At 35.6% G+C, this 560,865-nt stretch overlaps 1 protein-coding gene and 1 non-coding gene across 8 annotated transcripts; both read right to left on the reverse strand.

Moving 5' to 3' along the window:
* Positions 1 to 33,135: 33,135 nt before the first annotated feature.
* On the reverse strand, positions 33,136 to 398,454 carry GRIK2 (glutamate ionotropic receptor kainate type subunit 2). 7 transcript variants are annotated; one of them, XM_064649881.1, is made up of 18 exons: positions 398,310 to 398,453; positions 392,717 to 393,121; positions 277,706 to 277,873; positions 273,546 to 273,803; positions 257,727 to 257,908; positions 254,113 to 254,166; positions 250,953 to 251,126; positions 200,017 to 200,160; positions 198,650 to 198,757; positions 189,420 to 189,533; positions 181,238 to 181,444; positions 160,138 to 160,361; positions 126,625 to 126,743; positions 122,633 to 122,850; positions 71,500 to 71,725; positions 52,552 to 52,802; positions 44,269 to 44,446; positions 37,992 to 38,119 (listed from the first exon to the last, which is right to left on the reverse strand). In XM_064649881.1, the coding sequence occupies exons 2-18, from the start codon at positions 392,829 to 392,831 to the stop codon at positions 38,106 to 38,108; spliced, it is 2,754 nt and encodes a 917-aa protein (XP_064505951.1). In that variant the 5' UTR covers positions 392,832 to 393,121; positions 398,310 to 398,453; the 3' UTR covers positions 37,992 to 38,105. The 7 variants fall into 7 exon arrangements, with proteins under 7 accessions (XP_064505952.1, XP_064505951.1, XP_064505954.1 ...); XM_064649882.1 differs by lacking the exon at positions 44,269 to 44,446 and having other exon boundaries at positions 33,136 to 38,119; positions 398,310 to 398,452; XM_064649884.1 differs by lacking the exons at positions 392,717 to 393,121; positions 398,310 to 398,453 and adding an exon at positions 362,518 to 362,535.
* On the reverse strand, positions 316,299 to 316,356 carry LOC135412531 (U7 small nuclear RNA). The gene has a single exon (XR_010429727.1). It is a non-coding gene; the product is annotated as a U7 small nuclear RNA (small nuclear RNA).
* Positions 398,455 to 560,865: the final 162,411 nt, after the last annotated feature.

The following is a 560,865-nucleotide window of genomic DNA, read 5'->3' on the forward strand; positions in this document are numbered from 1 at the left end:
CAAGGGAAAGGAGAGAAAAAAAAAAAAGTTTTGAAATCCAGCAAATGGAAATTTGTCTTGAAAAACAGATAACGTCATTATGATTCAAGAGTTTAGGAATAATGGCATAAATCGGAGAATACAGAGTAGTGCACAGGCAACATTAGGTGAGAAAGAATACAAATCCCTCCACACACAATTGTATTTCTATATCTAGCTTTGCTACTTGGTAGCTCAGTGCACACCCAGGCAGCTCATGATAAGTCATTTCACCTCCCTGTTTGTAAGTTTATCATCTGTAAAGTTGACATGAGTTCTGCCACTAATAAAAGTGAGTTTTGGAAAAAGCTCCAGGAGATGAGGTCCTAATTTTCAAATATGCTTTAATTTTCAAATTCCTTTGAAGATGTGAAATAATAAATTAAAGAGCACCTTTCAAAAGCAAACAAGAAATGGGAAAGTGTTAGTACAGATATTGCTTTATTCTTATTTTTGTTTTTAATAAAGCCAGTAGTGCTAGGAGCTCTTCTCATTAATGAAGTCCAGAAGTTTGGACTGCCTGCTGCTATCAAAAAGAGTTCATCAACAAAGGAAAGTAATTATTTCCTTTATTATAAAAGTAACCAAAAAACCCAACCAATCAACCAAACAAAAAAAAATCACAAGCTTAACTTTTTTTCAGAGTACATTTTTCCAATATTTTTCAACAATTGTCAACATTTTCTAATGTTTCAACTACTAATTTTTTTTCTTTGTAAACAGGAATATGCAACTTCCAGTGCTTTGGTCTGTATAAATTAATGAAAAGCAACGTGATTAAATAAATACTGCTATTCTCAAGTGTGCTGGTTTAAAAGTTAACCAGCAGGGGAAATGAACTCAACTCAAAAGAGAGATTATAAGTCAGAATAACAATTTAATAAAATAATACAATAAGTACGATTATACAGACAAACAATTGGTCTTAATCCACAAAACCCAAATGTATAACCCAGCACCCTGGGGCATGAACAAAGTGGTGTTCCTTGGGCCCCCCGTGAGTCCAAAGTAAAGGGAGAGGGGGAAAAAAACCTGCTGGTGGGAGAGCTGTTGCAGTCTGGTCAAAAGTGGTGATTTCAGTCCAGTTGAGGGTGGTGGTCTCAGTCTGGTTGAGAGCGGTGAGCTGCAGTCCGGTTGAGAGCGGTGAGCTGCAGTCTTCCTCTGGATCCCACGAGTGGTAAAAAGGTTCCAAAACTCCAAGTTTATATATTCTCCAGTTCAGGCAGGAATGCTCAGTCCTTCCCTCAGAGCGGGGAATTCCATAAAAGGGTGTGAGGACAGGAACATCTTCCTATCTCACAGGCCTCTTAATGCCTAGTTTATAGCCTGAGGAGTCAGGCTGCTCTGGGCAGAGGGTGTAAATGCTCTATTGATAACAGTTTCTGGGAAATGGTATGGAAGGCTATAGAATACACAGTTTTGGGTTACACCCATCCAGTGATGAACTGGTCCCAGCTGTTCTAACTAGGACATCAAGTTACTAGCTAAGTAGTAAACCATTGTCGTAGTTTGACTCCCCAAAAAACTGATTTTCAAATCCTCCACAATTTACTTCAGTGTGAGAGAAGTTTTCAGACATTCCCCCACATGGGGGAATTTTATCAAAATTTATTACTAACATGATAAATACTATAATACATATATATACAACAATTTTATCTATCTCTCCTGTGGTAAAATGATATATTTACATAGATCATCCCTCCTTCCCTCCATAAAAGTCCAGAAGGAAAGAAGAAAAAGTCTTTTTCACTTTCAGGGCAGCACACCTCTCCTCTTCAAGGCAGCAGTTTCAATTCATCGTAGCTGGAAAATATATCTCTCTCTCTCTCTTCATTTGAATGCAGAGGTTTCTTTCTCACCCCTACTTTGCCCTTTGGCTCCAGCCAAAGGTCTCACCCGCAGACCACGAACAGAGACAAAAACTTGCCTCACTCACGGAGTGCAAGGCATTCCGTGAAAGTCCCTTTCCCTGGGGGTAAACCTCCCCAGGTCAGAACACTTTAGGAGCTTTCAATTCAGTTCTTACCCCAAAAGCGTTCTAGCAGATCTCTTCTGCTCTGTCTCGGCTGCAAATGGGGGGCGGGGGGCACTTCCTCTGCATTCCTCATTCCTTGGTCTGGCCATCCTGGTCCAACTCGCAGGACGCCTCCGAACCCTCGGCTCGTCTCTGCTCTGCTTCAGTCTCAATTTGAGTCTGTGTTGTGCTGCTGCTGCTGCGAGTTCGTACTGGTCTGCTCCACTGCCCGTGCTGAGTGCACAGGATCATAGCTGCCACCCCTCGGCTTCAGCTCCAGCTGGCCGCCTGGGACCACACTGTCCCCCCCCCTCCACTAGCCGGCGGGGAAAAACGCCAGGAAACCGCTCCAGTCCTGGCCACGGTGTGGCACCACCGGGCCAGGGCCACGGGGCCCAGGGCCTCCCAAGTTTGGGGTGGCCCCTAGGCCACCCTCTCTCTCTCTCTAACCTAATGGTCTCCAACTCCAACTGCCAGCGGCTTCTTTTTTTACAATTTGTGTAATATGCTAATTTCGCAGGGTCACACTGCATCTTTCTCTTGGCTCTGCATCGGAAACTCACTTGGGATTAACCATTTCCAGCCCCAGGGGATGCTGGATGAGTCAAAACTACGACAACCATGAATAGGTCAACCTGGCTACAAAATAGACAAGTTTCTAGTGCACTGAATCCAACCCTAAATTGCATAATTATTTTACAGTTTTAATTTACGGAAGTCATTTGCATATAAAAGCAGGATCAAAATTAAGACCTTTACCTTTAAAAATGCCCAGAAAATGTTATCTGCCTGAGTAAAGACACTCAGATAAGAAAATCAGAATGTCAATCCACTTTTGAAAGTGAGTTTATCATTCCTCACTAAATTATATTATTTCTTTTGCATCAGATGTACATGAAATTGTTAGGATATTAAATACAGAGAAAAAATGCATATGTTCAAAAGATAGAAAAATTACTTTAAACACACAAAAAAAATTGAATCAAAAATGCTAAATTTCTGACTGAATATTGAATTAGTGTTAAGGTCTCAGCTTTACAGGCACTTACTTGAAATTCTAGATAGTTGAGTGTAATAATTTATTACATCATTGATGTGGATGACAAACTGAAAGTAAATACATTATTTATAAGTTTTTGGTACAAGTTACTTTTAAGGTTGAATACCTATTTATGAGAATTTCCTTTCTTTGTTTGTTTTATTGTTTAAGCAAGTCTATAGCAGCAATTACATATGTTCAATATCTTATGTCTTAGATATATCTTCTCAACACCCAATGAGGTATGGTTTGGGTTTTTTTCATTACCTTTACTGGTCGCCTGTATCTTTTAATGATTGGAAAGGGTTTTTTAAGAACTTGATTTAGAATTTATAGACTCTTAAATGTTGGAAAGAAAGCTTTAGCACCCTTTCTTGAGTTGTTGTATATATTCAGTCTGCCCAACTACACAACAACAAAGCTCTTGTTGCACTGAATTAGGAAGAGTGAGAAATTAAGATTAGAAAATGTCCTTGCAATGATTTATTTCAAAATTGATAAAAGATTAGCAACACAGATGTGTTACAAGAAAATGTATAGTGTACCAAAATAACACAAAAATAAGCTTGAAATACTGGGTTATTTATCTGGAATCCACAGATTTTATATGAATGTCTAATATGTGCAGGTTTTACATGAAAAAAAAAAACAGCAAAAATCGATTATTCTCAATTTTCAAATATTTTTATTTAAAAAATAAAACTGTAAAACTTGCAAAAATTTGTCTTTCTGTAGATGTTTTGAAATAATTTTTCAGAAGACGATGTTCAAATGCAGCATTTTTTTAATATAACTATGACTGCATAGAGTGGCAACCACTTATATCAGAATTTACTAAATGTTATTCAACCATCAGAAATACTTTCTATTCTAAGCCCTTAAGGACATTGAGGCAATACAAGGTTTCAGGTAAATTACTTTTTCACAGCTTTACCTGTACAATCCCAGAGCCTAGAGTACTTCTATATTATATATCTCTATTAACCTTGGTAATGTAATAACTCAAGAAAATTTATAAATCTGACCTGAGCTAGTTTGATCTCAGTTTTTGTATACATTTTTAATATATGAGATCTCAGCATAGCTGTTGGTGGGGCTTTGTTAGTCAATCTACAGCTTTTCCATCTTGACAACATTTTCATTGCTTTCAGCTCCTGAAGGGCCATGTCATGAGATTATTGAAGACCTGTTGCAGAAAATTGCCTTAAAGCTCTTTAATAAAAACTGGGGAACTGGAATTTGCTATTATTATGGTATATAGAAAGAAAGTGTTAACTGACAGTACAAAGTGTCATGGTTGTCACAATTAGACTCTATCTCTTAAATGTAAGCTTAGGATAACAACTTTGGTATTAAAGGTAGTGGATCAGTCATTTGTAGGAGTTAGTAATATTTTTGCTAAAATGCCCAAAGACTGCTTTTGATAGAATTGAAGGTCATTCAGCTACAAAAATAGCTTATTGTGCCTACTAGCTCTTTGCTTTAAGGATCAGGGGAGATAAAAATGAAACTGAAACTATTATATTTTGCAATAACCAAAAATTTCTTCGTACACTATCTTCAAGATATAGACTAAGCCTAAGGCAAGAAATAGGTATCTTTTTTTTCAGCACTAAATTTTCTTGCAGTGATACTAGGACATGCTAGAGAGACTTCCTGGAGTTGTAACTTGTATTATATTTTTAACTTTCTGAGGTTATAATTTAAGACAGACAGAATCAACAAAGTGGCTATGCAATAACTCAAATGTCTAACACATAAGGAAGTTGAAGAACCTACCTTAGAAATATATTTTGCATTGAAAAATCTTAACCTGTGATTATATTTATTCATCCCTGTATGAAATGCTCTCATCAAAGTAATTTGACTTATATTTCACTTTTGTTTGTTTGTTTTTCCATTTGAATGGCAAGGATAATTTTAAGAACAACTTATCAATTAAGCTTTTTTTTTATGTTACTCCAAAATATTTACTCAAATTCTTGAATTCTGAAGATTTTTATATTGTATAAGAAGAATTCTGTCTATTCTCCAGTCTTATTCCAGGATGAGAAAGTACTTTCCATAGTGAGTATGCGTGCAAAAAACATCAATGATATTAAAGTGGTCTCCATCAGAAATTCCTCAGTTTGTGATATCAAAAGCAAAAACCTGTCTCTAGAAATATCATTAATTCATATTAAATGTTTAAGCATGTTTAAAAAAAATCAGAAAAAGCCAGCAGAATCAGTTGCATATTTTTATTGTTGTTGTTTGGTTTTATTTCATGCATTTATGTAATTTTAGGATTGTAATTTTTTTTTTAAAGATACAGTATTTACATTTGATCTGTAAAGATGGTGGTACTAAGTGAGACAAGAGGTGCTGAGACCTGAGGTCATAATCCAGAAAAATTTTGCCTATTGTATAGTGACTGTCCAACCATCATAGATGTTGTATTGTAATATTACAATAACAGTCAGAGCTTAAACTAAAGGGGTTTATATCGGTTGTTTTCTTTTTAAGGGTTTGATCAGATGATCTTTTGGGGTCACTTTCCACTTGAGTTGTCCTATAATTCTATCATTCTATGATTTTTTTACAAAATTGTAAGCTTTATTAGAGTAGAAAACAAGTAATAAAACTAGTGCGCAGACATAAATACCTCTCATGACAAAGCAAAAATAGCAATTGGGGTGAGGGGGAAAACCGCATTTGGAGAACACCTAAATGATGAAGCATGTGAGCTGACAGAAAGTCTGAGGATTATGGAAAAGATGCACTCAACTAAAGAGTCAACTAAGCCACCTTGGATAAAAGCCTCTCCAGCATAGAAGAAGCAATAACATCAGCTGCAGAGACAGCTGTTTGCCTGCCTTCCCAACTGGAAAATAGCCTTGCTATTAAGTGTTCTAATAAATTATTAGTATGCCTGTTAGAGGCACAAGACTGGAAATGCAAACTCAACAGTAAGTTACTTCTACGATCCAGTTTTTACTTGGTTTTATCTGAATTGAAATCAAAATCTGTTCACAGCTTTCAGCTATTTTTCATGAAAATGAGAAGAAAGTAACAGGGATAAGGCAGTCTTTTTTCAGCAAGCTTTAGAGACTCTGTTTCCTCTATTTGACAGATTCCACTACTTCCAAAGTTGTTCTTTGGTTTATATATAAGGACCATTTCCCTTAATAGTGCAAAATGTCAAAGCCAAAAAGTTATTGAGAAAGAATTAATTTATCTTCAATACCACTCCAGTTTTAGAACATCCACATCTTTCCATTTACCTCTAGACTACTTCATAGAAGTAACTAAAATCTCTTTAAAATAGCATCTGTACTTTTGATATAACACAATTATTCCTAACTCCAGTCTAAGGCATTCCAAAGTGAAATAACAAGAGTATGAGCAGTAATGAAGTTCAGATTGAAATCTCTGACTATTATAAGCACCTAAATTTTACTTTCTTTGTTGACAAACTGCAAGGTGCTCATAGCAGCTGTCACAAAAAAAGTAATTTTATTTTGCCTTATCACAAACTCTTCCCAAAGAAAGTATTCTCAAAGCTAATATAATTAATATAAGAGTTTTAGAGAGACTGAGTCATAAAAATAGACTAAGCAGTTTGCTGAAGATCTATCAAGTTATGAAATACATAACAATTATAAGACTAATTGTTATAAACAATTTGCTAATGTACATAGCATTTCCCCAGATGTGGCATGAGTATACATGGTATTTCACATACAACTTTCTTACCTTTGGGACGTGGCTGTGGATGTTTGGATCTTTTGGAGGAGTTCAGATAGAAGCTAAACATATAATTTGATTTGAAAGCATCAGAAGTCATGCTTGATTGAAACTAAACAAGGATGCTAAACGAGTTAAACAGAAATAATTACTAAACAGAATAGTTGGAGGTCACTATAAAATAATAACTTACAGGGTCTTTATTTTAGGTTTTCAGAGGGTTTAGTACAAGAATGAAACAATAGTTTACTACAGAGGACCTTAAATTATGACTTCAAATGAAAACAAATTTGAAAGACAACTACACAGATGTCACAGTGTATTGAGTCATTAGTCAAGTGCATTAGGATAAAAAAAGGAAAAGAACAGAGAATAATGTATCCAGAAATACTCATAATGGCTTGTTTCTCTTTTCAGAGGCAAAAATATGTCTGGAAAATTCTGTAGGAAGAGTAAGATCATTCCACCTCTTTCATTTATTTATTTGTGTATTTAAGTAGGTGAAAGATTTTGATAATATTAGAATGAGGTAAGATAATTATATATAATACATGTGTATTTCATACACACTTGTGAGCATATTTCACTCACACTTCACATATGTGTCTTTGATAGCAATATTCTTACTATTACAATGAGATTTAATCCAACAGAGAAAAAAAAATTCCAGCAAGCCTTAATCCTCAGATTCATTCTATTCAGCTAGATGTTCCATCCCCTTCTCCCATCTGTAACTTGGTTTTAAGTTTTACTTTTGAACCTGACAAGAGACAATAGTCCCCTGGAATCAAAAGCAGTTACTTAAGCCTTTTTTTTTTTTTTTTTTTCATTCATCACTCTCTTCAGTCTCTGTACATCCTGCAAGTGGACAGAAAATATTGTTCAGAAATATAGTGACACGTTCTATATTTTCTGTCCGATGTTGTTAAATAATCATGGCCTTTCACCATTTGCTGAGGAGAGCCATGATTATTTGCCCCCCCCCAAAAAAAATTTTATTATTTTATTTTTAAAAGTAGGTCAGTTCTAGAAATGAATTAAAAGTAACTATCTACAGCTTATGTGGGGCTGTATTCTGCTTGGCATTGCTACCCTTGGTAGCACATTCGATACACTCAAGGATAGTTCTCACTAGAAGTGGAGATATGATTTTAGATGTCTTTTTGCACTAGAAGATGTAGTCGGTGTCAGGCCATAATAGCTAAATTTTGACCATGAAAATTAAATAAAAAGGTAATTCAAGTAGAAATTTAAAACATATGCTAGTATTCTAGAAGAAACTGTGATTCTGTATCTAGGAAGCCTACTGTTTTCTATTGTGTTTGCCAGTCTTTTTGAGGTAGATGGTGCTTGCAGATAAGCAGTTAAAATTGCTTTGCAAGACTGGTACCTGAAATCCTAGGTGATGCTTTTTACCTCACACCTCAAGCCTTCTACCAAAAAAACATTAAACCAAAGTGACACTGTTCAAAATATATTATCCAGCTGAATAGGGTAGGAATAATACAAGTGTGAACGAAATCTTAACATATCCTGTCTGCTCCTTTCCCCTAAAATTCATCCTACAAATGAAAAAAAAGTTCTTATACTCTCTGTTCCCATCAAGTTCTTCCTGGCTATTTCATAACATATATTAGATTTTGTTGCCCGATTTGTCTCCTTATAAAAAGCTCTTCAGTTTACTCTTGCTGTTGCCTGTGGTTTTTTCTAGCATCAGAGCTCAGTTTATCTAATTCTTTCAGTACTGTGAAACTCATATTCAAAATTATGAGCATAACCCTTGAAGCTGCAAGCCTGACTTAAAAAAATTTCATTTTTTCAAAAAAGAAATAGATTTGGAAATGTTACTTCCGTTTCATATCTGGGAAAGGCTAGTCACAAGCAGCATGTTCGAGTTAAAGAAAAGTTCTACATCCTATGAGAATTTTGATGTTTTGTGTTAATAGCTATGTTCTGAAATGAGCCATTTTTCAATCTGTTGTTTCCGATCACTGTGACAAACTATGGATAAATCTAGCAAGTGTTTAGCCAGTTGCAAATTAGGAAAGCTGTGAACAGCAGCAAAGACAGTGGATAGATTTGTCAGCACAGTGAGGAAGACAGTATCACAGGCATGATTCGTATTTCTTTGCAATTCTAAGGAGAAGGTCAAGTTCTATGAAAGCCAAGGGAATTATCTCAGGACTGCTTCCTGATGTATAAAAAGAATTTTTGATGTGTCTAACCATTTCTTTCAATCATATTTTTATCTTTCAAGAAGTCTGCATGTTATAACACACACATGCAAAATATGAAGATTCTTAAATTAATTGAAATCTTCGTAGTATCCCACCAAAATGTAGGAAAACTAATCTTTTGAAAAAGCTGTTAAATTATTGGGGGTTTGCTGTTGCCTTGGTTGGATCAGACATTTTCTGTGGTTTCTTGCTGCTACAGTTGTCCCTAAATCACAGACTCCGGTGTGCTATAAGAGAGCGCTCTAGAGACGTGTCCATTCAAACTTGAAAGCATGTTGTGTATAGAGTTCGTATCTCTTTATCTGAAGGTTTCATTTTGAAAACTAATATTATTTTCCAAAAATACATATTTCCATATGTGTTTTACTGTTCATGATAGAGCTATTCTATAGACAATAACACCTAAAAAGTTTTCAGTATTATAAAGTCCTGAGTTAACATTTTTAACAATAATTTAACAATTTAACAATTATTAAAATTTAACAATTTTAATGTTTTTTAACAATACAATAAGCATACTGTATTTGACACTAGAATTTTTTCTGGATTTTGAAAGCATATTTTGTTTTAGAATATGAACAAGCACAGAGTGGCAGATCTTATTTTATAGTAGTTTCAAGAAGAATTATTCTGCTCTGTAGCAAGACATGAATGGTGAAGGGCAAATAATGTTATTACCTCAACTGAATATATAAAAATGGAGGTGTTAATATGTAATGGACAATAAGAAAAGGGAGAAAAATACCATATAAATGCAGGAAAATGTTCAAGGAATTCTATTTTCTTGCTATCGGTTCCTCCAAAACCTTCCCACTTCACAATGTACAATGAATTCTGAATATGTTCTCTATATCCAAGAGAGAGGAGAGGCTTGTCTTCAGTGAAACAGTTCATTTTAATTTTGATCACATATTTAAGTCCACTCATCCAAGAACTTGATTTATACATCATAAAAAATGCCTAATCATAAATATTTTAGTGATCATTGACACTTTTGCTCAATATTATTGAAAATGACATTCTCCTGCATTGGCTTATTTTTCATGTTCAAAATGCTGAATTTTGTTTTAGTTAAAAGCTTTTTTTTTTAATCAATTCCTGAAATCAATCAATCAATCAATCAATCCATAGTCAATAAATCAGAGGGAATTTTAATTAAAGAAATAATCTGTGATCATGTAGTTTTTTGAATGAGTGGTTAAATTACAAGGAGCCAAATATCTTACACATACAAGTTTCAAACTTGTCCAAAAAAACCTGTCAGGTCTATCAAGACCCTGGCAGGTGTGAAGTACCACAGGGTGCTCAGAAAATATGCTCTAACTAAAAGTAAAAATATATAACAAATGAGAAATAGAGTTTAGGAGTATATTTTCATAAAGTGGTTTTCTTCCAAATGGCATGTTGTTCTTCTTGTCTGCAGTTGCTAGAGATTTAGGTTTTACTGGATTATTAATCAGAGAGTATTTAAGAATCTGAACACAAAGCTTGGTACAGAAATCAAAATTTCTAATTTCAGTCTCACTGTTTGCTTCTGATTTAAAAGTAGGGTATATTTTAAAGGCTCATTAATCTCAGTCAGAATTATACTGCATAATTTCAGTCATACAGTCTCTGTTTTTTCAGTAATATGGGTAAGTGGATAAACCAAAATATTCCCTTTGAAGTGATTGCACTGGTCTCATCCATCTGTCATTATACATACATAGTATGTGCACTACAGTGCAGTTTCTGATCCAGTATCTGATAATTTATTATTTTCAAAATATTGAATTCAGCATGACTTCAGAGAGAAAAAATAGCTATTAGTTGAACGTTCTGTATTGAAGGAAATCAGATTCAGGAATTATTTGATGATTAACAACATAATGCCTGCTTGCCACTTGCTTTATAAGTATTTTTTTCTTTAAATTTTTGTGCCTTTTCAGTAAACTTAATGAAAAGGTAAAAACACTAGTGTTTTAGTACTTAGCTCCTTCCCAAAATGATGATGAAGAGTTCTCATTCTATTTTGTCAGGGTACATGTAATTCTGAAATCACTGCTTAACGGCACTGGATATATTGGCCCAATGAATGTAACAATTCTCTCTCAAACTGAGAGGTACTCCTATTAGGCTTAGTGTTGTATGCAGCAAATCCTAAGTCTAGGAGAATCCAACCATTCTTTTTATGTCAATAGCTTACATCTTGATTTTGTATGCCAATGGAATTCCACCTGAAGTCTGGAAACATGGGGGCCTTGCACTCCATGCTAAATTTCACGAGTTTGTGGTGCGCTGTTGGGAACTAGGTGAACTACCATCAGACCTTCGTGATGCAGTCATCATCACTTTGTATAAGAAGAAAGGAGTTAAATCAGATTGTTCAAATTACCATGATATTACTCTGATCTCCATTGCTGGCAAAATCCTGGCAAGAATACTTTTGAACAGACTAATACCTGCTATAGCAGAAGGAATTCTACCTGAAAGCCGATGTGATTTCAGAGCCAACAGGAGTACCACATGGTACTTGTTCTCAGACAACTGCAAAAGAAGTGTAGGGAACAGAATAAAGATCTCTATGATCGTGCTTTATGGTGAACTTGCCACTGGCTGCCGCAAGAGAGGAGCCCCGAAGAGGAGATACAAGGACTCCCTGAAACAACGTCTCAGCCTTGGCCACACTGATCTTCATCCAGGTCTACTCTGGCCTCCAATCGGGAGGCCTGGAGACACACTATCTGTAACACTGCTGCTTCTTTTGAGAATGCACGCAGGATCACTCTTGAGGAGAAAAGACAATGCAGAAAGAACCATGTCCTGTCGATACCATCTGAGTCCTTCTGCTGTGCCTTTTGCAACCGGACTTGTCTATCTCGTATTGGTTTTTTTAGCCACCAGCGCACTTGTAGCAAATGTGGGTAGAGTCCTTCCCAAATCTTCGTTCGTGAAGCCTAGCCATGATGACAAAAACTTTTGGGTTGAAGAAGAGCAAATTTGAAACCTCTCTAATGTCTTGTACAATTTGTTACACTTGAGAAATAATATTTAGTGCTGGTAAAAATTAATTGAAGAATATTTTGTCTTAAAAGGATAAGAAAGTTTGACTGACAGTTCTAAGTCTGTGGCTTTTTATAATATGCCACATTTGAGCTTGTCATAGTTGTGTAATTTATACTTAGATAAACCTTACAGAAATAGTGGCTAAATATTTTTGTGGTTTTACTGTTCTTTTAGAATTTTCTTTTTGTTTTCTGCTATGTTAACAGTCAGAAATTAAATTTGTTGTAGGTGGAACTAAAAGACATTAAGTGCCATAAAGAACAGAGTTACAAAAATAAGTGAATACTAGGTTTGATTGGCATTAAGTGGGAGTTTTTGATGCAAATGGTGCATACAAACCAGGGAGACTGTTTTTATTTGACCTCAAACGAGTCAGAGAATATTTTTAAATTAACAAATTTGATATTTTTTTTGCATTAAAATATAAAAAAATCCTCTGTTTTTTGTAGGGTGAACAGTAACAAGTTTATTGAAACAGAACACAAAATATAGCTTGGATCTAGATGTACCTACAAATTTTTTCAAATAGGAAGCATTATTTAATACTGGAATATGTCATGTAGAAAAGTTGTGAACAGTTAGCATCAATTTGTATGTGCATGAACATGTGACATAACTTCTGAAATGAAAATCTCTGGGTCTACTTGATTCTTATTAAGATTAGAAGGTAAACAAGATGTCAACTAAAGGTTATATACATCTTATACATTTTTTACTCCCAGTGATTTCATAAAAATCCCTCATCAGTCACTGAATTTCAGAACTCCTAAATATTTATTTTAACAAAGGTTTGAATTTGTATTTTTAGAGGATGGTTCCCATGTTTCCTTTTTTATTTATTTATTTTTTTTTTTATGTTTTGTTGTTGTTGTTTTTATTTGGGGTTTTTTTAGATTTTATTTGTTTGGTTTTGTTGTTTGTGTTTTTCTGACTCAAGAAACAGGGTTGTTTCGGGAGTTTTCATTTTTTTGTTTGTTTGTTTGTTTGTTTTCCCAGGCTATGCCTATTTAAAACCAAACAGAAGCAACATTCAGGAATCTCCTAAAGGTAGAAGAAGGTAAAGACAAAAACTTTCTTGCAAAGAGAAAAAGTTGTACTATTTGATAAATGGCACTTTCATGTCCAGTAAACACAGGTCACCAAAAAGTTGTGACATTTTCACAGAAGTGTCAAAGCAAAATGTTTATGTTACATGCCAGCTACCTGGAAAATACAATACGGCTCTTGTGCATATCTTCATTTCTACACCAAGTAAGTGGGAATATAGATGAAGAAAATAGACCACTTTTCAAAAATAAAAACATTTCTTCAATATCTAAGAAAGTTTGGTCTAACAAAAGATAACTTTCTTAACTTTTTAATAACCTTAGAATGTCAAATTGTTACAATACTTTTACAGTATTAATTGTTTGTACTCCAAAAACTTTATTGCATATATATCCAGCCATAGGTAACCAAAAAACGTTACATTCAGAGACATTTAATAAATACTTGCTTAAAATTTTTTCTTCTCTTCCATGATCAAAGTCTATAAGAAAACCCCATGAGTAGATCTTGTACATAAATTTCTTTCATGATTATGAAGACATTTACACCTATGGAAAATACACAATAATCTTATGCAGGAACTGTAAATTTTACAAGTGGAATGTGCACAAGAAAGGCAAATTTTACAAGAATTGCAAATAAATATCGTTGAGACTGCATTGAAATACATCCATTGTAAGGATGCTTAGTGCAGGATGAGTTTCAGTATAAAATCTAGGGAAGTAATACAGGATATAAAAGTACAGTGAGAATTCTTAGAAAGGAATCTTTTAAAGTAAAATGATATTAATAACAATATCAACACTGACTTCAATACTAACTCTAATACTGACATATAATTCTAATGCTAATGTTATTATTTTGAAATTTAATTGTCTAAGTTAATGCTTACATTACACAAATAAAAATAATTACACTTGTAATACCAATGTAAATGCTAAACAACTAAAGTCTCCTTTCTTTTCAAGCTACATGTCTTCCTTAAAATAATCATTATAGAAAAATAAAGACAGTGGTTGACTTTATTCAAAATATGAATAATTGCAGTTTTGCCTTTAACATTTAGGACTTTATTATATCATATAGCTAGAGTAAAGAATAATAGAAGGATACCACATCATCACTTGAAAGCATTGTGTGTTAGAACATGCCATAATAAAATATATCTCCAACAAAACTACAAAACAGTATAGACATTTCAAGTAACAACTTGAGCCTGGCTACATTCCTTCTGATGTCTGACTTTCTCTGTAATAAATTTTGTCACCCTGTATCCATTAGAAAGATTTGCCTAGCATCCTATGTTCCCCTGACTTTTAGTGAAGCTTCAGCTAGTAAGAGTTGCACTAATAACAGTGCATAGTCACCTAGACAGACAAATCCAGCAGTTGTTGTTCAGTTTTACATTCACCCTTTGTAAATTTACAATGCAATCTATATTCATATTCTCTCTACCCAATATCTTCAACAACAGCAGCACTAGAAAACTTGGAATTAATATTTTTCTGTTTATAGGTCTAGATATTTGACAGGTAATTTCAAAAATATTTGTACAAACCCACGTCATCTTTTCTGCATCACTTTATCCATTGAAAGTATCACCTAATTACGGCAGAAATTTTGACTTTATCTCTCTTACTTCTGTCATTTCTCCTGCCTCATCAGACAGCATTTTGAAGTGGGAGTCAGTAAGAGGGCATTCAGTAGTTATTACTGTTATGGTAGCTTGAACTGAAAAATCTCAATAGTCTGAGAGAACTCCAACCCAAAGTTACCTATACCTCATGGCTATACTTGTCTAGGACAACTCAAATCCTCAGTGCAAAGGGGTATGTGCATTGCTTCTTGGATTAAAGGAAAAGCATGGAAGCGAGCTGACTATCTGGTCTGTGTTTTTTCTTTCTGTGTAAGAATATCCTTTGTAAGACCACAACTAATAGAACAGGAGCAATGAATGTATTAGGAATGTTGACAGTTTTCCAGATCTTATTCTAAACCTATTGATGTTTCAAGGTTCAGATGGCTGTATTACAACATTAACTTGTGTGCTCACTCCACAGTGAAACATATTGTATAATGCAAAGCTGCACATCACTTTATTAATCCAGTTAGTCCCCAAGTCTCTTTGTATGCTGGTAAATTAAACGTGATGAGACAGGTCATGGCACTAAGGCCATCGATCCCAGAAAGCTCTTTCCCATTAAAGAAGGATAGCCCATCCAAATCACCTTGTGCCAAAACCACCTTGTCCTCGGTCCTGAACCAAGACCAGGATTTGGGCAGTGGAGGAGAGCGTTAAAAACCCTCCTGAAACACTACAAAGAGGCAGGGAGCTTTACGATCTAGTTTGTCCAGAAATCATTTTTTTAATTTACTGATGTGAATCGAGCCAAAGGATTTAATTTTACTCAACTATTTTGAAACATTTGGAAACAAAACCTCTATCTATAAAGCCTACAATGCACTCTAACAAAATAAAAAAGGAACAAAATTCCTTGAGGACTTTAAGTGTTAATTAGATGCTTAAAATTAAATGCATTACACTGTGTAAAATATTGTTTGAACAGGGTTTTTTTTTAATATTTTGAGTAGTGAAGTAACACTTAGCTCTGGACATGTCAGTCATATAAGCAACCATCAGGCTTCTAAAAAAAATATTGGTCACCAATTTGCGAGAAAAGCTATCAAACACACCTCATGACAGGTTTTGAAATGTGCTAAACTCTTACCCAGTACTAGAATTTCCAATGTTCTTGAGTGGTTACTGTACCTGATGATATCACACTTGTTCACAAGACAGTGAATAACATGAAACTCTTTAAAATCTAAAACTGTCCTTTACATAAATGTCTCAGAAAAGAGATGTATAATAGCTCCAAAATAATACTATTCATTATCTCAGTACAATTCTTCAGTATTCAGGAACATTTTTTTTTTAACTTTTGCACACAAAGCTGAGAAATTAACTTTTTAATCAAATAATATTTGTTTTTTGGTGTTTTTTAAGTGTTAAGTATCTTCCTGTACCATACTGTTTTCTGCATTTTCCTACTCTGTCATTTACCATATCTATTACATTTACTTGAGAATAGTTTTTTTTTCTTTCTTTACTTTTTATGTCTTGCTCTTTGTTCAACGGCATGATTCATATGCTCTTAGCATGCATCATCAAGAAAAGTGAAGGATCACTATGAGAGGCACCTGGTGATCAGCTGTTGTCATTGGCAGTGTGCAGAGAGCTTTGTGTGAACTAGTAAATTTAGCCTCCCTTTAAAGCCCTAGTACTTCTATGGGAAATTTATTTCATAAGAGGATCAGGTGACTAGTTCAGGAGTGGCTATCATTAGTGCTGTAATGTGATTTTAGTTGAAAAGAAATCCTTCCTAAGGAAATATACAGCATCAGTAGCACCACTGATCTTGTGAGATAGTAATTCATCAGCTAAGTTTCCTTGTTGAAACAGGATAAAGTTCTTTACAAGTAAATTAATTCATGTTCCAATGAACAAGCCAAAACCAGCCATATATCAATATAAAAAAGAATAGGGGGGAAAATGGAAATGGAAGTGATCTAATTCTTTAGTCCCAGAGAAAGAATCAGAGAATATGACCCCCTCATAGCTAAAGGGATACATATAAAACAGATTATGATTATAGGCATTTAATATGAATATTTAATATGAAACTTCTGAATTTAACACACTCTTTTACTTACTGAATTCTGTTTCTAAATTTCAGATTTAAAGATATAAGACAAAGAAGACACAATTAATCCCTGAATGTGGGACAGTTTAGATAGCAAAAACAGTGCAACTTGAAGGCAGTACCCTTCAGCCTCTTCTGTCTCATTCCTTTTTCATTCAGCTGAAGCTCTAAAGGGAAAAAAAAATTAAGAAAATCAAGATTTTTCATTCAAATGAAAGAGGAAGAACAAGGGAAAGAAAGATTATGTAGTCTTGTGTCTGTACACTGAGAAATTCAGGAGTTGTATTATCTCTTGGGAGTGTAAAATAGTGCTGTTTACCAGGACTGTTTACCAACAGCCTTGAAAGTACTGAAATCAGCTCTTTACAAACTAAATGAAATCATTCTGATTTCAATGCCTAGAAATCCCCAGAATGGTAACACAGGCTATTGAAATATTTTTTGCAACGTAGTAGCAATTATTCACTAGAGCGTTCATATTCAGGTAAAACCATGTGAATGCTATACTAAGGCAATTCAAATATATAAAACTCTTAGTTTTGGTTCAATATCTGTCCTATCTGCTATTCTTTTCTGAAGCAATTTCCCAGTGTTTGTAGAGTTTCTTTTATTTTCTTTACCATACTGTGTGCATTTTTCTTACTGCTGGTCATTTTTTTCATTTCCCTGTTCATCTGTATTGGCTTAAAACAAAACAAAACCATCAACCCACCCCCTCAAAACAAACAAACAAACAAACAAAAACCCCCACAGAATAATACCCAACTCTGACTATACTTATTACTAGGTGGCATGCATAATCTCTGTGCCTAAGCAATTTATCTCTAAACGCTTCAATTTTCTCTCCATTACTCAAAATCATTCAATTTCACCCATCATTTCCTGCATACTTCCAAAATTTTTTCTGCTGAAATTCTGTGTCCTTAGGTCTCACTTCAGTTCTAGATATAAACTAAAAGGGACTGCATTACAGTCTTCATGGTTACCTTTTCTCCCTATACTGTGGAGCAGTAGCCTTATTATACCTTGTCATTAGTCTTTTTGTTTGCTTGCTTGCTTGCTTGATTGATTGATCTTCTCTTTTCTCATGGAAAATTACTCGTATTCTATTTAACATACAATTAGAAAGAAGGTAGTCAATGTTTCTGATGTTTGTAGACCTTCAATCCTGTTACATGTACAGAGGAAAACTCTTGCATCACAGATAATTTCAATTGTGTCAAGATTATATATTAGGTTTATAAACATGACCAGTTCTTTGTTCCAGCATTAACACAAATTAACATGTTACAGCGCTTGGAATGTGGAAAATGCATAGAACTTCCTAAAGTTCTCTGTCAGAGATTAAATTTCAGTATTAAGATTTAGACTTTCACTTGTGCTTCAAAGATTTTTCAGAACATCTCAAATTATGGGTCCAGATACAAGAAATAGAAAAATTAATTTATTTTCTCTTCATCTGCAAGAGTTCTGTAAACCTTATATAAAATGTAACTCTGACTGTAGGTAAAAGGAGATCTTTGTGAATGGATTTCCTCTTCCTTCATCTCCTGCTAGACCTCACTTCTTTTTCTCCTCTAACCAGAGAGCAGATACAGATGAGAACTGAGATCACAGACTGTTCACAGATAGGTATTCTCCCACCTGTATCACCAGAAAGCTCATAGAGCTCCTATAGCCCCAGGAAATATATCTGCATAACAGGATTACCTTAGTTATTCTCGTGCCAGAAAGCAGAGTTGGAATTATAGCAGAAAGAGAGCCCTTCTCTGGCTGGCTCATATCTCAGAAATGTAGTGGCTCTGGGAGGGATACACTCTGTAGGGGGTCAGGATGTGTAACCCTCAAGTGAAACAAAGCAGGTGAGTCTGTACCACCTGACAGTGATTTTTAGTATAGGACAGCATGATTAGCCACAGGCAAAGTTGTTATGAAGAAAGCCATTAAGAGACCACCTTTCACTCTGTTTCATGCTTCATGTTTGTTTATTAACAAACAAACAAAAACCCAACCAAATAAACAAAACCACAAAAACCCCTCACTCCAAGCCATAAGAATATTTCTGTTGTTTAGTATGCCTTTACTGAAAGCAGATGTATTTTGATGTGTAAGTGAAATTATCTTTCTACAGTCTTTCTACAGCTATCTAACCAATAGACAGAGATATTCTGTGTCTTTTTCCTGTTAAAAGAAGACTTAAAATATATCCTTTATGTTTATCTTCCTCTGCTGCGTCATTGAGAGTTACAGCGACTGAAGCAAAACACAACATTTCCAATTGGGTCATTGGACCCAATGCTTGATCCTGAGAGCGAAAATGTGCAGTTCCAAAGAACCAAATGTTCTAATTAACTCTTTGCTACAGGTATCAGTTTTCACTGTTTCTTGCAGCACATCAGATGCTCAAATATCAACATATTTTAGTTACCTTATTGCATTTATATTATGAAAAAGCACGTGGAGAATCAGAGTGGTCAGTAGGTTAGTACTTCTGGTCTGTACAGAGAAGCTACAGAAGCACAAGCAAAAAAAAAAGTTGTGTGTGTTATGGTATAGCTGTTGTCAGCAGTCTGTAAACATCAGTACATATTATTCATCCTCAGAGAGGATACATCTTAGAACAGTCTAAACTACCACACGTGTGTTATATGCCATTCAGACTGCCTTTCCTTTATTTCAAAGTGAAAGGAAACTGGAACAAAGGGGATATCACATTGTACGTCATGTTCTCTCTTGTTTAACACATTGCAGCTTTAGAACCATAATTAATGAGGCTGAAGTTTTAGTTTCATAGGTTCAGTGGGCTGTGTATGTCATGTAAAGTCACTGACTGGTTCATGGTATCAAGGAAACAAAACCTCACAAGACTTCAGCCTGCCTCGTGGCACTCTCCATTTATTTTGCATGTATGTCTGTCTGATTTTTCAGAATATCCAAGTGTAACCATTAGTTGAGTAATTTTTTCCCTTACTTTCCTGATGATCTGGAACTTTATCGGCAAATAACCTTCACAGAAGGTAGCCTTTAAGCAGTACCTTCACACACAAAGTCACAAGAGCAGGTTGCTGCTATTTTTGCAGCAGTTTTCTTGGCTTGCCTCTGTTAACAGCAAATGATAATAATATCCTCTTTTGTGTAGCTACCTAAAAGGCTGCTCTCTGGGTGATGGTAATTGTTTTGGTGAAGTCCAGAAAAGGCATAATTGAATGTAAGTGGAATAATTAGAAAATAGGTCCTTCAAATTTCTATGGTCTAAACACATGTGCATTTATATGCTGCACACAAAAGTAAATAAAACCTTTTAGCAAACTTGTGTCTTGCTCTGACTGTTTAATTATTCTTTCAATGATACTTTTACATACAATGGAACACACACTGGAATACTACAATAGACAAAAAATTAAGCAAGTTCTGCCACATCTTCCTTGTCTAAGGTTCTGGTGACAATGACAGGCAAGAAAAATGGAGGGGAGGATGCAGTAAGGAAAAATGTCATGTCTGTTATATATTCTCTAAAATATATTGCAAGGGGTTGGGTTCCATAAACAACATAAATATTTAATCCCAAAAATCTTTATATCATTGTTGCCAATTTTATTTTCAATTTACATCTTCACTAACATAGTTAGTATTGGTTAATATTTAGGTTTACTGCAGTGTTGACAGTTTTCATAGTCTAAAGAATATCTTTAAAGCTGTAATAATCTCAGACACTCACAAAGCCTGTATTCCCTCTCCTTTTTCTGTTAAACTGATTCCAGGTTGATTCAGTGCTGTAATTGCAATCTTGATATCGGACCTAACCCAGCTTCTCAGGCTCTTCAATTCTAAGAGGTGTCCCTTAATCAGGGACTTTCCCAGTCTTTTTACAAAGCTCAGCTTTGTAAATTCCAAGTAGACTAAAAGACTGGCAAAGGTGAGTAATTTTTCTCTTGCATTTGCATAAAAGAACATTAAGGACTAACAAAATTGATGTTTTGGTCCAGCTTTAAATATGAACACAACTCATTTCTGCCACATTTATTCAGCTTCTGGTAAGATACATTTGTCAGGGAGATGACTAAGGTGAGACTGTCACTTTCCTATCTTGGATGAACAGAGAAAAATAACTTGGGACAGTAAAGAATACAACTAATTTTACCTTGAATTCTTTAAAGAAACTAAGAGAATTACTGAGTGGAGGAACGTAACACGTCTGTGTGCTGGTTACAGTAGCTGGCTTGCAAAGGCAGGGATAAAACACTCTGTATAAAGAGTGAGATAATTCTTACCAGTCTGGAAGAAGGGTAAGATTATGACCAGTCAGCCATAATCCCATGTGTTCATGGGATATAGCCACTGCTATACAGTGTTTATTCTGGAAGGTTAAAAAAGAACATAAAGTGAATTAGCAGAGATTACTACTTTAATTCTGTTTCCTTCCTTCTTTCTTTTTTTCCCCCCTCTGTTCTTATAGATTTGGGTGCTGAGTTTCCTCATGCTACTAAAATGTTCTTCACTGAAATATTGCCACAGTTAGTATCTGACTGCATTATGGTGCAGCATCATTCCCAAGAAAAGGTTCTGCAGCTTCAGTGGCATAATTTCAATAGCTTTTTCCTCTCTCTTTGGAACCATAATAGTTTCACATAAGAAAACAGTGTCTTCTCATGACAAGCATCATGAACACAACTGCCAACTCTTTCTTTTTAAAAGAAATATGCTAGAAATATTTCAGAGAGCCAAAAATGTCAATTACAAGGTCAACCATGGATAATTCGAACTTACAAAGCCAGGAGTATAACACGTAAAATATTCCTTTCATAACACAGATGATGTTGTTAAAGGCTAAAAACAAAAACAAAAGAAGTTTTCAGTCTTGAGAATTGCCTACAGTTCAAACAACAGAAGGTTAAAAATGAGGTTGAGAAATACTGTTCATTTTGAATAACCTGTTGAAAAGAGCCTTCTTAATCTTTACAGCTTTACATCTGGGGAATGAATGTTAAGAATAAGTGGTTAAATGTACTTCATATCATTCAAGTCAGAGCTTAAATGCTTTCAGCATGTTTTCCTGTAGTAATTCTCTCACAAAGGGCAATGTTGTCCACTATGATCCAAGCTAAACTAGAACTCCCCACGCTGTAATCCTGTGTCCAACATCAGCTTCCTCTGCTGTTTGAGATCATCACCTCAGTTCACATCTCGGGAGATCCTCAGGACCATTGAGTAGGAGAATCACAAATTCAGCCTGAAATTCTTATGAGGATCCACTATACCTGTTCCTGCCTTCCTGAGCCAAACGAAAGCTTCAAAATATGAAGCTATACCCTAGGTGTAAGTCAGACTCCTCTACAAATACCAGATGCAGTTCAGTGCTTTCATTGCCCTGCCACTGAAACAGACAGAGTTTTAGATAGTAAGTATGAAATAACACCAAGCCAGCTTTATTCACTAATGGGCCTTTGATCATGTAATAAGCCCTCTTGCAGGAAATCCCTTAATGGCATGTTTTCTCACTTATTACCTTCCCCAGACAGTACTTAGACAGAATTGAGCTAACATAAGACAAAGACAGATTATTAGACACTGATTCTAGTTTTCATTTTCTACCTCCCTCCCTTCACTGCAGCTACACAAATCTCTCTTCACAGTTCCAAATAAATGTTCCATGAATGTAATGTTCTTCACAGTAGAGGAAGCACAAACAGCCCAGACTAAAGAGGAAAAGATCCAAATAACAAAATGCAGGCAGAATGATATACTACAGGGAATTACACAGTCCTCCTGTCCTAATAACTTTTTCTGTTTAAAAAAAAAACCCCAACAAAACAAACAAAACCCACAAACAAAACAAAACAAAAACAAATGAAAAAATACCAAACAAAACACACAGATTAAAAAGCAAAAGGATGGGGGAAGGCAAAAACAAGATGGAAAAGAAAAAGGAAAATAAAAGAAGGAAAAAAAGAAGGAAGAAAACAAGAAAGACAAAACAAAAAAAGAAAGAGAAAAATAAGAAAGACAGGTAGGGAAGGACTCAAGGCTGGTTTCCAATCAAGGGTGAAACTCCTGTATGTTTCCAAGCTGGAGGAATAATAAAAGAGAGTATGAAGATCCAAATGCACCATCAAGTCCTTCTCTTACAAGCTCACAGTTGAGCCAAGGGTCTGACCGTTCAGTAGCAGAGATGTCCCATGCTGTGTCAGCCATAACAGATACCTTTGGCTTATTTTGCAAATGCAGAGTTTATGCAGCAGTCTAACTACACACAGTTTGTAGTCAGTGATCCATCTAGCGTTCTGTGAAAAGAGGGTGGTAAGGCACTCTTTTTGCGCTCCAGAATGCCTATAGCAGGGCTGAGAAAGGACTAATATCCTTTTGGGAGATGTCATGGTTTGAGAGCCCCAAAATCCAATTCCTGACTCTAAGCCCTCCTCCCACATCTCAACCCAGTGTGAGATGGGTTTTCCAAACACCACACAAGACTCAGAATCGGGGGAAGGGAATATATTACAATGACTTTACAAATAAATATTATAATACATCATACACAATCTTAACTATCTCCTCTATGATAAAGCAGTATTTACAATGGATCAAATCTCTTCTCTCTCCAAATAAAAGTCCAGGAGGGAAGAAAGAAGAGATCCTTTCCACTCTCAGAGCAGCAGTGTCTCTAGGGCATCAGTCTCTCTTCCATGCAGCAGCTGTAGCTGGATCTCTGCCAGTACACACGGGGGGAGGGGGTCCTCCAAGCCCTTCTCAGCCCTTCGACTTCAGGCGAGGGTCTTTCTCTTCCATGGGCTGCGTTCACCAGGACAAAGGTTGCTTCACCACGTCATATCAACGAAGTGCAGAAGCCTTCGTGACAGTCCTTATCTTCAGGGGATTCAAATTCCCTTACAGAGCTCTTGGGCTCTGATCTCAGGCTGCTAGCTTAGCTTAGCAGCAGTGTGGGGGGGCAAAGCCCTCCTACACATTCCTTCGGTCGTCCTGGTCCAGCTCCGGGATGCCTGAGCTTCTCAGCTCTCTCTTTTCAGTGCTGTAGCACTCCAAGACTCTTCTCAAGTAAGAATCCATCATCCTCCTCCTCTCTAGGAGGTCTCAGAGGGGTTTGGGGAGTTCGTTTCAGTTCTTACCCAAACTCTCTCTCTGTAGAGCTCAGTTCTCTCTCTGCTGCTGGCTCTCTCTCTCAGACAACTCTGTGTTTTCCTTGGCTGCATGCTGTCTCTGCTGCTTCTCTCTTATCTCTTGGCTATCTGCCACTGCCCTCCGTACGCTGCTCCTGCTGCTGCTGCTCAGGGTGGAGGAGAAAAACTCCCAGCTTCTCAGCTATAGATACTTAGTCCAGTCTAACATTGTTTCAAGTTAGTGTAGCCCCCAAGGGGGACTCCTACCCCTCCTCGTGGCCTCAGAACATGGCCACCTCTCCAACAACAACAACTACAACTACCCTTCTTTTCCAGTCTGAGTGTGATATGTTTATATTTTGCAGAATCGCTCATTGGCTCAAACCCAAGGGTGACCACCCCCTGGGGATTTACCATTTTATAACTTCAGGGGAAAAACTGTTTTACCACCACCACAACTGTTTGAATAAAAAATGATCATGTTCCTGAATCTTGATTACAGACAAATTGTGTTTAGCACAAAACCTGATTTATGAAACAGGAGCCTTGAGAATATAAGGGATTAAATCAGACTTTAATGCAAGCTGAATCAACATCAGGTTTTTTGTGATGGGAAACTACATGGTTGATCACACCATCAGGCAGATTTGGGTGGAGTGAACACAACTTTGGTCAGGATCTGACAGACCTGCAATGTAAGCAGAATTGGTTTGGCTGATTATGTGTTTCCTTGAGATTTATCCTGATTATTAGTGATTTCATTTTTTCTGTGCACAGAAACTGAACTACAGAGTAAGACTCCCACTTTCTCATAAAGACAACTGCAAAATTATTTTCACCTTATGTTTCTCTTCCTGCAGAAGTTGTCACTATTTTTCTTCTTTTTTACAGAAATGAGATAATATTTTTTTCTTTCTGTCTGGAAAATGAAGTAATATTGTGTGTTTTAGTATTGTTATGGATTAACTCAGATATAGCTTCTGAAAAACTAAGGTTATCCATATGCACATCCAAAAGTGGCCTTCCAGCTAGGAGAATAATAGCAGCCAAAGCAGTTTAAACTCAAGAGAGGCATATGGTCTGCACTGAAGAAAAATAAATATTGCTACATTTCTGTCCCAGAAAGAGTCTTAATATCAGAATCTGAAGATACTGAGAAAGAAAGGATATGGAATAAAATTAAGCTTTCCGCAGTTCATAGTTTTCCCTTAAAGTGATAAAATAAGAAGAATAAATACCAGGGTAAAAGAGAGAGAAAGTCACAGCAATGAAAAGTAAACCAAGATCTGAAAAAAATGGCCCTCCAAGCAATTTTAAACAACACAAGTAATTTAACAAAACACCTTTTTTTTATATTGACTCCCTTTTCTTTTCCTCATGAATGTTCATTTATTGGTACTTGTGGATATCCACGTTCCACTATGCAAAATGGGAATTAAATTGCTAAAAGCTGAAGACTGTTTTGGAAAATGGCATTACGTTTGAGATGGTTCAGAGAAGGAAATTTCTGATTCAAAGCATTTTAAAATAAAAATATTTTAAGTGGGTTTATTTTTCTGTCTCAAAACCAAGTGTAGTGGGTTTCTCCAGGCTATGCTGCAGTCTTCTCAGTCCATTTGCAGTGCTCCAGCTACAAACAAGTCAGAGGAACTGAGTCCTCACGCTGAACGGAGCTGGAAACTAGGACTTAGTTGGCTTGAGCACCTGATACCCATCCAGGCAGGGAAAGTGTGCAGAGCAACTCTGGGTGCTTACTAGCAGAGATGCTGGGGCTCACACCTGCTGCAGAACCCACCTTCCCAAAACAGCTGTACATAGGATGGCTGGCCAGCACCCAAATTAAACAGGTACCCCAACCTGTGATGCCAAGGCCAGGCCTGTTGCTGAAGACAAAACCAAGCATCATTTTCCAGTTCCCTTCAAGTACGGAAATGGCTGCTGAACCATTTCTCTGTCAACATGGGGGAAAAAAGAATTCTTACATAAGGGAAGACTACATGGTTATAATTGCCTGCAGTTAGTTTTCTGCAGTAGAGATCCTTCCCATTATATGGTAAAAATAAATAAATAATGATGTCACAAAGTAGGGAATGCAGTTAAAAAACTAGAAAATGGAGAAAGAAAATAATTTCTCCTTTTGGTAGCAACCTGGATTTATACTGTATTCGAATGGCCAGGAGACAGCAGACACAGACTTTCATCCAATTTAGGCAACTCACTTTTCATCCTGTCGCTTATGCCATTCTGTAAATTGGAAAGCAATACTCATTATGAGGTCATGATGAGGATGTAAATATTGATGCCTTTTAGGAAATCAAACCCTGTAATGAAGATCTCTGCTGGACATACATACTAAATAAAACTATTACAGACAGATAAACTAAAAATTTTGTTTACATGCATTGAGGAACAAAAAGAAAGTATCTGCATCTCCAACAGATGGAGATATAAATATATAAGTAAATTTAACCCACAAGCTGTTTTAACAGTCTCACAGCATGAAAAAAAAAAAAAAGACATTGGATACATCTTTGAGAAATTTTAAAAATATCCTTAGTTTTGAGTAATTATTTCAGAATTATAACAAAAATTATCTATAATTTAGTAATCTGAAAGTCTTTAAAGAAACTGACACACTGCAAGAATTTCATAATTAAGCTAGCAGACAAAAATGGAGTCAATTGCAATTATGAATCATCTAGATTATTGAAAAGAAAATTTAAGAGCATTAAATGATGAAATCTCTTATCAGTCACTTGCTGGTTATCTGTCAGGTTTAAAGAGAGACTCGTACAAGTTTAGAAATAGGATTCAAGACTGTTAATGAGAAGCAAAAAAAAGTTTCACTCAAGAATAGGCAATTCTATCTGCCTTTTTATACACTAAATATTAAAGAATGCCAACTCTTCAATGGATTAGTCAATATTTTCCTTTTCATGTCGTATTTATAATTTTTAGATGCATCTCCTGACATGTTTTAAAATAAATAACCTAGGCTATGACTGCTTATTCTCTTTATCTTCAGAAAGCCATTTGTCACCTTAAAAAGAGGCATTGATCTGGTCAGATCAATGTTACCCTAAAAACACATAACATTGATCTGACCAGGAGGCCAAGAAAGTAAGCTTCATGTAGTAATCAGTGCATCAATATGTAGAGTTCATGAAAAAAACCCACCATATCATATATGGGTAAGCCTTAAGGGACACTGGCAAGTGTGGACTAATACATATCAATTCCTGTAATTTACCAGTCCAAATACTCTGTAAAAATTCACATTAATTCCATTTATGATGGGCAAGGTGTTAGAAAAGTGGCATGATTATAGCATACTCACCTTCATAATGAGTTGCTATGAAAAATTACTGACCTGGGACAGCCTCCATATTAAAAAATTAATCTGTGCCACCAATGGGGTGCTGAACTCACTGGGCTCGCGATCAATTATCTACTTCTCATAACCTTTTCCTAACAAGTAAGGTATGTAAACCTGGTTAAATTCAAAGTCTGTAGAATTTAGGACATTCAAGCAAAGCTCACACTGTTCAATTTTTAGTGTCAAAGATGTCAATATTAATTATAATGTGTTAAGAACTTGACATCCTAATAAACAGGTGGAAAATTGGGTCATTGAATTATATTCTAGAACAAGATTCCGTGTAGTTCATCTAGTATGTATTCATCCATGGATATCTTGTTACAAAGACCATATCTTCCATTTAAAATATAAAGACATCTTGCAGTGTTTTTCATAGTCACTGTTTAAAAATAGCTATTTGATTTATAATATTGTTTGTGGGTTTTTACCAGCTTCCAAAGAAATCCTGGCAGGCCTATAGGCCATGTGTATAGGTAAAGTAAAGTCCCGCCATCTCTGAAGTCTTATCACATTAATTTTGTTCCATAATTAGAATAAGACATAGCAGATGTGTTGATGATGTGCAGCATGATTGAATTTTGTCTTGTCAAAACAATGCTATTAATACAGAATTTTTATATTACAGAGGGTCCAAACACATTAAGAAGGGTTGAACAACTGATATTCTGGAAGTGGGTCCTTAAGTAAATGTGATGCCATCACATAAACTTCTTGAACCATAATATCTTATAGTTAAGATAGAATCACAGAATATGCAGAGTTAGAAGGGACCCACAAGGATCATCGAGTTCAACCCTTAGCCCTGCACAGGCCATCCCCAAGAGTCACACGTGCCAATCTGAGAAACCACTCACCTCTTTTGTTCTATTGCTATTATATAATGTTTGAATTTTGATACCTTTCTGGTTTTACAGTCACTCTACATGAACACAAGGGTTAAAACCAAAACCAAACAAATAAATACAGTTACCAGGATAAAAACTAAAAGTTAGGGAAAAGGCAATGAAATTACAATAAAAACTAAGTTATTATCATGAAACTCAGTCTGCTAAAAGCAGCTACCATATGTTCACATGTGAATCTGAGAATTGGTTCACAGCCTTGTAGAAACTAAAATGATTCCTAGCTTCATAGATAATTTCTTGAACATGATGTTTACACTACTTATTCCTATAAAGTGAAGCCATGCACAACTGGAATAAAGAAAAGGGTGAAGGAAATTAATCTAGCAATCAGAATACTTATCACCAGAAAAGAAAGCTTTGAGATGAGATGTGGACAACTGATAGTATCAATAGCCTGGTTATAACTGGGTTATTTTGATTCTAAGGACCATATGTTTTTTCCCTAGGCAAGATTCTGGCCAAAGATCATCTGTCTGTTAGAACACTGTACTGACCTTAAGTTATATAAAGAGAAGCAAGAGTCCAAAGCAAGTTGTTGTTAGGAGATTTGAGTTAAAGGTGAAAGCTAAAATGAAAAAGCCTGATAAGCTTTACCAAACAGAGCTACATATTTAGCTTTACTGCAGCCACGTTTCTTGAACACTTTCTTCTGAAATAGGGCTGATTCAGATAATGGCAGCTATTTCATCTTCTGGGAATTTGAAAACTACACATGTGCTTCCGCAGTTACTAAATTAAGATGAGTCTGTGATTTAAAATCCTACTATCCGAAAAGTTATTGAGTCATATGATAGTATTCTGGACTAAAAAAAGCTGCTGAATCTCATAAACCTTGAACACAAATAGATGGGGGTTTTTTTGTTTTATTTGGGGTTTTTTGTTTGTTTGGGGGGTGGTGGGTTTGTTGTTGGTTTTAATGGGTTTTTTTAGTTTGTGGGGTTTTTTTCCCCCTCATTAGGCAACTTTGTTTCAAAACTTTCAGAAGAAAGATGGAAACATGACAGTTAATAAGGTATGCTGAAAATGTGTCTCCATTTTGAAGCAACTGAACAGTCTGAAATGTTACAAAACAGAACAGCAAAAGCTGTTTTCAGTCACTTTGCTATTCACTCCAAGGTAGTGAATGTGGTCCATCACATTTGCAGAGATGAAATTTTTTTTACACTTAATCAGACAATTCACTAAAATTCGAAGTCTATCTAAAGAGATGTTTAGTCATGATTCTCTTAGCAATGTTCAGAAATATTCAGAAATAATAACAATATTCAGAAAATGGCAACAAATATGTAGAAAAATCCTTTTTTTTTTTCTAATTAGAGGTGATTTTTTTAATTATTATTGAATAAAGAGTTCCAAAAGAAAGAAGATGAAATTATATTGCAAATAAAGATGAAAGGGTATTTATGGCCTGATGTAAAGTACATCATTTGTCTTGCATGTTGCAAATTTCAAACAGGTTATATCTTCAGACAACTGGAAGAAGCCTCATGTTCACAAACTCTTCGAGCCCTCACATGGACTTGAAGTACCCTGGTATCTGCTGAAGAGGCAACACATCAAGGCACAATCAGCCCAGGAGATTCCTACGGCATTTTGATGATAACTAGTAATTTATCATCAAAACAGGGGTGTTGGAGAAGCCAAGAGGAGACTTTGCTGGATCTCATACTTAGAAACATGAAGGAATCAGTATTGGCTGCAGGTGATGGATTTCGGGATTTTGAGGGAAGAAGATCAAGGCAAAGAGTTGGATCATAATCCTGGGTGTCATGAGAACAGAATTTGGCCTTTGACTTTCCAAGGCTTGCTTAGAAGAATCTCACGAATATCAGTTATGGAATGCAGTCGCAGTTTTACAAATACCAGAGGTCTTTGGTATTTGGACTGAATCCAGCAAGCATAGTAAAAGGCAACAAGAAAGGTTTCTACAGATATATCAACAACAAAAAGAAGACTAGGGAAATCATGGTATGATTGCAGAATGAAGGTGGAGAACTGGTGGCATGCAGGACATGGAGAAGGCAATGTACTTTTGTTTGGGTCTTTATGGGTAAGGCTGGCCCTCAGAAAAGTCAGGTCCCTGAGATCAATGGAAAGTCTGGAGAAAAGGAGACTTATCTTTGGTGGACAAGGATTATGTCAGGGACCATTTAAACAAACCGGACATACATAAGTTGATGAGACTTGATGAGATGCACCTGCCAAGGATAAAGGAGATGACTGATGTCATTGTGAAGTCACTCTTGATAACCTTCGAAAGCTCATGGTGGCTTACAAAGATGCCTGAGGACTGGAAGAAAGCAAACGTCACTCCTCCCTTCATGAAGGGCAATAAGGAGGACGTGGAAAACTATAGGTTCACCAGCCTCATCTCCATTCCTGTGAAGATGATGGAGAAAATTCCTGAAATCTTTTCCAAAGATACTGAGGTCAAGCAAGTGCCTTAAAATAGTCAGCATGGATATACAGAAGGAAAATCAGCTTTGGCCAACCTAATAGCCTTCTCTAATGAGAAAATTAGCTTCATGGAAGACGGAAGAAAAGTGGATGTTGCTTGTTTTTACTTTAGCAGGGTTCTGAGCATTATCCCCCATAACAGCCTCACTGACAAAGTGATGAACTAGATCAGCGAACAATAAGGTCTATTAAAAACTGGCTCACCTGTCATGGTGAAAGGGTTGTAACCAGTGTCAGAAAGTCCAGCCACAGGCCTGTAACTAGAGATGTATCCAAAGGGTCCATACTGGGTCTCATATTGTTTAGTATCTTTATTAATTTTCTGTATGATGGGACAGAGTGTATCCTCAGCAATCCTCCTCCCTACATAGAGGAGGAGTGTTTGATAAAGTAGAAGTCTGTGCTGCCATTCAGAAGGACTTCTTCAGGCTGGAGAGACAGGCTAACAGAAACAGCATAAAGTTAAACTAAGGGAAATGATAAGTCATGCACTTGGGGAAGAATAAGTCCATGTACCAGCCCAGGCTGGGAGTCAACCAACTAGATAGCAGCTTTGCAGAGGAGGACCTGGGGTCCTGGTGGAAAACAAACTGACCATGAGCCACCAATGTGTCCTTTCAGCTAAGAAAAGCAACAAAACCCTTGGTTGCATTAGGAAGAACACTGCCAACTGGTCAAAAGGTGTGATCTTTCCCCTTCCGATGAGGTGCATCTAGAGTGCTGGATCCAGTTCTGGGATCCCCAGAAGAGAGACAGGTACTTAACAGAATATGGTCCCTAGTGAGCAGCCATAAAGGTGACTAAAGGATTGAGCATCTGTCATAGAGGCTGAGACACCTGGGACTCCTTAGCCTGGAGAAGAGAAAACTCAGCAAAATCTGACGGGGGAAGATGGAACCAGATTCTCCGTGGTGGCCAGTGAGAGGATAAGAGGTCATGAACACAAACTGAAAAGCAATAAATTACCTTTAAATGAGAAAAAATATATTCTTCACTGAAAGCATAATTGTACACTGGAAACAGAGAGGTTGGGGTGTCTCCATCCTTGGAAATATTCAAAACCTGAGTGAACATCATTCTGCACAAACTTCTCTAGTTGACCCTGCTTTGAACAGGGTCATTGTACTTGACAGTCTCCAGAAGGCTCTTCCATCCAGAGAAGATATTGGACTCAACAATTCAAAACCAAAAGCATTCTGTGATCCAATTCTTCTATGATAAGCCCACAGCCCAATTCTACTTATTACAAATTAGCATTTTTAACATGGACATTAATGCATAAAATGGCTTAGCAGACGTACATATCAGAATTTTCTGTTGATCTGCATGAGTCTAAATAGCTCAGACAATTAGAGTGGTTAAAGCAGAAAGAGAATGACATGGTTACAGCTGTGCTAGGCTGCTTTTCACTCCTTGGGCTTAACAGCCAACTGTCTTCTTGTGCAGAACTGTCAAGAGAAAACCTTTGGTATAAATCCATCATAAGGTTTGAACTTGTACCTTCCAAACCAAATCACTACAAATTTGGTCTGTGGTGGACAGTGTTGCCCAAGGAACATTAACAATAGCTCAAACCTTTACCAACATTCAAAGTTTTCATACAAATCAGGTAATTTTAATGTAGGACTCCTACAGTCATTGCAAAGAAGGGAACTCTAAGATTTTTCCATTATTTTTAGCTTGGACTACATTTCCTAAATAGCTGGGAAAACTATACATTGTGTGATTAGGAAAGAAAGGCATTCTCTTGGCTCTGAGAATTCCTGAAAGACAGATCTATGTGTAATTGCCAGTGTACATTTCAACATTTGGAAAAACTAAGTTCAATGACACAGAATATCATTCCTTGAAGAAGAAAAAGGTAAAAGAGAAAGCTGATATGTTTGTCCTCGAGATCAGATGCATCATTCCCTTTGATTTACATAGTTAGAATTTTTCTTAAATTCCCACAATTCTGTCATTCCAGTCCAAGCTAGTGTTCTTGAATAGAAACAAGAGGAAGCATTTCCTTAATTTTGATTAGAATTATATTTCATAGAAAATTTCTAATAATGTCCATAAAATAGTTAATAATGCAGGATTGCTATAGATTTCAACTTAACAAATCTCTTAATCATAACTTTTCAAAGCTTAAACCAATTAAAAGTTCTCTTTCCAAAACTCATCCTATATATCTATGTTAACCTACTTTTTTTTTCATTTTTCATGTAGCTGATTTAATATTAAGATCTTTATAGAAGATATGTGAACATGATGTTCTATTCCTATACCCCGACCATGTAGGGAAAATTCCAGTAAGATGAGTCAGTGTAATAGCTCCTCTGGGTTGGTTTTATTTTTTTATTTTTTGATTATTCTATTGCTGCAGTGATTAGGATTTCAGGCAATGAACTAAAACAATATATTACTAGACTGGCAGTCGATCAGATCACTATCACTTCAAACATCATTTAAGAAGATCTACATTTTTTATTATTTATATAGCTCCATAGTTCATGGTGCTACATAGAACAAATCAAAGACAGATTCCCTGCCCCCTAAGAGCTTACAGTCTAGGCAAGTACAAGAACAACAGGAGAAGATAACACAGGCAGGGGACAGAGAGGGGTAGTAAATAAAAAGAAAGACAATTAGATTACAGTCACATGAAAAGCTAATGTATTTATCTTGGTGGATACAAACTGGGGAGATGAGGTGTTTGAGTAACTTTATTTTAAATTAGAACTATATTAAAAGGAAAGCTAGAAGAAAAGGGGTTTGAAAATAAATTTGATAGTGCCAGAGATGCTTGTAGGAAGGCAGAGAGGCAAGACTGGAAAGGAAGGGAACAGGACACTACCATATTTGAGGTTGAAAAGCAATGATCTTATACGTCAGACAAGACAACCTCAGCGACCCTTTCTTTTCCCATAGGTCCTTGAAATTATGCCAGATAATACAATCGTTTCTGTACACCTCATTTTGCCTTAAATATTATGTCAGTATATATTTGGGGTTGTATCGGATAAAATTTCAATTCCTCAGAAGTAGGAGTTTTGACACTTCTTTCAAAGTAATCAGTATATCAGTCATCGTATTTTGTGTTTATTGATATATTTGGAGACTCTGACGTATTTGGAGACTAAGTTAAGTTGTGTCTCAAGTATACAGTACATATCCTTAAATAATAAAAATACAAAAATTATTTTATAGCATTATCATTTACCTCTTTTTATGCCATTACCTCTGCTCATGACTATTTTTCCCTGAAAACATTTTGATTTTGTAGAGTATCAGGGCACTTCTTCTACTTTTATTTGAGGGTTTGGATTTTTGTGGGGGATTTTTTTCTTTCGTAAATTGTGTTTTTTTTCATTCTGAAATATTAACTAGTTAGCGAAATAGGACTAAACAATGTTATTTTGGGTTTTGGAAACACTCTATGGATGAAACCAGAAAGGATTAATGCACAAAGCCTTAAGTAATATTAAAATGAAAAAAAAAAAGGTTATTTCAAGTCTATACTGAATTCTTGAACTGAAATTTGAGATAGAAATTGAGATAAAAATTGAGATAAAGCCTGCCAGATACTCCCTGGATATGTCTGTACTTATGTTTATGTGAAATGAGAATATTATGAAATGACGTGCTGATGTCTATAATTGGACAAATCCTCATTCACTATAAAGCACCACAGATCTCTTGATTTCATCCAACTATTTGGTTCACAATTTTTGCTACTAGTCCTTCACAAATGATGTTTATCTTATCAATAAGATAAAAGGGATTTTGTAATTTTTTCTATAATATTCACATAGTTATCTATTGCTATACAACCATGCTGAGCCAACTTGAAGATCTAAATCGTATGTCCTGAGTATTCTTAAAGATTATACATCTCTATTTTCATTGAAGAAGACACAGGGGAAAAAAACCCTTCCTATTCAATTTTTACCTCCAATTGTCATCCACCAGGTAGGACCATACTACAGAGCTACAACTGCTTTAAAAGTCTTCTCTAGAGTGACTTTCAAGGTCAAACAGAGAAGCACCCATCTTCCCATCCTGGGAAATCAGCAGACTAGTTAAGTTGTTACATGAAACCACATAAAGCAGTCATGTACAGATTCTGAATCTTCATGGGCCAGATACTCACTTGATTTTAACTGGTGTAGTTCCATCAATTTTAATGACAGTGTATAAATTTATACTACATGAGAATTTGGGAATTTGAAACTAGCCTTTCAGAGGTCTTTCAAAATGAGGAAGTTTTTTTCAGAACTGAGGATTTTTTTTATAACAGTGAAAGGAAAATGAACTACTGAGCTTTTTGGAGGACAAAACTACCAGTAGTATTTTCTACTGCTTTGGGGTCAGGTTTTCGTTAGTCAATTTTCTGTAAATGTCTTAACAGATAAATAATTACTAATGCATAACAAAGTAAAAGCATGAGTTAATGTATGACTTTAAAAAAATAAACACATTATCCTACTATGAATCTGTGGAGCCATGCACTTCTACTCTTGATATAAATCTCCAGTTACTTTGCATATTTCCTTTAATAATGGAAATTCTCACTAAAATCTTAACTCACCACACTACTTTTGTGATAGGAGTTTTTTTCCCTGGGGGACTTTGACCCAATAAAATATTTGGAACATATTCTGCATTCACACTTACTTTGGCTCACATAAAGCTTAATGAATATTGGTCAGGTGCATCAGGTTGAGAATAAAACCTTGCTTATATCAACATCCTCAATGGAAAAAAGAAAGGTTTGTTTGAATATAATACAGCATTTTATTACATGATTTTACAAATTTTATTGTAAATCATCAATCAAATGCAATAGCCAATTTTTTTTTCCATTCCAAGCCATCATAATTAGGAGTTTTCATTGTGTTGTATGACAGTTACTCTTTCCCCTTTGTGTTTTAAAGAATTAACTTAAATATAAATTATGTAAGTATACTCATTTCAAGAATAATTGCTAAAGGTGTTTTTATCTTGTTTATACCTCAGACAAAGATAACCTGTTCTCTATTATCACATAAATGGGGATGAAACTCACAAATATAAGAGAATTTGCTTTCTCAGTCCCTGCTCACAATGGAAATGGCCAGCTCAATCTCTATGAAGATATATGAAAACTGGGTAGTAGACACAAACCTCCCATTTCCCCCTAAATTTCATTATATAATTTCTACAATTTAAATTGTATGTCTTACAATCCTGTGCTATAAAGATGATGATAAGACTAAATTAAGTGCCAGTAAACAAACGATCTTATTACTCACCAGTGACTGATAATTTATAATAATTTCAATGTTTTTTGTGGGTTTTTTTAATTAGTCAAAATAATTATTTTCCATGTAAAGACCACCTTCATAATCTTTTTCGGTTGACATAACATTCCTACATAACCCATCCTATGCATTTCTTGTTGAAATACAAATAAATTTACAGTAGAAAGAGGTGCAAGATTCAGCATCTGTACGGCAGTATTTCAAAATGTTATGTCCAGGAACTCACCACAGTCAGGACATATAAATTAGTTTTGAAGCAGCTAAGAGCCAGATCCTGCAAATTGTAGCACAATGTACTGTAAAGGTTTGTCTCAGAAATCCCAGCAAACTGTCTTGCCACACATTTAGTAGCAAGAACTGTCAGGATAGGGCACTAAGCTGAAGCTAAGTACCAGTACTGACACAAAGTACTGTACATACGTTGCTCAAATCACACAGCAAAACCAAAACAACTAAAACTGACATAAATTTAATTCTTTCTTTTCTTTTTTTTCTTTTTTTTTTTTTTTTAATTTTGTGCATTGGGTTCAAACAGCAAACTGAGTGCACTTTAACTTTTATCACAATGTGGTCAAGAGGTCTGTGTCTTTTACCATTTACACACAATTGTTCATGACAGCATGTTATCAGCTTAGTGGAAACCAAGGGTGTAGCATGGTAAGCAGTGGTGGTAGTGCACCTATTTTTTTATATTATATAACTTGAAAATATGTCTCTTCTAAGATTCCTTTTTCATGATAAAAATAGTTTTCACCAAACGTTGGTGGTGTGCACACACTACCACTCATGCTTGGCATCACACCCCCGACAGAAACACATGTTCTTATTTTGTTGATAAAAAGTATTAGAAAAATTTCCATACAAAAACTATTTTCATAGAAATCTTGCATTTCCACAAATAAACCTGAACATTTTTTTTTTTTTTGGAAAAAAAAACTGCTCAAGAATTTTGTTCATTTAGTACTGTGACTGTATTGAAAAATGCAGTCCTCCTTAAAGTTCTCGGCATTCATTTCTTTTAGGTGACCCGTCCCACTCCCAACATTAGCGAGAATTGCACAGGCTCCATTGAGTTCAATTAGTAGCAGGAACAAGGGTTTCAAAACCCATTCAGGCTAAAATGCAAGCCCTCTATGTATGAAATATACTGCTTCCCACCCCCTTCCCTCTTTTCACAATTATAGAAAAAAAATATTAATTGCTTATATCTAAAGGTTGTAAGATACATTCCTTTGTACTAAGGAAACTTTCATTCATCTAAAAATTGGGTCAAAATTGTGGAAATATTTTTGTTGATTTTTTAGATCAAAGTTCCAACCCAGTTAAATTTAAGTTACTTTTTTCTAAATTATTATTTATTTACTTAGTTCCGTGTCACAAACAGTCCAGAAAAAGCAGGTGAGCATCCTCATATTTATCCTTTTATTCATGGGATTCATGTTTCTTCACTTTTAACATTTCTTCCACCCAGGAAGCTCATATCGCCTGTCCAGATGGTAGTTTCAGTATACCAGCAGTTACCAACTCTTCTATGCTGGAAAGTTCAGAAGACCATATGGTTTCTTGCTCCACTACAGTTCTGAGATATTACTTTTACTAGACTCCTTCTGTGGTTTGTATGATCTTGGACATTTATTCTCCATCTCCTGGCAACAGTTGAACTTCAAAAGGAACCTGTAACTTCTCACTTAGACTGCATTTGAAACCAGCCACAAAACTCACATGGAACATTCATTCATTCAGAATGGTGCAAACCCATGACAAACAGTGTAACCCTGCATAAATTGGTTGATCCATGATGCTTGTGATTCGAGTCTGGCCATTGCAACTGCTGAGATCACAGAGTCTCTAGTTCATAGACACAGCGGCATGAGGTAACTCATTTTATTTTGCACTTGTTGCATATTTCCACAGGAAACATTCTCGCAAGGTTGTTTGGAAAAAAGACGACAGTTTGTGCTTGGGGTATTTGGCTTCCCAGCTCTATGCCATGGTTTCTTTACCTGGCAACCTTCTATCGTTAAACGTGTGCATGTTGATAACTTCTTCTGTTTTCACAATAACGGGGGCCTGTGGCTTGTGTTTTAATCGACGCTGACACTTCAGAGACATCCTTAGCTCCTCTACCATGGCACTACAGAAGGACCTCTACGGAGGGAAATAGAGGAACAAGAAAAAAGAACGAGCTGTAAGAAATGTCCAACTGCAATGTCTAGTAGCAGAGTCACTGTACTGGCACAGCCTTGTCAGGCCTGTAACTTTCCTTTGTCTCAATCTGAAGCTCAAAGCAAATTGCTGTCTTTAAAATATGCATCACATAATAATTAAAATTACTTATAAAGCTGTGATGACAGTATAAAAATCACCTTGTCTCTACAATTATTTATCTTGCAGCTACTGACTATGGATGCAAATGATACATAAAAATATTTCAAGCAGATTTTCTGTCAACATAGGTTAGCCTTGCAGTACAGCATCTGAATGTAATGTGTACATAAGGTATTCAGTGAAATCTCCTTAGCTGTGTTTCAAAATAATAACTTCATTTCTATATGATTTAAATAAGTGTTCCTCAACAAAACAACAAGCGTTAGTATAAAAAGTTTACCTAAATTCTTGTTTAAATACTGTTAAAATTCATTTCCATTACTGAAAACTAATATCTACTCCATTATTTTTAATATCTTCTGTATATAAACACTTTTCCCACTACTGATTATCATTGTGGGGTATGTGTTAGCAAAACAAAAAAATCAATCATTGACCTTTATGAAAAGCATATTATTAGAAAAACAGTTTATTGACATCTTTTCAGCAAAAGCTAGACCCTAAAAGCCCTTTTGCCATTTTGTAGTGCAAGAAATTTTAAAAGTAAAATAAAATCTCCCTATTGCCTCAGTCTGACTGAATTTTCAACTGCTAATAATGTGCTGAGCAATGAGCCTTGCCTTAGTGTAAGAATTGGAGCATGGATGAGACATGGAAGTAAGGAAGAGGAGTCTTACTTTTGAGATCTGTGAATTAATCACTTTTACCATATACTTTTGTTTAAATGTTTTCCAACTAATGGAGAAATCTACTAACTAAATAACTCATCTCAGAAGCTGAGATGTTATGCCAAGCCTCTGCCAATTGCTCTCATCCAAAGCAAATTTGAGGTATAATCTAGCATTTTGCATTTTTCTCTTTTAACAACAAATCTCCAGGCCAGGGAGATGATCTGGAAAAAAAGGCAAATGGACAAACAAAAACCAGACAAACAAACAAAAAAACAATAAAACAACAACAACAAAAAGACAAAGCACCTAGAATTACTATAACTATCTCTTGACCATTGTTTGATTTTGTGTGATTAGTGGTAGTAAATATCAAATTGTCTAATTTATCTCTCAAATAAGAACTCTGCTTCATTTCTGAACTGTTGTATCACCATTACTCATACAAATCTAGAGTTTAGAGATTAGATCCAGAAAATATTTAAGCATTTCACCCCATCTGGTTCTTTGGGAACCTAAACTGAAGCTGTGTTTCAGTCTACATTCAGCTTCCAACCTCCAGGGCTGGAAGCACTCTGAGCAGTAAGACACTCAGTTTTCCACATTAAACTTTATAGCTTTGCTTAGTCCTGAATCCTATCAGAATTTACACTCAAGTTCTCCATGCATGGTCATCAATTCAATAGGTATGCTCTGAAAGGACCTAACAAATCAAGTTCCTTAAAAAATATGGCAACAGCTGAAGAAGGACATGTGGCAGATATTACACCGTTCTTCTGTGCAGCCAGTCATCAGCTGGAGCATTAGAGCTGAATGTGAAAGACGTTTGAGAGTGTCAATTTAATAGTGTCTGCCAAAGGAGATTTAAAGCTTCAGTGTCTCGGTAAACAGCTGTAACACACAGGCATTAGACCATTCCAAGGTAAAAATACTTGCAGTTTCTGCCTAATGATCCTGATCCACTTTGCATGGAAGCAGTTAACAGAGGCAAAGTGAGGGAAAGGGAGAGAGGGAAAACACAGACTGTTCTGTAGATTAGGGATGCGAGCACATAGTGGCAGAGGAAAAACTTCAGCAGTAGTTCCTGTTTCAGTAAGGACTTTTACATAAAATTCTGATTTGTGCAGAAGAATGAAAACATGAGTTGTCTCAGTCATGGGTTAGAACCCTACCTTAATTCATTAAATCCTGAAAGAAATGCCCTCTTCCTTAATCCTTTGCATGAATAAGGGAACAGGCAGGTAGGAAGAAAAGGGCAATCCTACTCTGGCTGTGATACTCTTCCTTTGAAACCTTCCTTTCTCCTACTGAGTTTGAAATAAAGGAATGATATTTAACTTGCAATAGAAAGGGTTTAACCACCTACAACTAGAAGAGTTTAAATTGTGAGTCCAAAGGAGAGGAAGGTATATCTCTCTGGTTCAGACTGAAGTACAAGTTCTTCAAAGGCAAATATGTTAGATCTCCATGCATAAGGTATCTTTGCTTAGCATTGTGAAGAAAGCAGGAAGCTGTACCTCCTTATTCAGCTATATTTTGAAAGAAAATATTCAATTCTCTTAGATTTTCTCTTTGTTTTTTAAGAAATTCCTGTTGCTTAACATCAAACTGCAATTATGATTATGAAACTGAAATTAACCTCAAAATCTTTCAAAAGGGCAAGATTTACCTTAGTATTCCCTATGTCTTACAGGCTAAATTGTTAAGGCTTTAAGATCTTGGCATTTCCACTATGTGATGAACCTAGCGTATAACTCAGGAATTTTATAGGGAATCCATTAGGAAGTAAATGGTGCAACTCAGCACTATACCACTTCCAGCCATTATATGGCTCTCACCTCTGGAACTAAAGACATAACATTCTGAGGAACAAAATTAATTTAATTTTAAAATGATGCATTAGCACTGAACACTTTCAAGATTTCAATCCTCGTCTTTTTTTGCCAAGACATCTAACAAGAGTGCCAAATTAGAATAAATGCTTTTTAACATGCATCATTCCACCAAAACCTTTGCAAAGATCTGTAAAGGGTATAAATTTTTAGGTAATATCAGTAGGAAAAGAATTACAATCAATATCCAAGAGGTGAGAAGATACATGTTAACGTTCTGAAATATGCTGAAAATGAGATCTCAAGAAACTTGACAACACATTTTATCTGAAAATTTTACCTGGATATGAAAACTCATTAAATGAGAAATGTCAGAATTACTGACAGTTTTAAAAAAGAAGATAACCCAAATTTGAGAGTTATTTTATATAGAAAATTCTCTCATTCTGTGTTTTCAAATTATTTTACATATATTAAGTATATGGGAACTTATCTGCACATACTGTAATAAAAATATTGTTACTGATTAAGAGAATTGTTACATATCTTCTTTTTTTTTCTCTGTTTCAAGTTTAATTCACTGAAATAGTCATGTATTTTAAACAGAGATTATTTCAAGGCTATGTAAGAGCTCCTGAGTGGCATCTTTATTCTTCTTTGGATTCTCTCTGAGAAATATAAGGAAAAGTTTTCACACATACAAAAAAATCATATTCAAAAATGTTAGAAAGGATTACTTTATGTTTTACTTTTTTAATTGAAATTATTAATTGTTGTCTCATTTCAATTCCAATCAGTGTAGTCTTCATTTTCTGTACAGTTAAACCTTGTGTTCTTTCAGTGTTAGGATACAACTTTTGGAATAATAAAGCAAGAAAACAAGAAGCAGGTCCAGAATACTTTTTTTTTTGTGACAAATAAAAGACATTTTCAGATATGAGTTTAGAAAATATAATCCAATGCCTTGATCCTGAATCCAATTGACCAGTCAGATTGCTAAGGGAAAACAGCAAAGTGTTTATAGAACTTACAGGGTACATTTCAAAACTGTTGTCTATTATGAAATTGAGCACTTTTAGTATATATTACAAGCCTCTCTCCACTTAATTCAAAGAAAATAACCTTTTGCCCCCAACTTACCTTCCACACTGCAGGCATGTTACAAGAACATCAGTTATTATTGATTTTCCACTAACCCTTACAAAATCATAAGTTGTCTTCTTAACAGCTACCAGAAAGTAAATGCTCCCTCCAAGTTATCTTAGATATAATCAAATGGTAGAAGAGTTTAAGGATAGCATACAGCTCTCTAAACAATAGTGCAGTTTAGTGCATGTGTTTGTCATAGCAAATCATGATAAAACATTACAAAAAAATATACAAAAGAAAATTTTAGTCAGAACTGTAGTTCCTAGCCTTCTAACACAAAACAATTTTTAAAAAGTTCACCTCCTTAAGATGAATAAAGAAGTAACTGATACTTCTGAAGATCTTTGCCAAAAGTGAGAGCTCACAAGTCATGTAGAATCAAAATGATAATTTTGTGAAAAGTTACCACTGCTTACAATCTATTTAGACAGCTTGTGCGTGGCTTCACTGCCGGAGAGAAAAAATATATCTTTGCATATATGTATTAACACAAAAGGTGGGTAATACTTACACTGTTTTCGTTATTTTGATTTATAGGGATTTAGAAAGGTAATCAGAAATCATATTAGCATTTGTTAGACATGGAATTATGAGACTACCACCATAGATTTTGCTTTCAACAGCCTAAAAAGAGCAACAGAAAGACAGGAACAGTATGCCTGTCTCATTCTAAACATTCTGATTTAAGTAATTAATAGTCAATATGTTTAAAGTATAAAAATCTCCAATCATTTGCTGATTTATATTTTTCCCTTCTTTGATGCAGATAATATAACTCACAACATTCAATAAAAAGCTTTAAAATTCATTCAGAAGTTCACTGCTTCCAGTCTTGTGTGTTAGATATTATTTGAAGCTTTGTTCAATTACCTTAAAGAAGTAAAAGCAGTAATCCTGCATTGTCTTATGGGCCATTGTTCTAGCATCTAGCAGGACATATCCATCAAACTGCTTCTTGTCTTGAAGTTAGCTGAGAATGAATGTACCTGGGTCAGGCCTACCATCACCCTCCCTCCTAATCACTTCCTGACTCCTATGCCACTCCTTCAGGGATTTTGAATATATATATATGGAAAATCTGTCAACCTTAAAACCTCTAGACAGAAAAACAAACCCTATCAAAATATTGACTTAGGATGACAAAGAAATGAACATTAAAGGACAGAAAATAACCTTAGAAAAAGTGAAATCATATATAATTGTAGTTGAAGCATAAGTGTTTCAAAGAAGTTGAAGTGTACTTGTAATGATCAGCTTTTTAGGTTGCTTATTTATATACCTATTTTTAGACACGATTGTAGATCCAAGGTTGTACACATATATGCAAATACTATACATATCTACATAGACATAATATGGTTACATTAAAAATATTTTGCCACTGACTTTTCTGATGTACTACATTTTCAATTCATAGCAAGTATTATGCACAAGTACACTGCAGACCAAATTCACACCAATCACCCGAAGATATCACCAATATATTCTCAATTTTAAACTTAGCAATTACTGCACTTTTTGGTAGAAGTAGAATGAGCAATTTAGGAAGTTATTTTCAGACCAAAATGTATGTGAGATTTCATTCCCTGCTCAAATTAAGACAATGATATCAAACAAAAGGAAAATTTTAATTCCACAAATCAAACTCTGCTTTCACCATAGTATCTAGAAAGTCAAGACCAGTAGAGTAGTTCCAGTCAGCCTGATGAAGCATGAAAAACTTCACTCTGTAACTGAATGGAATGCTGGTTTTTTCAAGGACTGTTGTAGCTGTTTGATAGAGACGATCAACAAAAGTCTGATGGGATTGACCTTTCCCATAACAAAAAAACCACTGAAACCCAGTACTTACTGAGTTTTACAATTATGTGATCAATATGTCATCCTTAGATGACATACAGGACCTCATTGCAGGCCACTTCTAGTTTTTATTGTAAATGTCTCCCAGCAGGACAATAAAAATTCCAGCTTGCCTTAAATAAATTATCAATTAGTTTCAAAAAAAATGTAAACAACCAACCAAACAAAAAAAACCCACCAAAAACAATTCAGCCACTCTCAAGCTCTAAAATTTATTTCCTGACAGAACAAAATGCACTCTGGTGGATGACAGAGACTTCTGGTAAAGAAATTCTGCGTTCATTTAAAGTCTTCTAAAACTATTTAACCTGGTTTCCAGACTGAGTGCATCCTGACAGCTACACTATTTCCTGTAGCTGATGGGGAACTCCTATTAGAAAGTTTTTTCCAAGTGGTTTTGTTTAGCTCTGCCAGCAGCCTTTCTGGCCATCACACTGACCATGATGTTTTTCTGACTCACCTGTGGACCTAGGCTGGGGCAGAAGGGATTGCACTTGTGTGGTTCCACTCTTTCCTCTCAGAGAAATCCCAGAGGATGGCATAGGGCAATTGCTCATCAGCCCCGAGAGCTCTCTCTCATGCAGGATTCCACAAGGTTTCATCCTGTCATCTCTCCTTTCAACATGTATATGAGGCCACTGAGGAAATAATGAAATAATTTGGGCTGTGGTGTCATTGACACACAGATGATACACAGTCCTATTCTATTGTCAGACCAGGATGGTGCAATCATTTTGAGCTTCCAGTGCCTGGCTGAAATAGGAGGGTGATGGCAGCTTAATCCCAGGGAGACAAGTGCTATGTTGGACAGGTAAAGGCAAGCACTGAGAAGATATTATCTACCCTCATTGTTCGCTTCCACCTCTTCTGGAAGAGGCTTACAGTCTTGGATTTCTCCAGGTTAGGGTCTGGGTTTTCAAACTGAATCAGTGGCAATAAGCGTTATTTGTCATTTGTAAGTGTTTCAATCAGTGGCAATGATTCTGTTGGTGTAAACCTTGTCACACCATTCCAGATCTTCTTCCAGAACACAGCACAGCAGTCTAGTGTCCCTGAACAGTGGTTACACATGGCATTTAATAAGGACTGAGAGCAATTAATAGTATCTCAGCCATGTAGCAGCAGCTGAGAAAATAACAGTATATGGTACTGCCTATCTGATTTAGAATGATATCCACTGCACTGTTAATGTTTCTGTATTTTGTGATCACAGCTGTGCAGGGTATTTCTCTGTCTTTCATCAGAGATGATCCTGGTTGCACTGAAATCAATCCCCTGAGATCTTGCACCCTCAGGCACTGGATGTGAGAGTTCATTTACCTGTTGAATCATTTTTGATCCTACATCTAAATTAATTATCTTTGCCCAAGGAATGTCAGATTTGTTGATCATCAGGCATGGTGGAAGGATGGTGATATGTAATCAATCCTTTGGAGTAAGGATCTATCTGGATAAAAATACTTTATATAGCATAATTTGAAAATAAATAGTTAATTTTACAGCAACATTTTAGAAAAATAAATGCAACCTTTCTTATCTCTGTTCTAAACACTTTTTTTTTAAAGTTTGCTCAGTTTAAGTCCACTGTAAATTATTCACTGTAAGAATTTATATAGTTCAGTGTGATAGCATGAACTTTGTAAAAAATTTGGCATGGCCTCAAATCATATTGAACAGAGAGAGACTATTAGTATTAAATTAATGCCAAGGGTTTCTACTGTTTTGGAAACACCATTATAGTCATATTGCACCACACAATATCAAAAGGTTTAACATTCATTTGTCTATAATTACATGGTTTTATCTGTCAGTGTAGGGTAGTTTCTCAATCTAAAAGGCAGCAGGAAGCGCTTATTGTTACTTTGTTGACATACAAACTTCAAAGTAACTGAATCAGCTGAACTAAACTGTATTTACTACTACATTTAGCTATGGCATAAGTGATCAATTTAAAATAGATTAATATTTTTATATTAAAATATGACATGGTAAGGTAATATTTAGGGGAAAACAACAAAAAATTATTAGAAAGACATGAATGTTCTGTAATCTGACATTTTTCCCTGAGAATGAAGAAGATATTTTTATCAGAGAAGCAAATAACTATATAATGCAAATGTTTCTTCTTTCTACTGATAAAGGAAAATTAACTATATTTTCTATAAAATAAGCAAAATTTAGAGTCTTCCAAAATTTTTTTATACAATTTTAAATTCTTGTCAAACATAAAATATTCCATAACTCATACCTATAATTTAAGCTCTGATTTTTTAATATCTGTGGAGCTGTAGTGAATGTCCTGCACTTGTGTACTTATGTAATGGTCAGCTTTACATACATTTCTAAATTTTCTGTTCTTTGTTTCTTGAATGACACAAATTAAGATATTAAAAACACCTCAGAAAAAAGGTCCATTACCAAACAGACATTTGTTAAGCTGTAATCAAAAATCAAAATAGAGATTTTTTTTTTAATGTTTTATTGTTTTTAAATTACTTTAATTACTTTTTAAATGCTGCAGTTAGTAAATTGCTTTCTTCCACTTTTTCTGTGTTCGTCCCTTTTTTTTTTTACCTTCTTTTAAAGGTGTTTGGGGGTGTGTGGGCTGTGGATTTGATTTTGGTTTCTGGGGGTTTTGTAACAGATTTTGTAACAGTTCCTTCCCTTAGAAAATATCCTCTAATATATACTTACATAGTTTCCAAGAGGGTATTTAATTAAAATTAATATCTCAACTTCAAGTAATCTGTACACTTACTCACACACAAATTAACCATACAAGTTTATACATCCATATACAGTGCTCAAGGGAGTACAAGATGATAGAAGTTCACAGTTTTCTGACTGCATATTTGCAGAATACAGTGTGCTAAAGTTGGAAAAACATTTCTTTTCATGAGCTGTTGCAGCTATTGTTTTTCCCAGACAAAATTAAATTTTTTGAGGTTAGTCCATTACAAAAAGTGACACAAAAATACAGACTATATAACTGACTGTATACTGTACAAAAGTTAGTTGGGATTTAAACCCCAAAGCTTTTACTTTGATTTACCAAGAATGTCAACATTCTTTTGTTTCTTATAGCCTGAGGAGCAGGCTTTTCAACTTTAAAATCTTCTGAACTTTCCTCCCCCTGGAAAAAAGGCTGGGATTTATCTTGGGATTGTTCCAAAACTATTATGAATTACACTCTCAAATTCAAATGCTTTTGATATTAAACTATCAAGAATATTTTTGAACTCCAACAAAACTGACATAACTGCCTTTTTTTTTTTTTTTTTTGAGAAAGTAATGAAAAATGCTTCAGTGAAAACTAATTTAGTAAAATCTGGAAAGAATCACCATACCATAAAATATTCTGTTAAAATCAAAAGGAACATGAAAATATTTTCATTTTTTCATATGAAACTATGAAAATTTTGTTTTGCTCTGTTGGTAAGATAACAATTAAAACAAAGATTGAAATACTGACTTTCTACCTATCCTGCTGACAAAGAAACATCACACTATTACAGTACTTATATAACTTCTTCCTGTAAGTCCTTTCCATACAGGACAAGTTACATGTATGCAATTTGCTCACATCAATTCTAAAAAGAAGCATTGTAAGGCATAGTGAATTAAACTTATCCTAGTGCAAATAGATTGTAGAAGCACCTTGGAAAATAAACTCATGTTAGCATTCACACTACTTCATGCAAACAAATTGAGAACAGTTACATTGTATTTGACAGAAGCAAAAACAGGATGAGGTGTCAACTGCATATGGTTGCAGCACAACAGCTTTTTCAGCCTATCAGCTCTTGGCCCCTCCTTGCCTTTTGGGAATTGTGTGGACCACTGCATTAATAAAGCCAGGTTTACAGATAACTCCTCAAAACAATGACACCTTCTCCAAAGAAACCCTTACCAGCATAGGTACAAGGACAACCATTTACGAGACCGACAGCAAGCAATGTTCTATATATTCTTGAAACTACCTTCAGCAATACTGTGAATTTCATCCTAAAGTTTTCAGCAGTGCACATGTGGTTTCTATCACAAGGCTGACACAGTAGTATCCTACTGTGTGAAGGTGGTGTGAAAATGGAAATAATCTCAGAGACGACTTAAAAAAACCTACACAATACCAAAGGTCAATACATTCTCAAACTGAGAATCATCAATATATTGTACTAAGTATTAATGGTCTTCAAGGTCAATGTTTTCACTGGCCTTTGTGATAATAATATGAGCTATACAAAACTAAATGTATGAAATGGACATAAACCCATAATGCATTGATGCATATCAATAAAGAAAAAAAAGAAAAAAGATATAGTAATTGTTTTAAATGGCTTCTTTTCCTAACCTTGCTTATTCACTGCCCTCTGAGTGCCTGTTAAAATCAAGGAGCAGGTCATTCACCAGCAAAAGCAATTATAAAATGCAAATGACTGAGCATTTATTGTCAAGATTGGCTAGATAAAAAAGGTCTGATAATAACATGTTTCCACGCAGATGACATAATTAGATGTTTGTATCATAAACAATGGGAAATAATACAAGCCTTTAGCATTTTTAGAAAGGCTACAATTAAACAGTAGGTGAACATTGTGACATAAATTCTATTAAAAAGTAACAATTAAATTTCCCTCTCAGAAATTAGTAGGCACCATCTTGTGGTTGCTCTGCAGGAATGCAGTCAGGATAGCCTCTGACCGCCATCTCCTCCTACCCCTTCCCACTGTGCCAATTAGAATGGCAAAATTCTGCCATAGACAAGGACAGTGCTTTGTCATTCCCAGTATTTCCTCTGAACAAAACAGTGAGACTATGTATTAGGCAAGACTAGCAGGGTTATCTAGTTCAAAATACACTCCAGGTTATCTCACTATTAAAACATGTGCGAGGTAGAAAATTCAGAATTACTAGAAATCATAGCAAAACTACACAATTTCTCATAAGTTTAAGATCAAATACTACCATAACCTAAATTTTCTGCAGCTCATTAAAGCTGTATGAATTTTTGAGCCAACTAGGATCAGAAACTTCTGTTCCTGTTATCCCTACATTACAAAAACATGTTTTGAGCATTTTGCAGAAGGTTTTTTTAAATTTTCGTATGCAATTCATTTTGGGAAAGAGTTGACCAGATAAACTTATGCCATCTTCAAAGACATATTTAGCCTTATATACAGGTCACAGCTTAGCATTCAGAATTTCTTGTTCAATAGAATCTGCAGTTGTAAGTAGAACAGATCTGTATGTAACTCGTGTATACTCCCAGCTACTGATCTCTGCTTTGGGCCCAGTCCTGCTAAGTGCTCATTCACTGTGCCTTGTGAGATAAATTATCCACACTGATCTTTTTCAACTCAATTGCACAGCTGAAGAGTGAATTATTTGCCATAGTTCAAATTGCCATTGTTCGTATTGTTCAATAGTTTCTTTTCTTCCTTGGGAAATGTATGTGAAATATAAACTAGTATTAATTTAGTTATAGTTTTTATTGCTTTAATAATAAATTATAAATAAATAGCTATTTCAGAGAGGCTAATTGAATTTATGTTTTTGTTATGATTTGATTGTATAACTCCAGAAATACTTTTTTGGTATTACTGTTTCATTAAACATTAAGATTTAATCTAGAATTTTATATTATAGGAAGTGTATGACCTCGTCTCCCATAGTGAAACGTAAGGTATGTGTCTCCTTTCATGCTATGTGAAGTACTTAGGAGTTCAAAATTAATAAAATGTACATGTGCTATTTTTACATATGCATATGTAGTTCAGATAGGCTGAAGGCTCAATGAGTTTTGAATGGCTATAAATGATAGCAGAATCTAATCCATATATTGTTCTTTCACATCCATAATTTCTGGATCTTCTGGAAAATACTTAGCAATTTAGGATACTCCTTTTTCAAGCAAACTAGCTTTAATAAGCGTCAGTGACTGGTAGTGTAACTGTGATAACATCCAGGCTTATCTTTCCTTCTGAAAGGTGTCAATAAAAGAAGAATTTCTCTGTGTCCATAAGCATTGTGGTGGCATAAAATCATCTGTTTCCCAGAAAGACTACAGGAGTGTCATATGTTTCCTTTGGATTTCTGAGCATGTCAGAGGCATGGATGTTCTGAACCACTTTACTTACAAGATGCAACATGTTTTATTTTAGCAAATAACACCATTTTGTCTACAGCCTTTCTGAGCTCAAGTCCTTTCAAGACTTCACTTCTCCAAATAGGTTCACACCAGCCAATGTCTCTGTTTATGTGTGCACTCCAGGAACAGGATGACATAGAAAATGCTAAAAAACCATCTATATTATATACTCTTTCAACTCTGCTTTGCCTCCCTGCTGGAAGTATAAGTGAATATTTTGTATACCTTAAAAAGCAAACGCACATGCCCACTTATATCTCAGGATACTCCATATACTCAGCAACTGAAATTATCTGATTCGTTTTGTTTTCTTTGTTGTTAACGTGACCCTTGATCTTCCCTGTTTCCAGATATTGACAAGCATTATACAAATGCCGGAATGATATTCTCATTCCAAAGGGATGAAACTATAAACATCACCAAAAATAGGTTTCTCCTCTCTCCCCATAAGATAGACAAGGCAGTATTACTTGCATGGTTTACTTATCCTATCAGATTTGTAGAGAGAGGAGACAAATGGCAGGACGTCTCACCTCACCTTTGGCTGCTCTTATTCCCTCTCCTAGGCAAATGAGATCTGCTACATTTGGAGAGGTTGAAAGAAGACATTTTCTGAAGGTCTCTGGGTGCTGCGAGAAGAGTGGGTGAGGGGATACTGGGGTAGGCCCTGTGTAGGGATGCAGGCATTGTTTTCATGTTAAGTTCATTCCATAAGTAAAATTGCACTGAAATTTTAATGGTCTCCTGACGTCAGGGTATGTGGAAGTAGCAGGGAGGAGAGGGAAGGTAAATGATTGGAGGCAAGGAGGAACGAGAGAAGAGAGACCTGACTCTTTCAACTGATTCAGATTTATTCCTAACTTTTTAAAGTATCTAAATATCTGATGATGAGACCCTTCCGGTATAAATACTGTTGTAAGGTCAGATTCTTCCAGTCACTGCTATCTTTATCCATCACCAATAAGCAACCAAATGGGAAAAAAGCAAACACAAAAAAAACCCCCACCATATAAAAAAAAAAACCAACCAAAACCAAAAACAAACCCCCACAAAACTATAGGGTTTAAAGAAACAAATCCTTAATTAAAAAAATTCTGTTTGCTTTCTCTCACAACTTCCAAAATGCTGTTATTCTCACATAAGATATGCATTTATACCCTGTAAAACACTGAACTCATGTAACAAAATTATTACTAAAACTGTCCTATTTTTTCTAAGTGAGAGCTTGTTAAAAATCTAGAAAAGATAAAATGATTTATACTGATATTCATGTTAGGAATGGATAAAAATTATTGAGACTGACATGGGTTTCTTAAGTAACCACTATGTTTTCCTCACAAATTCATTTCAGAAACATAACATTCCAATAGAATTTTAACAGAAGGAATTAGCCTGTAGTATCATAGAGAAGAGGACCTAAAGTGTTCTTTAACAATTAAATAAATGTACCCATGTTCAAACAGTGTTTAGGACCTTGAAAGCTCACACTGCCTTAGTGTGTATAAGGAAAAAAAACTTTTTTAACAGTATCTTCATAACAGGACACTTGAATAGCAAAAGGTTGCCTCAAAAGACGTGAAAACAAATAGAAAATTTTCTGACTAGTGATTCAAGTTACAAAAACTCACCAGTAGCACCTGGAAAAATACCAGTACAAATATAGCTATGGATTTACTACTGATTTTATTAAATTAAATTTCTAAACATAAATTTAGAAATTGACATAGTGCTTGCATTCAAAAGCTTGCATTCACAAGCACCTCAAAAAGAAATCAAAAGAAAATCAAAAGAAAATCAAAAAAAAAAGGCAACAAAAAACCCCTAGTAAAATCCAAGATTTTCTCTCAATTTTTAAAATTCAGAATTTGCCATAGTAGTAAAATATACATTTTTAGTTTAGGTTTAAACATGGGCACATACATATAAAAAGAATTGTTTAATCATTATGCAAAAAATTATAATTTCAACTGAGAATTTCTCAATATATTACTAGTATTCGCACAATTACAGTATAAATTGCAAGTACAGAACAAGTTAACAATAGAATTTTCAAAACTGGTCAGTTTGAAATTACAGGCCATCATATCAGTAGTAAACCCACCAAAAAAAGAATCATGCTGATGCAATCTTTTCCAGATGCTACCAGGACAATTTTGCAGGTATAAACTCCTGTAAAGAACATTTTTATAGAGACATTTTTAGATTTTAACTTTCAGCTATGGACAGTTTGTCTTTTGAAAATCAGAATTATCTGTAGAAGATTAATTTGTTTCCCATTACAGTTTCAGATTTCTTCTTCATCCATAAAATTAACTGCAGTGAACTTCCAGGAGTAAAAAGCTGTCTTTTTTCAGGCTTGAATAAGAGGAGAAATAGTCACTTGTCCTGAAATCTGGCTACAATTAAACACATTGAAGACAAATTAAAAGCTGTAAATGTAAAACTTTGGATATTTCTGTCATCCTTTGTTATATAATTACTGTACTATAACAATAAACAGTAAGTATGCATCACCTACATTTCACTACCAGACGTTTAAAGTATTATTTAAATAGACCATCAATATAAAATAAAACAGTTAATGACAATATTTACCTTTTCCAATTGGGCATTTTTTTTTGATTTATACAAAAACTCCCCCACTGCCACAAAGACAGAAAGCACCAATCCTGCTGCCAGCACGATGAAGATTCCTCCAATGTTTTGAACTCCCAAAGCGCTGGCCTCTTTACTTTCCTCCTCTGGGCAGCCATTGCCTCTCCACCATTTCTCTTTCATCATGTGGAGCTTGCCCTCCTCTTGCAGCTGAAGAATTGCTATAGTGATCTTGTCTCTGTATGGAGAACCTAAAAAAGACCATAGGGAAGACATATTGCATGGAATACATTATATGAAATATTAGTTATTCCTGATAAGAATAAAATGTAATACAATGTCACATGAAAAACTGTATCCTTAACAACCATAACGTTAATCAAAAAGCCATTTACTTCTCCACACGGTCACACTGGTCACATAAATACAAACCCCTGTGTGCACACACATATGCACAAAACTTGATCCAGCTGGTGTTGCTGTAAACCAGGCAATTTGATGCAACAATTCCAATCACAGTTAGTTCCATGGTCTCGAAACACCTTCATGCCCAACTATTATATTCAGCCAAACAGTATTCTTCTTTCAATTTTTTTTCAATCAGCTTTTAATTATGCTGCAGTAGATTTTGTCTAATGTACATAAATCTATAGGCTGTTGCTTCATAGCTTGTTACCCTAAAGCTAATACAAGGTCTGATATTTAATGAACACTTTATCCTATTACTTTATTAAAAGACCAAAAAACAAATGATGCATCAGGACCAAGCCACAAAAATCTCTCTATAAAAGATTGTTAGGCACTTAAGACATCTTTCAAGCATGCACACACTTATTAACAGTGCCAGGTAGCAATGCATTCAGAAAGATAAGGTAAAGTGTGTTTGGATAACAGGGATGTAAAATTCCCATATTTTGATGTATTTCTTTCTCATAATTCAGTATTTTAAAATGACATAATGATTTTGTAGCTTTTGAACATTTCAGTATTTCAAGGAGCAGTTCAAGGTGTGGTGTCATATCTATGTATGTCATCTGCTCTCTTTTTCTTTACATGGTGCATAAGGACTTTTCAATGAGTATTTTAAAACCTACATTAATAAATGAATAATGGCAATGGAGAAAGCTTTTCTTTTCTTTTTAGAGAGTAAATCACATCAGTTAGAAGTGCTTTCTATGTTAAGACTTGTGTAATGTTTAAGGAGAGAACAAAGCCATCATTTTCCTTCTCCTTCTAAAATGGGAACAAAAGACTTCATTAAAGTGGTTAAGAAATCTCAGGGAAAAAAAAAAGCTTAGATGAAAAGGCCTGGCATCCCCTCTTTCATTTGATGTGAATGCAATTCTACAACGAAGCTCTCCTCTTTTTCTTTCTGTCATGATAATGCTACTTACTAGCTATAAATTTTAGGGTTTCCTTTAGCTGAGTAATAAAATGCATTTTCATTAACTTGTTACTTTTAAAAAAATCCTCTGTATCCATTTGAGAGATGCTGTCCATTTGAGTATATAATGCACTGTGATCAACTGTGAAGGAGCTGAATTGCATGGATAGGATATTTTATAGTCTTTAAACTGTCAGAAAACATATTATTTTTGGAATTTCTTTTCTTTTATTCTTTATTTCTTCAATTTCTGTTTACATATCTAGATCTTATCATGAGAATAAAGCTAATAGCAAAGAGGTGCTGTGCCAGGATAGAAGTAGAACATAGAAAGGACTATTAATTACAAAATACAAAAGTACTTTTTCTTTTATTCAAGAATAAAAGGAGGGAAGGACTCTCAGTATTTAAATTGCAAGGACTCAAAGTATTTAAATTGCAAGGACTTGTACTTTTCTCGTTTAAAAAAAGATGATGTTTAGTACTATAAGGTAAACTGTTTGCTAAGCATTATATAGGAAAGAGAAAGGAAGGGAAACAAACTCCTTTCTGCTCTCTTGTGCATGCAGGGGCCTAAGTCACACTATTTCAGACCATTCTGATTATACTGAAACTCTGCAAAACCCTATACTTGACACATTTCTTCAGTCAGATGGAAGAAGAAAAGTGATTAGTCCACAAGAGCCTGGGGAAGTGTAAGTGCATTCTGTAATCTTCTGGGGATATTTTCAACATTACACTGCATATAAATATTTAACAACAACAACTTAAATAACATTAGATTCAGAGAAATAATCCTGGACCCAGTTTAAGCTGTCTTCTGATCTGACAGGCTGCTTTCTAATTAAATTGATTTGCATTTTGTTTCCACACTTACTCTTGGTCTAAATATAGTGAGTACCAACTATACTTCATGTATTATTTATATATTCTGGGGATCAGATTTGTACACTTACAATTCTAGTCTCTTTGAAGCCGTTAAAAAATGAACTGACTGAGGAATTCATAGACACAAACCATAATGCATGGACTAATACTGTCTACAATTAATTAGTTTATGAGGGTTGCATTAGAAACATGCAGTTTACAGTAATTCAGTTCAACAGTATTTGTATTACTTACTGTTGGTGATTTGCAAAATTTTACACAAATAGTTTTGGAATGGACATATTACAGGGCCTTTGGTGTTTCTACTCCAATATTTGTATTTGTTATACCTTGTTATCTCATCTTAAAAGTGATACTTTCACAAGTAAGGATCATTATAGGTTGACCAGTATTATATTGCTGTTGTTAAATCAAGCATTTAAAACTTTATACTCATGATAAAGCTAGCATTCGATGCTCTAGTTATATTCCATTTCTGAAGGACTTAAAATGTTCTAAATTCATTAATTTACATTTTGCAACAAATACCGAGTACACCTAGTAATCTAATATTTGGGAAAAAGTAATTTTTAATGCTGCTTATACTTATTAAAGTGGCTATTAAGAGAACAAAGGAAGCATATCAACAACATTATTTCCTCAGACTATATTTGCTCCTTATCTTTTTTTCCCTTACGAGCTGGATTGCAAGTCCCAGCAACGGAAAATCCACCCAGAAGCACCTGAAGTGGCTAAAAGTATCATGGATCTGTGGATGACAAAGGTAGCACAAAAAAAAGAAGAAACAATAAGCAGAGAATATGGTCAAGGAACCCCGATTACGATCTGGATGTTAAAGCTGTTTTCCTTGCAGAACTGAAAAAATTCAGCAAGTAAATGCAGAAGATTTCTGACATTTATTGGTAATTTCCCCTATCACACTTATCATTTGACTGAAAGATGAATCGAGCCCTTCTATGAGGTGTTGCAAGAAGGCCATATCCTGCTTTTTACATTTTTTTAAATCAGAAGTGTTTCATTTCATTTAAATTCTCATTAAAGAGAATCTACTGTTCAAAACAAACCCAAACAAAAAAAAAAAAAAAAGGAAAAAGAAAATAGAAACTTTAAGACTCCCAGACAATTCTTATGAATGAATTTGCAAAATAAAAATGGTATGAATAAGAGTAAAATATAATCCATAAGAAAAAAAAAAGAAAGAAAAATAGAAGAAAGAGAGACAAATTCTGAAATGTGAAGAAATAGAAACTTCACATCTTGGCCTTCAATAACAAGACAAAGCAGTTGAAAAAAATAATCTTAAAAATCTGTGCATGGTGGGGAGACAGGGAGGGAACAGACAATGATTTTTAAAACTCTATTCCAAAATCAGGAGGAAAAAATGACTGTATAGTCTTCCATTGAGTGCAGAGAAGACCAGTACAGAAATATCTGACTTTTTCTCTCCTCTGTTTTTCTGGTTTCTACTGCTTTCAATTCTCTCTCAACTGATTATTTATTCCCATGACAGAGAGTGGAGGGCCTACAGAATATAATCTATACATTATTTGCTGATCCTATTCTACCTGCTGTTTGCAGAAATAAGAATTTCTGCTGGAAGAATTTTAAGACCTTCTGTTATAGATTTTTGAGACCTTAGTGCCTTCCTACACAGGTGCAACAAACTCAATAAGGGATGCAATAACTTCTACTTCAGTTACCTCCTCATGAAAATTTAAAATAAAAATGAAAATTTACATAAAACACCTTTTTCTGAAGCATTTGTACAAAACTAAGACAACAGAGTCTCTCAGAATTACTGCAGAAGCTATACATAGATATGTTTTCTGCCCTGAAGTCTCAATATATAAAGATTTATGCACATAATGATATGTTTAATCATGAATTATGAACACATAAGCTTTTTATATAGAGACTGCACTGCATACAGATTAGTATTTTGAAATTCTGCTGATCTGGCTGGTCTTGAAAATGCTTCCTAATAGATTATAACTTAGTAAAATCTCCTGCCTTGTTACTTTCAGTCTGTTTTACTCATTCCACCAAATACAAAAAGAGTTGGAGCATGCTGGGATCTGTAGAGCTGATTCTGACTCTCAGTAAATCGAAAAGAAGAGCAGCATTCTGCTAACTCCTTCATTAAGAAAGTGTAGAACCAGGAAATTTTTTGTTTTATCATTCTAGATGTATTCTGCCAAAAGAAATCACTATGAATTGCCTAGTATTTTGAAATTTGGTGCCCATGGGACATACTTGCATGTTACTTTTGATTTACTAGACAGTAAAATACATTCTGACACTAATAGACCACTGATAGTATCTTTTATTCCTGTTATTTTTTTCTTTTTTTAATAATAATCCTAAGATCATTCTACTTATCTTGCAACATTATCTGTGTCCTAGGCCTAAGTGAAAGAGAAAGATAGTTCAGAATACAACATCATATTCAGAACCTAGGTACAAAATTTAGATGATTAAGAACTTCTTTGAGTAATGAAGTATTTATTGAAAGGAGAAAGTCACATGTAACATGAAAGATATCTAGGTTTTGAACCTATGTGACTAGTTTACATTGAAACAAGATAGGGGGGATTTCATTTACACATAACTGTGGAGCAGATGTTTAGACTATGAGGAATCATGGAAAAACCGTGGAAAAAAACAGCCTCATACATCAGAGGGCCTGAAAAACCCGACAGGAATCTGCAGCACAGTCAGCATTCAGTAGTAAAGACTTAACAGTCACAGTTATAACATGCCATAGGAAGGTATTAGGCAGCTAAAGGGCACTGGATATAGGAGAAGCACTTTATCTCCACAGAAATGTATTTGTTTTAAAAGTTACAGCCAACTCTGCTCCCTAACTCTGTTAAACCTCTCTAACTGGGAAGCGAAGGAAGCGACAGAAAGAAAGGTCAACATAGCTTGGTTCGTTCTTCCTATATGTGGGTTCTAAAGTCTTCAAGCAACATATGAAGAAAGAATAGGGATTCTCTCAGTTCCCAGGCCCTGGCTCCACTTTCAAAACCAACTTATTTTCACATGGCAAAACATAATTGAGGAGTCTTTCCAGGACATGGAGTAATGCCGTTGCTATAGGTGGTGACTTGATGGATTAAACTTCTTTGGCAATGACAGGAAGCAAGCAACAACCTACAGTGAAGGTAAGACCAATAAAGCAAAAGAAAAGGGAAATACTTATGAAATACTCAGATGCTACAGCATTCTTGTGTCTCAGGTCCATATGAATTAATAGCAAAGTATCCCAAGTATATTGAAAACAATTTTTATATTAATAAACTTTCAGTGGACATAGGTCTTTTTAAAGTAGAAAGGCTTGAAAATCTTATGTTTGCCATTCCAAGAGACAAATAACATTTATATATTTCCTATTTATTAATGATTAATGAATTAATATATGAGATAGATTTAATTATTTATGTTATTAAAAATAGTAAAAAATATATATTTATTGCTCCTCTACCAACTGTCCTTCTAACTCTTTACAGACTTTTAGCTCTATATAGACTTTAAGGCTTCTGATCATGAAGAAGCCTTTTTTAAAAGGCCACACGTTATGGACAATATTGGTAAAAAATAATAAAGTCTAAGGCAAGAAACACTCACAACTTTGCAAATTTAATTTAGCTGTGTTGCATGCACATTAGGTTTCCCATTCTTTTCCTTCTGATTAAATGCAAAACTTTGAATTTTTCTGATGTTTTCCAAAGGATGTATCGGGATAAAATACTTGTCAGAATGGGTTATCTTTTTTGACAAAAAAAGTGTTTCTTGATTCTTAATGCTAACCCTGAGACTTCATACTGCATTAAGATTATAATATTTTAATATTAGACATACTGTAAACATTAAATATTTATTAAGTTGCAGTTACTATAATGGAAAATCCTCAGTAGATATTTTCAACAGTCTAAACTACCACATATCTAAATTAAAACTGCAAACATTCAAAACGAAATCCAAACCAAAGCTGGGCACTATAACTACACATATATATTCATCTTTGAGCTACACATACAGCTTGGAAAAGACAAGTTGCTGGCAAGAGGTAGGAAACATTTAAAATCAGTATTTTATGGTGAATGTAACCAAAATCCTTTCACAAGTGGTGTGTTCTCTAATTGTTTTCATTTTTTCCCCACTTATAACCATTTCCAGCTTATGCTAATTTCTGGTCCTTTCTTTATAGAACCATCATTTAAAAGTTCCTGCAGGTTTATAAAGCTGAAATTTAACCAAGATGGATTATGTAGCTGAGATTTATTTCATATTAATTTTCCAGCCATAAATATGCAACATAATTGATACCAAAGTTAGATGAATATTTGGGAGCTGGAACTCCGACAGCCATTAAATAATTCTTGTGTTCCCAACTACCTCTTGTTTTAGGACTGGGAAGTGGACATCCTTGAGTATATTAATTTGCAACTAACTTAGAACATATGCATCTTCCACATTACCAAAAAAACCCCAAAAATCTCAACAGGAATAACAGTTGCCTACAATTAATGTTATACATAAGATACGATGATAACAGGTTTAATAGTAAATATACAATGATTTTCTGTTTCTTTTTGTAGTACCAAGATAACCAGAACAGAATGAAGAAGGTGTTTTTAGATTTTTTACTATAACAGATCATTCTTAAATTATTGTATTAGCCATGCACATTTTATTCTATTTTTAATTTTGTTGCTTTATCCTTTCCCTTAACACAGTTTTGTTTTCTCAGTCCCTCGTCAAACTATCATTATAAGCTGCTCTAAATTGCATCTCTTAGATTAAACACTGAATTCAAATGAATGAATGTTAGTAACATTTTTCATAGACTCTTCATGCATTTTAACATCACAGACAGTTTGAAAAGATCTTAATCGTAATACACTATTATCTCTCTACCCCTGTTGAATTGCACAGCTGCAGAAAGGGAAGATATCTTTATTCAAACTTCTACTGAGAAAATCAAAGATATTATTTTTACCACAGATAAAAGTATTTCATATTTATACAGTGCTTCCTTTTTTCCAATTCTCCTTGCAAATCTGTATTCCTCACATGAATGGTTTGCAAATAAAACCTCTTTTGGAAGAAATATTTGTGTAACACTACCCAGCAATAAACAGATGAATTAAGGAAGCCTAATGCTAACAGAGAGTGTAATCAGACATTGGAATGGGCTGCCCAGGGAGGTGGTGGATTCATTGTTCCTGGAGGTTTTTAAGGTGAGACTGGATGTGACACTTAGTGCCATGGTCTAGTAACCATGGCAGTGTTGGACCCAGGGTTGGACTTGATGATCTTGGAGATCTTTTCCAACCCAGTTGATTCTATAGTTCTATGATTCTACGAAATGCTACATGCAGTTCTTGTACACATGAAGGTTTTGGTCAGGCAGATAAGATTATGTTGAAAGACAAGAAAAGTGTAAGGTAGTAACAAAACTGTCTAGACCTGAAAACCCATTTCATGCTTTTGCATGAAATCCCCTAGCAAGCTATAAGGAAAAATCTCCAAGCAATAAATGTCAGTGTTTTGCCATTAGCTGCTTCGTCATGGGTGAGGTATGAAGTGGCCTTGGGTGCATCTAACTGCAAACCATGGAAACACCACGTGCTGGGATGCAATACATAGTTTGTAACTAAGGGCAGTGTATCAGGACAGAGACATTTTAAATTTGGCAATGCATTACATAAAATCATGGAATCACAGAATCATTAAGTTTGGAAAAGACCTGTAAGGTCATTGAGCCCAACCTTTGACCAAACACCACCACACCAACTAAACCATAGCACTATGGCCACGTCCAGTCATTTCTTGAATGCTTGCAGGGATGGTGATTCCATCACTTCCCTGGGCAGCCCATTCCAGTGCTCGTCAACCTTTTCAGTTAAGAAATGCTTCTCCATGTCCAACCTGAACCTCCCTTGGGCAGCTTGAGGCCATTTCCTCTTGTGCTGTTGCTAGCTACCTGGGAGAAGAGGCTGATCTCTTTACAGGCAGTTGTAGAGAGTGGTAAAGTCTCCTTTACTATGGGCTAAACAACCCACCTCCCTCAGCTGCTCTCCTTTGACTTACTCTCTAGACCACGTGAATGACATGTACGTATGTCATACATATATATGGTCCTAGGTACAATAACATCAACATTGAAGTTATAATAATGTCTTTGCTTCGGTTACATCTGTCTGGGAAACTCCTACTATAAACTGCTTCTCTAAGGCAGAGTCTGCTCACAACAGCTACCAAATGTTAAGCGTTTTGGAAATCCCTTGTTGATATAAAGCTCAGTCTCTTAACATGCCTCCCAGATAGTACTTCAATATGCTCTTACTCCTGAGTCAACTATAAAACACAGTCCTTTCATCAAAAATGTTAGCTACACAATCTTACATTTCAGAAACAATAACTTAACTGCTCAAGCAGTTGAAATTCTCAAATTAGTTTCAATACATGGTTTGACCTGCATAAAAATAAATAATATGCACCTATTTTTTGTGCATTATGTTTGACTAATGAAGACAAATGGGTTAATTTGTTTTAGTTACAGAAGAATTGAAGCTCAGCACTTTTATGCATGTATTAGTGATGAATATTACAGTTCAGATTGTATGAAGAATTGCAGGCTAAGTGCAGGCAAGCAGAAAAAAAGGCCTCCTGTCTTGGTACACAGTTTCCTATTTATTTCTACAGAGACAGATTTGTTTATATGTCTCATCTTCAAGGACTGGTAAAAACTGCTCATATTATGTAATTTGTATAGTCTGGATGTCTTAACAATAAAATTATTGCCTAGAAATTGCTATTATTATTATTATTATTATTATTATTATTATTATTATTATTATTATTATTATTTTAGATTACTTTTGATTTTGAAAACTATTGGGGGAATGTTTATATGTTGAGTATTCATACTCAAAATACAAAAAAAAATTGAAATTAACTAAGAGCCTATAATAGATATACATAAGAACATATGCACAGTTTCTAAGTAGAGTGCTGGATTGTGAGATTGAAATTTTTCTACAGGAGAAGTACTTTACAGCAGCTAATAAGCAAGGATGGCTCAGACATTCTCAGCGTCCCTCACAATATCAGTAGGGAATAGCTACAGAGCCTTAAATCTCAACAATGATTAAATTGAAAGCCACTGTTGACTGCACTTTACAAAGAAAATCCAGGAATACATTTGCAACAATGAAAATTTTAAACTTCTGAACTAATCAGTATTTTCAGATATGTAGAATTTTGTTTTAGTTACATCAACCAAGTGTATTGTTAACAATTTGGGGGACTAAATTTATACATAACTGACCTGTTATTCTTTTCAGATTTGAAACTGTGTGCTTTTTGCAAGGTTTCTGTATCATTCATGTCTGTGGCTTTGCATATATTTAATCACAGATGTGTCAAAAGTATAGACCTTCTGCTTACCCATCAGTGTCAGACACAACAGAGTTACTGCAAGAGTAGAAGCAAATCTCACTAACTGTCTCCGTGGAGCCTAGGGTGCTCTTTTTCTTTTTCTTGTGTTTCTTCAAACAAAGCAACTTATAATGCTGATTTTAGAAAATTGTGTAATGTTTAAGAGAAGTAACAGAAATATTTGAGAAAAAAACCTTCCTGCATCTTCTGGTAAAGAGGAGTCTAAAATCATGTTCTGCATTGATCACTGACTACCAAATATAAAAATTAATTGAAATTAATATGCCAGTCATTGTGCTCACTAACATTGGTTTCCAGTCTTGTCTGAGATTTAAGGGAGGTTTTTAAAACACACCTCTTCAAAACATGTCACCTTTTAGGTTTGGTGGAAGTGTAGAAAGAGAATTATGTCAGGACCTTAAAAAGCAGCCTTAGCCACAGTAAGGACTTAACTTCAAAGAATAAGGAATGTTGGTAAACTCCAAACAGTTACATTTGAAAGTATTTGTGGGATCTTTTTTTTTTCTTCTTTTTTAAAGGAATTTAATACAAGCCAGTATTTTTATTTCTTGTAGTTCTCTTGCTACCATAATGTTCTTTGACTCTTAGCCTAGACCTACGGGAGACCAAAAAAAAAAAGAGAAAAAAATGAAAAACATCAGTGGGAAGGGGACGATGCTTAAGTTCTGCAAAGCTTGAGATAGAATGAGTGCAAAGTATGGGGAAAAGACATTTTAAGAATATGACAGCTCCTCTCTGCACTCCAACTACTGACATCTGTTAAATTACAACTGTTTAATTTCTGCTGCTGAGAGATACATTGCAGCTTTTTGCAGCCACCAGAAAATGGGGAAGTCTCTCAGGATTGTCTTCAACCTTGGCCTAACAGCTGGCTGAGCAAAAAATCCCATTTTCTCTTCTACATCCCTCTTTGTCTGTTATCACTGCTTCCTTCGTACTATGACTGGTGCTCTTCCAACCTCATTAGAAGTATATAGACATGAAGTAAAATAATTTTATGAAAAGAAAGGTGAATAGTATTCTCCTGGTTTAGGTCACTAAACCAGCTCATATAGCTGTCAGTTTTTGCAAAATGCAGCAGCCTTATGGCACTTTAAAATCACACTGAAACTTCAGCATTACTTTTGTATTCAGGCATTTTAGAGATAGAAATGTTATGTCTGGGAAGCTTTTTTTCTTTTGTTTTGTATTTAATAAGTGATCTGAATCAGATTGATAAATCTTTACTACCCTTGTTGTTTCTAATAGAGGTAAATTAAGACTGAAAATGTGTGCATGTTTGTGTATCGGTGTGGGAACAGTAAAGAGCACCACACAGAATAGAAGCATTAAGCATGCCAAAGACTCTTGTCAAACACTTCTTTAGGGAAAAAGTCAGTCTTTTCTTGCAAATCTGTCCCCAAAAGCAGTTGAAAGTTCAAGAGAGAACTTCATCTAACTAAGAGGAAAAAACTATCAGAACTGAACATTGACAAGAATTGAAGTAGTGTGAATTGGTCTGATTCACGCTAAGCTAAGACGTATTTGGAATCCTGAAGTAAGCTGAAGGCACTCAGTGATTAAAATATAATATTCCAACCCAGACTTTTTGGTGCATTTAGTAATCTTCTCTAAGAAAAAAGCAAAAAAAAAAAAAAAGAAAAGTGAACTGCATACAAAATTGCATCTATGGAATAGTTTAGAGGATAACAGAATAGAATATTTCCCTTTAAAGGGACCTACAAAAATCATTTAGTCCAACTGCCTGACCAGTCCAGGGCTGACAAAGTAAAAAAATGTAGGTAAAGGGCACTGTCCAAATGTCTCAAACACTGACAGACTTGGAGCATTGACTGTCTCTCTAGGAAGCCTGCTCCAGTGTTTGACCACCCTCTGGATAAAGAAATGCTTCCTAATATCCAGTCTAAAACTCTCCTGGTGCAGCTTTGAACCATTCCTACACATCCTATTCAGACATGTTGCACAATTCAAGGTTTTGGCCTTTTAAAAACAAAACGTTGGAGACAACATTCTACACATCTCTAGGATGATGAAATGTTATGCACATTTTATCTACTTTTCATTTTACAGGCAAGCTCCAAAAGTAAACTAATTTTTAGATGATTACAAAACCAGACTGCAAATCTCTGTCTGGAATAATAAATACAGCAAGGGAGGAGGCTGATTGAACTCTAAGAGATAAATAAAGACTATTCTGAGACCATCCTCTTTATATCTTCTTTTCACTTTCTGTTGCATATTTAGGAAATGCATCATTTATTTTTTTTGTATTTTTACTACATTAAGTTTTAATCTTTGAAATTACAAGCATCTATTAAGAGCTTTCTTCTTGAGTAATTTATATTCCGCACTGTACCTTGATTTATAATTTTCTATATTTGGAAACATGCCCCTAAAAATGGCAGATAATAAAATATCTTTTCAAATACTTGCATTAAGAATATGGTCAGGTCAGTTAAAAAATTTCAGTATTATAACATAAAAACTGTTATGGTAAATACTCTTTCTAGGACACTCCCTAGAGACAGAACACATAATATAAATCAGTTGAACCTGTACATCATCACTGGATACAACATGATAATTAACTCTTATACATTTGTTGATTAAAATATTTGTTTAAATTCTCTTTGAATCCAGGAGCCTATCAGTGGGGTAGGAAGAGCACTATTGTATTTAATTTATTAATGACTTAGATAAATATAAATAATTCACAAAGTCGTATTCCAAGAGAAGATATAAAATAGCAGATCATAAATTATTGTCCGAAACCCTTTTATTTTCTGCAATGAAATCTTTAATTTGAGTGAGTAGAGTGTAAAATACTCTTTCTAGATTCTGTATCTGATGAAATTATGTGAATATTACTGTCTTCAAGGTGTGCATACTCCAGACAATATTTTAATTATGTGCTACACAGCTGACTGAAATTAAAAAAAAAAAATAAAAGGGAAACTAACCCCTCTCTTGGCTCTGATTTGCCAAAAGCAAAAGAAAACTACACATTAACTACATTGTGCAAAAGTATATAAAAAATTTTTACACACAAATGATCTGCACGTTACAATAGTTGGCTGAAGGGACTTTTTGGTGTTCATACGTGAGTGGGCAAATTTTTGAGAATCTTTTAGAACAGTGTACCAAAGATATATTTTTTGCCTAAGAGATAAAAATGTCTGTAAATAAGGACATTGTATTTGATATTTCATTAGGATTTACAGAAAAGAGAACTTCACTAAAGAAGACACCTTTGACTCAAAAGAACATGAGAACCTTGAAGTTTTGTTTCATCCTTTTAACTTCAGTGAGTATGCTGATATCTGGGGCCTGCAGCCAATACACCTCTGCTGGAACACTGTTTACTTTATTCATATATTTTTCTTTTTGACATGTGAGATATAACTTGTTTTCATCACAGTAGCTACCAACTTTCTATTGTGAAATTATAAATACACCCTGTGCAGATCTATTTTATGCACCTATACGAACAAATTTTCATACCTGTGTCTGTTACTATTGCAAGTTATTGCAGCTTTGTATAATGGGTAGTTATGTAAGACTTAGCTTGGCAATGAAATGCTGGTAACTTTATGCACTTGGTATGTTGACCCCAAAGTACATAATTTAATTTCATTTATATGTTGAGAGTTGTATCCCCATGAACAGTGAAGAGTCTCAATATAGTTGGGGGAGTGCACATTTCTTTTTTCAACAATTTTTAAGCTAACAGTTAAATTTTAGGATATGAATGCCAGACCCTTTCCAGCATTTTCCAGGGAATTGTGGTAGTCCATCCATACTGAAGATTCAGGGATGCAAATGGTGATATTGTACTTGGAAGAGTCATAGTTTGATCACAACAAGTGAAAAATAAATCAAAAAAGCTTGTAAAAGTGAAGAGAGTCATGTAACAGATTCACTGATTCTTCTAATTATATTTTGCAATTGAGGCATTATTAATATTAATAGCAGAATTTATTTTATTGTAATAACTGCACAGGAATAAAGGATAAAGAAATATATATTTCACCTTTTTCTCAAACCGTTTTTGCTACACCATTATTAGATGTTCTAGGAACATCACTGCTATACCACAGAATCCCTGTGTTCAACAAATTCTGTAATTTTCCACAGCTCAGCAATCACAGAGAAACATTAGATAAATGACTAGATATAATTTCTTATATGCACCATATCTCTCAAACACTACTTTCTATTTTGTATTTCTTAAGAGTTAGAAGAAATATATGCAAATTTTTAGGATTACTTACACATTTTCATTTTCAAAATGTCAAAGGCATTACTTTGCATACATCTGCATACATACAGAATTTTTGTCTGGTATATACAGGATAGCCCTTATTTGCCACATAAACACAGATCATCTGAAAGGTGTAGGCTCAGTAGATCTATTTATATGGAATGGGTTCAACATATCTACTGGTCAGCCATTTATGAGCTCCAGGTTCAATATAAAAGCAAATGGCAATTGAGTAGAAAATCTGCCCAAACCAGATGGAAAGAAGCCTGATGTCAAACATGCTGATGAAAAATAGGAATTTTGAAAAGAAAGAAGTACCTGAAGCCATGCTTTTTTTCCTAGAGATGATTTCAACATAGTTTGTGAAAAACAGCCCTACAGACCATAAAGGCCTTAATATAAAGTGCACAAAAGCTACATTTCTAGCCTTTCATGAGGTTCACTTCATACTAACAATGACTTTAATAAGTATTCATTATAGAAAATAACATTTGTCATTTAATATTACTGTGTTTTACAGTATGTTGACCACAGGAAAGTCACACTAACCATGTTTCAGTATGGCAGGAAATGTATATTGCTGGATAGAGTAGGTTTGCTCTAAAAAAATTCTACAATTTGATAGAAAGACCATAAGCATATATCATAAACATTTAGGAATCCTCTGCAATGGTAAATTTATCCCAACTGGGCTTTATTCAGGAACAAACCAAATTTTAAACATCTCTACCAGGCATGATGAAGAAACGGGAAATTGAAACTACTTGAGCTGATAAGTAACATTTTAGAGGATCCATAGTGGAAAGCATGAGTTACTCTGCATAGCCAAAGGATTTATTCTCCCTTCCTTCCTTCCTTCCTTCCTTCCTTCCTTCCTTCCTTCCTTCCTTCCTTCCTTCCTTCCTTCCTTCCTTCCTTCCTTCCTTCCTTCCTTCCTTCCTTTCTTTTTCTTTCTTTTTCTTTCTTTCTTTTTCTTTCTTCTTTCTTTCTTTCTTTTTCTTTCTTCTTTCTTTCTTTCTTTTTCTTTCTTCTTTCTTTCTTTCTTTCCTTTTCTTTCTTTTCTTTCTTTCTCTTTCTTCTTCCCTCTTTCCCTCCTTTCCCTTCCTCTCCTTCCTCCCTTGAACATCAATGTTGGATGGTGACATGTATGCCCACACAAAGACAAATTCCAATCACTAAAAGATGTTTATATGTATTTCTAATGGATAACTGTACATGATACATATCCATATTATTAGAATATATTAGAAATTAGAAATCAACTATACAGCATGTTGACAACATGGCAGCATGTTTGCCATGTTGGGAAAATTTTCCTGTCTACCAGATTCATTGGTAAAGAACACAGGACCAGAAAAATAGTGCCTTCTAATAAAACATGACAGAATAAAGAAAATAAAAACCCCTTCTGGAAGATAAAAATAACCCAAACAAATGTTCTCCCTTATCTGTTCCAAAGGATAAGTTGCTATCAGATGTCTCATCCCGGGTCTGCTTTTTCCTTCTCTTTTCATTATAAATCAAGTTTTTTCTAGCCTAGCACCAGAGGAGATACAAGTATATACAAGTCTTTTAATTTACAAATGTGTATCATGAGAATCATTCACTGTATGCACAAATTACCAAATTCACTCTCTATAGTTTATTTTTCTCTGCTGCTAAAATATCATACAGAATGCTGTCTTGCACATATTCTAAACATCACTGTATCTTGTTGATTTTAGGTGTACACTGATTCTGCTGATCCTACTTTGTGCCAAAAGTACATAATTTCCAGTTTCCTTCATCATAGCTACATTTTAGTAATCTAAACTGTGTATACTTCACTAATCCTTTTAGAAGGATTAAAATAAAGTGTAAACTCATATTTTGCTTCTCCACTTTGTTTGGAAGGAGTTGATACCCACTCACCGCCTGATCCTCTGGGCTTGTTTTCTCCTAATCTTCTGCAGCTTTCTTTCTCTGAGTTTAAAACACTAACATCATGAGCAGAGAGCACTTACTGCAGTACTCTAAGCTGGTTCTATAGTTGGGTGGTTGTATTTTCTAGGTGATTATACTGTCATAAACTACTCTGATAGCATCTTTCTCTGCTAGGAAAGCTTTTAGTTCTTTTTATTTTAGTTACTTAAACTGAAGCAAATTGTATTCTCACTAACTATTATTCTATTTGCCTTTGAAATGATCAAGATATGTTGCACCTACTTCCTTTTGTGCTGTTCTCCAAAAGTAACCATATCCCTTCTACTGTAGTCAACATAAGGCCCATAACAACTTTATTCTACAAATTTAAACCTATGTGCAAATAATTCTATAACTTTGAGCCATTATTCCATCAGATAAACTGGGCTTCTTGTAAATTTTGGAGATGATATCTATATCTTCCCAGTAGTCTGCCTCTAACACAAATAGTTCTGTATTGTTTTGTTCAAAGTTGCTTCCCAATTAGGCACAAGCAATAACATATACTTTGCATGTAAAGCCATTACGTTGCAGTTTTCCAAGCACTTGACAAGTTACTCTTAGGATTATTAACTCTAAAAAGATATTACTTAACTGTATGTCTATAAATGTCTTCCCTAATCAGTAAATAATGATGTAATCTACTTCTGTAGATATAACCATGTCATAAGTTCTCTTAAAGACTCCAGAATTATTTTTTCCTGTAGAAAAGAGATTAGCTATAATGCATGAGAATATTTTGCATTATCCACTGCTCTGTAAGGCTTTTTAGCTTCAATAAAGCTAAGAAAAACTGTTCTGACAGACAGTATGGATATGCTTCTTCATAATGTTTCCTTTCAACTGTATATGTGAACTATGCATAATTCTAGCAGAGGCTACACAAGCTCTTTCCTCTGAGACTGTGAAGCTAATACACAGGATACAAAGCCATTATAAATGTCAGTTCTCTCAATAGCATTTTATAGATACTGTCCAAATATTGGATTAGTCTCTTGTACTAAGCTGTTCTGGGAAAGTCCCAGATGCTGTTTTGTTCTCTCTTAATTTCTTTTGTGAAAAGCCTTACTTTGCATCTTATTTTAGGTTCTGTTATATTTCCCTTTATGAAACTCTCATCTTTTTTTTTCAGATCCTACTTCAACTTCTTTTGCTAAGTTCAACACTGTTTCAACTCTTGTTTTACCTCCTTTGATGATATCTGATTCCTGCAGGTATGTCCTCTATTTTTTTCATCTTGATTAAAAACATTTGTCAGCTCATATATGCCCTTGTACAACAGTACTGACACAGATAACTTATGTGGAATCTTGTAGAGGAATATGAGCTGAATAATGTCTTTGATATGATTCAAAGTAAGTGAAGAAATAGTGCATGCACAGTGCCTACTCTCCCCGAATAAGGTAGGGGACAAAAACCAAAAGACAATTTACTTACTTCCTTGACTCTTTACATCCAACTTTTAATCTTCTATACTTAAACTCTAGAATTCTGTTTCTGAATTTATCACTGTTTTAAATCTTTTTTCCCTTATGTTTATTCTCTGACTTACAAATAAGCAAAATAATTTCTAGAGTAGCTTGGTCTCTCTGATTCCTATCAGTTCAGCATTTCCATATTCAGTTAGGTTTCTGGGGCATGCTTCAGTTGCTTCAAAAATTTGCATGTGGATTATTCAAGGATTTTAAACTATCACTAAGATTTTATCGTCTCCACACTAAACCTAAATGTAAGGTGGTTTTCACCCTCAAAATAACAAAAAGTTTGTATATCAGAAAAAATAAGATGCCAAAAAGAGCAGCAGAACTGAAGTTCCATCCTTTCTGGCACTTACAGATCTACAGAATATGTTCAGTAATACAAGAGCCACAATAGAACAGGGTGAAAAAATTGGTATAAATCAAAACTAGCTGTTCAAAGACAGAATTAATAGAATCATAATTTCTTCAGCAGGTATCCATTTCATAGAAATAATTACTGAAATAATGAAAATTACAAAGATGGTATTACAGTAGAAGTAAACATATACAACATATAGTTAAATTTGTATTTCATGATACTAGATAACTCTTTGTCAGAGATACTCCAGTAAAGTTTATTTCTTAAGCTTCCTTACCATGTGCTTGATTTAAAGTACTGGACACAACTTTCCCCATACAGTGATTTAGTGTATACTATACACACAGATAAAATCAGTACCAAATGTAACAGCTACCTGAGACAAAATAAAAGCATATTCACATCAATCACAAAATGATGAATTCTTATTTAAAATAAATTTTAAATAAATATTTGTCTTAGAAAGAAGTCAGCATTACAATCTTGCAGTATTGAGTAGGTTCTTTGTGCAGTACTGACAGTCTTTTCTATTCCCATCTATTCTGAAATCTAAAGCCAGGTCCTCAGCTCACATCTTTCAAAATGTAGTTAGCTTTTAATCTTTCAACTAAAGTTTTGTACCTAGCAAAGAACACCTGAACTGGAAAATATTTACAGGATTGGAATTGCCATGCAAAACCATATTGCACATGGTTAATTCAATATTTGTTTTGTCTGCAACATGGTATGGAATCTTTCCTCCTCTTTTAACAGTCTCAATGATTAGCCCTCTCACTGCAGAAGCATTTGTTAATGCACTACTAGGACCTCATTCTCTAAAGAGAAATATCAACATCTTTAAAACATTTTTTTATAAAATAAAGTGCTGTAAAAAGTACTTTTGTTGTTGTTGAGCATGTGGAAGGTAAGTAAGAGAAATTTATCATATGAAATGTCTGATTTTTATAAAGTAATTACCTTTTCCTGTTTGAAAAATACAAAAAAGTCCACAAATATTGACAGAGTATGTATTTTCCCCAGGTGGGAAAAAGAGAATGAGGAAAAATGTTAGCAATGTAGAGACAGAAACAGTGTACTGGACATTTTCTATGCTACTACAGCAACTAAGATTAATGAACAGAGAACAAATGGTTGACATATCACCTACCCATGGGAGTTCCAACGCCGTAACCTTTGGAGTCTATAAGGCCTCCAATCTGTGTTAGGTTACAGTTCCTCTGTGTGACAAACTCAATGGTTGTTGACTCCATTAAAAATGCATAATCAGAGGTAAGCACACGTTGGATACCTTCTTCATTACTTTTGACAAGTACTGACTGCCTCCTGCTACTCATGAAGGCCCACATCTTGTCGTAAGTGGAGATTTTGGATTTCTGAAAGACAAATATTAGATGCAACATGAATATGAATAGTACGTCTGTAAGAGTGAAAGCAAATTCTCAGTTTGCACATTGCTCTCTTATCAGATTTTACTACCTGTCAGTTTTCACCCAGGCATTCTTTTAAGGGTGCCTGTGCCTTTCATCTCATCTGTACTTTTCACCTTCACTTTGTAAAAAAACCCAGCTGGACAGAATCTCGAATGTGCAATATCTGTTGTTTATCTGGTTTTTTATTGTTCATATGTTTTATATATGGAAAACTATTAAACATATCACTGTAGCCAAGATAAGCAACAATGTTATGGAGCTTTACAGGAGAATCTGTGGATTCTGACAAAATTGAAATTTCACTCATTTCAATTTCTCAGCTGAACAGTTCTGAAAACCTAAAGCACAGTGTGGCAGTCCGAAGTAATCAAAGCACTTACAGACGGCAGTATATGGAGAAAACATTTTTGAAGTAGAGGGCAGCTAACATTTTATCCATGGTACATGACAAAAATACTTGGAGAAAGATTTCAGGTAAGAGATAGTATCATTCTCTGGTCACACTAATGCTATCTTGCCTTTCATAAATTGCCTACTAAAAGTCCTAAAAATGAATATGTGCTTTCTGATTTAATATTCCCGGAATACAAGGAAATGCTGTAGGAAGAGAGTCAGTAATCTGGGACAAAGGCATCAGTAGTTTGGAAGAAAATAATGATGTGCAACTACAGAGGAGTTGCTTCCCTTTTTTCACCTCAGTAATTACCTTCCTTCGTTTTTGTAAAACACAGTGCTTAAGAGCTCATAGTGACTGGATAAACTGAAGGTATTAAAAGTACTGAACATTTTATATTATATTTGTCCCATCTGTTTAATAACATTTCAAACTCAAAATGTATCAGAAAATGATCTGTAATGTTAAATCTTGCCTAGTAACTAAAATGTAGAAATACAATGTGAGCACTCGTATTATCAGACTTTTTACAGTCTTTCCTGTTTTAACGTCAGCCCTAAACATAATTCTGTCATCAGCTCTGGTGGAAATACTAAACAAAGATTGACACTGCAAACCTTTCTGAAGTTCAGCTGATTGACAGCCAGAAATTCTTCCCCGGAGTAGAATTAACAGTATATGTGGAATAAAAAGAACATTTATTTAGAAAAAAGAGATTATTGTTCCCCTGCTGAGACATAATCCAAGAGTTACTTCACTCTGCCTGGGGACTTAGCAAATCAAGCATTTAAACTAAGTCTAGTGTCAATGCTAAAAAACCTGAAGACTTTTAGGGCTCTGCATTATGTGGTTTTTACTGTACTGAACATAGACTGGGACTGATTTCAAAAGATCTTAGTAACAATGAAAAGGGAAAGCATTCTTCCTCAGAATATACTGTGAACACATAGAATAGAGAAGACGAGGTAGCTATGGACTGTCCTCATAGGGTTTGCTTTTTACATCAAATAATTCTTGCAAGCATTTAATGTTGCATTGTAGCATAATGTACTTTAAGCAAAGCACATCAGCTCTGTAGGAATCTAAATTACCGTGTAATACAGTAAAAGGTGGGAAAAAATGTTTTTCAATAGTTGTAAAATTTTACCAAGACCCTGTATTTAATTCTTTTGTCACAGTCTTTATCCCAGTAAATATTTTAACCACTATAAATAACCTGAGCAATATAAAACATTGGTGGAGAAAACAATTTCAGTAAATTGTTAGATACACATTGCTGACACATATTGAGGAGAAAAAGAAAAAAAAAAGAAAAAACAAATGAGTTATAATTAAAAAAAAAAAAAAGAAAGAAAGAATGAACTGCAATACATACATATTTCTAGATTTTTGTTGTGAAAAAGAATTACCTCCAGCATGAAAACATGTTAGCAAGGGCAATTGATTGGTCTCTACTGAAGCATTACAGCATGTGAAAAAAATGCTCATATTATGATGACTGATTTAATCAGCTAGGATGAAGCCACAGCTAATATTGAATAGCAAAGAAAAAATGCCATCAACAAAATCAGAGAAAGCTCCTGCACAGGACAGCTCATTTACTGGAATAATTAAAACAAAAACATTAAAAAGGTCTATATATGATTAATGAGACTGTAAAAGAGAACACAAAATCTAAAATATCAGTGCACATGGCTCACCACTGTAAAGCTAACAGGGGTGACAGAAATGCAGAGAGATATCTCAGTTTTCTCATATAGGCAGAACACTACAATGCCTTTGGACTACTTTCTTCCAACCCTAAAAGATGAAATGATGCCAGAAAAAATGCCCTTCTGCTTGTGATCTCTAAATTCTAATTAGTGTTCAGAAATTCTTACCAAAGAAAAATGGTATAGGCTAAGGATTTTTTATATTTTTTTAATGCATAACAAAATTTTTTTTTATCTCAAAATAAATTAAAAAAACCTCCATCATTTGATTTAGGAAAATACACTCCTGTGTTTGGCAAAATACTCGGCAAAGTCATTGACTAAAATCAAGAAGCCAGAACCATCAAAAGCGTCAGGAGCTTATTTGACATTGAACTAAAGAGAATGACACTCCAATATATACATATTGCTTCTTGTGGTTATGACTATCATTCATACTGTTAGAAGCAGATGCTGCAATTTACATTACGTTTCCATCTTCTTTCACTGTGTGCAAATCAACCTGGTTAATCAACTTATATAGTCTGTCAATGAAGTGTATTATTTTATCTGGGCTAGTTCACCATATTGTTTCCTCTAACTGGAAATCACTGTCTGGAAATCCAACCTAACTTGAAATCAACCAGAAATGATGTCTGTATAAGGTAACTTGTGGTGACATGGTTTATCATGCTTGTATTCCCTCAGTAATGCTGAAGACAATGCACAGTAGTAAGAAAGCTGCTTTGCAGTGTTTGAATTTCACTGAAATAAAAAAAGAGAACTAACTAATAGGAAAGTTGGAAATGAAAAGATTAAGCAAGTCTAGAAACTCATTTACCTGATGCATAAAATGGTAGCTCTCACAATGACATTCAGAGGATACTGTCAGTGTCATACTCAACGTTCAGAAATTAAACATCATTGCAAGATAACTAGGCATGTCAGGGACCATAAATGGAGCCATGGCAAAGACACTGAGTCAGTCATAGTCAAATGCTATGTACAAATATGAGTCTGGAAACAGAATGAATTATTGTCAGTAATGTGTTACTTCTTCATCCTGACGCACTGGCTAGGAAAGGCAAATATCTGAGCAGTGTGACTCAGGACCACAAGGTTAGAAAAATATCAGGATGTGGAATAAGTGCCAGAATAAACAAGGATCAAAGGACAAGGAAGCAGACCTCATGATACAAGTCAGAAGTGGATAAATGCACAGTAAAATATGCTAGGCAAAGTATGACATTTTTCTATGAAGGAAAATTACAGATCCATTAATGGAGATTTTTATTTTAATGAATGCTTACGACTTCTTTCCTGGCTTCTAAAAGCAGTTTGTGCCACAGAAAATGCTTCAGCTTTGCTTGCAATAATTTAATTTATGTAATATTTAAACTCAAAAGAGGCTGTAATAACTAAGGAAAGATTAAAGGTAAATAAAATCAAAATTTTGAGAAAAAAAAAAGTTAAAAAATTCTGTAACACAGTACTTATATATTTTATGAAAGCACTCTCCACCACATAAGAATTAAATCATCACAATTATTATGTCAGAAAAAAACCTCACAGACTCCCAATTCGACTACAGTATTTTCCATTTATGACACAGTCTATGACAGCTATGTGACTTCTCTTTTCCTGATCACTGTATGCTTAGTGGACACAGGCCAATATTCTTAAAGTTGATTCATAGATCTTTTTAAAGCCAAAGGAACAATTTTGCACATTAATTCTGACACAGACTATGAAATGTCACTCCTGAATGACCTCACCAAGTTCAACACCTATGTGTTTGCACTAACAAAAAGAATGACATATGAAGAGAGATTGCATAAAGACCAATCTCTGTGAGCCTTAGCAAGGTGACCAGCATGGTCTCTCACAGCATCCTTGACAACAATTTGGAAGGATAAGGACTGGATGGATGGAGGACTGGACAGGTAGAGAACTGGCAAAGATATTAATCTTGGAAAGTAGTAGTTAACAGCTCAAGGACAGATTAGCATCTTTCCAGGAGCTGAGTACCTCAAGGGTCAGTCCTAGACCTGATACTACTAAATATCTTTATAAACAGTTTGGAAAATGGTATTGAAAGCACCCTCATCAAGTTTGTAGATGATACAAAACAGGGAGAAGAGGTAGAAACACTGAAAAAAAGAATTACCATGAAGGTAGACCACAAGATGCTTGAAAATTAGTAAACAGGAATTGCATGGAGTTGTATCTGGTTTGCTTGGGCAGTTTTGGTAGCAGACGGGCTACAGGGGTGGCTTCTGTGAGAAGCTGCCAGAAGCTTTCCCCATATCCAACAGAGCCAATGCCAGACGGCTCCAAGATGGACTCACCGCTGGCCAAGGCCGAGCCTGTCAGGGATGATAGTAACATCTCTGTGATAACTTGTTGAAAAAGGAAAAAAAAAAGTTGTTGTGCGTTGAAAATTGGAGCCAGAGAAGAGCAGAATGGGAACATGTGAACACCTCTGCAGACACCAAGGTCAGTGGAGAAGGAGGGGGAGAGAGTGCTTAAGAGTGCACCAGAGTTGAGGTTGCCCGGCAGCCCATGGTGCAGCCCATGGTGGAGCAACTGCACCCCTGGAGCCCATGGAGGACCACGGGAGTGCAGAGATCCACCTACAGCCCATGGAGAAGCCCATGCTGGAGCAGACGGATGCCCAAAGGAGGCTGTGACCCTGTGGGAGGCCCAGGATGGATCAGGGTCCTGGCTGGGACCTGGTGACCTGTGGAGAGAGGAGCCCACGGTGGAGCAGGTATTCTTGGTAGGACTTGTGGCCCTGTGGGGTACCTGCACTGGAGCAGCCTGTGCCTGAAGGACTGCACCCCATGGAAAAGTGACCCACATTGCAGCAGCTTGTGAACAACTGTTGCCTGTGGGATGGACTCACGCCAGACAGGTTCATGAAGGACTGTCTCCCATGGAAAGGACCCCAAGGGGAGCAGGGGAAGGACTCTCTCCCTGAGCAGCAGCAGAAACAACCTGTGATGAACTGACCATAAACTCCATTCCCTGTGTCCTTGTGCCGCTGGTGGAAGAGGAGATAGAACTTGGGAAGGAGAGAAGGGGGGGGGAAGGTGTTTTAAGATTTATTTTACTTCTCATTCTCTGCTCTGATTCTGCTAGTAATAAATTTAATAAATAACCCCATTTTGAGTCTGTTTTGCCCATGATGGTAATCAGTGAGTGATCTCTCCCAGTCCTTATCCTTATCATGAACCTTTCATTATATTTCCTCTCCTCTGTCCCATCACAGAGAGGAGTTAGAAGGTGGTTTTAGTGGGTACCTGGCATCCAGCCAGGGTCAACCCACTACAGAGGTTTAAGAAAGATAAATGCAAAGTCTACCTTGCATGGAAGAAAGTAATACCAAAGATCTGTCCTGGCTGGGAATTGACTGGTGGGAGTCCATTTCAGCTGAAAATTATTTATGGTCCCAAGACAGCTAGAAGAACATAAGTAAGCAGCCCATCTTTGCAGCAGGAAAGCAAACTGCTGGCCAGATCAGCAAGACTATAGCCAACAGAAAAAGGGATGTAATTAATGCACAATACTTGGCACTTGTCAAGCTGCACCAGGAATGCCGTGTCCAATTTTGGTCCTCTGAATTCAAGGAGAGATGTTAACTTTGGAGAGTGTCCATCAGGGTGATCAGAAGACTGGAGACCTCAACCTACAAAGAAAGATTTATGGAAATGGTGTTCTAGAATGGAAGGCTTACAGAGAATCTAATCACCTTCTTCCATTACCTAAAGAGAATGTTAAGAGAGAATTTGGAGGTACTCTCCTCATTAAGAAGCATAGTGACAGAATAAGAGGCCATGGCTCAAGATGCTGATGGAAAGTTCTTTGTGGATATAAGGAAAAAATTCTTCACCATGAGAAAAACTAAGTGTTGGAACATGTAGCTAAGAGAAGCAGCAGAATCAGTGCACTAGAAGTATTTGAGACAGCTTAATGGGACTCTGAATAAGTTAACCTAAGATCATGCTTTTGATTAGGAAAATGGATCTCCTCCAACAAGACTAAGGGATGCCTAGAGATCCCTTCCAACTTTGAGTTTTCATTGATTTCTTCAGTTCTTTGAAACTCAAGTAGAACTCATCCCAGATGTTTCATACAGCCTTTGGAAATCCTGAACACCAGTATAGGAATCAAAACTTAACTGTTCATATAGTAAATTATTTTATTCATTCCTTATTCTTTTGTAAGTTTGATGTTTTCTTTTGACATATGCCCTAAATCTACATAGCTGTGAAATAAGCTAGAAAATGCATTTCTGATGTTCTTAATGATGGCAAAAGCACTAACGTATCTCAAGATTTTTTTCTAAACAAAAGAAGGCTAGATGTCAAATTTAGGTGAAGAAAACATTTTACCCAATCCTCTTATGGCTCATGGATGTTCTAAAATATCTGGGATATGTCTCCAGCATTTTAGGCCACAAAGGATTAGTATCATTAATAGATAGATAAAGTTAATTAATTGAATACATTTCAAATCATAGTATGACAAGCTTAAAACTGAGAGAACAAATGAACAGCCTAAGGTAAAGAATGTTTTAGGAATTCTGTAATTCTCCCAAAGTGTTATAAATACAGGAAAATTCAAAGATAAGACTCTCTGAAAGAATTCAAACACTTGCATAAATGAAAATAAAATGTAAATAAGCATAGACTATTCACTTGCCTGAAGTGTCACCAGATGGAAAATTGTAAAGGCTGATTGTTAATGTTCAAATATCTATCAATGACCAATGATGTGTTTGTTCTGTTGGACGCTTCATATACTTTACTGTTTCTGTAATTTATATCTGTGTACACTTATCCACCTCTCCAAGTTCTTAATATGAAACTGAATTCTTTGGAATAGATACTATTTTCTCCAAGCAGCTAAATGTTTCTGAAGTGGACAACAATGATCCGTTACTAGGACTTCCGAGCTGAACAGTAATATAAGGAAATAATGATACATATCAGAATCACCCACAGGAATTAGAATAAAAGATGACAGTTCTTATTAATTTTTTAGCTTTACATGCACTACGTTTAAGCACTACATGTCTTATTGCAGCTATTTTGATTTAAATAATACATTTAAACTTTTTAAATGACTGAAATAATGTCTAGTTTCTCATAAGCCTTAGTTAATTCTACCCTCTGAAAGTGCTGTTTTTTGACCCAGCAGAAGCAGTATAATTACCAATTTTGACATAGCTGAGTACATTATGTGTAAAACGCAATTTGGTCTTAACTGGATATCTGCACCTGATGCCTCCAAAGGATAATACGATGCCACATACAATCCAAACTGTGCATTCAGATAGATGTAGTGCAGAGTTTTGAATCACTGCTATAGGATAAGGCATAGCTTTTACAGAGCACAGTGCTAATCACTAGCACCATAAGTACACTGAAAATATTGCACATTCTTCCACCTGTGCTGGGCAGCAGACCAGACTTAAATGAGCTTAGCTGTTTTCTATTGCCTAACAGACAAACATTTCAAGTGAACTTCTGAGTATCATCTAATTTTCTTAATGGTTTAGTAACTAGTTATAAAAATTACTTCTTCAGTATCATATTTTTTTATTGTTTCCTAGAACTATTAGACTAGCTTCTGCTCAGCCATCACAGAAAAATGAAAAAGACACACTCTCCTTTTTCAGACTGGTCTTATTCACTCTAACCTTCTGACCTCAGGGCATTACTTTTCTCCTTTTTTTTTCTTTCCCCCACTCTCACCCCCCAATTTTTTCAGAACTGCTGAGGCCTGAAAACCCCTAAGTGAACCAGACAATTTAGATTTTGTTGTGTCAGCATAAAAACAATAATGCGTACAGCGTTCTCTCCTCCATAACGGCAGTTTTTATGGTCCATAGAACACAAATGAAAAAGGTAGGAAAGGTTTTTCTGCCAAGAATAGAGCTACAAGGAATGAAAAATGCAGTGCTCAGAGAAAGACATTTTTACTCTTACTCTGATTGTGCTGACTTTTTGTTTTAAAAACCAAAGATTTTGAACAAATGTTAAATATTTCAAGTAATTTATGGTTTAAAAACTTCAAACCTTAATGCTATTGAAATAAGTTTTTACTATCAGCTTTGACCTGGAAATAACTAAGGACTTTATAGCTCCAAAATCACTAATGGATTTCAGAAAACTTTCTTGCCTTTTATACCAGAATGTTTCATAGTCCTCTACTGAATTATAACTAACATCATAAGAGTTCTTGCTGTAAAATACTATGGAAGATGACAAGTGTGATATTTCTCACACTTCTGTAGGTTTCTTCCTCCATAAGTAGGAATAAGAAATTAATCAAATTTAATCTGTTTCTAAAGCAGATCCTATATTCTGGATGTTTGTAAAGATAAGCTTACTGCTGTTCACTCTGCCTGTTCTCAGATACAAACTGCATGTACAAAACTCCATGATTCATTTGCACTGTATCAGAGAGCAATGTCCTTTTCCAAAAGCAGTGGCTGCATAGTTTCATCATTGGAACTGAGCATGAAGCTCACAAATATTACTTTAAATATTACCTCTAATAGAGTAAGAATTTGTCACATGATTTTATGTCATGTGACATTTTATTCCATGATTTTAATAATTGTAGTCTCACAGCATCTACACCTTTATGAAAAACATTTATGCAATGTTCAAAGCAAAATTAATATGCACCATATTCTAAACACTCTGTTGCTGTGGTGAATTGAAATAAACTCATTGGGCAGCATTAGAAATCAAACTCAACATAACTTTGATCAAAGATCTCTTTGAATGAGAAGACAGAGCCCATTAATTATTATTTGCCTTTTTTTTCCAAAAAAAAGCACAATGAAAAATAAATATTGTTGCATTGCCTTCACAGGTTTCAAAAACTTTATGGAAGTTCTACTGCCAGTTTTTTCTCTAATGGCATGTGTCAAGCAGCAGCATTAGCATTAATTACTGCTTGTAATTATGGTCATCAAAATCAGAATAACTGCACAGGCAAATTGTTGGGGTTTTTTCCCCTGATAAGTTCACCCATTGGTTCTGTTAACAGACCCAAAAACATACTTTACATGAAAATGGCCAATAATTTCAAGTATTTCTTCACAAAGTAGCTCATGCAAAATATTTGCCAACAGTGGATTAGCATAAGTCACCACTGAGGTATTCTGCAGTGGGATTTGGGTTTAGCATTCAGTACTTTTTTATTACAGCATGTAAATTACCAAACACATTGGACCATATGTGCCAGTTAAGAACAGATGAATCTTTCTCTGTACTTTTCTGACCTTGGTGACCAGAAAATCGGAGTTAATTCAAGCAAACACGATTGATGCCATATGTGGTTCATATCAAAGGTATAGAGGAGTGGTGGGATACTGATCAGAAGTTAGCATATCTGTCAGGTCTTGGAATAATTCTGGTAGTTTTATCTTTAAACACCTTTAGTCTCCCAAACAGTGTACTTGAGAAGATAAGCAATATTACACTTAAGGAGATGCTTTTCTTGAACAATGGAGAGATTAAAAAGATTTGGAATTAAAAATTACAGTAAAAGACACAGGAACTTTTCAGCCAAACTTGTTCTTGAAGAGTACATCTTTAGACATTCTGCTTTATTTGTAATTAGGAACAGGCAGAATAAGTATGTGGCAGAACAGTAGGGAAAAGATTCACTTTTCTGCCTTGTTAACTGGTATATTCTATTTTTTTTCAGAAGAATTGCTCAAGATTAGCAGCAATACAGTAATTGAGAATTTCCAAGGAACAAAAAAGGGTGTGAAAATTCGTCAGCAGTTTGTTTGACCATTCTGTGACTTAATTCAGTAATGTTAGTGTTAAATAATACACCAACACTCAGTCACAAACAATTCTAAGATTTGTCTGGCTAATACTGTGTTGACTACTTATTTTATTATTGCTCATTACAAAGGCCTTAATATGTAACTGAACTGTGAAGAATCAGTCTTGAAAAAAAACAAAATAAAAGAAAAGCACCATTTTGAGTAGCATTATCATGTGTGATCTTCTGAAACTACTGGTTCAAAATTCAAATATTTCTTGTATTTTTGTGGAGAAAAAGTAGAAGCAAAATCAATGAAAAATTCATGCACTATGTTTCCACTTCTATATGTAAACTGCAGAAACTTGTGCTGCTCAAAAGCTGCCTATAAATATATAGAGTTTGCTGTTTCAGTAGAACCTTGGTTAATATATCTTTTTAAGAATAAATTAGATTGAAATTTAAATTGCAAAAGTAATTTTAATTTGAACACATTTAACATTGGCTGTAGGAACAGATACTTATTTCTGTGACAACAGGTCTCTCGTGTTTGCACTAGAAAGTGTCTGTCATATAGTATGGCCTGATCATTGCAGCCTGAAAATTATGGATGTTCTGTTCATGTTAGTTGCCCTGAATTTTTGGAAAGATTAAGGCAAAAAGCACTGTAACCTCTTATTTCTTCCATTTTCAGCATTTTCTGTGTGCATTTATGATGCAAACACAGGTCCAACTATATTCTTATTAAACATCATCTTCAATGACAGAAATCAAAGTTAAAATGATACTAACATTGAGCCATATCAGCCAGAACAAGGAAATAAGCAGGCAGAGCCTGAGATGACCTTCCATCAGAAAGCTAGGACAATACCCTGATGTTTATTATTTACATTAATACTGTACAAATTAGAGAAGAGAAAGAGAAGGATATAAGTGATAAGTACCCGTCTTACTTTCATCACAAGTTGAAAGCTCTTCAAAGTCTATGAAATACTTGGAAGAAACCAAAAAAAATTACGATTTCTGTGTTATGGAAAATCTTAGTATTTCAGCAATTTCAGACGCACTGAATTGCAATAAAAAGTGTAATTGCAAACTGTGAAATCAAATTTCAAAAAAGCATTACATAATAGTGTATTAGGAACAAAGTAGAGAGCATGACAGGGAAAAATAGGAGAGAACAAAATTTCATATTGATATTACTTGGCAGAAAAATTAAGACAATAGTAAAAATCAAAATTTAAACGTGGAATTTTTTTATTTTGAGAAAATATTATTTTTTATAGAGAATTCCTGGGCTGGCCTAAAAATTTTCAGTGGTACGCAGCAAGATCACATCATGTGAGTTCCAGGACACCTAAATGATATTTTAACCTTTCTAATTAAAAATTTCTGCTGATTCCCACAGATGACTTTTATTATTGATTTAAATATTATTTGACATTTATGTATTTATAGTTATACATGGTAAATCCAATAATTTTATAATCTATGCATTTTTGGGGCAGAACAAAATTTTGTATCAACAATGAAATGCTTCAAACATGGCTTGAAATAATTATTACGTGGCCTGCGACATCCGAGTTCTGAAATACAGTCAGGAGAAGGAACAGATATTTGACATTCACCTCAGAAATATTGTGTGGGCTGGTATGAGATACCATAACTCCTAGAAAATTTACTATGTTAATGATCATAGGGGGATTGGAACTGAATGATCTTTAAGGTCCTTCTAACCCAAACCATGCAATGATTCTATGATTATCAGAACTACTGAGGATTCTAGACATTTTTCCATGGAACTACTGGGTGTAACTATGCATCGTACTGCAGATCTTTCCCTGTCAAACTGTCAGTAAACTGATCAGTTGGACATAAAAAAGTAATTTTGTTATTCATGCAGTAAAAACCTAATGGGAAAAGAATTTCTAGTGCAATTTGAGCATCCATTAAGAGAAATTTAGATAAATTTATATTATTATTGTTGCTAATCTGCTTACCAAAACAAGTCACCCTTTTCAGGATACTACCTGAAAGCAACTATTTTAGAAACCTTCAATAAATAACAACTAAATATGTATTAAATTTCTATAACAAAAGCTAATAACATTACCTGTGACTGATTTAATGATCTGCTGTTCATATGTATTACATAACACTGAAAACAATCACAATGAAAACAAAAATAGAGTGAAAGCACAGAAAACTCATACAATTCATTCTACATTGTAAACCACTTATACTTCTCCAGTTCCCACATAGTTTGACAAAAATGAACAGTTGCACTGACAATGCTGGTGATTGTATTTTAGCACATTACTGATTCCTCTGTTAATGTGTTATTGTGATTATATTGTTTTGGGTGACTCTTTAGTTGACTTTTCGCTACTCATAGATAGGATTGAAGAGATGACCTATGAGTTTGAAAGCCACTGTTAGGAAACATCTTGTAGCAACACTGTAAACCTGATTTCTCTGCATATGTCAAGAAGAAAGGCAGCCAAAGTAGTGACAGTACAAGCAACTTCAAACATAACAAAGTGGATGAATTTTTTGGGGCAAGTAAGGAAATGGTTTCATGTTTATATTGAATATCAGGCATCTGCTGACGTTGCTTAAAATGTGCTAATTAACACAATAGATTTTTCTAATGAGGATCTGGATCAGCAGTTGGACTGATACACTCCTAGCCCATTTTAATATAAACGGCTACAGATAAGTGATAGACATTTTCTGCCAATAATAAAATTAATAAAGAAAAATAACTTGCTTTAAGGTGTATAGCTCCATAAAAATTTTTAACTTAAGTCACAAGACCTGAATCAACTTCTGTGGTTTCATCTTAGCAATAGTTAATGTCAGTAGTGTGCATCAACACTATGCATTCAATGTCATCTCTCAAACGGGGACAAGTATTATAATCTTATTAATTTGCATATATATTCTTATAATTTATTCTTGTAATTTGATTCTGGTTTATGTTTATCTGACAAAGTTGCACTGAACCTTTCAGGAAGGTGACAATTTATTGAAGATTTCTGAGGAAGGTATATTCATGTTCATATGACAGATTTGATAGCATCTGTTAATTAGCCCACTCTATCCATTCAGATCATGGCAGTATTTGCCATAATTCTAGAACTGTTTTTTTCTAGCAAAAAATTTATCCAATGAGAATGGACAGTAATTAGATATTATGGTATCTCTGATTTTTTTTTTAAAGTTTAAATTCAAATACATAAGTAGGAACTTATTAAGTCTAAAGAAACACCAAACAAAAAAACCCCCCACAAATCACAGTCCCATAATTACAGCATTTTCTTTGGATTCTAATTACTCTCCATTTGATTTTCTCCTTTTGAGCTAAACATTAGAATAAAGAAAATCCCAGTAACTTGCTTATTTGCTCTATTTACTCCAAGGTTGCAAAATCATATGCACGATTCTTCTGATTCTGCTTGCTGTTAACTATTATCCTAATGGGACTTGTAAGTGAGAAAATTCATGTGTTGAGACAAAGACAGTTAAACAGGGAAAGCAAAAGCTGTGTGCACAAGCAAAGCACAACAAGGAATTCATTCATCACTTCCCATGGACAGGCAGGTGTTCAGCCATTTCCAGGAAAGCTGGGCTCTATCATGTGTACCCATTACTTGGGAAAACAAATACCATGACTCAAAATATCCTACCCCCCCCTTCCTTCTTATTTCCCCAGCTTTATAGGCTAAGCATAATCACAAACGGTGTGGAATATCCCTTGTTCCTGTTCTGTAAGAGGATGGCCCATGTACCAGTGTCCCAGATTACCACAGCAATCACAGAATCACAGAACTGTTGAGGTTGAAAGGAACATCTGGAGATCAATCTTACTTCAAGGAAAGTCTAGCAGAGCAGGTTGTCTAGGGCATTGTCTAAGGTTTGAGTATTTCCAAGAATGGAGATCCCGCAGTCTCTCTGGGCAACATTTTCTAGTGCTTGACCTTGGCAGTAAAATGTTTAAACATAAATTCTCATATTTCAATTCTTGCCTACTGCTTTGTCTTCTTTCACTGGATACTGCCAAGAAGAGTCTGGCTCCATCATTTTTATACTCTGCCATCAGGTGTTTATAAATATCAGTCTACATTCCCCACATGCAACCTTTCTTTCTTTCAGGCTAAACAAATACAGCTCTGTCACCTCTCTTCAAATGATGGATGCTCCAATACTTTAATATACTGGGGTTTTGACATTTTCTTTTGTTGACCTGCATGAGGTTGCTACCTGCCCACTTCACTAGGCTGTTGAAGTTCCTCTGAATGGCACCACAACATCCAGTCTATCAACTACTCCTCTCAGTTTTGTATCATCTGTAAACTTGCTGAGGGTCCACTCTGTCCTACCATCCAGGTCATGAATGAATCTGTACGGGACCCAATATCAACCCTGAGGTGTTGTTATATGTTTGCAACTGATCTCCAGCTGCACTTCAAGCTATTCATAACAACCGTTTGAGCCTGGCAGTTCAACCAGTACTTAGTCCTACTCACTTTTCACTTAATCTGGTCCATACTAAACTAGATAGACACCCTTCACCAATGATATAGAAGAAAAATTTTTCCTGGTGTTGTCCTGGTGTTGATCTCCCTTCCAAAATCTAGCGAAAGCATTTAAATAACCTGTAAGAGTCTCTTCATATTACTTATCATAAGGTTTTGTAGACAAAGTGGATTTCTGTTACACTGAAGAGACAAAGAATCATAAAATCATAGAATATCCTGAGTTGGAAGGGACCCATGAGAATCATCGAAGTCCAACTTCTGGTCTTGCACAGGACTGCTCTAAGAATCATACCATGTGCCTAACAGAGTTGTCCAAACACTTCTTGAACTCTGGCGGGCTTGGTGCTGTGACCACCGCCCTGGGATATCTAACCTAAACCTCTCCTGACAGAACTTCAGGCCATTCTCTTTGGTCCTGTCACTGGTCACCAGAGAGAAGAGATCAGTGCCTGCCCCTCAGCTTCCCTTCATGAGGAAGTAGTAGATTGCTATGAGGTTTCCCCTCAGTCTCCTCTTCTCCAGGTTGAACAAGCCAAGTAATCTTAGCCACTCTTCATCCCATCTTTTTTATATACCCATTTTGCCTATGTTTTGTCTTTATGGACAAAAAGTAAACACTTATCTCCATTTAGCTCTATCACTGCACTGGTTTTTTTGCTAGGTATAATGCCTTGATTTCAGACTCTACTGCTTCTTATTTTAAATCAACCTGCTCTGCTGTTTAGACATGTTAGTTCACTAACATTTTGAAAGACAAAACAACATCTCTGCTGCCCCCAACATAAGTAAAAAATTGAAAAACTTTACTTTTTTTTTGTATGTAGTTGTTACTAAAATCGGTCTTAAAAAGCTCGGTTTCTCTATTCAAAACAAAGTTTTCATAATTCTGTTTTATCTTTCTCTAGAATTTTTCTTAGCTGTCTTCCTATTGATTAGGGAAAAAGAAGAATTGTTATCTCAATGAATGCTTGTCTTAAAAACATCTACTGAGAATTCATTAAAGTTTGCCCGCTGTGCCTTTTCAATCTGAACCTGATTTTGTGACCTTTATGTCTCACTTTAAAAATTTCGATCTGTTTTAAATCACTAGCTTAGCTGGTTTTTTTTCCATTTGCCTGCACCAAAATACTCTTTATTCGCCTCAACTGTTTTGACCCTCACTCAATGATTAATGCCTAAAGAAGAGATATGTTAAGCATTTGCTTTGACCAGCTTATTTTTCCACTTTCAGGTTTTTTATATCCTTTGAGTCTTTTTTTGATATGTATGAATTTACTTCAAACTGGAAGCTGACAAGAGGCTTAAGGCAATCTCATTTTCTTCCCCTTTAAACAGGCTTTATCTAAGCAATACCAAATACCACAGCCTCAGTGCAGTACCTTTCCTTCTCGATTGCCGGGCTGCCCATTTACTTGAAGTATCAGATGATGGAGAAGGAACTAATATAAGCTCATGCATAAATTTACTTGGTTTTGGGATCAAACTTTTGAACTCTTTGAAGGCAATGATTAAGCTGTTTCTTACTCTCTACACAGCTGTCCTACACCAAATAACAGGTTATAAGCTAGTCTACTTCTTTACTTTTATCATCCATTCATACAAATATGCAATGTTTGGAAAGATAATAAGAAAGCTAGCAAAGCATACTCATTAATGGATATAAAATATACAAGCTCACTGAAACCATCTTAGTTTTTAAAAATATTGTCTAAACATCATGCAAGCTATACTTCACTTTTATTTAATTCTCTGGATTCTAATAATCCCTCAGAAATGTATATTGTCCTTGTAATACTTGTACCTAAATAAATTAATTTATACTTGTTTTTTGATGTCTTCATTCTCTAAGAGAAAATTAAACTTTCAAACATTTGCATAAAATTTTGTCCCTTTAAAATTAACATCCAAAAGAAATGTAATACGTTATGTATTTCAAACATCATATATATATTGCACTCATTGTATAAAGTTTGTACAGATACTCAAAAAGGAAATTTCTATAGGTATTCTATATGGTGATGAATTGTTCATGGAGGACAATTTTATTTTCTAGCTGCAAAAAATCCAAAATTTACGCCTAGGTCAGAGATCCTTCAGAGAACTCCAGACTGAGCTGTTTGGAAAAGGGTGCAAATAATGGTAACAAGTAAACATCAGTGAAAAATAAAGGATATATTTTTTATGAACACTCAAACATAAATTTCTTCTAGTCTTTCTGGATTATGCTTAGCTTGCTTCACAGTATTCATTATATTTCTATTTTCTACTAAATATTTCAGTAATTCATTAAAAGACGTAGTCAATAAAGAAATTCATTGGTATTAGCAAATAATGTCATAGAATCAGAGAACTATGGAATCATTTAGGTTGAAAAAGACCTTTAGGATTTATCGAGACCAACACTTCCAGGTCTACCACTAAACCATATAACTAGTCTAAAATTCATGATTCCATGGTGCAAGCTGACTAAAACATGGATTGATAAAAAAAGCTCTTATTGATTCATAGAATGGTTTATGTTAGAAGGGACCTTCTAAGAACATCTAGTCCAACCTCCCTGCCTTGGACAAGGAGCTCTTTCATGAGATCAGGTTGCTCAAAGCCCTGTCAAATCTCACCTTGAACACCTTCAATGATGGGGCATCCACAGCTTCTCTGGGAAAGCTGGTTCCACTGTCCCATCACTCTTTTAATAAAAAATTTCCTCCTTGTGTCTAATGTAAAAAGACCCTGCTAAAATGTGTCTCTCTGATTTTCTTATAAGTTTCCTTTAAGTATTGAAAGGCTGTGCTAAAGTCTCCTGAGAGTCCTCTCTTCTCTGGGCTAAACAACCCCCTCTCTCTAGTCTGTCTTCAGAGAAGAGGTGCTCCAGCCTTCTGATAATTTTTGAGGTCCTCCTCTAAACCGACTCTAAAATGTCTTGTACTGTGGCTGAAAAGTTTTCATTAGAATAAGACATAGAGCCAGGCACTCAGAAACTGAAAGAGGTAGAAAGAAGGTCTAGAACTAGGAAAGACTAGTATTTATAGAAACATGAGTTTGTGAATACTCTTTACTCACTGATACTCTCTCCTGAGCAACACATCTGGACAGTCAGAGAAGGACTGCGCTGAAGTAGTACTATCTGTATGCCAAGGTACACCTAGATTTGGAAGGTGTTTTTTCTAAAGAATCAGCTACCACATTTTCTCTGAAGTATCTTTAGTATTTATGCCTACAAATAAAAAACACTTTCTGAATTATCAAGTTGAAGCCTTCAACTTGGGTAGCACTGAATGGATTTTTTTTCCTGAAAAATTTTTGAATTATAAAATTTTCTTAGAGAAAAATCAATCTGGTCAACTTTTCTGTTAAAAAAGCCCTGAACTGAAAAATATATTGTGGGAGAGCCAGAAAAAATATTATGAGACTCCACAGCAGCAAACACTCATGACCAATTTATTTCCATTAAAATAAAAAAGATATTTCTTATGTTCTTGGTGAAGCTTAAGAGCCTATTTCAATGTTTACAAGTAATGTATAAATATTTAGAGAATGCTATAAAATTAATTTGGTTATAAAAGTAAGGATACGCAAATGAAGCTTTCATTTGCACATTCTATTTGAGCCTTACTCTAACAAAAAAGAAATTATATGCCTATGTTCATAAACATCTTTCCAGTTGCCTGCCACTCTCAGTATAAAATATCAGTATCACTGTTTTGGTCAGAATTTTTGAGGTTGAATGTGATAGAAATAAGAGAGACATCAAGACAGAACCAAAACACTAATCTTGAGATATTAATAATTTCAGTAGAGACATTTCATTTAAGACCAGATGAGGATAAGAAGCTACAACCTAGACCAATCATTTTCTTCACCGTACTCACTTTGGTTGTTTCCACATCATAGCAAAGCAGAGTGTATGGGAAAAAGAAGTAACTATTTCTGCTCTCAGAAGAGATTCTCTCATTAGACCAATTATTGCTGTGCAACTTTGTTGCTAGTAACAGCTGTTAGCAGAAAAGGTAGACATTTAATGATTACCCAAAAAGGAGCAGACACCTACTGCACAGTGCCACCTTGATTAGCTAAATATAGGAGTTCAACTTAGAAATAAGTTGGACATGTCCACTTGCTAGTACCAAGTTCTGTGGAGCAACAGATGGAAGAGGAAGGAAGGCAGTTCAGTGATTTGATAGAACAAATAGCCAAGAAGGTGCACTTAAAACAGTTTCCAAGGTAACTACCTCTGAGGCTGAAACCTATAAATAGGGGTACAAACAGGGTTTCAACTATGAGACCAAAGACAATCAAATATGTAAAGCAAAATAAAAGAGTGGAAGATTGAATGAAAGAACATGAAAAATTACGTTTAATGAAAAATTAGTAGAAAAAATGTATTTCAAAAAATTACTGCATATTTGTGGTCTCTGAAAAACAAATACCTCCACTTGAATGTGTCTCTATGCAAAGGCACACAACACTGGAAATAGACAAAAGAAGTTACAGCCATGCACATGCCTGCAGGGCTATGATCTTATTGACTTCATCAAGACGTGGTAGGATGACTCCTATGACTGGAGTGTGGGAATAGAAGGATACAAGCTCTTCAGGAAGGGCAGACTTGTTAGACAAGGAGGGGGTGTCACCCCCTATATCAATGACCAGCTGCGGTGCATGGAGCTACTCCTGGGGATGAATGAGGAGCCAACAGATCTTATGGATCAGGCTTAAAGGGAGGGCAGAGACAGGTGACATTATAGCGAGGATCTGCTCAGGCCACCAGACCAGGAAAAATAAGCAGATGAGTCTCTCTACAGAAAGATAGGAGTGGCCTCATGTTCACAAGCCCTGGTCCTTATGGGAGATTTTGACCACACTGATACCTACTCGAGGCATAGCATGGCAGGGCATAAGCAATCCAGGAGCTTCCTGGAATGCGCTAATGACAACTTCCTTCTCCAAGTGATAAAGGAGCCAACGAGGAGAGGTGCTGTGCTGGACTTTGTTCTCAACAACAAGAAGTGATCCTTAATAATTTGAGCCTTTTGAGTCACCTCTGCATCAATCATTTTGGGAAGTTTGTTAAATCTGTTTTGGCTCAAATTTGCCTACATTTACATGAAAATTTAGCTGTTGCTCTTAATCTTTCTTTTTACTACCTTTGAGAAAAATCCTTTTGCTGCCACATCAAAAGTACTGGGCCTGAAGTAAATATTGGCCCATAACCAGCAAGCTTTATTTCAGGCAAATCACAAAGGAAAGATTAATGTGGTCTTTGGAAAGGCGTATTTTTAAATAAAGAATCAATAATAATCTTATTCATAATTTAGGGAAATATTTATTTGATGAATTAATACCCCAGATGAAATACATGTTTCTAGGTTAACATCCTGTATCAACTATACTATTCATGTTATTGACATGAACATAATGCATGCATGCATGTTTATGACACTGAAAGCAACTTGAAATATTCTTGTTTGTTATCCTTTAAAGATTTGAATTTTAAGAGTGACAATTCTTTACATTTTCCTGATACAATTGTCAGAATAGAGAGTAAAGAATAGAAAGAAAGGAAAAGAAGAAGAAATCAGTTCTGAAATCTAAATCTCCTTCTGGACACTTCTGATTTTACACCAAATACTGTTGCAAACAATGACACAAATCAGCTCAGGTAAGCTCTATGATGTATAAATTACTAGGAAAATGGAAGTGGTGGAAAAAAAGCAAGTGAAACCTGTGGTTTTCCTGAGATCAAGTACTTAAAGAATAAGATTGATGTTCTTTTCTGTGTTATGGAAAAAAATCCCCCAAAAACAAAAACGCAGTCCAGAAGGCAGTTTAATAGGGTCATGCTAATAGATATGGGTTGCAGCATCCCAGGATATTTGTTGCAAACAATAGCATAAATTTGCTCCATAAAAACAAATTCATCCCTTTAAAGAGAAATGGCATAAGAATGACTGTTGCTTCAAAGTACTTCAAACTACTGCCATCTGTCTGCCTGAACTTCTGCTAGGTTATGTGGTAATGCAGTGCTGAAGGCCAGTAAAAGAGTATTAGATAATTTTATGGGGATGGATCTATGGAGAAATGAAAACTCAGTCAGAAGAAATGGTGCAGTATTACTTTGAAAATCATCCTGAAATTTCTTCTTTATTTCATGTTCAAAAAAAAAAAATTTAAACCCCCCATATTTAAGAGTATCATAAAATTACTCAAATAAGTAAAGAGATTTTTCTCACCTCAAAAAGCTGAAAGTTATTTGTTTGATGCCAATGTCATCTCTGAGTATTTCAGATTTTTGCTAAAGATTAGTCTTTAACAAAGGTTTATTGCATAAGTTTTATGTCTCCTCTGTTTTGGGTAAGGGATTTTTTGGTTTGCTATTATTTAGATGAATTTTAAACTTTCACGGTGTACCTGTCCAAAGTAAAGGTGGAGTTGAACTCTCTGTTGTTGTAGGAGTAAATTCATCTACATATACAGAATGTATTTATCTCATTATGAATTTCTGCCTACTGAAATCAAGGTAACAGGCCTGTGTGAAAAAAGCTATTGTGTTATGCTAAATCCAGTCAGTAGATCAGCAAGTAAGAAGAACAGACTTTAGGCTGGATCAATTCTATTCTAGAATAGAATTTTACATAGAAATTTTACGAGGAATTTTACATAGAAAACAAACATATATTGTTTTGTCATAGTAACTAGTTGTTTTAATATTGTTTTAATATTTAAAAGAGACAGACAGCTGTTTGGAAGCTTGTATAGATAGCCTACAACCAAGAAGTCTTAGAAGTCTTGCTCTAATATTCTTCAGGAAGAACAGAATTTTCAAAATGCTTGATTTTCGTAATTAACCGCAACATATTTTTAAAGTATTTTTGTGTACTTTCATGTAAGCCCGGAGAGCTTAGTTGCATGGTTTTGTTGATACTATATCTTTCTACACTAGCAAAAAGTAACATATCAAGGAAAATCTGATTCCCAGCAGCAGCTTAGTTAAAATCATCTGAAAAGTCAGAGGGAAATAAATTAAGAGCATAATGTTTGCATTTTTTAATCATTATTGACTCTCTCTTTTCTCCCCTCTTACTCAGTCTCTAAGATTTAAACAGGAAATAAAGATTAAATATACCAGCTTAATCAGCTTTCACCTTTCACTGCCTTTACCATGAACTTAATGCAGTGAATAAAAATGAACTGTAGAGGCTTGTTCAAGCAACGGTTTTTGTCACTGAAAGTTTTCTGTCACTGCATGGCTTGAATCTTGGAAAATAAGTTGATGAATCTTTGATATGACATTATTTCTATCATTGTTCAACTTGCGAAAGATGATACACTTACAACCTAAAAAATAACACCCTTTAGTCTTTTAGGGAAAACACATATAGAATTTCAACCACCTGAGGACTTTACCATCCACAATTTTCATTCTGAAATACAGTCTTAAAAACAAAGTAAACAATCTTAAACTCTGTTTCATTTTAATGCCAGTCCTCTCTAAAGACCACTATGAGACTCACATAGTCCTGACTGTTGCATCAGCTCTTGCATGGTGAAATCACGATCACTGTGAAGGGCATCCTGAGGTTTTCCCTACTTACTTCTCTCTATAGCTATCACACAATAACCATCCTATTACTCCTGACATAGTGTTTGTTAGAAGCTAACTTGAAGGAGGAGTGGGGAGGTTGGGGAGAGGCGGAGGACAGGAAGGGAGAGAGAGAGGTAAAAAAGTATAAGAAATACACTTCCAATGCTAAATAGGGACAGCTGTCAAAAAGCCTGTAAAAGCTATTGTAATTTGTCTGCAATGCAGGTCCTATCAAAATAAATGAACCCAAAAAAAGTGGGAAAACAAAGCTCATGTACTGAAAACAAAGCAATTGTTTACAATTCATTTAGGGAGAGAGAAACTTTATCTAATCAGATATCAATTAACTAATGATGGGTCAAACACTTCTGACAGAAGTCTTTGTGATCAAGACTTCCGTCTCATACTGTGAATAGCAGCTTTAGTGGCAGGAGCAGCAAGAGAGCAAGAAGGATTGAGAGTGAAGACATGCTCTGCAGGTTACCCATTTTCCAGCTTCCTTCTGTCAGACACTGCCAGACAGCTTTAGCAGTATGAGACACAGAGAGTGTAGAGAGATAATAAGCTGAAAGTGAGCAATTTTCTAAGGGAAGAAATGAGAACACCTAACAGCTGCCAATCAGAATTAAATGATACTATGAGGATACTTACCAGACAGTTGATGAGTGACAATCTAGTAGGTCTGCATAGCTTCTCAATTTGCACTTTTATATATAAATTTCATTAAAAAATATATGGTCCAAAATACAATAATTGGAAGAGTCTTACTGAAGACTACATTTTCTCCAAATATCTGCATTTTATAGAAATATTTTAAGATAATGATCTGATGAGGGTTTCACCCTCTTGTTCATGTTGAAGTTACTATTTCAATTTAATAAGTTCTTAAAAAGCATCAAATATTTTAATGTTATTTTTTTTCCCTGTGAAACTGGGAGGAAAATATTTTCTGGATACAAGCATGCACTATTGAAGCAGGAGTCAGGTAAATTCCAGGAAATCAGCAGCAATAAATGCTCTCACAACCCAACTTAAAACAACATTTTCATCTCTTCTAGAATTAAAATAATTTTTGATGACAATCTACAATATTACATTTTTGGTTTTGTTATGTAATCCTGCACTGTTCTTAATTTCCATAGTAATCCTCAGAGATACCCTATTCTGAGGAGGTAATGGATTTAATGTCAAAGACCTTACAGTGTACTGAGGAATAAAGAAATTTTGTGGAGACAAAAGTGAGAAGACAAGCTGTGATATCAACACTGTTATATCTTTATATTATTTCTATGATGTGTTGAGTTTCTACCGTGAGAGGATTCGATTTTCACTGCTTAATCTCATTTTACAGTAGTCTGAAATAATGTGTTTCCATATACATCCATGTGGGGGTTTTCCCCTCAATTCCTGCAATTCGGTTTCATGTGATTTCTATTAAAGCGATGAAGAAAATGAAAGCAACATTAACTGTTCCCCGCAATGGCACAAATTAAGTGTGAAACACCATGGTACGGCTATAGGCCTTGGTTTTAAAAATGTTATTATTTCGCCTTATTATTTGGTGTTTTAATTTAACCAATCTGCTGGTAAACGAGTAAATTGAATGACCCATCAAAATATGAAGGAAAATCTGTAAACTCTCCCAAGTTCGTAGAGATGTCAGGGGGAGGAAAGGATGTATTTTGTTCCTGAGATTTATAAAAAGTATTACTTGACCTTCTACGTATGACAGTGTACACAGTACCACCCTTACAACCTAAAGATCAGATGCATGGTTTTATCTCATAGTATCTGTGAGAACTGGAGAAAATTCCTGGCTTAGATTTCTCCAGTGAAAACTTCCTTGCATCCTTCAGCCCCTTCTTCTCCTGCACATGAAGGAAAAAGGAGTAGGATTTCATTTTCTCTCTCTTTCATGTAAGACATTGCTTCCTTGCAAAACAACCCTGTCATAGTCTTGCATGAAAAGGGTTCTCAGACAGAGAAAGAAAATAATGCACAATTAAACCTTTCATTTTCAAAGTGGTAATTAAATATAAACCATTCCTAACTTCACCCACTGAAGTATGTAAGTATAACCTCCTTTCTTTTAATACAGAAACTGAAGGAAAAAAAAGGTATTAAGTGGCCTGATTTGTAATAAAATCACTTGATAAAGAGAGGTCGAACTCAGGAGTTTTGGTCTCCAACCTTGAACTCAGGTCTGAAAATGTGATAGGTCTAACAAATAGAAGACAAAACAGGGTAAGCTGCTGTAATGGCTAATAGAGTTTTACATCATTAGCAGAGCTCCTCCAGGTAGCAAAACCAAATAACTGAATGCTGATAGAGGAGCAATTATATACATGCTAATTCACAGTCATGGGTCTTTCCTTTTCAGAATAAAATCTGAGCAACCATTTTCACATCCTGTTAGTAAAGACCTACACTGGGAAGCAGGTAGTAATGATTGTTACCTACAGTATGACTGCCATTCACTGTTCCAGTCACTTCTCAGAAGGCAGGAAGTGTGCACTGAAGCCAAGGGAACCTAAACCTATTATGTTCTCTTACCATAAGGTGTGTGTAAAGACCAGCATACGATCAACTACATATGTATAAAAGTTACAAGACTTTTAAAAAATATCTCTCCATACAGTTATATTTTTTCACTGTGAAATCCATAACTTCATAACAAAATCCTTAATGAAGTATATAATAAACAGTTTACATATCCAAAGTCTAATTGTCAGTGGGCTCTGATTACAGGACAAAAGATGAAGATGCAGTTAAATATGGAGTATTTGGTCGTGCTTTTCACTTTTAAGCTTCACACATTATAGGTATTTTTCCTGCAATGCACATTGTTCTTTTACTCAACACGTTTTTTAACTTAATACATTATTGATAGGACAGATGGGCAAATCCCTTGTGTTAGAGCCAAAACTCTCCAAGCCAGATATGGGGAAAAATGCAGGTCTAACCTCTAACATTATGAAATTAGCTTGATATTTGACTGGGTCCGTGAACAGTTGTAGCAAGCTAACAGCAGTGATGTGGTGTGTCTGCATTCCTGAAACCTTTTCCAAAGCCACAGACAGGGATGGCTGCAGAATGATGACCAGGAAAGATTTTGTGCACCATTTCCAGAATAAAGGCAGCAGGTGAGCAATGTACAAAGCTTGACCTTATCTGAAAAACGTCTAGATCCCTTCCATGTCAGGAATAATCCTGTTCCCTTTGCCAAGTCTTCACTGAAAGCACAATCTGTCCGACCGTTCGTAATTCTTCCAGATCACACTTTTACTGTCAGCTAGCCTCCCAGCTTTTACTCCACTATTAAATTTGCCTGGTTTTTTTGCGTCTGAAAATAGAGTCCTGCAAGTCTATTAAATCCATCATAGACCTGTTTATACTATCCCTGAAACATCTGGAAAAGTCATGACTACACTGACAAGCATTTCTACTACAAAACAAAAAGTGGACTCAGGTGATTTACAAGACAGTTGTGAAGACAAGTAATGTCACTTTAAAGCAGCAATCTTCCAATCTTCCTCTTATTTTGGCAATGTAGTTACTAAACATAAATGGTGCTATTTTTATCTCAAGTAGGATATGAGCTAAAGTTCAGACGGGTATCACTGTGTGTATGTCACGGTCTCATATTTCACCCTAGACTGACTGCTGTCATAAACAACATACTGAGATAAGAGGTTCAATGGTAGCCATACTAACATTCTTATATTTTGGCCACTTGCTGGGATTTTCTTGAATTAGAGATGTCCATATGGAGATAATTTTTCTTGTTCTTCTGTCGCAACTACAAAAGCATAAAACATATTCCTAGCTTTAAACTATTTCAGCTCAGAAGACAGACATTCTCATGCCTTTCTAGACAAAGTTACAAGGTTTATATATTTTAGAAACAAAGTCTAAAAAGCCAATATAATTAAAGTCCCCTAGATTTCATTTGGCTAGAAATAACCCTAAACTATCTTCAGTACATATTCTCCTAAGTAATGAGAAGATCATCATAAACAGAAAAAATCACTTAATAATGTGTCAAACCCCCATGAAATTATTAATGTATATCTACAGTGTTGGAGAATGAATTCACAATTGGCATACCATGATGGCAATAGCAACCAGAAGCCAAATTCTTAACTTCCATATGGTCACTCAGTGTGGCTGGAGTACTGGAGTGCTCAGGAAATTTCTTGCTAACAAAGTGCCATAACGAAACAGCTGTCATAATTTATACTGTGTTTGGCATAGGATCAACTCCAGAGGCAGAAAGCCACTGTTCCTTTGTCTAACTTTGTTAAGGGCCTACAGAATTCATACCTATTTTTTGCATATTTTTTCCTCTACAAAGCAGTGCAGTTGATCTATACAGTGACACATCATAGGTACTAAAAATTACAGTTTCCTCAAAATCACAAGGGTATCAGGTGAGTTCCAAGGCCTCAGAGGCTTCAAAAACTACAGGTAGAAATGAGACTGAGGGAAAAAATATACTTTTTGGGGATTTAATTTCTTTTTTTTTTTCAATTTAAAATACTTAAGCCTTTTTTTTTTTTTTACAGTACAGTAACTTCTAATTGATCATGTTCATCCTTGTAACTTGGTTGTGTTGTCAGTCACATCCAGATTAAGAATTTGTTCCACACTGGAGTTTACCTGTGACCACTGCAAATACTTGTGTGTGCTTTCCACAGAGAGGCAAAAGGCTCTCTCACTTGATTAGTTTATTGTGCACAAAGAAAGTGATCCAAACAAGATGATTATGTATGCTGGATACAGAATTTGGAGACATCCCAAAAAAATGCACAGACATCTAACAGTATCTGAAAAGGCATGTAACTGGGGATAATCTCCCATATGTCATGATAAGTTCAGGTAGGGAGAGAAAAAGAGATTGCACCAAACATTTTATGTTTCTCTACTCCAAGATCTGGGGAAAGAGAAGCTGTTTTCCTATCCTCCCCTCATTATTAGATTTTAATTATATCATTCATCTTTTACATGTATATATATTACCTTATCTGACAGTTTGTCTTCTTTCATGAATGACCTCATATCCAAAATAGTCTTTATGGACAGACTGTACCATACTACAGGAAACAGCTTTAAAAACAGAAATTTAAGACCCATGAGAGAACAGGCAGCTTGATAGTAATTTACTTTGTAACAGTGAAAGTAGCACAGCCTGTAATTCTAGTGATTCATTTATCGGACTTTATAATAAGCCATTGCTACAATTTTTATTGGCATTTCCATTTTGTCATTAAATGTCACTTACAGGGATTATTCAGCTCGTCTTTCTGGGATCATATTCACAAGAAAGCTAATGAATGACAGTGAGAAATACTGCAAACATAAAGATGAGTCAACTAACAACCTAGTGCTCAGAAAACACACACTACTGATTAGCACCACCTCTTAGCATCCTGGATATCTGAACAAATAGAACATCAACAGAGAGGTAATAAGTAAGGTATAGTCATAAGGACTTTTGATGTTTTTTAATGTCACGTATATGAAGTGCAAGATCAAGCTTTGGGGCATAAAAGGAATTCTTCATCTCTCAAGTATAAATGACAAGTTGAGAAGGATGCAACCAAGAATGGAAGTGCTGTACGTGCTATATTGTAGAAAGAGAAAAAACTTCCAAAGAAACCTTAAGGAAGCAGCACTTTTTTGTTACTAGCACTAAAACATGTTCACAAGCCATTCACCTTAGAAATGTCAGCTGCTTGGTTAGGATTATTTCATTAGAAGAATTAAGCAAAAATGTTTTAGCTACATTGTAAAACTTAATTTTAAGACCTCAGAACAGGCTTCCTTCAGATCTTAACCTAGGTTATTAATTGATTGGGTTGAAATATTCCCTGAGAATGTAAAAGCCCAGAAACAATCTCTGGCAGAGGTCAGATTAGTTCCTAACAACAGAGTATTTTTCCTCACTTCACTTTGATTTTAGGGGTACAGTTGATGGAGACAGTAATTAGCTCCAGCTCAGAGGCTTCCTAATTTTTTTATTTGTTTTAACTTACTGGGTACTTATACTATATAGTGAAGTAAGCACTTCAGCATCATTACAGTAATATGCAAAATGTAATAAGTCAAAGCAATAAGCAAAATTACTGGCTTGTATGTTAATGTATACATTTAAATTGCCTTTTGTTGAACCTTTGTTTGTTGGTTTTAATGTTTACTTTTACTAAATAGAAGATTAAAAATTATAATCAGAAAATATACTGTATATTTTGCAGATATTAAGGCAAGGAAATTATATTCTTTGCAGATGTGCTATAGCAATTATTGAACATGAATACTCAAGTAATTACTATGTTAAATACCTCATTGAAATAGGCAAAGTAGAAATTAAAGCTATACTAGTTTGTCTGAAATCCATAACTTGCTCTGAAATGGCAATTTTTTCTTTTTTTTCCCTGTTTTTCTTTCTGCTTTCTTTTTTTAAGAAAAAAGCAACAACAAACATTCATATTCCGTGTTCTGAGTAGAATGGCCTCTGTTTTCTGCACCTTTGTATCTTTGAAATCATACCAAGAAGGAGAGGACATATATCTACTGAATTTACTAAACAGAAACAGACTCTAAATTAAAATAGACTATCTAGAAACAAAATTTACATTTCAAACAGTATGAACAGGACGGGAAAAAAAGTGATAGAGGGTGTTTTTTTTCCATCCTGAATATATCCCATTGACAAAAAGACAGAAAACTTACCTTCTCCCTGAGTAAACTAAGTAACAAGGGTTATTTGGGATGAGACACATTAGCATTCCAGTGAAGCAAAACCTGAATTTTCAGGTGTGTGAAATGCCCTCTTTCCCTTGTCTTATCTTAGAATGTTAAATATTTATCTGTTTGCTCTTCCACTCGTTATAATGCGCAAAACCAGGATATCTCAGATGGTGTGTGCTGAAAGAGTTCTCCCCTCTAAATGTCTTAGCATTAAAAAAAATCAGTTATTCTTTCTAATCTATTTTCTAAAAACTGAATCACCAGCTAAAAGCAAACCATAACTCTGCTGTCACTCTAGGAAAAAGGAAAGATACAGTCATCCAGTTTCCAGACCAGTCCCTGGAGGAATGGTCCCCAATGAGACTTAGAAGTAGACACTTAGCTGTTCATAACAGCCAGACTTAGTTATTTCTGCATAACATTGGAAGCAAACTTTCCTAGGAAATTAAGGAAATTGCTGACTGAAGGGACAGGTGGCAATTTAGGATTTAAATGTTGTACTTTGACTAAAGCAGCAATTAAAACCTAAGTTATCTGTGGAACAGATGGCATCTTAGGAGAAGAAATGATGAATGCATAATTTCATTTGAGTAATTTTAGATAGGTAGATTTGGGAGGAGTACTATAAAAATTTAATGCAATATTAATATTTTCTGACCAATATATCAACACTGCAGTTTATTTTAAAATAAGGACACTAATAAATTCTGAATTACTTCCTTCAACAATTTTTATTTTAAGAAAAACATGTTTGGCTATGGTTAACAGTAGGACAGTATATTTAGAAAGAGAAATTGATATGGCATTATATTTTTTAACAATTTAGTAGAATGAGTTGTTAATTCTCAAAACTAAAAATACAGTTTTGGTAAAATATAGGAAAGGAAAAGAAAGAGGACATAGAATAATCAAATACTTAAAGTAAATGGGTGACTTATCCAACTGGCATATATGCCAAAGGGGTAGAAGACTGTTTATAAACTTTCAAAACTTAAAAAAAGTAGGTACAAATTCTTGAATTAAAATAACACTGAAAATGAAATAAAGATACATTTAGAGAGAAAATCATGGTACTTGCTTTAGGCCTTTAAAAGTTGCTCACCTATTATAAGCTAAGATATTCATAGAGACTCACCTCATAGACAACAGAAAAAGAAAAAGAGGTTATCGCCACAGAACAATTCTTCTAGCTATTCCAATCCTACAGTAACTACAGAGGTGAAATAAAAAACTCAGTCAGGTTGCCCTCTGAAGTGAGGGAAAATGAATAACTTGGTTTAAGTGAGAAAGTGGAGTGAATTCAGGTAAATTCACCCTGAGAAATTTGATAACAATGCCTACGAAACTGATGAGATTTTTCCATTGAAATATTTTTTTTTTCCAATGGAAACTGCTTTTCTGCATATATAAAAATTTTTGAAGGTCTTTTAATTGCATGGTCAAGATACATTCATTGCACAGCAGGACTGGAACAGGATGACAAAATTAGGAACCCTGACCCACCACTTTCAGCATTCACACACCTCCAGACTTCAGATGGGCTCAGAAAATAAAGACAGAGGTGGGGGCAGGAAAGACTTCCACCTTCCACTTCTACCTGACCTTCTGTAGGAAAATGTGTCATTAGTCAGATTTTTGTGGTATCCCTCTGCCACATCCTGGTCCCCCATCCTCTCCACTGAGAAAGGAGAGAATAAAAATAAATACATTTTATTTTTCATCTTAATTTATGGCAGCCTTTTTTATTGTTTGAATTTTAGATATTGCCAACCATTTCCAAGGGGTGGAATGAAATTAAATCACTTGAGAGCTAAGGAGTAACATATTGTAGGATATCACTAGACATGTTATTTGTCTTGGATAATTCCTACTGAATTAGGATTTCAAGGAGAATAACAACTATCAATTCTGTTGTCTGGATGCAAAGGAGAGGCCAGATTAGGCTATGAGAGAGTTGTTGGGAAGCCAGAGTACATGTCAAACTAAACATCAATGTCTCATAAAATTTACATCATAAAATTAATTCAAACAATTGCTTTTTAATGGTTTTTAACTATAATGAAAGAACTTAAAAGAAGCATAAGACTAATTACAGAGGACTTAGGGTTAGGTCTAGCTGTATTTAAAAACCTCGTTATTGTGCAGAAATGGCACAAAGGGACCACAGGAATTAGAAATAAAATGAGGTAAAAACATTGCATGTAGTTTCAGAGAACATAATTTAAAGAGAAACTTTCTGAGGAATAAAAGCCTCCACCTGTAAACCTCAGGCTTGAAACCAAATATCCACAGAGATGTGTTGTCCCTTTCTGAACTTTAAAAGAAGTTTTAGTGTTCTGGTCTTGGGCAACCTAATAAGCACTTACTTCTCTGCTGTCTGTGACAAATATCAGTGGTGGGCAGATGGAAAGATATAACATAGATGTTACATCTTTACAATAATATCTAATGACACAGGAGTTCTGCTCCTAGGGTGGAATCAATGTTAAAGACCCATTGTGGTAGTTCCACCAACTGTGATTTAAAAGCGATAGGCTTATTTTCACAAGCTTGTATCATCAGCTGTATCCATGCATTAAAAAAAAAGGAAATATTAAATAATAAAGATGTTAAGAAAGTAATAATCACTTTCTTTATGCAAAATTATCTGAGAATATTTCCAAAGTAACACTGTTATTAATATTTACATGCCCAGATTATTTTAAATTTCTGGTAAGTGTAACTTACCATAAAACTGTTTTCTAGACAGACCTTGTATGACGAACTTCAAAACTAAGATCCAAATTTCAAACCTTCTGGTCACAGTTTGCTTTAATTAAGATACTGAGTAAATGGTTACAGGTTCAGAGTGCCACAAAACAGGTAAGTTTTAGTCTTAGTTTACTTTGTATCTCTTTTTTTTCCTGGTTTGGGTGTTGGGTTTTTTTTGTTGGTTCCTTTGCATCTTTCTTTTTGTGTGTGTGTGCAGCTGTTTGTTTCTGTACAACTGCCTCTTTAATAAAACAGCTCTATACTTTGTGTATACTGAGCATCTACAAACTTCACTGCATTAATACAAAGCTGAGGGCTGAGGAAGTACCAGAAGAGCTGGCGGCAAGCAAGCTGTTGAGACCCCAGATGGCCTATGCAGGGGGAAAGCTTTCCATGACAGGAAGATGTTTTGGACATATGAAAGCTGAATAACTTTGTTTATTGCGGAAAATGGTAACCAGATCATCACATCAACACATGGAACTCTACTGCAATGGGAAAGTCTTGTCACTACACAAAAATGAAATCACTGATGCTTCAACACATCTACTGTCTCTTACTTTCTCATCATGTGAATGGCAGGGATTCCATTCAGGGGGTTGTGCCTTTTATGAATTGCAGTACATAGCTAATTTAATCCAGATTTTAACTATTAGAATTGCGCTATGGCTTTAATGTAAATCCATATCAATACAGTGCCTGGGATATTGGAGACAAACAAAAGGAAGACAGTAAAACCCAACCAAACAAAACAAAAAAATAGACAAACAAACAGAAACCCAAACTCAAAAACCCAAGCAAAATGAACAAATAGACAAACAAACAAACAGAATTCCAAACTCAAAAAAACCCAATCCACAACAGGAGTCATTATCACAAATACAACAATTAGCTGCTAATTGAGTTGCAAGTCTCTGAAGTTAGCATAGGAAAAAATGTTGTATAAATGTCTTGTAAACATGTTAGAGAACAAGATACTACTTTCACAACAAAGTGCATTGGTGTATGATTTTTTTTTCTTAAAGTACATTAGAACTAAAATAATTTTCAGTATAGGTAGAATTTAGAGCTAATGTTTGTGACTAATTGTGCTTTAACTTAAGAATTTATTTTCCAGATTGCCCCAAGAGAACAAACCGACCTGGAGCAGCCAAGACCATAAAAATAACCACAAGACAGAGCTGAATGTTATCAATCCAAAGGGAGAGGTATGATTCAGCAATTGCCACAAAGAAGCTAGGTGAAGGAAATTAGCACAATAGACATTCTAGCATTATTCTATGCCCCCTAAGTATAAATTAACATTTAAAAGAATTTATACGTTCCTTAAAATCTTTCTGTTCCCAGGTTCTGTTAGTTCCTTGATTCAACTTAAAAAAGTGAATTTAATAACACCCCAAACTTATTAATCGCATGCATGTGATGGCACCTGTAACAGTACTGTTGTGTTCATTCTGCATATGTCCTCATCAATAATCTGTGAACATCTTGCAGAAAATTTTCATGTATTTTCTGTTGAACAACTTAGCAGAAAACATTCTGGCAAAGTGGATCTGTGAGTGTATTAGTTTAAGTAATAATTTAGAGGAAAGAACTTTTGTTAACTGTACATAGAAGTCTACAGGTGCAAATTAATGATCTGATCCAATACCCATCTATTTACCTGGGGATTTTCAGCTTAAAACATTGGTTTAAAACATAGGAACACAAAGTTCAGCAATTAAAAAAAATAAGGTGACTGCCCTTAAAATTGTACAAATTTTCATATGATACAATTGTTTTGACAATGCATGGGATTATGAAAAAAACTCTTAGATTTAGAATTATGATAAAAAGTTATCCTACACTAACAACAGAATCAGATTCTGCTGAGAAACATTTTTCTTCATGGCACCTGGTTGCATCCATGTGTGAAGTTTCCTGCCACTGAACTTTGAAGCAGCTCTATTCCTGATCTTTTATTGAGTCACTGTGTATTCTCCAGGGGAAAGAAGTTTAACTTAATTCTTTTCAATTTATTGTTTTGGTAATCAACTAAAATACTCATTGCCTTTAGAAAACTGTCAGGAGACCTACAGAGAAAAAATAATAGAGTTTGTATAGTTTAATTAGCTAAATTACAACATTTAATAAACAAGACACCTACTTGCAGGACAATCAAATATTGTCACTAACTTTGGTCTATAGGGATTTGGTTTTCTTTTTTTTAAGATGGCTTGCAAAATGCCAATTTTAGTGTGACTTATGCAAACACGGTTAGAGAACATGCTCCATACTACATATACACATTTTTGCACTCTAAAAACTATGCTCAGTTCTTCTTATAAAAGAGATACAGTAAGTGTGCTAAAAATCTATGCACTATTAAACCAATCTTGATCAAAGGAACAGATTTTAGACCAGCTGAATAGCTGTCAGAATACGCAAATACAGGTAAATGTGACTCTGAGTGTCAGTGCACACAGCAGGTTGGCTGAAAATGTGTGTCATTTACTTCTGAGCAAGTACAGAAGCATTGTAATACAGCAGTAGAAGAAAGGTTTATCCACATTCTCTCATATTAGACTAAGAAAGCTGAAGATTTCAGCTTTGAGTGCTTAAAGTTTTTCATAACTTCAATAAGCTGACATTTGACTTTTTCAGTGTAATAAAATAAGGCTATTTTCGCTATTACTAATGTGGGTTTACTATCTGAAATAAGAACCTAATAAAGTCCATGTTGCAAACAACTTTGCATGTTAGATACAGCTCTAAATTTTATTGCTGTCACTCTTTTTCTTGCTTTGATAAGTTGCTGATAAAAATGCAAAAAAAGGTAAGAGAGAGATTATTTAACAGGTTTTTTATGACACTTTTGGCTATGTTTATTGTTGTAAAAAATACTTGGTCTTGGCTAATGGATGACAGGAATGCCTCAGCCTCATTTTAAAGCCAAAAGCAAAATAATTTTCTCATGTTGTCAAATATATCTGTAAACACTGAAGGTAGAATAAACTTGCTTGTAAAACATCATTACACAGCACTCTAAGATGAAAGACAAATCTCAACAGAAAGCATGTGATGTTCATTTAAGATCTTAATGTCAAAAGTTCTCAGTTGAGCCCCTTGCGAACTTCGGAGGCACAGGAAGTTGAAGCACTGCTGAGTACTCAGCAAATCAAATTGAATTCCGGCACCAAACACCTAAACTGTCAGTGAAACCTTTGATTCAGTGTGCACTCTAATGCATTTATTTGTTTATTAGTGTGAACAGAGCCCAAGGACGAGGGATAATTCATTTTCAATCCATGCTGGATTTCAGTAAGAAAGCTGCTTTTAGATAATTAATGATGACTCCTCCTTCACAGTGCCAATAAATAAAATTTGCTCTAAGTATTAATCAAGCAGACTAGGGGTATAACTTCCATTAAGTAGTATTTTAATTTAAAGATCAGGGAGGGGAGAAAATTGCTTCAATGTTTTATAAGAAAGTTGTATCCATTCCTCTTACTAGAGATGTTCTTAGAGAAAAATATATGATTAAAAAGTTGGGCTCTTTTTTAAAGAAAAAAACCCTGCATGTTCCATCTCAACCACACAAAATCTCTAATTTACCTTCTTGAAAACGAAATATCTCACAAGTTTATAAAGTGAATGAACAAAATCATCCATCAGTGAATATTTGTCTCCAACTACTCTATTCTCACTAGCACCTGCTCCTTTTTACTGCTTGCTCAGAAAAGCATTCAACTGCTATCAGCAACTGTAAGCTCTTAGGCTGACAAATACTATCTATGATTCACTGACTCTCCGGTTTTACCATTCCCTGTAGGACAATCTCTCTAAAGAGCATGAACTTGACTGAGGTATCGAAACTCAGTTTTTCTGCAGCAGTTCCTGTGTGGATCAACACTGAAAAGTTATTTATAATGTTCAGAAAAATAAACAAATATGAATATCCAAGCCAGTCCCAAAACAAGGAAATTTTTGAACAAAAGTTTTTAAATATTTATGCTCTAGAGAAATGAAAACATACTGTTTGTTTCCTGTGAACATGCTCCAAAAGCAGCATTTACACATCTACAAAGATCACCCAGGGAGCCAGTTCTTGTCCCAGAATCATTGCACTGGAACTGCTTTCTTCAGAGCAAAAAGAAATTGCAGCATTCCAGTTTAAAAACTAACAAAATCCTGATTACTCTGTACAGTTCCCCAGATGTCTAACTTTTTAACTGTTTTTAAAGTGACTCTTTGAGAGCTGGATTCATGAAAGCCATCATACTTTAATTTTCTGAAAGCTTGATAGAACCAATATTCTGAGTACAGATGAAGTGAAATGAAGCACTTTCTTTCCCATAGGAAAGCCTTCCATTCATATTCCTTGATGCCAACTAACCTTCACATCTGCTATTTCCCTTTTGATTGCTACAACTTGGCACTTTCATAGAGTGTTTGATGAGGCAATTCTATTCAATGACACCACTTCCTCTTCAACAAAAGAAGTGCAGTAAAATAACAGTATGTTTCATACACCTTCAGTGGAAATGTTGTTTGCAAATTGTGCATACCAACATGTAGTCATCATTTGTATATGTGTGTATGCGGAGAAGAAGAGCGTTTGTTTGTTTTATACTAACTATTGTCTATGTAAAAATATGCAAAGTAGAGCTAGGTTTGAATTTTTTAAGCAAATGAGTCATTCTGGGTCCCACTTAAAAAACCATCTCAAAATACATCGTGTTCACTATGGAAATAAGGTTGAAATTAGTCATCACTTAAAATAGGTTCCAAATATATATTTACAAATCAATAATGTGTATTAGAAAAAAATCAGAACAAAGTGTGTGTTTGTTTTTCTGTTCTTGAATACAAACACATTAGATTCTATTTTCAAGTGAAATTAAATTTTTGGCACATATTACACTAATGAAATATTTCATTTAAAATTAAAATGGTAAGCAATATCAATTACCTAATAGTCATCATTATAATGCTGTGGAAACCACCAGTATGACAAAAGGAGAAGTACTGCATGTTTAAATGTAAGAGAAAATGTAGCATTTTGGTTTCAAACAGACTGAAACTACTAAGTTATTGGTGTTTTATTTGCATTTTATTTTCGCTTTCCTCTAGCCTCTGGACTCTATTTATTTTGTGTGTCTTTAAGCCTAGATTCACAAAGGTATTGAAATCTCTAATACCTACTGAAAACAATGGGAAGATATTTATTAAAAAAACACAGAAAGAAGAAATAAGGATTTATTTCCACCTTAGAATTAATGATTCAGAATCTGTTAGAGGGTATAGTTTGTCATGGATGTCAGCAAATTTTGGGTTTTTATGTAACAAAGGTTGTTAATTTTGCTGCATTTCCCATATGCAAGCTGAACTGTACCCTTCAATTTCAAGTTTCCATGAAAATTCTGGCATAGGATATGTCAAGATTACTGCATATTTCCAGAAAAATATACAAACAATGCAAACACATTACTGGTGCGCACATCAAAAGCCTGCACCTGTCTCTCTAATTTAACAACAACAAAAAAATAATTGGACTCATAAATGTAACAAAAATGACAGGTTATACAGCAGATGACATAGGAACATCTGCCCTGCTGGTGCAGGATAAATGTACTGAGCCTCTAATAAAATCATGCATATGGAGTCACATAAGCAAAGCAAAATGTTGGATAGTGTTTATTGTTTGCTATTTTTACTTTTTTTTTTTCTTTTTTGAAATAAAGGCTTTTGCATCAGTGGCTTGCTTTCAGGAACCCTCATTGTGACCAGCTCAATCTTTCTAAATAAAATATTTCCAAACACAGACCAGAATTTTGGCCATGTTTCCACTCAGACTGTAAGCCAAAATATGAACTTTGAAAGAGATTTTTCTCTACAGTCAATGTGTTAACTCTTGTAACTCTGGAGAACACTGCCCTTCTAGGACAGTTGCTTAAGGTAGTATGGAGGAACTACTTCCTGGTGCCTTTCAGTTTCTTTCTGGTGGCAGTAAGAGGCACCTAGATGACTACTGGAAAGGAGAGCAGGTGTCTACATATTGGAGTGAGAAGAAACGTGCCCTACATGTTTCAAAAACTGCATCTTTCCTAGTAAAATAAATAATCTGTGTGTGTGCATGTGTCTGTTTTCTGGCTTTGAGATCAAAAGACAGATATTATGTCTTCCTATTAAATCCTCTCAATCAACAGTTGATACCCTTTTTTTACCAATGCACCAATTCATTAATCTATTTCTAGTACAGTCCTACTCTAGGCATTTTGGGAAACTTCAGGAATACAGCTTGTTCCTGGTTTTACTCATTATTGTTTTAGGGATGCCACACTTTGTCTTATAATTCTTGTATCCAAAATGAATAATAAATTACCTTTGCTACACATTTTACCTATGAAGTGAAACTAGCTATAGTAGCGGTTGATAGTGTTATTTAAAAAGTGGTTTTGTAGTGCAACACAGTGTAAAAAAATAAAATATTAAAAATTTGAATTACAAATACATAATAATAGGAAGTTTTTAAAGACTTGATTCCATCATTAATGTCAAGAAATGTAAAAGAAAAAAAATCTCAAATCACAAGTTATTACATTCGTCAACATTCATCAGGGATGGTGGTTTTGCTGTTACAATTATTCCACTAAAACTTAGAGATTTAATTTACCAAAGTAATTCTACATTTCTCAAAGGAAAATTGAAGACCTAAAGATTAAAACCAAGAATCTCATTATTTTTTTTTACTGTTAATAAATTTATTTGGAGGATTTAGAAATCTTGCAAATAAATCCAGAAATTTGATATTAACTGAATAAGAATGTAAAAAATAATAGCCTCAATGCTTCTGTGAATTGAGCCTCTTGGTGCCCTTCAACCTTCCTTTCACCTTTATTATCTGATTTGAAAAGACAACCACAGAAACAGCCAAATCTTCTTCATTATGAACAGGCTAGACTGGGAGAGGAAACTACAACTAAAGATTCAGTGTTTCCTCTGCTAACTTCTGATTTTAGGGGTAGCCAAACTCCACACTAGAATACCATTTTTGGACTGCGCATGTATAATGAAGTATTATAAGCATCTCTACTCTTCAACGAACAAAAAACTACATCAGAAATACTAGGTGTAGCCATAAAATACAATAAGAAACCAAACTGTTGTTATTATTCAATTCAAGTAAGTTCCTTAGCAATTCAGCCTGAATACAAATACACTTGAATGATAACTACATGGATAGGCTTAGATAAGAAGTCCTAGAATCAAAGAAACTATTCTCAAAGCTTCTTTGTCAGATACAGTAAAAGGGTGCAAAAAGAGCTAGAAAGCCTTCCCCCAAATCCCAGAAAATTTTTGGTGTTAGTATTCCTTCTTCACAGAAAGTTCCTTTAGGGATGAATCTTCCTTTTTCAGAAGGTGAAAATATGTGAAAGAGTACATGAAATTTCTATAAGAAATATCATATAGAATTTTCTAAAGAGTTTTGGAAGAGTCCTTGTAAGTCAAGGAAGGTATCTATCTCTTGTATCCAAAAGAAAAAAGAAAAAAAAAAAAGAAAGACACAGAAACAGAAAGACAGTGAGAACAACAAAAGAGGAACAGAACTGTTTCTATCCTGCCCTGTGCCTCCAGCACAAGAAAGTAAGAGTTCTTCAAAGAAAGACCAAGAAAGTCAAGTCTTCAAAGGCCTCCAGGATATTTGCCATTTTTTTATAACTTGTTAAGGGGGAGCTGATTTCAGTTCTCAAATGCAGATACACTACTCCAATATAAATATTTTAAGGTATTGGTGTAGCAAAAGCTCTCATGTTCCCTTCAAATCACAATAATTCACATGATAATTTATCTGGATTTTACTTACAAATTACATTTCAATATCTATTATGAGAACTTAAGTTCAGCATAAAAGAACATATTTATTATAACAACCATTATTACAAGTGACTGTCTCAGCTTTTAAGATGTGAAAAAAAATAAATAACCATAATTTCCTATACAATAAATTGATGAGTAAATTGAAATCACATATATCATATCTGAACACATAAGACAATCCTATGAAATATGTTGCCTGTGTTTGGTCCAGCATGTTCATGGGCAGATAACTCTCTGATCAGTAGGCTACTGTGATCATAAAGAACTGACTGCTCACAGCTTGGAGGAGCATATTCTTTGCTGGGTAAAAAACTGGCTGGATGGCCAAGCCCAAAGAATGGTGATAAATGGAGTTATATCCAGTTTGCAGCTAGTCACAACTGGTGTTCCCCAGGGCTCAGTATTGTGCCCAGTCCTGTTTAATATCTTTATCAATTCTCTAGACGAGAGGATCCAGTGCACCCTCAGTCAGTTTGCAGATGACACCAAGATCGGGAGGGAGTGTTGCTCTGCTGGAGGGTGGGAAAGCTCTGTAGAGGGATCTGGACAGGCAGGATAGATGGGCCAATTGTGTGAGGTTCAACAAGGCCAATTCCTGGGTCCCGCTCTTGGGTCACTACAGGCTGGCAGAAGGACAGCCACTCTTCTGGAAAGCTGCCCAGCAGAAAAGGACCAGGAGGTGTTGGTCAAGAGCTGGCTGAATATGAGCCAGCAGTGTGCTCTGGTGGCCGAGAAGGCCAATGGCATCAAGGCCTGTATCACAAATAGTGTGGTGAGCAGGGCCAGGGGGCAGTGATTGTCCCTCTGCACTCAGCACTGGTGAGGTCACAACTTGAATCCCGTGTTCAGTTTTGGGTCTCTCACTACAAGAAAGACACTGAGGTTTTGGAGCTTGTAGATGTGATGCTTAAGGACATGGTTTAGTGATGGACTTGGCAATGTTAGATTAATGGTTGGACTCGATCTTATAGCTCTTTTCCAACCTAAATGATTTTATGATTATATGATTCTAAAGTCTGCTTTAGTATATTTTTTATGAAACAGTAGTCTATATTGTGCAGATTAAGGATCTTGAGTACATTAAATACGAGTTCAAATAATGCATGGATACCAAAACATGCTTAAAAGGCACCGATACCCAAATAAGTTTATGTAATTATTACCATAGATGTATTGCAGAAAGGATGGTTTAACCAATCTCAACGAGCATTCTCTTTGGAGAAATTAATAAATCTCAAGAAGAAATTTATCAGTATGATAAGATTTCAGGATGGTGCCTGGGGCAATTCTGGCACTGAAAATATTTCTCTACACAAGCAACGCTAATGTAGTTGGACAACACCTTAGTACTATGGCATATAAACTGACAAGGCAGAACCAAGAGTTCACCTCTGTTAATGAATGGAGGCTTTCAGGCTGCTTCAGTGGGCAGGAACTCAATACTGAAGGTTGCTCATATGGCAGGATCTCACAAAAAAAATGGTTGAATCAAGAGACAGCTCACTCTGGAGAATTGTTTCTGAATCACATTCCCAGGATGAGTCATAGATCAAATTTTGCAAACTTTACATGGCTACTTGGTGATAGATTTATTTGCTTTGAAGAGCAAGAAAATTTTTTTTCGGGCTCTGATAGTTAAAAATGTTCAGATGTCCTCTGAATTTCCTAAACAAACCCTACCTCTGAATTAATGTCTTTCATACAGAATTCTGTTTGCAGTTGAAGGTTTCTCTGTGATCTAGTTCAGTTCCTTTTCTCACCTTGCTCAAGATCTAAAGACAGACATAAAGAGAAAAAAAGCTGAAAAGAGAAGAGAAAAGGCAAGTATTCTCGCCCTACCTCCTGGGGGAAAGCAGCAGGAGGAGAGAAAGGTGATAAGGCTAGATAGCAATTAGGTTATGCATTTCTGAGGAAAAAGCCTTGCAATCAGAACCCAGAGTTCAGTAATTTTCTTACAACTGATCCTGTCAGCAGCATCACTGCAGGCCCTGAAGAAGCCAGAAACTGAAGGGTACCAGGTGAGAGAGAAAGGCAACAAAATGGGTTACCGGTTAAGACAAAACCTATACTAGTACAAAAAGAAAACAGACATTCTGGAAGTGTCAGCAATTTCAATATGTTATTTTCTCATTGTCACATGTCTCATTTCAAATGTCTAGGCAACATAACTCGCTTTCCAAAGGGTGTGTATTTGCAGGCCTTCACACTTAGCAGGTAATATAGTATAGTCCTGCCTTGTAATGAGACACTCCACTCACATCAGTTCTAACACTTTAGCAGCCAGAGCAGCTTTCTTCACAACTGAAAAGTAAAAATGCAACAGCAGAAAAAGATTCATTTTCAGCTGGATCAGAAAGCTGAGTTGATTCTTGCCACACACAATGACAGGTAGAGCCAACAGAGCTTGATTCTGAAGGCAGGAGAAGAGGTTGGACTACTCACAGTTAGTCTGGCTTAAGCTGATCGCAAAACAGCACAAGGAAGCTATTGAAAGAAGCAATTTGCAGTAATTAGTAGTGATTAAACTCCATCTGACTTCAAACAAAAGCAAATGGTGTCATGGGGTGCATTAGGAGGAGCATTCCTAGCAGATCAAGGGAGGTGATCCTGCTCCTTTACTCAGCCCTGGTGAGGCCATATCTGGAGTGCCGTATCCAGTTCCAGGCTTCTCAGTACAAGAGAGACATGGAGCTACCGGAGCAGGTCCAGAGGAGGGCTATGAAGAGGATTAAGGGGCTGGAGAATCTCTCTTACGAGTAAAGGCTGAGGGAGCTAGGCCTGTTCAGACTCAAGAAGAGATGAATGAGAGGGCACTTCATCACTTTGTATATATATCTTAAGGGAGGATGACAAGAGGATGGAGCCAGGCTCTCCTCGGCAGTGCCAAGCAATAGGACAAGTGTCAATGGGCAGAAATTGATGCACAGGAAGTTCCACCTGGATATGATGAAGAACTTTACTGTGTGGATGACAGCACTGGAACATATTGCCCAGAGAGGTTGGGGAGTTTCCTTCATTGGAGATATTCAAGAACTATCTAGACACAATTCTGTGCAACATGCTCTAGGATGACCCTGTTTGAGCAGGGAGGTTGGACCAGATGAACCACTGGGGTCCCTTTTAACCTTACCCATTTTGTGATTCTGTGATTCTTGTCTTCGGTGGCTTCACTATATATTCTCCAGAAAAAAAAAGATACTCAAAGGGTTTCTGTTAACTACAAAATGATTTTTCAAATATCTAGATTATGACATACCTCTGGATCAGCTATATTTGATAAAAATTCTTGTCTTTTCAGAGAATTATAGAATCAGCTGGGTTGGAAGGGACCTCCGAGATCATCAAGTCCAACCCTTGATCCACTACTGCTGCAGTTACTAGACCATGGCACTAAGTGCCACATCCAGTTTCTTCTTAAAAACCTCCAGGGACAGAGAATCCACTACTTCCCTGGGCAGCCCATTCCAATGTCTGATTACCCTCTCTGATATTCTTTCTAATATCTAATCTAAACCTCCCCTGGCACAACTTGAGACCATGCCCTCTTGTCTTGCTGATGGTTGCCTGGGAAAAGAGACCAACCCCCACCTGGCTACAACCTCCTTTCAGGTAGTTGTTACTAGTTTTTGCTGGTAAATTATCCACATAATTTAGAACTTAAATTGTGGTTTGGGAAATATTTGCATATCAGGCTTGACTTTCTAAGGACAAATGTAAAGTCAATGAGTTATTTTTTTACCCTATCCGGGCTCTGATTTCTTGCATCCTGTATTTCTATCCAAGTAGAAATTAGATCTCGCTATATTTTATCATACCTTACACACTGAGAAAGATTGATTTTATTCAGACAAACTCCATCATGTACCTGCTGTATGGGTCATTAATGCATGTCCACTGATTAATACATTTCGTTGTGGGGTGCAATTTTGAAAAATAATACAAATTTCAGTTTCTTATTGGTATATTTATTTTAGCTCTATATTATATTCACATTCGGAAATACTCATGTAACAAGAAAGTCAGATGCGACCATACGTTAGCCCACCTGAGAATTCTGTGGGGAGACCAGCATATAACTTTTTCCCCTTTGAATATTTGGGGTAAGGCAGAAACAAATACTGAACTGTGGAAAATATTAATTGATTAAAAAACAAACCAGAATTTTCCCAATGCCAACATTTCATTGATTTTTAATGTTTCTCTTTGACTTCCTTTAAAAAAATAAGTAGTGGGGACCCAATTCATATGTTAACAGCTTATTTCAATATTTTACTTCTTTTGAATGTCTAATCTTGTTTTCATAAGACTTTTTTTTTTTGAGAGGACACCAAAAAGCATTTGTACATGTTTTATCCATTTCTAAGATCTGTAGGCTGAGACAGATGTAAATGATAAATCACTCCTGTGATTTTGGAGTATAATCAAATGTTATTCAGCAGCTTATTAAGAGTGCTTACTAATGCCTATGGATTTTTTTTGATTTTTAGGTTTTTGCAGATTTTAGAAGTAGCTGTATAATAGCTCATCCTTTAGCACAGTAGTTTACACATTTACCCAACCCTGTTTCCCCAATTCACATCAATCCCTCTAAATTCCATTAGCTTGTTTAGACTTCCCTCAAGGTAGGTCTTCATTCTGTTTGAGAACATTTGCACCCTGGCTTGAACAACAAGATACCACACAGAAAAAGCAACCTTCAAACCCAGAACTTTGGAAGAGCTCCAAGGACTGGACATGCTGCGAGGAAGAGGAAGATGTTGAAGAGGGGGTCCCAGAGCCCCCTGCCTCAGTTTCCAGAGGGGTTTGCTGAGGGGAGGATCTCGGGGGTGGATAGATCTGGGATTGATTGGGATAATACCTTAAATTGTGGAACCTCATGGACAAAGCAGACATGTATTCCTGTGGGCCTCCAGCCTGATTAAAGGACCTACTCTCTTTTTCTTCTCTCCTACACTAATTTGGCCGGGAGTCTCTTTTTCTGCAGTCTCTTAAGGCAACATTGCTATCTAGATATATGGCATAATGCGTATATGGCATTTCTTTGTAGAAATGTAAAGCTGACTAGTCATTGTATTCATCTTCTTCAGTCCCCTGAGAAGAGGGAAGGGTCAAGACAGCCTAAGACCATTGTCCTCGTACCTAGAGAGTTATTCGGAATGAAGCCCGTTATGTGAATTTGTTCTGCTTTCTGCCTTCAGATTCAAAAGAAAGGCAATTCCCCTTAAGGAACTTAATAGTACCAAATTTATTGTAATTTCTTCTATTTAGAATTCAAATGCACTGCTCTTCTACTTATAGTCTGTGTTAAAACATCATATAACCTATTACCTTCGCCTATCTTCCTAGAACTTTTACAGAAATTAATAGAAATCAGTGAGGCAGAGATCTTTTGAGATCTCTGGACAAAGCCTATATCATTTTTGAAGGCTCTGCTATAGCAGATTAGGTTCTTATAAGTGTATGGAGTGACCACAGACATTGCTTTACAAATTTGCGACTATGGCTGCATATTTTGTACATTAAAAGAAGCAGTGGTTAACTGAGTAGTGTTCCTACAAAGCAAGAATAATCATAGCAAATGGGCAATGATGCATTTCAACTGGATATTTTTCTAGCAGTTATGTCCAAACCATTATGAACAAAAATAAGTAAAAAAAGTTTGCATGGTATTTATATTTTATTCCCTTTTTAGTTAAAAGTACCACGTGTTTTCAAGCCTGTATTTGTTACACTGAAAACAACTTACCTATAAAGTGAAATAATATTAAATCAAACGGAACATGTATCTGTAGTATATACTACCAGTTATTTTAAAGCATTATCCAGATTAGTACGTGGAGGCTTGGACTCAAAAGATTGTTTTCCATTAGTCACCGTCAAGTCACTGGATATTTGAAAATCTCACAAGTGGTGCTTCTTTCATCTTTGACTTGCAACAATTCCACCAAATAATTAATACACACCTCTAAACTTCATGATGTTTCATTTGAAGCATTCAGCTAAAGGTTCTCTGCGTATATATGTCCATGTGCTTATACATGCATATTTACTTGTTGAACAGAGAAATATTATTTGTCTATTACAGTGCTTGAAAAATCCACTGAAGTTATACTGGCTTTATGCATGTCAATGCCAACCTCACTCATGATAAATGAATGACATTCATACCTTTATTTTTTCTGCTATTCTTTCATTTATGTCAGGGGATCTGTCCCTTGTACTCCAGTTGCAAGCAGTGAGAAAATTCCCCTACAACTCCTTCCTTCATCTTTAAGACACTATTTCTGAGACTTTGCAGTGTATAGGTAGAGCCTAATGTTATTTCCTTTAACAACAGGCAAAGAATGTGGAAGAGGAATATAGACTAGATGCTGAACATTTTGCTCCCCAAAATTCCTCAGAGAGGTGGCAGCAAAATATCTAGGGTAAAAGGTGAGGGTGTGGGGGGAAAGAACAATGATTTAAAAGGGTCAGCAACATAGATTTTTATAGGGAGAAAGCAGTGCAGGAAGAAATTAAATAAATTGTAGAAAAATACAGCTGAAGAACAAAAATGGGTCCTGAAAAAGGAAAGGAAAGAAACCGGCAAATGTAAATGATAAATGGAATAGTCAGTCTATTAGATAGTTCTAAGGTGTGGGAGTCAGCTTTCCTGAACTGGTGCCCTGTCTGCCTTTCACCGGACTTAGTTCCCTATCTGCCTTTAACCAAGTGATTTTGAAAAAGATGCATTCCCTTTAAGTGCTTCAGCTTCCTTATCAGCAAAACAAGGATATAAAATACACGTCTCACAGAGAGCTGAGAAGACCTTTAATTTGTGATATAGAAGCAAAGACAATAATCTACTGCTATTAGAGAATGAAAAATTACTTTGTTTTTTACTATTTGGCATGCAAATGTAACCATAACTGAGAGAAGTTCCATCCTGCCTGATACAGTACAAAAACATAGAAAGAAAATAATTCTAACATTGAAAGTTACAGATAATAAAAATTATGGGGAAAACAAAGGTACATGACAACTTCACCAAAAAAAATCTTAACATTGTAGACCACATACAAGCACGTGCACTGAAGAAGGTTTTTTGCCTGTGATGATGGAGAACTGTAGTACAAATAAAAGCAGGGTAGAATTAACATTGTTTTCCCAGTTTCAGAGATGTCATTTAGCAAGAAAACAAACAGTGGAATTTTGAGAAATATAGACCACTGAAATCAGAGGCAATGAAAAATATGAGTTTTTTTCATCTGAGAACAGCTAGTGTGAGATCATTACCTCTCATGAAAATAATAAATGCTTTTTATTTTATTCCAAACAGGAAGCAAGAGATGCTACTGAAATTTGAGGGTGGTCAATAGTGACAAAAGCAGCCAAGAGAAAGGAAGAGAATTTCATAACTAAGAAAAAATCCATAATTTAAAAAAAAAAAAAAGCATGTATCAGGAGTTGAAACTACTAGCCTAACAGCAGATATGGCTTAGAATTTACTTTTACATATCTTTCTTTCTAATTCTTGGACAATACTAAGGTTTTTTTTGTTGTTCCCAATGAAGTAGCCCACCAGACCCACCAGACATGTAATGGACCTGTAAAACTATTTCCTTTCCACACTCAGACCAGATAAGTAGATCTTAAGAGTAGAAAGCACTGAAATATTCCTTTGCTTTCTGCTTCTAAAAAGAGTTGTAATCTATGTTTCTTAGATCATGAGGAGGCAAGAGGTGAAGGGCCTAATAAACCCCTGAAGACAGCATTCTCCTTTTTCATCAGAGCTATTTCACAGGGATGTTTGACTCACAAGGGTAACAATATTTTTAACAGATATCCCATGTGCTCTCCAAGCTTTTACCTTCAGGAGGTTTTAATCTAGCATTTTAGTGAGCAGTTACCCATTTAGGTTCTCCTTCACAATAGGCTCTTCTTTGTTTTAGTACCACGCAGCTTTGGCCATGTTCCAAAGTTTTTTTAAGGAAATAATTCAATGGACTGCTATATAGCTAATTTATGCAGAAATTACTGTCAACCTCATGGGCAGCTACCGAGGCTCACTGTGATTGGAACTAATAACTATTACCAAGATATGATAATTTCATTTAACATTAGGAAACCATCTGGTGCCTTTATTTCTTGTTGTAACATACTGCCACTGTTTTACTCAATCCACTCTCATTAAAACAAGACAAAGTAGCCAAGGAAAAACATACACACAGATGATAAATTTAGCCTCTCAATCATCTTTGTGCAACCCTCACTCCTGGAACTCACTCTCTTAGATTGTTGAAGTAGGAGGGGACAACTAAAATCTAATTGGAGCTCCTGTATGATGAAGGCTATCTATTTCATGGAGTAGCCTCTAAATCAAAAGAGTAACACTCTTGGTCTGTGCTGTATCTGTCTTCCTCATAATGGCTACATGTGATGGATGAATCCAACCCACTCCTAGATAAGTTGTATCAGTGGTCAATTACTCCCACTCTTAAAAATATGCACCTTATTTTGGTCTGAATTTGCCTAACTTCAGCTATGAAACATTGGATCTCATTATGTCTTTTTCCGCTAGATTAGAGAGTCATCTACTGTCAAAAGTCTCATTCCCATTAAGGCACTTACAAACCATGATCAAGTTACTTCTTAACCTTCTCTTCAGCAGATTAAACAGACCAATCTTTAGCCTCTAACTGCAATGCTTATTTCCAGACCTACAGTCATTCTTTCACCTTTAATGAACATTTTCCAATTTTAAACATATTTTCAAAGTGTGATCACCAGAACCGGACACAATTGTTCAGTAGTACTTTCCTTAATGCCATATAAAAAGGCAGTGTTACTTCCTACTTGATATTCAGTTATGTATCAGAGAATACAATACATACCATTTAAACACATTTTATCGGATTCTTTTTTGAAGTACTTTTTGTATTATTTAGTATATTCTATGAGTTATTCAATTCTAGCAGTACCTTTTAAGGCAATTCCACTTAAAGTCTTATTTTAAAATATTTTCTTGCATTTTCTTTTTTTTTCATGTAAGGAAATTACATTCCTGAAGCAATTTTAGTATACAAAATAGAAGTATATTTTAAAAACACAGAAATAGAGATGTACTATGTTGACCAGAATTATAGTATTCCACTTTCTGATAACTCACAATCATTAGGTAAATATATTAAATATTACCATAAAGTTTACTGTAATAGACTCTATACATGTTTTGGTTTATCTTTCATGGAATACATATTTAATTAGCTTGTATTCCTTACACAGGTAGCTTTAGTGAATAGCATTTACATCAAAAAAATTCGAATGTCCACCTGGAAGTTGCTTCAGACACTAAATGAATCAATTCATTTACTTTTCTATTTGAGCATGATTTTCACTTATTGACTAATCTGCAAGAGCAGTTGTAGCTACTTCTAGTGCCTAAGTTTGGCTTAATTTCATTAGGTAAATAATATCAATTTATTTATATACTACTATATAACACAGTAAACAACAGAAAAATATTTCAAATCATTTGGTTGCTTGCTGGAACAGAAGTTCTTAAGTATTGGTTCATTTTCATGTCACAAAACACTTACTAACCATGATCTGTTCACACACAAAGTCCAGAAAATATATTTTTTCAATAGAATAAACCTTAATTTGACCAAAAGTTTATCAGCTAAATAAAGAAATCCTGTGTTTTGTTCTAATTTCTCTTTTTCAATCATAGTGAAGGAGAAGAATTCATTACTGTAATAAAAGCAATACTAAATTATGTGATCTGACACGATAACTATGTTTTGTGTAAGCCTAGGTTATTTCAACTGCAAACAAACATCTTCAAGGCAGGATGTGCAAATGCTATTTCAGCAGTAGTTAGTCCTCTCTAGTTCTTGGATAGAATATATATACAATATAATATACACAAAGTATATCTAGATAAATGGAAACAGAATAATAAAGAGAGCAGAAAGGAATAATTGTGCAGAAAAGGGACTACTATAGTAATATGCAGAGGACAAAAACATCCAGAGAAAGAGGAATAGTCTCTGTGCACTTAGAAAACCCACAGATTATGGGCATACAAAACAAAGTAAAAGGAGTTAATAACATAGAAAATTAAGGATGTTCTCATTAAATAAGGAAAATTAAAATTAGGAAGAGTGTAGAAAGAAAATCACTGCTAATCTAAACTTGCTTTCTTATATTTTAGAGCCCACAATTTGAATCTGAAATAGAATAAAATCGATGTTTTCTGCCAGACTAAAATTAAGTGAAAGCCCTGTAGTGTTTTCTTGTAATTCAATAAATACCTTGTGTCATCTCTTTATGTCTTGAGACATAAATCATTTTGACTCTTAAAAACCTCAGTCTTTAAACTTGCAATGATGTTACTTTTAACTGCTTCACATATTTCCTGATATGAAGAGACCTCTAACTGATTAGTTACTTCTATCAGCTTCATCAGCTCCTTTTCCAAGAAGTATTCTGAAGAAAATACTCAGAACTTTTCCATTTTATGCTTTAAGTTAAGCAGCCTGAAGCATTCTGAGTTACTGGAGTTGAATTGATTTTTGTTTCCAAGCAGAAGCTGAAAAGCCTAAAATACTGTTGTTATTTTTAAATTAGAACTATGTGTACACTTCGATTGGCTCTGAGGTCATAAGATTAAACAGTGACTATTTAGCTTTGATATCTAAACAAACTTTGTACTCTGTGAATTTGATGAGGGAAAACGAGCACACAGTCTGCAATCTCTGCACCAGTTTACAAGTTACCTTGGTCCTCGGTTTGCCTAATTTCAAATGCCAGTCAACATAGAGTCAGAACCTCGGGTGATAGCATAATAACTCTTAAAACCAGAGTTAGAGAACAAACAATCTTCTCTCACTTCATGCATAATTCTCACTAATTTAAGTCCACTTACATGCTTGATGAAGCTAGAAGAAAAGAAAGATTTCTCTCTAATTCAATAGCATATTTCACTATACTTCAAATTGAATTGTCTTAGTAACAGGTTAAAAGGAACAGAAAAACTGGAATAATCTGAGCTTTTTATATGAAACCCAAATTTCATTCAAAAGTTTCTCAAAATTGCAGTGTCCAAAAGGTTTTTCTCAGTCCAGCTGCTAATATCCTTAATGTTGCTTGAGAAAAGACTACAACTACGTATAATGCTGCTGAACTAAAACTACAAGTTTTGATCCATCAAAACTTATCTTGTACACAGTTATAGGAGATCTGAGCAAAGTGTTCAGCTTTATTCATGTACTTCACTGCTATAAATTCAATTCTTTAAAAAAAATCATCAAAGAAACTGCCTTTTATTTTCTATGAGAGATTTTGCATTTGATTCCTTTGCTGTCTTGCTAATCCTCAAAAAGAATAGTTTTTCAGTTGCTTTCGACAGCAGTAGGAATCAAACCTCTTGCCCCTCAGCAAGGTGCAAAAACTTTACCCCACAGTCAGGATATAACATCTTCTCGAACAGAATATAAAGCTTACCTTGAAGAAAGTCATGGTTGCTCCATCTTCAACTGCCCCATACTCAATCTTTGTCTGCTTGGCCAGATCATCAGCAGAATCAATAGGGGATTCCATACGTTCCACTGTCAGAAAGGCGGCTAGGTTAGCAGTGTACGAGGAAATGATGATAAGTGTGAAAAACCACCAAATGCCTCCCACTATCCTGGTGGAGAGGGCTTTAGGCATGAGCTCAGAACCTAACGAAAACCAGGGGAGAAAGGTGAAACTGATGCACAGAAAACAATTAATAAGTATTCAACACTTTTTGTCACAGTGGGGAGATGGAATCACTGTGTAAAAAAATCTTTCAGCTACAGGTTTACATGTACTGCTTGTTCAAACAAACACGACTGAAATAAAAAATAACTGGTTAAATTTATAAACACATCTTTTTGGAGCTATGTGGGAATCAAAAGATAGTAATGGGAGATTCAGTGACCAGTGCTGTTTTAAAATTTATAAACATATATATATATATATATATATCATTGTGAAAAAAAAGCCATTCCTTGAACTTGTTTTCCAGAAAAAATCCTGGATGGACTGAACCTCTAGTACTAATATTGAAGCACTCATACAGTTCTTTATCTTGAAAGCACTAAAAAAAATTATTTAAGTATTTTGTATAAAACTCACTTGCAGAAACAAAAATAAGCTATTAAATAAGGGACCAGATATGAAATAAAATATTTCATATCTGGTCCCTTATTTAATATGAAATAAAATATTTCATATCTGAAATAAAAAATCTGAAATGTATCATAGATATGTTTTTGACTTTTGTCTTCTGCACTGCTGTAAAAGATTGTTTAAATTAAAAAAAAAATAGACATCTCCCATCTCTATGGTTAGCCCCATAATTTCATATAAATATAGGTGGCTATGCCACACATCTCAATTCGATAGACTAGCAATAACATTAGACTGCTATGCATAAACTAAATAAAGATAGATTATAATGCATTGCTGGAGTTGCCTGCTCATGGCACTAAAGAATGGAAGGGGAGATAAACACTGTATATTAATTTGCATAATTTTAATGCTAATTTAGAGTCTAATGAGACAAATTGAAGTACATAAACTACTCTTGTACCAAATTAATAGAAATAGGAAAAAATGAAATTCAATCTAATACACGATCACAAATATTTATTATAAATGAGAATGGATGGATTTTTTCCAAAATGTTATAACTAAATGGAATGAAATTTCTAAGGATGTCAAATAAACAATTTCCAGCTTCATTCTATAAACTTCATGTAAGATCTTTTTGTATCTGAATACTTGTTCCAGTTTTACCATATCTGCTATATCCCTTTTGGTTAATTGGTTACTACTCTTGCTCTTTAATCTCCTGGGTAAAATGGAATGAAGGCAAGATGGACTATTTTATTCCTGTTAAATTTTAGTGTTTATATTGAATTAGTTAAGGAACTGGTCCAGCAAGGTAACACATCTTCAAATAGTTTAAAGATTATGTCAAACTTCCAAAGTCAATGCAAAAAAAAAGAACAGAAGGATTGGGGGAGGGAGGGAAGGAAGGAGAGAGGGAGAGAGGAAGAAAACCAAAGAAAAGGAAAAAAAGAAGTGGTATCATAACTGGACTACTGTATTCAAAAACAGCCCATCTTACCCTGCAGTTCATCTTACCCTTGCTGTTTCAAACAAAAAAAGGCTGACAGACTTGGACATGACAGCCAACTCCAGCGCCAGATTCTGCCTAGAATTCTGCAAGGAAAAAAGTAGAAAAGTACCTTTCTGATGTAGTTGCTCCTAGGCCCTGTTAGTCAGACACTTAGACACCATAACACTAAGAGATTTCCCAGTAAGATCACCATCATGAACTCTTTTCAATTGCTCTTGTTTCATTTAAAAACCAACACCAGTAAAATCAGATAGGACTGGGAAGAAAAGAAGAGTGGAAACATTCGCCGCAGTTGCCCCAGTTACCACAAGTTTGTACCTTACCAAGGACTGAAACCGAGCACCACCTGGGCCCGTGAAACAGAGCCTGGTCAGGGGCTGACTGTCATGTACCCAAGGTAACGTCATGTCCAGCACTATATCCCACAGTTTCCTGGGAGTGAGGGGTGCCAGCAAGACATGTATGAGTTCCCTCTATCATGTACCCTCCATCACTAAGCAAATGTTTTGTAAAGAAGCAGCACTTAATAAGTTAATGTGAATATTGCCCAAGCACTTTTATACTGTTTCTAATGGAAAGTTATAGTTGTTATGCTTGTCTAAAAGTGTACTTTTAGATGACTTCAGGGTTTGAGGAATTTTTTTTTTCAAGCAGTCGTCAAAATCAAGACTAATAACTCATCCTTAGAACGGTGCCTTCAAAGTTTATTAAAGGATGAACTGAGTAAGAGCAAATAATATAAGGCAAGGACAGAGACTAGTTTTCCTTCATGGAAAACTATTATCCTTCAAAGACATCTTTTAAAATGAAGGTTGCAGGTTTTGTTCTTATTTTGATTGTCAACAAATGTTCAGATGCTAGGGACTAAAATACATTTTTCTTGCTAAATGATGATGCAAAAACCTAATTGCTTTCCCTTCTCCAGAAAGAAGAAGAAGCATATAGCAGCATAAGGAATAAAACTCAGCATTGATAGTGATTCTGGCAATCCTCAGAACTGTGAATGGAATTCAAAATATTTACTTTCATTCAGTATTCCTTTTTTTGATAGTTTCTTTGAAAGCAATTATTATCTTACAAACACGTATTTGGGCAGGATGCTTCAACGATATAATTTCTTGAAAGGTATATTGACAACCTAGTTGATTCTAAATACTTAGCCAACTACAGCTGTATTTTTATTTCTGATCTGGAATCTTGATTTCTTTTACCCATTAATTCATGTTTTCTGAGCATAGTACACTTTTTGCTGAGGTCTTAGAGACTTTTCAAGACTAGCAACCTGATACATGAAAGAATATTTACTGCACTTACAGGAAAGCTCCATGAATTCATTTGATGAGTTAAAAACAGTATTTATTTATAGTTGGTGTACTTATAATGGGAAGTTTTTAAAATGATTGCGCAGGTATATCTGTTAAAACAATTATACCAATACCAATCTTTTATATGAATTTTTCAAGATATGCAATGGTTATTTTTTTCCAGAAAGTCATTCCTATTAGTGGTTCTTCAACAGGACTAGCAATCCTTATACTGTACTGCCCAGTGAAATGTCAGAGCAAAAAGCTGAATCTGTGCTATTCAAGTGTGCCTGAAATTATGTGACTGTGTCCAAATCCTTATGGAAAAGGGTAATAAAATGGTGACATATTTTTATGGATCTATATATTAGGTATACTTTCAAAATAAAAGGAATATGGTAAGGAAAATTACAGATTTTGAAGAATATGTCCTGACTTAAGGATTTTACTAGGACAATGCCAGTTAAAACTGATCGTTGGTTTTACTCTGAGCAATATGACTACTTAGCTACCAATTTTATTGTCAGTAATGACATCAGTTTCTCAGTGCATGCATTGTATAATATGGGCTGTTTATTTAAATCTTTAACAATGGTTATTCTGATTTTAAAAACATAAATTGTAGTGAAAAGATTTAAATCTCTTATATTTACCATTTTATTTTACAGGTACTAGCTACTAGATAAAATGTGTCTATTATTGAAAGCTTTCTAGACCAAAATTAAACAAATGAGAGATTTTTACATTATACTCTTGCCTGACAAAGATGTACTCTTTTTTACATAGTTTAAATGAAGGTTTGTTAGGTAATGGACAGATTAGCTCATTTTCTTATGCAGTAAGTCTTTGCTGTTTGGGAAATAAACTAAGAGTTATGATGTACTTTTAAGTTTTAAAATTTATATCTGTCTTCAGACTAATGCACAGAGGCACCCATGCAAATGACTTGCAGCAGAGAGCTGTTACCCCCAGCAAAAAGTGGGACATGGCGCCCAAGAGAAAGAGCAGACTGAGTCGTGTACCTTGCTGCATGAGAGCTCCAACTCCAAACCAGAAACTATTTAGCAAGGTAAAATTGTTTTCCACCACGTCTGAATCAGGGTTGCAAGGATGTGGATTATACCACTCATAGGGACTAAACCTGTGGTAATTGACAGAAAAAAAAAGAACAGATTTAAAAGGCAGCCAGCACAAAGTCTATCCGGCAAATCTGCTGCAAGAGAAAAACAAGAAAGGTTATAAAGAAAATAGTGATTGAAAGTTTTTACAGTATGACTGCATTATGTTCAACAACGATATTAAAAGATAAAACAACATTAAATATTCACATTCTTAACTATTGTTAATATTAATGAAGTTGTATACAGATTGACTCTGAAAGGTTCCAAGTGCCACCTGTAAACATCAAAGTGCTTAATCTTCTATTAACATCAGTAGAATTACAGACATTTGGTACCATTTAGTATTAGGTTCATATAAACACTGTGTCAGTATTTTGCATTTTGAAAGAAAATATAAAATGTGTTAAATCACAGTAATTAACTAGAAAAAAATACATTAAGCAAAGGGTTTTACTCAGCAAAATTGCAAATAATAAATATAAGAGAAAACAAATAGTTAGCAGCAAAAGTGATATGGTTAATCACCAAATAAGGGTATTAAACTCTATAATTCACAGAAAATTAAAATAGCAAATTAAAGGGATTGCATCCTGTCCTGTGAGGTGCACAGTAGCATCCCTGGAAAGGCTTTCCAAAAGAAGCTGGGGACATGCACAAGCACCTTGCAGGGCCAGGCTCTGAGAAAAGAAAAGAAAAGAAAAAAAAAAAGGAAAAGACAGTGAAATTAATTACCTCAAAAAATAGATACAACGAAGATAGTAGAAAGATGCACAAGTCTGGCAACAGATTACAAGCAGATTATATACAATCAATCTGTTTTAACTCATGGTTTTGCAATTGCTGCACATTATGATGGGTTCATATCTAAACGTTACTTTATCAATTTTAGCTAAAACAAGCAAACATGTCTAGATAAATTATTCTTTGTTACAATTTCTTTCAGAAATGAAGAGACTTTCAGTCCTCTCTTCCTTGTTATACCTTTGTAGAGCTTTAAATTTTAATTCCACAGTGCAGAATTCTAATCATTTAAGAGATTTAATCATCATGCCTGAACTTGGAAACACACTGTTGATAGGGACTTTTATTTTATGCTTAAATTATGTCTTTAAATCTTTGATAATGAATACAAGTTAACGTACGTGCATAATATATTTGAGAAGAAGAAAAAGAAAATCACTGCAATACAGTAGAATAGAACCAGTACAAGAAAGCACCACAATAATTAATAGTATTACAGAGTTTAATTATTAAATCAATATTAATATGTTTTCATAATTTCTCAAATCATTAAAGCCACTCTGTTAAAAACCATGGGATAGGCAGCCTTTACAAAAGAACCTCTTTTCTAATGTATCTTATAATCAAAGCTATCTGAATAATGCATCTGTCACTTTGAAAAATGCAATTTTCTACGCAGTAATATTTCAAACACATTCTAATACAGAAGACCAAATGTTTCACATTTATGGTCTTCATGTAATGTTAAAACACCTCTCATCTTAGAAGTGTGCACTTGACAAATAACTGTTTCATTTGGATTTCCAAAATAATACTGATATGCTGTTCAAAAATGTAGATTGGATTCTAATTAAATATTGTGACCTGAATTCTTCTATTACTTTGTAGTAAAACTACATCAGAAGTTTGCCATCTCATTAAAAAGCTAAGTATCTTTCATGTCATGTTGTTGCCAATCTGACAAAATCTGGAAACCAAGCACTCCATGAAGCTGAAGCAGGTTTTATGTTCTTTTGCTGAGATATATTTGAAGATTAAAATGGAAAATATGTTTTTCTTGGGGGGACAATGTTTGCTATATAAAGCCAACATATTTTAGAGATTCAAAATAAATATCAATATGCAAATGTTACTTTTAGTGATTGCAACATTACTGAACAATATAAAATGTAACTTGATAGTTTTACCTTTTTGTTCTGATATCTTATCTTGTTGGATTATTTTTATATTATTACAAAGTGCAAAAAAAGCCCAGCTCCCCCAGCCTCCTTTCACTAGTCTTGTGATCCAGAGTCCAAGTTTGGTGACACTTGCTTAAGTTTATTCAAGTCTTGAAGGCTCCAGAACTGTTCACAGTATTCGAATGTGGTATAATAAATGCTATTATGGGAATAATCACTTTCCTTGATTAATGGACTACACTCCCACAAATTTAAATGCAGTACACTAGCTCAGTCAAGAAGACAAGCGTAAAGAAAACAAAGAACTTCAGTGAACTAAAGCAATTTTGGAGATTGATTTCTCTAACTGCTGATAACAGGTACTCTTCCCATTTACCCAGTTTTATCAGTCTTTATTCTAACGTTTCAGATACAGTCTCTTAATGCCTAAAATCTTCAGGTGTTTGAAATACTTGAAAAAATAGACTTAAATGAGCTTTACAACCTGATTTCCAGTTTTTCTCTTTGTTGCTACCCACTGAAAAGTTACAATTACTCTCCCAAAATTATTGGCTTATAAAAATAACATTTAAGAGTCAGCAATCTTAGCAGACCACAAGACAGGGAAGATTTGTATTAAATTTAATTCCACTTTAGGAACATTCCATGATATTAGCAATTAAAATTAGTATGCCCAATGAGCAGACAGACCTACTTCAGAATTGCAAATGACTTCAGAAGACTACAATTTATTACATTCGGTATTTCCACAGTGTTTGAAATAATGGTGTAGAATCCCAGAAGATAAGGGAGTTAATGTGTATGTCTCAGACACCTAGAGCCAAATAGCCATGGAGCCAACCAAGGACTGCTGGTAACAAGAGCATGTAGCTGGAGAAGGGGGCCATATGAAGGTAGGCCAGCACTTTTCTGGAACAAATGTCCTTGTTCTGGCTCCTGGAAATAAGCATAACTCAGTACAGTGCAAGCACAGGGATGAGGTTGAAAAGCAGGACTGTGGACCAAAGGCTGGCCCAGTAGGGGGAGATCAAGACCACCAAAGACCCCAGAAGCCCTCCGACCTATTTCCAGGAAGGTCTAGAAGAACAAACTGCACATGATAACTAATTTGCATAGAAAACAAGAAACTTATCTCCGTGGTGGGGAAGCTTATCTATAAAAAGGTACCCACACCAAGCCCAAGTGGCATCCCCAGGACTCTGGATACCCCATCAGCTGGATCAATGCTGGAGCCAGGACTGGTGATCTTTCTCTTTCTTTCTTTCCTCCTTCTGTCATTTCTTTCTTTCTTCCTTTCTTTCTCTCTTTCTCTTCTCTCTCCCTCTCTCTCTCTCTCCTGTTATTCAAAAAACATTGCCGTGTGTTTAGACTAAGAGATAAGGGACTAATAACAATGTCCATGCCAAGTATCTAATTTACTAATAACACTCTGTAAGCTATTGTGGACCCTCTGACTTTTGTTATTCCTTTTCAACCATGAGCATCTGTCCACCCACATGTTCCCTTCCCATTCATTGTGGGATGCCAAAAATGGGACCTTGGTCTTACAGGCCTTGTAAGTAAAATTCATAATGAGTATTTTTTTAAAAAATAAGATTTTTTTTGAAAAAACCTGCTCAGATAATTCTCTAATCCGATACTGGATTTTTCATTGCGGTCTCTGAGTGTATGGGAAGACTAGAAAGAAACATAAACAGCGTTTCATGAAAGGCAATACCATGTTATATTTGACATAACTACAGGTTATGGAACCTCTCAGTTTTCTTTGTGCTGCTATGCACATAAAAGAGACCAGCTTTAGCCAAAATGCTTTTCTATATCCTATGGAAGATGGTATGCAGGGTAAGAAAGTGTAAAATATCTCATTATTTTAGTCTTTCATTTTGTAAACAATTCAGTCCAATACGAAATCCTGCTAGTCCTCTAAGGCAAGATCATTACCAGTATCAACAAAGAGGTCCTTTCTCAGATATTAACTTTCCACTCTCTACACTGGGAATGCCTGCTTTTAGACTCCATAGAGGTCTTTTTAGACTCCTTGAGCCTGTTTGACTTCAGAACAGGGTAAAGCATTAACTGTACTCTAATGCTAGCACCTCTGCTTCCCTTTTTATTTAAGAGCTTGTTTTTGCACACTCCTGGCATAGGAAGTCTTGTGATAATGATACAAGGTTCTGTTCCTTAATTCTTGACCTGCAGGCACCCAATCCTTTCCAGCATCCATAGTTTGAGGCAAACTCAGGAAGAGACGTAACTAATTCTGGATAAACTAGAATACTTACTACAGTTTAGGTACATAAAAACACCATCTTACAGAGCGCCACAGGGTTCAGCCTAGATGACCTTAGATGTCACTGTAGATACAGCGTTTTGGCTTACCAACTACACTCAGCACAGTACATTCTGTCACACACTGACTGCTGCTTTCAGTTGCTCTCATAAAAGCTGTGGTCTAGCATGTTCTGTACGAATGAATTCAAAGCTGCTGAAAATATGTAAATACCCTCCACCAATTTAAATTCAAGAACCTATTAGTTTCTCTGTGATAATAATATAGTATTTTGTTTTGACAAAAAATGATAAATATGCTTATTGTGGACAATAATATCTGGAGGTAAAGAATTTTTTAATTTAAACTCTATTTTATGGATAGCACTGAAACTTTTTAAAAAGAGAAGAAAACCCTAACCCTACAATTTAAAGAAAAGATAAAATGGACTACTGGATTGACATTTGTAATTGGGTTTTTGTTATACCGACACATGGCTGTCTAGGAATATTACACAGGAGAGAATTTACACCAGTTGGGAATATACAGTCAGTCCTTGCGAGATAAAGACAGATTGGACCTGTTACTAATATATACAGACCATTTGAGTTTTATGCGTTGCTTTCAGATATTTGAAAAACATGTGGGTACTGCTATTAAATCATATTCAGCATGCTACCTGTTAAATTCTTATAGAGAACTTTTCTGAAAGGTCTAAACCAGTCTTCTTTAGGATGGGAGGAGATGTAGGGGTTTCTTTCTTTTTTTTTCTTTTTTCTTTTTTTTTCCCCTCAGGGAAAAGCAAAACACAAGTTAATACTGAATATTTAACTAAAAATCTATGATAGTTATCAGCTACCATTATAGTGTCTGATGTTCAATTCTTATTTAAAAATCCATACTGAAAAATTTTTTCATCTTTATCTAAGACATGATGCTGTCTTCCATTTTGTCACAAATAGGAGCCACATAACAACTATGGAAAGGCTAAGAAAAATCTATGTACTACAAGATAGTTTGAAAATACAAGACAAAAATCAAATGCAATAAACTGAATTCTTGGTCTGATGCAGTAAGATAGAATACTTCCCTATATTCACGGAATTACAAGTAATTTCAGGGAAGGAAGTAAAGGGAATATGATGGCAAAGAAGTATCATGACTTAAAGAACTAATGAGATTATTTACTGGTAGCTGTGTTTCATTTATTTAAATTACATTCTTTTCAGTGATATTACAAACACAATGTTGTTACTGTATTTTTTTAAATGAATATGTAAATCCATTAGGAGAAAATGGTATTATAAAAATATTATCTAGAGCAGGATGTATAGACCAACACATCTCACATAACTCAGCAATATATGTCACTGACACAGCACACAAAGTGTGCGTACTATAACAGCACTATTTCAAACCTATCAAATTAACCTGGATACTTTTCATTCATTTCCTCACTTTTCTTTGGATAAGGACTATGAAGAAATTTAAAGGAAAGATGGTTACCCACTTATATGCACACAGACATCTCTTGCACTATCAGACCAAGAAGAAGGCAGAAAATGGGTTTCACTGCAAAACCCTTAGCACAAAGATTTCACAAGATGTAAGGTTTAATCTAATGAGCACAATTTGATAAATCAAAAGAATCTTACTCCATCTTCTTCATGAACTTCTGAGCATACTGATCCAATACTAGGTATTGCTGAACACAACAAACCATCAAGGCATTTATATGAGATACTCTTAGCTCCAGCAAATTACACATTCTCCCAATCACTAGAACAAAGAGTAAGAATGATTCTAGACATTGTTTTACAGGGCTTCCATGCAGGACTACACCCTCAATCCATATCTTACTGCATGAGAAACGACAGATAAATTAAAATATTTTAAATGTTTTTCAAGAATATCCAGGGTATGAAATGGATGCTTTATTGCAATGTATTGCACTCTTCAACAAAAAAACATGTTGCTACTTCTGTTTATTAAAGCCTGCATTTCTTTTTTTTTAGAAAAACCAGATTTTTTTTGGCTCCTTGGATGTCCAACCTGATTCACTGCCTCGCCTTATCTGACAACTGCTGGGCTGTGAACAGACTGTTATTACCAACACCTCTGCCCTGTTCAGTACCTTTCTCAGTACAGTAATTGCCCTGCTTGCACTGATCATCTTCCACATCATCTTCCCTCATAGAGCTGCTATGCTTTTGCTGCTTCCTGACAAGAACTAGTTACCCAATACTTTTTTTATATACCAAAAAAATCCCCATCTAAATCAGTTTCATTGAATCACTATCACCTCTCCATTGCCTAGAAATGGAACTTTATGCAACTGATTTTTTAAATATCTAAAAGACTATCTATAAGTCATCTTGAAAAACACAAGATTCGTATGTAAGTTGTATACTGTCTTTATAGAATTGTGTTCTATAGGTTTACCCTCTGTCCCTTTAAATGGCTTACAGACAATATTAATTTAAACATGGATAGGATTCTGTTAAATCCAATTGAGTCAGAGATTAAATACAAATACATAAGCTACTTCAGGATCAGAACCAAAATCTTCACTATATGAATAAATATATCCTCTCCATATTCGTACAACTTTATCTTCCTGGTTAATATTAAGGAAAAAAACAAAAAAAACAAATCAAAACAAAATAAAAATCACCAAAACTCAATTAGCTTATAAGCAAATAATATAAAACTTATTCAGTAAACTTCTACTGTAAACATACAGGAGTAATGTCATCCAGAAAAAGAGAATATTTGGTGATATTTGGAACTTGTCTATTTTTACTGCTCTATTAGCTAATAGTCTTGCAGTTAAATCCAAAGAAATGTAGCCTTGCTGGCTGCAGAAATTAGTAGATTAGTCATAGATCAAATCTGAACTAAAATTTTAAAAGGCTGCTTTTGTTTGGTAAAATGAAATACTGTAAAACTTATACCAAGTATGGATCTGTTCTCATATCTGCTGAAGACAAAGAGAATATTTCCTTTGATTGTAATGTTCTCAGGTATTTAGTAAATTTCTACTCAATGCCATACATTGAAGAAATATAATTTAAAAATGTCAGAATTATAAACAAATTTTTAACTATTATTTTATAATTCGTATAAGTTTATGATAACTGAAACATTCATTCTTATGGATGTGAATTAAGGGTTTATTAAAATCCATTATATTCTGTATTAAAGACATAGTATATTACCATCATAATTAAAGGTTATTATATGATGGAAATAAGAGTCAAAGCTATACATACAACCTCAATTTTGAAGCACTAGTCAAATTCCTATTCTTTAATTTATTAAATATACTGATTTCAGTTCTTAAAAAAATTTTGAACTTTGAGAACATTAGTCCATCCACTTCTTGAACAGAAGAAATGTTGGCACAGTTAAATATTAAATGACAGTCAAGAATCTGAAGAAAACTTTTTTGAAATTACTCTCTTTTAATGTATGTGAACGTCATTGATTGCAGGCTTCTTGCGCAATCAACTTATCCTGACTTCTGAAAAACATATTGAAATCTTAAAAAAACAAATATCTAGGACTATGCAGCTCTGAGATATCTGAAGTAAGGTGTAGTTGGGGAGATGTTAAAAGAGTTGCTTCATTTTTATTTTTCACAAGATTCACAACCTGTCTTGATTTCTGTATCTGAAGCACAACTCAGAAAAACAGAGTATTTGTTTTGTTAGAAAAAATTTTGCCCCATTTTTGGCAACATAAGTAAGCTGATATGCTCAATATGATTTCCCCCTTTGTATATTTTGTTCTTTAGGCTCATGAGACTCTTTAAATCTGCATTTATATTCCTTTATTCCTCTATCTAGACACTAACTAACAACTGGGTGCTACTTCCAAAAATTGATTATTAACAATACTTATTATATTTTTATTTACATTTTCCTTCTAAATAGCCTACATTTAGCTATTTTTTATGATATTCTTACATCTTTACCAGAGAACATTATTACTGTTAACCCATATATAGTTTTCCCTGAATATATTGAAAAAATGGGAGAAACAAAAAACTGACTATTTTGGAAAATTCTCATCTCTGTTTTCTCTCTTTATCCTGGTGTGGAGGGATTAAGTGAGTGGTTAGGCAAAAGTTTGGTCCTTAGTCAAGGTTAGCCTCCCACAGTGTAGGATTGGCTTACTTCATATATTGAGAATCCTTCCTTTGGGAGCTGAAACTTGAGTTCCGGACAACAGTTTGAGCACCTGCCCTCATACAGCACAAAGAACTTCCATTCACAAACTACAGTAAGACTTAAATATTTACTAATAGTAGTCCTGGAATTACTCAGCAGAGCTATGTTTATATATCCAGTAAAACAGAAAGTCTAAAATGTGCCTCCACATAGATTACACAGACTAGTCATCACCTGAATATCTTTTGATGGCTCGAAGGTCACATAGAAAAACAAAAGAGCCCGTCACAAATATAGACCGTTATTTTATATACATGATTGATTCCCTTTATCACCCTCTTTTACTTCTAAATCTTAGATACACTTCTTACTCTTTCTGCCGCTTCTCCAGCTATTTCTGGAATATTTACAGAAGCTTTAAAATGTTGTATACAAATGGAACAGTGATACTATAAAGATATGCATGAAATGAATGTAAGTAACCCTGTAATCTTCTTAGTGCGACCCTCTTCAGCTCCAACCCTCCCCCACTATTTGTTGTTCTCACTTGTTCTGTCATGTCTAAAATTACTCTTGCCAGCTTCTCCAGGCAGAAACCATGTCTTATCTACTTTGTGGAGTCCTGGATGAGAAATATCTTCCTCAGTTCACTTTTTAAGTTTTCAAATAAAATTTAATATTAATTAAAAGATAAAATCTTTCAAGTCAAAAGCCACGAATTGTTGTCTCTCTGGGAATGTACCCCAGAGAAGTACTCCCATAGACTTCCTCATGTTTTTAACTCTTCTGTACACAACTACTTCTGCTTACAGTTAGAGATAAAGAACTTAGTTAAATTAATTGAATCTCTATTGCATCCTTGGTATTTTCCAGGAAATAAAGAAAAGCAAAATTGAAGTTCTTGTTTTTCTTCAGTCAGTAACTGACACAAACAGGACAAAAACTTTTGTTCACTTTCAAGGGCACTTGTTTCCCATTCCACTGCCTTCTCTTATTTTTATTAAAATTTCTATTAGGAATATGAACTGATTTGCTGTGACACATTTCCCACTTAAAAAAATTGCATCACTTACAATTCCTGGATAGCTGTGATCAATAAATAACAATGTATGTAATGAACAATAATACACTTGATGAGAATTAAAATATAGGTAACTACTTTTTCTACATCCAAATCAAACCTTACCAGCATTACTTTTTTACACACATTGTAATCTTCTAAAGAAGCTAGTATGATAGCTTTGCTTTAAAAAGAGGCATTTTGGTTTGGTTTTGTTGATTTGCAGTTCTTTTTATAGTGTGTACTAAAAAGTACTGAAAATCAAAAAAGAAACTGGAGTGTCCTCATAATTTCAGATTACAGTTCTGTAATTTTTATATAGCAGTCTCTCCAACATTGCTTGAATACTCTTTCATTCTTCCCTTCCTCTGATAATATAAAATTTACAATAATTATGATCAGTTTCTGTACTAATTAAACTGATATCAATGTACTCCATTAATACTTAATTGTAAATCAGGTGTTCTTTCTGTAATTAAGAACTCAATAACACAGTGATCTGTTTCAGAAATTAAAAAGGGCATTATTTTATCTTTCTAATGCTTACAGAATCCTTTTAAACACTGTTTAATAGATAGGTTCAGTTGACAATAAATGTCATCACTGCAGTGGGTATTATTATTTTATTGTAGCAATAAGGATAGATTTATTTTGGGCAGAGGACTTAGCTATAGTATGAATATTCAGTAATTCTTTAAAATAATATCAGCCATTCTTGGGTCACAATGTTGCATACCTTCATATATCAGATTGCAGTCCTACAATATGAAATTCAATTTAATCCTCTTTTAAACAAATAATTTTAAAAAATAATTATTATTTAATATTAATTTAAATTCTATTCTTAAGAATCACTCATTTTATAACTAATGTGAAGGCTAAATATCCTGATCAGTAATGGCTGAACAGAATGGTAGCAGGTGTTGAGGTACTGTAAAAATAAGAATAAAATTACAGCCTATATAGCAAATTATTTATCTAAGAGGTCTATAGATAATATCATACCTTAACGGAGAAATGAGAGAGAAGGAGAGAGAGGGAGATTTCTCTTTTACTGACACACAGAAACAGGGAGATAGGAGTGGGGAAACAGATCTTCACATCCACTTAAACTCTTGCAGATGTGTTTCAATGAGTAAAACGATTCTTTAGGCAATTATTTATGAAGAAACATGAGGACTGATTTTGAGGTTAATTTACCAAACACTTTGAGGTCAGTGGAAGATAGCTGTAATTTGTTCCACTGAGCCTGGCTTCAATCACTCCCTGTATAATGCTTACCATGGTAACAGTAATAGCAGTCATCTTAAAACTGGCAAAAGATCCCAGAGGATCTCCTCTGTCCATGTAAATTGGAATGGTAACAAGGAAATTGTAACTTGACCCTAGAAACTGCTCTGTCCTCTCCTTAGGTTTTAGATCAGCTGCCATGTGTAAAGAGTATCCAGATTTTACCATCACTACACCTGTGGGAAAAAACCACAACTTTTGAGGAACCAAGCAAAAGCCACCTGACAGCAGGATTGTAAAAAAATCAGGATACTTAAATACATCACACACACGGCCATCACCTACATATGTAGATATAAATATATAAATATAGACCATATATGAACAAAACTATTAACTGCTGAATTTGCATTTCAGCTACTACCTGGGCAAATGTGTTGCATAAACTGGTTCAGATTATTTACTCCTTAAACATTCAGTGAAGAATTCTAATTCCATTACAACAAAAAACAGTGTATACTCTCTCGATACACAGATCCCATTTTAGAGCTCCTGTACTTCAGCTGATAAGTCATTTCTACCACATGATATGAACACAGTGAGTCATATTCAAAGTTGAGTAGGAAAAACCATTAACATAAACAAATCTAAGCTACAATTATAATTAAGAAATATTAACTCAAAGAAAACAGAAAGAAAACTTAAAATAGTTTTTAAACAGACTCAGAAAAGAAACATGCTTCAAGCAAAGGTAAGTTATCAAAGAATTCTGCATTCTACTCTCAAACATAATCCTGAAATTGAACTCTGTACCTCACTTCTATAAGTACTATGAAAATTGATCAAAATGCAAAGTTAAGTTATAGAAGTGTCAAAATAGTTTTCTTTGGAAGGGGTAGTACAGCAGAGTAAAAGACTACCTTTACAGAAGTCTAAGGATTCATATTTTGAGCCCATATCTCAAAATAAATAGGTTTTGTTTCTATTTAAAATTATTTTATGTATTTGAATGTAAACGCAAAGCATCTTCCAGTTATCCTTTCATTCCTTTTACTTTTGTTTCTTAACACACTACTAATACAGGCAAAAAGCATCTGATCTCTTATTACTGGTTCTTTGTTCTTTATCCCTTGCCTGGAGTGCACTAAAAAGTGGCAAGTAGAAGGCCATTTTCTACTGTTAGGTGATTCCTTGGGGTGCTAGGTATAACTGTCAGAAATAGGAGAATGAGTTACTAGCAGGTTGAATTGCCTTCTGGAATTCTATCAACTGCATCAGAACTCCCCTTCCTTTCTTCAATCTGCAGCATTTCCTGTAAGTAACTCAAAAATTTATGAGGGAAGATCTGTCTCTTACTCATTGAAGAGCTGTACTTTATTTTTTTGGTTCTTAAAATTATTTCCTTTTTTTAAAATGTTATGAAATAATGAAACTAACACTGGACAAAAATGGCACACTAGTATCTGAATGGAAGTTAAACATTACTTGATAAAAAGACCATCAAAACAAAAAGAGCTACAGAGAACAGTGCATTTCATTTATGTGTTTCGTCCATTATGTTGTCTATGCTGTGAGAATGGAAGAGCCTGCTCTTACTTGCTTTCAGATTTCTGCAGTGGCAAAGACAACACAATCCCACTCAGTAAATGGAAGGAATCAGTTGGGATAAGCCTACTACAAAACACAAATGTAAAAACTGGATTTTTTTTTATTACTATAGTGAAGAATTTTTTTAGCTATAAAAAATATTTAATTGTTGGTATTGTTCTTGTTCTACTAAACTATAATTTACTATTGCATTTTTCTGGGAAAAGAATGAAAAAAAGCAGTGCAGTGCATCTGGAAATAATGGTTCTTAAATTTCTGAGATTTGTGTAGATTTTAGCTTCACATCTGGTATGAGTCTGAACTTATCATAGAAGTCACTCCTACTGAACACTGTATCCTCTTGAACAATTTGACTTTTTTATGAGTCCCTAAAAATTTTTCATATCCTCTGGTAAGTTAGTTTAATTGTATCTTTTATTATGTATATATTTCCTGAAAGTAGATTAGGAAACAAAAATGTCATCTGTTTGATATCTAATAGGTTCTGTCTTTACACTGCCATCAGCTAAGATACCTCATCCTGATGAATTGCTTCGTAAAGGTTTTGGGGAACTGCATTATACAGGTTTGACATATTTTTTCAATTAATGGCAGTGTAAGCCACAAAATAATAACACAATGCAGAAACACACTCAAACTCATATTCTATTACTTTAATAAATGAATATTCATAAACGCCTCTCTTGAGAAATTAACCAGTTGGAAGAAATCTCTCAGAATAATGTGTAAAAATGACACTTGACCAATTTATTAAATAGTTTAGTGAGGCTATCATTTTCAAAGCTCTTAGTTAACTGCTTATTTTATCCTGAATAGCCTAAGACCTGAGCTCTGCATTAGCATTCAACAGCAAAGCATGAGAAGTGCTAGGTATCTGTAAACAAAAGATTAAAATGCATGGATGCCTTACATGGTAGACTAAATGGATGCAATTATCACAGGATTATAGAAAGATGAGGCATTCAAAATCATCAGCACTAGCTGATGAAAAGCAAATGAGAGCTGTGTAAGCGGAAAACTGCGATATCTCCTTCAATGAAGATTTCTAATAAAATCTAGGGCTCGGTTTTAAGCCCTTGGCATGACAGCCATGTTAAATTCACCCATTCTCCTAAGGAAAAGTTGTGCTTTTAATGATTGCATAATTCACATGAATAGATAATTATTTAAATATTATATATGGTTTCCTTTAGTATGTAAGTACATTTAAAAACTACTACTATCACATTTATCCATATGTAATATAGTTACATACAAAATATACAAAATAATTGACAAGAAAACCTAATATAAAAATCCAAAGCCAATAGAATATTACTTGCATCATTAAGTGTCCCATAAAAAAAAAGGAAAAAAAGAAGAAAATGTAGCATAGGAATACTTTCTTCCTGTGAAGAATAATAGGGGGTGGGGTGGGGTGGGGTGTTTGTTAGTTTTCAGAGCAGACTCATTGCAGTGTCTGGACACTATAGTTTCCTTTATGAGAAATTTTTGCTATTGACACATCCTAAAGTCCAGGAAGAATGTTCTTGCTGGATGGACTTTGTTACAATTGTTATTGCAGACACCAACAGACTGCAGAACAAATATCAACTCAGTTGTAAGAAAAAGGAAACACCAGCAGGAATGCACTGGAGCATAGTAATTATTGCTGTAGGTTCTCTCTGGGTGGCTCAATTATATGCAAGTAAGAATTTCGATTAAAATTACTACAAACTTGGAAGCAGTGAGGATTGCACACATATCCATTCTGAATGCTCTGGGTTTGTGCTATGAGAATTGTTGGCATTGTTTTTTTCGATTTAATTCAACCAGAGAAGCTGTAAAAATCATTAGCAATTATGTTGTTATCATGCCAAACTCATATTGTCTTCATTTTACTAGTAGCTGTGCTCACAATGTCTAGTAGTTTTTTTCACAATGCAAAAAATAAAAGAAAATTACTGTGCAGTTCGTGTAGCCACTCATACTTAAGAGGAGAGCACATTAGGTAGTTTGTTCTGGTTCAGATATGTTTATTCGACTGGGGTGATCTAATCCCAAAATACTACAAATGGCAATGATTCTTTCCAGTTTTGAGAAGCAGAAAGAAAATGAAATAGGACATAATTAATTATTAGTTTAAACAACAATCAATATCAGTAATGCATGATTCCTAGATCTCTTGAGAAAATTGAAAAACCAAATCACTTCAGGTCCATGCTCTTAGGAATCCTGCTTAGTTATATCTAAACACTTATCCAGCTATAAAATTCCTCAGTCTCAGGCAATGCAAGATTTCTCTTTTCTGTTATCTATATCTGAAAACACCAGTAAAATGAAGCAGTTCAAGAAACACTGCCTTTTCCTTTTCAATCTGTCTGTGCAATTATTGTCTGAAATGAAACATGAAACTGAACTAGCTTTCCATATTTTAGAAACAAATGAGGAATCTGGCAACTACAGAAGTATATGCTTTTGAATACTTGCTTAAAAAAAATTTTCACTTGACTCTACGCTGTAAAGCTTCAAACAAAACATTTTCTTTTCACTACAAACAAAGTGGCAGGATTCAGAATTATAAAAAAAAAGAGCACTATGTCACCACAAATACTTCTCAAAAGATTCAACTTGATTTTTAGTTTTAGCCACAAAAAAATTAAGACAGACAGTAACGAAAGGATAAAGGCTAAAGAGACTGATTTTATTTCTAACTTATTCATTTTCATATGTGAAATATCCCTGCTTCTGAATTTTAAAGAAAAAGACCGAAAATCAAATAGTTGCTGTTTTGATTCAGATACATTACTTAAGAGCACACCTTCCTGAATACATAAATTATACAGTGTACTTCCAACATACTGTGCTTTCAGCCATATTCAACTGCAATAATTCAGCCTTCAAGTTATATTCCCATGTAGAAATACACATGTAATTCATTTTAGTTTATCTTTAAACAAAAACAAAAAAAAACAAAACGAAAACCAACAAAAAACCCCAAACAAACAAACAAAAAAAAACCCTCAAAATTTCATTAAACAATAAACAGAGAATAAAAGAATTAAGGAAAAACTTCTGGTACTTTATCCATGCTTCTTTGATTAAGGACTGACAGAATGGCCCCACAACTTGCTGTAGCTCATTTGGATATAACAGTGTAATTGATCCATCCAAGTTTAAATTGCTTTATATTATGACTGAATTTTTTTTTCCTTGTTATAAAGCAATTTCTTATACATACATCCTTGATGGCAGAGTGGCTTTAAATTTGAGAATAAATGAGAAAAAAGGTCATGTACAATAATGGTAGTGTTTTCTGTAAATGAAACAGTCGTAACATATTAAGCAATTCAGCAAAAATATTTTCACTTGACCACAAACCCTCTTTTCTTGCTGTTCTTTAAAACAAAACCAAAAATCAGTGGTTAAACTATTGTACTGATTTTTTGACCTGAAAAAAATAAGGTTGATTTTTAATCAAATGAACAAATTTATTAAAAAATAATTCAAAGAGCTAAGTATTCCAATAATCTTGTGTTAATTGGGTGAAAATGCAAGCAGTATTATTGCAAGCATCAAACAACTGAGCCGTATTTTGATTTTATGAAGTATTCTCAATCAATGAAAATGATGCTACTAACAATTTAACTAAACATATTTGCTTTTATGTCATGATTTAGTATATTGTAAAACTGCATGAGACATAACAAATTCCTATCTGGATTGCCCCTAGCAATATTTTAAATATATAGGCACTAACTTTTACTGAATCTACATAGTCAAATATAATATATGGATAAATATATGCTTAATTTAAATAAAAATACTAATTATCATATAAAATATATACCATCACATTACATTTTATGATTAGTTATATGCACCAATTATTTTATGTGCATTTTTATATCTTTTTAAAACTGGATGTCAAAGTTACATACAATAAATAAAAGTAAAATATTTGTTTGTGAGGCTTTTAATAATGACAGCACAGTAAACAGGTAGAGACACTTATAAAGATACCCATGTACAAAGTTTTTCTGATCCTTTTACTTTAAATACAAAAGATGACATTTATTATTACAGATAAAACTGCTTAAATATCAGCAGTTATTAGATATGTCTGGAAAAAAAAAACCAACAACCATTACCTAAATTGAAAATTACCTGTACCTCATTAAGAATCAAATTTTGTCTTTTACTTTTTTCTTTCCACATTGTTGTATTCAACTGACAAATTCATTAACTAATATTTTTATGATTCTTGACATTGCTTTTTTGCAAGAATGAAAGCCTACCTGTTTACCACTCTGTCTGTCATGATTTATAAACTATTTTAATCAATGACAACTTTCAGTCTCAACACATGCCATTTAACCTAATTGAACTACTACACAAATTTGTAAATCAGGAATTATTAACAGGGAAGTAGGGAAAAACTTACCTAATTGTCACTTACTACAGTAAAATAAATATTCAGGTGCATATTCTGAACCAACTTAGATGACAGTTGCAGCTTTTGTTTCATAATGGTCATGATGCCGGTAACATTCATAGAGGCCCAAATAAAAGGCCATATTTTTCACCATTGCTTCAAATACTAACTCAATAAACTCAGGAGAACATTATATCCTATATGTGTTCACCTCATTGAACTATCATTTTTTTTTCTACTTAACTACATTCCATGTTGTTTGCTGGTGTACGTGTTCAACTAATGTCTAGAGAAGTTGATGGAAATATTTTCCATGATCTTTGGTGATGTTGTAATAGACCTAGAGTCTGGGGTAAAATTTCTATGAATTGAACTATGGATTTATCTGATGCACAAAGAATTTACACAACAGACAGTGTAAACAGGTTAATGAAATGCACAGAACATGAAATAAAGTGACATTACACAGTACCATCTATGAGGTAGATTTACTGTTTTACTAAACTTGTCATAATCAGTAGGAATGTTATCATACTAAATATTAACCTGAGAAAATCACAATGCCTGCTATTTTCCTTCCACACTGATCAATTTTTTTCCTCAACACTACTGCTCTCTGAACTAGGGAAAAGAGATAATGAAAGTTTCTGCAAAAACATATTCTGATTCTGACTAATATTAGTACTAGCATTTCATGTGAAGATGGAAAAAACCCTGAAAATTGCCTACGTACTACCGGGAAAGATTCTTTATAACTCTCTACCCTTTGCTTTATACATAAAGCATTACCTCAGATGCACTTGTATATCTAATCGCTGTAGCTTTATTGCAAAGGACTCCTTTTTTTTATTTTAGCCTGAGAAAAGTTCCAGAGGTTGATTAACAATCTACAAAAATAAAACTAATTAAATTCTATTTTCTGTTTTAAATATGCTATTTTCAATTTGATTTAATATTCCTTCTTTTTCTCCATTCTGAAAAAGGGTAAATAATAAAGTATAATTTATCTTCTCCACATAATTCTCTCTTCCCTGTAATTCCATCATTTCTCCTTTATCCTTCTATCCTCTAATTAAAAACTTTTACTGCTTTAAAAAAGATTTATTTTATATAGTATAATTTGCATTCATTTTAGCCCATACTAAGGAATAGTTGGATTTTTAATTCTAGTAAAACTGCAAATATTTGAACTAAAGTTGCTATCTTTCTGTCATATGGTAACAAAAAAAATAATGCTACTGTGTATTATGAATAATATTATCTTTAAAAAATGCTATGTCTGTGAATAACTAGCAAATGCTCTGACATCCTGAAACCATGAAACATTACTCTCATTTCCAAAAAACAAAATGCATCTATTATTTCCCAATTTCTAGATGCTTTTATATATGTTTAAAAATTGAGTAATACATTGTTTATATCTGTCCAGAGAAGTATTTATTATCTCCATTGCCTTCAGATTATTCCTGAATTAAAAATGACTCATTAAGCAACCCTAAAGTAATATTAAAAACAATACAATTTCCCTAAGCTTACTATGTAAAATAATTTGGCTCCTTCCCACTATGTTCACTGATCTGCTCCCAAAGCTAGACTGTCAAATCTATTGAAGAGTAATTTTAGCATGGATTTCCCTTTATATTCCCCAAAACACATCTTCAAGGTTTTGGTAAATCATAGAAACCGAACTCCTGATCTAGAATGTAGAAGTTATTGTCAAAGAAAATCAGCAAATCTGTCCCTGTTGATTTAAGAATATTCAAAGAATATGCTCAGTGTGCATTAGCAAAATGTTAGCAGTATCTTAGCTCAACATTTTGAAATAACACATGTTGATATTTAGCCTATGATCTACTACATGAAAAAAAAACCACACCAACTTTCATGCTTCCAGAAAAAAATTATATATGTTACTCAAGAAATAACAGAAATGTGTAAACTGTTAATCATATTAATCAATATTAATATGATTCACTTAATTTTGTCTGGAAGATGTTAGTCTTTGTTTTATTACTGTCACGTACTTCACCATATTTTGTAACGTTCCTAAACTGAAAGGATGGGCCGTGTTCTCAGAAACTCCTTTACAGAAATACTTATCAAGCTAGCACATCTTCAAAAACTACATTTAACCAGTCTTTCTACCTCAAGGAATCTCAACATCCTCTGTAGAAGATAGGAGGTGCACAAGCATTTCATTGATTTTTCATTTAATTATTTTTTAATAAAAACACCTACTAACCACTGTCTCTATAAGACTACTTTTAATTCTTAAACCTCATGATCTATACTTTTCCTTATCTCCAAATATGTTTTATAGGAAAAGTGGTCAGCAAGTGTTTGGCATAGTTTAGTACATCACTGTGTAATACCTTACTGGGCCTTGCAAAGTTGCTCATACTGTTTATTGCTGATGACTGGGGTGTTTGCAATAATAAGAGTCTCATATGCACTACTAATTTGAAGATCTTGCCATCTTAGTACAAACAAAATTTTTACAATGGTTATTCTGTATCTATATATGAGATTGTAAATTAGTAATATACAACAGTGATACTTCATCCTATAATAGTAACATAAAGTAATAAGTTAATAATTATTTCTGTTTAAGAGAACAAAACGCAATATAAGAAAGAAGGGTAATTGAGAAATTCAAATGTTCCCTCTTTAAAAAGTAAAGCATCTATTGATTTCCTAAACTCATTCAAGAGTTCGTCACAAGTTCGAGGGAAGAAGTAGAGTACTTCATAGGACTTTCTACAGGTACATAATGAAGTGTGAAATCATATTTTGCAATGTAAAAATATATGGACTCCTTAAAAAAAGTTGGTGTGAGCTCATTCTAAGGTTGTGCAACAAATCTGGCCTTTGCATTCAATATTTCAACAGACTTCTTGACAACATACATTGAGCATCACAGCAAAGGAGTTATCTAGTTTAGTGTAATACATACATTAAATGTCACTCATCAGAATGTCAGGAATAGACAAATTATTACACTAGGATCACTACATAATAAGATATCTGTTAACATAGGCACATCGGACCTGATTTTTACATAGAGAATAAGCCATTAAAACATTTTCAAGAGCAGCATTATGTTTCCTTATGTGCTTAAAAATTGCCAAAATAAAACAACTTTAAATAAAACCAGTAAACTACCAACTTCAGTTATGTAATATTGGATTATGCAGAGTATTTATTTATAGTGAGTATTTTTTTGCATTTCTATGTCACTCAAACTAAAAATAAAAAGTTTTGTCATTACAAATTAAAACCTGGAGAATTTTTGTTTTGTGGTTTGTTTTAGGGGGTTTTGGTGCCTTTTTTTCTGTGTGGTCGTTTTTTTTCCAAAAAAAAAAAAAGAAGCAAAATCCTTTATCTCTACATTGCTTACTATCAATACAAATATATATTGATAATTCTGTATTTAAAGTATTAGAATAAAATCTCATCAAAACATTAAAATAAAAAGGAATAAATATCATTCTATGAACTGAGAAGGACTGAGACTTCAGCAATGCCATGCAATTGTCCATATATTTTATTTGTTAGTGCATTCCTCTTCAAAGTTTTGGCCCATGTTGAGCTCAGATAATGCCCAGATATGGTTCAAAGAGACAGGAAATTCTGGTAAGCATTGTGTTTGGGATAACTGGGATGACAGCACATTTAATCATACGAAACTTTCTGGCGCTTTGGGCCAGAAAGCAAGCCCTGGACCCCAGCCCTTGTCTTCAGGTCAACTATGCCACTATCAAAATCAGTATGAGCTTTCCCATTGACTGCTATAGGAACATGACAGGAGAATCATGTATTGTCTTATTTGACAGTTGATTACAAAATGTTTCATCCCTTCTAATTATATCATAACAATTCTCAACTGTACCAACAATTGTACAAATATTTCAGTTACTGGTAATGGAACACACAGGCTTTCTTCTGGAAAGACCATGGTAAAAGGAATTTAAACACATGACACTTTTTAAATTTGCAAGTACCTGCAACTGAACTACAAGGGTTTACTTCAGGGACTCTTCTGAATTCAAACTCCACATCCCAATTGTGGATAAATACTTGAAGTTGTTTCGGGGGTTTTTTTGGTTGTTTGTTGTTTGTGGTTTTTTTTGTAATCTCTAAACCTTTCTCTCACCTCCAAATAAAACCCTGAGGCCTGGATATGGACTACCTATGATATATTCAGCTTGATACTGATGAGATAGTTGTGCTTCTTTTGTTGACAGCACTGATAGTCAGGAACTCCCATCCTCACATGCTCACCACATAGGTGCCTCTTTCATGGCTCTATCGATGAGCTGGAATTTACCCCTCCAGCTCTCCAATTTGATAATACTCTGTTAGGGTAATAGGCTTATCAGTTCTTGCCTCAGCACAAGATTTTTTCCAGATTATGTTTCAAAGAAACCGTGATTCTAGAAGTAGCATGTCAACAACGTAGTGACTAGATTAAAACTGTTTCCGGACATGTGCAGTAACACTCTTTTTTACAGAAATAGACTGTAAATAGCCCTTTTTCTTTCTCTCTCTCTCTAGAAAGGACAGTTACACTAACTTTTTTTTTTTTTTTACCAAGGACCACTGACTTGACTTCATTCTGTATTTAACCCCATCACTAGACTAAAACATATTGCTTCTGGCAACACATGGTCTACCTGAATCTAGTCTATTATCTTCCCCCTCAGCAGACTGCCAAAACAAATATTTGTGAGTTAAAGAACACCAGAGAGGCTCAGCTGCTACAGCACCAATGTCTCAGAGATAAAGGACCTACAGGCAACTTGTATGCTTCTGTAAAGGCAGTTACTGAGGGCTGCTATCCCATGTAACTGCACAGCTTTCCATCGTTTCAATATTTACAACCACATTCCTTTCCACACAGACTAATCTGAAACGCAACCATTCTGATTTTCTTCTTTTTTTTGTTCTTCATCCACTGTTCTTCCCCAATAGAAAGACAAACTTGGAAGTGATTTTAATGTCACTGCCATAGGACAAACTGTGTAGTTATTCCACCACTGTCAATCAAATCTTATCCAGACTTCATGTGAAAATAGCCTTGAGGCCAAAATTAATACCCCTCTTTCAAAATCCTCCTTGAAATTCACTTGCTCTGTAGTGTAGACCGCAAACTGAAATGTGCTCCTGCCTAGGTAGCTGATGAACTATGACTGCTGAACCTAACTTCTTAAGAAATGTACTCATTTTTCACTTCATTTTCTTCACACCTCATAGGAATTTTCTTCCTATTTAACTGTTTAAATAATTTAACTGCTCATTCTGAACTGTTAATTCTTTAAAGTAAGCATTTGGTATTTGCTAAGTCACAACAAGAGAAGACCCTGCTTGGTGATGCTCTGAAAGCTGTCCTGTATTACAAGAAAGCCCAATTAAGCTTTCCATACCACCCAGAAATCTTCACCGCTTCACCTGTGGAGTCATTTAGATTTGTGTGTACAGGCACAACACTATGACTCTCATTCATGCTGAAATTTGTTTTTGTGCAGGCATAAATAACTATGTAGTATAAAAAGCAGGATGATGAGGAAGGTGTTACGAACATTAAAAATCCCTGCTGACATGTAAGCTGGAGGCAGAAATGGGCTTCTAGCAGCAGCTGAAGAGAAAGATATGAAAAGTTCCTGTTATCCATTTTCCAAGTAACTTTATCTAATTACAGTTACATTTGAAGCAAGGTGAAAATTCCTTTCATTACAGTAAATGAAGGGCACACTGACCAGGATTTTGACATGATTAACTACTCACTCTACTCTAACATGTCCATTTAGAAGAAAAGGAGAGCAAGAGAAACAAAGTAAGAGAGAGAAGTGTGTGGAGGATAAATATGACTAATTAGAAGCCTTTTTCAGATATTTTTGCAACTAGACATCAACTTTTCCATGCTCTGTGACCACAGCAAAGCAGTACAATGCATAAAATTCTGCTGCCTGCTTCCATTTTTCTTCTGGATAGGGCTCATTGGTTACATTGTGTCAGCCACAAAACCAGAGAATTTTCTAAGCAGTGGAATTCTTTCATAGGAACTTATCTGAACCTGCATTACACTATAAACCTTTCTGATTTTTTGCTTCAAAATATCTACCAAGAAAATTGCTCCAGAACGTTAATTAATTGCTGTAATATGTCACTGTTAGCGGAAAACTGCTTTATATCCCTTTTGATGGTGTTTGGTACAGAAACACTGTACCTTTACTTCTACTAACCAAATAAGTTAAAAGAAAATAAGTATCCTATTCTCTGTAAAGCTAAAGCCATTTCTCATAGGAAAGGACAAGAACTTTACATATCTGGGAGAATGGAAAGAAACTGTATAACTCCCTTCTGCTATCTACCACTTCACTCTTTACCCCATAAAATTTTTCCGTGCAGTAAAGAGGCAATTGAGATTGGGTGTTTTGCTATCTTTAGTCTGGTGAAATTATATGAATGATATCATCAAGCTGAAGTAATGTTGTCCTCATGGTTCTTTCTCACAGCTAGAAGCTACCTGTTGTAAAGTCTTTAGGAAACTCCTAATTGGCAAGTGCAGGTGCCACACATCTAATGGCCACACAAAACAAACAGTATAATGAGAGCAATGTGCCAAAATTTTTATTTAATAAAAAATACTTCAATTTAAACTCCTCTCTGATGTGCTGGAAGAACTATTAATGACAAAAATTTTGATATTTCAAACAGTTACTATTTTCTAATAAAATCATCTATATCCCTTAGCTGATGTGGTATTTTTAACTATGATGCTCAAAATTTTCAATATTGTCAAATAATTTTCCTGTAAGAATGATACCTTTGTTGCTAAAGATCAACCTTCTGATAATACTATAATAAATTTAAAACAAAACAAGCAAACAGAAAAAACAAACAAACAAAGCCAACCAACCAAAAACCAAAACCAAAAACCAAAACCAAACAACAAAAATGCACTCATTTTATTCCTAAGTCTGAAAGTGCGTGATGAGCTTTATACTAAAGCAATTCCACTATCATCAGAGTTTACACAGAGTGATTTCCATACATAAAACATAAATGCTTGAAGGACACACTATTGATTTTGTTTCACCATCAAAACCATCATACTTATTTTTTCAGGATGATTTCTGATCAAGTCTTGTCATTGCTTAAATGACATACTCTCTAGTGAGTTACAGACTGAAGGCTTGTGTAAGCCAGGTAAACTTCTGGAAAGAGCTAAATCGGAAAGATAAGCAGGAGATATAATTCTCATATGTCTGACTACAGAAACTTGTAGGGAACAATCTTATTTTTCTCCAGATAGTGAACAACACTTAAGAAATATTCCCACTTTATTTCCTTGGTTCTTATATGCCTCTGGCTTAAAGTATAATGTTTAACCATGACCCAGGTCTAATAGTCTTTTCCTTCAAGGAAAAAATTCTCTATCTTTCAAAGAGGTAAGCTTTATTTGGTTTTAGAGGTTTTTTTTCTGTTTCATTTTTCCTTTAATTTAGTTCTACTTACATGTCTAGTTACTTTTCTTTTTCAGAATATAATGGATAATAATGATAGAGAGCTAGAGAAATTTAGAAAATTCAGTTTTAGCTAAATTTGCAAAAATTCAGTTATTTCCAATTCCAAAGTCAGAAGCACATGTGTATTTTAAAAACCCAAAACAAACAAAAACAGAAAAACCCACCCTATATTCTAACAGACACATTACACCACTCCAAGAAATTGGACATTTGACTATTTAGTTATAAATATCTAAAAGTAGCCTAGAATTTTATCTGCATTATTAACATTACATACAGCACAAGGTCTATTTTAGAGAATAAAGGAGTAAAATTCATAAAATACTTTTGTTACCCAAGTTTTCTTATCCTTCAAGAAATTGTGAAACAAGAATTCAATACTATTCTACAGAAACTGCTATTTCATTCCACTGAACATCTGTTGTTAGAATTTTCTACAGAGTTAATAGCCATCATATCATATATTGGCTTTGCTTCCAATGGTTTATGTCTCCTTCTTAATTTAGATGATATGAAGGAATTCATCACATATGGGCCCACATATCTAGCAAATAAATAATGATAATTTTTATATATTTTGCTCATTTAGCATAAAAACTGCCTTTCAATCCTTACAGTCATTTTTGTTCAATATTATTTTATGTTTCTGGGCCTCCAGAAGAAGGGTAAATAGTAATCATGACTGCTAACATTCAATTTTGCACCCTATCCCTATAATCCCTACTTTTTTTCTCAAGGAAATCTTTCACTGTTAAGTCAAGTATTCCAAGCAGGATGTATGTGTGAAATGACTCAAATAAATAAAAAGCTTCCGACAGCAGCTTTTCCATTTTGACTTTGGGGAGAAAAAAAGCACAAACAAAACAAAACAAACAAAAAAAAACCCCTCAGCAATTCAGCTGCCATTTGAACTCATGTTTTAATATACTAGACACTCTGTAAATTCAGTCACTGATGCTAATGGAAAAGGAGTCATCAGCTAACTTGCACATTTTCAAATTGTATCCAATAATTAACAAAATCTTTTGATAATGCTGTGGTACCTTCTTGGATTTTTGATTGTATTCCCGTTCCACTAGGTCCTTGTGTTTTGTTCTTTGGGTTGGAGGACTTCATGGTTTACATATCTCATGAGAAAACTGCATTATGGTGAGAGTTACAGTTTCCTTCTCCCTACTAATACGATGCGTGTCAGAGTAAAACACATGAAGTAAACCAAACTTAAAGTAAATAAACCTTCTGGCCCCAAACTCCAAAAACATAAGAGGCACTGATCTTTCTCTAAAGCATCATTTTAGCTTTGAAACATTCAGCTTTATATGTAGAGGAACCCTTCTGTTTAGGCACATTTAATATTATTCCATGCTATCACTTGCTAAATAAATGTACAAAGTGCAAAGGCTAGACTTGTGTTTTCTTTTCTTGCCACATATAGAGGAAGAAACTTTTTTGATAGAACAGAATTAAATGATTCAATATCAAAAAAGAATGTTTGGTACTTTTTCTGGAGATTCAACATTTTTTTCAAGTCATCTACTTCAAAAAACAATTCAATATTCTCATGTACTATTTGTGCTGGTGATTAGCAAGGGCTGTTAAAAATAAGGATGAACCTCTGCATATGCTATCATAGTGTAAAGAATCTTTCAAAACTAAATAAAATTTTTCCTCAGACCGTTTTTTTAGGAGCAAGGACTGTTTGCTAATGGATGTTAACACAGAACATAGAAATTAACAAATCACTGTCCACGGTAGATATGAAACACTATTTTGTGTGGTGTTATAGAACTCTTGAGAAAACAGTTGTCAGATATTGACTCATTTAAAGAATTTTTTTGTCCAAGACATTTAAAAACACAAAATTAGGCAGATGAGATCTACTTTGCTTTTAGTTAAAATCAATTAGATGAAGACAATAGCAAATTTCTAATGAGAAATGTCATTGTTTTGACTGCAGAGATACTTTCAAAAGCTAATTTCATAGTATGTACATTTAAAATATTTTAACTTGGTCATGTAGTGTGCAAAAAAAATGTCACAGAAAGCTGGTCATGTAAATTCAAACATGAGTGTGTAAAAGAAATCAAAATACATGTGACATATCTTCCAGCATCACCCAGCTTGTTCTAAAGATTCATCTTTAGAATGCAAATGCAACTGCCATTGGCAGTTAGAAATCATGATTTAGATAAACAGTGAATGGCATTCAGGTATATATCTACTAGTGAACTCTGTGAAACAGAATGAATTAAACAGAACAATTCTAGTCAGTAAAAAAATCAAAATAACAGAAGTTCAGTGAGTAAAGTCATTCCAGAAGTAATTCACTGATAAAAACTTAGGAAATTTTACTATTAAAGATGGTTTATGCAGCTGAATCTGTCCAAGAGCTTTAGTGAAGACCCTTGGGATCCTAAGATGCAAGGTACTGTTGAGATTCAAAAGGATATATAGGATCCTGACGTGCTTGGGCTGTGAAATATTCAGTGTAACATGTAAACAAGTAACTGAAATAAAGAGAAATCATAAAATGAAAAATAGCTCAATATGAGTTTGAAACAACTTTCCATATATATATCCCTCAGATTCTGTAAGAGACTGCATTACAGTGTTCCATCAAAATGGACAGGGAATAGATGTTTTAAAGTATGTAACACTTGCATATAGAAAACCATAAAAGTAAAGTCAGAGTGGATACAGAATGAATGAGCTGTCCAGCCAACTGGAGATGATTATCTATCTATAGTTATCTAAATTTTAATTCTTGTCTTTGGAATCACATGCTTAAGTAAGTGAGAATGAAGAGATTGAGTTGCTGGTAGTAAGAGACACCAAATTCCTTAAGGATGAACAGAGTTACGATTCAGTTCAGCCCTTCAGAATACCTAGGTCCTTGGAGAAGTAGTGATGATTTGAAGAACCTTGTGATGGCTTTCAGAATAATGAGGAAAAAAGTAACAGAAAGGATGAAAAGAATTTTTAGGCCACCTTCAATTTCATACAATATAAGGACACTACTACACTCTTAATTAAAAAAAATAAAATTCCAATTTCAGTAATCTATAAAGGAACAAGAATTAACATAAAACATGCTGATGAAGCAAGTGGTACAAACAAATGCATATTATAAGATGCTTCCCTTGAGGCAGAAGCCACCAGAACTACTGTTTTCCTAGAACGCCCCCTCCACCCCAACATCTTACCTCTGCAGTTTGGTTAGATCAGCAGAGACAAAAAAAAAATCAATTTCTTGGTGGAGGAATCCAGAATTGATTGTCTTCAAGTGAACACATTTTTCTTCAACATGCATATGGAGATACAGCCAATAAGGGGGTACTCTATCTTCTGTTGCACTGCAAAAGCATCTGGTTATGATTTTTTCAGTCAGCCTCAGTTAAGTCATTTCAGTTATTTTGCTGGCAGTAGTTTCTTTGTAGTTTTGATGCATGGTAAGTAGTATCTGGGATCTACCACCAATATAGAAAGGATTTAGTGAACTGGGGGGTTCCCCCTAAAATCTGAAGTGGATGTTTATGCTAAAAAGATTAAAAGATAAGTTTTCTCATTATGATCTCTAATAGTATTATAATAGAGGTTATCATGTAGATGCTGGGCTTGTATGTAGATTTGTAGCCCTCTTGTAAGTCTTGGCTCTCTTTGAACAGCTGAAGGAGATTCAAAGCATTCAGAACTTATTTAAGCAAATCCTGAGGGGTTAGGATGAGGAGTCCCTACAGAGTTGTTTATTTATAAACTATAGACCTTACAAACTGATATTGAACCCAGATAAATCTTTTCTGGAGGTAATCAGAGAAGGTAATCATTTTTCCAAGTGTCAAAATGCAAACTGAGAGATTGTTGCTTATCTCTTTGCTATGCATGTCCTTCTTTTAGCCACATATCCTCATCTACAACACTCGGACTATATAGCACTGATTGTAATCTGTATCAAAACTTCTTAAAATAACTACAGAACTTATATGATGGCCATAAGAAAGAATTATAATTGCAGTATGTTTTGCATTTTTTACATAGAAAAAAAGATGGATGACCATCAGATCTGTGTGCCAGCCACAAAAAATTAGACTTAAATGCTGTTAGAGATTATGAAAATTTATGCTAGTGTAAATAGTATACAGTGCAGTAAACTGTTTAACCAGTTTAAAGCTGTCATCCACATTTTGGGAAAAGTGATACTCAAAAATACCTGAACATATTTGAAATACCATGGACAAGTGTTGCCTACAAAGTTTCCAGTTACAGCTGTCCAGGCAAGATGACTGTACAATTTCCTTGTTATAATACTTAGAAGGAAAAGTGAAAAACATGCTTAATAATTTGCTCATGGTGCAAAAAAAATAAGATATAAGATATAATTGAGTGATGGTCTTTGTATTTATCTTATTTATCGAAACTTCATTTGAATGATGGAAATCTAAAATTAAAATTTCCCAGGTCTCACGTAAAGGAGAAGATATTTAGTTCAGCAAGTAATCTTTTTAGAACATTCTCACACAACACTAGGATTTCTGGGTATAGCTACACAAATACATCAGTTAACGAAAAAGCTAAAAAAGCTACGAAAGAGAGAGAAAAATTCTTGTCATGCAATGTACCTAGCTCAGTTGACAAAAAAATTCAAGTGTTCCAGAGGCTGGCACAGTTGCTTTCTGCTTACGATAAAGATGATCTCAAGCATTAACAAGGACTTGCTTTTCAACCATAAAAAATTATCTGAAAAGAAGACAATTATACGGAATATTTTGGAAGCAATCAACCGAGGGTCATAAACTGCAACTTGGTTTAAAAGAAATAAAATGTTCTGATTTTGAAATAATTGTTATGGAATAATTTTTGAAAGTGTGATATTTTTGGCATGCTTTTATCCTTGTCTATTTACACAGCATTTTATAGGAGAGTGACAATATGCCTACTTGCATTACAGCCGAGGCAAAATTAAATCTTTGTGTTACAATTGAGGCGAAATTGTTTTAATACTGTAAGACCATAAAAGAAGCAGATTTCAGGGTTGACATCTGGATTGCCCTACTGGATGATGAATTTATTCCTGCAAACACCTCATAGCATATGCTGTAGTTCTCTAGGGAGACCTCAGGTGATATAATTCTCATAGGAAGAATGCTTGTTAAGAATAAATATGCTAACTTCCGACTTGAATAAATATCAACATAGTAATATAGGAATGAGAGTTCCACAGTAACTGGAAAAGTAGTTTTCTCTCGTTTCTTTCTATCAAGATAGTTTTCAAGAAGTAGCTTGAAAATCAATCAGACAAGCTCAAGGACAGAAATCAGCTGATCAAGAAATATAAAATAAAAATGAAGACTAATGAGATGTAAAAGAATATGCATGCACTCCAGAAAGAGATAATGTTCAGGCGTCTGTTCAAGTTTGAAGCAGCAGGCTATTCCTAAGCTTCTTCACAGAGAAAAGCCCAAGATAAATGTTCAGTTACCAACACATTAGATTTTGCAGAGACCAAAATTAGGAAACGTCTGTTTCATGTACACAGACTAATGAAAAAGAAGGAACAATATGTGTCTATGAAGTTGATATACAACACTGTAAGAAAACAGCATGTTGCTTTGAAATGAAACTGTGGTTTATACTGACAGAAATAAAAAGAAATTCCAGTATTCGAGATTTCTTATTACACAGATCAGAAAATGTTTTATACTTGACGGAACTCCAAAAAGGAGTTGGCAAAATTTACTGCAGTATTATTTTTCCTTCTAATCACATGTAAACTGTGAATTTAACTGGTATTCCAAATCAAAGAAACAAGTAAAGGCAGAGGCGTAGCAGGAAGGTATTGGAACATAACAAGATTTCAGATGACACAAGACAGTGCTAGCAGACACCCAAACACACTGCTATCTGGCATCAGAAACAGATCTATTGCTGTTGTCACAAGAGAAAAAAATGTTATATGAATTTCTCAGTTCACAGAAAATTAATAGGCTTAGTGTCATGCAGACTGGGTTTATCTATCAGTCACCAGCCTGTACAACAAAGAGAGGAACTTTTAGAGACTAACGACCATAACTACTAAGATTCAACAATTGAAACAAACAAGATTAAGAGGTTTTTATATCTATGGAGAAACCACGGCCTACTATAACTCCCACAAAGAATGACAATTAAAGCAAACACTGTGTACAACACATACAGGGTCTTCCTACCCGCAATGCAAAATTTACACTTTCATAAGTAGAACCATCTTTTTGGGAGGAACTACAAGAGGAAAATGAAATAGAAAAGCTCTCCAGCTAACACATAAATCTCTCCTAGCTTTTCATCTTGTAGAATATGAAAAGATTCCAGCTCTTTATATCTGGTTCTCAAAACAGAAGGAAAATCCAATGCTCTTTCAAATAAAGAAAAAGACTGATAAAGATTGATATTCCATTTCTTCCCTTTTATGCCTAATATATTACTCTATGGCAGTCTTTTCAACAATTCCTTCTTAAAGATTCTCAAACCTTTTAGTAATTTCTTCACCTTTCCCTAAATATGACCATACTGCTAATTACTGAGTGAAATCCAGGTAGCACAATGGTATTTTCAATTTTCAATGTACCAACCTCTTACACTCCAACATTGTTTAGAAGACGTGGTGAAACATTAAAATCACAAAACACTTGACAAAAAAATGGGAGGTTTAAACTTAAAAATAAATATTCTATACTGAATACTCTGGTGAGCTGTAATTATAAAACATCATATTGTAAAAGACATACTAAGTACTGCTCCAAACATAGGTACACCCTATTATGAAATACATAGTAATTATTATGAAACACTGGTAGTTAAACATTCATTATGAAAGGATTGTTATGAAATAGAAATCTTCTTAATAAGACATTCTACACGGAAGCTATTAATTTAGTGGCATACAGTCCAACAGTTTCACAACACCAGGACTGAAAAATACATCAGCTGTGCAATACCTAACATATAATGTGTGCTGAAAATACATACCACTATGCTGCAAAGTCCTCTTCACTACCACACTTCAAAGTATCTCTCTTTACATGACAGATACATTTTGTGAATTGTAGTTGAAACTCTTTTATTTTTGAATAACATTCTTCTCTCTGTTTAGTATTCAGCAGGAGATTTAATTTTTAACTTAGACCTGCTTCCCTATATGAGAGACAGTGTTGAAAAATGCTATCACATACTATTAGGTCATTCTGCATTATTAATAAAATCTGTAGATTGTCTTACATAATCCTACATCTTTTATTTCTAAATGTGTTATCAATATTTGATTGTACACGTTAAGAATTATTGAAAATCTCTAGATCTGAAGGCTAATATAAATTTAGGTGTAAAAAAGGTATCTTATACAACTTTACAAAAAACCAAACCTCTACTCAGTATAAAACATATTTCGTATTGCTTTACAATAAAGATAACGTTTCCAATTATATGAGGAATTTATGGTGCTGTCTAGAGAAACAAGTGAAAAAAAATTTCAGCAGTATTGTCTACTATCTAGTGCTTCTGTGTAAAAATAAACATTATTTCCAGTTCTGCTAGAGAGCTCAAGTGGCTGAATTGCTTAATTAAAAAAAAAAAGGGCTTCAAGACAATCTATTTTTCCTAAAAAATATGTCAAGACACATTTTCAAAGCACCAGTAAGAACTCAGCCATACAACTCCTACTAACATTAGTGGGAGCTGTCTGTCAAAAGCGCTGTGCATCATGCTGAATATGTCCTTCAGTAATAACAGTAGGGTTAAAACTTTTGGACATACACATAAATATTTTACATGAGGCATTTCACAAGATAAGTTGTGATTTATGCTCAGCTGTGCTCAGCTGTGCTTTCAGAGGTATCTGTATCACAGGAACACCTCAGAAATGAGTGTACTCTCTGGTTATATAGTCCACTAAAATCTACTGTTCTTTCAAGAAACTTTCATCATAAGTCTTGCTCTTTAAAGCAGACTTTTGAAGAAGGCACACAGCAAAGTTATTCATTACACATTATGTTTCAGTGTTATCTATATTACTTTAACAGCTCATGTACTTCATGCACAGGTGCTAAATTACTTTTAAACTGGTTTCTGAAAATATTGCTTCTCCCTAGTAGAGGAATGATACAACTTCTCTAAAATGAAACAGAGAGTATCAAAGACAGATGGAGAATCCTGATACTAACTACAGAACAATATAAAAAAGAAAAACATGAAGATTCTACTGTGAACCACAGAATGAAACCATAGGAATCTCAGGACTGAAGTGAGATTGCATTATCAACTCAAACAAAAAGACCCCACCATATTAAGAAATAAAAGACATTATATTTTGATTATATATTTGATTAAAAAAAAGTTACAAGTGACTACTAGGAGGAATCTGCAAAAGAGGTTAATTTATAACCCCAGGAATCGCTGATTTACTATTCTGATTGGTTTTATTTTGTTGTCACAACAAGAGCCAAAGTTACATGTAAGACTACTTCTGCGAGCATCTGGACTCAGACTTAATAAATTAACAAGGAAAATTTTTTTTTTCTGCTTGGCTGTGTTGAAGAAAATAGATAAAAAAGTGCTATATAAAATCAATTTATAATTTAATAATTACTGTATTCAGCTCCTTAATTTCAAAATCTCAACTAAGCTTCCAAATATATTCCACTCTGAGACTTTAAATTCTGTGAGGTATCTCAGGGATAGCATATAATTAAAAAAAAAACCAAACCCAAAAACTAACTACTGTTACCCTACTTCTAAGATATTAATCTACATAAACTGTTTTGTATCGAGGTAGAGGCCCAGTTTGGACATCTAGAATTAACATGGGCAACTAAGTACTCAGTTTGAGATTAAGCACCATAGCATAAAAAGAAATTGGGCTAACAAAATAAATCATGTCAACTATGTTTCTAAACACAAACATATTGGGAAAAGATATTTTGAAAACTTTCTAGTGTTTCTAAATTTGTTAATAAAAGAAGAAAGCTAGCTAGCATACTCAGGACTTAGTGACATAAACTGGAGACTTAGTATGGCAGTGGAGAATATTAATAGTGAGAACCCTCATCATTAATTATTCTTCTGTACATCATGAAGTTTAAATATAAGAGTATGAAAGAAAATTTTTGTGACTTTTGACAATTATTAGTAAGAAAAAAATGGTAACAATTGCCAAAAAAATCACAAAAGTTGACATGTTACCTGGCTATGACAAAGAGCACACAACTGACACCCAAGTAAGCCAGCAGAATATACATCCAGATATCAGGGGAGAGAGGATTCAGGAAGGAGAAGACGCCCGGGTTTGTACCATTGGGCTTGCGGTACAAAATACTTATTCCAAGAGTCATAAAGGGCTTGGAAAAGTCGATGACCTTCTCACGAACATAGGTAATTGCCAAGGGTGCAACTGCAAGGTCAGCTTTCTGTTAACAGAAATACAAAAAGAGAAACAGGCCATAAGTCAGGAGAAACAGGTTGAAGCAGACAATCAAATTATGCAAAACACAAACTGTATATGGAGGAGGTTTGTTCTTGTACTACGTAGCCTGAAACTCTCTTTTCCCTGTGAGTAAGGAAATAGATTTATTCTACCTCCTCTTTCCTAAACTGACATAGCAGTATTTAGAGAAAATTAAAAGCACTATTAGAGGGGTAGAAAGGAAGGAAATTGTTGCATCTTGCAGAAAACATGGACATACATTATCACATATTTTAAAACTTTTTAAAATGTACATTTCAACATATGTCTTCTCTTGTCACTGCTTCACTGTGCACTTTAGAAGCCAATATATTTGTGAAGCAGATGTGAATATGCTTGTACAAGTGTAGGGAAAAAGCCAGGAGGCAGTTCTTCCTATTTTAGCATAAAAGAATTGCTACAAAATGAAGAGCATTTTAAAATTGAAAGTGCTACACCTGAAAGGCTGGTGAGTAAGTTCTAACAAAGTACAACTGTTCTTACTAGTTTACGGGAATCACTACAAAACTTATAGATAGCTATTAATCAGTTGGAGCATTTAAAACTAAATCACATAATAGAATGCATTTTGTCAATTTCCATTTAATTTTAGTTATTATGGCAATAATTCATGGATTAGTGAATAATCTATACTATTTTTTTAATCAAAATTTAATGGAAATCATAGTGACAAGAAACCTACAGCATCTACTACTCTGTCAACAGCTCTTGAAATACTCCTGTGTATGTGTGTATGTGTGTGTGCATGTGCACATATGAAAAGAGAAAGTTCAGAGTGAGAAATTGTAAAATACGAGACTTGGAAAGCAGTAAACTAAGAATTTTTTGTAAACTATATGTAAATATAGACATGTAATGACAGAAATTATATGGCTACCATGGAAAACTCTTGCCCAAGTAATGTATCTCTGTAACATAGCTGCAAATAACACCATTTTCAGAATGCCTGTTCTAAACCAAGATACAGAGATTTTATTTCCAATAATATAAATTCATACATTTATGTATTTTTTGTTCGGTTGATATTGTGTATACTGTGTAATCCTCAAAATCCCACACAATGTTGTAGCATTTCAGTGTTTCCTTTATTTTTGTTGTCTTACCTCACACAAAGTTCTGCTATGGTCTATTGATGTTATGAGCATTTATACAGTTAGATCTACTGTAGTTAGTTACAATGTAAAACACTTGTTGGCACCGTTCATTTAATTTGGCAAGGGTTTACTGGTCAAAAAAATTATATGCACTTCATTTCCATTGGTATTAAGAACCTAGAGGTATTAATCAAACCAGCAAGGCTTTATTCCACAGTGGATGACTTTTTATAGACTGTGTATTATTGATGATATTTCAGCTGGTGCAGAAAAAAAACGGTAAAGTAAGAAACTTAAATTAATTTGCATTAAAGTCATCGATCAATATGTAGAAATTTGCAAAACATAACAAACTATGTGAAGCAAATAGCAGATCCTAAGAGTCTGAAGTCAATTCACTAGAAACTGTCAGCAGATGTAGCTGGACAAAGACAGAGAAAACAGATCTTTTGGAAGGCTATTGGTAGTTATGAATTTTGGTTTTATATCTTTAACAGAATCTTAGTGAGTAACAAATTATTTCTTTTCAAAAATACTACAGGAAATCCAACCTTTGGTCATTGGAAACAAAACCATATACAACTGAATATAAGTTATAGCTATCTGTAATGGAGCCAAGTTACAGATGAAATTAGAAAAATAACTGATCAAGAAATAATATGTCTCATATGACAGAACAGGACAATCAGATATCCCAGCTTGAGACCACAGATAAAAATTTATGCACATAATTTGACATCTCAAGATTCTCTTCTGAGCTTTAGTAATTCAGTTTCAATATTCTTGCACTAGAATATTACTGTAAGAAGAAAAATTAAGCATCTGACAAAAAGAAAATCCAGAATCTTTACTACCTGAGGAAAAATAACTGCTAGAAATACTGACTTAAAAATGTAATGTTGCCACATGTAACCACTTTTGTTAATATATATTATGTCTGAAATACTCAATTCTCCTGGTAATAGTTTCATTCTGAAAGCAGCACTACTTGAAAGTAAGAGAAATCAGGAGCCGTTTCCAGAAATGCAGTACCAGGGTCTCCTACACTTATCTACAACAAAAAAATACAAGAGAATTCTCTGTTGTTTATTTCTCAGTATGCATTGGAGAGGAATGGTGTAAAACTAGGATTTTATCAATCTACATTTAAGAACATTAACAAATTAGTACATTCTAAAATGGCTTTCTGATAAGTTCCATTTCAAAGAATATTTATCTCACTTGGCAATGATTGATGATTCTGTTTTTTAGAATGAACGTATGCATGTTTCTATTCTTCAGAGGAAAAAAAAAGCTTTATCTATCTGAAAACACAATCTTAAATAGTACATATTCTTGACCTTAGAGTTCTTGAAGTAAAAGCCATTTTATGACAGCATCCAAGGACTAGTGACTATACACTAGATGCTACAGAGAAAAATTCTGTGCCAACTAAAGGTTGCAACAGCAAGTAGAAACAAGTAAGTCTGATGAAAACATTCCAACACAAGGTGCAGTCCTGAGCAAAATGAAAGTGTACAGCCATACTATGTGCTGAAGGACTGCACTGCAGATGATAATTTGTGGTTGTGCATCTTTTCCCTTCCCACACTGCACCCCCCCCCCTCTGTGAACTCAGGACCTTCTGATAAGCCTTGACCAAACTAGCTGAAGGGTGAAGCTTCCACTGGTCATAAAGTGTCCCTTGGCAGCACTAGGACCTCTTGCATGGTACATGTGGGAACAATGGACCATAACAGCTGCCTGACCAAGGCGGGGACAAAGGATAAGCATTTATCTTCACAGCCATATAAAGCCTCTCTGTTTTGATACTGTTTGCAGTTGTGTGATGTTCATTTGTTAACAAACAAATCAAGGTATCCCCGATTTATTTTCTGCTACAGAAGTGCCTATAGCAGGTTAAAACCATCCTCCTTTGCTTCTTCATTTACATTTTACTTCCAAGCAGCTTGTTGATTATTTTACATAAAGTAGTATTCAAAGAATAAAAGGGAGGACATTTTTTCATTTTTACAAGGCTGAAATTTAGTACATAACCTCTAAGAGGACAGATTTTAAAATTACACTGAATTCAATCTATGCATACAGTTACAAATAACTTCAGCAAGAAATCTGCAGGTAAATGTGGTGTAGTGCATGGTCATAGCATGGCATGCTATGTAAATGGGTATTTGCAGATATTGATGTTTTGTCTGTGAAAATTAACTCTATAAAATATAACCCAGAAAAACAATCACATTAATTTGAGAGGAAATGGAATTTTGGAAGCATTTTATGGCTTCTACTAATAACACTGGGGAAGGGAAGTACAAACACAGATTGTATTTTCTTTTGATGATAATTTTCTGAAAAGCTTTTGTCTCACCTATTTTACTCAAATGAAGAATTTAAATACAATCTAAACATGGAAACTGTAAAAAGGCTAATAGTTGTTTTTAATTAGACTCTACAGCAACAGAATATTCAGCCATACTAATGGAGTTTTTTAGCTAACGTTAATGGAGTCTTCCAGTAAGAATTTTGCTGCTAACATTTTGCATCAATGTAGCAACTATGAATGCTTATATTAAAAATGCAAGTGGAGTCATACACTATCTATCTGAGTTGTTTATACAGTCAGAATAATCATATTGTAATTGTATAATATACACAAAACTACACATATACTGAAAATGCATTTTAGTAATTTTACTTCTATATAGGCAGCGATACACTTACTGCCAGTAATTACTTTTAAAAATAAAGGAATATACTTTTTTAAAAGGAAAAATTCATAAGGCTTCTGTTTAATCCACTATGCCACTTCAGCTTAAGACCCTAAGTCAAAAGTAAACTTCTTCAGCTACCTCAAATTTTTGGGATTATTAACCTGAGAGTTGAATTTCAGTTACATTCCCTTTGGAGAAAATGCAGCCTTAAGATAAAAAGAGGAAGGTTAAAGCCCAGCTTCAATTCCTTAAATCTGTCTAACAGACTCAATGCACAGAGAGCTTATGCATTATTCCTGTTCATAGAAGTGCATTTCCCTGCCAATGATCTAAAAAACTAAAAACTGTAATTTGCTTTTAAGCTTACAGTCTATCTTAAACTGCCTTGTTCATGCTGCTACATTATAGAAAATGCACCCTGTGACAAGGTTTTGTTCTTGTCACAAGATCTTCATTTCCTTTGAATCCACTAGGATTTTATGAGGAAATTATTGCTAGTTTTAGTTTAATTAGCCACTTACATTACTTTGACATTAATTTTTTTTCTATTATCTTTCAAAAGATCAACATATAATTTAGGTGGGGAGAGACATCAGAACATTTCTGTTCTAAGCATCTACATGATCAGACCAGGTTGCTCTGGGCTTTACCCAGTCAGTGTAGAAAACCTCCAAGGATGGCGACTACCTAACTTCTCTGGATAATCTAGTCCACTGCTTGTCTATCCACGCAGTGAAAAAGTTTCTACAAACAAGCAGTGGAGCAGGCTGTTTAGAGAGATTATGCAATTTCTCACCCTTGGAAGTTCTCAATATATGCTTGTTGCCTTTTGGCTTCCTGCCAGGTTCCTCTGCGAAAAACCCAGATGAAGCTTCTTGATAATCTCCTCATAGGTCCTGGAAAGCAGCTACTAGAAATTACTATCTTTGCCAAATGTGAGTAGCATACCATAAACTACAAAAAATGTCCCTATTTGATAGCTGAATTTAGATGTCATACCTTATTTGTGGGATCCTGACTTTTGTAATTTAAAATTAATTGTTAACAATATCAAATATAGATGGAACAGCAGTTAGATGGAATAGCTGTTGTTACTTTATTAGCATAATAAAGTACTTTAACATAAGAAAGTGACGTATTGTGACAGTTTCAATTGATACAGGCTCAAGTAACACATTTGAAATAGCTGTTGAGCTATTTCTCAATATTTACTGTTCAGCAACAAAAAGTTACTGAAAGACAAGTAGTTTACTCAGATTCATTTTACTGACACAGTAATATTACACAACTATTTCCTTTCTTTAGACTTTCTTATGTCAGTATGTCTAATTCTTTTCTTGGCAAAGTCTTGAACAGCTGTGATAACTAATGGTTGTTTCAGCTACAATCCCTTTAGAGTCTTTAAAGGAGGGTCCTGATCTAGTAATCAACAAGATCATCTCCCTAGAGATCCAGATCTTCTAAACAAACAAAAAAAAAAAAAAAGGCAAAAGTTTTATATAGGATAAAGCATATCTTTTGATCAACCTAGCACTGTCTAGAACTGGTTTTGGCATTGTTTTCTGTTTGCTCCTTTGTTATTATCTGAATAATGAGTCAAGGAAAAATGCTAGTACTAAACCATCAGGAACTCTCTAATTAGTTACTTTACATTATTTCCTCTTATTCAGGGTTATTCTAGTTATTCTAGTTATTCTCATTTGGCTATGCCAACATGGATTAGATTTAATAGCTGAAAAGATGCAATATGAGTACTCATTCAAAACAGTCACGAAGTTTCTATCTGTTGATTTACAGGACGCTTTCACTAAAGTATTTTGCACCAACTTCAGTTTAGTCAATGGTTACAGAAATTGTATGTAAGAGGACTAGAGGCAGTAGACCACAAAACTGTATGTAGCTCGAAGATGGGTGACTATAAGTTTCAACAATAAAAAAATCTCAGACTTAATTCTTATCACTTCACTCTGGGAATTTTGCACAAAATTTCTCTTCTAATTCTTAGAAGAGCAAGATTCACATGCTCACAGAAAAAGTAAACTGTCAAAGACATTATTTACAAGACAGTGTAGATATTGTGGCTCAAAATACAGGAAAGAAAAACTCTCCCATTACAAAAAAAAAGTAAGAGCACTTAAACTAAAATATTTTAGTTCTTCTTCGCTGTTTAATACTCTTTTTTCCCTAATGTTATATTTTTTTACTAGAGATGGTAACTAAATATTAAAATATCAGATATCATGCTCCAGCACAACTTCCTGAAATAAAGTACAGAGGTAACATTGATTCCTTGTTTATAGCTAGCATTTTTATCATACTTTCCAGATTGACTGCAACTCCATGGAAGTGTTGGGGTTTTTTTCCAGTTGCTAACCAGCTGTGTCACGTAGACCTTTATTTACTGCACTCAGAAAAAAACCCAACCTATTACTTTTCATTTTGACATAAATTCTGTTCTCAAACAGATGAGGTTTTATCAAATTGTTTCAGTGAATTCATTTCATCATGCAATAAAGTTTGACTTGCAACAAATTTGACTTACTCCCACTTTTCTGTATTACTTTGTCATCTTCAATTTTTTACAATGGAATCAAAATGATTAATGAAACTTTTGTATAACATTTGGATGAAAGTAGATCACTGTAGGATATGCCACCACTTATTGATTAACAATTCTCAATTGATAACTTTTGAAATCTATCATCAGCTTAATTAATTAATGGGATAAAACCTATTAATATGGACAAAGTCAACCTCCTGTGCACTCATTCCCCTCACCTGCATTTTGATGCAGGCATGACAAGGACTAGACTTAATTTTTAAAAGAATCCACACTGTGGAATTCTCAATCAGGAATTAGATGCCAGTGTCTTACTTGAATTAAAAATGATCATCATTATAAGCAATAACAAAAAAAAGGTCTTTTTAGAAAACTCCCTCAAGTATAAAATAAAAAACAGTAGTGGTTTTATATTGTGTACAGTGTTAAAACCTTGTATATCATACAATGTTTTACATGTCCCATAATTATAACAAAAATGGCTAATATAATAAAGATTATATTACTCAAAAATATTGTCACAAATATAAGAAAGAAAAATGTTAGCAGTATTTTAAGCAGTAGATCCTGATTTAGTTCTGTTCTGCCTAGGGTATATATAAGCTTGCTCATTTGAAAAACTTATTATATTTATTTAAATTCAATAAAGTTTATCCAAGCTCTAACAATTATTTAAATATTGAAGATACAAGGACAAACTTATTAACAATCAGCTTTAATGAAAATAAAATGCAAATCCTGAGGATGAAATCTGTGGTGGTTGAGCTAAAATGTTTCTGATATTTATAAGATGAAATCTATTAAGCACTTTAAAATGTCATTGCTGTTATAATTTATTCCTTGGTTTATGTGACGTTTTGGTTCATTCTAGGAGACAAAGGTGAACAGAGGGGTGCAAATACATAATGAATAAGAACACACAACATAACAAGAAAAAACATTGGTCAGCATGACAGGCAGATGTAGACAAATTCCTTCCTAACCACTGCCCAATTAGAAAGTGTATGGATAGTTGAGTAACATTATCCATGTTACTAGAATCTCATGAAGCTTAGCAAGGTCAAATACATGGTCCAGCACTTGGATCGGGGCAATCCCAAGCACAGATACAGGCTGGGTGGATAATAGATCAAAAATAACCCTGATGAGAAGGAGTTGGGGTTATTGGTGGACCAAGATCTCAGCATGACCCAGCAAGGTGCACTTCCAGCCAACACATAAAGCCAACTGCATCCTGGGCTTCATTAAAAGAAGACTGAGCAAGGTGATCCTCCCCCTCTAATCTGGTCTTGTGAGACCCCAAGGGGAGTACTGTGTCCAGCTCTGCTGCCCCTAGCACAAAAAAAATATCTATTGGAAAGAGTCCAGAGGAGAGACACTGAGTTGATCACAGTGCTGAAGCACCTCTTCTGTGGAGACAGGCTGAGAGAGCTGGGCTGGGGCCGTTCAGCCTAAAGAAGGGAAGGCCTTAAAACACCTTAAAACAGTCTTCCAATACCTAAAGAGGGCTGACAAGAAGACTGGAGAGGTACTTTTTACAAGGGTATGTAGTGATAGGACAAGGAGGAACGTCCTTAAGCCGAAAGATGGTAGGTTTAGATTAGATATTAGGAAGAAATTCTTTACTAATAAGAGCTGCCCAGAGAAGCTGGGGACTCCTCATCCCTGGAGTTGTTCAAGGCCAAGTTGGATGGGGCTCTGAATAACCTGATCTAGTGGAAGGTTTCCTGCCAATGGCAGTGTTGTTGGAACTACATGGCCTTCCAAGTCCCTTCCAATGAAAATAATTCACAATTAAGTAATCTTAATCAGTTAAGATTAAGTTAAGAATCAGTTGATCTTTACTGAGTTACTATATTAGTGATCCTTGATGTCTGCTTAGCATTTGATGATACTCATCATCAGATTGACAGCTCCAGGTCTGAACTGGTACAAGAGAAACAGGGACATGCTGGAATAAGTATAGCAAAGTGTTATGGACATGATTAAGAAGTTTGAGTACCTGCCAGTTGAGGACAAACTTGAATGAGCTGTGACTGGTTAGCTTGAAGAAGGGAAGGTTCAGGGAGATCTGATGAGGGGATACAAATAACTGAGGGAGAAGTAAAGAAGATGGAGCCAGAAACTTCTCGGTAGTGCCTAGTGAAAGAAGAGCTAACAGGCACAAATTGAAATGCAGGAAATTCCATTTAAAGATTAAAAAAAAACCAAACGCTTTTTATTTTAGGAATAGTCAAACACTGGAGCAGGTTGCCCAATGAGGTTGTAGAGTCTCCATCCCTAAGGACACTCAGAAGTTGACAGAACATGGCCCTGAGCAACCTGCTCTAGCTGACCATGTTTTGATCAGGGATTTGGATGAGGTGATATCTAGTGTCAGTTTCAACCTCAGTGATTCTTTGATTCTGCAGTTCAAGTAATTTCTCTTTCCAGTTCTCTAAACTCATCCCTGTAACAAAACTGCAGTTTTATTTCTATTCTGGATGTAGACAAAATCTGCAACTAGTGAAACTAGTTTGCATATAGTCTCCTGGTTTCCCAACAATATTACAATATTCCCCTGTTAAGGTACAAGCAGTAGATAAAAAAGACAAAATCCTTCTTACACTTACAAAGACAACCAGAAATTGCTGAAATATCTAAGCTCCTACTGCTCTTTCAGCAAGTCTATTGTCCTTATGCAGGTCTCTAATAGTAACTGGATTACTCCAGAGAAGAGCAATGACACCGTACTTCTGTGGTGGCTTTTCCTAACTGTACCGTCTTTTTGTTATTATTACACTGTACCAATAATATAAGTGTAGATCCTGCACTGGTCTTGCTGTTACATTTTGAAATTATGAAATCTACAGTATTTCAATAGGTCTTTTGAGAGCCAGAAGGGTTACTTTCAAACTAGCTTGAAAATCATAAGCCATGGAAAGTGAGAGGGCTGAATGGTGCATGTGGTATCTTTTCTATCCAGAAAAAAAAAGTTTAAATACTAATAAAGAAAATCAACTACCATGAATTTCAAGAATGACTTTTGATACATTTTTGACAAGACACTTATTCTAGAATAAGTGTAGCAATCTTTAGAAATTAATCCACATATTAAAAAAAAAATCTAGCAAAACACAAATGGCTTTTTAGTAACAATGTATTTTCCGTACTATAAATTAATGTTTTACTTCCAATAACATATTATTGAATACACTTCTAAAGCAGAGCAAGAAATAAAAAATCTTCCTTCAGGTTTAATACTTTTCTTTGAACTTGACCATATAATCTTAAAAGAAAACTTTTAACCATCTATTTTTCATTACGCAGGGTTTTTATACAAAATATGGCCTCAATATGTCATTTATTTATCCAGTAACCAGAGTTAAAAATCTATAACAGGTATCTATACTGTTTCACAGTTTCTACTAGCACTTTATGAGTACCGTGTCCCACAGATTCACATAAAAATATACAAATATTCTTTACAAGCCCTTAAAGTTGGTATGCATATTTATGTGTGTGTGTATATATATAGATATTTTTCATACTAACATATGTTATCAGGAAGAGAAGTTGGAAGAGAATCTTTGGAAGTTACCACACATCACTGCTAATCGTGCCTTCAGAGGTCAGGAAATAGCAGAAAAAAAATGACTGTGCAGATCAATTTCAAAGTATTGCGACAAAGTAACATGATTTTCTTCCTAACACACAGAGAATCATTTTCATTTCATGTATTTTGGACTTAACTAAGGCTGCACTTGCTGTCTCTTTTTTCAACTCTGACTATTTGACTTTTGTATAATTTCCTTAAACAACAGAATTATCTTAGATCTCTAAGAATACCAGATCATACTTAATACCTTTCGGTTTCCCAAACATTGTCGTATTTTGGGCATCATTCCCAGAGACACATCTCCTGTCAGCACATCCTGAAACTGTTTTACCAAAATGGTGCCTCAATGAAAATTGACCTACTCAAGGTTTCCACGGTCCCTTCTCCCTACCTTCCATGAAAAGTTCACTTTGAGATATGTTGAAATTCTTTGGAGATGAGTAAAAGACAAATTACAGCATAGAGCTTTTGAACTTAATTTTGTTTTGGATCTTCGCAGTGATCAAGTACTGCACACTGAAGTAAAGTTATTGTAGAAACACATAGAATGAAGAGATTCATGATAAGCTCAAAAAATAACTTGCTGAACATTTTATATTAAAAACAAAATTGTAAATCCCCTCCTTGGAGGAAAAGCACATATTTGAAGAGTTGTTTCATCAATTTTCTCCAGGTAACTTAATTTCTACTAAATGTGACCAACCCCAGTGATCAAATTTTTCTAAACCAGGACAGACAGAAAAAAAATGTAGACACATGATTTTGCCTAATAAAAGGGGTAAGTCCCAATGGAAATGAACCCTGCTATTAGAGAATTCTAATTTTCCCATGTATTTCACATCAACAGACATACCATAGAAACAATAATCCCCCTGTTATTTTCTACCATTCTTCACTATCATTATAGTAACAAAAGTGAAAGATCAGATAAATGTATGAGGATATGAAAAATGTAATATTTGTAAGAATACAGCCCTAGTCCTGGATCCAATCAGTTCCTAATCATTGCTGTAAGCATAGATGATGCTTGAGCTAAAGAGTTATTGTTTGGATTCTCATTTAAAAAACTTCATGCCACTGCCTTGATGGCAATGCAGTGAAAATTAATTCCAATTAATTCCAATCATTCACTGCACAGTTTTTCTCTCTAACTGAAACCTAATAATTTTATATAACCAAGTGCTTTCACCAGGCATGTCCATAATACCTTAACTGTAAAAAAACATTATTTAGGAGAAAAACATTACTTAGTTAAACAAACAAAAAAGTAATATTCACTTACTCTTAGTGTCAAGAAATTTCAACTGAACTACCCTCTGAGTACAGATCTCCAGAAAAAAAAACCCCACACATCTCAGAGCACTTAAAAGACCTTGTTGTCAAAGTCTCCGACCACTTCTGGTGTCAAATAACTGAGAATGTACTTGAAATTTTTCATCTAGTTTCTTTGGGAAACATAGGACATGATCAGCTCAAAAGATCACAAATTAACATTTATAAGCCTCAAGAAAAAGTGTATACTTTGTTATTCTCTGTTCCTTACTGTAACATTAGAAATATTGCTAGGCCTTGCTTTACTAAATGCAGACTGGAAGTTCCTTGATTTTTGGAAAACAAGTTGCTCACTTTCAACTGCTGTTTTATTGAAAAACTACATCTTCAGTCTGTCCCATACTTGAAATCAGTAACAATGCAATAGGGAATCCTCATACGCACATATATGTTCCTAGCTGAATTAAGGCACATGCTTTGCACAGTTGGCCTAAACTTCTGTCTTAGGCAGAACTACTTTGGCATATTAGATTACTGAGGGGGATTTTTATAATTTCCCTGGCATTTTTCATGGGCTTATGCATTTCTATCTGAAGTTTATATTCGGCATAACATTGCTGAGTTAGGATCTGTTTGCACATTCTTCCATGAAATATCATACACATCCTTTAATAGAGAGTGATAAAGTAACCATGAAAACTATAATCTTCTGAGTATAGATATTAATGTTTGTCTGTTAGTTTAAAATAGCAGTAAAACTCTAGCTACTAATGCCATTCTATGGTAATGTAGAAGACCATCTCTTTATATTTCACTTTAAAGAAAACAAACAAACAAAAAGGAACAGAAGATGTATAGTATGGCATATCTGAGTGAATTACATTGATAAATTCAGACATGAAAGATATTTGAAACGAGGTTCTGTGAACATATACAGTTTGCTTTAAGTGAAAAACAGAATATCAAGCAACAAAAGAGACATGCATAGCTCCTTGTCAGGGACACACTGCTGCTTATGTAGCTTGGGATAAATTACATTGGAAAAAAAAGGTCAGAGCACATGAAATTGTGGTTTAATGCATTAACAATTAAACTGAAAAGCACAAAAAGCACAAGTGATATTTTCTGGCATATTACATATTATCATAATAAATTATCCTCTAGCCCCCATGACAGATTTCACACAGAAATAAAACGCTACTTTAACGAGGAAAAGGAAACATGCAAACAATTACTGGTAGATGATATGAATACTTAAGACAATAAACAAATACATGAAAGGTATGTTACAGGCACTTAACAGTTAAAAAATCATGAGTGCTATGTCACGACACAGAATAACTGTAAGGAGTTAGAATACTATTTTGAAATATTAAATAATGCAAATTAGTATCTTTGTTTATAGAGGTGGTTGTGCTGGGAAACTGCCAGCATAGCTTAACAAATTTAACTAATAATGATTACTGGAAACTCAGAGAAAGGAGCTTCAGCATAGAACAGAGATACTTAGTCTTCAAGGTAAATAAATGAATATCAAGAAATAAAAGTGATCTCAGAACAGATGGCCTTCAAATGCCTAAATAGAGAAATCAGGAGAGAGATAAATTATAAATAAAAAATAAAAAATAAAAAAGCTGAAAATACAAACAGATAAGGATAAGAAAACTGAAATAGAACAGCAGTATTTTATTTTATTTTCTATACAGAGAATACAGAAAAAAGTGAATTGTGTTTTGTTGGGTTTTTTTGAAAAGAGGACAAATAAAAATAAAAGAAAATACCAAGATACTAGAAAAACATTAAAAACAAGGTCAACAGAAATTCGTAGTCATTCAGCTTACCACCTATCTATATTCACCAGAGTTGCTGGTTCAAGCAACTGTAGCTGAACTGCAGACTTGCCAAAACACTATATTGTTTATGGAATATTACCCTCAAAACATCATCTTCCCTAAGTGTTGGAGTTCAAATTTATTTCAGGTACAATACATCTAGCATAAGGGAAATTTTCATCAAATGACACTTTAGATTCAGTTGTGGATGCTAGCTTAGACCTAAGGTTTGAAAAAAAATTTAACTAAGTCTCACATATTTTGTCAGAAATGTTGCTTAAGTTTTGTACTTACAAGGAGCTTAGACACCTACTTAATTATTATATATTAAATAATAATTTAAGTTCCACTTTTGTAATATAAAAATGCTCAATGTATCCAATGCAAACTCATAGAAGAAAAGGAGAAATTATTATATAGTGTGAAAGCTTTATAGCTCAACAAGGCATTTTGTAATGAAATCTATGAGAAAAGAAGACTTAGAAACTCTAAAATCAAGATAGATTTATGTATTCTGAAGGTGAAAACCATTTGAAGATAAGTAAAATGTTACACCTTCTGCTGACCTGAGTATTTATATTGCTGTCGCTGATATCCATTCAAACTAAAACACAAGTGGTTTGTGAGTACTCAGAGTTTAGCATATGTTATTATATCTTTTATACTGAGCTGTATTACTTCAGTGTATTAAAGATGTAACATTAAAATACTGCCCTGTAATATAATTTATTTGGTGATGTTTTACTTAAAATGTCACAGTTTTCAAAAGAATTTTCCTTTAGCCTTGCTTCTGGACCTTTAAGCCCTTCCTCTGAAGGAGTCCTAAACATTTTCCACATTCATTTCAAAAACATAGATGTGAAATGTTAAGAAATAATATCAGTGCATGCCAAAGAGATCTACTCAGACTCTCAGGCAATGGAAAAGTATTGGAACCTGGGTCTAATGGTGGCAACTGTCCAGAAGCCAGTACAAAATAACTCCACCTGCACAGGTTTAGAACAGTGAAGATTAATATACACTGCCAACTACCTGTCCAGGAAAAACATGCAAAGGTCTTGCGCAGGATAAGCATGCACTTGTTATACACACACTGGTAACTGATTAGGCTACCATATCTCTTAAGATGTGTGATATATAAACTCTGCCTGTCTCAGTATCAGGGTCCCCAAACATGAGGCTGGGTCACTGCGTGTGCATTGCTTAAGAAAAAATCCGTTCTAATTCTACACTTTGTGTCCCTCTCACCAGTCAGTAGCGGATTCCCAAGGCCCAACTGTGGATTTGAGTCCCACCAGAAACAGAGGTGTACTAATGGGTTTGAGTCCCACCACAACTCCTGGTGTATTAGTGGGCTTGAATCCCATTAGAAGGGAAGTGAGTCCAACTGGAATTCCCTTGATATAAGCTTATAAACCTGTTACATTATCTACACTTACATGATAACTACATGCCGTAAACCAACACCCTCAGGGCCTTTCCTGACAAGCAGCTTTCCAGCCCCTGTCCTCCAGGTTTGTAGCATTGCATTAGATTGTTACGACACAGGTGTAGGTCCCAGCACTTAGCCTTACTGAACCTCCTATGATTGGCCTTGGCCCATCAATCCAGACTGTCCAGATCCCTCTGCAGAGCCTTCCTACACTCCTGTTTAACTTTGTGTCATCTGCAAACTGATTGAGGGTGCACTTGATCCCCTCATCCAGATCATTGATAAAGATGTTAAAGAGGACTGGCCACAGCTGAGACCTGGGGAAAGCCATCCAATCCATGAGCAGCCAGTTTCTCCAGGAGAATCCTGTGGGAAATGTCACCAAAGACTTGACTAAAGTCTAGGAAGATAACGTCCACAGCTTTTCCCTCATCCATTAAACAGGGCACCTGGTCACAGAAGGAGCAGGGCCTGCCTTTCATAAACCCATGCTACCTGAGCCTCATGCCCCTGGTTGTCATGCACATGCCCTGTGATGGCACTCAGGCTGGACTCAGGTCCATGACCTGACAGAGAAATAACCATTTCTAGATTTAAACTGATAATTTTGTAACTGTTAATGTGATTGGAATAAATATTTTAAAAAAACAATATAGGAGAATGTTTTAAAATTATGGCCTAAATAGTCTGAAACAGCTCTTGCATATACTAAGAAAGATCTTGGAACATTAACTAGTTCACTATGTTTCTACTAGTACCAGTTTAATTTATCAGCAGTGGACTCAAATATTATCGTATACAAAGACATTCTTTGGAAAATCTTTTTCTTCTTTTTTTTGAATGTCCACTGGTCTCATATTCACAACCTCTTTTTTTTTATGTTTTCTCGGTTGATGCATCTGTTTAATCTATGATATCTATAATAATTTTAAAGAAATATGAAATGAATGACACTTCACGATCATAAATATTGGCCACAAAGGAAGAGAAATAAACCACTCCACCAAAGTCCTGGGTTTTCCAAATTCAAATAAGTAAGGCAAAACATTTCTGAAGGCACTACTGATATTCTGCATCTGCTAAGTAGTCCTGCAAAATTTGAACCTGATGATGACAACTAGCACAGCAGCCTGTAGAAAAAAATCAAGGGAGACTTGAAAACAACTAAGCCATTCTGAGAAATACAGAAAGGAGAAGGTGATGCAACATTCTATTTGATAAAAAGAAAAAAATTATTTTTAAATAAAGTGTTACAATTCAGTGATTCTCTTCGGAGGAATGCTTTGACAATGGACTAATAATAATAATATTCAATAAGTAGTACCACATGAGTAAGTCAGTACATTAATTTAGGATCATCATTTGATCAAAAAAATCTGTAGGATTTGTGTTATACATGGCTTTGAAAATGTTGACATGAGAGCAGTTTTTCCAATACAATGAGGAAGCTATGAAGCAGATATGGTGCTTTAAAGAGCACTGTCAGACCATAGCTTTTATTGTTGAGCACATATAATGTTGGTGAATAAGGACACAGTGCTCGGTCTTTCTTTCTCCTAAAGAGTCTCAACTCCCTACCATCAAACAATCTGAGATTTTAACTAATAAAAGAGGCACAGCTGAACTGTCCTGCATTGTATTGGAAATCTCAACTGACAGAACTTTTGCATGAACTTTACAAGGAGAAGAGGGAAGAGGTGCTCCTTAGCCTTTCCTTATGAGTCTCTATATGGTAAAACTTCCTGTAAGTATGAAGGAAAGTTGTAGAGTCTAAACAGTGTGATGATGTAACATTTGAAATGGAGAGAAATGTATGGAAGAAAGTTAAGTTCCCTTACTCATATCTTTTCACTGGCTCAAAAAGGAAGCCACCAAAAGTCTATATATTCACTTATTAGAAGATTTTTTTCAGTTCTACACAATAATACAAAGAGCTAGACTATAGCTGTTCGAGAACATAAGGATCTTAATTTAGAATAAAATTTAAAAAACAAAACAAAACAAAACAAAAAAACCAGGTTATTGGAGGAAGAAGTCTCCAGATGCATTTAAACTGATTATACAAACATCTGAAGTTATTCTGTTATTACTAATACTGTTTTTAAAAAGGTAAGATTTTGGTATATAAGCATTTATTAGTAAGATATTGATTTTAAAAAAATTCAAAAGACAGTGGTCAAAAACAATGCTATGTCTAAAGTTAACTCAAATTAAGTAATGCTCTTCAATTGCACAACTGTGTAAAATTCCTCCAAGCTGAAAATCCTACTCTTCTGAGATAGAAAGTTCCAATTTAATCCTCACATGTAATAAAAGAGCAATCATAATCTAAAAAATTGGACCTTTTCTGTGATTATTTATGAATCATAAAATATCTCCAAGCCTTGAAGTCTATTTGTAGTGCATAAGCTTTGTGCTGTAGAAGAATCATCCAAAGTGCCAAAAAAGCGTTATTTTTAATACTGTATATATAATAAGAAATCACTTTCCAGTTATGTCTCTTTCAAAGTATAAAACAGTAATTTCATTCCTGCTTTAGAACCCAACTATAAGAATGTTCTTAAGTAATTTTGGCTGTGTAAAGTGGAATGTTGAACAGAAAAAAAGCAAAATTATATATTTTCATTTATAATTTAGTTCAAAATAAATTCAATAAATCTCTCCTTTCAGAAAGTTCTTGAACCAAAGACAGAAAGTCAGCATAAAGAATACTATTTTATGAAGAATGCATCCATAAAATATGGAAATACCTGGAACTTAGCTCCCCCTCCCTCAAATATATAACACTCATATCTTGAATTAACCTGAGAAGTGGATAAAATACTGAATGTAAAATTGTGACAAAGAAATCAGACAGCTTAACTGGAGAAATTAAATTTAAAATTTATTCATAGAAAAATCTCATCTATATTTGCTGTCCTAGTGAATATTTCTCTTGCATTTGCAGCTCTAGAGACCTCTGTCTTTTCCTACAAGAATTCATTATCAATCAGTCATCAAAGGGAAGGAACCAATGAACTAATTTTTCACTTTCAGTAGTTATCATTTATTCAAAAGGAAACTACATATTGTTTGGAGACCAATATCAGAATGAGTATGTGAACTCTGAGTAAAACAGTCAAAGAAAGAGGAAATGTGAGTAAACTATGCGAAAGGAGATTGAAAACAAAGCCTGATGTAAACATTTCAGTCTCTGTTCACACTGTAAAATTTCAAGCCTGAGACTGACATAATATGCTGAGCTCAGCTCAGATAGCATCATCTTTTTTTCACTTAAACTTTTGAGCTCAAGCACTTACGAAAAGTGACTAAGCATGGATTTAAACAGCTTATTTAAATTTTAGATTTTATTTAGTACTTTTCATCTTTATATAAATTGTACCTCTTCCTTTCTATATATAAATAATATATCAAAATTATGCACTTTATTCTTGGATTATAAATGTGAACTCATTACCCTTGCAAATACATACTATGCTACAGCATAGTAACCTTTCTTTCTGAACTTAACTGATGGAGAGACAAATTATAAAAAACAAATAAAAAGAAAGTAATTTCTTAAAACATTTTTCAATAGATGTATGGCCACTTTAAGAACTATCTTTATTTTGTAGCCTATTTCTTTTAATTAGAAGCTCAAATTAAAAAACACAGAATCATTTTACCTCTCAAAAATATGGTAATTGAGTTTATTAAATCACTTTATGGAAAAGAGAGCCTTTTTGACACTAAAAATATTCTCTAAGGGAAAAGAAAGATTGAAAAGCTAAGCTACCGGGCAATGTGAAGTACAAACCATATGAAAGCATCAAATGTGGTAACAGTCTGTCCAGATTTTTTTCACTAAATTCTCGTGCATCAGTTCTGAGGTCTGAAGTGTTGCTTGCTAGTAAAATGTACCAATGACATGCATTCAAATAAAGGGCATTGATGCATAAATAAATTGCATGTATTCAAATATATTACAAAATAAGAATAGATTAAAACAACAAACAAAAAAAATAAAGGAAAATTTTAACAATTGAGAAATTGAGAGAGACTCATAAAATTTATGGTCCAGGTTATGAAGTTGTACTACATCTTCCATGATGTACTAATACAGTTTCTAAACTCTTTTGATTCCAAAATAAAAAACATTTCAAAAGGCAAAATAAATTTTAATCTACATTTAGTTATATATTATCTATGGAAATAGAGAACACCTGTTTCATTCTGTGTTATCAAGAGGACAGGATAGGAAAACTACAGTTCCACACAATTTACTGTTGCAACTTCTTCAAATGTATTTTATTTCAAGATTATCTTAGTGAAAAGCTTAGGAGGCCATACCAGTTCTTTTTAAGAATGTTTTAAGGCTGAATAATAAAAGGCATATAAAAATGTGATTTATTTTTGCTTCTGAGTATATACTTCCACAAAATCCACCTCAATCATGGAAAATTAGTTCCAGATGATGGTATTACCTAGCAACCATCAAGTCTAATAGTTAAACAGGCCTATGCATTTATTCATGTATAAAAATGAGCGTGTATAGAGAGGCACAGAGAGTGTAGCTAAATATGTTTGTTTTCTATGTATGCGTACTAGGTATAACACATACACACATTAAAGATAATATAACTGTAATACTCCTACGCATTCTTCTTAAAAGTGTGAAGCCAGGCATAATCAACATCTGTTGCAACACCAATACCAGATTATCATTTACTAAAAAAGCATGAAGAACAACCCTCCGAGTAAATGTGAATATTTTGATTAGCACATGTTCTTCCCATCTGCTAAAATCTTAAAGCAAATTGAAACAAGATTAGGGAATATTTTTTTTCAAGCTATTCATGTAGTATCTGCCATCATTAAGAGGTTCCACTTCAATTAACTATAAAATAGTCTTCTCTTTTTCCTATTTTAAATAACAGTGATGTGCAGAATATGTTTCATCTCAGTCTTTGACCACATGTCTATAGAGAAAATGCTATCAAGTAATTTACCCAAATAAATGCAGAAAGGGATAATGCATAATTTTTAAATTGATTAAAATATTTCTAAGGGACTAAATTCAACTGGCACAACCAAAGAAGAAAGCATACTTTAAAAGACCTGAAGTAATGCCTCCCTTACTCATTTACAGGTAATTGTAATGGTATCTGTCTTGACACTGCTTTGCTCCTTCAGTATATGTGGATATTGTTGTTTTATTGCTTCTATTTTATTGTTAAAATTTCAAGAAAGATTAATATCAAATAATGTCTGTGTTTACAGAATCACAGAATCAACCGGGTTGGAAAAGACCTCTGAGATCATCAAGTCCAACCCATGACTCAACACCACCCTGTCAACTAGACCATGGCACTAAGTGCCACATCCAGTCTCATCTTAAATACCTCCAGGAATGGTAACTCCACCACCTCCCTGCGCAGCCCATTCCAACATCTGATTATTCTCTCTGTAAAGAATTTTCTTTCTAATGTCTAACCTAAACCTCCCCTGGTAGAGCTTAAGACCGTGCCCTCTTGTCCTGCTGCTGGTTGCCTCGGAGAAGAGACTGACCCCCGCCTCGCTCCAACCTCCCCTCAGGTAGCTGTAGAGAGCGATCCTCCTCTCCTCCAAGCTAAACAACCCCAGCTCCCTTGATCACTCCTCACAGGACTTGTGCTTCAGCACCTTCACCAGCTTCGTTGCCTTTCTTTGGACACTCTCTAGCACCTCAGTGTCCTTCCTGAACTGAGGGGCCCAGAACTGGACACAGGACTCAAGGTGCAGCCTAACTAGAGCTGAGTACAGGGGCAGAATCACTTCCCTGGTCCTGCTGGCCACATTATTCCTGATCCAGGCCAGGATGCCATTGGCCTTCTTGGCCACCTGGACACACTGCTGGCTCATGTTCAGCTTCCTGTTGATTAGAACCCCCAGGTCCCTTTCTGCCTGGTCACTCTCCAGCTTCTCTGTCCCCAGTCTGTAACTCTGCATGGGGTTGTTGTGACCAAAGTGCAGGACCCTGTACTTGGTCTTGTTAAACATCATACCATTGGATTCAGCCCATTTATCCAGCCTGTCCAGGTGCCTCTGCAGAGGCATATATCATAGAAGAGCTAAACCAGTTTGGCCAAAACACACACTTCTATACACAAAACAGAGATGTTTCATTTAACAAACAAATTCCACACTGAAGAAATAATGGATATGAACTTACTTGCACTATTTCTTTAAACATCTGCATTTTGAAGACAGTAGTATTCAAATGGCATATTCATAAAAGTTTTACAATCTGTACAGACAGATTTGAAATTTAAATGGATACTGGAAAGCTTCTAAAAGTTAACTTACGTGATCAATTAGTTCACGAACCATTCCATTCCACTGTCCGCTGGCATCTTCTTGGGCTCCATATTTTCCATCCTCCACCAGTCTAATCTCATAGGAAAATCCAAGGATAGTAGACAGCTCCCTGAGGAGGTCAATGCAATAACCTTCAAATCGATCATTTCCATACAAGGGTTTGTCAGACTTCTTGAACATAACATATGGCTCTTCCTGTAAGTATTAAAAAAGCAGAAGGGATAATGAGTGCCCTCACACCTTTCTTCTTGTTTTAGCCTTAAGTGGTACACAGTCATGTGCACAGATGCGTATACAGTTATGATACCATTCCCTGTACAAAGAACTAATAAGAAAAGTACAATCCTTTAGATTTGATTATGTCTGTATAAAGTCTTCATATATCTTCAAAGTGAATTTAGTCAGAAGATTCTCTTTCCCATATTTATTTGAAAAAATTACACTAAACACTGTAGACATACCTTCAAGGAGTTCATATAAGAATTAAATTTAAATGTGCTGCTTAAGAAATTGCACCATACATTAATGTCAAATGTATTGTTTCGATGGACAATGTAGGCTGTTAAAATGCAGAAACAATGTACTTTGGCAAATGAAAAAAAAAATTAAAACTCCAAATATCAGTCAAATATTTTAAGTATTAGATTTTATACTTTATACAAGTATTTTAACTGTTTTTTCATTGTTTTGTTAAGTAAAATATCAAAAGCCTACAGGGGGAGGAAAAATTTAATGAAAGCACCTATTGCACTACTGTCTCAAGTTAAAAGTTGCCATTTACAAGACTGCAGCAAAACCCAAAAAATTAACTCAAAAAGTAAATTTTGTGATACACATTCCATGAAAACTGAATTTAATTTCTTCAAATATTTCTCTTCTTATGTTTAAATTAAAGTACAATATGACTTTTTTTGCATTAAGTGGGCAAACAGAAAGCAAACAAATTAAAATGAATGACAGAACAATCATAATTACGGGAAGAAAATTAACATTTAGCAAAACATAAGATTTCTACATCTGTTTCTCAGTGTAGGATGGCCTTTCTCAAATACAAAGGTGAAGGGAAAAATACAAAAAACAAATGGTAGTTTTCTGTTACAATATGACATGAATATTCAAGTTGTATTTGATAGGTTAAATATGCAACTCGGTCTTTTGTCACCTTTGGGATAGACTTTTTTCATTTTTTACAATGAAAAAAATAAGAACCAAGTAAGGTAATACAAATGGTAGTAGATCCAAGCACTCTATCAAATACAAGTCTCAGTTCATAACCAGAAAAAACTCTCCAGGGCAACTTAGGAAAACTCTTAGTCCTAAATCTCCACATCAGCACTCAGTGGCATTAAAGGCATCTCATTGCATGGGCATCTGGTATCTTTAATAATGATTGTTAACATCTCTGATATAAACCTCTGTCTTGAGGTTTCCCATGATTTGAACATTAACTCTACATAAAACTGAAACTTGAGTATAGAAGATTTTGCCCAAAAAATGCCAAGAAGAATGCAGGGAGAAATCTTGTTCTTAAAAGAAGTGTATTCAGAAGATATTTGCTCCCCTGTTGCCTCTTACACTTTTTTTTTTAAATAAAATAAAACACTGAATCCAGACTCTGCTGAGTCTGATTTTTATATATTTCTATTGATAGGATTACAGTCATATTTATAAAAAGTACATCACTGATCTTCATACAATTAACAAGGAACATAAAATTAATTGTCTGGAGAAACTACTAGGATGATTTGACAGAAATTTTTCAAACAACAGATAAGCAAAAAACTCCAGAATAGCTTTTCTAGGTGTAGTACTGACAAGAACAAAGACCTAACAGAAAACATTAAAGTTGAAAGCCATTTAAATGACAAGGATCATTGAATAATTCTTCAGAAGCAGAGATGGTGTCAGAGCAAAAACAATGCATGAAAATAGTTGTTAATAAACTCAGACAATTGATATGAAATATCTCAAAGAAAGCAACTGTAAGGAAAGCAGTTTCCACAGGTGAAATGAGAATTCCTTAAAAAAGCATGCTACTGGCCAAGCAGAAGGTATGCTAAGACAAAACATATTTTCCATTGTTTTGGATTTGTGCTCAAAACAGTTTTAAAACACAGAGATATTTTCATTACTGCTGAGCAGTGCTTACACAGCTTCAAGGCCTGTTTTGTAGGCATGATGAAATTCCAATGTAGCTTGGAATGCTCACATACACAGATTGTAGACCTTTGTTCTTGGAGTCACTCAGATTTTACAGTCTACACATCCCTCGATCTATGGAATCTTGACAAGATTCTTGAAAACATTTTTGTTTCTACCTTCCATTACAAGCAAATCTGAATTATATGGGGCAGAATTTAAATATATGAGATATCAGGGAGGAAATGTAATTGTCAATTCATGCTTTTGAGCCTCTTTTACTTAATAAGCACAGTGAGATCTTCTTCACTGAGCATTCCAGCTCACTGATACATTCTTGCATATTTTTCTATAAAATCATTTCAGTAATCTTCAGACATTTTACCTTTTATGCTGATGCTTTTTTATACTTTGTTAAAGAAAATCTTGCAACCGTTTCTGGAATTCTTAGCTCTAACTCCATGCTCTTTTATTATTCTTTACTCTGACCAGTTTGGATAAGGGCTACAATAGTATCTGTGCTGCTATTTAATAATTATAATGTTTTGTTATGCATAAAAAGTTTTTGTTAAGAAGTCTGATCAATAAGTTATTAATACTCTCTTAATATTTTTCCAATCCTACATTAAGTCATTTCCTATTGGCAACTGATGCTTTTCTGTGTAGTCTTCTACTGTCCAAAACTTTTTTTCTCTTCAGACCTTTTATTTGCAAAGCAGTTTCTTACTTCAGCTTCATCCCAAGAATGTGTACTAAGTGCCCATCCCATTAAAGTAAAAGAGATATGTCAATGCTTATTTCAAGCAAAAACTCTTGACTCAATAAATCCCAAAATGTGTAAGCATTAAACTGTTGCAACACTTCAGACTGTACTAACCTATTTTTCAGCTGAATTACATCATATTTTTATGATACATGAAAAATATCAAAGACATTATTAGGTCTTACCATAATAGAAAGCAAAACATTCTTTTCTTATGAGGTGTCTTAAATTTTCAAAATACTGTGGGGAAAAACAAACAAAAAATCCAAGCCTAAGAGAGCCAAAAAATACAGAAAGTATTTTCCTAGACTGGTGGCCCTTGGTATTCATAAGTACAAATCCTGAAGTGGAGTTATAAACTGATGCTTGCCACTATGTAAAAGTATATTTTTATTACTAGCATTTTAGTAATAAAAGGGAATTGAAGCACTAGAGAATTAAGAGAAAGTGTTTGGCAGGATGACGTAAACTTGGAATCTGAAGAAAGTAATTCCCAGTCATTATTCAGAGATATAAATCAATGGCCATACAACATTCTGGTTGCATCCAGTCAGGAGAAAAATAGATGTATTGACCTTTTTTTATCAAGTGAAACTTTAACTTGTGCTGATTCCACTCTACACATTCATATACTACAACTCCCTTCAAACCTCATAGCTTTTTCTGATAAGCATTGCATATGTTTGAAATAAAAAAAAGTACTATGGCTAAGCTTCTCTGTGAGTACCTTTCAAGTCTGACGTACACAGACATTATGCTGGATCTCAGGATAAGAGGGATTTTCAATTTATGAGCAACATAATTCATAAAGCAGGCAAGTTTACCTTTTTTGGTGGAAAAGTTCCTGAAACACATTAGTTTGCTTTAAATGTCTGCTACATCTTCAAGAAATCAGTCAGTTTACAGCGTGCACTGGTGACTGAAGACAGAGAAGTGGAATACAGGCAGGAGTAAAAACTAGTTCAGGAAGAAGAGCAGGCAGGGTCTAAATGTTGAAATGGGTATGAGAAGTCTGGGAATGGCATTTAGGTACTGACTAATCATGACAAAAAAAAGATATAAAAAGGCAATAAGAAAAATACCAAAATCAGAAAGTAAGGAATTGTATATTCCTTTAGTTTCTAGAAAAAAACCAAAACTATCACGTGTGATTGACTAAAAATAGAAAAATATCACGTTTACAGTTTTTTGCAAGCTAAAACCAGATTCATCTATTTTGTGACAGTACACAAAATTCAAATAGATTTATGAGAGAGAAATAATTGTTCAGGGCTATAACAACAACAGGAATCAAATATTATTGAATTATTAATATGTCAAAATTTAGGTATTTCTTGAATCATCCCAAAATGATGCAATGGTAATTATGAGGAAATGCCTGCATCAGGTATTTTTCTTCAAAATATACCATAAAAATGAAAACGAAAAAATTCTAAATCTTCAATTCTGTGTAAAGTATGAGTGACCCTTTCTTATAAAGACAAAATGTAAATTTGTTCTTTTAATGTTAACATTTTTTTAATATATATTAATTTAAAATTTGGTTATTGAAAACTCATGCTTTAAATATTAAAAAAAAAAAAGAAAAAGGGAGAGAAATTATGCACAACCCGTTTGAAACAAATAATAAATGAAAGACAGTGTGGGAATATATACATATATTATTTGACTAAATAAAATTGTTTTAAAATCTGTTATAATTATTCCTTCTAATTTATTCCTCATTCAAAGCAATTTTTTCAGGGAAGTACAATAAAAAAATAATTTAACTTTTCAAATGCGAAATAACAAAAAACTACTAGATTTGAGAACACCACATACCTTTCATAACTTTCAATATTTCTTGAAAAAAATAAACTTGACAACTGTGAGCTTTTCAAAGCACTGATGCAAGCAGATACAGAAAAGCACATAAAAGATGTGGGAAAGGGAAGAAGCATTTATTTCAGCCAAACAGGAAAAATGAACCTGTATGATAATATGTACAGGCTGGTAAGCAATTTAGCATGAAAACACCAAACATCATGCACAGACCATTATGAACATGAAAATTTAATTCCAAAAGTAAGAATCTTTCAAAACAAAGGTAGAATATGTACAAGAACAAAAATATTTAGATAATTACAACAAAAATCTAAAAAAAAAAAAAAAAAATCAGAGTTCCGATAGCTTGCATAACAAAGTCTATTTAGGAGAATCAAATGATAATAAATCCTTATTAATGAAGTTGAAAACTTATTTTCTGTTGGATTTTTGTTTTGTTTTGGCTTTTTAAAACATAGAATATTGAGAATGGAGACTTCTAAAGAAATTGCAAAAGAAATTCTAAATTTTCAATGAAGATGGCTTTAAAATAAAATAAAGTAATAGTATGAAAAAGATTGTTATATGCAAAGCTACAGTTGTAAGGTATATAAATAGCATATCTATTATTATTTTTAATTTTTCTCCTCCCCTAAAAAACTGACTATCAATCTATCAGACATGTTCAATCATTACTTGGGGATGTTAGGGGACCAGAACTTAGAAAACAGACATGTTTCTGCACAAAAACTACATGTAAGTAGACGTCTGAGTAATTATGAAGTTCTGAGACCCCCTCAGAACTTGAGCCATTGAATTGCTCATAAACCAAGGAATAACCTTTCATATAATTACCTATAAAATGCGTTATGCAGAATTCAAGGAAAAAAAAAGAGGACATAGTTCTGTCCTTACTTGCAGTAGACGAATTTATGAATCATAGTTTATTTTTTTATTATTTTGCCCATGAATATATTTTCATGTCCAGTAGTCTCAACCATCACTGAAAATGCAGAGCATGCTTACTCGCAGCTGTAAAGATCTTAATGACTACAAAATATAGAAGGAAAAAGATATGGTTCCGAATTTCAGTAACAAAATTAAAAATAAAAGAAAGACTGGGATCTTTAAATGAAAAATGAGCATTAAAACAAACTACAGAGAAAAATAATTAAGACTCCACAGCTGCCAGTAAACTATAGACTATTGTAGGGAATTCTTAAAGTGAAAGAAACCGGCATAGAAATATCACATGAGCAGCTTAAAGGAAAGAATTGCCTTTTTTTGTTGTTTTGTTTGTTTTTTTGGGGGGCGGCAGTTAAGCAATATTTTCCAGGCTAAAAAAGAACAGTAAAGGAAAGTGATGATGAAGAAAATACATTTCTAGGAGCTTTAGCATTTTATTGTTCCCTTGCATTGCTACAAAATGAATATTCAGTAACGTGCTTTCTGTCCAACAGAAAAGTATTTGTTAAGCACAAAAAAATAGAGCTACGAAATTAAGCTAGTACATATGCTTTCTGCACCAGAAATGTTTTTGGTTCCTCTTACTATTCTGAGTACAGCTCTTACAATATGTAGCACCTATTCTGAGTACCAGTCTTCATAGCTGAAAAGAGTTGTTGCAATTACGAAAACTTTTACTGAACAATAACTGCAGTTTTAAAGGCAGCTACAAATGAGCAACTCATAACAACAATTTAAAGCCGTCATATTTCTTTTATTTATTCTATTATTTAGATACATGTGAAGAGGACAGATACTTAAAAAATACTACAGATACTACTAACCAAAAGCAGCTGGTCTCTTAAATCTCAGCAATCTACTTTTATGAGCTTTACCAGGCCAAACTCGGTGTTCACTGGCAGCACTGCTCGTTACATTTGTGCAGTTTACCTTCTCCCAAGCTAGCTATTTCAAACAAAATCATGCAAGCTCAAGTATCACTATGCAAAAGCAATATGATACATAGAGTGTATTAACTCAAACTTCTTCAATAGATAGATATTAAAACCAAAACAAACTTGAAACATCCTAAGTTTTTGAGTGTTTCTTATGTAATCTTGCAGGGATTGATCCTTGTCCCAGTATTGCTATCACTGATCTGGAATCAAGTATACAGTGATTGCTATTGAGGTGTGCAGAAGGTACAAAGGCTGGTTGATTACTGAGTAATAAAGGGAACAGGTCACTGGCAGAGATAGGACAATATTCTGTAAAACAGTAATTCTAGGAGCATTTAGGATAAATGTGAAGCACTTATATATCAGTGAACAGCATCAAGAAAAGTCCTGGGCAGGTTATGTGGATACAATGTAACAGCAGTATGTGTAATTAATAGTGTAAGAGAAAATTGTGGTAAAACTGCACTGGTTGTAGCATAACAGGAACTTATGTTTGAAAGTGAGATAGTTGTATTCCAATTTATATATTTTTCAATTAGTGGAATAAATGGAACAAAGTATTTCAGAAGATTTTCTATAATTTCTATTATTTGTAAAGACACCTTAAAAGCAATGAAAAAGTTTCCCACTGGATGAAATTATCAACTTATCTTACATAAAAAGTTAAAAACCAACTGACATTTGTATCTATGTACCTATAAAAAATTAATTCTAGATTGAAACGTCAAAATGTATGTTGGTAAGTGAAACCTTCTTAACAAAATATGCAACTGTTGGGAAGTGAATTTTTTTTTTTTTATATCTGCAAATTCACGATAATGGTGGCAGCAGACTAAAAAAGCAGACACAATTCTGGAGAGTTTTTCATTTGTGTTGAAATTAAAATTACTATTTCAAAATTATTGTGTGGAAATTAGTAAATACATTTTTACATAAAAAATATATGTAATTATAAGTAAAAGATACTTTCACTACTGTGAATTTGCTAACAATGGAAATGAAAAAGAAATTACTTAAAATGTTTCTTCTGGTCTAGTCCAAATGATAGCTCAACTAAATTTCTGGATGATTAAAAATTTCAACTCAATAATCAAGCAATAACAACGTTAAATAAATGTTAAATATTTTGTACTTTCTTTTGAGAATATCATAGTGTTAGAACAGTAAAAAAAAGCAATAAATAAAAAGCTGGGTAGTATTGTTAAGTTAACAGACAAAACACGTTTTTAAACAAATACCTTTTGTCTTCTCATATGTTGCTGAACTAAATAGATTTGTAAAGAACTAAACATTTTAGTCAATAATAAGAAAAGTGAAATTACTAATCATTAATGTAACTCTAAAATTGGTATAACTTACTCTCAGATGAGAGTAAATATCCATGCATAGATTAACTGGAGGTCATTCATATCACAGTAACTCATATTACAGACTCATACTACAGTAACTCATACTACAGTAACTCATACGACAGACTTCATTACTATTGCAATTAGTATATCATATTCTATTAGCTTTTCTTCACAATTGTATTTCTGGAAAAGCAAATATAATTACTTACCAAGATGGTAGTAACAATTAAAGAGCGATTGGACAGGGAATCTGTGATGTTTGCTGGTTTTCCTTTCTGATTCTCTGTCATGTTAAGGCCACTCAATGGATCCCAAGTTCCAACCTGTAAATCAGTAAATTACTGTGTAAATTGCCAATTAGTTACATATCAGCATCTAGAAAAGAACACTGTAAGGAAAAACAAATTGCTACAGGGAAAGAAATGATTGCTAATATTTATTATTAAACTCTACTCCATTTTTCTCTGTCACTGAATTTAAAGTCTGCTTATTTAAAATATGATTACCAATACCTCAAATTATGTTTCGTGAAGTGTGACATTAAGTGTAAGAATGACATATAGAATATCTAAAGCTACTTTGAACACTTAATTTTCCATTTAATTTTCATTCCTCAAGATAAATCACATCTGAAAATAGCTTAACAGGCAGAAATTCATTTGCAGTGCAGAAAGCATTGTCTCTACAAAGGGATTTACTCTTTTTCTTGATCAGAGAGAACAGCAGGACAAAAACATGTTTTTTGGAAAATATAATGATGAAGGTTAGTGCAATAACTTAATTTACTTACAGATAAATCTTCAGTACATAAGTATTTTGACATTTTATACATTGAAATAAAGTCAATAGGATTTTTATCTAAGTAAGAACATCCAGGGTTATGCTTTAAGATTCAGGTCAGAGACAGACTCACATACTAAGTAATAAATAATGATTACATAATTTATCTGCAATTTCATCACTACACAGTTAAAATGATCAAGCAGTAAATATAACTATACATTTTAGAAATCAGAATGTTTGCATTACTCCATTGTCTAAAAAGCCATACAAATGGTTTTATTTTGTTTTTAGACAGGATTTTAAACTTCACTTCAAATACTATACAATACCCATAATAGAAGATAAAGATATTTTAAAACTAAATCTTGACAAAAAATAAAAATTTATGTGATGTTTGATTGTGAATATATATATGTATGTATAGATGTATATATAAAAACACACAATTTTTTTTGTAATCTTTCAAAGTGACTCCCGAGAAACTGTTCATATACTTTTAAGTGATTTGTTGCCATAGGAGCGTAAAGTAAATTTAGAATGCAAAGTTGTGAGGGTTAAATGAAAAGAGTTCTATTTCTAAAACTGAGACTGACCCTGAATCAGCAGGTGCTGTAATAGAGAAAAGATAAATTTACTCTCTCTTTTTACAATTTTCTGTTCTATGGAAATCAATATTTTATCTTTCTTCTTTGCTTAACACTCAGTTCCAAGAGGTCAATCTTTGAACTTGGCCATTCAGTACCTCATAAATTGATGAAAGAAGATAATGCAATGTGTGTCTCAGAAATACAATTGGAAAATAACATCTAACTCATCATTTTAAAGTATTGAAATCGAGCCTTAGTACCAAAAAAACTCTCCTTCATTTACTGTTTTAATATCATTTTAATTGGTGAATTAAAAGGTTTTTTAGGAAACCCAAAATGTTCAGCCTTATTGAACAATGTCCAAACTAGAGTAGAATAACAAGAAATGACAAAGACTGGAACTTGAGCCTGCCCCTGCATAATTGAAGCTGGACTAATGTCCTCTATGAGATATAACTTCAGGTACACGAGTAGCACAAAAGTTTCCTGGGAAACATCATCAATTTATATGATCAATTTCAAATCCAAAGTTCATTAAATCACGTGCTTTATTCAAGCTCGTATTCACATTCAAATTTAACTTGACAAAGGCTAAAACACTGCTAATTAAAATACTTCCTCTCCTACTTTTTAACAAAAGAATAATATCAACTGTTAGAATTTGGATTTTATCTAACTACATCCATGCAGATTTATAAGAACTATCAACAGTATAACTTCAAAAACAAACTTCTGTCTTGATAAATTGATGCATTATTTTTCTGAATTAGATTAACCGTATGTTTATTGCTGCTTTTGTGAATCAAAAATCTAAGAAATGGAACAAAATCAGATGTTCAAAATTAGGCATTTTTTGGTTTATCTTTATTGATGAGCTCAAACTCAACAATTTACACCACAGATTCTGATATGTCACTGATATGTATAGCTCCCAAATCACACACACATTTTCAAAGCTGCTCCTTATAAAAAAAACTGTGCATGAATAGTGCAACAAATTAATTATTTTCTATTTGTTTCAACACAATATTTTAATTTTTAAGTAGTCTTTTGAACAGATTAGAGTTGTTTATGTGTTTTCACTAGAAAATTTTAAACATCAAAAATGTAGTTATATTACATATAACTGCAATTCAAACAAGTTACTTTAGTGCATTACATTCATTTTAAATAAACTTTCAAAGTTTGTTTCAAAGACAAAACTCCCCAAGAAGGACACAGCTGTTCAGGTCACTGGCTGCACAGACTATCTGAGCCTGGCATTAGTACCAGAGGACAGTGTGAGAGATGCCTGCATACAATGCGAGCAGGTGAACGGTCTGCTGTGCCTGGTGGCAGAGCTCAAGGAAGAAGAGGAGAGGCTAGGAAGTATTAGGAAGAGTGAAAGGGAAATAGACTGCTGCAGTCCCATGGTTCCCTTAAAGAACAGGTGTGGGCCCCAGACTCAGAGAGTCAGGCAGAGGGCACTCAAGAAGAGGATCTGTCTGGAGGGTCTCCCCACTGCACCCTGTCTATCAGACAGATCACAAACACAGCTATAAAGAAAAAAAGAAGTGTAGTTGTAGTAGTCCTCCCTTCTGAGGGGAACTGAGGGCCCTATATGCCAACCAGACCCATCCCACAGGGAAGTCTGCTACCTTCCTGAGGCCCAGGTGAGGGATATTAGTAGGAGACTCCCCGAGCTAATCTGGCCCTCTGATTATTATCCACTGCTGGTGGTCCAGGCTGGCAGTGATGACATTAATGAAAGAGGCATCAGGCTAATTAAAAAGGACTTCAAGGGTCTGGATGGATTAGTTAATGGGACAGGAGCACAGGTGGTGTTCACCTCAGTTCTTGCAGTGGCAGAGATGAATGAGGAGAGGAGTAGGAAAACTCATCAATAGGTGGCTAAAGGATTTGTGCCGCTAGCAGAATTTTGGGGTTTTTGACCATGTGGCTAATTCTATGGTACCTAGTCTCCTCAAATCAGATGGGTTTCGTCTATCTAGCAAGGGTAAAAGGACTATAGCCCATAAGTTGTCAGGGCTTATCAGGAGGGCTTTAAAATAGGTTTGAAACCAGGCTTTCCAGACATGAGCCTTAGGGTGAAAAGACAAAGTTAGAAGTGAAATCAGTAGTCCAGTAGAAGTGCAAGTACGACAATGCATGCAGCATGGGTAACAAAAAGGGCTGCAAGGAGGACCTGGAAAATACAGGCCTCTCAGCCTGACCTCAGTGCCTGGCAAGGTTATGGAGCAGATCATCCTAAGTGCAATCACACAACAGCTACAGGACAGACAAGGGATCAGACACAGCCAGCACGGGTTTAGGAAGGGCAGGTCCTGTCTGACCAACCTAATTGCCTTTCACGATCAGGTGACCCACCTGGTGGATGAGGAGAAGGCTGTGGATGTGTCTACCTGGACTTCAGCAAAGCCTTTGACACCATGTCCCATAGCACACACCTGAAAAAGCTGGCAGCCCATGGCTTGGACAGGGGCACTCTGTGCTAGGTTAAGAATTGGCTGGATGGCCAGGCCCAGAGAGTGGTGGTGAACGGGGCTACATCCTGTTGGCGACCAGTGGTGTCACTAGTGGTGTCCCCCAGGGGTCAGTGTTGGGCTCAGTCCTGTTTAATATCTTTATTGATGATCTGGATGAGGGGATTGAGTGTACCATCAGCAAATTTGCAGATGACACCACTTTGGAGAGGAATGTCAATCAACTGGAAGGCAGGCTCTGCAGAGGGACCTGGACAAGCTGGAGAGATGGTCTGATTCCAACAGGATGAGGTTCAACAGGGCCAAGTGCCGGGTCCTGCACTTTGGTCACAACAACCCCATGCAGGCAGAAAGGGACCTGGGAGTTTGGACTGACAGGAAGCTGAACATGAGCCAGCAGTGTGCTCAGTTGGCCAAGAAGGCCAATGGCATCCTGGCCTGGATCAGGAACAGTGTGGCCAGCAGGACCAGGGAAGTGATTCTTCCTCTGTACTCAGCACTGGTGAGGCCACACCTTGAGTCCTGTGTCCAGTTCTGGGCCCCTCAGTTCAGGAAGGATATTGAGGTGCTGGAGAAGATCCAGAGAAGAGCAACGAGGCTGGTGCCTCCACCAGCACTTGAGCACAAGTCCTGTGAGGAGAGGCTGAGGGAGCTGGGGTGGCTTAGCCTGGAGAAGAGGAGGCTCAGGAGAGACCTCATCACTTTCTACAATGACCTGAAAGGAAGTTGCAGCCAGGTGGGCATTGGTCTCTTCTCCGAGGCAACCAGCAGTAGGACAAGAGGGCAAGGTTTTAAGCTGTGTCAGGGGACGTTTAGGTTGGATATTAGAAAGAAATTTTTTTCAGAGAGAATAATCAGACATTGGAATGGGCTGTCCAGGGAGGTGGTGCAGTCACCGTCCCTGAAGGTATTTAAGATGAGACTGGATGTGGCATTTAGTGCCATGCTCTAGTTGACAGGGTGGTGTCAGGGTTGGACTTGATGGTCTCAGAGGTCTTTTCCAACCCAGTTGATTCTATGATTCTATAAAATTTTCCTAGAAAGTGAAACAGGTATTCGTATACACACGTTAAAGAGAATGTTCACAGGGTAAATACAGCTCCAGAGAGGCTGTCAAGCCCTCAGTCTCCTATTCTTCTTTTCAATTCCCCTAAACAGCTAGCCTATTCTGGCATGACCATGTCAATCTGAAATTTTTGACACTTAATATCGATAGCACAGGATCCAAAACATGTGTTCCCATGAAGTTAACATCGTGCTCCACAGTGAGATGAAGTATCTCTATGATACAAAGAATTAGCTTAGTCAAGAATCATCTCATTTAAGTTGAAACAATTCCAAGAGCTAAACTTATCACTGAATATCAGAGATTATTCTGTAACATGGTAATTGTGGTGGTCCTCAAGGACAGGGAATACAATTTCTTAACTGCATGTTAATGGTTAAAAACTTGTATCCAGGCTTCCATATATTTAACTATTGGGTAACTATCAAGTTACTGCAATCCTTCAAAACCAGACATTCCCACCCAGCTGGACATCCCCACACAGGACCGCTTTGTAGCTCTGCAGGCCAAGAAGGCCTTGACTCTGTGTAAACATTGCTTAGAAGGAGCAGAAACATTCCCGTGTTATCAACATTTTTTTCAACACAAATCCAAACCATAGCCCCATACAAGCTTCTCTGAAGGAATTTAACTCTATCCCAATCAAAACCATTACAATAATTCACCATCCCCCCTGAAAAGAAGCATTGTACACTCCTGAAACTTAAAAATTGATGAGTTTACATATACTCTAGAACACTTTACTGAGAGTCAATTTCATGAGATATTATCCACAAAAATTCACTAAAGTAGCTTTCTTACTTAAGTATGTTTGAAAAGTGACTTATCTTTATGAATAAATAAGTATACTTTCAAGTATTATTCTTTTTTATTTTCCTTCAAAACTCTCTTGAGAAAATTAACACTATTTTTTCTCTGAGTCAATCAAAACAGTGAAGTGCCACAAGCATAATATTAGGAAGGATCATTGCCTTTCTGCAGTGGCACCAACTAAGCATCCAAAAGAACCGTATTCAACCCTCAAAGGGTTTTCAAATCCATCTGCAGCATACCATCTTCATTTCATTTTGTAGAGTAGTTAGTAGTAGTGGTGATTACATCAAGAAAATAATTATACTCCAGTATAAGTAATATTTTTTCTTCATATTTTTGTATCTCCTATCTGCAAATTGCTTAATTTATTTTACTTTCTTCAGAAATATTGATGTTCTTGTCTTCTTTGCCAAACATAATGTTAATAGCAATACTTCTGGATCCCATAGATCCAGGTCATTATTAAAGATACAAAATAAAACAAGGTCTTACACTGATACTCTTAACAACAAATTACAATTACTTTTCATCCTATTTGAAGGTTCCTGAGCAAGGCTTCAAGCCAGTTGTACATTTCTATTCAGGAAATGTAATTCTTCTTCAGTGACAAATTTTCATATCAAAAGTGGTATTAAATTCAGGTATTTGTTATCTCCTTGAAGTATAAAATAATTTTCCTCACAATGCAGCCTCAGACTGATTGACTGCAATTTAAATTATAATTTATTATCCTGGAGTGCCACAGTTTTAGATTTTCACTGTGTTAATCATAAATAGTTTCAGTGTGTCCAGAGTGACTGTAATCAAATTTCGTGGTACATTACATTAGCAGCATTCCAATCATCTCTTAATTTTGTCATTTCCATTTTACAAGGAGCTATCATTTTTGTCAGACATGAATTTTTATTTGTAAACACATACTTCTTATTGACTGATGCTCGATTATCACCTCTCATTCAGGAGTTTCAGGAACAAGTATCTTATGTAAAATCTGGGATCACTCATAACATCGTTTCTAAATCAATGAGCAGTTTTTCTGTTGTCACTGTCTTCAGCAGTCATTGCATTTAAAACACATGATTTAGATCATTCCCCATTATACTAACCAGGCAATTTATCTAGCATGTATTTTAACAAAACCAAAGTTAAAAAAAAATTAGGTCTTCTAGCAATTCTTCATAACTCTTTTCTCTCCCTTCCATGAATACTTTTGTCCTCATGGATTACAGCTAAAATTCTTCAGTTGAGCTGTTGTCCTCACAGAAGGGATTGTTCCCCCATGTTGAGAAAGAGGCTAAATGAAATAATAACTGCATAAATTACAATATGGAAACATGACATACATTATGACACATATAATTCTTATCTCCCCATCTTCTCTCATCCCTTAAGAGGAAGGATGGACAGAAGGAAAGAGGAACTCTAATAACACAGAGAGAGAGGCCTGAGAAGACTCTGGTAAGGAAAGAACATTGGGAACATATAAAATAAGGACAAAGATGTGGAAACGCTCCTGAAGGAAGAATTAAAGAGAGAGAAAGGGGGTGGAAAGAGATAAGAGGTACAAGGGGACAAGGATTATATGGAAAGGGAAACAGGTAGGGAGGGTGTGATGGAAGAGAGGAAGGAATGGTAGAGGAAGGAAGAAGGGAGAGGAGGAAAGAGTAGCAGAAAGCAGGAGAGAAAGGTTGTGATGTAGAGAGATGAATTGCACGTGTGGAGGGAGGTAGGGGCTGAGAGAAGGAAGAGTGATTCATCATAGCTTTAACAGAATTCAGTCTTGGGCAAACCACCCCCCCAACTTTGAGACAGCTCTTTTAAATAAAAGAACTGGCTAAAATGTACTCTCTCTACTAGTAAGCGTCCTGTTCCAGAATTTAACAATTCACCCTGGATTGAAGAAGAAGAAGGTTTGTATTCTTTCAGGATAATGAAATTTTGTTCAAAGACAAACATTCATTCATTGGCATTGATTCGTCTATTTCAGTCAAATATGCCACAGGTTCCATATGTTTACTAAGCAATTCAGTTGAAGGTGTATACACCTTAATTTTCCTTTTCCTAATCTCATATCATTACACCCTACAGGAACTGCTCTGATTTTGCTCAAATACAGTTACTGATTCTTATTGCTCTTTCCAAAGACTGTCTGCACCTTTTAGTGAAAAATTAATATTATCACATCTGTTTATGAAGTGATCAAAACGAGCTATGAGGACAGAAAAAGTATTTTCCTATTCTATGAACTTCTGTATAAACGGCTGAAGCACATGCTTGTTGTTTTTAAACATCCATATGCTTTAACAACTATTTCTATTTGTCTCTTACTTATCTTTCAATATAACTGTTTCCCAAGTTCCTTTTTTCTCTTATATGCTTTAGAGTACTGTATTTCCTGTTGAATTTTATTTCTTCCATATTTCTAATTTCTGTAGGCTTTTTTTTTTTGATTGTCTCTATATTTTCAGAGGACTAAGATTTTATTTTCTAGAAATCTCGTGTTGTGTGGTGGTTCTCAAATACCACCATTGCTAAAGCCATCCTAGAATACAGAGACTTCCTTTCTTCATTTTCAACAGTTATTGCTTATATGCAGACCCTTCAGCTACAACTGACTTATCTAGCTATTATCATGACATCAATTCTTCCATTTCTGCTTCCAGTAAGGAAGACAGGTTGTATTGCACCTATTCTACTTGTGCACAAAGCTACTTTACTTTTTAAACCTAATCACTAGCATACTTTTTCCCCCCCTTAGATTTCCAGGGCTCCCCTCATGGAAAACTTCATAGGAGGAATCTACTATGAGTGTATTGCCGAATATTTTAAAATATAGCATAGTTCTTGAATCAGAGGTTTCCCACCGGACAACACAAAGGATTTTACCTATGTAAGTGTTTCAAGATAAGCTTATGGTTTCTGAACTTTTACAAATTTTCCTAGTCAACGGAAGCTAATATTCCAAAACTAGTCGGGGAGGGGGGGAGAAGTTTTGAAGAAATATGTTTTTTTATTTGTTGCCACAATATCACCTTGGGGCAATAGCCGATAGAATTTTATCTGAAGATGAAGGAAGACATACTGCTTACAGAACACTGAACACCAAATCTAGGTACAAACTACAAGGTAGATTCAAGTTGCAAAACTTTTGCCTGCTGATCACAATGTGAGACCGTGTAGCTTCCTGCCTTGTCTCTTCGGGGCAAGGTGGCTGCAGGAAAGATGATCTGATTTCAGATCATCATGGTGTCATGTAGGCAGGCCAAATATCTGTATGTGCTTCCCAATACCTTTAGTTCAAATATAGAAAATATTAGTCTACACAGAAAGAGCACTTCTCAATTCTTTGGTCTTTCACTCCATCTCTGTACAAGAAAAATTAATATCAGAAGACAGACAAACCAGTCAGGTTACCAATTCTTAATTTTTTAGTACCACTTCCAGATAAAAATTTTGTATTCCAAGAAGAGAATTAAAGTTCCCTCTGAAAACATAAAATAGCCCAAATTAAGCTATTTTATTTCATTAAGTTTGAGGTAATTCCAGACAACAAGGTAACAGCTTCTACTAGAAGACTTTGAAACCAGATATCAAGTGGAGAATAGATATACTGTTTTATGTAACACATGAAATGTCATTGTAAATGTTTTTAGGGGGTGGGGTTTTGTATTGTTTCCCACCTCTTTGGAGGTAAATGTCTTACACACCTTTTCAAGACCTTCTTCCTTGAGGCTGATAACATCTAAATCAAAATCTGTCCTTAAGCCATTGGTTTTGTTGAAAGTTATCCTGCCTGTGAGGCCTTCCCAGTGGGCCTATGGAGAAAGAAAAAACAATTTCTATAAATGAATACCTCTTCCTTTTTTTTCCCCAGAAAAAGAACAAATTTTACCTTTGCCAAAATGGAAGAATTAATTATTCATTTTATGTAAATAATTTACTTTATGGCTGATTTCTTGTTTTAAATATTTTGTATTCACTATTTGCTAATTAAATCAACCTTTCCTTTAGTCTTCACAGGCAAATTTTAAAACACCTTGCATGCTAGGCAATAGTCTCTTCTATTAAATGAGATAAAAGGCTGTTTTGTTTTCATTCCTCCATCATTCATGCACGCATTTCCCCTCTGCTTCCCTACATTGCCTCCCCCTCACAAGCCTCAATCAGTTTCATTAATGCTGGACTTCATTTTTCTGTCAAGAAATTTCATTCAAATAAAGGCTTACTTTTGCAAGATGGTGATTCCCCTGAAACCACACTGAGACAGCAAAAACTGAGGTCAGTGAGCCAGCCTCCCAGAGTTCATTCCTTACTTCTAATAAAGCACAATATCCTCATTTTTTTATAACTTAAAGTCCATCTAGTTCTAAAACTATACTAAAGTAGAGAAAGGAATGTGGAAAGAAAAATTATCATCTTAAAAGGAACCATTAGAAAATATTTCTTTGCAAATAATTCTACTATCACAATATTTTTCATCTCTAGAATGAGAAATACCATATTAGAAGTTATTTACAGTACAAGAGACTTGAATACTCTACTCTACAGTGTTCATCTTTAGCACCCTAAATCTCCTAGCTTTACTTTAAATCATTGTCTATCAGTATCCAAAGAGCATACTAGGAGACCAAAGCCACATATACTAATTCATACTAGGAAAGGAAGGGAAAAAAAAATTAAAACAGGAAGTAAAATTCATTCTTGACCCTTTTGAGCTCATGTCAGTTGCTGAATTTCTCATAATCAATCTGTGGTTTGCAGTTTCATTTTTGGGAGGTTTTACGCCACGAATGTTGCACACCTGGGAGGTTATCTACAAACAAAAGTTTTATTTATATTGCAGTTAATTTACCCTTTCAAGTTTCTTTGTTCCAGCTAATACTTCTGGAAAACCATTTTCAAATAAAAATGCTGCCTCACTTGTTAAACTGTTTATGTGTAACAAGATGAGAGATTTCCATCTACTGAAAAAAAAAAAGAAAAACAAGGCAGAATCCAAATAGAGTGAAAACAAAGAAAACTGAAATTGGGAGAAAGGAATGCAGAGAAGCAGGATGCTTTATTAGTGACTTACTTCCTTAATGAGGCTCATAAAGCGGGTCCCAAAGCGCCAAGGTTTGTGGCGATTGCACTGCAGTGAACTGACAGTCATCTGTGGGAACTGCTGGACAGCCACTGACACCACATGAACTGCATCATACATTAGTGCTGCGTCCGTCTGAAATTAGAATGACATCAGAACCATGAACACAAAACAAACACGAGACAGGCCAGCAGTGAGAGAAGGAAACAACAAATTAGCACTGCTCACTGTGTTAAAGGGAGAAAATTATCTGATTTCTTGTGTAGCACTGTAAAATGCAGCCTTATTGTCAAGTTGTACATGAGTTGTGTACAGCTCGTGTACACAACTTCAGTCTCAGCTTTTCTCTTTTTAATGATGAAACAAGGGCCAAAATAGCTACTCTTCAGGATCACAGGAGTACCCTAGTGTCTGATGACTTATGCTACTTTAAAAAAGCGGTGCATTAGAGCACTATACAAATCACTGGATGCACGTTTTATTCAAGTCAGTTATTTTCACTGGTGAGGCTAGAGAAAAAAAAAGAAACAGTTAGAAAGATGGCAAAACCTTAGCTATGAAGGAAAGTGTACAGGCTAAGGAAGTAATTTTTTCTATTTTGAAACTACAGACCAGATACAGTCCCAAAGGTACTCCGTTGATTCATTAATAAAGTTTTAATGTATATCAGTTTAAATTCCTAGGACAAAACTAACCACTATCTTCAATACATCAGAGGTAAGGTTAGAATTACACTGAAATGCACATTCATTTTAATAGTTTTCATGTTCCATCCTAAATAAATAGACTGTTTAGACGTATGTGCTAAGTGATGTTGTATTAGCAAAGGACAGAGACAGCCGCTCAGTACACACTGTCATGCTGTACAAGAAACTGCCATCTCTTTCCTGTTCTATTTGATAAACAGAGGCAAGCCTCAGAACCTTCAAGCAAGAGAGGACCTTAGATTCAGTGGGTGAAAATAAATTCTATGCCATCTGCTCAGCATACCTTAGAGAAAAAGGACCTATTTCCCCTTCTCATTCACATAATTAGTGAGCTGTGAAATTAGTTCTTTAATGGATAGGAAACCTGGAGATTATTGCACTTGTCACAACACAATACAATGCAATACAAAATGAGCTCATATAGCGCTTTTCATGCAAATGCATCCCAAGGCTCTTTACAATAAAACTAAATATAAAAATGCAAAAATATTCTGCCATTATAGCCTATAAGCTACTGTTAAAGAGGAAAATATACGTTCACATTTAAATGGCTCTTCCAAGGAGAGATTTTGAAATTCAAAAAGAAATAAATCCTAATTTTAAAATAGCCAGTATAATAGGTTTCAATGAGTCAGGCGCCAAGTAGTTTATGCAAGGGTTTCAAATCAGTCAGAAAATATTTTTGCTGCCAAATTGTTCATTATCTTCAAGGCATTAAAGTGCTTTTAAGGCAAGCTGATATTTGACAAGGAGGCAGCAAAATACCAAAATGATGGAATCACATGCTGAGTAAGCGTCATACAAAGCTTAACATTCTAGAAGCAAGACTTGGCAATAGTTGGAGTCTAGACAACAGCTTTTTAAATAAACTACACAATAAGTGCAACACATAAATCTGACTCAGAAATGAAAACTTTTTTTTAATCTGTTTTACTTCTAAAACTGTGGTCCTTGTACCAATGAAGGAAAATTGAAATTGCTATGGGACTTTAGCAAAAAAAATCCATAAAGAAACAATCAGAAGTTCAACACTAACATTAACTGATTAATTAGGTATAAATTTGGACACAGAACTGCTAAGACTCATCAGGAAGAATCAAGTGGACATTATGCCAGATGCAGAACAACATGGCTTTCTGTCAAATTCTATAAGCCACTGAGGTGGAAATTTGTAGGATGACAAGACAGTCAACTCCAGTGGAAGCATTAAAAGAAAATCATTGTGGTTTTAGAAATAATTCAAATTCTGATAATATTCATCCTATTTGATTGATGAATATTGCTTCACTGGAAATAAACATAAATGAGGATGTACCTCTTTTAAAATGCACCCAACATAAACTCATAGCTGGCTAGAAGTAGAGTGCCCTATTTTATTTTTAGTTACTACAATGTAACTCCCTTAATTACATACATAGGATGAAATTCCACAACCCGCCTTCTGTAAGAAGTTTAAACATAGGTTTAAATGCTTTTACTGAATAAAGACAGATTAAACCATATATTAAAAAAAATACATTGATTTAGTGATTCAGTACTGTGCTCATCTAACTGGTTGCTATTGTTGATTTTACTGCTACAGAAAGAAACAGCACAAAACTCAGGAAAAAATACAAAGTATATCCTTGAATTTGCAGGTTGGGGTCTCGTCTTGGTTGGTCACTTTACCTTTCCTTTGAAAGACAGTAAGAATTGATAGCCACTGGCCTAGCTCTCCAACCTTGTTAATTAGGTCTTACTAAGCTTCACATCTCACTGACCTTTGTCCATACTGCTTTCTCTTCCTATGGAACTATGCATTGTGGACCAAGAAGTGTTGCATGTTTCAGCAAAAGACTGTTTGGAGACAAGGGAGGAGATTCCCCTAATTAAATTTTTAGAATTCTTTATTTTATCTAAACAGACATTAGCAGTCTGCGAGGAAGAATAGAAAGAAAATTCAGGAGAAGCAATGGCTCTTGTATTTCAGATAGAAACCTGCTACAATGTTTCTATTCACTGAAGCACATATAACACAAGAAAATAACCTTATTGGAAAATAAGATTAGTAATGTTCTAGTTAACTTGTATAAAATTAAACACCTATGTTGCACTCCACAAATATATCTTGGTACAGTTTCTGAACTATGGGTTTAGGGTTTTTTGGTTTCATGTCCTACTTAGTAGCCATGATAACTTGTTTGGATATAGATAAACTCATCTAAAATACTGCTCTTGATAGTTATCATTTGTAGTTCTATAATCACAAATTAAAAAAAAAAAAAAGAAACCGGAATGAGATTGATGTGGGTGATTCAGATGTCAAGTGACAATGTTTGTGATCACAAGTCTGTTTTTCAGTTGATTCTGTCAAGTAACAAGAAACTTTTTAGCACTCAGAGGTAAAAACTTAATCAGAGACACAATTTCAGTCACAATACATTGCAAATAAAGAAAAAGTACCAATCTGTGTTTGATTTTTGTCCAAAATTTAGTTAGATACTATACACTTCCTCTCAGTACTGTTCTCTCATTCTTTTACTTCCTGTCTTACTATGGGTGGTGTATTTGACTCTCTTTTTCACACGTATTTTTGTGTAATCACTTTTGAGTCTTGCTAAATTACTTGCTAAATATTGTATAACAAATTACATGGAAGTACTGTAATCTCACTGTGAAAGGGCTCTGATGGACCCAGTATAAAGAAAGTAGGAACTGAGTCCTCTCTATTATTAGAGAAAGAATCTGTTGTTTCTCCCTGGGTCTCCTCAGAGTATGAGATGGTCTTCTTCTTCTCTCTTCCCAACCACACCCAAAGATGTCAAAGCACGTGATATGCGCTGTGAGGCACTGAAACTGTTTTCCCAGAGAAGTTATGTATGTCCCATACCTGGAAGTGTTCAAGGACAGTTTGAATGGGGCTCTGAGTAACCTGGTCCAGCAGGTAGCATCCCTGCCCATGGCAGAGGCGTTGGATGTAGAAAATCCTTAAAGTCCCTTCCAACCTGAACTAATTTATGATTCTTTGCTATTTGCCACACACATTCTTGTAATAGTGTCTCAGTTTGAAGAGACTGGAATGTTTGCTAAAGAGGATGAGTTATGAGACAGGCCAAACTCCTCTCTCTCAGCAATTGTAAATTCAAAATTAAGGGTCTTTAATTGAAGAGGTGTGGAAAAAAGAAGGAACAACAACCCTTTATTAAAAGATATATGTATATTGGCAAGAACAGTAACAAAACACAAAAAAAAAAACTAGACAATTGTCCTGTACCCAAAAGTCCCCTTCGAACAAAAGAAAAGGTCTGAATACTTCTCTGTCTTCTAGCGCAGTTCTAATCATAGTTGGCAGGGGGCACTGTTGGATCGCTGGAGGTGCAGAGCCTGCAGTACTCTGTGGTGGTCGGCAGGGGGGGCAGGGGGCGGTCACCACGCGGGGAGAGGGGTCAGCGGGGTGGTCTTGGGTCGTGGGAGAAGTCGAAAAGAAAAAAATGAGGACCCTTCCCCCAATGGAAGAAGGGGGACAGGAAAACAGTTCACCCGCCACGGAACTCACTGTTGTCCTCAGATGACGGTGTCTCAAGGCTCCTCTTTTTCTCTCAGTGAGCACACAACTCTCCGATGAAAACCCAGTAGATCCCAGCTGGAGTCACGAAGCAGCGTGCGAGCTGACCGAGATTGGTGGTCAGGCTTCACCAGGACGAGAAGCCAGAAAGACCGGCTTCCAGGACTTTTCTCCAAAAAATGCCCACACAAAGACCTCTGTCTCCTTCCCAGAGAGAGAACCCCAGCAAAACTACCTTCTCCCTTCTGAGAAGAGCCAGCCAACCCCTCCCCCAAAACTCCTCCCCTCTTCCCCCAGCCTCTGATGGGCCATCCGTTTGGAATGCAGTCTGGCCAGTTAGGTTCTTTTGTAAAGCTAATCGCACCCCCTTTCCATTCAAACTCCGTCTCTCCTACAGTGGGGGCAAGGGGAAGAAAAATTCCCCCTCTCGGATTTCTAACCTATAACAAATACTTAATCAGTATAGTAAGGAGGGTTTTAGTTTTGGGGGCTTGGAGCTGGAACAGAAGGTTGGCGAGGTAGTGGTTTTTACTGGTTTCTAACCTATATGGGCAAAGCTGATGAAGAAGAAACCCTCCATAGCCTAGATCTTAGCCAAGGAGAAATCTTCCCCACATAATGGAATAGATAAACTACTTCTTCACCAAGTTTTTTGTATTGTCCTTATAAGATAGAAGAGGTATGATTTTTAGTGACCTTCAGTATGGCTGTTAGTTAAACAAGAACCATCTGAAAGTTCTGAAACCAAATGGGCTGTTTATGCACTACAGCTCCAACCTGAGATCTAAGCCTGTTTCTTAAGACTTTGCTTAAAAAAAAAATTGTGAAAGACATAAATAAAATTCAGGAAAGCCTAGCAGAACAGACAAATCATGCCCTTCATAACCATCTTCAGACTTGCAGTACATAAGAGTTTGCTAATGTGATCTGATATCTGAGTCAACAAATGTGCTAACTGCTTTATGAACCTCTGTGGTTAATTAACTTGTAAGGGTTAAAAAAACTTGCAGAGTCCACATTAATGAACATCAAATCATCACTTGCTTCTGCATCTTTTATGCACCACCATGTTTTTGTATGACATTTCCATTTACCTTCATCAAACTATAAGTAAATTTCATGTATTAATGAACCACTCTTCTCTGATCCATATCTCAGTTCTACAGAATTATCTCTGTAGATCAAAAATAGCTTAGAAAATATTATTTCCACCATGTAATCAAGTTTAACATTAAGATGAAGGATTGCTAGGCTAACTGTATTTCTTCATGAGTTGTATCAGAAATAGAACACTTCTCAAACAGATAAAAAATATATTTCAGCTTTTCCTATAACAAACTGTAGTTCTTTATAATCTACAGACAATAAAAAAAATTGAATTATAACATAGGCGTGATCTGGAAAGACTTTGAAATACTCAAATACAGATAATTAAAAACAACTTGAAAGCAGGAAAAATCCTCAGGTTTCCAATTAGACATTAAATTAAGCTAATATGATTATTTTTCCCCTTAATTAAATTTATTACTAATAAAAATCTATGAAGAAAAATGGTCTTCTTTTTAAAAGGTTCTCTATGAAGTACTTGAAAACACAAAGAAATTTTCTGCATTGAGTGACGTATGAAATATGACAATGGAAAAGAGAAGCTTAATAAATTTTTTTTGCCCTTTAATATTTGATCCAGTGTGGATCCCAGACTGGAATGAGCTATTTGCAATATTAGTAGTTCTGATCTAATTTCCTAGGTCAGAAGATTCTTGTATTTACAAATCTGACACTCGAGATCTCAAATTTCTCTCTTTTCTCTGTCATTTTTTTCAATGACTGTCGGGAAATTTTTCCACAGAAAAGTCAAAGAAGAGGGCCAAAAAAAAGAAAAACCAGTTTAATTAGCTAACTAAATTATCTCCCTAACAATACAAGGATTACCTCTATGAGAATTCAACTGCATAACCATTTCCAAAATGCTTTTTATGGTAAGTGTAAGGAATGAAGATTACCTCCTAGTAAGTATGATACAGGTTTATAGTGCATTTTGTATATGAACTTGACTTTATTCCTTTAAGTCATGTTCAGTAAAAGCACATTAACAACCCTTTATAATTGAAAGAAAGAAGGAAAACAAAAGAGGAAAAAAAGATAAATCTCTTATATGTGTCAAAGAAGGTATCCAGTTTCCAAATTTGTTTCAGAATTAAATTCAGATACAACTCTTCTATAACACAATTGGAAATTCCGTAGACAGTCTTAGACTGGATTTTCCACAATAAATATGTTAAGAACTTGGGAGTTAAAACTCAGCATGAGCCAGTAGTGTGCACTCACAGCCCAGAAAGCCAACCATGTCCTGGCCTGCATCAAAAGGAGCGTGGCCAGAGGTCAAAGGAGGTGATTTTCCCCCTCTTCTCTGATCTTTTGAGATCCCGTCTGGAGTGCTGCACACACTTCTGGTGCCCCTAGCATACGAAGGACATGGAACTGTCGGAATAAGTCTTGAAGGGAGCTACAAAGTTGATAAGAGGATTGAAGCCTATGAAGACAGGCTGAGAAAGTTGAGGCTGTCCATCCTGGAGAAGAGAAGGTTGCATGGAGACCTCATAGCAGCCTTCCAGTATCTGAACAGAGCCTACAGGGAAGCGAGAGAGGGACTCTTTTTCAGGAACTGTAGTGATAAGGCAAGGACTAGATGATCTTTGAGTGCCATTCCAAGCCCTTAATATTGTATGACTCTACGATTTGGAAAACATGTCAAAATCTACTTTTTCATCAAAGATAAAGCAAATAAGGAAGAAAATGGAAGAGTGTCATATACTGTACTGTAAGTTGATAGGCCTTGTTCTATCAGAAGGATAGACCTGAATCTGCATCTACCAGTCACTGCTGTCATTAGTATCAAATTACACATCATAAATTAAATATTTCTAGATTTTCATGTGAAGACAAATATTTTGCTAAAATTCTTTAAAAAACCTGAACAGTTCTTTAAATGTTCTAGACCAAAATGTTCTATGCAAAATAAAATTGAAGTAAAAAATTAACCTTGACACATAATATTCAGCTCTGTGCTAAACTGTATTGACTCATTAAAAATTTCAAGGGAAGACATTTTAGAGTTCACTTAAATAAAGCAGCATCGAGTGAGCTGAGCTTTTTCCAGTGATTAGTAAAGTATGTATATACTTCACTACTTTTTAGTTCTTACGTTATCTTTACCTGCATATTATCCGAATAATACTATTACATTGAGTAGGATAGGTTATAAAAAGTGTGTGTTTAGGGCAGAAGGACAGGCTGAATTTCATGAAGGTGGAATGGTGCCCTGCTCCATACCCCAGCCCCTTGAGGCCTCCTTGGCCAGCCCTGGAGCACCTGTCTGTCACTGGTACACGAGGAGCACTGCCCCATACACCGCCCCAGAGAATCAGTCCAGTCCTAGAGTGGCCAGTAGGCCAGAAGTCCCACCTGATGGGGCAGGTGGAGTGGCCACAGCGGGCCAGAGAAGATAAAACCAAAGACATGTGGTCACCATGTAACATCACCTCCTGTGTACTCTCTCAGGGTATAAAAGGAACCTGGGCTCCTTTAATAAAGCTGAACAGGCTTCAGGACCTTTAAAGAAAATCCCCTCAATGAGCCTTTAGTGCAAGCCTGGGGTCTTACAAGCTCATTATTCTCTTCAAGATCATCTTTGTCTTACTGTCTTTAGTCAGTCAAATTTTACCCTTGTGAGAAAAGTAGAACTACATTTGAAAGGTCAGACTGTTCAGAGGGTTTTGCATACTGTCTGATGGTCATTAATGAACAAAACTTTTCAGAATGCATTAATTAAAATTACGCTTAAGTTCTTGTCAAGACCTCATTAGCTGCATCAAGAATGAAATGAAACTGAATGCAAATGCTCACAAACACATATCTGCATTTGTTTCATAGGTGACCATGACAAAAGTATTCAGAATAAGTACATGGAAGTGAACGAACAATTTCACTTTTTTTAACAAACTCCTTGAAAATCTTTGAACACATTAAAACCAGTTCATACCAAGTCTTTAATTCGCTGTGAAACTTATTTCATCATATAAAACATCATTTGTTACTGACTGAAATTCATTATCATCTGAAATAAACTTAGTTTAGAGTGACTGTGGTCACTGGTTTAACATACTCATTTCATACTGCAACAAAATTCTCTCACCGAGCTTGTATTTATGGCACTTGTCCCTCCAACGCTTTAGAATATAATGAGAATGTTGCCTTCCCATTTGTCAAAAGGAGCGTAAGTATACAATGCAGGGCATGTTCCAAAAGGACTGAATTTTGCATTGACTTTTATACATTGTATTTTATTTCTTATATAACAGTAATTCCTTGGATAGAACACTGAATGCAAAGTCAGGTGGTTGAGTTTGGTGGGGGGTTTTTTGAATCCCCAGTATATCCAGACTATTTCTAGTCAGGTTTATGAAGGACAGAGATGACATAATACAATTTGGAGGATAAGAACAGGTGCTCTCTAACATCATGGGCAAGTAGTAGATACTGGAGGTACAACAAAGAGGACAGACTAATCAAATTCCATCCCCAGCATAACCTCTTTACGGAAAAGTAACATTTAGGAGGCACTGCACAGTAAGGATTTACAATGGAATACTTACTCCTTTCAAAGCCATCAAAAATGTCTCATAATCTCCTTAGCCTGCTAAGCAGTACTTCTCCTTTGATAATTACTTATTCTTCTCTCTTATCTTTAGTGACAACTTAATGCACAATACATAATTATTAATTACAAAACCTTGAATAAATGGCATATTTCATAAACAAACAAAACTCTTCCATTTTTTGTTCTACCGAACTCCCCACCACCTGCCTCTCATTTTCCCCCATTAGTCTTATGTTTTAGGTTATTTCCATTGTGAGCACAGTGAACAGAAATAGGTTTCTGTCCATTTTTTTATAATTTACCTTTGAAGACTGATTTTTCTCAGAGAAGCTAACTCTGCTTCTTTTCTTTTGAATAACTCAGAAATATAAAGATAGGAACAATGATGTCAGAAAAGTCTGACAACACTCAGAAATCAAGAAGGGGTGACCACCTACAGTGCAGAAGAGGTCTCACTGCTAGTATTATTACTTTCCTTAAAGTCTGTCCCATTTGATAGAAAATTAAAAAGTTTCTTTTAGAAATTACTGGATATAAACTACAGAAAAAATTGTAATTTACATATAAAAATAAGCTAAGATTTATTTATAAAAATCTGTAGTTTCTTTATTATAGATTCTACTATTGCCTGGTCAGAAAATTTTAAGTGTCAGACCTTGTTAGGAAAATGTGATTTTAACCCACAAAACAGCATAACTAGTAAGATAAAAATTTTTTCCCCAAAATTTCTCATTTAGTCTGGTGCTGATAGTGCTGCTACTTGAAGCTTGATTCGCTACATATTATCCTACTTGAAGCTTCACTACATATTCTTGACCAGCTACCCCCAAAATATAAGTAGTTTCAAAACTGTCCTACAAAGTGACTTTTCAAGAAGCCCCGAACAAGAGATTAATACTGAAGAAAGTAATTTTTGTTTAACTTTTCCGTGTGTGATAAAGAGCACAGAAACCAAGCATGGATGCAAAAGATGAAAACAAACAAACAAAAAACCCCAATAAAACAAATATGAGTCATCTTATAAACAGATAGACGTTTATATGAGATTTAAATATCTTTAGCAAACATTGAAAGAACTTCACAAGATCATCAACAAAAGATATTTCAGTTAGATGATGCCTGACAAATGTAGTATTATGCACACAAATTCCAAAGACCCAACATACCTGTACTACTCAGAGAAAGCTCTCCTACACACAAGGCAATTATAACAAGTGAATGAAATTAAGAAGAAATGGCTTGCAAAACTAGTTCCTCCCCACCTCGGCTAATAAAATCTATTGCCCCTGAAATCATTTCACTTAATTTTCACTTGCTAACACATCCCACAAAACCATTTTGCTGAGAGAGATTTAATAAATCTCTCAACCTGGGATTAAATTTTACTGGTTTATGAACTGTTAAATTGCATTGTATGCTTATTAATGCTCATGTTTTCTTATTTCTTGACACATTTCCAACTCCACCCTGGGGTATAATTAAGAAAACATTAAAGATATGTTTTTTCACCCCCAAAAATGCATTCCAACTGGGAATCAGACATTAGTACCAGCTAGCCATAAATAATGTTCATTTAACTTTTTTAAAAATCAATTATCTTTTTTTTTCCAAGACAGGGTAGTATTTCAATTGTAAAGCTTAGATGCTTAGATTATTTTTTTTAATCTTTAGTGGTCTAGTGAATTTTAACAGGGTGTTGGTTTACAGAGACGTGTATGGGATTTTAAGTAGTGATAAAACGGATGCAAATTATTTTCCTTATCAAAATACTTGTTTTAACAATCAAACAATTATTTATTTCATATATTCTCAAAAAAACCTCACGCTAACAATTTCTTGTTAGAAAAGTGAATCGGCCAGATAATTTTATTTTTAAAGTGTAATTTTTTCTTACAAAAAGACAAAAGAATATTAAGGATTTCCTCTTTTGTCTCAACGTCTCATAGTTTGATCTCCAATTATAAGAGAAATAGCAGTGTGGAACATGAAATAATAACAAATTTTTAGAAAATGCTAGGAGAACAAAAGAATAGGAAAAGCACTCCAAATGACAGTGATGTTGTTGCCATGTTTTTTGCCATTACATTGTCATTATATAGGAAAGAAATAACCATGCCATTTGCTTCTCTATAATCCCAGGGAGTTAATGATTTAAGGGACATCATTCAGTGGCTCCGACTCCAAAACGTAAACTGAACATAGGAGCAGGGAGGGGAAAGGAGAGAGGAGCTTCGCCAGTGGGGACTGCGCCCTCTTGGGAGAGGAGAGGGGAGCTTTGGAGCACACAGAGGTTTGCCGGTCCAGTTTGGGGGAGGGGAAGGGTGTCAGGTGAGCCGTGAGGGTCCTCGGACTGGCAGGAGGGTGAGCGGGGCAGCCCTGTATGAAGTGTCACAGGTGAGGAGTGCATGGGAAGATCTGTGGTAGCACAGTGGGGAGAGGATAAGGTCAGGGTGGATAGCAGGTTCTTCTGGGGGGTTGGGGGTCTCAGTCGGGCTGGGGCCTTGAGAGGTACCTGAGCCCCGGGTGGGTACAGGGGCTGGAATGGTTTGGTTTTGGCTCACCTGTGGCTACTGCCCAGGTTCGGTATGTTCTGGATATATTTGTTGCATCCAAAAAGCGTGGTCAGGACAAAAGGATATTCCTGGGTATTTCCCTGGGATTGAATATAGATGGGTGGCAGAAAAGTAGGGAGTGAAAGGCTTGCCCTAACCGTTTTAATTGGAAAGAAGCCTGTGTACCCCTATGCGGTTGTGAGCTACGCTGGTGATGGTACATGCCTTTGGTAGGGTCGCCCATGCCAGAGAGGTCAAGACTGAAGGGTCAGATGTAATATGTCCATGGGCAGGATGAGCTCGTTAGCCTTCTGTCCTAGGAGAAGGACAACTCTAACTCCAAATATGGGCAGATGGAGCTCATTTAGCCCTGTAAGGCCATCCACCTAAGAGAAGGATACTCTAATTAAACCTACGTCCTGAGGACCTCGCTGCCACTGTCCAAGCCTGCTTGGCCCTGGCAGATGAACTTTAGGATTAAAGGGTGGGTCCAGTTCTGGCCATACCGCATCTCACCTAAAAAATCCACTGCGCAGGCTCGATATAGGAAAGAATATACATTCTTTTATTGACAGAATAAAATCTTATTTCCTGATATAAAAGTTTGAAGTGGTAGAACCTTTTTCATCTCCCAGAATAATCTCAGATAGTCATGTAATTTGATAGAATATTTACAGTGTTAAAAACCTGGAAGTATCTGAAAACATGCTAGGTGAGTAACCACTTATTGCAGCCCGATTTTAACTTAATGCAGGTGAAACTTTTAGACAACTTGAAATTTTGTCAAAAATTTGACACAAGGAATATAGGTTAAACACAGCTTCTTTCTGAAACAGGAACAGCAGCGGTATTTCTCCCATATGCTTGACCTTTGATTGAAGATCTGAATTTCATTTTAGCAGGTAGGTAGTTAAGGAATCTTCCCTGTCCGACCGTCCAGGATCCGCTCTGACAGTCACATTTGGAGCACCTGAGCTAGGAGCAAGGCCCCTTCACAGCTATACATCCCACACTCAGTTACAGACCGGACCCCGGGTTTCCACAGCAGGTTGTTACAAGTCCCGATCCATAAAATAATTTAATCTTGCTGCAATAACTACAAATAAAATAACAGCTCAAGCTGGGTGCCTCCAAGAAGGAACCCTGAATCCAGGATTTTCTGGGCTTTTATACACTCAGAGTCTTAAATGGGCAACGCTCTGGGGTCATCGGCACCTGCTGTCCTTGTGTGTGTGGTCCCCCAGCCGGCGCTGCAGATCCCCGCACCCCTTGTTATGCAAAAGGTCAGAGCCAGTTGCTGGCCTCTTTCCTGGGCATCCCACCACCCAGAGCTCCATCTCCAGCTCACACTGCAGCTTGCAAACCTAGCTACCTGGACTGAATATATTTCTCAACACTAGGAAAGAGTTTGAGAATATTTAGAAGTGCATCTTTGGCTTCAATGTCTGATTCTGATCGGATGACAGTCTGCTTTCAAAGCCAGTCTCTCTATCCAGGGCTTGCTATTCTGATGTAAAGTTAAACTGTGATTGTTTCCCTGAGCTTTCTGATCAACTTCTCATTCTCACTTATTTTGCAATCAACCATTTATTTGACAGATTACCAGTCATTACCCTGTACAAGTGTTCAGGGTGGTTTATTTCTTTCCAATCATAGAAAAAGTTCCCAATATAAATCATTCAACCTATGTGGTCATCTACATTTATCTGGAATAATGGAATAAATCCTGTTAACTGTATGCGGGAAAAAAATAAAAGTAAAAAAAAAATTTTAATACTTACAATTTTTAGAAATGTATTTTTTCCAGTTTCTATTTTCTGACTAACAAGACTACATAAAGTGTGATTTCACAAGACCATATAGATGTCTTGTCATGTCATAAATTCTAGTAATCTAGGAATAAAATTATTTTCAATATATTGCTTACAATAGAATAAGTCATCTGACTGCATAAACACTTGCAAAATGTGCTTAAAATATACAATTAGGAACAAAGTGTTATGATGTTTTCATATACATTTTATAAGTTTGATATACGCATAGTTTTATATCCTTAAAAATAAATGTAATATTTCCAAGTGAAAGATATTCTGAAATACTTTTTTAGCCTTTCTTCTGAACATCAGAAATTATGCTATGTACTATAATATTTTTTGCCATCAAATACCACATCACACTCTTTTATATACCTTAGGGACAGATAGCAAAAACCTAATTACCAAGAACAATGGGTCATTATTTGGTCTTTGGTAGTCTATTTCCTTTCATCTGTACTCCAGTTCAAAAAATCAATATGATTGTGATCACTGCAGCTCCATCAACCACATCCACAATAAAGATCTGACTGCTGCTATTATATTAGTTCAACATTCAAGACTTATCACACCATATGAAAAGTCCTTCTGCATGAGCAATTCATAGTAATTACAGAAATATCCTACTCAGCATATACATTCAATAGCTTTGTATCTGGGTGCAACAAGAAAATACACCTGAAAATGCAAATGAGATGCATAAAGCTAGAATAATCCAGAGATTAAATGCAAATCTGATTAAATTTGAGGGAAAAATGCACACATTCCAAATAATGAATCTCTAAATATTCTATTTTTGTATCCTTTAAAAATTGCACAAGGTTTGAGGATTTCAGAGCTTTCACACCTTTAAATTTTGTAGATAAAATGACAAAAATCAATGTATATTGATGACTTTGAAATGCAGACAAAAGACTTCTGAGTATCCATAATAAATTGCCTTCTTCTGCTTTCACCAAGGTCCATTTAAATTTCTGTCCGCTTAGAAAGAACTAATGATACAGATTTTAATATCCTCAGCAAAAAAGATGATTATACATACAGCCTTACAAAGTTCATGTTTGCAGGAGAAAAGAAACTGTTAAGCAATGTAAAATATAACTTACCCATAAAAGAGTACAAATCTGTTTCAAAATAGAATTCTACTTTATGTCAGTCTTTTATAATTTTTTTATTAATTTATATCCTATGGCTCTCTTCTAAATAAGTAATTATTTTTTTTCTTTTGGACTTACACCTCCTTAAAAGCAATGATACACAAAGGAAAAGGTTAAAAACACCACTAGACTGTGATTTAAAATATCAATCTTTTGTTTAGATTTAAAAAATAGATATTTTATGTGGAGGGTTTTGTCTTTGGGTTTGTTTTGGGGTTTGGGGGTTTGGGTTTGTTTCATTTGGGAAGCATATCTATTTTTAGATTCTTCTTTTTTTTAATTTTTTCAAAATCTTTATCAACTTTTATGCTGTTTGGATCTGCTTGATATGCAGATCATAGTCTAGACAGATTACAGAAAAGCAAAGTGACCTTGCAATATTACAGTTTTATTTCTTTGCCATTGTGCCTCCACCACCTGCATTTCACTGTACAATTACTTTTTGTTTCAATGAAGTTCTCTATTAATTAAGACTTATCCCAGAAAAAAACTTTTTATCATGTTATGATGCTGTTCTAATAATCAGATTCTCATAAATTGTTGACTCCAGCTTCATGATCAGAGTAGACACAGAATTCAATACATGGACATATTTGCATTAGATGCATTTTGTTTCAATTAAAATCTGCTTACATTAAGTCAAATTATTCAGTGATTGAAAAGCTACATTCTGATTTGCGACACTATATTTCCAGGCTATCTTCTAAAAAAAATACCCTCATAAAACCAGCTGTCTTAGACTATTAGTCTAATATAATAGCCCACAAAAGTTTATCTACTTTAAGTACAGCTTCAAATTGTGATGTTTCAGGAAAAGCTGAGTAACTTTTAATGGGAATCTCAATGGCTGAGGTAACTTGACACTGCAAGCTTATTTGAAATTTTAGGTGCTTTGAAGTCCTTAAACAGTAAAACACATAGAAGTTAAAAGTATGCCAAGAAAATAAGGCTAGAAAAATAAAAAAAGTAAGAAAAAGAAAAACTATGTGGTTTTTAAGCATATGAAATTTTTAAAACTTAGAATTCACTTGTAGTCATTCAATGCTAGAAGTAATACAGGCTTACTAATAAGAACAACTCAAACTAACATTGCTATCATGTTAGACATAGCATTTCTTCTGGTGAATATAAGAACCAGTCACAATCTTCATGGTGAACAGATTTTTTTTTAATATATATTTGAATCTCAGTATGTTCAATAACATTTATAGCAATATACAGAATCCAAATTCACCCAATAATCTGGAAATTTTGGAACTCTCTCTAAGCATAGTTCACTTTCAAAAGGATATTTATATCATAAAGCCAACTGATAGTATATAATTATCATAATTACTAAACCAAAAATAGAAATTGAAAACTGAATATTCTTCCAGCCTTTTCAATACTACATCAGGATTCCATCCACCAGGACAACAGTCAAATTTCTGCATTACATCTAAATCTACATTTAAAAATAAAAACGCGTCTAAGCTGAGGCAGAAGTTTTAACAATTTCTTTGCATATCTCCAACTAATCTGTTGAGAATCTCTTTTTCCTGAAGTGTACAAATGTGTAAAACCTCTTAACTATGGTTTAGCAAGATGTAAAAATATATTTTTCATACCATTCATCTTATTTTTAGAGATGTTAATCCTTTATTTTTCAGAACATTATTCATGTCTGAAATTGCACTCTGTAAGAAAGAAAGAAGGGAGGAGAAGAAGAAAATAGAGGAAGTATAAAAGTACATTCTACTTTAACCTCAGTATCACAGGGATTTGTAGTTTTCTCATTCCTACTCACAAACAACTCTCCTAGCCAAATGGCCTTTGACAGATAAAGCAATATAACAGTCTTGTCTCTAAAACTAAGTGAAAGTGATTATTGATCAAATATGGAAAAAGTTACAGGAAAAATATAATATTGGAATGATCCCCAGACATTGAGCAAACTCAAAATATAGTGTCATAAAATTAAAATCATAAAGGATCACATTTAACCTAGATGCCTAACGTTATGGTCTTGTTGAAACAGCTTGTTTTACAAAGAATCCTAAAAAGAAATAAACTCAATCAGTTTAAAAATTTTATCATCTTATTTTCTTCATCTATTATTTCCTAGGAAAGTTTTCATGGGCAGTGGAATGATACTTATTCATAGAAGGAAAATTATTTATCCTGAAGTAGTTAATCTAAGATGTGAACTTCTGCCCGTGATAAAAAAATTTCCAAATATCACAGTGTGCCATGGATGCTTAGGAAAACCTTTCCCTACTGGTTAGGGTGGCTCGAGGTAGTAGGCAGCATACAAATGATACCTGCAAGACAGTAGTTCCTTAATTTTAACATGATTACCTATTTAATCTCATGTTCTAATGAAATAGGGAAGGTCTGAGCAATCTAAAGCTCAAAAGGTTTATATTTCAAACTCTCAAAATTCTTAACAGTTGATTTCTTTACATTTTTTATTCTAATATTTAATTTAAAGTGCAACAAAAATTTTCATGTTATAAAAATTACAAAAAGTCTTTTGAGCTCTACAAAGATTCATCAGAGAGAAAGTAATAGAAGAGAATGATTTCTGCAAAGAAATATTTCTGCATGAGTTCTTTATATTGAAAGATATTTGAGAAAAAACCAGTCTATCCATGCAGTGTAGTAACTGAAGATTCTCACCTCACAGAGGTCTAGTTGACCACAAACACTGACACAGGAACAGTGAAGTTTGACACCAGAGCCATTAGCAGGATAAGATGGCCAAAGATAGGTAGAAAGCACTTGTTAATTGCTTCTCAATTCTCATAACTTATTATTATGTTTTCCACAGAACTGCCAACCTTCTAAATTATGTGGAACTGTTTTCCTCTTGCATGTGTGTTTCCACAAAGAAGCTGATGTATAAGAGTCTGCTTCCATAAACATTTAGCTAAAATAACTTGATTCAAAGACAAATGCTTTCAAAAGGCTTGTTTTGATATTTTAAACACGTATTAAGTCTATATTATTTACTACTCTTTCTGTGTATGGCTTTTTCTATGACTGTTTTTGATTTAGACTGAAACAAAAATAATACTTGTCCACTTATTTTCCTCTCACTGAGATTTGTTTTCACAATACTTTTGTAAGGCTTCATTACTGTGAAATGTTTGCCACAGATTTTATTTTTGAACAGCAGCAAGCTTTTGAAGTGACTCTCCTGAAGTGTGACATGACAGGCCAGTGCTCTGGTACACATAATGGAGAGGCCTCATAATGCCTGAACTGGGCTATTTAAAAACAGAATTCGCTGAAAGATGTGATTGAGGGCTGTACTTTATGTGTTCTGTCTTCTGATTGGCTTTGTCCAGAGGAAGAAGATAATAGAAAAATGTGAAGAAAATAGAATAGCATGAAATAAGTGTGAAATAAGAAGAGTCAGTTTTTTGGCACTGACACCTTGTTTTAGGGGCCTCCAGTGGGCGTCTTCACTTGCTATTTGTAGCCATGTTATAGCTAAATTCCAGTGATTGTTTCAGAAAATCTATGCCATCTTCAGGTTTATTCTATTTTGTTATTATTATGAAAATATTAGTCTGATCTTCTTTTCATCTCTAATTCTGGTGTGCAAATCCTGACTCTGTTTACTCAAAGAAAGAAAAAAGAAACTACTTCTGATTTGAAACAAACAAACCAACCAACCAACAAACAAACAAAAACCTGTCTGCCCTGAAAGGATGTCAGCTACTCATTTGAAGCATGAGGAAATGAAAAATAGTAAATGAAGCATTTTCAACTCTACAAATATGAAGAATGGAGAAGTAGCATCTATATGCAATTTATTTATAATAGATAATAGCTTTTTATAGTGGTCAATAGAGGGTTGGGTTGAAAGCCATTTGTCAGACTGCACACATGCACAAGAATTGAAGATGGGAATGGTTGCCTTTGGCTCTAGCTGTTAAAAACTGGTTATCAATCTTCATCTAAGTCTTCAAAGAGCTGCTCTTGGTGAGCAATCGATATTGCATTTGCCACAATAGCTCATTTAATTATTTTCATCCTAAATATCCTGTCAGCAGAGGAAAGTCTGCCTGATTTTAATTAATTTTGAGAACATTGATTCTTTGCCTTTTCCTTTCCTGCAGTAACACATGCAGACACAAAGGCACAGACACACACTTTTAGCCTGCAGGCTATGTAAGATGTATGACAAGTCCTTGGTGAAAACCCTGCATATAGCTGTATTACAGCTAGATGACATGCAGCTTTACTTTTAAATCTTTAACTCTCAACTGCTGCAAATGAGCCTCTGGCATCTAAACATAGTTGGTCAAAGCAGTAAATTGAAAAGCATGTTTGCTGAATAGTTTCCAGTTAAATAGTCCTTAAATCAATAGGCAGTAGGATACCACAGCCACAAGACTGCTATAAGCTAGCAGAGAAACACAGAAAATGGAAGTCAGAGAATTGAAAATAGTAATGAAAATTGTGAACTTACATTATATTTTTTAAAAATACAGATGTGGCATTGATGGATATCGTTAACACACAAAATAAAAATGCATTAGGTTCTAGAGCACCGTGTCATATTTTCTCTCTGTTAAAAACTAGAAGCAAACAAATCTTTCAGAACAGAGTGCTAAAAATTTCTAAAAGACAAACTCTTAACAGAAGAGCAAGAACAAAAATCTAGATACCTTAAGAGAATAATGCATCTTATACATGAGAATCCTTTCTTTCTATTCTTAGAAAAAATTGTTAACTCTGTTTGTCCCTACACTGTAAACTGGTGAGGTAACTGCTCTAGGGATCCCTAGCAAAAGCTTGGGAATCAGGAAACAGAACTCAGAATCCAGTTTTTCTCTCAGAAGAACATTAGTATTTCTATCTGAAAAGAGGTGACAATGAGGTAACAAAAGATTACTTTGAACCAAAAAAAAAAAAAAAAATTGAATTTCTACTTGGTCTGTATATAGAGCTACCCATATTGGGGATTCTCCTGTATAAGGAAAGTGGCCCTTTAAGGAAGAGGAAGTGTCCACCAAAAAAAACCAAACCAAACCAAAACAAAAAACAACACAATTAAAAATATCAATAGCCAAAAAAGTGTATATCTGGTGTTTAAAAGATCAGATGGATTAATTTCAATCATATGTATAGCTTGTAATTTCATTTGTGCCACTTCCACCTTTTCAGGAAAAGGAGAGGGGGAGAAAACACCAATCTGTGATAAATAAATTGGCAACTACGCTAATGAAGAGTTATTAAAAGCATACATACATTCTAGAGTGGTTAAAAAACTCTTCATTCATAGCTCCACTGCTAGAGATGACATTTTATTTGTAGCTAATAATAAAGCAGTTATATATGATCATTCTTATTTAACATAGCATGGAATAATTGTGGAGTTACCTAGTTTTATAACAAAAATATGATTTCACAAGATACCAGTGCATCAGAAGCAGGGGAAAGTGACACATTCCATTTAATGCCACTGTACATTGATCCTTTGCTGGATCAATGAATATCAGAAAAGATACAGTATTGTTGAAGAGAAATTCAAGAAACATTAAAGGGATACAGAATATCATTCATTAGCCTGTTTCTAGTTACAGCACAGTGTTGAAAAGAGTGACTACTCTAGACAGAGCAGCCAGTTTTAAATGTTTAGCTTAGCTTAGACCTTGGACAGTGTTTCCATGTATAGCTCTTCATTGTAAAGTGGTTTTCTTCACTATCTTTCCCTAGAAATGATAAAAATTGCCTCTAGAATGAACCCACTAATTTCTTTATCTAGCCCCATACAACTTAAATACATGTAATTAAAATCTGAGAAGCAAGTTGGGTTAATTACTCTTTCTTTTCAAAGTGGCAAAAAATCATTTAACATTATTTCAATTTGTTAAAATTTGAGCAAATTCTCAGATTGAAATACCAGTAAAATATCATCACTGTATTCTCCTTGGATAACCTATTCCAGTCTAAATAGGTATGTATTAAAATTCTAAGAAAGTCACCATCTCTGCCACAGTCCATTAAGCAGTATATAGTATTAACACAACTGAAAGAATTTAGAAATTCTTTCAAAATAGATGTTTGTTTGAAAAATGGAAGGTGGTGGAAAATAAAACCAGGAAGCAGTTCTGTACTTCAGAGACAAATGTAGTTCCTCTCACAGATGTTCCTCAGGGAAATAAACAGCAGCAGCAAGGCCAAGCCAAGAAAGCTCTCTGAGACATAAAGCAAAATTGTAAAGTACTCTACCCCACGCTCACGTTCCTCTGGGAACTGTTATCTTGCTCAAACAAATCCAACTCACTAAAACTGACAGTTGCGTACTGCTCTTTATTCTTAAAGGATTAACATTAGACAAAAAATATGAAGTGAAAGTGTCTTTCAAGAGGCAAATAACTGAGAGACTATCTAATCACTGCTGCTAAAGAAGGGAGTATGTAGAGACTCCAGTCTCTTTTTCTTGTGTATGACTAGCACAAGAAATATGCTAAGAGACTGTTTTTTCAAGCTAGTTTACATTATTAAGAAGAGAGAAATAAGAAAATGAGCCACCAAATTATCCTTAGAGAGCAGTAAATATATGAAAAAGCCTCTTAAAGACTGAAAACCTGTTAAGATACACATTTCTGGAGATTTCAGAGCTGTTATTTGGATGTGCATAATACACATGGCTTTGTGTATTAATGTTTTCCAAATGTACTGTCTTTTAAACAGTTTGATCCTTGTGAACTGCAGATTTACAGAACAAATTGAGATAGAATTAGTTTATATAACTTCAGCCATCTAAAAACTACCAGGAGAGCTGTGAATTAAAAACAGCGATTCATCTGGTTATCCTGAGCTTAGAGGAAGCCTAGACATATAGCTTACATTGTATAGCCTACTTTGAGAGTAAGACTCTCTTGAAAAACTTAAAGCACTTCAAACTATAAAAACATGAGATCTGAATGGACACCATACCCTACAATGTCTATGACACAAATAAAATTTCATTTTATAACTATAATAAGCTATAATCCTCCCAAATTAAGTCCAAGGAAGTAAACCAATTCATTTTATAAAACTGTACTCATTTTAGAAGTTAGACAGGATTGTTCACAGCTGTGGTGATCCACAAATACAGATTTCCTTCTCTGCTAAACAAATTGTTCTGTAGGTAAACTACAGCAAGTCCTCAATTTCTAAAAGTGTTGAAAATATGTATTGCTTTGTATTAAAGGTGATTTCAGATATACAAATAAACAACAGATCAAAAAATATCTCAAAGATACTACTGTGAACAAACAGCAGCTGAACATATTACTGGTTTTCTTAATCACATTCACTCTTTATTGTGAGAGGTGGGAAAGGGAACAGGAGATGTCCCACATTTAACATTTATCTGAAGTACTTGGATAATAAAGCATCTTACATTAATTGTAATAGACCAGGCAGAACAGAAAACACACTTGGGCTTATTATTTAATTCAAACAATAGAAGTGAAACTCTTTTTGCCTCAAAAACTTTATGTTTTCCTATTTACTTCAAGATTATGCAAAACAAAGAGGAGATGCAGGACATACCTTAAGAAAAGCAGAGTTAATTAGATTTCTAAAACTGAAGATGTAAAGCCCATTGAGACATTCTCTCTTTGCTTATAACATTTTCATTTGTAATAGGAGTCAGACAGAAGGTAGTATTTCACAGCCTTAGCATGCACATTGACTGCCTCATCAGCCATAAACTCATAAACATTCCTCACACCCACTAAAAGTATGACAGCAAGAAGCTTTTGCACATTTCCTGAATATATTTTGCTGTCCTGACCTCCCCTATTCTGGAGCCAGCAGTGCAGATTGTTCCACTCCTGTAATTCAAATCACGCACAGTAGTTAATTGAGAAATTTTAGCAATATTTAAAACTTAGCAACTGTACAGAAGCATGTTTCCTTGCACATTATTTCACATGTTTACTTAAGCTCAACTCCCTAACCCTTATCTTCAAGGAACTTGCCACTATAATCATCACAGAGAAACCCTAATGTGACAGGAAACCGCCTCAGGAAAGGGATACTTTACAGATTCAGTGGTGCTAGAGACCTTCAAAACAACTGATTAAGATGCACAAAGGTCATGTCAAAGAGAAAAAAACTTTTCTAGAAGGAATGGATGGAGAAGGAGAGTCCATTATCTCTGCTTGCACTGTGAATGTACCTGTCTGTCCAGATATAAAAATTTGACAGTTCATAGTTTGTAATAGAAAAAAGGGGGTGGGGTGAAGGAAACCCCAGCCCACCTCCCCCAAGAATTACATTTACTTACTGAAACACTATTAAAATAGTTACCCGCTAAGTATTATAAGAGTCACATGTGTAACACAGAGAACTAAGGAACTCTATCAATAATGCAATTTAAATGGGAGCCAGCTATGCTAGGCAAAAAATGGGACATCAATATACACACAAATGGATAATAAATAAGGTACAGAGCTCAAGAAAAGGAAAAAGAACTCAAGGAGGTTATCTTTTCTGCTTATATTGGAAACCTTTCTTACCTACAGAGTTAAAAGTAATGAGAAAGGATCGGAAGGGTTAAGCTAATCTTACTACTTAAGTGATAGCTCCTCAGGGTTAGTGCAGTAGAGATGTTTATATGCCTAAATCTGTTTTAGCTACAGGTACAAATAAAGTGTCAGAATAAATGACTTTCATACTAAGGAAAATTCAAAGTGAATAACTACACAAACATGCAACCCTTGTGAAACACAAATGTATACAGTGTGGTTTATCGATCTTATGAAGTTCACATATGAATAATACAGATATTAACCACTGTAAAAAAGATAACAAATTAAGCAATTCAAGTTCTTCCAAAACAGATTACACAGAAGAAATTTTGTAAATCCAGATTACAAAGGAAAAAAGCTTGCACTTTTCTAATTAAATGCATAATCCTGGATGCAGATTCATGTTAGCAATGCTAAATGTCTTCTGTTTTAATGAGCCATTTGAAATGAAATGGTTGCCTGCAATTAGACATCTGCAGTCCAAGGACAGCAAGCCAACTGTGCAGTCTGCCTGCCAGAATTACAGTTGCATTCCTCAGCAGGACAATAAGGAGAACAGATAATTGTAATTATAACATATACATCCCTTAGTGTTCTGTGGTTGAAAGAGTGTGAACAACAAGGGCTCTTAATACATTTAATTGCTGGCTGCTAATAAAGGGTTGTCAAAAAATAGAACCATTTTTAAAATGCATTCCAATTCCACTATGCATTAAAAACCAAGGTCACTAGCTACCCACCTGAGGACTAATCTCCAATAAAACTGTCTGTTTTATTGTATTAGACCCTGTAAATATCTAGTCACACAGGCTTGGTGTTCAGAAAGTTGCATGTTGATATGAAAACAAGTTGAAGAGAAGGGAAATAACAGAGATGTTTTTCTAGATGGTTTAGTACATGTTGTAAATTCTCTACCCACATTCACTTTGGAAATATCTTTGCAAGCCTTTTTCCCTAAAACTTGAATGAAGATCCTAAATATTTTTTCAGATGTATTTCTGTCTCTTTCCTTACATATCTGAATATTTCACCTATCAAAATGTTTCCATTCTGTCACAGAAATAAGAGAAAAATAATTGAAATTTATCTATTCAAAGTCAGTGCAGAAATCATAGCTAAATTCCCTGAAAGAACACTTCTCTCATTTGGCCAAATTATAAAAAAACAAAATAGAATTTAATTGCCTTCAGATTTTATCTTTCATTCAGTGTTGCTCAACTTTGTAATGTACTGTGAGGATTCAAGTGTGAATATCTTATTATTTCTTTTGTCTTTGCTATATATTCTGAACGTATATTCAAAATTTACTGTGATATTGCTATAAGTTCTTCTGTACCAAGCAGCCACCTGAACGGCTCTTTTCTGTGAAATCCCACTGACTTTTTTTTAACATAATTCATTAATAGTACTGGCAAAATAAGTGAGAGAGCATCATAAAGAAATAAGAGTTCTTCCGAGCTTATACACAGGTTATCATTTTTAAGTTATTAGGCAAGATTTCTTTAATGTAATTGCTTTCCTTCATTTTTATTTTCATCAGTTCCTAAACAAAGATGAAACTGAGATTTTAGCCTTCTTGAACTGAATAGGATCAATTTTCTAGACATGCTACTTGACTAATTCATTGTATCGTCTTAAATACTTCTCTCAAGTGAAATGTCCAACTTGCTGAATTTCTAAAATTTTAGAAACCATGGAAAAGATATTTATTCTAATACTCAGTATTGTTACACTGAACCTTTAGGAACCCAGACCTCCAAATGGAATCCACATGCCTTATGTAACTCTGTACCCAATGCACAGAAACAGAGACATCTGAGAACATGATTCATCTTAGCCAGCAGTCTAATTCAGCTAGCCAGTAGCAACTACTCAGCACAAAACTAAATCCCTCTCTTTAAAGACTTAAATATTTGAGAAAGCGTGGAACCTCCATAACACAGTCATCTAAAGCCTGCAAACCTCTCCTCCTCCTCCTCAGGCCTCAGCCACTCATCCATAAAGAGACAGACAAGTCATTCCTTTTGATAACTTTGCCTCCATTTAACCAGAATATAGAGAATACTCACATTCTCCTTTGACTGGCAGATGGGATGCCTGGTGGAGTATAACAAAGTAGGTAAAAAATCACTTGATGTTTAGGTGTGGGTGAAAAAGTTGTTATTAAACTCTAGCCTTGTAAAAACACAAATCCAAAGTTTGGTTTCCAAGTCCTACCCAGGAAGAGTTGAATAGTCATTCTGCTCTTGTCTGAGAACAACTGTGTTCAAAGTAGAAGAAGACAAATAGAGCAACGTAAGAGTAAAAATACTTAATATTAGAAGATTCTGGACAGAAGGAACAAGCATTTTCCAGGTCCTGCAATTTTGCCTTTCTCTTTTTCCAATTGAGGGAAGAAAATACAAGGACATGTGCAGTTTTGTAAGTCAAAAGCCAACTGGGCTTAAAAATGCTAAATATAAGATGTTATGCTGGGCATAAAACACTAAAAATGATGAATTATAAGTTTTCCTTAAACCTGCTGTTCAAAAAAATCTGTAAATTTCTGTATACTGACTGTTTATTACCTTTAGTGCTCTTATTAATTTTCACCAGTTAAAAATCTCTTGTCTTCACTTTAAGATGCTTCAGTCATCATCATAAACTGCCTGTGATTCTCATGCTGTCTACACAAGCAATTATAGATGTTTACACTCTATGCTGCCATACTTCATTCTTTATTTGTATGCTTATATGAACCACATGTTTACTATCAGAACCCAGTTCCAACCAATTCAAGAGGACATGATGCAGCTAGTTTTTTTTAAAGCATAAAAAATAAAGCACCACTTACAGAAGCCATCCATTTTCATAGACTTTCATTAACTTCTGGGGTATTACTGACATATTGCTACAAAGCAACCAACAGCGTATTTCACACAGCTGTTCTTCATTTTCTATTTAAAGTACACAGCAGCCACTAGTCACTTGTGAGGCCATACCACAAGTACTGCAGCCAGTTCTGGGGCCTGCACTTCAAGAAAGATATGGGGATGCTGGAGCATGTTCAGAGAAGGACAATGAAACCAGTGAAAGGTCTAGAGAGTAAGTCCTATGACGAGCAGCTGAGGGAGCTGGGATTGCTTAGTCTGGAAAACAGGAGGCTCATGGAGACCTTATCTCTCTCTACAACTACCTGTAAAGAAGTAGTAGCAAGATGGTTTGGCCTCTTTTCCCAGTCAGCTAGTGACAGGACAAGAAGAAATGGCCTCAAGCTGTGCCAGGGGAGGTTAAGCTTGGACATGAAGAAGAATTTCTTCACTGAAAGGATGGTTAAGCAGGGCTGCCCAGGGAAATGGTGGAGTCACCATCCCTGGAAGTGTTAAAAAAATTACTGTACATGGCACTGAGTGCTATGGTTTAGTTGGCATTGGTGGTGCTTGGTCAAAATGTGGACTCTATGATCTTTGAGGTCTTTTCCAAACCTTAGTGATTCCATTGCCAGCTCATCCACCAGCACCCCCAAATTCTTCTCAGCAAGGCTGCTCTCTATCTGTTCATCCCCTAGCCTGTGTTGATACCACAGTTGCCCTCACCCACGTGAAGCACTTACACTTGTCCTTGTTAAACCTCATAAAGTTCATGTGGGCTCATTTCTTAAGCTTGTCCAGGTCCCTCTGGATGGTATCCTGTCCTTCAGGTGTGTCAATTGAGCCACAGCTTGGTGACATCTGCAAATTTGCTGAGGGTGCACTCATTTGTCTATATCATTGATGAAGACATTAAAATAGCACTGGTCCCAGTACAGACATTGAGGAACACCACTTGTCACTGATGTCCACTGGGACACTGAGTTGTTGACCACTACCCTCTGGATGTGACCATTCAATCAATTCAGTCAAACAGTTCACCAATCAAATCCATCTCTGATCAATTTAGAGAGAAGGATATTAGAGGAACCATGTCAAAGGCTTTACAGAAGTCCAGATAGATTACATCTGCACACCCCTCCCATGTCCACTGATGTATTTAGTCCATTGTAGAAGGCCACTCAGTTGGTCAGGCAGAACTTGTCCTCAGTGAAGCCATGTTGGTTGTCTCAAATCACATCCCTTTCCTTAATGGCTCAAAGTGAGATAGTTACGTCTGAGTAAGCAGAATAAAAAAACCAGTATCCTCAAAAATTAAGAGCCAAACAGAGTGTATTTTTTATTTTTTTCTTTTGTTTTTTTCCTTTTATTTTTTTACCCCAGCATTCATTAGTCCTAAACAAAATGGGACATAGGAGAAAAATTAAAATTCAAATATCCAATCGCAGTTTTGTCTCTAAAAGATTTCTACTTTCCTAGCATTAATTAAATATACTTTTCATATATCAGAAGGAAAAATATTACTCCAAATATGTTTTTAAGATTTTTTTTCTTTCTGTTACTGAATTTGTTAATAGAACAATCCCAGCAAAGACTGACATATTCTTTTATATATCTGCCAGATGCACAAGATTTAATTGTACTGTGAACTGTGCTCAAATTAATGGATAAACTTTCCTGTTTATATACTAATGGATTTTTAATATATTTACATTTTTAGACATTAGAACAAAATTTTTGCTCTTCTGTGACAGTACTTAGCCTTTGAAATGTATTTACATCTACACCAGATATCTATCTAAAAATGTATTGAAAAGGTAAATCACTTAACCATACAGAACTCTGGACCAACAGAGGGGGCTGTATTATCCTTTGCTGAAAAATGACAAATAATATATTAAACCAGATCCAAAGATATTCTATAGGATTACGTGCAATTAAAACTTTATCCTTTTGAAAAAGATACTGCCCAGTGCAGAGGTTCAGCTAATTATTCATAGTTTTGAATAACAGTTTTGTGCACTGTCTTAAGGGATGTTGTGTCTATAGAGGATAGTTGACTTCTATCAGTACTTTCTAAATTAATTTTTATAATGAATTAAACAAATAAGAATTCCACACATGAATAATATATATTCCAACTAAAAATCTATCTGTACTCTCATAAAAGCAGGAGTCAGTCATCCTTTTCTTCTTTTTGCTTTCCATCCCTCAAAGGTAAAATTATACTTGAATAGTATTTTATTTATGGGATGGCAAAAATTATTTTAAAAATATTTGGAAAATTAATAAATTAAATACTGGTTAAGTTTTACAGCCTATAGCACAAATGAAAGATGATCACAGAGTTTTATAGATGTCTACAAAGAAAATATCATGAAAATTCAGGGGTTGTTGACATCGACAGACTTGTGCCTAAACAACCAAGTCTAGATACCTGGATCTTATACACAGCCATAAGCCATGTTTTAGTGTACAATAACTGGAGTTCTACATAACCGAATTTAGAAAAAAAATCTTAACAACTGGTACATGAAGTTCTAGTTTTCTCAGGTCTCGATACTTGTTATTGCTCTTCAGAAATCCATCATTCTTTAAGCTTGTTTGCTCAAGTTATTCTGTCAAATATCAGTTCTGAATTTTAAAAGTATGTTCCTCAGAAATATAGGGTAAAAACTGGAAATATACGTTCAACTTAATTTTACAAAAATAGTACCAAATTCTAATATACATTTAACATATAAATTAATTCCTAAAAATAAATCATTGTTGCATTTCAAATGTTTCTTACAGTACATTTTATGTCTTAAAATTCGATCGCTCCAAAATCAGCAGTATTTTGTAAATTTTTCAACCTTTACTCCTCTTCTCTCTGTTTTAAGCTACCATCAGGTTCTTTAGGACAATGTCATTAGTCTAGTGATCAAATGATTGAGAGGTTATACACTGCTCCACTCTGAACATAAAAAATCTGACCCTGCAAAGGCAGGTTTCTTCAAATCATGGCATGCCAGAAAGCAGTCAAAGTCAGTTTCTGAAAACATCAGTTTCAGGTAGATTTTTGAGACTGCACCTATAAATCATGCCTGTATAGTCATGTCTATGCCACCTTTCTTGTTCTCTGTGATTCAATTTTATGTTCATCAATCACATAGCAAAGGGGGTTAAAAGTTCACAGCAAGCAAGGGAGCTGGATGGCACCTGTTATGAGAATCAAAGAAAACAGTTTCATAACCAGTAGGCATTAAACAGTAAGTCAAATAAATGAAGTAGGAAAAAAAACTCACTAACTAAATTTTGTATCTTTGGGTGCTGGGGTTATGGGTGAATGGTATTTTCATCAACAAACAAACCCCAAATTTTAAAGGAAGGTATGGTCCTTCTGACTATTAACTGCTATATGAAATACTCTAAATTAAGCACTAAACAGCAACAGGAGGTATAGAGTTTATTTCTATTTACAGAAATTGTATTTAACTCTTATTTCTTAGTTTTTTCTGGTGGTTAATAGCCTGTAAAAAAATTCGAGATCACCTTGTTCCAACCCCCCTGCCATGGACAGGGACACTTCCCACTAGACCAGGTTGCTCGATGTCCCATCCAACCTGGCATTGAACACTGTCAGGGATGGAACACCCACAACTTCTCTGGGCAACCTGGTCCAGTGCCTCACCAACCTTACCATCAACAAAGAATTTCTTCCTCATATTCTAACATAAATTTCTCCTCTTTCAGTTTGAACCCATTAGTGCTTGTCCTACAAGTACAGTTCCTAATAAAGAGTCTTTCTCCTGCTTCCTTGTAAGTCCCCTTGAGATACTGGAAGGCTGCTATGAGGTCTCCAGTTACTACAAGTAACAGCATATACTTTAAGGACCAAAACTATAATCAGTATATGATAGTTATACATATCATCTCCCAGTGGGTACTAGGATCATCTACAAGACTGAGTGAACATATGAAGCAATACTTAGGAGCTGTTAGGAAGTACACAATGCAATAAAAATGATATTTTCAAGTCAGGAGAGACTAGAACAGATCTTTGTACATGGAGAAATATTGAAAACACTAGCACAAATTTTTAGTTGAACCAGTGGTAACACATTTATTCTTCTAAGGCTTTAGGTTTCAGTGGGGAAAAAAACCCAAACAGTTTTAGAGAATAAACACTTAACATCTAAGTAATCAATCTCTCTCTTCACTCCTACCCCACTTCTCTCTTTTAACGTATTGTAAATAGCAATGTTCAATAAATATCTATCCATGTAGACATTTAAATGTGAATGCTAAAGTAATTTTTCATGCCTCTATATACGGTATTAAAAATATTTGGCATAACTACTCGAAGCACCCAAAAAAATATAAAAAGGAGACAACATGGATAAACACTCTTAGTCAGCTCTTATATGATCAGTCATCTAGAGTTAGCTTGAAAAAAAGAGCGACAGCAGTGGACGGGCATGTGTTAGAAAAAGGAGTTCCACAGGTCTCCAGATGTGATACCAGAATAGAGGTATCACAAATATAAAAGCCCTAGATGACAAGAGGCAAAGAAGATAAGTCTGGCAGAATATTCACTGAGGAAATAGCTAACTCACTAGTCTTGACTTCCTGAGAATTAACACAGGAGAGATGCCCTAACTATTGCAAAAATTCACTGACAGCTGTTACTGCCTTATACACTTAAAAGACACAAATCCATAAGAAACAAGGTTTCCTTTCAGTTAGTGCTCAAGGTTCTACTTATATTATTGTAACACTGAAATGAAGTAAAATCATTCAAGCAGCCAGGGTCACAGTACCAGCAGCAAAACAAGTATAGCTATTGTATTATTTCAGTGCCAACTCATAATGGTCTTAGCAGAATGTAAGAAATACAGCTATTTTCTATGTTATTTTTGGAATTCAGAAGCACATTTACATACTACTAGAAGTACAATGGTTCATAAAATCTAAAACTTGCTGTAGGGCAAAGAAAGTTCAGTTCATGCAAAATTTAAGCTGTGAATATATACAGTGACAAATACACACTAGTGAATGTTTTTGTCACTACAGGCAATTCTCAGTCTGAACGTCCACCAATAATAAGTAAGTAAGCTCAGTATAGTCATAAAACAGAATCAGCTCTCAGTATAATAAACATTTATAAATTACATGCTGTGTTTTCAGTTTCAGGATGGACAAGTGCATAAGGATTCTTTTCTGCTGGTATTTTAATTGCAGAAAGCATCTTCCTCCCCAAGACGATTAAAATACTTTCATATGCATTTCCAAGTATTTTTAATATCGCATACTTTTATTTTACCTAAGATATCCCCAGCCAGAAGAAAATAATTCCTCAGCAAGAATGTATTTTAATGCTTCATTAAAAAAAAAATTCTTTCTCATACTTCTTTGAGTTGAAACTAATCAGGGTTTTATTCTTATTATTATTAATACCTAGATATGGATTTCCTGTGGTAATTTTTGCTTATTCAGATGAAAGGGAGTCACTAGAACCTTATTTCAATGACTGGTGATGCTGGTGAAAACTCAAATCAGTCCTTGGTGATCTATTAACAGCCACAGATATGTTTACTGTTGTAGCCAAAGAAATGTAGCTAAGAGGGCGATACACTATAAGAAATGCCTACAACAGAATTCTGTCACTTCTAGCTGCCAATCCACCAGCAGAGACTGCAAAGTTAACTCTGATTTTTTCCTTTATTTTCTCAGTATCTCGTGAGAAACATCAACATCACCTTAATTTAAAAAATCCATAAAAAATCATAATACCTAAGAGACAGCAAGTTAGTAACCCCAACAAAAAGTAGACATTTTTCAAATAAAGTAGCTTAAATGGTAAATTCACTCTAATTAAATCTTTATTTGGGAATTTTTCAAAATTTTCATCAACCCATTGTGAAAACACAACTTTGATGTATGCATCCTGAATTCACCTTAATGGGTAATTAATTGATACCCACTGTAGTTCCATGGATGATTGTTGCTTTACTGTCATTTAACTACAAATTAATTTACTTCTCTCCACATTGTTTATGTTTATCAGATATACATATAAATAGTTTACCAATCAAGTATTCCCAAATTATCTCCATTTCTCCAAAGCTTTCACAACAAACAAAAGACAAGACTGAGGTCATAAAGGCAAGTCTATTGTCTACGGAATGTATTTCTTTGTGAAAACAGTTCATCTCTACTACCCTTAGGTAGTTTGGTGAAAGATGTCTCTGCCTATGGCATTGGGTTGGACTAAATGAGCCTTGAAGATCCATGCCAACCCAAACCATTTGATGATTCTACAGATTTATGTTTCCTAACTTCTCATTATTTACTTTTTTTGTTGCTTTAGATACAATGCCTTCCTTGTTACACATATTTCTGAAAACTACAGATTCTTAAACACAATTTTCCATACATTGAAATCAAGGGAATTCATTCTAATTTTACAATAAAATATGTTAGTGATTCATAGGTAGGTTTTATAAAGAAATGGCAGAAAGTTTAATGTGGTACACAATGGACAGAGATTATCTATTCCAGTCACTCTGGAAAACATCTACTCTTCTGTATTATTTGATACATGCAGATTATTTATGTCTTTCACTCCAAGCATCTTTTACTGATGGATAGAATGAAAAATTTTTGCAGAATAGCACTTTCTGGAAAAATAGAGCTTTTAAAAGCTATTGTAGTTGAGACGAAAATAGGAAAAGCATTTTTCTGATCAGAAATATCAGCAGAAGAGTTAGGAGGACAGTTTGCACAACAAAGAAAAGAACCTCTTAATCAGATTTTTCTTTCCATTTATGAAAAAATTATATCTGCTCACGTACACTATAAACACTAATAATTTTACAAGGTGTCAGAAGCAATATTTATGTGTTTATCCTTCTAAAAGCTTAATAATTAATCACAAAAAAAAAAATTACAAAGACCTTTATAGCAGAATCATATATTAGAACTGTACAGGAAATATTAAATGTTTGGCGATGCAAATGGATACCAGAAGATATTGAAATTTATATTGAAGACAGGGTGGCATTTATGGATGGCAAAACTGAATAAAACAGTTCATGTATAATGCAGCATCTATTCAGGCACACTAGTGAAAATCCAACAAAAGTCAGCAACTGCCCCTGAACTGAAAACCATAATACTTTAATGAATTAATAATACTTTAATGAATTAAATCTTTTTCTAACTACAAGGAATTACCTTCCCAAGTCATACTAAAGCAGCTTGAGCTTGATTAGGGAATGAAAATAAAGACCACAGTAGTCATGGTGGAGACAACAGCTATAAAAGGAGAGTAAATGGACTATTAAATAAGAAATCATCTGTTTTCAGATTTTAGTTCACCACTAATACATTCCTCCAGTTAGCCATTGTCTGGTAGAGAAGGCCTTAATTTTCTGGCAGAAAATTTCCATGCATTTAGTGTAGCTATTCATATCATAATGTGCAATCACCTCCTTATAAGAAATTCCAAAGAAAATGTATACTTTCCCAGCATGGTACATCCATTAGCACATCCAACTGCCCATTGAACTCGAAAGACTTAATGCTATTCTGCGACTGGCTCCAAAAGGTCTCATTATCTAATCTTGACCTACTCAATGGCTCATACTTAGTCAGAAAAAAAATTTTCTTCCCTAGTTCGCTTTCCCACAGGGCACTACTCTAATTGAAAAAATCATAAATAAATATACATAAATAATATTACCTTATTAGCTAGAGACCTCCAGGTCACATGAAGTTGTTAGACTAGTGTTGGAGTGTATTTGTTGTTGCCTTTTGTTTTTGGTTTGGTTTGCTTTGGTTTGGTTTTCTTGTGGGTTTGATTTTTTGCTTACAAACCGAAACAACCAACCCTTGGATCCTTCTTGTTGTCCAGATAATGAGAACACACATTGAAAGAATATCATCAAAATAAATTGACCCATGGAATTTCTGCAGTGCATCCTCTGGCTAATCTGAAAATTCTATGGGGCCTCATAAACATTTTTAGTGCTTTATACAATTAGGGACTTATCAAACCAAAAGTTCTGGAGTTTTGTCTACTTTTCTGACATACAAAACTGCCATATCTATTTAAAGCATTTAAAACTACTTCCTGCCTCTTCCCACCTCTGACAAGAACTAAACTGTTCAGGTGTACAGAGTGCAACATGAGAAGAGAGAATTTTATCAAGTTTCCAGAAAATGTGCTTAGGTTGATCTGAACAAATAAGGAGTGAGAGTCTTCACTAAATCTCATCAGGAAGAAAGTAGTGTAGAGAGATATAGTTTTTGATATGTTTATTAACTTTTCTTCTTAAGCCTTATCCTATTCCTTGGTGGTAAAATCTACAAGAGTTCACAAAATTAAAACATAACCCTTGCTTGCTAAAATTGAAACAGTACCGACAACTGACATTCTGGGACCAGCCTTGAAAGCAACAATGTTCTTGTGTTTTAGGGAAACACAAAACAAGCAATGCTATTTACTTGCAACTTCTATTGCATTATTAATGCATTTTTAGTTAGTTTATCAAAACATGTCACCACCTTAGTGTGTACATAGTAACTGATTCAAGATAGGGCACCAAAGTAATATAGTCCATGTGAAAGAATACATATCTCCTTAGAGCTGCAAGCAAGGCAGACTGGAATGGCAAACACAATTTCAAATGTCAAAGAACAATAAAATAAAAACTGTGGAGGGGTCTGTATGTGCAAAACCCACATACCACAGAAAGGAATAATTTCTAAGTTCCACCATTTAAAACTGGCCAGTCAATCATGTAGGTTCCCTGTAGACTCTTCAGTAATACAGTTTATGCAGCTTTTTTGGGACAAATTTCTGTATTTCTCCTGCACTGACTACAAAAGAAATATAAGATTACTACGCATTTGAATTTTATACAGATTAAGTTAGAGAGGCAAATTCCACACATACTGTTTAGGCATCTTCTTCATTAGGAGGTATGTACGTACAGTTCATTCTGAAACATAGGCAAAGGATATTAAAATTGTTCTCTGGGCAGTTTATCTGCAAACAGAAACAAATGAAGTCTAAGACATGGCCGCCACCATGAAAGAATATGTCTGAATATGCCAAGTCAGTGCTGAACAACTTAGCAGACCACTAGCCATTCCTGGAAAGGCTAGACATGATTTGCCACCAAGATTTCAGCAAGGTTGCCAATTCAACAGCAGCATAAAAAGGAGACAGGCAGATTGACCACTACACCTGTGTCATGCAGCATAGGCAAATTGAATTCATGATTCTCCTTACAGTAAAACGCAGCTAACCAGTCAAGCTCTGAACAAAACTTGGAATTAGTCGGTTTCTTGTTGTTTCTTTTTATACTGTGCTCATCATTTAAATATTGGACCCTTTTAAATTCTCAGTACTTTTAAAGTTGCATTTTTTGGGACATAATTATGTCTGTGTAGCTGAATGGATAGCTGTAATGATCAGCAGCTTTGACTATCTTGCAAAGATAACCAATATTTCTTGTAAGCACCCAACAGAAGCACATTTTAGGGTCTTCCAGGAGGTATGCATCTATCACTGTATTGTTCCTTTCACTGAACTAATTCACTAAGTGTTTAGGTATTAGCATTAGGCTGATAATATCTTGATTGATATATTCTAACACAACTGTGATTGTATGAGTTTAAAAAAGTCTATTTGAGACTACACTATATTTGAGAAAGTTTTGTCAGAAGCTGAAAAATTCATGTGTCCATTAGGATTGAAATAAATAAAACCAGGAAGTGATGCAGATACTTCTCCTAAAGCAGAAGGGTAACATCTAGAAGAAAATTAATAACTGGTACTGTGGTTTACCAATTACGTTATGTCTGTGTTATTAAGCTACAATTCTTCATGACTATGAGGACAGTTTTCAATTTCATGGCTCTAAATACTGTTGCTTACAGAGAGGTTCCTCATCTAGCAGTGCTCTTCAGAGATATTGGAGATGAACCTCTCAGAGGACAGCCACCGGTAGTTATTTGGTATAAATTGAAGATCATTAGACAATTCAATCTGAAGAGACGTCAGGATGGACCCTAGCCCAACACCTTGCTCCTTTGACATTGCTTTCAATGTCACCTCTGAGGACAGACACGTTGTTCAGAACTTTATCAGGTCTTGAAAACCTGCAAGGATGGAGACTACAGCAACCTCTCTGAGCAATCCACTGCTTTGGTTTCCTTACAGTGGAAAAGTTTCAATTTTGCACCTTTGTTCTCATGCTTATGCCATACATCGCTGGAAATACCTTGGCTCTTGATAATGTCTTTGCAGTTGTTAAGAGGCTGCTGTTAGGTTCTCACAAGGCCTTCTTTTTCCCAGGCTAGTTCCCTCAACTTCTTATATAACAAGTGCTCCAGTCTCTCAGTTCTGCCAGTCTGGGTGGCCCTCCACTGAACTTGCTCCAATTTACTGAGATCCTTCTTATAAAATGAAACTATAGTATATGTTCCGTTCATATTTTCAAATGTAACACTGGAAATTCTTCAATGTTTTCTTTGAGTTCAGAAGTACTTGGTTCTATCCTCTACTGTCTCCATATTTATCAGGTTCATGTTTAGCTACTTCCAACCACATAAGGCAAAGAAAATACAGCATAGAGTAGGAAGAGAGGGAATGGGGATGGTACATCACACCACAGACCTAAGTATCTCTCAGAAACCATTTTTAAGAGGGTAAAGTCACATTAAGGAAGCCTAAGTGAACATAATTCCATGATGTATAATGGGTTTTTCCTAGTGATACTCCTAGCACACACACAGAAATAAAAAAAACCCTGCTTATAATAAAAAAAATTTATAAGCATTTCTAATTTATAAGAATTAAAAAAATAGTAACTTTTAAAACTATTTCAAAGCCTTAAATGAAAACATTTTCCATATTTTCCATATATCCTACATTGAACTGCACTTGTCTGAATCTAATCAACCACCTGCAAATCTGTTTGTAGTCTCTTGTCAGATCTTCCATCAATATGTTTTTATTTAAGCATCATTCTTATGAATCTCTTAATTCACAGCTTTTTGAAAGAAGTGTGATCTTTTCCTCAGAGCGATGACGCAAAAGCTGAAAAACCTCACTGATTTTCTACCAATATGTTTTTCTTGATTTTTATTATGCCTAAGCTAAAATTCAGTAAATGTACACTTTTTTATTTCACACTTTACAGTTCACTGTATGCATCTTTCATTTGTATATTTCCTAATATAGACCATATGAGTTTTGTTTTCGTTTTTTTTTAGGAATAAATCCTTAATGATAATCTGACTTATCAAGTTCAGAGTAACTTCTATATAATTGACAAATAATTTTATTTCTAACCTAATACAGCTGATTTTGTTGAATGAACACACATACTTTGTCTGGGTGCCAAAAATAACACAGTTCTCACTTTTTCCTGTGTCTTTCTCCAGGCAAATTGCAGTTATAATTTACTTCTTTTTACATTAGATTTAAAAATGTCCTTATAAATGCTAATAAAATATTTTTTCATAACTATAGTAAACCTGAGCTTTATGTTCAGCCTTGCAAAACTACCTGTAAAGGTCCTTATGTTCCAATTTATAAACAAATTCAATAAAAGTTTGCTTCATAGAACACAGCTGCACTTGAGGCCTTATGACTTACTTTTTATTTAAAGAGATCTTATTTCTGGATCTTCACATTTAGTTTTAAAGTGATTTCCTAACATTGCTGGTGTCTGTTTCTAAATTGTGATCTTTATCTAAGATGAGTATTAGTAAATATATAGGAACAATGAAGTCAAAGAAATCTAAGCATGTTTTATGCTAAAAGAAACACAGAGACAACACCCTCTGATGCAGCTTGACATAATTTTCAGTTTTTTCATCCAGAATATTGCCTCAGGACTAAACCCAGAAAATGAAGACAGAGAAGCATACTTGTATTAACATACTAGTAGAGGAATATTGAATTTTAAAAAATAAGTTTGTGTTCTTCTTTTCCTAGTTCATTTCAAAACTGTGGCAAATCTAGGCATTTACTAATCAAAATCATTAAGCACATCTTTGCTTTGGACAAAGATATGACCACCTAACTCCACCAAAGAACAAAGAAGCCTTTCTTATTGGTCCCAGATATTTCTATAAATCTTTTGATCCAAGACAGAAACACTTCCTTCTATGAATATAGATTTTAGTTTTGCAATTCGTGATCATACAACAAACCTCAGACTGAGGACATTACCGTGCATAATAGTGCTCTTCAAACAGAAAGTGGTATGTCAGTGTTTAAATTTCTATATTCAACTAGGAATTGAAAAGAAATGTATCCAACTCTAAAGCGGATACTCCTATGTGCTTAAAAATTTTTTTAAATAAAAATTTAAGAACGAAAAGTATTTTCAGAGGCAGAAACAGCACAAATACTCATAAGAGACACAGAAGTTGTGACGATCACAAAGGTTTCCCTGTATTGTCCTTCACAGAGGTAAAGTCTAATGGCAAAAAAAAATCCAACATCAAACTAGCTCTCAAATAAGTTGATGCTCAGAAGAGAAAAGCTTTTACAGCACTTTCTTCATTACTAAATTAACTTCCCTTGCCCCTATAGAGATCTATGAACCATCAGAACCTGGTCCTCACAAGTCATTTCAATTACCTGGACATTTGTTCGGAAAACACCACAAATGAATGCAACTCATCCATCAGGTTCCTGGAATGTACTGAGGACTGCTTCCTACTACAGTTGCGGGACACTCCAATTAAGAACAAGGCATTGCTATATTTGCTGCTCACACACCGAGAAGACTTATTTGACAACATAACCACCAATGGCAATATCTGCATGCAACTTAAGAAAGAATAGTACAAAGATGACATAATCAAAGAATCCAGGACAGGTTAAAAGCTGCATAACTGGGGAGCAGCCTTGCTGAAAGGGAGTTGGAGGTCCTTGTGGACAAGAAGCTGAAGATGAGATGTTGCGGCAACAGGCAAAAATGAGAGATGTGATCATCCCACACTACTCAGCACTTGTCAGGCCACATCTGGAGTACTCTGTCCAGCTATGGTACCCACAATTAAAAAAAAAAAAAAAAAAGACTCAGACACACTGGATAGAGTTCAAAGATCACCACAAAAATAATCAGATGATTGGAAACCTACCCTCTGAGGAAAGACTGAAGGAGCTAGGTCTTTTCTTCCTGAAGAAGAGAAGGCTTAGAAGGGACCTTATGACAGTACTTTAGTACTTAAGGGGCAGCCTGCAAAGAGGATGAAAGCTCTCTCTTGAGGAAGACCCACATGAGAAGGACAAAGGGGTAATGGGTAGAAGGCACACTGGAAGAGATTTCAGCTTGAGAAATAATTTGTTTACAGTGAGAACAATCATGGAACAGTCTCCCCAGGGATACAGTGACATGCTCATCCCTGGAGGATTTCAAGACAAAATTGGACAGAGTGTAAAATGATCTCATTTTAGCCTCCTTTCCCGTGAAAAGTTAGACAAGATGATATTTCCAGGTCCCTTCAAACCTGGGCTGTTCTATGATTGTACAAAATTTACCATTGGCCAAAAATGTCTACAGGTACTCTGGTTTTCTCAAAGGAGCTCAGAATAGTCCAGTCAGGAAATTTTGTAAACATCACCTTCTAAATTAGTCAAGCAATTTCATGAAATAATTGGCCAGCAGTCCTCTAGCTGCTAAATCAATGTTCCCTGGTTTTGATTCTAGATGTATGTTACTGCAAAACTATCTGCTCAGGAAGACATTCTCCTTCCAGCACTCATGTTAACATTAATCCCACTGTGTGAAACACCCAAAGGACTATGACAGAAATGATAAGCACTGTAAAAAAGAAAAATTGCTGGTTTGTTTGGGTTTTTTATTTGAAGATGAACAAATGAAAAAAAACCTTATCCTCAACAATCTTGTAGATAACAATATTCCTTCAGATACAGAGTTATTTTTATTTGGATCCTACCTACAATCTTCCTCAATCTTTGGAATTGCATCAGAATAACTATCCTGTATTTTAAGCAAATAGAAGGTTAGGAAATCCAAAATAGTCAAAAGCTAATGCTGTTTATCTTTTTATGTAGACAACACTGAGAACAATCATGTCATCAGGCATACATAAATTACATAAATTACAAAATAGTATTTCCTGAACTGTGTCTGTCATCACAAAGAGACTGCCCCTTATGCTTAGAATCACTCTTTGCTAAAAGTAAGAATGTAAAGGAGTGTAACAAATGACTTACATAATTTTTTTTTACGTGAACGACCTTTGAAGTCCCATTTAAACACATTATATACTTCACGTTAAGTGTCAAAGTAGTCCAGTTGACTTCAACAGAACTACTTGACAAGCTTTATATTGCTTTCCCAGCAAGAAAGCACACTGAACATTTCGCTGAACTGAGGCCTCAATCAACAGCTCAATAAACAGACAGATTGAATAACACATCTATTGCTACATAGGACAAAAAGAGATAAAATGAAATTTTGTTTTCATAAGCAATACATAGAGAAACTACAGGCACAGAATATCCTTTACAAAATAACACTTTCCCAGTAGCATTTCATCACAAGGCTTGAATAACTGATCCTACAGGATCAAAATAAGGAACTTTTAAAAAGTTTAATATTTATTTCCAGCACATTACAGAGACTGTCATCATCTGAATTAGGTTACAGCCATATCTGTGGTATTAAAATACTATACATATATTCAGGCCTTGGGAAGTGGAAGTATGAAGAGTATAAAAAGTGTAATATTTGAAATTTCTATTTCACAGCATTAAAACACTTAATTCCCTTTAGTGTATTTAGTATGTGCTTCTCACCTGTCTCCTAAGCTGAATGCAGCTTCAGAGAGCAGAGGCCTCAGATTCACAGAGAAATATATAATAATGAGAGCAAATAAATTTTTTTTCCAGCCTGACATTGACCTCTATGTTCTGATGCAGATTCGTGTGGATGCTTGAATTTTCCTAGGCACTGTTTAATAGCTCTGTATGTGTGCTTGTGGCAATAGTATTCCCACCAGACTGCTTAAGTGGAAAATATATTTACTGCTACAATTCTAGTTAGAAGTTTGGCTAAGCAGCCAAATTTCCTGCATAGAGCATAATTTGAAATATCAAGAATATATTCATAGAAGGTGGGCAGAAATGACTTTAGACTTTTAGAAGACCTTTGCTCTTCTGAAAGGCCAGAAAGGTGTGGGCCAGGCACAATATTCTGTGCACCTGGGAAGCTTTAAAATGGAGTCCATGATTTTATGGACAGGAGATAGTGTTATCACATAGGAAAATTAATTTAAGCAATAACTATATATATTGTCTTTATGAAAGTCCCAGTGAAGTCAACATGTACCATATAAACCCATTTAAAAGCAGAAACAGTATGCTGCAGCTTAAGGAGATAAGCAAAATAAACATCTTTTATTAGACAAATCTGTATACAATTGGAAATGGGTTAAAAAAAAAAAAAAAAGGCAAAAATTCAAGCACATACCCCTACAGGTCTTTAGCAGAGAGAATGGTATCTCCAGAAGCCTGTTTGTTTCTCCCAGCTATGTCAACTGGTCCATCCAGTAATTAGCAAGTATTAATTAGTAACAGAAAGAAATTACATATTCCTGGACTTCATATATCAGAAGCATATAATGAATGAAGACAGTTACAGCTTACCAAACTACATCCAAATTGACCACCTGAATATTCAGAGACAAATATTTACACAAGATTTTCACTCTTTTCTACTCCATTACAGTATGTTGTGTTTAAAACTTCACTTTTTTTTAAAAAAAAAGGCAACTCTTCATCTGCATTACCTTATCTGAGCCTGGAATGCTAGCCAAATTATACGATACATTGATTTCCAAAGGACCAGGATTTTATCCAGAACATAGTTTAAAGCATGACTATTCAATGTAGTACATGGCCAGTCCTAACAGGCAGTGACACTGTAAAGCAGATGAGCACAAAATAAGAGCTAAATTGATGGTCTCTTCTCTCCACAAATTAAATTATTTACATTACAGTTTAACCTAGCATGCCTACACTGTCACCATTCCACATCCTACAACTGTAGTCATGATTCCTAAAGTTATTCTTTCATGCAAATAAGTCTGCTGATTATCAGCTATAGTTATGCTGCTCCTCAAGGCAAAGTTTTAAACATAAGAGCAAAGAAAGTGAATAAAAAGAATCTTGCCTCCTAAAGAGTTAAAATAAACACAGTGTATAAATAAGCCATTAAAACTAGTTTCAGAAGGCATATCCTAAGAAAAATGTCTTTGTAGTATCATAGAATTGCTTAGGTTGGAAAAGACCTTTAAGTCCAATCATTAACCTAGCACAGCCAAGTCCACTGATAAACCATGTCCCCGAGTGCCACATTTACATGTCTTTTAAATACCTCCAGCAACGGAGTTTCCACCACTTCTCTGGACAGGCTGCTGCAATGTTTGATCACCCTTTCTGGGAACAAATTTTTCCAAATATCCAACCTAAACCTCCCTTGACGCAACTTGAAGCCGTTTCCTCTTATTCTGCTTATTACTGGGGAGAAGAGACCAATCCCCACCAGCCACAATCTCCTTTCAGGCAGTTGTAGAGAGAGGCAAGGTCTCTCCTGAGCCTCTTTTCCTCCAGGCTAAACAACCTCAGCTCCCTCAGCTGCTCCTCATAAGACTTGTGCTCTAGATCCTGGACCAGCTTCATTGCCCTTCTTTAGAAACATAATCTTTGACAGATCAAGGTTACTTAACTGCAGTCCTCAGACTCCAAATTTCATACAGTCCAGACATATATTTCCTCAGCAAAGGCTCTAATGTTCCTATTTAAAAAACAGCCTATGCTTCAGCTGATCTTCTACACTGCATAGGAGGTTGTGCGTGTTGCATATGCTCTGCATACTTGCTGCTACACTGAATTTCCTCTATTACTTTGTAAAGAGCATGTAGAGTTCTAAAACAAAAGCATTATGTAAGTCCATGTTAATCTTAATAATTTATGAATATATGCATACATCCTCAAACCACATCTGGAAGAATTCAATGAAATCTTCCATAGGAGAGAAACTGCAATTTCTGCTAAATGCCATAAAACACATAGACGTATCTTTCCTTTGGGATAGGATCACAAGTTTCTGATCTATCCTGTCTCCTAAAATTCCAAAAATTACTATATGCACTACTCAAATATTTAATAATGCAATTAATTCTCAAAATAGCTGACATATTATTTCTAAAACATCTTACAGCATGAAATCCTGCATAGTCCCTAAACTCATGTAGTTAACTGTGCCTAGGGGAGATTCTTAGCTTGTAATGCAGTAATGAGTAATTGTTTAGTATTTCCTTTGAAGTACACATTTGCTGCTACACTGTTTTACTAAACACATCTCATCAGCAAATCCAGAAAATTCTTTTAGCTAAAGGGATAATTATAAAGCTGTCTACATAACAAGCTATCCTCTTTGAAGCTCTAAATCAGAATCCAAGGCTCTATTTCTGTAACAAGTATTTCTTTTTATTTTTATTGATCTTTACCCTTAACAGCACCTTTATATCATGAAATCCTTTTGTCCAGTCACAGTGCCTGATAGCAGTTGCTAAATTATTTTTTAACTAGCTATCTCAAATATAACTATTATTTCCGTATTGTTAGGTGCAGATAAAGATTACAGTTTCAAAAATATCCTTTTACTGTTCTGAAAACTAAATGACTAATTTGTACAAAGCTATTCAACAAGTTGGAAGTCTTATCTTCCATAAAATAACTCCATTGCTAAATTAAAGAGATTGCAATTTTAAATCAAGAATATAAACAAGTATGAAATACTTTGTTATTTAAAAAAAAAAATCAAAGCATACACGAAGGAATTAGCAGGGAATAAGCCACCAATTGAACAAGCTTAAAAATACTGTATTTTCAATGAATGCATTCTTTTTTACCCCCAAGTCTATTTGCCTAAAGGGCAAAAAACCTAAATGTCAGAACTTTCTGACTCAGCGCAGAATTTTTACCCAGTGCAATAACCTCACTAGTTAAATCAGTTTATGCTGTCACTGAAAACACATCAAGGATGAACAGAGTAAGGCATACTCCAGAGGTATACTGAAAGAAAACCCTGAATGACACCATCATTTTTTTCTTCCTTTAGGAGGAATGCAAAGCAATGAATTTTGGAGAACACTGCTCAAGAAACTAAAAAATTGAGGTACAGAATAAAATTAGATTAAAAAATAAATTGAACTAAATATACAAAATACTAATAATGCTAATAGAGCATATTTCCAGTTTGCATCTCCCCGATTTCTTGAGTCAGTAACTAGGAGATTAATTTTAACACTATTAGGTTTAAATCTAATCTCTTCATTTGTCACAACTTCACTCTATATTTTTTATTCATACTTTTCCTTGGCTCATGCTGTTCACCTAAACCTTGATTAAAATGAATTAGAGACATCTATATTAAAATTATTGGGATTTGAGATTTTGGTTTGGTTTGGTTGATTGGCTTGGGTTCTGATTCAGGGGTTTTTTGTTTGTTGTTTTTTGAGTATTGAACCTGGGAAATACACACTTTTCTTTCAGAGCAGTATAAGAGTGCCCAGAGTATTATTCATGTCCAGTTATCTGACATGGGAGTTATTTATCTTTTTCATGAAAAACATCATTAAGCCTTGGTTATATCAGGATAAAAGAACTGAATAAATTCTTTTTAATTTTGGATGTTTATGTTTCATACAGCTCTTCCAACTACAATTGCTACAATTTCAGTCCTTTATTTACCCTCTTAAACTCCAAACTTCATAATGGAAAAAAGTAGATTTTCCAAATATATTAGCTTAACCAAATTGATTTAACATGATTCAAAAGCCTTTACTAAAAATAAGCCTAAGGGATCTGTTGATTAACAGGTTCTTTCACCTGGTTACAGGCAGCCATTTGGCATGGCCTTCCTACATTTGTCCAATTCCTTACAAGGCTTTAGGGTTTTTAAACACATTGATTAATGCATCTGAAAATGGACCATTGTCATCCATTTATACCCACTGCTTGACCTTACATTTTTTTACCAATTCTTTATATTGCCCTGGGAATCAACAAAACTTCTGAGAATATTAAACCAACATAACGATAAAGCTAAGAAAGTGAACATTTAGGTGAATTAGGTTTTACAGCACAGTCATAAGATTTGAACATTGAGAGATTGCTTACTGGAAGCTTTCTTACAATCAGGGAAAAAAGAGAACAAACAAAGAATATAATATATAGATCTGTCCCTCAAGTCGTTAGGTGTGCAAATATGGAGAGCTAATTAGGGAAAAATATTTTACAAATCCAACATTATTCTCTCTTTTATTTCCATTCTCAAATACCAAAGGAGTTATAATTTCAGGATTTTTACTGTATCCCTTAAAATGGCTAGTTTCAAAATTAATTTCTTAGACAGCTCTGTGAATGAAGTCATTTGTATATTCCTTCAATTGAAGAAAATGTATGAAGGTATTAGCATTTTTCCTCATGTTCTTTGCATCTTCTCTACACTTATATATTTAAAGAAAATACCATTGGATCTATTCTCCTTATCCAAGGAAGACTAAACACCAGCTTTAGAATCTTCAAAACTTTGTTCATAAAATTTATCTCCCTTTTTTGAACCAGATGAAAATCCTATACACAGAAATGAACCATAAATCCATTCTGTGTATGCAAAAAAAATATGCATTTTTAACTACATTATTTAATATCACTCTAAACTCGTACTTTTTTCAATTACCATTTACTGATAAAATATTATGTTTTGTGGTGGAGAATACTTATGCTTGAAAAGCAGACTACATCCAGAAAAGCAAGGATAAACTTAAAAAAAAAAAAAAAAAAAGAAAATAGTGAAAAATTGAAGAAGATAATTAAGAATTGAAAGAGAAAGTGCACAACTAAATTATACTCCATTCTGCCAGGCAGAGTACAAAACATATCAGATGTAAACTATGATTTTTCTGAGAAAAACGCCTAAATATTAACCTTTGAGATAATGTTCAACAAGTACCATAGTGCTTCTCTGCACCTGCCATATAAAACTACTAAAGTGAACATTAAAGAATAGAATTAATAGTCAGAATAGAAAAAAAAAAGTACACTCCTTTCTACATAAAAGGAAAGCAGATAGCTAAATTGGATGATAGGCAAAAGCAATTAGTAAGGAAAACTTTATGTTAATGAAGCAGCAGAGCTTGTTAGGTCATCTTAATTATGCATGCTAAATTCTGACTTGAGGCAAAGAAAGCTGTGAAGATTAATAGTTGTAGAGTAAAAGAAGTCTAAGCTCATAACACTTTTTTCATGCTCTACTTTGCTTGGTCTGAATCATGGTTGGCATATATAAACTTAAAAGTATATTTATGCTCCGGGTTTTTTTCCTCTTTCTGTGTGCTACTTGTACAGACTCAAAACCAATAAGTGAAGTATGTCAAGGTAAACTTTCTTTAAAATAGTACATGACCCCTCTGTTTTCCAGAATATTTTTCTGTTTATACAGTACAGATGACAATATTGTTAGAATTTAACAAAAATATTCAGTCATTATAGTTAAGTAGGTTTTTTTCCATCTTGCAGGAAAATTTAAAATTCAATTTTTACTCCAGGCTAAAATAAGAATGAATTCTTCCAAATCTAAAGTAAGAAAAAAAAATCTTAAGTTACATAAATTAAATATTATTATTTTGTTCTAGTTTGTTTGAGTTTTTTACTAACTTACATTATAATTTCATTTTTCAAGAAGAAATCATATTCTGTTTGAAAAAATAATGTGGCTTTATTAACACCAAGTTATTTTGTTCAAGTGGTTGCTAAGTAGCAAACACTTCCACATTTCAGAATTCAGTATAAACTTGGTGGGAAATAAAAATTAAAATATTATATATCAGAGAATCCTTTAGAGATCCTCAATCTAGTTAGAAGTTGTTCAGTAACAGGATAACACAAGGGGTAAAAGCTAACAATCCACCCTGTCCAGAGTCTAACTTTATAACAGTGCATTTTGGACTGCTAACAAGTGAAATTAGGTAGTGAGAAACGGGGAACTGCATGACTGAATCAACATTAACAGTTACATTTTGACAGATTAGAGATATTTTGGATTTTATCTGGAAATATGTAAGCCAAATTTTAAAAAACTCACTTTTATGAATTGCTGAATTAAATCAGGAAGTGCAGGATCAAGTGAGAATTAATTACAAAGTTTATTCTAGTCTGAAAAAAAGAAACAGATTTGGATTTAAAATGCAAAAAATGCATTCTTTATTTCATTGGGATTTTTTCACCCAACAGTAACAAGAAGAAACAAGAAGACAATGAGAAATAGAGAAATGTTAGATACAGCTATTTCTACTAGCAAGAAAAATAAAGTGTTGCAATAGTTTGATCTTTGACCTTCTTTTCTTCTCTTATTTTCTAAAGACGTGGCTTATTACTTGTGGCAAAACTATAATTAACAAATTCCTGTACTTTTGTTATAAGAAACAATAGCCATGACATATGCCAGTTCCATGTGATGTTTATTTTTAAACGCACTATATTTTCTTTCCATCTGTTTAGTAAGAGTATGGTGATACAAATACAATATTCAAAATAAATACAAGACTGCTGAGAATACTCACACAAGTGTGTGACACAGATAAAAAGACACAAATGTATTGAATAGCAACACATTTAGATTAACATTTCTATGTTATGAGCATAAGTACCATTTTGATTACCCTTGGACCTAAAGAAATATGAGAGAACCATCAAAAGCATGAATTAGATCTCATAGTATTTGAATCACAATAGAAAAACCTCTTCAGGAAAAGTAGACCGGTGAGACTTCCTCAGGGCTTCTATATATCATATAAAAGTATATTCACATTTAGTCCTTAATAGAAATTAGTTTAGACTTTTATAGAAATCATATCTGATTCTTATACACATTTCAACAAGCACACCTTTTGCGTAAAGAAAGTGTGTATAGTCTGACATAACATGGCTAATGATTTCCAACATTTCCACAGATTTTCTGGAGTCACAGAAAGAATAAAGTCAATTGTACTGTAGCTACTCTCCCAAATCATAGAACTCATTTAGTTTCTTAGGTATACAAATAAGTAAACATTTATTATTAGAATTATTCAGTAAGGAAACATTCATTAAATAGTTTAATTTTGTTTTCTCCAAAGACCATGCAAAGAATCTTAAGAAATTGTAAAAGGAGAGTGAAGTATAATGGAAGATATGATTTTCATTACTCTTCCTCTCAGGTGTGCTAAACCATCACCCTTTCCAGAGCTGTGCTGAGGAACAGACTAGAAGCAAAGGAAAAACTATTGTAATTGTACTCAATAGGATTCCCACTTGAAAACTTAAATTGGAACATTCCAAAGAGGTGAGATGAAATTTTATACCCACTGTTTATTATATTGAGATACTAAAGGTAAGATAATTATGAGGAAAATTATTAGTTAGAGGTTAAACAAGCCTACAGAAAACACCTTGAAACAATAATTAAGACTGGGAACTCTGTGAATCATAAATAAGGAGAAGCAGTGCCAGAGTTATATTGATAGTTCTAACTGTTATAATGGCTAAATTGGTGTGGTGAAAAAACCCAGGGTAGAAATACCTAGCACAAACACCACCAGAGCTTGAAAACTTTGCAATCCATAACTGCCTGGTTTTACACCAATGGAAAGCAGTGAGTCTTTACCAAGGTCTAAATACATTATCCATGCCCCAGGTTTTTATTTGGCACAACTTTCAGGCGGTTTAAAACCTGATTAAATGGCATTTAGCTATGTTGTTCAAGTTGAATGCACTCCCATTAAGCAGATTTTTTTCCCATTAAGCTGTAGCCATTATCAACCAGCAAAAATTAAAAAAAAAAATTCCAGTTCAGCCCATATCAGAGTATTCCATAACAGCAATATCTGTGAAGAATCTTTCATTCCCAAGTACATTTTAGACTTTAAATACACATGAATATCAGTGACATGAAAGTCAAATTTTACACACTTAACAACTTCACTGATCCTAAGCCAATAAAATATCTTATTTTATTCTCAGCACAGACAGAACACTGTGCAGTGATGTCATGAAGTGAATTTCTTTTACACCTTCCAAAAGGACATGCTGTGAATGTTTTTTTTCTGTATCTAAGGGCCAGATTATAAAAGCTCTGTAAGCACTTGCCAAGATTATTAGCCCTTTAAATATCCTTTAAACATTATCTGCATCCCTCAACTATTTAAAACCCAGGTAATCAAAGCATATTTAGATGCTTAATCAACATAAAGAATCCCCATAAAATATTCATCACAGTCTATATGAACACTTGGTTCCACTTAGAGCACAGAGGGCTTTAAAGGGTCCAGAAAAGAAACCACTGTGTTTTTCATGCATTTTTTTATATTTTTCTATCCTGAGACAAAGTATTGTCATAAGGTATTATTCTTATAGAGTCAGGTACTAGCAATTATAGGTTTCTGCCTCACATCAGAAGCTTTTCTGAGAGAAACGCTTTCTTTACAGTACCACAGAAGATGAAGAACATGCAACTGGCCCACAGAACTCTATTCCAATATTTATTATTCCATTATTTTTTTGATCATGGCCCTATGTTCTCACAAAGTAACTATCACTACTTATTTGGTAAATAGCAATTACATATTTGATCAATACATAAAATATACGAATATAATGAATGAGAAGAAGCATCGCAAATTTTAAATTCAAAAAGATAAAAATAAAGGAATGAAAATATTACTGCAAACAAGGAAGCATGAAACAATGTCTTACAATAATAAGCAGCTCTTTTATATAAACCAGATGGACATTTCACACAATTTTCAGATTTTTGGGGGTTCATTTGCTTATTTGAAATTATTTAGAGAAACGAACAATGTAACTTTTAAAGTACTGTATGATAGAATCTGTAAAGTTCAGTACAACAGAACTAGTAAATAAATTAAATTTAAAATGTTTGAAATTATCATATGCAAGATATTATATACAAAAGTACATAGAAGAAAAAAGTATTTTTCTCTAAAAATGATAACTTTCTAAAAAACATTAAATTAACTTCATAAAATATTGATTGTAATTTAGTAAGTACTGTCTATATAATCTTTAAACCTTATCAGTAGAAAAAAATTGTTCAAAACATGAACTATGTCATGTGGCTTAATTAACACAATCTGGACAACTGATAGATAATGAAGATATAAATCTTCAAGAAACAAAATTTGCTTTTTTTCAAATGGAAAGTGAAAAGCCTCAACAACAACCCCCCCTCAAAAAAACCAAGTAAAACCAAAACAAAACCCAACAACCTAAATTGCTAAGTGGTCAAAGTGGTAAATCTTTCAATGAATTTGAAGACTAAAGAGGTTCCAATGTAGGATATGTTTTAAAATAGATCCTTTCCTGACATTGTCATTCCGGATTTAATTCCAACTAATGAGCATAAACTCACCAAAAACCTAGTAATGAAAGTTTATTTTCAGGAAGGTAATTGTGATTTTTATAAACAGAAGTGAGGCTAAAGAATAATGGCAATGCAAGGAAAAAATAAACAACTGGATTAATTACCTCTCTGAGGTCACAGAAAGTGGAAAAGATAGTAAGAATGTGTTATTTATAATATTCATAAAATATTTAAAAACAAGATTTATATAGAAATTTAAAAGTACACATTATTAATGAATTAATCTTAAATTAATAAGACACACAAGACAAAGACAGCTGTCATTAGCTTGACTTTTATCAGGATTTGACATGATCCCTCGCAATATTTTCACCAGCAAAGTAGGGAAATGTGGTCTAGGTGAATTAGACATTTAGAATATGGCACTATAATTTGGAAAAAATATATGGTATGTGTAATTTTGAAAAAAAAGCAATATAGTCATATACAATCTGCAAAATATTAACAGAAACACCACTGTAACTCCCTGCCTCATGTTAACAATACTATTTGGTTACATACCTCTAAACACTTGTAGTAACAAACAAAAAGTCAAAAATTTTTTTAGCTTCCCAAACATATCCTAAAAAAAGGAACCAAACACTGGTATTCATACCGTCATAAATCCATCCAGCAAACCTGAGTCAGGTTTTGGGGGTGCTTGCAATCGCTCCATAGACCACTTTTCAATGATAGATGACACCTGGGTGTTTTCCGTGTTTAGAATTCTGAATCCAGTCATATTAACACCACTGTACCGATAGGGTTCCACATCCAGGGCAAACAGATCCTGAAAAAATTACCATTGTATATTTATGTACATATATCTTTAATACATTAAAACTCCTATTTTAATTGTTGGACCATCTCCCCAGATGAGAGCATAGAAATTTTCAGTCCAATATATGCTAGGAAGTATGTTCTGTTTATCTGGGGTCTGTGGACAAGAAACTTGGCTGACCTTATAGTGGAAGCGATCTGACTCACAGAGGAAGAACAGTCTTTCAGGAAGCGTTAAGTCCAGTTACAGAATTCTATCCACTACTAGTTATGCCAAAATACTATAGTAAGCTTAGATATTATTATTGATTGCTAAATATTTTTATTAATCACTACTTCTTGGATTTACCAGAAGTCAGACATCAAATCATAAAATAAACAGAATAAGAGTTTCCTTGCACTTTCAGTCCCTGTGAAAATTGAACATGTTAATCTTAGGAGGATAAATTGGTGGCAGGGGAAAAAGGGGGGGTGGTGAGCAGGGAAAAGGGGAAATGTACACAGCTTTAAATTTAATCAAAGGCATTTTTCACTGCCACCCATTGAACTTCAAACATGGGCATATCTTTTCCTAGGAATTTATCTTTGCAAGAATAACCTTTCCCAATTAACATGTTTTCCATACATATGTATGCATGTATGTGTGTGTACAGTTAGTCCTCCAAAACACACAGAGGCAAATATAATTCATAAAAAGAATAAGAGAAAAAAAATTGCATTTTAGCTCAAGAAACTAAACTCAATATTATCCTAATCCTTTGACAAAATCCTTAGAAACAATGTAGAAACAGTACTTGACTTTAGGAAACTCAGGTCTAAGATCAAGTTTTGAACATTGGGGGGAAAAAGATGTAATCAAGGTTATACATAAGATATTACTGCCCTATGACATAATTTTAGTTTTATTGAACATAGTAATTCTTTCCATAATTTGTACTTAGCCATTTCTCTCATTTTTAATGTGACTTTTGCTGTCAGTTTAGTATATTATAAATTTCCATAAAATGGAAATATTATAACATTTGCCTGAATCTGTTTTGTTTACTGGCTAGACCAGAAGAAGATTAAATATTATACTATAGAAAAGTCAGATTATAATTCATTATTCACTGTTAACATCACTCAGACCACGAAAATATCAATCAGTTATCAATCACTACACATTTTTAATTATAGCTAATAATTATGATATAATTTCCCATACATAATACCAAAGATATGCAGGTGTCAAAATTCATTTAAAAATAACCGAATTTGTATCCTCTTTGTAAAGAAATAACACATTTTATTGCAAAGAAAAAGTTGAACACAACTAGACCTATGTTACATTTTCCTCTTTAAAAAATTCTCAGTTTTTACTGTGCAAGAGGTCAGAACCTTGGATGTAATTATTTAATCCGAACACATTCATGTTTACACTAGAATATAATAAATATACACAACAATATTATGCATATACTACAGGTCAGTGTATTAATGAGCTACTGCATTAGACCCTGAATCAATCATGAGGAGATTACACAGAAGACTTGTAAACACTGTGACTGGAAAATTTATTTGACAGGATTTTTACCATGTCAGGTAAGAAGCAATTAATATATCAAAACAGCTAAATTGTAATGCAAGTTCCAGAGCTACATTGCAAAATCAAAATCTATTACATCTTTGTGCACAGTAAATTATCCCTTGATAGTTCCAAGTCAATATAATACTCTAATCTCCTTCAAAAATCTAATGTTCTAATAAGGAACTAAGAGTGACAGAAAATCCTGATTTTTAAATATAGCTTTAAGAATAAAAATTCAGTGCCAATGGGCAGCATACTACTCAAAGAAACAATTATCCACGATAGCAAAATAAGAATTTAAAAAATAAAAAATTCCTTGAAACATCTATAACCCATTTTTCTGGAGGAAAATCTGTTCAGTGGGGAAAATTCTATTGCATGCAATTCTAAATCTATAAGTGATAGAATAACTTACCCTTCTAAAATAAGACAGGTATTTGTACAGGGTGTGCCTTTGAACTTCACAAATTATTTTACTTTTTCTAGCTACTTCATGTTAATACTTTCCATGAACTTGGTTTCTCTGATTCTGAGGTGAACTTCCTATTCTACCACAAAGGATTCATTTTCATAGGAATTTAAACATACATGTGACTTTAAACATGGGGCATTTCAAGCATGGTTTTGCCAAGGCACATCTGTCTCATGTTTGTCTTGTATTTTAAGAAACCTAAATAACTGCAATCTAATTAGACAAAACGACCTCTCAAAACAGAGAAATGTGCACAACTGTATTTCCTAGAGTATTATTTTACCAATTTTTAAACTGTTTCTTAGTTAGGTTGTGGTGAGCAGCAAAAGCGGTCTTCACATACATGTTTGTTATGTTTGTATGAGCGTTCTCATTTTTAAATGTTCATTTAGTGCAAATGATAGATCCAAGAATTATCAAATTCCTTCTAAATTACATTTGCACTGGACACCAAAGAATATTGCATAATTCATGTGCCTAAAAAGCTCATGTGGATTGTTAAATAAAATGCTGTTAAGATTCATACCAATTATTCATGAATCATATGACAGAGAAAAACTATCTTGTAAAATGTTGGATTAAAAATAAGGAATATATGAGTAAATTTAAAAACTATCTTAATCTTCAGATACAAATAGCCAAAAGATAAAAAGGACAAAATGCATAATATAAGCAATGAATTATGAATTATATACTTAACCCTCCTTCACTGCAGTTAAAAAGTGCAGTACTACTGAGTCAGTTGGTTTTTCAGGTCTAGCAGTTTCCAAGGCACACTGTTGAACAATAATTAAGCCATCCTGATGAGTTTTCACTGAAAGTAAGAAAACTCAATAGAGAAAACATCTTGTACTCACACCCCATTCCAGAGAGACCTTTTACACATTGTTAAGTAATATAATTAGGAAAGTAACATCTTTGTTAGATGTCATCAGTATGTTTTTATAAGTCACTTACCAGTGTGGTAAAGATATAGTGATAGTATTCTGTCATCATTCCCATAGCTAAAGCCTTGGAAAAATAAACAAAAGATTAATTTTTTTGAGGTCACATAATACATTTTTATCACACTTACATGCCAAATGAAAAGTTGCAAAAGAACACTACTGGGATCAGACCATAAGATTGGAATTATACTAAAATTAGGTCAAGCAAATAATTTCCTAGAAGTTAGAGAAGATTACTGACTATTAAAGGAATTTATGAAGCAGATCTTCTGATAGAAAGAATATTGTTAGACTGTTTAGTCCAGTAAATGTGAAAGAGGCTTGTATTTTTACATACTAATGGATACATTGTTACCACAAAAAATTTGAGTTGACAATATTTTCATTCATTATTGAACTCTTCCTTTAAAATTAATAACGTCATAGGAATTTCCTTTTTCTATTTTGATGAACAATACTATGCATGTAAAAGAAGGACTCAAGCTTATGTTATACATGTACATTTTTTCAACCATAGAAGAAAATTCTCTTGAGTCAAATTTTGAACAGCCAGATACATACTACTTAAATAAAATGAAGAGCAAATATTAATAATATTATGCTATAAATTCAGATGTCTATCAAGTGCCTTCAATATTAAATAGTATTTGATCAACTGTACATTTTAAATGTTCATACTTTTCTCTTAAATGCATAAGAACAAATATTTGTAGATAAAATTTTAAAGCAATAAATTCTGTCTCATCATTCTTATTACTAAGGGTATTTTCACGTGAAAAGCTTGTATCGATAATCTGCACAAAAGCTACCTTAGATCAGTATAATTTATTCAATCATTTTAGTATCTAAAGTAATTTTTATCTAATTTTAGCACTATAAAAAAGCTACAGAAGTAAGCAATATATTCTTCCTTTCCAGTAATTATTGGAATTTTTTCCCAAGTCCCTACCAGATGCATCTCCTTAAAGACACTGAAGGTCACAATTATACAATTCTAGCAACATCAGAATTTGTATACAGAAGTATTATCAATTTTGAGGGTTTTGTGAGCCTGTTTATTTGTGGCAATGCCTGAAAACTGATAAACTCAATAGTCTATATGTTCTTTTCCAAAGAAAAAATCTAAAATTAATCCAAATATTGGCTGCAGATCAGATTTTATAACATTTTAAACAAGATTATGACAAAAACCACACCACTTTTCCAAAGAATGCCTATACTTGTGTATTTAAAATTCCACAACAGTATTAGAACTAGGATATAGTGTTCCAATAGCAATTTAAGTTCTCTTAAACAATGGAAAACCACATTCCATTGTGAAATATTACCACTTCATTAGGAATTCTGCAACTACAAACACTGTTAGCTTTTTTAGGAACATTTTTTGTTTTGTTTTTAAATAAAACCAAAGTATCTTCCTCTATATATGTAACACATTTGTGGTCACATATATTGCAACTGCTTATATATAGTCAGGTCTTTCATACTACAAAGAATCCCCACACAACATCATACACGTGTTCCTTACTCTGTTGTGTGATGATGCTGCCTCTTTTACAGGTCTTCCTTCCTTCTCATTCCTCACTTTTCTAAAGACCTCACTTCTTTTTCCTCTTCAAACATTGTCATTTCTCTGTTCTCATTACTGCAGTGTTTTCCTAACCTTTTAAATCATGTCTGTTTTCCCTGGTTGCCTGGTGATGTGGTTACCGCTGAGGTTTGCCTTAATTCAATTATGCTTGTCTGGCTGATGGGATTTTTTTTTCCTTTTCATCATGTATTTTTGGCCACTTAACAGTAGTTGCCATTTCACTGGCCTCTCAAGGTACTTTTTCTTTATTTTCAACTTGTATTCTCCTCCATCAACTTCATTGTTAATTTTTCCAATCATCCTTCCAGAAAGAGACCCCAAATTCATCCCTCCATTCCCACCAAAAAACCCCAATCAATTAACATTTCAGAAATTAATATTTTTTCAACAATTACTTATAAACACTATATTTGGAATATTGTCACTAAATAATAAATACAGTTTTAGCATACCTTGTGTCAATTTTGAGAGCAAGAGCTCACATTAAGCTCCAGAACTACAAATTTTAGACTTATTTAAAATACCGCAGTATTTGAGTTGAATGGAAAACTATAAATCTACAGAATCTATATAAAGATCTAAACACTTCTAAAGAATTGTTCCTGTATCTTCCTTCTGTAATTTTTACGATGAGCAGAGTAGTTTGATAAAACAGTCTACAATTTGATTTAAAGAAGCTGAGTGCTTACTCTTGGGTCCTAGGACATGATTAAAGATACAATGCTTGTAATTTTGTTCCCATTTCCCTTCGAGTCATATGTTTTTCACAATGTAGTATACTGTGAAACAGAAGTTTCCTTTCACCTAAAAACTGCTAGGTACAGTGTAAGTAATGGATCTTGATGGAGTTATTGTTAATATTAATTGCAAATTAATATTACCATCAACATATTTTCCATCTGTATTTTTTAGGTTTTAAAATAATCAAATGTACATTTAATGGTTTGAGCTAAACAGTTAGAATAACTAGGTTAGCCCATGCTTGGCAAAGAGCAAAAACCCCAGCAGAGCTTTAAAATTACTAGGAATTAATAAAAGTTTTTCAATTAATGAACAATAAAAGAAAGAAATTGTAGAATAAGTATATGCTTGCTTGCACTTTTAATTGTACCTGCAATAATATCCATAAGTACCTTTAATGAGACTCACATTTCCAACTCTTAAATACATTTTGTTTTCAATTTAAACCATAAAGTTTGCTAGCAAACATAATCTAAATGTGAATTAAAGTCACTAAAAGCTAGAAATGTAGAATCCTGTTTTAGTTTAGGTATTCTTCCCATCCTCCTTATTGCAAGTCATAGTTCAGTTAAAAAACTGTGTGGAAGATGGTCTCTGAGCACAAGAAATTCCCTATATTTGGTGATAGGTCATTAAAATAAAGATACACAAAGTCTTGCCTTTTATGCATACTTCAGGGTTACAGTAACCTCTTCTATGAGACAAATCCTTTGTATACTGCTACATTGCCAGCTTCTCTAGGAAAACCTCACTGGAATCTGCTTCTGTGATATAAAGCCAGTTAAGTATTTGGAATTCTGCTGTATTTCACCTACTCATCTTATTCATATTTATATTTATTGCTGTCCTCTCAGTGGAAGACACTAGTGCAACCTGTTGGTAAGATACAATTCAGATATCTGATTAAGAATAGGCATCTTGGAGACTTCAAATAAAAATAAATAAATAAATAAATAAAGTTTTGTTATATAAAATAACAATAAGCAAGCATTTAAAACCCTGCTTAAAACATCAATTTTCCAAAGTACAAGTTCTTCATAGTTGAAAGACTGATATACCTTTCTCTCTGAACATGAACTGATTCACCTGTTTCTTTATAAAAGCATAATTAAAGAACCTAGCATTTGCATCATCAGTAAAATTACCTCTGAAATCCTTGGCTGATTTTCAGTTAGGCCTCAGTAAAACTCACATAAAATTCCCCTGCTTCTTAAATACCATTAGGTCTGGATAATACTTTTATTTATTAGGGATGAAAAAGATTAAGCCCTCTAAAGCAAAATGAGGATTACCTGTTTCAAGATGCCCGCTGCCATTTCATGGCTGCAGTCAAAGATTACATGGAATTCTTTGCCTCTTTTCATCTCCTTTAGCAAAGGCTTTGCATCTTTTGTGTCAGCTGGTAACTGACGGATTTTTAGTCTTAGGTTGTATCGTGATGGAGCCTTGATGAGCTCTTGTAATCGAATAAGACCTTAAAGAAAACAGGAGTCAAGAGAAAATTATCAAAACAAGAACCTGAACTTCGAGCAGCAGAACATATTATAAGCATTCAAAGTTTCCTGAATTTTTCTCTCTTGTCAGTATGTTGCAACAGATATGTAAAAATGTTATTAAAAATAAAAATACCTGCACTCCCAACACTTTATCACAAGTCTCTTTTTCTTAAGTATTAACAGACAGTATGCAAACTCAGTTAGGATTACTGTAAGACAGATAAATCTTCCTCTAGCGTTATCACGCAACTATGACATTCCTCTTCAAAGAAAGTATGTAATTACTCTAATTCAATTAAAGCAATATTCCAGAGTAACAGTTTGTAATCAGACTAGCCAGTCTGCCAGCTCCCAACTAATCCATCAGGTTTCCATACAAAGTTGTGAATCATTCCAGCTCTGTAGAACATTCTCACATAATGCTGTTCTCATATTTCTATACTGAACCACTTTTCAAGAACATCAAGAGTCAAAAGCAGCTTTATTCTACTGCACAGGTTTTGGAATCAAAACCACTCCAGAACAAAACTTACTGGTTTTAGAAGCGACTTTGAAATTAATTCAATTGTATAAGACACTAGAGTGATTCATAATGTTCAAATTTTCTGTACGAATACTGAGTATTTTTAATATATCAAGGGTTAAAAGGAAATCTGATTGTTCTTTCTTGGCTGCAAACTGTTGTTTCAAAGCGTTGTTTACTTAAGAGGACAAAGTCCCTAATATGTATGTTTTATTCATATTTTCAGGTGTTACACCAATCACCTTTGCTACACCAATCACCCTTGTTACACCTTTGGAGACAGGATGGACAGTAAAGTTGTTAAGGAACTTTAAGGTGGGGTAGAAAGAAAGGGAAAAGGGATGCTGCTTTTCTCTGAAGGAAGTTACAAAATTACAAAATTTTACTAAATAAATGTAGGAAACTACACATTGACAGGTCCTTTGATCTATCACCATTTCTTGCAACAATAAAACACAGTTTTGGTCTTTTATCATAGGTCCAAGATTTGTTACACAATGGAAAGAAGTGTTTTGTGGTCTACAGGAGCTTTTGAAGTAAATGTCTTTCAATACCCTTATGAATTAAACATCTACTTCATGGCTGACAAAAAAAACCTGCAGCAGTTGAAAACCAAGAATTCCAAAAGTTCCAACTTTTGTTCTGTTCCAGAGCATTACCCAAGAAGATGAGCTCCTCGAGATCCAAACTGGACTGTTCAAGAATTATAAAAAAAAAGTTGTAATCTTCATAAATCTTGTCAATATTGGGCTACATCAGAGAAAGAAAAAATCCCACCAAAATTTGAAATAAAGGATTTACAGATGTAGAAACTAATACGAGAGCAATTAAAAACTATCAAGGAGAGTACTATGATAAGCATAGTGTCTGCCTGCTAGGTTACCTACATATCTGAGAGTGATGCAATGACCAATAAACACAGGATCACATTGTGAAGGCAGTACAAAAGGTAGGAAAATAACAGAGAAACCAGAGTGTGAAAACATGCGGAAGAAAGCCTTTGAATGCACAGCTCTTTAGTTCACTGACTGGACTACAGTGTTGGGGCAGCACAGATGTGAATGCAAGCAAATGGAGAAGTATTTATGCCTTCAATAACTATCAGGACATACATAGTAACTCGTGAGATTTCTGAAAACATATTTTATGATAAATTAGATCTGAGACATGAACAAATTCCAGGTGTTTCAAAGTTAATTTTTTTTCCCGTCCTCATCAATGTGAAATAAAAAGCAACCTTAAACTTTTCACGTGTAGTATCGTTGTTTGTAGCTTCTACCTGTAGCAGAATATTTAATTTTAGTAATAGTTACAGTTACATATACTTTCATTTTTTAAGATTTTAACATATATATTTTATCACATTTCTAGCCACCAGCATTTATAAAGTACAGATGGATTATGGCAGGTCACAAAACACATTCCAGTCTACTAAATGAGTCACTTCAGTAGTACACCTGGTCACCCACTATAAGGAATAAATCCTTTACTACAGTTTCCAGCTTGCTAAGTTCTGAACAGAATGATTTTGGAAAACAAAAACACTCCCCTCACTTGCAAGGGAGTGAGGACATGCCGCTCTGTGGAGGGTGCATGGTGTGGGGTGCTATCTTGAAGGTGTGTCACAGGTGGCAAGTGCCACTGCCACAGTCACCCTATAACTCCTTGCTGCAGAGAAACACCTTGCAGAACGAAATAAGTCAGAGCTGATCACACCTTTCTCTCACACTTGTATTTCTTTGGTTAATTACTGAGAAGTGGCATTTCTTAATTCAGGCATCAGTGGGAACTGCGGGCAAGTAAATGCCTTCCAGTACTGGATCACACTTCACAAGCCGGCTCTTTCAAATGCAAATCAAAGGTTGGAAGTTTCCTTCCATGTGGTATTTATCATTTGGGATGCAGTGTTTATGTTTTATAACATATGCAAAGAATAGTTTAGTTTTACTAGAAAATAAACCCCATCACATTAATCTCCTGAAGAAAAATAACATAATTCATTGGGGGGGGGGGGGGGTAGGGAGGGAGGAGGGGAGAGAACACAAAATCAAATAAAAACCAGAAAACAAACAAAATCAAAAAACCCACCATACATAAACAAAACCAAACATCATTCTCTTTATGTTTTCCTCTCCGTTATGCCTGGATGAAAGCACTGCTGGTTCCAGCCGGTGCTGAGTCCACCTAAAGAGCAGGACAAAACCTCCTGAGCACCAAAGGGAGGCAGCCCTGCCCAAAACCACTGAAGGAAGACACAAGCCACCGCTGAGAACGGAGACACCCTCTTCGAGGGAGGGAGCTCCTTTCCACAGCACAGCTCGACTGAGGGGGAGGCAGATGAGGCCATGGTGCCTCACGCCAGGGTAGGCACACCCTGAGGGGCTGTGGCCCGAAAAAGCAATTATGCAAAAGGCAACAGAAACCACTAGACCAAGCAGCCTGAGCCTATTGCTTCCTCAGTAACCTCCCAGGGCAAATGTGAATGGACTGCGTGTAATGTGTAGTGAAAATACAAGATATTTCCTGTCTTCCTAAGGAGGAAAATATTTATGTGACTGCATCCTTCTTTCTCACTGACTAAATCAGTGATTGGAAGCTTGTGTTTACAAGCAAAACCCCCTGATTCTAGGTTGTTCTGTCCACAGTGTTTTCCAACCGTTTTGAGCAGTTTAATTTTCTGCCCTTCTTTTCTACACTAAATATTGAACAGTGGGTCATTGTTTGAAACCAAATTAAAAATTTAGCATTGAAAAGTTATGACGTAAAAGAATAAGGTCCTACATGTAAACTGCAGCACCTGGGTCCGTTTGAGGACAGTAACTGCTTTCCAACTCCTGGTTGTCACTGATCTTCTCTTCCCCTGAACACCCTGGTTTATACAGGGGTAGGTGCAATGGCCAAAAAAAGTTCCAAGGGATCAAAACATTGCACAGTTGAGAAGTAATCAAGCAATCCACACGTGATATGAATAAATTTTGCCACTATCCTTATAGTAACAATCTGTGTTTGGAGTTTGATTTCTCATGGCTATAAGACATCATATGTTGAAAGCTTTTTACAGTAAAACTAGTGCCTTGCAGTAACAAAAAAATTTTCTCTCTTTATCATACAGTCCTCATCAGATGAAGTCAGACAAATTCATTGTTTCTTTTCATTTTTAGATGTTCCAAAATTTGTTCTGTCCATATTTTTACTTTCTCTTAATACTGTTATGGCTCATTGGATGATTGAAATTCCTAAGACTCAAGGAAGACTGCTTCTTCCTACTGCATCCAGTTTATTTGTGGGACTCCATTTCTATCCTATACATATTGTTAAGGGTCAGAGTAGTTTTAGGCCAAACATATATTATCATACATTAACTAAGTTTTTTGAGGCACTGTTAGTCCCAAAGTAAGTTTCATTGCTGTTTGTCATCTAACATTAGAGTAAATGGAAAAGCTGATTATAGAGGATCAAAGCAACAAGCTCCCATGTACTGAGAAATAAAAGTTTCTAAATCAGCAAGGGACAGCTTCAAAAGGACATGTATATACCTCATCAGAAAAAAAGGTACCAGAACCTCCAATGAAGGGAGGAACGTAAGTCAAGAACTACAAGGACAAAGAAGCTAAGGATAAAACAAATCCTGTCTTCACCATGATTTTGAACAGATACTTGTCTATAATATTTTTTAAATAACTGATTCTATATGATGAATATATAATGAATATATAAATGAATTGCAGCCCTCGGATGAAAAGCTGACCTCTTATTTTATTAGGATTTACAGGATCCCACTCTAATGTAAAAAAAAAAAATCAAAAGAAAACCAAAGAAAAAAAACAAAAACCCAAACACAACACAACCATTTGTGTGCAAAAGCTCCTAAAAAAATCTATTTTACAACAGTATAGGAATAGATGCATTTTGGGAATGTACTTCCTGTAGTTTCTTTCACCAGAGACACCTTTTTCCTGTCCCTTTAAACTCTCAATTCCTTCTTTTAGCAGCCACTGTGATAGAGCCTTACCTCTGAATGGCTGGGAAGAACGTGGTGTGAGTAACTCTTTCAGAAGCTGCCATCAATTCATCTTTAAGGAGAATCCTGAAGGAGCAGTTTGTGAGCTATCCAGCTGGCATCTTCCTCCAAAGAGATCAATCACATTATCTCCTCGACATGTTCAACTTCAACCAGTCCAGGAAGCAAGAGCCTCAAGTTTGTTTTAAAACCTGTGTCTCCAGCTCAGCAGTCTTGCAGGCCATTGCTATGCCACCTGGCCTGCTCATCAAACTATTTATCATTTCCATTAATGCTGCCTTTGTGCTGCACAGGAAGAATGCAAGCAAATGCACTTTGCAATAGGCTGAACACATGAACCTTTTTCTGTACGAAAACACTAATGCTCTTTTAAGGCTACTCTTATCTTCAAAACATAAAAATTTCAAAAATATTAATGTACCACTTTGTAGAGCTATCAGAACAGTTTCTCTATTTTTAGGAAGTTGTTTCCTCTCACACCTCTGTATAGTCTTCTCCTTCCCTGACAGAAAAACTTTGCCAAGTTTTTCTGGTTATGTCTCAGAAAAATCTCATTGTGTATTGGGCTTTGAAAGGGGTATGGGTAGAAGGGAAGAGAATGCCACTTTATTGGGCATTGATAGAATGCTTCACATCAACTGGGACAGTTCATTGCTATAAAATGTTTCTCAGATATTGAACATCCTGAACAGATTACTTATGAAATCTAAAGATTAGTTTTAGCAACCTCAACTAAGAAAATCCACCTCTAGTGAAGGGATTAAAAAGAAACTGCACTTGATAGCAGGGGTTCTTGAACAGTGGGCTGTTCTGTGTTCTTTGTGTTGTTATATCCAATATAGCAACACCATTAAGAAATACATCGAGAAAATAGAGGTGAAGAGGAAAGACAGCTTGAAGGACTTTTCATATTTATTTATATTAGGCTTTTTTACTACAGTAATATAATTTTGCTCAATTACGGCAGTGTACAGCATCCTTAATGTGTTTGTCAGCTATATTTAAACCCATTTAAATACCGTAGCAATGGTATAAAGTGTCTTTAATGGAAAAAGATTTGAAATATGTAATGCAGAAAAAAACGGTCTTCATACTGTAAACATATTTAATGCAGCTTCTTATTAGTAGCTTTAGAGCCCAACATTTTAGCAGGATCTTTCAGTCTCATAGTTAAAACATTAGAGAGCAATCAGAATACTATGTGTGTATACACGTATATATTTTACAAATATTAATGCATTAGAATTTGATGTCATTTGAAACCTGCAATATTTAAAATGGACTATGATTAGTTGTGGTGACATGAAGAAGATATCTAATATTATTTTAACTTATTTTTCTGCTAGGGAAATGATAGTACTGTATCAGTAAAGAGAAGGAAAAGTATGTGATAACTGACACTTGACATGCACTTCCACAAAATGATGCTGATATAACCAGTGGTGTACTTAAGGGGGACTTAGAGCACAGTACTACTAATATCTGAGAAAAACGCTCTTCTCTAAAACAAAAGAAACCCAGACCTATATTTTTTATTAGATATGTGTGTGCATGTATGTATATCTTTTTGAAATGCAAACTTCATTAATGTGAGAGATCTAAAAGTGTCTAGACTAAGCCAAAAAAAATTAAAAAAACAAAAATCCCCCATCAAACCCCCTCCTTTCTTTTAGCAAAAAAAAAAAAATTAAAATTTTGAAAGAATTATTTAGTACAGGAAAGCAGAAGTGTTTAAAATTATATTTGTAACTAATTTTGAAGATCAGATTACATATATATAATTATATAGAAGAGATTAGGCTTAGGGTTAAAAGAAAAAACAAGAAAACCATGGATCCAGGTTTAACTCCACAGAAAGTCAAGTTTTCTATTCTGATACTGTGCAGATCACTTAATTTTTCTCTGTCAGGTCTTAGCATCTAAATGTTAAATCCATTTTACTGCTGTTTCAGCAAAACCAGCTGTAATTGAAGAGTAAGGTAATAATCAGCCTTATTGTTTACCTTAAATGTGTTAAGCGAGCTCATCAGAGCACCGGTGCGAACATCTTTTATACTTAGATGCAAGCAGCCAATCCCAATTCATCTTATTTCCAGTAACAATTCCTTCCTAATAATGGCTTTGAAGCACTGCAGCAAAAAAACCCCTCTACCCCATCACACACAGTTTCATGAGAGAGAAGCAAGGTGTTGCTGAAGACCTTCAGTTCATGGAACAGTTTTGATCACCACACCAACCAACATAAAAAAAACTTTTTTCATACCAGCTGAGTACTTATCAGCTACAGCATACAGCAGCTAGGAAAGACAAACAAACAAAACCAAACAAAAATGAACCAAACAAACCAAACAAATGAAAAAACCCCAACAGAATCCTGTCCATCCTTTCCTCACCTTTGCACTTAAAGCATGAAAATGTAAGAAAAAATAAAATGATTGAAGAAAATGTTGAAAATTAAGAAAACATTATGCCTTATTAATATATTAGATTTGCCATGTTTTTCTAGTCTTCAGCTACATTTGACATTTACGTATGCGGCTCCATTATAACATGCCTAATTTGAAATGCTGGTGTTATTCTCTTTTCTGAACAATTTCATAAAATTTCGTAAAATTTTCTAATTAATTCAGTATGATGATGGTTACAGCAATGAGAATTAGCAGTCCTGGGCATTTCAAAAGAATTCTCATAATCATATGAAATATGATCTCTCAAGTGGCTGACATGTATGAGTAGCAGAGTTAAATGAGGGTGAAGAGGGGCAAAAAGAGGTATACTACAATCAAAGAACAAAACAGATTTTGTCGAAGATGTCAGAAGGAATGATAAAAGAAGCACTAGAACAAGTTAGCAATTAGTAGCCATACAATAGAAGTATTACTATTGTATCAAACTATGCAAAGCTAAAGAAATACTACCTCCAAGAAATCAAAATGGACTTAGCTGAAAAAGAAACATAAGCGAACATCCTAAACTGGAATTTACACTAGATTAGCACATATATGCTTGGAAAGAAAAGCAGTTAAATTTTTGCTGAAAAATTAATTGTAAGAGTGTAAGAGAGAAGAAAACTCTGTAATTGAAGATGAAATTAATTAAGACAGTAATGTTTGAACTGAGAGCAATGCAGAACAATTCACAGAGGGGCTGACATTGCAAGTGTATTTCACAGTGCTCCTCCAACCAGAGGACAAAATATGTAATAAAAAAAGGAGCAATAGTGTAGTTAAGTTTGGTGTAGTTAAGACTAGTTAAATCTGACCTTAAATTTATGCCCCATACAAGATGTGAAAATGACCAAGCAGAAAAGATACCCATCTAGCCTTTCATAAGCAACCAGTACTACGTTTCATAGAACCAGAATAAATGCTAGCTAAAAGTGCACAAGTCAAAACAGTATAAATATACAAAATTAAACACAGATATACTTTTCGTCTAACTGATATCTAATATACATATAAATCCAGTTTGGAGAATCACTATCAATGCCAGTGGAGTAATTTAATATTAATTTATCATTTAATATTTCTACACATTTGATAGAGACATTAGTCAGCATCAGTGGTAGGTAATAGCTCTGATAGAGTGAATCATTTCTGCTACAATTTTAAACATGTTTCTAGCTATTCTGTTTAACGTAGAGGATAGGTTGTTTGTTTCCTCTTAGAATCATAGAATCAGAGAATCAACTGGGTTGGAAGGGACCTTCAAGATCATCAAGTCCAACCCTTGATCCAACACCGCTGTGGTTACTAGACCATGGCACTAAGTGCCACATCCAGTCTCTTTTTAAGAATCTCCAGGGATGGAGAATCCACTACTTCCCTGGGCAGCCCATTCCAATGTCTGATTACCCTCTCTGTAATGAAATTCTTTCTAATATCTAACCTAAACCTTCCCTGGCACAACTTGAGACCATACCCTCTTGTCTTGCTGATAGTTGCTTGGGAAAAGAGACCAATCCCCACCTGGCTACAACCTCCTTTCAGGGAGTTGTAGAGAGTGATGAGGTCTCCCCTGAGCCTCCTCTTCTCCAGGTTGAACAGCTCCAGCTCCCTCAGCCTTTCCTCACAGGACTTGTTCCTGAGTCCCTTCACCAGCCTAGTTGCCCTCCTCTGGACCTGCTCAATCACCTCGATGTCCTTCCCGAACTGAGAGGCCCAGAACTGGACACAGGACTCCAGGTGTGGCCTCACCAGCGCTGAGTCCAGGGGAAGAATCACTTCCCTGGACCTGTTGGCCACACTGTTCCTGATACAGGCCAGGATGCCATTGGCCTTCTTGGCCACCTGGGCACACTGCTGGCTCATGTTCAGCTTCTTGTCAATCCAAACTCCCAGGTCCCTCTCTGTCTGGCTGCTCTCCAGTCACTCTGTGCCCAGCCTGTAGCACTGCATGGGGTTGTTGTGGCCAAAGTGCAGGACATGGTACTTGGTCTTGTTGGACCTCATCCCGTTGGAATCAGCCCAACTCTCCAACCTATCCAGGTCTCTCTGAAGAGCCCTCCTGCCTTCCAGCTGACCGACACTCCCCCCCAGCTTGGTGTCATCTGCAAATTTGCCGATGATGGACTCAATCCCCTCATCTAAATAATCAATAAAAATGTTAAATAGAACTGGGCCCAACACTGATCCCTGGGGGACACCACTAGTGACCGGTTGCCAACTGGATGCAGCCCCGTTCACCACCACTCTCTGGGCCCGGCCCTCCAGCCAGCTCCTAACCCAGCACAGAGTGTCCCTGTCCTAACCGTGGGCTGCCAGCTTTTTCAGGAGAATGCTGCGGGAGATGGTGTCAAAGGCTTTGCTGAAGTCCAGGTAGACACATCCACAGCCTTCCCCTCATCCACCAGGCGGGTCACCTGATCATAAAAGGAGATCAGGTTGGTCAGACAGGACCTGCCTTTCCTAAACCCGTGCTGTCTGGGTCTGATCCCTCTTGTCCACTTCCCTTACACTAAACCAACGCTCTTATACTGTTCATCTTTTAAGGTCGTATTTTCCTTAACCTTTGATTGCAAGAACCCTCATCTTTCTTGAGATCTGCTGCAAAGAGCAATGTAATATAGTGTGATGACTTTTGCTATGCAGATTAAATTGAATTACCTGGGAATTTCTTACACATTAAATTCTAGGTCATACATTTGAGTTCAGTGTTATGTTTTCTTTCTAATAATACCATTGTTGGCTTATCCACAGTGTGACCAAGTCTTATACTTGATAAAGAACTAATAAAATACTTTAACACAGATAGTATTTTCTATAATATTGTAACCTCTGAGATTGCCATCTGCACATGTAATTTGTATACTCTTCCTGCCAGAAAATGAACCTTTTAAGTGAATCTTTTCAGTAAGCTGTAACCAATCTATTTGTGCTTATTGCTCTTTTTTTGCATCCATTTGACAACAGTTGTGTAAAGAATCTATTTCTCTAATTTGCATATAAGAATATCACCTTGAACACTAGGGTTTTCTTATCTCAATATTTATCACATCAACTGTGTTTTCCTTGCGCAGAAGGCACTGTGACCTGTCAAAGGAGGAAGTTTTACATTATTTGTTGTTGATAAAGGAAACTTGACAGTTGCTTAACACTTAGATACTTTTTCAGTGTTTACAAGTAAAGAGCTTATTTTTCCAGGAATGGAAATTCAGTTAACTTGTTTATTTAAAAAAATTTCTCTTCCTTAAAGAGAAATTTTCTCACTAGCCAAAATTTACTTTGAGTCACTTAAAAGCTTTTTTTCCTTAATCCTTTGGCAATATTGCCCACCTGCCGTCACTCCACATCCCTGTCACCCACAAGATATTTAATTTCCCTTGGTTTAAAATTACCTGAGAATTGACTATTCTTTTAAAGGCTAGTCCTTTCAAGTTACCATACAGGATAAAAGAAGGGGCAAAAATCCCAAACAAAACAAGCCACAAGATGTAAGATATCTGTAAATATGATACATGAAAAATAGAATAGAATAGTTCAGTTGGAAGGAATCATCTTGCCCTACTGCCTGACCAATTCAGAGATGAACAAGTTAAAGCAAGTTAAGGTCATTGTCCAAATGCCTCTTAAACACTGACAGGTTTGGGGGCATCGACTACCTTTCTAGGAAGCCTATTACAGTGTTTCAGTAAAGAAATGTTATTTCAGTAAAGAAATGTTTTCTAATGTCAAGTCTGAACTTCCCCTGATGCAACTTTGAGCGACTCCCACATGTCCTGTCATTGGACATCAGGAAGGAGAGACCAGCACCTCCCTCTCTACTTCACCTCCTCAGGAAGCTGTAAAGAGCAATGATGTCACCGCTTAAACTCTTTTTCTCCAGACTAGATGAACCCAAAGTCTTTAAGTCATCATGCCTTCCAGCACTTTCATCAGCTTTGTTGCTCTCCTCCGGACATATTCAAGTATCTTAACATTATTTTTAAATTGTGGGGGCCAGAAATGCACACAATACTCAAGGTGACACCACCGTGCTAAATACAGTGGGAATTAGATAATGGAAATTAATACTGTCCCATGAAAGAAATTGCAGTTTTATTTACAAATCATTACCTGTATACTAGAGTAAAAATATCAACAAAATGACATCTTTCCATTTCCTTCATTTGAATTAAAGCACAGGGTTCAATATTAAAGACCAACACAAAACATTTTTATTTCTGAAATAATTTTTTTCAGCTTTTACTTTGGCTTCTGTTCATAGATGTAACAGATTTTTGGCATTTATATTCGTTCACCCAAGACCAAAACAAAAGTTAATTAAGAAAAAATATCCAGAACCCTGTTTATATCAACTTGTTCTGCTGATATATAAAAGTATCAATATATTGATATCTATACAAGTGCCAGTATAATTTAAAAGCCCTATAATCTAAATATTCATGTATTCTTTTTGCTTTTTTTTAAATTCTCTGAGATTCACAAACTTATTTACAGTTTGTCTGGTCTGTTTTCTTTAGCACAGAAATTAGAATATATATTTGAAATTAAGTTACTCTTTTGAGATCAATTTAATCCATTAGGACATGTAGCTGATGAACATATTGCCATTTTTTCCACTTTTTTTTCTTAAAGACAATTGACTGTAGCAAATCTTTAAATCTGAAAGGATTTAATTAGTATCCAGGGATAGTTTAGTGGTATTTAATTAACAAAGAGACAGTATTTAATTAACAAAGAGACTCCAAATTACTTTAAAGGGAAAAAAAGTGACCAGCCTCTCACTATATCCTGCTAGGAGTTTTTCAGGTTGAGTTGTTGTTTTTTTTTTTGGTTGGTTGGAGATTTTTTGAGTTACTGGTTTTTTGTTTGTTTGTTTGTTTTAAACATGAAATCCTAGTTAAAAGGAATATACTTTGTTATTTAGAATTATCACGAGAAACAATATTTATCTTCAGACTAGCAAGAAAAGTGTTTTAGAGCCTCATTACAATTCTTTGGTCTGTACAACAAATGGACTACATTTAAAAAAAGTTTTGAGAGGTTTAAAAAAAGGCAAACTAAATCATAGAAGGAAGCAGAATGTAGCCATTTTTAATGCAAAAAAAAAAAATAGTGAGTGCAGGATTATTAAAACACAGAGTCACAAAAAGGATCTCACACAATTTTTCTTCCCTAAAAGAAAAGACTCATATACTTAGTGCCACAATACCTACTCCATAAAATACTACCAGGTCAGAAGGCTTTATTGAATTATTAACACCTTTGGTCATTATATGTTCATTTTTGTTTCTATTATCATATCTCCACTGTAAAAGACTGTGTGTCTTCTTACTGAGACAAAATAGAATTAACCTTTCTAGTTTATTCATCTACTTAATCGTATTTGTACAGTCTTAACTCCTCCTCATTACACTGTACTCAACCTGATCTTTACTCACTCCACTGTTATTGATCATATCACTCTGGAAACATCTCTGTACCTGTTTCAGCATGACACGACCTCCATTTTCCCCTGTGCCAAGTTATCCTGCATTCTTCATTACAGACTCCTGAACACGAGGCAGGTCTGATCAGCACAGAAAAACCCAGCATTCTGAGGTTCAGACTGGCATGAGGAGCAATAACTGGAGTCCATAGATTAATCTTCTCTGATTTAGCTGTTTCTGCATCATAAAGCTTGGGGCAGGGTCTAGTTGCTACCTACAGTAGCGACTTACTTATATCTTTTCTCAAATTAATAGTGAGATGCACAGCTATTCCTCTACTGAGAATACTTCAAGGAGCAAGACAACACATTAATGGTTGTTCTTAGTGGTAATCTCTTAGATTATTGCAAAGGGAGCCTGGGATTCCAAATTTTCTCTTTTATTTCCAACCGGGCTCTAAGCAAGGATTGACTATACCACCTTCATACAACGCAGTCTCAGCTCAAATTGGATCCACATCAAATACAAGTAGTGGCAGTGTATTTTACACATCTCATAATATCATAAAAAAGTTTGGGTTTAAAGGGATCTTAAAGTTCATCTAGTTCCAAAACCCCCATCACAGACAGGGACACCTCATATTAATGTTCTGAAGGCAGCTACGCTAAGGGTTTAAAGATACAAAAAAAACCACAAAAGAAGACTGCATCTACAGTCACGTAGTAGCAGGAAAATGCTTTGCTGTCTATCAGTCACAGTCTTCATACAAGATAGAGGCATGGGAAATTGCATATTGTTGGACACAATGGTGCTGTCAAGAGGCAGCTGAAGTGTGCACTTGAAGTATCAGTCTCCAGTGTATCTCTGCAAATGACACTGGAGTTAACACAGGCTTTTGCTGACTACAAACTGTCAAATAACCACACAGCTTTTTCCATTTGTGTTTACTCAAGACGATATATCCCATACTGAAGGAATGAAGAACATTGACAATTTTTTTTTTTTAGAAGTGGATGAAGTATCTGTCCTTTATTATTATAAAATTTTAACAATTCCTTAGAGAATTCATAAAACTGAGCCCTAAAAATTAAAGGTAAAAAGACATACTAAAAAGTACAAATAAATAAATAAATAAACTAATGAAATCATGCTTTCGCTCAGAGTGGATCTAGAATCTACCTTTTAGTATATGGGTGACCCCCACAATTTATTCGAGAAAAATCCCAACCTATTTTATGCATGCTTTCTACCTTTTCTTCCTGTCTACAATAAAGGCATCATTTCCCCTTGTATCCATTATTTATAATTATCCATTATTTATTATTATTTATAAAGTAATAATAGAAATACATAAAGTAAATATGACACCACCATCCCTCCCTCCAAAAAAAATTAGTCTTAGCAATTATTGCTGTAACCGCTATACCAACATATTATTGTCTTGACAAGGATGTCCTTTAGGGAATTGTCCATTCAGATAAATGAAATCCATAACACTAAAGTCATCATAAAATAAGGCATGCGTTATCATCCTAAACCTTTCAACAAAGGAGTGTAAAATGTGGGTGATTAAAAGAGAAACAAAGGAGAGGGAATTATCCATCTTACACTAGGGAATCACTGGTCAAATGGAAGAAAGGGGAGAGAATTACTTGAAAATATTAAGCAAAGCAGTTTTAAGGTATTAAAACACGAATTTTCTAACTGAAAGGACTGTTTTAAAAGGTAACTTGTTTTGGAAAAAATAGTTAGCCTCCAAACTATTTTAATCAAGGGGAAATTTTTCCAATTTATGTAAACCTAAGTCAATAACTGTCACTAAACAAAAATTACTTTTTTTCAATCATCATATGATTAAAATTTGAGGCTTTTTTTCACTTATTTCCTATTTCAGAACACTGATGGAAAAATTTTAAAAATAAGAAACAGGCTACATATTACATATTGTAAAGCTAAACTTGAAATCTCTTTGATTACCTGAGGCTTTTGGTTACATCAGCCAACATACTAGGGAGGCAGTCTCTAAGCTTCACTGCCTTGCATTTTTTTAAAAGGCATAAAGAAAAAAAATGGTAATAAAGACTTTTATACACTGCCTTCTCTGCTCCCTCCTCACCTTTTGATATCCATAAACACATCTTATCCGAGCTTGAACAGTAGGCGGGTGTTCTGTCCTGCAGTAGTAACTGCTGTTTATCTAGCAGAGTTAGTCTCCCATACAGGTACCCTAACAGGTAACACATTGTTTCTTGATCTAATTTTCTTTTATTTTAGATTTGGATAGATAATAGCATTATGTAATGAGGACATCAACAGTTTTCCAGTCCCTTGAACCATGAGAAGGGTTTGAGGATCACCATGCTCTTTTCCTGGCAATGATGGATCAACCAGCATGGAAGAAGTTAGCAACATTTCCAAGAAGATTAAATATATCTTTGGCTAAGTATCTTCCTTGTATCTTCCATTACAGTCAGATTTTCCTCTTAACCAAGGTCTTAGTTCTGACCACCACTAGACTTAAATGAAATTTAAGTTTTACAGCACTTTTCAAAGATGACACTGCCAAGGCAAAATAGAAGGGCAAAACAAATTTTAGCATGACTAAGGGAAAGAAAGCAAACTGGTATATTTCTGCTGGAAAGGCAGACGTTGATTTTTAACTCTTGTAATTCATCTGCAAAACAAGCCTCCAAACTTCCTGTGGTTTCAGTTGCTAGCAGCTAAAACCAAGCCGCCTCCTCCTTCAATTCTATTTCAAAAAGCAGACACTGAAACTCTAAACAAATATGGCATCTGTTTTCTAACTTAACCAATGACAGAAGCAGCACCAGAATATAGGTCTTCTATTTCACTGGGCATACTAGTATATCTTTCAAGTTACCATATTTTTCTTCCAAGTTTAAGTTTTAAATAAATTCAAAAGGTGTTAGCAACTGTTAGGACACTGCAGAAAACACAAATAGAGTGTGACAAATTTATTGACAGCTGTGAGCTCAAACACACAGAATTCAGCAACTGAAGCACACTTTTGAAAATACTTATGCTAATAAATCCACATTATTTGTTGTATACTGGCTTCAATAGAAATTCTTGTACATTAGTTAAGATTTCTTAAATTATGAAATATGAGTAGTGACACCCCTCCTCCCTCTCTTTGTACATGGGAATACATCTGAACATAGTCTAATGCTTTAGCCTTACCAGTGCTGTCATCATAAACAACAGTAACAGTTTTCCACTTGAAGAACTGCACAAGGTCAAGGATGGCACGGCTGAGTGAAGAGAAATCTGGATAAAGGCTGACATAGAAGGAGTCCTTGTTGTCTGACACCTGATGTTTCCAGCGGGTCTGGATATGTGGAACACCCAAAGCGTTGCAGATGGATTGCACAGCATTAGCTGAGGAGCTATGGGATGGTCCAAAGATGGCTGCCACCCCAAGGGACAGCTGATCGCAGGCTGAAGAGGAGACAGAAGTCTGTCAATGATGAGAGGAAAGAAGGCAGTGTGCCAGAAGGTATTGCACAATTCATATTAAACAAAAGGCACTCCATGAAATACAACTGTATTACTGACAGAGTTCCCTTCCTGTGTAACATTTTCACTTGCAGATTTCAACTTCAGAATACATTTCCAAGCTTTCACTACAAAGTGATAAATATCAACACTTAACACTTAAAAAGCACTCAGCTATATTTAATAAACACTTCTAGATCAGTAGAAGTCCCAAAGGCCAACAATTGTGTGTCTTTTAAAAAGCACTGACAAGGAAAGAGATTTATGCTCAGCTGCACCTTACATTTGGAAAATGGCCACTTAGGACAGTATTCTAATCTAGTTTGTTTAAGTGTGAACCTCTTCCTCGATCAATCAACACTATTTCTACTGAGATGCTAATTACTCAGAAATTTTACATGTTAAGTAGCTTCTAGGGCCCGTGATTATTTTCATTTAAATGGACATTTGAATTTCTGTATTTGAAAGGAGTCAGGTTGACTACCAAAATTTAAAGGCCAAAATTTTTGCTAAATTAAATTGCTGTCTGCTAGTGGAAAAAGTTCAGCGTCCCTCCTTAAAAACTGGAGATGCTCAGTTTTGCTACACTTGTACTAGTACATAAACTGGCCCTGAGAATCACTGACATGATATCGTTGCATTCAAACAGCTTAGCTATCCACTTTCTGATACAGATTGGCTCTACCTGTACTGTTCTTTGCCAGCCTCTGGTCTGTGTTATCTCCTACAGCATGTTCCAGTATCACCTTGTGAAATATTAGTTAGGATGTGCCAAAAAGAAGGCAAGAAAAAACAGTCAACACTGGAGACCAGTGTTTCAGCCCATACCCTGCTCCTATGTCATTCACTACCATAGGCATAAACTTTATGAATATGCAGTTCTGAAAAACAACAGATTCTGTGTTCTAAGAGAACAATTTATTTGATAGGGAGAAGTAATGAGAAGTATCTCCCTAGATACAAATACTAGATGCAAGTATTTGTATGAGGTTTGATTAATTAATACTGTTACTCCACCACCACTGTTCTTAGCAGCTGAGGAAACAAGCAGTAGAAACACATTTTGCTGCATCACTTTTCTCAACAATTCAAAATTAATTTTATTATTATGCACATTCTTTTCAACTTGATGAAAATATTGCTGTCTTTCAAGTGGATTCCAGAAATTATGCTGGCACACCTTTTTATTACTGTAGAACACCGAAGGTTTAAATGAACCTCTCATACACACAGGATCTCCATTGCTATTCGGTGTGTTGCCTAAATGACTAGCCTGATAAAAAAACATTTATGCTAATATTGCCCTTCCTAAGAGTAATCAACAAGCTTTATGCAAATGTCAGTAAATGGGATCACTAACAACAGCAATAGCTACCAGATGGCTTTTCAATGGGCTTTTTTTTTTCCTGTTTCTGAGATTTGAATAATGCAATGCTTTCACACGTGATTTAATATAGCACTGGCTCTCTCAGGAACATGCCAATTTTTCTAGCACATTGAGGGATATTTTGTTGCACTTACATTATTCTTCAGTTAAACAGTATCTTGGAATATCATCTTGCCTTCAGGTTGCTCTTTCATATAGTACCTTAAAAAACCCATTAATAGTTCATCTATATTCAACTTCGAAAGTATGTGTTTCTAAGAGGTCTAAATAGGCTATTTATGATTCAGCACCCGCCTGCTCACTAATGGGCATAATAATGAACCACAAAAATGAGTCAAATGCTCAAACCTCATTGTTGAAACTCTGCTTTGGAGCCATCATAATAAAATGAACCATTTTATGTTAACCTTTACTCTTCGATTCTGAACTAAAGCGCCTGTGAGCACAAAGGTAGTTTTCTGTGTGTGAATTGATGAAGCAAAAAGCTATTAGAACTGGAAGATTACACAGATTTTGATACAGCCTGATCAGTAACAAATAAAGAGTTACATTCTCATCTAAGATGCAAGTGGGAAAAATGTATATATGCAGTCTATTCAATATATCTAATCAATAGCATGTTGCCATTCTAACTTCAGCTATTATAGTCTAACAAAAATTAGCAACATAATATTAGGACTAGCAAACCCTAACTAAGGGCTAAAAGTAGTTTGTTGCATTGCCTCAGGAAAGACTTGAAGAATTAAATATCTCAGAAGAATTTTTTCTACTCTCTACATCCTCCCTCAGGAATGGGAAGAAACTGTTTCATTATATTTCACAGGTTAGCATGTGCTGGATTCAGGAAGCATATGAATTTGGAGAGTGAGAAGGAAAGGAGAATGAAGGGGGCAGAATTAAGGATCTGCCCATTTTTTCACTGTTGACTGAGATGGAAAGGACAGAGTAGTCTCTCTCAGAACCCATTTTAATCAAACATCCAAAACATTGGAATAACAACTCCAAAATACAGTATTAAAAGTGGGGGTTTGCCTCTTTCTTCTACTTCTGCAAGAAACCATCTTGCTAGGCATAAATATTTAGCCTACAGTATTTTTCATTAATCAAAGCCTCTTCAATGACCAAACTGTGTGTATTTCTGTACAAATATGAACACTTTCTCTTTTCATGCCTAAAAACAAGACTCTACATTAGAATTGTTCATTTGTCAAATAAACAGATAAAAAAGGTTAGAAAGATTAACTCTGCATGTTATAATAAAAGAGAATAAAAATTCCCACAAGTTCTAAACTGAAATTTTTAATCAGTATTAAATTCCACTTCCTCTGCATTCATCAGCAGCAGTGTTTAATTATGTATCATTTCTAATGTTTTATCAAATGTTTTTATTCTTAGCTCACTATAACACCAAAAATCCCTTATTGTATAAAGTTTTCAGTCTTCAATACTTGGGAAAGGCATGTTGGGACCAGATCACTTAGCAAATTTAGGCTAAAAGCCTGTCATAAGAAGCACAGGCTTACCTTCAATTCTTTCAACCTTATTATTCTCTTTTTAGGGATAACATCCATATGCTATTAGCTCTTCAATTTATAAAAAAAATATTTTTAAAGAACATGTAATACAGAGCAAAAGTCAGTCTTACACCAGGCTTTGTATTGTCTCTTGCAAATGCATATTGAACTTTTTGGTGTTTGCACTTCCTAGAATACAGCAATGAGGCAGAACAACTTCTATCTGTTGACATCGACTTGAATGTAAAACAGTCTGAAAACTTGGATTTTTTTTGAGAATCAAAGATTTGAAACTTTGAAAAATTTAGCAAAAATGTTCAAAATTACTTTTAACTTCTAACCCTTCTTTAAACAAATCCTTTATAGGCTTTAGAAATCCTTTATATCCTTTAGAAAATGGTTGAACTCAGGCTAGACATTCACCTGATAGCGATATAGTACAGACTTATTTAGCCTTATTTTTATGCTATGCTGACATAAGATGCACAAAATTACAACCACTTCTTTCCTTTTGAAGTCCATACATGATTAACTATATAAAGGCATTTGTGGAGATGTGCTTAAAGTCATTGAATGCCTAAACCTGAATTCCAGGTTCACTAGAATTTGGAGGAACTTGACATTTTTCTCAGTAAAGACTGGAGATACTGTTTTCTCACTCCAAAGGAGCTGGTCTCAGAAACATCCTAATACATTGTTCAGCAAAATTTATTTCAGATTTTAAATATTTAAGGAAATAGCTTTTAGATAGGGTCAATGGGAGCAAAAGTGATGATGGAATTTTCAAGCAGTTACCATTACAGCCTTCAATAAAGCTGTTCCTGAATGTCAGCACAATAATATCACAGTCTCATTGCATATGGCTTCATTGGATAGACATTTTTTCAGGTAGGTAAACTGAGTCTTCGTTCCTCATTAAAAAAATGAAATATGCAAAAGGTTACCTTTTTTGGATGCTTCAAAACTGTCATAGAGATTTATCTTTTGAGTGTCATATGTTAATGTGGTGTTTGGCAGAAGAGTTCTGTTTCTGTTGATTGTGTTCACAGCAAATCTGAAGGCTAATTCTTCTGCTCCCATTGGACCAGATTCCACACACTCAAAAATGCCTCCTGGAGTGCAACAAAGACAAAAGAACAAAACAAATCACTAGTAAGCAAAAAGAGCATAAAGTAACATCTTTAATCATACTTTGGATTCATCAACGTGAATTGTTTCACTTAATAGACCTCATATAGTGTAACTCATGATTTTGGTGAGGTTCTAGCCAAACAATAACTAAACCAGAAACAATTAGAACTAACCTTAAGGAAATGTTTTGGGTTTTTTCCATACGATATTCATTTTACTATTGTGAATTAAAAAAGTGTGGCAATGTACACCAACCACACTATTTAGAAGCAAAATAGAAGGGAGATGAAGAATATTTAATTAATTTACATAGTTAAGCTTGAAATGAACACATTTGCCCCTTCCAGATCTGCCACTACCTATTTGCGTGTGCAGGCAGAAGGAAGATTTCTGGATTATTCTTTTCTGCTATTCTAGACTTATGATACATCTATAACGAACTGGACAGTTCACTGGAAATGCAACACACAAACGTGCATGAAACTGGGATGCCTCAGCTTGTCTCCAGAAATTAAGAGGTATAGGTATTTTAGCATGACTGTTTGACTGAATTGATAAATATGTTGAGCAAAAGGTTCAAATTTTGCTCTTTTGCCTTGAGCTGCATGTGGATGTCAACTTCAGCAAATGCAGGAATCAAAGCAACTGCATCCTGCATAGCCTCTCTCATGTGATGACAGCATCTCCAAACAAGGCATGCTACCAGAGTAGGACATGCCCCAAATAATAGATCATTTCTAGAACCAACCTTTCTGAGCAAACCTTAATCTTAAATGAAGTAAATACATTCGTGCTGTGCTTCAGCTTTTCTCATTAATGACATATCATTGCCCGTGAAATGTAAATTAATATACACTTTGGGGTAATATAATTTATTCTTGGGTCTGTGAAGGCCAAGGTTACTGTGACAATAAAAATAATTTGAAGATATGTCCCTACTGTAGTGACATGGAATGCCTCAGAAAAATGACTAGCATCCTGATGATCTCTTCAGTCCTCATATTAACAGCATCTGTCAATACTAATGGACAGCCAATGGCCACCATCTCAGGATCATTAATTACGAGCCAGACATTGTGCCTTCATGAGAAATGTTATTCATTCACTCTCTCCTGCCTTGAATTTATTCATTTCCTAAGTAATGTTCCTACCTGGCTTTGTATTTTCTTTAGAAAAAAATAATATTCAACATCACTACCTTCTCAGCAAGAAGCTCCCAGAATCTGAATATACAACTGAGTCAAACAACTTCACAAACTACAATCAGTTTCTGAATAGTCTTGTGAGTAATTAAGTAGATAAACTTTTCTAAAGCAAAATGACTGTGTAGGTAGTATTTACTGATAGCATTAAATATAAAAGTCATTTCGGTTTTACAAATCTCCTGCCTCTTACAACCCATTTCTCATTACAGAATGGAGGTGTTAAATTTTTTCCTGCAATTGAGCCCTTGAATTCCCAGTCAGAGCCCCTAGGGACAGATGCTCATACAGTATTAATTTAAAAGCACAAGTCCTAACCACTGAGAAAAGATGTGACTAATAATTATTTAAACATTAGTCATTTAAAACTGGGAATGAGGAAATGATGGGAAAGGCAGACTCTTAAGAAAAATTAAATATCTAGGGAAATGGTCCAAACGAATTGAGCATAGAATGTATATATAATCAGTAAACAATATGAACAATACTTCAGAAGCTAAAGCAAAAGAAACTTGGATAATACTCAGGTAAATATAAGCTCAGTGCACTTCAAAATTGAGAAAGATCACATGTTTATTTGCACAGTGATGAAATATTAACATGAAAGGCAACCAACTGCTTTTGAAGTTAATGAAGTGTTCTGTTCAGGGAGAGGTATTCTGACAGACAAGATTTTGCATTGCTGAGACTTACAGAATCTAAACATCGCAATTCCAGCTGTGGCATATAGGAGGATACCATTTTGATTTGGGGAGAATAATTAAAAATTGCTGCAGAAATCTAAAAATTAAATAATAAATTATAAGTATAGATATCCAGAGACAATAGAAAGACATTTCCATAAACATAACGGAAATTAAGGTAGATTTCATAGGCTTTCCTAAGACATCTGAAAAGGAGCTATTTGAACATGTTTTAATAAAACAGTATTACACAAACAGTTGTGAAAAAAAAAACCTTAAACTACAATGAATTAACAAGGAAAAATAAACATTACAGTATCTTTATTCTCCTGAAGTTTTTAAATTGGAAGATTTCTTCCATCATTTCAACGTGTTTGAAGCTCAATAGTCTCCCTTCTTTATTTCTCTATTTTTCATACCTAAATTCTTGAGATAGAGAATTCTATGTCAAATATGCAGCCACTACTCTTCAGCATAAGAAAAAATAAAAATGAAATTTTATTTTGATCTCTCATATCTAGGTAATTCCTAATGTTAGTGACAGTCTATCACACAGTAAAACAATTTTATAAAGACGACAAAGCCTCCGTTCACTGTAAGCAGCAATGATGTATGACTGCCCATATGCACCATTCAGTGGTTTCTTCCTTCACTCACTAGTTCTATGTCCCTGTGATAAATGTACCCCCTGAAAATATTGCAACATATGGTCTGTCTGTTTCAGAGTATATTTCCATTCCCAAGGAAAACAGAGGTAGACTACCCTGTTTCTGTAGTTCTATGATTAGAATATTTTGCTAGGAGGAAGGAAAACATATCTTCTGATTCCTGCTCCTGAATATTTTCATATTTTACATTAGGTAGACATTGAATTAAAAATAAGAACCATAGAGGAATATAAATTAGACTATGTATTTGAAGTTTCCTAGCTGTTTTCCAACCTTTAGGTTGTCCAACTTCCACTTGGTTCCTTTCCTTCTAGTTTTATGCTACTTCTGCATCTCTTTGCTCAAAGAGCAGGGAAGAAATAGTTAAATATTAATAGTTAAATATTTTGGATGATGGCAGTTGTGAGTTCATCTTCACACTAAGAGACTCAAATCAACTGGTTCTCAAAAGTGTGCCACGTCCTACTAATATGCAAAATGAAAATGCCAGGCTCCTCAGTTGTGAATACAGCTGTTAGCTTTGGCCAACCTAATGCTGCCTATGAGGCACCATCATTTTTTAATTGAACATCTAAACAGTTTAAATTGAATTCACACTAAGCAGAGCACAAGCTTAGACAGACAGACATTTGCATTCTGAACATCAGAATACAGTAAAAAAACAGATCTTCATTCTCTAGATGGAGAGACCTTATACGCTTGCTTGGAAGTCTGTGTCAGGTATTTCCAGGATGCTCAGCAAAGACACACAAATGAGTTCAAGCATTGACAGAAATGGGAAGTTTTAAATGGTGCTTTTTCCATTGCTGCATAAGTAAGTAGAAACTTATTTGGTAACTTTAAACTGCCTTGGACTTATCATTATGTTCTTATATTTGTTGCTGAGTATGCAAATAATAGCAAAAAGAAACCCAAACTTTGAGTATTTTTAAAGACAATGTTGTATAAATCCACTGGCTTAATATTGGGAGACAAACCACAAAGTTGTTATAGCATATTGTGTCATGTTGTTCCCTCCCAAGAAGGCTGTTCTTTACTGCTGCTGTACTTTATGCTCAGGATAGCCTTATTAATAATCAAATTGAGGAATGCACTGCATGCCTTCAGATAAGCTGACAGAAGAGTCACAAATCTTGCTATTGGATATGTGGACTAGCAGCCAAACCAATGCCTATCTCTGTCTAACAGCTTGGGAAATGCAGGTGTTGTCATTTGTCTTATTTTTAACAGAGCTTATAGACCCATGACTGGCAGAAACATCAGTTCTCAGATACAATCAGCAGCACATCCTAGAGGAAATGTCTGAAATTCCACCACTACCTCAAAACAGAGACAGAAAACTTAAAAGTAGTAAAAAAAGTATATATGAATCTTAGCTTGCTTTAATGGTCCCATATATGACTTCATTTACAGTGTTAATGATAAGGCAGTTTGTCTCTGTCTTATAATAGTAACACTAGGGAATATGGCATCATGTATCTACAGCTCAATCTGTAGCTCAAAAAGTTTTACTGGCTGTGTTCAGTAGGTGACTGCTGTATAGCTGAGCACTTCAAGTTTTTACTGTCATAATAACCACTTAGTTAAAGCTCACTAGGTTTTTAGTAATGATCAACACCTGAAGAATCACAGAGAGGAATGTTTAAGACATGCCAATCCAAGCCAGATATGCAAGAGCAATTGGAAAACATTCTTTTACATATTGTATCTTTGCAGTGACATCCACGATAATTCAAATTTCTTATTACTCTTAGTATAACAGAACTGCTTTTACCAAACCCGAAATCCACTAGTATTCTTTATCAGGTGTCAGTATTGAAAAAAAAAACATTTATATGACCAAGTTTTTTAACCAATAGGAAAAATTCAATCATCTATGTAATACTGATGCAGTAACACAAATTATTGGGGCTAAGAAAAAAAGATAGCAATATTTTACCAAAAAGGACATAATGTCCTTAATATTTTCCAAGGAAGAAGAAAATCTGAATTAGTTAATGAAACAATTTTACAAGTCAAAAAAATTGTTCTGAGATTGCTTAAATGAAAAGTCTGCATTTTCCATCAAAAAAATTAGTAGAGTTGATATTCTTAGTTTACAAGTCATCCTGGTTTTCCCTAATTTTTAAATCATTTTCTCAAACACAAAATCCAGAGAAAAAAAAAACCAGCCAGCTTGATACACATCTTGGCAAAAATTTTTCCCCCCAAGAAAAAAATTTTCCAGCTCTTATGTACGTAATTTGACAAATAATAGGATAACATCTTAATGATTTAACTTTTCATTTCCATTCTACAATAGGGTTCAGTTTGAAGATCAGCATCTTTGTGTTTGCGTTATCATCCCCATAATTATATAATACATATAATATATAATGGGTATTATATCTGATAATGCCATGGTTACTAGACCATGGCACTAAGTGCCACATCTAGTCTAATCTTAAAAACCTCCAGGGATAGTGAATCCACCATCTTCCTGGGCAGCCCATTCCAATGTCTGATTATTTTCTCTGTAAAACGTTTCCTCTTAATATTCAACCTAAACCTCCCCTCTTGTCCTAGATATAAAATTTTCTTTTCTTTCTAATATCAAACCAACTTGATAGAGATCTTGCACATACACATACTAGTTATTAATGGCTATGATTTTTTTAACATTATAGCCATGTCATTATTATCATGCACCAATCTGCACAAATTTACTGACAGTTATGGAGGCCTTTATTAATACATTCTAAAAGCTACCATTGGTCACACATGACATAAACACTATTTTTGTAATGATAGAGTAACTTTTAAAATATAATAATATAAATCCCTAACTTAAGTAACATTATAAATGTGACTGAGAGCCTGGAGAAAATAACATTGCCCAATAACATTTCTTCCCATTATTTTACTTTGAAAACATACAAATGTATTTAAATTTTACTAATAAATTTGTATTAAGTTCTGTAGGAATGTATATATTTTATCTCTTCTTCCTTACCTCAGAACAATACTTTGAATCTAGGATAAGTATGGTGCCCAGATCTAATCCTGATGTGACAAACAGAAATCTCTTTTTTTGATTTATTATTTCCCATTCAGAAACCATGAAATTGCAGCCAGTCTTTCCTTAATAAACTGGAAAATTTGTGAGAAAGGAGTAACTGGTATCTGCTATAAGAAACTTTTTCAAAAAGTGTCTTAAGACAGAATTCAAGAAATTATATAAGGTATTATATTATTAAAATATATGTTTATTTCTGACATGTTCCAATTTTGAAATTGGCCAGTTGGTAATCAGAGCCGATGATTACAATGTAGTGAGGTACTACACAAAGGAGAGAGTAAGTCAAAAGCATATTACTCAGAGGACAATGGACACTGTAGACATTTTGCAGAGATAGAACTGATGTCTTTTTAGAAGTGTGAACGGACTACACTTCTCCAAACACAGATATAGCCAGAAGGCAGTGAAAAGGCTCATCCAAAAAACCTGATATCACTGACATGGCATGTATGGTACTGGGATCAGGAGGTATGGTAGGTGCTGTGCTACAGTGACTGATTAAGACTGCTGGCTGAAGGCATTTTAGCCCTAATCAAGCGTGCTATGCACTGTACTGATAATCCTCTTTCAGATTCTGTTATGGATTTGAAAGCTACGGAGATTCAAAGACGTCCTTACAGGTTGACAGCTTAGGCTTGTGCTTCCTATACAGAACAAAATTACATCTTAGCCACTTATTTCTGTCTAGGATTTAAGAAACTGAATCACTTTCAATCAAGGTGTTAAAAATGCATGAAAAATGTTCTTCTTTGCAACCTTTTCCATAAAGTAATGTACTTTATAGAATTATATAGATTTAGAATACAATAGTGTGAATCTGGACTATGCGTTATTTTGATTATTCTTTTCAAAATTATATTGAAAGCTCTCCGAATCTCACTATAGGAAAAGGTTTAAAAGGATCACTTGACAAAGAAAATGCTGCTTTATTTGATTTTGAAGCTGGTGTTATGTGGATAAGCCACTGTGGAAAAAGACTTCAGCAGTATCCTTTATTCATTCTGAGTGTACTTGGAGTTTTGAGTAGGGAAGCAGGATCTGAAATTTCTGGGGTTTGCTTTCATTGCCACTGATTTCCTGCATAACCTTGGACAAGAAGTTTTTCTTAAAAATAAATATTTTTTTAAACATCTCAACATTGCAGTAGAGGCACAATTATTGGAAAATCTAACATGTTTTGAAATGAGATATAATTTCTGTTAAAGGCATTCATGGAATCGGTGTATGCAGGCATGATCACAGAATCCTGCAAATTTTGCACCATAAAACGCATAGAACTATTTGCTTCAGCATCTAAGTTATCTTTTGATTGATAATGTAGGGTAGTTGCATGAAACTGGCAACTTTAAGGCATGCTTTTCCTAAAAGGATTTGAATTAACCACTAAGACAAAGAAAATTGTAAATTCTCTGATTGTACAGTAAATAAAGGGCTAAATAACAAGTCAATGTTAGGTTTATACTGTTAATGTTAAATTAACTGTCCAAACAGAAATATTGTGGGGGTTTTTTCTTAAATATAGAGAAATAAGGAAAAATATGAGGAAATAGTGAGCGTGGATTTCATTTGAACAAATTTTCTCCACCTTCTAAAAGTGGTGAAAAAGGTTTCAAAAGGTAAGTACATAAAAATTATAAGTATCTTCAAAATTGTTTTACATGTAACTGGATGCCTTCTAAAAAAAATGCCTGACCTAAGGTTTGCCAAATGCTGTGACCTCTGTTACAGTAAGTGAAATTTCGGTTTCTGGACTTCTGTGCAGAATTTTCTTCAGAAGTGAAATGCTTAAATGGTTATCACCAGCTTTAGAATATTGTGGGTTTTTAGTACTTAACATTTAAATGTTCAGGAGTTTGTAGCTATTTAAGTGATTTAAGAAAGTTCAAAAACTGCATTTTCATGTTTTAATTCCTTCTCTTAAGATTTCCAAAGACAGAATCCTTCAGTAACCTGAAACAACTCTTGTTATCTAAACGGCAAAATACAAAAAGACAAAAGGATATATCTGGACTTAATACATACATATATGCACACACATAGATCTATGTAACACATGTAGAGCACCAAATGTCATTCGATGAGTGGTATGAATGTATGAAAAATTCCTTTTTGCTTTTGTAGTACTTGTTAATAGTAATTTTTGGGTTAATGAAATTGTGTTTAGAATTGTGATAGATCCATTTGTTTAGCAGGACTAGAAGCAGAGGGATTTTGTTTTCTAAGGACTATATATATGAGATACAAAATAAAGATTTCTTGTCCCTCATATGGTATTATAAAGTGAGAAGAACTAAATTTTCCAGTTACTTTTATATTTCAGGAAAATATTTTCAAATTTTAGTTTGCTACATCGTGTTTACCCTACTTCATAATAACACATTCCTACTTCCTAATGCTTCCATGTCACAATGCCTTAACTGGAACAGGTTATTGTTTCCATTACGCCCTTAAAGCTATTGAAATAAAGATTTCCTTCAATACTGCTTGGAGCATTTAGTCACCTTTTCAAAGTGTTTCCTTACTGTATTACAAATTAAACAATTTGAAATCACTGCTATAAAAATGCTGTGAGATACCAGGAAAAGGTATAATACTCATAAAAGAACTTTAAAAAAGCCCTTCAAAATCAGACTGATGGAAGAGTTTTAAATGTGACAGACAGTTTTTGCAGGTATATTTAATAATGTTTAGTTCAGTACTCAGATGTTCAGTTTCCAAAAAATGTTTACATTAGAGAGTGGCTTAGAAAGTCATTATCTTTCCATCTTAGCAATGTTTTCATCAAAATCACTTTTGCCAAAAGTATTGTTACCCTGGTTAAAATGTGCTGCTATGAACATAAGGTTCAAATACTTAGAAGCAATTTTCAGAAGACCAAGGTGGGTTATTGATTGTTACTTAGGAAAATCTTCACTATTTCTGTCCCTAAGGTACCAGCTACTTGGATTGCACAAAACTAGTATTTTTGTATTCTCTCAATGATTACCTTTTTGAGTCTTCAGCCATGGAAGAAAAAAACCAACTAACCAAACCAAACCAAATCAAAAAAAAAAGAAAAAAAAAAAAAGAAAAAAGGGATGTACTGTGCTGTTGTTTAGTGGTAGTGCAGATAAAAAAAGTTTAAAAAAAAAGCTTATTTTCAAAAGCTGAGATATTAGGAGTTTCTGCTGCTAAACTGCAGATTTCATTTGAAAGTTTTAAGAGTACATTGTTTTAGTTGCCTGTTTCATAAGTTATAGCAATAGTGAAACAAACTACACTTTGTAATGTGTCCCAAGATGAATAACAATCTCAGCATGACTTATGCAAACAAGACTAGAAGAAGAAATTTAGACATGGCTTTCCAAAGAAATGAACAGACTGTACTATATCAATTCCATAAATAACAAGAAAAATAAATTTAAATTCTCTTCTAAATATGACACAAATTTGCACAAATTTTGCCCAGAGATTCAGACTTCTAAAGTAATTCAATTAATGTGATAAATATCAATAAAATACATGGTAATGTATATGAAAGTTGAGTGCTTCAGAAACTAACAATTTATGGCAGACTGTCACAAAGAACAGATTCCAGTAGAATCTTGAAGTAAACAAGCAAAAATGTTTAATGAGGTACAAGAGGGTCTGTTTCAGTATGCTACATATCACATCTCCAGTAATAAACGAGCAGTTTTTAATTCACAGCCTGCAGTATTATTATTGGAGGGGCTGGGGGATAACGTCGTACACCAGAGAAAGTAAAAACATTTGATCTGAAGCACAGACATACTGAAAACCTTACATTCCTCTCTCATTTGCAATTGATTTGATTGTCACCTGTATTTCTTAGTAATTATCCAATTATCTTTTCCATGAGAGGCAAGTTTTTTATCTTCCTAATGACTGAAATGCAATCTAGATGTGAAAATGATACTACCATAGTACATGCTTTCACCCTGTTTTCATCTAAATCCCAAAAGTCAGCACTAATTGTATCCAGAGTTTGGGTTTATATTGATCATCAATTATATGCAGATATTTTGTTTTATTAAGACTCTAAATGCTAAGAAGTTATTAGCTAAAATAATAATTAATCTCTAAAAAGTTGTTCACTAATTTGTCTTAATTACTGAATTAGAAGCCTCTTGATAAAAATGAAGAGTTGTTTTGGCAGAAAAGTGGAGTTTTACACCCTGCCTTATCTGAACCCTCTACATAGATTAACTGTTATTTTATATAAAGCAACTTTTCCTTTTTATTCTCTCTTCTATATATTTTTCTAGTGCATGGCCAAACTGATACATCTTTAAGCAGAATACTATAATCCATGACCACAATATCTGCTTTTCTTTTTTATTTACAAGGATATATTTTTCTAAAAAGTCTAAAATGCTTTAAACTACTCTATCCACAGTGAAGGCTCATATTTGTAACAGAAGACTAGGCAGTAAAAATAATCCATGTTTTTCTTCTATTTTATATTTTTCAAACAGAAATTATTTTTTTCATCCAGTACAATCCCATGCTGAGGCCCTTTATATACCTTATAGCACCTACATTGTGGCAGTTGAATCCCATTCACTGACTTGGATTCAATTTCACCTGCAATTAGTTTTCTTTAAGATGGATGTCCCTTATGAGTCTGTTGTTGTAAGCAGTCTTTATAGTATTCCTTAAAATGAGATTAATTGTATGTTGAAAGTACTATTCAAAAGAGGTCAGATTTTCCCACTGCCCTTCATTTAACACACAAATGCAACATTCTTAAATACTCTTGTAAAATCCTCAATGACTTCCAGCAGGTGAACCTCATTAACTGTTTCTCACTAGAGAAAAATTAAAATCTTGTTTCAACAGCCCTTCTGAAGATGATACACAAAACAGATGCATACAAAGAGGTATTAACCCCTATCATGCACACCGACATGAATCCACTTAAAAAAAAAAAAGTACATTATGTCCAGATTTGCTGCTTTTTACACACTTCGGAAAACTAAAATTGATGTTTAGCAATGACTGCTCAAAAAACTTATAGAAAACAGGTTACCTAGAAGTAGTCACCTTTGGATCCAGCTAAACAGAATTTACTCCCTGAACGAGAAATTAAGTTTTATTAAAACAGTATATACCCACTGATAAAAAATAAAATTAGATTTATTTATATGAAAATAATTTTCTGGTCTTTTAGAGGTATGCTGAAAATATCTGTAAAGATAGACCTTGCCCTCTAAAAGTTATACCCATGATTCAGAACATACTTACATGTGCAAAATTCATCCTACTGTTGAAGAGTCAGACTGTTGAACTTAATACAATAGTTCCCACTATAGTAAAAAAGAAAGGCACATACAGAGACTGATTCAAAATAAGCAGACTGGAAGGCTCTTGGTATCTGTTCTTTATCTTCCTTTATGTAGTCTGCTCTTCATATAGTTCAGATAAAATGAATTAAAGATTGTCCTTCAAGCCTCTTATTTATTGGTTCTCCTCTGAGTATATGCATCTAACATGTGGGAGATAAGTACACATGAGCCACCAACAATATAAGGTCCTGCAGCAAGACCTTTCTGACAGTACACTCTTACATTCCTAATTAATTTTGTATTTACACACCCATGTGTTATTTCTTATTCTTTACCAGGTTCCCTTTGTTACCGCATTGTTCTCCTTTGTTGCCACACCATGTTTATTCTCATATCACCGAACGCTGGTTTAGTTGTTACTGTGGCTTAGTTGTTTACTGTTAACTGCATTTTGAAACAGACAGCTGTCATAAAACATCTTTTTTCTTTTATAAGGGTTCTTTCTAATAAAGAATTGTTTTCTCCCAATAATAAAAAGTTAAATATTCCATGCAGTGATTTTCCCCTTAATAGTATGTTGCAGTATGTGCTCACAAATTATAGCTTTCCATACCCAGTCAGTAGCAGGAATTTCTTTAGAATCTACGCAGGCAGAAGCATATCACTCTACAGCAAAAAAAAAAAAAAAAACAAAAAAAAAAACCTGCAGGATTAAGTTGTCATATGTATAAAGATATCATGTAAATTAGATTTAAATAACATTGTCTTAAATTATTAGCCTGTCATTGTTAGTGACCACTTTTGAGAAAAACAGATTTTCTAGCCTTTCGTATTGATTTATGTAAACCACTAGCCTCAGTGTCTTTATAATTCAATTCAAATCTGTAATGAGTCAGACCTGTGGAGAGGCCTGTTCAGAATGAACAGTGACAATTTAGTTGAAATGCTGCTCATGCCATGGAAACAATGAAGTGTGACACTTTGTCTTTTACATCTGTCACGGGTATACTGGGAAAGAAGAGTCATTTATTCTGTTTTCCAGAAAGGCAGCAATATGGATAGGAGAATTAAACATCTACTTTGGGGGAGTGCAAGGTATTTCTTTGCCTTTTTCACGGGTGTATTGAGCTATTTTCTAAATTCATTTCGTACCTTGAATATTCATTATTTATTTTTAGCTTTTTCTCCATTGAAGTCTATACATATCCCCCTCTGAAAAGCTTCTATGACATTTAAGATACTTTTTATTGCATTTTTCTTTCAGTTAAAAGTCTACCTCCAAAACACATCTTTCGCTTTGCCTGTATTGAGGTATTCAGCCATGAATACAAGAAACCAGAAGCATGTATAGAAAACAAGACAGCTGTTTCAAAATGCTCAATGACTAGTTTCTCCTGTCATATATATTAACCTAGAGTACATAATTGTGCATTATTACTTTTGTAAATATAGATTAATGTTAACATGAAATTACATATACATTTTGACCACTCTAGTTTCTTAACAAAAAATATCCTTAGACCAAAATTTTATGCATCTATGTTCCAGAAAGATTTTAATCTTTGACTCAGATTTCTTCAAGCCCTAATTTCTTTTTAATATGGTGTTGTTTTCTATGATATAATATAGAGCTCTAAAAGTTCAGATTTCTCATTAATAAGGGGTAATTTAAGGATTAGCTTACATTATCTTGTATTCTGAATTTTTACACCTTAGATTAAAAGGTTATTTCCAAAACTTGCAAGGGCTTAAGTCAAATTCTGTCTTCTCTCAGCTCTGTGATATAAATTTTGTATAAGTTTTTTAAACACAGGGCCATATATGTATATCTCTGCTCAATTCTTTCCAACAAGTTAATGAAGTGCGATAATTTAAGACTGTATGTGGAATGAATATTTCTTGTGCTAGAGAACAGATATGCAGGCGGCGTACTGCAAAAAACAGTGCATAAATATATAACCAAACCACTGATCCAAAGCAAACAAGGAATAGGGATGCATCAGTTGGTCATCAAAGCCTAAAATAAGAGCCATACTCCAATCCTCATTTCTGCAAGCTGTTTCTGGATCCTTCAGAAACAGCATAACTTGATAATTTCAAATTTATGGATCTTTAGAAGCAAAAAAAATATTTAAATAAATGTGTCCTAAACATATTTGAAGCCAGTTTCCATTCTGAATGGTTCATCTCAAAGGTCTTATGCTCCAGGCAAGCAATTGCTTGCTGATTGTGCCTTGTTGATGGCTTTAGCAAATGACAGGCAACTGTAATTAGAAAGGACTCTAATGAGATGGACAATTACACCTGTGTTATCCCTTTTGTATGCTATTGCGGGAAATAACTGTAGCTAGACTTAGAGAATCCTTCAAATAGTATGTTAGTCTTGCTCAGCTATTCAGTTACATATTAAAAAAAATGAGTGATTTGAACTTCAGGTGATGTTTTATTGTATACTTATTTTTGCAAAACACAGATTTGACAACAATAAGTTTTGTTATTTTGAGCAAATTATGCTACTTAAAAAAATAATTTGGTTGAAATTACATTTCGGACTTACATTTCCATTTTTACTCAAGCTATTTTGCACTTATATTTTACTTATTTTTAATTGCTCATTAGCAAAGAATGAAAAATAGAAGTTTCAAGTTAGAATTTCAAAATATCGTTATTCAGTGTTCAAAATATTCATATCTTCTTAAATTTGGTATGTAGTAGTCTTAAATTAGACTGTTCTTTCCCCCTGTCAAATGCTGCTAACAAAAACTGGGAGGCCCACAATTTTTTCAGTTTTCCTAACTGGAAAACAAAGCATTCAAAAGCTTAGAAATGTAACAACTGAACACATTTGTTTCTTTTGCGGCGTTTGGCTGGGACGGAGTTAATTTTCTTTACAGCAGCCCATAGGGCACTGTGTTTTAGGTTTTTGGCTAAAACTGTGTTGATAATGTACCAATTTTTTTTGCTGAACAGTCTTTTTTCACAGTGTCAAGGCCTTCTTTGTTTCTCACTCTGCCATCCCAGCAAGAAGGTTGGCATTGGGCAAGCGGCTGGGAGGAGACGCAGCCAGGACAGCTCACCTGAACTGACCAGAGTTCCATATCATCTATCATGCTCATCAATAAAACTAGGCATGGAGTTTTTCCAGAGTAGCCGTTGCTCAGGGATTGTCTGGACATTGGACTACTAGAGGAAAGTGACTGCTTTTTAATCATTTCTTTCTTATTTTTCCTTCTACTTTTTGGAGCTGCCTTTATTTCAACCCATGAGTTATTTTTCCTTACTTTTGCCCTTCCAGTTCTTTCTGTTGCGAAGAATCTTTGAAGGCCTTGGTTTGACATGCATGTATTTGTCCTTAAAATCAGCCACATGGGGTTTGATTGCAACCCTGTTCTTCAAGGTGATAATTGCACATTACAAATATTTTTCTTAGTTAGAAGTGTATAGCATCTAGAAGCGTTATATCCCATTGGTTTGCAGATTAAAACATGCTGTACATTCCCTATAGCTTTGTGTTAATTAAATAATTTAAACTATTGTATTTTACATTATTATTATTATTGAGAAATAAGTTGTCCTAGTACATATAATGAATTGAAAAATTAAAATGATTGATAGTCTGAATACTGATAAAACAACTTGAAGGTTAGATTACCTGCCAAAAACTATCTCAAACTATCATTAGTGATGAATTTTCCTCACTCATTTACAGCTAAGCAGTTCCATTGTATTCCTTCCATTTGTTTCCTTTTAGCAGTTTATTAACTTCTGTTTCCCATACATTGACATCCCTTGCTTCAGTATGTTGCCAATAATCACTAATATTTTTGTCAGTGCATCTGAAAATTACTTTAAGAACTGTTCATTTGGTCCTAAAGCATGGATGATATTTGCTCAATCCTTCTGAAAGTGAACAGTTTCCTTGGATAAAGCTGATTAATTATTTTACAGTTCTGAAACCCCAAAGAGTGAAAGAATTTAGAAATTTAAAAGAAAAAAAACTCAGAGAGACCCAAAACTAGTCAAAATTTATATCAACTTTTCCTACCTCACATTGGTGAAGTTTGAAAAATCTGCAATGCGATATGTCGGAGCTGAAATGTCAAATGAAAGCCCACAGGGGTATATGACTGTAAGAAGAATCTACATGATGCTGTGTGCAGAACTAATTGCTTAAGAAGAGAGCAGAGGGTAGGGAGGAGAACATTAAGCCCAAAAAGTCTTGAAAAGCTTTCAAATAGCAAACAGCTAGGAAAGCCAAGAACAACTGCAAAATTCATGGTTCTGCAATCATACTGTGATATTTTCAAAAATTCTCAGAGCGCATTCTATTCACTCAAGTGCATGGGATTTGCCCCTCAACTATGGATGAGGAAACCAGTACAAAGGTAAAAAAAATCTGGCAATACACAATAGAATGGTGTAAAAAGGCCAAATTCCTGAGCTCAGGGTCACAAACAGATGGGATTTCCTAAAAAACCCCATATATTCAGTTACATTCTTCTTCATCTTATTAAACTGTTGCACTTTGAATTAAAGCCCCCTATTACTCATGTCAATGAAATTTAAATGCTTGTGGCTTATTAAACGTGAAATTTGAATGCTTACCTCTAAAGGACAGATAATACTTGATAACTGAATCTCTGCTAGCTGCTTGCCCCTGTTGGTGCCTGCTTAGTTCCCTCACTGCCTTAAATCCCTGCACTGCTGTCCCAAAACTCGCATCTCAAAACCCCCACTCCATCTACATCCCAATCTTTCTCACTCTTACGGTATTCAACATGCATTTTCTAGTCTCGGAGGTGATAGTGGCAAGTTGTTCGATAGATGTGGAGCATCTTCATGACTCTAAGATCCTAAAACATGCATCAAGCATTGAAAAATTAGTTACTACTGGGAAAATAAGGTACATACCATGACAGGAGACTACAGTCTAAAACTGAGGATTTACCCTCTCTGCCCAAAATTGTTCATATTTTCCAAAAAAGGAGACAAATACTTGTTTCAGATAACAGTAAGCCTGCTTTAAGAAATGCTACAAGTTCAGATATCATATTTGCAGAGAAGTCAGTGTCTCCTGCTCTCACTGGCTTTCTATTGTATGGTCAATAGACATCACTTTGGAGGTGCTCGGGTTTTTTGTTTGTTTTCTTAACAGTCCGGTCCATATTTCATAACCACTTTAAAAAAGATATTTTATGATCTCTTAAAAGAAAAATCCAAGAGCGTACTTCTATGTTGACTTGAGATAAAAGCTTTTAATTAAAAAAAAAAAAAGGGAAGGAGGAAATAAATTTTGGTATTCTACTGCTTTAAAAAGCAGTTAGAAGTCAACTCTTCTGCAGGTGCTTTGAATTAATCTACAATAATAATCTGTGATTACAGACCTTTCCTCTTCTTATCCTAGTTTAATCCCTGTAAAACCTCACTTCTTTGTAATTTATGGAAGTTTTCTCCCACAAAAAAAGATGTTTCTGTACATGCAGACCTGTAGATCTGTAACCAGGCTCACAAAATACTTTCCAATCATAGTTGGAACTGAAAGGAGACCATCAAGAAATCAATAAGGGAATAATAACAGGTAGAAAAACTGCCATTTTAAAGCCTAAAACTAGATTTAAGTCCAAAGCTTTTGTGTGCCAAAGCAAAGAAATAAAATTGCCTAACTAGCTGGGTTTGCACTGATTATAAAAAATAAACAAAAACTAGCACTGATATTGGCTCCTTAAAAGAGAGCGGTTGATAGTATGGTAGAAATTGTTGTGGTAACAGTAGTTTGAAGGATTTGCTACCAAACTAGAGACTAGATAAACGTTGAAAGAGGTTGCATGAGAGGGCACATACTCTGATAATTTTAATATTTTTATTTTTAGTACAAGACAACTGATATTTTGTTAACTAGTTGCTTAAGTGATTTAGATGTTAACAAATAAATTGATGAATAACTTGTGTATTCCATGTTTCCAGCTTTCTCAGCGATTCCGATATTAGTCTCATTACGTTTTATTCTAGATTTGTTTTCAGTATCCATAGAGATGAATGTTCAAGCAGGTAGTAAGTTCCACTAAAGGGCCAAAGTATTTCTTCTACATATAGATGTAGTGATATTTGTTTTACGAATCTTGTTTGGATCAAGGGAAAATTTGCTAACCAAAAAAAAGTTAATAACTTCATAACGCTATGCTTTCATCACAGAGTGCAGTGTTATCTTCCTCCTCTAGGAAGATAGATTGGTTAATGCCTTTGCACACAATGACTATATGCCATAAAAACATGTATTCCACTTTCATAACTCCAAAAGAGATTCCCTCAATAGCTCATTACTTCCTTTATATTCTGGACATTTTTCCCACAATGGGTATGTTAACAATTTCACTTTTAAATTCCCTTGCATAGTACCTAGGAACAAGTATGTAATTTCATGAGGGAAATTTTACAGTACAAAGCAAGCTGTTTATGCAAGATGATTGTGATGATCTCTTATTGCTTTGGCTCATTGCCACTGTATTAACAATTGGCTCCCTATTTGGGTTCCCTATTGATTATTAGCACCAGTGGTATATTAAAAATAGCATCCCAAGGCAGGTATCTGGGTAGGCTTTTTAGTAGATGGTGAGTATATTTCTCTGAATGTATCATAACAGAGTGCTCAATACATAGTATTCTTTAATTCCTCAGTATAACAAGTTTCACATTGTAGACTCAGACAGCAGAGAAATGTACATTCATAGAATAGTTTGGGTTGAAAGAGACCTTTAAAGGTCATCTAGTCCAATGCCTCTACAATGGGTAGGGACATCTTCAATTAGATTAGGTTGCTCAGAGCCCATCCAACCTTGAATACCTCCAGGGATTGGGCATCCACCCTCCTCTGGTCAACCTGTTCCAGTGTTTCACCACCCTGAGGATTTATCAGCTGCAATAGTTAGAAACTAGACGTAAACACATCACTATATAAATGTTGTCACTGTTAGACACCCAGGATCAAAGAACAAGAGAATTACTTAATATGTGATTTTTTTTTTAAATCCAGAAAACTGGATTGCCATGAGTAAGCTCAATACAAATATAAGTTAAAAAACTACATTAGGAAATTTCTCTCTGCACAGGAGATTTTTTTAATTGAAGTCTATATGGTATTAAATATAGTAGTTTTCATGTTTTACAGGAAAATACACAGCCTCAACCTAATCACAAGTCCTACTACAGTTCAACTAGGTTAAGAATAATGGAGAGAAGACAGGCCTATTTAATTTAAACCTGAGTGAAAAAGTAGATGCAAAAACTTTCTTCTCAATACAGCAGCTAAAGGAAATAATAATAACTTCCTAATGGCTGCTGAGAAGCATTGATTTTTTGTTATTTTCTCTTTGTGATTAGTGCTATCAAACAGCTTCTGCCTAGGGAAGCTTCCTTTTCTAAGGTTTCTGCTTGCTTTCTCAGCTAAATGACAAATCTTTTCTAGGAAGAGCAACCATCAGTATAAGGTGTAAGTTTCTAAACAGGGTCTTTGTCCTTAGTCTTGTTGAGTCCTGCATAGCGGTGGGTGGGAGCTCCTAAAGCAGAAAAGCTTTTCTTCCAAGCCTCACAGCTCTCATGACTTCCTAACTTTCAGATTGTTTTTGTTTTTAGTGTATTATATTTGCCAACCACTGTCCTCCCCTGGGGGGCTGAAAGCACTTCTGATGGTGCAGTTTCCTGGTACCTGCTCTCTCCACATGTGGAACAGAACATCACACTACAAACTCTTGTAGACCTTATTCCTGAAAAATTAAAATGTGTTTCTGACTCAAAATGCTTCTTACAAATAAATATAAAAATAACTTAAAAACCATTTTTATTTACATCTAGTTCTTTTTGTTTAAATGAATAATACAGTTAAATAATATTTTAATCATTAAAGGCAAGGTCACTGGTTTTTAAGCAAAATAATAGTACAGTGAGTCTCTCCAGAAATGTTTTTATTACAGCCAAGATGATCCTAAAACACAAATATCAGTGTCATTTAGTTGTATGTTACAAGTCCTAGGAAAAAATAAAAAAAATATATTTATATCTCTGAGGGCACTGTAACTTCCTACAAACGTCTAACTGCTAGAGTATGTAAACTGACAGACAATAGTGACAACAGCATCACTCATCTAGGGATTCAGATAGCAATCATAAAAACTCCATCTTGGGTCAGATTAAAGATCTGTCTAGCTCAATATACTGTCTCCACAAATGGCCAATCCTGATCATCCTGGTAAAAATATTCAAGGGGATGCTCGTTAGGAATAATTTTATCATTCTTACAGGGTATATATATTGAGGCCTTGACACAAACCAGAGGTCCAGTTTGCTCAAGAGATTTCTTTGGGCAAATCCATGGAATAAAAACCTGCCAGATGCAGTCACTGTTTAAATACCAATGAATTTCTAGCATTTACAATGTTTTGAGGCAAGAATTTCCACTGAACCTACTGCCTTTTAAAGTCAGTTGATGTATCATGCTTCTCATATTGGAATAAGAGATGGACAGTCATTCTATATTCACCTTTATATTCACCTTCTCCACACTACTCGTTATTTTCCAGTCCTGTATTATAAATCCATTCAGCTGTCTCTTTTTGCTAAGTTAAGAGAAATGTCCCACTGGATTATTTTTTATGTGGAAGCCACTGAGTATTGTTGATCATTCTTTTCTGAAGCTTTTCAGAACTACTGCAACTAGGTATTAAAACAATCAAAACTATATACAACTATAAAGACTCTTCAATCAGTCTTTTTGAGAAATGCATGCAAGTGGAAAAAATAGGGTCACACTTTAGACTTGTACAAAGGCATAAACATTCGGGTACCCACGGTCTGTTGTCCATCTGTTTCTTATCCTACTTGTACATGTTCCAAACACCACCTTAAAGGTCCATTTACATTACCATCAATGTTCTTGCCCTTTTAACCCCTTCTACCTTTCATTTCTCCTCTGTAATGAGTAGAAATATTTTTCTGCCACTGTTGTTAAATCTACCCTTCCAAATCCTATCAGTCTCAGTGCATCAGAAGACTGTATGTGCCTTCGAGTCTCTCATGATATAGAATCATAGAATCATTTAGCTTGGAAAAGACCTCACAAGATCACTGAGTCCAATCATTAACTAAGTCCACCAACAAACCATGTCCCTAAGTGGGATGTCTACATGGCTTTTAAATACCTCCAGGGATGATGACTCAACCACTTCCCTGGGCAGTTTGCTCCAATGATTGACAACCCTTTCACTGAATTAATTTTTTCTTAATATCCAATCTAAACCTCCCCTGGCAAAACTTCAGGCCTTTTCCTCTTGTCCTGTCTCTTGTAACTTGAGAGAAGAGTCTGATCCTCACCTCACCGCAACCTCCTTTCAGGTAGTTGCTGTGAGCAATGAGATCTTCCTTGAACCTCCTTTTCTCCAGGCAAAACAACTCCAGCTCACTCAGCCACTGCTCACAAGACTTATGCTCCAGAGCCTTCACCAACTTTATTGTCCTTCTTTGGACATACTTTAGCACCTCAGTGTTAACATCAATAATACAAGTTTTGCTAGTTGTACATAGTACAGATATCTTCCCATATTTGTCTCCTGAAGAACAGCAAGATTTCTAAGCTTATTTTTTACCAGTTACTTCCCACTCTAAGTTTAAAGAATTACAGATGTCACAGACTTCAGTTACATGGCTGCACAGTTTTGGGGCCAGTACACTGTCATCATCCATTAATTAATTCTCCTGATTGACTGAAAATCCCAATTCCTGTTGTCAACTTTTTTCTTTTCTTTTCTTTTTTTTTTTTTTAAATACTGATAGCAGATGATTCTTTTTTCAGGAATAAGACAAAACCATTTTGTCCCTGATATCCTACAGATTTCTCTTTCAAATGAGAAACAAAAAATAAATTTTACAAAGCATCTCATTGCAGCTTTATGCGGTTGTGATTATCAGCAATAATGTACTGGTTTATTACTAACTAAATATTTCCATCTTTAGTATTTTCCTCTATTAAAATACCTTTTATCATACCCAGGATTGCAGACTCAAGGCATTATACTTTTGAACAGTTTCCATCGTATTTCTATGTCACTTTAGCAGGGGGAGAGAGTTTATACTCTGAGACAGAAACCATGGTTCAAGAAAAGAAATTGCTGCTTGTAAAAACTTCTGTAGAAACAATCCTCTTGCTATGTCAGCCATGCATGTAGGCTTGCTTTTTATTGATCTGGAAGTATTTATATAGGTCATTTTCCTATGCAATTTATCCAGTGGCCTCAGACTCAGCAGTGCGTATTAAGAAAGAAAGACATTAAATGAGGGGACTTATAGTCTTATTCTTTATGTAAGAGTGGGAGACTTATTTTCTGGCACTTGCTATGCATCTCTAATAGAAGCAATCACTACTTTTTTTGCAGTCCTGATATACAGTGACACTTAAACAGCATTTACAGGTTAATTAACTATATAGCATTGAAGAAAATGCACAAAACTGATTGCAAGAAAAAGTGGTCCTGAAAGCTTTATTTTTAATTATATTTTCATTATGCCTACCAGAAAGGAAGGGAAAAGATGAGGGGAAATCTGTATGTGTATGTTTTCCTTCTACTCTTCCAGGGTATCCTAGCCCGTAAACAGCCTAGAACAGTATACAGTATCCTTTTGCTTTGGGATGGAACCATAACCTCTGATACAGATTTGTGGCATTGACCTTTGGGTCAAAGAGGGTGGACATCTGCACAAAAGAAAGATGTAGGTGGTCGAATGCATCTTAAAATTAACATGAGCATCTGTGAGAGATACAGCAGGCAACCACAATCTCTCATTTTGCATTGTTGCAAATGTTTTTTTAAATAAAACTAGTATCCTACATAAATAAGATGTTCTCCATTCCTAAGAGAACACAAAACATGAAAAAAAAGAAAAATATATATATATATATATATATATATATATATATATATAAAGACATTTCAGTATACAAAACACAGTAAACTCGCTATTCAACAGGTGCAGAGCTCAAGATGTCTACAGATGGAGGTGGAGCCTTGGTTTAGAATTGGTTCAAACATGTTTTAAAATAGGATTTTTTAAGAAATCTTATTCTTTGTGTTAACATCCAAATAATTTCTTTTAGATTCAACAAAACATTACCAGAGTAATCAAGTATTGTTTTGAATCATACCAATGTAGTAGTGATAATGTGATACTAAATAATGCTTCTCAAAAATTATTCACATGCTGAGAGTTTAGCAGACAGTAAAGTGTCTTACTGAATCACTAACACTTGTTCTCAGGCATATCTTAAAAACCCTCTATAGAATTCCTTAAATGTTATTATCCCTTAAATTTTACCCAAGGACATTATGGAGGTCATTGTCTAGAGCAGAATTATAAAAGAAACTTATAATTAAACATCAACATTACCTACAAGAAGGGTGTTCTCATTTTGTATCTCATTAATTTAAGAGTGAAATGTACTTCCAGCTTTAAGATATGGTGTTAGCAATTTTTGAATACACATTAATTACTCTGCTCAAGAAGTCACCCAATGAACTCACAAGAAAGTTTTCTTGTAAAGCCTGAACTATTTCAATTAAAAGTGTCAGCCATCTTGATCTTTATAGAAATACCAAAAAAAAACCCCAAATCTGAAAAACCATGGAATACTCTCTATTCTTTTCTAACCCATACAGGATCTTCAAACATTTAATTCTTATAATAATATTAAGATCCATGTACAGAGTAACAGAAATCACATGTATCTATTAGCATTTAAACCACAGTTGTTGAATGTAAATTTAAACTTTAGGGAATACTCCATTATTATTTATTTATACAGCTGAAAAACCCTAGTGAAATTATAATTATCCCAAAGGTTACACATAGTCAAGATCAGTTAATTGTCCTTTAAATTTCATTTTACTGCTCAAGCACTTTTCATGTCTTCAGGAATTCCTGCATAATATGATTGAATCTTTATTATGAATTCATGAGTTGCTTTGCAGACTTTAATATCTGGCTCATACAGATCTGTATGAAGAGTTTAATACTTTATTTTTCCTGCCTTGGAAAGAGAACGTATTTTGTGTGAGAAGGAATAAAACTCTGATATCTCAGAAATGGCATTGCTTATATAACTGTGTAGCACTTACAACCAACACAGAGACAAATAAGACACCCTCATCTAGATTTAGGCATGATACCGAGATTAAAATTCTTAACACATTTTCTTATCCATTTAAATTCTCCTTCAAAACATAACTTGAATTGTCACTGCCAACAAGAATTTGACTAGTCCTCTGTCAAAGTTCAAAGTGAAATAATGTTAGATCCTGATTTAGCAGATAGTCAAAATTACCATCGAACTAGTAGGCTTTGTAAAAAACAGTCATTTTCTGTGAAAATAAATGGAGTGGTTTTCTTGATCAAATCACTGAAGATTAAATTGCCCAAGATGCAGATTCTAAGTTTTATTTTATGCCAGAGGGTTGAGGTCTGTATTTTTTGCCTTGCATGAGAACACTCTATCCTGGAAGATGATCTAGGCTATCACCATGCACATGAGCAGTGTCCTCCTCCTCATACAGCACAGCTTCTATAGGAGAATAGAATAATCATAGTCAAAGAGGAGTAGGAGGAAGCACAGGTTTCCTAATATTTTAGGTGATTCATCTGAGAACAATGAAGGAAATGTGACTGTGGGTCCCCCTTCCCACAGAAGCTCATGCATGCTTACCTCATTTTCTAAAGTAATAGTTTTTACTGAATCTTAGGAGAGTTTCAGACTGTTGAATCCAATTTGATATGTCTCTCAAGCCCATCTATAAGAGAAGGCCAAATTCAGAAAACAGCTCTGTAAGAGCTAATTTTCACAATTCTTTCATGGTTGTTGCTCAACATGACACCTTTTATAAGTATTAACTGTAGCACTTAATACTTCTGATTATTGTTTACCAGATAAGGAAAGGATATGATCCTTGATAATGGCCTATGAACTAGGTACCTAAACCTATCCTACTGTCAGGTCTCCTTTCCCTTTTCCCACCTCCCATTTGTCCTGCATAACTCAAATATCTATCCAGAAGAGCAGAGGAGATGTGCACTCATGAATCTGAACACACTAACTTTATTTGCTCCTGTCTGCCACTACCCTGATGACAGTCAACCCTATGACTATGGCAACAATGCAACCAAGGCCTGTAAATCAAAGCTGGGGAGCTGTGTGAGCAAGTTCACCATGAAAAAAAATGTTGAGCCAACATAGCTTGGGGAAGTTGACAGCCATGGTGCATTACTTCAGAATAAAGACCTCTTCATCTCCCATGACCAAGCCCATTGTGATTCCAGTTTTCATTGTATAATAAAGCTTTTGGTCAGCTTTGAAAAAAAAGCTTGAGCCTGGGCATATTATTGCAGAGGTCTTGGAAGTTTAAGCTCCAAATAATAGGAGGGACTCCCAAAGGTATAAACATAAACATAAACAAGTGATTAGTTCCCAGACACTAAGTGCAACTGTGAGAATTAGTAAATCTGATTTTAGAGCTTCAGAAAAAAAGACAAAGAATCCAACATCTGGAAAACTTCTTATGTATAATAAATACAAAATGCACATAAATAAAGAAAAAAAAATCCGATACAAACAGGGGAAAAGGAAAGCAGCAGGGATTGCCAAAGCATTTTCTTCTTCTGTTAAATATGCTGCACCATATCAACACTGCTTTTTAAAATGGTGAATTTCTTAAAGAATATCAGTCACATACTATAGAACAAGCTATTCTGTGTGTTTTCAGTTACAACCTTTCAACACAACAATTGATTGTTGCACCTAGGCTTACTTAGGCTTGGTACTACAGTATTAGAGTTCTCTCCACCCCCTCAAACCCCAGGTCAAAGTGTTGTATGGAACAGACTTTTCTACACTTAGTATTTTTACTGAATCTGAATCCATTCAAGTCCACTTGACATGATTTACTCCAAAGACAATATATTAGAAGCTATTTTCAATTTAGTCAAGGCAGGAAAGAAAAATAGAGTCTTTATTTTTATAAAAGTATGTATGTATGGAAACTCACAGATAACATGTGTAACATAGTCTGGTTGCAATCATCAGTACATATGGAAAACCCTAGGATTTACCATCTACATCTACCTTAGTTTGATGGCTTAGCTGAAAGTGAAATTCAGGCAAGAGTTAAAAAAAATGACCACATGACTATGCAGAAAACATGTGAAAAAGACAAATGGGATACTCAAATTCATATTAATCTGAAGATTTAAGAATGCAATACAGATGCAAAAATCTATTTTTGTGGTGCAAAATATCAGGAAGATATTTCAGCTGCCTGGCTAACAACCAACTTAAGACAATGTTCTGAATCAGACAGAAAATCTATGGCAAAGTGGAAAACTGAAAAGGGAAGGCACTGCTACCAGTCACTGCCCCCATGGTTTCGTCAGTGAAGTGCTATGATGAAGCAGCAAGGAGCCAAACAGCATGTCAACGCCCCTGCTGACAGTAGATTATAGTATACATTTCATAAAGCCAGTTTCTCGCAACTGATTACGTACAACAACAATCACACAACTTTTGTTTGTTTCATCATCAGTGAAAACAGAAGGTTTCAAAAAAATACAAGAATATTATATTTCTGATGGGGCTGCTGTAAATCTCTGCTGCTAGTCTGGCTGACTATAAACTGCTTTTCCTGAAAGCATATTCTAATGTTTGTCTGCAGCAGCCCCAAAATACAAGTCTGCCAGTGAAGTAAGACACTTTAAATATTGTGGAAGATGTCAGTAAAGGTCAACCAACCTCTGCCTGTTATCACATATAGTTATACACCTGCAGGTGTCAGTTGCAGTACCGTGTCCCCAACTCGTAAAGTCCAAAGACATTAAATTAACATAGCCATGTTGGTGTGTTTTACAGATACTGAAGGTTCTTAAAAACAAACCAGAAAACAATTAGAAAAATATTATTTCCTGTCCAGAAGGCTAAAAAGAAAATTCAGACATCTCAGATGTAGTGCTTTGGTTCATATCCCTCAGCAGTTTTACCTGAAAAACTTAATATTTAAAAAAATCCTGAGATATTTTCAAATGTAAGAAATTGCCCATTCTAGGGAAGGGAAACATCGTTCAAGTACTCGATACTGATGAACAACAGAAATACCGAAGTCCATGGAAAAGGTATAGATTTATTCAAAAGTAGTATGTAATCACTTCATATTTTGCATTACAGTGCTGAAATAAATAATATTTATTATTTTGGTTTAAGTAGTATTAGTTCTTAATTATTAGAATATTAGAATATTAGTTTTTAATTTCAAAACGTCAACTAAGGTAATGTTTGTTTCCTATTCTGAACATCATATACTGTGTAAACAGTGAAAAACCCTTTTGTCTCCCTGACAACAAATAATTCATCTACATATATAGAAAGAAATAAGTAACTGCTGATGAAGTCATTGAGATGTGTGAAAATTTTACCCTACATGAAACGGTTATAGAGAAATAATGATCTTATCAATATAGTTGCAATACAACTGTATCGAGTGGTTATGCCCAGGTGCTGGCAGCAGTGGGGCTGCAGGGGTGGCCTCAAGTGGTAAAGGGGAGTGGGAGCAGAAAAAAAATGAGAGAAACAATGTTATTAACACCAATTTCAGCACAGAAGAAGGGGACGAGGTGTTCTGGGTGCAAAAGCAGAGATCACCCTCTGCAGACCAGGGAGGACCACAAGCCAAAGCAAATTTATATTCCCTGAAATAACAGCAGACAGGGGAAGACCCACAGAGGAGCAGGTTGTGAAGGACTATATCCTATGGAAAGGACCCACACTGGTGCAAGGAAAGTGTGAGGAGGAAGGAGCAGGAGAGAAAAACTGCTATAGAATGACCGCAAGCCCCATCCCCCAACAGAAAGAGCATCAGTACTTTCCAATGATGTTTCTCAGATGTGGGTTCAATCCAGAAAAAAAATTTAGTTTTGATGAAGAATCCGTCTTCCAGATTTATAAATTTAAAGCAAAGTTTATCTATTTGACTGTAAGAAACCGAATAATTAGTCTGCATTGGAAAGAATCTCAAATACAGATGACTGTATGTACAGATGTATTTATGGTTTTTAACTGCATACCTGGTTGGTTGGTAGGTGGAAGAATTTGCATACATGGAATATACACCTGTAAAATTATTAATCAACAAACACGACATGCTGTCACCTTTCATCAGAAGAAGATACCTAATTGCTCACTGTAATCTTAATTCTTGACAATTAGACCAAACACAGCTGAAGTTACAATTTAACATGAAGAAGGATGTATGATCCATAATGTGTTATAGAAACAAAGAGTCTTATCATATGGCAAAACATACCTAATGAAAGATATAAAAAAGAATAACTAAGAAGGCAGAGATAAACACATAAGGATAAGGCTATGAAACCTGGACTGGTTGCACCAGGGTAACAGACAACTTAAAATCAATTCCCTAGTTCCATCTCTCTCCATCAGCAGAAGGTAAAGCAAAACTTTCAAAGTAAATGCTTGATTTACAAGTGAATCTGTGGATGTAGATCTTATGATAGAAAGAAACTCATTAATAATTGCCTGTCAACTTGATAAAAATCTGCCTAGGATATCAGTGCTCTTGGTCACTAAAAGCTACTTTGCAATCCAGAAAAAAAGCTGATTGCTTTTCCAGAGAGAATAATCACATATGGGCGAGAATGGGATCATGCCCACAGCTTGAATTATCATTTTCACGCGATGCAAGTGGGAAGGTATATGCCTTTAATTGGCAAGTCCTGTATTGCTACAGTGTTGATACAGCCTATTTCATGAGTATTGCTCATTTCTACACAAGATTTAGAGATATCAAAAGTAAACAAATGATCTATGGGATTGTTTTCCTTCACTTTTAACATCAACTTTAGAGTTGCATTTTGTAACTTCAATGCAATTTCTATTTTACCATGTTGTAACATTATTTTTGTCTCAAAAGAAATCTACATCATTTCTTTTACAGAAGTTATTACACTGCAAGAGCAAAAGTATTTCGGATTCAGTCATGAGCAATATGTTAATGATGTAGTACAGCACTCAGTAAAATAATGTCAACATTATCTGCAATCTGCACAGCAAAAATGAAATGTCAGCCAATTCCACCAAATGGCAAATGCTTTTACTGTTCAAGGAGCTGATTTATAAATCTGTTAGCTCAGACAAGATGACATAAAATAGGAAATCGGAAACTTGGGAAGGGGAGGAAGAAAAGTGAAAGCTCTATTGATTTTTCTTTTAACACTTCCTCTATGGTAAATTGTAGGATTTTGTAGATCTTCTTTTCCCAGTGGTAAACTTCATCACCATAATGGGTAAAGGTAGAAGAATCAATATAGTTCAGATTTTTAGAGAAAAATATTCTAAAAAAAAAAAAATTTACTTTTTGCATAAGTGCAACCTACTTATATGCAAAATAAATCCTGGAAGCATTTTTAAGCTCATTAACTTTTTCCATAAAATCCATCTTCTATATTTAAGAGCAATAGGAAGTGGAGAGGCTTGTGTCTCATCTGATCTATTTAGTGTAGGAGTTGCATAGGATTTGCCTTCTTCAACACAACACAGTAAATATGACTGAGTTGTTTAGATAGCATTTACATACACAAGTGGATTCCCCTTCTTTCTTTCTTATATATATTGCCCTAAAAATGGCATAGACGTGCGTCTGGTATAGGGACTCTTGCCATTTACTGCAGCATCAGTCACATCAGTTGCAGTGATTAATAGGAAGTGTGGAAAATTTCCTTCAAAATCCTTACTGGAGTTCAAAAATGCCAAACTGAGTCTTTTGAGCCAGGTCACTGAGCTTCTTCTGTCAGTTTAGGTAAGATGGCAGAAAGAGGTAATGATTAAATCAAAGAGAATAGATGTCATTAGACAACATTCTTATTATTGATTTGAAGTAACATTGGTCAATATACTGATAACACTGGTTATCTAAGCTGGAAACACAGCTCAGGCTATAAATGCCAATAAGCAACAGAACTATTTTTCACTGGACTACATACATTCTTTGACTGATGCGGTTCTGAAAATATCACCCAATAATGACATAATTAATTAAGCATATAAAATTACTATTTTTTTTAATAAGTGGAGACACTGTGTGGAACAGATAGAGAAGATTTTCTGAAAACTTTCAATAAATATTTTCTTTGTTTCTTACTTAATCCAAAAAAAAACAGTTTGTATTGCTGGAAATTCATAGAGATTGTTTTATTTGAGTGTTATTTCATCCTGAGAGAATGAACAAGCACAAACTCTACATGTTTATGATATTGGCAGTTTACTTCTTGGCAAAACTGAAGTGACTTGTCTTTGCAGCCTTTTCACAGTGCTTTTGGATGGCTCACACATTTTTCTATCTGAAGGTGGGAAAAGTGTCCCTATTCATGTCAGGTGCAGAAAGGCCCCAGTCAGAAGAGTCTCTTCTTTATACTGCATTTATACAAATAAGTGAAAGCTTGCCATAAAATATAAAGGAGATAGGGGGGACAAGGGGGTAATCCTTCCCCTAGTGCTGTCTTAGTACAGGTGGAGCTAAACCACTACCTTCCTTAACATATTTTCTGCCACTCAGTTGCTATCATTACACCTTACTTGCCAAACTCTAGTGTAGAATACTAGAAATTTTAGTTGTCTTCTAATTCTGTAGGCACTTGCTTTTCACAGATAAAGGGGTTTTTTAACCCCTGAATGCTTCTTGAGCTTTTCAGCTTTCCTCACACAACTGGCCTGTATGATTTACAGACTGGGGAATGAGGTGCCACAGAAAGGGATCTGGGAGTCCTAGTCAATAGCAAGTTGAAGATGAGTCAGCAGTGCCCTGGCAGCCAGGAGAGCCAACTGTGTCCGGTGAAGCATCTCCAGCTGGTCAAGGGAGAGGATTGCCCCACTCTGCTCTGCACTGGTGCAGCCTCACCTTGAATATTGTGTGCAGTTTTGGGCACCACATTGTAAGAAAGATATTAAGCCATTAGAGAGCATCCAAAGGAGAGCAATGAAGGTGGTGAAGGCCCTTGATGGGAAGCCATATGAGAAGCAGCTGAAGTCACTTGATGTGTTCAGCCTGAAGAAGATAAGACCGAGGGGAGACCTCATTGCAGTCTACAACTTCCTGGAACGGGGAAGAGGGGTGGCAGGCACTGATCTGTGCCTCGGTGGTGACCAGTGACAGGACTCAAGGGAATGTCCTGAAATTGTGTCAGGGGAGGTTTAGGTTGGATGTTAGAAAGAGATTCTTCACCCAGAGGGCAGTTGAGCACTGGAACAGGCTCCCCAGGGAAGTGATCACAACACCAAGCCTGACGGAGTTCAAGGGTTTGGACAATACTCTCAGGCACATGGTGTGACTCTTGGGGATGGTCCTGTGCAGGCACAGGAATTGGACTCAATGACCCCTCTAGGTCCCTTCAAACTCAGCATATTCTGTGACTCTGATTTTGCCAAAAAAGCATTACATAAGGGACATGAGCAGCAATTCCAAAACTTCTTAAACCATTTGCCAAAGGAGATGTATTAGTACTTGATTTTTCAATCTACTGGTTTTCAACCTATTGAGCTATTTCTTAATACTGTGTGAGAGATGTAGACTTCAGTCCCTCTTCCACTAGTGAACACTGGAACTCCCATTTCCCTAATGGCAGCAGAGTGTCTTTGCTACCGAGAGACAGGCTTTAGTAAAACGAAGTTGCTGGTATAGGTGCAGGAAATACTCAAGTAATTTAGCTACTGTCCTTTTGTCTCTTTCTGTGCTATAAATAATGGTCATCCTTCCACATATGCTAGATTTGCTATCCCATACACTTGTTACAAAATTCTCCCTGGGTATTGAAGCTTATGTACCTACTTCAGAACTGTGAATTCTAGTTATCAGCAGGTGTCTGAAAATTAGGCACTGTAATGTTCAGTACTGTGATGTTTCAACACTTTTATACTTCAGTTCTTTTATGGTTCTATTCCTGAATCCATTAGTAGATAACATACAGAGCTCTGAATTCACAGGGTTAAACTTGAAAGGAAAGAAAGAATCCAACCAGAATCCCCCATTTCCCTAAATATTCCAAAAGACTCAATGGGGAAGAAAACAACAGAAAAACCACAACAGATGTGAAGAAACTGAGATGTTGTTGAAAGTTAAAAGACAAGTACAGCACTCATTTGCTATTCAGAAAGCAATGATTAATCATCTATTTTTAAAGCAGGGGTTCTGCTTGGTGCTAATGTATTTCCCAAGATCATCATCCAGACCTTCACAGTCATTGAGTAAATAGCAGCAGATGTTGATTTGTTAGACCACATCATTCAGCTAAGATTAGATATTAAATAAAAATAGACATGCTCGACAGAATCTCGCCCTTAGTTTAATAAAGCTACACCAAAATGGCAGGAGGAAGCTGTTCTCAGAAACACACTGTCTCTTCAAGCCTGAAAAACAATGTTCCCTTCTCTGACTACTATTGCAATTAGTATGTGTCAGGTAGACTTCACACCTCATCTAGAAGTAGAAACTTTATCCAATAATGGCTAAAAAAAATTTGCCAGATAAAGTTCTTGAGAGTCACCTTCTGTTAATGTTTGTATAAGCATTATTTAAAAAGAAGGAGAAAAGAGTAAATATTTTTAAAGGGTGGTCAAAGTACACCTGTTTGCACTTATCTTACCTCTTTCATTATTTCTTTGCATGTAGTAATTAAAAAACATTGTGAGGACTTTCTTGGCTTTTTGTGAATTGTGAGTTTGCAGTCAAATGAAGTGTAGAAGTTGAACATCTACAGTTTGGCTTGAACTGGTATGTGGACAGGGAGTAACTAACATGAAATGCATTTATCAGCTCCACTTGCAAAATCAGAAAGCTGTATTTTTTATTTGTATTCAGAGACCTTTAACGTAGGAGATATCTTTCAGAATCTAAAATTCTGAAGAATTTTACAAGGGGGCCACAAGTCCACATTGGGTCAATACAGCCCAACAGTGCAAATAAGGATGCTTGACTACATAGAAAAAATAATTGGAAGTAAAACAGGAAAACATACACACAGAAATACATTTATTCTGTCCTGTCTTCCAGAAATTTAAATTGGAAGTATAGACCAGTTCCTCTGGGATTTCAATTTGTGGTATTCCAAGCCCTAAGAAAATACAAAATCCATTACTTTAATGTGCCCTTTTATACACGAGTACATGGAGTACTGGTAGATGGGCAAAATGAAACAGCACAGCTGCCAAAATAACAAACACATGAAATGGAGACAAACAAATGCTGTTGCCTTTTATGGCTTCATTGTTGTCTTTTATAGCTCCAACTAGACAGAGGAACCAAACAATTTTTCTTAATGCATAAAAACTTCCTAGAGAGGAAACAGCATACAAGGGGAATTAGGATAAAACATTTATAAAAATCCTAAACATAAAAAAATAAAATTTCACTGCACTTTTCAAACTCATTTACAATTGAAATAGTACCAAAGTAACCCAGATTGAACTTAGATAACAAGTATTGATCAATACACATCATCTAGCTGAAGCCTTCTAGAACTTTATGTCTTTACCTCAAAACAAAGAAATGAAAAAAATAAAAATTTGCCATATGAATAAGCTTACCCTTGAACTTCAGGTATTCATTCAAAATTGAAATTCGTGTTAGATGAGTAGTCTATACTCATACACACAGAAATACATTTATTCTGTCCTGTCTTCAAGAAATTTAAATTGGAAGTATAGACCAGTTCTATATAGCCTGTCTATACAATCTACTGTGTAAAGATTCATGTTCAGAAGGCACAAATTTGTGCAAAGATAACTCCTAGAAAGCTTTTACCTCCCACTCCAGGTTTTGTAGTCTATCCAATGGCTGTTTAATATTGAGTATATTAAAGAAGAACTGGAATTCAGATGAATGCTTTGTCTAGTGTGAAATATCTTATTTGTTTCAAATTATGTCATTCAAGAATGAAGTTATTTAAGAAATAAAAATAATTAAAACCCCTCTCCCTGTGTATCTCTTCAAACAAATCAAATGTCTATTATCTGAGCACGCTGAGATTTCTGAGAATTTGGCTCCTCAGAAAACAGAAGCTCAAACATATTGTCAAACTAGTAAATAAAATATTAGTACAAACTACTATATAGAAATGACATTATGAAAATTTTGCTTTCCTCATGTCAGTATGTTTGGTGTGACGACCATTCCTATAATTTTTATGTTGTACTGAAAGGCAGAGAAGCCTAACTCCCAATCAGACTTCAGCACCAAGATAAACTCTTGAGCTCTTGAGCCCATAAAAAATATAGCTATATTGCCTGAAAGAAGATTGCCTAATCTGCCCCATCATTTAACAGCACTTAAAGTCCAAATGTAACTAAAATAGATAATCCCTAAGTGACCTTGTAAGTAAGTATCTAACTAATACTTATTCCAGCATTATACAGCACATGCACAAATGCTAGTTTGCATCAGGAAAAAATACAGATTTTTCAACAGAATGCCACAGTTACACTACTATATTGTTTTAGCCTCAAATGGCTCAAGCGACCGACAAAACTCATCTGGATTGGTTTACAATTAGCCAAATCAATAATCTCTGCATCAAAAATTATTTTACATCCTAAATCGACTTCAATCATCCTAAGATCTCCCAGCTTTGTCCATAAGATTTCTTTGGAAAAGAAAAGAATCTGAAACACTAAGTAAAATAGGAAAAGTTCGACCTTATTTATATACATCAGAAAGTTCGAGCTCAGTTCTAAGCTGCCCTAAAAGATGGAATCCCTAAACTATTAATCACTGGCTTCAAAGGATGCAAAATCAGATCACAGCCAAAGAAAAAATCTAGCATGACATGGTTCATATCCACAACCATCTGAGTTATCTTTGAGTATTAATTCCATTACATCTCCGCTGTATGTTTTTGTCACAGTATAAGACTAGATAAGAGTTATTTAAAAGTAATTAATAGATTCACCCTTTGCACCACTGTTTGAATAGCGTTTACTTTGCTAAATTAATAGTAGAATATTTAATGACTGTCAGATTTTCCTAAACAATGGAAGATAAATCTATCAGCCCACAAATCCCCATAAAACAATTAGAGGAGAATTAATGAATGTTAGATCTTTGAGAACAAAACAATAGTCTTCGTGTTGTGTAAGAAAGACTCTATTTTTAATAATTCTGAAAATGTCATGCAAAAATCAGACAATTGTTTTTTGTGACTACCTCGTCCATTAGGTACGTCTAGGATTTTTGAAGTTATTCTTATATTCATTGAATGGAACTACTGCATTATTGTCAAATAATTCAACTTTTTAATCACATATAAAACATAAGTAGTTCGACAGGTTTCCCAACATTTTTGTAGTTTAAGCAAAGACGTACTTATTTTGACAGAAGTAGTGTTGTACCCTTTTATAGTAAGCACAACTACTTCATAAACCTAGAGCTATTTACAGCAATATTCTTCTTTTTTTATGAATGGTATTTGGTAATATTTATGAATTCTTTTATCTCCAAACTATTTTTTTTATGAAATAGGTCATTTGCATCTTAATTTTTAGAGATATTTTAAAATAGATGATTTTTATGACAGTAGTATGTAAATTATGATTTTTCCAACAAAACTACCTGATTTTCTAGATGAAATGTAAAGTAGAATTTTGAAATTATATGTTTACTACTAGAAACTTTATAAATATTGAAATTTTTATCAGTATACTTTTTTTGTTCCATATCATTAATTGCTTTCCTACTTTAAAAAGTTGATTAATAAACTTTTCTGCTTGAAAAGTGGAAAAAAAAAGATAAGCAGAGATGAGAGATTTTTGTAGATGGAGCACAAGAAAATCTCATTGAAAAGAGAGCCTACATCTTTGATTCTCTCAAAGATTCCAGTGGCTAATATTTTGCTCTGTTTTCCATAAGCTGCAATATTTTCCATTAAGGAAACCTTAAAGTAATTGTACAATAGTAACAACAACTGATACTTTCCAAAAGAACTTGGGACATCACTTTTTCTGTGTCATTGTTTTTAAAATGTTTAGTACTTTCATTCTGAAACTCACAGTCATGTACTAGTTATAAAGCTTTATTATGAAAATTATAAACATACTGACTGATCAGATGCAAGAAAGAAGGACACAATTTATCCATGGCTTTGTATGATTCACTATATAGATATACATAGTGGGGACATGTAGAATTTTTTTTTCTGCTTTAAGAGCACTGCATGGTATTTTTGCCAATTTCAGTAATGTAAAACAAGTCCCAAAGTGACAAACTAAAATCATCAGTCAAGCACTTGAATTCCTAGACCAAATTGATATTGCTTGTGTGATCTATGTCAAAGGATCTCCACTTTGTATTTTGGTTAGAGACTTTTCAGTCAGGAGTCATGTAATTTATATTTTATTTGAACTCAAATCATCTACCTACACCTAAGTGAGACATTACTCAAAAGAATGATTTTATTTATGCTACCGCATACAAAATAAGACTGTATTATAAAGAAAATCTATAACAATTATTATTATATTGAGTGGCTGCTGTATATAAAAGAGTTCAAACCATATGGCATAAGCTTTTTCAAATCCGAGGAAAGGAAAACATCAGTAATTGTTTTATTTTGTGCAAAAATTATTTACTTGGGAACAATCTTTGATTGTTATTATGAGACAACATAAATAGAAACCTAGCAATGATGATGAACACCTCAGAACAAGAGTCAAGCATATAATTTAACAAAGTATAATACAGTCGAACTTATACCCCACAAGTGCATATGAAATTCTATGTGGATACAATGTTTGTTAAAAACACTCTATATGACTGCAATAATATTTAATATTATGTTTCTCAATGTACATATAATAAGAGATAGCAATTTTAACACATGCAAGTTTTAAAGATCTCTCAGGTGCTAATTTGATGCCCTTATTATCTATAACCACTTCAAAATTGTTACCTTTCATATAACAAATGGCCTGATAGGGTTAAGTGATTTTGAGGTCTCTGTCACTACCACAACCTAAACCTAAATTCTACCCTTTATTTTATGGTTTATCGTACTAAAAATAAGGCACGGATTTGCATAAACTCAGTGCTAGTGAATTGTATTTCCATTTTTACTTGCCTCAAAGCAAGGACTACTTCCTTACCAACATGAACTCATTCAAGTCCATACTTTCATGACAAAGTAGGCAAATCTTATTTTACTTTTTTTTTTATTTCTGTCATCCTGTAAGACTGTTATCATGTCCCTACAGAGATTATACTATACAATCTGTAAAAATATTTTGGCCGGTGGTCTTAGTAAAACATATATTTTACTATCAGTTATTCATGATATTTTAGTGATGAAGAATTACCTAAATTTTTGTCCTGCATTAGCTTGCAGTTAGGCTTCAAGGTACCCTGTAGATAAAATATCTTTGGCACTTAAACATTTAAATATGAACTTATCTCTTTATATCAAACAGCATGTTGCGAAGTTTTCCATATATTTTTTATTTTAAGCAGAAATAGAACATTTGGACACAAGAAGGCTGAAAGACAAAAGTAGCACATTTCTAAGGCAGCACAGACCACTATTTTATCAGTATTTCTACTATGTACTGAAAATCAGCTTTCTCGAGTAATTTTATGAGGTACATAAATTGTGCATTATTGTTGTCAGGTGTAGGTACAAAAGGAATGCACAACAGATTTTAGTCCTTTTAGTAGGCACACAGGAGATACTATTAAGTAAATTTTGCATTCAAGTAGAGTATGTTGGCTTAAAATTAACACACTTGGGGGGTGAAGGGCATGTGTTGAGGATAGTTTTGAGTTGGGGTTTTTTGTTGCTGCTTTTTGTGAGATTTCTTTGTTCTAAGGAGTCTGCTCTGCTTTCCAGGTACACCTTGAATACCATTATGAATCAGTTATCAGTATTTAAATTCTACCGTTTACTTGGAATAAGAGAAGTGTTGCGAAGTAGCAAAATGAATTTGGGCTAGGAGATATTAGGCATAACAAATTACAATAAATATATTCAGTCATTAAAAAAAAAAGTAAGGAAAAGAAGAGATATATAAGAATGAGAACAACAGACTGAAGGAGAAAAGTCTGCAGAGAAGTAGGCATTACAGCTCTCACCAAAAAGGGAAAGAACAAAGCTATGTTTACCAAGTTTCAGTGTAAATTTTGATCTCATATTTATGATAATTTTTATTCAAACCATAACAAATATTATGTTATATACATAAATTACCAGAAAATAACAAGTATTTAGGAAGCAGAGCTACAAGAAAATGCTTAAAAATCACCTGTAGTGGTTGATGGATTAGAGATATTTCTGACAGTCACACCACAGAGCCAAAACAATAGTTGTTTTCAAAAAATATGCACATCCATTACAGATATAATTAAATTATTGTTATCAACCAAAACTTAATTATTTCAAGAAAAGATGTCAATTCAGAACAAAATTTAATTTCTACATATGAGAAAATTAAAAGTAACACTATTTCAAGCAGAAGACTGCAATAATCACTTGAGAAAGTAAAATCAACAAAAATTCTAAACATAATGCATAATAGTGTAAAAGGTGTTTATGAACTTTGCCATAAAACAGCTCAATTAAGAACTGCAAGTTTATCAGTTTATGACATTCATATCTATGCTAATCACCATAAAATTTGTAAGTGCAAAGCCACAAAATCAAAACCAACTCTCAGTAGACTGTGTGTGGGTTTTCCTGTCTTAATTTCATAAAAAGAGAGAAAGAGTACATACAAGTGCCAAGAAACTATATTTACTAACCCAGAATTACTGTTCAACTCAATTCTATTCAAATCATGCCCAATTTTTTTTTGTAAACTCATCAAAACAGTGAAGATGGTCTTGAAAATATTTTAGTTTCTTTGCAAACATTCTCTTTTACTTATATAGGACCCCAAAATCATAACAGTTGTGTCTAATCTGAGATCTTCAACAGTCATATAAGGTCTAGTCAACAATCTTTCTTTCTGTACTGTCCCTACATACCACGATGCAGTTGATAAATAATAGATATCTATAGTCGCATCTATATAAAAGCAAGTGTTTCTCCGTCTACATAACCAAAAACATTTCCAGAGGAACAATACCAAGCAACAGTTGCTCCCATCAACATGGCACTCAGTCAATAGACTAAAAGCCACTCAAAACAATCAAGATTTCAAAACTGCCCTCTGCAATAATTGCATGTGGAATTTTACTGCCTCGACTAAGATTTTGACCTAGATCTGTCACGGATAACACTATGCATTCATATAGCACCTGTCATCTTTCATTCCTAGGGATTTCAAACACTTATCAATATGGCAGTACTGGTGGAATAAGTAATCAGGAAGACATTCTAAGAAGTATTCTTAACCTTTGACAGTAACCAGACTAATTTTATTTTCAAAACTGTGTAAAAGGTGAGGGTTTTTTTTAAAAAAAAAAAAACCTCCAAGGAAAATTCTAAAGATGAAACTCACAAAGGCTTAATAAATTCATAGTTACTCCTTTGAATAATCAGCCCATAGCCTTAGAAAATATTGCAATAAGAATTCTGTATTTAATATCAGGATATTTACTTTTAAGGAGTAATGTTTTGAAATTCTATATTATTTCTAACAGAAGGTATAAAAGCTGTGAGATGTTCATCTTTCACCTCCAAGTAAAAACTGTTTTTCAGAGCTGTGTGCTTAGAATAACATGGGTCTTACTTTAAAAAACAGATTTGAATTTTGTAGGTTAGATAACAGGTGTGTCATCCATGTATGAGTACATGTACATGTGTCACATCTGTGGATGCTGATAAACTTTGTTCATTCCAGCTTTGGCTGGATTGGTTCTTCCAAGGTAAAGAACATAACAGACCCTGAACTCACCTGGGAGATAAAGCCCACAGTAACTCAAAACAGAGGCTGAAAATACTCCCTTGTCCTTCCGCACCGTCAAATACTCATGCATCCACATTTTTCAACAGACAAGGCATCTTTCAATGTTTCTTATGTCACAAGAGCTTGTAGTATTCCCACTATAACTTGCCTGTCACTTGCTGTTGTTCTGTCAGAGCTATGAGAAGTCATTTCCTTTTACAATGATAACTTCCTTATGAGGGGCAAATAGTAGTGAAGTGGTGTGATGAAGCTTAGTATCTGGGCTAGGTACCTCCCATGTTGGTCTACAGGGGTCAACTACTACTGTTTGTCCCTCTAAAATGCCTTTGTGGAGCCAGACACCCCTGTATTTATCTTACAGCCTAAAACTAGCAATGTTCTAACTCATTCAAACTAATTTTTCTCCCTGGAGACCAATTACATAGACCTAATGTCAGCAGTGCTCACCAACATCTGAAGAGACAGCACAGATCGAAGGGAAGTGCAAGGGAGAAACTCCTCCATGGTATATAATAAAGAACATCTTTTAATCTTCCAAAAGTGAATAAAAATTTGTATTAAAATTCTCTGAATTCAGGCACAGGTCAGAAAACGACATGAAGACCAAGGGCACATGTCCTTTTCCTTTAGTGCTAACAATAATAGCATGGACTTCAGCCTCATAAGAAGATTAGAATTAGCTCTGTCCCTGTAAAAGCAACTATATCAACACCCTATCCTTTCAGTTTAACCTGCAAAGACTAACCTGAGACTGCCTGGTATTCAACCAGCTTATTTGTACCAAGCAACCAAAAAGCTCCTTGATAAAATAACCAATTCTCAAAACAACTCATCCAAAACATTTGTTTTCCAACACTTCAGCTCTTGAAACCTAAAGACTGAGTTTCTTCTCAGATTGATTCAGAAAGGCTATTTCTCAGTCACAGCTATGAAGAGTGCAATGGAAACCTTCCCTAGACTCATTAATAATTACATTCAATGCAGTTGATCCTATGCATCCATTAATTACATCCAGTGTGACCTATTCTTACTTTCAAAGCACCTGCCTCTGCAGAGCATAAGGACTGTTTTCACTGTTCCTCTTATATTTCTCTTTTCATGTTTGTCCTCCTCATGCAGGAGTAGGCAGGTACAGTCTATAGATGTGGACATATTCAGAAACTTCCTGTGCTGCAACCTTGCATAAAATATTTTGTAGGGCAATGGGTATGTTTTACTAACTCAGCAGTGAGCTCAGTCCAGGAAAAGCAGGGCCAGCTTTCTGACCTGTACTTTAAAAATACCAAAAGAGGTATCCTGTGCAGAAGAGTTGCAATTAGATGACTTAAAGCAGGGCAGTACAGACTGTGCTGTGTTACCTTGTGAGATAGCAGGTTCTAATATTCCAAGATAAATATAACAAAGTGAAAAATTATCTTCCCAGTGGACAGCATTGTTTTGGTCTTTATAGCCAGTGAAATTTATCATATTCAGAAAATATTTAGATAAATCTTTAACGCGCTTCTTCTCTCACTGTTCTGAAATAAGCAGTTAGAACAGATCACAAATACGAGAGTCAGGCAACTACTGCCATTCCTACACTGCCACTGTTAATTTTGGATAGACAATGTTCAGCAGCACTTAGCATAATAACACCTTACATTTGATGCTGGGTGTGTTTTTTGCCCTAAGTGTTCAGCTTCTTAACTTCTAAACCAATGAAGTTCATTTGGGTTTATGTAACTAAGACTGAAGGGACATTGTGGGCTCTAGTTGTTCTTTCACTTAGAGAGCTTTAAAACAGACTTTTTGATACAAAAAAGGTCAATAAACATGACAAATCCTGAGAACTGCTTTCCATGAAAATAAGTAATAGTTGAGGATGTCTATCAGCTGTCAGGAACTAATGTTGCCTCCAGAGCAAAAGGTGTTCAATAGAAAAGCAGTCTTTGGAATGGAATTAAAGTCCATGAGGAACTTGACAAAATATTTTCAAAATCATTGGTTGTACTGAACTACACTTGCAACCAGAACTACAGCTTAAATCTCAAGCAGTATTCCTGTACCTTGCTGAATCAAAACTGATAACTTATTATATAAGCTACACTTGAGATGAGAGGAGGGGGGTTTATGATTTGGGGTTTGGTTTTTTTTTTTAATAATTTAGTTTGAGCAATTGGAACGTGCAGTAACCTTACAGCTTCACCATAGAGTGAGCAAGAAGTAGTACAGCTTAGAAAAAAATATGCTCTGACCTTTGTTTTAACATTATGTTTTAGACAGCATTTTTCTAAATGAATCTTTCACATGGCGTATTTACTGACATTGACTAGAAAATCCTGCTGAACTGACAAAGCATAAAACAGGAATCAGTACCAAGTAGTTTATCCTTAATAGGTCTGGCATGCCATTCTACGGAAAAATACCCTTTAGTGTCTGCTGGCATTGATTTATTTAATTACTAATCAGAAGCCACGCCAACTGCTTGACACAAGTTAGGGTCAGAGCCAATTGTTTGTGGGCACATGCTTAGTCATCTGCATGTCAACATTTTTTTTTTACCCTCAGGTAGATGAGCAGAATGTCAGCTCCTTCATAGTTTATGAATGAAGAGCTAGATGGGTAGATAAAATGGGAAAGAAATTCTTTGGTTGCCAAATTATTTTTCAGTGTTTGAAAACAACAGCTACTAGGATAATACCTCAAAATTTCATCAAGATCACAATTTCCCTTGTTCAAGGATGTATAAATACAATATTTTCTTTCAGTCTTTGGAAAATGCATTATTATTAAGAGGAATCCAGCAGCTGAAAATTTCTGCAGAGTTGCTTTGTTTCTGTAACTTATACTACAAACAAGTCTAAGTTTCTTTTATTTTTAAGTCAGTTGCAATTGCCAGTTGCAGCTGTTTTCCCCTTCTATTGTGCCAGAACTTTTACTTCCTCGGGTTTTTTCCTCTGTTCTTCTCTACCCAAGCAAAAAGAAGTGAAAGATGCTGCCTTTTGCAAATTTTATCATTTTTTTCCTCATTGTCATCATAATTAACCAAGTATGTGGACTGTTGGTGTTTTTCTCCAGTTTATCCTTGTTGATTGGTCTTGTGTTTTCAAATAGGACAGTGAAGGTGGAAAACTACATTTGATAAAAACTTCAAACAGTATAGAAGATGTTGATAAATATAATGAGCACAAAACCGAGAGATCCAAGCAAATTTTGATCTCTAAGGAAGGTGCTATCTGCCTCTATAACACATGAAAATGTTATTAAATGTTGCAGTACATTAACAGGGACTGTTTTCTCACCAAATACAACTAAATAAGCACTTGCTGTAAGACTTTCAAAACATGTTTGTCTTTACAAGAAGGCATACTTTGATCTACACTATAATTCTATATTAAGGTTACAGGTTAGTATTCCAGAACTCTTATATTATACCAAAGTATTCCTTTCAATATATATATATTAATAAAAAGGTTGACTTAAAAACAGATGAAAGTGCCTGAATCATAAGTGCCAATACTTAAACCTGGAATGACATGTAGGGACCATAGTTTACTGTAGAATGAAATAACAGAAAATATCAAATACTTAGATCTTCATGGACTAGAACAAAAAAGGCATTTATGTCATACTAACAGTAGCTGGACACCCAGACCTGACATTTTTCTTAAGCAATGCATGAAAATATTAGATGGTTGGTATACAAATTCTGTCTCAAAAAGTTCAACATGCAATTCAACAATTCTGTAACAGGGTAATTAAAAATTTTCCCAGACTCTTATTAAAAATATACATCTTGACTCAAGTAACCAGAAAAGAGAAAATTCAGATTTTAACATGTGTTTGAGATTTAAGTCTGTGCTGAATTGGGTGGGTTAGGGTGGTGATTAGCAAGAAATCTGAGACAGTCCTTATAATACAGAGTCTAAAATACAGCAAAAAATTTATTAACACGTACTAGAATAAAAAGATCAGAGAATGAAGGGGATCTATATTTAATTCAGGCCAAATCTAAACACCTTTAATCTCTAGCAGTTCAGGCACAACTGTCTTGAACACTCACCCTTAGCTTTGCTAAAGCTCTAAGCAGGGTGCAAGGGACTCCTCAATGAGCAGGCATAACAAGAATAAATGTCTGCTGTGCTTGTCCCATATGATCTTTACAGCACCTTATGGTATGGAAGCATCCAAGGTTACTTTCAGGAAAACTAAAATCTGCGTCCTATTTTTGGTGAAAACAATATAACTAATTTTTTGCACTGTATTTGATGGACAAACATTGTTTAACATTAGCTTGGGCTTCCTGTGTGACTAATTAAAAGCTTTCCAAGTGGCCTGAAGCTGAAAATACACATATACAGACATTGATGAGAAAGACAGTTTGCTTAGACAATAGGCATTGAATATTGTAACAAAATTGTGAATTTGCACGGAAAAAATCCACAACAATATAATAACACCAGAAAAGTCAATGTTTGTTTCTACATAACTGAAGTTTAAAATATGAAGTAAATTGAATTTTATCACAAAATGTGTACAAGTAATAGTGTGGTTTCCAGTCAACTTTCATTTCCATCTTATGAACTGCCTGCATAATTTAAGTTCAGGAACTCATGAATTCTTTTTAAGTAAATAGATTATTATAGAGATATTTGATAATGTCTTTTTAAAAATCTTTGTAAAAATTCTTGTTTTACACTTGGTAAAATTTCGAGTAGATTCATGGCTATGGGTAGTAGTAGAGAGAAACATTTATGATGTGTTTAAAGAAAGACTGGATGTAAGTAGAATTATTTTTTTTTCAGTTCAATACTTTGAAGTGTTTTTTAAACTAGTTTTTCAGTTGTAACAGTTTTCATGAGAACAGTACTCATAAGATTAAAATATATATGGAAATAGTTTGCACTAAAGTAACGATCTGCAACTAAAGCCCTGACAAAACGTTTGCTTTAAATCACTACTACTTGTAATATGAACTGGCTGCTTAACAACTCGTTCATCAATTTTCTTCCTCTTCAGCTTTGAATTTACAAGTTTGAATTTTCTAGCTCTTTTCCATTTTAATGTTTGCCTGACACATTACCTTTTCAAATTTTTTCTTGCATGGATTTTGATAGGGTAAAAGCATGAACATGATCATTATACTAAGTTGTATATATGTTCTGCTATGACTGAAATTACTTAGCTTGTCATATTTTATATGAACTTAGAGGAGAGAGGTCTGACCTGAAGAACAGTAAAGGGTAAGTAAACATAGTATTCTGAGAAAAGAAGAGCTATTCAATTAAAGACTGTTTTAAGACCCTGTTATTTCTTTTTGACATATTACAAATCCATATTACAAATGTAAAATTTTTCATGCCAACGTTTGTATGTTAGTGTTGTAGAGACACTTAAAACCTGAAAGCAAGGATACCTTTTAGTTCTTGTAATAAAATAACTTCTTCTTTTCAACAGGAAATAAAAATTTATAACACAATTATAACCAGACATATGATTGCAAAGGCTATTGCTGCAGCTGGGCAATATGATTTTTAATAGTAGATAATAGCATTGGACATACATCAGACACTACTGGGTATAGCTTCCTGCAAGTAAGTGCCAAGTTAAATACCTTTGTTCTGAAATAAGTGGTGAGTGAAATGCTTATAATTCTTCCACTGGCAGAGTTAGAAATAGGGTTCCCATTCTTTTCTTGAATGCTTGAATGGACATTGAATGGTATCAGATAGCTTCTCATATGTATTTATGTGCGGTGGTGACATAAAGTGAACAGGCAATTCCAACAAGGCAGTTTTCTGTTGGTGGGTTCCCATAAGAAAAGATCACACAGTTTGTGAACTTACAGGTATTGCAATGAAGTAAAAATGGAATTAGTTCTCTAAGAAGAGCATCTCAATAATTCACTACTTAGATTTCATATTTAGTTAATATGCTAAATATTTGGCTTCTGGCTGACTTTGTGAAAAGTAAGCATTAGCTTATTCCATAAAGATGCCATAATATTTTAGGAGTTATTTTTCTTATATGTTTCTAAATAGTCACAGAGATTATCCTACCCTACTGACAAGTTGTAAGAACCAGTTGATGTCTTGAGTCCACTTGCTTCCTAGGTCATGAGCCACTCAAAATACTTTACACTCATCAGTCAATTGCCAAGGGAAAAAATATGTCAAATCTGCCCTTGAGTAGTTCAGGCTTTCAAACAGCCTTTTCTGGCTGGCTGAATGGGACAAGATCAGCAACATTGCACATTATCCCATCTGTCAGAAGATTTGAATGGTATTTGGAACTCACAAGAGAGGATTATTCAGAGTTCCATTTGGGAAGTGAGGAACTTCACAGAAAACAAACAAGCAAAAAACACAAACAAAAACCACAAAACAAAACCCACAAATAAACTAAAAAGTACATTAACTGCCTTAGATAAGTAGTCTATAGAGAACTATCTATTTTCATGTACTTTTACATATTTTTCAGCTAACTCAAAGATCCAAGTGCCATAACCAGCACTAGCAGACAGCACACAGATGTATTAGTATTACAAAAACTTGAAATTTACACTACTGTATTAATTGCCTTGATCTTGTGTACTCTAATTGCTGTTTAATAAATACTAATGTATTATTGTTGCCTGTAAGTTAAAAAGTTACTTTATATGTGGCAGTAAATCTGCAGTATATGAGAAACTGTTGTTTAAACATGTTTCAAAATGGCTTTTTGTAGTCTCTTTGCTAACTCATGCTTCTTCTTCCCAAGACCCCCCATGACAAGTGTTATCTGTCTCAGGAATGTCCTGAGAAGATATCAAGAGGTCTTCTCATTGGCCTTTGTTAACACTTTCCTATTGGCTATTAACTCTTTACCTGACTGGTTTTTCTGTAAGCCCCTTGAGACTTGTAATTGGTTATTCTGTGAATCCTCCTAACACTATAAATGTAACCCCCCCAACAATAAACGCTCTCTCTTGCCTCCTCTCCACGGCCAGTGTGCTGTCCCTGTGGCTGCCATGGGACCTCGTGGTGGGCTGAGGGGAGAGCACCTCTCCCCTCCAGGCTCAGGACCTGAAGAAACCCCTGGTGCTGGAGTTCCCCCTCCCTATCCACCCTCAACCGTCAGAAATGGCCCCTCAGATGGAAATGGAACCAGAAATGGTACCCCAGGGAGGAGATCCAGATTTATATACAGAAAACCTTCTATTTGAAACACACAGCTGTGAAAACAATTTACATAAAATGCTGTGATATTTCAAATTCTTGCCAGTGGAACAGAAACCATATTTCTGTTTCATTTAAGCTATAACAAGGGCCATACTACTCTGAAATATTAAGAAAAGAAACTTTTTCTTTCCCATCTCCTCTTCATTTTGACATGCCCCTCATCAGTAGGATTCAGGTTACCATTCACAAAATACGGCAACCTTAAAAGCAGGGGAAAAAACCTGCGGTCTAGACATCTGAAATATGATTTTCTTACAGGCTATTGAAATTGATGGTTTACACCCAGCACAAATAGAATCTGAAATACTAAAGTAAAAAATTCCTTTTCACAAACTCATATGCCTTATCTTTTCTTACTCTCCATCTCGACTTTCTTATCTTGTTGTAATTTTTTCCTAGCTGTAGAAAGTGTTTTGTTGTTTCAGGTGGTGTTTTGTTTGATTTTTATAAGCAATAATGTTTAATTTTTAATCTAAGCAGAAGAGGATGAAACATTAAGGGAAATGCTGGAGATTCGCATTCATGATTTAACCAGTTGTGCAACAAAAAGTTCAAAACTCTCTAATTTACCATATATTTCTTGTTATTTGTGATTGTTGACACAACATCTAGAGTAGCATTCAGATGGACAAGACTCCCATTAAGTAAAATGAGTCTCACATCACAGAAAAATGTGTGATCAATATTTGTAAAGGTACTTAAAAGTGCCCATCTGTATCATATTAAAATTTTGTGCAACTTTGTGATACCCATATGCAATTTGATGATTAAACTATTAACACAACAGGACTGTAAGAAGTCAATACTTCACTGTTGACTTATTGCTGCCCAACTTTGAGAATGAGGAGGCAAAAGAAACACTCTGAATATCATCTAGAGTTTTGCTTGTATCTTATACTCTCACAAAATCTTCCTTAAAAACTATTCTTGAAATTATTTAGTTACCAGCTCTAAAAAAAGTTAGTAATAAATACCAGTGTATTGACCAGTAGTTTCTAAAATGTCAGTGTGATTTATGTTATTGGTCACTATTTCATATCATGAGAGACAAAGCACATTAGCAAAAATTGTTGAAGCCTAATGGTAGCTTCCACTCTCCTCACAAACTGTAAAGCAGCATCAATAAAGGTACCAAAATTAGATCCTTTATTATGGTATCAAATAATCTTACAGATGTTTAGGAGGAATGTGAAAAGATACAAAAAAATCTTAAGATAGCAAAAAAAGCAAGAAAAAACTGTAGTGAAGATACCAAAGAATCACATTTGTACAAAGAATGGCTAATCTAGACATTACTTGTATTAATTGAAACTTGCCTACACAACATCATATGAGAAAGGGTAAGAGTTCAGAATATAAGGAATACTCAGAACCAGACTTCACAGATTTTATGACATGTGAGGATAGAATAATTCTAACCTTGCAGGAAGCTAGACTGGATGACTGCCCTTCTCTCATGTTGTCCAGGTCTATTCATGCGCATTAATTGAAATTTTCCCTGCATGGTGAGGCTTTGATTCAAAGCTGGCTCAGGTGTACAACAGCACACCCACTAAGTAAAGATTGTTAGAATTTCCCAGTTTTAACCTACTTTCAGTATCAGGAAAAGATTCTTTAACAAAGGTTTGTTAAAATAGCTAATCATTATATGTCCAGCCTTTTTCCCCAGTTTGCTATAGCAGTCCCTTGTTCCATTTTCATTCAAAAACAAAAATCAGCATTCTATAATGAAGAATTCCGCTACAATCTTCAGTGTATCTGTAAATCATAATCTACCTTAGCAAAATATTAGCTGTAACTGAAATTCCATAATCTAATTACAAAATCCTGAATTACCAAAACAAGAAATAATGTTGGATTTTTACCATTGTTTTAAGGCACAAACATGCATTCCAGCATTAATGTCATGCAGTTATGCTACAAGTAGGAGGAAAATAAAATTTTAAGGTTTTGGGCTCTTTTTACCCTTTAGAAACTCTTTAATAATGTGATAGTCACTTTTCAGACAAAGCAAAGTCCTTTGTGGAAAAAATAAATCATATGCAAGGCCACATTTTAATGCTTTATCCTTCTAAAAGTAGAGTATATATACGTATTTGTTACATTAGGGAAGAGATGTAAACAGAGTTGGAACTTTCATATAGTAATAGTTCAGAAAATACAACCACTTGTTCCCTTCAATGCTTGTATTTTCCGCATATTAAATGATAAATTGGTCTACTGAAAAAAAGGCCTCCAAAACCAACAACAATGATGACTTTTATCCTCCTGAAGAAAAAAACAATCCTAATTCAATATTTCACTTTATATCATATTTTTACTTTCAATATTTCACTTTAGGATATTTTACGTATTTAAGATATTTTTAAATTATTTCAACTTAAATAAAATTGAACCTGCTGCTTCTCAATACTAGGACTTCATGTCTTATTGATGTTCACACAAAATCAACACTTTAACAAAATGCAGAGTATTTTGAAAACTGACCCGAGATCTCTACGAACAAGACACATCTCATCCAACTTTAGCCACAAGAAGTTCAGCATCAAACCTCAACTAGACATTTATTTTATTTATAAAAGTCAGAAAACTACCTCCTGTTTTAGAGAGGAGTTTCAAGACAAGTATTTTTCATTGTCTTCTGAGGAAGCCAAGAAGTTTGACGAGAATTAATGGCAAGTTTTACCATGGTGAGAGCTAAGCAAAATAAACCTCATCCTATGTTTCTGAATATCTGATGAATAGCAACTGGTCTTAGAAACATCCCTACTATACCTAACCATTCACTGTATTCCTTTTAACACACACAGTTTGAGTAAGCATAGTTCAAGAATGTCATAACCAGCAAAAATTAAAATCAAGGCAAGTTCTAAAATAGTTATTTTTGTCATCCTCCTGTATAACCAACTTGGACAATATTAAAAAGCAGCACATTAAAACGAGAGATCACTGAATCACTGTGGAAGTTGTACTGAAATTAATGGCTATTTTCTATCAAGAATTAAAGATCAAAGGTATAAAGTAAGATTTGAGACTGGAATGCTTTCATACATAAAAACAATTTCTACTAAAAAAAGCCATATCAGTGCTTGCTTCCTATTTAACGTGTGAATTGGATGTGAAGCTATTTTCATCTAGCAGGTAGAGAAAACGGTGTAGAAAAGCTAGCTTTATCCCTGGAGTAAGGGCCATCCACATTTGTGCTGTGGTTCCATGCTGCTGACACACTGAATGGTTTTGATGCATTCAAAAGTACATTTAACACAACTCCTTCAGCAAGAAGGAATAGGAAGTCAACAGGGAAGCCTTCTCTGAAAAGGATTTTTATAAAAGAACAAAGAAAGCAATTTGAAAGGAAATGTGATGCTACCAATTCAATAATATATTACATTGCTGAATTATGTACTGTGGTTAAAAATTAATAAAGCAGAGTAAGTTTTACTTGTTTACTGTAACTAAATAGGTTATGTAGTTGTGTATATTTTGTGAGTTAAATGAGTACAGTGAAACCCATTTGAAATCATAACCTAAGGGACTAGCAAATGTCATTAGACTAACAGAGATGGTCTTCAACTGCAAGTCAAATGAAGGTTTTACTGAAAACCTTAGAGGTTTTTTTAAAATATGCTTGTAAGTTTTAGTCACACAAGTAGTCCTTAATAGTCCTTTTCTCACTTATTTGCATGCTTTGTATTTATGCAGCAATATAATTATAATACAGAGGTTGCTTCATAGTAAGAGTTGTAGCATCTCCCTGCTCTGTTCCCACTCTGTGAAGATAAAAATCTCCTGTATATGAAAGCCTCCCATTACATTTTCTTTTACCATCCTCTAAATATTTCAGTTTTGCACACTGGGTACAAACATGATATATCTATTTAGTACATCTAGCTTCTCTAATATATTGCTTACTCAATTATTGTTTTTATTAATAAAATGACACTTAACCTCAAATGCACTATGTAGTCAAGTTTATCTGCTCAATTATTGATATTGTAATTGGTTAATTACTACTGTGTAGAGCTACTGTGTAGTGTCTAAAGACGCTGCTAACATACCAACCTTATAGAGGGTAGAAACATAACAGGAAAGGTGACTGACACGACCAGGTTCATTGGAAACATCCTTGCCAGGCACATTAAAAATTAGCTGGCTTCTGTACGTGCTTAGTCCATGTCACTCACTACTGCAAATCTTTCAAAAAAAATTTACATCCAGAGCATATGGTGCATCATAACAACTCTCTGCTACAGTTCCTAAAAACTATTTGATGTAACAGTTGTTGCATGGAGTGGAACACAACAGATTTAAGGATGAGAATGAAAGCAACACATTTTGCTTAAAGTTATTAATATGATCATCTTAGGTTTACATAACATCTTTAGTATGATGGATGTTAAAATATTCTACAAACAAAAGGCCTGGCATAAGGCAAGAGACACTAAAGTAATACTCTAGAAACACAGGCTGGTTGCAATCAGCAAAATTCCATAACATGTTTCTTTTGGTCACATATGGTGTCTGGTCAAGCCATACCCAAAAACTTAGGCAGTTTGAACAGCTTTAGGAGATGTAGTTACCTGAAATTCCTGCACAGAGGCAGGATAGATGTGTTTTTCATGTCTGTTAGTTATGACATTTAGAACTAATGTGGACAGAGAGATTTAATTTGTCCTCTTAGCATGGCTGCACTGATAGGACTGAAAATCCCCCAGTGACCCAGGTAGTTCTGCTGCCTGTGTAAAATTTTTCCCCAGATCTGACCAAGTTCCCTATAGGGCCTTTGTTTCTTGGTCAGTTCCCATTTAGAGAACTGTATTTGTTTTATCTAGGTAGATTTGAGTGTGTATTGGTTTGTGGTTTTTTAAGTTTTTCAGTATATGCCCTATAGACTTTACAACATAAAGAATAAATGCATATTAAAGGTAAGTGGTGAAGAATACTACATCTGTTAGAGCATAACATCCAAAAAATACTGTTATTCAAACTAGAGGTTAGCCATACTACTGTATTTAACTCTTTAATTGTCATAGCCCCCTTGACTTAAAAGGTGCAGCTTCTTATCCTATGCTAGAGCACAGACTAAGTACTTATCAAGGGCAAAATGGCAGTAGATCAAAATGACTGAATACTGTTTTCTAAATTTTACATCTGGAATAACCCGGTCCAAGTAATTGCTGTTCTCATGATTTTGATACCTGAATTTTTCTTCCAAATGAGGTCATGTGGCTGTATGATTGATTGACAGATTGGTCAAATCTACTCAAAAATTACAAACAAGCAAAAATGAGAAGACCAGCAGTGCCTGGAGGGAGACAGGGAAGAGCAAGTCCCTAGAGCCCACACTGTATGCTTCCACTGACACACAGCAGTGGGTCCCACCAAGCCCATAGAGGTAACTGAGATGCCCAGCACTGAGCTTGTCCCACTGACTGAGATACTGCTGTTCCCCTGCCTCTGTACATCCCTGTGCTTGGGGGAATGTGAACTTTCTATGGACTGATCACACTCTTGTGGTGGCCCAGAAAGTAGAAGAAGCAGGATATTGCTCTGCTTGCAATTTTTTTGCTAGCAGCTTGCAATTTTCTACATTACAAGCACCATCCCTTAAAGATAAAAGATGTTTAAAACTCTTTATATCTTTTATGGGATCTGTGTTACTACAAGCAAGAAAAGTCTTTCACATCAATTGCTTAAAGGGTGTCATATAGGCTCACATCTTGCAGATTTGGGAATCAAATGGACTCATGTAATCAACTGAAAAAGATTTATTTCCACACAAATATAATGCCTTGGAAATTAGAATACAAAATTTTCTGGACCATTATTAGTTAGAGATATCAGTATTTTATTGTATACAGCAAAAACTTCAAACCTTTTGATCGACTGTGCTTGTCATCACTAATTCACTCGTATGTCTATGAATATGTACAATTGTATGTGAAGAAATTTCTTTTCTTCGGGTTTTTTTCTGAATGTCACTACCTTTGCAACATGTGCATATCAGCAAATGAATTGTTTATCAATACCAAAAAAAAAATTGACTAGAAAACTAACTAAACATCAGTAAGAAAAATTATCTGGTTTAAGGATGCAAAATCCCTTATTAGTTATCCAAATTCATTCTGAACAGTCTAATTCATAGAGATCTAGTCTTCAGAAAGAAAGACAATTCTCCATGAAGACAGTTAATGTTTTCTCTGTTAATTATCTATGAAATAAAGGCCTCTCTGCTCATAATGATTTAAATTTCTACTTTAGATAAATACATTTAAAATATATTTACTCCAAATAGCAATATTTGCATAACATTTTAAAGGATATTTAGATTATCTAACAACTGCATGCATTTAGTCCAAGTACATGTATTGAAAATGTATCAAAGACTAGTAAGGACCTTATGTGAACAAGCAACTGTAATTTAACATCTTTCATTTGGAGACCTGAATATTAACTAGACATTGAGAATATCTGAGACTATACCATCCAAGGGGATATTCTACATGTTTCGTATTTCCTTGAAGGTTTCGTGCTGCTCTTAGCTTAATATATTTCTTACAAAAGAGAGTTTCTAATGGTGCAAAATAAGTTACACATATTTTGGGAAAAGAAATTGGAAAAAAAATCACATTGAAATAATCCCTACTTTTATCTATATTTGTCATTTTTATCTGCCAGTGTTCATATTTTCATTTTTAATCTCATTTTATCAGATATAAGAATTTTAGCCAAATTACTTTTCTGAAAAGAAAAATCTCCAGTGAATTGCATTTCAAAAATATATGTATTCTCCTCAAAGCTATTCCAACAACAATTTTGGCTTATTAGCAGAGCAAAGAACTTGAGGTCAAACAACCCAAGCTCCACTTTCATCTCTGCCACTGACCTGTTTGCATTACATCATTTCATCTCTGCTTTGATTTCCATCCTACGCTTCATTTTTCCATATATGATAAAGCAGACATAGATTTAATTGTCTGACTGTCTAGTAAAATGTTGCAAAGATCTTGACTGGGTTTGTAATTTATATATGTTATGCATTTTATTAGGCTTAAGTGGAGTTACCACATCATCCTGAATTATCAGATAACAGACATGTATATGAAAATGCTTCTCCCTCTTTACATATAAAAAATATTGCGGTATATTTATTAATTGTAGACCTTACAAATAAGATTAGCGGTCTTCTTCCTGTCATACACTAAATTATAGAGCCATGTTTTGTGAAATGCTTTCATTGCAAACCATTTTGCTGTGTCCAGCACAATAAATCAGAAGCTATTTCTCCAAGTATCAATGGATTTGGTTTTTATTAGGGAACTTCAAAAAGCTCTGAATTGAACAGTAAATATGCATGTTTCTAAAATTCAGCAAAGAAACAATTACAACATCTGAAGATTAGGTGCTCTCCTTGTAATATAAGGCAAGAACAGTAAACCAATAAAGTATGTAACATTGAAGAGTCATGGGTAGTGAATGCACAGAGATCAAGAGTAAGAAATATATTTCTCAACTAAGTTAGTCAACATGATCCCATAAGAAAGTTTGTACACATTATAGGGTCTTTTACTTATGTAATTGCAACCTAAACTAGACCCCTCTGAACACCGGTAAAGTAATCCAGACTATAATCTAAATTATATCCTAGAGTGCCAAATATTATATAAGATCAGAGAATAATACAATAAACAGCATCTCCTAATGACAGAAGCTCACAAAAAAAAAATCTCAGGCAAAAATAAACAGAAGGAATACCCAACTAATTTTTCTTTCATTAGGTCTTAACCTCTCAGTGTTGGATCTTACTTAAGTTCTTGGAGACCACTGCAGTCACTTATCCACTGGACTGCAATACCAAACCTTTGTCACCTGAGCATGCTTTAGCTTGGGAGTTGAAGGGCACAAATGCACAAAGTGGGCTACAAGTTAATATCTGGCTGCTGCCAAAGGAACTGAAGTCCTTCTCCTTCTGAGGTGTCTTAACCAATCTTTTCATCCAGTCTTCCAATGTATTGTTTCTGGCACTTGTTTGATTCTTCAGTGAGCTCATTTAATTCACTTATTAGCAGAAAACCAATCACAGGAAAAAAACCTAAAACTGCTGGCTTGACAAGTTGCATCGACTCACTGGAAGAAGGGAGAGACAAGGGCCAGAAGAGGCAAAAGGGAGAGGACAGGTTCACAATGCTGGGAACAGGAGGCAAAAGTCAGCCAACAGCATAGGGCTACCAACCTACCAAACAGGATAATCTCACATGACCTAGATATGGCAAGTATTAAGTGATTGATTGCCTTCCCTTAAAATACAGAACACCAGCTGCTCACTGTGCCAAACTCTTCCTGCTTCAGAAGCATGCTACAAAGCAGCCACAGCACTGAGCAATTTCCTTGTATTTGTATAGTTGTCTGGCATAGTGGAAAAATAATAAAAAGAATAATTTTTTTAAATGTAACTGAGATGGAGGTGACAGCAGCAACAGGAACAATGATTGCAAGATGTCTTCTATACAACAGTCACTGGGTACAAGTCATAGAAGTCCTAAGAGGAGAGTATTCTGGATTTTTTCTTTTCCCTGTAGTTTCCTCTTTGTTAAAAAAACTTTCCTCATGCCTGTTCTTTCCCTTAATCAAAGCTGCATGCTGAACTGATTGCTTTCTGTATGAGCTAACACATCTCTTCCATAAACAGCTGAGATCTGTCTTTTCTAGCCAATAAATACTCTCCTTGGCTTTTCTGCCATTTTACTACAGTACTGGTATGCATTCTTTCTATATTAACCAAACTAGGACAAATTGGAGCTTCATCAGTAACAGCAAAACTGAATAAGGGTAAGTGATTTTAAGGTCAACATTTTAAATACTTATACATGTGCAAAAGAAGAATTTTGTGTCCGTGTTAATATCTTTTGTGCATTCGTTTATAAACATTCACACACAGAGAATCGCTATTCTTAAGAATCCCATTTCTTCGTTGCTAGCTGTGAAACAAACTCCTGTGTTGGAACGATAGCATTGTAGTTAGTTGTATGGTTTGAAAGAATAACCAACACTATCTAACTAATCTAGTGGCCTCCTACAATGGAATACCCACATAAGTGGACAAGAGAAGAACTACAGATGTCATCTAGTTAGACTTCCATGAGGTCTTCGACACAGTCCCTCATAACATTCTTGCTAAAGTTACCTTAGTACTCACAGAATATTTTGAGCTGAAAGGGACCCACAAGGATCATTTAGTCCAACTCTTAAGTGAATGGCCCATACAGGGATCAAACACACCAAGTGACTTCAGCTGCTCCTCATACAGCTTCCCCTCAAGGCCCATCACCATCTTCATTGCCCTCCTTTGGACGCTCTCTAACAGCTTCATCTCTTTCTTACATTGTGGTGCCCAAAACTGGCTTCCAGCATCTCATTCCCCAGTCTGTACGTACATCCAGAGTTACCCCGTCCTGTCCAGAATCTGGCACTTACCCTTGTTAATCTTTGTACAACTGGTGATTGACCACATCCCTAATTTGTGGAGTTCTCTCTGTCCTCAAGAGAGTCAACAACTCCTCCCTATTTAGTATCATCAGCAAACTTTCTTACCGTTCCTCCGAGTAGCTAATTTTGGTATCATGTGAAGGTCATTAAGGTTATCAGCAATCAGAATAGCCTGAGAAAGGTGAAGCCACTTTGAAATTTAAATTTCTTGAGTTGATTTACAGCTCTTGAAAGACTATAATGAGGTGTACTTTTTCTAATTAAGAAAAAGCTGTCATACGGACTTTCTTAGATATAAACTATGTGCTGAAAGGAGGTGAAATTATGTAGTTCTAAGTTCACTCTGTAAACACATGCACAGACTTTTTTTTAGTCTACAGAGAAACCTTCCACCATCAACCATTAATTAAAAAACGACTTAATTTCTGACATCAGTTTCTAGATTTATCCAAAACGGGAGTAACATAAATCTATCTCTTATCCCTTGAGAATTAAAAGAGTTCTATTTAATTCCCCCCAAATTTTGTCTTTATTTTCATTTTAGCCAGATGCAAATGATAGAAATTGTTTTAAAATTCAGAACAATCCTCACCCTGATCCCAGAATCCTCATTCTTCTGCTCCAGTCAAGTCTCAGGAAAAACTGTTCTTGCACCTACAGTTAACATCACAATTCCTCAGAACAACAAAATACTCAGTCCTTTTGCCCTTTCTCTGTTACTTTTATCAGACTAATATCTTAATATTGGCAAATCAGGGTTTTTTTTCTGTATGAGCTAACAAAAATTAAAAAAAAGGTCATTTAACATTTTGCAGACCATAATATATATGAAACCAAATTAAAAATTCTCAGCATAGCAACTCTTCCGTGCAATGCAAAGGTCAATAGGAGGGTATAGACTGGCACTTCAAAACAAATTCCCAAAATTTCCTACTTAAAAGAACACCTACAGACCTATATTCGGAAACATCCAATTAATTGACTAGCATGTACTAAAGTAATGGAAATCCAAAGCACTGTCCTCAGGTTTTAGGGACTGATTCTGAATTTAGACGATGTTTAATTAAAATACAAACAATCTATAGATCTCTCATTATTAAATAGTGCACTGAAAATGCATCTGTCATGGACAGTGTGATATTTTAGAACCGAATATGTATTGCTAAAATGGAGATTGTGTGTGTTCCTCATTTCAGTTGCTGCAGTAAATCTGAAAGAAATGAAGGGAAAATAGCAGCAAGCCAAAATATAAACTGCCCTACTAAAACAGAGTCTAAAACCCAATGGTGGTGATTTCCCTGGTGTGAAACTAAACAGACAGCAGTGATGCATCTCTACCATATATCACAAATAATTGAAAGTTAATTATTTTTAGATCAAAGCTGTATTTTTTTGTTGGGGAGGGTTTTTTTTTGATTTTTTGTGAGCTACAGCTGTGGTTGGACTTCGCTGGACACTGTCATATTCTTATACCCTTAGGACCTTTTTTTTCATTTTCACTAAAGCCTTGTTCAACTACTCTGGAAATACTAAGAAAATATTGAAGTGGAGAGAAATGCAGTTTTATCTGTTTTAAAGTTTCTTTGCAGAGCAACAACAACATAAAGAGAATTTATTGTAAAAATCTTCATTTAGTGGCAGAAAAAAAAAAAGATTATTAAGCACAGTCATATTCCATTTCTAAAGGTGAATGTCTTGACCTATCTTAAATTAGGTTCCTTATCAAGAAACAAGCCTATTCAGTGTCTGATTATATGTTATGTTCTAATCCTATGTTGAGTCAATTTCAATTCCTTGCAAATATATATCTTTTAAATTACAGAAAATCATTTCACTTAATAGTGAAATATTTATTATTATTTATATATCTTTATATTTTAACTATTTTACAGCAAGGTTAAAAACTGAGGTCAGAGAGAGTAGGGCCATACTTGAAGAAAATGCATTCTTAGCTTTCAATTTTAATTAGTTTCAGAAGAACTCTGCGCCTTTCTAAATCATAGATCATTTACTTAAAAAAAAAATAGGAAATTTTTCATAGTAGCTTATTTCCATTTATGAGTATTTTCTTTAACATAATCTCTTTAGTGCTAAGTATGTAAGCCATGCTTGATTATTAACTTGTAGAATGCAAGTTTGAACTCTGTTTTACTTCCAGGCACAGTGGTGTTGAAGAGCTGTTTTAGAAGAATTACACAACTTAAAAACTGCCTTCAAGAATTCATAATATTTCTTTAGAAATAATATTGACTTTACACCAGCATTTTCTACTACATTGTTTCAACAAAGTTGCAGAGATAAAAATACTGTAACTGCATATGTGCACGTTTGAGTACCATACGATACTGACAGGAAGAGGTAAATATGTGGATTTAAAAGACAAGCAGGCGGTAATATATCTTTCTGTCAAGTGAGGATTCTAAGAAATTCAGTTATAAGAAAGAAAAAATAGAAGGCAGATCTCTGATAGTAAAAATATTGTTCAGAAGTGGTTCAGTGTTGATCTCTTCAAACTATTATTGCTTTCTAGATCTCCGTCAGAAAGTCGCAAACATGGCTCATATAGACATGTCCAAAGACCAGGTCCATAAATCAGTGTAACAACATGAAAGTAATAGATTGTTGAATGTTTTCCCAACAAATAAAACCCTCTTTACAATGAGTTTCATGGAAGATATACTCCCATTAATAGAGGTAAAATATATTCCTTTGGCTTTTGCTTGAAGAATGCAAGCCTCTCTGCTCATTCCAAGAGCTGAGAGAAAAGAAAGTTGCAGGACAAAGAATCCATAGGAGAGGCATCTGCTTCAAGTAAGTCTGTCCCTTCACTCTTTTAATGACTGTAAATTATTGGAAGAAGGGTCTTTGCTATGAAAATAATGTTTTTAAAAGACTTTGAAAGGAAAATCACTGTGAAGAAAGGGCATTCTTAAAGTAACTTTAATGGACTGTATGGCCACCAAACGACAGGCCAAAGTTGAGCTGTAACCAGAAATGTGTTAAGTATGGCCACCATAACTGCATATTCTCCACTTACATGGATACATTGTCTCTGTAATAGATTACTGTCCCCTTTATGTCTCTTGTTCTTTAGTGTATTCCTTTTAAGAAACTGAGAAATAGACATAGTTTTCGCTTTTATTGGAAGAGTCACAATAATATTACCTCATTTTTCCAATTAGAGGGCAACTATACTTTAAAAATTAATCGAATACATTGACTCTTTCTTATTTTCTAAATCAGTCTGCTTTACAGTTTCAGATAGCTCTGGTCATTTAACTGGAAAAAACAAACAAACTTCTATTAGCCCCACACAACCCAAAAAAAGCATAAGATTTGAGATGATACTCAGCAACTACACTGACAAAATATTTTGTGGACAGTAGAGCTGTAACTGTTGCTGAAACCACTGAGGATACAACTGAAATCCTAATTTGACATTCATAACTTCTTTTCACTTATGACAGCACAAGGGAAAAACACAGTTTCTCAGACCTTAAATTGGATGAGTAGGATTAGCAGTTAAAAATATTCATTTTAAATTCATTTTAAAATGAATATATTTGTTATAGAAGTGAAAAGCCCTAAATATAGAACCGCATCATTTTTAGAGTCTTCTTTTCATAGTAGAAGCACAAACAGTGCTGTAGAAATGTTAATATAGCTTTATTTTTAGGATGAAACTCTGCTCTAGTTCATTTCAGTGCATATGCATGTAGGGTCAGCAATGATGGACTGAAAAGGGCTTACCCTTACTAGGTTTACCCATGGTCCTTGTTGAAAAATACATTGTAGCTCCCACTTAAATGCACAATGAGGCAGCTGAAGCAAAGCCATTATTTTCCCAAACAGAAATTGGTTCAAGACTTAATTTTTAATTATTTATTAATGAAAGAAGAAGTTGCTATTTTTAAATGTTGTTGAACTTGAACTAGAACTAAATTGGAATGACTTCAGCCACAGCTGAACAAAATGAAACAATATACTAGTTCATCTCCTAGCAATAGCACTCTCATTCAGATATGGCTGTTGCCACCTTTGGCACAGTTGGAAGAAACACGAATAGGAGCAGAGAATAAATTGCGCCTGCAGTCTGCTATTGGAATCATGCTGAACTGGGGAAGGATTTCATTGCATTGTAGGAGGGTGCTTTGTTGCTCCCATGAGCAGCAGGACTGTGTGCCCCCAAGTCAGTGGTCGTTGCTGACTATTGCATACACAGAAACAAGATAGAAAGTTTGATTTTACCATGCTTTCTTAGAGCAATGCTGGGTTTCACTATCAGTCCGTTCTGCTGACAAATTTTGCCAGACTGACGTCTAGACACTCGCAAACATGTAGCCCCCATTAACTGCTGCTGCTGCTGCTGCAAAAGACTGGCTCTAGTTTCCATGGGCGACTGAAATGTCAGTCTGATAGCTTCTAAAGTGTCACAAAATTGTGCTAAGTGGAAATATAAAGAAATGTTAGCAACATAAAGTGGTATATTAGTGTCCTTTACATTTAATTGCCAAGTCTTCTTGGCTTGCTTTTTCATTATTTTCTACATTAATAAATTATAGTATTTGTTTTTATTTAGCTGATGCTCATTAAGAAGTAACTTTCTATGGTAATCTTAAACCATATCTTTCCTTTCTATCTTAAGAGCAAGGGCCAGGAGTATCCAAACACATGGTGTTTCTTGTGACACAGTTCAGTTTTTCTGCATTTTATGGTGCTGCAGTCCACCCTTATTGGTTTGTACAAAGTCAAAGTATGGGATATCTAAAAATCCCGTCTGTCTTTTTGCACACAACCCGTTACCAGGTACATAATATTGCCACAGGAACAGATTGTAGGTAAATGAATAATTTCATACCTGGCCCAGCTATATGCTATGTAATGCTTGCAGGGAATACTTAATACTTAAGGGAAGAATAATATATCATCCATGCTCCTCTTTTTTAACTAAATCATGCCATGAAGTTAAAAGAACTCTCCTACAAATGAAGATAGCTGGAAACAGCTTTAAAAATATGAGAGATGAAAATGGACACATGCTTTTCCCTTTATTCTCTCTGATGGGTTTTTTTTTACCATATAATTAAAGGGAGAAGTGAACAGTATGAAAATAGAACCTCAACACCTGTAAAAGCATTTCAGAAAAGAAAGAGGAAGAACAAGGGAAAAAAATATGACAAGATTGACAGACACTAAAAGTCGAGACTACAGCTGACAAAAGGTTCTGTTTAATTAGTAATGAAGAAACCTAAAAGAGTGACTGAAGCGTACTTGCTTGGAGACTGATAACAGTTACATTTTTTTAACATGTTTTCACTTGTCAGAATTGATACTAGAGCAGTAAACTATTTAAAAATATTATGAATAATAATTAAAAAAAAAAGGGTAGCACTTAGAATTAAACCATGAGGTCATCTGGAATATTTTGCTACTATAGAGCTGGAGCAAATGAAGTTGACTACAGCACTGTAACATCAGGGCCATCAATAAAGAAATTAGCTACTCACATTTGAGATAAAGGGCAACTTATGCTTACAATCACCCAATCCAGAAACTGCTGTGAGAGCAAAGCAAACATCCAGCTCATAAACCTATCTGAATAATTTTTTGGAAATAGTTAGAGGTCAGCATTCTGATTAGAGCCAAAAACATCAGTGATTGAGGGAAGCAATTTAAGAAGTGCTGTCAATTTCCATTGACCAAATAGTAAATCACACTCTATTTTTGAGTTCATGTTAGGATACATGATATCACTAAACACAAGTCTAGAATTCTGTAATGAATGAAGTCAAAACACTCTGTCACTACTTTCTTCTGTCTACAATGTGTTTCTGTCACTATTATATGTGACTTTCATCCCTTCTGCTATCCCCAGGGTGCCAATCATCAGGTTGACTCTGTCCTCACCCTGTAGCTTTTTGAACTTTGTGCTTTGAAAAAGTAGAAACTGGTCAGTGATTAGGGTTTTTTTTTATTTTTAATTCCTGGATTACTTGATTTTCCCAAGCATGAGAAGATGACTCTATGATTTTTTAAAAAAATCAATTTATAACAAATAACTACAGAACTAGTGATTGAACATACTTATGGGGTATATTCAATTAAAATAACCTTATCACTGCCAGATAGTTTGTAAACTAAGGAGATTTTAAAAAATAATCAAATGTAAATTTTGTTTTCCTGTTTGGAAAGACTACAAAAATCTGAGTATAATTTTGAAAAGCAGATGTTTCCAAATTTAAGTAAGAGGGCTCTTCAATTCCTCAGATGCAGTTACATTTTTTAATTTCCTTTATTAAAGCACGAACACACTGGTCATGAAAAGGCCGTATTCAGTCATTTATTCTACAGTCATTAATTATGTGTTTATTTAGCACATGAACTCTTAATAAATAAGTCCACATGTTCTCCATAACTCATGGAAAGTGTAGGGGTTTTTTTATATATTTTGGTAGAAAAATGTCATGATGTACATATATATATATATATACACACATACATACACTTCACTTTGTTATAAAAGTTTTTGATAGAGACTGCAAATTTGTAACAAACCTTTTTATCAAAATATTTCAGCATATACTTTTATAGATTAGATATTCTAAAGTAACTGATAAAATCAAAGCTGGTATGAGTGCTGGATCACTGAACTTAGGTAGAAAATTGCTCTATTGCCTTCATGATTAGCAAAGGATTTTCAAATGCTTATTAAATATGGTCAGACACTCCCAAATGTAAGCAGAACTGAAAATAGGAAAGTGCTCTATGAAACACTCATAAAACTATATGAAAAAAACCACACCTGCAAAACTGAAAATCTGATACCTTAACATTCCTGTGTTCTAATAGATGTCAGAATCAATTACGATTTCTCCTATTAAGTTACTTCTGAAAATGTCTAAAAATGAAAGACACTCTCTTTTGACTGCTGCTCATTTGAAATTGGCATTTTCATGTGGCAGATGGTGACCTTATCCCTGTGCTTTAGGAAAAATTATTTTTATTAAGTCTAAACAAGTGTGAACAGTGCTAATTTCCTGCAGCAGGCAGAATTTGAATGAGAGCTTATAATGATTGGAAGAGTCCTGACTCACCATATGGAAAAATGCGAATTATGCCAACACAGTAGAGTACTAACAAGACAGTCCATTACAAATATATCAAACTTTCCATTTTATCAGTAGTCATGAAGAGCATATTTATTTTAAGATTTCTAGGAGCTGCTGAGGCTTGTTTGCAACTAGTTCATATCTTAAAAGCTAAACACGTAGTAACAGTGACATTGGAAGGACTACAGGAATTCTAAATTGTTGTTAAAAACTAACAGATGAAGAGAACAACTGTTGGTTCCTATCAAGGCACAAAGACTTAGTCCTTTGCTACTTAGGAACACCAGTACTCTCAATAAAGACTATGTAAAAGGACATAATTTTGAAAGTGCATATATGATATCTGCATTGCAAAGTTATTAGTAAATTTGATATTGCAGATAATGATCTTACTACTGTCTCTAACTAACCAGTAAGAAAGTACAGAGAGGAAAAAAAAAAAAGCCAGACTCTTCTTGGAGTTGCACAGTGACAGGACAAGCAGCAGTAGACCTATGTCGTAAGCAGTGAAATTCTGAGTAGATTCTGCTTAAAAAAAAAAAACCAAACAAACTGTCAAATGGACAGGCATCAATCAACTTGTTTAAAGTTGCTCCTGCTTTGAGATGGAGGTTAGACCAAACGACCTTCAGAGATCCCTTCCAATCTAAATTTTTCTGTGTATCTCTAAGGGACTAATCTAGAAGCAAGACTAGAAGCAGCATGACCTTCCATGAAATAAAAGATTTCACTTTAGGGTTTCTGACTGAATCTAGTTGGAACATCAATTAGCTGATCCCAAGGAAGAAAGGCAATCATTAATGTTATGAGTCTTCTGTCTTCTGAAAATTTTCCTTAATAATACTGTCCAAGACTTGTTTAATATCTTGGAAATGGAATATATTTCCTGGAAGTATTTCACTGGAAATATATCATGGAAATGCAAATAGGATTTCTAAAAATGAGAAATACTAACAGTAATTAATTGAATCTATTAAAATGAAAAAAAAATTATTCCTTTTCTTTACTTATAGGTAATATAAATTTCCAAAACTTAAAGCTGATATTGTAAAGCTAATGTTGCAAGAAAATCATAACAGTGTTTCCCATTCACTGGTTGCAAGAACATGAACTTCTTAAAGAGGAAAGATACATCTCCCTCTCTCCCTTAGCGCGACAGGGAGAACAGAAGGAATAAAAGTCACACTAGAAACTTGAATCTTTTTGCCCATTCCATTTACAGTCAAACAGATTGCCAGTGTTGGTTTCAGCTGCTTAGTAGTTTGTGAGAGAAAAAATATTACAACCATACTAATGTTTATTTTTCCAGTAACTCTGTCATGGCTGTGACTTCTAGGTGGGACTGAGGCATCCACTTGTTTGAAAAGGAAGTCAATAGCATCTTGGGGGCACTGAAGGAACTCAGACTGGGTAGAAACTAAAAGTCACCACCGACTTTAAAATGTCAGTGAAGATGAAATGAACATTCCTTCTGGGAAAGCAAATAAAGCAGCAGAACGGAAGGTAGAGAGCAAAACTGAACAAACTCACCCAAAGGATTTTCCTCCTATATAATAGTTTTATTGTTATTTTGATACACCTAGACAGACACATTATATAGGAAAGGAAATGTTTCATATCCAAGAGTGAAAAATCTACTCCACTCTTTCATCTGTTTCATTGCTGCTGTGCTTATATACCTGATTACAGGTGCCCAAATAATTACAAAAATATTGTTTGGTGATACATTATATTACAATCTCTCTCACATGACATTCAGAGAGTATAGATGTTATATGAATATTCCTAGATACTGGGAAATATAAAATCCACATTTTGCTTTAAACAGAAACACACCTGATATACATGATAAGTGAAAGAACTAGAAATGGTCATTTTATCACCTTGCCACACTACAGAGGATACAACTTCTTGTAGCAATCCATATAGAGCAGGTTCAAAATATTACCTGTGCTCCCAAGACTCATTGGCTGAATTGTCTAAACCACTCCTTAATGATCTCATCAGAAAATAGTTTTCCAGAGGCAACCATTCAGTATAGCAAATATCAACCCAAATGGCAAGCAATTTTTCCCTAGTATGAAACTGCAGCTAACCTTAAAAATAACTAAAATAGTATTTGGTTTGTACGTGTTTTAATATTTTGGGGGTTTTTTTATGTGCACCACCTGGACTCAGATTAATGTTTGTCAGGAAAGAAGTTGATGTAATGAAAAAAGGAAAAGTCAAGAGTATGCAGGAAAAAAACAAAACAAAACAAAACAAAACAAAAAAAAAAAACAACAAAAAACAAGCAAACAAACAAAAAAAATGCACTGAAACACACTTTAAGGGCTTTTTAACTGGAAGAAACTAAATAAATATATAAAGGAGGAAAATAAAATGTTTGACCTCTAAAAGCCAATTTTAAAATATTACTTTTAGTTACAAAAAAATTGAGACACAAAAGAAAATAGGCAAGTAATAAATATTCATTCAACTAACTCTTCATCCAATATATTAATATTTCATATTTTAACTGATGGAATTCATTATAGCCACAATGAGGTTCTTAAACACTTTTTTCTTAGAGTTTCTTTGCTTTTAAAGAAAATTACTTACTGTGACGAATCTTCCAAGTTTGTTTAACTGCAGAGAATACAGTAATACTACCTTTCAAAGGTTGCATTGGATCTCTTGGTTACAGTACTCCTAGCTTAAACGTGTCACCTTTCAGATGCCTTGTTACCAGTCATTAGAAATAACGAAGGCTGATAAAACTTTATTTCCATAAGTCTTTTTTACTTCTCAAAATCTCAGTGAAAATCTTACATTACAGAGAAATGTAAGGGTCCTTCCTTTTAGATGTCTGAAAACTAAAAACAAGCCACATAATAAATTGATTAGCTTTTGGTGCATGGTGAAATAGGGAAGGCTGTCTTTGCTATTAGCAGGGCTATCCAATGACAAGACTCAAGGAAACAGCATGAAGTTGAGTCAGGGGAGGTTTTGGTTGGATATCAGGAAAAAGTTTTTCACCCAGAGTGTGGCTGAGCACTGGAACAGGCACCCCAGGGCAGTGGTCACAGCACAACACCTGTCTGAGTTCAAGAAGCATTTGGACATGGTGCGACTCTTGGGGTGTCCTGCACAGGGCCAGGAGTTGGACTTGATGATCTTGATATGTACCTTCCAACACAGCATATTCTATGGTTCTAAGATTCTATAAGTGCTAAATGTTATACAACCTGTCAACTTTTTCTAGCAAAAACTGAAAAGGCTTTTTAATTAGTGGGACCATTAAAATGATAATCAGTGCATACATTTATAATTTCAGGATTTCTTAAGAAAACATAATACCTTTTTTTAGATCTTATTTCTATCATCTTACTGCTATCCTATTATATTACAAAATCCTCAAAAATGGAGCTCATCAGAGAAAGAAACATTTTTCCACTGATGATGTCACCATTCTATCTCAATATACAGTTTTAACTATTTAACACATAATAAAAAATATAAATCTTCCTTTACATGTTTATGCATGTAATATTCCAAGTAATACCATCATTCTGTTAAACTATTATTAAGAACACAAGAGTTAAAGAGAAGTAACATTGGTGGTTTGTGGTAGATTGACCCTGGTCAACCGTCAGGTGCACACCCAGCCATTCTCTCACTCCGCTTCCTCAACAGGTCCAAGGAAGAAAATAAGATACAAAATTTCATGGGTCAAGATGTTAATTTACCAATTAACATCATGGACAAAACAAACTCTTCTTGGGGAAAATTAATTTATTTCTAATTAAAAAGTCAAATGGTGAGAAACAAACACAAATTAAAAGGACATCTTGTCCACACCCTCCCTTCTTCCCAAGTTCAGCTTCACTCCTTTCCCAACTGTCCTTCCTCTAGTCCACACCCAAAGCTACACAGGATGGGCTATAGGAAGTTGTGGTCAGTATTCAACAGCTCCTCTCTGTCACTCTTTACACCTCAAACTTTTCCCCTGCTACAGCATCAGACCACTCTGCAGGCTGCAATCCTTCAGGATAAACCTGCTCCAGTGTGGGCCCTCCGCAGGCCACAGTTCCTTCAGGGAATGTCACCCATTTCTGGCATGGTCCTCTCCACAGCCTGCAGGGAATACCTACTCCACAGACATCCTCTCCATGGCTGGCAGGGTAATATCTTGTCCAGCACCTGGAGCATCTCCTCCCTTCCCTCTGCTCTGATTTTAATGTTGTCAGGATTAAGTAGGTTGAGACCACTGACTTTACAGATGGGCTCAGCAGTGTCATGTGGTGGGTCTTGTGGAACTGTCTGAAACCAGCTGTGTTCAGCATAAGAAAAGACCCTGGCCTTATGTCAGAGAGTCCACCTCTGCCCACCCCTCAGCTGCCAACACCTTGCAACAAATGTGAACATGAGTTTCAAAACAATGGTCTTGTTCTGTTGATTTACAGAACAAAGCTGTGTGACCTGCTCTAAGTGACACTGCCTTGTCAGAGGGATTGGACTAGATGATCTCCAGAAGTCCTTTCCAATCCAAGCTATTCTGTGATTCTGTGAAAACTGAGTTAGCTGATGATCATCAAACAAAACCAGGTAAGTGTCAATGCAAGATTGAAGGGCAAAAATGGAATCACATTGAAAGGAAGTCAAAACTAGTTTTGGGGAGAAATGACTCTGTTGTAGATTACCTTGAGATATTTTTATTCCATTACCCTGCTGCATTACTTTCCTATGTACTGAGCTATTATAGGTAGAAAGGTTGCATACAAATCTTGTGAGAGGTTGCATACAAATATGTTCCTTTAGTTTAGCTTTCCTGTCGTCCAAATTCCCTAATATACAAATAAAAGCATATTCTGACAAGTGTCTATTCTGCATAAAAAGTAGAAACAAAAGTCATAACATTCCCTGAAACCAGGTCTTCTGTTCCTGTCCTTCAGTGTCAAAATTTGATGAGAAAGCAATGAGGGAAAACAGAATGTAACCCCGTTCCTTTCAAAAGATCATTCACTCAGTTCACAATATGAATAAGAAAGGAAAACAGAGCATGGACTGAAAGGAATTGGGTTTCAGCTGCCTGCATCTTCACAGATGACTTAACTTAGTCTTCCTTCCCATAATTATTTTATACCAGTGATATTTCATCTATTTTTACAGAAATATTTTTTATTTACATTCTTTTCAATTATCATAATATTCCTATATATTTGAAATTTCAAAAGTCTTACTTCCATAGCAGAAAAGTTGTTGGTTGGGATCTGGTAACTTGATAGCTTTTTTTAAAAAAACTATCTTTGCCAGTCATTCAGTCAAGAATTCAAGGGAGTTGTCTGTTTAGATGCGATTCTCCTAGACCCTGGATATGAGATTATAATTTTCTTGTTAAGCTCATTATGAACCATATGAAGTCCAACAAGGAAAAATGCTGGATTCTGTGCCTGGGATGGGGCAACTCTGAATGTTTGTACAGACTAGAGAATGAAATGCTGGAAAGCATTGCCACAGAAAGGGAACTGGGGAGCCTACTTGACAGCAGGTTGAAGATGAGTCAGCAGTGCCCTGGCAGCCAGGAGGGCCAACCAGGTCCTGAGGGACATCAGGCAAAGCATCACCAGCCGGTCAAGGGAGGGGATTGTCCCACTCTACTCTGCACTGGTGCAGCCTCACCTTGAATATTGTGTGCAGTTTTGGGCACCACAATGTAAGAAAGATATTAAGCTGTTAGAGAGTGTCCAAAGGAGGGCAATGAAAGTGGTGAAGGGCCTTGAGGGGAAGCTGTATGAGGAGTGGCTGAGGGTACTTGGTGTGTTCAGGCTGGAGAAGATGAGACTGAGGGGAGACCTCATTGCAGTTACAACTTCCTCATGAGGGGAAGAGGAGGGGCAGACACTGATCTCTTCTATGTTGTGACCAGTGACAGGACCTGAAGGAATGTCCTGAAATTGTGTCAGGGGAGGTTTGGGTTGGATATTAGAAAAAGATTCTTCACCCAGAGGGTGGTTGGGCACTGGAACAGGCTCCCCAGGGAAGTGGTCACAGCACCAAGCCTGACTGAGCTCAAGAAGTGTTTGGACAATATTCTCAGGCACATGGTGTGACTCTTTGGGATATTCCTGTGAAGAGCTAATGACTGGACTCAGTGATCCTGTGGGTCTCTTCCAACTCAGCATATTCTGTGATTCTGTGATTATCTGTACACAAGTATAAAATAGAGATAACCGCTGCATTCTAAGTATCTTCTTTATGCACATTGCCATGGTGGGATTGGTAATCGCTCTTTTTCAGCAGCTTGTGAGTTGCTACAATGGCAGTTGCCTGAAAGCAATGAAGAAATTCTAAATTGAAAAGATAACGTCAATTAGACAAAATGAGGAAAGGCTTTGATTACTCTGAAAGCAAGCCAGGCATATCCCAGTATGACTAGAACAGTCTTTTTTAACAGCAGAAATGTCATCTTAGGAAGTCCTTGTAATATATTTTCTTAGGGTAACCCTTACAGAGACCCAAAGACTGCTGTAAGCAAATGAACTTCATAAATACTTCAACAGTTACAGAGACAGATCTTCAGATAACAGTAAGCAAATCCAAAATGAAAGGTTAGGGAGGGGAGTTAAAGGTGAAGTAATCAAATCAGTTAATTGTCCAAAGACTGACAGCTACAGCTACAGTTTTAATCTAGACTTTGTAAGGCAAAGTTGGAGTAGTTGAATATGTTACAGTGATATTGTTTTGCACTTCAGTGATTGATCACCAAACTTACTTTCCTGGAGCCAAAGGACCTAAGTGCTTTTCTCTGGAACTAAGCTGATAAATATTATGTCTAATATACCTAAGGGCAAAAAAGGTCCTTTAAAAATGTCACTAGAACAAAGTGTACACTTGGAACTAATAATAGCAAAGAGAGGTTGAACTGTTTTAGAAGTGCTGCAAGGGCAGTAAAAACAACCTGCAGAAACAGTCCATGTTACTTCATCTGTAGATGACAAACTAGGTTTTAAAATATTACAAAATTTGTCATGATATTTTTTAGTTTGTCTCCTCGTATAGAAATAAAACGAAAATAAAGTCAAAATCACAAAAAAACCCCCTGAGAACTACTCAAATTCAAAGGAAGAAACCTTGTTAATATAAAATTTAATCCCTCAAGATCAATATCAGGAGACAAATTCTCAGCAACAAAAAATAAATAGAAAAAGCCTTTATTAGTCACTGGATTCTGATCTTTAACAGAGTGAAAAAGTTAAGCAGGTAGTCAGTTCTATGAAACATGAAGTTTGCAGAAATAATACATTGTGAAGTGTGCCATAAATTATACAGCCATCTTCTCTACAGGTTTCCCAAACTTTTGTTTTAAAGGAGTAAAATTGACTTTCATTTTTAAATGTCGATTCTTAACTATTCCATCCCATATAATGGGTAGAAGTCTATGTGCTCTATACACAGACAGAAAAGTTCAACAGATCACAGATGTTTGCTTTCAGGAGAAAAAATCTACTTCCCACTCCAGCAAGAAAAAAAATTACCTGGAAATAAATGGCATAAACACGTGTAAACCAGGTCACTTTTAGATATATTCTCAACGTTATGGGTCAGACTTTTCTACATCACTTACTATACTTAAGGACTAACATTCAAGATCTAATGGAAATAAACATGATTTTTAACTATTCAAGTCCCTAAAGTATGACATATCACAAACATTATCTTTCTTTCAAATTAGCGCTCATGCAACTCTGAAAAAGGGATTGTAGAACAAATTGTATAACCTCTTAAAATCACCGTCTGAAGGACTGCCAAGCAACTAATTATAATTGCATATAGTGCTTTTTAAAAAGAAACCCAAAATTGAAATCTGTCCTCAGTCATACACTAAAGTATGTAATTTTTAAAAATCTGTAACTTCATGAGTTTTGAACTGATGTACTGCCTTTTCTTGCATCTTAAATGCGTAAGACCTAAGCTATATAAAGCAAACTAGGAAGATATAAGATCTACATTCTATTAAAAATGCCTTTTTTGTGCATATGGATAGCCCTACCTGTTCTCTCTACGAACCACCCTTGAATCCTCTTTAGTGTATACTTCAGTTTAGGAAAGCTAAAGTTTATCTGTTAGTATCAGCTAGTGAATATTTAAGTGTAAACATATATCTTTTTTGAAAAATAACACAACAAACAGCCAATTATTACTGTATTTGTTTTTAAGCCATGGTCTCTTTCTGCATATGACACAGGAAAAAGATATCTTTGAGAGGATAAGTCCTCCATAGTATTAAAATCCCCAGAGAAAAATATCTTCTCAATGGGAAGAACTTCAGAAAAAAATAGCCACATATATCTTGGGTTTAACAAAGTGAAAGTTATTAAAGATTATTACATTATATCTCTCTATATATAGATATAGATATAAAAATGCACTTTTTGTCCCTCCAGAGTTCAATGGAACTTATTAAACACTAAGAAGGTAAAGCTACTCAAAAGTGCCACATCCCAAACAGAAAATCATTGGAGTTTTTGCAATTTTAACTATCAAAGGATGATGAAGATGAGGTATGAGGAACAACAGGGTTTTTTTTAAATATTCCACTGAATCTCTGCCATTTTCAGTACTGCCAGTCATATGTTGTTCTGGGAGTTGAGGCATATTGGAACAAGTGCCTTAGTCATGAATAGTCATCTAGATGCCAAGTATGTCAATTTGTGTAACAGCCAGCGTCTTTATCCAAATCACGTTTACTTTCCTTGTTATTAACATGTTTTCCAGGTTGTAGAACGGAACTTTTCAAACACTTCATAAAGAACATGACAACTTTACAGAGGCTGTTTCTTCTCATACACTTCCCTAGGTTACTGCTCAGTCCAGGTCCTATCCCTGTCATTGAAATATAACATTTTCTAACTATAGTTCTGTATTACTCAAAAAGGTCATTACAGAATCACCTAGTTTCTCTTAAACTCCTAGACTGACAAAGATAAATAGTAACACAGATTACTGTGGTATGGCAGAAGAGATTGTTTAGGACTCTATTCAGAGGACAATTACAACCATTCAGAACAAACCTCTTCTGTCACCAGCACTACTCAGAATCAATTGCTTCTCCTGCTTTGACTATCTCCAAAGGTTTCATCTCTGGTGAGAGATACAGATGCTGTACAGTATAAATAATTTCTATGTAAGTGGGCATCTATGAGTGTATTGGCCTATACACTGGGGAACACACTATTATTGGTTTTGGAGTTCTCCCATCTTTGGAAAAGGAGCAAATACACATGTCACTTACTATCCTAAATCATTCGAACACAGTAAACAAGGTAATTCAGCTGCCACTCAACACAGGAAAGGAGGGAAACTTTCTGCAGAGTTCCTTAGTGCCCAGTCAAGTTAGTTGTGCTGAATAGCACATTAGGACTTTGTGTAAAGAATATAAGTTTTATCTGATGTACAATTCATACTTACTCAAAAATACTTTTTAACACTTAAAATGATTGAGTATTCTTACTCCTTATAATGTGTACCATCAAGAAAACTGAAAAACATCTTCATATGCTGAATATGGAGGAAGAAAGTCTTTGACTTTCTGATGGCACTTCTACTCTGTACTTGACAGTAAAAGTCACTCTGGTTGGGGTACTATCAACACAAAGTGTAACTTGAAACCAAGCATATAGAAAGATTCTAATGTATAAATTCAGGCTTCACTTGAGGATTCCTTCAAATCCACAATTTTTGTCACGAGGCTTGGAGGGGGAAAAAGATATGCTAATGAACAGAAATTTCAGGGATGTGACAGAGACATTTTCTGACAGAATATCAGAGCTATCAAGAACAAGTCCATAAGTGTATGCCATCTGTGACAATAAATGAAAGATTAGCACAGACTTGTGTTTGCTACTTATTTCAGCAAACCATTATTTCAAAAAAGCCCTTCCTGACTCTTTCAGTTAAACCTTGTTTTCCTGTAAATCTTCTAAATTGCTGCCTGACCATGCAGGAAATCAAACTAAGGATGTTACCCATTTTTGCAGGTCCCTGAATCTGCAATAATCATTGTCCTTCCACCCTTCATATCCTTTCCCATGTTATACTTTCCTTTTAGCAAAGGTAAAAATGTCATCCAGAAATAAAATCAAGTATCTTGATTCTTCTTTCTCTTGATTGTCTATTATTACCTTATCGCTATCCATCCATCATCAGCCACTACGGATTCCATCTCCATGGATCCTTCATACAGACATTTTAGCACTTTCCTCAGGAATGCATTTTTTGCTCACCCAACGATTTTTTTTTGCTTTAAATTGATGTGACTAGTATATTACCTATGCAGCATAGTATTCATTACTTGTATTTACAAACATCCCTACAGAGCATCTGCTGGGAAATAGTAAATTCCTAATATTCTCAAGATACTTTGCAATCAGTGAACTTGGATTTTTTTCCTAGTGTTGTAATGAAAAACGTTTAGCTAATTAAGGAATCTTTACATCTTATAGAACTTGTTTTGCTAGTCTACAAAGACAAAGAATAAACATGAGTATTCATTCTACATGCATTATAGACCCAGTTAGTCTGATTATGCTGTATAACTTCCGATCACTAAAATGTCAACACAACGCACAGACCTGTGGAGAATCACACCTCAATTTTCAAAGGATATGCACCCAAATAAGTTAAAACTATAATAAGTGTTGGTTAACTTTCTTCATGGGATGTAATATCATTACCTTCTTGTTAAATTTAATACCTACTTTTATGATATTTACTTTCTTTTATAAATCAATTGCTATAATCTAAAGACTAATTTTCATAATTGCTTGGTTGATGGCTAAGAGCAGAACTCTTCGATTTACTTTTCCTTTGTGTATAGCACAAATTTTAGTGGATTTTGAATTTGCACATTCAATATGCCAAATAGATACCCACATATTTTAGCAAGATTAATTAGAAAATGTCAGTGACTTCTATACAGAAGACAAAACTGTCATTCTCTGGAACAAAAGGTTCTTTAAAAAATTCAGTAAAATCCTCACATTTCATATGACTTCAAAAGGCAATGAAACACTTGATACTGATTTGAGAAGGAATTAACACAGAAATATTGATCCCTTGTCTTTAAGTGACATACATGACATACTGTGATTTCTGCTGGATATTTAACAGAAGCAAATCATCACATTGTCACTTCTTCATTTTGTAGTTTGCAGTGCCTACTGTACCTTTTGCTTATTTGAGAATGTAGAAACATGAGGATATTTCCTTAACAGAATTCTCATTCATTTTCTCATTAACTTAAATATACATATAGTACGTTTTAGTCAATACCTACATTTAGAACAGTAATCCTTACCCTTTACCATCACCAATTTTAGGCTTTAAAACAAGTGTTAAATTCTGGAATAGGATTTTTTTGTGGAATAGAATGCATTTCAGCTACTTCATGTTAAGGAAAATCAGAAGAAAATACAGTTTCCTAAAGACAATTTCAAAGTTCTTTCTAGATTCTCATGCTGGATGCAAGGTAATACAAAATAAAACAACAGAAAGAAAAAGATGTATTGAGTTTATATGCCAGATGCTTTAGAAATCTCTTCCACAATAGATTCAAGTTCACAAAGAAAAAGGAGTTTTAAAGCAGGGGTGGATGAGGAGGGACATGAAAGGCGGAAGAAATAGAATGCATTTTTAGGACCAAGAAGCCAGTAAAATAAAAAGAAATATACTTGTTTTAATAACAAAACAGAAAAGAGAAAAAGGAGTCCATTGCTAATAAAGCAATCCCAGCCCTGCCCTGCCTGGCTCAGGGCCCTACCAAGCCCACCCCAAATTGTGACCCAGCCTTAGCCCATCCTGGTGAGGTGCTCCATAACCAGAGGTGGGGCTGACCCCAGAGCCCCTGCTTGTCCTGCTCCTGGCTGGAATGATGCGATTGGCCCTGGCTGCCTAACCCTGCCCTGATGGACCCTGGGGTACTCCTGCTGCTGCAGCATCCTGATAGCAAAATGTAGAACAATATATTGACACTGTTGAACTTGTACCAAAAGTGTTTGAGTGCTCATTGCCTTTTCTGGCCCAGACTTACCAAGTATTTAATTTTCTTGTCTTCTATATCCAAGCACTGCCATGTTTTAGTGATCCTCAAATCAATCCATTACACAAAAAAAATCCGTTGAAGTCCAAAATCTATCTTCATGTCAGTAATATCAAAATGAGATTGTGTATTTCAAAATGACTTTGCCTACTTACCCTTTTAAATTTAGTTTAGTTTACTCAGGGCTTTAGTTTATTTAGGGCTTCTTCAGCCAAATGATCCAATTATCAAAATGGTCCAAATGATAATTACGTTTTTTATCTCACTAAAGAAAAATTCAGGCTTCCATTTCCTTAATAAGAGCTTAACTATAGATCTGTACATATCTTGAATCATCTGGATTTATTGTGCACGGATAAATCACAGTTACAACACATGTACAGCAGTTTGGAATAGTCCACAGATCATTTCTCCAGATACGTGAAAATCTCTGACAGCTGTCCAAAGTCCTGAAATTCTGCCTAAACAAGATTTCCAAAAAGAGAGTGTAGCTGGTGAAATGAAGATATATTGCACATCAAAAAAAAAAAAAAAAAAAAAAAGAGTAAATTTTGGGAAACTGATTCAGTTACTCTGTGCTGGTGCATGAACTGTCACAGTTTCAATGAAATAAAAAATTGATCAGCACATTGTCTAAATACACTATATACCTTCAGCAGTGATTCAGTAATTTTTTAAAATCCATTATATTTTATGTTATTGCAACTATTGGAGAGAAGAGACAAGCTCTTTCAACTAGTTTATGAGACAGAATTCAAACCTGTAGCAAACATATTTTACCAGCTACAACATGGATCCAACAGATTTGGCTTAGCAGTGCACTGAAAGATTAATACAGGCAATTCAAAAAGTTGTGAGAATTCAGGTCTCAAAGGGAATTCTCAAGAAGGTATAAGAAACTACATGTGTGTGACCTGAGGCTAAAAGTATCATCATTTCATACCCAAAGCAAAGAGCAAGATAAGAACTCAAGTGCAAGGAGAGAATATGCATGCCTGTACTGCAGATGCTCAAACCCTAGTCTCTGTTACATTCTCAAACACTATTAAAAGCAGTGGAATTACATGCAATGCAACCAATGGGCAAATTTCACAGGGTGAATTTTATCATGTCAAGTTGTACAGAGAACTAGCAATTAAGGAAATTTGTGTTTGTATGTGTTTGTATGTCTAATCTCCTGTATTACCATAATGTTCTAGTGAATGACTTCATAAGAACACAATATAAATGAAAACATTTTGCTTGACATATCTGAAAATCAGTTATTCCTCCTGGTGCATTAGAAGGATTAGCAGCCTCTCTGAAAGATCTTGCTTCTCAAATAACATTATCAAAGATATGGGTGTTTCTGGGAAGCTTTTTCCACAGTGGATTTCACAGATCCAGGATTCAACTTAGAATTCAACTGCAGAAGCTTCAAGTCCTGATTTGTAGCTATTATTATTTTATACATAAATAAAAAACAATTTTTATCACAATTTTTATCATTGTGTCCAGGATGCCACTAAGTGCAGAATTATTCTATTAAATAAAGTTATAAAGAATAAGCAATAAATATGAATAAATATCATAAAGTATTATAAATATATTAAAGGAAAAAAGCCATGGTTTTTTTTCCTTAGACTAAAAAGTTTTTTAAATAAATAGAATGGTAGAAGCACCAAATATTGAAGAATCAGAAAACAGTGATAGTTATGTTCTGAAAACAAACCAGAATAGCAAAAAATGAAGAAGCACAGGGACTACAGAGAAATGAAGAAGTGGATGTATATTAAGATATGTACAGAATGCACTGGATACAAGACTAAACAAGTAGTGAGAATGTAATTGACTGAAAAGTCAGTTTACTAAACTTCTGTCTACTTAATTTAAATAAATAGATTCTCTAATGAAGCAGAAATATATATTGTAAAATTAAAAACAAACTGAAAATACATCTTTTGCACAGTGGAGTCAGATGGTTAAGCAGGAAACATATCATCCAAAAGTCACTGTGTTTTATACCTGCATGTGTATCCTTGTTTAAAGATTCACATAAATAATAGTTAGGCCAGGATGACTGCATCTTGTAACAGTTTCCTCTTAATTGCTGAATAATTTATGTGAAAGCATTGTAGCTGTCTTAATTAATCAAAAACATCCCCCTGTGAAATGCCTAATTCAAACCAAGAGAAATTCCTATTCTGACATCTCACTACAACCAAGTTAAACGTGTGTTTTATCTTTTTTTAAGACATCCCACTGTGTTTGCTTGTAAAACGAGTATACCATGTTATAAGCAGCCCTGAACAGTGCATTCTGGGGTGGGGTTTTTGTTTTTTGGGGTTTTTTTGATTAGAAACTACAGAACTAAATACAGAAAATATTTCTTGCCCAAAATCCACAAACCAGAGTACGGGAAATTCCAATAGACTCTTGTAACCTTTCAACAGCTCACAGCTACTTTATACTGACATAAAGAAACATATAGATACATTAAAAAAACCAAACCAACAAAAAAACCCCCTAGGAAATACAGTTGTGTTTACACCAGAGTATTAAATTACTTTCTCAGTCTGTTCAGTGAGGGGTCCAAGGCTGGAGCACTCTCTCCATGGAATCAATACAGCAAGACTTCAACAACATTTAAGTCACATATATCTGATTTGTGAGCAGTTGGAGGTACACTTGGACACACTTATTTTACCAGTTGTAAAATGCACCCAGCAAAGACTCTTCTAGAATTTGATCTGCACTCAATACATCTTGCACCATGGACACATAACAGACTCACTTTGTTGTCTTCTGCAAAAGACCTGCCTAACTCTTGCTATCATTCACAATAACGTCTAGCAAGAAAATAGCACGCAAGCACCTGAAAAAGAGGTCAGGATTTAAACAGAGCCAAGACTATCAGTCTCCCTTGCTCCTCACCAAATTTTTCATGACTCTTTCCTCATTGTCCTGTTGCCTTTTTGGCCCAATTCAGATGTTCTGGGAAAACCTAGTCAAGGGAGAGCTTGAAACCTCTTCGGTCTCAAGTGAAAGCGTTATGAAAAGAAATATTTTTGTCACACTAGAAAAGTCACTGATTTATTCATGTCTCAGACTGATGCCTTCTAGCCCTATAGAGTCAAGAAGCCACAAATCTGTACTCTCATTCCAGAACACTTTCCAAATGAAGACAGAAAAATGTCTCCAACGAGACTTTACATGTTGTGCTTTGAACTCAATGATAACATGAGATACTTCCCCCCCCAATGCAGCAGCAACAGTTGTGGCAGATGTTTGTAGGATAATCCTCAACATTTTTTCATCTGCCAGGGAAGTAAAGATATGCCCACACAGGAGAAAAAGAGTACTCAACAGGCAATAGCTGCTATATTTTAGCAGTACTCATATAACAACAAAGTGGCAATCACAAGGGACTTGAGATACATTTCATATGAGACCTGAATGCTTCCTTCTGTATACCTCTGCCTTCTGCCTACCTACGTCTGCCTTCTGGGTCTCCTAGACTAATGCATCTGCCCTCTAGAAGTCCAAACAAAAATGAAACAAGAGTCTATCTTATTATAACAACTTTCTCAGGAAACACATGCTGATCTTTAAAATTCTTCTTCGCTTAACTCTATTCCATAGTAAAGATAATACTTCACATGTGATCACTGAGTCTGAAGTTCCAAATGTGGTGAAATGTTGCAAATTTGGTAAACATCAATAGCGATGTGCTTTCTCTCTTCCAAAGGGGAGTGAGTTCTTGCTGAATTTTAAGTAGTCTTTTACATGTACAGCATCCTCAAGCAGGAAGAAACCAGAGAAATTCTAGAGAAATTCTCTTCCTGTTCTTTCTTTTTCCTTTTCTTGAAGGAAATTTGTTGGCCTTCCATACATGTTTGTCATCACCTGTGTCATTACCATATATGGAATATTTTACATACACTGGATATACATTCCTTGTTCTCTCTGTCATTCCCATTATAATCATCTTTCTCAGCTCCTAGAACTTTCTATTGAAAATGTAATGGAGGTCTCACAATGGTGAATGAACAAATTAATTTTATGCAGTTTATCATCTCCAGTGTGGAGAAAAAAACTTTGAGATTTCTGTATAAAAATCATTAGCTTGATAAATTGGAGTTCCATGTATAAAGAATGCTTAAAATATCAGAAAATAACTTATGAAAATAAGTGCTTTAGAAATCTCTCATAGACCATAGTCCAAAGATCATGGAGTGAAGGCATCCCATAAAAAAAAAAAAAAAAAGAAACTAAACTAAATTGCATTTCCCAGATGTTAAAACCTCCATTTGGCATTTTCTCTCAAAACAGAGAAAGTATATTTAAATAAAAAAGTACAGAAGAGATGAATACACTGCTGTTTATCTTCAAAAGTAGATACCATGTTTAGAGGAAAGGAAAATGAACAACTCTACCCAAAGAAAAGAATAGATCATCCTGGAAATAAAAAGACAATATTTTTAAATGTTAAGATAATTATATTTGACCCAAATACCTAATAACTATTAAAAATCTTGGTAGTGGTCATTTGCTTCCTGAAAACACTCTCTCCATCCTCACTTTAGATTATATAGAGTATTATTTGGTTCTTCTCACAAGATTCAAGCAGGTACTGCCCCAAAGAAAATTACCCATATTGCTATCTGAAAAAAATCCAATAAACCAAAAAATCTGAATTCTTTTCAAGAGCAACTATATTAGTAAATTACATACCTTCATTCTTGGAGCTAGGTCTCTGCTTTGTGAGAGAAAAAGGCTGTTTATAAGTAGCTCCACTAAAAAGATATTTTTAATGGTTTGGGGTACAGATTTTCTCACCCTCTAACCCAATCCTTTTGCATATTCCTAGTAAAATTAAATCTTCATCTGTAATGGGGCTTTTGTGTACTTCCACCATACAATCTTAAATAGTATCAGTTCATTTCTATATGTTTTAGAAAGCTAAAGTAAAATCTTTTCTCATTTTAAGCTGCTTTCTTTAATTTCTGTGCACTTCTTTGTTGTTCTGCCTCAACTCTTTTCACTTTTTTCTCAAATAGAAAAGTAACAGAGAAAACTGAGAACAGATCTCTGTCAACAATATAGTAGCTATATTCTAGTAAGGGATATCAACTGAAGAAGCCTTTTAAACACTTAGCTGGCCCAAAGAAGATTACACTCCTATATATTTATTTTGTTTTGAGTACCCAGCAATTTTAAACAGCAGATGGGAGCTGACTTTCCTTGTTTAGTAGAAAATAAAAAGCTATACTGACAATAAGCTCTCCCTCACCCATCAGGTAGCTGGAAAAGGATATGATAAAAAGTATTTGTTGCCTTTACTGTAAGGAAGGGGGGGAAATTACCCCAAACCTTAACCAGTGTCATAAGTATTTACTAACAGCTGAAAAATATGCTATCATTCCTTTGTATAGCAAACCATGGGAAATATTTTATGCTGGACTTAGTTACCATGAGTCACCTGTGCTGTTAGTGTCATGTGTTTTGTAATTTCTTCTGAAGGTGGAACACCTACAGACCATATCAGCTAAGGTATAAGGATCTAGGATTTACAACCCTTTCATCTTCTGTATTCCTTCATTTCAAGCAAAACTGCATCTTAACCACTGACCTTTATTAATTATCTTCAGTCACTACTGACACAGCAAGAATTAAGGAAAATCTGTGTATGGGGGGAAAAAAAGACAGATCAGGTTTGTTTTCTAGAGAGAAATTGGCTTAGGATTTCTTACTTGTCCTCAATTCTTTTGGTCATAAATAGAAAAAAAATAAAAGAAATTTTTCAAAACAATCAAGAATTTTAATGTAAATCACATTTTACCTCCCTCTTCAACCTTCAGCTTTGTTGGTTAGTTTTCTCTTTTCCATATATTTCTTATTACCTAGATTTTGGATATGAAAGAGTTTTTGTAGTTCTAATAAAGAGAATGTTTTGAGATTAGAGTCCATAGTGCAAAATAGAAGAATATTTATTTTTGTATCTTGAGATTTAAGATAATTTTATTTTTACGTTCTATAGCTTCCTAGCTCTATGATATCTAAATACGAAGTACTCCTATACTATCAGTAATGACAAAATCAGGAGTATCATTTAATTATGTATCAACATTTGGGCCACAGAGACATTAAGATTTGTGAACAGAAGTAAGATGTTTCAGTTATTTAATTTCTAAAAATAAATATTTATTAAACTTTCATAAGTAAAAAGAAAAATTTCACTGAGTAAACTCTGTCGTCTTTCTTGTTGTTTTTCTCTTTTGCCACCTCTCTGTCTTCACAGCTCAAGGAGCAGCTTAGGTATGGCAGGTTTTCCCCACGGCCTTGAAAGCCTCAGGCAAGAAAGAGTAGTCCCAGTCTGCCCAGTCCTTTTCTGTTCATCACATACTGTGACTATTTGAATTTTGCATTGAAAATGTTTGTACCGAAAATGTTTTTCCCTTTGAACCAGCCAGTTTTTTAAAAAAAACCTTGCTGTCAAGGCGACTTTTGGGACATCTGATTTTGCTTCTTTTTATGACAAAGACTCTGATTCTGCTTCAGATATGCACTTTCTTACTAACCTGTGTAGCTTCTGGCAGGTTTATAGGCAAGACAAAAATATGTTTAAGGCCCAAAATTAATAAATAAATAAGATTTGATGTACTAAAAAAAGCAAGTGTTTTATTGACTTTCATCTTGTGCAGACTTCAATTTGTACAGTGCTGCTTTTCATTCAGATTCTTTTTCTCACTACTAAAGGAATAGTTCCATTTATATGTATGATTTAATTCAAGATTTAAAATGGTGGTTGATTCCTAGATGACATCACTAATGATTTAAAAGAAAATTTTAAACGGGAAGTAGTTAGTTATTGTGGCAACTAGTATACATGCACCATAATTTAAAGTTGTACGTGGAAGGTTTCTCAGTACATGTTTGTTGTTTGCAAAAGTCAGCTTCACCATTAGCAGAAGGACTGTACAACTGGATCCAGTGCCAGTGCCACTTCTCCTCCCTCTACAGAGCTCTTCCAGCTGAAGTCACACAAGTCTGTAGGTATGTAGGTCACTGTCTCTTCTGCCATATTCCTGAACGGAAGGATGGCACGAAAGAATATTTTGGTGGTATATTGTGAAGGATCATCCCGAATCATAGGCAGCTACATGATGATCAAAGCACTATGGTCAATATCCACATCTTTTCCTCCTCTTTTCTTAACCACACTTATTTCTTCAGAGTAAAAATATCCTGTTGTCTAGAAATCTTGTGTCTATTCTGGTTTTCTATCTCATCATCAATATGAATTGGAATAGGTCCCTGAAATGATTATGTTTACCAGGCAACTGAGTAATTCTGCTCTATTTGCAGAACTTAAATATCACAACAAAGACTATTTGGAGATATGATCAAGATTATTTAGACAGGCAATTATGCATTTTTCTGCACAAAATTTCTCAGCTGGCACAGATCCTTACTAACCAGCTGCACGTGAGTGATAAATAGACATCATGGGGTAACATGATTAATTAGATGTACAATATCTGCAGACATACCAGAGGAAAGCAGCCACCTTTCTGGAGTGATATGTTGATCTAGATTCAACACTGTAGCATCAAAATAAGAGCTATTTTGACCAGAGGAAAAAACCTTCAATCATTTCTTCTATGTGGCTTTTGATTAAGGACAATAAATTGGGGTTTGTCAAACATGGATACAAGGAGCATGAGTACATCTTACCCCTTCGGGCTCTGCACTGCCACAGTATTTATGAAATTGCCAAAAATCCAATTGCTTTTAATTCCTTTCATGCTGATGCGTTAACAGTACACATATTCTACTCTTGTCTTCCATTTCTTGCATAAAGACATTAACTCTTCCCTCAGAATTTATGTGTATGGTTATGAAAATGCTGGTGGATACACAGAGGTGTGAAATTAATATTAATTATGATTGATCATAGATGGAATTTAGTATACACATTTTGTCAAGTTGTGTCAGGGGAGATTTGGGATTGGACATTAGAAAAAGATTCTTCACCCAGAGGGTGGCTGGGCACTGGAACAGGTTCCCCAGAGAAGTTGTCACAGCACCAAGCCTGACAGAGTTCAAGAAGCATTTGGACAACACCCTCAGGCAAATGGTGTGACTCTTGGGGATAGTCCTGTACAGGGCTAAGGATTGGATTCAATGATGCATGTGGGTCCCTTCCAACTCAGCATGTTCTGTGATTCTGTGACTCACAGGACATTCCCAGAGAGTTACACAATGGTATCATTTATATTACTGCCATATTTATATTAGCAGTGTTAGCATGTCAATAGTAATTCCGGGGATTGATTTAGCTTAGGAAGCTACGACCAGTTAGCTGAATACCAATAAGAAAAGATTCAAATACTGTCTAAACTGACTTTCTGAGTGCCTGTTGAATGTGCAAAGCTAAGATTGGAATTAAGAGCAATATCTTTATTAACTTTAAAATAAGTATTTTCATTTTGTAAAATTTTTATGTTACACTGTATTAACTAAGCAAATAAAAACTGGGTTAATCCAGATTGTCTACTTATTTTTTAATTCTGGAAAGTTTCTAAAAGCCATACAAGAAAATGGGGGACCGAGGAAGACTTAAGGAGTCATCTCACAGAAAGACATTGTATTTTCTGCAGTTTTTCATGTGGCTTGAACACTCTCAGTTCATACAAAACTGCTTTAAATTGGTCATGTTTTGCATGCTATTTTCCAACCATCAATATGAACTTAAAACATAGGAATAAGGTTGAACTGTCCAGTGAAAACAAAGAGAGAACAGTGTTTTAACAGTTACTTTTTTTAGAAAAGCAACAACAAAATATAATTACAATATTAAGGAAGATACAATATTAAGGAAGATGCTGATGTAGAGTTTGCATTTCTCAAAGTTTTATAGATGGGGGATTTCGAATCTAGTTTTTCTCATCTTTACTTTTGAGCAGATAAAATCTCTGGCTATGATTTAGGGAAATAAAGCCCTTCAAAAGTTCCACTCTTTATTGAATGTAAAATTTATGCAGTGATTTTGGCCTAAGTTCATCTCACCAATTGGAATGGAATCTTATTTGAAGGTGTCCTAGGTATCCCATTTAAATACCTAAGATAACATAGAAGAAACCTTTGTTCCCTCTCTGAGTGGACATGCAGCTGATTGATGTGCTGATACATCTACCTAGCCTTCTTACACCTCCTTATCTTGAAGCATACTTTTTTTTTAGCATACCATCCCTCTAGTCCCTATTCTTTTAGCCAAAAGCATCTGAAGAGTGGAAAAACCCTGCAGCTATTTCTTTCTTTTGTGTTGTTTCATTTTCTAAAGTAGGTCACTCTTCCAGCAGATGTGAGCAGAATGAAGGTTTAACAGGTTATCTCACAATTAATTGCACTCAAAAGCAGTAGCTGGAGCGGTAGTTAAGTAAAGTAGCTGTGTGATGAAAAGACTTCATTTCTATGAGCATCTCGAAGGTGAGAAAAGAATTAGAAAAACTTCACTCAAAACTTCTTTTAGCTACATGCTACATCCTTAATGAATATAAAGCAGGAAGACGTATTACACTGCAAAGATTCTCTGTTCCCTTTCATATACACCCAATTTTCACGTTTGAGATTTCACAGTTATGAAATCCTAGTAAGAAAATCTGGTCACATTCAGTGTCACAGAAATACATAAGTAAAAATAAGGAGGAACACTCATCTATTCCTTCTTTTCTAAGAAAAGTAATTCTCCTCCTAGATTCAAAGTACTTTATAGATTTCTCCAGCTTTCTGAATAAAACCCAATTGTTTCTGCACATAATTAAACAATAGTCTTCCAGATAATGAAAAAAAAGTCTATAACTGTTCCAAAGAGTAGAAAGTTTTGGAGAAAACTCACTTTTCCAGGCAAATTACTGGCACTGCAATCCTGCTGCAAAAGGAAAAAACGCATATGGTAGTATTTTCTTAAATCATAGTGTATTTTTCCTAACCTTCGCCCTGTTCTCTTTTCCTTGTCCTATATTCAAATAAAATCAGTCACTATCCAACCAATGGTAATATTCTCAGAAATTATATTAAAATTATTCAGAAATTAATCACAAAGGATATATCTATTTTCAATAGAAAATTTCTATTTTAAATAGAAACATTATTCTTCTGTATCACAATACACCTTTTTATTATTCAAGTTATTAAAAAAGGCGGGCTCTTCACTATCTGAAGAGAGTAAAAATACAGTCAGACTTGATAGTCTCACTGTCAATTTGGTTCATGCAAGTGGTGCACTTTGATTAATCATCTTTCTAAGCTCGTTACATTATTTTACTGCTGCATAGTGCAGTACACTTTTATTCTTTTCCTGCTAGACTTCTAAGAGCGATGTAGTACATACCTGTATTTACATATGATTTTTGTATCCGGCATAAGATTATAGCTAAATCTGTGAATACAGACTCAGACCACCATAAAAGCACTGCTGACCCAAAAAAACCACAAACCCAACAAACAAAACGCCCCAGAAACAAATAAAACAAAAACAACACATTAAAAAAAAAAAAAGTAGAAATACCCAAAATACCCATAGAGACACCAAAGTTATGATCTGAAGGGATCTGTCCAACAGCTCTTCAGTAATAACAACTTTATCAGTCGCCTGCTGAAGAAAAAGAAATAGTGTGCCTAACATATCTCAATATTCCATTGCCATAATATTCAACTTTTATTTATGTTCTTTTTCTCTGTTGAGGTTTCGCTGTAACATATAAATGAAATTCAACAAGATAACATTTATTTCTGAACAAAACATTAAATAACAGAAAATTACATGAAGATATGCTTTATTTTGGAGTGCAACATGTGTACATATAAACTAGATTTCTATTGCAGATATAATTATATCAATTTTCTTTATTTTTAGCATTGCATTTTCACAGGGTCTGCAGTTTCTTCCTATTTTGAAACAAGTGATACTCCAGCACTGTAAAGAGTTATGAAATTATTTATGGCATCAGTGGAATACAATTTCTGTCAACACAGTCCCAGGCTACCATGTATCTGGACACCATCTTATTTTCCAGAGTTTGACAAAGGATATAGTTATATCCAGCTAAAAAATCCACTACTACTCCATTTCTTGAAAAAAAAAATTAAGACCTGAACTGTGAAACCTGAAGATTCGCTAAGGGGATATAACATGATGCTGTTCACAGATCAAATGCAAATTCAAATCAAAGGTGCTCATCTTATTTTCACATCACCAAAGACAAAAAGCCATTAGACACTTACATAACACGGGAATATAATAACACAGTAATATAATAATACAGTATTAGGGGTAGAATGCCAAAATCCCTTTTTAATGGCATTGAAACTTTTTTGTTATATTTCTTTTAATTCTGAAAATACATGTTGCTATTGATACACATGCTACTGTCAAGAGTTAGAACACCACATGAAGCATTGTGAACATTTCAGTTTCAAAACCTGATATTCATTGATCTCCATTAAATTCATACATTGACAGACTTTGTAGCAAGTTATTTTCTGTTTTGATCTACAAATAACATCAGTGGCCCAAAAATCAAAGCTATTGATTAAACACAAGCACTCCAAAAAGGTTACATCAATTTGGTATGTTGGAGAATTAGTCAGTCACATACATTTATGTAGTGTAAATCCAGAGCATTTTCAGTTAACTTTCAAAGTGTCACTCAGAGTTGAGAGAAAAATTAACAAAGAAAAATTAATTCTTTCACTGTCCATGCTAGCTAGGCTGCATCTAGGAATAATAAAGCAATTCAGTCTCCAAGTCTGTTACTATGGTAACAATAAATTCCTTTCAAATATAAAGAAACAGTGGACTGGAGGGGATCTCTAAAACCTTTTTCATCAAAACACAAGAAACTTGTCATATAAATATTGTCTATTTTTATTTGACTCTGCCTTAAATATAATTTCATGTTTTACTCCACTGTTCCTATGGAAGGTGAATTAAGAAACCCTGAAATAGACTCCTGACATTCTGAGATCAATTGTGCTCATATGTTAGCATTCTCCTTTAAGTTAGGTAACTCAGCCTCCCAGAAATTCATTTTGTGTGTTACTTAAAGATCATAGTATTATCTTTCCTATGTAACATTTTTCATGTCTAAGATTATCCTACTTTCCTAATTTAAGGCCAGTTTTGGTTCACTGACTATTCCCACTTCCTCTTCTTTGCACTGTTTTTTCAGTTTTTGTTCATCTTTGTTGAATATGAGTGACCATAAAAGCCTATCTCTTTCCAAGTGCATTCCTTATACTCTGGTATTCCCTTCCTGTGTGTCATTATTTCTTTTACACACAGAATCATACCCTGGTGCATCTTAAGGCATGGGCAAACTAAATCTTTAAAATTTCATCCCATTTCTACTATCCTGTCATCAAGATAGTCCTTCTTACTTTCTGCAGATTTCAGCCTGACGGTTCTCTTTTTCTTGATCTTATTAGGAATTAAAAAATGAAAGTTAGTGTCAAAATGTAACTTGAGAAACAACACCTCTAACTTTACTCCTGCCCCTCAGCATAGTCCATGTCACCTCCTCTTCAATCAGTTTTTTGATATCATCCCATGGTAATGATCATCATTTCTAGTCTAGCTATGACATTTCCCTTGTCAAATAACTCTTGCAATGTAGAAGGCTAGGATATAGTTAACCTACTTTCTCTAATAAGAATAATAGTTTCTCTAATAAGAATTCTCTAATAAGAATAATTGTTATTCAACAAATAAAATCTACAGTTCATAAAATGTTTTAATAATTCCTATTTTTTCTTTAAATGTAATTTTTGAGATTTTCTTTCCTTTAAAATACGATCAAAAACTTAACTGGCAGATTAGCATGAGCTATCACAGATCGTTTACTTAGACAGATAGATAGATAGATGATAGATAGATAGATAGATAGATAGATAGATAGATAGATAGACAGACAGACAGACAGACAGACAGACAGACAGACAGACAGATAGATAGATAGATAGATAGATAGATAGATAGATAGATAGATAGACAAAAATCTTCTGTTTTCAAAACACAGAAAGAGATATTACCTAAAGCCTTACTATGAAATCATTAAAGGGCTTGAATTTTGTTTTCAGTTTTTGGTAATTTTCATTTTCAAACTTACAGTGCAAGTTATTTTTTTTTTTTTCTTCATATTGTACCCTCTACTATGGCCATCATTAACCTTACTTGAACACTGAAGAAAGTGTTAAGGTTTTAGGTGTCCCAAATTATATATCTTTAGCTCATCTTCACTAGAAAACAGTTCACATCACATTTTTTGTTTGGGTGTGTATTTTCAACTTTATATTTTACTCCTATAATTTATAAACCTAAAAAAAAATTCATAATAATTTTCTTTTGACCTTGGACAATTTTCATTTTATACTTATACTTCCTTGTTCCAGGAAGGTTTTCATTCCAATTGACTACTCCAAGCCAGTGCTCTTACTTTACCAAAGGTTACCCCTTAAAATTGAGAACATCGGTTCTCTTATTTGATCTTCAGCTTAAATGTCAGTCCTCTGTGAATTTCCTGACACTTCCAAGAGAAACTATAGCATAAAATCCTGTCTAGCTGGTTCAATGACTGGTAAAGAAATCCACCAGTCTCTGCTTTTTGCATTAGTGGTAATATACTAATAATAATTATTGCTAACTATTTTCTATGAGAAAATAATAAATTTTATAATTAGAATTCCTGGAAATTCCTTTCTCTGTTTTATAACGTGTCTTACCACATCTATATATAATAGGGAGAACCTCAACCAAAATCATAACACCACTGCAATATCTCCTCCATAATTTATCTTCAAAACTGACTCCAAATCAAATATCTCAACTGATGATGTCATTTGTGCATATTACATTACACTGTGTTACACTTCTAAAGTGAAGGAGGAGTTCTTTCTGGTTAGACAGCTCTTTTTTTCTGACTCTTGAATTTGGTCATAAGATTGATCTAAACATTATAAAACATGAAGAAGGAATCAATTATTAATATATTTATAAAATTATTGTTTTTAATTACCTGTATTTCATTTAGGTGTAAGGCATCACTACAAGCCAGCAGCAAAAAAAAAAAAATTCCTAATCTTAGAGAAAAGTTTACACTTAAACATTTTCAGTTTATATTCTCAAGTGTTTGGAACATGGTGTGATTCCTGGGGATGGTCCTGTGCAGGGCTAAGGGTTGGACTTGAGGATCCTTGTGAGTCCCTTCTAACTCAACATTTTCCGTGATTGGGTGAGTCAGTGAAAAGTAAATACCACTTCCTATGTCCTTCATAATCATCTAATTATGTTTTGTTGTTATGTTTATGATTTTTAAGGTATAATCCCAAAAGAGGATTGATTTGCCTCACATAGGAAGTTAATTTGGCTAACAGCAAATTTATTCCTGTCTTAGGAATGTAAGTAAAGAAATTCATATTCTGTGATTTCTTGAGTCTTGTATAGATACATAATGCTGTAAACATTTTTGCTGCTATTGTGCTAGGTACCTCAATGAAAACACTCAGTCTCACATCTATTATTTAATGAGTTCTGAGATCCTTTCCCAGAAGAGATAACCCTGGGATTTTGTTTGCTTTTCCAGAAAAAGGAGTTTTTTAACTTTCTGTCAGCAGCATTTGCATTCCTATTTTACTACATATTTGGAATGAACTGCACTGTTCCCAAAAATAATCTTCAGAATATCAAATACATAGGAAATATGATAACTTGGGTTCTGTCTAGACATATAATATATAGTTTCAGAAAAGCTGTCGTGTATTGCACTCATCCATATAATCTCATTTCAAACATTTATTCAGGCTGTGTGAAATTGATCATTTATTTTGACAATCTTCAGTCAACAAATCCCTTGAATAATAATAGTATAGGAACTTTTATATTACACATAATTTTTTTTAGACCTTAACCTAAGAAAAAATAATTATGCCTTGGTTGCTTTATATTTTTATGACTGTTTTCCTTATCCAGGATAATTATAATTGTCACCTCTAACTTTGGTTTGAGGGCTTTTTCTCTTCTGATATTTTAGTAGCTAATTTTTACAGTTTATTTTTATAATACTTCTTTGTAAATCTGGTTCATCGCAGCAGCTGAAAACCTGCTACCAAGTAACTAGAATTCCCAGGCACTTAAAAGAATGGACAGACACATTGACCTAAAGCCATGGGGTTTTGAGGCAGGGGCACATTGACCTGTTGGAGCAACTCCAGAGGAGGGCCATGAAGATGATCAAAGGGCTGGAGCACCTCCCCTATGAAGACAGGCTGAGAGAGTGGGGATTGTTCAGCATGGATAACAGAAGACATCTAGCAGACCTTATGGCAGCCTTCCAGTACCTAAAAGGGGCCTACAAGAAAGTCGGAGAAGAATTTTTAACAAGGGCATGAAGTGATAGGATAAGGGAAAATGGTTTTAATCTGAAAGAAGGTAGGTTAGGTTATATATTAGGAAGAAATTCTTGACTGTGAGGGTGGTGATGCACTGGAAGAGGTTGCCCAGAAAAATTGTGGATGCCTCATCCCTGGAGGTGTTCAAGGCCAGGCTGGATGGAGCTCTGAGCAACCCGGTTTAGAGAAAAGTGTCCCTGCCTGTGGCAGGAGCTTCGGAACTAGATGATCTTTAAGGTCCCTTCCAACCCAAACCATTCTATGATTCTGTGATATTAGTGAGTATGGTTGGTTTTAATATTAACTTATTGAATATCTTGTGGGAACAACGTAAGGTGTTGTGGTTCTCATTGACTCTGCTGAGTACAGTAGTGTCAAAGCATATATCAGCTTCATAAATTAGCTTGAAAAAACTGCCAAACCATTGTTATTAAAACAAAGAAATTATGAAGTATCTTACTGTAAAAACATCTGAACATTGTTACATTTATTTTGATTTCTTTAATCCAATAAAAACCACACCCTCACTTTTGTTTTTCCTTCTAATAGATGGATCTAGGAATGACCATACCCAAAGTCCAAAAACCTCAATTCTAGTCTTCACCCTACGCAGCTGCCACCTAATTCTGTCGAGTAATCCTTTAACACCTAAAGCCAGTTAAGCCTGTTTCTTATTTTAACCTTCCTAACCTGCCAAAGATTGTGCTTTTGTGCATGCCTGGAAGCACTTCAGGCTCAACATCAGCAAGAGAGCTCCGGTACTCAAGTTGGGCTTAGATCTGTTGGGGTGCATAAATAGAAGAGCTCTTCCTTCATCTGTTTTGCCTGCAGTGCTTAATCTTACAGCTGGGTGTTAAAGCATGCCTACTGGATTTGGCTTCACACAAATACCACAACAACCACAAGAAGAGATGGCTTCCCTAGCTTCTTCCATGGCTCAATATACTCACCTGCCTCAACCTTGTAGGAATTTAAATCTATGCTTTAATCCTGAAGCTGATTGTATTAACCATCAAATTATTGAAAATTCAAAGGTAATAGAATTGGTGAATGCCTTTAATCCCTGCTTCTGTTGAAGCATTTCTGTTTTACATCAAAGCACTCAAGATTCAAAAGACCAACAGAGGAATAAAGAGCAGTATAAAACTCAACAGATTAGGAGGAGTCATGGGGCTCAGTCTTTTGCCTGAAGGATTATTATCCCTTTAATAGTCAAGGGATAAAAAAAGTTATATTATGCCGAGAACTCTTGCAAGCAAGTCTGTTAACTGTTAAGCTAGAAAGTCCTTTTCCTTCTTACAGTCTCTGCCTCAATATATCATTAATTATAGTACAAAAGTTGAAACAGCAGCAGCAGTAGGTTTGTAACAGTTGTGTGTTTAAATCCCATATGCAAAAATTGACCTCAGAAATACAATATCTTCTATGAATGCATTAACCACTGAACAATTCTATAATAACAATTCTATAAAAACATGGACACCTTCTCTACTAATCTTTCAAATAAAATGTGATAAAAATATTTTTGTGTTTTTTCTTTTTTAAAGAGAGTTTGATAGAATAGTTTTTGAGACATGAAGCCACTTCCTGATGGCTATGAACATCTAATTCCAGGACATGAGCCCCATTTATCTGCTTATTTTTGACTGCTCACTGTTTCACATGTCGGTTTTTGGGCTTCCCCTTGTGTCCTGTGTACCCAATATAGATCCTGAGTACCTAAATCAGGCCGTGGTTCTCCTTCCTAGGATGAAATTCCCCAAATTTAAATATTGAAATAAACAGTTGAATACTAACATGACTCATTAGTATAACCTGTCACAAAATCTGTACACACTGGAAAGACCTTGTCGGTATTTCCCTTTTTCTCATAAATCTTTGAAATAAAAATAATTTGAGGTTGTTTGAATTTCTTGCATGTATATTTGGAACTTAATATTTTCTGTTTAATTGGAAATATTTGCCAGCACCTCATATCTATTACAGTGGTAAAAAAAAAAAGCAACAACAAAACCTAAACAAACAAACATTTTGCTGCAGTGCTTAAGACACTCTAAAGTTACTAAATGACAGCAAATTCTCCCCACACAGAATGTGGCAATTTCTTGCCATCACTCATGATGGAAAAAAATTACACAGATTCAATACATAAAATAATGGAAGAAAAATATAAGGAAATAAGAAGCTCACCTTTTAAATACTGTTAGAAATCTTCACAGGGCTATTCAAATACAAACAGAGCTCGAGTCAGGTATTTAACCAAGAGGTACCATTGTCTTTGCAGTAGGTCTGTGTTTCAAAGCATTTCCAGGCAAGTTGGTTGGGAGATTAAGCATTGGAAATCCTGCCAATTGCCTCAGCAGGCATCTTACAACCATGAGAATTTTGATTTGTTTCTGGAAATGTCACATATTTATCTGGCTGTTCAAATTGATTATCAAAATTTAAAAGGCCCAGACCTGTATGAAAAAAATATGACTAAAACTAGATATTAAATCTGAGCATACTATTGGGAGAAAAGTGACAATGAAGTATTTTCATTCATGTGTATAAAGCTCTGAATCAAATTTTTTCAAAGATTTTCACTTTTTTTTTGTCATACCGATCAGATAAAGGAAATTTATGTCTCCGTTTTGCATTTTCTCAGGAAGCAGTGGCCACTCAGTGCTGTGCAAGCAGTCTTTAAGTCACTGAACATTCAGTGAAGGCAGTAGAAGACCTGCTTCCTTATGTGAAAGCAGAATTAGTGAGAACTGAGTAGTGGCTATCATGTGATTTTGCTATGTCTTATTTCAACTCCATTGCAGTCAGCAGAAATCTTATAAGGATATTAAATTCTTTTTGTTATCTGGTGTTTGTTGCAAAACTCTTTTTCTTTGGAAGAATTTTTCCTTTTCCTGGCAGAAAAAAACTAGTAATTACAGAATGTGAAAATGCATGGTTTCATTCCAAGGAGTGGAAAAAAATGCAGAAATATTTACCAGGAGGACTTTCGGGCTCCCTGTGTACCACTGGTTTATTTTTAAGGATGATGCTCTGAACACATGCACAAAAAGAAAAGTATTGATGGCACAATGGCAGCAAAAGAGCTTAACAAAAATAGCATGTATGCTATTCTTCAAAAATAAAAGTAGTGGCTGTGCATGTCTGCACAATGTATCTATTCCAGAAAGCCAGACAAAGTGGATCCTTTCCACTCTATCAATGATATGGTATTTACTAGAACTTAGTTGAACAAGAGAGAAATATTAGGTTGTGTATTAAATACATATATGCACATATATATACATACATCATACATACATTCATTAGAAATAATCACCTATCTAGTTTTTACATGCCATCAGTGTGGACTGCTCCAGCCATACGCACTGTTTAGAATTTCTATGCAGTTACTCAGAGAAGAAATTAAAGATTATATCTGAGAAGTAGTTTAAAAGATTAACATAATGCGAATAAAATGAAGCATCCCTTAAAAATTCTAGGCAAGTTTTACTGTGATTTACAGCAGTGCTGCTGTCATGCCTTCAATGACATTACACAGGTATAATGAGGACAGAAATGTAACTAAGTGAAACAGGGCATTCATTTTGGAAGCAAGGTACAACTACGGGCTAGATTTACATAGGAACTTCAGAGCCTAGCCTCAGGGCAAAGTCCACATCTAAAATCCCTAAATAATTCAAGGAATTCACTAGGTGATCAGGATTAACAGCCTCATGGTTCTTAACAGGTAGTTAATGGGATGACATAGTAATCTTGCAGAGACATAATTTGGAGAGGCAGACACACAGATTCAACACCTTCCTCATAGGAAGGGGGCTAAAATCTTCATCTTGTACCTGTCTTGGGAGCATATAAACAGAAACTTTAAGGAACTCTCAAAGGACAGCACTAAAGGAATTTTGCTGAAAACAAAGAGCAGGAAAGAATGAAGTCAAAATTCTCCAGAGCTGGATTGTAGAAACTAGCATGAGTACTGATGGAAACTTCAGTTTGCCCCCATCTTTCTTTTAGGCCCCTTTAATGGTAATGCAGAAACTGGACAGGGTTTGGGACTTAGCCTTCTTCCCCCACACACCCCTGCTCCATGTTATTTGCTTTAGAGTTTCAACTGCCTTTTTCTGTATGAGATGAACAAACTGACTAGTAAACAGACACCTACATAAGCACACTGTAAAATAAATAAACAAAACAAAATTTCCTTTTTCTGGATTCTGTAACAATACTGTCCTTTAAACAGTAATAAAATGTGGCCTTTAAATGCTTTGGATGAGTAGCTGGAAGACAAACAATACATTTTGTCTCATACTCTCAGAGTCCAATAATCTAGCACCCCTTGACTAACTGTTCCCAGAATGAGTCTTCCTCCCAATCAGCTGCTCATATTAAGGCTCATGATAGGAAAGTTAATGTGAAATTTAAGAATTAATAGTCTACAGTAACAAAATTTGATTAGCTAATACTCTGTTAAATCACAGAGTAACCTGACATGATTGTACAAAAATGTATTATTCATCTTTGGATGTATAAGCCTTGTAGTTTCTAGTCAATGTTTTTGTTTTATTGATTACTTAATAGTAGATCAAACACTAATCTTGCCTTGTATTTAAATTTTTGAGATTATTCTTTTAAAACTTATTTCTCTAGAGTGAATATACACATAAAATACAGTACTCTATTCAATATCTAGCTTTTAGTTAACTCCTTTCTTAGTAGATAGATGCATATTCATTACTAATCTTCCACTAAATTGAATTGACCTTAACAGCAACTGTTATTCCTGTCACTTTAGGGCAGAACTGAAGAAATACTAAATTTCTGCAAGAATATCATGAGCCAATTTGTAAGAAGATACATTATTTTGCTTAAAAAAAAAAAAAAAAAAGAAATGCACAGACAAATTAGCACCTGACTTAAATGTGTTGTTTTAAAGCTTTCCCCTCAAACCTTTTCATAGAATCACAGAATGCTGAGGGTTGAAAGGGATGACCAGTGGGGTCATCTAGTCCAATCTCTGTGCTCAAGTGTCATCCTAGAGCACACTGCAAAGTGCAGAGTTCTTGAATACCTCCAGTGAAGGAGACTCCACAACTCTGGGTAATTTGTTCCAGTGCACAGCCATCCACACAGTGAAGAAGTTCTTCCTTATGTTCAGATGGGACTTCCTGTGCATCAATTTCTGTCCATTGTCTCTTGTCTTAGTTCTTGGCATCACTGAGAAGAGCCTGGATCCATCCTCTTGTAACCCTCTCTTCAGATAATTATGTACATTGGTAGAATCCCTTTTCAGTCATCTTTTCTTGAAGCTTAACAGGTCCAATTCACTCAGCTTTTCCTCATAAGAGATGCTCCAGTCCCCTAATCATCTTTGTAGCCCTCCACTGGACTCTCTGCTGGATCTCCATTTCTGTCTTGTACTGGGGAACCCAGAACTGGACACAGAACTCCAGGGGCAGCCTCACCAGGGCTGACTAGAGAGGGGCAGAATCACTTCCCTCAACCTGCTGGCAATGTTCTTCCTAATGCACCTCAGGATACCATTGGCCTTCCTGGCCGCAAGGGCACACTGCTGGCTCATGGACAGCTTGTTGTCCACCAGGAACCCCAGGTCCTTCTCTGCAGAGCTGCTTGGCTTCCAGCCTGGGGTTATTCTTCCCAGATGCAGGACTCTACATTTGCCCTTGTTGAATTTCAGACCGTTCTTCTCTGCCCATCTGTCCAGCCTGTCAAGGCCCTTCTGAAGGGCTGCACAGGCATTCTGGGATATCCTCCCAATTTTGCACCATCAGCGATCTGGCTGATGGGACTTCTGTCCCTTCATTCAAGTAATTGATGAATAAGTTACACAATAGTGAACCCAGTATTGAACCTTGGGGGACATCATAACTGACAGGCCTCCAACTAGACCCTGTACCACAGTCACAACCCTCTGGGATATGCCATTCAGAGAGTTCTAAATCCACCTCACTGTCTATTCATCCAGCCTGTATTTCTGAGTTTACCTATGAGGATATCATGAGAGCAATATCAAAAATCTTGATATGTTCAGGTAGACAATATCCACTGCTCTCATCATACGAGCAGTTGTCTCATTGCAGAAGGCAATCAGGTTGGCAAAGCATGACTTCCCTTTGCTGAATTCATGCTGACTACTCCTGATCATCCTCTAGTTTTCCACATGCTTAGAGATGATCTTCAGGATGAGGCGCTACACCAACTTTCTGGGTATTGAGGTGAGGCTGACTACCTTCAGGAATACTAAACTTCCTGAGTTTGCTTCTCTTACAGAATATATTTCTCCACAGAATACCACACATATTCATAGGTATTTCTCTTTTCTCTTAATATTTAAAAATACATTGACTTTTGAATAAGTGTATTTTTGAATTTGATACTCAGAGTTTCCTGCAACACATAAAAATGCAATGTATAAAACAAATGCATTTAAGAGTTCAAAGCAAATATGCATTTTACCTGCATGCATGATTTTATCTACTCAGAATGTTCCTTTTCCCAAGACTGTTTTCAGTTAAAAATGTTTTTCTTTGCCTCTATAAATAACAATTGCATTATGCCATAAATTTCAAATAAGCTAGCCCCTGAATACATCATTGCTAATAAAACAATGAAACCATTTCCTATTAAACAAAGTTAACAGTGACTATCAGTTTAGGCTATATGCCTGACAGTTCAAATATATTTCTTGACATAAAACAGGTTTGCAAGTCTTAAATGGTTTCACATTTCTCTAAACCATACTAAGAGCATAACATGAATATTTTAAGCAGCTTAGCTTTGATTTAAATATATTTACTTGGGATATGCTGGCAGCATCCCAAAATGCAGTGTAATACCCTTAAAGCTGGCAATCCCAAACTCAATTTAAGAGAGTAGATAATATGGACTAGCAGCATTAGAGCAAATAAAGTCAATTAACAGGAGATTTTTTACTTAATTTGTTTTCTCTAGCTCGAAATTGCAAAGGGTGGATAAAGCCGTGGGATTAATGAAGAAAGAAATTAATGTAAATGGAATATAAAACAAAAAAAAGGGAACAGAGAAGTCCAGGAGCTATTATTCATTACTCAGTTTTTAATATTTGAAATGCTGCAGTAATATTCTTTTATTTAAAGCAGTAGAAATGCAAAATGGAAACTCCATCTTTGGAATCTTGTAGACATTCACCAGCATGTTATGAGAGGCAATATACTAATTTGAAAGCATTTACTTCCACTGAAAAATAAATATTTGAAAATATATAACTATGGAAAATAATGTGTTTGTTGTAAGAACCCTGTCAAATTATCTGTTCCTGAGATTTCCCTCATACGTAAAGACAAATTCAATTCATTGTTAAATGAGTTATTCAGGTTGATTTATGTGCATATTGAGATGCTGGCACTTAGGTGTTCCAAGATCAAGATAAGAGGAAAACAGCCAAAAATAGTCACAGAATAGTAACACATTCCGAAAGTGAAAACAAATACTTGCATTTCAAATTTTGCTGCCTACATTTCAGCCAGATTAAGAACAGAAATAAACAAGTTCTCTTCATATGATGTCTCTACAGATATACTGGAAACTTCTTAATGAAAGTGCTGTTGAAAACATTGCAAGTGATTTCCCAGCTCTCACTGATTTTGTGTTTTAAAAGTAAAATTTTTGTTTTGAAATCTATATTTCCAGTGATATCTAAAAAGTCAACAAATGTAACTCTACAAGGAGAGCATGTTTTATTTCCCAACAATTGTATATCATGACTCATAGGAGGTTCATTCTAAAGAACATTCGAGCATATGTAAATCCATATGCTTTTTTTCAGGATCCATCTGTTTTGATTTGATATATACGCTTCAAAATGACATTTATTTTATGAAACATACACTAAGTGAAAGCGTCCACAATACTCGCTTTGATTTCTTTTAAACCAATTATGTTATTTGAATATATCCTTGTACATTTAGCATGGAAATTGCAGAATCTTTTCTGAAGCTGGAAATTGCATTAAGCTTCCAATCATAATTTGTGAAGTTAAGGTATAAGGCAAAGTTTTTAATATTTCTGTGAATATTTAGCTTTGGTGTTATTGAAGGCATTCATTACAGTCTGTAAGTCATTGAATGCTGTAATGATAAGTAGATAGGTATTTAACTACTCTCAAGTAACCAGATTTAAGCATCTTTGTGGCATTGTTTTGTTTCACAGTTCATGTAGCAATGTAGGGTACACTTTTCTAAGACAAGCCTGTAAACATAAAGGACCATCCTAGGTTCACAATAGCCTTGAACTTGGGTAAAAATCATACATATGATTTTCAAATTCTATTTGTCTAAAGAAACATCGTACAATTGTGATGTGAAGCCATTGTTCTTTTACAAATAGTATGTGTCTATCCTGTACGTACACTTCCAAGGAAGGTTTCTGTGTAAATGTGACTGCAGGACTAAATTATGGAATCATACCAACAGCTATTTGTATTGAAGGTTCAAAACAAGGAACAGATAATTAAAAATTACCTAATTGCCCTAATAAATTGCACAACCAATTTTAATAGTGTATGCTACTTTTTCCTTTTTTCTCATACACTAGGCCACCTGTGAAAGAGATTTAACAGTAAAAACAGTTTTCGAAACATTCTGATATTATCCAGCCATTACTGAGGCCAGACAAACTTATAAGTGAGCAGATCTGATCACTTTAGCAGGAAGCAGAAAAATTAATTACAATATATTTAAGCAATGTAAAACCTTCAGATTTAAATTTTCTGTTGCAAAGTCCCACATACCTACTTAAGAGTCACTGTAAAGTGCTGCCACTTCCCATGGATCCCCATGAATAGGAATAACAAGTGCTCAACAGTCTCAAAAATCAGGTCACAGTATGCAGTCTTTGCTGGTGCTTGATAAGATGCAAAACACTTATTGACATCTCTAGAACTGTATAAAATAATAACTGGCCTACGGTGTGGTCTTTTGTGAGCCTTGATTTAAGTAGGGAAATTCTAGTCCAAATTCAGGATTCAGGAAGAGAATTTTACTGTATGAGAGGAGAGTAATTTGAAGTCCCTATGTAAGATAATTAAGTGTTCTGGGTCAACTTGTGGATCAAGGTTATTGCACAAGTATATACTGCATATAAAAGTCACTTTAGCTGATGATTTTTAATCTCTGTATGTAAAACTTTTTAAAATATTATATATATAGATAGATATGTGTATATAGAGATAGATAGATATAAAAATATGTGCAATGTATACAAATGCTTAATATACTTGTCATTTGATTAGTTACAAAATAATCTGAGATACAAAGTACTGGCTGTTTTTTTCCTTTAAAAATTTAAATACTCAAAATTATTGCAGAAATAAAAAAGTATAAACAGGATTTAGTACAGAAATTTCGTATTACCCAGCAAATCTATATTTAAACTCATCATTAACATTTCCTGATTCCTGACAATTAGTCCTTCAACGCTTAGATTCCTTAATAGACAACCTTTTCTGTTTACTGCTTTTTTTCCAGATATAAAATCTTCTGCAAGAAGACTGCCTGACTTTGAGGTTGTTTCAACAACACAACGTTAAAATGCGAGGGAAAACAGATCTCCCAGCAGTCATAGATTCAATATGTCAAGCCTGAGTGAAGACAAGCTTTGATAACAAAGCAGCAGTAAAATCAACTACTATCATATGTACTGATTTCCTCATCCAAATACCACATCACTGAAAAAAATGAGGAAGGATTAATGTTAAATAATAAGTTTCAGGACTTCTGTCCTCTCAGAAAAACAGTGAAATGGTCTATGCAGCAGGGTGGCTGCATCTCCAAGTGCATGCCCAAGCACAAATAGCAGGTGTGGAAAACATATTTAAGTGTAAGAATTCAAGATTATTTGTGCAAACACTGAAAAAAGTTATTGTAACCAGATTAGGGGAGAAAAAATGCAGCAATATTTAGGTTTATCAGAAAATAGACACCTCATTCATATTGACAGATTCCTCAAAATGCTGACTCAAAACCAAGCTTGAAGAATTTCATTTAATAAAGGGAATATTGTTATGTTATTATGGCTCAAAAAAAAAATCAAAACCAAACACAAAAAAACCCCAAACACACAAACAACAACCAAAAAACCCTAAAGAAAACCTACAAAAAATCCAACCACAAATTCCAAGCTTACTCAAATTTAAAAGCCAAAAGTTTTTAAATCCAAATTATAAGATCATTAAATGAAAACTATGATTATTGCACTAATAACTATGGTTATTTTAATTTATAAAATGTGGTTTTATACACAGGCAAAAACTTATTTGTCATTTGATCAGATCTAAAAGGATGTCTTGCAATTTCCAATATGTGTACAATAATTTGGGAGGAACAGGACGGGGACTCAATACAATATTTATCTACTATTTTTGCAAATAAAAGCAGGACTTAAAAAATGTTTGATTTGCCGTGTGGGCTTTTTTCTTATCTGTCACTTCATATGGAATCCTATGATCTATGATGACTATTGTTACAATGCGATTATAATGCTTTGCAAAGTACATGCAGGAATTTTATAGCAGAAAAATGTTAGAAATTGAATTTGTTATTATTATTATTACTATTATTGCTGTTGTTGATGTTGTCATTGTTGTTGTTACTATTATCATTATTAAGCAGGATTAAGATAGATTTCAGAATGTTCTGAAAAATAACACAAAAGTGACACACCAGTTCTGAGACACAATCTTTCCAGTCGTAATTCAACAGATGCATCTGTAAAAAGTAACACAAAATCCAATTGCAGAATATGACTGACCAGCATTCTTTTTTTAAGATAACTTTATTGATTCAATTTATGTCTTTGTTAAATTTTCAGCAGTTATCAACTTCCTAAAAAATAACTGCCCATGATGATTGGTAGATTCCCAAGAACCACTGACTGTCGTTCAGGTAGGGTACTCGTTTAAATGTGTGGTCTTTAAAAGTAATATTTTGTTTTAACATAATGGAAGTTTCTCTCTTTTGTGATTGTCTTATCATTAGCAACATTTAGCTGTTTAGTGGAGTTGTATCCAGTCAAACAAGTAAGATTGTGGAAGATCTATTTCAAGAACAGATAAATCAATAACACAAAATCTTTGAGCAAGGCTGTTTGAGATTTATTTGTAATGAATCATCTCATAATCGTGTCATCATGGCTATACTTATAGTTCTCCTTAATTTTGTCCAAAGGAAATATTTCTAAAAAACTGGTACATGGAGAATCTTGGCACATGGTTCTTTGTACATGTAATGCTTAAAGTATATAGACACAGTGTCCTTAGTAAAATATCAACATCTTTATCACTTTTCCCATTACAATCCTGAAAAACGAAATAATATTACTTTATTCTGTAGACTCAGTGAGCTGATTGTCTTTCTGGGGCTTGGGCTCTAAACAGCCCCTGGGCAGTTGTGGGATTATTTTGAATAATAAATTATCTCCCATAGAGGTAATGATCAAAATTATCTACTTATTTAACAATGGCCAACAGTTCTCTTTTTTTTGACACAGTTACTTTTCTCAGCAGCATTGTTTGATTACAGCATGAAACTATGCTCTGTAGTTTCTGCACTCTTAAAATTCTAATTTTTCTAAGTGAGTCTCTAAATCAGTAATATCAATGTCCAGAAGTAAAGAAAGTTTGTTTTTGTTTTGAGGTGCGTTTTAGTTTTGGGGTTTGTTGGCAGTTGTTTATTATTCGTTTGATTGGTTTAAAAAAAAAAAGTTGAAGTTCACTTACTTCCAAGTTTCCTACAGACTTTTGCCCATTTTTACCCCAGCTAAACACATTCCTAATTTGAGAGAAGTAATATAAGAAACTGCCAAGTTGTATATAAGCTTGTGTAGCTAGAAACACCATCATCCACATCTCTTCAAATCCACAGGCATACACTTCACTGCTGACACAAACTGCAGATAAGTGACTCAGTTTAGTATTTTACCTGGGGATCTCCAATGATGACTTTAATTTTTTAAATCAACTCTTTATTCTGCATAAATGCTGAAATAACAATAGCAAATGTCATATAGCAAGGAAGAATATGAAATAGTAGTGGAACACAGTAAAATAAACACTTAGTAAAGCAATATTCAGCCAAAGACATTCAGCTCTGCAGCAGGAAAAGTTGTAGAAATGTAGTTCTGAAGTAAGGTCGTGGAAATGTAGCTCATTTGTCTTTTTGCAGAAAGATATCAATGGGAATATTGGTGAGTGTAGTGACCAATATATATAATATATATATATATAATAATTTAAAACTGTACTTAGCATAGGGCATTTCAGAACTCAGAAAGCATCTGAAAATCTCAGTATACTCATGTCCTTTGCCAACCCTGGTAGAAAATATTTTTGAAATTTCATTAAAACCTAGACTAACCCTTTTATATTTTTCCTTTCAATTTGCTTAGCATAACAGCTCAACTACCTTTAGGGTGACACCAAAGCCAATATTTTGTGGTTATCAGTGTGTTCGTTTTCTGACAAAACAAACAAAACAAGCTTCCATTGATTACTTCAGTGTAAGACCTACATGAACTCTAAAACAAGCTAATATTTTCATACTTCCTTCAGCTTCTTGGTTTTTAAAATTATGGTTCAATGGGATGATTCATGGAAATAAAATCTCTTGTGGCTTTCCACCTATTAACTGTATTTGTGAAGTTATCCATGTGGGTAAGCATTTGTGGAAGAGGTGTCTGATGAAATAAGGAGGTCAAATATGGAAGTAATAAAGACTCTTTTGCCTCCCCAGGAGTTCCCCTAATTTAACAGCAAAGAACTAAATGCTGATCCTCAGCATACCGTGACTCCTTAAAATGGAAACCCAGAAAACCTACCTAGAGGTTTGTTGCACTGCTATAGTTTTATTCTACCTGCCTAGGAAGACATTAAACTGTAGCAGAAATGAACTTTACTATGCTCTACTGATTTACAGTACTCCTAGTTGAAACCAGTAAATTGGCACAATTACCTCCTCTTAAAAGAGTAGTGAAAGGAAGTTGCTATGGGTCTAACAGAGGAAAATCATCTCTAAATGAAGATTTCAGAAGCACTGTGACAGATTTCCCTTTCACCAAGAATATTGTTCCATGGTAAATTGAGTTGATGTTTTAACAAGCACCATTTCTACATTTTTAGTAGTTGGAAGGGGGTGTTGTATGCATAGGAGCTCATATATATCCATAGCTTCATTCACAGAATTTAGTTTATCTTTCCTAGAGCACAAAATTATAAAGTGTTCCTTTTTCTTTTTCTGTCATAAATATGCTTGACTTTGTGTGGGTTTTTGTTAAATTTCATGGCTTCTTGCTTGAATTTTTTTTGTTTGTTTTTGGGACCACTTTGAAAATATTCATGAAGATCACACCCTATGAGAACAGATTCTACCACCTTCACAGTTCTTTGCTATCCCAGGCTCGCACTACTTGTCAGGAAGCAGATGGATAATCCTTATGAGTCCTTCCATCAAAGACCCCTGATGCACCCTCAGGCATTTCTCCTGGTTTACGTTAACAACAACTCCAGCAAAGGAGACACACTCTCACTTTTTTTTTCTGCATTTGGGTCACCACAGCATAAAAATATGTGTATATGTACACGTTCACACAGGGCTTACTTGTGAAACTGTTGCTGACTATTCCTTTGTTCAAGTCAAAAAGAACACCTTTGACACTCAAATGATTGTCAAAAAAATAAGTAAAAGGGACTTATCATCAAAAGTCCAACAATTTATTGTTAATATGGATTAGTGAAAATATTGCTGTTTACTTTTTTGAGTATATAAACAGAGTGGAGTAGGTGACAGAGAGCTTTTAGTTTTCTATCCCTATAACCATCAAACGGGTTCTGATTAGTAGGACACCAGTGATCTGTGGAAAATTGAAGGAGCAGGGGTGGAGTAGGGGCGGAGGGAAAAGCTTCCAAAAACACATGTTGCAAATTTTTTACAAACTATAAAATTACAGTCAGGAGAGGAAATCAATGTGAACAGAGCTCCTGCACCCACAAGACAGATAAATACAACAGCTTTATCCAACTCAAGTATCTTTCCATGAATGAAAAAAGCAAAAAGTGCTGCGGAAAGCAACCCACACTCTTTATATAAGAACATGGTATAGTCTTACCTTAAATTCCCACAAATGTAATGCTTAATGAACATTGACAATCATAGAATAGTGCAAGGGTACAGCTCAATTTGAAATCTACAATGTCTAGACACAAAAGGTCACCTATGGGCAACACTGAAGATGTTATGACTGGCTAATGTTGATTTGGTCTTTAAATGTGATTTTTCATTTTTTAGGCAGGTTTGAAAAGACATTAGGAAATCTGATTTAATGCATTTTTGAACACATTTTTCTTAGCCATATCACAGTCACACAGTAAGTTTCTTCAGGCATATTGAATGTCGAGAATGATAGAGTCTGCTGAGATCTGAAGAGATAAGCCTTAATAACACTCATATTTTATAGTCTTTCCTTCTCAAGGACATTCTAACAAATACATATAGCACTACTGAAAGGAAGTCACATGTATCTTTGACATAGTTCCATTTTCTTTCCTCAGTTGCTTACAGATGAGGCATGCACAGGGCTTACCAATTCTCCTGAACTGACCCCTTGCATGTTTTCTCCAAGGCTAAGATCAAATCTGGGCATGAACAGATTATTTAACTATGCTTCTGCTCTTTGAGTAAACATCATACTCAATATTCAGTAACAGGCAAAGGGATTTAACTAAGAAAATTCTTAGCTTAAAAAAATAAAGCTATGTTTTCTTTTGGTATTATTGGATCATTTTGTCAAATGTTATCTTTACTTTTGATATTAACTGGACAGAAACAAAAATCTTACTAGTTGCACAGTCGTAAATGGTCTTTGTATGTAAACAGTGCTTATTTCATTGATGCCTTTCAATTCCTTTCTGTTATTTTTCAACACTGATGACCTTGAATTTATCTGCATTATTTTTCTCAAACCACTTACATCCTGCCAATCAACTTCTTTTTTTTTCTTTCAAAAAACCAAAGAGAATAGTGTTGTCAGGGATATCTGGGAGCATGTCCAAGTAGTTCACTGTCTAAAATAGATCAGCACCTCAAGGTATGAAGGAAAACACCACAAAACTGTTAGCTTTGAAAAGGGACTGATTCAAAAGCACAGTTTTTCAAAATTAGCAAGACACACTCCCTCAAGTATTTGACATATTGTTTTAAAAGAAAGAATTCCAGACTTGCCCTCAAAACAGCTATGAGCAGTCACTGGTGACACGATATGAAGTAAGAATAATGAATGTAAGTATAATATACAAATGCATGCTAATAATTTATTAAAGGTTTGTATGATTTTTTTAAATTTTCAGTTATTGAAATGCATAAATGTGAATATACATTTTCATTATTGTATAAAAAAACCAAAAATCACTGTTGAATCCTTTTAAAAGAAAATTAATTCCCCCGATTTAGAGTACTCCATGTGTTATTAATTTTCCTAATGTAACTTTTTACCCAATTCCTTAATGAATAAGTAAATGGAATTTCTTTTAAAGATTTCCATCATTGTAGGATAAATGTTGCGAATTAACAATGAAGTTATTGCTTTAAAAAATTCTTTTTTCTTACAGAATATGTAATCTTCATGTTCATTACTGTTATTTACATATACTTCTACATAGTACAATGTTTCTGATTGTGTTGTAACTGCAGCATTTGATCAGTGGAACAAGTTGTACTGCTAATACTGAACTGCATTAACCAGTGAGTATACCCTTTTCAACTTGAAAAAAACAACCATCAGTCAAAATTATTTTCTATCATGTTGAATTTGTTTATGGATAGATAGATAAATATTATTAAGGTCAATAAGTGAATGACAAAGTTAGGCATAAAAAAACTGTGGTATGATTTAAAAGACAATTGGGAAAAAAAGTGTCAAGGAAAGACACGTTCTGGAATGAGCTCCTTAGTTAATGTTAACTAGCACAGATGGTTTGACTAGAAGAGCGCTGTATTCAGCATCGTTATGGACCTAATCATTCACCAGTTCATACAGACAATTAAAATAGCTAGGATAAACAGACACATTTCTGTGGACTTTAACATAATTACTTAGTTTTAGCATTAGAGAGATCTAAACCAGTCTTTTTCTATGCAGCATCCTGCAACTTACAGCTACAGAAAGGTAGAGAAGAATCAGACCTAAAGTATACTGCAAGTTATCTTATTTCAGTATTTGATCCATAAATTATAAAATCATAGACTATGTTGAGTTGGAAGGAACCTACTAGGATCATCAAGCCCAACTCCTGGCCCTGCACAGGACACCCCAAGAGTCACATCATGTGTCTGAGAGCATTGTCCAAACGCTTCTTGAACTCTGTCAGGTTTGATGCTGTGAACACTTCCCTGAGGATCCTGTTCCAATGCCCAACCACTCTCTCTATGAAAAACCTTTTCCTGATTGTACTTCTGAATAGCTACATATAAGATAAGTATATATATGTATATATATAAAACTTTACAAGGTATCATATCATTTATGGTATAAAAATAAAAACAAACTAAACCATCAAGGACTGTACATCTCTGACAATCTAGGTAGTTGATATTGACTGATGATTGAGCACTGACTGAAAATATGGGTAGGAATAGAAGAATTAATTGGTTTCCAAGTAAAATAACTAGTTTCTTCAAAGTTTTGTAATGTGGAATGTTGAGGCAGGACTGAAAATATTTACTTGCAAACTTAAAAATACTGAAAGTCAAATTTTACCATTATGACCTACGAGACTCAGATTTTCTTGTAAATGTTTCAGGCTTACTAGTGTAATTATTTTAATTACAGACTCTTTGGTAAATCATGTCCTAATTGTGCAACTTTTAAATAACATCATAAATACGAGTTGATTGATATAACTGATATATGTTTAGCTCTTGAACTGATCAAAATATATGGTATATCTTTAGCTCCTAGAGAAATACAAAAGCCCAAATGGATGGCAAGTTCAGTTATAAACTAATCCTTAATAAATTTACCCAGATTATTACCTACTAATTGTGTATATGCAATGAAAAGTGGTTTTTAAATTAAGTAGCAGTTACCTAATGACAAAAACTGTTTTAAAGTAATAGTTATTTTTACATTCAGAGAAATGTGACTCTTAATTTGAAATATTTTCCTGGAGACACAGAAAGAGCTAAATGTGAAGATGGAATGCTCTTCCAAAGTGAAGTAGATCTGCACCTATTGAAGCAAGTTTGATAATCTTTACTCAATAAACTTCTGTAGAGTAAGTAATCAGTTAAATATATGTGTTCACAAACAAGTCCTTATTTACAGGACTAATTATGATTACATATTGTGAAAACAAGCGTCACTCATTTGCTGGCAAGTTTTTAGCAGAATGGGTGAGCAGTCTCTGTTTCAGCATTTTTTGTTTTTTCATGTCAAGAAGAAACTGTTGAGCCATTAATATATTAATCTTTCCCTTTTAAATTTCCACCTGAGAAAATGAGTTCAGTGTATGGTAATAAACACTGAAACCTGAGGAGAAAACAAAAAGCCCTACTCAAGCCACTTTGACTTTCTCCATATTGCTGATCCATGAGAGGCATGGTTCATCTAGTCTCACTTTAGCCACGTAAGAATTATCCAGCCTAAGTCAAATTTGTCTAATCCTTCTGCCTCTTTCACTCTGTAAATACTGCAGAGGAGCCATAAGGCATGGCTTAGACTAGAAGTTTAATTTTAAGACAGAAATGAGGACTTCCAGATTAGTGTATTTCTCTAAAGACGAAATTCTCTAAGACCCACAAACAAATTTACCTTCCAATACATTGATAATAAAAATGCTTATTGTGAACCAAGAACAAACTTTATAATCTAAGCACTACAGTGTAGCTATGCTTTTAACTACCCCTACCCTAGACTCCACTCACAATACTAGCAGGGAACCTGTTTTTCTAAATCCCAGGCAGAAACACCTAGAAATGGAAACACTTCAAAAAAATATATTATCTAACAATGTGTATTTCATTTCAAAGCAGCCTACCAAACACATTCTTAGATGCATTTCAATAGGGTTTTGGATTACAAGAATAACGTTCAAGGAAATCTGAATCACGGTTAATCCAAGTCACTTGCAAATCTTGATGCAAGCGTATCTTTGCAGGCAATATAAAAAAGAGCAGTCACGAGCACTGCACACATGGTTTACTTCTGATTTTTGCCCAAAGGAAAAAAAATGGTGTGTTTTAATTCAGAATAATTGCTTTTTAGAGAAGTTTCGAATATATTTTTGAGTTTGATTAGTATTTTACACAACATTACTGTACCATCTACTTTATCCAAAGCTGGCTGAACTCCAGTATTGGAATAGCAATCATCACATGTTTGTTCTGTACTCTTTGCATTACTGAAAGCTTTGGCTATTTAAACTGAAGGTGCCTAAGATAATTATTACTATATAACAAAGGAATCAAAAGACTTCGTGGGGAGGAGGGGGTGGGGAAGAGAGGGAAGAACACAACATGGATGGCACAGGATACACACAAAATTAAAAGTATTAATATGACAATGATCTTTGATTCTCCATATTCCAATTAAGATGTGACAGCATAATGACATTATGTCATTATGTTATCATATTGTTTAATCTAATCTTCCAACATACATTACAGCATCACATTATAAAAAGTTTATTCAGGAAAAATTAATTTGCCTTGCAGATTGAGGACAATGGAAATAAGGCACCTTCTAGTTTCTATTTTGCATTATTGACAGACCTTCTAGAAATTGTTCCGCTGAAAGAGATTAAAGAGGATGAAGGTTAAAACTCAGAAACAGGAAAGGTAAATATTTTAAGTAGGGGACAAAGACCTGCTTTATTTACAATGACTACAAAACGTTTGGTTTGCTTTTTTTTAAATCTAGGGGATTTTCTCTAGTATAAAATAAATACATAAATAAATGAAAAAACTCTCTAATATTTGAGTTTAGAAAAATCTCTTTTTCTCTAGTTTCTTATCTCTGGTGGCAGAAACCATTTCATTCAGCAACCACATTTAAATTGGAGGTATTACTTGAACTTTGCATCTTTTCAAAAGACAAGTAGCAGTCAGTAAGAAGCATGTTATACTCCCAGCATCCAAGCTATCAGACAATTGTGTGAAAATCATTTTATAAGGCTATTGGTGTTCCAAACGCTGGGTGAAAGGATCTGGGGATATTCCAGAAAGCCCACACGGATGAAAGCTTTCTTAACCTACATTAAATCTTGATAATGTAATAATGAGTCTTTTAAAAGGATAATTCTAATTCCCCTATCTAGTGCAATAAAGACTGTATACAGCTAATCTGCTTTGCCCTTTCAATTAAACTCATCCAGGACGTTCTATGTAGTCAGCACCCTGAATGAGTCATTAAAATTCTCGTTCTGTAAGAGTTGTGTGCAGTGCACCGTTGTTTCTAAATTCCATTAAATCCAAACGGTCTTTATCACCCCATGACCACTGTGACTTCAATCAGCCAATTTAATTACCTTACAAAATTGTAGCAGAAGCAGCAAAGAAAAACAGGAAGGGTTGTGACGTTATCAAATTGAAATCTTCCTCTGTGCTGTTTAATCTAGACCAGTCAATAACAATGCTTCTCACCTCCTTGCTGCTTTCCCGAGGCTCTTAACCTTACTCTTCTTTGAAAGATTTCTGTTGTTGTTTATAAGACTGATTTGAACTCCTCTCTGTGAGGATGTTAATAGATATCGAAAGCTTCTTGTCCTTGGCAGTAAATTTTTCATTGGCTCTGAATGCTGGACTTGCCAAGACACGGACCCCCGAGGGCTGCCTCAAGTGTTTGGCTTGCAGATTTTCTTTGCACTCTCGAGTTGAAGGCAGACTGCCTTCCCCACTTAAATCAGATACGTAAATTTTCTCACTTCTCTCAAATACAGACACAAAGCTTACCTCCTTCCACTAAAAGGATGTCAATGCAAAATCCAAAGGAAAGAGAATACATATCCAGGAGAGTTATTGCAAGTCCTTTAAGAAAGCTCTACTCGATTACCCAGCAGGTATTTTTCACTTGAACTCTTGTCTCATGCACTTCTGCACAGAACTAGCTCCCACTGCTGTGCCGTGACTTCCCTGATTTTAAATGCTACATTTTGAAAATGGTCTCCAGAATCCCAGAAATGTGTGGTTTGACACCCACTGGCAACTGCACAAGCAGTGGATGCAATAAGCCAGACTCTTCTGTGATTTTACCACACTTGAACTCGTAAAAACAATTACATGGAGATAAACTCAATCTGTTTGAGACAAAGAAGCTCAACTAAGTATGTCAGATTAGACCCGTGCTAAATCTTCACAGAGGAAGACTCAGGCATCTAGCAATTCCCCTCTTGGGGTTCCCACAATGGAGTTAAGAAATTAGGGATTTTTTTCCAAGGTCCCAAACAGTACGTGATTATGTAAGGTTTGATTTGCTATTTGTTTTATGTAGGGCATCAGGAAAGTGCTAGGCTTTGTGAGGCTTTGGTGTAGGGTTTTATTTTAGAAAAAAAAAAGCTAAAAAAGTAATCAATAGTAGGAAATATTTCTGGTAAGAGTTCAAAACTCTCCCTTTGTTCCTTGAAAAGTTTTTTTCCATGCTGTCTTGAATTTCTTTTGCTTTTAAGTTGCAAGAAGCCACATGCACACGCGCACACATACACCCTTCCTTTATGGTTTATTGTAACACAAAGAATTCAGCTCCCTTTCTCATCTGCTTGAAGTCAGGCAACTCCAAAGCAACAAAAAGTCAAAACTACAGGTATAGGCCCCTACTTGTCTTTACCTTTCTTGAATGTGTTGAAGAAAATAAAACATCACACAAAGTGGGTTATCACTTATCAGGCTACTGAGCCCCCTGCAATGGAGGTCTTTAGTCTTTCACCACACTCACGAATAATGAGTTACCCGAGAGAAAATGCAACGGGGAAACGGCTTTCACCTTCCAGTCACAGGTCCCCCTTCCCACCTTTGCTGTAGGAGGCGAATTGATCACAGGACTAGAGACAAGGTCGGAAAGAGGCAGTTTAAATAAATGAGGGCATTTTAGAGCACTCCAGACTTCAAAGAGCTGACGCGTAGTAGTAGGTGGGAAAAGAGGGGGTTTAAATAGCCCGGGATTTTACTGCCTTGGGCAAGACAAGGAGTGGGTTTCTGAAAAGAGAGGTGAGCAATTACTGACCACTGATAGCTCTTAATGGCTTGTTAATTCAGAATTTCGTGGACAAGGTGTTGGGATGCCTTCAGGAGCTAAAGGTAGATCGAGGTGACCTAGGAAAAGGGGGGTGGGGGGCGAGAGGCTGAGTCCGGCCAGGGCAGGCTGACCTGCCCAGTGGCCGTGGGCAGAGAGGCAGGTCGGCTGGGCTCTGGATCCGCCGAGTTCCCTACCATTTCTTGGAAGCCGCTGCCCTGGGTCTGTGCTTACACAGGAGCAGTGAATCAGAAAGCTACGAAACATGATCCCCGATAAAGTAACTGATCTGCCAGCGGTCAGGTATTTTGGCTTTTGTTCGGTGCCAAGTGATAAGGAGAAGGTTTCAATCACACTTAGCACCGCGGAGAGACAAATACTAGGCTGCTGTTTTCTCCCTCATCAAGATGGGACCTGTCCTTTTATCCGCAGCAATGGTTTAAGACTGTTCCCATTTGCCACTCTCGAATACCGTATGCACAAGCCTAACCTCCAGCGTTTCCTGGGCTTGCTAATGGGAAACTGTTCAGAAACAGAAGGGAGGGAGCTTGGTCCCATGCCCCATGAAGCAAAGCGTCATTTAGGAAGGGCGGCAGGTGTGATGCCCCAATACCACGTTGCCTAACTCCAGCAGCAGCAGCAGGCGGGTGTCCAGGTGTCTGAGCAAGTGTCGCTGGGGAGGGAACAATGCCATCGTACAAGCCTCTCCCCGTGTTTCCTCCTTAAGACGCAGGCAGAAATAACCTCTCGCATTTGACAGATAGCCCAGGCCGTTCGACTTCCCTGTGTGGTTGCTAAAAGGTAGTTTGAGAGCGAGAAAGAGGGAGAGAAAGGACATGCCGGCTAGTCCCAACATAAGAGGAGCCGTGGGAAGGACAATGCGAATCCATGGTGGCTAATTTGCACAGAAGGAATGAGGGGGCTGCAGTTCTGGCAGGCTTCAAGCTCTCCCCTGTTGCCATAGTGCTGCTGGCTGAGGAAGAAGAGCGGGGGCTGGCAGGCTGCCTTCTGGAGGGAATCTCCTCAGCTCTCGCTTCTTCTCGGGAACGACTCCACGGCATCCCGTCCTCCTGGTCGCAAGGACATCCCAAAGGGACAGATAGCACGGGAATCCGGAGGGGGAGGCGGGGCATTCCCCCTCAGAAATAATGAAAGCTTTTTCACTGCTCACTCCCTATTCCTTCCGTCCTCCCCGCCATGCCCTACACAGTGACAGAGATGTCAGCCTTTGGGGAAGGAGCGGGAGTTCTCTCGTGGTCACAGAGTCACTCCACACCTGGACTAGGCTAAATCCAGACTCCTTAAAACATAGATGTGCAACAGGCCTGGATGACCAGGACAAAAATCTTCTTTGTGCTCTCTCACATTTAACATTCTCCATAATAAAATAGACTAACCAACTGTTCCCTTTCTACTTCTAAGACTCAGTGATGGGTTGGAGATAATTCTTTTGAAAGACAAAAAGCATGATGCGGAATTGCTACTCCGCTGCTACAAACGCTGGAGTGAGCACAACTCGTTGGCCAGCTGTGTGACCAGAGTAGTTAACCTGGTACATGCACCACTATGTCACTGGATGCCAGAGTCCCGCTGTATTACCTTTCAGCCTCGGAATTATTTATTATTCTAACCACTGCCAAATCTCTCCTCTCCAGGGCTGTCTCTACAGGTACACTGGACAGGAAATTCAGAGGAAATGCCATGCTAAAGAAGGAAAGTTCACACACACACGCTTGCTAGTGCTGTGGCCGAGAAGATGTCTGTTTATGCAGCTACCCCTGAGTGTAACTCAGACTCCTAGAGACTAACCCTCGGGGCCAGTTAGGAATCCCGGTTCGTGGAAGGACAGACGGCCGGACAGCGCCAGACTGCAGGCAGTCCTAGCACTCTATTCACGGCCATAATTATGTATGGGACTGATTGCAAAATAGACCCCACAATGATATATGGACCCGTTTAGCCATGTCTAAAGGAACAAGCATTCCTGAAGACGGTTGCTAAGAGCAACGTAACTTAAGCACCACCTTTAGACCAGATGGAAGCAGAAAAAAAAGTGCAGCTAGGAATTCAGCACACGGGATGGATAACAGCCTAGTTACTTTTTAATCATTACTCACCTTCCCCTCCATATAAAAGTGTGTGCGGGGGTGCTGATTTAAATGAGATCTATCTAAAATAGACACAAACCAAGTCACTACTCGCAGGCAAAGGCAAGAGCTTTCAGTGTCCCACAGAAACGAATGTAGCGGCTACAACAGTTTATCATGAACAGTGCGACTGAGGGAGAGCCTCACTTCCTCCCTCCAGCCATGCTGTCGGGCAGTCACAGAGGATGCCGCTTGTCTAGGGAAGCAAATTTCGGCCTGTCCCCTCCGCCACCCTCCCCACCGTGGCTCGCCTGCGGTGCCCAGGCGACTAGAAGGACGCTGATGCGGGACTCCTCTCGTGGCTCACCCCGGACTAGCGCCGGACGACTTTCCCTGGCCGCACAGCCCCGCTCGGACCTGCGGGTAACTTTCCGTCCTGTCTTTCCTCACCGCAAAACTTCTGTAGGGGATGCAGCGGTTGGAATTTCTCCCTCGCTTGCTTGCTTATACACACGTACACACGCGCGCATGCACAGGCAGACCTCTTATGGTTAGTGCCACGGTCCAGCTGGGATAGTCTTTAAATTGTAAACCCGCTCTACTCTCCTTGAAATTTCATTCTGATCTACGTGGGTTTTTTTCCCCCTCGGGAGAGAGGGGAAATCATGGAACTTTTCTCGCATAGAAATGCTGTGCTTTTGAAAGGTACCGCAAAAGCTCTTTCACGACCACTGCTCAAGACATAAATCATCTCTTCTCTAACCCTAAACGCCACTCAAGTGTCAAGCAAGTAGACAGACGCTTCAAGGGAAATCAGCCCAAAGGTCTCAATTCACAGCCTTGCGCCCGCACGGGATCGGCTCGGGGGGGGATCAGAGACGGGCGGCCGAAACTTAACAACTAGTTGACAGGTTTTTAACTGATCAAGTACATCAAGCATCGTATTAGCCACGCTTTCCCCTACTGTGGAAACAATAAAGGAAAACAATGGAAACAATTACGAGGAAGCCATGCAAGCTGCGCAGAGCCTTAGGCAACCGCGTTTGCCAGTCATTTTTGTATTGTTATTATAATTATCATCATCATCATGCCGTTACTAGGGCTACAATGAGCTGCAGCGACAGAAAAAAACACACAGCAATTCATCCCTCCGGATGCAAAATAGAGAGGGACTTCTGTGCCTGACTCCGTTAGCACGTCCCAGTTCTCCCCCAGCATCCCCTTCTGAGTCAATCCTACGTAAATCACATTCAGGCTTAAATGAGCAATGAAAAAAGTGTCGAGAAATCTTACCAAATCTTAATACATGTGTGGTTCCTTGAGAATATCCAATCCACAGTAAGCAAAGAAGGAATCTAACGGTGCATCTGAAGACTGAATTAGTTACAATAGGGGAAATAATCTTCATGATGTTTCTATGCACACACGCGCTGCCTTACTTCCCCCTTCTAAGCCGTCAGGTTTCCCGGTAGGGTGAGAATGAGGATACGTAAACTGATGGCCCTCAGACACGATCACGGCATGGTCACAGAGAGAGGAGAGAGTCTACGCTTCCCAAACCCATTAGCAATCCCTGCATGTTCTTCATTCACTGCGCCAAGGAGCAACCTTCAACTGCAAGGAATGGTGGGACATCCATGTTAGTCGGGGGAGAATCCTTGAGAAATCCAAACACACACAATGTCCAGCCGAGTAAACCTGGGAGGCAAGAAAGGAGGAAAATCAATAGGTAATCCAGCTCGAGAAATCGCTGAGGCATCGCCACATAGCGAGCACCAGCCGTTTCACTGGCGAAGCTTTTGCCGTGCTCCCATTCTACTGCACTGCTGCACAGCTTCTGACGCGAAGCCAAGATTAAGTGAGAGAAATTGAGATAGCTCTTCTCTGCTTAAGGCTGCCTGCCAGACAGCCTTCCCTATTTCTATTATGCAACCGATCTGATCGCCTGGCATTGTTGAAGGAAAAAAACAGCTCGGTTTTATTTACATGCTTCTAATTGCTATTAGTATTTCAGTTGTTCTGAACAATATCTATAAGGTGTGGGGGGTGTGCTACAGGGGAGAAGGGAATCATTTTTGTAAAAATCAATTCATGCATTTTAATACCTGACTGCCTGGCTCGAAATTACTTATCTTTAGAGTTGTGAAAGAGAAGGCTGACAACAAAGTCATGCAGGTTATCAGAGTAACATTCTGGCTTAAAAAAAAAAATCATGATATTTACATTCACTAACTGTTACTCATGTTAATGTATGAAGTAGGATAAATGCAATGGCTTGTATACTGATCATCCTTAGGAACTTACTCCAGACACAATGATTACAGAGCACCAGCCTGATTTTGCAAGGTAAACAGAAATCGGCAGTACTAGAACAACCTTGTTGAATGCAAAAACCTGTTTCTCTAAACTTAGTGGAATTGCAATGTTGCTTAACAGACAGTAACTTGGGGATTTACTAGTTTATGATTTTCACTTTATTCTGCCACTCTCTTATTTGCACTCTGCTTTCCTTTCACTCTACTATTATGGAAATGTTGCTGTTCCTCCCTGTACTGAGAGATCTATGTAGTTTGTTATTTGCAGTCCTCAGTGAGAACAATAACACTTTCCAGTTTGATAATGGGATACTGAGTTTATATCTTCAAATGCAGTCACAGACTTTGTCTTTTGGCCAGGTGTTCCAAAGAAGATAAACTCATTTTGTGGACTACTTCAGATTTTCCTCGGAAATACAATTGGTTGTGTGCCTGAATCCATTGAAATACATTGAATTGGGACTGTCAGGTTTTGCAATCTAAGTGAAGCTCTTGCTGAACCTACTTAAGCTTTATTACAAACACTAAAAGATAATTTCTATATTTCCCACCAGGAAAATGAATGCATTTTATTCTACATTCTGTCTACAGATGTCTTTTGTCTCCTTTATCTCCCTCCCTGCCTTTTATTACTAAAGAAAATATCACTGCGAGACTTCCCCCACAGGTACATACAGATGAACACAGAATAAACCTAACTTTACAGAAATAAATACTGATGATACCAAGCTAATGAGAGCACTCTGAGGAATCTATCAGAAGCAGAGCATGGCAGAGGTGAGTTACAGTTTGTTCTTAAATAACATCCATGTGTTGTAGACATGTAAATAAGTAACAGCAGCATTTGGATTATAACCTGTAGTGTTGGTCCTCTGCATCCTTAAAAGTGTTAGCAATTCACAGTAACTTTTTATTATCTTGCATTACTGATTTCCTCTGCACACTTTTAGTTGAAACACTGTAAAACGCTGATGAAAAGAAATGTATGTTCTGCCAGGGGATTATTAAACATCATTGATTTTTTTTTTTCCTTAAGATGGAGGCATAACTGCAGTGTCAAAAATAACTATCATGAATGGCTAGTTCTGCAGTCTAGCAGGGGATTCAATCACGATTTGACTACTGGAGCACTTTAAAAAGAACACCTGGTGTTAAAAGCAAGGATATCTAGCGACTCCTTCAGTTCACACTTAGAATATCTCCCAGTTAAAACGCAGAGAGATGCTTTTTCTTCTGTTTTCTATTTCATTTATTCTCTTCTACTCGTTTATATTTTATCTTAGTCGAAGGAAAAATAAAACCGACCCACGTGAATACTATGAAAGTTCTTTGACTCCCTCCCTGATGTCGCTGAAATAAAGGACATTAGACATCCTTAGAGATATTTTTAATTGTGAATGCTCAGATGCATCTTGCTGCCTAACCGAATTTTTATTTATTTATTTCATTTAGTTTTGGTAAGTAGTTTTGAAAATATAATATTCTTGGTCAACTTCAGTCCATTAAACAAGAGATAAACTTTGGGAAAAGTGACTGCTGTTATCAGGTCTCAAAAAAAAAAAATTACAGCTACCTGTAATCTCAGCACAACAGAGCTCCTAACTCACTGAGGTGTTTAGAATTTGAATCACAAAACAACTTGCGGTTAATTCCTGTTACTACTAAACACTCAGCAGCCCACGCTGCAGCCCCTGGTCTCACGCCTGAGGCTCACACCGGGTTTCCTTCCCCCCGCACCAGCATCCCCCGCCGCCGGCTGCGGCCTCAGCACCGCGGACAGCGCCCGGCGCGGCCCCGATGGCCCCTTCAGCACCGCGGAGAGCACTCCCGGCCGCCGCCGCCCCTGCTCTAGGTGTCAAAACGCCTTTTCTGTCATCCTTTCCAGTCATTTCACGGTATGGAAAGAAAATTAAAATCTGTTATCGGCTTCTTTAAAGATATATATTATATCCTCGATTATGTTAGCTAGCCAGCTATTTTGTGGCATTTTATGGCTTCAGAAGGAGTACCGCTCTCCTTATCTGCTATCACACATCACCTAATGCTCTGCGTGAACATTCTTTCCCCTTTCTTTCAAACCCTAGCTACCACCTTGAGAAAAAGTCGTAATTAACCCAGAAATATTTCCTCAAGAATATCAATTCCTTATATACAAAAAGTAAATCTTAGGAGACATCAGATGTTTAGAACTCACTATATTTGGTGACTGAAGATCACTTATAGACTATCTAATTAACTCAAGCCTCAATCTTCACCACCCTGAACTCCGTTTCTGTTAATTGGAGTTTAACTTCACTTCTTCTTCGGGAAAGGGAAAAGGAAGGGAACCCTTTAAAAAGATACCTTTGTGCACCCTCCAGAATGATTTCAATATTAAAGCAAGTAAAGGTTCTTAGTGCCTTTCATATTTCTTCCCCAGTGATATGTACAGTTCAAAGGCTGCAAATTCCTAATAAAATGTCATGGATAAGCTGGTCTTGTGTTTTGAGAGCTTGTCACCACTGTTACACAGCTCTTTTCATATTAAAGTCTATGTGAAACTGCCCTCCACACTTCAGTGATCAGCAACAGGGAAATCTACAATTCCTTGGATATATGTTTTGATTTGTTTGGTCATCTATCTTATACATGCTGGTAACACATCTCTAATACACAAGGACATCTTTAATACAGAAGGACAATGTTCAAGTGCAGCTGATATGAAAAACAGTAATCCAGTTATAGGCAGGGAAAGAAGAATAGACAATCTGAGGCCTTTACATCTTTTCTAGTTAATAAAAATCTGCTACACTTTTAGCTGTGTGTCAAGTATAAATGGTGTATATTATGTACATAATGTTTCATTTGGAAAGGGGAGATATGTGATTCTGATTGCCTTATTATATCAGGCGCTTTTCTCATCAGATCTTATTTTTATGTGCTGTTATCACTGTAAAAGTTAACCAGTTTCAGCTAGCTGCCACCTACTGGGATGTATAGTTTTATCATATTACTTTGAAAAGGAATGGGCTTTTATTTTCAGGCCATAGCTGTGTCTCTAAGAACCGATAATGAGGTTTTTATGTCACTTAATCTACTATTTTGACCCCTCCCAACAACAACCAATATAAATTTAGTATATGTATAACATACGGTCTCCTAAATGTTTCTTGAACATTTTTTGGCAAGTCCTTGCGAACGCTTCAGGTTCACGTGCCACCACAGTCCTCCTGCAATCTGGTGTGAGGAGAGCCACAGCTTCCCGCAACACCTATCCAGCATCTCCAGATCTCTAAAAACAAGAATTGCAGCTTAGCTGACAAAGCAGCAACACAGTCCTCCCTTTTTAAATGTTTGCTAAAGTATTCAAATTAATGTTGATATTATCTTTTAAAAACACATTGTGGCCCACTGGCATTTCACTCCCACTAGCTGTAACAAAACCATAGGTCTTTCTCTGTTTGTTATTATCTCAGTCCAAATTTACAACAAGTTTCTGTTGCACCAGTGATTAGTGACATTTTAAGATAGTAATTAATTTTTAGCTAGTGGAAAGACACGTCTTCTAATTAATGTACTGAGTATGTAATAGACTTACTTGTTCAGGCACTTTTGATTATCACAGAAATACACTTTCTTGCAAGTTTTAAGGAGCAAGAACAAATATTTATGACATTATCTACATATTAGCATTTGGTCCCTTCAGCTTGTTTTGGGGTTGGGGAAGCCATATAAGATTTTGGGAGTAAAATTATGATGTTTAATGTTTTTCTTTCTCTACTCCCCCAAAAGTTTCCAAGGAAAACGTGAAGAGAGGTTTTCATTACAATGTATTCATTCCTTCTCTCGGTGCGCACACGGCTCTTGTAATCATGCCTCCACTCCGTAGGCAAGAATGTCTTGCTTTCCACAGAGTGTCAGCGCCCTGGCTAGGTTAGCGATGGATGCTCACCCAAAGAATGCTGATTTTGTTCAGAAATAAATGACAGGGTTGCCAACAAGCTGGAAGGGGGACTGGCTGTGTCGTACGGTGGGGGCAGGAGGAGACCTCACGGAAGCAGAGACTATTGTCCACTCACAACTCTAGCGAAGTTAGAGCCCGTTTCTCACCTCCTCTCCCCGAGGAGAGCGGGTGGCACATCCTCAGTGCTACCGGCTCGGCCTCCCTGAGCCCGTCTCGGGAGCAGCGCTCCGGCTGTGGGAGGGAATTCCGGGCTGCCGCGGGCACTAGGCGGTGTGCATCGCGGGGCTGCGCTGCCCTGGCCTCTCGCCCCCCTTCCCATACCTCCACTTCCAGCATGGGAACATCGGTGGCTCTGACGGTGTGGAACAGAGGTGGGAGGAAGAGAGGAAGACGACAGGTTTGCCTTCCCCACAGTGAGGGACAGAGCCGGGCGGCAGCAGCGCTTGGGTATTCCAGCTCAGCACCCGCCTTTACCCTGAGACACCTGGCCAAGAGCCATCGTGCAGCTCTCGGCACGACGCGGCCACGGTGCATCCCCTCCGCCCCCCTCCCCCTCCCGCAGCCCCTCACTTGCATGCAACCCCTCCGGCCGTGGCGGACAGCCGGAGACCCCGGGACATCCTCCTACCTTGAGCTGCGGGAGGGGAATCGGGGAGGGAGAGGAAGGCGGAGGCAGGGGAGGAAGGGCGGTGGCAGGACACCGAGGACAGCCCGGGCTGCTGTGCAGCCGGTGTCCGGGCACCACTGACGGCGACGGCAAGCGGCGCCCGAGCGAGGGAGGGAGGAGGGAGAGAGAGGAGGAGGGAGAGAGAGAAGGAGGGAAGAAGGGAGGGATGGAGGGAAGGGAGGAAGGAGGGAGACCCGCCTCCCTTCGGGAGCGCTGCACAGCGCCCTTTAAAGGAGCAGAAACTCGCTTTCTCTGCGGCCGCCGCCGTCAGCTCCCCAGAACGCCAAGTGTCGCCGCTGCCCCCGGCGCTGCCCGAGCCACCGGCGGCCGCGGGACTTCGCGGGCGGCCGACGAAACAGGAGCGCTCTCGCCTCTGCTTCCGCAGAGGTCCCAACCTCCCCGGGCGGCGAATTTTCAAGGCGTTAAAAGTCCGAGGTCCTAATCGGGGTCCCTGAGCCCGTTTTGTGAACGCGGAGGGAGTAGGGGTTGGACACTGCCGCCTGTAAACCGGCACTTAGCAGCCCCTGCCCGTCCCCATTTTGCCCCGTGAGTGCGGAGGTGAGCGGAGTGCTCCTACCGCAGCCTGCGGGGGTGCTAAAAAAAGTCTGAATGCCTTCGGCTGCTTCTCGACTCCTTTCTCATGGTGGAACCTGCCTGTCCCCACTCCTTCCTTGAACTAGCGGGTACTAAATTCGGGCATTTTTTTCGCCACTCTAGCCCTTCCAGGCTGGAAGGAGATCCAGGGAGTGGGCGACTGCCTCTGCCCCACTGCCCTCCCGACTCACTCCTAAGTGGCCAAGGTGAGGGAAGGGGGCTCTGGTAATAGGACCAAGGCCTCCCTCACGAGCTGGATTGGGAAATGTGTCGTTCTGCCCGTCTTGCCCGGTTGCCAGTGATTTTCTTCCTCGCCCAGCCGCGCTCGTCCCCACAGCGCCACAGGCGTCTCTCTGCCTCTTCTGCGCTTCTCCCGATTTTGTTTCGTGACTCGGACATGCCTTGAATCGCTGCAGGATTTCCCCTGCGCGTCCCCACCACCTCACAGCCTTCTAGAGGTCTGATCTCTGGGCAGACGTGATGTGCAATTTTACAAGAAAATCCCCGTCCGCTTGCCTTTCCCTCACGGAAAAGTCCTGTTCCCGGATCCCCGGGGAAGCGCAGCCCGCACCCTGCAAAGGATGATCAGACCTTGCCCCACTTCATCTACCCAAGCGACCAACTAGGGAGCCCTGGTTATCAGAGGTGGGAGGAGTGTACTCAAAAACCGTCGGAGAGATGGAGCTGGGGCGAGTGGGGGTTGGTGACTGAAAAGTCCCTCTAATTAAATAAACAGCAGAGTTGTTGTGCGAAGTAAATAAATAGTCAATGATCCCATTGTGGAGCCGGGCGCAGGCGGCACAGATCGCGGCGGAATCGCAGCGATTGGGCTCCGGCCGCTGTGACTTGCAGCTTAATCGGTCCCACAGCACAGCCCTTAATTACTTGCAGCACACTTTCATGGCCGACAGAAAATTCATTAGTCGGTTTATTTGCCTGAAACGGTATTGGAGACAACTCTCACAAAAAAAACAAACGCACTGCTAACGCAGTGTCACCCTGGGAGGTGAAGGGACCTCGGGAGAAAGTGTCACTCCAGAAGTACGCGGGTCGCTTGTGGGAAAACTGAGCAGAACAACGCCGTAGAAAGCTGAGCTCTGTGGGATCCTGCAGGAGGGAAGGGAGTGGCGGGGATCTCCACGGGAGCAACCAAGTCATCTCCACGATCTCCAGCAAGGCGAGGCAGGTTAATGCTGCGAGAGTAGGCAAAGGGTGGCAAGCGTATCAGGGCGGATGAGTAAACGTTTGTGCAAGCAGTGATTCGCTGATTTCGTCCCTCTTTTTTTAATCACTGACTGCATTTGCACTGTTACTTACTATCCAGAGTTTCCTGACCAGAGAACAAACAGCAAACAGGGCAAACATAAAAATATGTGACTCAAAAGTGTCTCTCTAAGATGAGAGAAGGGAATGGAGGGAAAGAAAAGGGATGTGACATAGTTCTAACATTGCAGATAGATTGTATAATATCCTCATGTAGTCACTTCAACTCAACTACATTGGTGTAGAGTCTTTTCCCTTGTTGCCTGGGTTACATTTCTGTCCAGACAGAAATCCTCAGTGCTTTCCTCAGCCAACAACGGTTTATGGAGAATTAGATCCTCTCAGACAGAAAAGAGGTTCCCAGTGTCAATAGTGCTGTTATCAACACATATTGCTCAGGATATTTAAGGATTTTGCACATGTCTCGTTATTACTCAAATGAAGAATGTTGGAATAGGAAAATGTGAGCAAGAGTGTTGGAACAACAAACCTAAGCTCACACTCCAAGTCAGTGGCATAATGGGAAGACACTGTGATTGTCTTTTCTCAGGTTTTGACTACTGCAAAATTTTTCCTTTAAATGCTGACATTATAAATTGTTGTATTTCTTCCCAGCTACACTGTGGGAACTTTGACCTTTATTAGTATTGACCATCAGAAAGAAACAGGAAAACACAGGCCCAGTTTTTCAATATTCAAAATAAGATGTACCAGAGAATTTGTCACACAAGTTCCTGGACTGTAACAATTCAAAACAAAACAAAAACCAAATCCATAAATCAAAAATAACCACCCAAACTTATTTAATTACTTGCTTACTTCATCTTTGTTGTTGACTATTTTAATTGAAATTTACAATTTTATCAAATAAGAATACACGTTTCATCTTTTCACCAGCTAATTAAAATAATTTTTAAAAGGTCAATAAGTATTTAACCCCATTAAAAGTAAATAAATTTTCAAAGATCTTTGTGAGAATAGTTTTGGGGTTTGTTTGCTTTTTCCTGCATAATTTCTAAATATATGAAATGAAATTATCTGGGTTTAACACATTCCCACTAGGTGCATTTACACCTCAAAGTTAGAGGTAATGTAAACTTGTAGCCTAATTCCTTTAAGCCTTCCAAAATGAAATTATCTAAGGATGACAGATACATCCTTTCCCCACAGAAATCTATCACTAGCACTCAGTACATCTGAATATTTAACACTTTTTTTCTTGCTTGCTTTATCTTTCAATTTAGGTCAGCTATGATAACACAAACACTGACAGAATTTAAGATCTTTCAAAAGAGTTTCCATCAATTTTTTTTTAATACTGCCACCTCTACAAAGACCCCAAATCAACCAAAATAATCTTTTAGGGATTCTTCATGCTGTGGCTTAACATCCCTAAACACATTCTGTCCAACTTAATGACCCAAATCTGAGTACTGATGCTTGTTCAAAATGAGTGATTTCCAGCTTGTGCCCTGCTATGGAAAATGCTGAAGCAAACCTTTGGGACTTCGGACTGTAGACAATTGAGTGTTTTGTTCTTTTTGCCAGCCATTGTTTTATTTTATTTTTTTTACTCTCTTGCAATTGTGAACAACACTCTGTAGCCTTTCAGGAAATCTGTGTCCTACTGCTATGGCATAAGGATTTTTGATACGCTCACAGTCAAAGAAAGAATTTTTGTTGCTCTTTTGGCAAAAGAAAATCCTCCCAAATGTTGTCTTTTCACAATTGGTTACAGCTTTTAATGATGACTTTGTATACTTATATTCCTGGTCAAACTGGCTACATTCATGAAGTCATTTCCCTTCAAACAGAAGAATGGGTCTAAGCAGGATGGCATAAAAGCAAAAAATCTCTGTCTAGAAGAAACAAATCCCTGTTCTTGCATTATCCACTTGGGGGAGACAATGAGCCATAGGTATGTCAGTTTGATGGATCACATACAAAATTGATGAGGAATTTGTACCCATTGTGTGTTATTGTTAATTTTAAAAGTGCTGACCTCTGTTACATAGCAGACATGATGTTTCTCATAGCACGTCATCAATCTGTATGTCAGACAGTTTTCTTCTCTCTCCTTGCAGATGGCATCATCCAATGACTTTCACTAATAGGCCTTAGGTAGGAACATCCAGACTCTTTCAAGATGATATCCCATAACTCTGTAATTAATATCTCATATTTGGACAACCTCACCTGACTCAAGACTTACATATGAACTCCTTTTATTGTTTAAGAGATACACCCAAGTGTATTACACTGCTAAGAGGGCTACTAAACACTACTAAAAGCCATAAAAAAATAAAATCTTTCCCTGAGTCTGAAACCTTTGGATATAGATGCATGGCTTGGACTTTTTTTTTTTTTTTGGTGCCAATCATGATGAAATGTACAATATTGTCCAACAGACTGCCATATTTTGCAGTCCTCCAAGGAAAGCTTCCATGGTTTAGCAATTGTTATTGTTGGAATATATTCTGATGTTTGCCTCAAATGGCTTTATGGCAATAGACAATCATTACTCTTCCTCTTACCTACAGAGGACATATTCCTCTCTCTAAAACTACCTTCTGAACATCTGAATAGATATTATGCAGGAAGATAATGTCACTCCTTTCTTCAAGAAGGGAAAAAAGGAGGATCCAGGAAGCTCCAGACCAGTCAGTCTCTGTGAAAAGTGATAGAGCAGCTAATCCTAAAAACCATTTCCAGGCATATAAAGGACAGTAAAATCATTAGGAGTAGTCAGCATGGATTTGCCAAGGGGAAGTTATGTTTGACCAATTTGACAAGCCTTTAAAATTAAGTGACTGGCTTTGTAGATGACGAGAGAGCAGTGGATATTAACTACTGCACTGTTTCCCATAAGATTGTCATAAAGAAGCTATTGATGTATGGGTCAGACGAGCAGATGGTGAGGTAGATGGAAAACTGGCTGAATGTCATGGCCCAGAGGATGGTGATCAGTAGCATGAAATCTAGTGGGAAGCCAGTAACTAGCAGTGTACCCTAGGGGTCAATACTCCATCCAGTCTTGTTCCACAACTTCATTAATAATCTGGATGGGGCAGAGTTAATAACTTGGGGCAGAGTGCACCTTCAGCCAGTTTGCCTATGATACTGAACTGGGAGGAGCAGCTGATACACCAGAGGATTGTGTTGCCATCCGGAGGGATGTTGAAAGGTTGCAGAAGTGGCCTGACAGGAACCACATGAAGTTCAACAAACACAAGTGCAGGGTCCTGCACCTGGGAAAGAACAATCCTCCAATTTGCAGTTGACTGACTGCAGAGCAGCTTGGCAGAAAAAGACCTGGGCGTCCTGGTGGACAACAAGTTAAACATGAGCTGGCAATGTATCATTGTGGCAAAGAAGGCTGATGGTATCCTGGGCTGCATTAGTGGATATGTTGCTAGCAGGTTGAGAGAGGTGATCTTTCCCCTCCAGTTAGCACTGGTGAGACTACATCTGAAGTATTGTGTCCAATTCTGGGCTCCCCAGTACAAGAGACACATGGACAAGCTGGAAAGAGTCCAATGAAGGGAGATGATGAAGGGATTGAAGCATTTGCCATATGAAGAAATGCTGAGAAAGCTGGAACTGGTTAGCTTGGAGAGGAAATGTCACAGGGAGGATTTTATCAATGTGTGTAAATATCTGAAGGTAGGGTGCAAAGAAGATGGAACAGGATTTATTCAGTGGTGCCCAGTGACAGGGTCAGAAACAACAGCCACAACTGAAACACAGGAGGTTCCCTCTGAACATCAGCAAACACTTTTTTACTGTGGGAGTAACCAAGCACTGGCACAGCTTGTCCAGAGAGCGAATGGAGTCTCCCATCTGGGAGATATCAAAAACCTGTCTGAACATGATCCTGGGCAAACAGCTGTAGGTGGCCTTGCTTGGTTAGGGAGAGGGTTGGACCAGATGACCTTCAGAGGTCTCATCCAATCTCAACTATTCTTGTTAATTTTCTTGTGTCTCCTCCAGTTTGCTCTGCTTTAGATGACTTCTAAGTATCTCACAATTATAACTGCTTTTGTCAGAGTGTTTCTAATTGGTCCATATCACTGCATTACAGTGTGCAGAACTATATATAGCACAGAAAATGCTAGAACAAAAGTAATAAGTGGATGGAAGGATTATTGTTACTGATTTCAGGTTACCATCTTGTTCAGAAATCCCAATAGGATGACTGACTCCTTTGCAATAGCATGATATTGTAGTTTCATATTTGCCTTGTCACAATAATAATTAGGTACTTTTCTGCTTAACTAACACCTGATTAGCTGCTTCTTCACTTGCATTTGCTGAACTACCCATTCACCCCCAAGAGTAGAATCTTGTGCTTGTCCCTGCTCAATATCATTCTTATTTTTTCCAGAACACTATTTCAATTTATTGAGGCACATTCTACATTCTGGGGCTAACCACTACCATTTCTGCAGTTGCTCCTAAACTGTCTTCATCAAACACTTAAATGAGGCACCCAAGTCATTAATCTTTGCAATATCAAATATACAATAGCAGCATAACAGGTCATAACCAATTCTAGAGAAGTCTTTTTTTTCTGTCAATGAGGTTCAACAGCATACCAATAAAACTGTTTTGCACCAACTTTTACATTCTATTTTGCTTATGCAAGTGTCATATCTTGTTCAGGTTTATTCTTAGAAATTCTATAGTCTTGTTTATGAATACTAATATATTTTATCAAATGTCTTATCCTTGTGCTTTGTCCTTTGGGCCCCATAGAATTTCCTCTTTAAAAAAAAACCCTTTATATATAGGAATTTATTGATTTAATGAATTTGTGTATGTCTAGCTTTTTACAAATCCAGTGCTAATTTAGATGCATGGAAGAAAAATATTAATAAATGGACCAATAAAGCCCTCTGGCTATAAATGAAGCTTTGGGGGAAAAAAAAGATGGAACTTAAGTGGAGGAAATTACATGATCAGGATCTAGTTTTGCATCTAAACTTAGAAGTAGTCACAATGGGTACAAAATTAAATAATAAAACCAAAACAAAACAAAAAACCCAAATAAAACAACACAAAACCACCACCAGTTAATTTTTACAAGCACAATGCTGAAATGTCTATGACCAAAATTGCTGGTTTATGGCTTAAACAAGGACTGGATACACCACCTTGTAATAGGGCATTAGATAACACTACAATTGATAATAATCATAATAATAAGGCTTTAGTTTAATTAATAGGAAGTGGAAGCTTCTCAAGCATGAGATAATGGCAAATAGACGGGTAACCTCGAATTGTAAATATGGAAGAGGATATTCTAATAATGGGAAGTGTTACGACCCGCCCCAGAAAAAGGGGAGAGGGCTAACCCAGGTTCTTATCAATAATTCCCTTGGGGTGGATTTAAGTGAAACGACACTCAATAATCGGTGTCTGAAAACATATACGGGTAGGGTTTATTTTAACAATTTTGTTTTAACAGGTATGTTATCATTTTGGGTGTTATCATCTATATTGTATATCATAGGGATAACCCCTGGGGGGAAAATGCATAAGGGAGAGAAAGGAAAGACAGGATAAGGCTAAGGGAGAGTAAGAGAAAGAAAAGCTGAGAGTGGACAGATGTCTATAGTCACCGCCCACGGGGTCCAGAGCGATGACACTTGGTAGTTGCAGCTTTCATGTCTGCCAGTTGAAGTGGTGGCCTTGATCTGCTGGGGGTGAAGGAGGGAAGCCCCCACACTCCAAGAAGTTATGAGTTATTATATCTATGGTTAGTGTCACGGGCCATGCCTCGAGCCTCCAAACCTCTCCCTGGGCCCTGCACAGAGTTTTTTTGAGTCTGGCCTGGTTCCCACCTTTTTTTAGATTGGCAGAGGGGGGATGGGCTGTTATGGGTCATCAGAGGTCCTGCCTTTTCAGGGCTTCACACCTTCAGCACTGGAGGGAGGGAGGAGCCCAACTGCCCATCCGAGGAAAAGTCAAAATCCTGCAAGAGTCTCCTAGAATGCATTAATCTTTAACCATTTCAGTCTCTGACAGGAAGAAACTTCAATTTCACTTTGCAAATGAAATTAAGATTTAAACTTCAGTAATACTATAAGAATTAAATCAGTTCTTGATCACTGTGCTTTTTTTCATGTCTTAGTATATACCATATAAAAAATGAACATTAATCATGCATCAATGAGCTGCAACAGTTTATGTACAGCTATACAGTTACACTGCCAGTATTCTGTCCATACACCCAAACACTCCATACATGGGCAACTGTGTTTGTTGATCATGTTTACCATATTAAAAGTTAACTGATTTTTAAGTGCCTGAGTCATTTATTCATTGTGAATTTAGAGAACTAATTTACCGGGGGGGAATAACATAGCAGGGGGCTTCTGTCTTAGATTGTTCAAAATGCCTAATCTTGAAGTGATAATATAAATAGGATTCATAGGTGATATTTTTGTGGTTAATTTACAGCTAAGAATAGACCTTCATCCTCAATTATGCAGCCATTTAAACCAAGTAATGTATTATATAGTCTGATGAATTACAATTAATCGTGTTTTCCTGGGATTTAGAAATTAACGTGAATCCACTGTAAAGATTCAGATATATGGCACTGCACATCACATATTAGTGGTGGCAGCCACAGAGTACACAGAGCTAGGTATCAGTACTAGCTACTCATTAGGACAACTGGTAAAGTGTGCTCCATTGAATTCAGACTCAGAATAGAAGAATTAAAGTTTACTGGTATGTAGAGAATTACAAGATCTGTGCAGTGTCTAAAACTCTTTGAGGTTTTGGGAAGTGAATTTCACCTAAAGCGAGCCTACGCTTCTAATCTACCTTGAAATTATTTTAGTTAGACTATATAAAGTGTATTTGGTCCATTTCAGAGGAAGAAATGAAATTGCTCCACCATTCAAACCTTAGCAATTTATCAGATATGGAAAGTCATTTCTAGTATGTGAAAAATACCCCCTGGGGCACATTCCTCTGCAATATGCATTTTAAGTAGATAGGAAGTCACATACCCTAGAATTATATAATAAAACAGAATAATGACCTACTTTAGTAATGATAACCATAAGTGAAGTAATGAGGCTATAAAAATATGTAAAAATAAACACCTTAATTAAGGAATTCTAACTCTTTTTTTATAGAATCATAGAATCATGGAATTGTTTAGTTTGTAAAAGATCTCTGAGATCATCAAGTCCAACCATTAACCTAGCACAGCCATGTTGAGCACTAAAACATGGCCCTATGAAACACATCCATATACCTTTTGGACACTTTCAGGAATGGCAATTCCTCCACTTCCGTGGGCAGCCCGTTCCAATGCCTGAACACCCTTTCAGTGAAGAAATCTTTCCTTGTATGTAATTTAAACCTCCCCTGGCACAACTTGAGGCCATTTCCTCTTGTCATGTCACATCACTGAGCCTCCTTTTCTCCAGGCTAAAGAACCCCAGCTCCCTCAGCAGCTCCTCTTAAGACCTGTGCCCCTCCCCCTTCACCGGCTTCATTGCCCTTCTTTGGACACGCTCCACCACTTCAATGTTTTTCTTGTAGTGAGGAACCCAGAACTGAACACAGGATTTAAGGTGCAGCCACACCAGTGTCAAGTACAGGTGGACAATCACTGCCCCAGTCCTGTTGGCCACACTAATTTTTATGCAAGCCAGGATGCCATGGGCCTTCTTGGCCACCTGGGCACACTGCTGATTTGTGTTCAGCTTACTGTAAATCAACAGCCCCAGGTCCTTTATCTCTGGACTGGTTTCCAGCCATTCTGCCTCAAGACTGTAGCACTACGTGGGGTTGTTTTGACTGAAGTGTAGGACTCAGCACTTCTCCTTGTTGAACCTCATACAACTGGCCTTGGTCCATTGATCCAGACTGCCTATCCTCCATCAGATCAATACTCTCAACTTAGCGTCATTTACAAACTTACTGAGTGTGTTCTCCTCATCCTGATGAAGATATTAAACAGGACTGGCCCAAACACTGAGCCCTGGGGAACTGGGCTTGTAACTGGCCCCCTGCTGGATTTAACTCCATTCACCACCATGCTCTGGACTCAGACATTGAGACAACTTTTACCTAGCGAACACTGCACCTCTCCACACCATGAACAGACAGTTTCTCTGGGAGAATGTTGTGTGAATCAGTGCCAATATTCATGACCATTGATGTCATAAGGTCCATCTGGCTTTTTCTTATTTTCCTAATTTTATAAGCTTTATAAGCAGTTAAGTAGTAAAAGTAGATTTTAGAATAGCTATATTATATCCCTCACCCTTTAGCACAATAGTTTACACATTCCCTACCCCATCACCCCATTCTATGTTCCCCATATCAATCCCACCCCTGAATTCCAGTAGAAAATGTTTAGTCTTTTGTCAAGGCAGGCTTCTTCTGTTTGAGGACACTCATATCTTGGCCTGAACCACAGAACACAGTCAGAAACTAGGTGACTGTGTACCCTTTGTGCTCTGAAAAAGATGAAGGTGATGAAGAAGTGGTCCTCAAATGCATCTCAGACCCAATTCCCAAGGGGTGGGCCAGGGGTGGACCAGGGTGAAAGCTGTGGGATGGACAAAACTTGGATTCGTCGGGCATTATTATAAATTGTAGCATCTCAAGCACAGAAGGTGTGTGCGTCTTGTGATCTTTATGCCTAGGCACAAATTAAACCCTTTTCTTATCTCATCCTCAATTAACTGCTCCGGAGTTTTTTTCCCTCAGCTTCTTTAGGCATTACCATTCCCTCATCCATTAAGTGGGTCACCCTGTTGTAGAAGGAAATGAGGTTAGTCAAACAGGATCTGCATTTTCTAAACCCATGTTGCCTGGGTCTGATCCCATGGTTGTCCTCCATGTGTCACATGATGATGCTCAAGATGACCTGCTCTGTGACCTTCCTCAGCACCAAGATCACATGACTGCTGGTAGATGATGAAGAGTTGCTTGGTGAGCTCTTCCACCAGCTCCCTCAGTACCCTTGGGTGGATCCCCTCTGGCCCCACAGATTTGTGCATGTCTAAGTGGCATAGCAAGTTACTGACCATTTCCTCCTGGTTATAGGGGCTTCATTCTGCTCCCCATCACTAACTTCTACCTCATGGGGCTGGGTACTTGGAGAACAACTGTTCTCCCTATTAAAGTCTGAGACACAGAAAGACCTTGGCCTTTTCTTTATCCTTTGTCACTATGTTTCCCTCTACATCCACTAAATGATGGAGATCCTCTTTAACCCTCCTTCCGTCGCTGATGCAAAGATATTTTTTGTTTTCTTTTATGGCGGTAGCCAGATTAAGTTGGCCCTTCTAACTTTTCCCCTGCATAACCTCACAACATCCTTTTGGTTCTACTGAGTGGTCTGCCCCTTCCTCCAAAGGTAACAAATTTATTTTTTTTTTTTTTGCTCTGAGTTCCAGTCAAAGCTCTATCTTCAGCCAGGCTGGTCTTCTTCTACAACGGCTCATCTTTTGTTCTGTGGGAATGGTCTGCTCCTGTACCTTTAGGATTTCCTTCTCAGAGCATGTCCAGTTTTTCTGTACTCCTTTGCACTTCAGGACCACTTTCCAAGGAACTTTCTCAACCACTCTCCTCAACAGGCCAAAGTCTGCCCTCCAGAGGTTAAGTCAGCCGTTCTGGTTAGCTACTTTTTTACTTCTTGAAGAATCAAAAGCTCTATAATTTTGTGATTGCTGTGCCCAAGATGGCCTCTGTCACATCACCCACCAGTCCTTCCCTCTTGAGAAACAGCAGGTCCCGTGGGACACCTTCAGAGTGGTTGGCTCACTCATCCAATACTTTTCACGTTTTAAGAATTTATGAGAACATTGAGTTCCTTAATTTCCTTGATATCTCACTCATTTCAGAAGAAGTAGCAAGTTTCACTTCAATCTGAGTTTTTGGTAGAACAAAAGTGTTAGCTTCTGGGAGAACAGTTTAAGCACTGTAGTCAGCACAATTTGAATATTAGTTAATACCTTGTCAAATTAGGATCTGACTTAGAGAAATGATTTAATGCTGTGCAAGGACTTTTTTTTTCTCTGGAGAGTATATTAGTACCTATATGCAAACTAAGAAACGATGATCAAATTTCAGAGATGAAGACTGCTCAATGTTCCAAGTTTGGGCAGCCATGAAAACTGTCTTCATAGCTTAATTACAAGATATTGTTGAAATACATTGTACAGGAAAATCTCCTAGAAGTGAAAAGGACAAAAGAGGACTTCTTTCTAATTACTTGAGATTGCTGAAATTAGAATTTCAAAGTCATTGACAGGAAAAAAGGCTGCTGGACATACTGAGAGAAAGGTCAGGACAAGCAAGAGATGATTAAACCAGTGCTGTGAACAGCAGAACCTGGACCTGAAACTGAAAATTAGGAAAGATAAGAGAAACCAAAAATTTGTTCCAGAATTGACAGTCCCCTTGCTGGGAAGAAAGGAGGAACTGAAGAACAGTATCAGGAAGGAAATAAAATATTCTAAACTTACTGAAATTTCAATAAGAAAGAAGACACTGTGTTGGGACAACTGTCAGGAGTGAAGCCTTTCTGAAGATGTAAAGAACCACACAAGCTATCCTTGGATAATTTAGGAGAGTTTGAGTCTCCTTAACACTATATATAATGCAAGGCATCTTTATGAAAGCACTCATAATCTGCAATCATTTGAGCTAGCATTTTATTCCTACCTTGACATGTTTCTATATCTATAAATGATGAACCCTGAGGTCTTGAAAACAGAGAGAATCAGACTTAGCAGTACAGTAAGTCAAATATCCAGTCTAAAGAGAAGCTGAGAAACTTCCCAACCTCCTAGATTTAAAAAAAAAAAACAAAAACGCATCCCTCTGCTTTAAGTGTGTATTTTTTTCTCCTAGCAAATAAGAGGCAGTACTCTGGTATCTCTTGCTACAGAAGAGATGCATCTCCTTTTCTAAACATATCATTCCATTTTAGTAGTCCTTCAGGAAGAATATCTAAATCAAATGGAAATTCTTATCTCAACAGGATGAATTTATAATGAACAGTGAGAAGGAGGAGACAAGCACATCATATCAAGACTTAATTTGAAGTCAAATGCTTTGCTGGTTTTGTTTCTTCTTTTAGACCTGACATGAATCCAAGAAGGGAGAACTAGACTTAATGATATTCTTATCTTTTATGATTTATTAACAAGTCTTTTACAACTGGAAAACAACAACAACAAAAAAAGGACAGGGACAATTCTAAAATCACTGAAGAGGGAATTGAGACAAAGTACAGAAAACTAAGGGAAAGCTAGCTCTTACTAACAGGAATTTCTCATACGTGTGACCGCAATTTAAATGGCTGGAACACATACGAACAAATGGAATAACTCTGAATTTTCCACTTTTAACCAGGGATGGTAACATTTCCACAAATTATAAGAACATTTTCATGTAAATTCCTACATTTTACAGTAGATAGCACTGTGAGTCAGATGATTAAACAAAGTTCAGAACTTTGAACAGCAGTTTTTTCCCCAGTTCTCACAGGCAAAAGAATGGAACTAATAATTTTATATGGCCCTCTCTATGGCAGGTAAAAGATGTATTTCAGCACTGTATCAGTTGGTTTATAACATCCAAAGTAGCAGAACAAGCTTGGATTAAATCACTTAGATGATATTTGAAACCCAGTTATCTACAACTAATATGAGGACCTGCCTAGTGTGTTATCAAAAAAACCCCAAACAATTGAGGTTAGTGTTATTTGCTTCTTTTTTTGTCATAGACCTTGAATGCAATATTATCTGTTATTTCATGGTAACTACCAGTTTGGGAAATACACATCTCAAAATTTAATTATTTTTTCCCTGCACTTTTACTTTAGGAAAACCATAAATAACCATCTACGAGGAAATAAGAATTCAAAGTACTTAAATTGTAGCCATTCAGAACTCAAAAATACTTTAAAGAACACGTTCTTCACACTCTAACTCACCTCTGAAAATATTGCACAGAAAATATTTTGTTATTACATTGTGAAAGAGCAGTGCTGACTCTTACTTGACAAAACCTAGTCCTACTAATACTGCAATGGGTACAACATTGGCAAAGCGGGCTAAACTCCACTATTTTTTCTTCCAAACCCAGCCATTTCTAATCTTGCACTTTGAGTTGAGTGTTCTTTACCTAGAGGCCTGCAAAATGGAAATCTCTTGTTATAGTCTACCAATAATTAATGTCAACATAATTCAAACCCAAAGTTTTTGCCTGTTATTTCCCCTACAGTGTTCATGCTGCCCTTTTGTGCTTCTCATGAAATAAAGAATTGTCTATTTATATATTACATAGGGTACTAATAAATTAAATAGGAAACTCTAAATTCTTTAGTGCTCAAGTGTGTAGTCCTATGCAATTTAACAAATAGAAAAATAGTAGCAATGATACAGCAAAAGTACAGTCTTCTCAAATAAAAAAAGTTGATAGAGGTCTTGACTGATGTTATTCATCAACCCTTATTGGGTCTGAATCTCTCCCAAACTACTTATCTTAATTATTAAAGAAAACAGCTTTTTATCAAGTGTTTAATCATTAAACTAGAAGAATTTGGTCTTGTTTTGGACTTTCATCAGAGGATTAAGGCCCAGCTTTTACCAATAGATGATTTTAAGCAACAAAACCTAACTGCTATCAGTCTTTACTTTGGCATAGAGTCAGATGATTTGGCATAGAGCCAGTGTTAAGTCCACTTCATTGGCAAAATCCCCATGAACTTCAGTTGCAAAACGTTAATTTTTTTTAATTTTTTTTCTTATTTGCAGATTATTTTTGGCTTATTTTTTCTGTCACACCTTTGATTGATTGGGTGTGCCCCCCTTTCTGTAAGTATGTATTTAGCCTTTAATATCTCAGTTCTTGGCTTTTAAATGCTGAAGATGCTGATCGTGAATAAATATTCTTAAGGAAATAGAAATAAATCCAGGCTAAACTAATTCCATCACTTCTTCAAATTTATCTCTAAATCTCAGGAGATAAATAGCTAATATACTAGTCCACAAACAGTCTGATTAAATGAAGGCTTCCTCTTATTCTGTGAGATAGTAATAAGGAAGTAATAAGAAATAAGTAATAAATTTTGCTAATGCATCTGGGGCTGAGTCATCATCAAAGACAGATGAATAAAAGTTACCAGTTTTCCATAATGAGAGCTGTGAAACTTTGCATTTGATATGTGCGCTTGAAAATACATGCAACCTAGAAATTAACAGGTTTCACTGACAGCACCAATGCAGGTAAGAGGTTAGAAGGAGACATTTTTCATAGAAAAAATTATGATTTTACAAAGCTTTTGGGTTTATTTTTTTTTCTACTGGCATAAGAACAGTCAGACAGCAATAGGTAACCCACAAAACATTAAGTATTTTTTCTTATAAACAGTGAAAACCAGTCCTCTAAAGTCTTTTGTCAGAAAAGGTCTTATTGCTGAACAATAAGAGTATGTTTTGGAAGAGTTAAATCAGGAAAGACCCCAGGAGGAGTTTCATAGAAACCCAGAGTGTTGATACATTTGCAAAGCACAGATGATTTCTATTAATTCAGCCCTGTTTTTAAATTAGAAATGAGCTTTTTAAATGGCTATGAAGATAGATTTAGTTTGGAGGAGGGAATGTTTGATTTGATGACCTGATCCAAAGTTTGGAAACAGGGAGGTTTAAGATATCAGCATGAAAATCAAAACTTCACAAGAGAACGAGGAAGAAGGAAAGAAGGGGCTAAAGGGACTAAAGGATACTAAAGTGGACTAAAGTGTAGAATCAGTTTAGGAATGTTGCAACTATTTGTCAGGTTCTATCAAATCTTCTAGTCATTGATGTCCTTGTATTCACCCTGAAACAAGTAGCCTGGTTTCTGACATGAAGTTTAGGCACTGTGTGTGCAAACCAATATGCAGTCAACAGGTATTTCATAGATTCAGACATGTGCTTATTTATATATAGAATTTTTTTACTCATTAACATTCTCAAAGTCTACTTTCGACACACAAGGTGATGTCGGAATTACTGAAGTAAATGAAAGAGATTCAAGACATTAAAATTAGAAGAAGAATACTGCCTTCTGGAGATATTTTTCTTTCTTTTACTTTTGCTTTTTCCCTTTTCCTTTTACTTTTGCTTTTTCCCTTTCCCTTTCCCTTTCCCTTTCCCTTTTCCTTTTCCTTTTCCTTTTCCTTTTCCTTTTCCTTTTCCTTTTCCTTTTCCTTTTCCTTTTCCTTTTCCTTTTTTCCTTTTCCTTTTCCTTTTCCTTCTCCTTTTCCTTTTCCTTCTCCTTTTTCCTTTTTTATTTTTCATTTTCTTTTTCTTTTTTCTTTCTCTTTTTCTTTTCAGAATAATTAAGTACTACATGCAGATCTAAAGGTTTAGAATTTATAAAACAGTGATATTTTCTATGAATTTTGGCAAATTTAAATTTGGCAAAATCTAACCAAAAAACATACACAACCTGAGTAGGTCAACAAATCTCTTTTTTAGTCAGTAAAACACAAGATACCCAGTTGAAACACATCTGATCAGAATATAAAACAACAAACAGAAATGTGAAAGTTTAAGTTCTAACTATCCATATTTAAGTGGTATGGATCCCACTTACACTGCCTAATTTTTCTTAAAAGGCTTGTTAGTGCACCAATCTTCAGATATTTTTAATTATCAATGTCTAAATCTCTTATAAAAATGCCAACATATTCCTAGATTTCAAAGATTTATTATTTTGTCATAGTTAAGTGATTGTCACAGTGACAATAACAAGCACATCACTGCTACACTGACCATCGCAGCCCTGTTTCAAAGTGCAGAGGACAAACAGTCTCGCTCTTTCACAGTCAAGCTTCTGTAAATCACTTTGAACTAAAGTTCTGCAATAGAATTTCAGTCTCCAAATTTAGACATCATCATCCAAAATAGTTTTCTAGACTCCTTTAAAGTCAGTCACAAAGAGGAGGCTTTCTTACAGCGAGATGGATCTGACCCATTTACTCAACTACTGTAGAATAAGGCAACTGAAAATAGGTCTTCAAATAAAGACTGAGTGCAATAAACATTTCTGCTTTTTTGATTATTAAGTAACTTGGAGAGTTTAATTTTAAATTAAAATATAAATCGTGTGCAAAGAGATAGTTTATTTTGGGTTTTTATATTTAAATATATGTATGCATACAATGTATGTGTATAAATACATGACCATGTCTAAGTGCATAAAAGAGTATATCTTTTCTTCTCTCATATCTCTAAAAGGGCAATGTAATATAGGAATTACATTCCAAATAGTATCCTGGAACAGAGTATAAAAAATATCACTTTTCATACGAGTGTCATCAGAATAATTCACTTCTCTACTGTAGGCCATCTTTTTGTATTATTTTTTTTTTTTTTAGGAATTTACAAAGTTCTTTATTTTATAAGCACTTATTCCAAGTTAAGTGCTTGTACAAGACAGTAAAATATTCAACCCTGAAAATTATTAAACCAGACTACATTCTAGTGCAAATTTACCCCATCTCTCTATTAACTGCTATTTATCTACACGTAAGATCTATCCATAATAGAAGAATTTTCTCAGACTTAACATTCCAAAGTACCTGAGGAAAACATGCTGGTCTTCTAAAATGTCCCCAGTTTCCAAAATACTGATTGTGTTAGGTCAAGGAAAAAGAGTGAGCACCCATGCATGGATGTTCAGAACATATGCAGTGCTAAGATACTCAGACACACATGGGGTATGAATTTCAGCATTCTTAATTGCGGCAATAGGATTATGTCATATACAGGTGAAAAGGATTTACTGGAGGAGAAAATCCTAAACTATTTAAACTTCAGCATTGACTTCATACTGCAAAAAATGGTTGGCTAGACCAAGTTAGAACTCAAGTTGAATTCACTGCCTATTTACTGGCAAGAACAGTCATTTGGTGCTGTGACATAAACACACTGGGTGTCTGAACACAGTATTTCATTAAATTCAGTATAAAACCTCCTCATTCTGATTGACTTAGAACACAATTCACAGCTGAAAGAGGTATTAGTTTGATGTAGAGAATAAAGAAAATGGACTTCACATAAAACATACCTTATCTTGGTTTTGCACTGCAAATGTCACTCTGTTACTTAGGTTGAAATTGAGGAACATAATAAACTGGGAAATAACCTGAATATGATAAAAATACTCTTACTGCCTGAAGTTTTTCTCAGCAAAATCTTACACAAACTAAAGCTATGGTCAAGAAGACCTAGAAAACACATAGAGAGGTTTACGTCAGATTTGAAGTCAGCAAACTACTACATGCTCGCCCACAAACCTTGCAAAGTCACAAGTTCTTGCTGAATTCAGACTGTTCCAGGAGGAAGATTGGGACTTTAAGAGGTAAACTTAATTCAGCTAAAACAATTGCATATTAAATGGAAATTGCAATTTTATTCCATGTAGTATCTGGCTTGCATTTTTCTTTTAGTTTTGAACTTATAGTTTTTTCCCTCAGTTAAAAGACTCTTGAAAGACTCTCATATCTGAGATGTAAATGCATTAATTTGTTCAGGTAAGGGCATTTTGCTTAACTTCCATTTTATTTTATTAAAATCTTGGGACCAAATATTTATCTCATGCAGTTGCATAGATCTTGCTGACAGAGTTACAGTGAACTAACATCTATTACAGAAATAACCTTGAGGCTTTTAAAGTAACAATGGAATTAATGTTTCTCTAGTAGCATCACAATATATTTTCAGGTTGTTACATTGTATTTATAAGAAACAAAAGCTCAAAATATAGATTGCAAGACCTTTCCTTTTGAAGTGTATACATTCATACATGGTTCATTCAATTAATACAAATAATATAATGAGTAAACTGGGTGGCCAACCCAGGTCACAACTAAAAATATTAAAAGTACAATTTTAACCAGTCATTCTGGTTTCAGAACTATCCTATCATTAGGTCATCACACTGTGAAGCACAGCTGCATAATAGATTACACTACATAAAAAAGAGAGAACTCCCAGCAATGTAGCTGCTTTTTCTTAAGATTACAGTAGCAATTTAACAAAAATATATTCATAGGTCACAGGAATGGAAGAAAATTTTTGTTATCCAGCTTTCTACCAGTATAGGATTACTTCTTATTTTATGTTTGCTAACATGCAGTTACAAGAGAACAGCACCACACTCTCAGCTCACTGACAAACTCTAAGTTTATTAGCAGAGGTGTTTAAAGAGAAATTATCCAACAAGCCCTGAGGGAAGAATGTTAGCATCAATCTTAATTCTACAGTGAGTTCCAGGTTGTGCGTTCTTTAGAATTTGTCACTTGCAAGGGTGCTTGGGGTTTTTTAATGGTATTTGATTGATTGATTGATTGATCGATTGCAAAAAATAACAGCTATATCTTTATGGACGCAAACAGCCATATAGATTTTGGCTGAAATTTCTGTTGAATTTCCCTTCTCAAGATAAATAATCTTAAACTCAGTAATATCTAAGGATTATAGTGCAAAGGACTGTGCTGAAACCAGCTAAATTTTTTAAATGACACTTGTCTGTATCTACAGAAGCTGTCTATATGTGACACAAAGGGAATCTGCTTTACTGAAGTAATTATCCTGCTGGAGCTCTTCCTCTTTAAGTGTTTTAAGGCTATAACTATGAAAGGTCTTATCAGTTATTCATGTTTGCTTAGGATTGCTTTGATGGTGCTTTAGAACTGACAATGACTTTTTGAAGATGGATTCTCATGTTCAAAGAAAAAGTGATGAGATCATACTCAGGTTGAAACAACTGCTTCTCTATTACATAGTACTTTTTTTTTCTTTTTCTTTTTTCTCTTTTAAATGAGTCTTAGAACTTTGGAGATACTAAGGTAACTGCTCTGTAGCTATGCCACTCATAGTCCAGAATCATTACTAGGCTAAATTGCATCTGAATTGCTCCATCCCACTGTAGTATCTGAGCACTGGATGACTTTTTTAATATATATATAATATTAAAAAATATTTTGCTGTGGCAATTTCCCAAGCAACCCAGAATCTATCCTGGTTAATTGGGTAAATGATCCACGAACCTGTAAGAACCTGGTAGGAAATTGGTCAGAATACTGATGAATTCTGCTCTAAGAAAATTTGAATGGATGATACAAATATTTGAACCTCAGAATTTTTGTGCTCACAGCTACTCTGTTTATTTTTCTTAATTTCTTTAACTGAAACCAAGTTCTTGAACAACATCTGCAAACATGTTATGAATCAGTCTTTATACACGCATAAAAAATGTTTCATTGCTGTGGTATATAAGGCTGGCTAAAGAACTGTTGCAATTTCTCTATAATAATATTAAATAAATTTTGGAAAAGCTGTGGAATCCCTGATAAACACACATATAAAAGACTTTTCCAGTGAGTTTCAGGTGGACTTCAAGACTAAAGTGGAAGCCAAATCATTAGCAGATTAAAATCTCAGGAACTGTGCTTCTGAATATTGCCATAAAGTACTTTAGAGATTGAAATATGATGTCAAACTACAAGAGACATCAGTATAGAAACAGGTGCTGATCTACATTCATATTCTATCCTCAAATCATTTAAATGAATATAGATGAGGTGAAAATATAGAAAATATCAACAAAGTATTTAATATGCCAAAGAGTCATGAAAAAATTGAAATACCATATGAATATGAGACAAGAAAGAGAGAACAAAAACAAAGTCAGATTAAAAAAAAAAACAAAACAAACAAAACAAAGCTGATATTTCAAGATATTCAAGAGAAAGATGTGGATTCAGTTTACCAAATTACAATACAGTTGAAATAAAATTAAAAAAAAAAAAAAAAGAGGAAAACAGATGAAAGTGAAGAAGGAAATTACAATCAAAAAAACCAAGATGCCATCAAACAAATTGAAGCTTCACTTGCAAATGGTCTTATATTTGTTATCACAAATCCTCTTGATAACATCAGAGAAATCAATGTGAAAGCCTTGAGTAAGGCTCTCAGGTTTAATGTGGCTCCCAAGTCAAGGGCAGGAGACCCCCAAAGTGCATTCTCACAGCAATCAGGTTTGAGAGCATACAGCTCTGTCACATCAGAGCTGACCTTAAACATAGGCAGTTAAACTCCCCAGGAAGAGGAAGAAAAAGGGTTGCAGAGCTTCTGCATGTCATTCAGGACCCTGGTTATCAGATATTAAGCTTGACACACAAACTTGAGCACAAAATTTAGAATTAACTGAGAAAATTTAAGAACTTGATCCTTTTTTTTTAAACCTCTCATGAAAGATGATATAAGAAAAGCAGGCACCTGAGATTACTGAAGCCATGCACAAATCCTTATTATGGGAAGAACATGAATGCAAAAAGACTTCTTAAGAAATGTTTTTTTGTAGCATTAAAGCTGGAGATGTACAATTTTCCTCACTATACCAAAAAAACAGAGAAAAAGTCAAATTAATTAAAACTTCTACAGTATTTTTAATGAAATGTCAATAAAGACATTCAAGTCTATCTTCTGATCCTTGCTATGTATTCTACTTACTGACTGGATTTTTCAAAACATAACTGAAAATATAATGAAAGAAAACAGATAATGAACATCCACTCCATACTTGTAGTTCAGTCTGTATTGAGAAATACAGAACAAAAATTAGCAAAATAAATAGAAAGGAAATATGGAAGGAAGGATATTCTCAAGAGGAATATATCATGAGCTGTGGGAAAAAGGACAGCAGGGTACAAATAGCTAGTCAAAGAGAAGACTGCAAACTTGTGCTTCTTGACTTAAAAGCATGTACACAGGGCTACAATAAAAGAAAGAGGCAGTTATGCATAGCTATCTTACTATTCTTCCATGCTACTGGGAAAACAGAATTGAAAGGATATCAAACACTCAAAGCAAGATAAAAACCTTTGACTTTAAATAACTTTGAAACAAATACTGATTAAGTTCAATTAATGTCTACTACAAGTTGGAACGTGGGAGGTTGGCCTAAGATGTATATTTTGTCCTCCAGTCCTCTGAGAAGAAATTAGTACATGGACCACATTCTTTCCAAGCCTGATAGCCCCTGAATTTATCCTTGACATATTTACCAAAATTTTAATTTTTTTTCTATTTTTTAACTTCTGCAGCTGTAGTTTACCTGTAGGTGAGAATCAGTTCTTGTAAAAATAAATTTTATAGATTCTTTAGTATGGTTAGAGTATGAGAGCTGATTAAACTTCATCCCAAGTAAAAAAAAAAAAAGAAAAAGAAAGGAAAAGGAAATCTGAAACAGAATCAGTATGTATATTTGATACAATTACAAAGTATTCTCTTTTCATAATGGGCTCCAGCTGTGATTCTACATAAACTAGGAAGATGGGCAGCTAGTTTAAGAGCACTGTATGTATAGGTCAGTATGAGTTTGTTATTCAGTGTTCAATCTAATAAGCATACAGAAATCACAGTGGAAAACCTGAATAACTGGACAGTATTTAATATATTACATTATGAATGGATAGGCATAGTAATTATGTAAGTTCAATTGATAAATAATTAAAATTAATAGAAAAGAACAAGTAGTAGGTCCCTTTGGATTTCCATGTAAAAGAAAAGCTTTTGAGAAGTACACTGGTTCGTTACACCAAAGAAAGTGACAGTGTGGGAGTCATGTACACAGTAACTAGATATTAATTCTGAAATGATAATTGCATTCAAAGTCAATAGATCAAAACTGAGATGTGTAAACAAATCTGATATGGTTCCCCTCCTTATAATAGCTCTGTTGGGATTAGTTATTGGCAAAATTCAAAGCTTTAAAAGTTCACCAGTGATATGCATTCTAAATTTTAAAAGCATACTTGAATCTTAGTTTAGAGCTTTAATGCAAAAATAAGGTGAATATTCTAGAAAGTGATTATGATTTGTTTCCTGGTCTCACATGCAAGAGAAGAGCCAAAATTACAGTAATGTTTTACATCAACTGTATGCCAAGTGGTTGCTCTTTAAAGAAGCCTGTTCTCCATTTTTTAACATAATCTTCATATGGTTCTCACCCAACTTCCTCTAGCTTTTGTTCCCATCAAAAAAAAATCCCTTTTATTAATTTTGTCCACCTCCTGGTATTTTTGAAAGTTACAAAGAATATTTGATATTCTTTTTGAAATGCTGTTGGACATGAACATAAGCCTCAGTTCTCTAATCCATAGAATATTTTCATAGTCAAGGAAATAAGGAGGTTTTTCCATTTTCAGAAGAAAGACTCCTTTGCAAATAATCAGAAAAAATAGTGAAATTAGATGTATATTTAGGTTTAGTTCTAAAAAAAAAAAAAAAGAAAAAATCATGTCCTGAGAAAGTTCCAAATTAAAGTAATATTCATACACTATCATTAGTGAAACTGCAACTTAGTTCTACAACTTGACACCAACTGATACTCCAGTGTGTCACTACTGGACCCTTACCTAATTACTATTTTCAGCTTATTATGATAATTACTGATGAGAACAGGATAGCCAGAATTTCTGTCTCATAAAGTTTATATCAACATTTTATGACCAAGAGGTGCAAGACAGTTTCAGAAGACTGTGGGGAGAGGGCTCTCTAGGACTAGTTCATAGACACTCTGATCATTCTACTAGAAAGCAGAAGAGGATAACAAAATGAAGTGTCTGGATTACATTGCAATACCATTCTCAGCAGGACTTCGTCCTTTCAAGTAGATACATTAGAATTACTCAGCTCACTGTATCTCCAGAGCAAGACACAAGACACAGTTATGCTCATCCTTCCTACATTTCAAGAGCAAATATATCCCAGTAGCCACAAACCATCCTTGGACAAAGTTAATGTTTTAAGGTATGGTTGACATTATACATGAGTGGCAAAATGTTTGGTGCCAATTAAAAATATTTAAGTTAAGTCTGCTCAACTGGCAAAAACTAAACTGAAGTAGAAAACGAATGATAGAAACCACATATTTCAGTTCTAAAAATTAACCCTCTTCCAGGCATACATATATTTTACTTTCACACACTGATGTACTGCACTAGTAGCTTGCAGCAGCAAATGACAGAGTACAACTCATACAAAAGAACTCTACACTTCAGCTGTTTCTTTAAAAGAAAAGCCTGTATAAATATTTCACCATTGTAAATTCAACAGTTATCAAGACGGCACCAGATGTAGATTTATCCTAGAGAATTTTATGTGTTTTGCAGCAGCATGTCTCATAAAAACTGCAATAAATATGCTAATTTTTAATGTCTTTATGCTTTAGTTTCATATTTTATCAATTTATAAAACAAAGATTAAATGAATCTGGATATTATACTTGTGAATATTGTTTTCAAAAGTGAAATAAGAAGAATATCAAGATTACTATTTCAATAAGGGGGAACAATTATTTTGGATATTTGGAATTACTAAGTCTTTGGCCACTAAAATGTATTGTCAAGTGACATTAGTGGAATTAGTTTGATATGATGGCTTCACCTTCACTTTAATCTTTTGGCAGTAGTTACTCTGGATTTTCCATGGATAAGTTTGCATGAAGGTATTTGGCATTATGTTTCATGCTAAGAAATCCTGATTCAGATGCAGTGGGCTAAAAATGGTAGAATATTTAACAGAGGTAGTAGGGTGATCAGCAGAGGTATTCTATTTATCTTTCTAATTGCCAGTTATCTAAGACGATGGAGAGAACTTTGATCTTTCAGGTGAACTGAAATGTAGAGTATAAGAGTGATGTAATTATTAATCTCCAAACAATATCAAACAGGTTGCAGAGAATATCTGGCATTATTTCCACAAATGTTACCTATGAAGGCCAAATTTTACTTTTGGGATGCCCACATTTTGCAACAAAACAAATTAGATCTAAATTGAATCTTGATTATGTATTACATTAAAAATAAACCTGTGCCATTGTATGCCTGTATTTCTTGTGCCTTGATAAATGAACAGAAACTGATGAATGAGATCACCTGTAATAAAATCAAGGAACACTGTTTTTTTTTCACATTGCTGTTTTTTATAGAAGGAGCACACATGGAAACAAACACAGGAATCACAATATATGGTAGCATGAGACTTCTAGTCTTGTTTCACTGTTGTTAGCAGGGAATCCACACATATTTTGTTTCCTCCAAGACTGGTGACAGCTACTGTGCCTTCAGGTGAGGGCTTGAATGAGTTTGTCTGTCTTGCTTTCCTCTCTGCCAGTTCAATCAGCAGTTTTCAATTGCAATCAAATCTTTATTTTGGATAATAAAACACTGACAAGTAAAGGCCAAATATGCTCTAGGATTCCACACAGCTTCCAGATGCTGCCCCCAATGATATATTTAGTCAGTACATACCTCTGCCAGTGCTTAATCATTCATAAAACCATTGTAGAATTTGGGATGCTGTTGGACCATATGGGCCAATACGAGTCTTTCATATCATGTACATTTTTAAAAATTAAAATCCCATTGTTTTGTCCAGGACTACGATTTTCATGCCTTTGGAGCACCTGTTCTACCAGCTGTATTGTGGAAAATTTTGCCTTACAGTATAAGAATGTCCAGAAAGTTACAAATAACCCTGTTGGAGAAATCAGGAAAGAAGTTATTGCATATTCCAGATCTTTAATATCTGGTTGGTGTATAAGACAGATTCTTAGCATTGGTTTACATACATGTCACAATAGCTATATCTTTGTGAGAGACTGAAACCCTACCATGAGGAGTAGTATACTCCTATATGTAGCTAATGGCAACTTTTCAGTAGGGATTTCACTTCAGAATAAGCAAATGCCAGTGTATTGACTTTGTTCTTTCCCTCATTCAAGAAACAAACTTTCAGAGCACCTCTAGGCTGAGAAAGTTGGGGCTGTTCAGCCTGGAGAAGAGAAAGTTGCATGGAGATCTCATAGTAACCTTCCAGTATCTGAAGGGGGCCTACAGGGAAGCTGGAGAGGGACTCTTTGTCAGGAACTTTAGTGATAGGACAAGGAGTAATGGGTACAAATTGAAAGAGGGGAGATTTGGGTTAGATGTTCAGAAGAAATGCTTTACTGTGAGGGTGGTGAGAGATTGGAACAGGTTTCCCAGGGAGGTTGTGGACGCCCCAGCTCTGGCAGTGTTCAAGGCCTGGTTGGATAAGGCCTTGAGCAACCCAGTTTAGTAGGAGGTGTCCCTGCCCATGGCAGGGGGGGTTGGGACCCTTTCAACCCCTTATCATTCTATGATTCTATGATTTATTAAGGATTGCTCTTTCCAACTACTACAAGCACATGTAGTGTGCAAATATTAATAATTTGGAAACAAATTAGCTCAATCCCCTTTCAGTAAGACAAGTGCAGCGGGTTCCTCAATTTGGCAACCTGTTTTTGAGTAAAGCATGCTTGTGTTATAGCTAAGCAATGTCTTTTTAAGAAGTAGTTTGTCCTCAGCTGAGTTCAACAAGACACAGAGAACGTACTATTTCCTTTTGTAGTTGATTCAAGTGACTACCACCCCTCTGTAAAAGAAAACATTTAAATAGTTTTCTATTTTAATTGTTTTCATTCATAATCCAGCTTTCATTTTTGGCCTGCCTTTTCCACCAGATTAGAGACATCACTGTTTTCCTTCTATCAAAGTGCATAATTGTGTATAAATATTTCACATAACTGCATTTTCACAAGCAGTTTATGTTGAAACTCTTGTTCAGTATGAATCTTAAGTGTTCTCATAGTCACCATTTTCCAGTTCCTCTGCTAATGACAGAATCCATTACTTCCAGATGTGAAAGAATGGCAGTTGGCATCTTTAATCATATTTTGTCTTAATGTGTCAAGCGTATTCAAATTTTAAAATTATTATTCCATGTTTATTCATTCCTTAGCATCATTTGCTATTATACCAATATTCCTCAACTGAAAATGTTGCTTCCTGTGCTCATTGCAGCTTCATCCCTGTGAGAACTACCATTAGCTCAATGTCATGTGAAAGTTCATTGTTCATATGGGCATACAGGAATTCAGCAACATTTGTTTCAGAGAGAAATAAACATGCTTTTTGGACATATTAGATGTTATAATCCCAAATTATCCATGTTAAAACTATGTGCTGCTTTTCTCACTGCCTTCTTGACTTGATAAAGAGATTGTGAAGTACTGAGATACGCAGCAACACATTATTGATATAGTGTATTAAAAATCCTGGCCTTCTTAATGTTGTGTGGAAGATTTTCTCTGTAATCTTCACTGTGAAAAAATTACGGCAATATTATTAAGCTGACATACAATATGATCCATTTTATCAGGAATGAGCTGAAATGTATTTGGACTAGTGGGTTTTGCTACTTTATCTGCAAGTAGTATAGGTAAAGCAAAACTTTTGCCTAGATGGATGCGTGCATGGTTGGAGAAGTGAGTAAGTAGGTGGAGAGGTGGAAGAAAAGCCTTGCTAAAAGTGGTGCCCATTTCTCTGTTGACTCCATTGGCTGCCATGAGGAGTCTCTCACACATGAATGCACACCCACATGCAGGGAGAATATCTGTAACAAGTGTGTGAGTAGCCACAGGCTTCTCAGGAAGATTATATCAGGAACCATCATCATGGCTAGGCTTTGCGAACGAAGATTTGGGAAGGGCTCTATCCACATCTGCTACAAGTGCGTTGGTGGCTAATGAGGCCAATACGAGATAGACATATCCGATTGCAAAAGACACAGCAGAAGGACTCCTTAGGTGGTATATTCTGCAAGACACGATTCTTTCTGCGTTGTCTTTTCTCCTCAAGAGTGATCCTGCGTGTGTTCTCAAAGGCATCAGCAGCGTTATAGATGGTGTGTCTCCAGACCTCCTGACTGGAGGCCAGAGTAGACCAGTTATGATGATCAATATGGCCAAGGCTGAGATGTTGCTTCAGGGAGTCCTTGTATCTCCTCTTTGGGGCTCCTCTCTTGTGGCAGCCAGTGGCAAGTTCACCATAAAGCAAGATCTTAGGGAGGCGGTGGTCCTTCATCCTTGAGATGTGTCCTGCCCAGCGCAGCTGTGTTCTCAGTAACATGGCCTCAATACTTGTGACTGCTGCCTGTTCTAGAACAGATGTATTGGTCACATAATGTGACCAGTGGATGTTTAGGATTGTACAGAGACAGCGTTGATGGAAGCGTTCTAAGAGTTGCAGGTGGTGGCGATAGATGACCCATGATTTGGATCCATATAAAAGAGTAGATAGCACAATGGCTCTGTAAACACTGATCTTTGTACTTTTCTTCAGGTGTTTATTTCGCCAAACTCTTTTATGGAGTTTTCCAAAAGCACTATATGCCTTTGTTAACCTGTTGTCTGTCTCCCCGTCAATCTTACCATCCGAGGAGATGAGGCTACCTAGGTAATTAAACTGTTGGACTGATTTGAGCTCTGATTGGACAATGGTGATATGGGGATGATGGAAGACTTCCTGAGGAGCACGTTGATAGAGAACTTCTGTCTTCTTTAAGCTGCCTTCCAGCCCAAAGAGCTCAGCAGCGTCTGCAAAGCAGGATGTTAAAATGCTGCAGAGCTGCTTCTGTGTGGGTGATGAGGGCGGCGTCATCAGCATAAAGCAGCTCCCAGACAAGATGATTTAAGGTCTTAGTGTGGGCCTTCAGTCGCCTTAGGTTGAATAGGCTTCCATCAATACGATATCGAATGTAGATACCATCTTCTTCATTGAAGAAGATGCCGTGGCCCTTTGGAGCATCATGCTGAAAAAGATTGTGAATAGAGTTAGAGCAAGAGTGCAGCCTCGTTTCACACCATTGGTTATTAGAAAGGGCTCAGAAAGTGCGTTGTCATATCTGACTCGGCCGCACTGATCCTCATGAAGTAAGATGATCATTTTAAGGAACTTGGGGAGACATCCTAAATGTTCCAAAATCTGCCATAAACCTTTTCTGCTCACAGTATCAAAAGTCTTGGTGAGATCAACAAAGGTTACATAGAGACCTTTGTTCTGTTCCCTACACTTCTCTTGCAGTTGTCTGAGAACAAATACCATGTCTGTGGTACTCCTGTTGGCTCTGAAACCACATTGGCTTTCAGGTAGAATTCCTTCTGCTATTAGTCTGTTCAGAAGTATTCTTGCCAGGATTTTGCCAGCAATGGAGAGCAGAGTAATACCACGATAATTTGAACAGTCTGATTTAACTCCTTTCTTCTTATACAAAGTGATGATGACTGCACCACGAAGGTCAGATGGTAGTTCGCCTAGTTCCCAACAGCGCACCACAAACACGTGAAATTTAGCATGGAGTGCTTGGCCCCCATGTTTCCAGACTTCAGGTGGAATTCCATCAGTCCCAGCTTTCTTGCCAATTTTCACCTGCTGTATGGCCTTAAGGGTTTCTCCCAAAGTAGGGGCAATATCCAATTCATTCTTCACTGGTTATTGCTGAGTCTTGAACTACACGGCTAGTACTGAAAAGAGTCTGAAAGTGTTCAGACCAACGATTCAGAATGGAGGTTTTATCTGTCAGAAGTGTTTGACCATCCGCACTGAGTAGAGGGCTTTGGACTTGGTATGTAGGCCCGTATGCTGTTTTCAAGGCCTCATAGAATCCTCTGTAATCACTCGTATCTGTGCATAATTGGGTTTTTTCTGCTAGATTGATCCACCACTTGTTCTGGATGTCACAAAGTTTCTGTTGGAGCTTGCTGCATGCAAGACGAAAGGCTGCTTTTCTTACGCGACAGGAAGGCAGTGCAAGGTGTGCTTGGTGAGCAGTTCTTTTCTTCCTCAACAATTCCTGGATCTTTTGATTGTTTTCATCAAACCAGTTCTTGTTCTTCTTGAAGGAGAATCCTAAGGATTCTTCAGAGGACTGCTGGATGCTGGTTTTAATATGGTACCAGAGTGTTTCCAGGGAGGGATCTATAGAATGATTTTCGAGCCTAGTTTGAAGATTTGCCTGGAATCTGTTTCTCACTGTGGCTGATTGAAGATTGTTGACTTGGAGTCTCCTCCTTGGGATACCACCCCTTTTAGGTTTGAACTTAAGGTTGAAGTTAAGTTTACAGCGCACAAGCCAATGGTCTGTTTGTCATTCTGCACTAGGCATCACACAGATATGATGGACATTGTGAACATCTCTCTGTCACACCACGACATAATCAATGAGGTGCCAATGCTTAGATCTAGGATGTATTCAGGTTGTCTTCAGACTATTTTGCTGCTGAAAGATAGTGTTAGTGATGGTGAGCTGTTGCTCCGCACAGAATTCTAGCAGAAGGCATCCATTATCATTGCCATTTCCAACACCATGCTTGCCTAATATGCCTTTCCAGGCTTCAAAGTTCTTTCCTACTCTGGCGTTGAAATCTCCAAGGATGATGATCTTATCATCTGCAGGAACCTTTTAGGTAAGGCAGCCCAGGTCAGTGTAAAATTTATCTTTTTTGGCAGGGTCAGCTAGGAGAGTTGGGGCATATATACTAAAGAGGACAACATGTTGCTTGTTGTGTAGTGGAAGGCGTAGGGAGATAATGAGGTCAGAATGACCTGTCAGCAGATTTTCAAGTTCAGGGACAATAGAGTTTTTAATCATGAAGCCAACTCCTGAAAGATGCCTTTCGGTTCTGGGTTTACCTGACCAAAAGGGTGTGTAACCGGCACCATGTTCTTTAAGGCTACCTTCCTTGTGGAGATGAACTTCACTGAGGGCAGCAATGTCGATGTTGAGACGTGACAGTTCGTGGACAATTAGGGAAAAATGACGCACAGGACATCCACTATCAGCAGTATCAAGCATGGTCAGGAACCATACAGACTCCTGAATATGCTACAAATCTAACCTTAGTTCAGCTCTTCATACACAACTTTTAGAAGACACTATATTGCCTCTTCCATACCTTTTGCAGACCTAAACTGCCACGGTCTGAGGGGGGATGGGGCCGTGACATAGCATGGACGGGTCCAGAGTCAAGGTAGAGGTGCAAATGGAATGCTTTATTGAGCTGTGCAGGGGTTTTATGAGTTCAGGTGGGGAAAGGGCTAGAACATGGGGTACACCATGAGACAGACAATCAGGGGAACAAATTGGGGTAGGGACACAGGCAAAGGGGGAGGAACGTGGGAGGACTTGGGGAAGGAAAGGGCGAATGGTAACTGTCTCCTCCCTGCAGCTTCTTCAGCCTATCAGAGGGAGGAACGGGGAAGCAGGGAGCAGGCAAAATTCGTGGCAAGCCCAGGCATACCCAGGCTGTGCACTGCATAGTGTGGATACAATGCAATACACATATTTGAAACCACATAATAACAGTAAAGTCCACATAATAACTGTAAAGTCCATATAGTAAAGTCCTGTCAATTGCTGTATATCTTCCTCCATGCCTGGAACTGTTCCCTATCTGCTTCCTGCTCCTTCACACTAAACTTTGAATCATTCAACAATTCACTCCATGTAAAGATAGTATGAATAGTTGCACCAATAATAACAGAAAAATTGCAAAGCTAGCATGGGTTTTGACAGGTTTAGGCTGATAGACTTTTTTTCAATGGATGAACTCAGTACAGAATCAAGTCTAGAGGTGTAAGATAAGGGTAGTGCCCACAAGAGCAGCTCCAGAAAGACAAGCATGGCAATGACCATGACTTGCTGCATACTGTCTGTCTGCTGAACGGTTAATAATGAAAGGTCAGCTGCATTGAGCCAAGCACATGATATAAAGCACACCTGAGTACAATTTAACAGACAGCTCTTCTGAACTCTTAGCTGCAAAAAGATAGAGATGAAGGAAAAATCTTTCTTAAGAAAGATATCATGACTGTAGTCAGGAAAAAAATATAAGACTGGGCCAAAGCAAGAGGTGACCAGCTTACACCATGGGCAGTATCGTAAACATTTTTACCATGCACAGGATTGCCCATCTGTATATAGCCACTGAGTTTGACTCACAACTAGACCGGCAGATGTTTAAACAACTCACAGTGAGGACAGTGATCAAAAAAACTGCATTAAATCACCATGAATCACACTGGGGAGAATGTGTTTACATAATTATATGTATACATACAATTCGCTTGCCAGATAATGCAGATTTTCAGAGGGAGCCACATGAGGCATGTGTTAACATTTACTAGAGATGAAGCAATTTAAATTCTTGGTCCTTTACTAATCATTCAACTCCACTTGAAAAATAAAAAGTAACAGCTTCACTTGAACACTAATGTTACATGCTGGGAAGTGCTTTACTGTAGCTTGTAAAATTGCCTTTGAGAGAGCAGAGTCTAAATGCAGTCAATAACAGAGCCATGGATAAAAAGCAACTTTTATTTTGGAAAGTAGCTCTAAAAACGGCATCTTGCGGAGGTTCTCTGTTCGTTATCCCTACCACTCCAATTTAGCTTTGCTTAAGTGTCAAGTAAAAACGATGTTTTCCTCACAGTTCCAAGCTCTGTAAACTCACTCTCGTGACTGCCTTGACAGCAAGTCAACCTGTGTTGCTTCCTGCTAATATATCAGTGCCAGTTCCACTGACCCAGTGGGAAAGCTGAATAACATATAAGTGTAAATAGGCACAGAGATTTATGAAACATCTTTTGTTTTTAACTCTGTCACTGGCCTGCATCCAAAATCAATCTAGATAAGAGAAGAAGAGAAGTGACAAAGAAGAGGCTGTCATCACCAGTCATCATGAAGAAAAGTCATGAGAAGTGTTCTGTAAAAGATGCTAAAGTGGAGAGGGGATGAGGCAGGCCCACATCTTAGCATGACTATGTCAGGCTGAAGCTGAAGTCACAAGATTGTTGCTGGACAGGGAAAGACATGCTGAAGAGAACACAGTAAAATCCCAAAGGAAACGGTAGAAGATGAGAGGCAAGAATATCTTGATGACTGACAAATAACTACTCTCAACAGCTGAATGAGATATGACATTGTTTGCCTCCTAGAGTCAAGTACATAGGGAGGAGATATCAGAAGACAGGTGAGTGGTATGGATGTTAATCCACAGTGTAGAAGAGGTGTTGTGTGATCACAAATAACTAGAGTACTGATAGATTATAATCAGTCATTGAGATATCACCATACCATGTTTCATTTACCTTTATTGTGACATGGTCTCTAGACTAAAAAGGATGCAAAAGAAAAAAAATTAAGCAATCTCATGTTCATTTCCAGGAGCATCCCATAGACTAGCTAGAGATTGTTAGTTAGTCATTTAAGTTATCTGAAACGGGGTAGGTCATCTAAGCCGTTCAAATATGCCTTCATCTGACTAAAAGAGAGTCTAATACGTGTATATTTATATTGTAGAAGCATATGTAACACCACTCTTACTGTGTGTTATTCCAAGGCTGAAAATTCCAGTTCAAAGCTCTGAGTCAGCTTCCATTTTGACTCTTGAGCTGTTTCTACATGAATAATAGACATTGTGTCTGGGCCCATTAGCTGACCTGAGGACAACTGGAATAGCCTACATCCATTTGATTAAATCCTCTTAGCTTCAAAATATGATTGGCCATACAAGTAGTTTTTCACACATGGTAGCTTCCAGATCAGGCCTAGGAATTCTTTGAACTTTGAATAACACAAATTGGCCCAGGTCAAGTTCATACCAAGGACCTACTAAAAATTCAACACTACGGACAGACAGTAGCATTCCAGTGTTCATTTCTATTCCCCGTCACTTTTTTTTTACTTTACTAGCATAGTTGTATTCTTGCAGTCTAAAACCCAGGCCACAGTTATTTCCAAACTGTGGTTTCTGAGATCCAATATTCCCTTCTCCTCTCAGCATTACCCTCACTCCCATTTTCCCCTAAACCCCCCAGGACAATGCACTTGAAGCAGGACTGTACTTGGCTCCCCATACTATTTGACTGGATCACTCTAAGGCTCATTTAGTTTAAGTACAGCATGTCATGACCAGCTGGTTTTGTTACAAATTTGCTTGATTTCCTGCCAAGTACATTTACCCTTGGAAAATATCTAGTCTTCAGTCTTGCCAGTACTCCCCTGTAAGTTCATGAGTTGTCAAATGACTACTAAAGCACTAAAAAACAAAGTCTCTTCACACCTTCAATTTAAGTGTTGGCAGGTAGCTTAAAATTAACAATAAACAATATTTACCTGTGGCTAGGCAAAAGACAAGGAACACCACTTTTCTGACCAGCAGGAAAGGTTCCCTAATAAGCTTCCTAGTCCCCTTCACAGTCGTTCTAAATTTAATGATGAACCTGTTAGCAATCTTAAGGGAGTGAAGATGAAGACCACAGAGCAAGGCTGAGGACACCAGCAGCAGTTCTGTGATTCTGTGATTTAGCAAGTGTTGTAGAGATGATATGTCTGAAGATATGGCTTTCTTCCGTTGCAAGCTGTTTAAGAGTCTTTTGTGTCATCTTCCAGACTTCATCTTTCACTAAATTTCACTATCGAATGTGAAAACAATAAACCAAACAAATAAACAAAATAATCCTGGCACAATTATAAACACAGACCCCCCCCTCACAAAAGTCCAAGAAAAACAAACAAGCAAACAAAACAAAGAGTTAAAAGAAAAAAAAAATCCATGTGCTGGTTTAAGAGTTAACCAGCAGGGGAAATGAACTCAACTCAAAGGAGAGATTATAAGTCAGAATAACAATTTATTAAAATAATACAGTGAGCACAATCATACAAACAAACAATTGGTCTCAACCCACAAAACCCAAATGTATAACCCAGTACCCTGGGGCATGAACAAAGTGGTGTTCCTTGGGCCCCGCTTGAGTCCAAAATAAAGGGAGAGGGGAAGAACCTGCTGGTGGGAGAGCTGCTGTAGTCTGGCCAAAAGTGGTGATTGCAGTCCAGTGGTGGTCTAAGTCTGGTTGAGAGCGATGAGCTGCAGCCTTCCTCTGGATCCCAGGAGTGGTTAAAAAATGTTCCAAGACTCCAAGATTATATATCCTCCAGTTCAGGCAGGAATGCTCAGTGCTTCCCTCAGGGCGGGGAGTTCCACAAAGGGTGTGAGGACAAGAGCAGCCTCCTATCTCACAGGCCTCTTAACACCTAGTTTATAGCCTGAGGAGTCAGGCTCTATGGGCAGAGGGTGCAAATACTCTATTGACAACAGTTTCTGGGAAATGGCATGCAAGGCTATAGAATACACAGTTTTGGGTTACACCCATACCATGATGAACTGATCTCAGCTGTCCTAACTAGGACAATCCCAAATCAAATCTACTAATTCTCAACTCTTCTAGAAGTCACAAGGCATTTATCTACTCTTTGGTAAGTCACATTATTTTAAAAAATACATTGTTTATATTTTCATTTCTCATTTTAAATCATGAAAAACACCACAGATGTTACAAGAAACTATTTCTTAATTTCTGATTTTCATGGGCTTTGCTTAATAATCAAATCAACAGAACAATTTTCAAAGCAAGTGACAAAAAAACACGTGAGAATATGTTGTTCTCTAGTTTTCCTTTTCTTTTTTCTATTTAAAGCAAGAGATAACTGAATCCTGATAAACTGAACAATACCACTTAGAAGCACACACAATGAAAAACTAAAAGCTTTTAATTAGACTCTTGCTCAGTAGGGGTGAAGGTGTAATTTAAAAGACTCAGGGCAAAAGCTGAATTGTTAGTTTTATATTTTAGCACAACAAAGCTACAATTAGACTAAATTACTTAACAGCTTATTCATTAGCCTTCAACAGAAATTTGGATTCACACTGACTTCATGTTATTGTTTGCAGAAAACTATATATCTAACTCAAAATAGTCATGTATAACAGTTTAAAAAGTAGATGTAGAGGTTACTTCTAGAGTTGGCTGTGTTGGGAAGTTGAGGTTTTATGTGTTCTAGTCATCACTCATTCATCAAATAAGAAAAGAAATTAATTTATTTATTCTTAAAGACATCACACTAATAATGCTACATTTCTTAGGCTCATAATAGAGAACCACTCACTTTATGTCAAAGGAACACCAGAGATAGTGAACCTAAGCATGTAATACTTCCGTTACTTCAGTGTCGGTTTTTATTTTGTAATTTCCACATAAAATTGCTCCTTTTTGGATAACAAAAAAATCAGCCAGGAAAAACCAAAAGTATGGCAGAGAACACCAAGTGTGATCCCCCACTGTAGCACTACATAACAAAATTCCCAGTCTTGGTAAATGTAAGATCTTCAAAGGTAAAGTGGTATCAAAACTATTTGCAACTTAGAGCAGAAAATCTTGGTTTAACCAAAGTCAGAGGTAAAGCTCCATTTGATTTAACTCAGGCAGCGTTATAGCCTCAGTAAATGAGGAATAAAAGTGGGATATATCACCTACTGTTCCACTTGTTTTTCAGACTTCCCCAAGCATGAGAAGTCTGCTACCATTGTGTTGCACATGATACTACAAAACAATGGAAAACCACTGATCAGGCATCACTGTGGCCTGTCAGTACTTCTAGCAAAGGGTATCTCATTCATATTACAATTGGTAAGTGCTGAGTATGGGAATATAGCTTTAGACTAGCAATGTTTCCTGTCATAAAAACAAATAATAGGGAAAAAAGATGGTTCCAAGGTATTATGAGGGAAAAAAGGGAGATGCAAGACCAAATCATTGAGTTCAGCTATTTATACTGGTAATGGCTCAGAGGAAAGCTAAGAAGCTCTTTTCTTAAATCTTACTCAGAGAAAACAATTCTGAGGGCTGTGGGAAGGACTGTAAGATCCATAATTTGATAGTGCTAAGTTTTTCTTTCTTTTTATGTGATCTCTTGCTTTAATTTGGATAAGTTTTTTAAGCAGAAGGCTAAAAAAGCAATAAGCATTTCAGAAATTACACTACATGTAAAAGTACACAAATGGATTAGAGTAATGAATCTTGAGGACTGAGTCATGCCATGCTACCTTGTTATTTACACTGAAATGTTAACTTATAGAAAAGAACGTGTTTTCTTTAAATATATGACAGGTTGAATTATCTTTCAGTAATCCTAGAAGTGTCTTAAATTGCTGCAGAGGGGCAATCTTAGTCAGAAAAGCACACCATGTAACATGGAATATATAAAATAAGGAATTAACAGCTCTTATTAGTTTTATGGCCAGCAGAACAAATTAAGATAATTGAGCTCTAAGTATCCATGCAGTCCAAAAGCTATCATTCTCCTCTGGCCAGACAACAAACTTCGATACAATTCCATGCCAGTATAGATACAAGTTTTGAGTCTGATCCAATAAGCAGAATAACCATCAACGGAGAAAGAGAACAATGGATCATCCTTCAACACAGTCAGTAATATCTAGAAAATGATAACAGCTATCAAATTGTAATGAGTTTTCTCAAACATTCGAGTGAAATTTCCTCTTGGTAAACTAAAAGGCTATCTCTATAAATTTTCTAATTAGTTTACTAAATAACCACTACCTCCCTTATCCTCTCCACGCTGCAGCAAGTATAGTATATTTATTTCCACAAACATTGATTCAAGTTAAAAAATGAACGATTTTCTGCTACACTTACATCATGTTTATGATAATTTTTTGCACACATTCAAGCAATTGAATTTCACTTGCATAAATGACAGCAAGATCTAATCAATTCCCATTAAAGTCAGTGATAGACTTTCAGCTGCCAGTTCCACATCAATCTAACATTCAAGTATTTGCACTAAAAGTGATATAGTTATCTGGAAAAGAAGAACTGTTGAGTTAATGAAGGAGACAAGATTTTTCTAAAACTTTTAAGAGCTACTTTGAGGAAATGAAAATTCAACACAGGTATATAAAAATCTGTTTTTCAGTTATGTCTATATTTGTGCCTTTCAATGTGTTGAAGACATAAACCTACATATATCAAAGATAAATTGCCAGTTTTTACATCAAATGTATCAGTTTATCACAGTTCTGAGAAAATGTTTCCAAATGCCTTATGAGAGGCAAGAATCAAGCTGGACATTTCACAGCTGGAACAGAACACAAGTTGATATAAACTAAATGGAAATGACAACACCATTTCCATATAAAACATAACACTGTAGATAATGTCCAGCAGAGTCAAGAGACATATCTTAAAAGACTTGCCCAAAGCAACTGGTGCATAAATTCCTACCTATGCTGGGTGAGAATGTTAGAGAACAAGGAAGATTTTTAGATCTGCTTTCTGAGAACATTTACATTGGGAGAATATTTCAATAGTATTCCCTTGGTCTCTGCAGAGAAATTGCCTCTATTGTCTTGATTTTGGTTCAGAAAGGAAAACCTGAGATTCACTAAATTGTATCACCTTGTTACTACATATTGACATCTGGGAGTGTTGCTGGCATGTGGATTCATTTACCACTATATAGTGACATAAATGACGTTCAAGAGAATCTTGTAGTACAAAACAGAGCAAGTCTGAAATATTAGTTTACGGATATCGTTATTTTTTCAATTGAGAGACTAATATGTTTCCACTTTTTATCAGTCAACACATATCAAGCTGACAGGTCAATATTTATTTATTTATTTATTTATTTATTTATTTATTTATTTGTAAATCAATAACTCAGTGGGCAGAATTAAAGGAAAAAAGGGAGCCAGACATGGTACAGTAGGCTGACTGGCATAACACGAAGGCAAGTAGAACCCTAAACTTTAGTGAAGATTTTCAGGGGTTTTCTTGGGGACACTGTCCTCCCCATCACATTAGGGAGTGGTATGCTTGTCAAAAGTGATCTTACTTGAATTTAGCACAGAGAAAACCTGTACTGTGTCTGTGACTAATTTTGTCCTTATTTATTTTGTAAGATCCTAGTCCTTTCAAGTCACCATGGTTCATGATTTAGATTTTCTTATGGTTCTTTTAACACTCTCAATACACCAGGTATACCTTTTTCAGAAAGAAATGTAACTGCCATGCAATTCGGCAGAATATAGAATTAATGATGTTCTGTAACTCTTGGCCGAAGAAAGTTCTGAAGAATGGTTGTGGTGGGGGAAAAAACAGTTTTCCCCCTAGAGTTATAAAATGGTAACCCCACAGGGAGTGATGTCCCTTAGGATTGAGTCAATGAGCGCTTCTTCAAAATATAAACATATCACCCAGACCGGAAAAGGAGAGTTGTAGTAGTTGTTGGAGGAGAAGTGGCCATGTTGTAAGCCACAAGGAAGGGGCCCGGAGCCCCATTGGGGGCTCTGGCCCCCCCAGCCCCCAGCTCTCAAACCATTACAATGATAAGGAAACAGGTGTTATCCCTTGTGACATCCCTGAAAAGGATAGCCAAAATAACAACACAAGTAAAAAGCCAACAGCTGCATTTTCTTCTCACACTATTTTTAATACACTACATGTGTACTGACTTAAATGAGATCAGTCTGTTTATAAAGAAGTGGATGAACCAGAATCAAGTCAAATTTCCAAGAATATTGTGATATTTTATGAGAGACAAATGCCAGCTTCTACTTAGGGTAAATCAAACTTCAGATAGATTCAACATTGCCAGTACTACAGAACAGTAAGATACAGAATGAGACACAGGGGACCTCATGAGTGAATGACAATAAATGCTCACCTCAGCCATGAGCATGGGGACACTGTAGTATCATACTGAAGAAAGAAGAGCTAAATCTCGGGTTTAAATGGTCATTTTGAAATCTCAAGTGTATCCACATGCTATCCTAGGGACAAGTCCAAAACAGTGATGACATTAGAGAAATTCTGAAGGTGCTCTCAGTTATGTTTTGATCCAAACAGTTTCAGTCACAATTAAGGAACCTTAAAGAAGGTATAAAGCTGAGTGAAACTTGGTGATGAGAGAAATCACCATCTGCATGTAAATTAACTACAGTTTACAAACTTTTTTTTCTAATAGATAATTTGTCTCTTAAGATACACAGGTTCTGAAGACAGTCATAAGAAAACAAAAATTATTTAATTTAACTAAAATGAATGATGCAGTCTTGAGTTGTCATGTTTCCACAGTCTTGCAAATAAATAATAATAAAAAAATAAATAAAATAAAATAAAGTAAAATAAAATAAAAAAAACAAAATACAACTGAAAAGGTCCATAATGATTGTTCCTGCTGATTTGTTGTCACTGGTTTGCCTTCTTAAAATGAAGTGGGCTCAAAACTTCTCTGTTCATATTTAACATATTTATGTTATAAAGTTAAATATAGTTTTGCTATATCCTACAAAATTAAAATGTGTGAAATAATAATTATAATATTAAAGCTTGTCCCCTAAAAGGACATATGCACTTGCACAACAGTTATTAGTAGAATTATCAGACTAATTAGCCACTAATATCTGGGCACTAAATCCTCAGACTCTAACAGTTCAGTGATCCTCTTTTTGGAGGGAAAGTGGAAATACAGTGTGCAGAAAGAGAGTTGCCTATAGAACTTATTTTTCAAAGTGGCACAGAAAGAGATGGAAGAATAAAGAAGAGCAGTGAGAGATGGAACAGAGATGTTTTTCAATAAATTTATTATGCAATCGTACAACCATTTGGTATAAAGTAGCATATGGCATGAAAGCATGTGCTACAGTTGGAGTCCACAGTGACACAGACATCTGGCATCCAGGTATTTGATTTTGCGTATGCCAACAGACAGGGACTTTTCAGAGCTTATTCACACACTAATTCTTCACAGCAATGTTGGTGTGAACTAACATTGCCTACACTTTCCTTTTGCATGCTAATGCAACATATTTTTTACACTACTCTATGTAGATTTCTTGTGGTGACTTGGTCCCAGGTGGTAGCTAAATTCCCATACAGACACTTGCTCTCTCACCTGCTTCAGTGGGACAGGATATGGTAATGAAAGAATAGGAATGAGAAAACTCATGGGTCAAACTAAAGGCAAGGAGATTACTTACAAAGTACTTTTACAGGAAAAACAGATTGGTTTGGGGAAAACTTACCTTAATTTACTTCTAATTAATATATATATTTATATAATCATTGTTTCAGGAAAAGAAACAAACATTTACACACTTAGGGAAAATGCCTTTCTTCTCCCTTTTTCAAGATCAACTTCTCTTCAAACTACTCCCCTTCTTTATTGCTGCAGGTTACACTCAGTGAGGCAAAGGGTGCAGGGGTGTTGTGATGTGATTCCCCTCCCCTTCCATCCCCTCCACTTTTTTTCCCTCCTCCTCCAGCCTTGGTGTTCCCTTTGCTGTTCCTTACTGTATTCCCCTCCTCTCTCTCCCTGTGGGTTTTTGCTTCTTCACTTTTGTAATTTCCCAGAGGTGCCACTCTCTTGGCTGACTCTCTTGGTGCCACTCTCTCAGCTGTGTCCTGTGGTGGATCCATTTGAGCCAGCTGGAAGTGACCCACATGGGACTGCTCCATGCCTCTTCCCACAAAGGGAACACCGGCAACACCCCCAGCTGCCAACACCTTGACACCTGAACCAAATGCACTTCTATATTCTGCAAAAAGGGAGATGTGAAGTTTGTTTTGTTTTATTTGAATCGTGGGTTTGCCTTTTTTTCTGAAGGATTATTATCTTGAATAAGTCAGTAAGAAAACAATTTGCTATGGTTTATATTAGAGAAAAATCAAGATTATACATATTTTTAGTTTAAGTTGGAAATGGCTATGATTTCTTTGGCTTTATTTCATAATTTTGGACCATGCCATTGGGAAAATTCTACCATTCTCAATTATTGTCTCCATAGCTGTTGTATTATACTGTATATTGTAGTACTACACCCGAGGAACAAAATTCTCTGCCATGGTCTTCACTAAAAAGCTCTCAGAAATATATATATATATTGCAGGATTATATATTTTATATATATATATAATATATATATATATACATATGATGTGTCATCTCAAGTTTCAAATTGCTCACTATCTCCATAAAAAGAGGAGACAGAGAGTCCTAAATTAGTTCAAATGTTGTTGACATACAAGGATTGTTTGCCCTGTATCTGTGACATCTCATAGAGCTGTTATGAAACACTGAGATCAGGTCTTTATTCCTCATCTGCATAAATATACAGAGCAGTATAGATCTGATGGGTGGCCTAAGATGACAAAAAGCACTACTCAGTATACTGGTTTTAGCTTAGATAGAATTAGATTTGTTCATAGTAGCTAGTATGGAACTGTGTTTTGGATTTGTGCTGGAAACAGTGTTGATAACACAAGGATGTTTTCCTTACTGCTGAGCAGGGCTTTCACACTGTCAAGGCCTTTTCTCCCTCTCACCCCACCCCACCAGAGAGGAGGCTGGGAGTGCACAGGGTGCTGGGAGAGGACACAGTTGGGACAGGTGACTCCGGGTGATTAAAGGGATGTTCTACACGATAGGGCATCATGCTCAGCAATCAAATCTGGGGTAAGAGGGAGGAAAGGGGAAGGAGTTAAGGTGTTTGTCTTTCCTAGAAATCATAACCCATGATGGAGCCCTGATTTCATGAGGATAGCTGAACACCTCTGCCTGCCCATAGGAAGTGGTGAATGAATTCTGTATTGTACTCTGGTTGTGAGTGAAGCTTTTTCTTCATCTATTAATCTGTCTTTATCTCAATCCAAAAGTTTTCTCACTTTTCCAATTCTCACTCCTATCCCAATGTGGGAGGATTGAGCAAGCAATGCATGGGGCTTAGCTTCCAGCCATGGTTAAACCACAACACCCAGTGAAAAAAATTCAGGAGAAATATGAACTAAACAGAGCAACAAAGATGTTTTCTTTTGGACAAAATATCTACAGAGAAGTTATAATATTTGAAAAGACATTTGACTTTGCCCAGAGCATGCTCTCTGCCTTGCCCAGGATTGCTTTTAGCCAATCTGTTCACCATCCATAAACTGATTGCATTTATCCTTGGGCTTGGCTGTAAGATTGTGGCTCTATCTTGTGAAGATGTCATCTGATTTTTACTGGCACTGGAGTCAGTGGTCTGGCACCCTCACATAGATGCTGTTTTCAGAAAAGAGAGCAGAGTGCTCAGTCTTGGAGTGCAAGGTTTGGGATAGGCAGGGATCTGTCAGCACAGGCAGTGGTCTGCTCTGTCTCCAGAAGCCTAGTTTGCCCGTTGTCTCACAGAGTATTGAGGGTTCCTCTTCCAGAGCACTGTCAGACTCACTAATATTTCCACAGTTTTTCCTCTTCACAAATATCTTTCATGAGCCAGAAACGGCATTTTTTTTTTTTTTGTATTATTTCCTTGATTTGCAAGGCAAGATATCAGCTCTAATGTGAGGACAGTTTTATCAGGAAGATCAAAGACAATCCATCAGGCATGTGAAAAAATAGTGTAAGACATATTTTTCTTTAGACAATGTATTTTTTACTACTTTTTTAAGTACAATGAATATTATATTGACATTTCTCAGTATGATAAGCTAAACTTTATGATTTTTATTTTATGTCTTCAGGGTTATAAGTCATTGTCTACAGTAGTTTAGTTGCTGGTGGATTTTCTCAGATGAACTAATTTGAATTAATTTGTCTTATCTGATATGACTGCTTTGAATATTATATTTGTAATCAGACAAATGTGGATTTGATACCCTTTCTTGTAGGATTAAAACTGTGTTTATTGCAGCAAGATAATTACTGCTAGTTCAATGTTACCCCTTACAATTTATTTAGATCTTGCTCTCTGACAAACATATGTGTCACAAGCACACACAGAAGAAAAGTAATAACTGAGGCTTCATAAATTACAATTATCTTTTACTACAAATTTGTAAGTATTCACATGGTCATCTAATCTTTATCTAATTCTAGAGATTGCTCAGTGGGTTTTTTTTCATCAAATCTTGTGTCCGTTTGGCTACAGCTTTACTGTGTGAAGATGATGCTTTCCATATCATGGATATATGTAATTATGTTGGGAATTATAAACAAAATTTCAGGAAAACCCATTCATCTATTTCAACTGGAAAGAAAGTATAGTTTTGTCCATATAAAAATAATTGTCATACTAAGCAATGGGTAATAACAGGCTTTTATGAAAGAAAATATAACATGTAACTATGTTATCAAAGATTATACTTTATTTTGCTGTGATCAGTGGGGAGAAATTGAGAATTAGAAATCTGTTACTTGCTAAGTTCTGGGCATTTGACAGTACAACTTTAAAATTCCTTTAATGTTTGTTTCTAAATGCATGCTAGAGTTTATTTAGAATTACAGATTATTTTTATCTCAGATCCTGACATTTTTGAAGTGCATATACCCTGCTACAATCTTTAGTTTACCATTTGACTTTTCAGGTGTTAGTCTCTTGGCTGATCAAGTAGCAGCAAGATAAGTGAGCAACACAATGTGCAGACAGGAGTAAAAGGAGTGTCTTTCATAGCCAGACTGCCTTAAGCTGTTTAGAGAACTTCCCCTGTGGCTGGTTCAGATGAATGAGCATAATTAACATGAATCTCCAGTGGCAATAGATGACAAATGGATGATTATGCAGTGCAAAACTTTGCCTTTATGTTATCAAGATCTGTTGCTGTGATTGTTATTTTCTCTCTCTCTCTCTCTCTCTCTCTCATCCTCTCTCTCTCTCTCTCTTGCTTTGGGGTATTTTAAAAATAACAAAAAGGTTCTTGCCCACACAATAATACAAGTGAGTGAGTTCTACATTAAACTTATCATTAAATTCAGAGCTTCCATGAATAAGGAGTTCTAGCTAATGAAATAGAAACTGAAAGATCAATACCACTCAAGTAAATACAATATAAGATCCAATCTAGCACTACTGAGGTTTTGATGGCAATAATTCAATTTTTGACAATGCCTGCAGAATTGGGATGATAGCAAGCAGTCTATATAAATGTTCTGTAAAATAATGGCATGGCAATCTATGTGACTCCATAAGCAACACTGAGATTTTTCTTGAAAAATATCTAATTAAAGCAGTAACTGAGTCCAAGTCAACTAATGAAAATATGTGGAATCCACATTTTTATCACAATCATTAAATTTTTGAACAATGACATGGCTCTGGATCAATCAAGTAAATTAACACTTCCATGAAAGGCACTGTGGTGGCAGAAGCATTACCTAAGTATCACTTATTATTGTATCAGAAAGTCTAGAAAACAGAGCTTAAGAGAGATACCAGAAGGAACATAGTTTTAAACATTCAGGAACAGCTGACAAAGACCTATCCTAGAAAAACAGTACAGATTTTTCTTACATAAGGTATATTGCAGAGTCCTGAGCAACAGTAACTCTTGTGCCAGAAAGAATATTTCAATAAAATATTTGCCCATTACAAAGAAAACAATTGAAAACGCTCTGAACTTTGCTAAGAAGCTGTGCTTTAGAGCTGTGAGAGATGAAATACGGCACTACTCAATAGGCCAGTATTTTGGCTTAGCTTCTTAAGAAGCATTTAAGTCCTCACTTCTGCTGTCTGTACTTTGTATTGGGCTCAGGTAAGCTTTTAATGAAGGTTTTAATTTTCATGTGTTCAGACCTAAGAAGGCCATCCTCCAAAATCCCATATAACATATGCTTGCTGTTTCTGTTTTGGAAACATACAGATCATGATTTACAGACCTGATGGTCTCTCCTTAAATAATTTTAATCCAGAGGTTAATTCTTCTCACTAATTTCTTTTCTGAATAATCTAACTTTCACTTCTAGTCAATTAATTGTATTGGGCATTTCTGTGCTAGAATTGTAGACCCTCTAATACTGACTTTTCCTCCCATGCTAGAAAAAGAAATGACCAGACTGTGGTATTGTATTACTCAGCACTACAATCCCACTGATGATTCTGCAGGTGAAGTATTCAGGCTTCCTATTCATGCCTTCTCTACTTAAAATCTGGCTACCTAGGGCACATTTTTTGGAGATGTGAGTTTGAATCAATTCCGGAAAAAGGAAAGTCTGAACTTGGGCCTCCTACTTTCCTCAGAATATTCTCTGTCACAAGGTATTTTAGAAAATACACCCACAACCTCCTCCTCCTTCTGTTCTTTTTAGGAAAATATCAATGAAACTCTACTGCCTTACAGCTTAGTTCTGTCGGTTTGTCTGAGAATACCATCTAGGCTGAAGTTTTTCAGGGGACTGAAGTGAAAGACTAAAATTCAACATCCTGGCTGGACCTAGTAATAACATAGCAAATAAGCCACTTGAAACCAGGATAATTGGAAAGATTCACAAAGTTGGTCATATAAGGAGCATAAAGACTTCCTATAAAGTATGGGCTGTCTTTACATGGTGGCTAAGCGAGACTTTTCAGAATGACAGCTTTACCTTGGTGGGTGTTATCAGCTTAGAACATATAATGCTTTTAGATCTGGCCTTTACAATATACCAGAAAGTATTATGGCTTTTTACAGTAAATGGATGACCAAATAGACCAAATAGACTAAAGCACTTTACAAATATGTAATGATAAACTGACAAAGTAATTTTGTCCACTAAATGAGCAATAATACTCTACTTATCTGGGAAGCAAGCATGTTTAGATATTGCAATATCCATAAGCTACCATTGTCATAACAAATTAAAGCAAATACTTTCCTGCTTTGAATAAAGAGGACTGAGCAGCCTCTGACTGCAGCCACATCACTTAACACAGGAAGACACATTGCAGCAGCCAGCATTTTTAGAGAGCTCTTCCTTTTACTAGCTTTTTGTTTTTTCCACCCCTCTTTAATAAAACTCTTCTCAGCAGAGTTGAGGAGCATCAGCTAAAAAGAAACTGTAAGACGATTTGAACCAAATTAATTCCCTATGACCACTGCAGTTCCAATTAAGATGTTGCACTGTAAATTTTTGACACTGCAAGTCCTAGTCACAGCCTAAGGCCTGACCATGTACAGATTTAACAAGGACTTTAATCTGTACACATGAATTCATTTATGCATTAAGCTAACCTAGAGCTAAGTCTTTACAGTCATATCATTAGCATAGTCACAATCTTCTTCCAGCTGCAGTTATACTGGCTGAAAAAATTACTGTCACCAGCCCCAGAGGCAACTGTTGTCTCTCTGACCTGCCATGTGAGTATTCCTCAGGACTTTTTATTCACAACAAACTGGGATTGCTTAAAAAATTTAAATAGTATATCAATGCTAATCTGGTTTATATGGACTAAAATGATCCTACAGGCACCGGAACTGAGGTATCTGAGGAGACAGTAGCCCCTGGCTCCTATGCTCTGGAGATGTGTAACTCTGGTTAAGATGGTAGCAGCAGGAAGAGAAAATTTGATGACAATTTGTCCTTCTTTCTCTCTGTAGTTCTAAGAAAAAAAATTGTCTGGTCTGAGAAACCCAGTCAATCCTATTTATTTATGTTCATACCCGCTCATTTTTAAGACCAGTAAGAATTTTGATTTAATTTCTCTGAAATTTCATTTTGCCCAGCTGAGATAAATGCCCTTGACACCCCTCACAAATTAAGAGAGATTAGTTTTGAGAGACAACAATCTGAACAATCTTATGTGTAGAAATGCTGCAAGATGATTATGCAAATGAAATAATTCACGGTTGTTACACTATTGAAAACTATTAATAATTTCTGAAATTTAGTCCTTATCTCATCTGCATGATAAACCAAGTAATCATTTAAGAAACCCTAAAAATGTAGAACCAGGCCATGCTAAATTATATGGTAGTGCAATTGTGGCCAATTGTATGGCTCAATATTAATTTCTATGTATACGTGTAATACTCTATCCACTATCTCATCAAAGATTCAGGCTAATTAAGAGGAAGACATCTTGGCAGTGAGCCCAATTAGTTTTAGATAAGATATGAAGTAATAGTATCTGTTCTCTGAGCAGAGAAATGCCCAAATATAAGCATTCAAAGAAGTTATATTGTACTACGCCTTTTAAGTCAGAAACCAAAATATTGTGAAGAGAATAAGTTTGAAGAGTAAAATAAAAACTAGGTGCTATTTTAAGCATGAAGTAGAAATAGCCAGTTGTGTTTAGTTGGCATATATACATGGAGAGAGGAAAGATATTAACCAAATGACAGCAAAGAGCTATTGTGCAGCCTAGTGAAGGCTCAAGTATCTATGACAGGAAGGAATAAAATTAGGCACATGAAGGAATTAATGAAATAAAAAAATGAAGACTTTTTAGCTATAAAGTACATATTAATTCCATTTTTTAAATTGTTTAGTTTATAACACAGAATATTTTGTATGTAACTTATACTTTTCTAAAAATTTGTAATAAAGTAGACTTTTAAAATTAAACCATTAGCATAATGGTTTATAAAGGGAACTTTTATATAACTGTAGTACTGAACACTTATACTGCACTTTTTATTTTCAAAATGCTCCATAAACGTTAACTAATTGAAGAAGGTTCTGATAAAGGATTTTGATAAAGTCCATTACATAAAGCTATTAAGAAAGGTTGGTGATTGCTTGATGAAAAGCCAATTTTACTTATTTCTATTACATAAAGGTATTAAGAAAAGTTGGTGATTGCTTGATGAAAAGCAAATTTTACTTATTTTAAAATTTATAAATTGCATATATATTTAATACAATCAATGGTCAATTCACCTATTTTGTAAGAAGTTGCAGTAATTACAGGGAGTAATTCTATCAGCCTTGCTTTAGGAATGCTTAAGCATATTAGTAGTCTGATAGGAGGCAACATCCCATTAGTATGGTCTCCTGCAGTGAAAAAAAATCCAAGTTACTTAATGTAGAGGTGTTTATATATTTATATATCAGCTGGAGGACACACTTGCACTTCAAGATCTCAAATACATAAATAATAAAGAAAAAGAAGAAACCAAAAGCTATGTTGATTTGAAGAGATCTGTATGCCTTGGGATATTGCTTTTTGCATATAAGCAAGGAAATTCTGTGATACAACATCAAGTGATTTATTTATTTGATATTCTGAAATGAAAGATCATTATTTTGTTGGAGATGTTTTAACTCTCCTAATGTACTGTAGTAAACCACAAGATTATTATCACAGAACTAACATATTTCTCATTTTGGCTAGGTAAGCACATTTGCCACACTGCACAAAAGATGTGGAACGCCATCCAGCAAAACTTAAGACAGGCCAAGTCAGGCACAGCTAAATTCAGTTCTTCCATTAGCCAGAAATTTATGCTCCAAGAGTGATTGCTTTTAAGATACAGCACCTGACATGTCAACTCTCCTACCCCCTCCTAACCATTAACCCTGTGATAGACCTTCAGCTTCACAGCTCCAAACAGAAGTATCTGTGTTCTCTTACCTGCTCCTCATTGTCTGGTGTTCTTTCCTCTAGAAAATTATCTTCACTTTTATGCTACTTGCCTGTATTTCTATGAGCAAGAACATCAGTAATAACTAGTAAATCTTTTGTTCATACATCCTGAATTGCACGGAGTAGATACTGTGAGTAAAAGAAGCCAGGAATAATTTAGCACCTATTTATCATGGAAATAAGTCTTTTATAATCAGACCTTCAAAGATCAGAAGGATAATGATCTCAAAATAGGGCTTGAAAACATATCATTACTATGCGTGTTGCTTCAGACATATCCATCATTAAAATATGTATTACAAAATCTGTGCTAAAAATTTCATAGCATTGATCCAAGAGACTTATCAATCATCATGACCACAAAGGGCTACTCAAGGGTAGCTGGAGAAGAACATGTATTGCCACCAAGGTGATGAATTCATCAGTGAATGAGAATTTGAAACAACATGGAGGAAGTTTCAGGTGTATCTGAACAGAATCAGGCTTGAATATTGAGAATAGTGTTGCTTTTGCTGACACTGAACTAGAAAAATAGTGCAGACTGGCTTGCCTTAATTGAAATAAACAGGGAATGTAAAAGTAGCAGATGTCTTGCATAAGTTCAGGCTGGAAATAGTATTCGCATTAGCTGGTCTTAAAAAATAAGGACTCTTAATTGGGCGGAAGGGTTGAGATAATTTTTTTTTTGCAGCAAAGTTTTAAATAGCAAAACACCTGAGTTATATAATACAAGTCATTAAATATAAAGTTTTCCTTTTCTTGATTTCAGGATAGGGCAGTGAAATTTTAAAAAGTGGAAATCATAGAAAAGTAAATGCAAATTTCAAGATTCCATGGATAGGGATTTTCATATTTAGTGGTTTAAGAATGACAAAACATCAATTAGATTAGGTTTGTGGCAAAATTAAGCTTAAGAAACAGTACTATCAGGAAGACACCACTGTCTTGTTAATCTGGAGTACATATATTCATCTTTCCCTGTTTCTTTGGAGAGAAAATAATTTGAACTTTCAACCCAGTGACAGCCATAAATATCAATCAGTGGCTTAGCATCCCATAGTTTGTACAGTTACATCTCTTCTGTTTTCCCTGTTGCATCATGCCATAGAGGGTTTCTTAGTACCACTTGACAGCACAAAATCATAGAATCATAGGAAAACTGAAAAATATCTCAGAAGTTCATTCAATTAATCCAATTGTGTTCATGAACAAAAGACCTTTTCTTTAATATCTTCAGTGCTGGAGACTCCTGAGGCCTTCCAGACAGGTAGTTCCAGAACTCAGTTTCACTGGCAACTTCTAGAAACTTCTGCCAAATACTTTTCATTTCTTGCAGTTTGAGACCATTATTTCTACTCCTGGGTATAGCGAATAGATTATCACCTTTCCCTTTGAACTAGCCTCTTATTATCTGTCTATTCTCTTCTCTAGCTTTAAATAAATCAAATGCCTTCAATGTTTCACCATGCTCTAGAAACTTCTAATTAGGTAACTAATAAAAAAAAAAATGAAAAAAACCCTAAAGTAGAAACATACTAAAGAGCAAGGAAGACTTTACTCTCAGACTAAATAATGAAAGACAAACTATAAATTGGCCCACTTTGTGTATTCTTTAGAAATAGTTTAAACTAGATTGACCAAGAGTACAATATCTCCTTCTAACATATTGGGAGCACCTACCTAACTATTTGATGTTGTCATGCCATAGTCCTTTTTGGACTGTCCGTATACTATTCTCACACTCACCTCTATTTCTCTGAAATGAGAAATGAGAGCTGGGCAGAATTCACAAACCTGACTTCACCTATAAGTATTACAGACCTGAGGGAATTTGGACTGGTCTTTAAATCATTTGCACACCTCAAAATCTTGGAGCTGCAAACTGTCTATCTAGTGAAAGTCTACCAAGAAATCTCCATCAAGTCTTTTCCACTTTCAAAAATGCTTCTGTCATTCCTTGTGTTATACCAGCAGATAAGAACTGCCAGGTAACAAATCATCCATATCAACTTGAGTCTTGGAAAACGAGGTTTCATCTGCCATCAGCTATGTTGATTAGAAATGCAGTTTCCTGAATTCCTCAAACTTGTGTTTAGTTAGCAATAATGGACCAAATAAATAGTCAACAGGCCACATAGAAATCTGCAATAGCATTAGATAACCTAAAAATCACAGCGACTTTAGAAAATTTAGGATTAAGAGATTTTTTTTTCAGCTGCTGTGAAGAAAGGTCTCACAAGTCAGGTCTCTGAAAATAAGTCACTGAGATTTTTGCAGCTTTGCTATTGATTCTGTTTTGGCCTGTTAAGCAGCGCCCAATAGGATCTATTTATTGTGCTTGACTCCAACCCTTGTTCATTTCTATTTAATTCATGGCTACATTAAAATACATTTGTATAATAAATAAAGTGCCAGAGGTAATTTATTTTACATGGGGGTTTATCTATCTAGTCTCTCCCGTTAAACTGGTGTTTATGACATTTGTGAGAAAAATACTTTATTGTACTTTCTTCCAGGATGCGCATTTTTAATATACTGGTGCAAATTTACTTCAGTTGACCATTAGAATCATCAGCTACTCACCAATGTCACCCAAACTTCTGTATTACAGAATTCTGTCATTATTATAGTTTATAAACTGCATAGTCATGTTATAATAATAGAAAGTCTGTATTCCTTCTTAGTACTCTTGCCTTAAAAATGGATATTTCTTTGTAATGCATTATCATATTAAAGATTTTATTGGGATGGGGTGGGGTTTACCACTTATTTTTGAAGGAATAATTTTTTTCTAAGAACACTTGTTAGTATGGAGAGAGTTAAGCAACAACACCACCTCTGAGCCAGCAGAACAGCACCGTGGAAACCAGGCTAAAGTCCTGTTTGGAGGCTAGAGATACAGTCACTGAACAGAAACAGGAATGACGGGAAGAAAAAGAAGTAGATAGTTGTTGAAAAGCACAGAGGGCCCTGGAGAGCAATCAAGGGACTGGGAGGGAGTGAGGCAGCCACTGACTGGATCAAGAGCCTACACTAGAGTAATAGATAAACAAGGTCTCTGGTTGCATGTCAGAAAGAGATTTAGCAGCAAGGAGGGAAGCTATCCTCCTCTCATTCCATTACCAATATCTAGGAATGTATCACACTGTCCATGTCCCACAATCTCCATGCAGCTTTTCTTGTCATCTTCAGTATCACTCTGGTATCCAACTCTTATATTGAAGTACGAAAACGTTTACAGATCTGGTGGTGTATTCATCATGTCTCTGTAAATTCTTTGCACTCCTTGCAAATAAAGCAACTGACAGCAAACCAAAGCAAAACTGACAAAGGCATTGCACCCATGTGTGCCCTTTTCTATCACTAGAGAGTTATAATGCAGCTAAGAGAGTCCAGTGAATTTGTTTCTTTGATTTTCAGCTGCTTTTTTATCTAGCACACTACACTCTTACTTTTTGTTTTCTTCCACTGGTGTAAACTGCGGATAGCACTTAAAATAAAAGGTGTTTGGTCAGTGTAAAAACATGGCAAATTTGTCTCATAGCACTGAAAGTCTCTCTTGTCCCTTCATTCTCTCCTCTCTTGGACATTAGGTAATAGACAATAAGTTAATTAATCAGGGTTATTATTTACAAGTTTGGTAAGAGATTTTTTCTTTTATAGTAATTCAGTGTGTGAGGGTTTTTAACTAAGGAACACCCACTTATCCATTGCTATATTCCTACATTCACAGTGTTGGTAAGAAATTAATTGACTCTGATCTTGGAGAGTATCTGAATGGTTATTCTGGACACTTTCCCAAATAGCCAGACTTAGCTATCCTGTGCATATACTCGTACTGCTTACACGCACATGGAATGGGAACTACATCCACTCGCCTTGGCAATGAGTAGAGCAAAATTATGACCAACTGAGAGGGTAGGCTTCTGCTTTTCATCAAGCAGATTCAGTATGCACATGCTCAGTGCAGGGATCTAGCACATGGCACCACAAAAGATAGTTAGCTAACACTGGACTGTGGAGACTTAAATGAGTCATTTACCTGTTTTTTGTAAGATACACCGAAAATTGGAGATCATTAAACATTTATCTCAGGTTTAATATAGAAAGTTAGAGGCACCACCCATACATAACCTTGCACAACAGGTGTTTCATAATCATTCTGGTGTGTGTTTTCATAGCATAAGTCTCTGAAAAAATATATAATTCAATTTCTGTACAAGAAGGGCAACAAGGCTTGTGAAAGGTTTAGAAACCATGTCTTATGAGGAACAGCTGAGGAAGCTTAGTTAGTCTCAAGAAGAGGAGGCTCGGGGGAGACCTCATTGCTCTTTACAACTACCTGAAAGGAGGTTGTAGTGAGGTGGGGACTGGTCTCTTCTACCATGCCCACAGTGAATGACCTAGGGGAAATGGCTTTCAGCTGAGACAGGAGATTCCAATTAGATATCAGAAAATTTTTTTTTGCTCTTAGAGTGGTCAGGCATTTCTCAGGGAGGTGATGGAGTCACCATCTCTGAAGGTGTCCAAAAGACATCTGAATCTGGCACTGGGTGATTTGGTTTAGTGATTACAGTGGTAGTACCTGTTGGACAGTAGGACTGGATGATCCTAAAAGTCTCTTGGAAACACGATGATTCTATAATTCGATAAGAGTGCAGTGGTTCAGCTTAAAGGCCAATATTGGAAACAGCAGAAACAATAAGTGAAATATCACTCATGAGTTTGCAAACAAACTGAAGTAATTTCCATGCTGAAGAAAAAGCCTAGGACTGTAGCTAGAAAAATATGAGTAACTAGTGAAAGAGACTTGAAGAAATTTAAGTGTTTTACTATATAGGTATGTCCTGTCCTTATTTTATCTTAGTTTTTCTCCATTTTTATTCATTTCTGTTTCTGAGATTGATAAGCTTTTCTGTATTTAAAAAAGTTACATCACTTTTTCTTCACAATTACTCTTATTGGGTCCCAATTTTCTTATGCTGTACATTGCTACAGGGGTTAAAAAATTTTCACTAAAAATAGCAAAAATAGTACTTTTAAAGCTATAGAAAAAGACTATAACATTTTATATTATTGCATTTCATTAACTATTTGACCTTTTTCTTCTTTTTAAGAGCCAGAATATTCACAATATTCACATGTAATCTAAAGCAGAAATAATAAGAGTGTTGTCATACTTTTGATGATATGAGCAATACAAGGAAAGATGCGTAGGTAAATATGAACTTCCATTAGTCTGTTGCTTGTCTTTCTAGCATTAAAAATTAATTGTAGAAATAAATACTATAGCCTATCATTGAATCTTAAAAAAGATACTACAAATGTAAAGGAGAGCAGAATGCCGACAGTAGGTACACCAGACTATCTGTAAAATAAAATAAAATAAATATATTAAATTCTAAAATATTTGTCCATAGATGCCACAGTGAACCTCAGCACACTCACCTTCTGGTTACCCAGACTGAATATTAAGAATTTAATGTGACATGAACTTTCCCTAAAGGAAATGTATATGACTCTCATGGCACAAATCAAATAAATTCAAATTATACATTCTTGAGAACGTCTTGCCTATAATCTCACTATTTAATTCTCTCAATAATTATGTCTCAGATTACTTCAGCCATCAGAATTGTATTTTTGAACTCTCAGAGCTTTTCGCTTTCTATAGTATTTTTCATTTTATGGTGAACTTGCCACCGGCTGCGGCAAGAGAGGAGCCCCGAAGAACAGATACAAGGACTCCCTGAAACAACATCTCAGCCTCGGCCATATTGATCACCATAACTGGTCTACTCTGGCCTCAAATCAGGAAGTCTGGAGACACACCATCTATAACACTGCTGTTTCCTTTGAGAACACACGGAGGATCACTCTTGAGGAGAAAAGACAATGCAGAAAGAATCATGTCTTGCAGAATATACCATCTGAGGAGTCTTTCTGCTGTGCCTTTTGCAATCAGATATGTCTATCTCGCGTTGGCCTCATTAGCCACCAGCGTGCTTGTAACAAATGTGGATAGAGCCTTCCTAAATCTTCATTCGCAAAGCCTAGCCATGATGAGTATTTTGCATTATGGCAAAAGCTCATTGGACTGAAATTAGTGGTTTCTTACATTTATTGAGCTTCACTGACTATTCATAGTTTTGGAAAATAACATATTTTACCGTATAGTGTTGTTATGCTTCAAAGCAATAATATACTAATGTGACTAAACTGATAAATTTTTTGGCAATTTTATACAACACAGAATAATTATGCTTATTTTTCTTGGTAATTACAAATGATAATTATATTTGAAGTTGCCATAAAAATCTATGACAACAAGTGATTGTGCAGTCATCTAGCTAGCACATCAATAAACTAGTTTCATTATAGTACCACCAACTACAAAAGCCGTAAGTTCAATATAGACAACACAATATATTTGCCAATGGCACAAATAAGATTATATAGCAGGGTTTTTATAATGCACAGGACTTTTTTTTTTCTAGTTTGATGTATAAGTCAATTTTATTTTACAGTTTCCAAGTTTTCTACATACAACAACTGCAAGAGAACTAAATGTTATTAAATTACCTCTAACACATTAAATTACCTCTATCTAACACTATTAATGTGAGCAGAATGCAGGAAAAGGCCATTACCTATCTATTAATCTTGAGTTATGTAATTACAAGATAATAGAAATATAGTTTATGTTTTGAATTAGATAATGGATAATCCCCTAATGATCTGATGGGATATTTGCCCATGAATGGTGTCTACTATACTTAAAGCTACCCATTTGGAGTATGCATATTGCAAGAGTTTTCATTATAAGAATAATACACTTGTTCATATTTGTTGGTGCAATATCAGCTGAAACAGAAAACTTTAATATTCCTAAAAAAAATATGCACAAGTACAGCACTAGAAAAAATTTAATACTTAACAGATGGCTAATTCTGCAGAGATGTTTTAACAGATGGCTGGCATGAAAGTCTGAAAAAAGTTTACTAAAGTCTGGAAGTTATATACTTACCAAACAAAACTCCTCCTCTATTCCCATGAAGCTAATATATGGGGACAGTAATCACAATGTTGCAAGTAAATAACATAAGATTTTATCTCATATCTAAAGGAAACCACTTTTAGCCCTTTCTAACTGTCCAGTGCAAGAGTTTAAAAAAATCATAACTTACTTATCACCAATTGTTGTGTGGTTTGGTTTTTTTGACTCAATGAAAGCATGTGTATCCATGCATGAACTTGATCTAGGTGACCTCACAAGACCAATCCAATTCTAGATGAAATTACTAATAAACTGTAGTGTGTTTCCCCCCATGATTCATTATGAAGAGAGATAGAGGCTGTGATGGTGACAAACTTAATTATTGATTTTTTTTAATTTGCAGATTATCATAGAAAAAGAAAGCTTTAAAAAATTATCTACATTTACCTGATAAAAGTTAATTATAATTAATAATAATTACAGTAAAATCTATGTTATGTACTTGATACAATTATATTTTCACATGTCGTACTGTGAAACCAGTTACTCTTCACAGTAAGTTTTAATCTTCTTGGAACTTAAAATTGTACAAGCCCTTAAAAGAAAAAGTCCTGCCTGAAAAAAACTATTATCCTAAAGTATCTCCACATTTACCACAAAGTCCAAAAATGCTAGAACCAGAGGAATATTAGATTCGCATCGCAATCGCCAGACTCAACTCCCCCTGGGTATTCTCATTCTCAGTGAGTGCTGCTGTATTCCATCATTACTTCTGTAGAAATTTGCACATAATTATGCTTACATTTCTGAGTATCGGTATTTTTGCTGACTTATGTGCTAAAATGTTTTAGAGTGGGTCCATTTAAAAGAGTCTTTAATCCTATCAGAAGAGACACTCTTTGATACTTTAACTTTCTGAGTTGTAAAGTCAAAGCACCCTTATAACTTGATATATCAATGCTTGAGACAATATATCATCAGTTTTCCCTCTGTGATGATTATTCTTGTGTATGGAATGATAAGTGTTCCACTCAGCTTGTAGCACATATTCTCCTTCAGCATATGACTCCTATACCAGTATTTTTTAATCTGTGGAAATAGCAATGATAATTAATTATAAAGCAACTCTTTGCTTATGTGCTGAACGTACATATAATTATAAAATATAATTACTATATAACAGAAACGTAATAAAAATCAAATTTACTATTACTTTATTTCACTGAGAAAGGTTATATAGTAGTAGGCTATAATGTATTTTTATGAGGAAAATCTACAACTAATACTTCTCAAACTTATTTTATATGATCATATCAAAGTGCTTCACAAACAATTAATTAAGTTTTACAGCAAGTCTCAAAGGTGCATTAGACAAATAATTAGTCTTTCTGTTCTTTTTTGTCAAATCAATCAGGACTTGGGGTTGGGTTTAATCGTCCTTGTTATTGTCTACTATTGCAAACAAATGCATGGTTCTTTAGCTTTCCACCTGCCAGATCCGAGAAAGGGATTTTCCCTAATATTGCTTGAGAATTTCAGCAGTTCTCAGTTTATTTTCCTCTCGTGACCCCAATTTCAAATAATTTATCTTGTTGCTAACTAAGATACTTTCCACTAAGAGAAGAGTATTACAAGAGTTCAGGGCTGTGTGCATGACAGAAAATACAATTCAGGTTGCAACACAGAAATCATTTCTCGTAAGTACCACTTACTGCATTTCATTTCTAACTTTTGTTCCAAGGCAAAGAGACACATTTCTTAATAACTTTTACAGAATTAACAAGTTTCATGGTAATTTTTAATCTATTCATATTTTTGTCAAAAATTATTTTCTATTGAATATGTTTGATGTAAGTGTTTCTGTCCAAAATTATATGCAGAAGTATATATAGATAACTAATTAGGTATCAAGAAAATAAGCTCAAAATTGCATTGCATGGATCTTAGTGTTTGTAGAACTAGCTACACTTCTGTTTGGATTCTGGAAATAGCTTTTTACAGTTCTACAGCTCACATTTCAGTATTGTTGAAAACCCACAATTTGTAAACGGATGGGGAAAAAAGGAGTTGCTCCTGAACACTCTATTTTGTCTAATCCCTTCTGAAGAGAGAGTGGAATTAAGAAAACTAATGCATCTGTTTGATAAGAACTGTTCTTTTACTTCACTCTGTTGAGGCTAAAAGGATGCCTGTGTAACACCCCACAGTAAATACTTTCAATACATTGAAGCGCCTCTCATCTACCAAATTTCAATTGCCCTACAAATGTTCATTACAAGAAAGATGCCAATGTAACAATTTCATAAATGTTATTTTTGAGATAACTGCCATAGATCATAAATGAATCACAAAAAATCAGCCTCCTGCAAGCAAAATTTTGTGTTTGAAAGGTAAATGCTGAATTACTCAAAACAGTATTTGACAACTGACTTTCCTCATGTCTTTTCCAAGCAATTTTGAGTGTTACATTTCTGAAGGTGGAAAAACTCAAGCAAAGCAAAATACTTTAAAAATGGACTTTTTTTCCCAACATAAATGACAAATATTTTGTTAAAAGATAAAAATGTAAATATGATATTAATTATTCTCAGAGAAATCACAAATACTCCGTGACAGAACACACATTCTCCCTTCGGTGAAACAAGAAGCTGCCACCATAGGCAATACTTCAACAGTTTGTATCTTTGTCTCATGTCAGGCTTAAGGATCAAACTTGTCATCCTTCCCTTCTCTCCTGCTTCCCAAAGTAATACACCATTTTCCACTGTCACCTTTCTGTCACCAAACTGACAGAGTAAAACACCATCCCTTATAAACTTAGCAAGTGCTCTCTCTCCTGCCAGGCAGGTAGTTACCAACAGATCCTCTGCAACCACATGTACAGAGACACCCACTCAAGATGCAATCGGACAGTTACTTAGATTGGTAATTGACTGTGAGAAAAATCTCACCTCACATTTCACAAAAGTTCATGTGCTACCACAAGTAGTAGTTTGTGCAGTACTAGTTCACATAGTAAATGGTATTTATACCACAGTCTGGGAATTTATTTCTTAAAACAAACAAAGAAACCACAACAAACACACAAAAAAATCCAACCCTCCGCCCCCACATTTCCCCTTGTTTTTAAACCATTGTAATTTAGTCATAGCATGGACATAATGCTAGTGGCTTTAAATATTTTATACTCTTACAGTCAAAATAGCTCAGATGGAGCAATGGATAACATGGCCATTAGTGCTGTGTTACATGCATAGTCTTCCCATCCCTCACCTCTCAACTTCATTTTGCTCAGCTTCAAGGATCCAACTGAAAAATGTGAATTTTGAACCTTTTTGAGAAATGTTTCTCTTACTCCACAAAAATAGATTTGTATGGATCTGAGAGTTACACGCAAGTTACAAGGATCTGAGCATTACAAGCCTTCTGTAAGAGGCAAAAAGGCTTCTCCATGAGTTCTTTCTGAATTGCAATACTGACAGAGGCTTATTAATTCACTTAACTGATCCTCAGTTTTAAAATATACTGATCTTCAATGGAAGGCATCACTCCTCTTCCAGTTTCTGTTTGTTTGATTAGAAAAGATTTCATGATGTGCCTAAAGAAAATGAAAGGGAAGCATATCTGTGTATGTCTATTGATTTGTCCTCATAGCCTCATGTTTAAATGTTAATTTCATAGTCTTACATCCATGTGCTCCAAAGTTTCCATTGTTGCATTCTTTATTCACTATTTTACTTAACTGGGTAAATTAAATATTTCCCACATTAAAAATTAATAATTGAATTTACCTTCGGCTCCAGGTCTGCCAATTATGTTCTTCCTGGCTATGCTACACTTCTAGTTAACTTTCACATCCATACTGACAAGATCTGGAAAAGCATGTACAACTCCCAATGAATGTAGTTGTGCAGAGCCATTTTTGTTCAGCCAACATGAGTCAGCCCTGGCAGCTACTGCATCCTGGGGGGGCATCAGGCAAAGCATCACCAGCTGGTTGAGGGAGGGGATTGTCCCACTCCGCCCTGCACTGGTGCAGCCTCACCTTGAATACTGTGTGCAGTTTTGGGCACCACAATATAAGAAAGGTATTAAGCTATTAGACAGTGTCCAAAGGAGGGCAACAAAGATGGTGAAGGGCCTTGAGGGGAAGCCCTATGAGGAGTGGCTGAGGTCACTTGGTGTGTTCAGCCTGGAGAAGAGGAGACTGAGGGTAGACCTCATTGCAGCCTACAACTTCCTGGGGAGGTGAACAGGAGGGGCAGGAATTGATCTTTTCTCTGTGGTGACCAGTGACAGGACCCAAGGGAATGGGAAGGTTGTGTCAGGGTAGGTTCAGGTTAGACATTAGAAAAAGGTTCTTTGCCCAGAGGGTGGTTGGGCACTGAAACAGGCTCCCCAGGGAAGTGCTCACAGCACCAAGCCTGGCAGAGTTCAAGAAGCATTTGGATGATACTCTCAGGAGCATGATGTGACTCTTTGGGAAGGTCCTGTGCAAGGCTGAGGGTTGGACTCGATGATCCTTCTGGGTCCTTCCAACTCAAAATATTCTGTGATTCTGTGATTCTATAATAATGAGGGCAAGGGAGCAGGAATTAGAAGGAAGAGGTTAGGAGAGTGCAAGACATCTTGCCAATAGCTAAATATACATTAATTTTATAAAGCAAAAGATGAAGAGTAACAGAGGCCCTTCTTTTCTCTTCAGAATTCCCCCGAGTCTCTCTGCTGAATCACCTTGAGCATAACTTCTGCCTTTTAACTTCTCACATTGAGCCCTAGTATAACTGAGGTGACTGCTTTATACAGCAACTGTAGCACAAAATTAATTTCCCATCTCCACTCAGAGGTTTGACCTTCAAAGTCTATTCTAGCTGTTAAAAAGCACTACCTCCTTTTATGCCATCTGATATATAAATGACTGAAGATTTTCCAAGGGAGTTTGCTTTCTGTCCTGCAACACATATCTATAAATCTATCTGTTTTACAATTTTATCAGTATATGTGAACATCTACTCAGTGACCATTCTTACAACTTGACTTATAGATTCAATGTGACACTTACCCATAAGTGTCCTAAAGCGCAGTGTGAAATTGAATCTGATCAGCAGAAATTTGACTCTGTTGATTAAGGGAAAATTATCGAAGGATTTTTCATTAACGACAGTGAAGGACAGGTTTCAACTCCAGTAGCAGGATTACTACCGTAAAAGTATAAACATTTATTCAAAGATGTGAATAAAAAAATATAATTCATTGTACCAGTAAAAGATTAAAGAAGATAATAAGAATTATTATATAATATAATAAGAATTTAATTGCAGTGCCACAATTCTGAGATAGTGTGACATCTGTACAAAGAAAGAGATTTTAATCAAATAATTTACATAATCTTACATTTTTTGTTTTGGGTAGGTATGACATAATAAAATTGAATGTGTCTATTTTTCAGTTTAAATACCGTCTTCCTTCAACAGAGAAAACATTGATCTCAATTTCGACCTATTCTGCTGCCAAGGGATATAAATATAATTCAGATAATCAAAGAAATTATTTTGACGAAATATTCAACTGACTATGCATATTGCCAGTGTTTATCACAAAAACAGATAGTTCAACAACAATTTGTTTCAAAAAGGCACCGTTGGTAGCCTCAGCCTGGGCATTGGGCACCACTCTGGGGACAGCAGGGCATGGCTTTGAGGAGCTGGAGACCAGCCCTGATGTCACATCACTGGGGCAGGGACTGATGGCCCTGGAGGACTTAAATGGTGCTCTCTCTGAGCATGGTGGGGGGCACCCTGCGAAGGTTGGTAGGGCCAGCAAGAATTAGCAGTATCCTCACAATCTTAACAACCCACACCTCAATGCTGGACACTATTTTCTGTGCAAAATTGCAGCCAGTTATTCAGCCCTTTCTTTTGGTTTTGTAGATACTATAGACAGTACCTACAACAGCTCTATTTGTATGTAGTTTAAATGGGGACAAATTCTACACAGGAAACAAATGCCTGTGACTATACATTTGGACCTGCTCTTGATGTATTGCAATACCAACATATTCTTACTGATAAGGATTGTTTTAGATGTAAAGTGATCAATTTTTAACATACACATAGCAACCTTTTGCAGGACAAATCCAAATTCAGCGAAAAGTTCCTCAGGTCTCACTCATTCCAGTCAGTTTTATAACAGAAGATGCTGAAAAAGTAGGTGGTAAAACTATTTTCAACATAGTTCTTCACATCATGAGGAGAAGGAAGAATTTCTCTTTTTCAATTCACACAATCACAGTATCAACTTTTTCACAATTAGCTGTAAGGGTATATGTAGTGAAAAAAACAGGATTATACAAATACAATCACCTTAATCATTTCACTATTTTATATTTAGACATGCAACTGTAGTATTTAATTTCTTTTTCTTATAAATTGGGTTCATTTTCAGCTGAACTTTTCTGCCAACTCTTCCTCAATGTTTTCTCACTTCAGTTTTCACTCAGTTTAAATGAGACACTCAAGGATGGATTTCTTGATTATCTTATGCAAAAGCTGCATGCAATGTTCTTCATTGCTCATTGCCAGCTGAGGGAGGGAAAAAACCCAAACAAATATGAACCTCTCACTAAAGCCAAAGTTAAAATATATCTGTTTGCATTTGAGCTGGCTAGTCTCATTTAAGGAGTTATAGGGCTTCTCTCCCTCCTCAAGAGTATCTGGGTATTTGTTTACCCTGGATTGCCTGCCTTTCCTGTACGCTAGAATGATAATGTTCTGTGGGACAGTTTTATGCCATCTAACCAAACTGCTTGGGTTAAAAAGCATTCAGAGATATTATACTCCTCCAATACCTCTGAACGTGGTTATTAGAATCGTGTGTGGAGACCTAAACTCACCAATAGAAGGACCATTTCTTTCCCAATGACCTCTCAAACCTTATGGGGAGTTTCACTCCTAATTTGGGCACCTCCATTGGTCCTTTGAAGAAAGATACACTGTATCTTTACCACTATACTAAGACATCAAGATCATCGCAAGTATAAATTAAGTATGCCAAATTGCTAAAAGTGATTTTTTAAAATGTAAATATATTTTCATCTTCTGGCTTATGTGTCAGTTAAAGATGCTATGTCTTCCCATCATTGCCTGACCATAATTAAACTGTCATGTCATAAGCCCAGATTGATTTGAAGGAAAAAACATTTCTCTCACCGCAAGTAGTTCTCTATAAAGACAAATCTTAAAACTTTCTATCCAATTTCCAAACTGACTTTTCCAAAACTACCTAAATTTTTTTTCAATATGAAGTTTTTTCTTGTTACGAAAGAAACGAGACAAAAATTCCTGTCCATTCATTCTGTCCTTTGCATTTATAAGGCAGATTTAAGTGAAAACACAGGTTAGCTGCCTAAAGTAATCACTTGAAAAATACATGCACATAAATCATTCTAAGAACGATTTCATGAAGAGATTACACAAGTAGCAAACCTGTATTTTTATCACACCAGTTCCTGCAAAATACTATCATACATTAAGCTAGTATAGTCTAAAATGCACAACACATGCTACCATTTTATTTCAGAAATGCAATGCCTACAAAAATTCACATTAATTTATGCTATTTTAAAATAGAGCCCCTTGACACTGTGTAGAACAACCCCCCTAGAACTACATTCATTTGACTGAAAGGAGTAAGAAAATATATCCAGTAACTGAGTGAACTTCCTCTAAAAACTTTCTATGGAAATTTGTAGATCTAGCCATCTGAAAAGCCCTAGCTTGCAGATATCACGTGTATCTGCTGCTGAACTTATATATGATAGCAGAATGAAAATTATTAGGAGAGACAGAGACCAACAGCCCTGCATGGTCTTAGTTTTGAAGGAAGGAGCAAGGCATGAATCTCAGAAAAAAGACTCTGTCGAGTCTGAGTTTCCTGGATTGGTAAGAAGCAATGCTACAAGGCAAGCTCTCCCTCTGTCCTTTTCCTTGTCTCCTTCTTTCTCACTAAACCACTCCAACTCCACCACTCCCATTCCCAATTATCTTATGTTTAATACTACTGACTGTCCACTGCAAAATGCCCATCACTGAGCTACAGGACAATGTGGCTAAAAGAAGAGCTGTTAAATAGAAAGAGACACAAAGAGAATTGAAAAACAGCTGCTTTTGCTGTAGCAAACCCCTCTTGAAACATATTTTAATATACTACTCTTATCTTTAAAAAGAGGCCAACTTTCATTTCAAAAGGGATCCCAAAAAAATTCAGAATCAAGGCGCAATTGTCTAAGATTTACTTGGGTTTCTGGAGACAGAAAAGCAAGACATTAAAGAAAGCAAGGTGGGAAATAGTGGCTCTGATTTTGTTTTCCTTCTTGGATAAGTGAACAAAACGAGATCACTTTTCTTAGGCAGATTTCCTTAAATTCCATTGGCCAAAATCTCACTTTCTGAAAACTGTGAATAAAGTAACCTGTTAAAAACTTTTACTTAAAGGAACAAAAAACCCCACTTAGTTTACATCAGCTAAGGGTCTGATCTCTCATTCTCTCTTTCACTCTGCTAACCAGAAAATAGAGGTCTATCATGTAGAAATAAAATTCTTGATTCTACAGAAACACAAGTGGGGGGGGAAGAAACTCAGTGAGCTAAGAAGATGCTAACAAGCATCCCCTGAAAGCAAACTTAAAGCACCCCTCAAAGATCCATATTGAAGTATTATAAAAGATTAAGTTAAATGCTTGTGCAAGCAGAAAGACCTCAAAGAATGTATTGAAGTTTTGCAAATCCTGCCAAGTCAATAGTGAAATAAGTTCTTTAAGGGAAATAAGAGCACTGTGCATTTTGTACTTGTCTACAGAACTGTAATGGACTTAAATTTTTATGTGAGAGCTGATACCAAGGAAAATTTGGAATCAAACAGCGCAGCTGCCCTGTACCACCACATAATTCTCCTGCTCTGTTACAATACTCTTCTAGAAGATCTAGTCTCTGCAATTGCTGACATATCCTTACCTCCCAGGGAGCACTGAAGGACTGTCTGCAGTGTTTGCTAACACCTCTCACATCCATCATATAAGAAAATCAAGAAAACACGTGGAAATCCTTTATCACTACCAGACTTTTAAGCTACATCAACAAATGATTGGGGCATATCTGTCTCACCAGCATCATGACAGAGCTTCAAAATGGCATAATAAAGATTCTAAGGCATCTATCTTTTCTGACTGAATTGGGATCATCTCGAGGTGAAGCTGTTTATCCTACATCTTAGAAAAAGAAATCATTTCAGCAAATTCAATCCTCTCTCTCTCTTCCATCTGCCTCTTTTACTACTGAGCCCTAATTAACATCATTTTTACAGTGCATAGATCTGAGATCAACTGAATTTGTTTGACTGAGGTTTTTTGACTATCATGGAAACACACTCATCTTACACCTTTGCATTTAAAATATCTGAGAGAATTTCTACACAAATGCTTCACATATAGATGACAGAAGATAAATTGCTAAAACTGTTCCTGAGATGAACTTTACTTCCAGAATAATAGCAATGCTAATTCTAATTCTGCCTACCTCCTACTTGCCATGATCTGATCTAGCACAAATCAAACTATTATAATTTCTAATGAACTGGCATGTGAGACACCCATACAAGGGTATTTTGTGTCATTGTGCCGCTGACTGGACTGTCTGATTTATAGTTTTATATATAGTTTTCCATGTTATCACACCTGACAGGTTAGCATCCAAATGATAGGCTCAAATTTACAGAATCTTGAGGTAAGAGATTATAAAAGTGCTAAATGGATGTAATTGTGAAGCATCCTAGTGTAGCATATGAAAACCTCTACCAAGCAAGTAGATACATCATATTCCCAACAGATTTCATTAATTCCCAAATTTGTTAAGTGTGTTTTCTATCTTTGGATCCAGCCAGAATTTTATTTCTGCTGCCAAATTCCAGCTGCTGTATTCTTACAGTTTCATAGTTCTTTTTGGTGTTTTGACAATCTTGCCAAATCTGTTCTCACAGACAAAGATGTTTCTTGCCACAGTGGGAACTGGCAGCTACCTCAGTTGTGGCAGTTAAAACCAACATATATTGTAAGGAGGGTCCTGAACTGCCACCTTTCATAGTCAAGTGTACTGAACCATAAGAAATGACAACTGGGTTTAATAATCCCAGCTGTGAACTGCTCCAGCTAAAGTCTGGACATATTTTGTCTGTTACGGGGGTAGTAACACCAGCTGGATGAGAAGGGATGAAAAGCTATCCAGACACAGATATCACTCTAGTCTGATGCAAGAGCTCATAACTCAAAGCCTTACTTTCATGCCTAAAGAAGGGATGGTCTTGGTTCACAGGGTTACAAGCCATGTTTCTGTAATTAGGTACAGCATGTCTATCTCACGTTTCTAGAATCATGTTATATGCTACACAAACTTGGAAATATTCACTTGACAAACATATAGTCATTTGCTCAAGGACCTCAAAGGTATTTAAAAATATAAATGCAAGTCTTCAGTTTAGAGTATGGACTCTTAAACATGAATGACATCAAAGTATTTGGGAAAAATAAATAGAAATTTAGACTTGGTGTTTTTCTCCACTGTTTGTTTGGGGCAAAAAATGTGAAAGTGTGGGATTCTTTTTACAATAAAAGAAATAACTCTAGCCTAAAACTACCGAGAAAGGAACGTATAGATTTTTCAGTATTTTCTTGGTGGAACACATCAGTTTTCTCAAATTTTCATTTTGGGCATTACAAGAAATAACAAGAAATATACTTCCATATCTTGTATCTTTTTATCATTTTGTTTTAAACTAAACCCACAGCATTTTGGTAAATTTCTGTGTATGTTTACTCTATGTACATACAGTTTTCTTAATGATAGTTTTGAGCAGTTGTCATGTGTCCTAGTTACAGAGGCCAGGACAAGTTTATCACTATGTGAGGATAATCAAAACTGTGTATTCTACACTCCCTATGTCATTTCTGACGGACTGTTAATAATGGATCATTTGCAGCAGCTGCCCAGGGCACACCTGAAAAAATAAATTTCTTTGAAATAAATTTCTGTTTTCTTTCTTTATATATGCTTCAAGATCCCTTTATTTCCTCACAGAATTAAGGGAGAAGTACACACCCCTATTCTGTAATGAAATCATCTTCCAAATGGAGCATCAGTTAGCGACTAGTGTCTCATTTTTAGGACATGTAATAGCCCCCAGCAATCACTTGTTACTGAAGTTGTGTACAAACTACAAACATTCCTTCTTATCAGCTTTATATATTTTATCCTATTCCACAGAAGAGTGAGTTTCAGATACAGATGCAGTTAACCATTAACTACAACCGCAGAACAGGAAAAAGATCAGCAATTATACTATCACCCAAGACTTTGTCAAAAAAAAAAAATAAATCACTGAACGTGGTCCTTGTACACATTTCTACTACAATCACTGCAGCAGCAGGTTGGCTGCAGCTGTGGTTAAAAGTTACTGTCAGCAACAATAATGTCGTTGTGTTAGACAAAATGTGAAAGGGCCAGCATGGAAAGAGAAAATTAATAAAGGAAAAACTTAAAACATAAATCCTAGCACAATGATTTGTGATGAACATCAATATTTGAAGAGAAGTAGAGGTCTATTGTGTTGTAAATATTAAAAAAAGCTTCCAGTTCATGTGAATCACTCGTTAATGGGACTATTGTGCCATTGTAAATTACTGTAAAGTAACGTTATCACATGCATCATCCAAGCCATTTTCTAAAAAATCAACATTAACTGTCATTGTGAAAAGACAGTTTCCTGCATTTAGAAGCTACAGTCATAGATATATACAAAAACCCAGAATTTTAGTCATATATCAATTCAGTTCAGATGGTTATTGAATATCCCCTCATCTCTACACCATTGTTAGAACTGAAATTGTGTCCTAAAAGATGAACCAGAAATAAAACAATAGATCAGACTAAACCAAAGTTGTGCAATAGCACAACAAAACAAAATACAACAACAAAAAAACCCAACAGAAATAACCCCCCCCAAAAAAAACCAAAACCCCCACAAAACCAAAACAACTCTTGATAAAGCTAGTTCTTTGTTTTAAATATTCCTGAAATTTACAAGTCAATTTCTGCTCTTGGGAGGTACATAATTTTCTAGGTCTTCTTTATTTATTTATAGTCCTTGAGTTGTATAATCCATTTTTTATCTGTTGATATTGTCTGTCTCTACAATTACCTGAGGCAACAAATTCCAGCATTTCACTAGTTGCTGCTTGAAATCCATACCTTTAAAAAATATTTCAAGCCAATCTCCTACTTTTTTCAGCTAATTCTAGTACAATAATATCGTGTGAGCAATGATTCTGCATTTACATCATCTATAGATTTCATGATTTTGCAAAACTTTCTTTAAAAACAGCAGCTTTTCAAAATATGTACTCTTAGTTATGTTAAAATTAAGCTGGGATTGTGACTAGGTAGGATGTTTAATCATTCTGGACAAGACTTGCTATTGAGTTTATTTAAGTATGCCTCAGGAAATTAATTAGACTTCTCAGGTCTCTAAGAATTTCTCTAATTATTTTCACAACCTCAACAAAATGCTATAACATCTGAAATAATTTACTGGACTTAAATGGAAAGACTTTAGTAGCAGTTGGGGTCTTGGGACTGACTTCCATGAGGAAGATGCCAGAAGTTGTCCCCATGTTCCACACAGCCAGTTTCAGCTGGCTCCAATGACCCACTTTGGCCACAGCTGACTCCACTAGTGACATTGGTAACACCTCTGTGATAATACATCTAAGAAAAGGTAAAAAACCCTGCACAACAGTAGTTGAGAGAGAAGACTGAGAACACGTGAGAACAAAAACTCTGTGATGCCAAGGTCAGTGGAGCAGGAGCAGAAGGAGGAGCTCCAGGAGCTGCACCAGAGATATCCTTGCAGTTTGTGATGTAGACCTTGGTGAAGCAGGCTGTGCCCCTGCAGCTCATGGAGGTCTGTGGTGGAGCAGGTGTCCACCTGCAGCCTCTGGAGGACCCCAAGCCAGAGCAAGTGAATGTACCCTGAAGGAAACTGCTACCCCATAGAGAACCCACAACAGAGCAGGCTTCTGGTAGGACCTGTGGCCTGTGGAGAGAAGTCCAGGCAGAAGCAATTTTTCTGGCAAGACCTATCACCCAGCAGGTGACCCCCACTGGGGCAGTCCCTTCCAGAAGGACTACACCCTGTGGAGAAGACGCATGTTGGAAAAGCTTACGAAAGTCTGTCTCCCATGAGCTGGACTCCACACTGAAGCAAGGGAAGAGCATGAGGAGGAAGAAGCAGCAAAGATCAAGCATTATGAATTGACCATAACCCCATTCCCTGTGCCACTGTGCCACTTGGTGGAGACAGGTAGAAGAATTGAGAGTGATATTGAAGTTGGGAAGAACAGAAGGATGGAAGGGAGGTGTTTTTCAGACTTCTTATAGCTCATCATCCTTCTGGTGGTCTAGTGGTTAGAGTGCCTGACTCTCACCACTGCGACCCGGGTTCGATTCCCGGCCCCCTGGGCAGGTGGAGCTCGTCAGCCTTGGTAGGCAATCCACCTAAGAGAAGGTCACTCTAAACAAACCTACATCCTGGGGACCTCACTGCCACTGTCCAAGCTTTGCTCGGCCCCGGCAGATGAACCTCAGGACTAAAGGGTGGGCTCAGTTCAGCGCACGCTGTGTCTCACCTAAAAAATCCACTGCGCAGGCTGGAAGGGTTAATGACCTTTCCCAAAAATCTTCGCTTGCGAAGACTGGCCATTACTTACTTATAGCTCATCATCCTATTCTCCTTGGTTGACAATAAATGAAATTAATTTCCCCAAGATGAGTCTGTTTTGCTCATGATAGTAACTGGTAAGTAATCAGTAGGTGATCTTTATCTCAACCCATGAGCTTTCCATCATATCTTGTCCTCCTGACCTGTCGAGGGTGGGAGAGATAGAGCAGCTGAGTGGGCACCTGGCACTTAGTCGAGGTCAACTCACCACATATGTGCTCAATCCCAGGAAATAAACTGAGTTCTCTCTGGATATAAGCTGGAACTCCTTATCCAAATATTTTCTCATGGGAAACATATACCTTTTACCATTACATTTTTCAGAGCTAATGTTCAACCATTTCTAAACATACATTAGGAATGTCATTCAGTGTTGTTTCCTGTGAACTATTAGCAGTCTAATAGGAATAAGAGAAGACCTTAAAAATAGAGAGCTATTTTGCACATAGATTTCTCCAACATACTTGCACAGAAATATTAACAACCTAGAAAAACTGACATGTTGAAGGCTTTAAATGGATACACTTTTCCTATTCTTTGTCCCGTGGAATTGATGGGATGGAAAAGCTTTTTTATGTCTGTCCCATGGAACTGATTTTTCTGCATCACCTCTCATCACATATTTGCTTCTTTTCCCTCTTTACACCAAGAAAAAAACAAAAGATTGAAGAAAAAGATTTAAAAATAAAAGAAAAAGAAAGACAGAAGAAAAGGACTGAGCATTAAATAACCTTATAAAATATACTCTGTATTTTTAAATTATTGACAGAAAATTAATTTTCATTTTTTAACCTGGGAAATACTAAAGAATTACATTCTTTTTCCTATCACCCCACACAACCCCCAAATGCTAGTCATACTTTCTAACAATGTAAATCTGAGGGTATGTATTCTAAACCTAATGCAAAAATTCTACACAGACCATGAAATAGATTTTATTATTAGAGTAGCTACATGACATTTTTATAGAAATGGAACTTCTTTTCTGCTGTGAGACATTTTTACCTTTCAATATCTTACCATTTCTGATCAGTGGAGTTGTCATACTGATTGAGAAGGAACTACTAAGGATCTTTATCAAATGAACCTCAGGAAAACATGAGATCAATGATACATTATGTATCATTATTTTTCAGCAAGATTGAATTCTACAGACTCAGTCTAGTCTATGAAAGCATCATTTTAAGTTTTAGTTGTTAAACAATCTCATAGTGCGTAGGAGTTTTAAGAGAAGGATACACAGTGAACCCATATTTTTACTCAATTACTGTTGCCTGCTGACATTTCATCTAAAGGAAGTTACTTTGTAAGCAAATGTGAAAAAATTTCCCCAGAAAATTGTGATAACTAGAAAGACTAGGATAGAGTAAGAAAAGGGCAAGTGAAATTTACCCCAAATAATGAATGGGTCGTAAATAAAGGAAAATAATACAATTCATTTATATGGATAGCCTCAGAAAAGAGCAACAAAAGTACTTGTGCAATCCTTTAAAAGATTAATTGTATGTATTCTGAGCAGTTTAGACAAAATTTTGTAGCATAAATTTGAAGAATGACTTCATCAGGCCAGTTGTTATATTTCATTTTTAGCAATGGTTTTAGGCTTTTAAAATGTTGTCAATATAGTTTCTGTTTTTCATAGTATACAGAATGCAATACCTTTTAGTCAAATGTCTATTTGAAATTGCAAGGCAAATTTCAAATGCATTTTGAAAATGCCATCTCTTAAAATATACCTTCATGAAACTACTGTGTGCATTGGCTACCTTTTGTAATCTAAGAAAATTTATGCCACACAGAGCTGCTCTGCTGAGAGCTTGGGGTGTGCTAGGGGTTGAAAGACTGAATATGAGCCAGCAATTTGTGCTTGCTGATAAAAAAGCAGATCACACTCTAGGCTGCATCAAAAGAAGCATGGCCAGCAGGTCAAGGGAGAAGATTCTCCCCTTCTGATCTGCTCTCATGAGACTCCACCTGGAGTTCTGCCTTCCAGCAGAGAAGGGGAGACCTTATAGGTGCCTTCTGGTACCTAAAGGGGGACTTAAGAGAGATGGAGAGGGACTTTTTACAAGTGCATGTAGTGATAGGACAAGGGGAAATGGCTGTAAACTTAAAGAGGGTAGGTTCAGACTAGATATTAAGAAATTCTTTACTATGAGGGTGGTGAGGCACTGGAACAAGTTTTCTAGAGAAGTTGTGTACTCCCCATCCATGAATGTGTTCAAGATCAGGTTGGATGAGGCTTTGACTAGCCTGAAGTAATGGAAGGTGCCTCCATTCATGGCAGGGGAGGTGGAATTAGGTGATTTTTGAATGTTCCATCCAACCCAAACTGTGATTCTGGTGTTAGTAAAACAAACACTGCTGTAGAACATTTCCAGGCACTGGGACAAAATATTCTAATCTGTAAAAATGTTAGAATGGTCATTAATGGAGTTTTAACATGGACCAAGTATAAGTCTCTTACACAATTTCTGGACATCATCTTGAATTTAAAAAAAGGACAAGCAGTTACAGGTAGACAGTTTAGACATGGCCAGTATGCATCTAGGTTGTTGTCCTGTGTTATCCAGGCTCAAAATCATTGAATGATCCTCTGTATTTGTCACTAAAATTTTCCAGTACAAATAGAGCCACTGCAGGTCTAAATTTTAAATTATTTGATAATGTTCATCAATTTCAATGAGAATTATGTATCCAAGCATTTTTCTGAAAGCTCAAGAGCTTTCAATCGTTTCATAAGGATTTAATTTTTTTAATAAGTGTTAATATATGTAGCTCAGTTAAAATGCCAATGTGCTGCATAACAACAAAAATAAGATAAATATTTATTTTTTTGGAAATAAAGCAGTACACTCCAATTGAGCATTTTGTTCACTGTTTTGACACCCTATCTTGCTGTATGAACAGCAATTCAAAACTTGTCTCCTGAAAGCTTTCTTACATCTGTCTCTGCAGCACCCTATATTGTACATTTACAGAGACAGAATGCTGGAAAATATGGATTGCCAGTCTAATCCTAATCAATACCTATGTTTCTTCTGTACTCTACATTTAGTATGACAGTTCATATTAGTTAAAAACCAGGATCTTAGTCCTCACTTCCTAGAACTAACATTTTATTTGTTTATACTGAAGTCTTTTGAAAGCTAGAAAAATGTTTAAAGAAATGAAACACTATACTTTTTAAAGAAACATACCGACTAAATTCTAACAGCTCCAAAAAAGCTACTGCAGAGCACCAAGGCAATTTATGAGTTAGAAGTTTCTGAAAGCTATGAAGTAGGTTGTTACACAAGAGACTAAAAATAGCTGTTATGATTTATCAGGTCCTGATTCCTTTGGGGTTGTTAGAATTTGGAACAGGGATAAGAGTCCTTTTGTAAAATCTTTCTTTTTTTTCATTTATCTGACAAACAATACAAACTCTATTATTTTCTCAATTACACACAAAGATTGTTATATACTCATTTCATAATTTGGAGCATGAGTCTGTAAACCATATATACTAATGGTGAGTTTTCTAACAAAATAGAATATATATATTTTTAATGTTACTTTAGGCAAAGAAACACATTTGTAATGCAAACTGGTAGAGAATAAGCAATTTAGAGCTATGGCAGAATATCAAGAATGACACTCTCCTTAAAGCATCTCATTACATACAGATGCTGAAGAACACAATGCTTAATATCATGCAATCATCTCAGTAAATGAAGATTGAAAGCTTGAGACTGTAATTCTTGAGGCGCAACTTTTATTCTCTGAAAGACTGCAAAGTCAAACCATATGTTTCACTGACATTTTCTTCTGTAGTTCTATTGTATTTTGTTTAGTATATTATGTTAAATCATATTTTTATGTCCTGCATATAGTTTTCCTGACTGCTATCCAGCTACAGTTGTTTTTCTTTGTCTAGCAGGTACTGAACACAGCTGGGATGAGAGAAGGGCATCGTTCTTTGGATCCTTAAAATGAAGGAAGGGAAAAAAATCTAACACATCTTTATGTTGAACTCTGTGACAGACAATCTAAAACTTCTGGCTATCAAAAGGCAAAGTAGAAAGGCCTGGTGTTTAAGAGAACTGAGCTGATGTTTGCTGCCTTCAGGGTATAAGGCAAATACCATGGCATAGATGACAGCTTCTCTTTTCACTTACTGCTTGCAGAAGATTGATGACAAGTGCTTTATGAAAGAAAGAAAAATTGCACTGATTCTAGATATGTGCACAGTATATCCACACAGCTCCTCATAAATGTTTAACTGAGTCTGTGTGTTCGCAGACGTTTCTCTCTGCAGCATTACAAGTTTAAGCAGTTATTTTCCTCTCTTTGCCTTATGCTTGTTTCCACATCTGTGCTGCTTGCTTGCTTTTGTAAATAAAACTATCTATAGAGCCACAGAGTGAACTGGATCAGAAAATTGAACCAAGTTAAAATAATAATACTGAAAGTAAAATGCTGATGAGAATTGGAGGAGGAATTTTCATTTCTGATCCAGTTCAAAGACAATAAGGATGCAGAGTTCTGCTACAGCAAGATAATATGAAGGATAATATCATTAAAAAAAAAAAATACAAAAAAGAAAAGTGTTCATGCATCAGGAGAAGAAGGTAATATAATTATGTTCTGCTGTATGGATCAAATTAGAAACTTAATTTTTTCACACAATATTGTAAGGCTAATCCTTTTTAAGTCCTGTAAGCATTTACTGTTTTATGAATTTCAAGAAATATGTATTCTCAGCATGATGGAGACCTTGCCTCTATATATAAGTACTAGCTTAAAAAAAACATATATTTTATGAAAGTGAATGCACTGAAGAATCCTCTTTTTTGGAGGTGATCCTATCCTCAGTTTTCAGTGAAAATGTTTTCAAAATGATAACCAAAATGCTTATCAGCTAGAAGGAGGAGAAATCTAATAGTGTGTCCATGAACTCTGAGGACTCTGAAGACATGCCTTTAGACAGAGATGCTTATCTGCTATGGACTCCTGCTCTACTCAGTCCAGATACTGGAGATAGACACTAAGGAGAAAAGTCTTCCAAAACAATCCTCAATATTGCAATGCAATTTTTCCTTAAGCATAATTTTATGCTATAAATAAAGACTAATGCCTGTATTTTCAGAAAATATCCTGAATTTGTGATGTTTGTCAAAGCTTTAATTGACCCAATTTTCACTTTAATTCACAAAAATTAAAAATAACTATCAACTGGTTAATTATAAAGGATTTATCTTTATAAAATCTAGACAGATTTCAGATACAGATACTCTTTAACAGAAGGTTCTTGACCCTGAATTCTGCCAGCCAACGTCGGCACAGAACTGATAATACTCTGCAGTTTGATTCTCTCAGTGCTCAGGCCTGTTTCTCAGTCAGAAGACATCTACAAAGTACTATAAACATATGAACTGGCTTTGCTTACACATACTTAGAAACCTTTTGGACATACTGTGGACAACCTTAGCCAGTTTTGTCAGGTCCTGCCTGTGGTCCAAGCAGACAGCTCTGAGCCAGTCCTAACTTTTTCAGTTGAAGTCAACAGCGCACAGAGCTAAGGCACGTGGTAAGGAGCTGATGCATTCAGCTTGAGGCATGAGAAGAGAAAACCAATATCATGTTCAAGAGGTGGCAAAGTTCTGCTACAAAAAAAGAATGTTTTCCTTATGGTAAAACTTACAGTCATAAACATGGAGAAAATTACAAGAAAATTGAATACATTGTTTTATAGATTTATTCCTAAACCTTCCAATATTATTTCCCAATTATTATATTTAAAATTTTTGTTGTCATACAACGGCATTAAAATGAGGATTTTTTTTCCCTTAAAAATTATCTACTGCAACTTTGTCATAGACAGTATAGTGTCATAAACTGTCAGTGCAAATTTCTGTTAAATCTATTCTTATAGGCCCATCAGAGAACTGCAAATATAAATCATTCCCAGGAACCAGTATTCAAAGTCGGAGCAATTATCATATACCTGAAAATTTTTTTAGCTATGAGAGTGGTGAGAAAGAATCATAAAGAAAAATTATTCCCACTATAAAGTCATCAGTTAAGCACCGCTGAAAGCAAACAGCAATTTAGGCATCATTTTAAGCAAGAGAAATTGCACCCCACTTGTAGATTTTCAGGCTTCTCCTGATAGTAGAGGCACTTAGTGTTATCTCAATCAAGAGCAACAATAAAGCATGTCAGATGCAAAAAGATCTATTGAACAACTGTAGCCAGATTCAGTCACAGCAGCTCAGAAGATGGAGGCAGTAGGATGACAAGGAAATTTTCCATTTCAGACAGAAATTGCTTATGTGGCTCTTTTGTGCACAGGAGACTCTATCCCTTGTGGCAGTAAAGTAAATGCCTCAGAGAGGCCTGATAAAAGTTAAACGCGATTTTTGAGAAACAAGCCTACAATATACTTCCTTCAGCTGCAATGACTCAAGTGGTTGGTCTACTGAAGTCTCTGGCAAGTACCTAAGCAGACAACTTTTAGTGAAACCAAACAGAACAGAGAAAGGCACGGCAGACAGAAGGAAAGACAGACATATGGATGAAGGGAAGGATTAAGTACTTGCCATTTCCATTATCTAATTATCTAAGCTTTGTCTAATGCCAGTCCATTACAGAACTGTGGCTGGCAACTTTGCAGAAAGGCAGCTTAGTTACAAATGAAGACCAATCTTACATGGTCTGGTGAGACCAAAAATGTTTACAAGTGAGATTGTGTTGACAACCTAACTCCAACACAGTCAGCAATGGAGAAATGATGCACCACTAAGACAGGCAAATCATGTTATGTATCACACACCCTTGTACCTCAGACTGCTCTGCAGAGGGAATCTCTTAAGACACTCGTTTCTGATGTCTTGACAGGTACTGCTGAAGAACAGTCTGTAAGGTATTTCTGATCTCTCACACAGAAGGACTGTTTAGTGTGTTGTTTACTGACCCCTCAAGAAGGTAAAGAATAAAAATGTGAGACCAAAATAAAGAAAATAATCAGAGTCAAACCTGACTTTTACAGACTGATGTTGGGGGAGGGAAGGGCAGGGGAGGGGAGGGGAGAGTTCTCCCCTTCCCCTGCTGGATTTATTGTCATATATCTGATCACATACTTATGTATCTACTAGTGGAGTTATATAAATTTACATAACAGTTCACAGAACAGTTACTGAAAAATAAAATATCTGGATGACTTCTACACTTGGTTAGTAAAGTTGTCAGGACAGTACATACCGGAATAAGAGACAAAAGCTAAAGAACACGGTAACTGGAGTCTTAATTTTTACCACATTTGTTGATGAATAATAAGGAGACTTATCCCTCACATAAATTATCAATGTCTTTCAAAAGAGAACACTCCTGACATCATTTGGTGCTGTATTGGGTTTGCATGGCCAGGTTTTGGTAGCAGTGAGGCTACAGGGGTGGCTTCTGTGAGAAGCTGCCAGAAGCTTCCCCCAGTGTCCATCAGAGCCAATGTTAGCCGGCTTCAGGACGGACCTGCCACTCTTCCAAGGCCGAGCCAATCAGGACTTATAATAACACTTCTGTGATAACATATTTAAGAAAGAAAAAAAGTTGTCCAGATGAAAATTGCAGCCAGAGAAGAGTAAAGTGAGAACATGTTAACAACCATGCAGACACCAAGGTCAGTGCAGAAGGAGGGGGAGGAGGTGCTCCAGGCGCCGGAGCTGAGGTTCCATTGCAGCCCATGGTGCAGCCCATGGTGGAGCAACTGCTCCCCTGCAGCCCATGGAGGTCCATTGGGGTGCAGGGATCCATCTGCAGCCCATGGAGGAGACCCATGCTGGAGCAGGTGGATGCCCAAAGGAGGCTGTGACCCCGTGGGAGGCCCAGGATGGAGCGGGGTCCTGGCTGAGACCTGCTGACCTGTGGACAGAGAAGCCCACACTGGAGCAGGGTTTCTTGGTAGGACTTGTGGCTCTGTAGGGGACCCACACTGGAGTAGCCTGTGCCTGAAGGACTGCACCCCATGGAAAAGTGACCCACATTGCAGCAGTTTCATGAAGAACTGTTGCCCGTGGGATGGACCTCATGGAAAGGTCCATGAAGGACTGTCTCCCACGGGAGGGACCTCACAGGAGGTAGGGGAAGGACTCCTCTCCCTGAGCAGTGGCAGAAACAACCTCTGGTGAACCGACTGTAACCCCCACTCTCTGTCTCCCTGTACCACTGAGGGGGAGGAAGTAGAACCTGGGAAGAAAGGAAGGGTGGGGAGAAGGTGTTTTTAAGATTTATTTTACTCTCATTCTCCTGCTCTGATTCTGTTAGTAATGAATTTAATTAATATCCCCACTTAAAGTCTGTTTTGTCCATGATGGTGATCAGTAAGTGATCTCTTCAGGTCCTTATCTCAAGTCATGAACCCTTCATTATATCTTCTCTCCTTTGTCCAGTTGCAGAGAGGAGTGAGGGACCAGCTTTAGTGGGTACCCGGCATCCAGCCAGGGTCAACCTACTACAGGTGTGAATTTAGGAGTGATCCAAAACTGAGCAAAAATTAATATAAATTTTGACTAAAATTTCAAGTCATTATAATACATTCTCTTTGCAATTTGTTAAAGCAGCAATTAATCTGCTCAACAGACAGCAGAACTGCTTTGCAAGGTTCTCTTTAAGTGTCAAACACAGCTCACAGTAGCAGATCTGGTTAGACCAGATACAAATCAAACATTAATCATCTATTTGTAATAATATTTAAAGTGTGAGAAAAAAATATTGTCATAGCATATATGCCAGTTAGACAGAAAACAACATTAGCTAAAGCCAAGGAAAACTGTGGATTTAAACTTGAAGTAATCAGAAATGTCTTAACAGCAGACTGTAGATAGTACTTAACGAAGAAAATAATTTAAACTGTTTCACACAGGCTTTTGCAGCAGGGAGAACACCTGGAGAAGCATAGTTTGATTAAGGATAACTAGCAAGGACTCTGGCAGGGAACTGTTTTGCTTATCAAGCCCATTGGAGTTCTTTGAAGATATTGCTGCTGTAAGAGATAAGAGGAATTCAGAGGATGTAATATACTCAGATTTTCAAAAGTATTTGACAAGGTTCCAAACTAGAGATTAGTGGTTGAGGTAAAGAATAAGGGTTAAAATGGGCTACTGGATAAAAAGACTGGATCAGGTGCAAAGTATAAATTGTTGCTATAGAAGGAAACTTCTTACAAATTGGAAAGGGGTTTGAGGTCAATCAGGTTAATAGGCATGTGCAGAAGTCTAGAAATACATTATTTATGTGACAGTGCCTTGTGAACTGAATTGCCAAATGTCCACATCATATACGATTGCATGCAAAATGAATAACTAAAAAAACCTCCAATATAAAAAGTCTTATAGGAAATGAATCAAAGTGAATTCAAAATTTTTCACAAGCAAATGAAAAAAATTAAATCATTTACATGAGATTGCTGACAACTAGACCAAATGTTAACCAGAAAAAAAAAAAAAAGAAAAAAGAAGATAAACAGGGAAAACAGCATTATCAAGAATATACAGCTTGAAAAGAAAAATACAAAGTTACTATTGTTACCAATTTTTTTTCAAATGAAATAGCAAACAGCTCTGCAGAGACTGTTCAATTGTCATGTAAGGTAATAGGCAACAATCATGGATGTTCATGGTCATTGTTAAAGCACACAGAAGATAAAATGTAATAGTAAAACAATAGAAATTTTAGTCAATAAATGAAAAAAAAGCTGTTCTTAACACTGTTGATAAAACAGAAAATCTCAAACCAGACTTTATTCTTTTGCGGAGGTACACATTTATAAACCAAGAATTTGAAGAGTAAGGAAACAATCCAATTGCAGAATAAGGATTCTGAGAGGGGAAAAAAAAAAAGAAAGGAAAAAAACCAGAAAAAAGTCTCTATAAAAGGCTATTAATGTAAAAATTACTTACTTGGCAAATTTACCATAACAATAAGGTTGCAAGTTTAAGGAACATCTAGTGAATTAATAATAATTATTATTGCTATATGATTGCAAACCTACACTCAACAGATATTGTGCCAATGCAAATCATCAAATACATTTAGATGGCTGCTAAAGTATCCAAAAATCCATTCAATGATGTTAGATGTCTAACAATCCTTCTCCCTTCCACATTGGTATGCAAAAGAGCAAAGTAGGTCAGTAGATTTGAAACCATTACCAAGAATATTTCTGCTCTCTAGCATATTTACCCTCCATTCTTCTTCCCATATTTGCCAGGAATTTACTTACTCAGCTTTTACAGATGCTTTTCCTGGTCTATCTATCTTTCCCTAGATACTCCGATCCTAAGAGGTGTGATTTCTTTGCACAAATAATTGTCCATTCTTCAGATAAAATGTGTCTAACACCAGAGCACTCAGTGTTACAGACAAACCCAAAGGACTTTGCACTATTAGATTTTCAGCATGACAAACACCATGATAACTCTTCAGAATCTGCTTTGTAGCCTTGTAATTAATATCATAACTATAAAATCCTGGTTCATGTCAGGTGCCATCAGCTGTCTTCTGTCAATACAACGAATAAAATGGCCCAGGAAAATTGAACATATGATCTTATTAATGCTCCATAAGTCAAAGAATTTTAAATCTGTAAATACAGTAAAATAAACCAAACTTCACTATTTTTTCTTATTATCATCAGTAGATTCATATTGCATATGGCTGACTTAATAGGCTTTACATTTATTCTCCTCGATCTTTGCTTCTATAATGAATGCAAATGTTGTCTCACAAACCACAATATAGCAAAAACTTTTAGAATATACTGTCCAATGCATTCACTTCTATTCATACAGAAGTGTTTTATAACCCAATACAGACATTTTAAATCAAAGCAAAGCATTTCAAAAAGCACTCAGAAGACCTATGGCCTAAGGGGTCCTTATTTTTGTCATATCAATAATTTTTGTATCGAGTTTATTCAGGTAGCAAATTCACTTTTGTTCATTTTGAAACTGACAAAAAAAAATGCACACTGGTTGAGAAAAAAAAAAATCACATTACCATCTTCCAGATGTTTACATTATACTTGCCACTACTGTAGATGCTACAATTAGGATTGAGTCTGTTATATTCTTGTGGGATGCAGATTAGAAAGCAAATATAGCATGGCTGACTAACAAGCAAAGACACTTTAAAAATCCATTGATGGCAAAATGTTGGGTAAAAATATTTTTTTTATTACATGCATTTTTCAATTTAACTACATATTAGGTGTGATTGTAACATACCTATCCATTTGTCCTGGTGCACTGGAACATGGTTTGGTATGTTGGATTAGGCAACCATTTCATCAGAGTTCCGAAGTGCTGCAAAAAATTCTAATCAATATTTCAAAAGATATAACATTTTAAAGTAATTTCATTTGTTTACAAATAATTCTTTTGTAGTTTTAAGCTTTAGCTCTATGCACCAGCTCCTAGTCTACCATGATTTGATTTACCATAGTTTACCATGATTTGATTAGAAAAGAAAATCTATACCTCAAGGATCAGAATGAAAGACAAAATAAAGAGACCAGTACAAAAGATAAAGGTTATTTTTCTGAGACAGCCATAAAGCTTTCCTGAAGAACATGGATGCATTCCTGAATACATAAAAGAATTCCTTGGGCAATGGATTTACTATCAAGGAGCTAAGGCTTAGAAATGATACTGCTAATCTTTTTTTAAAATCCTTAAAAGAATATAGCAAATATTCTACTTAAAATATTGAAGAGGAAACTTTAAGTAAACCATACCTTTGCTAGTCAGTCTCCACAATACCTCAGAGCAACCAGAGTGTTGGAGATAATGTCTCCCAAAAGCTATAGAAGATATGGTAATATCAAACATTGTATGGTAATTACATGTATGGTAATTCCTTTCCTCTTGCCAATAAAGACCTGAGTGGCAAGAAAATATTTGTTCAGAGAACACTATTGCCTTATTTTTAAAGAGTGTGTTTTGCATCTGTGAGCATTCTACTCAAACATTACAGATCTCTGTATATTGGAAATGCTGAATCTTCACTCAATGACCATCTGGAACCTTTTAAAGGTAATGCCTTGAATGATAGGACAGGTTTGATTATACTGGAAATAAACGTGTTTGATTTGAAGGGCGCCAAATGTGTGCTTGTAAAGGCTTAGTTAATAACCACGACTCGTGTCAAAGTTGATCTTTGTATAAGCAAATTTGTATGACATATATACAACCTGAGGTACAACTCATTCATATTGCAGTGTAATACATATAGAACATATTCTACACATTTATTTGTTCTTACTCTTCCAAAACCAGATACACATATATATATACAAAGAAATGAATAAAATAGCATCCTTATCATCATTTTAGATTGTAAATGACAATTTCTCTTCCAAGGAAGAAGCAGGCTAAATTTTGTTTCAACTGGATGAAATAATCAGCTGTATTTCTCTAATCTTTTAAAGTCTTGCTGGTCTCTTGATTTTTTTTTTTTTTCTTAACTCTCCTACGAACTTTGGAAGCATTGTATTGTGCAACTAGATCCTTTAACAATAGCTTTTGTCTTACTGTCTGTAAAACAGAAATAATTCTGGTAAACACAAAGTCAATTAATGGGGAGAAGCAAAAGAACTAATAAATAATATTTTGCAGCTATAACACCATCATGATTGGAGCTGATTGAGAAACTGCAGCACAATGATTTTACAACAATCAGTTTATGTACTAAAATTTTATGTTGAAATATTTTCAATAAGATTTTCATAAAGAAAAAAATACTTGGAAAATCTGGTTCATGATTAATTTGTTTAATAGAACAGAAGAAGAGAAACTTATGACTTTGTGCCATATCAATAGTCTAGTGGATAGACTCACTTGGTCTCACTTCAGACTCTCATCTCAGCCAGAAACAGAAGGAAATGAGATTCTCTGTTACAAGTGAATCCTTTGACAAACCTTGTTTGTTTCTCCCAAAATACCTTCACCTCATGCTGGTGTATTTTTCACAAGTTAGAAAGTCTTTTACAACCTTCTCTGCTTGAAATTCCCTTGCTAAGATAAATACTTATGTCTTGAATTTTAAAGCATGAAATTCTGAGACTATGGTAGAGGTAGGTAACTTTCACACGAAAAATGTTACCAAAAAAATCTTTCAATAACAACTGGTTAGTGGGCATTATTTGAATTATATAGTGGCTGCAATACTTAAATATATGGTGAACCATATGAAAGCAGAAGTGAATAATTCAGAATGATTTTTCATAAAGTATTTTGTGTTAGTCATTCACTTACATTCTTTGAAGCTTCTCTAGTTTTCTGAGACATAAGGACATTGATCTCAAACAGTACCACCCATGTGCTGATTTTTATCATATAGGCTGCCAAAGGCTAGGCACCTCAGGGCTGAGGCTGGAAAACGCAACAGATTTCACCACCACAGAATGCTGATGAAAGTCTACTGAGCACTTGACATTTTTGTTACATGTTAAAAAAAAAAAAAAAGCAAGACTTACATCCTGATATTTGTTAAATAACTAAAAAAATATACTTCCAAAAAATGAAAATAAAAGATGCGGAAATGTTAAATAGTTTTTGATGCTACTGACTTCACTTTTAAAAAGTATTTCTAACTAAATAAGGAAGACAGGTTTGTCAGGAGCAAGTGCAGAGAAATGATTAAACAGAAAGTGGATTTAGAACATAAAAATAAATTTAGAATATTTAAATTACAACAAAAGAAGTAGAAATACTATGAAAAGGAAAATTCATCTGTAGCATAACTTCTATTTTGTATAGCATTCAAATCATCAAATGGAGTTTCTGTCCATCATAGACAAACCAAGGCAAATATGAATTAAGGATAACCGACGAGGAAAAAAAAGCTCCTATAGTTGATAGACTGATAAAAGAATACACTCAAGTCTTTAGGTGACAAGGAATATCACTGGCTTGAAATAACTTCTTACAAAAGCATATCATCTGGTCAGTGGTATAAGATCATATACGATAAGAAGTCAAAGGTAGAGTGCTGCCAGATATAAAGTACATATCTTCAGATGCCCGAAGAGAAGGGATTGTGTATCTGTCACTTTCGAAAGCAAAATAAATTGTTCTGCACTTTTTGTTATTTTTTCCAAAAATTATGAACCAAAAAGCTGTCATCTTTCCTCTAAAAAATACATTACTTCCAATACCAAATGTTTAGTCCTAAACAAGACAGTACAAACCACTTTCAACCACATATTGTTTATATAAACTGCAATTGATAATTCCAATATATTGACACTAAAATAATTTTTTCTCCTAAAATATTTATTCAGTAGTTAGAACTCTGCAAGCAGTTAATTTATATCCTAAGGTTCCCTTGACTTCAAAATAATGTATTATCAAGAGACTGGAAATTGTTTAATATATTCTTGCTAATAATGTTATCACTAAAAATAATGAACTAATACAGAATTGTTGACCTCGAGGTAAAAAGCGAATTTCTTCCTTTTTCCCTCAAGCTGTGTCAGGCGTATGGGGTCACTGTTTAAAAGTATAAACTTTCGAAATATTAAAACTATATATATTTTTGGCTATGGAGGTGTCTGTCTCTGGAAATTTTTTTTCTGGGTAAAGATTAGTTAGAGTAGTTACCACAGAGTCCTGCTACAGTAAGTACCTCAGAAGGATGAAAGAAATTAAGGAATGACCGTCTCTACCTCTCTCCTCACCACTCTTCCCCTGTTCAATAAGACTGCCACTGCTACCTTATGGTTGCTGGATGGTACCACAGAAGCAGCTGGAGACATGAGAGCCCAGAAGATTCTTTCCAGACCTGAAACTCTGGAAAACCACTTTGGATGGTATATATTACATGATAGTACTGCCTGCATCTACATTAAACTACTGTTCATTTGAGGGCTCATCATAGCTGATATGATTAGGCATGACAGAATGATCAATATTTTTAAATATATTGGAATAGGCAAACTCAGTTCTGCCTCAAGTCTCTCCAGCCCACATGGGACAACTGCAATTTCTTTCACTGAATGATTGTGCGCCTTTGCTATTTTAAATATATATAAGGAAAACTGTAACATGGTTTGATAGCTTGCTGAACACCATTTGCAGAAAGGGATATAGTCAATTTTGCTATCAAGACTGCTACATAAAACTGCAACATATCAAGACTTCTCTGTCTATCGCATCACTAATTCTTTAATGTGTAATAGGAGGTGATGTGAAATACATTTGAAGAATTATTCATTGTCATAATATAGAATCATAGAACAGTTTGGGTTGGAAGGAACCTTAATGATCATCTAGTTCCAAGCCCCCTGCCATGGACAAGGACATCTTCCACTGAACCAGGTTGCTCAGAGCTCAATCCAAACTTATTTATAACCAAACAAGCTGGGTTTTTTTACCCCTACTACCATTTACGTGACATTAGAGCCAACCTTCTAGCATAAGGACTGGAAACTGGTATGTAAAAAAATAATTAAAAAAATAAAAAGCACAAATACTTCCCAGATGCTTTTTGGTTATGTGTCTCAAAACTACTGCTCTCCCCTACATCTCTTAATTCTATAAATAATGATTTGTACAATAATAGTCATCTCTTGTCTCAGGTAAAGTTTGCTAGTATAGATACAAGGGTGTTAAACTATTAACAAAGATAAAGACTGAAGCACTTTCTTAGAACTAAATACAAAACTAAAATCTATGAACATATTGAGCTAGGAGCTTGAGTAATGAACAAGATGAAATAGAATTGTTCATTTATGTGCACAAACTCAATAGAATTGGTATTACAGCACCCTTGTGAAATTATTTGCATAACTTGAAGAATAAGATGTAACTTAGGACAGAGAAAGCAAAGCAGGAATTGAAGCAGCACTCTATCTTATTCTGCTGATTTTGGTTGAGATAGAGCTAACATTCTTCATAGTAGCTAGTATGGGCCTGTGTTTTGGATTTGTGCTGAAAACTGTGTTGATAACACAGGGATGTTTTTGATATTGCTGAGCAGTGCTTTCACAGTGTCAAGGCCTTTTCTGCTTCTCATCCCACCCCACCAGTGAGGAGGCTGGGAGTGCACAAGCAGCCGACCCCAAACGAACAAAGGGATATTCCGTAACACATGGCATCATGCTCAGCATATAAACTGAAGAAGAAAGGGGGAGAAGAAGGAGAGTTCAAAGTGATGGCGTTTGCCTTCCCAAGTCACCATTAGCACGACAGAGCCCTGCTTTCCTGGGGATGGCTGAATAACTGCCTATCCATGAGAAGTGGTGACTTTGCTTGTGCGTGAAGCTTTTGCTTTACCTATTAAACTGTCTTTATCTCCACCTACAAATTTACTCACTACAAATTCTTTCCCTCATCCCAATGAGGCAGGGGGTGGGGGGAGAGTGAGAGGGAAGCTGTGTGGAGCTCAGCTGCCTACCAGTGTTAACCCACAACATTTATCTATATCTGACAAGCAAATGATCCTTGAAAAGATTATGGATTGCTACTCAAATACATAAGTAACGTTAGAGAATCTTGATACTAGCTCTTACAGTCACCCCCATAAGAAGTAAAAACATGGTATCACAGCAAACCTTTATTCTCTGTGAAATATACCAGGTGTTTCACCCTCCAGATATAATTTATTTAATCAGAGTCTGCAGCATATATGTCAGTCTCCTAACTCAGGAACAGTTTCATCTATTTAAGAGAAATTTGGAATTAATTTAGTTATAATCACAGAACTAAAATTATCTTGTAGAAGGTGCTCGTGTTTTAAATATATTTGCTATGTGCAAGTGGAATTGGACAGTAAAAGGCTTTACATATGTTTGGCGCTTAAAAATAGCATTTTCACAAGTCTAGTAGGAAATTATAAGTTAAATCAACTAATTCTATGAACAGAAAAATATGAATTCCAAGTAAAAATATTATGTTATATATTTCAAATTTGTAATTAAGAAACACTAAAGTTTGCATTAGCTTAGAGGATTAGAAAAAAAATCCCAGACATTACAAATAATAAAAAGTAGCAAATGAAGATTGGAATTTTTTATCATTGACTATACATTAAAAGCTAGGGAAACTGGGGGGTAAAAGATAAAATATCTCACTATTAATTTGGAAGATATAAAAAATATATTCTAATAATGGTAAATGGTAAATCTGTCAAGAGCAACAAACAGCACATAGAAATATATGTTTATAGTATTTGGGAAAATGGTGGTGATAAATGCATTGCAAAGAAGAAGAATTACCTTCCACTTCATCAATAATTTCAGATGGCAGTGCACTTCCTTAATCCAGTAGTTTAAAAACTGTGATTCAGTTATGTTTTACCTGAGAATTTTAAGAGAGTTTATTGAGGAGTTTTCTGGATCATTAATACAGATTCTCAACAAGCCTTAGACCTTTACAAGATACTTATTTAGCATGATACTAAGCATTTAAATTAAAAATAAATGTAAAAAAATAACACTGTAAACACTGGTTGAAACCAATTTTCAGAGCATGAATTTTCAAGTACTACTTTCAGTCATATTCAACTACTCTATTAAATTCAACAGAAAGGTACTAGAAAATTGTAGAGGTACTCTCTATCTCCATCACTGTAGCTCTTTACCTTATGAAAGTTTTAAAAGCATGTGAGAAGATTAAAATCTGTTTTAAAGTTCAAAATTTGAAAGTGTAAAATCCAAAGCCTTGTGTTTAGGATTTAAAAAAAAAAAAAAAGGGATATTCCAAAATTATGCATTGTGTTATATTTCATGGTCTATAAGCAAAAGTTTTCCATGAAAATGAGACTCTAATTTCACATGGCTACTATTCTGTAAGAAGTATTTTCATTGGAAAAGCATTTATGTATTCATATTAAGCAACATCTGCCAATAATCAATATAAACAGATTTTAAAAATTATGTTTGGCTATTGCTTACAGTAGAAGACAGGGGTAAGCACGCAGGACAACCTGTGACTTGACTTAACTTTGCAATCATGAGCTTGTAGTGACATGGCTGACTTTAAATGTGGCATGTTACAAATACCGTTAGTGATTGAGGCAGCTCTTGGTCATCCTTGCCAGCAGCCTAAGCTGGCATTTATTCATCTCAACATGAAATTGTGATACAGAGTTATTTTCTCCCCATTTTTCTGTCATCTGTGATCGACTTTTATTCTCTTGCATTGTTATCACTGCTGCCCCTACATCCAAATCTTTTGAGCCCTCTGAAGATCCAACATCTTCTACTAACTTCCTGGACTCTTAGCTTTGCTCTAGTATCAGGAAGAATTCATCCTTGTGAAGTACATTTTGAAATGGAGTTAACAAAAATGCATCATAAAACCCTATAGTCAAATGCTATGGCACATGTGGACACCTTCACTCTTTAAAGTAACCTCAGTTGATCGTAGAGTATTATATCTATATTACTTCAGGCTCTGTCCTACACTTAGCATGACAGCAACTGGAATTCCTGTTGAAAATTAAGCAACAGGACTAGCAGCAAGCAATCTGTTTTATGCATCACCACCTTCCAAACTCAGACCCAGTATGAAATGTGGAGAGGGAAGAGAACTAGATAAAGAAACATTTGGAGAAGAATACAATTAAATGTAGCATGCATATTGCACCATATTTAGAGACATAACACTTTAAAACAACTGAAATAATAATAAAAAAAAAAAAATCCATAGCATAAAGCTCCAAGAAGTGGATAAACGCTAGTTATGGCCCTGTGACTGAAAGACCCCAGGCAAGAGACTTCAGATCCTTACCTCTAGTTCCTTTGTACTTCATATTTGTCTCATTCATTTTTGATCTTCTTGACAGGAACAGATGTACATAGTTTTGTATAACGAACAGAACAGAGATGCTTCAATTTAATCCCAGTGCTCTCATTAGTCCTATTGTTAAAAAAAAACAAAAATGAAAACAAAACCCTCCAAATCCCCCCAAAACAAACAAAAAACTCAAATAAACAAAACAACTCCACAGCTTGAATTCTGCCTAAACTGTCTGCTACCATGGAAATCGAAAATCATCTTGGTAAGAAAGTGCTATATTATATCTACTAATATTTCAGCCAAAGTACAGCCTCTAGCAGTGGAGCTTTTGGAGCAACTTCATCCTATGACCTGAGAGCCATTCAGTACGTCCTGTGAGGTAATTATTGCTCTCAATTCCTGCTCACTGAAGAAGTGAAGAAGTGAAGACGAAGAAGTTTGTCATTTCAGAGGAAATACTTGGTACGTTTGCATTGTTAGGTCTTGGAGCAATATCTGAGAAACACCTCTTGTTTCCTTCTCGTAAATTAGCTTGTGTGTTAAGGACATACAGTTGTTAATATTGATGACATAAAGTAAAAACTTAATCCAATTTAGCAAATAGATTATTCTTGGTTGTGTTCAAGATGAAGTACTTTTGGAAGGTCTGGAACAAGTTGTTGAAATAATTTAATGAGACATATTGGAAGTTAAATATTTCAGTATTTTTCGAAATGAAGCCTTTCTCTGGCTTTCAGTGGAAAGAGCTTGTGGGTTTTGCATTTGTATTTCAGAGTAGACAAACTCAGTTTGTCTCCAAATGAGACATCTAAGATGACCTTTTTTCTTTTTTTCTCCTTTCCATTTGAGAAAATATATTGATTTGTGCAATGGGAAAAACAGAACAGACATCTGCTACATATTACTCAAACAATGTAGGACACAGAATTATTGTGTCTGCATACAAAATACTAGAAGTAGATACAAAAAATTAAAGATTCAGAAGAGTAGAAAGTATGAAGTAATGGTAACATGTCAGTTGCAGAAGGATTGTAAAGTGAAAAATAAATTTTCACAAACATTTAACCTATTGTTTTAAAAGAAAGTTTTACCAAGGCATCAAGTAATCTCTTTTTGCCCTTAGTTTCAGTGTGCAAATAGAGATAACCTGTACTTCAACCTGTTTATAGGTATTCAGAGGAAGTACTTGTTCTTTCTTGCACAGTCTTGGATCAAAAAGAAATCTAAATTCTGGCCTTCTATTTACTATTATTCCTGTTTTAAGGGAGCAAAAAAAACATTTGCAGTCTAACTTTTGAAAGCTGAGGGGTTTGTCAACCTTCCAGTATTTTACAACATTGCTCCTGGCTGCCAATACAGGCAGATGTAAAAATTTCCTCATGTTAGTTCATTTATACCTTGAAACAGGCAGATGTCAGGGGAGTGCATGAGGGCAGAACTCATAGTCTTTCTGTCAGCAATGTTAACATTGTTCCAAAAATTCAATATGAGCCTAATTCTGCTTCCATTAAAGTTGGTCAGATTTCATCTCTTCACTTAAACAGATGCAGAAATAGAGCTTAGGTGAGCTCTTGGAGAACACCAGCATTTTAGATTTTGAATACTTGGATGGCTACTCATTGTGAAATGAAATAATTTTCTTCAGGTTCTACTAGATGCTGATAGCACCTTATCACACACTGCCGTTCACAGATTAATATGTCCACTTCCTTGCTGAAAAAAGTCACACTTATCATATGTCAGCATTTTACAGTACAGACAAAACCAGTCCAGTTCTGCCTTTTTCCTACTCCTTAATGTGACAGCAAGTCTCAGTCCCCTTACTTCTTTCCTCCTTCAGACAACTTTGATACAAGGCAGACAGGCTTCCCCAACAGTTTCTGTTTATAATTATGTTCAGAGTTTCTGATACTGTTTCAATCCTTGATTTTTAACCATGACGAGGGACATATGTCAGAAGTAGCCATGGTAAAGCAGGTATTTGGAAGACAGATTCATCTTCATTACCATGTAAATGTAAACAGCTTGATCTGAAGCTCCTCGTGGCACATATTTGTAGAGGTAAAAGTATCTTGACCTGGAAGATATCTGGCTATGGAAGAACCTTCAGGCTTTAGGTTTTTCTTTTCCTCCTTTTAGTGGGCAAAGCCACGTTACTCATGTTACTTACCAGGGATTCACCCAGGAAATTTTCTTCCCTCAGAGTGAAATAAGATCTGTAATTAAGATCATGATATTTTACGCTGCTTCTGTCACCTGTTCCTAAAGTAATAAGAAAATCCTCTTCAAGAGGAAAAAGCACCGTCATTACACCTTCAGAAATAACTTTGTATTTAAACATCCTCCTCTCCCTCTCTCTTCGGCTTCACATCAGCAGCCAGCCTAAACCACAATGGTCCTCAACCACATCCTGTCAGATGCTGTCTGTAGAGAAAAGACTTGACAACCTCCCTACATAACAGCTAATTACACACATAAGGAGAAAAGAGGGGTTTTGCTAATCAGATTAGAGGAATTTATAAGTGTCTTCTTTTGCCTGTTTTTGGTGAGGGGAATGTTTGTTTTGTTTCAACTTTCTAGCCTGAAACTGTTTCTGACTTCTGTCTTCTCTCTTCATCCAACAGTAAATGTATCTCTAGGACATTTTTACATTCTCATGACCAAATTCTTTATGCCAGAAAATCAGCATGCCCTCTCCCGAACATTCCCAGTTAGTGCTCATGAGACTCAGACAAGATCCCTAAAAGCTACCACAAAGATCATTGGAAGAAATAATCTTTGACACCAAAACTAGGAATCATCCCTAGACTTTGTGACTTTTCAGAGCAAGGAAAATCTCACGTTCCAATTTCATCAAAACTCTACTTCCACCATTAAAGATAAAAGAGCAGAACAAGTAGCTTCTATTTTTATAGAACAAACATCCTTTTCTTGTCTTCTTTGATTATATTTTTGTCCCCATTTACCCACACAAGTTAGAAAAGACTGATCTCAGGCACTTGCAAGACATCTTCCTGAGAAACTCACACTTTTAAATGTGTTTATCTTAGAACACTGTTATGAGGTAGAAAAGTAAGAGTTAACACTGTATTAAATAGGAAATTAAGCAACAAGGCATCTACAAGACTTTGTCACTCTTGACATAAGATAGTTATTAAGTAAGAAAGCAAATTAATTTATCTTGGGAATTCAGTTACCATATATTCCGTATTTTTATCTGAGGGTTTGCAATTTGTAAAAAAAAAAAGTCTTATAGTATCTGCACAGCATTTGCTTAAGTATTAGTTAATTATAAAACAAATTAGCAGAGGACATCATTTTCTCAAAGTCAGACACAGATTCATAGCAGAGAAATTATCACATTATTTATTTTCTGACCTTGACAAATATTGTATAAGATACATTTTCCTTTTTTTATACATATTTTTAACACTTATGTTTTTGCCTTCTATATATTTAAAATATTTCATAAATAAATATGCCCTGAAGTTTCTGGCTACCATTTAGCTTGCCTACACCAAAGGATGTTTTCAGAAAGAGGTATATTATGGACTGGGAAATGCTCTCTACTTGCTGATTTGCAAAATTCATTCTATCAGCAACACACATTGCAATAATTATTTCAAGGTGTCACCCTGAAGCATGACAAATCATAATATGGAAATGTACATCTATCACAGTTGGTCTGAGTCACTGATAAGACTGAAACCGATAGCACTGACAAATGTGTCACAATGAGTCATAATGCTAAATACTGAAATGGCACCAGAGTTTTGCTCTGCTAGCTTCATTCAATTGCTACTTGCTGATATTCCTTTTACAAATTTCCTTTGTTTTCAGTTTTCCGAGATTCTGCTGAAAACTCCGTGCAGAGGAACTGCATATGAATCAGAAAACAGAATTATTTATATGATTTTACAGATTGTTAATGAATAACATGGAAAGAGATATCCATACAGGATATTAGAGAGAAAATGGGAAACAAAGCGGGATGAAGGAGTGGGGGAATTAAATATATTAATACCTACATGAGTATAAAAAAAATAGATGTTCCTGTGTATAGTGTTCTTAATGTTTTGATATAGCTACATATATAGCTGCAAACTGGTACTGAACTACAAGAGGAAATTCGTCTAACATGAGATCCATAAAACTGACCTAGTAGTAATATACTACTAGCTCATTAAAAGATGAAACCTTATACAGCATCATAAATGTATCATGCCGCCTTGAGTCAAATATAAGATATTTTCTTAGAAAGGTATAACATATTTCTTAATTCTGGGCCCAAATCCCAGAATTTGGGGAATGGAAAATTCCATACATTCCAAAAAAGATCTGCACCCCAACCTTCAGGCTTGGAGAGCAAGACCAAAGCATACAGTAAACAATCACAAAGGTGTTCAGGAGGAATGCATTCCTGAGAGGAAATGTTCTCAGCACAGCAAGCCAAAAGGAAAAATGTTTTTGAAAAAAAAACCAAAGGCAGTCTTGGATTGTGATCTGAGTGAATCAAAGTGAAAAAGATTATTGGGTAGATGGCAAACCTTAAAGCTTGGTGGATTCTAATGATACAAATGAATGTTCACATCATTCTATAAAGTGTGATATGTGTGATATGCTAGAAATGTGTATCTCAAAATTATATTATGGCACAAATAAAATTAAATCTGTGTTACACAAAATGCTCTTACAATGGACAAGACACAGAAATTCATCTTGACCATGCTTCATTTGTATCAATTAGCTACAGGTACAAAAGAGGTATCCAAAAAAGGGGGCTCCTAGTAGGGCTGAAGTTACAGATGCATGGAGAGTAAACAAATGTCTCCAAGATAACATTCAGAAGAGTTTAAGTCCCATGTTAGTGTAAGAAGGTCACAGAATTCCACTGACATCATTTGTTGTCACGATTTGGGAAGATTAACAAAAATGTATCTCTGTGGCTTATCACCAAATAAGACAACATTTGAGGTGCTTACGTAGCTCCAGCATTACTGAATTAAAAAAGTAAACAAACAAAAAATCACAATAAAACTCCAACAAACAAATTCATCATCTGTATTTTGACTTATCTGTCTTTATTCTTTTATGGAAAACTTGCTTAAAAACATACAGTAGCCTTTTCTTTATCAGTATATTGCTACCTTTCCCCTCATACATGTGTTTATGCACCTGTGAAAAGCTTCGGTAATTATTTAAAAACCCGGAAAAGAAAAACAGACTATTTGTAATTCTTACTTGCAAAGCACATGCTCCAGCTGTCAACTCATTGACTGGTCACCTTACTCTTTTTTTCATGCTTTGATGATCACAGCTCTCCCAGTGGGCTCAGGTACATGTTCAACCAGACATAAGATGGAATTATCCTTAAAGATAGAAACTCTTTGTGTGAAAGAAGGGATTCTCATCATGCTTCATCAAGTTTTATTGTATTACAGTTATTTTACTTTACCTAACTCTAGATATCTGTATTAAGTCACACCAAGAGATCAGCAGATTGTTTTGCATGGGAATGGGAATTCCAGAGATTCGTAACAGGCTGAAAAATACTAGCACTGATAATTCATTCTTGTTTATATCCCTAAGGACACTATCCATCAAAATAAATGCCGTCATATCTATGCTACTACATTAAGATTGGAAGAGATCCAAGACTGCAATGTGTTAGGAACAGTTGCATTTGGCCCAGAGGAACAGAAGAATAACTGTAGAGAGGATACATCCCCCATCAAAATAGGGATGAAAAACCTCTGTTCATGCTGGCTTTATATCCCTGTTGATTAGAAACTGTTCCAAACAATTAAATGAATTGAAACAGCAAAAAAGGGCTTCCAATTCACACAACTAAAGACAATCTACACACATTTTGATATCATCATGGCATTCAACTACTGTCTGTTACACGGTTTCTGAGAAATTAAAATTGAGAGAAGTTCTGTACCATCATGAACCCAAACCAAACTGCTATTACAAAGCAATTACATTTAAAAAAAGGACAGCAATCAAAGACAATTATGTTCACAATTTGTTCTGATCACTTCTGCTACCCATATATACTCATTTGATTTTCCACTAGACTTCCCCTTTTGTCAAGTGATTTGAAATATATCAGCTGCCCCAATCACATTGCAATCACTTCATTTTAGAATGCAACACAGCAGTATGTAATTGAACCTACACAATTCTACACTGTGTGGCTGTACAAACAGGTTCTGCAGTATTTTTCAAAACTGGGGCTTTAAGACTACGAAAAGTATACATATAGATGGATTTTTGTTTGTTTTTTTTCCCAGCGCTATCCATCAGAGAGAGATCTTCCACAACACCAGAAGGAGAGGACAAGACACTCTTCTCCTGCTTCAAGCAGCTGTAATTTCAAAGTGAAAAAGTCCTGGTTCTACTGGACTGAATTATTTAGTCATGAGAATCTAAAACAAAGAGGCTCTATAGAGATGGAAAAACATGGGCGTTGAATGACAAACAAAGTCTTATTTACTGAATGTATTAAAAATTGTTTTTCCAGACACATTTCATCAAAGCAAAGCTCCATTCCTGGGAAAACAGCTATATTCACAATCAAGACAGATGTACAAGTCATGTGAAATAAGGCTGCCACTGGACTGAATTATTTAGTTGTTTGCTAGAGACTTGATCAAATTCAGTCATCGTATAAACAGAAAAAATTAAATGGGACACAGTTTGAGGTGTGCTACATCCTGATCAAATTTGATAGTCTGTGTGCATTGGATCTTTGGAAATGCTACTGTAAGAATGTTGTCCTTGTAGTGAATGTAAACCTGTGGGTATGTTTTGGATTAAATTTTCCATAAGACTCAATAGCATCATCGAGAAAAAATCACGTATGCATGCAATCACGTATGCATGATGGAGCTTGAATTTCCAGTGTGGTCAACCCTTGAAAAGTCTGTCTCTTGACAACAGAATGTGAATATATTTCCAATAGCGCATTTCTTTTCTTGGAAAGGTGAAGACTTATTCTCATCATATATCTAGATCTGATAATTTTCCTTTCTATAACATTAGCAGTCTACATAAATACACTTTTAATTTACTGACTGCATTCCAACTTGTTCTTCCAACAGATCATTCTGAATTTTAGAAAATTGCCTTTTCTATGACACATGTTCATGCAAGTAACATGAAAATTGCTCACAGGTGACAGGAATGCTTAAGAAGCATAAGCGTATTTAAAGATTCCCAAATATACATAATTTAGGTTAGTATAATATCTAAACAATATGTGAATCGAGTTTTTTCATATTGAGCCACTGCATTACCTCTTCTGCAAATGAATTAATGGTTTACTGGTTTAAGTAGCCAATATTTTAATATTTGTGTAGATTTTCATTACTTTGTGTTGACAGTTGCAGTTTCTGTATCATATACCAGATACCACATAATTTCATTTGTGTGTGATCTGAGCAATACCTTTTTACTCTGGTTTAACAGTTTCAGTTTTCAGCTCTTCATTAGCCAGAATAACATAAAATGCAATGAAATGAAGTGTGAAACTTTAAAAAAAGGAATAATCTTGCCATTTTCTCCATATCTCTAAATCACTTAACTTTGTGAGAAATCAAAACCATTAATATAAAGGTTTTAAATTAAAACATGACTAAACAAATTTTATATCATGGTTACAAGATTTATAATAATGGTGAAGGATTCATATGAGATTTTTTCCTTTCATTATAGAATATAGATACTTTCATAAAATCTTACACCACTGTAAGACCAAACTATACCATATCATAACCTAAATCTATACTGATTTTGTAGAATCTTAATAAAAATGTGGAAACTGATTACATAAAATAAAAAAAGCAGAGCAAAACAGGTAGGAAAGTATAAGAGTTTTATTATAGCTCAGGTGGAATAAGTATGACAAGTGTTCTCAGTAAATTGACTAGATACAAAGAAATTTAGTGGTAAAAAGCTATGGGCTAAGCATATAAGCATGTGGGCTTACATTGCTATGATTCATTGCATACTAATATTTAATAAATCCAAAATCAAAGTATGATTGTAATTGTTGCCAAGCACTAAGAATATTGTTTCTATGGGGGTTTTACCTCAACAAAATGTATTTGTGCTTGCACTAAAGCAAGAATCATGAATGACATTTCTAACTCTAGGGAAACATTTTGAGGATGAAAACTTTGATTAAAAGAGAAGTGTGCATGCTAACCAGTGGTCTTAGCAGATGTTAATCACTTGCATTGTCAGTTGACATATCTCTTCTTAAGAAAAGAAAAAGAAGAAAGGCAAAGATGACAGAGAGTTCCTGATAACTTAATCTGACTGAAGACATAAGTGGCTGTAGTAGTAGCTCACGAGTAGTGTTTCACTAGAGGACACTGCTATTCAGCTGGCATGCTGGGATGATGTTTCAACAAGTTTGCCCTAGTCAAACTAGGGCTTGATACAGGTCAACATAACAAAACTGGTACCCAGTAACAGAATAGGGAGGTTGCAAGAGGAAAGTCATACTTCATGTACATACTAATGCTAAGTTTGCTAGTAGAGAATGAGCAAGGAACTGTTTCTAGTGTTTTTCCAGGAAAATGGATTGATATTGCATTTAGCAAACCAATGTCTGTGAAGCTGATGAAGGTTAGCATGAGAACAAATAGAAATTATCCCAGCAGTACATTTCTGTGCAGACTTAGAGGCACCAACTTTCTTGAGTCACTTAAAAGATGTAAATGGATAGAAGCTCTTCCCCAGTTATGGTCCCCTCAAAATAAAATTGTGGATGTATCTGGGTCAAGTTTCATGGATCTCAAAATGGTTCTCCACCAAAGAAACAGAGTAAGTACCCTGACTGTACAGGAAAGCCTAGAGCCCACCATCTAATCAGATGAGGAGGAAGTAAATGTACAAAAGCCGAGAACCTGTAGCAGCTCAACCTTGTCATGAATGATACAATATTCCATATTAAAATTGTGTGCATAACATAAGAAAAAGGGGAAGAAACAAGGAAGTCCATGTACAGAAATTTTAACTATATTATTGAGATTATTCAGTATAAAAGTGTTCAGCTTTTCTCTTTGTTTTTTTTTTCAACAGGGTTCTTAGATTAGGCTCTTGAGATTTCAAATAAATTAAAAATAATTTCTTTCCTTTATATAGGTGCAGTTCCTTTTTGTCCAAAACAAGGACCAAATAGCCTAGTAGACTGGGCCAATGGTAGAAAGTGGTAGCACAAGGAGGAAACGCTGCCAAAGATTAACACAAATCAATCAAGTGTTCAATTGCAAGATTTCACCAGATTCATATCAGAGATACACAGTATTAACAAAGATCTTAGCTGCTAATAGTGAAAGCTTTGTGGTATTATGCTGCCACAAGAAAAAGGAACATTTCAAAGGAATTGGATTTTATATTCTTAATAGATAATCCTTAGCTAGATCACCCTATCAGAATTACCATTAACAGCAATTAAAGCAGAATTGAGAGGCTGATCTTCCAAAATTACAATATAAAATTGTACAGGTCTTATATAATTGCCAAAAGTGTTTTGAAAGAAGGCTCCAAAGTCAGTAGTTTTAGAGTCCACTAAAGAAAACAGAATACGTTTTATGACCTCCTTAAATTAATTTGACACATATGGTGTGGGATACACTGTAGATGACTCAGTCACTAATGTAGAAGAAAGATACACACAGTTCTGGTTATAATTTTTATTTCCAACAGTGATTACCTGAAGCTGTAAATAGTGACAAAATTTAGTCCCTTATTGGTTGGAACTTTTAAAATCTCTGTATTCCTAACAATATGTAAAAATGTTCCAGTTAAAGGGAATGCAATGCTTCAAAACTGAGAAGCTTTTCCAAAGAGCCCATTTTCTCCCCATGTGGTAGACAAGTTAGTACTTCTTTTACAGAAGGTATTCTGGCACTATAGATTGCCTTTAACAAAGGGATACAGTCTCAGTTATGAAACTAGTTACAGAAAATACCACCCATCCCCTCAAGTTTAAAATAAACTGACTATGCTAATTCTTGATATACATTTAGCCAGACTGGAACCAGGCTTTCACTATGCTCTTTAAGGATGATACTGTTATATCTATTTGTTTGTCAAAAAATAAATTTATCCTGCTGTCCTGAGAACAGCACAACTGCTGGGAGTGAGAGAGTGAATATAGCATCACCTGCTTAATATCTGTTATTCTGCTTTACTCCCTACTGTGCATAAAGAGGCTTGTTCTACAGAAAAAATAATTAAAGAAACTGCATTTAAAATCCAGCATAACTCTATTGTATTTATGCTTTTTTTTTCAATAATGGATATTTTAATATCCCAGTTTCATTTGCTATTCTCTCATCTAGTTTTAAACATCCAATGTACATGGCTTCCTTCGGAATCTACTCAATGGCCAAAAAGCAGTAAGTAGTTTAACCTTTAACTCTTCAATCTACATAAATAAATATAGCCAATAAAAAGAAATTAAAAAAATCTTCTAGTATTACAGTAATTTTTATGAAAAATAAAAATAGTTAAGTAGTTTCAAGCAGTCTACTTCGCAAGAATAAATTCATTTCACTTTCTTGAAACTCCTTACTATCTCCACAACAGTCAGGGAGGAGATGGTAATTGCAGATGGTAATTTCAGGTACTAGGTAGATCAAATCTATAGCATCTACAATTTCAAACAATCTTTAAAAAAACTGTAGCCAGTGGCATTATATGCCACAGGCTACTTAGCATATTTCATTATAACGATGTGCTTCATATCATCCTAAACAATTAATCTTTTTTTTCCATATTTATACTCTTTGGAATACACTTATATAAATGCATAGTGAGGTCTACAAAACACTGCCTGACATTAAGCACCTCTTTATATAGTCCAAAGTGAAGTCAATTACAAGGAGCATTATTTTACCTCCTACTTTCATTAGTGTCATGTCTTCACCAACAAAAAATATAAACAGAGTCATCTCTAACTGATGAACCACAAGAGCTATAATACTGAAAGTAGCTTAAGAGGATGCAGTTATTTTGAGGCAACAATTATAATGGCTTTTGCATTTAAATTACTTAATACTGCCTAAGGGTGATTTATACTATCTTAGAGGATCAGACAAGTGCATACAGATCTTAAAAAGTGTTATAAAAGTGACATAACACAGCTGTGTACACATCTTAATCCGTATCAATGAAAATACAGAGAAAGAATATCAAAGTTATTTTTCTTAATAGTACTTTCTTTCATATAAGAATTTTAGTTATATTTACTTGGTCATAAAAGCAAGAAACTATGCTTCCCATTTGTGAAAACTGAGAAAACCACATTATATGTCATTCTGCTATTATCACAAATTTTCCATAAATGAGAAGCAGTAGTAAGACAGGAAAACCTTAGCATAAAATGAGATTAAGTGACAGGCTCTAATTTTCCCCAAATCAATTTTAACATGAAAAGGCTAAATTCTTACTAAAACACTGAAGTTATCTAACAATACCTGATAAAGTATTTCCTATCTTTTTAATATAAAATGGTATTTTAGCATAACAACTAGAATTTAGCCTACTTTACTATCATTTTGCCCATTTGGGATGTGGCACTACATTGGTAAGTAGTGTAGAGGTATGAGAGTGGATCTGTAAAGGACTGGTGATTAGAGTTAACTCCAGAAGTGCCTCAGGGTTGCTTCAGTTGGTGCCCAGCATTATTACATCTCAAAATAATTTAATCTATGTGTTCTGGGGATTTGGGGCGGTGTGTAGCCAAGTGGAGAACTATGTGGAAATTCTTCATGAAAGTAAACTTCTGTTCTAAGTCAAAACACTAATATATGTAATTTAAACATGGTGCATACCATGATTTTTAAAGAGTGCTCTTGAAGGCCTCTTAATAACCTAGGCCTTAGAAAGTCAAACCTGAACTTAGATTTACAATATTTATGGTGTCCTAACCAAGGCATAGTTGGATTTAAAAAAAGAGGAGAGTCTCCAATTCACTAGTCATTTCCAGCAGTTAACCTGGGTTTACTACTGCTGCAATACTGAAATTAACCTAGTTTATTAATCTAGTATCTTCAAAATTAACTTCATATTTTGCTCATTCCAAAAAGATGCAAATTGAGCAGATACTGTACACATTTAATATCATCAGTGTCTCTGTCCATCTCATAATCCTATCATAGTGAAGGGAAAAATTTTCAACAGATCCTAAACAACAATCGTGATATATTACAAGAAAATGCTATAGCTGTGTCATCTATGCAAAGTTAATATTTTTTTAATATGTTAATTAGAAATACTATTTCCATATGCTTTTGTGTTTTTGAGATATCCATTTTACTACAGATAAACCAGAAACAGTTTTAAAATAATATTGACATGAACCTATGAAATATCATATTTCCAGTAAATTTTGGCAGCTTATACATTTGGGGCTTGATTCTCCAATTTCCAGGCTTCCAATCCTATTATGCTGAAGTCTTTCTAAAAGTACATCCATCAACTCAAATAGTAAATACAACTGATGTTGTGAAAAGATGACAAGTAGATGTAGCCTGATGCCTAAAACCTCTGTACTACAATGATAAATGTAGTGTTTGGGAGTTCCTTAAAACTGCCAAAACTTTGTCCTCATGCCTATACTTGGAAACTGCTTCTTGTTACCCTGTATAGCAGCATAAAGGGCCCTTCAAACAGATGTGGGGTCTGTAAAAATTATATACAGTTACAGTGATAACTGCATGTAACAGTACACAGTTATAGGCCAGTACACTGTGACTGGAGTTATAACAGTAAAATCCATCTAAGTCTAAGCATGAATAGTTGACAATTGAATTTTCCGTGGCTGAAGTAGTTGCTACCTCAATCATAGGTGTGTCCTGTATCAAATCAGCAATATTACATGCTATGAATTTACTGTACAAGGTAAAACCTCTAGCTTTACCTATACTTCTTATATGTAAAGAATGTGAGGAAATTAGAACACAATACTACTCTTGTAACCGAGTACTGAATAATAAAAAGAAATCATTTGTTAAAAAAAATAAGCTACTTCAAAGAATTCAGTTAAAGATGAGAATAGCAACAAGGCTGAAAAATTAAGTGAATTATTTGATCAATTGTTTATGTGACATTTTGAGGCTATAACATTTTACAGAAATAGAAATTATTGAGACCATGATTAATTGTACTGTAATTCCATAGTCAATCGCTTTGTACCAGTTAGTGGATACTGTGCTACTTTCTGGACAGAAAAAATGAATGTAACATTCCAGTACCTATTTTACAGATCACAAACACTGCGTTGTTTCTTATTCTTGGATAGTACTTTATTACTTGTCTTTATAATGTTATGTTTTACCTATGAACGAACTTTGTGTGGGAGGCAAAAGGTGATTTTCAAACAGGCGTGGATCAGCCAGACAAAAGAACAGGAGTATGACCTTGAAGAAGATTGTGTGTACAAGAGCAGCATATTGGGACCATCTATTTTCTCTTATCTGTGCATACACTGAGCAGACCGGCTGCTGCCATCTCTTATTTATTTGTAATTTTCTGTAATACATTATACATTAGCTCTTGCCTACACAAAATACAAAGTTCTGAAAGAGGAAGAAGTACTTATTAAACATCAGTCTATGCCTATGACCACTATGTGAAAATCAGAAGACTCAAAAAAATCCAGAGTGCTTCCTTATTGAGTGTAGCAAGACTAACATAAAAGCAATATATTCCATATGAAAAGCAAAATGATTTTCTTAATGTTTCAGTTTTCTACATTTAATTAATTACATTTACCCATTGCATGTGGAAAAAATATGGCAGTCTATTTTGTCATATAACACCACAGCAAACTTTATGAAAGCTCATTCATACATAGTGTGTTGGCAGTTGATGGTAACTTCAGAAAATCCACATTATTCAACTTTCTTTTAAACTGTTACATTCAACAGTAGTTGTTTGGCTTAAAGTGTTGTATTTGGGATGTTTTAATTATGTCCCTCATAAATGTTGCACTAAGAGTAGACAGTGATTTCTACTTGTAGTAATCCCTTAAGTTTCAGTAATCATTTAAATGTTTTCTATTTGTAGGGATGATATTTCAATGATTACAAATTAAATGCAACTCTTATACGTCTGCCAGTACTTTTGAAGGATTACCACGTATTAATAGTACCAAATAATACGTCTGTTTGTGAGATTCATAATTTCTTTTCTTTTAGTTCCAATCTAAGAAGCAAATATGATTAAGGGGCAACAACCTCAATATAGAAATATAATGTCTACAATAAATTTTGAGTAATACTAGAATATTAAATACTGGATATAGTAAAGTGTACACTGCCACGTAAAAGCTCATTTGGGTAAAAAAATTATTGCATGGAGCAGACTAATACAACTTCGTGTCACATACGCTGAAGTAGACAGAGATTTGTATTACACTTTTAAAAGAATGTTTATAAAAATAATGCACACAGAGCCTTTTAGTTTATAAATATTATCTATGGTAGCTGCAAGACAAAACACTTTCTGTCAAAAATTATTTTTTAAAAATCATACCTGAAAATTCATATGGATGAAGAAAAATTCAAATTAATATCTGCACTGATGGGAAAAAATATTTAGATCATCACACATTGTGTTTTGAGAAAGTTTTTTTAGCGGCCTATAAAAACTGGCTAGTCATGAGTTTCTGCATTCTCAATTGTCAAAGTACAAAAAAAAAAATTTGTAATACCAATAAGAATGTGGGATGGCCTCATTTTAATCATAGCAGAGTTTGAAATCTTTTTCCACTCTTCAAAGATCTTCATCTGGACAGTGATGGACTGTGTCAGAGCCTTTTAGTTTATAAATATTATCTATGGCAGTTGCAAGACAAAACACTTTCTGTCAAAAAGTTTCATGAAGGGAAGCAGGATTATTTTTAGCAAATATGGAAATTCTATACTTTTTTCCCCTCCTGCTTTGATCTCAAAATAGCAAAGGATGAAGGATGACTATAGTAATAAATATGCTACACTTACAGTAAATATACTACAGCATGTAATGGAAGATGGCACAGTTATTGCCAGAGTGAAATATTAACAGGTCTGCTTAGCACACCACTGTTTCAACAAAATTTGACTGCACCAAAATCTATCTTAGTGGATGATTCATCACTCAGGACACTATGCAGCATGTGCATGTGTGGCAGCTAACACACCAGGACTCCAATTTCAAGTGGGACCTCTGCTATCTTCTGCTACACATGAAATAGCCCTGGCTCAAAGCAGGTGCTATCAACAAAACAGTGAGATGCATTTCTCTCTTACAACATGTCAGAAATCTGTTTCCAAAATAAACTCTTTCCCATTTGTATGTGCCCTCAAAAATTTCCAAAGCAAAATGCTGACTGAAAGAAGAGAAGCTCTGCAAGTTTTTCGTAACTGCATAAAAAAAAAAAGTCAAGTTGACATCTTTTAGTCCTGCAGTCAGTCAAATCCTGAAAAACACTATAAATAATATTTCTCATTTCAGGATTACACTCATTCTCTCTTCTATGAAATTTCAGTCCAAATCCCAAATTGCTCAGCTGGTTTACATAGAAAAAAAGAATATTAATACCAGAGTACTGATTACAGAATGCTAATTTGAGTGGACAAATTATAACTGTAAAATTAATATTTCTTGTGGTCTTTTTAAACTCAAAATTTTGTCTAGAGGAAAAAAGTAAATGCTTTTTACATATGAAGCCAAAAATTCACTGTTAGTGAAACACACTGTGCCTGTACTCCTCTGTGCTGCATCCTGTGCCTCCACTTCCCAAGGCCTTTCGCTGTCACGCCAAAACAGTAGAACTTCATATACTACATCATTATGTTAGAGTTGGGAACATCTCACTCTAAACTGGGTAACTACTTGTTACTGGTATCTCTACAAACCTATGGTTGTATCTTACAAAGGTATGCAGAAGTGAAACAAAGTAGGCACAATCAAAATAAAAATTGCTGTTAAACCTTGGCCATGTGAAACACGGCTCCAGATTTCTCAAGAGAAGTTCAGACAGAGTAAGCCTGACAAATCTCAGTACTAAGGCCTTCCAAACTTAGTACAAAGCCTATGGTCTGTTGCTAGCAATTGTAAAACCATATTACAGGCCTGCAGGCTTAGGCTCTGTGGAAGAATAGATAGAAGACATAAGCATTCAAGAACAGCAATGACCAGTTCAAAGGAGACACAAGGAAGAGTGGATAAATCTGATAAAACATTCTCTGCAAAAAAACCCAATGTACCATAAGTCTATGGATCTGCAGTGAAATCTTCATTTCAAAAATCACTTCCCACAAGATGAAGAGGGGAAATTTGGATAAATGGAACAAACACTTCTAACCAAACACAGATCACAGTCAGCGTGAATATAAGGGCAGGAAAGAGTCACCTCCAACTCAAAAAAAAAAAGCTTCTTGAATCTGCCTATCTGAAAGCAACATAAGGAAGGCACAAGGAATATAACTACTAATAAACACGTACACAGTAAGTTTGTAAACAGATGTAATGTATCAAGCACTACAGAACAGATACATACCAGATGCTCACCTTTCAAGGCTTAGCCATCAGGTAAGAACAATATGCACAGTATACAGGTCAAATACCCAAATAATTTACAAGTTTGATTACCAGTTTTGGGGATAGGGCAGTTGGTGAATTGGCCGTACTCACCCTGTAATACTGCTACACCTATAGCTTGATCTGCACAGCGGATAATAAAGTGCTACCATGTTAATCATAGAAATGGTGCACTACTAACTACTTCCATTTGAAGAATACCCACAAAAGATTGACCAGGCTGCTAATGATTAAGGAAGAAATGTATTCTCAGCATAACACCACCACTGTCACAGAACTCGTCACAAGATATCACACCAGATGAATTTGGCTGAGCATTAAAATGCTCATTACTGTAATTACGATTTTTCTTTATAAAAATTCATTGAGAATGATCTGAGCAAAATTACTCTATAGCTAATTACAGCTCATGAATTTACATTATCATCAGCGGGAATATTCAGAGCCAGTCAACAACATGTGATTGCATTGAAAAATAATAAAACAGTAATTGGATATACAATGCAGGGTGTGTCAGATTTAAGAAAGTTTGATTGTTTTTCTTATTGGTAAATCATGTGATAAATGCATACTTTTTTATAAGATAAACATATTTTTCATTACTGCTGAAGTCCTTAAAATACAACATCTCAAAAATATTCTTGCAGGACTGTAACTACTTCCATATAGAAAGAATCAAAGAATTCAGTCTTAGAAAAATGAAGATGAAATCATCTCTTTGAGTGAATAAGTTAAATTCCTCAAAGAAGTCTTTACCCCTCCTCAACTTGAATTTGTTTGAGAACACTCTAAAAAACTTCAGATAATATCAGTATGCTCCTTAGCCTCTCTCAGTGAAGTATATAATTTAATCATTATTTGTTTTGCCTGTTCTATTTCTAGCTCAACAGAAGAGTTCAATCTTATCTATACAAGTTATCACCACTCTAACATTTCTTTCTGAAGTTCAATGAGCAGCATGATTATAGCTGTCAGCTGTCACATTTTCCTTCATGTCTTCCCTCATACTGAACTTATTTTTTTTGTTGTTTTACTTATTTATGATGTGCTGTAATAGAGTTATTGACAAAAGCAGAGTTGCAGAGTTTCTCTTTAAAGCTGCAAGAGAAGGAAATTACTTTTCATGTTTCATTATTTCTAAGGAAAGTCAAAGAAAGGTCTGTGTTTGGTTAGGCTTTAATTTTGGTTTCAGATTCAGATCTCAAGCATTCCTGTACTTAGGGATGCAGATATCAGGGGTGCATTGAAGTTCAGCACTCAATCTGATGAAGTCCTAATAGGGACTCTGGAAAGGACCAAATTGACATCCAAATCTCCCAAAAATAGTTGATGGGTTCAGGATCAAAACATCTCTCCTAACACCATATATGCTTAATCTCAGTGTAAATTTTGCATGCCGTGATATTGTTAGGATTCCTCACAAAAAGAGAGGATCTCCCTTCCCTTTGCCTCAAATTCTGAAAGTCTTCTCATTCTGAGTTAGAATTAGTAAGACACACCATCCTTGGCAGTCATGGTTAACAAATAATATCTGTATCTTCATGACAGATTTTCAAAAGTTAGATATCCATACACAGTTTCCTATAACTTTGAAAATTAAGACCTCTAATGCACTGAGACTTTTATGCAAAAAGCTACAAAAACAGGAACCAATCAGACCCTACAAGAAAGCCTTTTCAAGTCTTCATTTTCTTGAGGAGACCCTGGATCCCTTCCTTGTTTCTTTTCATAAACCCAATGTTTCTATAAAACAATGGCACCTCTCATTTAAATTTTTTAATTAACAACTAAGTCAATGGCAATAACAACAGCTCTTCTCACATCTTCAGAGACAGCCACCAAAACCTTCTGTCCTTGTCAGACTATACCTTGAGCATCAACCTTCAAAATCCACACATCAGAAACTTTTTGTGGCAATGTAGTATTTACAAGGTCAAAGCAGTGGCATCACAAGGTTTATAGCATACTACAGATTAAATCAGATGTATGAAATTAATGAGAATAATAAGACTTCTTATTTGTTATTCAACTGGGATGCCTCAGCCTACAGAGATCACAAGTCTGATAGGAAACCTCATTCAATGCACTGAGTACACAACAAAACACAACGGACAACCTGGACTTTTATAATTACAGCTTGTGCTAGCTGAGTCTCCACATCATCAGCTGAAACACAATAATTCCTTGTAGTAACTACAAGCTTATCTATCCAATGAGTTCCATGCGTAATTTAAGTCTATTTTTTAATGTATATAAACCAGATGAAAATCCACCACCCACAAGCATCGCAAAGTCCTTCTATTGTAAGCAGTCTAATTATTTTCACGTGTGTAATAAAGGAAGAATAGAACTGGTTTTGTTAGATTATCTCTACATCTGTAATAAACACAGAACAGAAGAAGAGGTTTTGTCACACAGGTGCTTCAAAAAGAGCCATTGCTCTTGAAAAAGTGCTGTCCACTGGAATTCTTTGGCTTGTAATTCTTTGTGGCAGCCAAAAATTATCCACTTAGTGGATGAGCTTCAAAAATCCTTGTTCCATTTTTTTTTTCATACTCTAAACCAATTTTTGTTCTTGATGTAAAATTAGATGGTAAACACACAGAAAACCTCGCACAAACACCTTGTATTTCACCTTGACGGTGAAACAGGAGCAAGGACTAAAAGAGTTAACCGAGATACCTTGGCCTGCTAAGAAACCCCAATACCTGTTTTGCTAGAAGAACATTTTAGGAGCACTGGTTAACATCATGTTCTGTTCTGCTCACTGGACCAAAGGCCTTATTATAGAAAGAATAGAAGTAGTACATACACAGTAATAAATTAGGTAAACTAGACATTTGAACAAGATCTAGAAGGCCCAGAGCCAGGATTTTGCAAGCTTGAAGAATTCAGGTCACCTAATTGAAGAGGTCAAATTGAGGAAGACATCCATGGCGACCACCAGAGGGATGAATGCTTGAGGAGAAGATCCCCCCAGTAGAAGACTGTGCATGTCTGGAAAGACTCCACCCAGAGACTAGCCTACTTATTAATATGCATGTTAAATGATGCAACTATGTATCTAAAGTGTATAAAATGGCTTACTTTTGCACTTTCAACTCAAGCATGTTTGTCCAGCACTAGCTGGCTTGCTCCCAACATCGGATAAACAAATACCTTGCTGCTTAAAGATACAGAAGTCTCTGAGCACTTCTTCAGACCGAGTTTTTCGGATTCAACAGGTGCAGCTCTAAAGTCTCCAAAGGAATTTTACTCTGAGTTCAAACATCAAGGTTATTCAAGACTATATTTTATGTCCTCTTCTTCTAAAACACCTGTAGTGTAGCATATAAACCTTATTGTAAATAAGCTTATAACATGTACAGTTGCAAGGTAAGGCCTCTAAACTACCTGAAAAAAACCCTGTAGTCCCCAGATCTGCGCAGTTGCTCAACACCGTATAAAGCCACTATTAACACCAGCCTGATCAACTTACCCCCCATACACACAGAGACAAAATTTGAATAGGCAAAATATGAGAGAAAAGGATGCAGCAAAACTGGCCTTGAGAACAAAATGGGGTAATCTGAGTAAAGATACTCTGTCAGCCCATTCTAAGAAGGAGGCTATCCACATTTGTTTTAAAGGTTGGCAAGATTAGGTAAGAGGATATCTGACTTATTTTGACAATTCTATTTTTCTGAAGATAGGCAGAATTATAAAGAGTTATGTTCTTTTTCCTTTCCTTTTTGTTCTTTTTCCCTAAAACCGCTCCCATGATTAGCTGGAGAAGGCAGGACTCCATGTGAAGATCAGAAGGGCAGGAGAGCAGTTCAGGCTTTATACTGACTACTTGAAATACAAAAGTTGAATAGGTGTAGTATATTGCAAGTACTGTGAATTAATGCAAATTGTACATTTTTAAACACAACACCTAGAAATAAAGAAAATATTACACCAAAGTTATGTTACTATTAATACTAGTGACATGGTATAATGTTTTTGCTCTGGTACAGGATGATCAACTAGATGACCTTTTGAAAACCCTTACAGCCCTATTCTCTATAAATATTAAATTAAACTAGAAATACATCAGGACAGTGACTCAACTGAAATGGTGCTAAACAAATTAACCACCCATAATAATCAATCCTTATTTATCTCAGGAGTCACCCATCTCTCCAATTATAAAACTCAGCTAAAGAATTCTATCAAATCCAATAAAAGCTGGAGTTTGAATAGGTAAGTAAATTAATAATGGGACGAAATAACTTAGTGTGTAGAACACAACCAGAGCTTATAAAGTTATAAATTATCAAGTCTTCTTTTCACACACTGATCAGTTTTCACTGGCACATCTTTCCTTCTCTTCTTTTAAGGCAAAAGCTTACTATCTTTTCTTCACAAGAAGTCATATGCAATAGTGATTACAGATGTAGGACTTTAGCTACTATTATTACAAAATGATATTTAGGAAAAATAGCACCTTGATAATTTTTTGTTTTCCCTATTTGCTCTACAAAGCAATCTAGGGGCAAATTCTGGTGTTATTATAGATAACTACCTGATTCCTATTGATTTCTTCCATGATTTCAAAACATCTTTCCTGTTCCTGAATATCAGTAGAAATTATAGTCTACAAAATGAAATGGAAAATGGATCAATTTTAGCTCCACGAGAAGTTCTCCAGTAGTTCTACACACTATATATTATGTGGTTATAGGGAGAGAATAGAATTTGTAGATTATACCATAATTTATAACTCATGTTCCAAAACATGTCTTTTGCAGCAAGGCAAAAGCTGCAGCTTTACTGGTGAAATTCAGTGCCACTTTTCCCTAGCAAGTGTATCCTTATTTCCCCTCCCTCCCACCATTTATTAAAATCATTTTCACCTGTACAGCTGTTGCAGTATCAGCCACAACAGAATAGCTATGATGCCACATGGTTTCTATTTCATAAGCAATTAAAAGATTCAAAGACTACTATTTCAACTATTTTCATTACATGCATTAAACTGCCACTGTGATTTTGCAGCCCTGCTCTGAAATCAACTTTAAGAGCAGTACTAATGGGCTGTTTTTCTGTCAGCTGACAGACAACTAGTCTGAGGGACAGGTGTGTTATCATTCATATCCTGAAATCTTCTGTTTTTCAAATTCACTTTTGCAGGTAGAGATGTAAGTGTGCAATTTTCTGCTTTGCAAAAGTGCCTTGCAGATACCACAAACAGAGAACAGCCCAACTCCAGAAAAGTTTGTTCAGAAAGCTCAGGAGTTATAAAATGTGTCTCTTTCCTCAGGCAATTTGAAGTGAAGCCTTCAGGACTGAGTAACACAGTAAAGTAATCCCTTTTCTTCCTAGAATCTGGTTTTGTTTGAAGTTCAGAGATACAAGCTGTAGGGGGAACAAAAACTATGTTTCATTTGAAGGAACTGGGAACTTAAATCTACACAGAAAACATTTTGAAGCAAGACCACTGACAAGGATGGAGGCTAGCAAGAAAGCATCAAGGCCACCAAATGGCTGTGTATAGACATAATGTCAGCAGAGGGAACATTGACTGAGGTCAATGATTTACAGTGCTGAACCCAAACTGGTGAACTATTTCCAGGGGCAATGATGAGAAGTTCAGTTTTTTTGGTTGCAAGTTTCAGAAGAGACTGTCATCCCCAAAATATAATAAAGGGCAGAAAAAGCAAACTGCTTGAAAAAAAGATGCAAAAAACCAAAGTAAAATTCAAGCATGAGACATGAAACCCAGCTACAAAAGTCAGAACTCCAAACATACCACTATCCTAATGGGGTCCAGAGAGAAGCTATGAAGGACTGGTAATTGATTTTACACTGGTGCTTCAAATGACCACAATTTTGGAGAGACAGGGGACTTTTGTTCTGACTCACACAAAGCATCTGATACAAAAGGACATATATCCAGCCAATATAATTTCTTTTGAAAGAGACATTGAGCAATAATAGCATTTTACTTTGAACTGTCCCAAGAATTTTCTTCCCGGTACAGTTTTTACAGGAATAGCTGACTGCAATTTCAGGGAAATTTCTTACAAGCACTGAAATATGGTATGGAGCCTTGGGAGGGTGGAGGAAGGGTGATGCTTCTGATAGGGACAGTGTGTAGTTACTGAACAGCCTGGGGCAAAAAAAAAAAAAAGGGAACCATTTGTCTTTGCTCCAGTGTCTATGATTTAAAAGTTAATCAATATGCAACAGAGCTAAACAGGAGTAAGCTCTACTAGTAACTTTTCCAAATGTCATTTACAGTTTTGGACAGTGACACTAAGCTGTTCATAACACTTGCACGACTTCCAGTATCCTCTACCACACCATATTTATTCATAGGATGTTGAGCATTTTGAATCATTTCATGCATATCAATGTCCATAATTGTTTCAGACACTCCAGTAGCACATGCTTCATTACTGGGTGTTAATCCAGAGGTTGTTTTTTGTCAACACTCCTTCCACATTGAACAGTTATGAACTGTATAATTTATTTTCATTATTTCTCTTTACACTGACTCAATCTTTTAGAAGTGTATTGGCTTTTTAAGTTAATCAGGTTAATAGTAATCCTATAGTGTTGTTTAAAGGTAGTATACACTGCTTGTTAGCATTCCATGGTATAGTGGAATATATAACAACCACTTTTCTCTGGTTTTTATGTCTTTTCACATAAGTTGCTCGAGGAAAAGAACTTGGTGACTAACAGCACTATTGACATTGCAGAATTGTTTCTGTATAGGGTCACAAGGGCCAATTAGATGCACCTATGATGCTCACTTGACAGGAAAAATGGAACTGAAACACTTCAAGAGTTCCAACCAAGAACCTGTAAAATAATTTCAGTTTATTCTCTCCCATGACTTAGTAATGCAGAATTTCACTGCTATTCAGAGCAGAGACAGCATTTCTCATTTCGGTTATGCTATCCTGTCTAATTAAGAGAGGAATAACTAACTCCTAGATTCCTTCTCTTCAGCATTCCTTCCTGTAGCTCTTGTTTTTTTGATCAAATGGCAAAGAATCTTGCACTTATTACCACATGTAGTACCACATCACTAACGTCTGTTTGACAGAAGGCAACAGCATGTTTTACATCTGTGCACTTGAAGCCTCAGTACACCAGAGCTTTAACACAACCACAAAATAGACATAATATTACATACTATGTGTACATGTATTCCACATACTGGGTAATCTCAACTACAGCACACACAGCATCGTGTTTCTGAGTGTCTTATTTATACATTCTGCATACATGTAGGATCAATTTTGAGTTTGTCCAGTTTCATGCTCAGTAATTATCAACTTCAGTCAGTAACTCACAAATTTAATCTCAATAAATTCTAGTTTAAAAGTGTTAAGTTCTTCTATTTTGTGTGTGTGTTGTTCTGTAGCATTTCTATTTAAGCTTTTTCCCATGGAAATTAAAGCTTTAAAAAAAGTTGAAAAACAAAGTTTAGCAAATTGCAATAGAGACAACTTACTGAAATAAGTCTAACCCTGGTAGCAAAGATCTCCTTAAGAGATAATCTGATCTGGAGAGCTTTATGGAGACACAGTTCTTTGAGTGTCCTAATAGGCTTATGTTGCATATCTTATCTCTTCACTACACAGCTGTCCTCAGCATAGATATCCTTATGTCACAATGATCAGAGTCTGTAAAGAAAATAACAAAAGCCAGATGGCAATGGTTTCACAAAAGATTACAGAACAGTTACTGTCAGTAAACTAACATCTGCATGAAAAAGAGATCATTCTCCCTCCTTCTACTATTCTTAGGCCTTTAGTTTGATTGCTTTTTCCTGGTGTTTGTTCAGAGTGTAGTGACAAACCTGGTACCACTTAAGTGTCCAGGCAAACTTCAGACAGATTGAATTGGTGCAGTAACATACAAAATGAATCAGAAATCTGTTCTCACGCCTACAAAGAATGAGTGGATCTTCTGTCTTAATGAAGCCTTGGTATGCAGTCACAGGGAATAAGAAAAGGCAAACAGGGAACCTCTGTGTCTTACTAGTAACAAAACAAGTGATTCCGGCACAACTCATCAGTGTTCAAAAGCAATCAGTTTAGTACACTGCCAGCTCTGCCTTTTCTTTTTCTTTTCATGCTGAACTGACAATTTTTAGTCCGTCTGTAAAGACGCTGACAGGTGGAGCAGCAGCTGAGCAGCTGCAGGCATTTGGCTGCCTGTAGCTTGCTGCTAGTGGCCAAGAACGTCTCTTCACTCTGGTGTTCATCTCTCTGGAGAACTTAGGAACTTAGATGCACCAAGCCAAGGCTTTTCTACTGCAACTCCACCAGTGGTGCTAAAGAAGACAAAAAAGGGCAGAAGAACTTAATCTATACCCCATTATTTCCAAAATACCAGTAGGCATGTCTCCCTCTTGAATTAGACAAACAGGACAGAGAAGACTCTATTACCTCTGAATGGTTTGCCAGGAAAGGAAGAATGCTGGAAATCCACCTCAACCACAGGTTTTACATTAAAATGTGAATACATCTTAGCATTAGCAACCCAGTAGATAACAGCAGTTATGCCACTTTGGAGAGACAGCTCTTTTCAAAAGTCTGGACTAAAGCTGAGGACAATGGTTTTTTGTTCTCTATTGTAACTTTATTATTCTGCCACTATCTCTAGTCTACCAAAGAGATAAAATGCAAATCCCTGAAAGTAAGAAACAAAAACCCAGGGCAGTCTTGGTGAAGAGCAGGCACATTTGACCTGCCCTAAATATAGTGGAAGTAGCTGGTACAAGCTACATGGATGTGGAGAGCAAAAAGCAGAGGCTGCATCTTTCATCTGTGTCATCTTTAATGCATTTTGTGTTACCATATTCCTAAAATCTTATTACAGTCCTCCAGGACAGTTATCCATTCAATCATCTGTGACATAGATGTCTGTTCATTTCACTTGCAAATCTGCAATACTGACAGAAATAACTGTCACAATATTTAGTTCTAAAGTGAAATGAAACAATGTCAATACAAGAGCTGTGCTAAAATATAGCACAATATATGTTTTAATGTGTCCCCAAACATAAAAAAATCTATTCCAATCAGGGGAACCTGCATGGAGCTGGCAATCAGGAGGTTCTCATCTTCTTTCCCATTTCTGACATTCTTTATACTTCATTGGAAGGAAGACTCCAAGTATGAAAAAGCTTCACTGCTTCAGTTTTTCCTTACTACATGCTAGTGACCTGCTTAACTTCCCTAAATCTACCATGTAAGAAGCCAGCTTTATGTATAGTCACTGCAGTTTGTAACCATTCTGAGGAGCCAGAGAAAACAGGTATTTGACATGGGGAGCAAAAACTGAAAACGTTCACTGGAGTGGGAAGGGAGTGTCCTGAAACATTAATACTGAGGGTAATAAACGTTAAAGTTTCACTTGGAACTAGTTGGAATGGTTGTCATGCATTGGAACAGGCTGCCCAGGGAAGAGGCTGTCACCATCCCTAGAGGTATTAAAAAAAACACGCAGATGTGGCACTTAGGAACTTGGTTTAGTGGTGTATTTGGCAGTGCTGAGTTAATGGATATGATGATCTTAAAGGTCTTTTCCAACCTAAATGATCCATCTCATGTCCACGAGCCAGCTTCTGCTGGATCTGGAGCTAGAGGATATAGCCTAGCCAAGTGCTGCAGAACATCTAGTTATCCAATAACAACAGAAATTAAAAATTTAATTCAGTTCAGGTATGTGCTTTTGTCCATTTTCACTGTCTCTGCCTTATTTCCCACATCAGTTTATATTTGCCACATTCACACACTTAGGTGACCTTCAGAAGGTGCTCACCTCTGCATCTTCCTATCTAAACCTCTGCTAACCCTGATGCCAAACAAAACAAAGACAGACAGTTAAGTCTGTCTTCGCTTTGCCCATCTCCCAGGAAAGGGTGTGAGTTTGCCAATTTCTGTCAAATCTGAAGGTTGAACTGTAAGAGTAGCCAGAGCAATAAATTACTACAAGGTTTATGAAACTCTGTAGCTGAAGAGAGAGAAAAAAACTCACATGCAGCAAAGGGAAGAAAAACTCAGTCTCTATTTCCTATGCCTGTTAGCCAGCTACTGGCAATAATTTTCCAAAGGAACCCCTCCAAATGGCACATGGGCAACTTTGGCAGAGCAGAGTAAGGACAAGGGTGCTCCCAAAGAAGCAGTGATGGGTGTCTCCACAGCCAACTTCCTGGGGAAACCTGTCCCTTCTGGCTATCACATGGCATACACACCACCCCCCGCCTCTCACCCCCTTACCCTGGAAGTCCCTATCCTCTTCCAGTTACATGGTCTACTTATTCCCCCCTCTTTCTACCTTTGGGGATCTCCATTTTGTAAAATCTCATACTCCACATAATCACAGAGTGTCCTGTCATTGGCCAGAAGAACCAGCTGCCCCTTCCCACTTACCCAGGAGTATGCCAGCATGGGAAGTCCCTTCCCACACAGAGACACTGTATCATTTCAGATGCCAATTCATGGCTGTGAGTCACTGCTTGTAAACTGTGATATCCATTGTATTTTCATGTGATTGCTCGCAGTTCTCACATCTCCCTCATGGCCAGGAGAGAAGCAGGTCCAGGGGCATTTTCTCCCATGTGTTCACATTCACTCTCCCTTCCTATCAATGTCAATGATTGTGATGATTTTTCTACAGGCCTAGGAAATTCCTGGGTGTCTGTCTTCTAATACATTGTAGACACTTTGGTACTGCTCACAATAAAATGACAGCTGTCTTTTATGATTTATAAGCTTTCCTCTGAAAAGTCTCTCAAGCTTCTGGTGCAGGCCCTCAGTATTTCAGACTTATATTATAATAAACTTCCCACTTTCCTGTTTCAGAATAGCAAAAGAACATAACAGTTCCCTTCTTTCTATGCAGTTGTTTTGTCTATAAGTGCTAATCCTGTGTTCATATTCTGTTTTTATTTCAATTGATAGCAGTAAGCCTTATGATGGGCCTTCCCAATTTATCAACTTCCATTAACCACATTATAGCCTTTTTTATGGAAGACAAAATTTGAAAAAAGTTTGTCATTGATAGATCAGACTGAAAGAAATCTGATGAGTAAAATAAAAAAAGTATTTCTTTAATTTGTAAATACTATTCTAAGTACTCCGTCTCTGATTTGTAATAATACCCCCTCACTGCTACATATTTGACAATGCCTGCCTTACTGGCTAATCAGAACTTCATTGGTTTCAATAGAGATGTCACTTGAGCTCAGATAAAGATGTTAACCCAAGATGTTAATATGCAGCATTTCTAGTTAGGAGTGGCAGCTGGCTCTCTCCTCAGATTAGCAGCATAGTAATCACCAGCAGATAGTAAATACAAATTTTAGCATATAGGTTCTTTTAATGAGAAATTCAGGTTGTTGAAGGGAAAACTGCTTTGTAAGAATCAGGCAGACATTTTAAATTAATTCATACAAATAAGAAGAAACTTTCTGCACATGGTTCTACCAAAGAGCACTTCATACCATATTAAACATTGAAACATAACTTTGAAACACAAGGTTTGTATCTTTTGTCTTACATGATGTTAGTACTGTTCAACTAGAGAAAAAATATTTCATAATTGGACAAGGATAAACTATTTAAACATTTAAATATTTAAATATTTAAAATATTTAAACATCAGACAAGATAATTTGGAAAGTTTTTTCAGAACCATTAGTAGGGTCATAAAAATCTACTGGTAAGAATGTAAGCCTTGAAAGATAGTTAAATTAAATCACTAAAAAATAATCAAGCAGCCTCCCCATGCCTTTGTATTTGTTAGGATTGTTGTCTTCCACAGCAGTCCTGAAATATCATCCAGTTCCAGAAACTATAGTCCACACGAAAGTAAAATAAATATACAGTTAAAATCTGTTCCACAATCTTCTGAAAGTCCCTAGTACATCTCTTGTACCCTTACAGCCTACAAGAAAGCTTAATTAAAGTGATATTTGTTAGACAAAAAGGAAAATCTGGTTTTCAGAATTATTGTATCTTAATAGAATCTTATGAATTAGATATTCGGGTAAAGGAAAACATCGTTCCTAGGCAGGCACACCTGTGTGACAGAATGAATGTAAAGCTTCTTATTTTCATCATGTCTTTGGTCACAGTTTTCCTGTCTGCCAAACATGATTTCCTTGCTCACTGAGGAAGAAATTAGTACTTCATGACTTGTTTTAGAAAACAAAGTACTGAGGGGAAAAGCACTTAAAAAGCAACTGAGATCTCACACAGGAAGTTTAAAGTGTTGAATAGTTTGAAAGTTTATGCATTTATATTTCTTCTGAAGTCAATGGTATGAAAAGTAAAGAACAATTTGTACATGCTTGTCATGTGAAAAGGGGTGATTTACTCAAACCCTTAGTGTTGATTAGTCTGTCAGCACCCCAGAAAAGAAAAGATCCTTGACCGGTCTGTCAGTGTCACATTATGGGGACCCTTCACCAAGTAGTTCACCAGGTCAGAGGGCGGTTCAACTGACTTGTTCAGGTCACACACCAAACAGAGGAACCTCCTCTTGGGTCTCCACACCTTTACCCACAGCCAGCCCTGTCAGTGCCTTCGAAGAACTCACATTAACAGTTTTTATTAATAAAATTGTGACAGGTTAAGGTTTGAGAATTGCCTGTGATAGTATCTGACTGCAAAAATATATTTAAAGCAATATATTAATTCAAAGCAATATACTAACAAGCTCTAATCCCCAGTAAAAGCTAGCCTGAGATAATAATTCAGCACACAAAGAACACAGTTCTTACCCAGTAGGCATCCCTATGGGGAAGGAGACAGGTTCAGCCCATTGACTGACCCAAAAAGTTATGATGGAGTCTTCCTGCTCACATCTCTCCATTTTTAACTGATTTTTATACTATTTCTTTATGTTTAGGTGGAGCTTGAGTGATTTTAGTCATACATCTTACTCAGTGAGTGGTGGTTGTACCTTGGGGCTGGGTATCTCAGAACAGTACCTGAGATAACCTTGGGATGGGGACATGCGTCAGTCCAAGGTTTTCACCACGGTTGCTGATTCAAAAGCATGACACCTTCCTTTATCTCCCTTGGTTTTCAGCTGTTGTGGGGCTTATCAGCTAGAAAGTACCACCGAGTTCCCTCCTCTGTAAGGGTTTCAAAAGAACCAGGCTGCAGTGTCTCCACTCCACTCCACCCTCCATTTAGTTCCCCTTAAATTGTATTGTGTTGTGTGGGAGGTTGGATATGCTGACCACGTTCCATCCAGGGAGTAGCAACTGCATCTTCCCCTATAATTTCCATACTGTTGTATTTTTACCCTCAGTCATCTTCCCACAGTGCTGGAGAACCATGTGTTCTAATAACTATTTTCATCAGAATAGTGAAGTTATAATTATGTTAAGGTTTTATCATCAGTCTTCCAGGCCAAAATCACCTCAAATAAATCTTATAAAATGATAAAAATATTCACTGGTAATGTTTAGAGACATAAACAGTGACTTTTTATGTGATCATTAAAATGTGAAGAAACAATGAAAAATAATCCTATTATTTAAGCAAACAGTTTCATTAGTTCTAAATATATGAAAAAATCAATACTTACAAGAACTCAATGTTTTATTCAACTCTAGTCTTGTCTCTTTAAAAGTGCTTTTTTGCTGCCTTGTGTAAGCTGCAAGCATCCAGGTTTGAAAGGCAGGTTGCCACTTGGCTTCTGTTCAGCCCATTTTTGTTTGATTTTTAGCAGTTTCTAACAGAGGATTTATACCCCCAAAGCTTCGCACCTTCCAGGAGCATAGTTAACTTTTAACAGAAGCAGTGGCATAGATGTGTTTACTAACCAGCAGCTAGTACACACACATAAGAAAGGAAACACTGAACTAGCAATTTACGTCATACACGAAGAGAGTATGAAGGAAGCTGGTTGCCTGTCAGGCTTCTCCAACTTTTTCCCTTTTTTTCCCCTCAAACACTACTGTCTCTTCTGTGTGTGTTCTCCTTCCTTTGATTGCCGTAGTCCCAGACAGGAAGGTGAATAGACCGTGGCACATCTCAGTCACTTAGCTGCAGGTTTTGAAACTGTCTAGAAGTTAATTTTTTTTAATTATAAGGAAATACACATAGTACCAATCTACACCCTGTAATGGTCCTACAAGTAAACAACCCACATTTGTGCAGAAAGGGAGTGAACTCCACCATCATCACCCACCATCTCTGTGTGAAACCTCAAAATACCAGTTTCTGATCCACTAGCCCACTGGCCGGGTTTTTTTGCTTCACATGGGAATTTCAGGAATCACTTTGCATCACTTTTTTCCTTATTGTTCCCACATACGCGTTTTTCTGAAGCTGAGATTTTCTATTTTCTCAGGCAGTGTTGCTTGTGTCTTTCACCAAGGTGCAAAGCCCTAAAGCCCACTACAGTGCATGGTCATCCTAGCACTGGTCTGAGGCTGAATGCAGGACCAGTTGGACCAGTCTCCTGCACAACTCTGCTTTGCATGTGACATTGGTGGTCCTTGCTGGACTTCTTGGATGGGTCCATAGCCTTTGGGCATGTGCCAAAGTGTTTTTGGCCCTTCACTCTTCTGGTGCCAGCCCCTGCCCCACTCATGAACTTCCCCCCCACTCCATGTCAGAGCTTGTTCATCTGCCTTGTAAAATGAGAGGTGTCAAGCTTGCCTTATACCTTATTTCTATTTTCTTTCCATTCACATTAAAACTTTACCTATTAATCGTATTAGCTATTGTTATGTACCTTCATGTGTATGTATAATTATACGCCATATATACACACATATGAAGTGCATGTATAAATAACATCTGTATTTATGCATATATCTATACTCTATTACATGTAAACTTCTATGGAGAAATAAAAATTTAGTCATAGATGTAGATTTTTCTCTGTTTAGGTAGTTTGTGTTCCAAATAGGCAGCTGATGACAGGGTCATGACCTTGTCAGAAATGGCAGCTCCTTGCCAGAAAACAGCTGAAAAAACATTGCAACTCAGTGTATGTAGTGAAAGCAGAACTGCTGATGATGCAGCATCATTCCAGTGTAGACAGAAAAGGAAGTTTTGTCCTGACAGCAAATCACGGGACTACCTGAGAGTACTTGGGGTATCGTACCGTCACAAAAAGCCATCAGCCAATCACAAAGCAGTACGAAAACATACGGGTTGCCACACCTTACAAAACGGCAGCTCTCTGCCATAAAATGGCAGCTGAACAAAACAGTGGCCCCTGTGTGTGCAGTGGGAAGGAGCCTGTTGTGAGGTACTTCTGGGTAAACAGGGTGGAACAGCTGGTCCTACCAGCCACTCACAGGGCACTGTGTGAATAAGCGGGCTATGAGATTTTACAAAATGGAGCCCCCACAGGGGTAAAAAGTGATGGAGTAAACAAAGCACATAACTGGAAGAGGGGAGGCACTTCTTTTGGAGGAGATCATGTGATGGCCAGTTGGATCAGGGCTTCCAGGGGACATTTTTGGCAAGGGCATGTGCATCTCTCACTTCTTCTAGACTGTCCATGCACTATTTAGGTCACACAGGACAATTAATTCTTATTTCTCAGTACTCAGACCAAAAATAAGGTAGACCTGGGTGGGATACCTTAGGAATAGGAGAAGGTAGAATTTAGGAAGAAGAGCTCCAAATATCACAGAGGTAAAAATGCAGGAAAACAGAACATTTTGTTCCTTCATGTTAAAGCTATGATATAGCAAAGGATTTATTTCAGCAGAAATAAGGAACACACTTAACATTCTCTTACTACAAGACTCAAAACTATTTTGTATCAAAGCATCCATTTACCATTAACATTATCTAGTCTGATGGGACACATATTGCAAATGCCTCTTTTCACAAGCTAGAATCGATCTCCTGAAATGGATCTGTAACACCTTATTTTTTTTATAACATTTCCCAGTAAATTAGGAACATCTAGTTCTGGGGTGGTTTTTTTACTCCAAGAAGAAAAAAGAATTTTTTTCTGAAAAGTAGAAATTTTTATTTTGTTTCCTAGCCACTGAAATGGGACTACATTAACAGATTAACAGGTAATACATTAAATTCTATCTTTCAGTGTATATATAGTTAAATTCACTTCCACAAAGCAAAATTTATTCCTACCTTAATCAGCCAGTATCATGGAATAAATTGAAATTTATGTGAAATCCAAGCAATAGCTAACTTCCTCTAAGTGACAGAAAAAGTTATAGTACAGTAATCACAACAGTTCCACAACAATTCGTTGTATTTATCTTAGAATAAACCTATGTTAGCCTTTACTAATTTGAGTACATCTACTAGTGTAGTTCATATCTAGCTGCGTTATCTAGCACCATCTGGAAAGTGAAGGAATTCTTTGTACAGTGACTTCAATATAATATATTCAAGAGTGAGATGTGGAATACAGCATTTCTTGGTAAGCTGAAACCAAAATTATTGGTTATATTGAAACCAAACCTGAAAACCTCTGAAGAGGTTTTTAAATTTTATGATGTACTGAAATAGCGTATCTTATGTAAGTTTAATTGGTGCTGTATCAGATCATATTGGCACTGGACCAGATATTACCAACAGTTGTCTACACCAGGAAAAGGCAGCACTGATTTCTGTTTTCAAGAACTGTATTTTCAATCATTTACTTCCTGGTTATGGCTGTGAAACTAAAAGCTTGTATATATATTGTAATATACAAATACTCTATTTCAGTGTAAAATCCTATATTCACATGCTTATCAGTGAACAAAAGTGTCTTTATGTGATTTTATAACTGCTGTGTTTTCTACAGATTACCTACTTATAGGCCTCATTGCGTTTTCCTCACTTCAAAGACAGCCTGCAAAAATTATCCTTTGAAAACAATGGAAATTCCTTAGATTCACATAGCACTTCAGAAAGTTTGACTTAATGCTATGACATAGTTGAGAGTCTTTGATCAAAGAATTTCACAACCTAAGCCTGTAAAATATTCAAACCAATCTTTTTGTTTCTCCAGTGCATTCATTAAATAGTCTTCTAGCACTGTTTGAAACTGAGACTTTTTTAAAGCATCCTGTTGATTAAAAAACAATTCTTTTTTTAATTAAGAAATCATAGGTATCGCAAACACGAAAAGATTGCATAAAAAAATTGTAATATTATCCATATTATGAGGTTGGTCAGTAGCTAATTATTCATTTAAGTGGTCTAAACCAATGACTTACTATTACTCAATTTTCTGCAAATGTTTTAGCAGTGGATTTTCCATACCTTTGGTCAAATTGATTTAGAGTTGGGAATTTTTCTATAGAACACATTTTCCGTTGTGTATATGCCCCAAAGAAAGGTACTATTTTTCCTTAATATGTTCCTGTTAAAGTGCTTAAACCTGAAAATTCACAGCTAACCAAATTGTTGAAATACTTACCCAATCAGAAAAACAATCTGGAATGGAGAAAACATACAGAGTATTTTTAACATTTAAATTGTCTGTGGATAAATTTTCACCATAGGTCCAGCCCAGTATATTGAAAAAACAATTATATATGTCCCAGATTAAATTAAGTTTAAGGAGCAATAATAATTAGCAGAAAACATATCTAAGACATAACATTGGAATAAAGCTTCTGGCCACTCAGAAATTAATTTCTATGGCAGCTTCCAAGATAGATATAATGAGAAATTGAGCTAAAATGCTTTAGAATTATTCTGGGTGGCATATAGAAATGATTGCATGACAAAATTGCAATTACAAGAAACAGAAAATTAAGCTGGTTAGTTAAGTAATTATGTATATGCATAGGTTCAGCCTGACTAGGGTCACCCATAACCTTTATCAAAACATGTAGTAATAGGATATACCAATTTTGTTCTTTTTTGTTTTCCTTTCAGTGGCACAAACGTGCTTATGGATTTTTGGTTTTATTATCAGTCCTGTTTTTGGTAAATATTGTTGGAGCAGATTATATGGCCTTGTTAGGATAGCATCATGTAAAACAGATGATTTTTTATGATACTGCATAATTGATTACTTCAACAACATCCTAGACTCAACCATCCAAACAAACATCTCTTCCAGTCTTCTGTTCCACTGTTCTCAGCATGGCCTGCATTAAGACTTCAGACATTATTCTGCCTGTTGAATGAGTTTTGTTGGAGAAAGGATTGAGAATGTTGAGGAGAAGAGACAGAATATAACATTATGCCATTACCAACTTCACAGGGTACCCATATCTGTAATGCTGTGTGGAAACACCTCATAGCCAAATGGATTTAGTAGATCTGCAAAAGTTTCAACGGAGCAAAAATGATCCAAAGCGTAAAAAGTCTCCCATAAAGGCTCATGATATAAGTACTCAGCCTCCAAAACAGACAAGGATTTTAATCAATTATTCACTCTTTCTTCCCATTTAAGAACTAGGGGGTAATAAATGATTCTATCAGACAGTAGGCTAAAACCATTCTAAAAGCAATGTTTCTTCACTCAATGCATAGTTATATAGTTTATGTCATGGTTAAATCCCAGTAGGCAGCTAAGCACCACACAGCTGCTCACTCACTCCCCCAAAGTGGGATGGGGAAGAGAATCAGAAGGGTAAATGTGAGAAAACTTGTGTGTTGACATAAATAAAATAAAAGGTGTGTGCGCAAGCCAAGAAAAATGAAGAATTCTTCCATCATTTCCCTTGGGACAGCAGATAGATGTTCAGCCATTTCCAGCCTTCCATCACATGAAACAGTTACTTGGGAAGACAAATGCCATAACGCCAAATATGCCCCCTTCTTCCTCCTTCCCCCTGGCAGTGTGTATTGCTAAGCACACCATTATATGGTATGGGATATCCCTTTAGTTAGCTGGGGTCAGCTGTCATGGCTATGTCCCCTCCCAACCTCTTGCCCACCCCTACTCTACTCACTGGTGAGGCAGCATGAGAAACAGAAAAGGCCTTGACACTGATCAACACTGTTCTGGCGACAAATCCAAAACAGAGCATCATATGATCTGCTATGAAGAAAATTAACTCTATCTTAGCCCAAACCAGTGCAGAATCTATATCACAGTAGGTTGTAAATGGTAGTGTCAGAGGAGTCACACCTGGGCTTGACAGGTTCATGAAGGAGCCACCAGAGGCTTTAAATACCTACTAACTGTTTCTAGTTTCCTTCTTCTCCCCTTGGTGAGGACAGCCACTGTTGACCACTACTGGAGACAGAACAGGTGAGCCTGACTGGCCTTTAACCTGAACACAAAGTGATTACTATTTTTAGCAGACCTGCACAAAACATTTACAAGCAAATCAGCCTTACACATTGACATAATATAATAATTATCTCTGCTTAGTTCTTTATTCCTAATAAATCCTAGCACAAATGACATCTCAATTACCACACTTCATTACAACTCCTAGATAATTCTTCTCATTTTCCCCAACTGAGTTTAAAAAATGGCTTAAAGCACTCCTCATAAAGAAGTAAATTTTTTTTCACAGTAGGATGGCTCAAGGGACAGTTTGAGATCCAGTTAAAAAAGGAAGTAGTTACCAATAACAAATGCTTTAATTAAGTAAGATCTGTTTCTTTTGCTTCCTGGCACTATTGTTATGTTCTTCAATATTATAAACTTTTATTAGAACAAGCACGCCTCCCTAATCCTTGCAGATAAAACAAGGTCAGAACATGGGCAGTTGTAACATCTGCATGAGTTAGCACTCAGGGCTCTGGGATGTGTGAATTGCTTAATGGGTTGTTAACTCAGATGTACATTGATAATAACTGAAAGATCAACTTGTCAACATTACTTATTTGGCCACTGATCAAAGCACTATAAGAGGATGAGGGAGATAATATGAAGGTCAGAATAATTTTCGGGAGGGACTTCTCTTTGGCACATGAATATTGTTACTCCTTAATAGGTTACTTAGGGAAAAAAAACAATTAAGAAACTTAGGGTGAGCCAATATGTGGAACACCATTCCAAGCAGGGAACCACTCTGAGCCCATGCTGCATTTATAACACACTAGTGAGCCCATAGAGTCAAAATGCACAAGACAAAATCTTGTTCAGGGCTCTGAACAGGTTCTCATTTTGGTGTCTCATATGTGTGAAACCTAATTTACAATTCCTAGAGTTTCTTTGAGTTCAAGACCTACTATCCTAGTAACATTCACTAGAGAAATCCCTATGGCCTAGTTATGCAAGGTACTCTGCAATACTATGAAACAATGGCTGCCTGGGAGAGTTTCATCTAATATTTAATATTATTTTGAAGGCAGGCATAGAGCAAAGAAGAAAGAAAGTTTCATTCAGTTTCAGTAGTCCAATGAAACTTAAATGTTACCAGCTGAATGTTTTTGTTCCATTATGTAGGTTCCTGTTTTCATGATTTTTTTTTTATTCTTTTAATCAGAATTTTGTTCTGAAAAGATCTTATTGAAAAGCAAATAAAAGAGGGCAGACTGTGAGGTGCTAACCTTGGGACAAAATTATCCACAAGAATCTATGAACTGAATGTGACAATGGCTGAAACAGGCACAACATTTGCATAAGATAGTTCTGTCTCCCACAAGATTTTCATATCATTTTATTAACAGAACATCGCTGTTCTTACAGTGAAAAAGATCAAAAGTGCACAAGCTTTGCAATAAATGGAGCACGCAAGTAAGCCCTCTTACACTCTCTGTAATAAAGGAAAAAACTAAATCCACTGTATTACCAAGCACAAAACTTACCCCCCTCAAAAGTAAGTCCTACTTCAGTGTATCAGTGGGTTCTGTCAGTTACTTTTAAGGAAAGGAGAAAAAAAGGCACATGCCAATGACAGCAGCTTTCTATAAATGAGGTGTTGTATCTGTATAGGAGGTGTCATATTTATTCAGTTACTCTAACCGGAAAACCATCTTAATTCTCTTCTATTAGTGGTTTGGCTACTCTTAGATGGCTTTACCAGAAGATACTGCAATTCTGCTCAAATATAGTATATCAAATCTATTTTTTGGCAAAAGAAAAATTATATATTCAACGTGTCAACAATGATTCGTGGGGCTATAACTAGAGGTTCTAGGAAGACTCAGGGTATGTGGTATTAAGTTGTATCTGTCACCTTGAACCCCTTCAGCACTAGGCATGTTAAAACAAAGCTCCTGTCCTGCCACATTGTGGGTTCAGATATATCTGAACAAATAAATCACTGAAATACAGAAGAGCATCTATAAAACATGGTTTTCATCTACTGACATTTATTAAGCAAAAAACTGGCAGCAAAAATACATGAAGCTGATGCTAGTCATTGGGAAAATGCAACTATTCACAATGTCAAAACAGAAAATACAGGGTGATCTGAAATCTCATTACCTATTATTACTTAAAGAAAATGATTCAACATTCCCTCTAATGGGAAACAATATTTTTAAAAATTAGAATCACAAGTTATGGTTTCATCATCAAAAGTTTTCCTTTAAAGTAAAAGTAAATTATGGAAAAACAGAAAACAAATCCTCTAAAATTCAGAAGACCTCCAGATTATTCCTGCTGAAAAGGATTTTTCCAGGAGACAAAAAAAAAACAACTTGTCAATCGAAACCTGTTGGCTACCCGCTCTTCCATTAGCCCATAGTACTGTCCTGTGGATGCTACCACTGGACTAAGAATGAAGATAGTCAGGGTGCTCTTCCAGCATTTTAGTTCAGAACATTAGTATCTTTTATTGCCAATTTCTGATCATGCCTGCTTACATTCACATTGTGGAGCCATCTTGGAGCATACAAATTTTGTTCCTTTCAGGTGAATCTTAACTGGAAGCTGAGCCCCAAATGACATATACAGTGCATTCAGATCAAGAACTGGCATTTCAGCGCAGCACAAAATAACTGTGAAGTAATACAACAGCCTGCAGATGAATATGATGTGGACATTGGGTCCTTATCTTCATCTGTTTTTTTTTTCTGATCTACTCCAGTTACACTATTTGCTCATGTGGATGTACTCTCAGTTGACCAAAATGGAGGTAACGTAGACTTAGCTATTTCTTTTCTTATAAGCTTGCGTGGTCCTAAAACAATGTCACAATAAATTATACAATAATAAAATCACAAGTGCAACCTCGTACATGTACATTTAAATAGTTTGTAAGGATTGCCAATACACTGCAAATTTAATATTAAGAACATTAGTAGCACTATAGGATAGAAAGTCTATCTCCTATTGTCCTCACTTTTGCAAGTAGTGCTAATGATACTACTGGAATGACCCATTTAATATAGTCATCTCCTTACAAAGTTGGAATAGCAGCGTTTTTCACATCTTAGACTTGCTAAAGTATTTTACAGACTAAGTTACAAAGTTAGAAGAACAAATTGGTTTGCTTTCATACAAACAAATCATGGGGAACATTCTCGTATACAGATGCCATTTCAATATACATGCTCCTGGAGGACATTATCATTCTTCAGTGTTATCACCCTGCCTCAGTTTCCTTGCAGGGTTCACCAGAGGTAGGAATTATGCCTCCACTTAAGTGTTACAGTCTTCTTCAGATGAACAGTGTACACTCGGTCCAAACTGAAGTCCTTGATCAAGACTTTGGCCCAGCAGAGATTTTAACCCACTCAGTAACAGAGAAGCCAACTGCTATAGCCCACAGGTCCTCTACTCTTGAAGAGAATGAAAAGCAATTACCTAGGTCATATCTAATTCATCTTAGCAAGTAGGCCAGACTTCCCACATGCAAAGTGCTTCCATTCAAAGACAGGTTATGCAACTTTTGGTAACCAGGATTCCTTTCTTTTAAGCCTACTACCCAGCCCAAATGCAGCTAATTTTATCTAGCTGAGTTCTACAATTTTAACTCCTTAGAAATGATTAAAGGTTTGAAAAATGCCACAGTGTGTGGCAAAAAAAGACATAAGAGTGAAAGGATAATGGACTTCCAGATTACTGAGTTCTTCTAAATAATACTTTGAAATCATAAGCAGTAAGGAGTTTGAGGACTATGAATAATATCTTCCCTCAAAACCAGTGTTTTACTTAATACAAATCCTTAAAATAGATGCCAGGGATTTCATTTACTATGGATTCAGAAGTAAGAGTGCCACCTAGTGAGTCACCATTACCACAGTCTTGTTGAATTTATGGGAAATCCCCTACCTGTAACTTTGAAGTGGAGAGACAGTGTTTGGGAGACATCTTATTTTTCTTTATGCTATAGTATATAGCACAAACAGAAGTTAAAAGCTCGATGCAGAAATCACTGTGGGGAGATTCTACAGGCTGTGTTATTCAGGAGGGCAGATCAGGTAATTGGTAACCATCATGGTCCTTAAAATCTATTAAGGTAATTCATTCCAGCTGGCAAGCTGACAGGCTGGAGAAAAAGGATATTCAGCAATGATGTTAATACAGATTCTGTTTCTCTTATATATGTGCTCCTATTACTTCATCTTGTGAAATTCAAGTAGTCCTTCAGGACAGTCTCCGCCTTTCTCCATAAAAACACCTAACCCAGCTGGTAAATCATTCATTCAGAGCACAGATGGGAACGGTGCAGATGCTCTCTGGTCTAACTTAAATAATAAAATTCCTGTTCGATCTCATCAATGTGCAACACAGAAAACAATTTGAATTACTGCTCATTATTCATCAGACAACTACAATCAGTAAAGCAGAATACTTCAAAGTCTGACTAATATTTTTAAAGAAGAAATTTATACTGAGACAACAGCAGTGTATACTCTGTTCCTAAGGGACGATATAATCCTTGATTTGTCTGTTCCATCACCTAGTACACACTTTTGTAATTGGTTTTATATTTCTACATACTAATTACTAGTCTCCACATTAACTATCCTGGTGATGTCTCAAGGCTTTTCAGCCACTCAGCAAAATCTTATGATGACAGATTAAGTGACATGGGGCTAAAGAGAAGAAATGAAGGAAAGCAGGAAAGGGGCAGCCAAGGACACCTTGCATGATTCCCTTTCCTCCTCTGCTCCACTGACTTCATCTCCCTGGCCATTCCCTTCCTCATGCAGCCACTTCCCCATACTGATTTACATAGACCACATATTCACCTTACTAAGCCTCCCAGATGCCCCACAGAGTCATGCCAAAGGCTGCGGAATACACTGGAAGGAATTTCTTTACTTTTATGAAGGTGGAAACCCCAGGTTACTGCTGAGGGAGGAGCAGTCTCTTCCCACAGTTTTCAACCCCACCCTTAACAGGGGGTGCAGCTGTGAAGGTAGCAGATGTGAACGGACCAGCTCTCCCAATCCACCTATGAAGGACAAACAGTCCACTACTCTCTGCATATTGCTACTCTAGTCAGGAGGCAAATTTCCTTAAGTCTCCTGTGAGCTTTGAATTTTTCCTTCCTATAACTACATATGTTTTTCAAACCTGTTCTAGTAAGCCTATATCACGCTCATTTTTCTCCTAGAAATAGTTAGTTGCATTTACTATGTGCTTATGTGCACTTGTACCTCTGTCATCCATTTGGATTTATTCCCAGAGCTGCTTTTCATTTGACAGCCATTGTTTTCTGTAATTTTTATACCTTGTACCCATGTTTATGGGAGTGCTATTTTGCTCTGTTGTATGCCCAGAAGGGTCATTTACAAAAGAAGAAAAATATCATTATCTTTGTTTAACAGCTAGTGAGACTCAGATAGAGAGGTTAAGTGACTTACCAAGCAGAAGTTATTGGCAAAGATGAAAATAAGTCTGTTATCTTTCCTCTTTGAACATACTACCTTCTAGACTGAAGAAAACCTACTGCTGATTGCAAAGGAAAAGATAAAATGATAAATATTGCTGGCTCCAATTCTATTACACTATTAAGTAAATCTTCACTTGTCAGGTAAAGCCACTGTCATTAGTTTCAGCTCAGTGCACATAGCCTGTAGGAACAAAGATACTACACTGAACATCCATTTAAAAAGTAATTCCATAACTTTGAAATGCCACTGGTTTGCCATCACTGATTTTGTAATTATTTCAGATCATTTCATAATATTTAGGAAAAACTGTCTAAAAGTAATTGTATCACATACAAGTTCATTTGTGAAAAAGAGCTACCTGACACTGAAGCTGTTTTTTCTTTAATGGCTATTTTATATGTAATTTTTAAACTGTAGTGGTCAGACATATATTCAACATAAACTCAGAAGCTAAACAATAAAAAAAGGTACAGTAAAGGCTACAAATCTCAAAGCAATTCAAGCAGAGAACAATAAATAACAGACCTGGTGGTTACATTAGCTGCTTGTGCTGTATGCAAGTAATATTAATACAAGTGTAGACTTTTAAATATGTTCACAGAGTAAAAAGCTCCCTAAACAAATTGATCAGATAAAAAAACCACTCCTGGAATCCAATGAATCAGGCAACTTGTGAACCTGATGACTTTTTTTGATCATTAGTAGCAGGTGTCGCAGAAAGGATATTTGGGCACTGGGAAGAGGACCCAATAACCACAGATGTCCTTTGCAGCTCTTGCGGGCTTTGTCTTTTTTTTCCCCAGCATTCTAAACGTAAAAACTTAAGCTGTCCAGCTTCTTTTGTCCAAATTCAAGTGGTCTCATGCTGGAAAGGATGCCCAGAAGTAATCAGGAGACTGTAAACTGTCGTACTACTGAAATGTTAGTCTGCAAAGAGGTAAACAAAGAGTTATTCCCACATTTTTTTCTAAAGTTATTGGTTAGAAGCCTGTTTACTTCCCCCTTCCTCTCCTAGACTTAATGTTTTCTGTATTTTGAACTTCAAAGCTGTGGTAAATCCACTGAAGGTGCCCTAGGAAAATCACCTTTAAGGTGAAATGGAGGGGAGCATGCCCTGGGTGGGATATATTACCACAAATAATTGGTGTGTTTTCCTGATCTCTCAGAAACACAGATCTAGACAAGAGAAGAGAGATGAAATCAAGGAACATTAGAGGTTCACTACTGCAAGATAATGAAGGAAGTCTTGGTGAAGAATGGAGACAGAATCAAGACAAAAATTACAGTGGTATTTATTGTAGTAAGCTTTGTTGTAAATTAAGCTTTTATTCTCAGTATTGATCTTGTACTGAAGAAATTGATACTTTTAGGGAAAAAAAGAAGTAAACTATTATTGACGGGTAGAAAAATTGATTAAAAATTAAGGTTTATTTTTGTTATTGTAGTGGTGTTATACATTCCAATCAATGATTTCTTAAGGTTAGACCCCTATACAAAATAAGATAATCTCACTTAGTTGTTCCTAAAGGTAGTTAAATGAGGGAAACATTACTGTAAGTATTCAAATTCTGCTCAGCTAGTTAGAAGTGATAAAAATCAAAACTTCCCTTCGAAGGTCGTAATCATAGCTTGATACACTTCCAAATGGATAATACAAGAAAAAAAACATTGTTCCATGATAAACATGTATGAGCCTCATTATGCAGTTTCTTACCTCTATAAAAAAGGATGTGTTTACTACTTCCCAATAGGTTATTAGTTTTACTTAGTAAGATCATTATCCAAGAAAGCTGACTTTTGAAAGAATACTGAGTAACTGACAAAAAGAGTTTCACCTGCAATGTTCACATGATACTTAATAAGCCTGGCAAATCCAGGGTCAAGCTGAACGTAAGGCAAAAATGAACCACATTTCTTGCAATATGAAAAGTACTTGATTCAACTGAGCTGTTTCCAAAGTAGGTGTTGACCTGTGAAGTAAGTGCCTATGCCTCTATTATAGTGAATGTGGATCTAATCTGTGTAGGCATTTAAGCATCAGGAGGACCCAAGGGCAGAATCAGTTTCTTAAACACATGTGCCCATGGTCATCAGAAAGGTTCTAGCAGACCCAAAATACAACACTGGAAGATATTCATGGGACTTGGAGAACACTTGCATCTTTTGGACTAGCAGCTGTAGAACATTCGTAGGCATGCTGAGTGATGCTGGAAGCATAGCTTTAGAGGCAAAGTCCTGCCCAGATTCTTGACTGTGGGATATTCCACCAGTGCTGTGTGCCTGGATCTGCAGGTAGTAGGCATGTAAGGCACCGCTCAGTCCAAAGTCCTAAGGAACTTTTATAGAAGGTTCTTCACCTGACCACACAAATTGTCCTGCTCCTTACTGACCCAGAGCCTGTCCCACAGAAAGAATCCAGTGTCCTGGTTTTTTCCTGAAGGGTAGCCAGGTACACCAGCTGTACCTTAGTGTACTGCCAGCTCTTCTTCCTGTCTGAACCCATACAGAATCTGCCTGGTGAACGGACTATCTGTGTGTGGGAGAAGTTCAGAACCACAGTCAGACATTTATTGTCTTCCAGTGCCTTGAGTGGATCCTACACCTTAAGCATAGTCCAAGGTCAAGACAAAGCCACACAAAGAATGTGCTATTGGGGAGGAGTGGAAAGAAAACAAAGGGAGACTCTGAAGCTGGTATTTTACCAGCTTCATGCCATGCAAGAATGATAAACTGCAGTCCTGCCAGGGCTGTTTCAGATAATACCCAGGGTGTGGGATTCATTTATTGAATGCTGTGTATCATTTCCCTGTTAAAATTGTAGTGGGTCTCAACAGAGGGAAGGGAGGGGGAAGCCATGTGCATACCCTGATAAAGATATCTAGGAAGGACAAATTTCCTCATGTGGCACATGTTCAGTTCTTGCTCAAAATTATGACATTTATGTCGTGAATGGACAGCAGTCTTATAATTCTTTACCAAAAACTTTTGGAAATTATAGCAGCAGCAGAGAACAGCATGCTAACCAAAACCATAAGCATATTTGCTTGCCAGATCCTATAACAACTTCATCTTGTATATTTGATTTAAGAAAAATATTTACTGATGCTTCCTTGTTCTCTTAAAAATAACTTACCTTCCTTAAGATTTCCCTTAGTCATTTATTGCCATAAATTTTTATATTTGTAGAGGTATTTATTATCATTTTTTAGACCAAATGATTAGAATAGCTGGTGGATTGATTCTGATTTGTCAAAATCACTTGTAAAATATCCCCATATGTTGCGTGTGGGGATTTTTTAATATGGAAGATTACAGTTAAAACACTACAGCATCTTGGATAAGGTAAATATACAATGAAAATTTATACCAATTTCTATCTAAAATAAAAGGATTGCTGTAGTCCCACAGAGCCCATATTAGTCCAGGATTCATACTGATATATCTGAGAGAAGAATGCAAGGGTAGTTTCATCTTCCCATCTCTTGGCAAACCCTGTGCTCAAACAGAACAGTACACAGAACAGTACACAGTACACAGTACAACTCTGTATGTAAGTTGACAGAGAAGCAGAAAAAACATGGCATAACTATCAATATAGGAGCACCAGAAAAATATTTTCTTTTTATTGCTTGCTTCTTTCTGTATTTGAATGTTAAAAAAAAATAGATACAAGAGCTCAATGCAACCTTCTGCAACATGAAAGAAACGCACCCTGAATTAAATGACAGAATTCGATAGATACAGTGAAAGACAAAAATACTTAAGAGCTAAAGAAGAGGGTCCAGCAAAGGGCCAAGATAATGATGAAGGAACCAGAGCATCTCTCATGCAAAGAAAGGCTAAGAGCTGGGATTGTTCAGCCTAAAGCAAAGAGGGCTTAGGGGGAATCCTATAAATACCCAAAGGAAAGGTGCAAAGAAGACAGAGTCAGGCTCCAAAATTGGTGCCTGCTGACAGGACAAGAGGTAATGAGCACCAAGCAAAACACAGGAGGTCTTCTCTGAACATCAGCAAACACTTTTTTACTGTGAGGGGGACCAAGCACTGGCACAGTTTGTCCAGAGAGGTGGAGTCTCCCTCCTCGGAGATACTCAAAAGCCATCTTGACATGATCCTGGGCAACAGGTTCTAGGTGACTCTGCTTGATGAAGGGTGTTGGACCAGATGACCTCCACATTCTTGCAAGAAAATTTTTTCATCTTGTACCATCTAAATTTTAAGGTAAACTGTAGGAAAACAGTCTAAACTAAACATAAACTATATTACACTTTCAACTTATGTAATTAATTTCTTCAGTCTGAAAGGCTAAAGTTAATCAATATTTTTTCTTGTGGGACATTTGCATTCAGATGCAACCTCTCAGGTGTGAAAACATGTTTCCTTCCTACAGGTTTAATACCACAATCATACATTGATTAGTCAGTATGCACTGAATGAAGCAATGCTAAGACCAGTAAAGATGCATTTCTTTCAGTATACATCATCTGTTTTGGATATTAAGGATCTATTAATGCAATCCACCTTACTGTAGACTTTTCTCTAAACATACTCTAAATACCCTGTGCTCCTAGAGAAATCATATATTTTTATCCTCTATTTTGTTCATGACTTCTTTCACAAAAAGTTAACTATGTAAACCAGGCCAACAAAATTTCTTCCCACGAGATAAAACTTTGTAGATAATGAGCAAATGACAAAGCCCTTTAACTTGTATACAATTAAACCAACTAGAAAAACGTATATCCAAATCTACAACTATATTTGTTTCTATCTTAGTGCTTTAGAGGTGTAAATTGTGGAGATAGATTGCATATGTAAGTACTAAATGCGTAACAGAAAATTACCTTATTTTTTAACTGTGATGGAGTTTCCCATAATCTTGCATTGTATTTCCAACACACAAATTCCAGTCAATGCAAAAAAAAAAAAAAAATTAAAAAAAAAATCCTCTTTATTGAAACAGTTCTAATTTAAAGCATAAAACAACTGTTATACATATGAAAAATTTGGCATTGAACTGCTGAAGCATAGCTCTTTACCATACAGCATGCATATAATTAACTGGTCACAGCAAAACTAGAGGGCATTTTTATTTCAGCTGGTTAGCATCTGAACAGATCTATTTCCCCTTCACATACAGAGAAATTTAAATCGAAATTAACAACATTTGAAAAGAAAGGGATAAATTTGGAACCTACTTCTGGAAATCCTCAACTTGCAAGGCTTTCACTAAGCAAAAAAAAAGAAAAAAAATCCGTACAGAACAGATTTCCAGGACTTGGTTCTTTCAGGAACTTAAATTTGAGAAGAAAGTTTTGAAAGTGACAGTCCTAATACAAACATGCAACTCGTTAGTCATTACTTGTGTCAGTTGCTCTTGTCTTCTCAGTTTTACTTCACTTTGCTTGAGAATCTTCTGTTAGCCAACAGGTTTCCTGAATCACCGTGTCTAGAAACGTGATCATAATGTTTCAGGGTTTCATGTAAACCCCACTTTATTTATCCAAATAGTGTGATGGTTTAAAATTGACAGATTCCCACTCTAGTTTTATGCTTTCAAAATGGTTTTTGGAAACAGAGCTCAGCTATGGAACAAAGAATATCAATTATTTACATGACTATCCAATTAGTCAATGACTCTCAAATCCAGTGTCTTGGCACTGCAGGGCCACTCACTCACTGGGGACAGCAACCACATTATTTCACCTGCACAAAGGAAATATTGACAGGAGCAGCTGTGACATCTACTCCCTACATAGACAGATATACTGAAGTCAAGATCAGACAAAGTGAAATAGAATTATATATTACCTGAATGAAGTGAGTTAAAAAACCTACAAAATTAATTTCTACTTTAAAGTCATAAACTAAATGGGAATAGAAGCCTACAGAGAGAAGTATTAAGGAAGTTCTATTGTTTGAGGACATCTTTATAGTGAAGCAGTGCTAACACTTTTTTATAGATAGATGATTGCCATCACATGATTAAAATAAGACTTAAATAACATATAAATAAATAAAAAAGCTGGGCAATACATTTGTCTTACATGCTGAACAGATAATTTTATCATTCCCAGAGGAATCATGTCATTTTCTCTACATTCTTAATTTTTGTTGAAATAGGTTCTTCTGAAAAGGAAAAATGAAAGAAGTCATAAATCATGTGAATATAAGATCTTCTAATCTAAAATAAAATTCCCAATAAAAAATGACAGGTGCAATATAAATTTTGAATGAGTAAATGTTACCTGAACTGAAACAGCACCGCTTAATTCCAAAAGCAGCTTGGGGAGTGGCTTTTATACTTGTTACACCAGCTACTTGCTCTTGAACATTAGAAGTACAAACTCAGAAAAATCACCAGTGATCATCTGTTCAGAGACTTAATTTTGCATTTTCAAAGCTTCTGTGGATTGATACACAGAGTTATGAGCATCTCTGGTCTCCACATTTAGCTTGCATTTGAATTGCCTCTGGGCTGCATGCCTGCTGCAGGCATGTGCCACACAGTTACTGAAGCACAGGCCTACACTTTAAATCAGAGCTTCCCATCAAGGCAGCTCTGAAAGTCTCAACACTGTACTGTGTGTCAGCTCATTCCAGCACTGCAGTGCAGAAAAGACAAGGAGAACAAAGTGACATAGTTGATTCTATCACTGAGGAAAATAGAGATACCTACAGGTATTAGAGACTCAACTGTAGAGTATCAGCAAAAGTGGCTCAAACACTTGGAAAACTTTCAAATGCCCCCAAATTGATGCTGTAGCATTTCCCATTTATTATTCCGGCAAAGCTGCAAATGAAAAATAGGTGGAGGTGGTTGATGTAGGTCAACACAGAAAGGGGAAAAATAGCATTTGCAACCCATAGATGATTACCTGCATACTAACAAAATGCTTTCCAGTAACATGGAAGAAAGTATCACTGCCTTAAATCATACGGGATGAAGCTGTTTGCTGGATCTTGTCCCTCGCGTGCAACCACCCAGTCCTGCTACAAGTTGTCGGTATAAAACAATCTAGGTACGAACACTCAGAGTTTACAGAGGCTGGAAAGTAGAAGCTTAGGCTCTGATACTCCCTATATGAGGAATGCAGTAAGCCAGTACTTTTGCCATGTAATATAGGTTCAATTTTCCTACAGAGCTATTGCTCCTTTTTTGAGAGGAAAAGGGAAAACATGAACGGCTTACACATAAATTTACACATAAGAACAACATCAATGAAAAGCAGAGCATTTAGGAATTCGGCAATTTATAATTTTAGATAATAATTCTTTGGTTCTCTGTGAGTTCAAGTTTCTTGATCCCACCATACATCCTCCATGGTCTCAATGACAGACAAAAAGTATCCAGAAAAAGTTCTCCTCTATCTGGACAGAGAAGTTCTGCCAGACCTTGAACCAGTGTTACACAACCTAATGTGTCAGTGTTTTGTCAGATCTGCAGTTGTCATCACACATTAGATGTAAACAAGCAGCTCGAAAGTTCTTATTAGAATGACAAATACAGTCCATGGGAGTTATATACTGAGAAAAAGAGGCTTTCCTTTCCATTATCATGAAGATAACAGAGAGTACAAAAATTGTGTGGAATTCATCAGCATTGAAAGAAAAATTCAGTGAGTTCCAGCTAAATCACTGAGCCAGTGCTCTGACTGTTCTTTCTAATAAGGAAAACATGAAAATCCACATGATGAAATGATAAAATGCTGAAATGACTCATTATCATTTATTTGTCTAGCTCTTCAGTCAAGAACATACCTAACCCAATTCTTAACTCCAAGCTGATTGCTTGTAATGTCAAATGCATTATGTGGACACAATGTCTCATATAGTTGAGTACCAGTCACATAGTGGTCCTCAGCTCTTGCTTCTATCCAAACTTGCAGTCATATTTAAGACATACTTCAAATCAGGAATTGTTATTATCCTCACTAACTTCTGAAAACAGAGCAGGTAGTGTCCTGAAAACATGAGCTAACATACTGAGCTAACATGTTTTTTTTCTGTATGCTTGTCATGCATGGAGCCAACTTGGTATCTTTAAACCTGAGGTTTACACAAGCCCACTCTCCACACAAATTACTAGATATGTTACCAGCAATGTTCATAATTTCAAGTAAATACTAAATCACCTTTCAAGCAATATATTGTCACATAGCATTGCTGAAGAGGCTGATAAAAATTAAATGATAGAGAGATTATAATACTGGAAAATAGTCTGTATCTTCAGTATGCATATTCTCTTTGAACTGTTATTCCTATTAATAGGCAACAATGATCAATTCAGCATCACATTGAGGAAGGAAGATTGAAACCATGAACATTTCAGTGAAATACTATCAGTATTCTTTAATTATATTACTATGATTGTTAAATCTCATCCTGAGATTCACAAATTGAAATTAATAGCACAGGTATTTAACTGTCTGATAAAAAGAAAAATATGAGTGTGGGATAAGGAACTGTACCTCCTTTGCAAATATCCAGCTCATTCAAACTGACAATCACAGAAATTGCCAAGAATAGCCCTTATGAATGCAGTAATCTTCCAGTGTAATATGAGAATGAAGAGTTGAGCCTCCCTCTAGGCAGATGACCAACACCTCCTTTGACAGAAAATTGATCACTCATCCTAAAACATGCAGGAGTCTGTCTAGGACTAAATAAATCTTTAACAGACACTAGCAACTTCATCAACTACTGTCAGCACCTAATCTTCCGTAAGCAAGCTAATCAAGAAACAAGCAATCAGTGCCTCCTGTCACCTACCAGTATTCTGGATAGACATCAGGAATGCTGCAGGCCAGAGACTGCACAGAAGCAGCATTCTTTGCTTTGAGAGCTCATCTTCTCCAAGTCAGAAATAGAAGTAATCATTCATAGTTATTCTGAATTGTTCAATATCACTGAATTTTGAGCAAGTTCATTGCTACTCCAGGGAGATGCAGGAATACATAGATATTCTTTCCAAATAACTGGATGAATCCTTCACTTCATATTCAATTGTATAGTTCAGTGTTCCACAGAAGAAAAGTAAATATGGAAAATATTTTCAGCACCTGTTATATTGTGTGTGTGTGTGTTTGCGTGTGTTGATAATATCTACAAAAAAGGTATGGAAAAAACTGTATCAGCTTGTCATTTACAGTCACTGATTAATTCCTCTGTGACCAAACTACTTTTCCCAAATATAAAAATTCTGTTTCTTAGCAAATAGTGCCAGGACCCAGTTTAGTTTTACATTTGCAAGAAGCTTTAATCTTTAAAGACAGTCTTTTTAATGTTTTATATCTTACATCATCAGTTTTATTCCATTGGAAAAGCAAGATCCTCACATTCCATTGACATGCAGAACCATAGGCCTCCAGTGTTGCCTCTAGTCTCATCTATTACGCTTGAAATTGAAATATTGCTAGGGAGAGAAAATTAGTTTGAACCATTTCTAAAAGTAATTTTTTGTTATTTAAATTCTATTGACTATAACTCTTCAGACCCTAAAGACCTGCGAGAGCTTGGATCATGAGAGCAAAGACAAAATGACATGAAGATACTAACATATTAGTTTGACCAGAAGATTCAAATTTTAAACTAAGATTTTTTTACATTTGCCTTGTAAGTCAAAATAGCAATCAATCTGGAATAAAACAGATTAAAAAGGCCATTTTTCTGTGCTTTTCCTACTTTCTCAAAAAAAAGCTTCTGCTCAGACATCTAATTTTGGGTTCCATGCATTTGAAGAAATGATGCATTCTTGCAGAAGATGTGGGATGAAACAAAAAATGACAGTAGAGGAGAAATGGGAACCACAATATGTTGTTTTTGTCATTGTTCTGTAAACAATTTTGGTAATAATTTTTCACATTTTCTTTACGTAAAACTCTCTAAAATTAAAGGAATGTGTACAAAAACGTTATTCTAATAAAAACAAATAATTTGAATATTACATGTTCAACAGAGACTGAAAATTATTTAAAGTGAATTTATTAGTGTCGCATAGCAGTCAACATAAGCTATTATTTACATATTAGCTGTATTAATATGTAACTTCTAATTTACATATAGAATTTCCTTCAGAATCAGCTGAATGTTATCTGAACACAAGATTTTTTCAGGCTCAGACATGAGTAATATAAGATGGTGACAGAAATGCCATCTTGCCCCAACTTTTCTATAACCTTTTGTTAACATATGCATTTTAAGTTCTCTAAAAACAAAGATGCAGGCACCATAGCTAAAAAAATATGGAAGCAGATATATAAATAAAACTTTGAGTGAGGAATACACACTAAAATCCATGGGGAATTTATTTGTAACACTGGTAATCCATAAAGCCTGACACAAGCAATCCAAGAAAGAAAACTAAAATGCTGTAAGGCAGTTTGCTCAGATGGTCTTTAAGATCCCAACCCATTTAGGCTACAGTACTAAACTGCAGAAGGTGTTATGTTCCTGTATCTAAACAAAGAACAAATCCCAATGCAGGAAGAAAAAAAAGTGTAGTCTTATAAAATCAACGTAAGGGACTTTCTATGCTGAACTTCTCTGATCACCTGTGTTCCAGGTAAGTCCAGTTCAATTGCAGAAAAGTATATAAGCCCCAGGCAAACCCTGGGCCACGAAAGCATCCACAGCTACACCAAGTACCTGGAGTCCTCACTGCTGTCTGTAAGAGCACATTCTAAAGTACAGGCTTGCGGGGGTACAACCCAAAAGACACAGCATGAAGCCCTCTCTTAAGGCAGTGCCCAAGATGTAAGTGTCGATGCTGAGAGGTCAAAGCAGGCAGGAGTGATGCAGACAAAGCAGGCTTGCCAGAAGATATTATTTCAATGGAGTAAAAAACAATGGGATGCCTGGCAAGCCTAGAGAAGATAGCACAGGTACAGCCAATATTAATTGCCCAGAAGCTACACCTTTAAACTCAATTCTTAGGCTGCCTTTTATTTCTGTGAAAACTACAATAACACAAAAACAAGTATTGTACTCTTTTAAGCATGAAACGTACTGGAGTAGTGCTAATTCAATCTTTTTTCTTTTTTTTTTTTTCCATTAGTTTGTTCAGACATTTAGAGAGCAATTAAAATAAGTGTATTTCTTGTTCTGAATAGAAAAGTACCTCCTTTATGCCCAGAAACTTGTACTAAATCAGAAAGGAAAACTGACTTTCCTATGTGCACATGGCACTATTCAGTTATCCAAATATCCAGCCTGGGAGGGTTTGGAACTTGAAAGCACACTTCTGTAATGTCTTGCCTCGTGCTTTTAATATTCCTACCACAAAGAGTGAGTTCAGTGCCCTCATCTTTTTCAAGCATTAGTAAAGAACCATCCATGATAGAACACAATGACTTTACCTAAGTAGAAATTTAAACAGAACAGTTGCAAATGGGCTGCTTGGACTCCCAAGATGAGAGTGGGAGAATTTTGCCCTTTGCAGGAGGGTGCCAGGTATACTCAACTCAGGGTAGCGCTACCTTTATCTGCCACCAAAGTCTTTGTCATTTTGCCAGGCTTTCCAGTAATACTACTAGGTCTTCACACATTCCTAAGGCTGAGAAAGAGCGAATGAGTAGGCACTTCAGTGCCAGTGTCTGAAAAACAAACTGCAGTGCAGTGAAAAATAACTCCATTTTATACTAGAAACTGTATAAAAAACATGATAGCGTGACCCCACTTATTCTGCAGAAGTAAAAACAAAAGGTTATTTAAAATAATTAAACCACAGAAATTTGAATTTATCTTATGGAACTCAAGAGTAAATTAATTATCTACATCCCTGTTTTTAAATATGAAGCAACATATTTATTTTCATTTTTATATCTGATCTGTAGATCAGTGTTTGGCTAAATGAGGCACCAAAAAGAAACAGTCAATCCTGTCAACAGCAATAGGAAGCTAAATGTATCCATTAATGAGTTTTATGACCTGATGAGCATAGATACTGATTAGCTGATCACCTCAGGAGTGGTTGTTACATTTATAATGAAGCAAATCAAATAGCATAGTTTGTGTTCGGGAAGCTGGAAAAGTTGAGCCAAATAGTCACTGATACGACCTGGCAAAAATCAATAGTGGTAAATTTGCACTTCTATTCCTCAGTGGCAGGAGGTGGTCATTTGCTTAAAGTCAATTATGTTAGTTAAACTTATCTGCTGCATCAGTGACAGCAAAAGTCAGAACCTGCTGATTTTTAAATTTTGCTGGATTTCACAAATCACCGTGTGGAGTCAGCAGCAAGAATATGTAACTGAAGATGATGGTAATACTTCCAGTCCTTCTAACTGACAAGCACCGGTATACAGTAAGGTGTTTTGTTACTTAGATGTCAACAATCATTTTCATGGATATTGCTACATTGAGTTCTGTCATGTTTAAAAGTTTTTGGTTGTTGTGCAGGAGAATGAGGTGGCACACTATGACAGAAACAAAGCAAGGATAATGAACATCTGTATCAGTTAAAACAAAAACTCTCATGATGAAGATCTGGGATTCTAATGATGGCAATGCTGCTACTGAATGTGAAAATATATACAGCCATTTAATCGCCACAACTATGGCAACAGACAGAGAGAACTTTGTCCCTGGATATCCCTGATTAATATTACCAATGAAACAGAATGTGAGCTTTAAGAAAAAAATGATTTGCCAACAGAAAAAAAGAGAGAATGAATGGTAATGACTGATGAGCATTTTATACATACATTAAAGAAAATGTTTCTGAACGACAGGACAAAATTTCCACAGTGTGATTTATCATATTACAGGACTTTGGGATAAATAAAACAGTTAAAATGTCTGAATAGAATATTCAGAGACATTTAAGGAATGATAAAAATGGCATCTCAGCTTAATGACCGACCTTATTCTTCAGAAAAAAACTGCATGAAAATGGGTTTTTTACGTGTTTTTTCTCGTTCTGTAGTCAAAAAAGCAAGCTGTAAAAAATTAGATGCATAGAGTCTGAATGCATAATAAAACCAAAAGGATATTTCTTCTTTCAAGACAGGTGGATGAACAGAAAAAGAATGTTAGATCTATTTGACTTTTTGTTGTTGTTTTCTTTATTCCTCAATACATACTTTAATGAAATCTTGTGAGGAGCTTGGGGTTTTGGTTGGTTGGTTTGGTTTTGGTGGGTTTTTTTTGTTTTTCTTTAATATAGGTAGTTGTTGTGCTTCAATCCCAGCCAGCAACTAAGTACCATGCAGCTGCTTGCTCACTCCCCCACCAGTGGAATCAAGGAGAAAACTGGATGATTAAAAGTGAGAAAACTCATGGATTGGGATAAAGACATATTAACAGGTAAAACAAAAGCCACACACACAAACAAAGCAAAAGAAGGAATTAAATCACCACTTCCCATGGGCAGGCAGGTCTTCAGTCAGCCCCAGGAAAGCAAGGCTCCATCACATGTACTGGTGACAAGTTGACAAGACAAACACCATCACCCTGAATGTCCCACCTTTCCTTCTTCCCCCAGCTTTATATACTAAGCATGACACCATATGTTATGGAATATCCCTGGGGTCAGCTGGGGTCAGCTGTCCCAGCTGTGTCCCATCTCAGCCTCTTGTGTACCCCCAGCCCCTTCGGTGGTGTGGGGGGGTGCAAGGCAGAAACAGCCTTGATGCTGTGCAAGAGCTGCTCAGCTGCAACCAAAAGATTCCTGTGTTATCAAGATTGTTTCCAGCACAAATCCAAAACATAGGCCCATACCAGCTACTATGAAGAAAATTAACTGTATCCCAGTCAAAACCAGCACATAATTTTACCACTTGTTTTACACTGCCGGATAACATTTAAGTATAGTCCTTAATGGTCAATAGACTCCTCGAATTGCTGCTGAAAGCTCGGTTTGTTACTACTCAGAGAGAAGCAGGTGTGCCTGATCCTCCAAAAGATGCCGGTACTAAATCAGCTGTTAGAAGGGATTGTATCAGTTATACAGTTTAATAACAATAACTGACATACTGCCTTTTCACACAGAGATTCTTGAAATAAGTCAAATTCGCTCAACTGACACCAGAAGGGAAAATGACATCCAGAATTTAGGAACATTTCCCAACACCATTATTCCCCCACTAAAATCTGAGAGTATTTATTTTTCATGTACCAAGATACTGCAGAATAAAAACTGTGACAGCTGTGGCTACCACACCCCAAAGAACTAGAGAAGTAATGGTCAAACCCAATACTTTGACTGCATACAAACACAAACTAGAGAACACACTGTTAAAATAGGCAAAGGAAGTTGATGTTTGGCACTTACCTGTTTCAGTAACACTGATGTAATCACTGACAACAGATTTGAAGACATTTCATGGTAAATTTCTGTTTAGATGATTTAAAATTATGCCATACTGACTCGAGCCAAGTCATTAGGTAACAATATCGGGGTTTTTTTCTGTTTTTCTGAACTAAATAGAGAGTTTTTAATGTTGCCATGGAAATATTAGACAATGTATTCAAAAAGGCAGATTTTTTTTGTTTGCTTGCTTGCTTGCTTTTTTGCAGAAGAAAGCATTCCAAGATTAAAGACAGCAATATCTCAATCTATCAAGAAGAAAACCTCTCAATTAAATTACTTTTAAAATTACCATTCTTAGACTCAGTCAAGCAGAACCTAATATGAAATATGAAATCATCACAGAATGGTTCGGGTTGGAAGAGACCTTAAAGATCATCTAGTTCCAACCTCCCTGCCATGAGCAGGGATACTTTCCACTAGACCAGATTGTTCCAATCCCCATCCAATCTGGCCTTGAGCACTTCCGGGGGTGGGGTATCCATTACTTCTCTGGGCAGCCCATTCCAGTGTCTCACCATCCTCACAGTAAATCTCTCTTGTAGGCCCCCTTTAGGTACTGGAAGGTTGCTATAAGGTCTCCCCGGAGCCTTCTCTTCTCCAGGATGAATAACCCCAAATCTATCTGAATAAAAACCCTAATATTGAATTGTAAGTAGTTTTCCCTTGTAATTTCTAGCACAATAGAAATTGTACTAGAAGCAAGGGTTTGTAACATTGCTTGCAACAGACCATAGAATGCGTTATGCTTGTGCAACAACTTACCTATGACTCCAGTGTGAAATGCTGCGTAGAGGAGCATGGACAGGTGATGATAGTGGAAATCTTGAACTGGCAGGCACAGAAGACACCAGAAACCACTTGACAATAAGTCACAATGGTCATCAGTTACTGTTTTGCAAAGTAATGCAGCCTTCGGAGCTGGGCAAAACCAATTTTATGTGTGACAGCAAAGAAAAAGTGTCCAAGACGTACATTACATCAAATACTGTGAATTTGGATGTAGCATTGCCTTGAACACCAACGGAGAAAGAACCAGGTGCAGGCTGCTTTAGCAAACACATAAAAATGACACCAACTGGATCCTAGAATGAGGCAGAAGACTTCAATATCATCATACTCCTCTCAGTGAGGGACTTCTGAAGCTGATAACTGGCTGTAAGACCCAGAAGGACAGTAAAAGGTTGAGCATAACATCACAGAAAGGGGTAGATACTTGAAAGTTTGTGTATGTATTGTTTTAACTGTATGTAATTTGAATTATAAGTGTCTTTCGTATTTATAGCTTTCATGATTGGTTGCATTTAAATATATTTTGTTTGATGGAATGTGTCTTACCAAGAAATTTAAGCCATATAGTATACTTCTAAGCTTTCATTATTTAACACTGACAAATTTTCAAAGGAGTGATGAAAATATCCCATAGCATCAGGGCCACTCTCAACGCTTGCACAACACCTCACAGGGTTTGATTTCCTGTTGATAACTAAATGTTCATAGCTTATTCATTAGCCAGTTCATTAGTTCACTAAATGCATTCTTAATCAATATTGTATACTGCCGATTCTGTAATCAAGATAGGATGCGAGACACAGTCAAATGATTTATAAAAATAAAAGTATATTACATCCAAGCAATTCCTTTTAGCATTCAAATCCATAAGAAATGAAATCAGGTTTATTTGACATGACTTAGTTTCAATAAATCTAAAGTGATGTGCATTACTTAATTTTTAAATAATTCACTATTAAAGCACCTCTTTATTAATTTTTCTTTCAAGGATGAAGTCTCTTATTCAGTCATGTCACAAAATACCCACTTGCTTAGTCTTCTGGAGTGTATCTATTATTCCAAGATTTCTTAAGAATGCACATCAGCTGATCAGACATTATTTCAATCATATCCTCTGGAATTCCATCCAGATCTGTTGAATTCTGAATTGTCTGTCACAGCATATGTTTATAATCTTCTTAGTTAATAATGGAAAATACTTTATAACCCTCCTGTGAAATAAGCCCCTTATTGAATTTCTTGAAAAATGCAGGAGAGAAATATTCAGTGACAATCACCAGTGAGCAATGCAGTGTATTCATATTGCTTGAATGTTTTTCCATATCCTTAAAAAATTACTCTATTAATATTAGCACAGCTGTCATAGATCTTTTCCCAGTGTTGTTAGTTTCCTCCAGCTTCTTTTTTACAATTCTAGCAGGCAGGTTTTGGTATCTATTTATTATTTCATGTGTTGCATAATGTGATTTATTTCTAACTTCCACTTTACCAGTGACACAGAGGGGCTTTGCCTCCACTGTGGGATTAAATAATTTTGGTCCTCTTGTAAATTTTCATCGGCTATTTCTGGTTAATGGAAAACACTCCTAGAATCATAGAATATCCTGACCTAAAAGGGACCCACAAGGATCATCAAGTCCAACTTCTGGCTCATTTGTTTGCCAGTCTGTATATAATCATAATGACTAGTCTTGATTCAGTCTCAATTAATCCATCTTTACCTGCTATAATGGTGACCAAAATAGAGAAACAACAACTGATAGCACAATCTTTCATGTTAGAGAACATCTATAATGTTTAAAAGAACTAAAGGAGGCTTTTATAAGTCCTGTATGAGATCTCTAATATATCTCTAAAGATTACAGCATTAACTGACAATAATGTATTTTTCTTTTGTCTTCTGGACTGTGCTAATTAGCATGGTAATGTTTTTTCATTATACTCTGTTACTTCTTTTGATTATTTGGTTCTCCTAACATGGGTAATAACCAGTGATTTTAAGGTTCTAATCATGTCAATCAACTCATCAGCTTTTAGGAACATCAGTTATATCAAATTTCTTCTAATCAATGAGAATTCTCAATTCCTACTGCTTACTGTCTTCAAGCAGCACCACATTGCAATTGAAAAACATACTCTTTCCACATCTGTTGACCTTGATCATAGCAACATGAGTTTATGTTTATACTGCATTTGCATTCTTATTAAGTTTCCTTTTTTATTTTTGTGTTAATAGTCTCGCAGTTGCTCCAGCTAATCTCCAGTTGAGAAGATTATCACCTTTTTTTTTCTGTAAGAAGTAAGCTGCAGTATTTATAATCCAACCATCTCTTAGGATAAATATTTGACAAACTGAAACCTTCCCTTTCGTACCAACCATGGAAACAGTCATATTGTCTGGTATCCTCTGCATTTTCAGGGCTATTAGAATGACTACAAGAAGATTATGTGAGCTTTTGTCTTCTGCCTCCCTTCAAGATAAGAGAAGCTTCCTAAAGTGTGTAGTTCCACGTGAATGTCATGTAACTAATTTCATTGTGCATCATCCCTTACTAATATCTCCCAAATATCTGATGGAATCTCCGTTCTGTCTTTCCAACACAGTCATCAGTGATGACTGCCTGCCTTCCTGGGGTACCGGAGCTCTTCTGGAGCTGCTTGCTTCATCTAAAAATAATGAGTCAAAATATTCAACAGACTTTTGTTCTATTCTGCCAGAAAAAAGGGATGAATTGCTGATCATCTGATGATTGTCCACCTGTAGAAGAAAGTGAATGTCCTTCTAACTAAGGAAGCGTGCTACCTACAACACTAATATATCTTATATTACAATGTAAATTACTTCAAAACAGTAATGCATTCTTATAAAAATGTGAAGTAGTTTATTTGTGGAAAATATAAGATTATAGTTAAGGAATTGCACTGTAGTGTTAGGGAGATTAAGGCATCAAAAGTTCTTATCCTGAAGGCATAAGAAAGCATACTTCTCCTAGTATCTACAATAGCACCTTGATGATCTTTGGCTGATAAACATTTACAGCATGTTACTAGCTACAACCTAACAGGGTCAGACTACTGTTGCAGATTTCCAGCAGACAGACCAGAAAGTTTAAAGGAAATGGTAGTCAAATTTAAGAAAGTAATGGACAGCCCTCTAGGTCTATACTGCCTTACCTGAGTTAATTTGTAAAGCTTGATTTGATAGCAAAAGATGATAAGACTGGAAGTGGAGCTTGTTAGGCATAGAAAGTAGTAAACACAATTCGTAGCAATATATAGGGCATGTTTTCAATTCTTTTTACTTCTCATGTAAGTAATATGTAACATAGGGCCCCTATGCCAGAGGTGAAACTGGCAACACAGTCCCTGAAGCAGTTCTGTCACTAGTGTGATCTGTGATTGTTCATTGTTCTGTGATTGAAATATAAAACCAGTTTGATCAAATGACAGAATAAATGATGAATAGGAAACTGGAGTGGGGGTGGGAGGCAAACTCAGTAGCCTGACAGAAGTGAGGCTGCTGCAAATCCATGGCCCCAGGTCCAACCAGCAGCAAAGCTGAGAATATATTCCTAGTACTGTGGACATATGGAGTATGCACACAAACAGCAACAACAGCCTCATCCTGTTCCCGTCTCTGTCTGCACAGGATGAAGGTGTGAAACTCATATATACATCTGTACAACGTGGGTCCCTCCAGCATCTGAACATCTGAACATCTGGGCTCAGATGTTCAGTCTGCCCATTAGCTGCCCCAAGATCCCAGTGTCCTCAGTTGCTGGCAACAGAGTTCACAGCCCCATGCCAGCTGCTAATGCAGATCCCCTCACTCACAGATACACACACAGATGGCCAAGACTCCTCATGGTCTTCAGTGTTGATCACCCCCTTGGTCTCACCCTGAGAGGCACAACTTGGCCATTGCACCTACTTGCTGGCTAGTCCAGCTTGCTCTTCACTAGTATTCACACATTCATAGGCACCACAGACACATCCACTCATAACACTGAGCCCCTTACCTAGGAAAGGGGTTAGAAAATGGATTTTGGTAAGAAGACAGCATAGACTGCGCTGATCAGGAACAGACAAGTGTACCAACCTTGTTTACCAGCAACTGGCCCCTTTGATCCTCTTGTTCTTCTATTTTCCTGTGATTGCTCCTCTCAAATCACCTAGATTCATCTCCTCCCTTCCTTCTTCCCTTCTTTAAACATCCTTAAACATAAGTTTCCCACAAACCCTAAATGCTCTTTCCCCTCCACCCCATAATGTGTCCAATACCCCTATGCAGTAACCCCCTCCATGTGCCAGGTGCTCTGAGACTCATCTTGGTGGGTGTCGCCCTGGCCCATAGCTGAGGCTTATTTGGGATGCCAGGTCAGGGTAACCTCGAAGTCCATCATTCTGGTACCCCTGACAGCTGCTGTCTCTCTGTCCTCCCTTCTGTATGTGCAGACCAGCTTTTTGCCACATAACCTAAGTGAAACGTGAGCCATGTGACAAAAAAAATCATATCCCTCCAGTCAAACTAATTGTTAACATTTTAAATAAGACTATTCTGTCAAAGGGTCTCACTGTTCAGTTCTCTCATAAAAATTTTCCTCTTCATTACAAGTAACTGGTTCCCTGAATCGTCTTCCGAAGGGAGAAGGGACATGATGATCACATCAAAAATCATACTTTTTATGTGTGTTAAAGGACACTTGGACAATTCTCATGTACCCTTTATGAGAAACAAAGAAATAATCTCAGAAGGAACATCTCAATATCTTTTTTAATAGAAGTCCTTTAAAAAGTCTTCTGGCTAATACAATTCCCCTAAATAAACATATGAAAAACTGTAGTATCCATAACAAAAGACTTCCTATTCAAAACTCTATTGATTGATTACTTTATGCCAATTGTCCTTTGCCAGAAGTGAACACACTAGCTTCAGCAATTTACAAGGCAGAAAATATTACTCATCTCGTACTGGGACAACTCTGTCCTTTAGTATCCTCAGGCAGCACTTTCTATTTCCCAGCTTCACTCTGTTTTTCCTTTTCATTGACGAATCCCTTTCGAAACAGGGAACTGTTGACATCTGTGTCTGATTAGATATTTTTAATATTTTTTGAAATTATTTGCCTGAAATCATTCTCCAAGTTAGTGACTAAGCAGGACTAAGCAGGACTTAAAAGGTCCAAGATAGAAATTCCTGTATCATGTCTCTCATGCTTCTGCTTTTCTGTTGGTAGGAATGGCCTCCTCTTTCCCTGCAGTGTATGTGACAGGAATCCCTGTAGTGCTACCCAATCTTGTGTCAGCAGAGCTTTCAATAACAATATTATGGGTTTCTTTTGATGCTTAATAAGCCTCTGAGAAACCTCCCGATACAAAAAAAAAAATAAAAAATACAGAACAATAATCTGGATACAACCCAAAATTGGCTTTTGAAAGAAATCTTGTATAAAATCCTGAGTTTCTTTTTCCCACTTTGTCTAGCTACATACACATATGTCAGCAGTTTGTGTAAGGAGTGAACTATCAAGCTACAGCAGATCTTTGCCACTTTCTAACAGCTGCAATTCCTTTCATATATTCATTTCTGAAACAAACCCCTTAATGAAAATCTAACCTCTTTTTTCAGGATGCTATGCTCAATGACATGAGCCAGCATGGCTAACATTTAGCAGCATGACTGACAACAACTGGCATTGCAAAAGATGCTCCACTTTCAGCAGAGCTCACAAGGATATCCAGCATCCTGCTGCAAGGCTGCGGGACTTTGAAGAAGTAAGCAGAAAACAGAGTTGAGATGACATTTGTGACTGTGGCTGACCAAGCAAATTCTGATTATGTCCCAGCTTCACAATCTAGCAAGAATACTGTTGTTTTTCTCCATATTTGATCACTTAAAACTTGCTTCAAGCATCAGTTATCAGTTAAAATGAGAAAAGAATTTTTCTGTTTGTATCTGGCCAAAAGAGCAATGTTTTGTTTCTTCCTTGTGAAAATTTTACAAATTTTGAGGTGACTAGATTAATTTGATCTGGTCTAAGTAAGTATCACCTTCAGACCACATAAACTACAACACAATCACCTTGTTTTTGAGGAACACATCATATTGGAAACATAGAGTGCTTATATTCTGAGGTAAGTAATACTGAAGACTAGACCTAAGCATTCTTGGCTTGATATAAGAAGGGGAGGGCTGTAATGATGTTGCTTTTTCTAGTATTTTTTCCCAAAACCATGTGAATCAACTACTTATATTTCCTTTTCTTCAGCATTATTCAGTATTTAGAGATAAGATATTGATGCTTTCTTCAACAAACTACTTTTTTCAGCTGCTCTTCTTTGAAAAACTTATCAAAGGAAATACAAATAGTATTAATCATTGCAGTAGTACAATTGAGGTGGAGAACCAGTTCTACAAACTTTTTGTATGTGCCACCAGGGCATATAGAAGAAAGATCAAAAAAAAACAAAAGATGACAGGTAAGGCCCACCTACCAGGTTCCAAATTTGGTTCTACAGTATTAGCAATCAGGATCAGCCTAAATGGGTATGAAGTGCAGCCTGCTGACCATGATGATTCAACATTTCATCTCAATTCACTTGAGCACCACACTGAAATTATGTATATAAAAGAATTGTTTAATGTGTATTCTTTAAAAATCACTAACAAAGGAATAAGGAAGAAATTAGACACCATCTATATACTCAGACCAACATAGATTCTTTCTGAATTGTAATTCTGAGCAGGTCCCATTCATGACACACACATAGTTTTTGCTGTTTATAAATGATTTTAAAAATAAATTAACAAATTATGAAACAGCAGATTCACTTCTAGCATTCTCCCTGGGCTTAATTGTTTCTAATAGTTCTATACTTCATGACTGCTTACCCAAGACATTATCCAACAGATCACCTCTCTCTGGCAAGAGACTGTCATATCAACACTTAGACAAGTTACAAGTTCTCAAACCTGTTAGTATCTCTCACCAAGTCTAAAATCTGTAAATAATTTGGCTGCTTCAAATGTCATTTTCTTCAAAGTTTTTTCTATAAGTATAAATATAAGTTTCATATAAGTATAAATTGGGAGAGGAATGGTTAGAGAGCAGTCCTGCAGAAAGGGGTCTAGCAGTGCTGGCCGGCAGTGGACTCAATATGAGGCAGCAGAGTGTCCTGGCATCCTGGATAGCAAATTGCATCCTGGGATGAATCAAACACAACACAACCAGATGGTCAGCAGAAGTGATTATCCTGCTGTATTTAGCATTGGGGAGGCCTCATCTGTAGTGCTGTTTGAAGTTCTGGGCCCCACAACATAAGAAGAATGTGAAGGTCCTTGAATGCGTCTAGAGGAGGGGTACAGAACTGGTGCAAGGGCTGGAAGGCATGTCCTGTGAAGAGCAGATGAGGACTTCAGGCTTGTCTAGTTTGGAGGAAAGGAGACTGACAGGAGACCTCATTTCTCTCAATGAGGAGGGGAACTGGAGAGGTAGGAGCTGAGGTCTCCTCCCTGGGATTCAGTGATAGAATATATGGGAACAGTTCAAAGCAATGTCAGGGGAGGTTTAGCCTGGACATCAGGAAGCATTTCTTTACCATGAGGGTGGTCAAACACTGGAGCAGGCTTCCTAGAGAGGTGGTCGATGTCCAAGCCTGTCAGTGTTTAAGAGGCATTTGGACAATGTCTTTAATAACTTGCTTTAATTTGGTCAGCCCTGAATTGCTCAGACAGTTGGACTGGATGATTGATGTAGGTCCCTTCTGACTGAAGCATTCTATTCTATTCTATTCTATTCTATTCTATTCTATTCTATTCTATTCTATTCTATTCTATTCTATTCTATTCTATTCTATTCTATTCTATTCTATCCTATCCTATCCTATCCTATCCTATCCTATTCTATTCTTTGTTGCATATAGTGAATTTCACAAAACAAAGGTTACGCGTTCCATGTTCAAAATGAATAGATATTTTCATCGGGTTTACTTTCTTTTTTCCTTTTCCTCCGATAAAGAGCTGGCAAATATGTCAATGCAAATTCACAAAACATGATATATGGTGCATTCATCTTGAAATTATGGAAGCATGGATCCGGCTAGACACATAACCAAGGTACAGAAACATGATGTCTAAAGAAGACCCTACTACCTACTGGAAAATCTTTTAAAATATCTTTGATGTTTTCTAAGTTCAGGATTCTTGTTGGATATAATAATATAAATTTTCCATTAGATTCTGGTGTCTTTATTTTTAAAAGCAAACAAAAGGCCACTGTTTTCTGAAAGAAAAAAAAGCAAAATAATACTGTATTCCCTATTCAATTGATATATATGTAAATATTAATCATTCATAATTAATTCTATTAGCAATAATTAAAACTGTCGCAGTGGGGATTACTAGGAAATTTGTAACTGTTTAAATTTGGGCTCCACAACAGGAAGAAAGAAAGGGGAAAAAAAAGAACAAAAGAAAGAAAGAAAACTTGTCCACTACCACTGAAGAATTCTGTTAAATTATGAGAATGGGTATGACGTTTCTATACTCTTTATCCATACCTGTGAAGCAAGTAATGCTGTGTCACTTCTAAACAAGCTTAAGAAATTACAAATAATCATAAATGGAGACTAATAAGAAACAGCTAGATACACTGATATTCACCAGCACAAGAGAAGTATCAAGCTGCTTTATTAACCTGAAAAAACATGGACAAAATAAAAGATTGCTCTGAAAAATCACTGTGTTAAAGTGAAGCAACTGGGGGTTAAATCCTGTTACATTCATATCTCGTAGAAGACAACATAAATAGATTGAAGTCAGACAACAATGTATAAGAACCAGTAATAATGGAGATGATATACCCCCTTTACGTAGTGTGCATGACACTGTAAAAGCCTCAGGTCTTGAGGAACAAACTTGAATTATGAATTTTTATGTAATAGTTTTGCCCATGATAGTAATTGCTGAGTGATCTCTCCCTGTCCTTATCTCAACCCATGAGCCTTTTGTTATATCTTCTCTGCCCTGCCCAGGCAAGAAGTGGAGTGATAGAGCGGTTTCAGTGGGTACCTGGCATCCAGCAACGGTCACCCCCCTTTCCAGTGATTTTTAAATAAAGTATTAAAAGCTATGGGAACAAGATCACTGTAAAGAATAACAGCTCATTTGAATAACAGTATCTCCATTGCATGGATTTTTGCTAGCATTGCAGTTGTGGCCATGCACAATATGATTACTTTGTAATCACGGGTAATAGAGATTTCAAATGCTTTCTGAGGAAGCTGCATTATTGTCACATAATAACATTGATTTAAAATTTTTCTTCCAGTGTTGGTAACAGTGACATCTGCAAAGAGCCCTTAGTTTTGAACACTTGATACTCTCATCACAGTAGAGTTTAACAGTGAGTCAAGGACATCTGCCAGATTTGTCCTACAATTTCAACAGAAGTTGAATTTGTTGAATTTTTTGGAACACGGTGATTTAGTAAGTTTTCTGTTGTTGAAGTAAAGACAAGGTCATTTTAATTACTAATCCATTTCTTCTATGAATCTGAAGTATTCTTCAACTAACTGTAAAATTCATGGTTCACATATTAGCATTAATTTTTAGTTGTTAAAAAGAAACAAAAGAGTCAATTCAATAGCCCACAAATTATAATGCTTTTACAGATAATAATTTGTGTGTCACCAGCTGGCAGTACTCACAGTGACCATAAACTGGGGATTGGGTCTTGTGAGTACCCATTGTTCTTCACATCAACAATGCTTGTTTAACTCCGAATGCAATACTGTGTGGTTAACAAACACACGAAATGAGGAATATAGTAGTCAATTAACTCGTGTAAATTTGTGTGGTATTTTGCAAACTTAAAATCAGATATATTTCTTGCTTCTCAGATTCTGCAGTTTTGGTCCTTACTTCAACCGAAACACATTTCTAACATTCACAGAATCACAGAATATTCTGAGTTGGAAGGGACCCACAAAGATCATTGAGTCCAGCTCTTAATGCCTGGCCCTTACTGCGATCAAACCCATGACCTTGGCACTATTAGCACCATGAGCACCATTAGAATCCACTGAGTTCATCTCAGGGTCTTTGAGCTAGAACTTCGCACATGGCTGTGCTGGAAGATTTGATGCAAAAGACAGAGAGAGACATTTTTACACCTTTTTATTGAACATGCAAGAGGTGTAACAGTTAAGCAAAGGACAAGATAGTGAGCTGGAGATTTAGATATTAACGAACATGGAAATGCTGCCAAAGATCTGGTACAACACAAAAGAGAATAAACAAAGGATTATTTAAGGTGTGGACATCAAACAAATGATGTAAGAATTAAGAAGAAAAACTATTTTTTTCCCTGAGGAGCAAGTTCCTCTTAAGTGCATTCCAGAATTTACATTTCTGTCCATCTTAGTCCATAAATAGGTTGAAATTGAATTCACCTTTTGTATCTCCCCATAGCTAACTTTAGGCATTACATTAACATATAAACATTTACACCTCAGCTGGACATCTCATGCTCCCTTTACAGATAATTGAGAAGCATTGGCACTTTTACAGTACGATTCATCAGATCTCTGGGAGAGATGGAAAGAATCTGTGTGATTCCATTGATTCTTAAGAAATGTAAAGTTGAACGCAGGCACAGATTTCTGTATAGCAGGAATGTAATTTTCTTAAGACAAAGCCTTCTCTATAACTAAATTTTTAACACTTTCATACATCATATATCTTCCAAAAAAATTAGTACATACGGAAGAAAATGAGAATTCTTTTCCTGAGGCACATATTAAGCCTATGTTAAGTTATCTGCATTTAATAAAATTAATTCCATGCAATGTCTGACACTTCTAGTCCTCTAAAGATCTAACAGATGACATCTTTTTTATAAAACATCACCTTACACATACATTCAGTATTAATACAAAAGAGAACATAAGCCACTTATTTAAAAAACTTGCTTAAAAATCATTTAAGATTTGGAAGAGTAATGGGTTAGCATATTTGTGCATTTGTCTTTGAAAGCTAGGTCACAGTAAGGCTGTGGTATATTCCTAATGTCTGCTGGAAAGCGAATGTCAAGAAGAACCAAAGAGCTACAAAAATTTAGCGTTTCAACATTCTCCAAGATGAGAAAAATCAATGTAACCCAGTAAATATGATTTACTGGTTTTTTGCCACTAGTGGAAGACCTCCATCTTTGTATTGACCTGATGGTGCAGGGTCTTAGAATTTGTCTGGGCTTGTTTCAGCCTGCATTGGTTCTAACTTCCTTTAACAGTTGTCTAGTAGCCAAGTGACTACAGCATGATGTGTTTTACCTTAAGCTTGATATATACTTACTCACATATACTTACTCTTTGCTAGTTCAGTATGAAGATTTTTAATAACATGATGACTGAATCCAAGTGGCACTTTCCAGTGTTTTGACTAGTCACTCTAAGGATAAGTCATATGGAAACATTATAACCAGTTTCACATGACCATCTACCAAACCTGAGATACACTGACTTTATGATTCCACTACTGTATAGCGCTAAAAAAGTTCCCTCTTTTTTAGCATGGGATGGAGCATGTTTCTTTTTTTCTTGGAAGTGTGCTGTCGAACATCACCAACTGTACAAGTACGCACACTGGCACATACATCCATGCACGAGTGTTTGCCTTCTTTTAGATGAGCTGAACACTTGCTTGAATGGCAGAGATGGAAGCAGTTCAATGATCTGCGAAGGTCATGCTCTTACATGCTTGGTAAGACCAAACATAACACACTTGAAAAGACAGAAGTCATAAATAATCACCTGAATGCTAACAACCGTCCCAGATGGATACCCAAGCACTCTAGAGTGAGTGTTTTTTCCCTTGCAAGTTGGTTTTGCCCTAAAATTGTCTGACACTTATTCTTCTTTCCCCGTCTCTGGGCACAGCTTGGTCTTTGGCATCATTTTACTACAGTGCCTTTGGATTTGAAACCCCATTGCTCAGGAACACACAAAACTGGATCAGTATGTGTAAAAGCTCTTAAGGCTTATGTATATCCGTGGTTTGGCAAGAATTAAGTGTGTGACAGTAGCTGAGCTACTAAAGAGCACTAAGGGCTGATGGCCACAGACACCATGTCTGGGAAAGCCCAAGGCACTGATAGAGGAGAAGGAGAACCAAGTCCTATGAGGGAGGAGTGGCTGAGAGAGCTGGGGTTGTTTAGCCTGGAGGAGGTTCAGAGATGACCTTATCACTCTCTACAACTACCTGAAAGGAGGTTGTAGCCAGGCAGGGTGTGATAAACTGAGAAAATAATTCGAGTTGATTGAGAAGAAACAGTGAAGGGTCAATATGACCTCGAGAGAAAAGAAAAACAAGTCGTAAAACTTAATTGGGCCCCTATAAAGAGATAAAACAAGTTACCTCCCTTTTACCTTGTGTAGGATTTATAGTGAGACAATTTTGTTTAGTTAGATAGATAATAGGACCTTTCTTGAAATTTATAACTTTGTAGCTAGCAAACATCTGCAGAGTGTCTGATTTGACAATATATTATGGATGCTTATAGATAACATTCTTGTTAAAAGAAAAACATCTGTTGAATGTCTGACTCAACAATGTGTAATGTTTATGCTTATGTATAATGAATATTCATGAAGTAGCTGGAAATAAATGTAGGACAACTATCTTCTTTGGGTGTGACAGGTGTTGGGAGTTGTTGGACCCCTTCCCTGATCACCCAGCGCTGAAATTGCTTTTATCATATAATAAAATTCTGATTGGAAATTGCCCGATTGGGTTTCTATTTCTCACAAACTTGGTGACTTCGCCCGACGTGATACCCTTTGTGTTCTGGGAGATACTTAGCGCCTGAGATAGGAGCGCGCCCGCTGCTTTTCAGCGGCCTATTCACAGGCCTAATATTTCAACAAGGACCAAGGGTAACACATGTATATGATAAAAGCAAGGAATTAAAAGCTCCTGGAGTGCTGCAGCAAAAAGCCCATAATTCTTGTGCACGAAGACCCGAGTGAGAACAACGGACTGTGAGTATCACTTCGGGGGGCGGATAAAGAGGTCGGAGTGAATGATGAATGAGACGCAGCGTAGCTGCGGAGCGATAGTGGAGTCCTTCTAACCTCGTTTCCGTTTTTCCGCGAGGAATGCGGCAGGTGAAGGGACGAAGCGGTTGAATTGATGAGTGGACCTCTGGGGTCGGTGGGAGTTTTTCAGAAGGGACCACTGAGTCGGTGAAAAATCTTAGAGGGGATCCCAGAGGATCGGTGGAAAGGTAGGAAAACTTTAGAAGGGACCTCGGGAATATGGGGCAGGGAATTAGTAAATTAAGTTGCCCCAGGAAGGAAAGGAGCAGGCAGGTATTGCCGGATATACCCTTAGACAGTCCGCTAGGGGTAAGGATTTTAAACTGGGAAAAGAGGGAGAGTACTAAAAATAAAGAAAAAACCAAAAATGATTCAGTACTGCATGATTGGGTGGACTAAAGAAAAATAAGGAAACGGTACCTATCTGGTTAGTTAGCAGCTGCGGGAAAGTTTTGTGTCCCGGGATAGGGGGCACGGATTCCTGAAAATTTTGACTTGGGCCCTCGGAACAGTCTAGAGAGTCAATTTTCAGGGGAGGCGAACGGGGGTTCGCCAGTTACCCAGGTCAGAGCGGGTCAGCCTAGGGCTGTGTGGTTTGGAGGGGACGCCCTCCGGTGCTCTGACGCTGTGGGAGAGCCAGTGGGGCTTTGGAGTCAGTGTGACTCTGTAAATAGCCGAGAGGTTGCGAAAAAGCCTTGTAACCTAAAGGTAGCAAGTTCGAAACCCAGTGTGTGACTGTGGTTTGCTTTTGTTTTGCAAGCATGGGTGGTGTGGATTCAAAATTGAAGATCCCTAAAGAATCCCCCCTGAGTTTGGTTTTAAAACATTGAAAGACGTTAGCTGGTTCTGAGACATCTTTAAAGAAGGAAGAGCTGTGTAGGCTGTCTCTAAATGCTTGGCATGTTTGGACAAATGAGAGGAGTAGCATGGCCGGAATTTGGTCCGTTTGAACTGAACACAGTGTTTCAATTAATCTCGCTTTTACATGTAGAACAGAGGTGGCGGGAAATTCGATAAGCAGAGTTGGTTTTGTTCCTATTAACACGCCCTGGATTGGGGGTGGAAGGTAAGAGAAACGAAAGCTCAGAAGGGGCAGAAAAATCGGAAATAGAGTTAGAAAAAGAGGGAAAAAGAAAGATCGAGTCAAAGCTGCTCCTATCCCACAAATCCTATTTAAGAACACCAGAGAAGATGATTTAGATATGTTGATATCACCTGACAGGAGAGAGAGTAGCCCGGGAGTTCCACAAATCGGACTCCCTGCTGCAGCAGCGGGGGGGAGAGTTGGAGCTGCCGGGGTGGTGGTTACTCCTCCTGGACCGGCTCTGGCTGAGCAGGAAGGAGCCATTGAAGGACCCCCTGGTGCGGATCTGGCTGCACCGGGAGGGATTAGGCAAATTAAAGCCTCTGGAGAAGTTAGCTCGGGTCCAGCGGGAGTGAGTCCTGTCGGTTTAGTTGGAGTACGCACAGAGGTGCAAGTGAAATCAACTTTTGTTGAAGCCGCTTTCAGCGCGGCAGAGCAGAGGGAGGCTTACGCGGACGCTGCGGGGCTGGCTAGCCCAGAAATAACATCTAGTTTGATTACAACGGGAGTAACAGCAAGAGAAACTCCCGGCCCCACAAGGGCAATGGCTGCGGGGTCTGCCCTGTCTGTTCCACCGAGCAGGGAAGCAGTCTGTAGCTCTGCCGCAGCTGGCAGCTTTGCCGGGGTAGATAAAGTTGCCATAACAACGGCAGAAGTGAGCTCAAAAGTAGAGAAACTAGTAACAGCTAAGGTTGATAGTTGTATCAGTAGCAGTGAAGAGAAGGCGTCGGCCCCAGGGGGGGGCGACGGCCCCAAATGTAGAGGTGTTTCTGAGAACGAGTAGCTCAGCACCACTGATGGGTGCTCAGGCAGTTGATTCTGTTGGTGACGCTACTGATATGAGAGCTGTAAGAAAGTGCAAGAGAGTGTAAGAGAGTGCAAGAGAGACCCCAAAGTTTGCTGCGGGCTGTACTGTTGTAGAGGAAACGACAAGAGAAATAAGTTGGGTCAAAATGTATGAAACCAGGCAAAAGCAAAAGCCCACAGACTTTTTGAGCAGATTGAAAGATGCTGTTAGAAAATATATTGATATTGATTTAGAATCAGACTTGGGAAAGAAACAGCTGGTATACCTGTTTGTGGGGCAGTCCACAAACGATATAAAGAAGAAATTATTAGAGATAGCTTGGGCAGTATATCAGAACAGAAAGCAGAAAGTTAGTACGGTGGGCGGTGAGGCGATTATAAGAACAGCCGTTACTGCGGCAACAGAACTCCCGGCTCAGAGAGCAGGGGAGCTTCCGGAATAGCCGTTACCATGGCGACAGAACTGGCTGGCGCCGTGAAGAAAAAGTGTTACCTGTGTGTGATACAGTGGGAATGCGTGTGACAGGAAACGATCTGGGGACAGAGAGAGCGAAATTAGAGCAGAAAGCAATCCCGAAGTTTAAAACTGTGGCGAGCACAATAAAGCGAAGACAGGAAAAGCTAGTCCTAGTTGTTGCTCTGACTAGTGAAGAAGTTTTAGTTCCTGCTATTGTGGTCCAGGCAGAGACAGCAGATGCGAGTGCCGGGACAGCGTTAACCACGCGCACAGAAAGGATAAATCCAACTGTGGGACAGGCAAAATCTAAGTTTAGTACAGGAGCTGCTGCCACCTTCGCAGACACAGCGGGGGCCGTAGCAGGGGCAAAGGCAAATTATTTCCTGGCTGTGGCCAACACGAACGGAGCAACTCATAACACCTTAGCGGCTGCGAGCAAGAGATCGGCTGGGGTGCAGAGGCTGCAAGAGAACAAAAGAGCGGTGTTAGTAGCTAGAGTCCCAGTCCAGTCTAACTCGGAACCCTCCGCTCCCCCATCAGACCGAAAGGGGAGGGAAGACAAAAGCAGTGTAAATTCCCGGCGAACACAAAAACTAAAACCCACCGGTGCAATATATATATCATAAGGTAATAAGGTGATGCTTTGAAAACTGTGAGAACTATCTAAGGGAAAAGAAACTATTTACTAACCCTTGCATCCCCTGTCTTTTAAAACTGCCGCAGGCTCATAACTTGTGAAAGAATATTTCCTACCCTAACTCGGAAAGGGGTTTTGTCTTAAATGTAAACTAACAATGTGTCAGGAGTTAAATGTTCACAGGCAGTTTGTTCCAGCAAACAACCCTGGAAGCTGTACCACTAAAATTCAAACTGAGAAGCCAAGAGAACAACTTTTATGCAGGAGTAGACACGTGTCTCAACTGCAAATGCAAACACGCGACCAGAGTGAAGGGACTTGTTGCTCCATCACCCCTGAAAGAGTGGACTGTGTCATCAGCGCCTGGGGACCTACGACTTAAACTCCAAAAAGGACCTTTATGAATCCATCACCTGAATGGAGAAAACATATTGAAGGCTGGAATGAGTTATCCCCAGAACAAAGAGACTTAAAGACCCGAGAAGTATTTCCTGAAAGTTTCTGTATAAAACCTAGCCTGAGATCTTGGTTTCAATTAGTCCCAGGACAAATTCTAAGGAGACAGCGGTTTGTTTCCTGGAAAGAAGGAGCCATCCCCTGGCAGAGTGGAGGGGCAGGTGCATATTTTACTAATCGTTTAGTTAACCCAATCCTTGTGTTAGCTTGTGACCTTGAAAAAGAAGATCCCCTAACACCTGGACCACCACCACCAGATCGTATACGCTGTATGAAACATCCGTGGGCTCAACATGATGGTTGGGTAGAGTGTCAGTGTAGGCACTGTCACCGTAAATGGTCCTGTGTGGCCTTTAACCGACATATACATTGCCCTGTGTGTCGTGACACACAAGGAGGTCAACCCCAATTGGAGTCAGTACAAATAAATAAGCTGTTCTGTGGGTGGGAATTGTTATTACCAGTAAATTGGGAAATATTTGAAACTGACTGGTATGCAGCATTAAGATACAGTGCGGAGAAATTCTCTGAAGAAACAGCCCAAATTGACTGCCCGCTGGATGACTTTAACTTTATAGACCCCATGTAAAGAATGTCACAATGGCTAACGATTTATATATATACTAATTAGTGGGAATAATAATTTTGTTAACAGAATCCGTTATTGTGAGATGAAGTGAACCTTTACCTGGAAACGGAAAAACTGGGCCTTAATTAAATTAGAAAATCTAAAAGGGGCAAGACCAGGTTAACCTCTGAACCTGCCACTGACAGCCAGCCACGGGATGCAACCCCGTTTGGGCATGGGCCGTGGAGGCTTAAGTTATGCTGGACCCTTTTGGATACTCTGCTGCTTTTGGGCTCATGCCCTGTCTGACGAGTGTGCAAAATGCTACCAAATTACACGATACAAAGGTCGTATGATTCAAAGCTTAAGCTATCACTCATTTGTCAACAAAGTCTGCTATGACTCTAGACAACTGAATACTTG

The sequence above is a fragment of the Pseudopipra pipra genome, chromosome 3, assembly GCF_036250125.1.
Source record: "Pseudopipra pipra isolate bDixPip1 chromosome 3, bDixPip1.hap1, whole genome shotgun sequence".
Taxonomy (NCBI): Eukaryota; Metazoa; Chordata; class Aves; order Passeriformes; family Pipridae; genus Pseudopipra; species Pseudopipra pipra.

Coding starts and splice junctions, on each gene's coding strand:
- GRIK2 (XM_064649881.1), bottom strand. CDS start 392,831: ATGAAGATTATTTCCCCTATTGTAACTAATTCAGTCTTCAGATGCACC. Junction 273,804..277,705: donor TTTTGAAGCATCCAAAAAAG/GTAACCTTTTGC, acceptor TCTCCTCTTCAG/CCTGCGATCAGCTGTCCCTT. Junction 251,127..254,112: donor ACTATATCTTTACCACACTG/GTAAGTGACTTA, acceptor TAATTTTTTCAG/GATCTGTTTGCCCTGGATGT.